The following is a 489233-nucleotide window of genomic DNA, read 5'->3' as shown; positions in this document are numbered from 1 at the left end:
CAGGACTCATGGCCTAATAGGAAGGAGAAAAGTATACAAATAACAATGCCATATGATAGAATTATGGTGAGTGCCAAGAGAGAAGTGCCCAAAGCATTAAGGGAGTGTTCAAAAAAAAATTGAAAAAGGAAAGAAGGAAGAAATATCAACCATAAAAGATTGTCATGAAAAAGGTTGGGTTCTAGCAAGGTGCCTTATAGATAACGTTCCAACAAGGGTAGGTGGAAGAGAAGTGGATCACAGGATGGCGACCTGTGCTGGATCAGTAAACTGCAGGCCATGTGGACAAAACATCAGGAAGTTATATTTGATTGGAAGATAGGAAAAAAGTTACTTTTTAAAGCAAGCTTGATCTTGAATCAAAGGGTTTTTTGTTTGTTTGTTTACAGAGTTTTAAAAAATGATGGTTTTTCATCAGGTGTGGCATGATCAAAATTGCATTTTATAAAGACTAATTTGGCAATAGTGAACATAGGATGTTTTGTGTATCTTTAGGGATGCTTGGTGTGCAAGCAATAGAAAACCAAACTCAATATGACCTTTCAACAAGGAAATTTGTTATCTCATTTAAAAGATGCCTAGAAAGTTTGGTTGTTCCAGGATTGGTTATTTTAGCAGCTTTCCAGCCAGCTGCTCTCCCATTCTCAGGATACCAACACTGTACCCAGGCAGGGTAGCTCTCCTTGAGAAAGGGGCTGCAGCCATTCACAATCGTATATAATAACATCCAGAGGAAGAAGAGACAATCCCTTCTTGCTGTTCCTCTCAGGAAAGAAGGAACCACTCTCTGAAGTCTTTCTCTTTCATCTCCTGATATGGAAAATGGGACCACCATGACTGGTTTTACCCAATTATTAAATACCACTGGGACATAAGGAAAGATATCTCCCCAACACAATTAGGAATTTGTAAATATGGATGAAGGGAGGAATGGATGCTAGGGAGACAATAAATAAGGCCTAACACATGTTCCATAGGGAGGAATCTGAAGCAAAAGACCAGCTGGAAGGCTATGGCCCCATTCTAACTAGAAATAATAACTGCCTAAACTGAAAGTCCTTTTGTTCCTGTATGACATATGATCCCTGGATTTATCATATTCTCTGCTAGATCATCTTCAGAGATAAGAGAACTCTCAACCTCCCGAGGCTATCACATTCCATTATTTAACAACCATTGGTGTTGAGCCAAAACTCCTGGCTCTTTTTCACAGGAATGGTTTCCAAGTCAAGAATTCCCCTTATTGTATTTATGCAACTGAGGTTTTTTTTTTTTTAATCTTAAATGATCTTTACTTCTGTCTTCATAAAATGTAGTATCGTTGGTTTCAGTACAACATTCCAGCCTGATCTTTCAACAACTACTCCATTGTGTATAGGCATTGCAGTAAGCACTAGGGATAGACAGATAACTAAGGAGCTCACAGCCTCGTGGGGAAGTGGGTATAGGACAAGTAATTACACACCTACTATGACAACGCTATGATATGAAGCAGGGTTACACAAACTGGAGTCTCTAGGCCTCCTACCTCAGAATCCTATGGGCATTTGTTAAAATCACATATTCTTGCCTTTCCCGGTGTACTAGGCATGGAATCTAGACAGGCAGTATTTAAAACAGCATTCTGATTGATTCTTATGCATGTTATGCTGGATACCTACTAAGAGATTGCTTGAACAAAGGGAGGATGTGAATGTCTGGGACTCTTTGAATAGTGAGTCTGTCCTCCAATCATGACTCATCTTTCCTGGCTTATGAAATTTGCAAAAAGAGTAAACAAACTTTCACACCATCTCTCAAGTCCCCAAGGAGAGCGTTGACTAGGACAGACCTGCAGTGAGCCCCTCAGGATGTCACTGAGCCATAAATCAACGCTCTAGTAGAGTGGTCCAAGCAGCAGCAAATGCACCTAACTGTATGATTATTCAGACTGCAGTTTACCATGTTATTGCGAAAGGAGCCACAGGAAAGAGTGTTAGCTATCTGAAGCCAAGACTGATGTCCCATCACTTTTTGTGCCTCAGACACTCTGCTTTTGATTCTATGAAAAAGAACCTTCTTTTGGATTTTCCCTGACCCTCCTTGACACTTCTTGGTTAAGTAGAGACTCTGACTAATACCAGAAAACTAATTTCTTTGGCCTTCACATTGGATATTGGGCTGGGGAGATGAAAATCCAGTATTTGGGCTAATAAAAAATCTACTGTTTGAACTAAAGAGAAACAATATTGCTACTATCCTGGTCCATCTGGCATCTGTCACCCGTACAGCCGCGTCACCTCCTAACATCTGTCCACCCTCACCCCTATCATCAATTATCTGTCAGTGGTCAGAAATGGCTCAGTGTGAAGGCCCCCAATAACTTTCCATTGCAAGCATAAAGAAAGTCAGACCTTTGAGATACCTTCAGGGTTCATCTGGCCTCTATCCATTCTCTCACCTCATTTCCAACCACTCTCCCCCTCAGTCACTAAGCTCCAGCCACACTGACTCTCTACACTTTCATCTAGGGTCTTTGCACTCTCTACTGCCCTACTCAGAACATACTCCCCCAGATCTTGGCATGGCTGGCTGCCTCCTTCTCATTGCTCATGGCTCAGTTCTCACCTCTTTGGCCTTCCCAGATCCCCTAGCTCTGACAGCACCTGGCATATAGGAAGCCTGCAGTATGCATGCTGAATAAATGAGTGTAAGAATTACTATATAAGCACAGGCATGTTTGGAGACATATGGTAATCCCTTCTAGAATTTGTTAAAAAGATGACTTGCTGATGATGTATGAGTAGAGGGGCCATATACTTTCCTCTTCATACCTAGTTATTCAAGAGTGAAAGGAAGATATCTTTATGCCAGACCACAGCAATAAACCAGGACTGTCCCAAGCAAATGGAGATATATGGCCACCCTAAATTATAGATAATTATGAGTACAAACAGTGCCTTTCTTCCCTACTAGATGATAAATCACATGAGGGCCAGGGGTAAGCACAGTGTGTGGCACATGATAAGTACACAAGAAATATGTTGAATGAATTGAATGAATGAATTAATGTATTAATGAATGGAGTATTATGCAATCTTAAAAGGAAGGAAATTCTGACACATGCTACAACTTGGATGAACATTGCAGATATTACATTAAGTGAAATACATCTATACAAAAAGACAAATACTGTATGATTCCACTTACATGAGGAACCTAGAGTAGTCAAAACCATAGAGACAGAGAGTAGAAGAGCGGGGTTGGGGTAGGGTGGGGGGTAATTATTGTTTAATAGTTACAGAGCTTCATGTTAGGAGACAGAACAAGTTATGGAAATGAATAGCAGTGATGGTTGCACAACAATGTGCGTGCATTTGCCACCACTGAATTGTACGCTCAAAAACAGGTTAAAATGGTAAATTTCATATTAGGTACGTTTTACTACAATAAAAAAAAAAAGAGGGAAAATGTACTTTGTGTTGGCTGCCTTCCCTAGTTCACTCCCTCCCCACAGAAAGTTTACACTCAAACCCTAGTCTCTCAAAACAAACAAACAAACAAACAAACAAAAAAACCCTAGTCTCAGTGCCTGCTTTCCAGGGAAGCCAACCTATGACAAGGCTCATAAACTACAGAGCTTGGATGTGAATCCTAAACTTCAAACCCAAGTCTTCAGTCACCAAACTCCATGATCTTTAGCTCTCCCCTGTACAGCATCAATAAAATAAGCTCTATCAACTAGAAGTAAGCATTTGAAGATTTTTTCTCCCTTGGCAGCCCTTATTCTTTGCAGCCCCCTTTACAAATTGTAAAATGAATCTCTTTGTGTGGTAGAAAATAAAGACATAACATACACGTTTTATTACTAGAACCTAGTTTGCAACCACAGAGTTCCATGTGACCCTTCGTCTGTAGCTGGCTACTCTTCCTGAAATATGCTAGGAAGAAAAGGATGTTTATTTTTATTTTTTTTATTGGAGTTCAATTCACCAACATATAGCATAACACCCAGTGCTCATCCCGTCAGGTGCCCCCTTCAGTGCTTGTCACCCAGTCACCCCCATCCCCTGCCCACCTCCCCTTCCACTACCCCTTGTTCATTTCCCAGAGTTAGGAGTCTCTCATGTTCTGTCTCCCTTTCTGATATTTCTCACTCATTTTTTCTCCTTTCCCCTTTATTCCCTTTCACTATTTTTTATATTCCCCAAACGAATGAGAACATACACTGTCCTTCTCCGATTGACTTATTTCACTCAGCATAATACCCTCCAGTTGCATCCACGTCAAAGCAAATGGTGGGTATTTGTCAGTTCTAATGGCTGAGGAATATTCCATTGTATACATAGACCACATCTTCTTTATCCATTCATCAAGAAAAGGATGTTTAAAAAGGTTCAGAGAGAAGAATTTTATCCAAGCTGTATGTGGATTTTGAACTTTGTTTCTTAAATTTATTTCAGAAGCATTTAAATTCTAAGCATTGCAAAACTATCTCCAGGCTTCCTTGAGAGAAAAATAATATCTGTTACTTTCTCCCCAGAGATGAAGCAGTCCCTTGGCCATTTCTACCCTTATATCTTCTGATGTAAACCAAAAAAAGCCTGGAGAAAAAGTATCACTCATTCAATCTCATGGGTTCTGACTGAGAACAGCAATGTGCAAGCACACCTTCTTTATTATCCTTGGAATCCTCTACAGATCACTTATTTTGAGATTTTAAATCTGTGGTCTTCAAATCACAAGTACCAACTCATGAGTAAATCATCATATCATTTCTTTTAGTGAAATGGAAGAAAATAGAATGGGAAGCATCAGGGTATACAGTGCTGTAACATGAAACTTGCCTCATTTACGTATGCATTGTAATTGGACCATTATAAAATCTATTTCTTATTGTAGGTTTTGAGAGGGAAAGGAATTGAAAGTCACTGTTAAAAAGTAAACCCTTTAGCTCCATTAAAAAAAAAAAACTTTCTACATCATTTGCTCAGAGTATCAAGTATTTTCACCTATCTCTGGATCCCCTCACTTTCTCCTCAGCTTGCTGGCCCTACATTGCCATCATTTCTTTCCAAAACGAGTGTAACTGTGCTCCAGCTGCCCTTCCCAGCCTTCCTAGATTGTGTCCACTTCCAAAACAATGAGTCATTGACTCAAAAAGCAGCCTATTATTTCAGCCATGCATATAAACAAACACCACTACCAACACCCAGCTCACTGGTTCAGTGTTTTCATCTTTCAGGCATTTGTTTGGCAAGATGTTGATATAGCCACCCATTCCTGCCACCAAGTAAATGAACTGAGAGGTCAAATTACATATGCCATCAACCATAATATATTAAATGAAACATCATATAGAGATGAGTCTCCTCACCTCTCAGAAAAAGTTCATTTCCATATAAGTGTGGAATAAAACACAAGCACTTAGGGAGCCATAACCCAGAGAATTGGGACAAATTTTGAGGTCAGCCTCTTGCAATGCCATTTCTTTGAAAGATGAGCTTTTGAGATGACCCCTACAAGGGGTCACGTGGCACTTAGCAACCCCCTTGGCCATCCTCCCCCATCTAACCCCTCAGCCCCTGCAAACCCCACTTCTTCTTCTCTAGGTTAAAATAACCACTCGTACTGAGTGATGTCTGCTCCCTACAAAGTAAAGTGAACATGAAGTTGCTCAGTGTCATTTCAGCAATTTGGGCCTGACTTCAGCCTAGCCTGTGTGTCAACACTGACTGAATCAACCAGCTAACAGGTGCATCTGTTTTAACTCCAGGCATTGTGGTCACAGTCATCAGTGCAGTACAATTCCAAAGAGAATTAGGGTGGGGATTGAGGGATGGGATGCTGTTCCATCATTCTTAAGACTACTATAGCACTCCTTGTAATGTTATCATTATTGGACATGTCACATTCCCTCTACTATCTTTGAACTCCTTGAAGTTTACTTTACTCCTTTTACTTTAGCAACTGGTACATTTAGCAGGTGAGCATTCTGCTTGACAGTGAATATCCTATCATTCCCTTGATCCTGAGAAGATTGAGGCCCTCTACTATAGATTCTTGCGGCTTCCTTCCTTTCTACCTCAAAAGACATCCATATCTCTACCACTGTCACCTTGTCACCTTGACAACCACCTGCATTTAATGGCTTTAAGTGCCCATCTTTCCTTCCCTTGACTGCATTCTCAAAAATCAGACATATCCTACAAACTATTTCCAGTAGTCTCTGCACAATGCTCTTCTGACTGAACCTCCTGGTGTTATTTTAACATCAGTGTACACTCCTCCCACTTAAAACTCCAGCTTCTTGTCTCTGAAGCACTTGGCTTTCTGGATTCTCTTCCTCCCTCTAGAAATGCTTCTTTTCGCTTCCCTGGCTCCTTCTCTGCCTTTGCCTAGGATATAGCCATTTCTCACATTCTCTTCTAGATACTGTTTACCCCCCATACTCATTTCATAATTTCATTCATTCCCATAGTCTAGAACAAAGGTCAAGAGACTATATCCCGAGGCACCTGGGAGGCTTAGTGATTGAGCATCTGCCTTTGGCTCAGGGCATGATCCCAGGATCCTGGAATCGAGTCCAACATCAGGCTCCCCACAGGGAGGCTGCTTCTACCTCTGCCTATGTCTCTGCCTCTCCTGTGTGTCTCTCATGAATAAATAAATAAAATCTTTTAAAAAAAAGAGAGAGAGAGAGAGACTACATCACTCTGGCCAAATTTTACCCTCTCTTAAATTCCCTCAACTCCTACTCCAACTCCAGTTTTTAAAATAAAGTCTTATTGGAACATAGCCACATCTTACCCATTTACATGTTGTCTAAGCTATTTCTGCATTACAATGGCAGAGCTGCTACAGTGACCCTATGGTCTACAAGCCTAAAATATTTACTCTCTGGCCCTTTACAGTAAAACCTTGCCAACCCATGCCCTAGATGCTGAACCATGTCCAAATCCACTTTGTTCACTGGTCTTTACTCATGCTCTCCAGACTCCTATTTCAATTGCCTGCTGAACTCTTCCATGGGATTCCCACTAACATCTCTAATCCAAGTCCCACACTCTTCCTCACCAAACCCATTTCTGCACTAATTTGTTCCAATTTGTGGCCTTATCCAGGACTTACCTGTGGTGAAACTGAACCTTTGCAGCCAATTTATGGCCTTGGGGCTACAGAGCTATGAAGAGCTCCCAAGATAAGTTTCAATAGTATCGATCATGGGCATTGAATTGGTTTTACATTTAAAAATCAGTATGACACTCAGCATAATACACTCCAGTTCTATCCAAGTTGAAACAAATGCTGGGTATTCGTCATTTCTAATGGCTGAGTAATATTCCATTGTATACATAGACCACGTCTTCTTTATCCATTCATCTTTCGATGGAGGTAAGTCAATCAGAGAAGGACAATCATTATATGGTCTCATTCATTCGGGGAATATAAAAAGTAGTGAAAGGGATTAAAGGGAAAAGAAGAAAAAATGAGTGGGAAATATCAGAGAGGGTGACGGAACATGAGAGACTCCTAACTCTGGGAAACGAACAAGGGGTGGTGGAAGGGGAGGTGGGCAGGGGGATGGGGTGACTGGGTGACGGGCACTGAGGGGGGGCACTTGATGGGATGAGTACTAGGTGTTATACTGTATGTTGGCAAATCAAACTCCAATAAAAAAATATATGGAAAAAAAAGAAAAATCAGTATGACATTAGCAAACAACCCCCCCCAAGCAACAACAACAAAAACAACAAAAAACACTTGAATTCAGTTCCCTTTTCCTTTCAAATCTGGCTCTCAATTATAGTGCTGGCATACTCACTTTAATGTGGTGTCTCATCTCCATGACAATAGAGGAGGCAAAATTCCATAAACATGACACTCTGTTCTCTCCATTGACCCAAACGCAATCAGTCATTCTGCCAACATTTAAGTGCTACTTTCCTAACTTCTGTTTAAGTAGCTGTAAGACTGAATTAGATATTACTGAAGAAAATATAAAGACCAATATGTAAACAGTATCACAGTCAATTTTGTTGTATATTTCACTTTTTCTATCCCCCAGCCCCCCACAAGAATACACTTCTAAATTTATAACTTCTGAAGTTATTGGAACAGAATAGAAATGTTTGGCCTATTAAATTCTGCAAACATACCAAGTGAACCTACCAAGATCTCCTTGGCAGTGTTCGGAGTCCTCTGTAAAAACTCTTTGAACTTTGCTGGCTCTTTAGCAAAAAGGATGTAGAAGACTTTGTAAGCATTAGCAAAGACAAAGAGAAACAGTTGCTTGCTGTTTGATTTGTCCTTTCATCTGTCAGATTCCTGGGCATCTGCTATTTGCCAGACATGTGTGCTGGGGATGCCAAACGAATGACACCATGGAGCCTCCCCACACCTTTAAAAGTGTGATAGAGGGGTCAATGAGTCTGCTCACTTTGTCAAATGTATGGGGCCACAGAGCAAGTGATTCATAATATTTAAGGAATGTGTCAAGGTAGGAATGACATTCCCTGGATACAATCTCCCATCAGTTACAGAAGGAAGGAGGTGACTTTTTAAATGCGTGAGGTAGGACATATGCTGCATTATTTCTCAGTCTATAGAGTATAGGCTGGATAAAATCCCAAGTCTTGTCAAAGAATGATAATATTCAAGAAAGGGGTTTAATAATCAGATTTCCACACACAGGGACTATATCATCTATATTATACTATGGCAACAGTCTTTAGCTCCAACAAGCTCTAGTTTATATTTGAATGGTTGTAGTTTCAAAAATGGTCATAGTTTCAAAGCTATGAAATATGTCATATCTTTTTTTGAGAGAGAGAGAGAGAGAGAGCACGTGAGCTGAGTGGGGACAGGCAGAGAGAAAAGGAAAAAGAGAATCTTTTTTTTTTTTTTTTTAGGATTTTATTTGTTCATGAGAGACACAGAGAAGAGAGGCAGAGACAGGCAGAGAGAGAAAAGCAGACTCCCTGTGGGGAGCCTGACCCGGAAAGAGTCGTCCCAGGACCCCAGGATCATGACCTGAGCCAAAGGCAGACACTCAGCCACTGAGCCACCCAGGCATCCCAGAAAGAAAGAATCTTAAGGAGGCTCCACACCCAGCACAGAGCCTGACACGGGGCTCCATCTTACCACCCTGAGATCATGAGCTGAGCTGAAATCAAGAGTTGGATGCTTAACTGACTCAGCCACCCAGATGCCCCTGTCATATCTTTCTTCCATTCAGTAAAGCTGCGGACCATGTATTTCCATCTCCATTGTGTAGCTAACTAAACTAGCCCTGGGAAGTTTAAATGAATAGGAGTATACCTCTGCCCCTGTGTCCATAAACCTTGTAACCTGAATTCTCCAAGATGCCACAGAGTTTATGAGTGAGCAGGGAGCTGCAGTCCTCATTTCTGGCCCAAGGTGCTGCTGGATTATTCTAGAGTCAGCACTTTCTCTCTGACTTTTAAACTTTGAGAGAAGTACATTAAAAAGTAAACAAAAGAGACCTCTTGATCCCATAGGAAACTCATTCTCTGTTGCTGGTCAGTGGGTGCTAGAAGGCAGAAGAGAATGGAAAGGAAATAATAGAAAAGTTAAGCAGCCACCAAAGCTCCAGCATTGGGCTCCTTCAGGGAAGAGAGCTTCAGAAGAGGCTGATGTTTGCACCTCAGCACATCTTGGCCAGAGAACAATGGGCAGGAAGCCCCTTCAGCTCATAACTCAGGCACAGGCTGGGGACCATGCAGGCAGCTCCCAACAGCCTTACTCTTGGCTTCCTATTCCCTCTCTCCCCAAGGGCAGTCCATTCTTTGGCCTTTTTAACCTTACCCCAATTTAACATGCTGTCTCAGAATCCAACCCCCTACTTCCCTGCATAGAACAATCAGAGGACCCTCCAACGACAAAGCTTAGTGAGGACCCAGCAGCCCTGCCTATCTGACTGAGGCCATGTCCACCCAAGGTTGAACACACCAGGGTCAGCTGCCCAGCCATCTTTCTTGGCTAAATTGGCTGACCCACACACTAAACTGGGAACTTTCCTGAAAGTGGAAAACCACTTCATCAAAGATAAATGACAAAGAACCTTGTCTTTGTGGTGCAGACCTCTGCCAGAAGAGAAAGAGCAAGCAGTGATGAACGTCTCCCATGGGCAGCCTATTGGCCAGCACTGTGGATGGGTCTCTTGGATTTTCCATGCATACAAATAAGAAGCCTGCTCAATGAACTGGTCACTTAAGTAGGTTTTTCTGTCTGTGGAGTTTCAGTTTAAAACACCAACAAAGCCATCTTCAGAAAAGGTTCTCTTGTATTTATCTTTTCCAATTCACTTAAATTAATTAATCTGCAATTGTCCTCACAGCTGTGTGATGGGGGAGAGTTTCTAAGAATTGAGTTTCTTCTAAGAACATGAGCTTGCTTGCTTATTTGACTTGCCAAATGCAGCAAGGGAGTATTTTCTCTACACTTTCCCAAGATATATTACAGGGCTAGTAATTTATTCTCTGTTAAATTAGGCATCTCTAACTTGAGAAAGTTGTTACAAAATGAATAGAAGAGAGAAGCTTGTGATCATACTCTGTGACCGGAGTTCATTTGAATTGTTTGAAACTTTTAACAAGATCCACCAGAATTTTAAAAATAGGAATAAGCGAATGATAGAGATGGAACAGGAGATGATTCTACTCCCAAAAGAGTGTTTTTTTTTTTTTTTTCCCATTTTCAGGGACAATCAGTTAATGGATTCCACCTTACAACACTCCACCAGGCAGAGTCAAGTTCACTAATTCACATGGAAGGAGAAAATAAGAAGGTAAGGTCCTGGCTGAACTAATGCCAAGCCACATTATCAATGGTTCCGTAAGACTGGAGCTGTTGTGTCAAGTCCCCTCCACAGAGGAAAGTAGTTAAGAGCAGGGGCCCCAGAGCCAGGCTGACAGGATTCAAGTCCCAGTTCCACTATTTAACTCACCTCTTTGTAATTCAGTTTCCTCCTTGGAAAATTAAGATAGTAATGGTATCACTCCCAAGATTATTGTAAAGACCTCTTGAGTTAATATATGTCAAGCTGTTAGAAAATGGCCAGTAAACCATGTATGTATTTGCTAGTATTCTATGTACATAGTAACAGAATAAGATAATCAAGTATCTGCTAAGAAGGGGTATTCTAAGCCTCTTGTGCATGTCCATGCAGACATGACACTGCTATTTTAGAGTTTTAGTTATTTTTTTTTTTTAGTATTTAGAAACAATTTTATTTTTTAAAGAAGAACAGTCATTGAATTGGTTTGGGTATAAATTTACTTTATTAATTCTGTCCCTTCATAAAAAGTATGAGGAATTTTCAAAAAGTTTGAATCATCTGGGTCTAAATAATAGAAAATTTTTAGGTTCCTATTTTACCTAATTTTTCTATTTTATTTGGCTTACATGTGAGAAAATATTTTGAAGCATATACTCCACAAATTAGTATCAAGTCTGGGATCTTTTTACACGGCATAGCTTATTGATTTTATTTTCATTAGAACAGCATATCGGTCCACTAGAGAAAATGTAGAAAACTCAGATAAGTAGGTAATAGAAAAGAAAAAAATAAGCTTTAGTACCAGCTTCCAAAACAATTACCATAAATATTATATTTCCTGCCAATATTTTTCCATATATAGAATTGATAACTTTTATTGTTTTTACACAAGAATTATAGTAAATGTAAGATTTACCATCTTCCTCTTTTTCTTTAACCTTAGAGCATAACATTTTTGCATATCAGTACCCTGCTTCAAATCCTGTCTCATAACTCAGGATTTAGTGGTGTCTGTTCTATTTCTGCACGGAGACCTAATCTTTCCTTTAGTCATGAACAGGCAGCCCAGCTCCATCCTCTAGATGTGCATAGGGGGAAACATGCAGGCTTAGGTATAATAAAACTAGGTTAATAAAATGTTATCTTTAGAGTTCTCAGCACCATAATGCATTTATTAACATCTCAATATATGAGTTCAATTATAAACACTCATGCTGTTTTTAACCAACTGTGATAGTACTAATGTCCCAAGTGGGTCAATCCCAGTGGAGGATTATATTGATTAGCTCTGACTGGCATAGCAAAGTACCACAAACTAAATGACTTAAAACAATAGAAATTTATTTCCTCACAGTTCTGGAGGCTAGAAGTCCAAGACCAACATGTCAGCAGGTTTGATTGCTCCTGAGGCCTCTCTCTTTGGGCTTGTAGATGGTTATCTTCTCCCTGAGTTTTCACATGGTCTTTCTTCTGGGTATGACTGTATCCTGATCTCCTTTCTTTATTAAAAACAAACAAAAAACCAGTCATATTGAATTAGGGCCCATCTTATGATATTATTTTAACCTAATTACCTTTTTAAAGGCTCTATCTCCAAATAGTCACATTCTAAAGTACTGGGGGTTAGAACTTCACCATATGAATTTGCAAGAGGGACACAATCCACCTATAACAAGGATCTATTAGATCACACTATTGCAACTATGTGTTTGTTTTAACAGAGGCATACATTGCTTTTTAGTGATATCAAGTGAGATCTAGAACAGCTGAGAGCTGAGAGACTGTGTCTTAAGTAACTTTTGGCTGCTAAGATCTCACCACAGTGTTTGGCACTTAATAGGTAACAAAAGGGAGAAGTAAAGTGGGAAGGAAATTAAGTGCACAGACCAAACACTTTATCAGTCTGCTCAGGCCTTCAAAGAGGGGGGAAGCTAAAATTCCATTTATTTATTTTCTAATTCAGCACCTAACTTTATCCCCAGCTATGAAAATGAACAGTGACTTATTCATCCAGAGTTAGGGTGAACTAAAACATATTAGATCTTTTTTTCAGTTTGAGAGAATATTTACTCTCTTTATATGTACATTCAAAGACATTTTCTTACATGAGGTTAGTTTTTACAAAAAGCAGGGAAGGAAGGAAGGAAGGAAGGAAGGAAGGAAGGAAGGAAGGAAGGAAGGAAGGAAGGAAGGGAGGGAGGGAGGGAGGGAGGGAGGGAGGGAGGGAGGGAGAAATGAAAAAGGAAAAAACCCAAAAGAGTCATTTTCTTTTATAGGTTTCCCCCCACACACTCTTGTGATTGTTAAGTGTAAGTATAAGGTTCACACATATTATTTCACTTAATTCCACCAATAGCCTAGTTGGATAAATGTTATTCTCAACATTTTGCCCTAGAGGAGCCAAGGTTCAAAGAGGTGAAGGTATTTGAACAAATCGCACAATTATTAGTGGCAGAATCAGTTCTGAACTTTCATCTTCCAAACCCAAGTCCAATACTAATTCATCTCTATTCTTGGTGCTCTACCCCAAGTAGAGATTCACATGTTGGGTTCCCTTACATCATACCTTGAAGAACAGTAGGAAGTTGGGGAAGAATACTAAAATACAGGATATGAGAATTGGGCCCTACATCAAATTAACTATGTTACTCTGAACACATTAATTTCCTGTTACCCTGAGTTCTCATCTGAAAGAGGATGTGTTGCACAATGTTATTTTTAAAGTCCCATTAGTTATGTAAAATCATATGATGGGCAAAAAGGGATTTTGCATAGTGCTGGTGGAGTAGTACCCTGAAATATGCTTGATAATTCTTTCAATTAACTTCCAACAGATGTGTGGGCCTTTTGCGATCTTTGATGTGGCTATCACCACATCAAAGATAAGCTTTGCCTATTTCATATTTTTGCCTCCATTCTTATGGATCTTTGTGAAGGAACTTGATATAGACTTTGAATGGACCTGCCTGTAGTTTTAAAGAATTCTCTCCACTATTAATTTAACAAACACTTATTGCACACCTGCTATAGGCCCATAGTGGACCAAATAGGGAATATAAAATCATGGTTGAAAAATTATTCTAGCCTTTAAACCTTGCCATTTAGTAGAGAAATAGAAACAGCTATGTAAAGAAATAACAGATAATCTTGACTTCTGGAATGTCAAACTGAGGAACTCAGTAAATGTGCATATCCATCAAAACAACTCAAATACTCTTCAAAGTGGTTAAAATAAACTATTTTAGAACTATAAACATAAACCAAAGGCTCAGGATGCCTGGGTGGCTCAGAGGTTAAGTGTCTGCCTTTGATCCTGGAGTCCCAGGACTGAGTCCCACATCAGGCTCCCTGCATAAAGCCAAGCCTGCTTCTCCATCTGCCTCTGTCTCTGCCTCTCTGTGTTTTTCATGAATAAATGAATAAAATATTTTTTAAAATTTTTTTAAAAACCCAAAGGCTTATAACAACCTGGGAAGCATTCGTTCAGGAAGAAAACCCTGATGAACTTCAGTAAGAACAGCAGTGTGTTGTTGACCTATTCCCATTCTTTCCTTGACCTGCTCCCATCCTTCCTGCCCCAGCTCTGTGATGACCCTAAAAACTAGCAGCCTCACAACTTCAGGGGCTGTGAAAACCAGCAGCCTTGTAGCGACCAGAAGGAGCAGACCATGTTTGGAGCATGTCAAAAGTTTAATTCTTAGAGAATTGTCACTATTTGATCTCTTTCAGTGTTCTTGGAAGAAACTCATTTATAGTGGTTGTTTTTTCATTATCTGACCTAATATACACTTTGTTCTGTGGTAAAAGCATTTGTTGAAAATAATCAGCAGCAATTGTTTAACATTGCAGCTGCCTGAGGCTTCTAAGCCATTTGTAGCAAATAAGAGCTGGGTAAAAATTTAAAAGGAAGATCTGGAGCAGGATGTCTTAGAGGGGGTTGAAAAGTTGTGAGAGGTATGAGGCATTCTATTCTTGGAGATCTAGAAGCCTGCACACATACCTGGGTCTGTGTACATGACAAGGGAAGACCTGCATTGGTCCCAGTCTCTCAGCACTGGGTGACCTAGAGGTCTTACACAGAAGGAAGTAAAGAGTAAGGCAGAGTATTAAACAATATGAATATTAAAGGCATGCCCCATCGCACACACAGCCTCTTAGTAAAGTGTAGAAAACATAATAGTTCAAAGCACTTAAGGGAATTTCCCATCAATCTTTGGCTGACCATGAAGCTAAGCAAGCAGAGACTTCAGTGACCAGACACTAGAGAGAATACAGACTTTAAATAATTATTCTAAGAAAGTCACTACAAATATAAACAGTAACAACAACTGCAAACAATATCAACAACGATAATAAAACCTAGGGAGGGGAGTAACCTGATTTCCAGAGTCATCATATTGTATTATCTAAAATGTCCAGTTTTTCAATGAAAGATTATAAAACATAAAAGGAGATAGAATATGGACCGTGCATGGGGTGGAGGGTAGGGGTGAAGAAGTCAATAGAAGTGGACCCTGAAGAGACCCAGATGTTGCATTTACTAGTCAAAGACTTTAAATTAGCTATTATAAATATGTTCAAGAACTAAATGAAACATGTCTAAAGAATTAAGGGAAAGCAAGACAATTATGTTTTACCAAATAAAGAACAGCAATAAAGGGATAGAAATTATTCTAATTCTGGAGTTCAAAAGTACAATAATTGGAAATGTCAAATTCACTAGAGGGATTCAACAACACATTTGAGTTGACAGAAGAAAGAATCAGTGAACTTGAATAAAGGTCAACTGAAATTATCCAGTCAGAAAGAAAAAATAATGAAGAAAAATGAGCACAGCCTCAAAAACATATGACACGCCATTAAGTACTTTCATATATGTATAATGAGAGACTTAGAGAGAGAGAGAGAAAAAGAAACAGAATACTTGAAGAAATAATGGCCTAAAACTTCCTAAATATGATGAATACACGAATCTGTTCAAGCAAGAAGCTCAATGAATTCCAACAAAACAAAGTCAAAAAGATCCACATCTAGACGCATTATAATCATACCAAAAGAGAATCTTGAAAATAGCAAGGAAAAAATGATTAATCATGAGGACAAGAGATCCTCAATAAGATTAATAGCTAACTTCTCATTGGAGACCATGGAAGCCTAAAGCAGTTAGATGACATATTCAAAATGCTGAGGATGGGGAGGAAGGAGGAGAACTGTGAGTCAAGAATTCTGTATTTGGCAAAACTATCCTTTAAAAATAAAAAAGAAGTTAAGAAACTCCAAAATGAACAAAAGCAGAGAAATTCATTGCTAGCAGACCTGCCCTGTAAGAAATAGTAAAGAGAGTTCTTCAGCTGAAATAAAGCATAGTAGCTGGTTATTTGAATCCACACAAAGATATAAGGAACACTGGTAAGGGTAACTGCAAGGTAAATATAAAAGAGAGAATGAAGTATTCTGTATCTCTTTTTTCCTCTTATCTGATTTTAAAAACAGCTCCATAAAATAATAATTACAAAACTGTGTTGGTGGGGCATTTGGGTGGCTCAGTCAGTTAAGTGTCTGCTTTCAGCTCAGGTTATAATCCTGGACTCTGGGGATGAAGCCCCACATCGGGCTCCCTACTTGGCAGGGAGTCTGCTTCTCCCTGTCCCTATGCTCCTTCTCTCTCTCTCTCTCTCTCTCTCTCTCTCTCTCTGTCTGTCTCCCACTCACTCTGTCAAATACATAAATGAAAGGTTTTAAAAATCTTTTATAAAATAAAAAGCCAAAACTGTGTTGATGAGCTTAAAATACATAAACATGTAATGTGTATGGCAATAATACCACAGGAGATGAGGAGTAGAATGGAGCAAAACTTCTGGATACTATTAAGATTAAGTTAATAGTAATATGAACTAGATTATTTTTTAAGTTAAGATGCTAATTCTAATGCTCTGGGCAACAATTAAGAAAATAACCTAACAAAGATTATCAGAAACAGTAAGTGAACTAAAATGGTACACTAGAAAATATATAACTATTTAACACAAAAGAAGGCAGAAATAGAATAATAGAGGAAACAAGGCATTAGAAATAAAACACATATCAAATGATAGCTGCAAATCCCTCTTATCAGTAATTACAGTACATTTAAATATCTTTTTAAAAAGGCAGATTGGGAGAATGGATAAAATAACAGGGTACAACTATGCCCTGTTTATAAGAGACACACTTTAGATTCAAAGACACAATTAGATTAAAGTAAAAGGATAGAACACATGCAAATAGTAACCGAAAAGATATGAAAAAGGTGGGTTGGAAGCACTAATACTAGGTAAAATAGACCTTAAGACAAAAGTTGTTGTTATTAAAGACAAAGAGGGACATTATAAAATGATAAATTGTCAATTCATTAGGAAGATTATAAGTAATTATAAACGTATATACACCTAAGAACAGAAAGGAAGAGACTGCAACAAATGATAATTGAGAGAGACTCCACTTTCAGTCATGAATACAGCAATTAGCCAGAGGTACACAACAAAATAGAAGACATGAAGAACACAATAAACCAAACAGATATCTATAGAGCAATTTAAAGTATACATGGGACATTCTCCAAAATGGACCATATTCTAGGCTGTAAAACAATCCCCAAAAACTTATAAAGACTGAAACCATACAATGTATATTCTCCCACCATGTAGTGGTGAATTTTATGCATCAACTTGACAGAGCTAAGTGATGCTCACCAATAGCCTATAAAACATTATTTCTGAATATGTCTGTAAAGGTGTTTCCAGAAGAGATCAGCATCAGCAGACTAAGTAAAGAAGATCACTTTCATCAATGTGGGTGGTATAATCTGACCCTAATCCATTGAGGGTCAGAATTAGAACAAAAAGGTGAAGGAAAGGCACATTCTCTTTTTTTCCCTCTTCAACTGGGGTTTGTCCATTTTCTCTTGCTTGCAGACATTGGAGCTCCTGGTTCTCAGGCCTTTAGACTTGAACTGAATCACATCACCAGCTTTCCTGGTTCTCAAGCTTGCAGATCACATATTGTGGCATATCTCAGCCTCCATAATTGCATGAACCAGCTCCCATAACAAATCTCTTATTTATCTGTTATATCTATGTATTGATCTACCTATTTAGATACATCCTTCTCAGGAGAACCCTGACTAATGTGCACTGTAATGGAATTAAATTATAAATAAGTAACAGGGATCCCTGGGTGGCGCAGTGGTTTGGCGCCTGCCTTTGGCCCAGAGCGCGATCCTGGAGACCCGGGATCGAATCCCACATCGGGCTCCCGGTGCATGGAGCCTGCTTCTCCCTCTGCCTGTGTCTCTGCCTCTCTCTCTCTCTCTCACTGTGTGCCTATCATAAATAAATAAAAATTAAAAAAATAAATAAATAAGTAACAAAAGGAAATTTGGGAAATTCACAAATAATGTGGAAATCAAGCCACATATATTCATAGCTTCATATATTCCCAAGAGGAATGTAAACATAAAGCCACACAAAAATTATATATGAATGTTCACAGCTATATTATTTATAATAGCTAAAAAGGTGAATCATCTTTAGCCAACAACAATAGCCCGATGTTCATCAACTAATAAATGGATAAGTAAAATACGTACATCCATACAATGGAAGGTGATTCAACAATAGAAAAGAATGAAGTACTAATCCATGCTACGGCACATATGATCCTTGAAAACATCATGCTAGGTGAAAGAAACCAGACACAAAAGACCACATTAAATGACTCCATACATATGAAATATCTAGAATAAGCAGACCTATTGGGAAAGAAAGCAAATCAGTGGCTGTCTAGGACTAGGGATGGGGAAACGGGGAATGACTGCTAATGGGTGTGAAGTTTTTTTGTTTGGGGGGTGGATATAATAAATATATTCTATAATTGTGGTGATAGTTTCCCAGCTTTGTGACTATACTGAAAGCCATGGACTTATATTATACCTTAAATGGGTGAATTTATGACATAAAATTACATTTCAATAAAGCTGCTAATAAGAGAAGGAAAAGAGACCAGCAGGCTCTGTGATAAGAACGAAAAGGTGAGGAGAAGCTAGAGACAATATTTGACTTTCTTCACAATTTTGCCTTGGGCCAGCCTGGCTTGGAATTCTATGTCAACTGTCTCTCTGCCCTCATATCTACATCATGTCATCCCCATCCTGGGTCGGGGGGAGACTCCTTTTCCAGAGGAAAAAAAAAGGAACTTCTCTCCTTTTCCAGAGGAAAAGAGAAGTAGTTGAGGTTAGAGCTGGTTGGAAACCAGCAGGAAAGGCATTCCAGGCAAAGAAAGGAGCCATATTGATCAGTGGATGGAGCCAGGAGTAGAGTGTGTCTGAGAGAAGGAAGAAGGATGGAGGTATGGCCAGGAGCAGGAAGAGGAGAACTTGCAGAGAGAAAGAGCCCTGGAGGCCCCCTGAGATGTGCTGAGGAGACACCATTGTATCCTGGTTTCCAGGCAGTCAGCACTGGGTCTTAACAAGAGCATCAGATCTGGTTTTTGAAAGCTCATCTGGGCTTCAGCATAGCTGGCAGAGCAGAAGGGTGGAGGGGTGGAGAGACAGGAATAAGGGAGTCTTGCTAGAAGCCAGATGCAATGGCCCAGGAGGAGAGAAAGTGTCTGGTCTATCCTAACGAAAAGACAGCATGAGAAAAATTCATTCTTTTAATACAGGCATCCATGTATAATCTAAAAGACCGGGGCTCTGGCTGTCAAAAGGTGGTGTTCAATCCTGTTACCCAAAGAGTGCATCATTCCTCTGATAAAAAGATTCGAGAGTGGAAGCTGTAATAGGAACATAACGAGCTGAGAGAGAATGCACTTCTCCAAATCCCCTGAGTCATATTTCACTGGATACATTTAAAAGTTCTATCATTAAAAGAAGTTTAAATTCTGTGATGGAAAGAAATGTCATTTTCATCACTGCTTTAATGGAAAGGCTCATCTTAGAGGTGGGGAGATGCTCAGACAAATGAAGGAAGGAGCCTTGGCATCTATAATTAGGGGGGTGGGGATGAATTCCTACAGGCCTGACAGCTCTAGAAGGCTATGGTGTGTGTTCCTGTGGAACTGCTTCATTTCTTTTGCATTTGCTACCTGTTAGATCATGGACACTTGGCAGTGAATTAAGTAGCATTGTGAGAATTAATGAACTTCTGTTGGTCAAACAGATAGCATTGGGGTCAAAAAATAAAAGACATTATCATCCTTTATGAAAGAGTTCCAGAGAAATTGTAAATTCACTCTCAAGGGCCCCAATGGGAATTAACAGAAGCACTCTACCTGAAGTTAAACACAAAGATGGAGTTCTGATGACTTTGAAAAAAGGCAATCAGCTGTCAGGAAACAAATACTGCTAAATGGACTGTATGCTTTCTTTCCAGGTGAGGTCGCAGGACACTGGAAGTTGAAGCATTGGGAACTATGATTTCCCTATAAGAGTCCTTCCAAAGAGGATCATCCATCGTAACCACATTTTTATTTGTTATGGCCAGAAACAGAGAGCCATTAGAATGACTTTAAGAAATAGAGGAGTTATGAAAATATCATAATACCATCTAAACTATTATTTTAAGATGCTTGCCATGTGCCAGAAACTGTGTGAAGCCCTGTAGGACACCATTAAGGCCTTACAATGATGCCAAGAAGTTGACAGCATTACTCTATCCCACAGCTGGGGAGATTAAAGTTCAGAGAGGTTAAGGGGCTTGCCTCATCACTTTGACTCATCCCTGCCTGCCCTCACCCAGAATCACTACAGCCCCACTGCTAGCCTGCCCTGTCTCTTAGGGGCCAATTCCAAATTCCTATGAAGAGAATCTTCTAGGTCCAGCTCATCTCATCCTTTCAAGCCAGGATCACAGGTCAGAACCCCCTGGCCAGTCAGTGCTAATCTGCCCTTGTGGCAACTTCTCTAGTCCAGTCAGGCCAAAGTGGGGCCCCATGCAGCAGAACATTGCCACCTAAGCAGCTACAGCAAGGCAGGGAGCCACAGTAGGGTAGGACGGACACCCCGTAAAGCAGAGAGTGGGCAGGGCAAGCAGAGATTAGCTTCTGGGGTGCACACCTGAAGGGCAGAGCATTCCTCATCAGGACCTACTTGGCAGATCCAGGCTCCTCCTCAAGAAGGCACAAGGACTGAGAAACCGCATGATCTGTTGATGAGCCAGTGGCCCAATGACCCAGGAACAGTGCTATTGAGGAGAATCTATCACCAGTCCTTTAACCCAAACTCAGCAACTCCATTCTGTTACATCTTTTCCTCCATTTACTCAGACCTACAACTGCAAGTCTCCTTCCTGGGCCTCCAAGGCTAATCATGTCTATTTTTCAATTCTTCCCAATAAGTATCTCTGGATTCCATACTTAATCACGAATCCAGGTCTGTATCTCAAGCTGCATCCCTTGAACGTAGAGTGTAGAATAGTACCACAGCCATCGCAACAACTACAGAGCTGTGAGGAAGGACTATTAGAACCCCCTTATTGCAGATAAGAAAACTGAGGCCATGAGAGGTGAGGGAGCTTGTCCAAGTCACAGTTCAGTAGCAGTAGACCAGCCCTCCCAGCAGATGCTCCTGTGCTCTCAAACACCCACCTGAGAGCTTACTGTGCACAAGTGCTCGGTAGAGTGAGGGACATGGTAGATGGGGCCCTGTCCCCCTAGTAAGAGACACAGAGATAAAGTTCTAATTACAAATTGTATGGAACAGGGGTTCACCAAGCAGGCCTGAGGTTGCTCTGCATGGAAAGCCCACTTGCAAGCTTGGGCCTTGGCTGACCTTTGAGGTCTCGGCTCCAGGAGTATCCCTAGTCAACAGCTGCTAAGGGTGGCTCCCTGTACCTCCTCTGTTTGTGCAAACAATGCAGTTTATGCACCTGCTTTCCTCCTGGGGGTCTGGAATTTTAGTAGGTGCTAGGCAGAGGATGGACATGTGATCAGGCCTCAGAAAAAATCTTGGGTGCCGAGCCTGTAATGGATTTCCCTGGGCAGAAGCATTACACACATATAGCTGCATTTTTGCTGCTAGGGGAGGTTGTGCTCCATGTGGCCCTCATCGGAGGGAGAGTGTGAGGAAGCCTACATACAGACTCCTCCAGATTGCGCTTGTGTCTTCTCCCCTATGACCCAGGTGTGTATCCTTACTCTGTCACTGTTATAAGTCTTAGCCATGGGCACAACTATGTGGTAGGTCTTGTGGGTTCTTCTAGCAAATCTCCAAATGTAGGGAGAGCCAACACACAAACTATGACACCTGCTATGAAGACAGAACACAGGTGACCCAGGAGACAGCAGAGCCCAGTTGATATGGGGGCTCTGGAAAGATGCCCCCACCCCCACCCCATGGGTGTTCTCTTTCAGTAGGCAAAGAGCAGGAGGAAGGAGCTCCAGACAGAGGAGGAGGGGCTGAACAAGGTCCGCCACGGGCGCAGCCCCGTGAACCAGGAGGGCTGGTGAGATCAGAGCCACAGAGACTGCTGGAGTGGCCCTTGGGTCCAGGTGCTAGACTCCATGCCAGGCCTGCTGGCAAGTGACTGACTGCCAGATGTTAGCAGGTGAGACACATAATCAAGTCCCTTTTTTCAAAGATCATTCTGGCTGCCACGTGGACAATAGATCATTAAACTTAAGTGGTGGGAGCAGGGAGAGCAGCCAGGAGACCACTCACCATCCTGGTGACACAGGATGACTTGTAGCCAGGGGCTGAAGATGGGCTCAAGGAGCATTTTACAACAGTTGTGGCCCACTCCCTGTCTCCCCAATACCCCGTGCTTAGCCCAGGCCAGGTCCCTGCCTGCCTGAGACCTCGTGTTGAGTCCCCACCCCCCAACAATCCCCTCGGCTTTCCGTAACCCGCCAGCACGTGATACAAGGTTACTGGCTGTTGCTTCTCAAAAGTATTGTCCTTTATTCTGACATTTTGTTCTTTCTACATTTTTTGAAGGGTGTTACAATATCTTTTCATTATAAAAGCACAAGAATAATTGATGGGAATAGTGTGTGAGAGTGTGCGCACATGCACGGATACACTTGCACATCCTTCCATGGCAAAATAAAGTTGGAAGCCTGCTTTCATTCCTTCCCATCTTAGCCATACTGTAAGAAAAGAAGTGGTCTGTGAAATCCAGAGGTCTCTGGTGACCACTTCATTGGGGGCCAAGTCCAAACAGCCCTGCAGGGGGCTCTCCACAACCTACCCCAAACCCACATTTACCTTCCAGCTCCTGTCTTCCTGCTCCCCTGCCCTCCATTCCAGTTCCCCAAGGCTGTCCCACCAACCCCTCCTTGCCAGGCTGCCTGAGCCCTCAGCAATCTCCCTCTCCTACCTCCTTCCTCTGACTGATGCCCTACTCCTCCCATTGGACCTTTTTTTTTTTTATTTTTTTTTATTGGAGTTCAGTTTGCCAACATTTAGCATAACACCCAGTGCTCATCCCACCAAGTGCCCCCCTCAGTGCCCATCACCCAGTCACCTCAACTCCCCATCCACCTCCCTTTCCATTGGGCCAGTTTAACCTGTCCTGCATTTCTACCTGCTGCGAAACCTCGAACCCTCCCCTCCTCAAGGCTGGGACCCCGACTCTCTGCCTGGCCCTCAGCTTGAGCTGAGGCATGCCTGGGCCTGGCCGGGTGGATCGCAGGGGGTGGGCGGCCTCGGACCCCTCTCTGCTGGCTCATCCTCATGCTGTCTGGGTTGTAGTTGTCTTGCCCTCGGTTAAAGCCAGGAGAAGAAATGAATTCAAGGCTTGAAAAGCAGTATTCCCGGGCTTTGAACAGTAAGGCAAGCAGTAATCATTCCCCTTTGTTATCTGAGTGCATGATCCTAGAACCAAGAGGCCCTTCGCAGAATTACAGGGAAGTCGGTGCACAGCAATGAGGAGAGGATACCACGGACCGACTACCTCTCACCGAGCTCTCAGAACACAGCTGCAATGATTCTAGGCCAGTAGAAATAGTTCTTTGACATAACTGTAGTTATGCAAGCTATAATAATGATACATTTCCTTAAAAACTTGGATTTCAGGGTATAAATAGATTGCTTTCAGGGGATTAGAAAAAAGCTTCCCACATAGGGAGTACCTGCTCCCCAAACAAAGTATATCTTGGGAGCTTCAGTCTTCTCAAGTGCTACATCATTGTCCTAAGTAAAAAGTTGTAAAAGGTCGGGGGGTGGGGGATGGGCAAAATAGGGGTAGGAGATTAAGAGGTACAAGCTTCCCATCGTAAAATAAAGTCACAGGGATGATAAGTAGAGCATAGGGAATATAGTCGATAACGTAATAACACTGTCTGGGGACAGATGGTGACTGCACTTACCGCGATGAGCATTGTGTAATGTTGTGTATGCTGTACACCTGAAACTAACGTAACCTTGTACACTGACTGTACTTCAGTAAAAATAAATAAATAAGCCATCAACAAGCCAGCGCCAGGTTGTATGCTGCAGAAATATGGATTGACTTGTAGTTGAGGAGAGAATAAAATAATAGTAAACCATGTAAAACTAAATATTCTTAAATTGTTCTGCAGAACTGATGAGGGAGGAAGATACTGCCTTGTAAAAAGAATTTCCATCTAAATAGGAACCACAGGATAGAAAATGAAGAAGTTCATGGGGCACTTGGGTGGGTCAGTCATGTAGGCCTCCAACTCTTGATTTCAGCTCAGGTCATGATCTCAGGGTCATGGGATGGAGCCCCTCATTGGGCTCCCTGTTCAGCAGGAAGCCTCCTTCTCCCTCTCCCTCTGCCCTTCTGCCTGCTGGTGCCCTCTCTCTCTCTCTCTCTCTCTCTCTCTCTACACTGTCTCAAATAAATAAATAAAATATTTTCTAAAAAGTTATGCCAAAAATGCACACAAAACAAATGTGCAATTAAATGGATTAACAGAGGATGAACACCTGGAAACAACCTTCACCCTACTCCCTTCCCATCTCCCCATCCTGGGGAAGGGGTAACTCTCTCTAGAAACACAGGCCTCTTTCCTCATTCTGCTCTCTGCCTCAGACCCTGCAGCCAGCCTTGAGCCTGTTGTTTCCACCTCCCATGACCACACTCTAGTGAATGCTCAGCCCCTCAGGCCTTCAAGCTCTCCTCATTATTGAGCCCTGCAGGCTGCTCAGGGGGGCTCCAGGGCCATGTCTCCCACCTGGATTCAGTCAGTGGGAGATGGGGAGAGGAGAGCAGGGACATGTCTTGGGCATAGTTAGGGGTCAGTGGCAGTAGCCATTTCTTCCATGCTCTTGCTCCCTGAGAACGGGCCTGCTGGGCCCCCAGACTCGGTGATACCACCTTCTCCTTTCCCTCTTCATATGGGAATGGTAGTGGCTTCCCACCTCCCCACCTGGTTTGCCTCCTCAGCTCCTCTTTGGCTCCTGTAATTGATCTCAGCACCCACCCCACTCTCTGTTGCTGATGGATATGATGGACCTGCACCTCTTCCCGCTCTTGGCCTCAAGGGTTGCTTCACTCCCGCCTCTCAGAGGTAGGTAAACATCCATCTGGTTTGACTGGGACAATGATACTTTGTACACTGGCCCTGAATACTTATTCACAGAAGCCTCATCATCCTCAAAATTATCCTGGTAATTGATGTGCACTTCATTTTCCCTATAGCAGCCAGAGGGATCCTTTAAAAATACAAACCAGGTCATGCCACGGCCCCCTGCTCAGAAGCCTCCAAAACACACCCATTAGGATAGCTGCTATTAAACACAGACACAGACACACACACACACACACACACACACACACACACATACACACAAAAGGAAAGTAACAAGTGTTGCTGAGTATGTGGTAGAGAGTAGAATGGTGGTTGCCAAGGGCTGGGAGAGAGGGGAGTCAGGGTGCAATGGGTACAGTTCCAGTTTTGCAAGATGAAATAGTTCTGGAAATGGATGGCGGTGATGGTTGCATAACAATGTGAATGCACCTAATGCCACTGTCTTAAATTTGACTAAAATGGTACATTTTATTATGTGTATATTTCATCACAATAATAATAGAAAAAAACTTTCAAAAGGCTTTCATCAAAAATTAAATAAAATCCAAGAGCAAAACTGAGGCCTGCAGGGCTTGCCTAGCCAAGCATAGTCCTACTCACCCCTCCTGCTGTAGGCCATCCTCATGTTGGTCTCCTCTTCCTGGATCTCACACCTATCACATCTTTCCTCACACCCCTCAGTCTCTGCAGAGACATAGCCTCCTCAGAGAGGCCTTCCTGGATCATCCTCCCCTCTTTCTTGCTTCATTTTTTCCTGAGTTTTATAAGATAAATGATAGGTGTTAAAGGAGTTTAGGGATAGGTGAGGTGGTCAAGGGCAGCTGAGCCTGTCATGGGGATCTCCCCACACATCTCCAGGGTGATCTGGTGGAAAGAAAGAATAAGAGTCAGAGAGAGCAGCTGGGAGGCTGTGGGGCATGTGGTCACTGACCTGCCTCAGTTGAGACTAAAAAAATCACTTAGAACATAACAGACACCACTCTATGGTTTGTCCATCTGGCTTCATGATCTGGTTTCTCCATATAGCCTGCCACAACCTGCTAAATAAACAGCTTTAAGTCCTATAGCCAAAAATGTCCCCCCCTCCTCCCAGTGAGCATGTGTACCCTTATAGGCTCGATTCTTGGAGGAAGGAAAGGGAGAGGGAGAGAAGCTGATATCCTAATAAGAAGAGGTCTGGGACATAGACCCAGGAAAGGTTGGAAGGATCTGGATCACAAGGATCCCATGGCAGCTCTTCAGGAAGCCATGATTTCTGGCAGAAGTGAACATCTGTTCACTACCATTCTCTCTCACACTGGAGTATTGCCATGAGACCACGTACCCTCATTGTCAAGGTCAGGCCAGCCATACCCTCTGAGCTACTCAACTCCAAGGACAATAGGTTTTGATCATCCCCCAACTGACATCTATCAATGTGGTCCTCTGGAGTCAGCTTCCCTTCAGATCTAATGACTAATTTGAACCACAAAGAAAATAAGAGGGGAACCTCGTATTGAGCCAGGTGATGTCTGCTTAACATCCAGAGGTACAAACAGCTCGACTACCAAACACTGAAGAGCAGGCTGAAAAAGAACAATCACAACCACTGCTGCTAAGCCTTCCATTGTGTGCCAACCACTTTATATCCAGGTTCTCTAAATTGTGCGAAACCTTGCGATGTGAGGATCATCGATGCTTCTTTACAGATGAAGATACCGAGGCTCCCAGGGGCTCATGATCCCGCTTGACGTCTTTCTCCAGGGCCTTTTTTCCTTGCTCTTGCTCATCTACTGGTCTCATGATAAAGGCCACTCTATTAAATCACGTGCCCAACCTGTGGGTTAATCATATCCACTAAAGCCCCAGCGTTGAATATAAAGAGTGACACCCTCCACCCTGCTGCTTTAGAAATACAGATGTTGAGTGTGCTTGGCTGGCATAATCTTGTCAGGTTATTCAGAAACTATTCTGCGTGTGTCCTCTTGATGTCTGTTTTTGCTTACAAACTGCATACAGCCATTAGGACAAATTGTTTTACGGCCCTTGTAAGTAAATGACATATTCCCAGTAATGAGAAGTAATCTGCTGTCATCACTACAATGCAGCGCTCCTCCCTGTGATCTTGGTCCCTTCTTCCTGTCTGAAACTGTTCAGCTATAGAAAGATTCTTCTTCAGCTTCAAAAAAAAAAAAAATCAAGTTGATATTTTGCCGAATTTGAATAGCAACCAGAAAAGAAGGTCAAGTTTTAAAAGAAGTAACACGGGAGGGGATTGTAATTAAATCTGCTCTGGGCTGGGTACAGATGATTCATTTCAAGTACATAGCATTCTGGAAAGCACGTGACCAAAGGTATTTTTCTAAATAACCTCAAGTGCTAGTCGAGTTATTCTTTAAATTGCATGCCAGCGACATCTCCTAACTGGTATTTCACTTGGCAGGCGCTGAGCCACCGCCACAGCCTGGATTTTCCTGCAGGCAGAGCCCGACCTTGTTTTGACAGTCATTTCTGCTGCTTTCTGCTTCTGCCTGGAAGGATCACATAGTTGCAGAGGTCTGGGGAGGGATGCGCTTCGTGGGTTCCAAACTGTCAAAGGTACTGCTTGGGTACAGGGTTCTCTGTGGCCCAAGAAGCTGGCCCAGGGCCCTTGGGGTGAACATTGCAAAGCTTTAGGTTTTCTCCAAACAGTGGCATCAGTGAAATTACATCTCTTCCAGGAAACTTCCATCAAAACAATTAGGAGACCCCCAGGCCGCTGTCTTCTGGAAACCTCATTCCAATAACAACAGTTTGCCACCCACCCCACCACTTCCAACATCCAAATGGTTCCCAAAGCTGCAGTCAGTTAAGCACACTGTGACTCTGCTCTTGGGAGAGGCTAGGTCCTGGCATGATGATGTGACCCAAGATCAGCCCATCAGAGCCCTTTAAAAGCCAGGCTCTCTGTCTTGTGATCCACATAAATCGGGAAGCTCACCTAAAGAAGACAGAGAGAATTGATGAAATTTGTAAAGAGGAGGAAGAGTCAGGTCAACTCAAGAGAGACTTCTGATGGTGTTCTGGTCCCCGGTCTCAATTTTCCTTGAAACCCAGCTACCCTTAAATCCTGCAAGACATCAGAATAGCCTTAAAATTAATTTCTAGGAGCCTGGGTGATTCAGTTGATTAAGCATCTGCCTTCAGTCCAACTCCTGATCTCGGGGTCCTGGGATCAAGCCCTCGTCAGGCTACCTGCTCTGGGAGGAGTCTGCTTCTCCCTCTCCCTCTGCCCCTCATCCCTGCTCATGCTTGTTCTCTCTCTCTCTCTCTCTCTCTCTCTCTCTCTCACTGTCTCCCCCTCCTTGATCAAATAAATAAATAAATAATCTGAAAAAAATTTAATTTCCTTTGCCCTCAGACTAGTTCAAGTGGGGCTTCTGTCACATGCAACCAATATCACTTGACTCCCTTCACTCACTGTGAGGTATGGAATCTCTGTAACTGCATTTGGTCTACCTGGATCAGCATCTTGTTTACAGGTGGGCTCACTTTAAGAATGCTTGATTTATTAGAATGCAAGTAATGAAGTCTGAAAAATTAGTAAGTATTAATACCCCTAAAAGAATTACAAAATTTATAAAAATTTACTTGAAGGGATTCTTTCTTTTAAAAAAAAAGTTTTTATTTATTTATTTGAGAGCAAGCACGAGAGAGCATGAGCAGAGGAGAGAGATAGAGGGAGAAGCAGACTCCCTGCTGAGCAGGGAGCCCAATCCCAAGACCTTGCTACCATGACCTGAGCCAAAGGCAGACACTTAACCAACTGAGCTACCCAGGCATTCTTTCGGTTGCAGTTTGCCTACTGCATTAAAAACATTCTTCTGGAAACAAAGTGTCCATCAAAAGGACTAGCAAAATAAGTGTTGATGTACCATATGTGTTAGTTTGTAGGGCCACCATAATAAAATACCATAGTTGAGGTATTCTTAAATAATAGAAATTTATTGTATCATGGTTCTGGAGGCCAGAAGTTCAAGATGAAAGTATTGGCAGGGTTGTTTCTTTCTGAGAGCCACAGGGGAAGGAATTCTTCTAGGCCTGTTCTTGGTTTATAAATGGTCGTCTTCTCCCTGTACCTCTGAATAACATCCTTCCTCCATGTGTGTCTGTCTCTATGTTCAAATCTCTCTCTTTTACCAGGACAACAGTTATTTTTGTCCCTAATGATCTCATTTTTACTCCATTATCTCTATAAAGCCCCCATCTCCAAATAAGGTCACATTCTGAAGAAGAACTAGAGGTTAGGACTCCAACCTATTTTTTTGTGTGTTATGGGAGGAGAGGACATAATTCAACCCATAAGCCCACACAATGGAATACTACATAGGCAGGACAAAGAAGGAGGTGTGCCTGCATGTTCCAAGAGTAGAAATCTCCACACGTTATATGAAAAAGCCAGTCTTTACATCTGTATATTCTGATGCCCCTGTGAACTATGCATGTGTGTGAGTGTGTACACATTGATATGAACAGTTACATACATAGAGGTGTTATCTTTAATTTATGGAAAGACATCAAGAAAAGTTCATGAAGGTTACTGTTTTGAAGAGAGATGTGAAAAAAGGAGAAAGACTTTCACTTTCCATTTGTGCTTTAGGGACTATTTCTGTATTGTCTGAATCTCATGTATGTATAAATACATAAATATGTTTGTGTAAACATATATGTATCTGTATATATGTATACCTATATACACACTGTATATATACACCATATATACACACTTCCTTTCTTTCTTATACTTTTCTGTATTCTGTTAACCATGTAAGCTATTTCTTGTCTTAAAGATATAAGTTGATTTATACCCAAGTTCTTAGGAATAGATTTTATATAACAAACAAGACGTACATTCTGTGTATCTGTCTGTACTTTTAAGCTCTTAAAAGGTTATGTTTGTTCTTACCCACATTTGTGGTGCTTTGCACAATTGGCTGGGAAATCAAATGTTTTGGAGGCAGTGGTGGAGAGAGTGATGGTGATGATGATGGAGAGGAAAACAAGGTTAGTCATGGCTTGGAGGTTGGCTAGAACTTCTTCCTTAGACAAGGAAAGACTTTTCCTTATATACCAGAGAGTCATCAGGCAAGACCTTGGACACACCATGGATTTTTACTGCATTCTGTTACCTGTGGTGGTTTTGTAGGTCCAAGAAAAAATGTCCTTGGAAGGAATGAGAAAGTTGGGATCCACTGCCCTACTTTTGCTTTTAGAGCCCTCTCTTTTGATCAGTTTTTAAAAACCCCACTTCCAGAAGAAAAGTAAGCCCTAAGGTCCTGAATATAAATAATGCCTTTCTCCCCTGTGCACCTAGAATGGTCCCAGATAGGTACTGCTCTTGAAAACACTGAAGGCACTCCCCTTGTGCTCTGTAGGGCTTAATTCTCTTGTAGAACTTGGTTGAAATTCTCTTGCAGAACTCTGCTGCCTCCTCTCAGTGACCCCACCCCATGTAATAACATATCTTCTACTTCTAAGAAGGAGCCAGGACTCACTGTGGCCAATATAACAAATAACAGCCAGGCCAGACCATCTGGAGAGTTCCAGCCTCATCCAGAAGGTAGGTAGGTACCGCCTGGCACATCAGTTCTGGGACCTAGAATCTAGCCTCTGCTGCCCCAAATGGTAGCCATATGGCTATTTGCACTTAAATTTAAATAAAATTTAAAATCAGTTTCTGAGTCACCCTAGCACGTTTCAAGTTTTGGGTAGTCACCATACTGAACAGCACAGACTGGAAAACATTTCTATCATCACAGGAAAGCACAGTGGTTGTCATATGGGCCCAGAAGTATACCTGGAGGAGGTCCTTGCTCCAAACTCCTCCAGTCCATACGGGGAATACCTGAGAACATCTAAGAGCACACCATGGGATGAGAGCTACACACAACCTATTCAGAAATAAAGCCAACAAGTAGTTCAACAAGTTTTTGAAGCTCTAACAAGACATTTTTTGGTGAAACATAAAATACTTTGGAAGACATGAGTAGAAGGCAAAGATATTCATCCACTCACTGATTCACTCATTCATTCATTTGTTCATTTTTGGAGTTCAGTTGCAAAGGGTTGAGTTAATTATATTCCTCAGTTCATGGAGCATTGCCACCACTGCCTAGATGAGGTGCCACTCTTGTTTATCTTATTAATTCTCTTTCATCACTTTTCCACTAACCTTACATGACCATTCTATTTAAAATGTGTGCAATCTGTGGAGTGCCTGGTAGGTGCAGTCAGTTGAGCATGTGACTCTTGATCTCAGAGTTGTAAGTTCAAGCCCCATGTTGAGTGTAAGATTATGTAAAAATAAAATCTTTTTTAAAAATGTGCATACTTTGTTTGCAGGGGCACCTTAAGGCCAGGCATATTTTGTGTGTTTTGTGTGCATGTGTTCTATGATGGTGTTGTTTCTCTCATTCTGTTTGTTTTTTCACTCATCACTCTATGGTAGAAGATATGTATGGACAGGCCAGTGAAGAACAGAACTTCCCTGAGGATGCAAGGGTGAGTCTGAGAGCAGAAGCAGGTGCCTGAGCTTCACTTCTTTCCATGGTTCTCTTCCACCTGGGGCCTAGCCTCCCAGGCACACAACACAAGTGCTCACCTGTCTATGAGCATGCGTGGGTTGTTGTGCCAGTGCTGATTTAGGTCAGGTTATTGTATAGCTTTTATCAACCCCCCTTCCCATTTTGGTATTGCTGGTTTCCTCATCTTGGTTTCTTTTCTTCCTGAAGAGAATTGTCCCCCAAGCCTGTCCCATGCTATGCCTGTCCCATCCCAGGTTCAGGAACAATCCTCCTAATCCTGCTCTGATTCTGTGACCCAGGCTTTGGAATGGAGTTACTGATTTATATAAGTGCTTCTACCACTGACTGGCTCCACTGCAGTCAACTGAATTACTGTTTACCAACATTAGGTGTCCCTACCTGAGAGAACGTGATATTTCCCTGCTCTGTTGGGCTCAGGCCCTGCTGTGTGACAGTGGCCAGTAAAATGTGAGCAAAAGTGGCATATGTTACTTTGGAGCACAAGCTATAAAAGCCACCAAGCTCTTTGCCAGGTAGTCCTTTTTCCTCTGCTTTGATCTCAGAGTAAAGATGGCACAGTAGAGCCACTGCCAACACATGATGGACATGACCACTTGGGTGGAAAATAGACGTTTGTTATTGTAAGGTACTGAGGTTTAGGGCTGTTTGTTACTGCAGCATATCCTTGTCTAGCCTGACTGGTACAACTTCCAAATCTGAGGTCTTACCTTCACAGCCATGCAAGTGCTATTGCTGCTGCTGTTGCTAATAGGTAATGTTCACTGAGCACCTGTTATGCCCCTTATATTGGACTAGGCTCGGCTCTTTACACATATTGTCATGTTCAGTGCCAGCTCATATTTTATGACCACTTCACAAGTGAGGAAATGAAATATCAGTTTGCTTAAGTAAATTGCCCAAGGTCACAATCATAGCAGAACTGGTTTTGAACATAGATCTGACTCTAGAACCCATGTTCTTAAAACATTTGAGTTATGCTACTCAAATTTCTTTCAAGACTGACAGTATCTTTCTTTCACCAGTTTTCACCATCATCCCAAGGCATCTGATTCACACCTCCTAGCAGCAGCCATGCCTGGGGACCAACCCCTCCTCCAACCCTGCTTTCAGACAACTGTGGGATACTAGGACTCTTCGGCTCTGCCACCCTGTCCTCCCTGTCATTTCCGCATCTAGGTCTCTCCTTAAGCCCCGTCTTTCCCTGCATTTGCACAACTTCAGCTGGGTTGTCCGGCCGCTGACCAACACCAGCCTTCACACTGCCCCACCTTGTTTCTCTCCCCCAGCTCTCCTTCCTCAACCATCTCCTACATGCGAATAGTTTCCATATTCTGTTCTGTGCTAAGCCCACCTCTTTTCTCTGTGTAGAGTGTCACAGAAATTCCACGAGATTCCATTATTTCAACTATTGTTTCCATGTGAATGCCTCCTAAACCGGCATTCCACCCTGACCTCACTCCTAAGCCCCAGTTTTGCTTTGCTGCCTCCTGGAGTCATTTTTCTGGAGGCATAAGATCAGTATCTCCAAAAGGAAGCTCACACCATACACCCACTCCCTCTCCACTCCTGTCATCTTCAGTTCTAGTAAGGTTTCTGCATTGTTTCCATTATTGTTCATTCATTTGCCAAGCATCTACTGAGCACGCACATTCTCTGAGCCCAGGGAGAGGCTCTCCTTGGTCTCTCTCCCGTCCCTCACAGCCTGCCTGCCACCAGGTCCTGCTGCAGCCAGCCACTGCCTTCAGACCACACCTCCTAATCTTTGATCATTCTGTTCTTTTAAAAGGAATGCTGTCCACATGTGCAAACAAAATAATTTCGGGTCCCCCTTTCAAAAAGGAAAATCTGAAGTACAAGTCTCTGCTGAAGAAGGAAATTAACTTTAAATTAAAGGGAAATCATGAGATAAGTCACTTAAACTGAAAAGCACCTTATTTGTTTGGATGCTGTGCTCTAAAGTTTCTTTAGCTTACTTTTGAGGAAGTCGTATGTACAACCTAGTGATTCACAGAGCTTTGTTTAGCCAAGTAAGCAGTTTGAAACAGAGGACTTCAGATCAGATTAAATGCTCTATTCACCATCATGAGTGACAGATTTTCTTCTGTTGTATATTTTTCCCCACTCAACATCAAGTGATAAGGACTATCTCACAATTGTTCTTTACGACCCCATGTTTACCTGCCTGAATCAGAAATCCTATTGCTATAGATGTAAAAATTCATGAGACATGCTTTAGTTAACCATGAAAAGTCATAAAAGGCAATTTACTAATTTTTTTCTCTTCCCCTATACCTGAACTTAAACCTACTGCATATTTTTTTTTCTTTTTCTTGCCTTGGGCTAATACTGTTATCCTTTTATTTGCTAAAATCTTCAATTTGATTTCCAACATTTGAAACTGCCCCTTTGCTCTCTTCACTGTGCTTGGGTACAACTAAAAGCCCCCTTGCTGTTGTCTTGGGCAGAATGGTGTCCCCTAAAAAGATATGTGGAAGCACTAACTCTCAGTACCTGTGAATGTGACCTCATTTGGGAGGGTCATTGCAGTTGTAATCAAGTTAAAATGAAGTTATGCTGGATTAGGATGGGCCTAATCCAGAGACTGGTGTCTTTATGCAAGAAGAGAGCGATTTGGACACAGAGACACTGGAGAGAATGCCAGGAGACAGCAGAGGCAGAGATTGAGCCGATGCTTCTACAAACAAAAGAGCTCCAAGGATTGCTGGCAGCCACCAGAAGCTGGAAGGAGCAAGGAAGGATCCTCTGCAAGTGTATCAGAGGGAACATGGCCCTGTTGACCCCTCAGTTGTGGACCTTGGGCCCCCAGAACTGTGAGAGAACCAATGTCTGCTGGTTTCAGCTCCCTTCCCCCACCTCCCTTGTGCTAATTTACTGTAACAGCTCTGGGAAACTCACACCGGTAGTTGATTAACTAATACACTAACCTAATGTGCCACACAAAGGGTTCTTAGACACTTCCACCCACCCTGCCCCAGCTCTCCAAATCCCACCTGACTTTCCAGACTCCGCATAAGACCTGCCTGTCTCCTGGCAGTCACCCAAGTTTGCTTTGCGTTCAGGGCAATCAGGGATTTATCAACTTGAGTCATTTCCCCAGATGCCTCAAACAGATGAGAACGGTGATCCTCCATTTCTGCCACCTTTCCTGGGCAGTGGGAAAAGATACACCCTCCTCCTGACCGCCACCGGGGGGTGGGGACCACGCCCCAGGGCCAGCAAGCAGCATTTTGCACCGGGCCGGGCTGTCAGGTGGCCTTCCTTTTGACTGGCTTCCCGGGGGGCCTCGGAGCCTGTGGTTCTAGTGTCCATTGCTCCCGTGGAACAATGCCACAGCCTCCTCAGGAGCAGCGAGGAGCGGGGTGGAGCAGAGGGTCAGGGGAGAATCCTTGCAGAAGGGTGGGGTAATGTGGCATGGGGGAGCCAGCCACTGCTGGGCACACCTCTCGGGGTGCAGCACAGTGGGCCAGGATGTCAGGGTGATGACTGAGGGACAGTAACCCTTGGTAATGGTCGGGGGGAAACATTCTGCATCTCACACTGTGTTCACTGTTTTTCTCTCACTTGCATTAATACAATCCACTCCTGGCCTGCAACCATCATTACTGAAATACAGAGTGCTGGGATGCAGAGCAGAGCAGAGAGAAGGAGTCCGAGTCTAAGTACTCTGAGCTTTAGAGATTGTCGCTTGAAAATGATCATCGACCTGCTTTCTGCCTCCCGAAACTGTGCGGACGAAACCAGACACCGCAGGTGAAAAACGCTTCGTAGATGTAGGATGCTCTACGCAGGTTCACGGTTATTTATGATCAGTGTTGCTATCCATCTGTTAATTAGCTGAAGCTCCTCAAAAGCAGGAATAGTTTGCTAGGGGCACAGTGCAGGGCCTGGCATTCAATACGGAGGATGCTGCACAAATGAGTGAATTTTGCTCAAGGATCAACTTCTCCAACTCCCATCACACAGCCTCTCACCATGCCCGCCAGCTGAACCTTCTCTTTCTGCACTTGGCCCCTCTCCTAGGAGCCTGGCCCTTCTCGGGAGCCTTTGTCCTAGCTAACGTCCGGCCCTCTGAGGACAGCAATACAGGATGTAGATCCACCCGGGGCCACCCACCCGCCAGCGGACCTTGGGCAAGCCTCACTGTCCTCTTCTTCATTTTATTCACCCATTCCATGAGGGGATAGGCAGGAACCCCAGCCCAGGCTGAGGGCTGGCGTAGGCAATGTCAGGGAATATTCATTCTCCCAGACAGATGCTTCATAGCGTCTGACCTCGTCGTGGGCCAATCAGTGTTTGCAAGTTCCCTGGAGCGTCAACTCTCTATAGGCATCTTGCCAATTGGCCCCATGTGGCAAATAAAAAGCATGTGTGCAATCCTGGCCTGATTCTTCCAGCTACCCTGGCTTTGTTAAGGTAGAACAATGGAATAACAATGCCAAGTTGTAAGATCTCAATTGAAAAATGCAACATCTTACCAGCCACACACTGTAGTTGAATTAATGCATATGAATTTATGTAAAAATGCATAAAATCTGCATGATCCCTTCCCACAGGTGCACACACACATGTACATATATCCCTCACCTCACCTCCATTCACTCTTGTTCATATCTTTGTGCCAGGAGAATTCGATACGTGGGAAGAGAACCTCCAACTCAAGAGTCACAAGACCAGAGTTGGGCTCTGTGCTGCTCTGTTCCTTTAAACATGTCACTCTACCTCTCTGGGCTTCAGTTTCCACCTATAAATTCCATCTATAAACCTATGAATTTCCATCTATATGTTGACAGTAATCAGATCTAACTCACAGGATGGTTATATATGTATTACAGATGCAAAAGCATAGTAAAAATATATCACCACTATCATTTGTCTCTTTCAAACATATTCATAATTCTTTAAAACCTGGTGATTTTTTTAACCCTGTTGATTTTTATGAAAATAAAGATAAGTAAAGAAACCATGAAAATAAGTAAAGAAAACATGAAAGGAAGAGCTATACCATCACAATATGGCTCTCTCAAGCTCTACATGGAAACAAACAAGACGATCTCGTATGTTCTACTTGAGACCCTGAGGCAGCACAAACATGGCTCCAAGCTTGGAGGAGAAGCAGCTGCTACCTCCCCAGAGCCAAGACCACGCAGAGGAAGACCTGGGCACAGGGAAGGAGGAGAAAATGAAGAGAAGGGCACTCCAGAAGCCTCCAGATTCCTTGGGAAGGGGAGAAAGGCCCTCTCCAGACAGAAGACTCTATGGTCGAGCTGTCCTCTGACCTCCCTGCAGCACTGCTTGTGAGGTCGGCCTGCAAGGACACTGGGTGGCTAGGGAGGTGCTGGGCTAGTTAGACTCCTTCAGGCTGCCGTGACCACTGACCAATCTCGGCTTCTCCACCAACCAGTTTATACTGAGCTCTCCAAGCTAGGGTCTATGTGCTGCCAAACGGAGCTGAAAGTTGTTTCATTTGGCTCATCCCCCCTCTTCCCGCCCACCCGCCCCACTGTATTCTGGTCTGTTTCACACGTGGTAGCTACTCAACCTCCATCCCTACCCTATTCTAACGCGTCTCCCTGCAGGGAAGGAGCTGGAAAGCAACAGTTTACATATCCCACGCTCGTTGGCAGCTGGGCTTCGGGGTGAGACTTGGTACCTCCACATCAGATGGGGGCACAGGCACTCGGATTCTGAATGGAGGTATGCGGAGAGAAGGTACACCCACTTGCAAGTACCAGGCGAGGCAAAGGTGGCCTGGCTCTGGCTGAGGCAGCATCTCCCTGGCCAGGAGAAAGGCATCCGCCTCCTCGGCAGCCCGACCCTGCGGTGTGATTTTGGACATTCTTCCTGGGAGATTATTGTGTAGCCTTTCTGCGTCTGTCCCCAAATTCTGAAGGCAAGTTTTATCCCTATGTAAATATTGTTCTGCTTCAACGGAGTAGGTTCTGTTATCTACAACTGAGAGAGCCTGGACCAAGGCAGTCAGTCACATTTTGCTGTTCCCTGAGATAAAACACACCCTTCGGCGTGCCAGGGAAGTTCTTGCTTAGAGAACCATCCTAGGAATGTTTCCGTGAAAGCGATTTTCTTATAACCTGGCATCAGCAGGTTGATACATTGACATGTCTAGTGCCCAATATAAATAAATATAACCAAACCCTAAAAAAAAAAAATTTAAAAAGCATCATTTTGCCTCAGCCCTCAAGCCCTCCAGAGTTTAATTGGTGGAGACAAATAGGGAAGCAAAGATCACCGAAGGGAAGGGTTGCACAAAAGTGACATCTGAAAAGGCAGGTTTTCATTTACCTTTTACCTTAGGTAGTCATTCAGGCTCTGACACATGTATCGTCACTGCCTTTTACAAATGAAAACTCACAATCCTAATGAGGAGGAGGTTGCAAATCATTTCAGGCATTCATGTCAAACATCATCCGCATTTGGGTTGTTTCCAGAGCTAATACCGTTCTTAGGATCATCTGTATTATTTCTATTAGGTCCATAAATATAACTCCTCCTATGAATACCACCCACGGGAGGGGAAAAAAAACAAGTGATACTAAATAATTTTGGTAAGATTCTTCTTTGATATTTTTAGGAAAAGACATTTTGAATTTTTAAGTTGTGTGAGACAGCCTGTTGTCGGGCAGGGAAGAGAGCCTGTTTGCATGAGAGTCATCTCTGCATGGAAAACAGGGTTTCTATCCCGGGCCTGGCTGCATCTACCCTGGCAACGCTGACGCACAGAATGTTATTGGAATTGGAAAAGGTAACTTGGGGAAACTCAGTGCTGGCGTCTCTGAACCACAAGAATGACAGGCCCATTGGGTGCCCTTGCATCCATGTCCTCGGCTCCCCAGGAACCCAAAGCTGCATTCGAAGAGACGAGGTAACCATGGGGTTGGGCACAGAGACATGTCTTTTCAATATGAATAAAGAGGAAAGAAATAATGGCTTCCTCTCTGAAAACTTAACTGGTCTTATGGATTGAAAACTGGACCAAATTCTGCTGACCGTTAGGAATTTCATCTTAAAAATTGCCAAGCCACTAACAATCATAACAGAAAATTACCATATGGAAAAGTTATCAACATGTCCTTTTTGGAAGCAGAAAATCACTGCAATGTTTTTAAGTATCAAAAAAAAAAAAACCATTCAACATGTTTCTGGGCATTTTTCCTCCCATTGGGGTGAGAACAGCATTCCCATTAACAGCAGAGTGAACTATTCATGTTCTCAGAAGTGGCAATGGGCTAATTGCAGATGAAGGACATAAATTCTGCTCAAGAGCCCAGGCACGGCTCCCACGCCCACGCAGCGGCCCGCTCCTTTGGTTCAGGCACTCGGGCACTCGGATGGAAGCATTACTTTTTTATTCCGGAAGCCCTAGTGGGTAGTCCAGGCCCCACACACGAAGGGTCTGGATAACTATTATTTTCCAGCACTTACTGCAACCTTCTCCTCGATCCAACTGTGAGGGAGTGGGAGGTGCAGGCAGTTTGTAGGGTGTGTGTCAGGATTTGAGTCGAACTTTATTTATTTTTTTTAATTGGCCTTTTTCTCCTCTTTCTATGGTTACAGCACCCTGCAGGTTGCTTTGATCTATCTTTGCAGCTATCATAGATTGAGAGTCAAAGTGTGCTACTGAGGGATGTCAGTCAGAAGAGCGATGCTGGCTGTGATGACAGGCCGGGTGATGAAGGCACAGCCCCCAGGCCCCACCCTCTACGCAGAATCCCAGCGAACAGGTGGGTGTTCCAGCATCTCTGTGGGGATGTGGCCGTGACAGCCAGGGGCCGCAGCTCTGCTCCTCTTGTTCCTGCATGAGTCCCCATTTCAGTTGTGTGGAAATGAACGTGTGCAAGATTCCCCTGTTCTTCCCCCCTCGGGGCTACAAATATAGCTGGGAGAGAGGGGCGTGGGGCAGATCTGGAGCCCAAAGCCACAGTGGGGCTCCAAGCGGAAAAGCTCTTCCACTGGTAGCTCTGAGCAGACAGCAGATAACTGATGTCTGCTGGCAAAGTCCTGCCCCAAAAGTAAGTGTCTCAACCCCAGGTACCAGCTGGGGGCTGCTGTGCTGGGAGCCAAGAACAAAGCCTGGGCTGCAGTCCATCCAAGAACATCACTTCCCGGGACCAGGAAATCCTGTCTTCCCTGCAGCCCACACAAACTTCTGCCGTTCTAGGTCAGTGATTCCTTAACCGTAGTGCTCAAGGATTCTCTGAGCTTGAAACGGGCAGTTCTTGCCCTTTATTTCTTTCTGGTGAGAATTCAGCATCTATTTTATGGGGGGACAAAAGGAGAAAGGGGGAGAGGAGGGGTAGGAAGAAGAAAGAAAAAGAGAAAAAAAAAAGAAGAAAGAAATGAAATGAAATGCAAACATTTGCTGCTGTTATAGGAATATTAAACATACGTCCCCAGGATGAAACCACTGTCTTCTGGGATAAGAGCCAGAAGTCATTCCCTTCTCAGAGCTCTTCTTGACACCTCACTCCAGAGAAACAACCAACCCTACTCCCTGCTTCCCCTAGCCACTAGCACCTGTCCCCTGCTTTATCACAGGTTGAGTCCCCTGTGCACTTTAGCTGTGGACCAGCAGTGACTCCTCTAGTCCCGTCACTTCCGAGCAGATGGAAGAATTCACATCTCTCTGCCCACAGCAATCCAAGGAGACTGCCACAAAGAAATCAAGGAAACTAAAAGACAGTGTTCAGCATTGATTTTAAAAATATGTGTGCAACACCCACTAGGATGGCTATTATTAAAAACAACAACAACAAGTGTTGATGAGGATGTGGAGATATGAGAGCCCTTGCACATGGCTGGTGGGAATGTAAAATGGTACAGTCTCTGTGGAAAACAGTATGGCAGCTCCTCAAAAAACTAACCTTAGTATTGCCAGATGATCCAGCGATCCCACTGTGGGGTTTGTACTCAAAAGAAGGGAAAACAAGGTCACAAAGAGATACTTGTACATCGGGTTCATAGCAGCATTCTTCACAACAGCCAAAAGGTGAAAGCAACCCAAGTGTCCATTGATGGATGAATGGATAAATAAAATATGGTCTATCCATACAATGGAATATTATTCAGCTCTAAAAAGGAAAGAATTTTGAACACGTGCTACAACTTGGATGAACCATGAAGACATTATGATAAGTGAAATAAGCCAGCCACAAAAGGATGAATACTGTGTGATTTCACTTATACAAGACAGCTAAAATTGTCAGCTAGACCGGTGGATACCAGGAGCCAGGGGGAAGGAGGGAGAAGGAGTTGTTCAATGGCGACAGAGTTTTAGTTTGGGAAGATGGAAAGCGTTCTGGAGCTAGATGGTGGTGATGGTTGCACATTAATGCCACTGAACACTTAAAAATAGTTAAATTGGTATGCTCTGTGTTATGCATGTTTTACCATAACAAGAAAATATGTATATATGGATATATATGCATTTGGATTTGGGTGGTGAGAAATCTTTAGCTGGGTCACTGAGCAGGAGGAATGGAAGAAAGCAGGAAACCAGAGGCCTGACAACCAGCCCAGGGGGCCACCCCCCACAGACAGAGCATAAAGGAAGAATTTCCCCACCCTCTCTTTATAGACTCAGGGAAGTTAAGTCACTACCCAGATGAGCCAGGTACTAAGTGAGGATATGGTGACAATAGGACCTGAAGCCAGGCTGGCTTGCTTCTAAAGCTCTTGATCCTGCCATAGGCTATACTTGTCCCCTCCTGCAAAATAGATCACCTCTTCTGAATCTTCTGGCAAAAAGTACTCAGACTTCGAAATTTGCATCATCTCCCTAAGGGCTTCCTGAGTTCAACTGCATTTTTACTGAATCAGTAGTCTGTATGACTACAGGCCCCAAGCTGTGCAGTGCACAACCTGCACAGCTGAATGCCAGACCTTTTGTTAACATTGTACGATACTTAAGAAAAGTAATAGAATAGTTCAGCAACATGTTAACAGGATTCCTTTACTGCAGAAACCTCTCTGGTAGAAAACAGGACCTGTTTTAAATGGCTTAGACTTAGGACAGGCAAGCTTGGATGACAAGTGTCAGGAGGAAGGTTTGAGGAGATGCCCGAACAAGCAATGCCACTGTGCGTGTCTACACAGATGTGTTGCACAGTAATGGAATGCTCCTTGGCATCCATGCATACATTTAGATTTGGCATGAAATGCTTCAAGTGGCCTCTTGTGCCCCTTTGTCCTACTCACACCCTCCACTTGCTTTTGTTTTACTCAATAATAAAAGCAGAATTTAAGTGCTGCTTCAGGGATGTGTGAGTGCATTCATTGGATCTCAACACAATCTCCAAAAATTCACAATCTGCCTCTATCCGAATCCTAGCATTAGGATGGCCTCCACGATGCCAAATGACCCTAGCAGTGACCTCTGTGGAACCAGACATGAAAGGGACATTGGACCACAGCTCCTCTTAAAAGGAAAATGAACCTCCCTGGAGACAAATAAAGGAATAGGTGTCATGCAGAGGTTCATGAGCTGGAAGGATCAGGTGGGCTGATGCTCTCAACGCCCCCTCCCCCAACTACAGGGGCCTGAGAAGAGAAAGGAGTGAGCAGTCTGGGGTAGGGAAGTTGTTCCTGGGGGAATCAGGGAGCAGAACTTGCAAGGGGTGGGAGGGGGCAGCGGAGACTAAGCCAGGTACACCTCATGATACCTCCCGGTCTACTGAGTACGTAGTGGATGACACTGAGAGTATCACTTAGCCTCCCTGAGCCAGTTTCCTCATTAAAAAAATGGAGCAATATGTGCCTCAGGAGGTTGTTCAGTGAGCATTCAGTGAAAATGTACGTAACCCCAGCACATCATAAGAACTCAGTAGTTCCTAAAACGGGCTCCAGGTCTCCTTCACTCAGACAATAATCATGTGTGCAGTACTCAGGTCTGTGTACTGAGTACTGTGCTACAGAGGGAGTATAGCCCGCTACGCATCTGCCCCTGAGGATGCTGGAAGAGCGTGTTTAAACTGAACAAACCCTAGAATCCTAGCTCAGTGTCTGGGATATAAAATGTAAGCTCTGGTCCACTCAGAAGGCCCTGGAGAACACTGACTGTTTCCCTCTTCTTCCAATAGGGCATTGACTTATACACAAAGTGTCCTTTCTAACTGGTTCAGGAAAGCTAAAATGGTCAATACTTTTTTTTTTTTTAAAGGAAGTTGTTAAATAAAATGTTTCACTTAGAGACATAGTATAGCTTACAACCCAAAGCACATGAGGTTTAATTTAAGACCAGACATTTAAGTAGAAGGTACAGCAGGGAAAGGCTGTGAATTTTGCATGTGTTGGATGCCACTCTCCCACTGCTTAAGTTAGGACTCAGGAAGTTCCCTTTGCCAAGTAGGCAAATGGGGTATATAAGGCTGGAGTCACCCACCAGGGGGCCAGTGGCTGATGGGGTGGACAGGACTCAGAGTCATGAGGCTGTGTGGTAGTCACAGGGGGAGATGTGAGGTCCAAGCCCTGCAAGCAGAGTTGGTTTCTGTTCCTACATCCAAAATAACCTTACATTGATACACCAGCTTTAAGGTATGATGCCATATAAATTGAAGAAAGAATACATTCAATTATACAATTATATGTAGAAAATGATGCATCCATAAAATATACATATGCATATACAGATATGTATGTGTATAGAGAGAGACAGAGACGTAACAGTGAGGAAGGAAAGATCACTTCTGGCAGAAGGATTCTGGGGCAACTTCTTGAGAGTGGTAACATATGAGCAAGGCTCTGCGGGGGTTGGGGGAGAGGATTTCAGCAGACAGAGCAGGAAGGGAAAAGCAAAAGCAAAAATTTGATTTTGGGATAGTGTAAGTCCCATACAAGGAATGCACGGTAGGAGTCAAGGAAAATAGACCAGAAAGCTAGGTTATGGTCAGATTAAGATGGATCCTGAGAATGCCAAGGAGTGTGAATTTGGTTTGGTGACCACTGGAAAAGCTCCTAAGTTGAGACCAGGGTAGTTACAGAGTCAGAGCCAAGGGATAGCATAGCTACCGGCAGGGTTTCTAATCACTCTCAGGGAGTCATGGGGGAGCAGCAGGGCTGTGAGGGGGCAGTCAGGGGGCTCAGGATGGTGGCTATTTACCAGTCAGCACAGAAACATTTTAGTATGTCAACCACTGTGTGGCTGTACCAGTAGTGTACAGGCTGTACCAGGCTTAGTATCAGGCCTGTCAAGGGGCTCTCTAAACCCACTGCCTTGGGCGTATGTTTCAATTTCCCCAAGATGACCTGTTTCATTAATGCATGGAAGCCTTTCTTTCTAGGCCCTTGGGTTTCATCTTCTTTTGTTCAAGTCCCTTGTGAAATCCACTTAATGAAGTTCATAGCAGGGAGTTGTGAAGTCCTTCCTTACATTGCAACTCTGCGTTCTTTTGCTTCCACGGTTCATATCCTGTGGTTAGGTATGGCCAGTTAGAATGCTAGTGACCACCTCTAGTTACGGCTGAACTGCAGAAGAGAGAGACGGTGGAATGGGAAGGAAGGGATGAGTGCAAGCAACGTTAGGAAGCAAGGATCCAATAGGATTCAGTCACTGAATGACAAGGGAAGATGAGATAGAGAGAGTTCAGAGTTCAGCTATTAAGCTCAGGTAACTGGAAGAAAAGTAGCAGCATTAATAGGATTAGGAAAGATGGGAGAATGAGCTGGGGTGAGGGAAAAGGGAGGAGGGATTAGATTTGATTTAATTTAAACCAAATTAGTTTTAAACAAGTTAAGTTGGAGGCATCCAAATGGAAATACCAGCAGGCAGTTGGGAATGTGGAAGAGAGGTGGGAGAAGCTGTCAGGACCAGAGATAAAGATTTGAAAGACGTTGGAATGAAAACCAAAGGACTGGATTTGTGCAGGAAAGAAGGAGCCAAGCAAGAGGCTGAAGATAGTATCTGGGGGACCTGCTCACTTAGGACGTAGCAGGAAGGAGTGAAGGAAGAAGGAAAGGGGAAGGGTATGGTAAGGAGAGGAGGTAGGTCAGGGCCTTGGCATGACGGAAGCATGATGCTGAATGAATGAATGAGGCTCCAAAAGGGAAGAACTGGGCAGATATAATACTTAGTGGGGTTTTTTTTTCTCATTTTTTGTTGATGTCACTCGGGCATAACTGACATATAATTAACCCATCCGTAGTACACTATTCAGTGGTTTCTAGTGTGTTCCCAGAGTTATACAGTCATCACTACAACAAATTTTAGAGCATTTTCATCACTCCAAAAAACCCTGTACTCTATCCATCACATCCAAACCACCATGCTCCCCATTATAGGCAACTATAATCTACTTTCTGGGCTTCATATCTTCAGTTACTGGTCTTTTTTGACTGCCTTCTTTCATTCACATGATGCTTTCAAAGTTCAACCATGTGGTAGCATGTAGCAGTACTTCATTCCTTGTTATGGCCAAATAATATTCCATAGTGTGAATATGTCCCATTTTGTGTAGTCCATTCATCAGTTGATGGACATTGGTGGTGTTCCTGATTTCGGCTCTCATGAATCATGCCACTATAAACATTCAGATACAAGCTTTTGTGTGCACATTTGCTTTCATTTCTCTTGGATATATACTTAGCAGTGGAATTGCTGGATTGAATGGTAACTCTATTTTTTACTTTTATAAGGAACTGCTGGTCTGTTTTCCAAAGTGACTGCATCATTTTACGTTCCCACCCACCAGCAGTATATGAGGGTTCCAATTTCTCCACATCCTCACCAACACTTGTTATTTTCATTTTTTTGTTTTGCTTTTTTTTTTTTTTTTTTAACTCTAGCCAGCCTAGTGAACGTGGTAAGGCATCTCGTGGTGGCTTTAATTTGCATTTTCTTAATGACTCCTTATGTTAAGTATCTTTTTGTGTGCTTTTTGGTCATGCATATATCTTCTTTGGGGAAGAATCTATTCAGATCCTTTGCCTATTTTTAAATGATTTTATTTATCTATTTATTTATTTGAGAGAGAGAGAGCATAAACAGGGGGAGTGACAAAGGAAGATGGGAAGCAGGCTCTCAGCTGAGCAGGGAGCCTGAGGCAGGGCTCCATCCCAGGACTCTGGCATCATGACCTGAGCCAAAGGCAGATGCTTAACTGACTAAGCCACCCGGGGTGCCCCTCCTTTGCCTTTTTTAAAAAATTGGTTTACTTGTCTTCTATTATTGAGTTGTAAGAATTCTTTATATACTCCAGATATAAGTCCCTTACCAGATATAGGACTTGCAAATATTTTCCCCCATTCTGTGGGGTGTGTTTTCACTTTTTTGAAAGTGTCATCACAAATTTTTACTTTTGATAAAGTCCAGTTGATCTATTTCCCCCCTTTGGTTGCTTGTGCTTTTGGTGTCGTATTTAAGAATCATTTGCCAAATCCAATGTCATGATGATTTACCCCTGTTTTCTTCTAAGAATTTTATAGTTTTAACTTTTACCTTTATGCATTTGATCCATTTTAAGTTAATATTTTATATAGTGTGAGGTAGGGGTCCAACTTCATATTTTGGTGTGTCTCAGTGCCATCTGCTGAAAAGACTGTTCTTTCCTTCATTGAATTGTCTTGGCATCCTACTCAAAATCAGTTGACCATAGATGTGAGGATTTATTTATAAGCTCTCATTTCTATTTTCTTAATGTTTTATACTTGTCATCCATGTACTATTCTAGTATTTGTATTTTAAAAAAATTTTTTTTTAATTTTTATCCATTTATGATAGTCACATAGAATGAGAGAGAGAGAGACACAGGCAGAGGGAGAAACAGGCTCCATGCACCGGGAGCCCGACGTGGGACTCGATCCCGGGTCTCCAGGATCGCGCCCTGGGCCAAAGGCAGGCGCCAAACCGCTGCGCCACCCAGGGATCCCTAGTATTTGTATTTTTATGTTAGAGTACAAATGACCTGTTGACCAAGGTCAGTGTCATTTTCCTTAGACTACAAGCTACCCTGCAAACAATGCTGACCAAACCCACCTTGTGGCCTTTTAACTTAATGTCCATCCCTGCCAGCTTCCTCTTATGTGAAGGCCACAGTTAGGCCAACTGGCTCCCCACACAGCTGAAATCACCAGATTTTGGCTCAGTGCTATCATTTGCCCTTGGCCAACCTGGACTCTGATGAAGAGAGAAATGAGAACAAGTTAAAAGATAGGATGATAACATTTTATAGCGGTTCGTTTCCATGGAGCAGGGCAAGTGGGGAGTAGGGGAGAGAGATGGAGAGCAAGAGAGAGGAAAAAGGACTAGAAGGCACTGAGAAGAGGAGAAGGAATAAAAGGACAATGGGGAGAAGAATTGAGGAAGGTAGCTTATTAAAGTTCTTATCAATCACTTGTCTGAGTGTGCCCACAAGTCAGCATCAGTGTGGGGTAGTCAAGGTGCAGACTTGGGCAGCAGAAAGATTAACGTCTCAAGAAAAAAAAAAAAAAGAAAGAAAGACTCATATCTTCATCCTTACTCTACTCCCTGCTAGCAGTGAGAACTGTACAAGTACTTTAACACCATTAGGCCCCCATTCCAAGATCTGTCTGTCGAAGGGGATAGTAGGAAACTGCCTTTGGAGGGAGCCTGCAAAGATAAAACAAATTCCTGCATGCTTGCTCTTAGCCTAGGACCTGGCACAGGAGGAGCAATAGCATTAGCTCAAATCATATGAAAGTTGAAGTACCTCCAACCTACATCATCACCAACTGTCTAAATCAGTGATTTTCAAACATAAGTATATTAGAATCTCCTGAAGGGCCTGTTAACAGGTTGCTAGTGCTCATCTCTAGAGTTTCTGATTCAGCAGGTCTGGGTGGGGCTTGGAATTTCCAGTTCTAAGAGGTATCCAGGTGATGCCAATGCTGAGGCCTGAGGAACACACACTGAAAACCACTGGTCTGAATTTTTGAGGGTCAAGAAAACAAAATGCCACCCATTGGCGTCTATAATTCTCAAGTGAAAAAGGGTTTAAAAAAAGGCCCTGGTAGTCAGTCCCAGACATAGACCCTGTGAAGCATTTGAACCTCACTAATATCATCAAAAGGAAAAGCGACTTTAATTACAAATTTCTGGAATGTAAGAATACAGTCAAGCCCAGTTGCTATTGTGAAAAAATCTCACTTGAAGGATAACCCCTCATTTGCTTCGAAAGGAAGAACGCTGCAGTGATAAGCAGCAGCACATGTGTGCTAATAACATCAAGACAAGTTGTCTGGATTATAGAATCACGTTCACTGTCAATGAAAGTGTTACCCTGGAGCCATTGAGAAAAGCTTCTTTATCACCCAAACCTCACAACAAAGCATGCTAATAAAATAATGCTTGCCGATATGGGAAATGCGTAGTCTGTTGCCTTCTTGGGAGGAGCTATAAATAGCTCCTTGGAAAATGTTTTTCCATAATTAGCTTTTCACTTCAAGTGAACTATGTGTGATGAATTTCATATCACTAAATGTTCTTCCTGGGCAAAGTACACAGTAGGTTATGCATTTGCTAGTCTAGAAACAACTAATCAAATAGCATTTGAGCAGAAGCCTGAGAGCTCAAAAAAAAAAAAAAAAAGAGAGAGAATTGGAAACCACTTTGGGGAGGCCTATTTGGGGTCCATGTGCTCTTACAGACACATGTAGACACAGTAAATTGCCTCTTAGCTGTTACAGGGGACATGAGCTGAGAACAGTCAAAGACAATGGCCACTTGTGTGTCAACCCAGCTGTCTTTCTGCCCTGTGCTTAAAGCATGCTTCTCGCATTCACTGGAGAGGCGCATGTCTCAACAGCTTGCATCCTGTGCCTTCGTGAATGCAGCTAGGAGCAAACACCTTACAGAGCTGACGTGATTTCTTCTACACTGTATGTGTTTTCACTCTGACTCGAAAATTGCTTTCAAATCCTCTCAACTAATTGCAGGAGCTGAAAAAACCCCTCCCATTCTTCTGGCAAATTTACAGCTCACCCACATTTGCATCCCTGGAACCTTCCCCTCCACCCCCAGCTCCCAGAACCCCATACACAAAAGACTTCCATTCCAGTTTTCTAGTGCAGGGAGTGCACAACACCAGTGTTTCTTCCACATTCCACAGGCTCACCCAAGATGGCTGTTAGTTTAAGGAGGAGTGGTTTGAATACTTCCTTGGAGCACTCACAATCTGAGCTGAGTATTGCCCCCCCCCAAATAATCTGGTTCTAATGAGAAAGACTAACACCCCCAGCTACTACATTAACCAGAAGCGTGACCAGAGATATGAGCTTCCTCGCTGGGTGGAAGGTGGAGGGGGGTGCTGCACTGGTCCCACTCTCATGGGCCAAGGGGGGGGGCGTGACCAGCACCCAGACTTTCCTTTTCTCCACAGGAGCTGTTTCCCTTTCCCAACCCCGTAGCCTAGACCTGGTTTGAACATAACATAAGTTTACAAAAGGACACTCCCATCCCACTATCACTAAAGTCCAAACAGTGCCCTTGGCGGGGTGCCAATAAGCCAATAACACACATATTGACCCACTGACTTTATTTCCTTCTATGAATTGTCAGGACCAAGCGTTGCTCTTTTGCCAACTCCAATTCTTCATCCTGGAATGCTATTTCGAGCACTTGGAAGATAGCCACCTCAGAAAGGAATAAAGATATTAGTAACTGGGGTACTGAGAGGGCCAGAGAAAATGGAGACAAAAAGTATGAGGACATGGCGGGCCATATGCTTTAGCATCAGTTCTTATCCAGCAAGAGCACAGGAAAGTGAAGGACGCCTCCCATGCCTCTGATGCCTCCAATAGCTTTGTGTCAGCATCAGGCACAGCTGAGGGCTGGAGTGGGCGGGAGGGAGCATGGACTTGGCAGTCTTTGAGGATCAGACCCTGCTCTGCCATGTATTTGCCAAGTGACTGAGGGCACCTTGAGCCTCCCTCAGTCAGATTCCCTGTTACCTGGAAATCATAAATCTTTTTTTTTTTTACAGGGCGGTACAAAGATGAGATGAGGTAATGCAAATAGCTGGCACGTAAATATTAGATGAATGTTACCTTCTAGTACTGCAAACATGATTTACTAAAATACCATTTTTTTAAAAAAAACCTCTTATGCAGACAATGGAATGTTATTCAGTGCTAAAAAGAGATGAGCTATGGAGCCATAAAAAGACATGGAGGAAACTCAACTGCTTCTTACTAAGTGAAAGAAGCCAATCTGAAAGGCTGCCTACTATGTGACTATATGACATTCTGGAAAAGGCAAAACTATGGAGACAGTAAGGAGATCAGTAACTGGCAGGGGTCAGTGGGGAGGATGAATAGGTGGAGCATAGAGGATTTTTAGGGCAGTGGAAAATACTCTGTATGATACCTAATGGTAGATGCAGGTCCTTATGCACTGTCCAAACCCACTGACTGCACAACACCAAGAGTGAACCCTAATGTAAATTACGGGCTTTGGGTGATAATGTCCGTAATGTGTCAGTGGAGGTTCATTGATTGTAACAAATGTCCTACTCTGTTGGGGAATGCTGATGGTCTGGGAGGCTGGGGAGAGGGAATCAGGGAATATATGCCAACTTGGTACTTCCTGACCTATTTTATTGTGAACATAAAACTGCTCTAAAAAATAAAGATTTGTTTTTTTTTTTTTAAGATTCTCTTTAGAAGACAAAGAAATAGGACCTAAAATCAAAATTCATTATCAGAGGAAATGTACATAAAGGGCCTTCCTCAGGGAGCTTAAAGGAAAGATTATTCTCAATTGCCCATATCGCCAATAGTCTTATCACATCTGTTTCAGATGTGTGTGTGTGTGTGTGTGTGTGTGTGTGTGTGTTGCGTGTGTTTCGATGCATGCGCATTCACATGTATTATTTTCTCCTGTGGTTCCAGAAGCAATGCTACTAACTGGTGGGAACTGGCTGAGGCTTTGGGGCTTTGTCACCTCCAGACTGCTCCAGCCCACACTTCCTCCCTGGGTCCTCCACACCAATTTTGTAAGGAAATCTTACTTCATTCTTTGGTTTTCCAACCACATGATCTAATAGGCACAGGTGCCAAGTCTTCACCCTACCAGGCGGGCTACACAAGGCGTTGATTGTCTCCTGGTAACATCCTCAGGCCCGCAAGGGAGCCTGCCACAGTGAACGAATCACTGCAAATCACCACCCTGCACTTTCACCCTGTGGAACTTCTGCAGAAACAAAGTGTTCAAATTCCAACCTGATATTTCAATCACAAGGTGGATATTCTGGAATCTTCCTTCTATAGGCGGCCATTAGTCCTGGACTCTGAGTCATTTGGTCTCTGGTTACCAGGCTCTGAGGCCTCTTCTTCATCTTTATACTGACCCCTCTTGCCCTTCTGTCTCAGTTGCAATGGTTCTCTTCCCTAATATGATGTTACCCTACTTAATGGTGCCTGCCTGGTCTTGTGTTTTTTCTTTCTTTCTTTCTTTCTTTCTTTCTTTCTTTTCTTTCTTTCTTTCTTTCTTTCTTTCTTTCTTTTCTTTCTTTCTTTCTTTCTACTTTCTTTTTTCTTTCTTTTTTTTTTTAAGATTTTCTTTACTTATTTATGAGAGACACACAGAGAGAGGTAGAGACATAGGCAGCGGGAGAAGCAGGCTCCCCATGGGGAGCCTGATGTGGGACTCAATCCCAGGACCTGGCGATCATGACCTGAGCCAAAGGCAGACGCTCAACCACTGAGCCACCCAGGTGCCCCTCTTTTTCTTTCCCTTGGAAAGTGAAAACTGCTACTTAGAGTTAAAAATCCATAAAGGAGCTTCTGGACACCCCTTTAAAAAAGAAAGCAGGCCCTCTATCCTATGATTATTCAGAAAAACTGTGATGATGTCATCTGGCATAGAATTGTTCTTGTTGTCTATCCTAAAGTTTCTATTTCATTTACTGACTATACATACCTAATATGGGCCCCACGCCTTGAGCTAGTGCTGTAATAATTGGAATAGCCCACACATTCTTGCCTGTATGTAGCACCACATATGGACACCTATAGTGTATGTATTTTGAGACTTTAATTGGCTAAATGTTTTAAATTAGGGTAGGCCACAGATTCAACTTTTGTGATGGAAAAGAACTCCCAGTTAGGTTGCAAAACTGAATTGTTTCGTTGATCTTCAACGATCAGTATAACTGCAATTTAAAATGTTGATCTTCCTCTCCATAAATTTTGACTCTTTAAAAAATATCTGAGGTCCCTGGATACACCATTGCAGCATTCAATGAGTAAAGCCAAGTTCTTTTAAAGTACTGACTACATGAAACTTGAGAATTTCCCCAAATTGGCAATGTAATTTTGAAATGGTTCTTTGCCCATGCTGCCCATTTCAAATATTGTGGAGATTATGATCTAGTTTGACTTTGTTATCTAGTTGATGAAAAACTCTAGCATCAATGTCATCTCCTTCAAGAAGCCCACCCTGATTCCTTCCTTTGAACCCACATGGCATTTTTGTCTTTTGCCACTAGCCCTATCTGGCCACATTTTATCCTTGCCTCTGCCCTGTAAATCCTTCTTGTACTGAAACTACCATAAACTTTCCCTTGATCCCTCACAGGCCAAGCCCAGCCTGACTCACGGAAGCTGTCAACAAATGCCAATAAAAGGAACTGAACTGTCAAATGCATCGAAGGAACGGAAGGTAAACTTTCCACTTTGACTCTACATTTTGGAGGGAAAGGCACATTCTTCTGAGGACCCCGCCTCCCCGAGTCCTGATTGGATTCCATGCTGCAGACTCCCCTTCCCATTCTGGTCAGACAGATGTCCTACCCAGTAGGATTAACAGGAGATGAGATGGAGTCTGGAATGAGTGCAACAACCATATATATATACAACCATATATACATATATCTACATCGTCTCCATTATCAAAAGACAGAGACCACACATTTGGTAGGATATCCTCTGAGCAACAGGTAAAAACAGTAGCAAAAACATTTGTTGCTCTGCAGAACTACTTGATGCATTATTACTGTAGGTCACTACAAAAAGATGACCTAAGAATTGTTCAACTAGTTCCCAAAAGGGAGGAGGAGGGAGTTGGGATCTCTTTCAAAGCAAGAAAGGAAGGGAGGTGGCTTTAAAGTCCACACTGAATCAGGTTAAAGGCACATAACTTTATTCTTTAGTAGATATTGGGACCATGCTTTAAGAGCAGGGCAAAGCCTTCTTGCCTGAAGAAAAACAAAGCCAATAAATAAATAAATAACGTAATTAATTAAAGTAACTCTTTTTTTCCCCCTTTTGGAAAGGGAGGGACTTCAGAACCATCACGTGCCAAATGCCTCCTCCTCCTTGAAAAGCCCTCCAAGTCAGAAAAGCAAGCCTAAGAATAACGGCTTCTCTTAGGATGCTCAAAGTTCCTTGCAGCTGATTATTTTTCAAGAGGAGAATTAGACAAAAATAATACAAGTGGGAAATAAAGAGAATGACCTACTTTAGTTGGGGGGGGGGGAAGGAGCTCCGTGTGAGCGTTTTGATCTAATTGACGGTGTGGGGTTGCATGCCCAAATAAGGCGCTGTTGGTCGGGTCTGCGCGGGAAGAGGGCCTACCTTGAACTCGAGCGGGGAGAGGATAAAGCGAGGGCCCTGGAACTGAGTGGGCAGCGAACCCCAGCACACTGGCCCGGCTGGTGTTCGGGGGAAGTGCCCTAGGAGATTCCTTCTGGCCACAAAACCAAGTATGATGGACAAGGACTGGCGGGGGCGCCTTCCTTTCCAGGGCTACTTGCTGGCATGTGCGAGGGACCGAGGGTCGTCTGAAACGGCTGCCGGGTGCTCAGCCCTGCGCCAGGCGCTGTACTAGGGGGGTGTTAGGGAAAGGGTGACTTCCCGGGGGCGGGGCAGGGGCCCGCTCCCCTCCTCTGGGCCTCCCTCCGGGCGCCTCCACGCGGTGGCGGGAGGTCTGCGAGCCCAGGGCATCCCGGTCACCGCGTCGGGCCTCGGCGGGACGCGGGCCCCGGGCCCTTCCCCCCGCGCTGTCTCGGGGCCCCGCCGACTGCCAGACCGCCGCTCCCGGCCCCCGGCCCCCGGCCCCCGGGGACGGCTTCGGTGCTTCTGTCTCTGTTCGGCGTCGGTTGCGGGAGCCTCAGTGAAAGCCTCCCTGTTTGCTCGCGCGCGCGCCGCTCCAGCTTCTCCTTTTCTTGGATTCTCGCCTGTCTCCTCCCACAGAGGAAAAAAAAAAAAAAAAAGGTCACGTATGTTTGGAAAAATATGTAGGTCAGTGGAACATTTCCTGCACTGGTGCAAAAGGAGAGGAGGGCAGCGGGGGAGGGGAGGGAGAGGCCGCGCGGAGCTCCGAGGGCGCGCTCCCGGCCGCAGCCCCCACCCCGCGCGCTGCTGCCCGGGGGGCGGTGGGCGCTCAGCCGGAGCCTCTCCATCCTTGACCCATTTTCCCGACCGGCTACGTTCTCCTTGGAGGCAGCGCGGATTATTCCTCCCCAGCAGGCGCTGCGGTGCCCCCCGAGCAGCGCTCTCCGGCTTCTCCCCAGCCCCAGGGGCCCGGCCGCCCCCGCTCCTTGGGCATCTCGGGGGTCGCTGCGCGGAGACGCGCCTGTGCCGGGGATCGGAGTCCGCGCGCAGACCTGCCCCGCCGGGACGGCGTGGAGGCGACGGCCGTCGTGTGCTCGCCCCCCCCCCACGGGGCCGCGGGGTGGCAGCGGGCCCGGCGAGGGTCTGTCCTGGCCGCCCCCGGCGACAACTTGAACGGGACTTCGGCCGGCGGCCCCGCGCCCGCCCGCGGCCGCTCTCGGCCAGTTCACCTCCAAGCACGCACCCCCGCCGCCCGCCGCCCGCCGCCCGCGCCAGCCCGACCCCGCGCCCCCGGCCGGGCCCCGACCCCGCGCCCCCCGCGGCCCAGCAGAGGCGGCGGCCGCCCGCGCCGCCCAGGGGAGCTGGGGGGGTCCGGGGGCCGCAGCGCGCGAGTCCCAGGCCGGGTCAGGCCGAGGCCCGGCGTGCGCCCGGGAGAGACCCGGCAGCAGGAGCGGAGGGAAGGAGGAGGAGGCGAGGGAGGAGGAGGAGGAGGCGGCGGCGGGAGGCGGGAGGCGGGAGGCGGGAGGCGGGAGGAGGGCGGGGGAGGAGGAAGAGGCGGCGGCGGCTCTCCCCACCGGCTCTGCGTGCGGAAGAGTTTGCCGCGCGAGCAGCCGGCCTCCCGCAGGAGCCGAGGGACCCGCGCGCCGGCGGCCGGGCAGCAGCGGCCGCGCAGCTCCGAGACCCGCGGCCGCGGTGGCGGCGGCGGCGGCGGCGGCGGCGGCAGCGAGAGCAGCGCCTCCCGCCGCCGCCCGGGAGGAGCTCGCCGCGCCCGCTCGCCGCCTCGGCTCCCAGCGGCGGCGGCGGCGGCGGCGGCGGGAGGCGCGTCTCCCCGGCCCAGTCCGCGCCCGGCCCCGCGGGGTCGCCCCGGCCAGCTCCGAGGTAAGGGGCCGCGCCCGGGGACGCGGGGGGCCCGCGGCGGGAGTCCGCGCGCGCGGGTTCGCGGGACCCGGTCACCTGCTAGCCGGCGCGGCGGACGCGCGGGGCCGGGGGGGGGGGGCTCAGGCGCGGGGCTGCGCGGCGCGGGGGTCAGGGGCGCGGGACGGGGGTCCCCCCGCCCCCCCCCCCGGGGCCCGCCGCCCGGGACGCCGCAGCTGGCGGGACTGCAGGGGCGGCCGGGCTGGTGTGCTCCGTGTGCGCCGCGCCGTAGGCAGCGGGGGACGAGGCACCCCGAACCTCAGCCTTTGGGGGAGCTCAGAGGGTGCCGTCGGGGTGGACAGAGGCCAAGCCGAGGTAGCAGCCTGGAGGGCCGCCCGTGGCCTCCCCGAGCCCCACCGCTCGGCCTCTGGAAGAGGCGGGAGCGGGGAAGCCCGGGAGAGTGCGGCGTGCGCGCCCCGGGCGCGCGATCCCCCCGGGTCCCTGGGTCGGATTTGGCTCCGGGCCCGACCGGGAACCCAGCCTGCCCCCTGCACGTTTGGAGAACGCGTAGCCCGGCTCCTCGCTTCGCCTCGCCGCCGCTCCCCAGCTCGGATGCCAGCGCGTTGTTTTGGTAGGAGGCGTGCCCCCCCCCCCCCCCCCGCCCCGGGGCCGCCGAGGGAGCCCTACCTTTGACCTTTCCGTGCTGCTGCGCGGGGTCGTGCACCAGGGGGAGCGGGGCCAGGGGCCAGGGAGCTAAATTAAAACCCCCCCGCTCCTCTGCGTGCCGCTCCTTGACTGCTCAAGGTAAGAAAGTTTGTTTTCAGCCCTGTGATTCATAAATAATTAGTAACCAGCTTTGGAGATTAAGCAAGATGGAAACCTTAAAAATACACACACACTTGCAGAAAGTCTAAAAACTACCATGATTGTATCCAGGAGGCTTTAGTTCAAAAAGTTTAGAGCCCTGGGATTCAACAGGTGTTCAGAAGGGGTCCAAGAGGGGAGAGCCCCACGGTTTGTCTTCAGTACCTGCTGCTTTGGTATAGTGCCCCAAATTCATTAAATTGGTTGGCCTGTTTCTTTACAGGTAAAATATTGAGTAGTCGTTAACGTAATCAGCAAAGAGGAACTGGTCATTAGTGATCATTTAGAAACCAAACCTTCTTTTCCTTAATAGGAGGGTTTTCCCTGTTTGGACTTTCCAGACAATTGGCTCAAAAGCAGTTCCTGGCAAGATGTAGCCCTGTCCACGCCTCTGTCCTAAGACTAACTTAGTACCTGACCAGTGAATTGACCAACTGATTATGGCTTGCATGAAAGCAGAGCTGCCCTTCTTGGGTGGGAAGTGCCAGTTCAAGATTCAAGGGCAAGTACTAGGTCTTTCTGTCACAAAGATTTCCTTAAAGAGAAAGCTTAGCAAAAATAATCCCAAAATGTATTTTAAAATAACCCCCAAATAAATATAGCGTTTAAAGGTGTTATTCTGACTAGGGCCACTATTTTTTGCAAAAGCAGAAAATAAATTTTTAAAATCTGTGTTACATTACACAGCTAAGCCAGGACCCATAGAAGTATTGGCATTTCTCAGCAGTCTTCTTAAACACTTAGTTAGAAATAAAGTGTGCAACATAAAGACATTCAATACTTGTCTTCCATCTCCCAGAGCGATGCGGGAGTGTGGCTTAGAAGAATTGTAAATGTGCTGCTTTTAGCCATTTTCGTCTTGGAAATCGATGCTTCTATTTATTTGCTCATCTGTCCCACTGTGTGCAACAGCAGAATTGGTTATATCCTTACTACTCCCCAGAGTGACTCCTGCGGAGGTGAGAGAAGGGACTTCATTCTGGAGGAAATACGTTATTAATAAAACGTTGCCCCCCAAAGAGTTAAACGTGCCAAGAAAAGAACCAAGTGTGGCTTTATTAATTAGTGTGATGAAAAAAATTCCCTGATATGATGAGAGTGTTCAGATGGTGACAAAGAATTCATCTCTGTGTAGAAAATAATGATTGTTTTTAAGCACATTTGGTTCTTTTAGGAGTTTGGGTCCTTTTTCAACTATTTCTGGCTGCCTCATAATGAAAATGAAAAAAGTAATGAAAATGTTAAAAAAAAAATGACCCACATCATGTGATGCATGCCATTATTAAGTTGAATTTATCGTATTTTTTAAACTATCTTAACTCTTGGTAGTCTTTATAGCTGGCTCTTCACCCTGCCACTTGTTTCAAGTTACAAATTAGTGATTTGTTCAGATTAAAATAACACTGTATGCATATCTTTTTGATATCATCACCTGTATATGTTCATTTTTTTGAAGTCTTGCTTTTGAACCTTAAGAACCTGAAGAGCTAAAGTCCTTTTTCTTAACTGTTATTACTGCTATGTATCTTGTCCTTCACTTGAAAAGTCAGTTTCTCCATTGTGATCCGGACACTGATTGTCCCATGCGGATCCCGTGTAAGCGGTGACATCTCTTTCCCAAGAGAGGTCAAATTACAAGGTGTTGAAAATAGCCCAGTGACTCAGTATTCTTGGCTGCTTTACGCCGATGGATTAATTGGCTGCATCATAGAAGCATCTAATTGAGTTTCACATTTAAATAGTGGAAATGATATTTGATGCATTATTTGCTTACACAAATGTTTCATTAGCATGTTCCTGATCATCATTCTATTTGTAGCAAAGATGGGAGGTCAGGGACTGCCACGTTCATATTCCCCACCGCATCTCAGCCCTGTGAGGCCTTGTTCATAATAGATGCTCAACAAAGAGTGTAGGAAGTGAGCTGAGTTGTCGATGAGAGTTATCCAGAGGTTAGAAATTCGTGAATGCTAATGGAGTACTTAACTATGAGTAACTCAAGTTTAAATCTGATGATGGTGAATAATACCTTACAGCACTAAGTAAGGACTTACAGAATGTGAACACTTATTAAAAAGAATTTCTAAATGCAGGCATTAGCTAAGGCACTACTGTTGCTCGCTGAATTCTTGGACATTGGCGACCACTTGGCATTGTAAGCGAAGTCATCTTCTCGGCAAATTGCCTCCAAGATCACTTGAACTTCTATGGATCATAAAACAATGTGTGGTTTCCATCTGATGATGCAGAATAGAAAGGAGAGAGCTTAGCTTCTATGCTGGTGTGAAAAAAACGTGTATTAAAGAAGGTGAAGGTGCCAAAGATTGTGTCTCAAACTTCACAGTGCATGTGATTTCCTGGGGACCTTCCTAAATGCACAGGCTTACTCAGCACATCTGGGTTGGGAGCCAATATTCTGCATTTCTCACAAGCTCCTGATGCTGTGAAATGCCAGCAAAGTTCTGGAATACAGTTCATTCCGTTTAGCCTTTGTTTCCTGAGCACCTACTACATGATAGGCCCAGGTAATAGGAAAATAAAGAACATGGATCCTCTCTGCCCTTAAGGAGCGGACAAGATACGGACGAGAGAGAGAGAGAGAGAGACAGAAAGAGAGACTTTCTAGTCTGAAAATGAGTTCCTGGACCAGAGAAGGGCCCAGGAAAGGAGATTTTCTGGTAGGGCTTCCACATTGCTGACCTTGACCTCTAGCTAGTCTCCTTTGAATGGAAAGCTTTGTGATTTTGCAGAATGTAAAACGTGGATATTGAAATCAGACAGACCCGGCGTAGCAACTGGCACCCTGCTCGGCTACTGTGTGACTTGGAGCAACTTTTTTAATCTCTTTGAGCCTCAGCGCCCTGGTCAGAAAAATAGTGGGAATGCTGCTTCCCTGGTCAAGGTGGGAGGATTCCCAGTAAAGGACACATGTTAAGCTTAACAAAAGTGATTGTTTTTATTACTGTCGATGGGAAAGAGGGGGCTGGTAGGCAAGAGAAGAAGAGGTTCCTAAAATATTTTTTTTATGTAGCTCACCAATTAGACACTCGATTTGGCTCACCAACAAACCCAAGGTGTGCAGTAGAGAACCAGGCTGGGGCTGGAGGGTGAGCAGCTGCATAAGTTAATCAGATGCAAGACGGAATTATCCAGAGCATGCACATCTCCACCCTTCTCCTGCAGTGCCCTGGCTTCTGTTCAGCCATGGTGATAACCCTTCAAGCGGCATATTTACCTGAGGCTGTTCCTGGTGCTTAGCCTGTAGTTTCCACAGTTCAAAACCAACTGGTGTTCGTGCAGTCACTCCTTAAAAATATGGTTCAGAGGGAAGGGTAAGTACTTTCCTCTCTGAGGGGCCTTGGTGCATTCCGTGGCAAGGCACTTTTAAGGAAGGATTAAACCATCAGTGAGTCCTTTCCAGGAGTTACCTGAAATTAGTGCTGGATGTCAGAAATCATCAGGCAGGGGTTTTATACTTGATGCTCTGAGATGATTGTTTCCTCTTGACATCTGGGGAAGGTGGCTATTCCATAGCAGTGGTCTCTATAGCTCTGATCTTCAGAGGGGTCATCTGGGTGACACAAAATACTCCAACATTGCTCTACTTTCATATATATATATATGAAATATGTATGAAATTCCATTTATTATTTGCAAAGGAGACTTTACTGCCACCATTCCTGCTCCGTGCCTCCCTGCCTAAAATAAACCTTGAAAACCAAGTTGTCAAAGAATGCCAATGGGCGTTTTATGTGTGGGGGAAAGAAAAGTAGAGGAAAGATTGGAGCCAAGGAAGCCCTTGGGGGGGGGGTGGAGGGGTAACAAGGGAGAGAAAAGAGGGCAGCAAGCATCCAGAATAGAGGTCAGAGCAGTGGCAGGGCCAGAGGGTGGGAGGTGGGAGCCAGGGACCCAACTTTGTGGACTGCTGCCTTGTAGAAGGCCATAGAGGATTCTGTTCTTGGGTCTTTGAGGGTTAGCCAGACTTCCAGTAGGCACAAGCCTAAAGGAAGGCAAGTGACAGAGCTGAGAAGCCTCATTCTTCCCTCTTCTGAACCAAAAATGGCACTGCACAATTTCACAAAGGGTATTTGGGCCCCTTGAAAGTCAAACTATGGGAGAACAGGAGAATATATTTTAAACTATTATTTTTCTGTTACAAAAGTATATTTAATTATTGGAAAACATAGAACAAAATGAAGAACATAAAGATTACCTGCAAATCTCAAGGTGTATTTCCTTTTAGTCTTTTTTGTATGCATTACATATCTGTTTAATGTTAGATCTAAAAAATCTCAAGTGCCTGGCTGGCTGTCAGTTAGGTGTCTGACTTCTGCTCAGGTCATGATCTCAGGGGATCTAGCCCCAAGTCTGACTCCTGCTCAGTGGGGAGTCTGCTCATCCCTCTCCCCCTTCCCAATACCTCTCCTTCCCCACCCCCAAAGTGAATGCTCACTGTCTCTCAAATAAAATATTTTAAAAATATGATCTTGTAAAAAAGATATACATGATCTTGTAAATATTCAAATAATCTAGGCTATCTCTAGTAAAAAGATGCCCCTTGCATTGCAGCCTGTGCCCTGGTTGTGCCTGGCGGAAACCTGGTTTTGCTCCAGAGTCTACCGGGTTCCCACCTGTCTCAGGGCTAAATCCTGATTGGCCAAAGCTACCATGGCGGGCCAACTGTCCTCACCAGCGATGGCTCAGAGTGAGCATGTGGACTTCGTCCTGACCAATAAAGCATGATGGTGGGCCACTGGGAAGCTTCCCGGGCCCTTCAAATGAGGCAAGGTGGGGGAGGCAGCCTTCTTCTCCTGGCGGTGCAGTACCTGCATGTGGGCAGCGGTCAGCCCCCAGAGCAGGCGAGGCCGGGTCCCAGCTGACCTGCCAAAGAATGCAAAGGTGACGAATTGGCCCCCACAGTGCTCTTGACCTTCTGAATTAGGCAACAAGGAGTCTCTGCTTTGGGGTGTTTGGAAGATCCTGAAACTTTCCTGACCACTTAAAGCAGGTCAAGTTAGGTTTCTGTTAGTTGTAGCCAAAGGCATCCTAATTGACATACCCCATAGCTCTCCACGCTTCTCAGGAGATGAACCGTCGGGGAGTAGTCTGCTAGTCATTTTCCCGTGCACTCACATATATACCCATATATGTAGAGTTTTTTTATAAACAGAACTTACTCCATGCATTTTACATGGGACTTTTTGGGGTGTCATTTCTTACAGCCACTTTATTCTTTTTAAAGGCTACGTAGTCATACTCAAATGTACAATTTATTTAACCCGTTGTTAAACATTTATTGTGCTGTTTCCACTTCCTTCCTATTCTAGTCCATGTCTTAACTTCCTTGTCTATATATCTTCAGGTGCAGGCCAAGTTTTTCTAAGTCAAGCATGAGTAGGAGGAAATTCCTGAGTAAAGGGGCACACCTGTTGGTTGGGTAGATGTCACCAAATGGCTGACTCTGATCGCAGTCTCCATGCCCCTTCCCACCTGCCCACCCATGTCTGAACCAGCACCACGCATTACCAGTCTCTTGAATCTCTTTTCTGTGTTTTCACATGCCTGACATCATACCATATATACTCTTCCATTCTGGTTGTGTTTGCCTTACTCTAAACATAGGCATTGCCCTGTGTCATTAAACATTCCATGTAAACATAATTTTAATGGCTACATGATAGTTCATGATCATTTCTGGAGTGTGCCAGTGGTTTGTGAGGACACAAAAGAGAATAATTGAAGTTGAGGCTCTCTGTGAAAACTGGGTAGACATCATCAACCTTGCAGTCATCTTGAAAGAGTCCTGAAAATGGTATTAGGAGACATACCTTCAGTGATCTATTTTCAGGAAAACTCTGAGGACATGGCCTTCCAAACCCTCTCACCCAGTCAGATGGCAGGCTGCCCCAAGCATTTCTAAGAAGCTTTACTCTTTCTGGGATCTGTAGGGTTTATACCTTGACAGACATTCAGTCTCTGAATATACGGGAATCACTTAAATATTTTGTGAGAGGTACCAGGACAGCTCAGTCAGTTAAGCGCCCGACTCTTAGTTTCAGCTCAGGTTGTGATCTCAGGGTCATGAGATCAAGCCCCGCATTAGGCTCCACACTTAGCACAGAATCTGCTTGAGATTCTCTCTCCCTCTTCCTCTGTCTATGCCCCTCTTGCTCATGCTCTCTCTTTCTAAAATAAACAAATCTTTAAAAAAAAACAAATATTTTTTTTCATTGCCTGACATATAGCTGAAATGTAAGTTTGTTGTAGTCTTTCTAATTTTCCAGGCCTGCCAGAGAAGACAGGAAAGCAAATGGGATACGTGAAACTCATAAAAGATCTTCATCACATTTTTTTTTTCTCCTTAATTCAGAGAAGAAAATCTAACGTCTCTAAGAAGTTCCCCGGGAATGGGATAATTCCATTTCCAGTCTGGGGCCTGATCATTAGTCCTCTCTGTGGGCCTGCAGTCCTTTTGGGGTAGTTTCACTAATAGCCCATCGCAGTGAGATTCAGATCTGTTGTCAGTGGATAGAAAAGTCCAGTATTTTTTTGATTTCAGAGTGATATAGCTTCACTTTTCCCCTGTTCTGTTGTGCAAAGTTAAGAGCTCTTTAGAAATAGCACGATAGGTATACATATGGCAGTGTGATGCTCAGCCTGCCTGTTGACAGCCGTGGGGGGTGGCTAGAGAAGTGTTTCTGAGGAGGTGGGTGGAGGACAGGGAGGAGCCCATCCAAATTGCGCCTTTGCCACATCAACACTTTTCTTTGTGCCGTCTATGAAAGACGCGGCCTGCAGCGCAATCGTTGCCGAAGATGCCTGTTTTCTGGAGATCATGACCTAATGAAACTGAGGAGAATTGTAAAACCCCGGTTTTGGTGTGTGCTGGGGGCTGGAGTGGGGGCAGGCATGTCATGTGGAACATTACCGAGAACAGGACCACCTCAAGATCCAGAACAGAGATCACTGCTGAGCTCACCAAGGCTTTCATGGTCAGGGAGGATTTGATTTTTCTGGCTTCTCCTCCCTTCCCCTTCACAGCGATTGTCGGAGGGAGAGATGCCTGCACAGCAGATTTGCATGGCAGTTTTGAAGAGGTTTTATGATCTCTCGTTAGAGAACTTGTTTCTATTTCCAATCCTGTGTAGCCCTTGGCTGATGATCATCTCTTGGATTTATGGCTCAGGACAAACGGGTTTCATTTGAGGTAAGAAAGCTGCTTGTTTGGGAGCTGCTTCTGGGACTTTCCCACGCACTTACACTCTTGGCCTCTGACTCTCAGCTCCCTATCCTGAGTGGCCAGGTGGCTGCAGTCCACCTGGTCCTGGGATGACAGGAGCACTTGTCACACTTGTCGCAGAAGTGCTTCTGGAATTGATGGCTCACTCCCACACATGAGGTTTACCAACCAGAGGAGCTGGAGCTCGGTGTCTGCGGGTGGCAGGGAGAGACACAGCTCATAAAAAACCCTCCACCCATAGACTTTTCTTTTTTACTTTCATCGCCACCACTTTTGGAGAGGTGTCTGGGGAAGCACAGAACCCTTTGATTTAGAGTTCTACGGGGCCTTGATGAACACAGCCCTCTCCCTTACTTTATACATCCCATTCTTCCACCTTCTTTGCTGTCATTAACCACCACCCCCGCCAAGTGAGCCGACTCTTAGCTCCTGGCACCCTGCATCCCCCACTTGATCTCGAGTGAGCCATGGGCTATGCCTTGACAGGGCCCCAGCTGCCACTCTGTGTCGGTCTGGTCTTGGACATGGACACCAGAATCTCTGCCCTTGCTCATGTGTGTGTGTGTCACTCTCACAGCCAAGCCCAGGCTCAGGCTGTGTCCGTGAGCGCCCCTGTATCCCTGGCACCCCGGGGGGGGGGGGCAGGCGCATAAGTGTGCAAAACCTGCTGTGGAAGGGATGATGCAGGAACCTGTACCTGCTCCCTGCTGCCACACAACAGATGTGACCCCCTCAACAGTGTCTAAACATGACGGCGCCCAGCTCCCTCCTCAGGGCCTCAGAGCAACGTGTGTCTGCCTCCCCACCCGAGGACTACTCCTCAGTGATCTTGGCCTCCGAGTTCTTTAGAAACCTGCTCCAGACACTCACCTGGGAGGTTTCCTGGCACTTGCTCCTCCTCAGCTAGGGCCTGCTGCGGTGGCCACACAACTCTGGGGGTGCCATTCATTCCGGCCCCCCCCCCCAATCCATGTGCTGTGAAAGCAGCCAAGCTCAGGAGCCAGGTGCCTGGCTCTACTTTGTGCCACATGCGTTTGGATTCAGGCTGTTTGGTGCATGTGGAGTTATGCAGCAGGGAGAGTCACAGACTCTTCCAACTGTCCGGTGGGTTTCTTCTCTCTTTTATCTCCCGGGGACAGGGCGAGTGGCATTCTCTAAGCACACAATGGGACTGTTGTAGCTAACCCGCTCCGGAGACCTGCGGTGGCCCCTTACTGGCAAAGACCCGGGAAATAGTGGGGGTGCCTAACGAAAGAGACATCATGCTTAAATTTTTAAAAGAAGAACGGTTCCTTTTGTGTTCCCAGTTTCTGTGAAGTTGTGCTGTGTTTGCAGGGGTTAGCTGCTCCGCATGGGCAGCCGTTTAACCCCCTGCACAAGATCTCCTGTTTCTGCCTTGCCGTGTGTCTAAGTATGTTGCTCTGTTAGGCCGCGGAGTCTCATTTCTCGGTTTGTGCTGCTGGGGCTGGTATCATTAGGATGAACTTACTTGGGGCTATGTTTGTGTTTTCTAGCAGCTCGGGTTTGGCGGCTCTTGTGTATATTGGAGCCTGTTTATATGAGCTGTAAAAACACTCAGCCGCTTCCTCCGGTAGGGCAGCGTCGACCTATGACCTGACTTTAAATCATAGTATGTGATGTGCCAGCAAGCATTTTAAATGGTTTGATGAAGACAGCTTGTGGCCTGTAGCAGGAAGCCCTGGCACCCTGACATGGTCGCCATGGCCAAGTGACCTTGGCAAGTCACAGACACCCCAAAACTGAGTCTCTTCAACCATAAAAGAGAGGTATTAATACTAAGCAGTGAAAATTGAGAGGAGAGACTGTCCCTTACAATGAAAAGTACTGCCACTATTTTTATCACTCACTGCTGGGACTAGCTCATCCTCAGACTCCCCACACAGCCACCATTTCCACCAGTAAATGCCATCCTCAAGGTGATTTCTTTTTGAATGAAGTACCTGCTTTTTTTCTGACAAAGTGCATGCTAGCAATTAAAGACACAATATATCCCAGCATTCTCTTGAAAGCTAACGTCATGGGAAAAAGTGAAATACTCAAACTAAAGAAGCCAAACCCTTACAATGTCTTGGCCGATGCTTGGGGTTGCACACTTTGCTTTCAAAAGCTTTTGCCATTTACGGGAACAAAGTAGCCTGATAACCTTTTGTGTCTGAAAATTCAATCTAAATCTAATAGACTCCAGTTATTCCCATGGATTCTGAAATTTTATGGGATGTATGGGGCGTCTCACTGTGATAAGTGTGACATGTGCTATTTCTTACGACCTCTCGTTTTTTCTAAAGAGGGTTGGCCTACGGAATTAGGGCTCAGCTCTGACCACCCTGGAAGGATCCTGTCACTTTGCTCCTACATCACAGTCCCCTAAGGAGCAAGAAACACCTGACTTTCAGTGGAAATAGGAGTTTATTCTTTGAATTGCACATACACACACACACACACACCCTGATTCTGGTTAATAAGTTGCTTTTGCGATAGAAGGAAAGGACATGCAATGGACTGTATATTTGTGTCCTCTTAAAAATCATATGTTGAAACTCTAATCCCGATGTGATGGTATTAGGAGATTGGGCCTTTGGGAGGTGATTAGGTCATGAGGGTGGAGTCCTCATGAATGGGAGTCGTGTCCTTACAGGAAGAGGTTGGAGAGCTAGCTAGCCCTGTCTCCGCCGTGTGAGGACACAAGAGGAGGCCCCTATCCGCAACCAGGAGGAAGTTCCTCACCAGAACTGACAGTGCTGGCACCCTGTTCTTGGACTTCCAGCCTCCAGAACTGGGGGAAATAAATGTCTGTTGTTGAAGCCACTCAGTCTGTGGTAATTTGTTACAGTAGCCAGAACAGACGAAGATGGGACCTCAGTGATCACCCGGGACGGCATGGCTCATGTTTTCCAGATGAAAATGAGAGGTTCTGAGAGCCAAGGGGCCTCTCCCCACTCCCAGAACCCGCAGGTCCAGCAGCCAGGCAGGACTGGGGCCCATTCCCGAAGGTTCAGGGCTTTTCTTTCTCTGCTGAGACCTGAGCATGTTGCCTCTCAGGCTGCAATCCAGCCACTCTGCAAGAATGAGGCTCCCCCTGGCCTCAGCCAGCGCACTCACCACCCAGAAATCCTGGGAGGGAACACTGTGGTCCAAACGGCCAGCTACCCCCACGCACACACCATTGTCTTATCTCGCTGCGTGTGCTGCTCAGCTGCTCTTGGACATGAGCACAATAAGATAAGGAAGCCAGCACCCTGGGGCAGCCAGGAACAGGGAGAAACAAGCACAAGGCTGGACACAGACTGTCCACTTTCACTTCTGGAACCCACTCACTCTTGTAGGCACTGACATCCGACTTCCAGATAAACAGAATGAAAGCACAGAACTCACTCATGTCTGTGATGAAGAATGAAATGCCTGCGTATTTGAACAGCTTCTGGTGGGGCTTCTCATGTGTGGGGGCAGGGGCCACGGTGGGACTTCCCCACACCTCTGTTGTCCTCTAGCTTTGTCACTGCCATCACTCCTTGGCCATCCCGTTGTCATTTTTCCATAATAAATTAGGGCACAGGAAACATCTTTAGGTCTAGGGGTCAAGGAGGGGCTGCACTCACCTGGCACCATCAGGCACCTTAGCTCATTTGATTCGACAGCAACCTCTGGAGGGAGCATTTTGGTTTCCCATTTTACGTACAAGATACTAAGGCTCAGAAACGTTAAGGGACATGCATGGGGACACTCCAAGCAAGAACTTGATGAATGTAGCCCTTTAAAGAAGAACCAAAAATAGAACAGCTAGTTTTTGTTTACTTTTTCTGAAACGCCACTTCCAAGAAGATAGGATGTGTATAAAGCAGAGTGAGCATCTGAACGTGACTTCTGTAGCTTCTGCGCCGTCTCGAGCTGAGGTTACTGTGCAGGGCCTGGGTTCCTGCTGGGGTGAGAAAGCGCCCCGATTTGGTGTCTGTTTTTAACCCAGCCCTCAGGAGGAGGAGGCTGCGTGTCAAAGGCCGCAAGAGAGGCAAGCTGGCAGGAAAATCATTTTTAGGGCAAAATCATTATTCTGTTCCTTGCCGTCTTTTAGTAGCTAACCTGCTTTTCAAAATTATTTCTTTAGCTGTAATAAGGACTGTTAAATCAGGACACTCCTTACGTCTCTCCTCATTTTCTCTATAGTCAGATATATCTTTCTTCAGCTGAAAGCACCAGAGAAGTCGGGGGGGGGGGGAGGTGGGTGCCACATAGCACCACACTTGTGAAATATCGGTTCACCTGAGTGTCGTCAGCCCCTGAGACCTACAAAACCAGCAGCTGACTAGTTTCTGGAGAAGCCTCCCAGAAGTCAGCCAGGGTTCACCTGAAGTGTGTTGTCCCACCTCCTTCCCCTCCACACACAAGTGCAAACGTCAGCACTCAGTATACATCAAGGAAAACACGTGCAGGCAAGGTCTTGAAGAGTTTTGAATCACGGGGTTTGACTCCTGGGGAAGTGTGTGCCAAGTGGCCCCCCTCCCTCCACCAGCTTGGGGCCTCTGTGGGCCAAGCTGCTGGGCTGTCTTGGGGGTGAAGCCTCGAGGGGCCCTGTTAGATCACTTGTGTCTTTGTCCTGCTGCTCCCACCTCTGATGGAAACAGAAGCAGAACCCCAAATGAACATCAGCAAGACGATGTGATCTGCCCGATGGCTGGCAGACACAGGCACACACACACACACACACACACACACACACACACGAAATCAGATTTGTTCTAGCACATGGCTCAGGTTGGTACCACACCCACACCGAAGAGGTAGGATTAGCCATCCAGCACCTTCTCAGAATGAGTGTTACACTGACCCAATACATCTTTTTTTTTCTTTTTTTCTGTAGAATCCTTGAATAATACCTCTCAATTATTCTCGCCTGCATATTGTTTCAAAGAGTTCTAAACATGAACTGATTTCAGGACAGTTTTCCAGCTATGGCGACTTATATTTGTGCCTTGGACAACGATGATGGGGGATGATGGGGTTGGGATTGCTCGTTTTTTTGTGGCCAACCATGAATTTCTATGGGCAGGAATTAACTATGATTCAAGGGGCACTTGAATTCTGATTATGCAGATAGGCTGTCCCAGGTTAATTCCCTTCTTGTTCCGGTCCACACACCGCAGAATTAGCATGTTTTCCTGGTTCTTCAGGCTTGCATTTTGCTCCTAGCATGAAAGCGTGCCCCCAGGCCACAGGAGTAGTGCCAGGGTTTGGGAGGAATGGTACTGCCCAACTTTCTCAGATGGGGAGAAGTGCGGTTGGAAATATGAAAGAACTTTGGAAAGAATATGAGGGGAGGTCTATAAATCGTGAAATGTGGTGCTCCTCTTAGTTCTGGGGCAGATTTTTCAGGAGCCAGAATTAAAACCAACAGTTCCTTTGAGGACCTTAGTGCAGTTTGATTGGTGGTGCCACTTGTATTGCTAATTCTAATAAATTATGATGCTCGCAGACACCAGAGTCATTCAGCTAGTCCCTATCCTTCCAGAACTTATTACTGTTCAGGGCAAACCTCATATCCCAAGATTTTTTCTAATCAACATAGAAGCCTGAATTAACTTGAATTCAGGCAGAGTAGATCATTGATTCTGATAGCTTGGGCCCATAGTGGATCTATTTTATATTCTGTCTAAAAGGCTGTCAAATGCCATATTTTACCAAAGTCCTGTTCTTTTTATTATACCTAACTACGGATTGCCATTCTTAAGATAAAAAATTTACATTTTCCTTTTGCAGTTTCCTCTTTTGCTAACTATCAAGAAACTTCTGGGGAATATTTGGGGTTAGCTTCCAATCTGATTAAAGACAGATCCTCAGCTTTGATTCTTAGGCCGAGTCTCCCCAGGATGTGTCCCCCAGAGGAGAGTCAATGCTGTGGAGCTGGAAGAGAGCTCAGAGGTCAGGCCACCAGAGCCCATCATTTCACAGAAGAGGAAACTGAGGCTTGCTGGAGGCAGAGCTGGGCACAGAAACATGTCTTCAGCCTCCCGGCATGAGGTCATCATACACCCTTCCCCATGCCTCCCCTTACCTGTCTTTTGATGTAGGTGCTGATCATTTTACAAAAAGGAGCAGGACTGTAGTTGTGAATTAAAGGACAAACACTGTGTATTTCAAGTCCCCAGATGGCCACCATTGGCTTAGCTTATTTTTATGATTCCCATAAGGTGGAACAATAAACATTGAAAATTTGCTTTTCCTGATCATATGCACTAATTTCACTTCTTTTCCTTGAAGATAAATTTGCATGGTCAGTGGGTTGAGATGGAGAGACCAGTGGCACCAGGACCGAGGGACCCCTGGTCTAGCCCCTTTCAGCCACGACAAAGTACCTCTTCTCTCTGCGTCCCCTAGGAAATTGAGAATACGAGACCCGCCTTCCAAAAGGCATTTGTGTTATGATCAAATGAGATAATTGAGGGTGAACATATTCTGAAAATTATTAGTGCCTATAAGAAGTGCAAGGGGACAAGTGACAAATGACAGTCTGATTCCATTGTAGTTTTAAAAATGGATAAATGAAAGGACTGATCTGTCAAATCGGGGGCCTGGAGTTCGGCTCCTACTCTACTCCTTTCCAACTGTGGAGCTTAGGAAAGTTGCTGAAACCTGGGACCTCCCCATCCTCCGCTGTCAGCCAGGGGTCTGGTCATGCCTGCTTCATGCTGCTGCCCTGAGAATTCACCGACAGTGCACGCAAAGCCCCTAAGATTGTGCCTGATACTCGGTAAGCAAGCAGGGTCTGTTCCTTATCACGGTTAGGTTTTCTTCCATGAACATTTATATTCCTGCCAATTATACCCAAGAAAATTGCGAAGAAAGTGTTAAAAGTTAAGAGAAGGAAAGCAAATAGATCCCTGGGTGGCTGGGATGGTGCTGTGGGGCTGCGTAGGGGGATGGCCAGCACCAGTGACCAGCTGCTACGTCCATTGATTGAGGGTTAGAACGTTCCATAGCCAGACTGATCCTGCAGAAACACAGACACACACACATACACACAGTTAAGCCCCAGATGCCAGGGAGACTGGAGTGCCCTCTGCTTAGGTCTGTACTGTCCAAAGGGAGAAAGCCTAGGCCTTGGACACCTGTCTAGGTTGTAAAAACCCAGACTCTCTGACTCTTGGAGCGATTTTACGTTCAAAAAGATCAAGGTTAGAAGCCAGGGTCCTTTCCGTCTCATCTCCAAGGAGCAAAAATCGCTCTTCCTCCTTTCTGGACGGAGAGAGAGAGATACAGCTACTCCTGTCCTGTGCATAAGCAGAGAAAATCCTTTGTTTTCCATCCCTCATCTGCAAGGTGTAGGCAGCGCTCATATAGAAAGTCCCCATAGGCTCTCATCACCTTGCCCCAGGTCTGGGTGTGGGGGCCGATGGGGCAGCGTCACTGGCTGTTGGTCTGGTGTGAGTGCCGGTAACAGAGCTGCCTCGTGTTTTTGCAGCATTCACATGCGTAAAGTACATAACCGCACAAGCAGGCAACATCCGGACCCTGCATGGTTTGACAAACCGGCCATGTAGCTGAGCACATCACGGTGCCCAGAGAAACCCATGTCCCATCTCTGTGACAAGGAACAAGGGAGCAAGGTTGACGACACAGCCCATGAGGGATGGACATTGGCAGGACCAGGAAGCTCCAGGCAGCCTCATCCAGTGCTCCTTCTTTTAGTAAAGACCCCCCAAACATGAATAAACGCTAATTTTTACAAATTGTAGCTGGATCCTTTTACAGAAGAGTACACTCCTAATTGAAAGGACTCTGTCCCAAGCTGTTGCTGAAAGAAATGGAGAATGTTGGCGTCTCCTGGCATTTCCGCTTCTGATCAGCCTCATCTGAGAATTTAATCCATTTTCTGATCAAAGTCCAAAGTCTCTGTTTTGCTTGAGCTTTAATCATTGGCTGTAAAGACTCCCTGCTATTGCACACACATATTAAAATCAGGTTACAGCCAAACAGTGATTTGGTTCTGAGGGCTGGGGGGTTGGGTAAGGAATACACATCTAAATAGGCAATGGGTACTCCCAGGTCTCAGGTAAAAGTTAACAATGTTTTCAGCATTTTGGGAATATTTTATCCTATATGCTGAATTTTCTGTAGGCTGAATGCTATATGTGAATTGTTGAAATGGCCCTGACCTGTGTTTTCTGTTATTTTTTTAACACTTAAGCAAAAGAAGAAAAATAATTTAAATTCAAATGCTTTCCAAATCCAGTATGAACTTTCACTTCTTTTTGATTAAAAAAAAAAGTTTCCATTTCCTTTAAGGAAGTAGATGATATTTGTGAGGCTGACTGAAGGATCCCTTTATAAAGGGAAGTAAGTGAGATTTTGAAAAGGACTTATGTATGAAGGAAGCCTGCTCAGGACTTCACCTGTAAGCGAATCGTTCAGAGGTGTTAAAAGATGGGAAGATGCTGGGTGACATCCCATACTAGAACTAAGGAATTCCAGGCCCTGTGTGCCCCCTGTGCCCCCCACACCCCCATGTGCCGGATGCCACTGAGGGCCGGATGCCAGGGGAGAGAGCTGGTGCTTAGAGGGGCTGCAGGGCCTTTTGCCTGGGATGTTTGGGACTCAGAAGCTCAGAGCAGCCACCATTTGGATGATTCTCCTTAACCATGTATTTCATACTCAGAGCACCAATTTTCAGGAAATGAGAAGGATACATAAACTCTACCGAAAAGTTCACGTTTCTTTTCTTCCAGCCATGCAGAGGAGCCTGTGATTATGAAGTGATTTCCACATAATTCCCCTTTGGCTCTACAGGTGTAGAAGGTGTAGGGTATAAGGCTGACATGCCTGTGGCTGAGGGTGCCTTTTTAAACAATCCTTAATAATATATTGCCTCTCCATTGAGCTGTTAGATTGATGAGTATAGAGGAACTTTCGGCTGTTCCAGATCCAGATCAGTGAGTATTCACTATTAATGCTGTCCAGGCAAGTCATGTATGCTAATTGAAAGTAAGAAGAATGCTTTGTAATTGTAAATGCACAATGTAATTGTGCACATTGGTTTTGTGTAGGTCTACCTTTTCCCAGAGCAGTGGTTGATTCTTTCAACAAAGATAATTTTCTAAAGATTTTATTATTTATGAGAGAGAGAGAGAGAGCACAGAGACACAGGCAGAGAGAGAGAAGCAGGATCCATGCAGGGAGCCCGATGTGGGACTCGATCCCGGGACCCCAGAATCATGCCTTGGGCCAAAGGGAGATGCTCAACCACTGGGCCACCCAGGCGTCCCCAAAGGTAATTTTCTTCAGACCACTCTAGCTCAGGAAGGAGATAGAGGCAAGGATGAGGAAGGCATGAGCAACACAGGACTGTGGAAATAAATGAAGGCCAGCCAGAAGAGAACCAGTAAAGGCTATTTATGCAGAGCTGACTGTAGCGAGGGAGTCAGCCATCATCTCTTGCGTTTTGGTGGAGGCTCAGAGGCAAGCAGAGGAGAGGTGAAGCTGTACAGTGGAAGGGGGGAGGCCCCCAGTGTGCCCTGATTGGAGACTGTCGGCATGGGGAAGTTGGAGGTGGGCTCAAGAACGAGGAGCATCTGTGATCGGTTAAGGGCATATGCTCAGCTTTCTCTCGTAGTTCCTAAGTTAGTAGTGGGGGGTGTTGGAAATTAGGGACGTTATCCATTTTTACTCAAGTCCTGGCCATTTGGGGCTGATTGTTACCAAGGTTGTTGGTTGGCATTTTGGATTCTTGCCAGTGGTGGTGGCCTGACTTCCTGCAGGCATGAGATAGCAGGCTGGCTTCCCGGCCAGGTTGCAGTCAGAGTTCTGTTTCTGCATATTCTCTGGCCACTGCTTGTTTGTACATTTAGTGTCTCAGTACCAACATAGCGCTGGCCGAGAATAAACAACAGACTCAGCACCTGTCAGCCTGGGAGCTACTCAGGCTGTGTTGCTCCCCATCAGGTGGCGGGCATTGAGAGTGCTCCGGTGGTCGCTGGCAGGGCCCACCCTGCCACCGTCCGTTTTCAGCTGCGCACTTGGTCATGAGGCGCACAGGCACTGCAGCATTTGGGTGCAGAGAGCTCCTGATGCCTTCCTCCAACTTGGCCTTCACATTAGTGAACTACTGGTCTGAGGGGCATACTGTTTTATTGGGCAGGGAAGCCCATCCTGGGTTTTAGTCCCATTTTTGGTAGTGACTGGCTGTCTTCATCGCCCAAGGGCTTCCTGACAGTGGAAGGTTCTCATCCGTCTCATGTCGCCCCTGCTCCCTGCCTTGACGTGGCAGAGGGTTTCCTGGCCAGGAATGGAAGATTTCCCAATTGCTCTGAAATTTCTGTGGTAATGTCCTTCTTCAGTCATTTTCTTGACACCCACCGGAAGTTTGATGTCACAGCCTCCCTGCCCCAGGCACTGTGTCTGGCGTGAGGTGGTGTTTGTGGCAGCCTGGTGCCCATCACTGTGGTCCTGGCAGCCCCCTGGGGGTTCTTCTGAAGGTGGTCCCCACCCCCGCCGTGCCCTAGCTTATTATTTATGTGTCTATTGTGCGTTTAACATCATTGATGGAGACACTGGAATCTTTTATTTTTCTAGAATTCAAGAAAAAAGTTTTCAGAGTTTAAACATTAAGTTTTACACAAAACGTGTCTAAAGTATCAAAGTTTATAAATAAACTCTAAAAATATTATGTAGGGTTTTGAAAGACATCTGCAAGTTTTGAAGAGGGGATGGTTTTAAACAGGCATTTCTTCTCTTGCCTTTGTGTGTGTTTGCACTTTTAAATTAAATGACATCCTCTGAGTGTAGGAGTTAAGTCAAAGCTGTCAAGATTTTTTTTTTCCATCCTAATAACAACCCTTGTGCCATTGACTACCAAGAATAACAATGAGCCTTTTTTTAAGCTAAAAAAGAGTATTTATTTTCGTCACTGAAAGAACAATTATTCGTGTCCTTAAGTTTTTTAAGGTATTTTTATGAATTCTAAGAATAAGCCAGTTTGAAGTTCAACCACACAAAATAAAAATGCCTCATTACTGAGCTTTCCACCTGAAGTATTTGGGTTGGTGGGTCTTGGCCTTTCAATAATAACAGATAATATTTAGTGATGACTTTTGTGTGTCTTATGCTGTTGGAAATGCAATAACTATATTAACCCATTTACTTGTCACATTATCCTCACTTTATAGCTTGCACACTGAGGCCTAAAAAGTTTTAACCCCTTGCTCAAGGCCACACAGCCATGATTTGGACCTGGATCATCAGATAGCCACCTTTGGCCTATATTGACTCTAGAAGGTTCCACTTGCATACTGGTTGAGGCATTCAGTTTCTCTCTTATTTCCTCCTAAAACACATGCTTGGAAAGAATGAGAAACATTTACTATATGTTTTTATCTCAGAACCCTTCAGGCTTCTGGAGTATAACATACAATGATGATCATAAGGCTCTTCCCCAGACTGTGGCCTAAGCTGTTGCAGATAAGGCCAGCCACTGCTGCTGATCTGCTCTGCATAGTGCTAACTCAAGAAAAGACAAGAGGAAAAATAGGAGGAGGATGGTGGTAAAAGTAATTTATAATTATCTTCTGATCTTTTTTTTTTAATCTTTTGGTTAAATCTGTTTTTAGCGGACTTACTTTTTTTTTCATTGCAGTAAAATATTTAACACCGCTGAGCTGTCCACTTAAAGATGGTTAAAATGGTCAGGTTTATGTTATATGAATTTTACCGATCAATCGATAGGAAGAAAAATTTTTATTTATTTATTTATTTATTTTTAAGATTTTATTTATTTATTCATAGAGACAGAGAGAAAGAGAGAGAGGTAGAGACAGAGACAGAGGGAGAAGCAGGCTCCATGCAGGGACCCCAACATGGGACTCGATCCCGGGTCTCCAGGATCACACCCCGGGCTGCAGGCGGCGCTAAACTGCTGCACCACCAAGGCTGCCCGAAAAAAATTTTTAAATCCAAGGAGCTGATGGGCAACTCCACAGCAAGGCATGAGGCCCATAGGATGTGCAGGTCTCATTGGCAGGAACAGAGTGAGACTTTCCCTAACGTGTTCACATTCTGCATTGATCTCACAAGGAATCAGAAGGCCTCAGCAGGATATGAAGACCTTCAGAAAGAAGCCAAGAATAGTGTGGAAGTGCCTCCTTTTGGTGCAAGTAGTGGCTGATTTCGTGACTTCAAGGACCACTTTGGTTCCTGCTGTGTTTGGGGAGTGACAACTGTAGATGAAAACGCTGTGAGGATAGGCCCTCCTGTGCTGGAGAGGAGAAAACATAGGATTGATGAAGAAGGGGGTCCCTGACGCATATTTTTAAGTTTGATGGCTCTAGTCTCTTTTAGAAGTGAGTGTCCTCAAGGACTTCCCTCTGCAAGGAGGAAGCACAAGCCCAGGGAAAAAGTTGCACAGCACTGATAGCTGAGATGCATGACTAGGCCCAGGAAGATTTAGCCGGGTTCATGTTTTTAGGAGGATTATCATGGATTTTGCAAGAATCCTGGTGACAAAGTCCTGTGGGTTCTTGGATCCCATTTTTTCCCCCCACAAGCCCTCTTTTTTTAGGGCTGTAGTTTTTAAGGATCTTCAAATGTTCTAGAAGAAATACCTGCATCAAGGGGCGCCTGAGTGGCTCATTTGATTAAGCATCTGCCTTCAGCTCAGGTCATGATTCCAAGGTCCTGGGATGGAGTCCTGCATCGGGCTCCCTGCTCAGCGGGAAGTCTGCTTCTCCCTCTCCTTTTGCCTGCAGCCCCTCCTGCTGCTGTGCATGCTCTAGCTTTCTCTCTCTCTCTTTCTCTCTCTCTCTCTCTCTCTCTCTCTCTCACTCACTCACTCACATAACTAAATAAAATATTTAAAAAGAAGAAGAAGAAAAAAGAAATGCCTGCATCATGCTTAGGAGGTAATGCCCTGAGGAGTTCTTATAGCAACCAGGACGGGTCAATATCTGGATCAGAACATGAGTTTTTGCCACTCTGGGCTCCAAGGGAACTCAAAACGGATTTAAAGAAGGAAGAGATGGACAGTCAAAAGGGAATTCGCAGAACCTCAAAAGCCCTGCACAATTTGGCATAGAGCTCAGCCAGACCACCATAACGTGGTCACCTCTATGTCTAAAGCCTAGACTCTTTCTCAGAAGCATCCTATTGAATGACAGGAAGAGACACATGTCATCACAGGTGGAAAAGTGATGCTTCTGCTTCCATGTGTGGGTGTTTAAGAGGTTACCTGCATGATCAGAAACTACGGAGCTGGAGATACCTAAAGAGGACATTTCTCTCTAGTCAGAATACACAGATCTAGAGCTGGAAATTATTTTAGATTTGACATTTACGTTGTCAAGAAACTTTCCCATATGTCCAACAAGACTTTCCGTTTAACTTCAGACTGGTAAAAATAGTTCTATTTGAGGGAAAAGCTCCTGTTGTTACTGTCTGTCCCGAACTGCCCTGACACTTGTTCTCTGCCTTGAGCTGCTTTGCCATGAGTCCCCAACCCCCTGGCATGGGGTCCAGCCCGTGTATGGCCAAGACACGTAAGTACACAGGGCCCACTGTGGCATGTCACCTGACAGCGTTGTCTGCACTGCAGTCTCAGGAGCACGGGATTCTTGTATGTTTGAATCTAGGTGTAACCTGAGTTGAGAGACTCAGTGGAGAGAGGAAGGTAGTCTGTTTCCTTCTCCAAGTACTGTTCCTTGAGCAAGATGCACTTTTTCCAAACAATTCTTCTAGAAGCATTTATTTTAGCCAATGTGGCAGCTCAGCTTAAGGTCAACTCTCCTTCCTCTGGTTTAGATGGTAGTTGGCTATGGGAATGAAAGCGGTTAGGAGACCCTAAATAAACTATCACTTCCTTGCTTAATTATGACCACTTATCAATCCTGGAAAGGAAAGGATGGTGGCCACAGGCAAAGGAGAAGGAACACAGTTGCCAGTGGAGACCAGGTATGAATCCCAGCTCTGTTGCCCATTAGCTACAGGAATTTGGGCACCTGGTTTCATGACTCTTAGTTTCAGTTTGTTTCCTCACAGGGGATTGAACTATGGATGTTCCCTAAGATCCCTTCAACTTAGAATTTCTGCCTTGATTGTACTCAAATCACATTGTTATAAAATTGCTAGAGACGTGACTTTATCGTATTTACAAAAAGGTATAATGCATTTCCTAATCATCAGTAGGAAGAAATTAAAATTGTTGAATTCTTTTTTTAAAAGACTTTATTTATTTATTTGAGAGAGAGCATGATCAGGGGGGCAGAGGCAGAGGGAGAAGTAGACTTCCCACTGATCAGGGAGCCCAATGCAGGGCTCGATCTCAGGACCCTGGGATCATGACTTGGGCCAAAGGCAGACATTTAACCAACTGAGCCACCCAAATGCCCCTAAAATTGTTGAATTTTTAACTTTGCTGTAAAGCCACATTGTGGAAGTTTTCAGGTAGCAGAAGTTTTCTCAAAGCTAAAGTTGGTGACAGAGATTTTAAAAAGCTGGAGAGAGGTAGGAGGGAAGGGGAAGAGAACATGGCATAGATCTGTCCCCAAGGCCCCACTATCTGTAAGAATTTGATGTAAGCTAAAAGAGGCCCCAAAAGTTGCTGACAGAGGGAGACATTACACTGTAGTGTTGGGGAAGAGTTGTAGTGTAGTTAGCCATTTTGAAAAACAAAATCTAAAATTTTACATTTCACTTGATCCTAGAAAGCCAGCTCAAATTCCAGATAGATTTAAAGTGATTTCTTTTAAAGTAGAAAATAGAGAAAGAAACATTTGTGAAACTTTACTCTTAAGAATTTTCTGTAGAAGAACAAAAGTTGCAAAAGAAAACACAGACAGATTTGATGTAAACTTCTGTGCTTCATAAAAAGGCAATCAAAATGTAAAGACTCTCCACCTGGAGAGGATATTTGCTGAAAAGAATGAAATCTTCAACGTAAGGAGAACTCTAGAAATGGTCTTTATAACTAAGGCTCTAATCCAGAATTTCTCCAATTCTGGTCCAAGAATCACTTGCATCAGAATTAGTTAAAAAGGTAGATCCCCATCCTTCACTGAACATTTCCACCAATTCTTCAGCACACTGATGGCTGGTATCCATTGACCCACTCTGGCAGAGAGCATTCCTTCCTGTAAAGGTGCGAAAGAGAAATGACATACAGTTAACAGGAAAAATGATTGGTCTCCTGAGAAGTTGAGGAGATGCAAATACACATGATGAAAGCATTTTTCATTAATCAAGTTATCAAAAAAATCTTAAATGGTAACTCCTAGGGATGTGAAACATGCTTTCCATGGCATTTTTGGTGGTATGTATGAGGAAAGCCTTTTGTAGTAGATGTCAAGAGCCCTTGACGTCTTCATTCTCAGAGCCCCATAATTCTACTTTCAGGAACTCTCCTATAAGAATAAGCCCAACTGGGATCCCTAGGTGGTGCAGCGGTTTGGTGCCTGCCTTTGGCCCAGGGCGCGATCCTGGAGACCCGGGATCGAATCCCACGTCGGGCTCCCGGTGCATGGAGCCTGCTTCTCCCTCTGCCTGTGTCTCTGCCTCTCTCTCCTCTCTCTCTCTCTCTCTGTATGACTATCGTAAATAAAAAAAAAAAAAAAAAAAAAGAATAAGCCCAACTGCTAACCAGTGTTTGTATTAGCAAAAAGTTGGAAACAGCAGTGTCTGAAATGCTTGATGTAGTCAAATAAACCCTGAGCAGCCACTGGCTGGAATAATCTATAGCTCTTAAAAGTGTTATTTCTAGAGACTACAGAGTAACACAGGAAAATGCATATAACATTGATTGAAAGAAGGGCCATGCAGAGTTGTATCCACAGCATGACTTCAACTACATATAACGCACCGTACTTAGGAAAGGGAACACAACATGTCAGGGATGGTTGTCTTGGGTCATGAATCCATGGAAGATTTTAAAGGTTTTTATTTAAAAAAATTTTTTAACTTATCTGGGTCCTCCAGGTTTTTGAATGACTAAGTATTCTAATTTATATCGGGGAGGTGGGAACATACTCAAAAATGATCTTCAGTGAGGGAAAAGAAAAGAAAATGATGTCCTGCTCCAGGTAGGCTCTGGGGGAGGAGACTCAGGGAGTCCTGCATTATATCCGGTGGTGCTGGCTAGGTGGGTCTGGTTGTGCTCCCAATTTTGAAGAATTGGGCAGGGTTGATAATTTGCCTTGGGTTCCTCAGCAAGGAAGAATTTTTGGAAACCCTGGGAATGAGTACCCTGGCCATTTTGAGGCAAGAATTTTCCCCATGGGACTCTACCCAGCAGTCTTAGAGCAGGGCCTAATTTGACCAATGTTTGCAACTTCAGCTGACCTAGGGTGACCCATTTAGACCCACAAACCTGTCCTCTTGCTGGAATAGGGAAGAAGGGACAGTGTGATGGGACAGTTTGAAGAGGGCACCCAAACTGGTATGGCCGCAGAGAGATGGGAAAGGCTGCTCCCTACCTGAGGGCTCCGCACTCTTCTTGGCAGCCGAAGGAGGATAATGAGCAAAAGACAGGAACAAATCTCTGTGGTCTGCACACTCCAGAAGCGTCAGACCTGGTGGGTTCGCATTAGTTCTCTGGCAGGGGAGTTAGTTAGTGGGTAAAAAAAAAGAAAAAAGAAAAAGAAAAGAAAAAAGAAACCACTAATGTCTCAATATGAATTTCACTCATTATTTTTCCATATCACTTAAAAGATTAAGCACACTGAAGCATTAATTAGCACGCTGAACTTCCTAAGAGGAGCAAGAATCATTTGAGCTGTGAATTTTAATTACCTATCTTGTAAACTCCTTTGAGGTAAAGAAGCCCTGTCTACTTCCCCACAGACTTTCAAGGGGACTCCTTCAGATTTCATAAGACTATCCATTAGGACTACAGTGGGCATTCTCTCTCTCTCTCTCTCTCTCTCTCTCTCTCTCTCTCTCAAATAATTTTTTAAAAAAAAAAGTGAGAAGGGGGATAGCATCTGGGTGACTCAGTCGGTTAAGCATCTGCTTTCTGCTCAGCTCATGATCCCAATGTCCTGGGATTGAGCCCCACATCAGGCTCCCTGTCCAGCCAGTAGCCTGCTTCTCCCTCTCCCCACTTGTGCTTTCTCTCACTAGCTCTCACCTTCTCTCAAATAAATAAATAAAATCTTAAGAAAAAAAAAAAGATGACAGTGAGTACATTGTTGTGGGAATATAGCAATCTACAGGCACCTGAAGGGACCGCTCTCAGTGTCTGTCTGGAATTTGCTCAGGTGAAACCAAGACCGAAGCTTGGGGCAGAATTGATTAAGTACTTCACTTAAAGATGAATCTTCAGTTTTTGTTTTTTTAAAAAATTACATAGGATGTAAATTTAAGTTTACATTTATCAGCATTCTCTCAGTCCATCATTCTCTATGATGGGGTCTGGGATGGGTTTGGCTTTATTTACACAGTCTTCCAAGGGGGTGCTCACCAGGACCCTAGGTAGCCCTGTCCTAGGTAAACATGTGCACTGTCATGCTGGGAAGATCCGTGCAGATTCCACACATATGCAGAGGCCATGATTGTCATCTTGGCGTTTATGACCTCAGGCCTGGAACAGTGTCCTTTTGTGCTTGGTTGCTTCTAAAAGGTCAGTGCTTCAGAATAGGTCTTTCATACATTTCAGAAGGAGGCCAGGGAGACCCTCTAGTGCCAAGACAAACTCATGGCACCATTCTGCTTCTCCAGGCAAGATGCATGAAAGGGGAAATGGAGTAAGACAGTAGACACATGGGGAGAACAAAAGGGGAACCACAGGCTCTAGCAGCAAGGTGGGGCAGCTCACCTTTCTGGCACACATCCGTCCCCCAGATGGTGGGGTGAGGGCAAAGATCTGAAAAGCAAGTGGTGACCTGAGGAGGAGGGAGCAAGAGCTAACACAGCACTGAAGAAATTTAAAAGCTGCAAGCCCTGCCTTTTGAGGATGGCCAGTGGGCCCTCTGCGGCCTGGTAGGCCGTCTTGGAGACAGCCCTGAGGCATGTCATGGGAGAGCGTGGCAGTGGGCTAGGCTTGTGCCTTGGACGAAATCATGACTCTGTCTAACACAACTTGGATTAGCCTAAGCAAATCAGAGAACATACTGGGAGAATATTGAATAGATGCGGCATCCACGGAGGAGGTATCCACATCAGGGCCTCAGGGCTTGGGGCTAGGGTTTTCCTTGGCTGCTTCATGGCCCCATCCTGAGACAGGCTCTCCCTGTGATGGGAAGAGCCCCCAGATCACACCCTGGCACCCTGAGGGGAAAGAGAAAGCCTTTTTCCCTGGCCTCTCTAAAGCAGTCCTAGGGCAGGATTCTGACTGGCCTTAGTTGATCACTGCTGTCCTCTTGGGCTACTGCAGTGGCACAAGTAATGTTTGGGAGGCCAGAGTCACGTGCTCACGCTGGGAGTCAGGTGACAGGCACTACAAGTGACAGCCCTGTTGATGTGACAGGAACCCAAAGGAAAGAAGAATAGGCTAGAATAACTGAAGCCCACAAAGAGGTGCACTCCAGACCTACTGCTGCCTTGATGAAGCTCATTATGAGGACGTTCACTGTCAGTGCTTCCAGACCTGTGCCGACGGGGTATGGCCAGTGGCCGTCCGTGGCGGCCAAGAGCCTGAAACGTGTGGAGTCCAAAAGAGGTGTGCTATAACTGGATTTCAAGATGTAATAGGAAAAAAAAGAATGTAAATTATCCTACGAATAATTTTTAAAACTGTATTACATGTTGAAATGATCATATTTTGTATACATCCATTTCGACCACATATATTGTCAAAATTACCTTTATCATTTTACCTTCTTTTTAAAGATTTTATTTATTTGGGATCCCTGGGTGGTGCAGCGGTTTTGCTCCTGCCTTTGACCCAGGGCATGATCCTGGAGACCCCGGATCGAATCCCACGTCGGGCTCCCGGTGCATGGAGCCTGATTCTCCCTCTGCCTGTGTCTCTGCCTCTCTCTCTCTCTGTGTGTGTGACTATCATAAATAAATAAAATAAAAAAAAAGATTTTATTTATTTATTCATGAGACAGAGAGAGAGAGGGAGAGAGAGAGAGCGAGAGAGAGGCAGAGACACAGGCAGAGAGAGAAGCAGACTCCATGTCAGTGGGACTTGATCCCGGGTCTCCAGGATCACGCCTTGGGCTGAAGGCGGTGGTAAACTGCTGAGCCACCCAGGTGTCCCCATATTACCTTTTTTAAAGTGACTTCTAGACATTTAAAATTATATATGCAGCTCACATTTTATTTCTCTTGATGGTACAGTTGTAAACTGGGTTCGTATTTCTATCTTAGGGGTATTCACATAGCAAAATACCAGTTGATCCTTAAGTTTACTAAGCCAGTGGGTCATGTAGTTTTATTTTCCTCGAAACTGTCTCCTGAAACTTCATTGTGTGTTCCTTGTTTGAATGTAGGGGGACTTTAGGGAGTAAGTCATTATTTTCCCTTTGTGATTTTGAGACAGAAATCTAGTTCGTGGTGACTGGGTGATGGGCACAACGGAGGGCACTCAATGGGATGAGCACTGGGTCTTATATGTTGGCAAATTGAATTTAAATTAAAAAAAAAAAACAACTAGCTCATCTAAAAAGGCCCAGTCTTGGGGAGCCTGCGTGATTCAGTCAGTTAAGCATCTGACTCTTGGTTTCGGATCAGGTCATGATCTCATGGGTCATGATCTTAATGGTCAGGACATCCAGCGGCATGAGCCCCATGAGGGGTTCTGTGGGGTTCCATGCTCTGCAGGGGTCTACCTGAGATGCTCTCCCTCTGCCCCTCCCTCTACTCGCACATGTATGCACGCTCTCTCTTTCTTAAAATAATCTTAAAAAGAAAATCGCTAGCGTTCTGAGTTACTTTGTTTTAGCTTACAAATTATTTCTGTACCTCATTTAGTCTGCAATCCAGATGTGAGAAAATGTTTCAGAGCTTAATCAAAGTGGGAGCTCTTTGCCCACCTATGGGTCCCATGCTTGCCTCCCTCCATCCTTCCATTCTTCCATCCCTCCATTCAACAAGTGGTTATAGCCTCTGGTATGTGCTACGCGCTGGGCTGGGGGGTCCTGGGAATGAAGCAGTGAGCCAGCCAGGCTGTTCCCCAAACTGGTGGACCTGGCAGTCAGTAGCACCAGCTTCCGCTTGCCTGAACATCTGGTGAATCCGTGGGTCTAAACCAATTTCCCCCAAAACTCTTGCAGGAAAAGCACAAGGCCTAGTATGGAGAGTCTGGGGATAGTTCAGCTTGAATGGAGAAGGTGAGGACACCACCTCTCTGAAAACCCCTGTTAAATCACCCTCCTCTCTCCAAACATGCTTTAGTTATTATGTCTTCCAGTAATACATTTTGATTAGCTGGATTACAGCTAAGATCCCTACTTAATCAAGCAAAATTAAGGAGCTTTTCCTGAAATTGACATATTGAGAGAAATACATCCAAAACCAAACCAAAAGAAAACAACAACAACAACAACAACAAAAAAATGGGTCCAGCTCTATCTGGCTCCTCAGGAATGCTTTCTCTAGGTCAGGCATTAGGCTTCAGGTAAATCTCCCCATGACATGCAAATACCCAGTAAAAATGAGGCAAGACTGGAAATTAGTTCATTTGGTTGGGTGATGAGAATGGTTTCATTAAGCTGTTGCCCACGTACATGAGCAAAAGCTCCCAACGCTGTCTGCCCTTAATGGAACTAAATTAGTGAAGACTTGAGGTGTAGGAGAAAACAAAGAAAGAAAACATTTCCCCTCTCTTCTCCTTAAAGACCATGTGAAATTGACTTTTTAAAACTCCATGTTTTTGAGAGGAAAAAATTAAAAATAATAACACTCAGCAGAATTGAAACCACTTAGCATGCTCTGAGTACAGCTCAGTGTGGTTCCTACTTGCTCAACAGCTAGGAAATCAGAAGCTACAAAGAGAAAATGTATACATGTGGGGGGAGAGATGTTCAGTCATAAATAATATGAATCAAAAGGAAGCCTCCGTGTGGTCAGGGGAGGACCGAGCCCTAAGGAGAGGGAGACATTCTGTCCGGCGGTTGGATGATTGAACCCTCCCCTTTTTGGTTTAGTTATAAATCATTAAAAATTTCAAAGTGGGCAGTAAGAAGATGCCTGGTTGCAGAGCAGAGCCAGTGCTGGAGAGCGATGGGGTGCATTGTTGCTGGACTTACGGTGACCTGGGTGAAAAGGACAGGGTCATTCCTGGAAGTCCCCTTGAGCTTCTGCTCATTGGAGACACTCGCTAAGCCTGACCGTGTACTAAGTTGCAGAGACCTAGAGATGAAAAGCTCAGCCTGTCTTCCCAACAAACTGGCTGATGAGAGAGGCAGCCAGAGGGCCATCACTTGGTGTGACAGCTGTCCTGGGATGCGGCCAGTGGGCTTCCTGGCCCCATGCTTGCCAAGGTAGGACAGGCCAGAGCAGGCCACGGGGGTAGGTTGGTAAACTGCAGGCGGAGGTCCCTGGGCTTTAGTTTCAGGGCGGGTTCTAGTATTGGGAGCCCGCTCCCTCCCCGGTGGAAGCTGGCCAAGTCAGATATGATCATGTGCTCTTGAGTGCCCGGGTTGGAGGCCACTCAAATGTTCCTGGCACCTGACGTCTGCTACAGGTGGGTCATGCTTCACTCTGCAATGTGTTTTTCCTTCAGTATTTTTCAGGTTTCTTTACTGTGTGCCATTGAAACAACCACTCATGCATATTTTCTTATCTGTAACGTGGTGTCCCTTACACTTTTTTTTTTTTTTTTTTGAGAACCCAAGCTGCCTTCCTCTCTGTGTTAAAGTAGAAGCATGTTGCCCTAATGCAGTCTATTTAGCTGTTAGCGGTTACAGGTGAACTGGAAAGCTGGTTCTGAAATGTCCTTCCCTTTAGGAATCTGGAAGAAAAAGTTGGTACTCAAAGGAGGAAATGATGCCATTTTTAAGGACATGTGACTTGTTCAGTGTTAATATGTTGGCACAGTGGGCCTAGAAAGAGGTGGATGTTAGGTTACCTCCAACTTGCCTCCAATCGAGGTTTTTTTTGCAACCGACAGTACTTGTCACCATAAAAGCCACAGATCCCCTGACTCAGCCTCTGGGTCAGTGCTGTCCACATTTAAAGACTGTGACCTAGGGACACCTAGGTGGCTCAGTGGTTGAGTGTTTGCCTTTGGCCCAGGTTGTGATCCCAGGGGCCCTGAGATCTAGTCTCACATTGGGCTCCCCACAGACAGGGAGGCTGCTTCTCCCTCTGCCTGTGTCTCTGCCTCTCTCTGTGTGTCTCTTATAAATACATTTTTTTAAAATAAGACTGCAGCCTAGGGAAAGCGAGACCTAGAGAACACAATTTGCCAGGTATTAAGCAGTAGCATAGCAGTGGTTAGACTTGAACGTGGATCTTGTCTTCACTGAATATGGTCTTTCTCCCTTTTGTCCTCTGCTTTGTACCTTTAAAGACTGCAGAGAAAAACACACAACTTCCACGATGCTCTCCTGCTTGTATTAATTACTTTAATTTCCTCTCTGAGCAAAGCAGGCTCTGTCAAACCAAAGTGTAGTTATGTGGGTATCTATTCCTGGTTCTTTGCATCTCCCCTTTCTTTACAGAAAAGGCTGGATGGAGGCTGTAGGGGGGATGGAAGAGTCAGGTGTGCTGGTCAAGGAGCAGTTGGGGAGAAGGTGGTGGGGAGCCCCCAAGATTGCACATAAAAATTAATTACAGAAAAAGACATCATCCACAGCAGAGCTCACAGAAGGTCCCAGGGTGACTATTATGTGAAATTAATTAGTACTTATTTAACTTTTTTTAATCACCTTCTTGGAGCTATGAAAATCATCCTAATTACCTCCGTCACTTGTTTTAAGTCATTACGGGTCATTATTTTACATGTCAGTGCGCTCATTCGGTCCTGTGCGTGTGGATTTGAATATTACAGCCCCTTCACCTCTGTGGTAGTTTTTTGGCATGGTGACATGTTGAGAAGAAGGAAATAACGTTGGCAAAATCAAGGTCTCCTGGAAAGGAAGATGTTGGAGTGAAATAGTTGTCAGTTATGCTGAGACCAGCTCACCAGGGATGGTTGCTTCTTTTTTTTTTTTTTTTTTTAAGATTTTATTTATTTATTCATGAGAGACACAGAGAGAAGCAGAGACATAGGCAGAGGGAGAAGCAGGCTCCCTGAGGGGAGGACCCCAGGATCACACCGTGAGTTGAAGGCAGATGCTCAACCACTGAGTCACCTAAGTGTCCCTGATGTTGCTTTTTAGTAGCATTTGTCCTCCGGATAACGGGAAGACAATGAAGGTGTGTCTATTTAACCTTTTTATTCTAAGCATTTCAAACTTGGAGAAAAGTTGCGAGAACAGTACAGCAAGCTTTTGTATACCCTTCACTAAGAATTCCCGTTCATATTTTATCACCCTTGCCTCATCACACTCTATTTATATCCGTATTACTATTTATTTTACCAGCGCATTTGAAGATAAGTTGCTGATATGGTGCTGAAGGACCCTTTCCTGTATATCCAGACTGGACAGTCATCAAAATCAGGCAGTTAACCTTGGTGCAGGCTTTCCTTCTAATCCTCAGGGCCCTTTAAAATGTTGCAGATTTTCCCTCTAATGTCCCTGATGAGTCTAGTCTAGTTGTCTCTCCCATCCGGGACATTTCCTCCTTTTTCATGACCTAGACATTGTGGAAGATCACATGCCTTTTACTTTATAGAATGACCCTTTCTTTGGGGTTTGCTGATATGTGCTAATGATTAGATTCAGATTGTGTAGCTTTGGCAGGAACACACCGTGATGTAACATATCAAGACCATGCTGTTGATGAGTCCTGTTACTAATGATGTTAACTTTGATCACTTGGTTAAAGCAGTGTTCCCAGCTTTCTCCACTGAACTGTTCTTTTCCTCTTAATAAGTATTAAAAGATATTTTGAGGCAAGATAAGTATATTCTTTCTCATCAAGCATTCACTCACTAGTAGATGCTCACTCACTAGATGCTTCTTGCTTAAAGTAGTCATTACTCTGGTGGTAGCCAAATGCTAAGGTTGGAGTTCCTTCATCCCTTACACATGTATTAGTTGGCCATCTACTTGAAGGAGGAGCTTTCCTTCTCTACCCTTCCTTCCTTCCTTCCTTCCTTCCTTCCTTCCTTCCTTCCTTCCTTCCTTCCATCCATCAGTTTGAGTCACAGATTCCTCATTTATTCCATAGGTTATAATTATATTTTTGGCACTCAGACTGACCCAAGAGCCCCTTTGAGCTGGTTTTTGACATGTTCCATTACTCTTTGAGCACATGTTACTTCTGTCACAATATTTTCTGTCCAGGCTCATCCTGTCCTTTCCCTGCTCAGAATCAGAGCAGTAGATAAAAGAGCCCTGAGCTGGAGAGTAGCCTGATCTGATTGACATTTTTAAAATATTTCTGTGGCTGCCCTTGAGAGCATTGAAGGGAGAGGCAAGAGCTGAGTCAGGGAGGCCGTTTCCCATCCCATGCAGATGAGAGGTGAGGGTGCATTGAAGGTGGATTTTGAAGCTGGAGCTGAGTGTAATGGTGGGATGGAGGGGGGCCGAGAGGGAGAATGGAGGTGTCCTTTCCTAAAATAAGGAAGGCAGGAGAGGGTTTGAGCAGCCCTTGGCAGGATAATCACAAGGTCCAGTTTGGGTCTGTGAATTCAGGAGTTCTGGGTCAGCCCAGCAGCAAAGACAGGTAGACACAGGAGTCTGGAACTCAGGAGAGAGGTCTGGCTGGAGATGCCTGAGAATTATGAGGTTGCACCACACATTGGAGGGCCTCTTCTACAGGTTTTGAATCTAGCCCTATGGCTAAAATAGCTTGTTCTGCTTACTTGCATCCTGCCTTGTTTTCATTTTGCAGCTCTTGGCAAGCACTTGGCATTTTCACACATATTTCAAAGCTTCGGGGCAAGTTTTCTGAACTGGCCCTTGATCCATTATCAAGAAGGAGGCGTGTAAACAGATTTCCTCTCTGCAGTACCCCACAACCACCCAGCCCCAGTAGACCAGGGAAAGTGTCAGCAGTAATTGCCACACATTTTTTGGGTTAAGGAGTTTGTCCTACACTACGCATATGTTAAGAAAAGAAGAAAGAATATGTGTGTCTTTACATGTACATATACATGTGTGTGTAGATATATGTATATAGTACTTAAAATGTCTGCTGTTAAAAAATACATTATCACAACGTTAAGATTGACAAAGGATTTTTGAAAACAGAATGTAGATAAAAAAAAATACATGATAAGGAGAACGTAGTCCTGGCATTGCCACAGCCCATCAGATGGGTAAAAGGAACAGATTAGAAGAACACATACCAACCAAGGACGGCCAGTCAGAACTGCTGCCAAGTAGATGCTTGCACACAAACGCACAGTGCTTTTGTCACCCAAGACTTGCTCCTCAGACAGACCATAAACAAGGGATCTGGCTTTTGTGCGTTAAGTTCAAACATCTTAGTAGATATGGATGTCATTTGTTTTGGCATTTTTGCTAATGCTTTTGGAGTTATTTTTGCCTCTAAATCAAAAACAGCTGCTTTTACTGATGTTAATGGGGCTGCTTTTAACTTTTGCTTTTGTCTGAAAAGCCAAGTTGGGAGCTTTCAGTGCCTCTGCCTTTCATTTTGATTTTAAATCTAGGACTGGCACTAACCATGACCTGGCATTGGGGGGCTGGGGGGAAAAAAGCCAAAGCCATGCCTGGTGGTGCTGTCCGAGGGGCGTATGCAACACATGGCGGTGGAGGGGCCATGGTGATGTAGTGTTCATCTCACCAACTACTGTCCCGATGCTTCCCTTATTATAACCTTCTTGGATCCTTGGTAGACTAGAGGAGGAGGCTTTAGGGTTTGCTTTCCTCCAATTTTTTACAGTTCCCATAGGCATATTTTTTCCATTTTGGTTTTTGATTTTTTTTTTAAAGGTGTTTTTATGTAGTCCGTTTGGCTGGAAGATCCATGGAGAAAGGTACAGACAGTGCTCAACTCTTTTTTTTCTTTATTGAAGTAGAGTTGACATTCAATGTTATATTGGTTTTGGGTATATAATACAGCGATTGGACACTTCTATACATTACTCAGTGTTCACCAGGATAAGTGTGGTTACCATCTGCCACCAGACAATGTTATTACAATATTATCGACTATATTATCTGTGTTACTTTTCATCTCCATGACTTACCTATCTTAGCACTGGAAATTTGTACCTCTTAAACCCCTTCATCTATTTGGTCCATTCTCCTACACACTCCCTTCTGGCAACCACTAGTTTGTTCCTTGTATTAATGATTTCTGTTTGCTTTTTCTTTGTTAGTTTTGTTTTTTTAGATTTTACATATAAGTGAAACATGGCAGTCATTTTTGTCTAACATTTCATTTAGCATAATATCCTCTAGTTCCATCCATGTTGTCAAAGATGGCCAGGTCTCATTCTTTTTATGGCAAAGTAATATTCCATTGCATATGTATGTGTGTGTGTGTGTGTGTGTATATATATATGTATATATATATATGTATATACATACATGCCACATCTTCTTTATCCATTCATCTATCAAAGGACACTTGGGTTCCTGTCATATCTTGGCTATTGTAAATAGTGCTGCAGTAAACATAGGGGTGCATATATCCTTTTGAATTAGTATTTTTGTTTGCTTTGGGCAGATACCCAGTAGTAGAATTACTAGTCATATAGTATTTCTATTTTAAATTTTTTGAGGAAACTCCATACTGTTTTCCACAGTGGCCATACCAATTTACATTCTCACCAATAGTGCGTGAAGGAAAAAAAATAGTGCATGAGGGTTCCTCTTTCTCCACATCTTTGCTAACTGTTGTTATTTCTTACCTTTTTGGAACTATTCTTTACAGGGCATACCCATGCACAGATCCCATTTTGTGTCCTCACCATACTAAAAATGGCAGCTGTGTGGGACTCATGAGACTCTCTCCTTGCACTACCTTTCATTAGCATTAGTAACAGCTGCTTGTGGAGTTGTGAGTAAAGCGGCGTCATGGGGTCACAAAGGAGTAAGCCCAGCCTTGTTTTGGGGTGCATCCTCTCCAATAAAGAAGAATGTGTGTTCACATCTCTGTCGGGGACCGTAGCTCATGCAGAGCAATGTAAAAATAGCAGCCAGAGGTCTGTCTAATAATGCCTCCTAAAGCCTACCTTGAAAAAATGTCGCCCAAAACAAGAGAGAGAGCAGAAGGGCTAGTTTGGAGCTAGTAAACACTCACCACAGTGAATGTTTATCCCACGTGTTTGAGTGCCACACATAGGCAATGCAATTTTGCTGGTCAGTCACACTAGTTTTATGCAAGCAGAATGGACCACAGCTGCCAGACTGGGCTCTCTTTTCCACATTTGGTTGGTCGATTGGTTGGTTGGTTGGTGGTTGGATGAGAGGCCCATGTGGTTACCCACCAACCCCTTCCTGCGTTACTGATTGTGTCTCAGAGGGAGAGACTCTGGTAGGTAGACAGAAGCTCTTATCAATGTTGTGCTGCCTGAGGGCCCACACACCTATATTCCCTGTTCAGCGGGTTGTTCACCTTTTTCAATGTCCTCAAGGGATGTGAAGCCCAGCAGTAAGCTTCGAATAGGGGAAATATATCTGATGGGTCAGAATTGCATGTGAAGGACTTTAAATAGCTTTTCTTTCCCCTCCTAGTCTAAACACAGGAACGGGAAATTGTGGACACCAGAGAGTTGCATATTTAAATACAGCTGGACTATTTTTGCACAATGGTGAAGAAATGGTTTTTCGTGCAAATGTTTTATATCTTTGCCATTTTGACCATTCTTATTTTATCTCTTCCATCTGTGAGCTCTAATAGCTCCTATTATGTATATAATTCATATAGAGCTCCCTAGACTTCACTTTGGAGTGTGATTATTGCTGTACATTTTTCCCTTATACACTATATGCTCCCTGAAGGCAAGCTTTGGACCTAAAGCACATCTTAATTTTTCCGCACTGCCTAACCTGAGCTGACCACAATTTACCACTGAAGAATTCCATGAAATGAATGAACGAAAACATTTCTACATCAACTCTGGTCTGTTGTGAAAATGGTATAGTGAGATGTCAAGATGGGATATGTATTGCATCTTGAAATATCAGAAGCTAGATGCTTAGTGGAAATTCAGTTGACATAGAGTATTACGATTTAGTGTTATATTTCTTTGGAAGTTATGAATAATTCAGAGCACATAGGGGATACCTTTTATCTTTTCTGGCTTGTTGATTTTTGTGTAGTTATTGTGCTTAATAAAATATGAAAAAGAGGACAGAGGGCTCATCTGAATGTCAGCTCAACATTCTGTGGTTATTGTTTTAGTAACTAGTAAGTTACCTTAAATCCTAGGCCCATTAGGCCATTGTGGTAAAATATTAGGAGTATATCTAAACTGCTTATAAATTTCTTTGATATTTTCTAAAATATTGTGGTATAATAAGATTTTCTGCTTCCTAAGAAGATATAAATAAAACCTCTACAGCACATAATGGTGATGAGTTGGAAGTTAAGCTCCCCTCTGATCAACCAATGATTCCCTGGAACAAATAACTCCAGGAGAACCCAACTTTAGAACACATGTGGGAAATGTCTGGCTTTAAAATTATGGAGCCATTTGTGAGGCATAAGGCAAATGACATTGAAAAATGGTTGCTGGGGCACCTGGGTGGCTCAGTGGTTGAGCATCTGCCTTTGGCTTAGGTCATGATCCCTGGGTCCTGGGATCGAGCCCCATGTCGGGCTCCCTGTTCAGTGGAGAGCCTGCTTCTCCCTCTCCCTCTGCCTGCCACTCCTCTTGCTTGTGCTCTCACTCTCTCTCTCTCTGTGTCAAATACATACATACATACATACATATATAAACAAACAAATAAAATCTTTAAAAAAATTTTTTTTTAGTTTTTAAAAAAGAAAGAAAAATGGTTGCCAAGTCATTTATACTTGTGTGCACATCTATTCAGCAAAAAAAAAGGGGGGGGGCACAGCACTCCCTTATTTTTTTTTTTTAAGTTTCAGGTTTTTTTTAATTTTATTTATGATAGTCACAGAGAGAGAGAGAGAGAGAGAGAGAGAGAGAGAGAGAGGCAGAGACACAGGCAGAGGGAGAAGCAAGCTCCATGCACCGGGAGCCTGACGTGGGATTCGATCCCGGGTCTCCAGGATTGCGCCCTGGGCCAAAGGGAGGCGCCAAACCGCTGCGCCACCCAGGGATCCCACTCCCTTATTTTTTAAAGTGACCATGAAGTGTTTCAGGGCTTGTCCCCAAGGATTTATGGTAAAAATATGGAACGGTAGTTCGCAAACTTTATGATCTCAGGATCCCTTTACATTCTTAAAAACTAGTGAGAATTGCAGAATTTTTGTTTACATGGCTTGTATTTATGGATATTTACCACTGTAGAAATTAAAACTGAGGAAAATTTAAAATACTTATTAGTTCACTTGAAAATAACAGCAATAAACACATTGCATTATACCCTAAAAACAGTTACCTATGTTTCCCCAAACAATACAACTTAGTGAGAAGAGTGGCATTGTTTGAACTTTTGCAATTCTCTTTAATATCTGGCTGAATAGAAGGCAGATAAAACATGTTAGCATTGCCTAGGAAACTCCACTGTATATTCTTGAGAAAATGAGATTTTAAAAAAGACAAATAACATCTTAGTATTACTGTGAAAATAATTTTGGCTCTGTGGACTGGCTGAAAAGGTTATGAACACCCCTGGGGTCATCAGGCCACATTTTGAAAACCGCTAATACAGACTAATTAGTTGAATCAGGATATTCTTGGACATGAGAACCCTGAACCCAACTAAGAATCTATTCTCTGTGCCAGGACATTGGCAGTCCCTGGTGAAGAAGTGTGTTTTCTGTCTGTCCAAGCTGACAGGATCCTTTGGACAGACTTTCAACCTTCCCTCTGTATTAGGGACAAAACCTGGCCTCCTGTCTGCCTGGGGTATCTTAAAAGGCTCCACTCACCTGCTGTTGTGTTCACACACACTTTCTTCTATACTTTCCTCCCCTTGCCGTGCTTTGGGAAGCTCACCTGATTTACCTGGTTCCGTGACCACTGACTACTGACATGTTCTTCTTTGAATGACACCTTGGCTCAACCTGGGTAACCTGGTACACTGATCAGTACCATGACACTAAAATAAGAAGGCAAGCTCTAGGACAAACAGGACCCTAGTAAAACCCAATCTGTTGACACTGTGTCAGAAAAGAATTTAGGAAAGGGGGATTTCCTAGTGCTTTGTGCTATTGACTGAATCCTCAACCCAAAAGCAGGAGGTCATGCTTCCACTAGACTTAGAAACAGAAGCTGCTCTGTCTGGGAAGGACAACTGCTGACTCTGGAGACTCCTGCTTAGACCAAGACTAGGTAAGTTCTAGAAGACCAGACCTGGAGCAGTGCTACAGAAGGAGACCTTGAGCTGTCTCTAGTTAAAACTCAACATTCTAAGTGCTTGCCTAGATGTGACCCTAATTTCAGCTTATTCCTGCCTCTTCACTGACTGCCTCCAGCCTGTGACACAACCCCCAACCCTACTCCCTGGTGTAGTCCTCCACCCCCTCATTGGTGTTCATATTCAGCTCTTCCCCTTATGAATGGACAGTTTCCTTCCTCTTTGCCTGGCACTGATCTCTGCTGTGTAACCACAAATTCACCTGTAGACTAGCTGTGCCATTAGTCAGGGCTGAAACATTGGAACTAGAGTGAACAGTGTGACAAAGAGGTTGGGACCAGAAGGAAGAGAGAACAGTTGATCAGTACAAAGGACTCCTGGCCATCTTCTGCCTTTCTTCTTGGACACTCCTGACATAGTTTGTCAAGAGTAGGCCACTCATGAGTCACTTGTTTACTGTGGAATATCATTCCCCTCCCTATAAGAAAACTACCAGGGAAGTAGAACTGAGTTGATTTTCCTTTTATCCAGCCCCCTTCTGCTTTTCCCAGCAGGCTTTATCCCTATCAGCAGGCCCAGATATTTCCATCAAGGAATCTCTTTGTCAGCAGTTTCAGATAGAGTTAACCTGGCATGTCAAGGTTAACACAGATGCTGTGTGCTTTCTTTCTGAAATATCATGTCCCAGCCTGAATGAGGATGATTAGGGGACTCTACCAAACAGAATATACACTACAAAATATTCAGAATTATTACAATGCCACAAATAAAGGCAAGAGAACATCTCATAGCAGTGTATCATCTTTATTTATGCATCCCATCATTTACAAATATTTATTGAGTGTTGTTATGTGCCAGACATTGATTGATACAGCTGTAAACAAAACAAAACAAAGATTCTTACTCTCGTTATTCTTACATTTTACCCAGTAACCAGTCATCATTTGTCCAAAATTTTGGAAGAAATAAATCTTTTCTCTAGATTCTCAGTGGTCATACAGGTTGATGTAGTTTCTTGTTTTCTGTTGGGGAGATGTCCAGGAAGTTGAAGTGAATGAGGAAACAGTGCTTGTTCTCCTTGGTGACATAAGGCACACCAGTCTAAAGGCAAATCATTTACAGATTATTTTGTAATCAATGTAATACCTGGTCACTTAACAACAGTTGGATTTGAAATGGTTGTTCCAGTCTTTTGTTAGGAGCACTGAAAAATGGCGTACTCTGACCTAAAATAACAACTTCTTAGTAAATATTTGCTTGCTGTGTGCTTGAAAAGATTGTTTATTCTTCCGTTATTGGTTGCAATATTCCGTATATGTTCATTATACTGTGCTGTTCAATTTTATATTTCATAACTAATTGTTGTGTTGCTTAATATTTCATTTATGAAGTGAGATTTTTCAGAAATTTCTGATTGTGAAAGACGAGCTGTTAGTTTCCCTTCATTGTTCAGGACATTTCTTGCTCTATATATTTTAAGGCTGTATTGTTAAGCGCATACAAGTTTAAGAGTATGTTCTCTTCCAGGTAAACTGAAACTTTTATCCACATTTTGTGACCCTCTCTTATTTCTAGTTATGCTTATTGCCTTAAAATCTACCTGTGTGACATTAATAGAGGTACACCAGATTCCTTTTTTTTAAGATTTTATTTATTTATTCATGAGAGACAGAGAGAGAGGCAGAGACACAGGCAGAGGGAGAAGCAGGCTCCGTGCAGGGAACCTGATGCAGAACTTGATCCCAGGACTCCAGGATCACGCCCTGGGCTGAAGGCAGGTGCTGAACCGCTGAGCCACCCAGGGATCCCCCACCAGATTGTTAGTATTCAGCTGGTATTTGCTTTTCCTCCTTTGACTTTTAAGTTTTCTGTTCTTACATTTTAGATATGTCTCTTATAAACATAATTTGCTAGATTTTTAAATATTACATCTGATCATTTTTTTTTAAACTGGAGAGAAAAAAAATAAAACTGGAGAGATTCGTCCATACATTTATTATGGTTACTGTAATACTCATTTATTTTTAATCATTTTATATTATACTTGGTATTTGTCCTACTTTTTTGTTCCTTTTTTTCTGCCTTTCTGCCTTTCTTTGCATTCTTCTTTTTCTCTTGCTTATATTTTCCCCAAATCTGAATTTACAATTTTTTTCAAAGATTGTTTTACGTACTTCTACACCCAGTGTGGGGCTCAAAATCACAACCCCGAGATCAAGAGTTACCTGCTCTATAGACTGAACCAGCCAGGCGCCCCTGAATTTATTATAATCATTATGCCTCTTGATTACCCTAGTATTTTAACATGAATACGTAACAGAGTTCTATAGTAATATTTTTCTTCTTCTCCCAAAACTCACGGAACTTAGAATGATTTATTACTTACATACTATCGTTAACTAGTCTTTTAGTTCCATCTTTTTTGCACCCTCAATTAGTAATTAGTATTGTTTTGTAAAGTGCAGTATCTATTTTACCATATCTTCTCAGAACTCCCATCTGGAATAATTTCCCTTTGTCTGAATGATATCATTTAGAATTTAGTTTAGTGGGAGTTTGATAATAGGAATTCATTTTCTTCCTTCATCTGAAATATCTCTATCTTAATTCTTAAAAGATATTCTTATGGGGTATATCATTCTAGGATGATGGTTAAGTTCCCTCAGGACATTGAAGTTATTATTTTCCTGTCATCTGGCTTCCATTGTTACGTTTGCAAAGTCTGGAGCTAATCCAGTTGCTGTTCTTTTTTTTAGGAGATCAGTATTTTCTCTGTCTGGGTATATTTAAGATTATCTCTTTGTTGGGGTACCTGGCTGGCTCAGTTAGTGGAGCATGCGACTCTTGGGTTGTGAGTTTGAACCCCATGTTGGATGTAGAGATTACTTTTAAAAAATCATCTCTTTTTCTTTGATAATCCCCAATTTCATAGCAATTATCTGTAGGAGTGGATACATTTTTATTTATTCTGCTTGCAGTTGTTGGGCTTCCTGAATTTAAAGATTCATATTTCTCATAAACTTTGGAAATTTTTCTTTTGAATATTTCCTATTCCCCATTCTCTTCAGTATCTCTTACTGGGACTCCAGTTTGATATGTATTAGATCTCTGTTAGACTATATTCTGTCCTCTGTGTCTCTCACAGTCCCTTACTTATATTTTCTATCTTCTTGTCTATTTTGCAATCTGGGTAATTCTTCAGGTCTTCTTTTTTTTTTTTTCTTCAGGTCTTCTTAAACTTTACTGATTCTTGCTTTATTTGTGTCTCACCTTAATTTTAACAAGTCTATTGAGTTTTAAAATTTAACTGATTATATGCCTGTTTCCTTCGTCAAAATGTCAAAATTGGTCTTTAAAAAAACAATTCTGGGATCCCTGGGTGGCGCAGCGGTTTAGCTCCTGCCTTTGGCCCAGGGCGCGATCCTGGAGACCCGGGATCGAATCTCACGTCGGGCTCCCGGTGCATGGAGCCTGTTTCTCCCTCTGCCTGTGTCTCTGCCTCTCTCTCTCTGTGTGTGACTATCATAAATAAATACAAATTAAAAAAATAAAAATAAAAATAAAAAACAATTCCTTGTTAATTTGAAGCACTTTATTTATATCTTTAAACATATTAAACATACTTATTTTATGATTTATGTGTGATCTTTCCAGTATCTGAAATCACTGTGAATCTGATTTCTCTCTATATTGTTTCTGCTACATCTTGTTCATAGTGTCCTTTTTTTGCACATTTTGTGAATTCTGACTGGGCTTCTATTCCTTGGAACTTGATCTGTAAAAATTTTTGAAGCCTGGATTAAGGTTACTTTCCTCTAAGTAGGATTGGTATTTTCTGCTGTGTACCTGAGTACTCTCAACCTGAAATCATTTTAAATTCTCTCTCATTCTCTCTCAAACCACACAGAATTTGGGCCTGAAATCTGTGTGAAGACCACCTTGTGGTTTTGACTAAATGGGGGAGACAGTTTTTCTCCTTGGGGTGAAAAAGTCACATTCCTTCCTGTTCCTTCTGTGTGAGCAGGTTTGCTTCTTAGTCCCATTTCCACCGAACATAGCCCTCCTTTGAGATCTCAGCTTTACGAAATGGTCCCCTATGGGACTCCCCATGAGGGACAAGGTTTATCTCTTCTTTCCGCCTCTTCCCACACAGCATCCTATCAAAGTTTAGAGTCACCAGAGTTCGCCTCCTAGGAAAATCCAGTTTCATCTTGCTTATTACTCTTAGGACCTCTACTTCCACTCTGTGTTTGGCCTTTGCAAACTAACCAGCTCAGGAGCAATTCAAGTGTTTTCTATTCTTTTATCTTTCACTTTTAGTTGACTTCCTTAGGAGGTTGTCTAGGGTATCTGGAAGTAGAACCAGATGCAGTTAATTAAATGGTCTGTAGGCTAGAACATTTGACAGCCAATGGACCTCATTTTATTTCTAGCAGATGCCACCATCTCTGTTCAGCTCCTCAACCAAGGATAGTATGGATTGGCCTCATCTTCTTCCCTGTCCTTTGTGGTCCACAAACACCCCCAACTAGCACTATCATGTGAAGGGCTATACAGATTCCAACAAGTGTCGTTGTGGCAAAAGCTGATGTTTCAGATGTCTCCAGGTGACAATTCTCATGAGGAGTTGACCCTTCCCCTTTTTGCCTTTGAATTGAGCTGTGTGGCCTTTAGTGGCATCTTGGACTTTCTAAGAGTCACATCCTGTATCATTCAGGCCTGAGGTCAATGACTCTTGAACTCTCTTCCAGCAACCATCTCCCTGCTATGTCTGGGTGTCCTACCACATTGCCTCAAGCATCCTGTTGCCTCCTCTCAGCACCGTGCTCTAAGGCAGGGACCAGCAAACTACAGCCTGTGGGTTACATCTCACCCATGGCCTGTTTCTGTAAATAAAGTTTTATTAAAACACAGCCATGCCCATTTGTATTTCTTTGGCTTTTTTTTTTTTTTTATGTCACGATAACCTACCCACAAAACTGAAAATATTTACCATCTGGCCCTTTCAACAGTTTTTTCAGCTCTGCTCTGTGGCCCTACACTAGGCTGCTTACCCCTACTTTGACTCTTCCATACAATATCCTATATCCATATGTTCCCCCCTCATTAGCCGCACTCATAACCTTACCAGCTCTGGCCTTGCTTCACTGACAGTTCCTTTCTTTCCTCAGCCTGGTTAGCATTTAATCTTTGAAACATAAAAATGGGGATCCCTGGGTGGTGCAGCGGTTTGGCGCCTGCTTTTGGCCCAGGGCGCGATCCTGGAGACCCGGGATCGAATCCCACGTCGGGCTCCCGGTGCATGGAGCCTGCTTCTCCCTCTGCCTGTGTCTCTGCCTCTCTCTCTCTCTCTCTCTATGACTATCATAAATAAAATAAATAAATAAATAAATAAATAAATAAATAAATAAATAAATAGAAACATAAAAATGTATCTATGGATGTTTAAAGAGAATAACTTGTCCTAAGAAACCCTCACTTAATTAAGTTAGACACTTAGACAGTCACTGCTTTATTAGAAACCTTCCTCCACCCTGGAGTAGGTCTTCAATGCCAGACTTTTCGGGGGAAGACAGGTATCTTGCCTCATCCATTTACATGTTCACTGCAAATACACATTTCAAGAAGCAGACATAGTTTTGGAAATAAAACAACAAACATTTAAAACCACATTTTAGTGAAGTTAAATAGCATTTAAAGGCATCAGACTTCTTCTAAAGCAATATCTTGAACAGTGAATAATTAATTTCTACTCAACATGGTCACCACCAAGCATGTCTGTCTTGCAAAAGAGGTTCATCAATATGCTTTCTCTAGCTGAAGGACCATGGCCTCATGGTCAGGAGTGTGGACTGTGGAGCTAGACTGCTTAGGTGGCATTCCACACTCTCCCACTAACTAACTGGTGATCCTGGGAAAGTCACTTGGTTTTTCCACACCTTGGTTTCCCCATCTGGATAAATAGGCATTGGGTTACTAACATAATACCATGAGATAAAATATTTTAAAGTACCTAGAACAATACCTGGAGCCTAAGAAGCCTTCACATTATTTAATCTTTTGACCTTATTTCCTCATCTGTAAAATGGAAACCAAAATAACAAACTTTTATTTTGTGTGAGGAGTAACCACAATAGATTTAAAGCACCAAAACAGGACACACCATAGAAGCTTAAAAAAATGGTAGATAGATGCCATTTTCTGGGGTTTCATTAACATTTAGTACATATTTCCCTTTCCCTGATGAGGCTCTCTACAAATTCCTTTTTTAAATGAAATGGTTTCTGGAAATATCTAGAACCTAGTGGCCAGCCAGGATGGTGGGCCTTCAATGACTGTTTTAGGCTTGTTCTGCTGCTAAACACTTGATGAGAACCCAGAGAGGCTTGTGAGTATTCTCTTGTCTAGCAACTCTACTTAACCTAATACTAAACCACCACTTCCAGGAAGCCTTCCCTAATCCCTAATCTCTACCACCTTGGTACTTCTATGGCTCCCTGTAAGAACTATCTGTCTACTGAGACAGGGAAGGAGTTATTCATCTGCATATCTGTTTTTGACTGACAGGTTATATTCCATTAGGTTCTAAAGACCTACTGGATCAGTGCATAAAAAAATTAATAAACAGATGCATTTACAATCTATTTGAACACACACAATAAAGATATCTATCTTAAGAATTTTGCAGTATGGTTCATTTTCTCAACAAAATATTAAATCCCATAAGAGTACTGCATAAATATATCCCCCCTTTTTTTAAACATGTCTCCAAATTGCAGAGTTAATGGAAACATGCACACAAAATAACACCCGCGATATATGCCAGCTCAGCTATGTTGTCCTTTAAGAACTCTATCTTCTCCTATTCTTTATATTTTGTTCAAACACCATTTTGCTTTTGAATGCCATCTCTAAAAACATTTTAGAATTATGATACAATAAGATGTTTAATATAATAATTCAGTGGATATTTGTTTGATGAGTGGATTTGGTCTACATAATAAGCAAGGCTGCCGGACCTATGCAGTGGAGTGCAAATTAGCTCAGAAACCTCCCCCAGGGCAGCCCAGGTGGCTCAGCGGTTTAGCTCTGCCTTCAGTCCAGGGAGTGATCCTGGGGACCTGGGATCTAGTCCCACGTCAGGCTGCCTGCGTGGAGCCTGCCTCTCCCTCTGCCTGTGTATCTGTCTTTCTCTCTCCCATGAATAATAATAATAATAATAATAATATCCTAAAGAAGGCCTTAAAGGCAGATAATGGCTTCACATTTCAATGAATCTGAAAAATGGAAGAGGCTTCTGGTGGCTTTTTTTCAGAGGGCAGTTTTAAATACGTAATCGACTCTCAATTGTCAAGCAAGAAGAGACGAGTCATGGAATAAGACCCACCAGTGGAATTAACGAAGATTAATTATATTTGAATTTGCAATGTACTCAGCAACCTGCATTGCCTTGCACAGGCCAGAGGTATGGTCTCTGCTTCAGCAGAGAAACTCAGAATTCTTCGACAGTAATTATGATCTTAAAAGAAAAAAAAAAAAAGAAGGAAGATGGGTTTTCTGCAAGCTTTCTTACAGCCCTGAGCTATGATCAGGGCAGGACATGATGGGAACTCAAGTGCTCTTCACCACAGGGTTTCTCCTGTCTTCTAATGTGGGGTGCTGGGATGCCGGGTTTCAAGCCATAACTCAGAGAAGGGAAGGTGGGCCCTTGCGACCATGTTGTGGACCTCCCAATAGATCATTTGTCTATTAGATTTGCATGTATTGAAATGTGGGATCCTAGCCTTTTCAGCAAGTTGAAGGGAATTTTTTCGTCGTTTTTAGAATCAAAAGCTTAAGGACATGTGCTGTATACATAACTAGAATATTACTCAGCCATCAAAAGGAAGAAATTTCTGACACATGCTACAACACGGATGAAACTTGAAGATAGTATGCTAAGTAAAGGAAGTAAAGTAAAGGAAGACTCAAAAGGACAAATATTACACGATGTCCACTGATATAAGGTCCCAAATTTGGTCATATTCATAGAGACAGAAGGTAGAATTGTGGTTGCCAGGGGCCAGGTGGAGGGGAGATAATATTTAATAGGCAGAGGGTTTCAGTTTGAGAAGATGGAAAAGTTCTGGAGATAGTGGTAATGGTTGCACAACATTGAAAATGTCCTTAATGCCAGTGAACAGTTCATTAAAGATGATTAAGATGGTAAAATATTTTGGTGGTAATGTATATTTTACCACAACTTAAAAAAAAAAAAAAGCTTAAGCACATGCATGACAGTAGGGGATCATGCAGATGTAATTGTGAAACCTTATTATGTGGGTTCTCGGGGGTAGGGGAACAGGACAGCCCCTTCCCTGAGGTCAGACAGGCTCAGACCCTGGTGGATCCTGGAAGCAGACAGCTGGTTGAGACGTGAAGCAGGCAGGGCTGCTTTCTGCTGGTTTTGCAGACTGGAGGTCATTTACTCTGGCATTTTTAAAAATTCCTTTTTAATTCTTATTTTTTAATTTTTATTTATTTTGAGAGAGAGAGAGAGCACATGAGCAGGGTTGGTTGGGGGGGAGGAGCGGAGCGAAGAGGAGAGAGAATCTCAAGCAGACTCCCCACTGAGCACGGACCCCCCCCATCCCCCAACATGGGACTCCATCTCGCAACCCTGGGATCATGACCTGAGCTGAAATCAGGAGTCAGATGCTTAACCACTTGAGCCACCCAGGCGCCCCTACTTTGGCACTTTTAACACAGATTTAAAGCTTATGAAATCTGCCAGTGGGCCTGGTCTCAAGGCCCAGATTAAGCAGCATGTACTTTTTTACTTAAATGCAGAACAATAGCAGACAGCATAAAAGCTTTCCCAGGGCTGTTTCTCCCCTGAAGTAACAAAAAGGAAGATGGATGGGGGAAAGCTCCCACATGGAATCAGATACCACAGAAAGCACATTTCAAACCGCGTGATGTGAGCGCACAGGGAAATGGAGTCAGGTGAAAACCGTGTAAAGGGCAGGGAGTTCTGAAGTAAGGGCTCTTATGCTATTTTTAGTATCAAAAATGCTGTGAGTCCTGTTACTCCATTACACTCCAGCGAATCAAATTATTTGCCTTTCTCTACATTTACCGCTACTAATTGTTGTGTCTGATTAAATCAGAGCAGGCCTGCCTGTGAGGCAGTGGGCATCAGTGGACGGCCCTACTGTGGGTTAAATGGGCACCCACCCCTCACCCCCCCGTTCTTTTATACCTCCCACATCCCTGGCATTCGGAGTGACACACTGGAGTGACAAATGCATTTCAGCATTTCTCCAGGGTACACATGACAGTTGCACATGTCGAACCAGAGCACTTGGCGGTGCTGTTTTGAGGGACCAGATGCATTGCATGGAGCAGTGCAGCCATGGCTTGGCCCCCAGGCCTGTGGTGAGGGGCACCTTCCATTGCTCTCCAGATGCATTCAGTGTGGTCTCGGTGCTGCCGTCACGTCTACTAGGCCCCCCAAGAGAACATGAAATCGGGTGTCAGTCTCTTGCTTCCGGACCTGGCCTTCCCAACGAGGCTGTGTGTCACAATCTCTGAGGGGCCCAGGGGTCTGTATTTTAGTGGCCCTCCAACTAATTCTGCGGCCCAGCCAGATTTGAGAAGCACAGTCTTAACCAGTTATTTTCCATCAGTGGTAGCGAAAAAAGAGCTCAAATGTGAGCCTGATGCATGGTGAGTGGAGAGGGAGGAAGCTCGAAGCTGGACTGCTGTCACTGTTAGCAGTCATTGTGTGCGTGCTGGCACCAGTAGCCCTAGTCTTTTAGGAAAGCTGCACCTCACTAAAATCCATTTCTCTGGCTATTTCATCTGCCTAGAAAAACAGAGCAAAAAAGGGTCACAGAGCACTACATGCTGAGCTCTTAAGAAGGCAGAAAGTCCAGTGGGCCCCTCACCTGCCCTGACTCTTACCCCAGACGTGCAGGTGGAGGTGGTCCCTTCCTCTCAGGTCCTCAGGGGAGAAGTGCTGTGAAGAGTGGGAACTGTAGCAGCCTGAGAGGCAGGTGACCCCTGTGACCAGAGAAAGGACAGACAAAGGAGAGAAAGCTGATGGAAGAACCAAAGAGGTCTGGTGTTCCAGGGGCACTTGACTTTGCACACTGTCCACTCATCAGAAGTCCTGTCCCTGGACCTCACTGATCATGCTCATCAGGGTGAGTCAGCGCCATCAGGAAGAGGTCATGTTCACTCTGTTGAGACCGTCAGGGAGGTGCTAGATCCAAATAAGAGTAGCTTGATCCAAAATGGGTAAAATAAAATAAGAAAACTCTCTGGAACAGTTTGTTTCTGGGAAGAATTTGCTTTCCTACAGGGCTGAGTACTTAAGGACTGGCCCAACATGTCTGGTGTTCACCAGCCTCCCCTTCCCTTAGTTGGGCTCTGCAGCAACCCCCACCAGGCTTCCATGGGGACTCTTTCATTTGAGAATGCCTGTGAGTATTGTCACACCCGTTTTATGCAGCCCCACACACTCATTTTCTGATACTTTTGCATCCTGCAATTATCATCCCAACCTTCAGTGGCAAATTAAATATGACACAAGTCTTGGTTTAAGCAGCTCTTCCTGACATACTTTTTAGGGAGCTCCATCAGTTTGCTATGCAGCTTTATCTTCAACTAATGAACTCTTTTGATTTCATTTCATGAAGCACATTGTAAGAACCGTACAAGACCAGGGATGAAGAAAACTAAAATTCTTATATGCATGGCTGACACAAAGTGGAATATATTAAAAACTCTTAGCAGACTAATGATTTCAGTATTTATAAATTCCGTGTACTATAGCCAAACCAAGAATACTGTGTACTTGTAGGCCCTCTGGACTCCTCCATTAATTGCAAGAAGTGATGAGAAATCAGAGTTACCCAATGTCCATGAAAGGTTCTTTGGCAGCGGCCGAGCTGGGCTGCCTGTGGCAGAGGACTGCCTCCAGGAACTGGGTCAGTGCATGTGGCCAGGCAAGGGTCAGTGACCACCTGGCTCCAGCCCCCAGGGTAGGCTGGACAGGAGGAAGAGGAATCTAGAAGAGTGTTCCAGGAGCTCAGTAAAGAGATCTGAGCAAAGGAGATGGGATTCCCTGATCTCCATGTCTCATCAAGAAGGCTACAGGCCAAGAGGAGACAGGATCACCCCTAACAGAATGGGCATACTTTGGAATAGCTGAGAACCTGGAAACAGCAGGTCATCTTTCCAATGGTGGATAAAAGCATGAGAACATTCCACAGCAACAAGCTAGAGAAAAACAGCTACCTGTAAAACTGAAGGAAGAATAAAGGCATAGAGTATTTTGGCTGCCTTGTTTGTTCTTTAAAACAAAAGATGAGGGGGTCTTTGGTGGCTCAGTCAGTTAAGTGCCTTCAGCTCAGGTCAGGATCTCATGGTCCTGGGATCGAGCCCCACGTCTGGCTGCCTACTCCACAGGGAGTCTGCTGCTGCCTCATCCTCTTCCCTCCCCCCACTTGTGTGTATGCTCTATCTCTCAATAAATAAATAAAATATTTTTATCTTTCGATGGACACCGAGGCTCCTTCCACAGTTTGGCTATTGTGGACATTGTTGCTAGAAACATCGGGGTGCAGGTGTCCTGGCGTTTCATTGCATCTGTATCTTTGGGGTAAATCCCCAGCAGTGCAATTGCTGGGTCGTAGAGCAGGTCTATTTTTAACTCTTTGAGGGAATAGAGGGGAAGGGAGAAGAAATGGGTAGGAAATATCAGAAAGGGAGACAGAACATGAAGACTCCTAACTCTGGGAAACGAACTAGGGGTGGTGCGGGGGGTGGGGGTGACTGGGTGGCGGGCACTGGGGGGGGCACTTGACGGGATGAGCGCTGGGTGTTATTCTGTATGTGGACAAATTGAACACCCATAAAAAATAAATTTATTATTAAAAAAAGAACAAATATACTGAAAAAAATAAAAATAAAAACTGTTAATGAAAATGAGGAAAATTTAAAAAAATAAAATAAAATATTTTTAAAATAAATAAACAAATAAATCAAAAGATAGCTTTAGCCTCATCTGCAATGGCCTTGTGTGGTCATTAGGCCCAATAAGAATATTCACTCTCAGTTATCTGCCAACCAAATCAAGGTCAATTCCCTGTTTTCTTTGCAAGAAAAGTTGGCTAATTTTGTTGATGTTGATTTTGTAGATTCTCGTTGATACCCAGCTGCAAGGGAGTAATGTTTACTTGTTTGAAATTTATCCAAGTTCAAATAATATAACCTAGGCTTTAAATGTTACCACTGATTTTTTTAAGCTATCTGTAAATTATTTAGGGCAAAATGCCTTCTAAATCTTTTCATGAAAGTGCAGTGGAAACTATCTCTGGGGCACATATTGGTAGATATGAATAATTTGCTTCACATAATATTTAAATATTCAAGACTCAGTGGATCACATTTTCCCTTTTCTTCCAAATGTCTTAGATTTAGAGGTGACCCACTGGAAGGCATTTGACCTCAAATCCGAGGCTGTAATTATGTTCTTGGAATCAGCTTTCTCTGACTCTCTTCTCTCCCAAATTCAGTATGGCCTGGCTACAGTGAGCACCTACCTCTAGAAATGCAGGATCCACACGAAAAAGAACAAGACTATCATGCTTCATGTGACATTGAACGCTTTGCAAAAAGCATTTATATTTTTTAGGTTAAAAATAATCATAAATACAGAGCAAGGTGTGTGCTACTACAGCAGCTTAGGAAGAGAGGCCGCAGACCATATGCCTGAGTGAGCCACTGGCCACCTGTGCTCACCAGGTCTAGTCCGGTCACAGCAGGCACACCCCGCTCACTTCCAAAGACGGCGTTTCAAGGAGGCTCCTTGACGATCAACTGGAGGGAGCAACTGAGGATATTTGGCCTTAAAAAGACATGTCTTTGGGGGGACAAGATCACCTTTCTCTGATACTTGAGAGCTGATTTCATCCCTACATTGGCTTTAATAAAAAGAAAAAATTTTTAACGGAAGGTAACAAGACTATGGAGAGATTGGAACTCTCGTATATTGTAAACTGATACAGCTGCTGTGGAAAAGTCTGGTGGTTCTTCAAACAGTTAGATGTGGAGTTAGCATATGACCCAGCAACTTCTGACCCAGGAGAAACGAAAACATGTGTCCAGCATTGTTCACAGCAGCCAAAAGGTGGAAGCAGCTGAAGTGTCCATGAATGGATGAATGAATCAACAAGATGTGGTGTAACATAAAATGGAATAGTATGAACCCTTAAAAGGGACGGGAACTCTGAAACACGCCCGCATGAACGAGCCTTGGAAACATTTCATCTATGGGAGAAGCCTGAGACCGAAGGTCACGTGTTGCATGATTCCGTTTATATCATTTATCCAGAACAGGCAAATCCATCGAGATGGAAAAGGGATTGAGGGGAATGGAGAGCGATGAGTTAGTGGGTACCAGGGATTTCTCCAAGGTGATGGAAAAGTTTTGAATCTAGAGACAGGTGGTGGTTGCACAACCTTGCGAATACAGTTAGCACCACTGAATTGTACACTTTAAAATGGTTAATTACATGTCCAGTGAATTGCACTTCAATTTTTAAAACTATCAATAATCTAATAGGTTTTTTAAATATTTTATTTATTTGAGAGCACTAGCGGGAGCAGGGGGAAGGGGCAGCGCTAAGCAGGGAGCCCGATGCAGGGCTCGATCCCAGGACCCCGAGATCATGACCTGAGCCAAAGGCAAGTGTTTAACTGACTGAGCCACCCAGGTGCCCCTAAAAATTGCAATAAGCTAATCTGAGCGCTGTCGTTTTGGACAGCCCCTGGACACAGCAAGAAGAAATGGATAGAAGCCTCAGGTGGGGATGGGGGGGAAAGTGGTATTTTGGCTCAGTAGGAATAATTTTCTAATGAGTTCAACTAACAGGAAGTAGAAGAGGCTGCTGGAGACAGTGGCATGTCCCCTTCCCCCTCTGCATGGAGGAGACTTGGCCACACTCCATGGGGTGTCGTGGGTGGCATACAAGCCTATGGCAGTGCTTCTCCACCCTGGGTACCTCCAGAAAAAGGCTCCCGGGTGTCCATCTGCCTCAGGTGGAAGCGGTGCCTCTGGTATCCCCCCCGCCAGCCCTGCACCCCAACGGGCACTTCTGCCTATGACAGTGGTGCCCTGCACGCCCCACCATCCTCACTGCCCGGTGTGAGCAGTGCACCCACAGCTTCCGAGTCTCCCGGGCGCTGGTTAGCAATGCAGGATCTCAGCCCCTCCCCAGACCTACCAGATCAGAATCCGCCCTTTAGCAAGATCTCAGGGTGACTCATACATTTGAGGGTGCCAAACACGGCTGTAGACCTTGATTTACAAAACACTTTGAACTGCTTCTTTCATTCTATCTCCTGAACAATCGGGAGTCACTACCAGGGCAGGTGACACATTGTCGCTGTTTGCCAGGAAAGGAAGTTGAGGCCCAGAAGGCTTCACTCCAGATACGGCTGGCAGTGCCAGTCTCGGGGTGCCTAATCCAGGGCCCCCTCCACCGGGCCCGGAGGCTGTTTCCTTCATGTCTGACTGCCTCCCCACCTCCCTTCTGCCTTACATGCAGCCCAGGTAGAGTCAGTATTCGATATGCTGAGGCGGGAGAGACGAAGGATGGTGGAAATGCAGGGCCCCCTTTGTTGTAGCAAATTCTCAGTTGCCAGACGCACCTGAGCTTCCCCGGGCACGCTTTTGTTTCCTGATCTCACTTCAGATTCTACACGGTGTTCTATGTTGTGATTGTGGAAACCCCACGGAAGAAGGTACTGGGGAGTGTGGGAAGGAGGTTGAATATACACGGTGGCTCCCCCGAGGTCAGGAAGGGTGGAGGCAGCACAGGGATGCACAAGGGAAGGAGCCCTTGGATGGGGGGCTGGAAGAGCCTGTTGTTTCTGGGGAGCAAAGGGACAGGTCCAGCAGGCCGCCATCTGAGTACCAATACTCCTGGTTTGGGAAGTATTGTTACTAGCATGACCAGCCAACACCAATGAAACATTTTTTAGGCTGTGTGACCTTCTTAACCTTTCTCTGCTCTGGATTCCTCATTAGTAAAGTGGGGAGCTGTCATGTGGAGCCCAAAATGGAAGAGAAGAACTCTCCCACAGCCTGGGTGATGGGCCAGCAGAGTGCCCCGGGTCTCTTTCCTGCAGGAGCTCACTGAAAATCTCAATGGCCCTACAGGGCCATACCTTTCATATAGTGAAATGTGAGAGGAAAGTATGGCTGGTAGAGGGAAGGTCTGGGAGAGAGCCGTGCTGGCCACTGAGGGCACCATGCTTCTCCTATATGTGCCTTACACTTAAAGTGCTTTGCCCCAAACATGTGAGTTTGCAGCAGGGCTTATTTGCCAAGTTACCCTTCAAAAGTCTACAGGCCCTGGGTGTTGCAATGCTTGGTAAAACCAGGAGCTGGAAGATCAATCAATAGAATAAGCAGCAAAGAACAGGCAGGGTCTGAAATCTCGGAATCCTGGCTTTCTCCTCCCCATGTTGGTGGCATCCAGGATCAACAAGCAGAGGGACAGAATGGGGTCTCATTTGTCCACTGCTGGGAGGTGTGGATACAGGGAACTTCCCTAGGCTGAACCTACTGGTGGGGGGCACCGGAGACAGCGGAAGACCCATCCCCGGCCCTGGGGTTTATGCTGGGTGGTTCCTCACTGCTCAATGCCCTTACTGCCATTTGCTGGCCCCTTTAGAAAGAAATTTTATTTTGCAATAATTATAGATTCAAAGGAAGTTGCAAAGCAGACTGTATTCCATGAACCCAGTTCCCCCAGTGCTTACATCTTAGCACCAGGAAGTTGATACTGGTACAATGAGTGTGTATAGTGCTGTCATTTTACCACACGTATAGCATTTTGTGACCAGCATCACCTGTTCCCTTGAATTTTTTTTTAAATAGCTCTGAGATCCTCACCAGCTCCATCAGGGCTGATTCCCTGGTGCTTCCCTGATGTCAGGAAGGAGCTACCATGCATCTCAAATGGTTGACATGTATGCTAGAGCTGTGTGACACGGTGACCCTCTATCTCGCCTGTACGAAGTCTCACACACGCACACAGACTCTCAGACTTTCTCTCTGGAAACTTTGAAGTGTTGAGCACACAGTTCCTATGGCCCATTCCCTCCTGGCTGGGAAACGGGAGGAGCCTGTTCTGTTACCTGAATTCCTTTTTAAAGGAGGAATCAGCATGAAGTCAGACCATCTTGGAGTAGAAGTTGCTTTCATCTGTAAGAAAAAGAAACCGAGCTAAGCAATGGGCCATGGCTCGGAGTCATGAGTGCCCTATACTTGCAAGCATAGATATGCATCCTGCAGGACACCACAGTCAACAGTGGACTGGAATCAAAACAATTAGAAGAAGAATTTGCATCCAGAATCCACAGCACAGACAATCCACAAGTATTGTCATTTTACTTCTTTAATATTAACTTTTGGAATAGAAGGGTTAATTTTTTTTTTATAACTGACCCCAGTCCAAAAAAAACAAAGGACTGCTGGGGTCCATCAGGACTGGATGTTGTCATCACTGACTGTGTTTATGCCAGGCCATCAGCAAACTTGGTCACAGGCAGTGCCAAGCAAGGTCCTACAGGGTCAAGAAGGGTTCATATTCTAGTCATCCCCAGCTGAGAACATCAGCACCTGACAGAGACTGGAAGTCATGTCTCTGCAGAGAGGCAGGTCAGAGCCACACACAGCAGCAGCATCAACCTGAACTTCAGGTAGCCACACGTTCTAGGACATTAAGGAATTAGGTACCCATGGTTAAGATAGCACAAATGGCCCTGATTCATCACCATGGCACAGTCACAGATGGACAATGCTGTGTTGTAACCAGGGTTTCTCCTCCAATGGGTTCTTACCACCTTTCTTCACCCTGCCTCCCTATCACATGTATGGATACCTGTGCAGGTGGTTCTCACCTAGAAAAGAAGGTGGGCTAAGGTAACCATATTTAAATAGTTGTAAGATCTCATTTTTATATGACATTTCATCATTCACAATGTTATTTCTTATTTTAACCAAAGGAAGAAGCCACAGTCCCAAAACAATAGGTGATTCTCAAAGTCACCCAGCTGGCCAGTGACAGAGTGAACGCTCCAGTTCACATCTTCAGATTGCACCTTCCCGCTGATTAGGCCCCATCACACAGAGCAGTCTCCCTGTCTCACCCCCGGAGGGTGATGTGCAGCCCTGAGGCATTTTGTGAATTTGTGGAAAGAAGAGCATCTCAGCACGGGGAGCCCAGCTCTGGCCTCCTAACTCATCATCCTGACCCTTAAAAGTCCCCCAAGGGCAGGGCAGGTGCTTGAGAGAACTTGATCCTGGTTCTGAATTCTGGTTTCCAAACCTAGATCTGTGGCTACAGCTCCATGGGTCATTATTCAAGCTGCTTGCTTGTACCTGAAACCACTCTATTTTTCAGTGTTTTAAAGTTTCTATGAAGCTGTTCTTCCTGAATTAAATTATTTTCCTTTGTCTAAACCCAAGTCACACTCTCAGTCTTTTTGTGGCCATACAAGGGCACGTAGGAATTTAGCAGAAAGTAAACCAAGATAAGAGACAACAGAAAGAGGACACCTCTAATGTGGAGGTGTTCTCCTTGCCCCTGGGATTCTTGGTCCCATAGAGGTGTAAATCTTACACCTGTATTGACATCTTACCATGTTGCCGTGCAACAACATATGGGAACGTCATGTGCGTGAACATGCACACATGTGTGCACGCACACACACACATACACACATGCATTTTTAAAACCTCACTTGTGATCATGGCTAAGAAAGGCTGTAGTGTTGTTAATTTAATTTTTTATAACCTCCAAATATTTTCAAACTTAGGGCCAGAGACAGACCTCTCCCCAGAGGGAGCCGACCCAGTGTCATTCTTACATAGTTGTGAACTTGGCTTCTACTCTGGAGCAAGGCATAATAAACACTTTCAACCACATGAAGGAGAAAAAAATCTCAAGTGAATAATGAGAGCATAGGTAAAGAAGAGAGAAAATATTTCTAGGAGAAAGATGGAGGACTTAATACTTCTTATTGCCATTTTATTTTTAAATCATATATATTTAATTTTATGTATATACATATACATATCATACATGTGATAAAGGGCTTGACTTTACTTAATGAAAAGTGGTCTAAGATCCTTTTATCTTTTTATTCTTAATGAAGGAAGGAATGAATTGCAATGAATATACATTGCTTCTCCCTCAGAAAACAATGATAAAATTTGTAAATGTTTTCATTCAAACTAGACATCTCTCTTTGTTTTATTTATTTGTCTGTTGGCTTCCTTTTGCTTCAAACAAGTTTGCAGAAATGAAATTTATGTGTTTACATTCACAACATCCAAAAATGTTAGTGTGACCTTGGAATGATTATTTAGTTTTGTTCTAAAGAATCTGGTAACTTTTTCTTAGACTCAAAAATTTAGCATAGTCTGGGGATTGAAAACTGCACGATTTAATTTAGGTAAAGATAAGAATGTAACACCACTAAATATATAAAATTACTTAGTTATCTAAGCAAGTAAATCAGACATGCTTTGAGATGCTGTGGCTGCCTTGAATTAATAATGCATTGAAGAGTAGATTTGACTAATGTGCACTCAACATATTTTAACATTTCACTTTCAACCTTGTTAAATGTGGCTAAAAATGTAAAATTAATTATTTAAAACCGTAGGAATCCAACCTTTCCCCAATTTTACCCCAAATTACAAAGTTTAAAAAAAAAATGCAGTTAGTTGTGGCCTAATGGAAAGCAGGTGTATGATACTCTGTTAAGCAGACTAATTGGTGGTGATGAGCTTTGCATTGCAGAAGGATCATTAGTGAGGGTGGGATGCTGCACTCCTCCAGCGCGTGGGCCCTGAGCCACTCACACATTTAAAGTATGATTCAGTTCACAGAAATGTTGTTTATCACCAGCTCTTCAGGAAAATACTGTTATGCAAGCTGAAGTCCCTTAGTACAGGAACCTTTTGGATTGCAAGGGACGTTTAAAAGGACTTGCTTTGTGGGTTTCCTGGTAGCTGGTAAATACCTTTGCAATTTAAAAATAAAGCTAATTGATGTCCATAATTAGTATCTGTTATTTAAATGCGGAATAGCACCTTTTGAATGGCTCCTAGGATTGACAGCAATAACAACCACCGGGGCTAACGTTCCCTGAGCCCACATTTGAAGTGTTTTACAGGTACTATGTCCTTAGGTCTCAGCGGCTCTAGGAAGGTGAGAGACCCAGGCAGAGAGAGGTCTAGTAACTCGCCTGAGGTCACTCAGCTGGTGAAATAGCAGAGCCGCATTTTGAACGCAGGATCTTCCTGCACTGTTGTTGCCTCTTTGCCAGCGGATTCTCATCTCTGGTTTTGGCTCCCAGGGCACAGCTCCGTGCTAAGTGAATGTGTGAATGAAGCCTTGAGGGCCAGGAGGAGGAATAAAGGAAGGAAGGTCTGACTTGCAAAGGCTGAGGGATGCTCTTGCTGCTTTTTTGTTCTTGAAAATGCTAAAGAGAACATTTTTCAGATAAGGTTGTTTCTGAAAGAGGATGGGTGAACATTCCCAAAGCCGTGTGTTTTTAGATCTGAATGTTTCTAAAAGGTTTATTGACAACAGCCTGCGATACCTTTGTCACAGAACTTAAATAAAGGGGCACCTGGGTGGCTCAGTGGTTGAGCGTCTGCCTTTGGCTCAAAGTCGTGATCCGGGGGGCCTGGGATTGAGTCCCACATCGGGCTTTCCGCAGGGCGCCTGCTTCTCCCTCTGCCTGTGTATCTCTCTCTGTCTCTCATGAATAAATAAATAAAATTATTTTTAAAAGAACTGAAATAAAGAGGAAACAATGTTGAGCATTTTAGAAAAAAAGCCCTTTAAAAATCATACATATCTGCATTACAGATTGTCCCCCGCGGCCTGGCCTGGGACATAATGCCTCTGCTCTGTTGAGAAACTTCTCTGGGATCACGCCCTGTCCCTCATAACCCCCTGCTCCGGGGGCACCAGTGAGCTATTTGGGGTTTGAGCTAGGGATCCTGTCCCTCCTGGCAGTCCCAGGTAGCAGGACCTGGCCCCCTGGGGACCCCGCATCATCCTCTAGGTTTGTGCTAGGCTCTCCTAAGAAAACCAGATTTCAGACATCAGCTCCTGGAAGTAGGTTAGATCACCTGGGCCTCGGGGGAATTTCCCTCCTCGTACCTGGTGCTTTGTCCAGCTTCTGAGCCCAAGAGGCCCAGGGGGGTGGTTTTTCTGTCTGGACAACTGGAGGCTGGACCAAACATGGGGAAAATAGGAACAGTACAGCGCCTCCCCTCCAGGATGAGGTCCTGGGCCTACGGGTCCTGGCCTCACTCACCCAAATCTGCTTGTGCCCCCAGCAAGCATCCTGTGATCACGGGGAGCCATGGACGTGTTGGGGGAAGAGACGTCAGGTGGAGAAAGCCCCCGGGGCCAGGTGGCAGCGCCACCATTGTCCACAGTGTTCTCGAAAATTGTCAGGGCAGGGCACCTGTGCAGGTGAAACAGCTTATTTCCCCGCAATAAAGACATGAATTGATTGGTCTTTGAAGGCAGGTAAGTGCCAGTGGGTGTCAGTCCACACTGTTCTTTTTTATGCAGTTTTTTTTTTTTTTTTTTTTTTTTAAGAACCAACTCTCCAGCTTTCTTTGAATTTTCCTCATTACCTGGGTCCCCTGGCTGCCCCCTGGAGGCTGGCCTGAGCCACCCAGCCTGGGCTGTGGGCTGGCACGCCCCTCTCTCCTCGGACTGCACATCAGTAGCTCATCACTGTGCTCGGTGCTGCTGAGCTGACCTACTTTTCCTGTTTGCCCACAGCAGGCTAAGCCTGTTTAGCGTTGTCCAGAGGGGCTGGGCCAAGCAAGGAGCTTTCTGAGTCGTACAGATGGCAGTCTTCTGGGTGAACGTGGTTTAATCTGTTTGCCCTGTTTTCCATTAGTCTAAAGGGTTAGGGCCCAGCACCTAAGGTGACATGGGGACAGGGTCCAAGTGCAGGGCATCCTGTGTCCCAATTCAGCCTGTCTCCTGGAGATCCTGCAGCATGGTGAATTATTGCTGGGAACCAAGGCTTCTCTCCAAACTTTAAAAACAGATTTCTAAATGGAAGCTCTTTGGCCATGTACTTCCTTACTGGGAATGTGTACTGAGCCCCAGGAACCTCTGCTTCTGAGATGTAGAGGGGATGGGAACTATGCTTTCCCTCCTCAAGGGGGAGGAATCTTCTAGTGTGTTGGGGAGGTGTGGGAGGCAGGGGTGACCAGCTAAGGCCAAGGCACCACAGAAATAAACAGAGCTTATGATGAGGTGAGGATGGCAGAGGTGGGGATGGGAGTGGGACCTTGGATGGGACCAGAGCTCCAGAGCTGGAGGGATGAAGAAGATGGTGTTGCCAGTGTAGATGTCAGGGGATGGGGATGGAGGAGGGGGCAATGTGACTGGGGTAGCAGCTCGTCAATCCAGGGCTGAGCATGGCTGACATGCTCAGGAACATGGAGTGTGCCCTCTGAGCCCCTCTGAGCTACTGGTGTACAATCTCCCCAAAACGCACACATACATTTACTGCTTTTATTCTTTGCTGAGATATTGCTGCATTGCTATTTGTGGGCGTAGGATAGTGTCTGTTAGAGTTGTTCAGGGAAAAAAATCGTGGGATCAGATAGGCATGATTAAATAAGCTGACATATGAGAAAGCCAGAAGCTAGCGCTTTATCTTTTTCTCTAACTCCTGTATTTGTGCATAGCAAAATGCCTCATGAAAGGTGTCCTGGGCCTGCCCTTTCTAACAGCAAAGCCCTGATGGAACCGTCCTCACTGTGGGGCTTGTGTCTGAAACTCTCCTGGACACCCCGAAGCCACCACCTTCCAGGGGAGAGTCGGGCCAGTGGGCAAATTGTGCATTTCCTGGGGTCACTTCATTTGATATGCATAAGAGGCAAGAACTCAGTCTTTGTTTTAAAAAAGAAAAAATAGACTTCTCCTACTTTCTCTTGCAGTTTCTTCAGTGTTATCAGGCCAGATGGGAGGAGAGAGATATTCCAAAATACCTTTAATTTACAACATGAATATCTGAATGTACAAAATGGGGAAACCAGAGATTTCTAGTCCTGCCAGGGCAAAACCCAATTGGCCTTTGAATGGCATGAAAGTCAGGCCTTTTTGGACCAGCTGACAGCTTTCTGCTTGCTTGGTGAACAAGACTGTCGCAGGCAGTGATTGTCCCACCGCCGGCCAAGGTCTTCCTGGGGGAAGTGCTTTGAGTCTCCTCTCTCAGGTGGGCTGGGGGCTTCCTGGTCTGTGCTTGTGTCTCCTCTTCCCGTGTAGGGAAGACCTCCCAGAGCAGGCAGGCCTTTCTTCAGACTCTGCACATTCCAGGTGCTGTGTGTTTCTGGAAGAGAAGATGGAAGGTGGGCATCTAGTTAGAGAGGGAAGGACACTAGTCTATGTTGGAAATCGCCCTCCAACCAAAGCTGGTGGGGCATCCAGAAATGGGACTGTTTCTACAGAACATTCCTATAGTGGCTGCCTTATGTCTCATGGATGGAGCTTGTGCACTGAGGGCACCCACCCCCATCCGTCTGCCCTCCCTAGTCAGGACTGCTTTCCACTGGGGGGCAGGGGCTGGACCTCCCCTTGGGATACCCCCTTGTCAGGCCCCTGATGACATCAGAGACTGTGGCTCATCTGTGTGCTGCCTACCCACAGAGGCACACGTGGGGCACGACACCCATGAGAGGAGCAGGGACCTCGAGTGGGCAGAGAGACCCCGCCCGAGACACAAGGCCACCCTCTGCTCAGAAAGCTCTGGGTGTCAGTGGTCAAGACCTGTTTCTTGACCCTGGGCATCAGATACCACCAGACTCATGTCAGGGGGCGGGGGGCAGGCCTGTCCAGACGACTTGGATGGACCTGGCAATGCTCCTCACGCCAGAGGAAGGCCCCCCAGGCCAGCACCCGCCTCCCCTGGGTTGGGGGGATTACCTTAGCCCAGCTGGACCACAGAGAGCCAACGGCAGGAACTCCAGCGCTCTGGCTTCACGGATACCTGTGAAGAGTGAACATGGTCAGCACAGTCACCAGAGGGTCTCACAGCACAGAGGGTGCCCCCGGGGCCTCTGGCAGCCCTCAAGCTGGGCCGGGCCCCGCGGCCCCAGCACGGGGGGTGCCATCAGCCCCTGGCTCTCCGCAGCCAGCGGACTGAAGCAGTCTATGTTCTTATTCAACATTATTTGAAGCCCTGATACGAAACCCCAAATCTCCCAGCCCGGATGTCCAAAACAAGCCTGACTCTTCCTATTTCGAGGACTTCTTTTTCTTTGGCTCTCCTTGCAAGCTGGAGCACAATGAGGATGAGTATCCCCAGGCCAGAAGGAGCGTTAAGACCGGTGGTTACGTGCTGGGGAGCTGCTGGCTGGAGCAGAGTTTCATGGATTCATTTTGGTTTGTCTGTGGCAGCTGATGAGCGGTTCTCAACAAAGGCTTTCACTGACTCAGCTCTGGGCATGACTCATAAATCTCCTCTTCCCCTCTTGCTGATTTTTATAGGGATCTATTGTCCACACCCTGACCACACACTGTCCCCCCTCCATCACATTTTCTAGTTGACTCAGGTTTTCACTGTGAAGCCTAAACTCTATAAAGGGGCCCTCCGAAGGGAATCTTGAGTGCTTGGAACATAACAAAGGTTGCAAGAATAATATGCCATGTGAGGCTGACCCTAACCTCCAGGTATCGAGACGATTTTTATTTTGGAAGCTCTTTGCTGACCAAACGATGTCATTGTCTATTTAATAACGAAGTTTCTAACTTTCTCTAGCCCCTCCTTCATTGCTATGGCCCTGTTCCCCTAAATAATGAATCATCAGACCCTTGCAAGGGGGACTCATGATTGTAACCGGCAGATAGAGCCTCAGTGCTGACCATTGGAGGAGCATCTGGTATGATTTTCATGCATTCATGGCAGGTCGCTGAGGTGGGGGGCTCATCTTGGTGATTTCTGGGAACTGGGCCCAGTGAGGCCCCCAGCAAGGCTCAGGAGGCGTTGCTGCCAGGGTGCCAGGGGGTGGGGACTTGCCAGAGTGGCCAGGGTGAGGGAGGGACCTGTCCACCTTGCATTTCCCAAGTCCACGGATGTGCCAGGATGTGGCGAGCATTTCTCAGTTGGAGGGGAATTGGGACTGCAGGAGCGGGCGGCGCTCGCATTTTCACTGCCCATTTCCTTTAGAAAAGCTATTTTTTTCCCCCAGCAAATGATTCATTGCAACCAAAACAACATTCCCGGGAGAGGAAGAATTAAAATGTGGAAGTCATTTCCTAGCCTCCCCCAAAGGACAAAGGGACACCAGTAAACATGGCAGTTCATCAGTGGCTATTTTTCAAAGCCTTTCTGTTTCTTAAGTATAATGAGGAAAAATCGTTATCAAGTTCTCACGTACAAGATAAAGATGCTAATCCCAAACGACATGAGGTCCCCTCACCAGGGGCTGACTGGGAAGACAGGAAAGAACCCCCATCGAGGGGAAATGCGTGTGCTTGCTGTTGCCCCTTTTGATTTCAACAAATTCTTGGTTTTAATGATTTCTCTTTGTGATGAGCTAAATTCACCAGCTTTGGTCAGTATGGTGGAGAGGAATACTAGGATTCTCCAGCTAACGTGGGTCCAAGATTCAAGCCATTTCTCAGCCGGTTTGAAAGTGTCATGATTTCATTTTGTAAAAACAATGGCCTGGCCACCCAACAGGCTTATAATAGTTACTTGGAAGAAAATTCAAGATGATATGGAATTGGCTGTACAAAAAGTTAAAAAGTGGGGATCCCTGGGTGGCTCAGCGGTTTAGCTCCTGCCTTCAGCCCAGGGCCTGATCCTGGGGTCCCAGGATCAAGTCCCACGTCGGGCTCCTGGCATGGAGCCTGCTTATCCCTCTGCCTGTGTCCCTGCCTCTCTCTCTCTCTCTCTATGCCTATCATGAATAAATAAATAAAAATCTTTAAAAAAAAAAAAAAGGTTAAAAAGTAAAAGACCCTGAAGAGGAAGGCTGAGTAGTGATTCTTTCTGGCTCCCAGCCTGTTTCTGCAAATAAAGTTTTATTGGAACACAACCACACCCATTCATTTACATATCGTCTATAACAGCACAGTTGAGTAGCTGCAGCAGAGACGGTTTGGTCCGCCTCTAAAATATTTACTAGGCAGCTCTTTACAGAAAGAGCACTGCCAACCCTTGCATTGGTAGAATAACATACTTCCCATGTATACTGCATGAAGCCTTCTCTGGAGACCCAGTCCTTGGGGGTGTCTCTGTCACCTAAGGGTGTATGATTCCTTCATCTCCTGTCTCACTGCTGACACACGGTGGGACCCGGGGCAGACGTGCCATGAGAAAACAGACAGGCTACCGTTTGCTGATCCCTGTTCACCAAGGGCCAGAGTTGCAGTCTGTTGTATAGCAGTAAGTGGCTGTGAGAAAGAATGTTCCAGAACCCTTAGGGTAGAAATTTCACCAAGGTAATGAAAATGTCACTTGCACACTTCACTTCTGTTCTCCGGTTCGATTAAGGTCAATAGCTATTTCTTGAGGACATCCTCGGGCATTCTGTTTGTTCCATTCCCTTCTCTCCCTCCTACCCAGCCTGACAACAACCTAAGTCTCTGCTGAGTTACACTGGACTGCTGGGGCAGGCTCAACCACTCCAGGCAGTGTGTGTGCAGGTCTGTCTTTCTGCCGTGCCTACACACACACAATGACTGGTAGACACAAGAACAATAATCCCACTCTGCTCAGACATTTTATTTTATTTTTTAAAGATTCTTATTTATTTATTTATGAGAGAGAGACAGAGAGAGGCAGAAACACAGGCAGAGACAGAAGCAGGCTCAGTGCCGGGAGCCCAACGCGGGACTCGATCCCAGGATGTCCATGATCGCACCCTGGGCCAAAGGCAGGCGCCAAACCGCTGAGCCACCCAGGGATCCCCTGCTCAAAGACACTTTATAGGCTTAAGTACCAGTTTCTACGGCTAGCTGCTGAGCTGGTTATCATTACTGATAGTGTGATTAACAGTAGCTAACATTTCTGAGGACTTATGTGTGCGCAGGGCCTGTGCTGGGGGTTTCTACAAAGGGCAGAAGCAGGGTTTCAGCCTGGGCCTGACAAGTGCAGGCCTCCGCTGCCTTTGCCCCTTCCCGGAGGCAGATGCTAACCCCAGGAACTCCGAGACCTGGGACCCGGTGTGTCCCACTAGCCTGCCTGCTGTGGCAGCGGGTGTGGCTCTCGGCTCCATCCCTGGGGGCTTCCCGAGCCCAGCCAGGGCTCACTGGCCTCACGTGCTTACATCCTCCAGCTGGGCTGCTTCCTGGGTCCAGCCCAAGCTGCTTTACCCACCCCATCCTGCATGTTGGTCTCCACAGTCCTGCTTACCGGCAGCCACAGGTGGTCTCCGGAGGTGCGACAGGGGCACCCATCCATGGGTGCCTCTTGGCTGGTAAAATAGTCTCCCCATCAATACAGCCCTTCCTTTCTCTGGTCAGGAGCACCTCTCAGAAATGTTAGGCCTGTGTGGCCCCATTCACTCTGCAGTGACCTTCCTGCTGTGCAGAGAGCATGTTCATGGAACAGTAAGGCAGAGAAGAAGAAAGGATGGTCCTAGAGTCAGCTGCCTTAGCAGGGGCTCAGGCCCCCAGTGGGAACGTAAAGGCTAGGACAGTTAGGGGAGGCCAGCGTGTGATGGAGAGGACCCCCCTGGAGGCCTGAGCTGCTGGCAGCATGCTGGGCCTGCCTGCACATGTGCCTGCTGACATCCTTCTCCTTTATGGCCCACGCCATCTCTGCCTGGTGGATGCCAGCCCCACTTTAGCAATGAGGGAAACAGAAACTCATGGAGTTTAGGGACTTGGTCAAGGTCATAGAGTAAGTGGGTTGGAATTGAAATTTAAATCAGCCTGACTCTGATGTGGGAACCTCACACGTGCGCAGCAGGCTGTGGGTGAAGTGCCTGAGTCTGCTCCAAGAAGACAGCCCGGGGTTGGCTCTCCCGCAGGCCCTGTGTCCACGGGCAGGCTGCTCAGTCCTCCTGGGAGGTGCTTCCTGGTACGACAGGGACGTAACCAGAGCCAACCCATTCTACACATAGAACCGGATGGGGGTAAAATGAGATGATGGTGTTTCAGAATTTTGCCATGGCTGAGGGTTGGTGAGGGAGCCACCAGCCCCTCCTGAAGAGTCCGAGGGGCTTTTCCTTTACATAGAGTAGTTTTGTTTTAATTCTTAGTCCTGAGGACATAGGTATACCTTTAAAGGTACTTCGTGAGTACTGTTATTCTGGATTAACCATGATCATTGAGAGATTTGTGGGAGTCAGTGTTCTGCGGTCCCACCAGAGCTCAGGTAGGGCTTTGGCTCTGGCCCTGACCTTCCTTTCATCCCTGTCTGCCTGTCTGTCCCTCCCTTCCTTCTCTCCTTCATTCCTCCGATACTTACTGAGCACTCACTATGGGTAAGGCGCAGGGCTGGGCATCCTGGCAAGGTGTAAAGGTGCGTTTTATCTCGTCCTTGCCATCAGTGAAGATAACCTGATTTTGAGTGTCTGCTGTGGGCCAGGCTGGGTACTCTCACCTGTGTCAATGCAATTCTTTCGAGAATTGCCGCTGTCCTCTGAGGAACTCTCTGTCGCCTCTCTGATCAGAACCTCCAGTGCCTTCCCATTCACTCAGAGCAAAAGCCAAACTTTGTCCAGTCTCCCTGGTATGTATCCCCGTGGCTCCTTCCCTCAGGTCATTTCTCAAACATGGTCTTTCTAGGGAGGCCTTCTGTGACTCCCTAAAATAGCAAGAGTAAGTAAGACTCCAGCTAGCCCAGTACAGCACTCCCTACCCCTGCCCCCACCCTGCATCAACTCTCCTTTATTTTTCTCCACAGAAGTTATAAGCAGTTGACAGTGTTTGCTTATTTATTTGCTTGTGACTTGCCCCCACTCCCCTACCCAACCCCCACCCTCTAAGCACCATGAGAGCAGGGGCTTTGCAGGTTGCCCTAGCACTCAGGGAATACCCATTGAATCACTGAACATCATGTTAGTGCTTCAAGGAAGCCACTCCATTACCTCTTCACAGAGAGAAGCTCGAGTACATGGATCAGAGACCTCAACATGGTTACGACTCAGTTTTTCCCAAATTAGATTCTACACAATCTAGATTCAACACAATCCCAATCAAGGTTGCAGCAGGCATTTTTATAGAAATTGACAATGTAAATTCCAAAATTTGCAAGGAAATGCAAAGACCTAGAATAGCCAAGAATCTTAAATAAGAAGCACAAAATTGGAAAGCTCACACAACATTGCTACCAAGAATCTCTATAAAGCCAGAGGAGTTGAGATAGTGTGGAACTGACATAAAGATAGACAAATCCAAGATGCCACAGAGTTGGGAAACAGAATAAGTTTCCCTAAACAGCAGGTTAGCTGTCTTCAGATAATATGCTCAATATGTTTCCAGGTGTGAAGCAATGGCTCCGATTGTCAGTCTGATAAAAGCTCAATAATTATGTATCCAACTCTAAAAACAGAGAAGATAGCATATTCATTGTACTTTTTTGAGATTGATAATTGGATCTACCACTTTAAATTTAGCAATTCTTCATTTGGAAAAGGACTATCTGAAAATTGAAGAAAAATATTGCACATGCCATGTGTAAATGTAACTAATGCAGTTTAAAGATAAGTTTAAGGTACCTGGGTGGCTCATTCGGTTGAGCATCTGCCTTCACCTCAGGTCATGATCTCAGGTCCTGGGATCGAGCCCCACATCAGGCTCCCTGATCAGTGAGGGAGTCTGTTTCCCCTTCTGCCCCTCCCCCCACACATGTTTTCAATCTCTCTCTCTCTTTCTCAAATAAATATTAAAAAAAAATAAAGCTAAGTTTGGCACTACCTTAGCCAAGTAGTTAAGGCCAATGTCATAGGGATAGATGCTGTTAACACCCTTGACATAATGTGATAAGAATGGCACTTTACCCCTGTAGGCTTCCTCCTAAAAACCCATGTGCTTAATCTGACCATGAGAAAAAACATCAGACAAACCCAAATTGAGGGACATTCTACAAATCATAAACAAGGAGAGTCTGAGAAACTCTCACATCTATGAGATGCCTAAGGAGACACGATGACTAAATGTAATGTGGTACCCTAGATGAGATCTTGGGACAGAAAAAGGACGTTAGGTAGAAACTAATAAATATTAATAAAGTGTGGACTTTATTTAATGATGTGTCACTGATGTTCATTAATTGTGACAAATGTACCATACTAATGTAAGGTGTTCATAATAAGGGATACTGGGTGCAGGATATGTAGGAACTCTCTGTAGTGCCTTTGCATTTTCTGTAAATGCAAAATAATTCTAAAAACTAAAGTTTATTTCAAAAACAAATATTTATCCTGTATATCTGCATGCTGCCGAGACCCTGTAGATAGATGGACCTGAATAAAGATTCTGTAAATATATATATATATAGGATCACAGGAGACATCTGACAAAAATGCCAATGCAATTCAACAGGGAAAGAAATGTCTTTTCAATAAATGACCCCAGAGTAACTGAATGTCCAGATTGGAGCAAGGAAAAAAAAAAAGATCCTTGACCATTGTTTTACACCACACATAAAATTTAATTTGCGATGGACTATAGATCTAAATGTAAAAGCTAAAATAATAAAGCTTTTAGAAGGAAACAGGAGAATTCTTCATGACACTGAGGTGGCAGAGATTTCTGAGGACACAAAATCACTAACCATGAAATTAAAAATTTATAAACTGGACTTTATCTGTTCACCAAGAGATACCATCAAGAAAGTGCAAAGGCCAGCCACAGACTGGGAGAAAATGTTCACAAATTGATCTCTAGATCTGGCAAAGTTCCGTGGGCAGAAGAGAGAAACCTTTACAAATCAGTACAAGGAAGACAAATGGCCCAAGTTTTAAGAAGAAAGAAAGAAAAGAAAGAAAAATAATGGGCAAAAAACTTGGACATCTCACTGAAGAAGCTATCTTGGTGGTCAGTAAGCACATGAAAAGATACTCAGTGTCATCAATCATGAGGGAAATGCAAATTCAAATCCCAGTGAGATCCCACAACACACCCGCTAGAATGACTAAAAGTAAGAAACCAATACCAAGTGTTGGCAAGAATGTGGAACCGCGGGAACTCTCACATGCTCCTGGTGCAAATATAAAATTGTGCAGTCACTTTGGAAAACAATTGGCAGTTTTTGATAAACTAAGCATATGGCCACCCTATAATATAGCAATTACACTCCTACCTGGTTATAAACACCCAAGAGAATGAGCACTTATTTCCACCAAAAGACTTGGGTCTAACTTACCCTGGTGATGTTGATTTTGACCCCTAGGGAAGGTAGTGTCTGCCAACCGCCCCCAGTTATAAAGTTACCATTCTTCTTTGTAGTTAATAAATATATTGAAGGAGATACTTTATGCAGATATCCTGAGTCTTCTCAAACTTTTGGATATTAATTTCAACATCCATCAATGGATCTTGCCTGCAAAAATTATTACTATGGGGTACTGATGTGATTTTCTATTTCCTGTATTCCTTTTACCTTTATGAATTGGAGTCGTTCTGTAAGGGAGATCTGTCCTCCTCCCCAACTGCCCATTGATTTATCTGGTTAATGATTTGTATCCCTATGGACTCAAGAAGTTTCTTCTGTAGGTTACAGTCTATCATTACCGACTTTGTGACTTAAATAGTTCCAAGGATCTTCTCTGCTAGTCTCTCTTTCCTCAGCCTCTCATCACGATTGTGTTATTATTTCTTGAGTGTTTAGTTCCTAGATGCAGATGCTTATACTTCAAATTTGGGGAAATGTAAAGGGTTTTGAAAGGCTCCAAATAGTTTGTGTTCCAGAAAATCCAAGAAACCCAGAACTGGAGGAGCCTCTCATAAATGAACATTACTGACTATCCTTCCTGTTCCACTTCACACCTTTCCACCCTCCTCTGTACCCGGGGCTCCCCCATACGGATGACATCATGGGCCCCCTGCCTCACCCTTCTGGGTGGTGTATCCCATAGGCAACACCAGCCGGACAGGATGGGCAGAGAGTGAGGTGAGGTATTTATTCCCTTGACTCCCCTCTTAAAAGGTTTCTTCAGGCTGGCTGCCTCCTTCCACCAAATGCCCCCTACCCTATAGGACACACTCCTTCCAGATTTGGGAAACTATTTCCTTCTGATCCCTTCACTCTCAGGGGGGTTAACAGCTCGTCTGATACTAACCCTAGTAACCACACCATCCCTCTTGGTTCCCCTAGACCCCACCCACCCTTTCTATCGAAGTCCTGTCTCCTGTTGGGACTTTGACTAATAGATCTCATAAATGTCTAATGCACTTAGAATATGTGGTTGTCCAGAGTGAAGATTCTATAGTATCCCTCCATTATTCACTCTGGGGGTTAATCACATCAGCAGTTATCTTCTCACCTCCATACAGAATCTTCTCTGCCTTCACCTAAGCTCCATGTTCTCTTCCCTGGTTCTGTGTGATCATGAAAAAAAATTTTTTTTTGCTCAAAATCCTACGCAATTGAGAGCAATAGGTGCCGCCTCTTAAACTTCTCTACTGTTCCTTTAACCAGATCTCACAGGAAAGATTTTCTCCCCCTTTCTTTTGTGCTTTTGGGCCCTAACTTCTCCACATCATGAAATAAAAGGATGGCTCAAAAATGAGGGTAGGGGGTACAGCCATGTTCCTAGCAGCACTACTGGTGGTAGTCAAAAGGTGGAAGCCACTCAGAGTGCATGGACAGATGATGGGATAAATAAAAAGTGGTATAAACACACAATGGAAGATTATTCAGTCTTTTTTTAAAGATTTATTTATTTATTTATGATAGAGAGAGAGAGAGAGAGGCAGAGACACAGGAGGAGGGAGAAGCAGGCTCCACTCCGGGAGCCCGACACAGGACTCGATCCCGGGACTCCAGGATCATGCCCTGGGCCAAAGGCAGGCACTAAACCGCTGAGCCACCCAGGGATCCCCAAGATTATTCAGTCTTAAAAAGGAAGAAAATCCCCATACACGCTATGATGTGATAAATCTTAAGGACGTTATGCTAAAAGTGAAATCAGCTTGCCACAAAAGGACAACAGTAGTTGTCCTGTATGATTCCACCTGTGTGACAAATGTAGAATAGTCAAATCCATAGAGACAGAGAGAGTGGTGATGGCAAAGTCTAGGGGAGAGGGAATGGGGAGTCAGTGTAGGATGGACACAGAGTTGCAGTTTTGCACCAAGAAAAGAGTCCCTCAGATGGTGGTGATGGTTGCACAAGAGCAATGCACTTAACGCTGTTGAACTGTCCACTTAAAAGTGATACATTTTATGTAATGTGTATTTCACCACGGTTGTTTTAGTATTAAAAAAAAAAAAAGATGGAGGAGCCTGTGGGTGGCTCTGAGGTCATCATCTCAGGGTCCTGGGATTGAGCCCTACTTTGGGCTCCCTGCTCAGCAGAGAGTCTGCTTCTCCCTCTCCCTCTGCCTCTTTCCCCCTCCTTATGCTTGCTCGCTCACTCTCTCTCTCTCTCTCAAATAAATAAAATCTTTAAAAAAAAAAAAGGCCCATGAGGAGGGCATGGGAGACAATAGGCTCAGTGACAAGACAGTAAGGATCTGAGTGTGGAGCCCCTGTGGCAGGTTCTCCTGGGGAACTTGGCTTAGGTGTCTTCTCATCACACACCTGCCATTGAGCAGAATGGTGTAGACAGGGGTCAGGTGACAGGAATCAGGCAAGGGAACGGGAGGGATAGGGGAGAAGAGGAAGTGGGTATAGGTCATCAAGGTTTCATGGATTCAGGAAATGTTTAAGGACAAATATAAAACAGAGAAGACGTGGCTGATAAAGAACAGCTATTAGTCACTTGTAAGTTTTCATTTATGACTAAGCAATCCCAGTAATCCCAGTAATTGCAGGATTCCAGAACCTCAGGAAAGCAGAGTGAAGCCCACATCCCTCCCTCTCAAACATGCTCTGCCCAGGGGCACCTGGCTAAGGCCTTGGCTCCGCTGGGTGCTTGCTCACGTCCTGCTCACATGGGCAGCCAGCACGTCCCTGGGAGCACAGATCTGGGGTCGTGCATCACTAAAGAAGGTGACACCACTTTTTTTGCATCTTAAAACTGAACAGATTCCACCTGGAAAGCATTAAGCACAGGCCTCTGTGCAGATGCAGTAACCCCATTTTAATTACGCTGCAAGCCTCAACTCGGGACGGCCGTGTCTCCCGAACCTATCACTAAAGCGAGGCTGTGGGTGACTGAATGGAGCAGGGTGTGTGCACGCTGAGTGTGCGCGTGTGGAGCCACAGAATTCTCCCTCCTTGCCGGGCTCCCACCCATCCCTATGCACCTGTCGGACCCACATCACAAAACCAGTTGATCTTAGACAGAGATCTGTGTGCCCCATTAAAAAGTATTTGCTACTTGAAGTTTTGAGGGTGTCGGTGCGGTCGCAGAGTGTCGGTTTGGGCCTCCTGACCTCAGGCCCTCTGGGAAGAGAAGTGTGTGGGCACTGGTGACTCAGCTCTTCCGGGGTTCCCACCCTGATCCCACTCACTCTGCCCCCTCGGCCACCACGGCCTTCACCTCCAGTTCTCCCCGCAGGCTCTGGCCTCGTGGGCCACCCTCAGAGTGTTTCTGCACCCAGGGCTGCCTGGAGGGGATGCACCCCAGACACGCAGGACTGTGGGACACGTGTGAATGAAATAAGGAGTCAGAGCCATGGCTCTGAGGCGTGAAGACACAGGCCTGCGTGTGGCAGAGGAACCCACATCTGTGGGCCTTAAGACATCCAGCCAGCCGCCCGGGAGAGTACAGGCTCTGGGCAGTGAGGGAGTCTCTGATGCCTTTGGGCTGCGAGAACGTTCCTGGATTGTTACTTAATTTTTCGCATTTGTGTGCCTTGACTGTCTAGGGAAGTGTAAATGCCTTGAAGGACTATGGATTGTCATATTTTGGGGCCCCGTTTCTTCCTGGCTGCATGTAAGCGGGGTTTGTGTATTTGAGTGAACAGATGTATGATTGCGGTCCTTCGTAATGTCATAGGCACCTTGCAGGTTAAGGTCTGAGATAAACAGACACTTCACTGAGCTGGATCTAGACAACAGTTGTCCAAGTGTGATCTGGGGATCCCTGGGGGGTCCAGGAGGTCAAAACAACTTTCCTAATATTAACACATTCTTTGCCTTTTTTACTCTCGTGAATATAGTGAACTTTTCTAGAAGCTCCTTGACATCTGATGATTGTATGGCCCTGATACCTAATGGAATGAAGGCTCGCATATTTAAGATTTCTCACTTCAACCCACATACACAAGAACTCTTTGGTGTCCTCAGTAATTTTTGAGAGTGTAAAGGGTTTTACCGGAACCAGAAAGTTTGAGAACCTCTAGGCTAAGTCTGGGGCAGGGGAGGGGGCGGGGGGGCGTTAGATAGGACCAAAATGATGACACCTGGATAGACCTAAGAAAGGTCTAGAAGCAGACAGTAATCCTCTGTTCTTTTTTGCAGGAAAAACTGCATAGAAAATCTAATGGATGAAGATGAGAAAGACAGGGCAAAGAGGTAAGAAGGAGCGGCTTTCCTGCCTCGGTGTGTTCCATGTGGTCTGCCAGGGTCAAACGTGCTTGTCCTCACTCAGCATGGATGAGAACACCAGCAAGACAGGCCATTGGGGACATGCTTTGGTATCCACCGTCCTTGAAATATAGCAGTGCTCTACTAAAAACAAAATAATGTAGACCAGCTCCCTCAATTTTCTTCCTTATCCTGAAATTCCTCATTGTCTGGGACTTGCCAAGTGGCTTATATTTTTCATATGTTTGTATATTAACCTTGGTGACCTGGATCTCCTTTCAGAGGCCACTGAAGTTTACTGCTTTTCCAGCACAGAGACTGCTTGGTAAGGCAGCCTGACTGGAGCCAGGCATGACTGGTTTCAAATCCCAGCCCCACTGTGGCAGCTGCCCGGCTTTGGAGAATAATAGGAATCTTCTTTCCCATACGTTGAACACATAGTAATCATCCCCATGCGATAAGCACTTCCATGTACCCTGCCTCAGTTTCTTCATCTGTACTTGGAGATCCCACCCCTTACGCCATTGTGGTGTTGGCCAGAAATACTAGCTCGGTAGCTGGCGTGTCAGAGCTGTTTAACCCAATCCTTGCTTATTCCTTCACTGGGCACCTACTGTGTGTAAAGTGGAGTCATGAAGTTGATATTTTGAAGGTAAAGAGCCGTCGAATATTATCAACATCACACAATTCGCCCCTGTGGGCAGTTACTGTGCTAGGCTTCAGGGAAATAAAGGCGACATGAGGAGGACACAGGTGAAGGGAGGTGGTTGGTAGGTGACTACGGACCATCAGGCTGCAGGTGACAGGCCCAGCAACAGAGTGTGCTCTCTGGGGGAAAGCCTTCACTCACAGGCCCAAGGATGAGCCTTCTTCCTCCATATGATCTCTGTCTGCTTCTGCCACTATGTGTGTGTGTGTGTGTGTGTGTGTGAGAGAGAGAGACAGGACCCTCAGTCCTCTGCAACGGGCCCTCAGACGGCTGCAGAGCTGAAGGGTTTGCCCACTTCCCCTCACAGCACCTAGTGCCTGGTTGTCACTTACAGAATCATCCACTTGCAAATGGAGGAGCCCTCAGAGGTCCCCCAGTTCGGTGTCTGCCTTTCATGTCACCTGTTGGGGGGAAAGGGTGGCAGGCATGAGAACAAATCCCCAGCCACTCCAGGCCTGCTGGATGTAAATCTGTGGGGGCACAGCAGGAGTCTGAACTGCTTGTTAACTCCCCAAGTATTTCCTTAAAGAAAAGTCAGGGAGCAGGGTAGACGGCCAGAGGTGTGGGTGAAACAGGTCAGCCAGGAGCAAGGGTTGTTAACACTGGAGGGTCAGCACTGGGGTTTCATCAGACGCTTATCTCTACCTGTCCATGTTTTAAAATTTTCTCAGGGCCTGGGTGGCGCCATCGGTTGAGCATCTGACTCTTCGTTTTGGTTCAGGTCATGATCTCAGGGCCATGAGATCAAGCCCCGCCTGGGGCTCTGAGCTCAGTATGGAGTCTGCTTGAGATTCTCTCTCCCTCTCCCTCTCCCTCTGCACTTCCCCACAAAAAGAAAAGAATTTTCTCTGATAAAAATCTAAATAGACAACAATTCAAATAACACCCTCAATTTATTTGGAAGTAACATGCCCTTCCCTTGGCAGTGGGAAACGGGGCTCCCCACAGTGGTGCTCTCAGACATTAAACCACAACCTCTAAGGGTTGCAAAATCCATGTGGTCCCAAGTAACAAGTGGATGAACAAGACTAGCCCAGACCAGACGAGGTTGGAATCTTCCTGCCCTCTCTCATGGGCAGGCAGACTTCCAGTTCTTTCCTCTGGGTGTTTGGCCTCTTGGTCTCCTCGCAGGTAGCTGTGGAGTGGGTGCAGGGGCAACACCAGCCCAGTTGCAGCTCGTGAATTCCAACAGACCCTCCCCACTGTCAGCTTCCACTTCCTCACCTGTAACACCACGCAGTCATTTCTGTCCTGCCCTTCTCCAGGGTTATTTTGGGAATCAGCCACAACATACACAAAGAAGCTCCTGTGTGTGTGTGTGTGTGTGTGTGTGTGTCAATTGTTACATGTATGTAAAAATGTAGGACACAGGGCCCTGGATGGTTCAGTTGGTTAAGTGTCTGCCTTCAGCTCAGGTCGTGATCACAGGGTCTGGGGATTGAGCCCTGCGTTGGGCTCCCCGCTCAGCGGGGAGTCTGCTTCTCCCTCTCCCCCCTGCTCATGATCTCCTTCTCTCACATACACACACACACACACACACACACACACACTCTCAAATAAATAAAATCTTTAAAAAAAAAAAAAGGAAAATGCAAGACACTAATATATTGACAGGGTATTCTCATTCTCGGCAACATGAAAAGATCAGCGGCGGTGCGGCCACGGAGTGCTTCCCCTGAGCCCTAATCCTTTGATGCTGTGTTCTTTTCTCTGCATTATCACATATCATCCCAACATCCCTCTGAAGTGTGTTTCACTATTATTCCCATTCTACGGATGAGGAGAGGAAGGCTTAGTAACTCATCAAACATCATAAAGCTCTAACAAGTGGCAAGTGGAAGTTAAATAAAGGCTTCCTGACCTCAGACTCTGTGCTTACTCCCAGACCACAAGCACACAAGCACACCCCTTCACGTAGGGACTGACCAGTCTCTCTGGCAAGCCCAGGTGGACAGCTGTGTCGTGCTGTGATTTTGGAGTCAGTGGGAGTCTGCTGCTACCATCCCCATCTTCAGGTCACCTCTCAGCCCCCCAGTCCTAGCCCTGCCTCTACTGCACTGCTTACCTCAAAATCCAGAGATGAAATGCTACAACACTCAGGGGTCACCAGATAGAGACATCCCAACAAAATCTCTGCTAAAAGTTCTTAGAAATAAATTAGGTCATACCCAGTTTCTTTCCATTCATTCCCACCCCTGTTTGCTCTGACCTGTCGTACCCACAGCCCCACATTGACTGTTCGAGATGTGTGCCCACATCTGGGATAGTGAGGCTGCTGGCCAGCCCTCACCCCCTCTTGACCTCAGATGGGGAAACAGATCTAGAATGTTTGGTAATACCCAGATCTGTTGCCAGAATACCAGCAATAATGCAGTAGCCTTCATAACACTTGGGGAGAAACCAGGACAAAATGACCCACTATCCTAAGATTATATCCTTTTTGAAGCCTCTAACTCTAGCAGGTTTGGTAGCAGCATGGGAGGCCCTTCCCCTAATCCCACCTAGAGGCCTGATAGGAATAGTTTTCACTCACATGATGGTCTTTTTTTTTTTTTTTTTTTTTTTTGATGAGATTAGAAATGCTCGGCTTCAGCTCAAAAACCCTCATTGTCTCCAGAAAACACGCGCTGTGTTGGGCAAGGTTTCCAAAGCTTTAGGGAATTCATGGTTTGTTTGGATTGTTTGATCGAGTATTCTGAACCAGGACACAGTTCCACTTCTGTGAATTTCTGTGTAAATCCAGTGAGTACTGAGTGCCCATTGTGTGTCAGGACTTTTTGCTGTTTTCTTTGGGGAAGATGCAAAAAACATGGTCCTTGAACTCAAAAAAGGAAACAGTTTGAAGGAGAGACATTTGGAATCCCTAGATAATGAGGTTCATAGCTGACCATTTTGGGGTCCAGTCATATGTACACATGTGTTTCTAATTCTGGTGTGACATAGTTTTGGTGTGTGAGGGGGGGTGGGGTGGGGGGGGGTCATCCAGGAAGCGGTGCAGTGGGCAGGAAGTACATAGCTTAGAATGAGACAGGCCTGGCTTAGACTCCTGACACTTACACTTTCTGTCCTCAGATGAGCTACTGCACTTCTCTTAGCTTCAGTTTCTTCCTCTGCCAAGTGGGGGTGATAATAGTAGCAACTTCTTTGTAGGGTTATGGCTGGAACTAAATGCAGCTGTTTGTAAGCCCCCAGCACACTGCAGAGGACACAGCAACACCAAGGTGCCTGGAGTACTTGCTGTGGGCCTGCAGCATTTTACATGCATGAACTCTGTGATCCTCACAGCAGCTCTGCAACCTAGGGTTTTGGGTTTTTTTTTTTTTTAAGATTTTATTTACTTATTCATGAGAGACAGAGAGAGAGGCAGAGACACAGGCAGAGGGAGAAGCAGGCTCCATGCAGGGAGCCCGATGTGGAACTTGATCCCAGGACCCCAGGATCATGCCCTGAGCCAAAGGCAGATGCTCAACCACTGAGCCACCCAGGTGCCCCTAAAGTTGGACTTCAGCGGGAATTCCAGCACTACAACCGAGAAGCCTATATGTATATGAACCTTTGAGGAAGCAAGCGTTGCAAAAGGAAAAGCTTTAGCCATTGGGAGGCTGCTCCTTTCTCCTGGTTCCCCCAGGGGTAGTTTATCAATGTGGACCAATGACTGAGACCATTCAGTCGCCCTCCCATCAATATTTGTTAACTAAGTCAGGTACTAAGCAAGTGGAAGAGAAAGAGGAGGGTACATAACATTACTGTGCCCTCAGAGGGCTTTGGGCAAGTTAGAGAGGCATTCTGGAAAACCAGCATAAAGGAGGAAACACATCCTGCAGGGTCTGTGTTGAGCAGAGCCAGGATGCTGATCAGGATTCATAAGCTCTATTTCTCAGCCACATGCTCTTTGGTGGAGAGGAATATGGTGAAGAGGAGGAGACTGACCTCATCTTATTATTTCATTTCTCTGGTTGTAAATTCTGTAGGTCTGAAAGGAAAAGCTGGTCCGATCCACTGAGGAGGACTCTAGCTCCGTGCACACTCCCTGATGCCCCTGGGTGCGGGCTCGGTGCCGAACGAGAAGGCTGGCCTTGGTCTTGATATGTCGATGTTTCCAGCTAGAGCCGATAGTGCTAATTCTGCTGGGATTTTCTTTCATAGGCTCTTGACTGGGAGTTATGGACATCCTTGTAAGCCCCGACGCAGGGAAAATATGGCAGTAAAAAAATGTTGAGACTCCCTTTCTGCTTGTTTTATTTGGTGATTAAGGCAGCAGCAGGCATTACAAGAGCATAGAGGTATCAGGACACACGATTCATTTATATTACCCCGTAATTTCCAGATGAGTGATTCTGTATTCCAAACAAAGGGAAAAAGTAGAACCGTACTCGCAAGCAGAATGCTAATTCTTACTGTGGCCCAGTAAACAGCAGAATGGAAAAGAGGCCTCCCTCTCTTCGAGGCTCTTGGCTTCTACCCTGGTGGGGTACTTTGGTCGGCTAAGAATTGTCAGAAGGAGAATTGTGTGCCTGGTAGGCTTAGAAACTTGGGAAAATCTTAACTCAGGGACACCCAGAGAAGTCTGGAACCTCTCTGGGAGCATCTGAGGCGAAGAGGAATTCACCAAAAGCCCTTTCAGTAATTTCACTAAATTTTGAAAAAGGAAGGTCAGAAGTCCACCATTTTGAAAAAGCTTCTTTTCTGCAGGAAAAGCTAAATATCCCTCTGAGAATTTCAGTGACAAGTTGCTAAGACTTGCGCTCCCGTGAAATTCTCCCTGTGTGACTGTTAAGTAAGGCTCACTAGAAAATGAGGCCAGCTTCCCATTTGGCCTCGACATTTTCTGATAACTCTGGTTAAGAGTAAAGATGCCCCGGTTACATCTCAGAAGAAAAGAATACCACTGGCCGAGCTCAGCCATCCCACAAATGCTTCGCCAAGTCTCTGCATTAGAAAACATACTCCAAAATTCTCTGTGAGATGAGAGCAGCACCAGCCTGACCCATCTGGCTCCACGGGGGGTGGCTTTTCTCTCCACACACCCAGGTGGCATTCTCTCCTTGAATCGAGCTCCTGAGCTCAGAGGTGTCTCTAGCCCCCACCATCTGGGTATGCAGGAGGCTGCCTGGCTTATGGACGTGAGGAGGTGTACACCTGTCTCGAGGACCCAGGCCTGGGCACAGCAGGGGACAGCTGATCTTAAATGGACCTTGCTTTATGCCTTAAAGGGAAAAATCTGAGGAAATGCCCCCCCCAAACAAGTTTGGGCCATGCTCTTTACTTTTTTTTCCCTTTCGGAGAGTTTTAGGGCTCCTTAGCACATTAAAAGTGCTAAGATGGTGATTAGCAAATAACCCAAAATCTGTTCCACTTTATGGAACTGTGAATTTAGAAAATTATCTGGGAAAAAAAAAAAAACAAACAAAATCAGTAACAACGAAAAATAACCTTCTCTGGCCATAGTCCTTTTTTCTCTAAGTAACTCTTCACGACTTTCCATGAAGACCTTTTGCCCAATACTGTCTTATATCAACTTTATTTGCATCGTTTTTGTGCATTTTCTTACATATGAAAAAGCACCAAAATGACATTTGAAAAATACTGAAAGGTATAAAGAAATCAACAAAGCTCATTTATAATCATCACTACCTAGATGTAGGCACTGTTCATATTTTGACAGATTTCCCATCTCATTTTTCTACCACACCCATCAAACTTTAACAGGAATACTCCCACAGGGTCCCTGTTAATGTGGCTGACCAGACTCCAATTTATTCCTCATGAAAGTTCACCTTTCACGGATGGGACTGTCTTAATGTGGAAGATATTTAAAATTTATGTCATGCCCGTGAGCATTGCCTTGTTAGAGTTGCCTCTCTGGATGTCGACAGTGAGCACCTACTTGATCTCTTTCAATTCTACAAGAAACTCTGAGTTCCTTTGTCAACCACTCCATCTGTTGCAGGTACCCTGAAGACTTTTGTGAAAATTTCACAAGAAGTGTAAGACCTAATCCTGATAAGCACTCTCAGACAGGTTCATTTTGCCCGGTTTATAAGACTCAGGTTTGAGAGGCCTGGTCTGCATGCTGATCGGTTTCTGTCCCATCCTATAATGTGGAACTAGTTAGCTGGGTTTAGACACACCAGAATTTCTGCTCTAGAAGAAATCTTGGGCATCGCTGAGTCTTTGCCGTAGGCACTAACTCTCCTGGGTTGTCTGTTGCTGTGTAACGAGCCTCTCCAAAATGTACAGGATAAAAGTGACATCATTCATTTGCCCGTGGATCTTCAACTTGGGTGGGGCCTGACAGGGAATGCCTGTCCCTGTTCCCTGTGGTCTCAGCGAGAGCAGCTCAAAGATGGTGGCCTGGGTGGGGGCACCTGGGTGACTCAGTCAGCTGAGCGTCCACTCTTACTTTCTGCTGGGGCTCTGATCACATGGGTCATCAGATCGAGTGTGCCTTGGGCTCTGCGCTCAGCAAGGAGTCTGCTTGAGATTCTATCCCCCTCCCCCTTTCCCACACGCATGAACACACGCGCTCTCTTTCTCTAAGATAAATAAATCTTTTTAAAAAATGGTGGGCTGGAGCCACCTGAAGACATGCTTTCTCCCATTAGTGGCTAGTGGTTGATGGAGGCTGTCAGGGAGACTGTGGCTTTCCACATGGAGGTATGGTGGCGACCTCACAACACATGACTGGGTTCCAGGGCAAACATTCATGGGCGAGAGAGCCAGAGGGGAGCTGCATTGTCCTCTTACTACCTGACGTTGGAAGTCAAGCAGTTCCTTGTGCTGCATTCTATCCCCTAGATGCAAGTCACCAAGGCCAGCCAGCTCATACTCAAGGAGGCCGGGGGGTGGGGGTGGGGGGGGAGGTGGGGGGGGGGATTAGAACTCATCTTTCAATGGGGGGTGTTTCGGAAAAATTTTAATTCTCTGGTTTGAAATCACCACGTCAATGTCCTCACTGTTTTATTAGAGGAAACAGGCCTGTGGAGGTTGGTGTAGTTGCCTATTTTCTCCTGGCATAGGTAGCAGAACCAATATGAGAACTTCTGGAAATTTGTCTAATGCCCCTTAAGCTAAGCTGTACCATTCTGATTCTCTGCTACCCCAACCACTCTTCTTCCAGTGGTGACTGTAAGTGTGAAAGTAATATGCCTCATGAAATGCCTTTAGCTCCTCACCGTGGAGACTCTCTGTAGGAAAAAGTTACTCTACATAGAACTGAATACTTACAGACCTATTGTTATACCTATTACTCAAAAATTTGGCTGCTCTAGGTAACAAGGGCAGCCCACTAGTGCTTCTATCACCAGTTCTAGCCACTGGTTTCCAATTCTATTGGTTAGCTTTTGATTTTTTCAGCTGTTACTCCATTTGGCCAACTAAAGGTTTTGGCCATCTTCTGGTTTTCCCTCATCAGCATGTTCCATCTACTCAGTTAACAAAACTAGACTTCTTGGGGCCAGTTTAAAAGATGGCAACCTCAGAATTCAACATCAGGTAGAGATCCTGGTATGGAAGTGTGTCAGATGTTATGGGTAGCATCTCACTGGATGCTTGAGGGGCTTACACAGAAGGCACCACCAGCCCAACCTGTCTGCACATAAAGTAGATTTTTAAAAAGATTTTATTTGTTTATTCATGAGAAGGAGGCAAAGACATAAGCAGGGGGAGAAGCAAACTCCCCTCAGGGAGCCTTATATGGGACTTGAACCCAGGACCCCGGGATCATGATCTGGGCCAAAGACAGATGCTCAACCACAGAGCCACCCAGGTGCCCCTGCACATGAAGTAGATTAAAAGTAGATTAAAAGAGTCCACTCATGATGATAGTAATTTTTTCCTCTTTTCACTGACTTTATTTTTATTCCTGATCTAGTTCATAGATCAGGAGTTCTGATACAGTGATTTTTCATTTCTTCCATTTGGGAAACAGGATTTTTGGTGACATATAAAATTCACCTGCATCACTGTTGTGTGCCTTTGTGAATTTACAGAGGACTGAGGACACAAACCTACAGGAACACATCTACATTCGCTTGCATGCTCAACTTCCCCATTCTGGCCATGAGGCCTCTCCTAGGAGGATGCAAGATCAATGTCTTCTTTCCTGGTCTATGCCATAAGCTTCTCAGAAGGACCTGCTCCCCATCCAGCTACAGCTCTCCCTCATCAGTAGCTAAGTGTAAAGCCCAGTCTTGCACACTCAGTATGCCCACCTGTGATCATCTCCTCACCAAGAAGGACGGGAGAGAAGCACTGAGCATAGTTTATATAACATGCCTCATGAAATCCCCCAACAGAAGGGCCTTCAAAATTCCACCTATAGAAGAAATGAAAGAGGGGTGTGTTTGTGTGTACCTGTGTACATATGTGTGTTCCTCTTCTGCAACACTTGACTTTGAAACCATGGTCCTCTCCCACACCCTTTCTGCAATGTCTCCTTCCTTGAGTTCTCTTGATAAGCAGGGTCACCTCATAAGAATGCCAGCTGCGGAGCTAAATCTCACTTAGATTCTAAACTACAAGTACAATATTCCTGTGGAATTCCAGGGCTCTGGGAGCCTACACCTCTGCCCCTTCACCGCATGTGCCCCACCTAGGCCATATGGGTCCCCAAGTTACCCTCAATGGGCAGGAAGAGTAGTGTTATTGGTTTAGTAAATTCTATGTTGAGATGCGCTATAGTTTCCTTTTGATACTTCTTTAATGCTAGCTCATTAAAGTGATACAGTCATGCCAAAGGAAGGAGGACCTGCCTAATTCATCTGTAATCCTCCTTGTTTCCCAAGAGCCACCCAGAAAAATGCTTCCTTAAGAATCTATCATTAACTATTGTCTAGCTCTCCCCTATATACTTCCCTGTATAAGGGATCCTGCCATCAGGGCTTCAGAATTTATGTTCCTACTTTTTGATTCCTATGGGTCTTTTACACACTCACTAAAAAAGGTATGAAAAGATATATTGATGTTCTGGAATTGGGTAAGATGGAGTCAGCCTACTCCATCCTGTCCACCACACTGAATAGAGTTAAAAATGGGCAGATTATATGTAATAGCTATTTGAGAACCCTGAAGAGTATATAGTAGGAGGCAGACTAGAAAAGCATCAGAATTTGAAGTACCACTGAACTGGTATTTTCTTCCTTCCAGTAATCCCTAACCTTGACTCAGTGCAGCTAAAACCACAAGTAGAAATCTGTGCTGATGGAGAGAGAACCCAGAGAAGCCCTCTAGTCCTGCATTGGGAGTAGGAGCAGATTGAACAAGGGGAATCTGCCCTCTTTTGTTCTTTTCTCCATGTCCTTGTACACTGTAAGCAATCATGTGATAGCAGGAGCAACAGCAACAACAGGGATCCATAAGAAACTTGAAATGTTGAGGGAAAGGAACTTATCTCTCTGAATGGAGGAACTATTGTTCTAAGAGGGTGGGATGAAACTCATGCTTCTTTCTTCCTCTCTATCTTTCTTTCTACTACATGGCCCCAAATGAAGGTGTAGATGTAAAAAGTGTGAGACAAAGCAGAATAAAACAAAGAACCAGCTTTCTGGCCAGAGGAACAAAAATAGGGCATGGAAACCAGAAAGTACTAGGCAGAGATCTGAGAGGAAGGAGCTCAGGAAAGAGACCAAATAAAGAAGGCTATGAGATCCTGAGCCTACCACCAAACTGAATATGCATGAATCTGACCTTAAATTGCATCCCATAGACTTTCAGATCTGAACTGTGGGGTAAACCACCACCCAAGGTCCAAGACAAGCCACATGGGACAAATCTAAGTAGCACCATGGATTTCTTTTTTTTTTTTTTTTTTTTTGCACCATGGATTTCTTATCAGAAGCCATGGAAGCCGGGATGCCTGGGTAGCTCAGCGGTTCAGCATCTGCCTTTGGCATGATCCCGGGATACCAGGATCAAGTCCCACATCGAGCTTCCTGCATGGAGCCTGTTTCTCCCTCTGCCTCTCTCTCTCTGTGTGTCTCTTACGAATAAATAAATAAATCTTAAAAAAAAAAAAAAAAACCTTGGAAGCCATCTGGTGATGACACAGCATCTTTTTAAAGTTGAAAGAAAAGAACCATTAGCCCAGAATTCTAGATTCAGTAAAAATATCCATCAGAAATGAAGGTAAGTGAAGACATTCTCAAATGAAAACAACAACAACAACACAAACAAAAAACCTAAGAAAGTTTTTTTATCAGTAGACCTGCTCTGAAAGAATTGCTAAAGGAAGTTTTTCTAACAGAAAGGAAATGATACCAGATGGAAACTTGAGATAAGAGATATAATGGAAGAGTAACAGAAATGGTAAATATGTGGCTACATAGAATAGATAGTCTGACATTTGGGAAAAAATAACATAAGCTTATCTGATTCACTGTGTGTAGATGTAGTGCATAAGATAACTGCAACATAAAGGGGGAGAGAATATAGGGAATTAAATGGAATAAAGTTTCTACATCCCACTTGAAATAATAAAATATTCTAAGTTTTTATATTATAACCCACTGAGTAATTACTAAGCACTATACAAGGTACTGTAGTAAATAAAAACACAATTGATAAATTAAAATGAAATGCCAAAAAAATATTTTAACAACCCAAAAGAAGGCAAGATAGAAAAAATAGGAACAACAAAAAGAAAAAAAAACACCCAGATAGTACAATGATATGCCTAAACCTAAACATATAATTACATTAAATGTAAGCATTCTAAATATGCCAACTAAAAGTGATTGTCGGAATGAATTTTTTTTAAGATTTATTTATTTTATTTATTTATGATAGACAGAGAGAGAAAGAGAGAGAGAGGCAGAAACACAGGAGGAGGGAGAAGCAGGCTCCATGCCGGGAGCCCGACATGGGACTCGATCCCCAGACTCCAGGATCGCACCCTGGGCCAAAGGCAGGCGCTAAACCGCTGAGCCACCCAGGGATGCCCTGAATGAAATTTTTAAATGACTTAACTCTATGCTGTTCACAAAGTATTCACTTAAAATATGATGATATAAGTAGGCTCAAAGTAAAATTGTGGGTGATGACATACCACACAAACAGTAATGAAAAGAAAGCCAGAGTAACTATATTAATACAAAATAAGGTAGATTTCAGAGCAAAGAAGATTACCAGAAATAAGGAATGACATTATATAATGATAATGAGTCAGTTTACCAAGAACACATAACGATTCTAAATGTGTATACACCTAACAACAGAACTTCAGAATGCATGAAGCACAACCTAAAGAACTGCAATGAGTCTTTAATATGCTTATCACAGTAATAGAACTAGTCAGATAGAAATTTAGCAAGGATATAGAAGAACTGAAAAAACCATCAACCAACAGGATCTGCTGAACATTTATAGAACGCTCCGCCCAACAATGGCAGAATGCACACTGTTTTCAAGGACCCATTGAACATTCACTAACCAAATCCTGCTTCATAAAATAAATGTAAAGAAATCTAACTGAACTGAAATTAAATTGCAAACAGAAAAATGGCAGCAACAATATCTCTAAAACTGGAAATTAACAGTATGGCTTCTAAGTAATTCAAAGTTTAAAGAGGAAGTCTCATGGAATTTTAGAAAATATTTTGAACTGAACAAAACTTAAAATACAACATATCAAAATTTGTGGGTTGTATGTAAAGCAGTGCTTAGTGGGAAATCTACAACATTAAATGGGTACACTGGGGAAGAAAAGGTCTCAAATCAATATCTAAGCCTTCACCTGAAGAAACTATAAACCATAGAGCAAAATAAATTCAAAGCAAAAAGAAGAATGAAAATATTAAGAGCATAAATCAATAAGAGTGAAAACAGAAAAAAAAATTTTTAATTTTTATTTATTTATGATAGTCACATACAGAGAGAGAGAGGCAGAGACATAGGCAGAGGGAGAAGCAGGCTCCATGCACCGAGAGCCCGACGTGGGATTCGATCCCGGGTCTCCAGGATCGTGCCCTGGGCCAAAGGTAGGTGCTAAACCACTGCGCCACCCAAGGATCCCGAAAACAGAAAAATTATAGTGAAAAACCAAAACATGATTTTTTTAAAAATCAATAAAATTGGTAAGCCTTTTGCAAGAATGACCCAAAAAAATACATAAATAACCAATAGCAGGAATAAAAAGGGAAGTATTATTACACACCCTTCACACATTAAAGGACCATAAGGGAATACTCTAAACAACTGTATCCACATAAATTTGACAACCTAGATGAGAGGTACCAATTACTCAAAAAACATAAGGTACCAAAACTCCTGCAAGATGAACTAGAAAGCCTAAAGTGTCCTATAACTAATAAGGAAATTGAATTTATAATTTAAAATCTTCTGAAAAAAATCTCAGACCCAAATGGTTCCACTGATGAATTCTGCCAAACATTAAAAAATATCACCAATTCTATACAGTCCTTCCCAGAAAGTTAAGAGGAGGAAACACTTCCCAACTTATTTTCTGAGACCAGCATTACCCAGAAAATACACAGTACAAGAAACGAAAATATATACATACGTCATATGTACCTATGTGTAAAATACATCAAAACCCCTGGAGTTTTTATCCAGGGGTTGTAAGGGTGTTCAGCATTCAAAAACCAGTCATTGTAATCCATCAAGGTGGCAGGATAAAGAAGAAAAACCAAAGCCACATGATCATATTCAAGGAAGCAGAAAAGGTGTTTGACTTGTATTTTTGATATAAACTCTCAGCAAATTAGGAATCAGAGAGAATTTCCTTAACTTGGTAAAGGGTATCTGTAGAGGAATCCCTGGGTGGCTCAGCGGTTTAGCGCCGCCTGCAGCCCAGGGCGTGATACTGGAGACCCGGGATCGAGTCCCGTCAGGCTCCTTGCCTGGAGCCTGCTTCTCCCTCTGCCTGTGTCTCTGCCTCTCTCTTTCTCTCTCTCTGTGTCTCTCATGAATAAATAAATAAAATCTTTTTAAAAAGGAGGTATCTATATAAAACCTATAGCTGATATACTTACTGACAAAAGACTGTTTTCCCTTCTAAGATGGGAAATAAGACAAAGGTATCTGCTGTCATCACTCTGTTCAATGTCATACTGCATGTCTTAGCCAGAGCAATAGGAGTAAAAGAAACCAAATGCATGTTGATTGGAAAAAAGGAAATAATGATTCCCTTATTAACAGACGACATGTTTGTATATATAGGCCCTCCCAAGACACTTAGCAAAACAAACAAGTAAAAAACTCCTGTAACTAACAAGTGAATTTAACAAGGTCACAGGATACAAGGTCAACACACAAATCAATCATCTTTCTGTAGGCTAATGTGAACTATTAGAAACTGATATTAAAAATGCAATGCCACTTTTATAATCAATCCAAAAGAATGAAACACTTAGGTATAAATCTAATAAAACATGTGAGACACCTACTAGAAAATGGCAAAATAGTAGAAATCAGTGCTGACCTAAATAAATGGAAAGATTGTGTTTATGATTGGAAGACTCAACAGAATAAAGATATCAAATTTCCCCCAAATTGGTCCATAGATTTAAAGCAATTCCAATCAAAATCCCAGCAGAACTCTGTAGGAATAGACAAGTTGGTGGTAAAATGTAATGGAAAGGCAGAGAAACTAGAATAGTCAAAAATAATTTTGAAAAAGAAGAATAAAGTTGGAGGGATCACATTATCCAGTTTTAAGACTTATTATAAAGCTACATGGTACTGGTGGAGGAATAGATCCACTGGTCAATGAGACAAAATAGAAAATAGAGAACCAGAAACTGACCCACATAAATATGACCAACTCATTCTTTACAAAAGTAATCCCATGTAGAGATGCCTTTTCTTTAGTGATATTGGAAAAATTGGACAACCCTATACAAATAAACTTCAACCTAAACCTTACTTATTATAAAAATAACTAACTCAAAGTGGATCATGAAATGTAAAATGTGTAGAACTCTTGGAAGAAAACACAGGAGAAAATTGTGGCCTCTGATTGGGCAGAGGATTCCCAGACCTGACACCAAAAGCACAATCCACAAAAGGAAAAAATTGCTAACTTGGACTTCATCACAATGAGAAACTTTGACCCTGTGAAAGACACTATTAAGAGAATAGAAAGGCGAGCTGTGAGAAAATACTGACAAATCATATGTCAGACAAAGGATTTGTGTCAGAATATGTAAAGGATGCTCAACGCTCAACAGTAAGGAAACAAAACCCCAACTTCAAAATGGGCAAAAGACATGAACAGATGCTTCACCAAAGAAGATATACAGATGGCAAAAAAAGAACATCATTAGCCATTAGATAAATGCAAATTTAAGCCCCAGTGAGATAATACTGCACATCTCTTAGATTAGCTAAAATGAAAAGTACTGACAATATTAACTCCCCTTGAGGAGAAAGAACATCTGGATCGCTCCTACATGGCTGGTGAGGGGGTAGGATGGTAAAGCCACTCTGGAAAACAGTTTGGCAGTTTCTTATGAAGCTAAACATACATTTTCCATATGACCCAGGTTACTCATTTCAGAGAGCTGAAAACTTGTGCTTACACACAAAAAAACTTGTACACAAATGTCTACAACAGGTCTCTTCATGACCACAAAAAAAAAAAAAAAGGAAAACTTGAAATTTCTTCACAGATGACTGGATAAACCAGCTGTGGGACATCCATACGATAGAAAACCAGTGCTCAGCACTAAGACGGGGAGGGTACTGATAGGCACAGCGACCTGAATGAGTCTCAAAGGACTTCTGTGGGTAGAAGAAATCAGGCTTGGGGGTTATGTGCTGTGCGATTGTGTTTATATGACATTCTCCAAAAGAGAGGGCACAGTGATGGAGAACAGGTGGGGGGTTGCCAGGGGCTACAGGTGTGGAGAGAATGAAGAAGATTTTTAGAGGGAATTCTTCTGTCTCTTAGTTGTCATCATGGTTACATGAATTTCCTCATGTGTGAAAATTTCTAGAACTGTGCCCCAAAGAAAAAGTCAAGTTTACTGTGTGTTCATTTTGAGAGTAAAAATTTTAAAGGTCTATATTGTCAGCATTACTTGTCCTTTGACCAATGAAATTCAAGTGAGGCTCCTTTGCCTCTGAGTCCCAACTTTCTCTCCTGTGCTCCTCACAATGAGTTTGGTTAGTACTGAGCTGAGGAGCACAGCCCCTAGCCATGCAGTGCACTATGGTCCTGTGCCCGACCACCCTCACCCCTCCTTCCAGTCTCTGCTCACTTCCCCCTGCGTTGGGACCCTCTCCTCTTTTTCCTGAAGTCCATACCCTTTCCCTCCCTGAGACTGCCCATCAGCTGCCCATCAGCACCCTGTCCTGGATTCATCCGAAAGCCATGACCAGACCACCTGTACTGGCGTTTGAGACTCTCTTCTTCTTGTCCTCTCTCTCTCACCTTACTTTCCCGCATGTCCCCAGCTGTCCTGTCACACCTGACCACTCGGCTCTTCCTTGGCTGATTCCGCCCCCCCCCCACTTGCCCACCCACCCCTCCAGGCCACCTTGCCTCAGCCCCTTCCCTGAAGGCTTCCTGGACTACCTCGCATGGCTGATCTCCTCCCCTTGTGAACTCTCCAGCAATTTGTTTCAACTTGTCGCCTAACCCTTATCACATTGCACCTGATGTAGGAATTGCATTTCTTCCTGTAAACCCTAAGCTTCTTTTTTTTTTTTTTTTAAGATTTTATTTATTTATTCATGACAGAGAGGCAGAGACACAGGCTTCCCTGCGGGGAGCCTGATGCAGAACTCGATCCCAGGACCCCAGGATCACACCCTGAGCCGAAGGCAGACACTCAACCACTGAGTCACCCAGGTGTCCCTGACTCTAAGATTCTTTTAGTTGGCCTTTTTTAGTTGATTTTCTGCAGTATTTTTCCCTGAGCACAAATACCATCATCCTGTTAGCATGCAATGCCATTTTTTTTCCTGCAGAATGTGTTCAGTTTCTATGCTGTCACCTCAAGCAGCCAGATTTGTCATTCTTAGTCCTGTGTTCCCAGAGCGCTGGTGCACAGCTCCATAACAGATACCTCATGATGGTTCTGAGGGAGCTGCAGGAGACAGGAGAGCACACAGCCTCCCAGTACGGGTGCCCAAGCCAGCCTGCTCTACCACTTCCCAGTCATTTGACTTCAGGGAGTCATACATCTCAGTGCCTCAGCTGCTTCATCTGTGAAATGGGAGTAGTAGTATCTTAAAGGGTCATTGGGAAGATTAAAGTAATTAATATATATATAAAACATTTACAATAGTGCCTGTTACATAGTAAGTACCAGACAAATGTTATCTCCGTGACCCATGTCCCTTGAGGAACACTAGAAAAGATCCCCTGGGGCTTTTCAGCCCTGCATTCAAAACCAAAGGGTCAAGCTTGTATCAATCTGTATTTAAAACATACACACAGACACCCCTTCCCTCCCAGCCCTCCTCTCTTTCTCTCTGCCTCCCCCTCTCTCTTCAATTCAATAAGAAGACAAACAATGCAGTTGAAAAATGGGCAGAAGATTGGAGTAGACATTTTATAAAAGAAAATATATGAAACAGTAGTAAACATGTGAAGGGGTGTCCAACATCATTAATCATCAGAAAGAGGCAAATTGAAATCACAATGAGGAAATATCGCAGTGCCTAAAGTGAGAAGAGACTGATGGCACCACGTGTTGACAAGCATGTGGAGCAACACAAACCCTCATAGGTGGCCGGTGGACATGCAGGCACAGGACAGCCACCTGGCATAACAGCATGGCAGTATCTAACCACGGTGAACATATACTTAGAGTATGAGTCAGCAATTTCACGCCTGTGTATTTGCCCAAGAGAAATGTGTTCCTGTGTCTACCCAAAGACACGGATGTGAATACTCAGAGTAGCATTATTCTCAATACCCCTGCACTGGAAACAACCCAGGGAACACTAGTCAGCCGTCAAAAGGATGTTAATACATGCAACAATGTGGATGCATCTCCAAAACTTAATCCAATGTACGTTAAAGACTATATGCTGTCCGATTCTATTTATATGAAATTCTAAAAATGTCAAAACTACAGTGACAGCATATCATTGGTTTCCTGTGGCTGTCATTGACGGTTGATTCAACAGCAAAGATGCAGGAGACTACCTTTCAGGATGAGGGAACTGTTTCATCTCTGGGTGTGGTGGTGGTGACACAATTACCAAAATCCATCAAACTGCACACTTAAAATGGATGAACTTGCCCGAATGTAAATAGTGATGTAACAGAAAAATCAAACCCAGAGGCTGATTAAGTGTCTTTCAGCTGGTTGGCCCGGTGCCTTCTGTGTGGTGTCTCCCGGCCTGCCAAGACGACCTCCTCATTGGAAATAAGGTCATTCGAGGCTCATTTTCTTTCTCTTGCCTCAGAGCTGCAGATCCAGCTGACATTGACCGATTTCCAGTGGGCACCATAGTGTGTCCCAGGCGGAGGCTGAGGGAAACAAGCTTGTGTTTCTGTCACTAATGATATGAGCCTTCATCGTATCCTCTGCCAGGCCATGTTGGTTGTCATTACACCCATTGAAGAAGAGAACAGAGTAATAATGAGCTGGGTGTTATCGGCTCACAAATAATTTATAATGGGCAAACTAGGACAGGAACAGAGCTTTTTTTGGCTAAGGAGGCTGCATGTCACTCTTTAAAATCTAGGCCAAAAAATTATTTATAATGCATAGACAGTCACTCAGAAAGTTAAAAGGTTCCTTTCTTCTCTCTGTGTGTTTGAACATGATGCTTTTTACCCTCGACTCACAAAAGGCACCTTAGCATCTTCCTTGGACACCTGCATTTCAGTCCATGACTCTGAGAGCACATATATGAGGGTGATTACTTGGCTAGGAATGAGGCCCTTGTAGAAACCCCTTAAGGGTGTCAGGTCCTCGGGGGTGCCTGGATGGCTCAGTGGTTGAGCGTCTGCCTTCGGCTCAGGTTGTGATCCCGGGGTCCTGGGATCAAGTCCCGCATCAGGCTCCCCACAGGGAGCCTGCTTCTCCCTGTGTCTCTTATGAATAAATAAATAAAATCTTTTTTTTTAAAAGGGTGTCAGGTCCTCCCCCAAATCCAAGAAGGTTAGAAATGAGCAGAAAGTCAGGAAAAGGAAGAGATCTTGACTGTGGGGAGTGACCACACACTTGAGGTAAGCTTTGAAGAATTGCCTTGGGTATTATCAGGAAGGAGCCCAAACCGAGATATAATCAGCAAAGGATGGCTTTTCAACAAGTGTGTTGAAATAAAGGCAGGTCATGTGTCCTTAGGCAGAGGCAAGCAAAGTGGTTATGGCCACTGTGGCATCTAAGAAGAGAGTATTTGCATTGTGTCCCTTGTTTGCAGGGGCTGTTTGGGGAAGCAGAATCCTTATTGACACCGATACCTGTAGATATGGATACCTACCCCAAGGGAGGTGAAGCCCTCTGAGTTATCTTAAGCCACCAGCACCCTGTCCTGACTACACGTTGGCCAAAAGCCTCCTGATAAGTGATTGGCTGCCCCGGCCACCTTGATGCCAGGCCCCAGGGTACCTAGAGCAGCAGGTAGACCACATTCAATGGGCCCCACAGCTGTGGCTCCTGCTCTCTCAATGAGCTGATGTGGAAAAAGTCCATCCTGGGTGAAATGAGAAAGGTGAGTCAGCTCTTGATCACTTTTGACTAAGATGACTGTTGACAGGGACACCTGGGTGGCTCAGTGGTTGAGCATCTGCCTTGGGCTCAGGTTGTGATCCCGGGGTCCCAGGATCGAGTCCCGCATTGGGCTCCCCACAGGGAGCCTGCTTCTCTCTCTGCCTCTCTCTGTGTGACTCTCATGAATAAATAAATAAAATCTTTTAAAAAAAATGACTGTTGATAAGGGGCTGGTCCTGTGGAGCTCAGAGCCAGCCCCCAGGGTCTGTGGTGTGTCATTAAAGGTCAAGACCTCTAGAGTGGTGCTACTTCCCAGATCTCCTCAGGCTGAGGGCAGGCTTCCTGCGATGCCTGCCCCTTGTTGGGCTATCTAGTAGAGCGGCCTGTGTAGCTCCTGTTCTGGTTCCCAAGGATCCCAGGCTTCCTCAGAGGTCTCCTCCCCGCAAGCCAAGCAGCTCTACTTTGAGCTCTGTATAGATGTGCGGTGTAGTGTGTCATATTTTAAATAGACTTTACTTTTTTTAGAGTACTTGTAGGTTTACAGAAAAACAGCAGAAGGTACAGAGATTTCCCATCTATCCCCTGTCCCTATGTATGGATGGCCTCCCTATTATTAACAATGAACCTACATCAACACATCATCATCACCCAGAGTCCATAGTTTATGTTAGCACTCACTCTTGGTGTAAATCTATAGGTTTGGACAAATGTAAAATGATGTGAACCCACCAATATAATATGCAGAGGAGTATCACTGCCCTAAAAATCCTCTGTACCCCACCTATTCATCCATCCCCACTTCAGTCCCTGGCAGCCACTGATCTTTTCGCTGTCTCCATAGTTTTGCCTTTTCCAGAATGTCATATAGTTGGAATCATGCAGTATGTAGCCTTTTCAGATTGGCTTCTTCCACTTAGTAATATGCATTTAAGGCTCCTCTATGTCATCTTTAAAAGGGTTCATCTGCTCTTAGCAGCTTGACAACCATACGCCTCCCCTGTCATACGTTGGCCCTGGGTCGAGCACGGCTTGCAGACGGTTTTTTATCGGGTGTGCCTTGTCTTCCCAGAGGATGATGAGCTCCAGGGCGGGGGCCAGGACATATGCCCTGTGTGGCACTGGCTCTCTGCCAGACACTCTAGGTACCTGGTTTCCCCTTGTAACTTGATACCAAGGGCCGAGTGCTCTGGGTTGGAGGGGACGTGGTTAGAGCCTAAGGAAGGGCTATCAAAGCAAAGCCCTCTGGGCTGCAGCCATGTACACAGCATGTCATTTGCTCTCTGAAGGTTAAAGCTTCATAAAGTCAGAGTGAGCAGCATCTGGCAATGGAGCTAATCTGTGTAAGATTTTGCATCTGAGTCAGAACTTACTTATTAACACTGTCTGTCTTTGTGGCCAAGAGTCTAGCAAAACATTTTTCTGTCCCCATTATTCAACTCTGAAATGTGGTGAATGTTACTTTCCCTGAAAGAGTTCTGATAAGATGATCACGACAGAGCACAGTCTGATAGCAAATACTTCCATTTCACAAAAAGCCTTTATGAAGTGGAATATTCTAGTAACCTGTATGTTCCGTGTTTACAGAGCTTCTCGAAACAAGTCTGAGAAGAAGCGTCGGGACCAGTTCAATGTTCTCATCAAAGAGCTTAGCTCCATGCTCCCTGGCAACACTCGGAAAATGGACAAAACCACCGTGCTGGAAAAGGTCATTGGATTTTTGCAGAAACACAATGGTAAAGGTTATGCTTCTCTCCATTTTTATTCCATTCCTGTCCTTTCATTTGGTGATGACATCATCAAGCTGGTCCTATGCTTGGTTCTCTCTTTCCAGCAAAGCCTGATTTCCTCAATCACAGGCATTTTCTTGCAAAGACACTCCACCCTCTTTAATAGCCCACCTCCAGCAGGTTTGGGAGAGGACTTTCACTTCCCAAATTGCTTTATTAGCCAGAGGAGAGAATCCAGAGAATCCTCACAGGTAGCACCCAGCATAAGTGGAGTGGCATTAACAGTGGGAGTATCTTGATTAAAAGTGTCTACAGCAAGCATTTTTCATGCAGCTTTGAAGAGATGCAAGGCCCAAGAATTCATTTTCCACTGGACTGAAGTGGACTGGTTTCTCCAACCACCTCCACAATGGCCTCTGAACTCCTTGGCCTTCTGAGCTCCACCATGGAAAAATTAAATTGAAAATCAATCATCTACTTACAGTCAAATCCATTTTTTTATTGAGACATCAGTCGTGTGCCATGAAATTCACCATTTTAAAGTTTAAACTCAGTGGTTTTAGTATATCCAAAAGGCTGTGCCATGGTTAACACTAATTTTATCATCCCATAAATCAGTCACTCTCCATTTCCCCTCCCTCCAAATCCTGACAACTACTCAACTGCTCTCTGTCCCTCTCTATTTCCTATTCTAGGCATTTCATACAACTGGAACCATCTAATATATGACCTTTTGTTTCTGGCTTCTTTCACTTAACATTCATATTTTAGCAAGTACCTGTATTTCACTCCACTTTATGGCCAAATAATACCTATTGTATAGATATATCATATTTTGCTTATCCATGTATCAGTTGATTCTCTGGGGTTGTTTCCACTCTTTAGCTGTTATGAATAATGCTACTAGGGACCTTCATGTACAGTTTTTTGCATGGATATATATTTTCAGATCTCTTGGATATATATCTAGGATTAGAATTGCTTGGTCCAATGGTAACTCACGTTCAACATCTTGAGGAACTGCCAAACTGGTTTCCACAGTGGTTGGACAATTTTAGACTCCCAGCAGCAGTGTATGAGGGTTTCAATTTCTCCACATCCCCACCAACACTTGTTATTGTCTGGTTGTGGGTGTGTGAGTGAGTGAGTGAGTGAGTGTGTGTGTGTGTGTGTGTGTGTGTGTGGTGTTTATTATAGCCTTCCTAGAGAGTAGGAAGCAATATCTCATTATAGTTTTGATTTGCATTTCCCTAAAGATTAATGATGTTCAGCTTTTCATGAACTTATAGGCCATTTGTATATCTTCCTTAGAGAAATGTCTATTCAAATCTTTTGTCCATTGTTTAATTGGATTATTTATGTTTTGTTGTTGAGTTCCTTACATATTCTGGATACTAGACCCTCATCAGATATATCATTTGCAAATATTTCCCAGACTGTGGATCGCCTTTCACTTTTTTACTGATGTCCTTTGACACAAGTTTCTAAGTCTGAAGACCAGTTCTCTTTTTTTGTTATCGTTGGTTGTGTGTGTCTTAGGTTCCTATCTAAGAAACCATTGTCTAATCTAAGGATATGGACATTTACATCACCTATGTTTTTCTTTTAGAGTTTTATAGTTTTTAAAAAGAGTTTTATTGTTTTAAGCCATAGATTAAGCATCAAGCATACAAGCTACAGGGTGAGCATTTAGGTATTTAATCCATTTTATTTTTTTGTACATGGAGTAAGATAGAGTTGAAATTCATCATTTTGCATGTGGATATCCAGTTACCCCAGCATTCCTTTCCTTTTTATTTTTTTTTAATTTTTTTATTTATTTATGATAGTCACAGAGAGAGTGAGAGAGAGGCAGAGACATAGGCAGAGGGAGAAGCAGGCTCCATGCACCGGGAGCCCGATGTGGGATTCGATCCCGGGTCTCCAGGATCGTGCCCTGGGCCAAAGGCAGGCGCCAAACTGCTGCGCCACCCAGGGATCCCCATTCCTTTCCTTTTTAAAAAAAACTTTTGAATACTTAGAGAAAATATATAAATAATAACTGTACAATTAAATTACTTGTCATACTGTATATTAGTAAACACAGCTCAGAAACCAACCCCGGGTCAATAAATATAAGCTTCCCCAATAGATGCTCCTTCCTTCTATCTACTTCTGCTTTCCCCAGAAGTAATCTCTATTTTGACTTCTAATACTAGAGGTTGGTTGTTGGGACCTTATTCAGATGGAATGATATGTTATGAACATGATTCTTATGAGGTTAATCTGTGTTCTTCCAGTGTTGTGGCTGGTTTGTTTTTGTTGGTATATAGTATTTCATTATATGAAGTTACCACTTGAGTCTATCCTTGAACTTGTGTCTTTCTCAAATAACCCTCTCTCCCTTTTACCTTTTTCCCTCAAACCCTTTTACCTCTTAGCATTGACCACCCTGCCTCACTGCTCACTTATGGTTGGTACAAAAAAATTGAAGCAGAGTTAAGAGCGTTCAGGAGATATTAACAAGCAAGAAGAGCAGAATTCTTTTTTTCCTTAACTATGACACCAAACATAATAAAGTCAGAAGTGTCAGGTTATTGAGGAGATAATTACGATTCTTCTGTGCTTACAGTGATGCTTCTCTTTCACGGAACGTTTTCCTAGACAAGATGATTTCATGGAAGAGGGCACAGCTAGGACATTAGAAAGTTTCATTATTCTTGTTATTCTTTTATTATTTCTTTAATAATTGTATATACCTATTAAAAAGATGACAGTAATGATATATCCTCCTTTTTTTCCCAAAGCTGTCCAGAGGAGTGTAAAGAATATGTTAATTGCTTTTGTTAAAAGTCAGGGAAGAACAATCAAGCAAGATTGGAGTAAAGTGTTGCAGCAGTATTCAATTGCCACAATAATTTAATCAGAATGATTATATTTCCTAAATAATGATTTAGCTAAGTGAAATAGCAGGTTGGTTCGATTACCAAGATATTTTGTACAAATTACTCAAACTAGGTCAGTGCCACTGAGAAGCAGGACAGCTGTTAAATAGGACAGCTGGGATCAAGTTCATCAGTGTGACATTTATGCTGGGCTCTGTCTGCTGCAGAATTACAGAATTGTCAAATTGGGACCTGGAAAGGATCACTCAGCAGAAATGCAGCCTCCTAACACCAGGAGCGCCTGTCTCCATCTCACCTTTTTTTTTTTTTTTTTTTTTTTTTATAAGACTAAGGCCTACTTTGCACAGCTCCCTTAAACCCAAGCCTGATCACCTCTGGATCTCACTCACCCTCTGTGATTTTATATCCCAAAGAAAGCAGAAAATTCGTGGCAGATTTTATGGAGAAATACCAAAATTTGGATTAAATTTTTTAAAAAATATATAACTTTAGTTATAATCCAAATGGACATGAACTCCACAGGCATCCACAGTAGGGCAGAGAACAACATTATTATTCAGGGCTCACCATGAGCCAGGGAGGCATTGTTCTAAGGACTCTTGTATAATAACACATGTGAGCTGCATAGCAGCTCCCCTTAGTTTCATTTCACAAATGAGACAACCAAGGCACAGAGATATTAGGCCATTCACCCGAGTCACACAGCCAGGGTGGTGAATCTATATGAGGCAGTTTGCCTCCAGATCCCAAGTTTTAATACTATAACATACTGGTTTTCCACAAGGCACAATTCATGGGGCTCTTATGGATGTTTGTGCTCTAGCTGCCCATTAGTGTAGCCATTTAGACTACTGGTTCTCAACCTTGGCTGCCCATTAGAATCACCTGAGGAGCTTTTAAATACATATAACTGGGTCACACCTCAGAGACCAATAAATCAGAATACCTAGGGGTGGAACCCCAGTGGTGAACTGGAGCTGGCTCATCTTGGCTTGCAAAAGATGATTGTTAAATTTTCAGGAGTTTTGCAAGCCAGATGACAGCTTACAATCAGCCACTGTGGGAGTATTTCCCACCATAGAAATGGGAAAGCACTGTAAATCAAGGTGCTTTTGTTTTGTTTTGTTTTTGGTAGGGATGGAGAGCCTTTTACTGGCACACTACTGGGAGAGGTACTAGCGTCTGTATTTTTAAAGCTCTCCAGATGATTCCAGTGGCAGCCAGGGTTAAGAACTGTGAATTTAGACATGTTTTCTGCCTTCATGATACAGGAAGACCACATGATAAGAAAAGATGATTAGTTCCGGATAGGCATTGTAATTATTTATAATAACTCTTTCCTCAATAATCTCTCAAGCATCCCCATTTTCCCAGCTTGGGAGATAAACCTTGACCTTGGAATGCATACCTATTCTTTTTGAAGTAATCCAAATCAAAATGAGAACCTGACCATGGTCCTTTATAGATAAATTCTATCTCATCAGTATCTGTTATAAGAGAGAAATCCCTAAATTATGTAAATAACAAGGTGTATTGTACATTCTTATCCACACCCATTTAAATGTTACTTCTGCAGGGCCAGGCTGACCTGCAAGCTTTCTTCTTCTTGTGTGAATCTCAAATGGATTTAATGTGATTTTTTGCCAGCAGTCTATCTGCCTTAGTGGATAGGGGATGGGGTCATGTGGAGAAGCTGCAATACAAAGTGAAGTATCTGTTGGACAGGGTGACCCAGCTTGGTAGAGAGTTTCTGCCCCATTTTCCAGACTTTCTGCCCATTTTCCAGACTTTCCTTTGACCACATATAGCCCAAAGACATACTCCTCCTTGTTCACAAACACCAGGAATGATTGGGAGGTGAGCACTCTAGGGCACAACTGCAACTTACACTACAGTAGAATTTTGGAGTTCAGCTGTTAATTGTAATGTTTTCCTTCAAAAAAAAATGCTTCTAGGTGGTTTCACTTCCCTTACCAGTTAGAAACTACTTCACCACATCTCTTTGCTGATCCTGCCCTATCACCTGTCGGTTGTGATATTAGTCACATCAAATGCCAGTGGAGACATGATTATAACACTAAACTTTATTTCCCAGTTGAACATTTTTTTACTTAAGACATTTTATCTAATATATATTATATATTATATATTATATATTATATATTATATATTATATATTATATATTATATATTATATATTATATATTATATATTAATGTGCTGTGAAGTGAGCCTTCACTTACAAGGACTACTATCAAATTGTTGAAATACAAAATGAATGAAATGGCTGCTCTCAATATCATTATGCTGGTGTTTATAAAGAATCTAAATCGTACTAAATGATCTAAAAGTTACTTACAGAAAAGAAATGGGCCTTTTATTTTCCTTTACCATTAAGTTGAATGGACCACTATCTAAATCAACTTTGGACTGTGAGGAGACTCTTCTCCTGGACAACTCATCTACAGCTTGATCCTAATGATCAAAAGAACAGTACACATGAGTTTGTGTGTTGGGGGAAGGGGGAGAAGATTTATGGCATTAATTTATTAACATGGTCTTGCTAGATCTCTTTTCTAAGTGATCAGACTGCAGCAACCATTTGAGGAAATGAGAGTTTCACCCTCTCTTGCCTCAGCTGGCACCCCAGAATCAGCGCTGGCCCAGAATTGTGTATAGCACCCTACCTCTGCTTCCCAGTTGCATTTCACCTTGTACAGCCTCTGGCCACAGTGGCAGGAACATCTTGTTCTTTCAGAATCTGGGAGGAAGAAACCATCCCAGTAGCACCAAGAAGATAATCCCTAAAGAAACCTCTCACTAGATCCAGTGGAGCAAAATGCTGGTTAAGATGGAGGATAAGCTGAAGGAAAAAAATATATCCGACACAGCATTTGAGCTATCTGTAAGAATCTTATCAGAGACATTTTAGTAATAATACAAAATACACTTTCAAAAATGTGAAAGAACTAGCGTATTTAAGGAGTCCTGTGTATTCCAACGACTATTGAATTTACGAACATGAATAACATCTTCTGTACAAGGTAGTTACAGAAACAAGCTAACTATAGACCAATCCAGAAAAGTCTTGGGAAGAATAAATTCTGACTTTAAAAGCAACTAAGTAACATGTTATTTGTCTAACACATTGTACATCAGTACCTGGAAATACTGAAAAATACTTTACATTCTGCATAGACACAGTCCGTTATTTACTACAAGCCGAAGATGTGTCTGGAATTTTGAAAATCCCGGATCTCTTAAGTGTTTTGCTTTGCCTTGACCAAGAAGAGGCAGCTTAGGACTGTGTCCTACCATCCGGGTCTTTGTTCCCATTGCCTTGCTAGATGGCAACTGCCGATGGTGGGCTTGGAGGCGTAGAAATTCAAGGGCATTGTGCCACCTGCTACTGGCAGGCACTACGGCCACACAGAGGGTGGAGCACTCTTCTCCTGAAGCCTCATTAAAAGGGTGTGGAAACATCCAGAGACGCCTTTAAGCCCATTACATCCAAAGTTCCTAGTCCTTAGAAATCAGGGTAACATATTTCCTTATACTGGTTTCTTTAAACAACACAGGAGTTTACACAAAATTACATAGAAATACATGTGCTTCATTTGTGTTCTTTTTCGTTTGTGAATTCTAAGTCCAAGGTGCCTTTGAGTATAAAAGTTTATTTATGTAATTTTTTTTTTTTTTTGTAGAAGTCTCAGCGCAAACGGAAATCTGTGATATTCAACAGGACTGGAAGCCTTCATTCCTCAGTAATGAAGAATTCACCCAGCTGATGTTGGAGGTGAAATGCACTTTCAGATTAGCTTAATCGGTTGCAAATCAAAATGTGGCTGCTTGTTCCAGATAAGATAAGACCCTGTGCCCTGAGTAAACAACTTTTCTCGACCCTGGAAAGAGGTCTTGAAACAGACACCCCTTGAAGCTCTGCATGCTGTTGCTTATTTTTTGGCTACTGAATTTGGCAGTATAAGCAAGAATCCCCAAACCGAATGGGAGTGTGTGCTGTGGCTGTCATGACGCCAGGGCGAGCCCATTCTTGGTCTCCCAACTAGAGGACACCCAGTGGGGCACCCGGGAGGGACAGGTGCAGGTAGGTAGAAGGAGGGGAAGGAGGGAGGAAAAATTATGTCTCTGCACTGCCTTTTTGGCTCAGAGTCTCCTCTTTAGAATGCAATGATTATATGACTCTGTGTTTCCCCTTAGTAGAACACATTTTGAAAACAAAAGCCTTCTTTTAAAGTTAGGCTTTTAACTCGAGCTCCTATTATATCAACATAGCATGTGGGTGTCTGCCGTAAGTGACCCTGTGCCTCCCCGCCCAGCACACGCACTTTCTGGGCTGGGAAAGATGCTCACGTTTCTTCCTCTAGAAAGTTAGTTGCCCACACCCATCTGTGGGGCTCTATTTGTGGAAATCTGGCCGAGATGGGCCAGTGGCCTTCTTCGGTGTCCTGTGTTTACATTTGGGCAAAACTCATCTGTACGGATGAGGGTGAGTCTCTGCAAAACCATGTGGCGGTGTGCTCTGACTTCACAACTGGGGTTTAGGCTGGGAGTGTATGGACATGAGAGTGGAGGGAGAGAAGGTTCCAGATGTGGCACGTCTGGGCCCTTGACTTAGAAGAGGAAACCGGGACAAATGAGTTCAGTGAAAGGAAGTTAGACGCTGGCTGCTTGTCAGTGGTTCCTGGCAGGGTTTTTGGAGAGTGGCTTCTTTCTATACTCATCTTAGGTGCCTGTATAAGACTGATGTAAACTTTAATTTACATACATTAACTATGCAGAAAACAGAAAGTACTGGAGTAAGAAAATGCCAGAATGAAGATGTCCAAATATTATGAAATATAAGCGCATTAATGAACATTTGCATAAAATGAAAGATACTTAAATCTACATGTGAACTATATTTAAAGAAAATACAGAACTTTCTCCAGAAGCAATGCATTTTAAGTATGTTAAATTTAGACCAGCTTGTGAAATATAATGTTGAATTAATGCATCATTATGCTACTTTACATAAACCATTTTATCTTTTAATTCTTAGGGACAGTAGTTAAAACGCATAACCCTATAGCATCCAGCCTCTTTTTAAAAGCCTGTAGCACATCCTTCTTTTTTATTCCCCCTACTGAGTTTCAAGATATCAAAAATGTTTGAGGAAACAAGACTTTTATAAAGTTAAAAATGGATACATGTTTGGGCTGAAAGGCAGGCCTGAGATTCAGGAGACTGGAATTTCTAGAAAAAGAAGAGTTTAGATTTCTCTGTGTATTCTTTATGCACTTTCCCCTGCTCCCAGTATAGACTCCTTGAAGTGAATCTGAAGGAATCATGCCCAATGAGTGAATTAAGCCTGAAATTAAGCCTGTACAACAGCAGGCCTTCTGGGCAAATTGCAGCTTTGAGGAGCCTGGAAAACCCAGTGACGAGTACTTCTGATTTATCTGTTTCAAGCTTCTGTTCCAACCTGTTGCTCTTCAGTAGACACAGCCCTGGTGATGAGTAACTAACTGCACCTCCAGTATCTTCTCCCAGATGGCCTGGGCCCTTCAAGGCCCCCACAGGATGATGTTGTCATCATTTGCCACAAGGCAACTTCTTACTCGTGTGTTTCGTTTTCCAGCTCTGCAGCCTCTCTCTCCCTTTCCAGAACCATTTCAGGGACTGTGAGGAATTCAGAGGCCATGTCATGGCAACCATGAGGTTCTCTTTTTAAACCAGGACAAGAACCCATCAGGCCCCTGGGTCCTGAACCACTGGTGCCCTCTGCATGTGAATCCCTCCTCCTTCCCTCTTCTCTCAGAAAGTCCCCAGCCCAGAGTCCAGGAGGACACACACGGTCTTGGGGTTTGAAAGAACAGAAATGACTTGGCTGCAGACCAGCCAGGCAGGTACAGGGCCAGCGGGCAGAGATGATGGCTACAAACCTCTGAACAAGTTTGCTCAGACAAAGGGGAAGCTCTCGTTGACTGGCCGTTAGGAAGCTTGTAGCATTTCTTCTGAAGTATATTCCAAAAAGCTACAGCCATCCTTTCTCTTAGCCCAAAGGTTGTTCCTCAGGAGCACAAGAAGCATCAGCATAAGGAATTGGCAGAAAGGCCTATTTTCATTTCTTTCTGGTGTGTGGTGGGTATAAAATTGGGGCTGTTATGGCATTTTGGTTGTCCCCAAAGCTGCCGTCACTAAGAGACTTTGCATTGAGTCCCTCAGATGGTGCTGATGGGACCCTCTAAAACCCCAGCGAGTGTGCTCTGAGCAGTGACTCAGCACCGCTCTCCTGCATTTAATGGGAAACGCCGATAAGCTGTTGAAAGTTATCTTCCATCTATAAATACCTTCAGTTCTTTGACACCCACATGCTTTATCCAAGAGGGGCTCACTGAGTAAAAAGATCATTTATACTCCTTCCTTTTCCCAGTGTTCTGTCCTGGTTTTTCCAGAGGTCCAGGTGACATCCCCAAACACACACACACACACACACACAGCTCTTAAAATTCACCTCCAGGAGTGCGGCAAATGTGACGGAAAAAGACAATTAGGGAAAGAAACAAAAGGTACCAAGATGTACCTCTGTGTTCATCATATAATCCATAAATCTCATTCAAGAGTTCTCAACCTCAGCCCTATTGACACCTTGGACCTCATCATTCTTTATAGGGGGGTGTCCTGTGCATTGTAGGATGCTTCAAAGCATTCTACACCCACTAGATGCCCCAGTAGCGACCACCAAAAAGTCTGCTGGCATCATTAGGTGTCCCCTGATGGGGTAGGAGGGCGCAAAACTACCCCCAGTTGAAAACCACTGATGTAACCCCAAAGGGTGAGGTACACTTAAGAATATGCTTTAATATGCTTTAAATGCTGCAATAGGTAAGCATAAAATAATAAATGACCCTAGTGTTCGTTTTCCTGGTAAAGAGAGCTCCTCCCATTCTGGCTCTGTGCTCTTCCTGCGCAATCAATGGACCGTTTCCGGTTCCTGTTGCAGTGCACTTAGCTGCACCCTCCTAACTGAAAGAATTAGTGCCCCTTTGGCCGTGCAGACCTCCAGTAACAACCTGGGAGGATCTAGCTGAGTGCATACAAAATGTTTCTAAGCACTTATTTCAGTGCGGCTTTTTTTTTTCCTTAAAGCAGAAATATTCTCACATTCGAAGATGATATTTCAAAGATACATACAGTAAGAGTAATAGGTTTACAGTAACTGTCCACCTGAGCATATTACTCCCTCAGAGATTCCTGTTCCAGTGGGTTGGGCTTGTTTTCATCTTTGCCATCTATTGCAAGGACCCGTATAGCCTGTTGCCAGGATGACCCCATTCAGGGCTGAATTGCATCATCTGAGTTTTGGAAATCGACTTTGAAATGTGTCTTATGGAAGCATCGTGAGCAACCAATAAGGAATCTAAAAACAAACCAGTGAAAGTGTGAGAAAACAGGGACAGCCTACATCCTTTCTTTTCTGTCAGAAGCACCTAGAAATATTACTCAGCCATTAGAAATGACAAATACCCACCATTTGCTTCAACATGGATGGAACTGGAGGGTATTATGCTGAGTGAAATAAGTCGATCGGAGAAGGACAAACATTATATGATCTCATTCATTTGGGGAATAAGGAAAATAGTGAAAGGGAATAAAGGAGAAAGGAGAAAATTTGAGTGGGAAATATCAGAAAGGGAGACAGAACATGAGAGACTCCTAACTCTGGGAAATGAACAAGGGGTGGTGGAAGGGAGGTGGGCAGGGGGTGAGAGTGACTGGGTGACGGGCACTGAGGGGGGCACTTGACGGGATGAGCACTGGGTGTTATGCTATATGTTGGCAAATTGAACTCCAATAAAAAATAAATTAATTAATTAATTAATTAATTTAAAAAAAAAGAAGCACCTAGAGCAACGTGCCTCACAGTAGACCTTCAGTAAGTAACGTGAATGTTTTTACAAAACAGCTCCTTCAGGAGGTCTTCCTCCTGTGGCGATGAGGGTAGGCAGAGGCCGACCCTGACTGACTGTTGTTAATGTACCTGTTAGGTTCTGTATCTTCTGATAAATGTTTACTGCTGTACTCAAAGTGATATTGGGGGCCAGGGGATGGGAACCATAAAATATCACTGACATCTTTTTGATAGGAATTGTGATATTTCTGATTCAGCCCAATGGGATGCTTATCATTAAAACTACTTAGGTCATTTCCGTGGCTAAATGGAGTTTCAGGATACCAAGAGGTCAGATTTTCCAGGGAGCCCTTTAGTGCTTCGGCAAGCACTCTGCCTGGGCGACACAAATTCTGTGTACGAAACCGTCCTGTGTACAAAGTCGAAAAGTACAGTGAGGTTCTCCGTGGAAATATTCTAAGAATTACAAAATAAAGTCAGTGTCATAAGAGGGGATCCTTTGCTTCAGTGACACCCTCCTCCATAAAGGCACCACTAAGGAGCCTTCCACTGTTGGATTCTCTGCAGGCCCTGGACGGCTTCATCATCGCAGTGACGACCGACGGCAGCATCCTCTATGTTTCTGACAGTATCACGCCTCTCCTTGGGCATTTACCGGTAAGTCTCTGCTTCTGCTGGCCTTTGCCAGTGCGCATCACCATCTCACCTTGAGAACCACTCAGATCCCAGATCAGGGAGGGTGTAGGTCTGAGGGGGTCGGTGTGTAAGAAGGGTGCAGGAGTGCCCTCCACAAGGCCGAGGCCAGGGTCCCCAAGCCTTCTAGAGGAAGGGCAGGTGCAGGAATACGCTGTTCTGGAACAAGCAAGGCACCAAGATCTCGACATGCCTAGACCCGACGGGGACGTGGGTGCAGGTCCTTACCCTCTGTGCCCTAGAAGCTGACGAGAGAGTCCTGGCACAGTTAGTAGATCGTAGAGCCTATACAGAGGTGGATGGATATCCTGCAAAGGGAAAAGCCAGCCTCCTGGGTCAGCCGAGAGCCGGTGGAGGAATGTGCAGCAGGTGGCTGAAGATGGGATGTGGTTTGGGGATCCCTGGGGACATGTCTGAGATTGCAAGTAGGTGGTGACACTTAATTGTAATAAAGGATCTGTGCCAGGGGTGATAGGGGTGTGAGGGTGCAGAGGAGAGTTGAAATGCTCTGAGGAAATGTGGATAGACCAGGGAGACCTTGAGGAATGAAGAAGTTGTGGGCAGGAGGACAAGCTCTGCCATCCCAGGGGAGACAGGTAGAGACTCAGAGGCGGGGTGGGTGCTACTTGACAAAAAGCCTCCTAGATGCTCCTCCCTCCCCTTCTTCCTCTATCTTCCTCCTCTCTTCCTCTCCTCCTCCCTCCCACACTTCCTCCTCTCTGCATAAGCCTTGTTGGCACCCTGGTCACCCCCAGTCAGGAGGAACTGGCTCACTGAGCAGTACCTGGCTGCTGAAGGAAGGTGGGGAGTCCACCTCTGGAGATTCCTCAAAGGGGTTTGGCCAGCCTTCCATTTCATGGCACACTATTATTTATTCCTACAGAGCGTGACCTTGAATGACAGCTCTACCAGGAGCATCCAGATGGGGATTAAACCTCCTCTCTCTCTCTCTCCTCTGTCCTCCCCAGAAGCCCCACCAAACCACTTAGCCCCTCCGCTCCCCACTCCCAGCACATCGGTGGATAGGTAGCCAGCGGATGTAATAGGAAGGGCAACCTTATTCCTGGTTCCTGTATGAAGGAAATCCTGGGCCTGGAAGATGCAGGAGGACCATGGCCTCCTCTCTGTAGCCACACCTGCTGGGGAGCAGCATGGCCTTGCTCCATGAGCAGCTGGCCTTCCTTGGGGTGATGAGCCCAGTTTGCTATTGGCCCAGGATTCCACATTGTCCTGGGGTATGCTTTTCCCCAGAAGCTACTCCCCATTGCATCATTTCTGCAGATCATGCTGTGTAGAAATCAGAGCCACTGTCCACAATTTTCCTTTGCTGGTCACTGTGTGGTGTAGCCCAGAAAAGCAGTCTTTACCTTGCTAGGCAGATGCCTTTGCGTTACCCCCGTTACCTATCCAACCTTTGTTTTCAGCCCACTCCCTGCACTATCTCCAAGGTGCATTAGATTTGGGACATTCCCTCTCTTCCTAAAGCTGTCAGAGAGGCTTGTTCTCAGCCCCAAGGAGGCAGGGAGCCCCGGTTTTGCCTCATTTTTTTTTGAGGCCAGAATAGTGATGAGGTTGACACAAGGAACACAGAAGTGACCCCATCGAATCAGCCTGGCTTTCTCGGACTGACTTGAGGTGGGTAAGGAGGGAAAAAGTGATGGGGTACTTCTTTGGAGGAGTTTGTGTTTTGTCTTGAATGGACAGGACTGGACCACGACAGGTGCTGATTGAAAGCAATGACACGGAGCCTCATTAATGACCTGGGAATGAGATGCAAGAAGAGCCCAGAGCTGTTTGAGTAAACAGGATTTACACTGTTCTGCTTTATGCTCTTGTAATTATCTGGTGACCCAGTTGCTATACATGGCAGAGGGGACTTAGAAAGTGAGTCGGGAATTCTGATTTGAAATTACAGAGCAATTTAGGACCACCTTTATGAATTATTTTCTAACTCTGGAAGGATCAGAAATTATCCTGCCTCTAGCTTATCAATGCTAGACCCATGTGAGTCCTGAGTGCCTTTATGTAGACCCTCACCTAGACACACATAGAGTCAGCCTTTAAGCTACCCAGTGGAGGTGAGCCCAGGATGGACAATCCCCAAATTCAACTTCTGCTTACTTCTACCTCATATTATCTGGTTTTTACCAAGAGCGCCACCTTCTCTTCCTTTCTTGCTTAGCATTCACTGGCATCTTTGCTCTCATATATGGGCAAGGGCGATTAAGGATGGAAACTTCCCTGGTATCCATCAGTAACCAGGTGGTTGAGCAGAGGAGCCCATCTGGGAGTTAATACCTCTATCACCTCTACTTTACAAAGGAGGAGACCCAAGGTGGCCTAGCCAGTGAGGGGTAGAGCAGGGCTTAAACCAGGTGCAACTGCTTGCAGAGCCCAAGGTTCCTACCACTCTGCTCTGGTGTCTTCCTGATGCCAAGGATTTAGGTTGCTGTTCAGGAATTCTCCTCTTCGTTTAATTCACTTGTATTTGAACTTATTTATTACTCAGCATGAGCCCAGGACTTGTCCATGGATGATGTAGCCATTTAAAAGTCCCATGTGAGATTATTCTTCCTTAAGGGTTTGCAATTTTGTTCAGAGATTTCACCTGTCAAACCATTAGAGACTAATAGGAAAATAGCTCAACATTTATTGAGCACTTACAATGTACCAAGCACCATGAAGGGTCCCTTACATGAGTTCATGTGTGTAAAGTACTTAGAATAGTACCTGGCACAGAACTAGAAGAGTATCACATTTGCTGTCCTTATGCTGGAGAATTATAATTCTTAGGAAGAGAAGATGGAGAACTGAAAGGTGGTGATCAGTCTTCTTGGGACAGATGGCCATTGAAGGAAGGCACGTCCAATGGAGATGCAGTATGGGCAGAGGGCAGGAGGCTATGGGCCCCAGCAGCGGTTCCCCCTGTTGTTGGTATCATAGGCTGGCCTGCCAGGGGGTGGGTCCCACTGCCCCTTGAGTGGCCTGGGACTGGAGGCCCATCGTTGATTAGGAAGGTTGGGAGATAAAAAGCGGCAAGAATTCCTTTCTTTTTTTGAGATTGTCAGTCTTACTATCTCTCTGTTTCCTTCCACCTACTAGAAACTCAGACATGGCAAAAGCTCACATGATACATTTTTGTACAGCAACTTTCTGATGAAATATTCTAGAAGTTTCTTTACCAATTTGATAGAAAAAAGAAAATAGCTCAAAGCAGGAAATGATTTTAAGACAAAGTCAAAGCTTTCCTGTGGTGGTGACACCAGCACATTTCGGTGTCTGGAATTAACACAGGCAGCCAAAGAAGAAATGTGGGTGTAGCGGATGAGCATGCAGATGGAAAACCAAGGGCTAAAGGGAGCTTCTGGGATGAAAACCTTCCAGAAAAGATCTAAGGGACTAAGTCACATGCTTCCAAGGGACTTGGGAAAAAATATGGCTGAGGCAAAACCAAATGAGAGACCCAAAGTAGGCATAAACTGTATTTCCTTTTTGGACTTTTGTTTGAGTTTCTAAAGAATCTAACTTCCCAGATCGCTGTTTTAATTTGTTAATGGTTGCAGGGTTTGCTTAATATACTGCGCCATGCTAAGCCCGTACCCAAAGTAAAAGTCCTACCTCTGGCCCTGAGCACAGACTCAATGTGCCCAAGTGTTTACTGAATGAGTGGCTGAGTTCATAAATGGAGCTGCTACCTCGAGAGCAATTGCAAACAGCTTGGCAGGAGTGGAAAGTGCCTCAAAAGTGAGGAATATGGGCATGGACAGGACCATTTCCCCAAAGGAAAATAATCTAAGGCACAAGTGATTATAAAGATAGAGAAATCTACAGACCAAAAAAAATACTTCCAGGGAATGCTGGTTCTCCCAGCGAAAGCTCCAGCAAGCAGTGCAAGATGAAAGTGGAATAAAGGGCCAAGTCCCCATGGCAAGGGTCACAGCAGGGAGAGGAGGTCACCAGAAAGGAAAGATAGAGCCCACACAACACAGCAGCAAGTCCACGAAACACCTTCCAGAGAACGCCGCTCTGCCCTTCCTTCCCCACTCTGCCCTCACCTGCCAGGAGAGCCCACCTGACCTGGGGCATCTGGTCAGAGGTGGCTCTGGGTGGGGGCTGAGCTGAGGGTCGCACAGTCTAGGAGGGGTGTGGCTGCATGCAGCTTGGAGTTGGCCACAGGTTAAAGGGGTCCGGGTCACCAGTTAGATTTCCTTTTTATTTTAATGTGCCTTTTGATTTTTATAAAGCATGCATATAAAAGTGTATAAAAAGCATACATACAGCGTTTAATAATAAACTGAGCACAAACGTACAGCTGGCTCTCACGGAGGTGAAGAAACAGAACCTGGCCAGGACTGTAGACGCTCCTGTCTGTTCTTTTCCCATCACACCCCACCTTCCAGCCAGAGAGGACCATTCTCCTGGCTTTTGAGATCATTGCGTCCTTGTTTTCCTTTGTAGTTCTACCAACGTTTGATTCGTTCCTCAGCCCTATAATTTAGTATTCCCTTCTGGTAAACTAACGAAAATAGAGTCATTTAGGAAATGGACTCCTTTTGCTCGACATTGTAAGATCCATCCACCTCACACTGTTAGCAGTGACTATCACAGGTTGATTCCACTGCTGCCTCATCTTCCACTGGGGGGATGTGCTAAAATTTCTGCATCCGTTCTAGATTGGAACTCTTGGAACGGGCTTTTGTGGATGTGCTGCATGTGTTTCCTGATGAACATTTCGCAAGCATCCCGAAGAGAACTCTGTAGAACGGCCAGATTGTAGAATAGGTCTCGCCTCACAGGCACCAGGTGACACCAGGTTGTTCACGGTGGTTGCACCAGTTAACCCTCCACCAACTGAGCTGAGAGTTCCAGGCGCTTCATGTCACAGAATGAGGATTGCCAGGCCTCTTAGTGTTGGTCAGTTTAGTGCGTGAAGGCACCGCCCAGAGTGTTAACTTGCATTTCTCCCAATTGCTAATGCGATTGAGCGTCTTTGCCTAAGCTTGTTAGCCATTTGGATTTCCTCTTTTGTGAACACAGGGCTTGTTCGGGTATTTTGCCATTTACTACTGGACTGTCTGACTTGTTTCTTGTAACTTGTAGGCATTCTTCCCATGTTCTTGACCCTAGTCCTCTGTCGGGTACTATTTGAATTGCCTCCTGCTCACTCACTCTGCCTTAGGGATACCGGTTCGGCTAAAGGCACAGCACCCAACACCAGACACATGAGCTCGTCAGCCTGGCAGACGAGGATGCAGGGCCACCCGGGGCTGCACCCTGGAACAGAGTGAACCAGCAGGGGCTGTGAGAAGCAGGCTTCATAGTAACAAGAGGGTGGGGATCCTCCTGCTCCCCACGGGGGTGAGGTTGGCTTATTTGGATAATTCTGCAGGCTGACAGGGAGCTAAACCCACTACTCAGGGATGAGCAGGAACTGTGACCGTCGCCCTCCATAAGGGATTGTTCAGCTAAGGGACCTCATCCACGGGGGCAGAGTGTGAAGGAGAACTTTCAGTTGGGCCCGTTGAGGCCGTCCCGATTTTGCTGGGTGACAAGGCAGCATTTAATACTGAGCCTTAATTTTGGAACCTACACCATGATTTATGAGTTACAAATATATTCTCTCATTTTGTGGCTCACTTCTCCCTCTCTAGGTTCTTTTCATGAACAGAAATTCTTTAGAGTTGGCACTTTTGATGTTCCTAACCAATTCTTCACTACTCTGAGGTCAAAGCCACTCCCTGTACTGTCTTCTGAAAGCATTAGTGTCGGGCCATCAGTTTGATTCTGAATCTAAACTGCATTAAAGCATATCGGGTACGCCTCCGACTTCCTGTCCCTGTAGGGACACCGAGGCCCTGACTGCTCCCCCGAGCCCACTCCTGCCTCTTCTCGGTCTGACGCTTCTCCAGGACTTCTCACTGTGGCCAAAGCAGCTCCGGCCAGAACTGCCAGGGCCCGTTCGGGGTGTTACGGACAGAGTGTCCCCCCCAGCCTACTTCCAGCTCAGCCGGGCGGCTTCTGTGTGCTCCTGTGGAGGCTCACTTAACTCTGCTGGGTACCACTGAATGGGTGCTGCTGGCTCCTCGGGAGACAGGACAATGCCTTGCTGTGTCCCAAGGCACTTCCAGATCATCCCCGGGGTCCCCAGGGGTGCAAGAAGAAACAGAGGAGATGTGCGGTTTGGAACTAGGACAGACCTTCACAGTGGAAGTATCCTTGGTAAAGAGTCTTGAGAAAGCAAGCAAGGACACATCAGTAAGTTGGGGCGGAGGAGCGTCTGTCTCCAACAGGTAGATGATGTTCCTGACCCTGAGGTTCAGCCGGGGAGATGGCTGTGGATGGCACACACACACCCCCCCCCCCCCGTCTCTCTAATTGCTGTCATTTTAATAAACAGAGCGCAGCTCATTCAAGGGACTGTTCGGTTGCAGATGTAATTTAGTCCTCTGGAAGCACAGGGTTTACATTTCCAAACTATCATTGTTTGTGTTGGTTGTCGACACATGGAAATGGCATAATAGTAATATAATAGGGAACACATAGGGAGAGCTTGTGGGTGCCAAGCACGGCTCTGAGCCCTTGCAGGGTGGTAACTCATAATCCTCACCCGCCCCTCCCCACCCCCACCCCAACCAGCCTCCATCCGGGCTCCTTTATGCGGTGCAGAACCCAGAGCCCGGGCCGCCCCGTCACCCTGCTCTCTGCTCTACTCACGTCAGGGGACGGGGGCTTCCAACTGACTCCCCGGGAAGAGGCCATGGAGTGCCTTAGTCATCCTTCTCTTGTATCTGCAGTGTCTTTAAGAAGAAGGGCGACTGTCATCTGTGAGCATTAGTCATCAGCTAAACAACTAAAGGGAATGAGCTTAAAATAAAACGAAGAACATCAGAAGGAGCTTGGAGAGAGCCTGAAGGAGAAAATGCTAGCACAGGCCAGTGAGGGCTTGGCACAGTCTTCGCCAGCGGAGGTCAAGCCCGGGTGCACTGGAGCTGGGAGGCCCTCCTTTCCGTCCTCCTGTCCTTCCTGTGGCGGCCCCTTCTGCAAGGGGGAGGGGGCTCATCTGGTTCCGTGGGCCTCTTCCTAGGGTGAAGGCGGCGGCCCTCAGTGGACGTCGGGGGGACCGTGTTGTCCGTGACCTGTTTGGAGCCTCCGTGCGTGTCCCATCTCCCTTCCCCCCTGCACGGTGCCTGCGCAGACCGACCATCTGGAGCCTGGTGGTGCCCTGGGCTCCGGCCCTCGTCAGGCCGGGAAGCACAAGCAGAGTCCTGCCCTCCCGACCCCTCCGGCCCCAGCGGGCCCAGCCCCCGACCCCACCCCAGGCACACAGGACAAGGCGCTCGCTCCTCTGCGGCCTTCTGAGTTCTCGCCTCATTGCCCTTTGCAGCACCTGCCTCCATCGCTCCCTTCCTCCCCTGTGATGCTTCTGTGCGTCTGTCTAGAGTAGCCCGCCAGACTACCCTGCCTAGAGTACCCCACCTAGACTACCCTGCCTACAGTACCCTCCCTAGAGAACCTGCCTCTAGTACCCTCCCTAGAGAACCCTGCCTACAATACCCCGCCTAGACTACCCTGCCTACAGTACCCCACCTAGACTACCCTGCCTACAGTACCCTGCCGAGACTATCCTGCCTTCAGTACCCTGCCTAGAGTACCCTGGCTGCCCTGTAGCCACCATCTTGCCCCTCAGAGCCTGCTCAAGGACCCTCCCTGTAGGACTCATTCCCTGGAGCCTCTCTGTCCTCGTGTTTGGATTCGGTACACCATGCTGTGTTCTAGGGGTGCCTTGTTCTTAGTCCTGTTGCAGTGTTTGCCATCCCCTTCTTTCAGCTAGTATCAACTAGCATTTTTCTCAAAGGCCAAAGCACCACGCAATGATGGCAGGCACATGAGTGAAGAAGGCTGTGCGTAAATGAACAAGAATTTTTGTTTGAGAACTTTTGTAAATGGTTCCTAAACACCTGATCACACTGAGTGTTCATTGAGTGATTGCTGTGTGCCCTTTGCCTAGAGAAGCTCATGCCACCCTCACAGCTTCCTCTTCTTTTGGTTGAGGTAAAAGCACAGTCCTGAGGGGACAGAGCTTTTGGTCCTGACCTCCGGGGCTGTCTCCCCTTGCTGTGACACAGGCAGTCCCATCTGGGCAGACCTGCCTTCCACCAGCAGTTACAGGATGGCAAGACCAGTGCAGCAGGGGGCTTCAGAGCCACACTTGTGGGTGCTTTCTCAGAGGCAGTGCCTTCAAAGCAGGGACCTGAAAGATATATAGGGGTCAACAGAACACGAAGAGAGGTGTGCATTGTCCTGCAGCCAGGGGAAGGCCCAGAAGGAAAAGCAAACCTGGCAAACTAGAGAAGAGGAAGTTTGGAGGGTGGGTAGTATGGAGCCTCAGAAGTGAATTGGGAGGTTCGGGCTTTGTCCTGGGAGGATTTGACAGCCAACAGACAGTTTTGTTTTTTTGAAGTAAGATCTACACCCAACATGGGGCTCGAGCTCATGACCCTGGAGATGGAGAATCACATACACGATGGACTGAGCCAGCCAGGCACTTCCACCATTAGACAGTTTTAAGCAAGGTGGTGACCTGACCTGCTACAAGGCTCCTTCTGGCTGCTGGTGGAGAATAGGTTGGACAGGGACAAAAGTTGACATGGGAAGACCCGTTTGGTCGAGTCATTTCCCAGATAAGAGATGATGGTGCTCCAGACTGGCGGTTGAGGCCACGGAAATAAAGAGAAGCGAGAGGATCTGAGAGACTTTGAGGGAGCGGTGTGTCACAGCACTTGGACATTGTTTGGTTGTGAAGATGAGGGCAGGAGGGGGAGAAGCTGAGGATGCCACCAGGGTGTCTGGTATGGACAAGTGACCAGTTGGCAATATAGTAGGTGGGATCATGGAGCATAGGGACGGAGGAGGTATGAGTGCAAAAGAATGATGTTGGGAATGTATATCAATCTCTGGTCCCCAAGGGGCACACAACAGAGAGTTGTCTGGATATATAAATTTTAAGAGTGTATAAGATCACATAAGAGTGTTTAAAAATATAGGAAAAGATGAGGTTATCGAGGGAGACTGAGGAAGCAAGACATATCCCCATCTTTCTCTCTCTCCTCTGTCAACTCCCAACTGCACTGGTGAATATGGGAGCCACTAGCCACAAGTGGCTTTTTAAATTCCAATTAAAATACAATTTAAATGAAATACAATTCAAAATTCAGTCTTCAGGGCCACCTGGGTGGCTCAGTCAGTTGAGTGTCTGACTCTTGGTTTCAGCTCAGGTCATAATCTCAGGATCATGAGATCAAGCCCCACATTGGGCTCCCAGCTAGGTGTGGAGCCTGCTTGGGATTCTCTCTCCCTCTCCCTCTGCCCCTCTTCCTACCATGCATGTTCTCTCTCTCTCTCTCTCTCTCTCTCTCTAAGAAATAAAAATATAAAAAATAAATTTAATTTTAAAAAGTCAGTCTTCAGTCATACCAACCACATTTCAATGCTCATAGCCATGTGGCTGGTGGCTTTTATAAGGGACAAAGCACATTATAGATCATTTCCATCATCACAGACAGTTCTGTTGGACAGTGCTGTGTCTAGATTCAGTGTTGTATTTTGCATCCACAGTGCCCAGGCATTCAGAAAAAAAAGTACAGCTCCTTTGGGGAGAATTCTAAGAAGTAAACAGGTGTGTGTTTGCTGGCCTAACAGCCAGAAAAGGAACCCTTTGCATTCCTCAGGGCCCTTCACATGAACAAGTGGGCCTGACTAGGGCCCCTCACTGTCCCGGCCCAAACACAGGGGTGTTGGCAGGTGGGGGTCCTCCGGGAGGCATTAGGACTCTCACCACGGTTGTCTGACTTAACTCTTAAACTTCTTTCTGGGGCCCATGGGCAATACTGTAGCACATTTGCACTGAAGCAAGTAAAACATCTTAGATTATAATTCAGGATTACAGAGTGATAGATTTGAGTGTCTTCACAGGAAAATGGATCTTCAACTTTTCGTATCAGACACCAGTTCTAAATTGTCTTCAATGTTCAGTTTGGGCTTTTGCTTTTGTTTTTCATCCTCGTTGAGTATGTACCTTTGTTCTTTATTTTCTTTTTCAGTCAGATGTCATGGATCAGAATTTGTTAAATTTCCTTCCAGAACAAGAACATTCAGAAGTGTATAAAATGCTTTCTTCCCATATGCTTGTGACAGATTCCCCCTCCCCAGAATACTTAAAATGTAAGTTTAACTTTACTGGTTTTACAAGATATAAGAATTTTACTTTTGAAAGGAGGTTAGAATGAATTAAGAAGGGAGGACTAATTTTAAGAACAATTTTCCTTGCGACTCAGAATATTTCCAAGATCCTTAGAGGTATATTTTAAATTTAAAGCTAAAACTGGAGTTTGGAATATGTATGACATTTAACTTCTCTGTGGAAAATTTGAAAGCACAGTGCTTAAGAATAAGAATTTGTTTTTGCATGTAACACAAGAAGTTCTTTTTTTTTTTTTTTTAGACATGAGACAGTCTTTTGGTAACAAACAATGCAAAAATCAGTGCCCAGTCTGCTTATTTTAGAGGGCACTGTAATGCCAGATTTGTATGATAACCAAGTAACCAACTGAAAACTGAATAATTAGGTCAAAACTCCAAATTCTCTTCTCCTGAGGCTGTCATCTGGTTATTTATATACGTTTGCAGTTTTTATGACATTGTAAAGTTTTCCTCAAAATTGGCACCCTGGATGGAAGGCCAGCCTTGGTGGCTGCTGAACCGTGTGTCCCTTAATGAAGCACATATGTTGACGGAGGTAGTATGAGTGCCTTGCACTTACTTGTCCAGGCTTTGGTTCATCTTCCATGAATAATTTGTCCTGTTGTACATCTGATTTTACTTCAAAGCAACGTGAAAAGATTAAATTAAAGAGAGCAGCTCTATATGAGCAGCTTTATTTTAATACACCATATGAAAACAACCGGAACTAATCAATGCCGACATAACCAACCACAGACATCTGTGAGCAAATTAAGACTAATTGGGCCCAAGTACAGAATGCACAATATCTGCATAAACTATGGGGGAAACCCCCTGTTCTGCAGAGGTTATAAAATCACGTCCAAAAGTCAGTCGTAATGAGAGAAATATCCTGGCCGTGTGTAGACGAAAGCCCAGGAGTTACACAAAGACACAACTTGTTTAGTCTAGAATCTATGTTATATTCACGTTCCTTTTCTCTTTTTCCTTTAACGGCCCAGCTGACAACGATTTAGAGTTTTATTGCCATCTTCTCAGAGGCAGCTTGAACCCAAAGGAATTTCCAACTTATGAATACATAAAATTTGTAGGAAATTTTCGCTCTTACAACAATGGTAAGCTTTAATTGTCATATAATTGCGACAGTGTCTTTTATCATGCAAACGTGCACATGGGGGCATAAGAATCACTGAGGGAGGAGGAGTGAGAATATGTGCTTTTCATATTTGCATTTAGATTTTCATGTTCCCAAGATGCGTTTTGTGCTCATAAATGTTATTTCCCGTTCAAGAAGAACACACTCCCACACTTGTTTATGCCGGGGCACTAAGTCCCACTGAAATGCACTTTATTCATTTATTTATTTTCAGGCTGATGGAATAGTTCTGTACTGTAAGGAACAACTTACAGTTAATAAAGAACAGGCTCAGCCTACACACAGCCGAACAGGGCTTCATTGTGACATGAAGATGCATATAACCTTGGTTTCTGCATCTTTATTCTCCTTTTTACACTACTGCTGTGAGCATGCTTTCATGAGTCTGGTATGAAGGTCTTTTGCTGCCTCTGACCCTAATGCACAGGAAAGGGCCATTTTATGATGAGCCAGCAATCCACATTGGTGAATTATCAAGCAGATTAGCCAGGCAGTAAAATCTTACTCTCGGAAATTACCCAGATAACTAATGGTCCGAACCCTGGCTGCACCTCTAAACTAGACCTACACCCTCAGTTTCACTTTTGACCTGGGGAAAATGGGAATGCAAGCCTGATGCCCGACATTCAGCAGTCTGAGCCCCCGCACCCAGCCCCACCTTGGGAAGCCCAGCACAGGCCTGTGTTTGGTTTGCTCCACACTTCAAACCTCAACACAAAACAAATCACTTTGGATGATCTAACATTTCATAAAACCACAAAGGTGCGGAAAAAAATGGAAGGAAGTGTTGACAGGGATGGCAGAAAGAGAGGTAGAAAGGAGAACTATACCAAAGGAAAACCAACAGGGGAAGATAAGGTACCAGGGAGTTGATGGCAGCCCGGGCTTGGGCAGCCCCAAATGGAGTCCATTACCCCACCAAATTAGTCCCAGAGTCTCCATTAGAACTGGCCAACATAATGGCCCCAAGTCCTACTGCTGAGGCTACCCGGGATCTTCCCTTCACCCTAAGACGATCCTCTGTTGTATGTTGCTTGCATAAATATACATGCTTTTATTCAGAAGGCTCCAAGTAGATGCTAAGCATGTTGGTCCTGCCAATGTGATTTTCAAGCCTTGTTCAGGGTTTATGCCTGGATGATGGACTCCATGGCCAAGTTGGGGCCCTCTGGAAACCTACCCAAACAGGGTTCAGTGTTCCTGAGTGGTTGGAAGTGAAGAGAAGTCAGCTTTCACCAGTGGGGCCCTAAATCTGGACTACAAGGGAAAAGCCAAAGCCAGACCATGCCTAACCTGACTCATCTGAAAGGTTTTCCTAAACCTCATGAGATAAGCGTTTCATGAACCACGTACCTAAGCAAATGGTAGCTGGTCGGGCTACCTAGTTAAAGAAACTAACCTAAGAGGCACCTCGTAGAGCACCCAACATGATGCCAGCCCTGGAGCAGAGTACACTGGGTGAGGTAGTTTGTTAAAATGCAGATTCCAGTTCAGGAGATCTGAGGGTGGGGCTGGGATTGTGCAATTGGAAAAGCACCTTGGGGTTTTGATGGAAAGGGGTCATGGACTTTGAGAAACACTGCCCTATTGTAATACTAAATGCCATTCCATAGGAATTCTAATGGTACTCCTCCCACTGAGGGCACTCCTTCCAACAGCTTCATCCTTGAATCAGTAGAAGCAGTGGTTTGGAATTTGCTTAAAATGTGCGCTGTGGCCGTCGTGCCAGCTGTCAGAATAGCAGAACATCCCTTGTGGCTGTGAGCGAGGAAGGGAAAGGCACCCTGGCCCCCAGAGTGCCAAGACTGTGGGAATTATGGGACACTGCTCCCACGTGTCCCCATGACAACAGCACACCACTTAATTAAGGAACCGACGTGTGATTGGCTGGTGAGCAGCAGTCGCATCCTTTGTTAATTTACATTTCCACAACTCTCCCTTAAGCTTCTGCTAAATATCCCTTTGAAGCTTCCTGTCACTTCTCACATTTTAGAGGGTTTCAAGGAAAGAGGCAGGCTTCATTGTGAATACCTGGGTTTTTTGTTGTTGTTGTTGTTGTTGTTGTTTTAACTAGCAGAGCTTTATCTTCACTCCAAGTTGAGACATTGTTTGTTTGCCTGAAAGAATGTGTGGAAATTATGTGTGATTTTTTTTTTTTGAAACTGTTACTGCTATAAACACACAGCACTGAAAGTGGAAAATTTAAAACCAAGAGTGCCAGAGTGTCTTTCCAGAGCCTGTTTGAACAAACCAAAGTTAGGGGGCTTTCTTGAGACAAGAGTCCCCAAACATAATTGTGGAAAACTGAAATATAAGTCTCACTTGAATGAAAATAGACAATAACAAATGTCAGAAACGAATGAATTTCTAAGATGGAGCCCTGTGAAATCACCTACGTTCAATAATTTTTGACCTCTAAAATATGGTTTCACATACTTTAGGAAATACTTCCAATTTGATTTTGTAGGTTTAGTTCTCAATAAACATTAAGCAATGGGTTAATAAAAATAGCGCACCTTAGGAGGACTTCCTAAATCCCAGGGCCTGGGCTCTGTCTTTGCGTTGATAATCTCATTGAATCCTCCCACCAACCTTATAAGTGGTACTGTTGGCATTGTCCCATCTAAACAAAGGAGGCAGCTGCTGCTTGTGAGAATCTGAGCTGCACACATGGGAAATGGGGAACCTACACTCATGCCTGTTCTAACCCTGAGCTCCGACCCTTAACCCCAGTGCTTTGCTGCCTCCCACAAATCTATGTTGAAATTAAACATGTAGATGCAGCACACGGGCCTGTCCCTGCCACCTGGCATGCTGTTGGTCAGGATGTCCTTACCTATGCACATCAGATGTCCTGCAGCCATGTACCAAGCTGTTTTAAAGGTACCCAAGCTTTATTTTAAATCAAATATGGTGAGACAGACAGACATGGAAATGACTGTCAGGAAAGAAGAGGCTTATACTCATAGATCTCTCAAAACAGGCACAGCACACCATGGAGGCCACATGGGAAAGCACTGGGGAGAGATCAGGAGGCAGGGTGAATGGGAGAAGACATGGGCAAGAGCCTCTAGTGTGATTTCTGTGGAAAAGAATGAGCAAGGCAGTGGAAATAAACAAGCTTCAGTCTGACTAGTTTGAATAATTTTAGTGGGCCCTTGGGTAGAGGGGCTGTCTCTAGTTGTCAGATACCTGGGTGATTGGGGCAAGTAGCTGGCAGCCCAGAGTGTGAGAGACCCATAAGGAGATGATAGGAGTGTGGGTTCTAGAGGGGTTGATTTGCCTATGAAAGGTGCTCTGGAAGGTGAGTCATTGACTGTTTCTAGGGATTGGCCAACTCTGAAAGGAGCAGTTCCTCTAGAGTCAGCAAGGCCCCAAATGTCAAAGTATCAAATACAGAAACAAAATAATGTGGTTTGTACACAAGCCACTCCATGCAACTTCCCTGAGTTCCCAGGCATGGCATACATTTGAAAGCAATATGTAAAAAAAAAAAAAAAAAAAAGAAAAGAAAAGAAAAGAAAAGAAAGAAAAAGAAAGCAATATGTAAAGTATAGAAGAAAACGGACTATGAACATTGGTTTGATTTTAATAGAATACCTGCTCACTTGAAAGAATTATAGAACTATGTATGAAACCCTACTCTAGCCCACTATCAGGAAAAGTTCTATCATTTCTGTGGAGCTCTTTAGGGAGTATGGCCTGGTTCATTCTTAGCTGATGTCAGGAAGATACAAGGCTCTCATCTTTATAAATAATGGAGTGGAAAGGACAGTGACCCTTCCTCATCTGTGAGCTTATTGCACCCCTTCCTGGACCTACGCAGTCCTTACCTGGTACATAAATAAGGCTCAACACAAGTATATTGACCTAGACTGAGGCTTAGCCATCCTGGCCCTACACGTACAGGTGCTAGGGGACAGAAGCAGGATTCAGACCCAAATTTTGACTCACAAGGAAATCAGGGTTCTTCCTGAGCACTGATAATAGAGCTCTCCTTGACTGACCCCAAAGTCCACCTGGAAATAGAGTAGTGGCTTCTAGAAGGGTCCCCACTACTTCTTGAGCCTTTAATCCAAAATGAAGATGAAATCCACTTTGGTACGTGCCAGGTGAAGTGGCACGCGTGTAACTTCCAGTGGTTTGGGAATTGTCTGCACTGGAAGGCCCAAGCAACCCTGTGTGGTCAGTGTGTGGTCATCTTTGGCCTCCACTTGCCCCCCCCCCATTCTGTGTCCCCTACCCCCATTGAGTTCCTTAATTGCCTGTGCTCCCTGGGTACTCCCTCCCCAGTGACTCAGGCGCCCCCACTAGGACTGTTCCTGACGCACTCTCTTCCCTGCCTCTTGTTCCTTTGATCAACCAGCTTGCCTTAAGGCTGCTGGAAGCACGAGCTGCCACTCAAAAACCACATCTATAGGAACCTTTGGGCCTAAAACCAAAGGGCAAAAAGGAAAATGTGTAGGTTCCAGGGCAGGAAGACAGGTGACACTGATCCAGAGAGAGATTTTGGTGACCCTTAAATCACATAGACAAAGACGCCATCTGCTTGCCTGCTAACCCAAATAACTGCTCAGAATATGTCTGCTCACCGGGATGAGTAGACCCAGTTTGGAATTTGAAGTGTGGAGAGGAATAAAAGCACTTTGCCCCTTTTCCCTTGTTAACGAGATTAAACTCTAATTGGACATTTCTAGACTCCCCAGCCAATTGTGTCACCTTACCCCTTTACCTCCAAACCTCTCCATTCATCGTGGCTGTGCAGACATGGCCACTGTTGCCCCAAGTATGTCAACAAAATGGAACTTCCCCTGCTTCAATATTTGCACATCTTGGTCACTCCTTAGGGCTTCATCATTTGCTACAGATGTTCAAGGGAGAGGAGACAGAAGACAGGATTTCACATCTTTCACCTAGATTTTTTAATAAACGTGAAGAAGTATGTGTCAGGAAATGGGACAAGAAAACAGCTTTCCTAGAACTGTTTCACTTTAGGACAGTTTCTAACCAAGTCCATAGAAAGCTTCCTGAAGGAATCTGAGCTGAAATACAGAACTACATGTCTCCTCCTCTTCCCATAAAAAAAGCCTACTCTCTGATCTTGGTCATGTGCCCTGGAGATTCAGAGAGGATTCCTGGTGGGAGCAGCCCCTGGTCTACCTCTACTCTGCACGTCATTTCCAGAATAGGGATGAAATGACCTGACTTTCTTCAGAGCTATATGTGTCTCAGAACCGATTTTTTTTAAAACCCCTTGGACAAACACACAGTTCCAAATTTTTCCTTCTCCAGTTATATGGAGGAGCCCCTGGGTTCCTCTCTCAACCCCCACCCATGGTCCCATCCCACCCCACCCCCACTTTTCTGGGAAAGGAACTGGCCAGATGAGTTTCAAAGGCATAAAGAACAGGCTTTGCTTTCAGGGGTCCTAACAAACAGGTTGCAGGTCCTGAAACATAAGTTCATGCCAGGAAGAAGGCAATCCTCTATTTAAGCCCTTGTTCCTCCCCCAGACTTGGATTTAAATGTGCATCTGACTGAAATCCAGAAAGCAGTATTTCAAAAGTTGCTGGTGTGGTTCCAAATAGGTCACCCTCAGCAAACATTCCACTCTGGGCTTTCCAGAAACCACACACCAGAGTATAAAAGTCTCCCTGCCCTCATTTTACCTATCTGCCTCTAACCACACAACCAGATTTGAAATACTGGCAGAAAGGGAGGCTTTTCAGCTTACGACACTGGATTCCGTATGTTCCGTGGGATTTCTGTAGGTTGCCTCGTTTTATGGCTTTGGGGGTTTTGTTTTTTGTTCTCCGGAGCTGAATTGAGATTTCTCAGTTAGGGGAACAAATCCACGCCCGCCAGACCTCACTGAGAATGGAGACGTTGAGTTTAGCACAGGAAGGACAGCTTTGGGGAAGGAATGTCCCCTTCTGCCCGTGCACAGGCCCCCAGGAGCAAGAAGCAGAGTGTCCCCTCCACCCCGACGAGGAAGTGCCACATCCCTCTCTGGCAGCGGGCATTGCTGCCAAATTAGATTGCAGAGGAATTAAGATCGCAATAAAGAACAAATTGCTACCCAAGGGCATCGTCCTGCCTGAGCATCTAGAGTCCACACCGAAATGGAGCAGTGAGGAATGGTCACACATTTATCAGACACGTCCTCCTGCCCGTTTCAGCCTGCGAGCAGGGCCCTTCTGTAGAGGTTGTGCAGTAATTGTGATAAAACTGTGCACAAGACGTCCACTTGGAGGACAGGGGGTGGCAGCCTGTAGGAAGTTCACTTCCCTGAGCCTACGAATCATCTGGCCCTGTCCACACCAACCATCTGGCGGATATCTTGTCAACACCATTACAACCTCCTGGCCCCCCAAAATACTCATTTTAATTAACGCCAAGGGGAAGAAGAAATATTTAAGCGAGACATAGATTTTCCGGGCTGAGTCACTTTTTCAGTCCAGCAAACTGCAAACCCTTAGCTTTTCCGTGTGGCTGTCAGCTTCTCCCCAAGCTCGTTCTTTCTTTCCGATGCCAAACAGGCAGAAAGAAACCCAAAAACCCGGCGGGATTATTTCTCGGCGGGCTGTTCTAAGAACCCGGTAACCCGGCGGTTCAGAACCCATCAGGTGACGCGGATCGTGCTGTGCAGAGACAAGAGAAGCGCCTGAACCGAGGGCTTAATGAGCGGGAGGTGACTTCTCGTGAATGTGCAGGAAATGATTTTTTTTTTCCTTCACAGCCCAATGCTCTAGCCCAGACGTTTTGGATATTTATCATAAATGGGATTTAAGAATGTTTTTCTTCCCTTAGCAAGCCTCCTCCCTGATGGTTGCACGTCTTCCTGGACACCTTTCGGCTTTGAATTTGCGTTTGTTCCAGGAAGTGCTGAGAAAGCTATTTGTCACTCCCCGTGTGCACGATTCGTGTGTTTTCCTACAGCTGTTGCAACTAATTTATCATAAGCAGGCCCTCTCTGATCAGAATGCTTAATTGTTTAGGCCTGATGACTGCACCAGTACCGAGGCACAGTCAGTACCTCTCTTTCCTTTTGTTTCTGCGCCTTTGCTGTGAGCCACGTTCACTACCCCACCTCGCTGCTTCTCCGTCCTTTCCTACCTCTTTGCAAACACATCTCACACCACCCGAGGCCTCCCGGCCCCCTCGGTCAGCCTATGTTCTTATGACTGACTCTGGGAGGTCACTTTTGTCATCAGACAGACTTGGAAGCTGACCCCAGGGGCCAAGAGAGACAGACTTTAATCACTCCTGTTCTCTCGAGAACCTCGGGGCCCTCTCATGTTCCTGTTCGGAATCCCTAGAGTGCCAGCCCGAGGCAAAATTCTTCCAGGGTCTCTAAAATTAGAGGCTGTGATGAAAGGTTCAGGAGCAAAAAGGGGCTCCCTCACCCTGATCCTTTTAGTAGGAAGACCAAAAGCAGACCCTAGGAGCAGCTTTCCAAGCTTGAGGCTCACCTGTGCTGTTCTCACAGAGTGGTGACTGCTGCTGCTGATTTGCAGCAGACCCTGCCCAGGTCCTTCTGACCTGGGTAAATGCACTGATAGGGCGGTGAGCAAGCCCAAGTGCCAGTGGGACCCCGGGCCATGCTCCCTGGGCACCTTCCCACAGTGAGCCAGTCGCCAGCAGCACCGGGCTGGGCCGCAGAAGGGGAGCCACCTGGGGTCTCATGGCCTGTGTGTTAGGCGGGATCAGAAGGTGACTTCCCCAGCCGGGTCTTAAGCTGTGGTTTGGATGTGCAGTGGAAGGACATCTCGCCAGAGACACATTCAGCAAACACACATTGAGCACCTGCTGTGTGCAAGACGCCTGCTCAGAGCGGGAGACAAAGAACTAGACCTAGTTCCTGCCATGGGGAAACCTATCTCTTTAGCTTGGGGCAGGCGGAAGATCAATTTCAAGTAAGATGACCCTAGGAGCAAAAAAATGTAGCAAGAAATCATTGCTTTTATCTGTGGCATGCGTGCTGTGCGTGTGTGAGTGTCTTGGAGTGGTGGAAGAAAGGAGAAGTCTGAAAGACTGAAGTCTGAAAGGCAGAGACCTGATAAATAGGGCTGTGCCGGCATCGACCGATTAATCCTTCCAAGAGGCTCGGGAAGCCAGCTGTAATTAGATATGTTTTTTCTATTACTTAAATTGAAACAACTAATTAAATCCTTAATTAATGTTTTTTAACTACCTTGGGATAAGAAGTGCCAGAGAAGTTATTCTAAGTGCTAAATATTACCATGAAGTCCCAGGGAGCAGGTTGCTCCTGTGTTGACTCTGGAATCTGCTAGGAGGTTCCTGCTGTGAATAAAAGTCATTTGAAACAGAGTCGGCAAAATGTTTCAAGTATCTTCTTCCCCTTGACTTCCCCCAAGGTTCTCCCCTTGGCCTGTGTTAAAACTTTCATCCTTGATTTACCATCACCTTTGATCAAGCCCTCCGCTGCTTCTGATCTGGGGGGAGAGGGCTCATTTAGAAGAGGAGCTTGCCTGGTTCTGGAGCCCTCTGTAAAGTATCTAGCTTCTCTAGTGCAGGCTGTAAGCAATAATGAAATTTCCCCCGTGGGGAGCATTTTCATCTTTAAAACCTTAGCAGCTCTAAAAGGACTGATAAAACTGCATTGGGAGGCAGCCAGGCCAGCAGGAAGCTCTGCAGAACATTCACTTAATTTCCATGGTCTCTGCCCCTTGAAGAAATTGTTAGGGGCTGGGGTTTCCCTGCCCTGTGCTCCTTCTGTCCCTCTGACTTCCTCATGGTAAATCACTGATGAAGGCACTTATTGACAGAGACCATGGATCATTCCAGCAAGGCGCATGGTTTAGAGACAAATGAGAGAGGCTGTCTTAAAATTCCCCAGAAATCCTCGGAAGTTTGCTTAGAAGGCCTAGAAAAGAGTAGGGAGGATTTTACTAGGTCTTTATCCGGCAGGTGATGTCTCTTGGATTCAAGCTGAGAGGATATTTCACATCTGGGAAATTTGTTAATATCTTTTTTTATTATGCAGATGTTCACATCTGCAGACCCCTCCCCACCCTGGGATTGCTTTCGTTTCCCCTGGTGAGTGCCTTGGCTCACCCCACTCATTAATCTGCAGTTGTCTAAGCCAGCTAATGACAGATGTAAAGTCTCTAGGGACCACTATTTCCTACTTTGCCCCCTTTATATTCATGTTTGGAAACATTTATATTAATATTTATGTGAATGCATTCGGAGAATATGCTTGGTAAAATGAATTTATTCATGTAAGTGGATAGAAGACCACATTATAGAATCACTTAGAAACCTACGAACATATAAAACAAAAATTATTGGAAAGCTAAAATCCAAAGAAAGTCTTGCAGATTTCATTTTAGAATGCATTTCATTTTCTGTTGCTTTATATGTGCTCAAATTGGAAAAGACAACTATGTTTAAATCTACAAGTTCAGAAATGTATTTAGAATTCAGGATCTAGTTCAGGATATAATCAACTACATTTGAAAAAGAAAGAGGTAGTATAGATTATCTAGCATAATGATCCTCCACGCCGGCTGCACGGTAGTAAATGTGGGGAGCTTTTAAAAGTGCCAGTGCCTGCGCTTCACACCCAGAGTTCCTGAGTTAGCTGATCTGGGAACGGGGTCTAGGCAGCTGGGAGGCCACGTAACAGTCCCAGGGAATCTGGTGTGTAGCCAAGTTCGAGAATTCCACATACATGGTCCATTGACTTTTCTCATACTTAACAGGGTTCTTTTTCCCACTGAGCACGCTCCATCTAAAATAGCAGAATTGGTCTTTGGCCCAAAAGGTAAAGCAGGTCACCACAGTTCACCGTGAAGCCAAGTCTGTAGCTCCCGGGGAAGATGGCGGCTGAGACCAGCTGGCACCTCTCTAGAGGGAGCACGAGCCTTGAACAATCCTCTGTCTTCCCCATGAGAACTCCAAGCTTGGAGTCGGAAGACCTGGGCAGAGTCCTTGCTCCATTGTTACTTCTCTGAGTGACTGTGGTTAATGCACGTGGCCTTTCTGGGCCTCAGCTGCCTCACCTGTAGCATGAGGAAAGTCATGGCTTCCCAGACTTCCCAGGGAGAATAATAAGGCACTTGTGAACAGGCCTGTCCCCTGTGCGGAGCTACAGAACGAGCAAGTTTGTGGTGGACACTCTGTGCCTCTGGGGATCACCCTGGGATCCCAGGGGCCACCCTGGATCACATCGGCCAAGCCCAACATCAGCCTGGCTCCTGATGTGGAGTTTCAGGGTGGAAGCCCTTGAATCCCAGGTGTGCTGTGCCAGGACCAGGGGCGGGCAGGGGGGTCAGCAAACACCAGGGGCCCATCAAATCAGAAACTACGCCTGACTGTGGAACCCACCCTGGGGTGAGAATGCAGGCCCTTCCTGCAGAGTGAGGCTGCCTTCTATTCCCAGCACAACAGTCTAAGTGGCCGTAGGGCTGCTGGAAATGAGAGGCGGGGTGGTCTGTTGGCTACTCAGATTCCAGCTCTGTTCAGCTATGTTACCCCAGCAGCCCTGGCCCCCCACTTCCTGCAGGTACTAGCACCACCCTGACCCAGGTGTCCCGTGGCACGAATCAAGTGAGTGAATGTTCTTGAAGCCCTGAGCACGGTGCTGGCTGAGAGTGATGCCAGGTAGGGGTCAGCTGCTGTGGCCACACAGGGCTAACCTGTCCGTCTGTCCCCTCCCGCCCCAGTGCCTAGCCCCTCTTGTAATGGCTTTGACAGCACCCTTTCAAGACCCTGCCGGGTGCCGCTAGGAAAGGAGGTCTGCTTCATAGCCACCGTTCGTCTGGCAACACCACAATTCTTAAAGGCAAGTATCTGGGGGAGAATTTGTCATGTGGTAGTAGTGCAACTGAGTCACGCTTAGTTACAGTGAATTAAGCATCTTCGTGGAAAAGAATAAGATTGCAATGACGTTGTCACTGACTTTGAAAAGTTGAAATGTCTGGTTCCATCCTGTGACAGCCGCACATGCCCCTTGCCCCACCTCTGGTTTCCTTCCAGCTATTTTGCTGGAAGGTAATGTCAGCTGCCACTCAGCCTGCAGAAATGCTCGTCTGCAGCTCTGTAGACCCTCCTACCTTTCACACCAACCCTAATACCACTCAGGGCAGGCCAAGGTGAGGACCAAGCGTCAAAACCAAGGATTTGTCCGCATTCTCTCATCCGTGATTGCTTTAACATCCGTGGCATGAATGTTGAGTTAAATTAGTCATTCAAATTCAGATGAAAAGCCTTTTTCCACATGTTTACCACACTTGTAGATAATGGGAAGGGAGTGGTGTGACATTTTGGCTCTTAGGTATTTTTCCCCAGCTCGTGAAATAAATTTAGTATCAGCTAATACTGAAATTAGCTACAGATGATGAGTTTCAGTCCAACACAACTTGGAGACGGGCTATAAATGATTTTAACTTCTGTTATCCCTCTACCATGAGTTCTTGAACAAACCTAGGGTGAGCATCTGGCACCCCGAGCAACATTTTTTTTCCCCTTCTAATACAGGAAATGTGCATAGTTGACGAACCCTTAGAGGAATTCACTTCAAGGCATAGCTTGGAATGGAAATTTTTATTTCTGGATCACAGGTTTGTGAAAAGAAAAACATATTTGGGTTGGGTCCTTTTCAAGTGTTTGTTTGCATGAGCCAGGCTCTCCTTGGGAGAGAAAAGTCGGGCCTGGTCCCTTGGAGGAGAGGGCTTTCTGGCAGCAGGAAAAATTGTTCCTAGCCAAGAGTGAGGTGGCTTCCCTTCAACTGCAAGTTGTCCGTGGATATGTTCTTTGTTTGGGTCAGAGCATCTCAGGAGAGCCAGGTGCCACAGCCCGGGGACGTCTTTGGGAGACCCACACCCCCACCCCTTCGGGACCTTCTCCAGTTCCCAGGAAGGCAGGAGCAGATGGGAGAGAAACTTTTCATCTTAATTTCTCTCAACATCCTTTTGTCCCTTTCATTCAATCTTCTTTCTTCTATAACATTTTTCATGGTTGAAGGATGAGAAATCTCCCTTCACCACCCTTTAATTTTTTATTACGCTTTGGCGTTGGACTGACCCAGTCTATAGCTATTTTTAATTGTTCAGTCATGATAAAGTTTATTATTATTTAACCCAGGTGATGTCAGTAAAACCGAGTATCTAAATGCCAAAAAGCTTGAGCACTTTGGAAGACACAGCCTCTCTGGTTTGAACCATTGCGAAACCATCTTCCTGTCCTCCTTCTTGAGAAATGAGGCCTCTGTGTTGATTGTTAAGTGTGCCAACTGTACCCCCTCTGTATTGAGGTGCTGCCATGGTGAGTCCGGGAGGGTACTTGCTCTCTGATGAACTATCCCCATTGTTTGGCAGAGCCCCTCCGATCATAGGATACCTGCCTTTTGAAGTTTTGGGGACCTCGGGCTATGACTACTACCACATTGATGATCTGGAGCTCCTGGCCAGGTGCCACCAGCACTGTGAGTATCGCACACCCAGCCCCAGGCCTAAAGGCCTCCAGTAGCCTCCACAGGAGCCCCGACAGCAGGGCCCTGGGGCCCTGGAAGTCTGCTTATTATCTGGTTTCTTTTGAAGGAGGAAGACTGTTTCTCTGAAATGATGTAGGAGCGTGGTGGAGGTCCTTATGTGGTTTGCCCCCAGGTTGTGCTTTCACCTGGAATTGACTTTGCTCTGCCTCCTCCGACCCCCCAGCACCTTCTAGCGCTTTCTAACACCCTTCAGATAAGCAACCTATTTTAATCCTACTTAAGAAAATAAGATGATGATGGTCGTTTTTTCTAAGTTAATGCTATACATTTCAAATACTGAATTTACATCACTGCTTTTTGTCAACTGACCTATATTGGTCACCAAGCCAGAGGGCAGAGAGCTAGGCCCAGGACATAATGATGATCAGAATCTCCTTGCTGTTCTGCAGGAGCAAGGTCTAATGGAAAGGCAGAAATAGGTGACACTATAGGATGCTGTCCCTGCATTGGAGGGGACGTGCTCAGGATACTGGGGGGCTTGCCTGGCTGAGGGAGGGGATCAGGGGAGGCTCTCTGCTGCAGAAGATAAGGGGAAGGGCACCTGGGTGGCTCAGTGGTTGAGCATCTGCCTTGGGCTCAGGTTGTGATCCTGGGCTCAGGTCCCAGGATTGAGTCCCCAGGGAGCCTGCCTCTTCCTCTGCGTGTCTCTGCCTCTCTCTGTGTCTCTCGTGAATAAATAAAATATTAAAAGAGAGAGAAAAATAGAGATAAGGGGAGCCAGACTCATGATGTGGGGGGAGGGAGAATTATCAGCATATCTGGGTTCTCACTTAGCAAGAGGAGTCAAGAATTAACCACTTAAAGCTGTATATTCAGTGCCAAGTCCTAGCTTTAAACAGGAACTTTTGTAGTCATACTGACTTATGGATCCTGACACATGACCACTAACTCTGTATTTTGAGAGACGTGCCGTCTGTCATGCCCTTGAGAACTTTCTCTTCTCTTCTCTTCTCCTCAACGGAAGACAAGGCTCGAGTTCCATCAGGATCCCCTGTTAGAATCTGAGGCAAATCTTTAAAACTTGAACCCCTTGCTCCACAAAGGGTGGTCCTCGAGCAGCAGCAGAGTCATCACAAGGGGTGGGTTAGCCTTGTAGGCTCTCAGGCCTCTCCACCAGGCCTGCAGGATCAGAACAGCCATTTTGACAAGCTCCTCAAGTGACTTGTGGGCACCAGGAAAGTTTGAGAAGCAGGGTTACCTCAAGCCTCGGCTGCATCTGACCCTTCTGAGGGAGCAAGTCCATCCTGGTTGTAGAATTACCTTCATCTTCTGAAGGACTTGCCCCAGGGCTCAGGCTAGATCTTCTCACTCTGGAGCTCGGCTTCCCACCTCTTCAGAGATTGCCTTCTCTGAGGCAGTGGCTCCCTTTGTAGCTGTAGTTTTCGAGCTATTATATCTGTTAACTGTTTGCAGAAAGAGGTGCTAAACTCCAGCCACCAGGGCAATGAAACCCAAATTGTCCTCCCCTAAACCCACAGTCCCTCCCAGCCTCCCGCCCTCCAACAGCCCTGGGGTGGTGAGGCCTGAGGTGGAAGGCAGCTGGAGCTGACTCCTGCATTCAGGGCTGTGTACACTCAGCATGAATTGCTAACTGACAGCCGCATGCTCCCTCCAGAGGTTGCAGGCTGTCAGGTCTATTTGGGGCCTAGCTCTCCCAGTATCTGGATTGTTTATTCCATCCTTGGCTCCTGCAGCTCCAAAGACAGGTCCACCTGCAGTGGACAAACCTGTCCCCCTTTGTCACTAAACTCCAGTTAGGGAATCTGCCCTTGTCTGGGGCTCTTTTGAGCCTTTGAGCATCTGGGGAAGCATGCAGGTGGTTCTCCCATGATTTAAGAATTCAGTATTATTTACCAGGATCCTGAGAGTCACTTAAAATACAGCATACCTGGGGAAATCAACAATGTTGGGCACTGGGTTTGTGTGTGTGTGTGTGTGTGTGTGTGTGTGTGTGTTTAAGATTTTATTTATTTATTCATGAGAGACACACAGAGAGAGAGGCAGAGACATGGGCAGAGGGAGAAGCAGGCTCCCTGCGCAGAGCCCAACACAGAACTCGATTCTAGGACCCCGGGATCACGACCTGAGCCAAAGGCAGGCGCTCAACCACTGAGCCACCCAGGCGTCCTGGGCACTGTGTTTTCAAAGGCTTATATTTTTCACAGTAATTTCTGGGGGGAAGATCATTTTCATATCAATGTTTGCTACATGCAGACTCCGTTTTCTGCTAACAGTGATGCAGTTTGGTAAAGGGAAGTCCTGTTGCTACCGGTTTCTGACCAAGGGCCAGCAGTGGATCTGGCTGCAGACGCACTACTACATCACTTACCACCAGTGGAACTCCAAGCCCGAGTTCATCGTGTGCACACACTCGGTTGTCAGGTGAGGGCTGGGGCATGGAGGGTGGGCAAGGCCCCTGACCGCTCAGATGGAGCCCCCACTACCTTGGTACTCTCAGCTGCTGAAGAGCAAGCAAGCCCTGGGCTCGAATTTTTCAGCAGGCCCGAGCTGTACCCTGCAGGTCACAGAGTAGTCTCCAGAGCTCAGCTTCCTTCCAGGTACACAATCATCTCTGCTCCCCCTGCCCGGTGGTGGACTGAGGACTCAGGCCCCTCCACAAGCTTCATGCCCACTTTCAGGCTGCCAACATGTGACTTAGTGATTTACCGCTTCCCTAACCTCCTTCCACATTTCCCCTCATCTCCATTCATCCCCCAGCCTTCCCTTGTCACTGTTTTGAGAAGAAAATTAAGGGGCTCCTGGGTGGTTCAGTGGGTTAAGTGTCTGCGTTCAGCTCAGGTCATGATCCCAGGATCCTCAGATGAGCCCTGTATTGGGCTCCCTGCTCAGCAGAGAGTCTGCTTCTCCCTCTCTCTCTGCTTCTCCCCCATGCTTGTTCTCTCTCTCTCTCTCTCTCTCTCTCTCTCTCTCTCCCTCCCCCACCCTCCCTTTCTCCCTCCCTCCCTAAGACTTTATTTTCTTCTCTCTCTCAAATAAATGAAATCTTAAAAAGAGAGAGAAGAAAATTAAAATTTTACCTCTAAATAACTCACAGACCCAGTCCCCTTTATTTTTAATACATTAAAAACCCCTGCTGGCAACTGAGGCAGTGTTGGGAATAGAGCCTGGCTGCGAGTGGGAGAGGGTTCCAAGCAGTTCCCAGTGGCCTTAGGGAGCCCCCAGCTCAGGGGGGGGATAAGCAGAGAAACCCGGAGAAGCTGCATACCCAGCATTTCCTAGATGCGGGCTGTGTAAGGTCACAATTCCAAAGGTGGAGGAGAAATGTCATTCATGGGGTTTTTAACCCCTGACTGCAGAGATTTTAAGGACATCAATCAGTTTGAAACTGGTCTAGAGAAGAACTTGAGAGCAGAGCAAAGAAAGAAAGGTTATATATAGTGTAGCCATGTATGTATATCTGACAGATAATAGGTGGGTAGATATATATGTACACATAGATGCTATACATACTGCATTTTATATGTATATACATAAAAGATAGATGATAGATAATAAGTAGGTAGGTGGGTAGATAAATGGAGAGACACCATGCATACATACATGCACACACACACACATGCATTTATGCAGTCCACAAGCAAATCTCTCTTGTTTCAGTAAGTGGGGAGAAATGCTGGTCTTTCTTGCCAGTGACCCTGACCATCACACTGCATGCCACTCTCAGGGACTTGATCTTGGCTGCTCACCACACCCTGACACTTCAGCAGCCAGTGGTTTCCGATGACAGGCCTGTCCACCTACTGCCACCCAGCCTGGGCCTTTGCCACCAGGGAAGGCTGGACGTCATCAACATTTTGGTCTTCAGACTCTGCCCTTGACCCTGCTCTTTCTCTCCATCCTCTACCTCCCAAATCTTGGGAATCTACTCTCAGAGAAAGTAGGAAGTAAACTAGTGAGTAAATAAGGTAACAAGCATTCCAGGGGCCCAAGAGCCACTGTCACTTCTCAAAGGCCCTCGCCCAGCCTCTACCTCCACTCATGAAGCAGAGGCCACAGCTGGGGCCCTGCAGCCATCACCACACTGAATGGATTTACCCACGCTATTTTCAAAGTGGGTCCACAGACTAATCAGTACTCTGGGTCTGGATCTAGATTTGTTTGAGAGATAATGTTCAAAGGTTATAATTACTAGAAAAGTCATGTGTCACTTCCCTATGCACAGTCCAGACTGAGTAGGTTTTAAGAAAAGCTTCTGATCATTCAAAGGCCGAGGCTTATCCTGTAGATGAAAATATGTTTCTAAAGACAATTACGTTTGGAAGTCTCAGGGCATGGGGAGAAGCTAAGTAAAGGAGAAAGGGAATAAAAACATTCTGGAAAGGAAAATATTTTGAATATCACATTAGAAGTCACTCTGGTGGAATTTGGGCAGAGAATGAAACTCCTTCCTCAAACAAGTGACCAGACGAGCCTCCTTCGGGGTGACGATTCTGGGGTGGGTGTCACGTGGGGTACCTCGATGTATCACACAAGCCCTCTTTGCTGTTGCCTTCTGGAATGTCCCACCTCCAGCTGTGGTCTCTTGATTTCCCGATCAGTTATGCAGATGTCCGGGTAGAAAGGAGGCAGGAGCTGGCTTTGGAAGACCCGCCCCCTGAGGCTGTCCACGCTTCGGCACTAAAGGTATGCTGATCCCCACCAGCTGGCCAAAGGCGAAGTTCGCCTAAGTAAGCTCTTCCATGAGTTGTTATAATAAAAGTAGTAATATTTGTATTTGCTACACTCCCAGTACCATTCAGTACGTTTCCTGGGTGCTCCCTTGTTTACCATCGTGACATTCCTGTGAGGCAGGCACTGTTATTTTCCTCACCCTTCAGACGAGGCAGCACAGAAGCACACAGAGGATTTAACTTGCATACCCGAGGGTCCCGAGGGTTGGAACTCACAGAGCTGTATAGGAAACAGACTCCAGGGACGCCTGGGTGGCTCGTGGTTGAGCGTCTGCCTTCATCTCAGGGCATGATCCCCAGGTCCTGGGATCAAGTCCTGCATCGGGCTCCCCACAGGGAGTCTGCTTCTGCCTCTGCCTATGTCTCTGCCTCTCTGTGTCTCTCATGAATAAATTAATAAATAATCTTGAAAGAAAGAAAGAGGGAAAGAAAGGAAAGAGGAAGGAAGGAAGGAAGGAAGGAAGGAAGGAAGGAAGGAAGGAAGGAAGAAAAAAGAAAAACGAACGAGTGAGCCTCTGGACTCAAAGGCTCACTTTAGCAACTTTAGCAACTTCCTATCCTTATGAAGGTGGCTATAATGAGTCCACTTGGTATCTCTCCCAAACATGAAAAACTAGGGGCTTATTCCTTCATCCCATTGAGGTATAGAATAATGTGGGTGCCCCTGTCCTTCTCTTGGCCTAAGTGCTGATGTACTGCCTCCAGGACCCAGGCTCCCACGAGGAGACTGCCCATCATACACCCACCGTATTGTCAGTCACAAGCTGCACGTTCTACGTCTGTGTCTGAAGGTCAACAGCCATGGTGGAACCAGCTTTGTGTCAGGGAGCTCTGCTAGTGAGGGATGTTTCCCTTCACAAAGCCTTACCTCCGACCCTCCTCTGCACTCAGCTCTCAGATCCCCTCTAGCCAGGCTTTCCCCATTTCTGTCCTGGTGTGTCAGACAACTGGAGGGAAACGTGCAAGCAGACCAGAGCCTTGTTCCTCAAAGGTCACTCTTCCAGCAGACAGATATGTTGGGAGAAAAAGAAAGAGAGTAAGGAAGGGAGGGAGCATTGTATTTCTTCAAAGCCAAGAAGCTATCCATTATAAGATCCACCATTATTTATCTCCCACTAAGAAAGAGAAGATGCTGTCGCCAATCTGTGAAATAAGAGTTTCCTTTCATCAGTTGGAAGACACATCCCAATTTCTGATATGTCAGAAAACATAGGGGAAAGCGTCTCTTATATTGGCGAAATGCGGTTCAAGTTCCAGGCCGCCCAGGGACCTAGAATCCAGACACTTTGGCCAGAAGCTGCCGCAGCAGCAGTAATACAATGAAAGCATCTCTGGTCCATGAGAGTTGAGTTGGAAGGAAGGAGCAATCCCCCATAAGGCCCAGAGAGCAGTCAGTGTCTTTGGCGAGCCTCCCCTGCTGGCATGCTATGTGGCCGTGTGTTCCATGGTGATCCATCACCAGCGCACTGGTACGACACACCTGTCATTGTTTATGGAAGTGTTTATTGCTCAGCTCTGTCATATAATGCATCGTGTATCATGTCCGAGAACAGAACTAAGCTGTCCATAGGCAGGTGTTAGACACACCATACATCACGGCTCGCGAACAGGCATAGTGTGCATCATCCAGTCAGAAATCTGTTCTGGAGGTTTCTGATCCTTTGAGAATCCTAGAACCCAGTGGAACTTCTCATAAACATGCACATGTGTGTAAACACACAAATACAATCTCAGCCTGCCCCCTTTTAAAGGAAAAGCTCTGGAACAATGCCTTTCAAACTATTAGTGCTAATGGACAATTTGTTTAATTTCAAATCTGTCACTGAGCGATGCTTTTGTGAAATGCAAGTTCCCGTGCTTGAGTGTGATGTGCAGCTATGTCACATGGCTATGGAAGTTTCTCAGAGCTTACTCTCATTGCCTGCACATATTTCTCTGCTGACCAGGAGTGTGCAATTTGCAAACAGCCATGGGCCAAGGACCCCACTCTGAAAGGTGTATCTAGGGGAGACTCTGACCAAGCAGCAGAGCCTCACAGTTGACATTTAGCACAGCAAATCCAGGCACATCCTGTGATTCTGTTTTGCACAAAGGACCAAAGGTCACATATCAGGCATTTCAGCCCTTCTCAGGCACATGCACAGCATCCACCCTCCGGGGAGTCATGACTCAAAAGACAGAATAGCCATATAGACTCACACCCAGAGATTTAAGACCAATACCCTGGGACATAGAACCTAGTGGATGCCAGGAACATCACCATCCTCCTATGACTGGATAGGAGCGTGGCTTGGGAAAGCAAACATTATGTTTCTTCTTTAGCTTAAAAATTATCCTAAAACCCCTGTTTTCTTACACTTATGACACTAAGGAGAGCAGGATGGAAGGACCTCAGTGTTGGGAGGTCACAGTTGCTTTCTCATCACACAATACTTGAAGCAGGGGCATCCTGGGATCTGGGATCAGTTAAGATACAGGAACCAGTGGACAAGAGATCATTGACCCTTTGCCTATTCTCCACTCCAGGGCCCTGAGGCTGCAGAGGAGAAGCAGTGGGGAGACCGTGGTGGGAGGTGGTCTGAAGGGTCCAAAGGCATCTGTTTCATTGGAGTGTTAACAATCCAGCACACTAGCACCCTCATTTCTAGAACTTGCCTCTTCTCTCCTTCTGGGAAAGCCAAGATTCTGGGCAGTAAGGTGACAGTTTTAAGGAAAAAATAAAATGCAGCATCAGTTACGAAAATCTACAAAATCCAAATCCAAGGTGAGGAAGCATAACAGATACTGCTTGTATAAGGCCACAAGCCTCTCAAAGATGCCTGGATTACATATATATACATATATTCTACCCAGATATGTCAGGATTTATTTCCAAATAGTTCTGATCTTTCTCCCTACACCCTCCAAATTTTCCCTCCTAGCTAGAGAAGAGCTAAAGTCACATAATTCATTCCCATCCTCTCGATGCTGAAATATGGATTGCATGTGTGTGTGTGCACGCGTGCGTGCATGCATGTCTGTTTCAGGACAAGGGCTCCAGTCTGGACCCTACGCAGCACTTTAATGCACTTGACGCTGGCACCTTGGGCCTTAACACCAGTCACTCACCATCAGTGTCCTCCAGAAGCTCCCACAAATCCTCGCACACGGCCATGTCAGAGCCCGCCTGTGAGTATGCCGCCACGGATGGCAAGGGGGTGGGCGCCCCATGGGGGGCCAGGGTGCAGGGGCCCAGGCCTGAGCAGATGGGGGCGGTCCCTGCCCACGGGGTGAAGCTGCCTTGCAGTTGGTACTCTTTCTTCCTTCCTTTCCCGCTGGCTTCCTGCCTTCCACCTCTCCACGTGCTGGAGCCGCAGAAAGCAGGTGACACGTAGACCAGCTGGTCTGGCCAGGTTTGGGTGACTCCAGTAAGGTGTGAGGTCAGGCAGTTGGTTGAACCGGGCAGTCATGAAGCTTGGGGATGGTTTGCTGGCGTCTCCCCGCTCACAGGTGAGGTTGGAGGCTGATAGAACTTCTGTGCCTCTCACTCGGCTTCCGTTCATGCTGGCCTTCTTTTGTCAACCAGGCCCTTGTTATGTGGACACCATAGTCATTGTTCCCTTCTTTGGATAGGAAAGCCATTTAGTATGTGTGAATCAGGAAGGTGATTAGTTGCTTTCTTCCAGCCACCCCGAGCAAGCTGATGGCAGAGGCCAGCACCACGGCTTTGCCGCGATCGGCTGCGCTGCCCCAAGAGCTCCCCGTGCCAGGGCTCAGCCAGGCAGCCACCATGCCGGTACGTGTGTGACTTTAAACTTCTCGGCCGGGGGTGCCCCAGCGTGGTGGGGCTGGCTAGGCCACAGGACAGCGTGCTACGTCTTCCCAGAGAACCAGATGTACGTAGAGATTGAGAGTGTAGGATGGCAGGCAGGGGTGGGAAGCTAGGTAATTTAAGTGGCTACCAATCTGAAACATTTTTGCTCCAAAATTAACATGAATGTTATACTCAAAGAATGCAAAATCCAAGAGTTTTAAGGATTAAGCTGGAACCCTAAACCAGGGATCACCCCCACCTCACCTCGGAGTCTCTGAGGATATACAGGATCCTTCCATTTGGGCTCCTGTTTCACTCCAGTGAAAATGTTTGAGATGTCTGTGTCAACAGAACAATACGTCTGCATATATCAGGCATTCCCCTGATACACACCAGACCTCTCCAGAAGGTCAGGGAAGGAGTGGCCTTCTAGAAAGCTTGCTGGCTATATGAAAAATCACTGACGTACAGTTCTCCAGGTATCTCTTGCCTCATAAGGGGTCACCCCAAACTTAGTGGTGTAAAGCAACAGTCCTTTCTCACGTTCATGGGATCCAAACAGAGCGCAGTGGGGCTGACTCCTCTCTGCTGCCTGGTGTCGGAGGCCTTGCCAGCCCAGCCTGGGGAATCCACATCCCAGGTGGATCCGCACTCACCTCTGCCACCTGGGCTGGGCTGGGCTTGCTGAAGGCCACCAGGCCACCCACCCTCAACTCACATGGGCCTCTCCACACCTGGGAGCTGAGCTTCTCCCAGCACGGCGACTGGGTTCCAAGAAGAAATGTCTGGAGAGGGGACTTCCCAGGAGAGCCAAGCAGAAGCTGCATGGCTTTCTATGACCTAGCCTCGGATGTCCCACCGTGTCACCTCTGCCATTCGTCTTGGGCAGAGCGGCCACAGCTCACTCACAGAGATGGGCCTAGACCTCCACCTCGGGATGGGAGAAGTGTGAAGAACTTCAGGGCCTGCATCCAGGTAGTCGCCAAATACCTTACATCCATCCCTCGCTGGCATTTCAGAGATGGGGGTGGACATGCCACCTTCCTGCTTGCTGTCTCCCTGAAAGTTATGCACTTGAAAAGCTTGGGTGACATGTTTTATTTTCAAAACAAGCACGATAAATGCCACTTTCTTTCTCCCCAGCCACCTTTCAACAGGCTCATAAACCATGAACCCCATTCTTCTGGTAGTTAGCTGTCCAATAAAACTACCTTCTGCCACTGATGGAAGCACGGTCCTGGTCCCTGCCCGCTGTGGGGATGCAATCGGGAGAATCTGAAGCAGGCTCTGGGTGTCCCTGTGCCTGGGGTTGCTCACTCAAAATTAGGCCCCCTGCTGTCACTTCCTCCCAATGTAGTCCAGGGTAACACTTCCCATTTGGGCTGCTTTCTGGGGTCCCTAGCGCCGGAGGACAGTTTGGAAACAACTTCAGAAGAATCCTTTGATTTTGCTTTTAAAACTCTCACTAGTCCATGAAGCTAAGTGTTTTACCTCTCGGGTCTACACTTTGTCTCGCCACCATCCCCCTGCCCTGTCCCGAGTGATCGGGAAACAAGGTCTGTGACTTGGCTGACCTCCCAGGAGTGTCTCGACTGGATTCCAGGCAGGGTCTGGTGAAGTTGCACCAGTGTTCACCGCCTGGAGGAATTCATGGACATATATGTATATGCATGGCACTAATGCATGTCCGTCTGCATTAGTGTTGAGCAGAAAGCGTCGGGACCACACGCAAAGCCAACACCGGTTATTAGCGCAACCCCATTCATGACACTGCTAAGAATGTATCAGTTTGGGAGAAGAGCTGCCAAATCCACCAAGAATGGCATCTAGGACAGAAAGCAAAGGAGGGGGAGTGGAGCAGAGCTGCCAAGCATGATGGGGAGGCATCACGGACCCCGAAGGACCCTAGAATCTTACTCAAGAGCACGCTGCACCCTTCACCAGCCATGTGTCAGCTCTGACTCCGTGTCCTGCAAGAGCAGCAGCATAGCCCACCTTCTAGCAGTGAGCTCTTCACTCTAGCGCGGGAGGGCCTCCTTTAAGCCAGATAACCCAGCTGACCAAGGACACCCGCATACCTCTGGAATGGCCCAGAAGTTTATGTGTTAATAGAGGCCCCCTCTCTTCCCCAGGCACCCCTGCCGGCCCCATCATCCTGTAACCTTACACAGCAGCTCCTGCCTCAGACCATCCTGCAGAGCTCCCCTGCCCCCATGACACAGGTGAGTCTGGGACCCAGGAAAAGAGAAACCTGGTGGCAGCACTTCCTCACGATGTAATGCCTGCCTGGTAACCTCTGAATGTGGGGATGCACCGGTACCTAAGTAAAGGTACTATACCAAGATCCCAAAACGGGAAACGTTTCTCCCAAGGTGCCAGTAGGACATGTCAAGCTATGAATTCTCTCCTATACGTGTGCATCTGGCAACTGTCCTTTTCTTACTCTTCATTCATCTCTGTCACTCTTCCATGTTCCTCTTACTTTCTATGACTCCAGATTGGTTGTGTTATTTTAGGAAAATTTAAATTAGGCCAAATGTCATAGGGAGACTGCAAAATTGTAAGAGCTGTGAGTCCAGTACTATAAATACCACATTTGGGTGGGTTTTTTTTTGTTTTGTTTTTTGTTTTTTTTAAGGATCATGGCTTTGCTGACTAATTGCTTCTTATTTCAGCAACATTCAGTGAGTTGCTACTTGTATCAGGCAGTGAGCGAGTGTGAGGGGCACCGAGTGCTTGGAGCACAGTCCTTGCTTTTAGTAGGGCAGGATTCAAGGGAGGGGCAGGCATAGAAAGGGACCGACCTCCATGGCAGGGCATGTGTGTTTCTTTCAGAACCTGTAAGAAAATACCCCCCACACACACCCCTGGAGGTAATGCCTAAGCTGGGCCTGGAAAAATGGGTAGGAGGTTGCCAAGTGGAGGGTCCACAGGGAAGAGGGCGCAGGTATGGGCTTCAGCAAGGAGCTTTGACAGTATGCACCATGCTTGAGGCCTGGCAAGTGGCGGAATGAAACAGTGGTCATTCCTTCTGTGGCTGAGTAGGGCAGTGGAGCTGATTGGCATTATACTCCACTGAGGCCAGCCTCTGCTTTTAATCCCTTCATGGGCTTTTTAGCTTGGTTCTCCTCTCTGGCCCCAAGGGAGTCACAGGTAGCCTTTCACCAACACATGCCCCTGGCCGAGCTCTTGCCTAAGTGTGGACTCGGTGCAAACTTGTCACCACTGATGAAAACTCTTCCACAGCATACGTCCCATTAACAGTGGTCTCAAATGCCTTCCTAGAATAAGGACACCTGCTAGCACATGCTCCTCGCTACAGTTAGGCTAGAAGGATATAAAAATTACTCATCCAGAGTCAACTAATTAAAATCGTCTATATTCATCCTCATTAGGAAAAAAAAATTCTCCTCGAATTTCCAAGGCACATTTGGTATGAAATTAGTAACTTTTTCAATCCAAAGGCACATAAAAGGAGAGTCCCTCTAACTTCTAGGTCTTGCATAGTAGCAGGATTTCTTTGTTTTATAATGCATGATGATGTGATGAAGGACTTCTACAAGTTCTGATTTTGCATGTGTCAAACATCATTTTGATTAACAATGAGAGTTCTTAGTCTGTTAGGCATATTACAATCAATAATGACCACATTCCTGAAGATGTTCTTGCATAATGCTGACCTTTCAAGTCAGTCAGTTTTTTTCATACCTGCTCCGTGCAAAACAAGGGACACTCATTTTCTCTCTTCCTGTTCACCCATGTTATCACCCTAGCCCCCTATCACAAAAAGGGGGAAGAAATAAAATCCAAAATCTGAGAAATGGTTCCCTGGGTAGCTGGTGGTTTTGCTTCACACGGTTTTTCTAAAATGTCTGTAAATTCGAATAAATGTCTTTATCAAAAAGCCCATGATCAGGAATCGAACAAGAGACTCATGCCTGGGTGTCCTGTAATGCCTTGAGAAAATCAGAATAATGCTGGAAGTGACTAACACTTATGAAACACAGTGTCGGCCCCTCCCTGACTGCCCGGCCTCTCCCGTTTCCCTTTGGAGCCACCTGGGCAGCCCAGAGCCCCCTCTCTACCGGATGAGCCAGACGTAGCTCCTGACTTTGTAGAACCCACCGTGGAAGCTTCTGTGTTGTGTGTGTACGTGTGTGTGTTCAATCTCCTACCTGCTAGAACTCATTTTCGTTCTCAATCGAATTCTCTTTCAAACTCCCAGCTCAGTGTTTTGATTACTTACATTCTGCTGAGGGATTTTTGTGATACATTCTGGCATAGCACAGGTATTTTTAAACTCGTGTTTAACAGCAGAACTTTTTCTTCTAAATGAAGGCTGAAGCCAGAGCTGCTCTGATTGAGGTGGATTTGGGAGGCAGGGGAGGTGTTGCTGGCAAAACCTCTTGGCCTCGTCCCACTCCTGAGACTCTGGATTCACATTTTGGCCCCTAGCACCTTCTAACTCTGTGATCTCAAGCGAGTCACATGCGTGACATGGCGTGTGATGTGAAGAATTAGTGTCCTGCCTCAGCTGGCCTGGGGCAGTGACTGGCAGGTGTGGGTCTCCGTAAATGGCAGCACCCACCTTTATTATCCGTACTGGCTCTTTTTATTATTTCGCCGCTGTGGTCAGTTACTCCATCCTTCAGTGTATCCCAGCTATATCTGAAATTCTCCCAGCCGCCTTGCTCTCCCGTGTATAGGAGGGCAGAGGGCAGGGGAAGAGTCTCTGGAAGGGTTTGCAAAAGACGATGGGCAAGAAATGGAAAAGGGAGATTGTTGGGATAGAGATTGAGGAGAATAAAGGTTGTTCTTTTTAAAAAAGGAAGAGGAGAAGGGGGGGAGGGAGGAAGGGAGGGAAGAGCCAGGCCAGCAAACACAAGAAACAGGAATTATTGAGTGCCCCAGAGAGCCCAGAGCAGAGTGCTGACCTCACCTGCCATGACCTGCCATTCACGTTTCCTGCAAGGAAATACCTTATGTCAAGGTGGACAGGTAACATGGGGCAGAGATCACCTGTAGAATCTTCCTAAAGCCAACGTCCATCCCAGGAGAGTCGTAAGAGACAGAGAGAAAAGGAAACTTGGCACTCTCCTGCAAAGCAGTCATCTTGTCCCTCCTCTAAGGTCACCCTCTGCCAGTGTTACCCTCAGGACAAATGTCAGGTGATAGTACTTAGTTCTTTTGTGCACAGACTTCTAAGAAGTTCACAGCAGCAGCCGAGCCTGGGGGCAGAGAGGGTGGGTGGTAAGGCCTCCATGGCCCCCCGCCAGTTAGGAGAGCAGGGCCCCAGTGAAATGTCAGAATCAAATTCATTTCAGGATCAGATTCAGGATAATGATAGGATCCCAGATTGCCTGTGAACTGTCACCTGCTCTCCGATGTACTGCTTTTGACATTTGTCTCCAAAATCATTTGTCTGGCTAAGCAAATTTGGAATAGCATTTGGTGAGCCCTGCTTACAAAATCACGTCCCGATTCTGTGGCCCTCCCGGACTGCCGTGCATGCAGTACGTTAGACCTGCAGTTCCAGTGGGCCTCAGGAAAGCCCCCACGGGGACCCCTGGAATGCCTGGCGCCCACCCAAAGCCCTCATGCACTGCTGAGATCCCCAGCGGTGAGTCACTCAGTAGGGACACCAGAAAGGGTGGATAAGGGAGCGGAAATGAAAGTGGGCAGGGCTGCTCAGAACAGCAGCAACATCTGTCTGCGAGGCTGAAATCATTCTTTCATCTGGTTGTATGTTTTGACTCCACCTTCAAGTTCTCAGCACAGTTCAGCATGTTCCAGACCATCAAAGACCAGCTGGAGCAGCGGACACGGATCCTGCAAGCCAACATCCGGTGGCAGCAGGAAGAGCTCCACAAGATCCAGGAGCAGCTCTGCTTGGTCCAGGATTCCAACATGCAGGTGATGCCCCTTCCTGGGCCAGGGCCTGCCATGGTCTCTGTCTTCCCCACCACCCTGTGTCACATTTGTCCATCATTCCTGGGGGGAGTAGGACTCCCGCCAGAGTCCCCCTGTACTGCCCTAATGAGTCCTGCTTACTAAGCATATTGAAATCTCCAACACTAAGTACAAGGACTGAATCCCACCTCCTGCATCCCCAACTCCTGGCCAAACATGCACATCACATGACACCCTCCCCATTTACCCCTCTCTCTGTTGGGCACATAATGTCTACACATCCCCTGCGTTTTTATTCATGAGTGGTGGTTGATTGTCCTGCACTACTGCCGGCCTCCCTCCCGCGGGCTTATAAACTCCTAGCACCTGTATAACTGCCCCACTGCCGGTGGGGGACATGGACACAACCATGCTGTTGCCTCTCATCCAAAGCATTCATGCAGGCAGATATGGGAAATGATGAGATCTGCACCCTGCACCGAGGGGGACAGCGGAGGGACCCTGGGGGCTGGAAGTCAGCACCCTGACATCTCCGGGCCACCCCATTTGTGGCAGGCCGGTTGTGGCACTCTGCATGGTCTGACAACCGCAGCTTTTAACCATGACACCCTGCCCTGGATGTCGCTTCTCTGAATCCTTTTGGAAGATTGCCTTTGGAAGGAAAGCTGTATATATATATTAGTTCTCTTTCAAGGATAAATGATTTTTAACGAATTTCACTTGTATCAGTCCAAGACTGTTCTTCCCAAGCGCACTCTTTTGACCCAGGCTCTAATGGTGAGTGTAATTCCAGCTCGCCTTGGAGTCCGCCTCAGAGCTCTAGGCATTTGCACCCTCCTTAGGGGAGCAGAAGGAAGCAGGAGAGCCCCTTGGGCCATAGGACTGGAGCCCCGGGGGCCACGGGCAGCCCCCGAGCGGGCACAGCAGCCAGCAGGTGTGCGCTGAGCTAACGAGTGATGGGGCTGCGTTGCTGGGCAGCGGGAGGCACCTGCTGCCTGCCCTCCCGCCTCCCGGGCACCCCCCCAGGTGCTGCCCCTGCTCACCGCCCACCCCCCTTCAGAGGGCCAGCCCACAGCCGGCCGCACCCACAGGGGACCCGGGAGAGGACCACAGTGTTTACAGGAAAAGAAATGGAGTCATCGTGGTGTCAAAGTCCCCTTTTACTTATTCCTTCCCAGCTGTAATATTTTCTCACTGATCCAGGGCCCGATTGGCAGAACTTGCCTGACTCCAATTACTTGAATGGAATTTTTACACTAACAGGAAGGGGGAAATTAAGCCAGAAACTGCTAAAAGCAAGGTAGGCGTATGAACATCCTCCTCAGAGCCCGGGCTTTTCTATTTCCTGCCTTTTCCACATTCAAGCTGAATTCTAAAATAACAGGCAGCACAAGGTTATCTCTTTCACTCCTTTTTATGAAGAAGTCTGATTTTTTTTCCCTCATGACCAATGCATTCTGTTTCCCCCTGAAGTATATATTCCAACAGGGCACCTGAGTTTTGTAAGGGTTGATGTGGAAATCAAGACCTCCAGTGTGTTCCTTCCCTGATTTCGTTCTTGTGACCTTATCTTTGCAGTGGGATTTTCCAAAGAACATGGAAATCCATAGATAGTCCAACCAGAGAATGGTTCCTCCAGCAGTCTGCCTTCTTATAGTTTTACAAGTTTACAGATTTAAAGAAATACATTCCAAAATGTTTAACTAAAATGTGATATTCGTTTTTTAAAAAAACTGCATGGTTTAAGTATAAAGAACAAGCAAACAAAAATTACTCCACCCCTTCCCCCAGAAAGGTAGGAGTGGGGAGGAGAGATTAAATAAGAATGGCAAAACGTTGATAATTGTTGAAACCTAATGATAATATGTGGGGTTTAATTATGCCTCTATTTTGTGTATTTCTAAAATGTCCTGTGATAAGTAAGTATTGGCAAAAGTAGATTAGAATAATGAAAAACCACATGTGAGGATAAGATTGGTTTATTCATAAAAATGAGAAGCTTTTTTTTTTTCTCTGATAACTTTTTCTCTTTAAATGTGGAAACTGTTTTTCTCATATTTGTATGATGTTGACCCCGGTGACTTTTAAGAAGTCATGTTCCTAAGCCATAAAATCCTACATTATTGTGGATAAATCAGAGGCATGGATACGCACAGCAGCAAACCAGGATTGCCCCCCACAAAATCCTTTACCCAAATGTCGGTGGACTTTCCTACTTGACTTCAGTGCCCTGGAACTTTCATTGAGCCTATGTGTGCATGTGATGCTTGCTGAGTACGACTGGAGGAAAAATATAAAGATGGGGTTATGAGGGAGAAGTCCTCTAGGCTGTTGGTGTTTGCTCCTCGGTGGAGTCATGAAGGGAGCCACTTGGGAGAGCTGTTCTGGGGAAAGGCTGTTGTCACCCCCTGCAGTCCAGAGGAGGATGCCACTTTCTCTCTTTTTGAGAGTATGTGCGCCCTCTACTGGCTACTCAAAGAAATGCCCGGAAGGGCACCTGTAGCAACAGCATTTGAATTCCTTGATTAGTTGTTTCTTTTTTCTTTTTTTTAAGATTTTATTAATTTATTCATGAGAGACGCAGAGGGAGAGGCAGAGGCACAGGCAGAGTGAGGAGAAGCAGGCTCCCTGCAGGGTAGCCTGATGCAGGCTTGATCCCAGGATCCTGGGATCACGACCTGAACCAAAGGCTCAACCGCTGAGCCCCCCAGGTGCCCCTTGATTACTTCTTTCAGTCATCCATCTTTCTTTCCTTTCTTCCATCAATCCATCCATCCATCTATTCACCCATCATTCCTTCCTTCCATCTATCCACCTATGCATCCATCCGTCCTTCCATCCGTCTGTCCTTCCATCCATGCACCCACCCACCCTTCCTTCTGTCCCTTCATCCATCCCTCCACGGGCAGACACCCATTATGTATCCAGCTCTTGGCTAGGCACTGTGGGAATACAGAGATAGGCAGGAAAGGTAGAGGATGCCTTCTACCCTCAGAAGGCACACATCAGTGAGACAAAGTAGAAACCTAGCAGTCTCTGACATAACATGAGCAGAAATAATTTGCCTTTCTCTGAGCAAAAGCGTCATTTATTTATTTATTCATTTATTTATTCATTCATTCATTCATTTAATTCATTTATCTCTTAGACAGTTTCTCTATGCCCAAAGAGGCAAGGGAATGAAGAGCTCCTTTTTTCATTTTAAATATCGTCATTAACATTGAGCCCTATGTCTCAGAATAAATCTCATTTAATCCTTTAAGAGATATGTGTTGTTGATGTCAGTGTTTTATTAATGAGGAAACTAAAGCTTTGAAAAGCCATGAAAATTGCCCAAGGTCACACCAGTAGTGGTGGGGTTGGAATCTGAACTAAGCTGTGATTGAAGCTACATTATACTGCCTGTCATAAATAAAGGTTGCATTTACTTGAAATCTAATCAGAAGGTAAATTGTACCCTACCAGAGAAATGTATGTTATGTAATTTGAGTGTCGAGTTTTTTGCTGAAGTGATGAAATGTAGGTCACCATGTGTGTTATAAATAAGCCATATTATAATAGGTAGCTGGGAACCCATAAAGTGTCAATCCCCCAATGGAATCTGTGATGATGGATACCCAGAAAATTCTTCTTAACTTCTAAAGTGACAAAGAGCTCTCATGCAAAACTTCCCTGATGGAGGTGGGGTGTGACTGGACAGGAGGGAGATCGGGGGTGGGGGAGGTGGTGGGAAGGGCACCAGGTGGGAACCTGGTCCAAGTCAGCCCCCCACCCACCTCCGGCCTCTGGGAGGCAGCTCAACCTCACCCATGAGGCACACGCTTGAACTGACTGATCCCGAAGAGCTCCTGCAAGTGTCTGCTTGGTGTGGTTCTACCCCTGCCTCTCCATGATCACTCTGTCACTCGGCAGGTGTCAACGTGTCCGTTCTGTGCTGGTTTGGAAGTGGTACTGAGCTGAGTACGGGAAGGGGGGTTAAAACCCCAGATGCTGGAAGGAAGAGGGCCTCCCTCCTGAAGAGCTCAAAGCTCCAGGCCTAGAAAGCCTAGATTCTTGCTGCTTGGCAAGAATCCAATATATTAGATAATGTTAGTTTTCAATGCCCACAGGACCTTTGGTTGAAAGAGCTGGTCTTAGGTTTAAATTATGATAAAAAAGTATTAAAGTTGTTCTTCTTAAGCCTTTAGAGTCAATTTACAGATTACATTTTATTTACAAATCTACTAATTTGGCCTAAAAGTAGCAGTGCTTTTACTTTTTTATTTATGTTCGGTTAATTTATAAATTTAACAGATTGTAAATAATCAGCATTATCTACAAAAGCCATTAATCTGCAAGTTCATTATATCTAAATCCTTCAAACATTTCATGTGCCTAACATGGCAGACATGTAAACTTAAGAAGTGAAATCTTTGTAAGCACTTAACCAATTTCTTTAAACCAAATACACCGGGGATGCCTGGGTGGCTCAGTGGTTGAGCATCTGCCTTTGGCTCAGGGCGTGATCCTGGGGTGCTGGGATCTAATCCTGAATCAGGCTTCCCTCGGGGAGTCTGCTTCTCCCTCTGCCTGTGTCTCTGCTTCTGTGTGTGTGTGTTTCTCATGAATAAATAAATAAAAATCTTAAAAATCAAATACACCAAACTTACAAATGAAGTAGATCAAGATTCTCATAAACCCTCATTCTATAAACTTGATCAAATTCTCTTAAGCCTTTCAAATGAAGATTGCCAGGCTAATGTATCACATCTGCCTTCCTGGGGATGGAGAGTCACCCAATTAATGGGAGTCACCTAATTAACCGGTTGAAGATACCAACCAACCACAATGTGGGTTCACACCTGGGTCAGTGGCCTGGTCCTGCTGCCAGGATGGTGCAGCCTGTGGCACAGGTTAGCCCACCCTCTGCCACTGTGCATTCCATTCACGGGATATTTCTCTCTCCTTGTAAGAAACTGATAAGCCAGCCCAGACTCTATACAAGTATGTCAAGTTTTTTATAAGTCATCCGGGTCTAAGCATCTCTCATACTATTAAACCTCCATCACTGGCCTGTAACATTCTTGATGCCAGGGTCAGTGTCCTGCCAACCCACTGCTCCATCTCCAGGGCCCTTGCCCTGTGCTTGTAGCATCACAGCACCTCATGTCCCCATGTTGAGTGAATGACTTCTTCCCAGGCAGGTCAGAGAGCAAGAAAGCTGACCTCTTGCCATGGATAGAGAATACGAAGAAGGTGCAGACACTTTGAGGTGCAAAGGCAAACCCCTGAAAGTGAGGGCAGGTGATCCCCACCTTAAAGGCACTCCTGTTTTGCTTCCAGATGTTTCTGCAGCAGCCAGCTGGCTCCCTGAGCTTCAGCAGCGCCCCGCGGCCCGAGGCTCCACAGCAACTCCAGCAGAGGTCGGCCCCCGGCTCCCAGTCCCAGCTCGTGGCCAGCCCCCAACTTCCAGGGCAGATGGCCTCTGCCCAGGTGGCCAACCAGCACCTGCTCAGAGAATCCAGTGTGATATCAACCCAGGTGAGTGTGCTCGCCTTCACACACAGACCGGGGGCACTGGAGTCCTGCAGTCTCCCTGAACCCGACACCTACCGAGCCATTCCTCTGGGACCAGGGCTGGATTATGGTGGGGAAGGGTTTTCCTTCCTTTATTCTAAGTCACTTCAAAGCCCCACGTTGTACTAGTTTCCTCCTGTGTCTTGTTAATATGTTAAAATACCTCAAAGGTATCCTGCCCCTGAAACATTCAGCTTTGATCCTGACCAGGCTTGGAGGGAGATGTGGACACCCAGACACTCACACTGACAGCCATATATCCCCATGTGTGTCCTCAGGCCTCATCTTCTGCTTCTGGTTTTAACCAGTGTGAGAACACAGGCTGTCCACTTCTGCTCACTGCCCCTTCCCTGGGGCCAGCATGCCCCTCCCCTGGGGCCAGCATGCCCCTCCCAGTCCCCCAGATTCCCCCCAAGCCCTTCCCTCATAGCCATTACCACGTCCTACGAGCCACCACTGACCTGGCCATCTGACAGTCACTGGTCAATAAATGGCACTTGAATGGAATTCAGAAGTCCTAAGCTTCTGCTTCTGGAAGATCAAAGGTTGGAAGGCAAGATATGGCCTCTCCTGAAGCCTCCTACTGGCATATGTAACCATGGGTTCACCATCCCCCAGGGGAACAGAGATGAAGAAGGCCGGTCTTGACTCCAAGGAGCGTCTAGTCCCATGGGGCCACTGGGCGTGTAAATAGATAATGTACAACGAAATGCAGAAAAAGTACACATTTCAGAGTTTGGCCCATCTTCAGGGTTTTTTTATTTAAAACGCAGCCTTTTGCTTCTAAAGGTCAAGAGAAAAATTAATGAGGATAGCCAAAAAGAATCTGGGAAAGAAAAAGCTGAGGCAGGACCTACACTAACACTGAAAAATTCCATAGACGCTCAAAGAGTTAACACACCATGGCACCATCATATGAATGGACAGTCAGCGAAACAGTGGAAAACCCAAGAAGCAAAAGTCCAAGCCCGTGCCCTCATTCATTTATGATTTCACCCAACAAGTATTTGTTGAATGCTCACCGCATGCTAGTAGCACTAAGTTCTAAGCACTGAGGGACAGCAGTGAACAAAAGAGAAAAGGAGAAAAAAGAAAGAAAGGCATCTCTGATCCAAGTCAGGAGAGAGAGAGAGGCAAACAAGTGAAGATGACCACCTGCCAAATGGTGATGCGGGGACACTGGTCAAGGTGGGGGATGGGCTGGAGTTTTAAATAGGTGGCCTTCAAATAAGTAAGTAAGTAAGTAAATAAATAAATAAATGGCCTTCTCTTTGAGAAGATAATATTTGAGCAAGGACCTGAGGGGATGAGAGAATGAACCATACTGGTATTAGGGGGAAGAGCATTCCATGTGGAGGGATCAGCCAGTGCAAAGGCCCCGAGGCAAGTGTAGTCCTGGTGACTTGGAGAGAAACAGCAAGGAGGTCCACGTGTCTGGAGTGGAACTGGTGAAGCAGAAGGTAGTTGAGCTCAACGCACATTGCCCTTGCCTGCTGAGAGCCTGACACTGTTCTGGGCCCACGGGATTTAAAGAATCCTTGAGGTGCTTACGATCCAATGGAAAACAGTCACAAGGGGATCCCTGGGTGGCTCAGCGGTTTAGTGCCTGCCTTCAGCCCAGGGCGTGATCCTGGAGTCCCGGGACTGAGTCCCACAACGGGCTCCCCGCATGGGGCCTGCTTCTCCCTCTGCCTATGTCTCTGCCTCTCTCTGTGCATCTGTCATGAATAAATAAATAAAATCTTAAAAAGAAAGAAAACAGTCACAAGATCAGAAGAGTTTTTTAAAAGGTGGGTTTTAAGTTAGAGGAAGGGCTAAGGTGGGTAGAGGAATGGGCTTCTGGGGAGGGTTCCTGGAGAGATGAGTCCAGAGTTGAGTTGAAATTTTACCTTTCTCATTAACCCCATTGCTCCAGGGCCCGCGGCCAATGAGAAGCTCACAGATGATGCAGGGCAGCGGCCACTCGGTGAGCACCCTGACGCCCCAGTTCAGCAGCGCCGCGGCCGCGCTCCCGCCAGCTCTGAGCCTGACCACGCTCGCTTCTGCCTCCCAGGATGGCAGCCAGTGCCAGCCCAGCCCAGACTTCAGCCACGATCGGCAGCTCAGGTACAGAGACGGCCCTTGTTTAAAAGACGGCCGAGGGGCGGCTTCACGGTGACCACTTGGGCCTCCCCGCTGCTGAGGGTGGAGGCAGAGCTCAGGGATCCCAGCCAACAAAGTGGCGAGAGGTGAGGGCCCGGATGGCCGCCCTCCGTCCTCGGAGAGCAGAGCGGGTGCCGCGGGGACGGGGCAGCCAGGTGCGCCCAGCGGGCCGGCAGGTGCTGCCGTCGCGGGGCTACGGTTCGGCGCTGATTCGAGTTTCCCGTTTATCTCCCCGCTGCTGCAAGGCTGCTGCTGAGCCAGCCCATCCAGCCCATGATGCCTGGGTCCTGTGACGCGAGGCAGCCCTCAGAGGTCAGCAGGACTGGACGGCAAGTCAAGTAGGTGGCCCCGGGTGGAGGGAGGAGGCAGAGAGCCGCACTGAGTGCGCTCGGGCTGGCGGGGCGCCCATCGCCCGGACCGGCGGCGCTTCTGGTGGCGTCGTGCTAAAGGCAAGGTCAAAGTGTGCCCACGCCCTTTGCAAGGACACCCCCGGAGCTCTTCTTCCCTCTCCCACTGGAGAAGACCGCACTGTGTGTCAGCAGTCCATGCTTAGAACAGGAGCTGGAGGGAGCAGTTCAGTACATCCCCCGTCGTCCTCTGCAGACGTCTTAGGGGTCCTTCCTCCTTGGTGATACCCCAGGTAAACGGAGCCTGGTCCCCTTCCCCAGGGCCCTCCCGTGGCTCCATCTGAGAGCTGGCTGGCTCTGTGGTTCTGGCACCGAGCCACCCGAGTGTGACCCCCTGCACATGTGGGTCCTCCTCTCCTCCCCGACATGTGACCTTCTCCTTTCCCCGGACTCTCGGCCGCTTGCAGCCCCCACGTCCAGAAGCAGCTTTGCTCTCCTATTACTTTCATTACTCAGCACAACCAGTGCTGGAAGATACAAGAGCGAATACTAGAGAAGCTACTGGAAAATAGTTCCTGGCTCTTTGACGTGAGGCCGAAGTAGAGCTGTCTCACCCACGTCTTTCTTGTATAAACACTGGTTGAGTGTGTGTCAGAAGTTTGCTGGGACAGTGGCACCTAATGAGGCCTGGCACGCCCCCATGCAGAGGCCTTGCAGCCACCCCCGGGACAGGCCCCTAGACGCACTTCCTCCTGGGTCCGCCTTCAACCAGCAAAAATAGAAGCAGCAGATGGTCACTGAACATTTCTGAGGGGCCGGGGCCTGTACCTGCAGCATTTAATTTAACCCCGATGAAAACCCCGTGAGGGCGAGACAGGGAATGTGCACTTTGGGAGGCCGCCTAGCGATCTCTGATGGTGCTCTCCATTACACAAAGAACCTGGTTACGTTGTTTTCCAGAGATGCTTCAAATGCAGTGAACTAGGCAAAAAAAAAAAAAAAAAAAAAGGAATTCTTTGCTCTGGAACTCTAACTGCCATTGTTGGTCAACCCAACAATTTCTACCCTCCCTATCTCCTCTGCTGTCTCTTGGAGAGATGACCTAGTGCCCCATCTTGTTACAAATGGCGCAGAGAGAAATGACATTTTCAAAGGTGTAACTCAAAATGGACTTCTCTATAGTGTCTTTAAACATCTGTTCCTAGTCTGCACTCCTCCAGAGCTTTCCTGAATGGCCTTCCTCTGCCTCTCGTTCATGGCCCATGATCATCAACACCTCTGTTCTTTTTTAATTTGCTTAATTGTGGTAAAATATGTACATAACAGAGATTTTACCATTTTAACCATCTTCACGTGTACAGTTCGGGGCATTAGCCATCACCGCTGTCTTCATCTTCTGAAGCTGAAACCCTGAACCGCATTACACGCTAACGCCCCGTTCCCTCTACCCTCCAACCCCAGTCTGCTTTCTCTTATGAATCCGACTCCTCTAGGAATCTCATCTAAGAGGAGTCCCGCGGTATTTGTCCTTTGGGATTGGCTTACTCCACTCAGTGTAATGTCCTCAAGGTTCATCCATGCTCTAGCATGTGTCAGAATTTACTACCTTTTTTTTTTTTTTTTAATTTTTTTTTTAATTTATTTATGATAGTCACAGAGAGAGAGAGAGAGAGGCAGAGACACAGGCAGAGGGAGAAGCAGGCTCCATGCACCGGGAGCCCGATGTGGGATTCGATCCCGGGTCTCCAGGATCGCGCCCTGGGCCAAAGGCAGGCGCCAAACCGCTGCGCCACCCAGGGATCCCAGAATTTACTACCTTTTTAAGACTAATATTCCATCATAGGTATATACCATATTTTGCTTATCCATTCACCCACTGATGGATACTTGGGTTGCTTCTACTTTTTGGCTATTGTGAAGGATGTTGCTAGGAACAAGGGTTGTACAAATACCTGCTTGAGTCCCTGCTTTCGTCTTCTCTGGGGTATATACCCAGAAGTGGAATTGCTGGATCGTATGGTAATTCTATGCTTCATTTTTTGAGGAACTGCCATCCTGTTTTCCATAGTGGCTGCACCATTTTACATTTCTTTTTTTTTTTCTTTACGTATTTTTTAGAGAGAGAACACGAGGTGGGGAGGGGCCAAGAGACAGGGACAGAGAGAGAATTCCAAGCAGGCTCCATGCTCAGCACAGAGCCTGACTTGGGGCTCCATCTCACAACCCTGAGATCATGACCTGAGCTGAGATCAACAATCAGATGCTCAACCAACTAAGCCACTCAGGTGCCCCCCATTTTACATTTTTATCAGTTTACAAAGGTTGCAATTTCTCCACATCCTCATCGATACTTATTATTTTGTTTTTGTTTTCTCATGATAGCCATTGTAATGGCTATGAAGTAATAGTTCATTTTGATTTTGATGTGCAGTTCCCTAATGTCTAAGGATGTTAAGCATCTTTTTTTTTTTTTTTTTTGGCTCCTTGGCCATTGATATCTTTTTTTTTTTTTTGAAAGAAATGTTCAAACCTTTTGCCCATCTTTTTTTTTTTTTAATTTCATTTATTCATGAGAGGCAGAGACATAGGCAGTGGGAGAAGCAGGCTCCCTGCGAGAAGCCTGATGCAGGACTCGATCCCAGGATCACAACCTAAGCCAAAGGCAGACACTCCACTGCTGAGCCGACCAGGTGCCCCTGCCCATTTTTTTAATCAGGCTACTTTATTGTTGTTTTTTAGTTGTAGGATTTTTTTTTTTTTTTGAAAATTCTGGATAGCAATCCCTTGTTAGATACATGATTCACAAATATTTTTCATAGGTGGCCTTCTCAATCCCTGGATCGTGTCCTTTGATGCACCAAGGTTTTTGATTTTGATAAAGTCCAGTCTATCTGTGTGTCCTTTTGTTGCCTGTGCTATTGGTGTCACATCAACACCGCTTTCTTAAAAGTGTTTTCTCTTTCCCCCATGTGACCAAACAGGTATCCACAGAGCCAAGCCGTGTTTCAAAACGCAGACATGCGCACCACCAGCAGCAGCACCTCGCCCCCCGTCCTGCTGATGGGACAGGCAGTGCCCCAGCCCAGCTTCCCCACCTCCCGGCAGTCACCCCTGCAGCCCGCACAGGCCCAGCAGCAGCCACAGCACTTCCTGCAGGTGGGTGCCACCACACACACACACACACACATACACACACATACACACACACACACACACACACACACACGCTCGGGCACAGGGCCCACGCCACAGCTCAGGCCTGACCGGCCTTTCTTTCCCCCCTGGCTTTCAGAATGGTTCTAATCCTTGGTTCTGAAAGAAGCTCCAGACAGAGTTGCATTTGAATCTTTCTAATTTATGAAGTTTATAATACTTACAATTTCCAAAGCCTAGGTATATTTGGTATGAGAAATTTAGACCCAGCTATTATGCCTCATATGGTTATGTGCTCAAAAGATCCAGCTTTAAAAAGTAATTTTTATTATGGTGTCCATATTTTTGAGAGCAAAAATCAGACACCAATCACGGTCTTTGTCAGACTCTGTGTAGGTATGTTTATAAACAAAGTCTTATACAAATGCAAATTAAATCATGTTTAAAGATTCATTGAACTTGCTTGATAAATACAATAATGTGGCACAAAGGTGGGACTTCCCAGGAAAATGTGGCGCACGTTTACAAGTGGTGACTATTTCCTTTAAGGAAGTGCCAAATAAGCTAGAAGGAGGCAGGGTGAGAGCCAGGGGCTCGCGTTCAGATGGGACAGAAGTGTCTGCTCAGGCTCTGGCCTTCCCTCCAACATATACCAGGAGCACCCCTTCCTGCTCCAGCCCTGACCCTGTCTTTTGCACATCCCCCCTGGTCTCCTGTCCCTACCACAGGGCTGAGCAGGGCTTTTCCTTCACTCTGCCTACCCTGCTAGGGCACCATCAAAGCCACAGGAGAGTGTTGTGACTGAGACATTTTAAGGACAGTGGGATAAAGATGAAAAGAGTCATCCTTGAAGGTCTTGAATGCAATTTAATTCCAAAGATGCTAACCCATCTGTGATACACTTTTCAAAATTCCCTGGCCTCGGGCATAGTGGCAGTCAACTCAAGATGTCAGCTTTGCATATCTTGTCATTTTGCAGGACTCAAGTGATTTCATATGGGTGCAGGTGAAGTGAGAAGGCAGGGATGGCCTGGGCAGACTTAGACTTAGAGGTCCCCTGAGCCTTTCTTCAGCCCTGGCAACAAACATGTGTACACGGCCCTGTTCCTCCAAGACATGGGGCTCAGAATACACAGAGCATTTGGGCCTTCTCGCTGGCCTCAGGGGCCTCATGGGGCAGTGTGGGGAGATAGCGGCTGGGCTCTGGGTTAGTGCCAAGTGAGAGCACTGAGGCTGGCAGCCTTTGTAGGGGAAGGTCCCGGGGTGACCTGCTGCAGAGCCAAAGCCCTATGGTTGAAGTAAATGGAGAGGAAGGGACAGTGCTCCAGCAAGAGTGGAGGAGCAGGTGTGCCCGGGGTACACTGGGTGGTTTGGATGGAGGAGAGTCCATGGATGGGAATACTGGGAGATGGGACTGAAGAGGCTCCAAAGTTAGGGTGTGACCAAGTGAAGTTTCTGAACTTCAAATTAGTATGTCCCCCCTGTAGATGCTGGCCAATGGTCATATTTGAGAGTAGTTACAGAATCAGGGACTGTGGTGAAAAGTATGCAGACTGCATGTGTGTTGGGTGTCTGGCCTGTCAGTTATCTGCATGTGGTCTCAGGGTCCCACATCCCAAAATATATAGTCATGCATAGATCATGTGACCCCTTTAGGAAGCCACGCCCCAAAGCCTGGTCCCTGGCCCATTGCCCCAAAGGAACCCCCAGCACTGGCAGAGAGCTTGGCTTCCGAATTCACAGCCATCTGGCAGGGCTTCGGGCTCCTTTGTTCCCCACGCACCCACCCCCAAGGTCCTGCTACCAGGAGACACTCCCCTCCCCAAGCCATGGAGGGGGAGGCCCACAGCCTTTATCTTTTCTTTCCAGGTACAGGCACCAAGCTCTCTGCACAGTGAGCAGCAGGACTCACTCCTTCTCTCCACCTACTCGCAGCAGCCAGGGACCCTGGGCTACCCCCCACCCCCGCAGCCCCCACGCCCTCCCCGAAGGGTCAGCGGCCTCTCCGAGTCCTCGGGCCTCCAGCAGCCACCCCGGTAGTGCCCTGGAGCCTCAGCCCAGGCACAATCAGCTTTAACCAATGGACAGACCATGGGGGTGGCCAGAGGAATTGGGGAGAGGAGTTTAAACCCTCGGCTTTTGTGCACACTGCATACATTTCAGAACTCCTGGAAGCTAACCGTCTCCAGAGAGCAGTGGCTGGCATGTGGAAAGTGATCAGGATACTGGCCGTGTTTCCCTTGCCTCTGTTTCTCGGGCACACTCTACAGCCAGACTCGGACAGGAACCGAGGGCCCCACGTAAGTGTCGTTACTCAGTTTACTCAGCAGATGGCACGTCTCGCTGCGTCCCTCCCGAGAGCGCACGGGTCCCTCTAGCCGGCTGTGGTCTGTCCACACCTGCTAGCTGCTGGCCTTCACTCTCTTGATCCTCTTTCCTTGGCATTCGAGAAGCACTGGGTCAGAGATCTGTTGAAGAGAGAGAATAAAAAGATTATTTTTCATTATTTTTAAATGGCTGTTTTTGTTTTAATTTGCACAGCTGCACAGAGGAAATAACTTAGGCACTTTCAGGTTTTAAAAATAATAAGGTCTCGTGACTTCACTTGGAGACAGCGGGGAACAAAAAGAGCCCACCAATCTGATGGCAGAGCCGGTCGGCAAGAACCAGGCCGCAGACCCCCGCCCTCTGGCCTGAAACCTAATGGAAGGCGGCCCTTCCTGGTGATTAGTGTTTCCCCAAAATATAACACTGGACTGTTCCTGTTTACTTCGTTGATTGCGACTGCAGAGGCGGCCTCAAAGCAAAGCACAATCACAGCAGCTGATATTCTGGAATTCTGTTGAGACAGAACAGGAGTAACAGGTGTCTCGAGCCAGGCAGGCCCGTTGGAACTCCAGGTCCCCAAGGAAACCCCAGCAGGCGCCGGCCCCTGAGTCAGAATGCTGCATCTTTCTACAGATCTTTCATGAGGAGACCGAGGATTGGATTGTCCTTTTCAAAATGCACTTTGCTTTTTTTGTATGTTTTGTTGAGATGTTTCTAAAGAAGAGATTTTATGTAATTAAAAGACGAAGTGTAGTGAATTGTACAGCTGTTGTAATAATGACCTATTTCTATATAAAATAAAATTGTATGGATTATGTGTAAATTATTTTGTATCTGAGACACCAATTCCTTTCCCAGATATAAAAGTATAAAAGTTTTCTCGTGTTTTTCTGTGAGTGGACATTTTGTAATAAATTAACAAATTTGTACGATTTCCTCTGGAGGCAGTTTCTGTCCCTTGTTATATATGCATGCATATATCTTTTCTTCATTTTTTTTTTTTTAAATTTCAAGACGTTTCTAAGGATAGTTGAAGGTACAGAAAAGGTGGAAGCCAGCAATGAAAAAACCAGGTAATGGCCTTAGGTTTTTTGAGCTGCAACATGTACACCAGCCCATCAGGGTCCTGACCTGCATGATTAAAGGTTGTGCCAGAGAAAAGCAGTAGTTCACTGTGAAGATGACAGCACAACAAACAGAAACAGAAGCAGCTCCTGGAAACATCCCAGCCTGGTAGACATAGGGAGTCTGTGGAGATGACGGAGACTTTCTGCATCAAAGCAGTCCCAGCCCATAATTAAAGTCACCTGGGCTGGAGTTCATGGGCTCCAGCTGCCAAGCAAGCACTTAGAGATCAGTGATGCATGTGGGGTGTGTATGTGTATGGGGGGGTATACACATGTTGTGCTGATGGGGGCAGATATAACAGCAGCATCTAGGAGGTTTCTGCCAACTATAGACATGCCCCCTACTTTCCCACGAGGCTTCATCACCATGATGTGAGGGATGCCCTGGCAGTGATGGAGAATCACTGAGATGGTGGTGCTCAGCACAGCCTTGCCACAAATGTTGGTCCAAGAGAACAAAGTTCTTTTCTTCGTTCCATCGCGGTAGCTCTGTGCTTCTACCTGCTTCCCTGTGAAATTCTATGACAAGGATTTCTGTTCTATGACAAGGATCACTCTTGGATGGCATGAGAGGCTATACATACAATATCATCAAAAAGGAGTTTCAGTTTCACACACTTGTATTCCAGAAAAAAGGTAAGTCTAAATGTTTTGCATGCATTTGGACCATTTATTCTTTAAAGGAACCAGAAATGAACCCTCTGTTTACTTATTCATGTATTTATTTATTTAAGAGAGGGAGAGGAAAGGGGTGCAGAGAGGGTGAAAGAGAATCCCAAGCAGGCTCCACGCCCAGCACAGAGCCCAAGTCCGACTCAATCCCACAACCCTGAGATGATACCTGAGCCAAATTCAAGAGCTGGATGCTTAACCAACTGAGCCACCCAGGCAGCCCATTGACCCCTCTTATAACACAAAAGGTCTGGAGGTGCCTGGCAAACTCAGTCAGTGGAGCATGTGACTCTTGCTCTTTGGGTCAAAAGTTCACACCCCATGTTAGCCATGGAACCTACTTAAAAGGAAATTGAAATAAAAATGTAGAGGCTGCTTTTAGGCAAACAGTCTTGAGCAGTGGAATGTAGAAAGAAATGCATAGTGACCTCCTGACTGAATACAGGCCCCATCAGGTGACCCACCTCAAAATATCCAAAGGCCCTAATTAACCAATGGGCTACTTACCAAAAAAAGGAAAATTTTCATACATCACCATACCTTCTCCCTTTCTCTCTAGAAACAGCCCCCACGCAATACCTCATTGCAGACAGCCTCGCCTTTGCTGTCCTCCCCGTTGCTCCCTTGCCATTTATTCAGTAAACTTCTCTTTTGTTCTTAGGCGAATCCGTGCCTCTGGCTTCCACAGATCATCGCCCCACATTTGGGGGCCCCCATACAATCAGGAGACACCACCACATTTAGACACCACAAAATAATCTTTGTGAAACTCGATTAAAATAGGAACTGTTTTGTAAATTCAAAGGTTTAGAAATTTGATCTTTCTGTAATTGTATTTTAATTGGCTGTTAGAATCCCTAAGTGAAACAAGATTTTTGATGGAAACAGCATATTCATTGTCCTAGAATTTTATAGCTGGAAGCCATCGAAAGAGGGTGGAGTATAGCATGCTACTAAATTTAATTCAGCATTGCTTAAATCTTAGACATGTTCAGAATCTGGATAAACTCTGAAAACTCTTTATTGTGCAACATTTCTTTAAACCCACATAACAGCAGGGGAAGTTTAATTCCTAAGCTTTTGATTCATTTAATTCGCTCATTAAAAGGTTGTTTTGCAATCCTTTTTTGTTTCCAGAAAAACCATGACCTTTTTCTTTGGAAAACTGTAAAGTCTTGGCTCATGAGAAGCAGCTGAAATGCACCTTGGAATATACGAGTTTTGGAATGCTGCTACTGGACACATCTTCCTTTAGCACCTGCCTTCTGCACCACCACACCCTCTTCATCTTAAAATCTTCCAGTGGCTTTTCTTAGAACCGACCAGCTTAGTCCAGCACAAATCTGACCCAAGGTACCCTCCAGCACTTTAGGGTTTGTGCCCCCTCGAGACTGGGGTCTTCTTCCTTGCTGCCCCCAGAGGAAGCATTCAGATCCTGTCTCTTTTTAAGGTAAAAAGACATGGGACAGAAGTGCAGCTAAATACTGGTGACTTAAAAAGAACACAAAGTTCATCTTAAAGGTGGTCTCTGGGAGGCCAGCAGGGACTGGCCTGACCCCGGAGGTTTGGCTGGGAAGAAGCTGGAAGAGCTTGCAAGGCTAGACTAAAACAGGAGAGCCCTAGCCAGGCTGATGATAATCGGTCCTTCAAACCAAATGGTTTTTATTATTTGTCTGTTCCACTTTTCCTTAAAGCAGCATAGCCGAGAGGGACGTTTTGTCGATTCCCACTGGAGGGGTCATTTGCTTGAAATTTCACAACTTTTGAGATACAAAAAGATCCTAAAATGTTTCGGAGGAAATAACACAGATCACAAAGGATGACGACACGTAACAGTAACCACACTGAAAGAAGATAATGGAGAATGCCTTCAAAACACTACGGAGAAATTATTTTCAACCTGAAATTCCATACAGGTCAAAGTATTCATAAATTTGAGGGTTGACAACTCTCAACTTCCCTGTCTTATGCCACTAAATGGTGTGCTCCTGGGAAGTAAGGGAGTTCATCAAGAATAAAGAAAACACGGGTCCATGGATCCAGGTGACTGTCTTACGATCCCCGGGTTGGTGACAACCAACTAGGTCTCTCGGAAGCTCTATAATGATCCCTCTGGGCACGTCCCCAGGGGTCCATGTCACCTCTCACATGGTATCTAAGCTACTTGTCCAACCCAACTGCCAAGTGCTTCCTGAGATCCTTTGCCTTTTGTTCCCCCCTCTACGTCTTCTCCCAGCCTTCATGCCCCAAGCGACAGCATAGGGGGAAAGCCACCATCCCCATACTCCCTTACTCTGCCCTCATCTGCTTGCTTCCCGCTCCCCATCGCTCCAATAGTCAAAGTTGCTAAAATCACTGATCCTCTCCTGTTTGGAGAACCTAATAGGTACATCTCAGTTTTTGCTTTACTTGAATTCTGTAGCATTTTTTTTTAAAAGATTTCATTTATTCACGAGAGGCAGAGAGAGAGGCAGAGGGAGAAGCTGGAAGGCCCGATGTGAGTCAGAGGCAGCCGCTCCACCGCTGAGCCACCCAGCCCTCCCCGACTCTGCAGCATTTAGAACTTGTTGACCACTCTGGCTTCCTTCTTACTTAGACTATTTTCAAATAAAGTCCTTTGCTACTGCTCTAATGACAGATTGCTAGCGTCTTCCACCCCTGTCCCCACACCTCTTAATTGTAGTGAGTCCACGCTGGTCTTCTCTCGCCAAATCCTCGTGATTTTTACCTCCTTGCATCTATAAAACCCTTTTTGCTTCTTTCTAATCCCGCTGCAACTGCCTTAGTTCGGGCCCTCCCGACCTGTCTTTCTCCTAGTTTCCACCGCTACTATCTTGGCCCGCTGCTCTTCCTCTATTCTTCACAGTGTAGCTGAATTCTACAACGAATCGGACCACGGCAGTGCCCTCCGGATTCATCACTCTCACACTGCAACGCTCGGCCTGGGAGGCCCTAGGAAGCCGTCCCGCTTCCGGCCGTCCGCCTGTCTGGCCGCACCACCTCTCTGCCCATCCTTCGGCGCAGCGCAAGCCCCCCTGCTTCCGCCCCCGCCCCCGCCCCCGCCCCCGCCGTGCCCGGGCCGGTCACGACCCTCGGGAGGCTGCACGGTCCAGGACGGCAAGCGCTCGGGCTGCGGCGCATCCCTGCTCGGCGCGGGCACCACGAGGCCGCAGGTGTCTCCGACTTCCGTGGGGCCGCCAGCCAGTCGCGGCTGGGCGCGCCGCTTCAGCGGACGGTGGCCAGTCGCTGAGAGAACAGGAAAAACAAAGAAGCGCCTTCCTCCCCGGGCCCTGTTCCCATCCGGCAGGGGGCCTGGCTCTTAATTCCTCCGAAGGTTTAGGGCAAGAGGCGAGACACGCGGCCGCGCCCTCGCAGCTCGGAGGCGGGAACAAGGCGGCTAGAAGCCGGGGCCGAGAGCGCGGCGGAAGTGCGCAGCCGCGACCCGCCCCGGCCCCGCCCCCGAAGGGCGCTCGCTTTCCCCCCGGCGCGCGCGCCGCTGACGTCACAGCCCGGCCTCTCTCCGCTTTCCAGCGCCTCCAGGCGACCCGGAAGTTGTACTTGCGACGCCGCTTTCCCTCTCCCACAATACCACGCGCCCTTCCTTTCCAACTAGGGCCCGGCAGAGTGAGTATGGGCGCTGGGTCCCGGCCTCAGGAATCTGGTTCCATCCTGGCTCCGCATTGTGCTGGTCGGGGCAGCGAGCCTTCTCGTGGGCCGGCCCGGGACTCCGCGTTCCGGGGGCACGGGAATGCGCGCCGTTTAGGGCCTCCCGGAGCCTGGGAGGGACACTGGCCAGGTTTAGGGGAACCGAGCTGCCGGGGTTTCCGGGGCGGGAGCACCTGAGGGGCGCGGAGGCTTTGGCCGCGGGGTAGCCTGCTTGGCTTCGCCCAGCCCTGGGGCTTCAGGTGCCGGGCCGAGCCCTCTGCCCCCGGAAGCGGCCCGAGGGTGGCCGCGTGAGGCCAGGCTCGGGAGGAGGGAGGACTTGGCCCGTGTCGGGCTCCCTCCGCTTGAGCTTCCTTGTCGCTCGGTTTAGATGGCTCCCGCAAAGAAGGGTGGCGAGAAGAAGAAGGGCCGTTCTGCCATCAACGAGGTAGTGACCAGAGAATACACCATCAACATTCACAAACGTATCCATGGAGTGTGAGTATCCCCGCGGGCGGCCGGGTGGTTCAAGGGCTAGGTGGTCTGGAAATTAGTCGTTTCTTCTTCAGAAGCCCGGGTCTGTATTCCATGGCCCCTGTGTAAGGCTTATAAGGTTTAAAGTATAACCCTCGGAGGTGAGTGGCTGGAAAAATGAGATTGATGGAATGGTATTGGGGAGAGCCAAGTGGGCGGAACTTGGTGGCGGTAAAAACCATTTCACTCTGCTTTGCAATGGAGTCAGCCCGGGCGGGCTGAAGGGTAAAAGGTGTGTGTAGGAAGGAAAGCAAGCTTGTAAAAATGTCTCTAGGCTCCAGTAAAGCTAATCAGTTAGCTAAAAACTGTCTCCCGCTCAAGGTGTGAACACTTCGAGGAGATTACGTACAATGACGCCAGAAGTGAGACTTCAAAAAAAAAAAAAAGGAGAATGTACCCGTGGAGTCACGGGGCCGTGTTTGTGTGAAGGACACGTGGCTGTGTGATGTACAAGAACGTTGGGAATGGTTTTGAATGTCGTAGTTCTGGGGGTTATTTGTCTAGGGTTTGGTTTTTAGTTTTTTTTTTTATTTTTTTTATTTATGATAGTCACACACACAGAGAGAGAGGCAGAGGGAGAATCAGGCTCCATGCACCGGGAGCCCGACGTGGGATTCGATCCCGGGTCTCCAGGATCCTGCCCTGGGCCAAAGGCAGGCGCCAAACCGCTGCGCCACCCAGGGATCCCTGGTTTTTAGTTCTTAATCTAAGTGAATTTTTCCCTCTTACTGCTGAGAATGGAGACCAAATCTTTTCTTGAATACTGTTAATAAGAGTATTTTTTTAAAGAGATAATCTTTGTTAATTTTACAGCCTACATCTAGAAGCCAGCCTGTTTCCTCCCCCCTCCCCCCAACTGGTACATATGTAACTTCCCTCTTTGGCTTCATCACATCCTTGTAAGGAGAAAAAAAGTAATGGTAAAGCTAAAAGAATAATTATTTCGGTTCAGTATCCATGGATTCAATTTGGAAAAACTTTTTGCAAGTAGTTCTGCCAAGGTTCTAAACCAGGTAATGATCCTCAAGTCTCAACTTGGACCTTCAGTAAATTATCTTCGATTCTAAAGTTGACAAGATGTTTCAATGGGCAGAAGACAGCAGAAGCAAATATAGAACTGAAATAAGTTGACTGATTCTAGAGTTTCAGGCGTTGAGATGACATTTTCACACTGATCTTTAAATAGAAAACAAAATTTAAAAAAGCTGGAAGGTTGCTTGGCTTCTAAGTGTTGTCTGCTTTCCATGCTGTAGAGTCTGTCACCAATATTTCTCAAAGTAAAAATAAGACAGTGTTCTACCGTGGAGCCTGTTAATGCCTAAACACTAGCAGTCTAGCACATCAGCTGGTCAGGTTAAAAATAGAACTTTAAGGGGCAGCCCCGGTGGCGCAGCGGTTTAGCGCCGCCTGCAGCCCAGGGCATGATCCTGGAGACCCGGGATCGAGTCCCACGTCAGGCTCTCTGTGTGGTGCCTGCTTCTCCCTCTGCCTCTCTCTCTGTCTCTATTAATAAATAAAATAAAATCTTTAAAAAAAAAAAAAAAAAAATAGAACTTTAAAATCAAGACCAAATTTTAATTGACCCTCCTATAGACTTTTCATGGAGCCCCTTGTTTTGCTGCCTCCTGAATGTCCTGCTCTTGAGGACCAAGTGTCTAAAGTCAGAATTTTCGATATTAAGCTCCTCCAATTGATAGAGGAAAGTGGTAGCTAAATTCTTGGGCTGAGTTACAGTCCATGCCTTTTGGAAAAAAACACCACCTTGTTAACTGGTTAAGGTAAAGACCCACACGAATTCTGGTCCCCTTAACCACCATTCTCTAAAATAGAGTATGACCGGCAACCTAGAAACCACTAACCTGGAACCAGACTGGTTTAACTTTGCACCCTGGAAGTCCTGGACCAGGGCTGAGGGGTGGCTGTGAGTAGATCTGTATGCTGGTGAAGAACTTTCGGGAAGGCCTAAGTGTATGGAAACAACTCTGGATTCTGGCTAATAGCACCTTCAAACTGTCGGTGGATAGAAGTGAAGTCCCCAGCATTGGACACTCTGTCCAAAGCCGCCTAAGCTAGAGAATCCAATAGAAATTGGCCCAGAGAAAAGTAATGAGACCTAGTCAGTCAGTAGCCCTGCTTTCCATTTCCCAATTTTGTACGTATATACATCAAAGTTCATGTTTCTGTCTCCCTTTTTTAACTTTAAATTTGGGTAACAGTGCACATTCAGGTAAGGAATACCCTGTTGCTGTTCTTACATTGGATAGATTTTGAAATAGCAGTGGACTTAAAAGATGATGTGACAGGTGGGGAGGAGCGCTTGTAAACACTTGGAAATTTTTTTTTTCTTCTGGGAGGTCTGTATCAGAAAATGCTGGCAGTTCAGAAGTAAATGACCAAAACCACAAATCTCTCCTTATAGGATACCAGCACTCGTGTTCTAAGAGGATGTCCTCTCAGTTCTTAAGCAGCATCCAGTTCAGAATCAAAGTGACTTCTCTTGCTGGCATTCCATTTGAGTCCAGTCAGACCTCCTCTGCGTGGGGAGACCCTGATACCTGACGTAATGCAATACCGGGGGCCTGCAAGTCAGTAGAGATCCAGGAAGAAATTGGAAGAGTTGAAGAGATTTTTATTCTTTATTAGAGATTTTTTTGTTCTTTACTACCCTGGAATTCCAAGCCATGCGTTCTAAGGCTTTTAGTTGAGATGATTACAGTTGAAGCAGATTGACATCTGTCTTTGAATATTCCTTTATTACTTGCCTGAAGTACACTTTTTTCACTGGTGATTGATGTGGTTACATTAATAATATGAATTCTTAAGGAAGAATGTTTATTTGGTTTGACAAATGGAATACAGTACTTGGTTTTTTCATCTACTCTTTAAATCTGGACTCTTGGGATAGTCACTGTTCCAGAATTAATAATGGGAGCCACTACAGAAAGATTGTGCATAAGTGGGGTTATTGCCATGCCATGGATTTCTCGTGTGATCTGTGATGCCATTGCAGTAATCTCTGAGTCTCTTTGAAGGCACTGTTTTGTCTTTTAAGATGTTATTTATTTGAGAGAGAGAGAAGGGAGGTGGGGAACAGATTCCCTGCTAAGCTGGGAGCCCAATGTGGGGATCATGATCTGAGCTGAAAGGCAGAGGCGACACTTAACCAACTAAGCCACCAGACACCCGAAGGTAATGTTACCTCAGGAAAACTAATCTTATGAGGGATTTAAATGTGTAGTGGTACCCACATTGGGCCTGGTACTTTCAGCACTGCATTCTCAGCCAAGTGTGGGCCGTGTATGATGTCTCACCTGAGGTCTCTGAGATGACCTCTGGGTCAAAAATCCAGCCTTTGTGCGTTAATGCTGTTTGGGAATAACCACGTTTCCTTTCCTGATTTTGGGAGCATATCAAGCACTTAACGGTATTTGGCACATTTCTGGGCTCTGCAGATTGATCAGGAAATCGGGAGACCTATCTTCCTAGTTTACTTAGTAAAGGAATTTAGATACAAAATGGTAAAAAGTGTCAAGTGTCAAGTCAGTCCCTGGGTGGAAGGGCATGCTATTTTAAAGACCACAGGTGGGACGCCTGGGTGGCTCAGGGTGTGATTGCCAGGTCCTGGGATCAAGTCCCACATTGGGCTTCCTGCATGAAGCCTACTTTTCTCTCTGCCTATGTCTGCCTCTCTGTGTGTGTCTCATGAATAAATAAATTAAAAATCTTAAAAAAAAAAAAAAAGGCCACACAAGTGATGGGACATTGGAAAAGTGTAGGTGTGAAACAAGTTTTTCAGGCAATTTGTGCTTTGTTATAAAATCCCCAAATGAAGACCTGAATCTTGGCCAGTTCTCAGTCCTCCTTTGTTATGTAACAATTGACAGTTAATTGTTCATTTTTCTTTGGAAATATTTTCTATCATTCATTTAACGTTGAAGACCTGTAGGACTGTCTTCCGTCTATGCCTGGTAATAGCAATAGGTCTTAGGGCCTCAAGCGTCCAGCTACTATTACTGTGGGTATTTGTTTCGGCATCTCAGACTAAACATGGATACCAACCAAACTTCTAGCTTTCACTTCACCTCTAACTATCCCATTTCTCATGTGGCTTTCCCTGTTTTAGTCATTGTCAAGTGAGCATGTTCTGTTGACTGCCTTCCACAGTCTGACCAATTGCACTGGTCCCAGCACCACTCTCTCACTTGATGGTTACAGGTAGCAATCCCTGCTCCTTCCTTTACCCCCAAGCACCTGGTCTGTTCTCAAACCCTCCGTCAGCATCCCATCTTTTTCAGATTAGAAGCCCAACTTCTTGGGCTGTGCCTTGGTGGCTCAGTGGTTTGAGAGTCTGTTTTTAGCTCAGGTCATAATCCCAGGGTCTTGGGATTGAGTCCTGCATCAGGCTCTGCACAGGAAGCCTGCTTCTCCGACCTCTGCCTATGTCTCTGCCTCTCCTGTGTGTCTCTCATGAATAAATAAATAAAAATCTTCTTTAAAAAAAAAAAAAAAGGCAGGGCAGCCCAGGTAGCTCAGTGGTTTAGCGCTGCCTTCCGCCCAGGGCCTGATCCTGGAGACCCGGGATCAAGTCCCACATCAGGTTCCCTGCATGGAGCCTGCTTCTCCCTCTGCCTGTGTCTCTGCCTCTCATGAATAAATAAATAAAACCTTAAAAAAAAAAAAAAACCAGCAGCAGCCACCGCCCAACCTCTTGCTCTGATTCCACATGAGCTGGCCACTTTCTTAAGCATACCAGGCGTGTACCTAATTCAGGGTAGCTGGTTTTACTTTTTTCCTTCTGCCTGAGTGCTTTTTTCAGATAACGAAATGGCTGCTTTCGTGATCTACAAACATGATTCCCAGGATCTTAGCCATCTTTTTTTTTTTTTACAGTTTTTATTTATTCATGAGACACACAGGCAGACACCTCGCCAGAGGGAGAAGCGGGCTCCATGTGGGGAGCCCGATGCAAGACTTGGTCCCTGGACCCCAGGATCATGACCTGAGCCAAAGGCAGACGCTCAACCACTGAACTACCCAGGCATCCTTATTCTTGGCCATCTTATTTAAATCTGCATTTCCTTTCCCAGTGTTCCTTCTGTCTTCCCCAGTTTACTTTTCTCTATAGTATTGGATACTATCTCCCGTACTCCCATGTATCACCTACGTAACCTGCCTGAATAACAGGATTTTGTCTGTTGTACCTACTGCTATTTCAGGCACCTTTTATTTCTAGGTTGTGAAGTGTTTAAGTGAATTGAACTGAGCTTGCTTGATAGGTTCTAGAAATAGCAAGGGGGCTGGTGAGGGTAGAGCAAAGGGAACGGGATACAATAAAAAGAGGCAGAGTGGGGTGGGAAGGCAGTCATTTGTAAGCATGTGAAGTCACTAAAGGTTTTAGAGCAGAATTAAGTCACTCTAGCATGCTGTGTGTGAACTTTTATTGGATTTCATAAAATTCACTCCATCTTAACAAAAGTGGAGCACCTATTATGTGCCAGTCCCGCACTGGATTACAGAGGTGAATAGTTGACCTGGCCCGTTCTTAGTCTTGGGTGGTGGGCACCTTTTTACACCTGGGTCTCCACCCCCTGCCATGCCCCGCCCCAGAAATGGCCTTCACTTATCCAAATGTTTAACCATTTCATTTCAGCCTGTACTAAAGTCTTGCTTTTTCATGTTTTTAACTAAAAAAAAAAATGAAATTCAAATGAATTTATATACCTTCATGTAAACAACAGGTTAATAGTATTTAACTCAGAGTTGGAACAGATATGAGTTAATGACCATGCCTGATACATGCCAGGAACTCCGCAGAATTAATCGTTGTCAATAGGAAATGTGTACAATTTTAGGTCTACCCCTTTTCTTTAAGCCAAGACCAAATTAATAACGAACCTTTGAATTAGTACTGATCTCCAAAAACCTGCTGTGCTTAAGATAGGCCAATCTATATTTGATCTGAAGACATATTTATAGTGTGTATTTTATATTCAAGCATATCCTATCATTAGGATCATATACAGAGCTCTTATCCCACATCACTGAAAGTGGAGTGTATTTTCTGTGTCCCCAATATTAATACTAGTTTCTGGGCATTACACAATGGGGGAAAGGGGAATATTCCTTCCTTAGGGTTTGATTTAGATTTTGTTCTGTGAAAATAGGACAGCGTGTTACACATTTCACTTAACTATGTGCTTATTTAATTCATTTATTTACTTTGACTCTCAGGGGTTTCAAGAAGCGTGCCCCTCGGGCACTCAAAGAGATCCGGAAATTTGCCATGAAGGAGATGGGAACTCCAGATGTGCGCATTGACACCAGGCTCAACAAAGCTGTCTGGGCCAAAGGAATAAGGTGCAAAAGTTACTTATGCTATAAACTTCTTTTATAAAACTTTTAAAATTACACTAGCTTAACTCTGCACCGTCTGTGTGAGTTTGGTAATTAACTAACGGGTATGGAAGGATTTCCTTAAAATGTGGTAATTACTCAAAGGGTGGGATGGCATTTGCAAGGAAGTCCTTTGTGGATTTGAATGGAGACCCAGATGATGGATCCAGCACTGTGAGGGTTGGGTAAGAGCATTGCATGAAGAGAGAAGAAATCTGGGTATGAGCTGGGAACAGGTTGGTGAAGGTGGAGTAGAATAAGTACCTTGAACAGTGAATGAGAACAGAGGGTTAGGAAGGGGATAGACCGTATGGTATCTTGTAGGTCATGGCGAAGAGGCTGGATTTATCTCCAGACGTAATGGGAAATCGTTGGCACAGTGGTTTTCAAGAGTAGGCACTTTTGCCCAACCTCCCCGGGGTGGGGGTGGGGGGAGCGTTTTTGGTGTCACTGCTGGGGGTTGCCACAGGTCAAAGGCTCTGCTGCACATCCCACAGCACACAAGGCAGCACCCCTACAACACTTACCCAGCCCAGTTGTCAATAGTGTCAAGGTTGAAAAACCCTGCTTATAAGCAGGAGGATAAGTTTTGCTGTGGAGGATGGTGTATGATTCCTGGAATAGACCTAGGTAATGAGAATGCTGGAGCAGGGGGAGGAGGCTGTCTGCGTCTGGTATTTCAGCCCTGCAGTGCTGGCATTGAGCATTCTGATAGAGGAGATATATCTGATAAAGGAGTGGCCAACAAGATTCCTTAAGAGGGTAAGGGGGGGCAGGGACTGTTGTCACAAAAGCCAAGAGGAGTGCTGAATTTTGATATGCTTTGTGTCCTCAGACCAATAAAAGGAGATAGGCAACTGTAATGTTGCTGTGCTTGGGTGAGAGGAGAGGCTTATGTGCATGAAGTAGAGAAACTGAAGAGGCACTAGTCTTCTGTGTTCAACATAGCCTGCAGAGTGATGTTTCTGCAAATATACATTGAACAGACAAATCCTATAACTGAGATGTAGGTATTGGTAATAAGAGGCAAAAGACTTAGCTAGCATATTTGGGGCCGTGTTTCTGTGTTGGTTGAGTATCCGTGGTTGTGGCCTGCTGAGACAGATACACAGCCTGAGATGGTAGCATTTAATGTCCACCTCTGGGTATGTATATGTTCCAGGAAACTGATAAGTACCTGTCGTGCCTGATCAGAATCAAATAAAGGACAAAGCATATTACAGATATGGGGATAGGAGGTGTCCATACTGTTGGTGGCTATTTTCTTGATAGGAGGCTTTGGCTTTAGCAGCACGTTTATATTTTTCTTAGGAATGTTCCATATCGTATCCGTGTGCGGTTGTCCAGAAAACGTAACGAGGATGAAGATTCACCAAACAAGCTCTACACGCTGGTTACCTACGTACCTGTCACCACTTTCAAAAGTAAGTTTTACTCCATCCTACAAAGCTATTGGGAGTAGAAAAGCATCCTTAGCCTCTTTTAGAACTCGAATTCCTCTATCCCAGCAACTACTTAGATGCCCAGCATCCTTATAATTGGAAAAGGTAACGGACATAGTAAACCTTTGTGTCATGGTGTGGGAAGATGGAGGAAGATACAAAACAGGTCCCTATCTCGTTGTAAAAAGGTCATGGGATACTAGCCTACCCTTCCAGTAAAGGTATTTGGAATGTTAAGTATGAGGTGTATGGAGGTTGACTGGCTGTCCCTTCTTTTGCAGATCTACAGACTGTTAATGTGGATGAGAACTAATCGCTGATTGTCAAATAAAGGTATAAAACTGCTCCATGTTTTGGGTTTCCTTTTCTAGTTGTAATTTACAGTTGACTCCCAATAGCATGAAGGTTAGAAGTCCTGATTCCTACAGCCTCAACTATCCAAAACTTAATAGCCTGACCCATAAAGTAAGCTAGAGAAGAAATGTTCTTGAATCACCTTGCTCTTACAAAAAAAAAAAAAAAAAAAAAAAAAAAAATCCACATGTAAGTGGACCTATGCAGTACAAGAGTCAACTATAATCTTTATGCAGTTCCCAATTCCCAATTATATAGGATCTTTTGGAGAGCTTCTTCTAAATGGCATGCCTGTGCCCCTTCTCCCCAGCCCTTAGGGTTTCTGAGTATTTGGGTAGAATCTAAGCAGGTTCTTCGAAAGGTGATTTGGAAGTACAGCCTGGCCTGGGAAAAAACCTTTTAGGTATCTGAGACATTAGAAGTATACTGTTAATTCTAAGGAACATTTTTCTAGAGACTAGCATATAGAACTCCATTGCCATCAGCCACTTTTCACATTGAACAAAATATAAATGATGCAATTGATAGATTTCATGAAATAAATACAGTAGTACGTCTTAAGCTTCTGTTTATATCTGTAATGTTGTCAAAAGGTATAGAATAGCCTAACGACTGGTTTTGGTAATCAGATTATAATTTATATATACAGCTCACCTTTTTAATCCTAGTTTACATGGAACTGAAGCTCAGATTTAAAAAACTAAATTCAGGCTGAAAGCAAGGTGTGACAGCAACTAGATTTATCATTGTTTATGTCCCTGACATACTGAATGTTGCTATAAAGAAGTCCCTCTTTTTGAAGCCCTAGGGGTGATGGTAGTACACAGCACAGTGGGGGTTGAGGACCACCTACTATATTTTGCACTATTCACTGAGAACATACGGGGGAGGGAGGTAGTGGTAAGAGATACCTTTAGACACAAGTAAGTATAAGCTATAAACAAGGACCAAGTCAATACAAAAATTTCTTATTAAAAAACTTGGAGGCCAACATTGAAAGCATGGTTTGTACACAACATTTTTGGAAGAACAAAGTGAATACAACCAAATATATTAAAATGGTTTCAATTACCAGCATTGAAACAAAATTAGTGCAAAAAAAGCCAAATACAATTGCACAGATAGTGGCTCTTGGATCTTGAAAGTGAACTTGATTTGTGACCTCTCCCATTATCCAAGTGAAAAATGAGAGCTTGGGCTTTTGTCTGTGGTTGAATATGATACATTGGACTCTTCTGTTCCATCTGAGACAAAATCATACTAGCATCATAGCAGAAGTGCCCTGAAATTTCAGCAAATCTGATAAAAGTGAGATTGCAAGTCACAGCATCAAGGAAACTAATGTATGGATACCCTAGAGCACTGGTGATATCCAACTAGTTCTCTTCAAGAATAAATAGAAATGCTTGAGGGTTGCATCAATTCCCCTGGCCACAGCTGTGGCTATCAGGTTGCTTACCCAGATACCCAGCTTATAAAATAGACTCAAAATGAATTAGACTAAAATCTGGATTTTAGGGTTGACGACCCACAAAACTGGTCCGTGCTTTGGTATGGCAGACTGCTCCACAAACTGCTCTCTTGCTACAGGTTACTCAACTGGAGTTCAGGCTGTGATGGGCGGCTCATTTCAAAAGTTTTGAGACTGTACTGATTGATCTTGGCATTTTCAAGTTTGGATTTAATGTCCAGTGGCTTTTCAAAAAAGTTTACTAATGACTGTTCAGTCAGAAGTGAAGCTAAAATATGTTCAAGGGAGACAGTCCAGTCCCCTTCTGCCTCTTGAGGAAATGTCTGGGGATCTTGGGCAATTTTCCCAGGGTTGTTGTCTGCAAAAACAGAGTCCTGCTCTGGAGAAAGAGCTGAAGCCCGCAGCTCCTCTCCACATTCCTGGGAGCAGCTTCCAGAGCTGCTACTTCGCTGCCCCACTTCCCCAATCTGCAGCAGCAGAGTGGTTACTGTGGCGATGGCTTGATACAAATCATTTTCTTCTGGATCTTCATGGAACATACTATACAAAGTTTTACAGAACTGGATAAATTCTCTCTGGAATTAAAAGAAGTATATATAATAGCATAACCAGGATGGAAGTATACTGCATTTTTTTTAACTTCATACTAAGTTCTTAGAGAAAACCACATAGTACTCAGAAGCAAATTATAAAAAAAGGTAATTTGCCCTTCTACTCTGAGAACGTAGTACTAGCTAGTTACTCCAGGGAATGTCACCACACACTTAGAAGTGTGCAGTTTGTCAACACAGCTATTCAGAAAGGTGCACCCTAGAGCACATACACACCCTTTAACCTAGCAGATCAACTTGTAGAAATGGATCCAAAAGCTATTGAGATTTGTTTATAATGTTTCATCTAGAATTTACAATAGAAAAAAAGAAACAGCTTAAGTATTATGATTAAACAAAATTATGGTTGGTTCATCTGATGAAATATAGCAGGTAACTTAAAAGCTCTAAAATAAAACTGATACCTGATTTTTCAAATTATATCCACACTGCTGCTCAAATGGAGAATCCATATGTAATCTGATGAAAGACACTTTCAGTGAGGTTTATCTACATGATCACTTTAGGAACAGGGACGTGGTTGAGAAGTAATGTGGGAAAGCTGTCCCTGATTTTGAAGTATATGAAAGCAAGGTGTAAAGACAGCCTCCTTTGTTTTATAGTTAAAATTGATGTCACATATATCAGAATGTCAGTACTGGCAGCTCTGGGTCATGAGATCTGACTTTTTTTAATTGAGGTATAATTAACCAACAGCATTGAAATGTATATTCAAGAGATAGAATGAAAATTTGAAAGCCAACTCAACAAAGTAGAGCAACACTTTTGAAGTATTCCAGAAAGTGTGAATCCCACATATTCTGTAATCAAAAAAGACCAAGAAACACCATGCTAAATTCCTCTTGAAGGCTCACAGTACACATCAGAACCAAAAATAAAATGCCTTAATAATAAAGGAACTCAAAGCCTACATTTCCCAAACTTTGGGAGGAATCTTTTTTCAAATAAAAACCTAAGGCCATCGTGGCACTTCAGTGTATTCTAGATACTGCCCAAAAGTTTTGAAGAGCCCTATCAGTACTGTATATTATATAGCCAGTGTAATCTATAAGAAACCAAAAAGAAAACAGTAATCCCTTCTAAGTGCCCCCTACCTCACCCCAAGTGCTGTAACTCTAGGAAACAAATCTTGGCAACCTAGGTGAATGAGCAGGATATAAAAACTTGAAAAATATGTGGCACAGCCTCCTGTTGTGAAGAGTTTAGAATATCTAGTGTATCTGGATGGATCACAATTTAAATATTTCCCTTTTAATCACAATGTTCAGCTCCTGGAAGTTACCAGATCCTTTGATTTAGCTTTGGAGATTGAGAAGCCCCAGCTTAACTCTGTACACATCATTTGGCAAAACAGTTAACTGCACAGAATAAGATCCATACCTGGCTCATTTTGGGCAACTCTTTCTCAGTTTTATCTTTGTCTTTGGTTAAATCCTTAATCATCTGCTTTAGCTGTTTCTGATAATCAATTGCATCACCTGGAGACAGGAAATAATACATATTTGAGGCTAAAATTCAGTGAAAGCAAAAAGGAACATCTGTAGAACTGGGTGGTGAGGGAGGAATTCCACCAAGCAAATTCCACACACAAACTGAAAACAGATTACCCTGGAGAGTTTGTTCTGTAACTGACTGCAAATGGAGCGTGGTGGCTGGGTGCTTCTTGCTACAAGAGAATCCCTGAAACCTTAGCCAAGAGGAGTAAACATGGTGGTAGGGTCAAGCAAGGGGCAGTCACCCAGTACCCTGCAACTTGAAAGGTTTCTAGAATCTGAAAGCAGTGAGCTGTTGATTCACCAGAGGGAGGGACTAGGTTAAGTTCACTTCCAAGAGCTATGAAATCCTGCTAGAAGATAATGAAAAGAGATACCTACCATTTGACTTCCCAAAAACCAGGGGTCTTGACGTTGACAACAGTGGATTCTTTAATGGTGACTGGCTATCTCGATCATTTTCAGTGAGTGCTTAAAAAAAAAAAGTTGAACAAATTATTCCATCTTATTAACCCAAGCTGACAGTTAATTTAGCTTTTTATGTAAGAAAGGACTAAAGGCTAAGCCAGCAGCCTGTGAACGGCAGAGTGCAGGGACTGTGAACCCAGGTGTACTCCAAGCACTACCTGGATACAAAGAGTAAAAGAAAACATCTTACAGACCAGGTAATGCCTTTTTCCTGATTTATGTAGGCAGTGTTTTAATTAATGGATACAAATTCATAGGATGTTGCTGATACTGACCTGGAAAAATGTATGTAGTAAAATCCTTTTCTAAAACTTAAAATACATGTATGTATATACATATAAATTCTAGAAATGTATAAGTTTCTGGATCGGGGGTTATTTTCAACCTCAATGGCATTTTTTTTTTCCTATGGTGAGCACATACTGCTATACTTTCTAAATTTCTAACAAAAATTGAAGAAAACTACTGAGCCCAAAGCATTTTATCATTACAAGTTTTCTTGAAGTATACAAAAATACAGTCATACCAGAACCTTTATTTTATTGCTGAAAATATAAAATGGCAGAGCCGCTTTGAAAAACAGTCTGGCAATTCGTCAAAAAGTTAAACAGTTACCATTTGACCCAGAAAATCCACTCTTACAAAAGGAAAGGAAAACATACCCACTCACTCTTGTACACAAGCATTGTTCATGAGAGCCAAGAAGAAGTGGTAACCCAAGTGTTCAACTGATGAATGGATTAGGCCATACCCATCAAATGGACTGTCAAATTCAGTTATAAAAGGAATACGAATACGCCTAAGACATGCCACACATGGATGACCCCTGAGCATGAGGAAAGCAGCCAGACACAAAATGTACATTACATCATTCCATTTACATGAAATATCCAAAGTAGGCCATTCTATAAAGACAGAAAACGGCAAAATGAATGGATTGGGAGCAAAAGCCAAAGGGTATGGACCTTTTTAGGGTGATGAAAATTTCTAAAATTGTGATGGCTGTGTAATTGGAGATTTTAAAAATCACTGGATTGTTTTACATACATTTTAAATGAATGTACTATGATACATGAAGTGTATATCAAAAAGCTCTTACAAATAACAATTACAAAGGATTATGGACACAAGATCTTAAATATTTGCTAGTAAACCACTCCGAGAATAAATTAAAGGCAAAGGCAAAACTCAGTTGTAATCCAACATACATCCCCAAGGTGGCACCAAAGCTTTGATAAGCTATCCTCCTTCCTACGTAGGAGATTGGTTTCCCGTGTTTAGGGGGTAGGAATTGTTTGGGGTTTTTCTGTAACTGATATTGTCATTTTTCCCACATTGTACAAAAATTCTACACAGCGGCACATGTGAACATCCACTCATTGAATAGGAGGAAATTTATAAACCCTGGATGGTCCTTGGGGCAATAATAATGGAACAGATTTTTTTAGGTAATAGCTGCTACATGTTAAGAAAATACTGGGTCCCTATGCCTCAGAGAGATGAAATGTATACACAGGTCACTAACAAAATGCTCTAACAGAAGAACCAGTACAACCAAATGTCATGGGAGCATAGAGAAGAATGGTTTATTCAAAGGAAAGGCACGTGTCCAGAAAGGAGACCGGTCAAAAATCAACAGTGACAAGGAGCTAGAAAGGCCAACCAACCACACAGCAGCATACTTTCCAACTTTTTTTCAATCTGGCATGCAGAAACCACCACCCCGACTGGATACTAGAGGACAGTGAAAGAGGCTTGGAGCTCATTGAAAAAACTCATTCAGAATGTTACCAGATATTTATGGTCAGAAATACAAGATACAATGCATTAAGAGAAAGAAAATGTTATTTATAGGCAACCTTTTAATGTACTTTTCGACCTTTCTAAATGAGGTATCTGAACTTTCATAAATGTAACTTTTTACATTCTGATGGATGTATAATTTGTAATTCGACTACAAATGAATTAAGAGACATTTCTATTGTTTTCATTGTGTCTCACTTTGAGTACTGCACAAGTTAACATCTCTTGAAGGACTTAATATTTGCTATCTCAAACTTGTTTTAATGTGGTATCACTTCATCGCTTCAATAAATGCCACCAACAGGAAAGTCTCTTCTCTATTCAAGGGCTTTGATTAGTTGGTGTGCATAGGTTTCATTCTCTATCATCACCACCACCACTATCTTTGTCACTCTCTAAATGGAATTCTCGTGGAGGGGAAAAGCCAGTTCTGGGTCTTATCTGGTAGAAGAGTATACACACTGCTTTCAACACAATTTGGCCTTCAGATGCAGATGAGACACTACAGTCATCAAAATAATACCATTCAATTTTTTCTTGCAAAAGCAGAATAGTGCCTTCCTACCCTTCCACAGTGGTTGAAACCAATCAAATTACAGTATTTAGGTTAATAGGAATTCAGTATATCCAAATTTTTGATAGGAAAACCAACTAAAAGTATCCAACTTGAGTCTCTGATATCTACTCTAAGAAAATCACTTGAGATGTAACAAGTACTGGATGCGGGGATCAAATCCCATTTTCCTGGTGGCTTCTTAGCAGTTTGGGTAATACCAGGGATCTTCAACACTCAGCTCTTCTAAAATGTTCAGTGCAATATTTCACAGAAGTCTTTGAGAGGTGTGTAGTATTCTACACTTCTCATATTTTTCAAAATCCTCTTTTGCATCTTCAACTGCAATCTGAAGAACAGATCTGTCTAGCTTAAGTTGTCCATCACCGAAGTGAATGTGCCTGGTATAATTTCTGATGTAGCTGATATCAGCACTTTCTAAGTGTTGAACTAGAATGTAATCTTATCATTTTCATGTGTCCTGTGAAAAGCTGACCTTTGTAAGCTTCCTTGGCATGTCATCCATTATCAGAATCATTATCTCCTCCAACTGACTTTCCATTCTCTGAGAGAAGTACTTGATCTTGGCTAGATTCATCATATTCATCATTTGGTTCATTCGTTCCCAATGCACTTGGTGAACCTTATTCATGTATCCATTGGAACCATTTCCATTAATAAATCTGGTCCTTAAAGCAACGTAGGCATCCTTTAGTTTCTTGGATTCTAGTAGATATTTTGACATGTTTGGCACATTCTCAAAAGCAGGAGATGATAGCGTGTATCTTCAGTATTGTTTCTTAGTATAATCATACGAAACAGCTAACCAAAAAGTGAAGAACCAATATCGTGAGTATAACCTGAGTGCCACACGGTGGTCATCACATGTTGAGTATCTTTGTTCCTCTTGGTGTTAATTTCAAACACATAACATCCCATTTCATAATACTGATAAGGTTTTCATCCAGGGTGACTATTCTGTGAAATCTATGCTTGCATAAAACCACTCCTGTCATCTGATCTGCCAGTACTCTTGACAAAGGAGACAATGTCATGCAAAGATTCTTGTGTATTTCCAATTGGACTGCATACGTTTAGAAAATGGACCCGTTCTAAGTAAACAAATTTCAAAAGTACATTCTTTTATCATAAGTGATGAAATATTTTGTCAAGTAACAAAACGGATCAAATGATACCGAAATCTTAGAATACTCAGGACTTAATACTAGTTTTCATACTATTATTTATATTGAAATGTCTCTATGTAATTCCTGATTAGGACTTTTAAATAACGACCTCTTCAAAACAAGCTGTCACTATTAGTGAGAACTGTTTGGACAAAAGGTTGAAGCAAGTGTCATTACCAAGAATTTGAATGGCTCAAATTTTTTTTAATTTTACTTAAAGCATGCATAATCAAACAGCTTCTCCCTTACTGACAAATGAAATGTTGAATTTTTTTGGCTACATTGATTGGATTTTTTTTTTTTTTTTTTAAGATTTTATTTATTTATTCATGAGAGACACAGGCACAGAGAGAGAGGCAGAGACGCAGGCAGAGAGAGAACAGGCTCCATGCAGGGAGCACAATGTGTGACTCGATCCCAGGTCTCCAGGATCATGCCCTGGGCTGAAGGCAGGCACCAAACTGTGAGCCACCCAGGCATCCTGGATTTTTAATCTAATTAATTTTTTTTTACATCAAGTATTTCAAAATAACAAAGCTTTTCCTCTTTCGTACACAGATACTGCTATATTTGTCCATAGTTACACTTCAGGATTCAAATTCTAATACTGGCTAAATATCACTGATAATGTATTTATAACCTCATTCTTGGTTGAATTTTTTGTTTGAATCCATACTTTGTTAGCACATGTTTATGTATTTTCATGTGTCCTTTCAATTTTCAGTTAAGTCCATTCAGGTTTTCAACATGAAATCCTTTTTAAAATAACTATTTTTAACCAAATGGCAAACTGGAATTATCTATAAGATTTTTTCTTTTAATTCCACTTCTTGACAAAACTCAAACTTTAAACAGCAATGCACTTTGGTGTGTATAAGGCTTCAAAAAGAAACCTATTTCTTCACATAAAGAACAGAAGACTGGAATAGCTCAAATTTTCTGAGATTCAACACTTCAAGCATTGTGGATCCAGACCAGAAGGACCCCCTGTGGAGAGCTGCTCTGAGTATTCCTACATCTGAGCATTTCTGGGAGGAGCTGGTGACATAAAGCTCGTCTCGGTATGCTCTTTTACAGAAAGCCTCCAGTGCCCAATCTGTGCTCATTTACCATTTCTAATACAGAGCTCTCGGTAGCTTGCTCTGGTGCTTCTTTCTAATGAATCTAATGTTCTTCCAGGAAATTGTCTTCTGGAAGTCCAATTAATATAATTAACTGAGCAAAATGGCCAATATCTGTAGATTTATCCATCTGCAGTGAAAACTCCTGATTTAATAATCTTCTGGAATACTATTCATCCCTACGTCACCTGATATGGCATCAAATCATCTGGACTATTTTTCTATTTCCTCTGCTAAACAAACACTCTTGCAATCACTATGGAGCCAATAAAGAGAGCTCTTTCCGAACTGTGAGGCCCTGGGCTTAGCAGTTCCTTGCTTCCTGAGCTGCATCAGATACTTTGTAAGCAAGCTACAAAAGCCCTTTGCCTCCCATAATACCCTTGCAGAGTTCCAAGCGCCCTGCACAAGGTGGGTGTTTGAGGTCAGGTGCTGTTGTGCTTTGTTTGGTACCGTGTCTCCCTCATCTGGCAAATGAGACATTACTCTTTGCACATACAGATCCAAACTTGTAATCTTCAGTATACTTCCTAATTAGCCAGTTTGATTTTTTTCCCCTCACTAGTGTGTTTGACCCACCTTTGCTCAAAAAGTTATGATGAGCAGTAAATACTTATTAGAGAGCTATAGGTATTGTGAGTCTTCATGACCTTAGCAAACTAATGTCTAAATTAATGTCTAATGTCTAATGCAGGTTTCACATCTGCATTAAGACTTTTTTTCCTTAAACTGCATCAGAAATTCATATGTTAAATATAGGTAAGCAAAATGATAGATCAAATCTTAATTTCCACTTAACTTAAAATTTTTAATTTGGAGCCATAAAACAGAAGTATCATAATTCCATAAGTTCAAACAAGTTTTCTTTTTTAAAGATTTTATTGATTTATTTATGAGAGACACAGGGAACCGGAGACATAGACAGAGGGAGAAGCAGGCTGCTTGCGGGGAGCCCAATGTGGGACTTGATCCCAGGACCCCCAGATCAGGACCTGAGCCAAAGGCAGATGCTCAACCACTAAGCCACCCAGGCACCCTCAAAAAGTTTTTTAAAAGTTAATTTTCTGGGGGCTCCAGCGGTTCAGCACCTGCCATTGACCCAGGGCAGGATCCTGGAGTCCCGGGATCGAGTCCAGTGTCAGGCTCCTGGCATGGAACCTGCTTCTCCCTCTGCCTCTCTCTATGTCTATCATGAATAAATAAATATCTTTAAAAAAAATTAAAAATTAATTTTCTGAAGCAATGAAGGTCTACAGATGTCTTTTAATGAACTAGTTAAAACATCTTTTAGAAATAAACTTGTAATTTAGAAATAATTCAATATTAAGTTAGATCAAGAATCAAATATCAATCTCAAGTGGTAATATCAAAAGCCAGTAAGTTTCAAGAAATATTACACTACAATCAAGTGGGATTTATTCCCAGGATTCAAGGCTGGTTTAATATTCCCAAATCTACTGATATGTCACATCAGTAAGGATAAAATCCACATGATCATTTCAACAGATGGAGAGAAGGCATTTGACAAAGTACAACATCCATTCACATTATAAACTCCCAACAAAGTAGGTCTAGAGGGAACATACTTCAACACAATAAAAGCCTTATATGAAAACCCATAGCTAACATCATACCCAATAGGGAAAAACAGAGCTTTTCCCCTAAGGTGAGGAACAAGACAAGGATGACTACTCACCACTTTTATTCAACATATTACTGATTGCTTCACAGCAATTAGAAAACAAAAAGAAATAAAAGGCATCCATACCAATAAAGAAGAACTGAAACTTTCATTATTTGCAGGTGACATCCTACTATATAGACACCAAAGACTACTAGAACTGATAAATGAATTCTGCAAAGCTGTAAAATACAAAATCAGTGCACAAAAATCTTTAGCATCCCTATACACTAATGATGAAGCAGCAGAGAGTGAAATTAAGAAAACAGTCTCATTTACAATTGCACCAAAAATAAGATACCTAGGAAGAAATTTAACCAAGGAGGCAGAAGGCCTCTATTCTGATAACTATAAAACATTGAAATTCAAGACGACACAAAGAGAAATGGAAAAACACTTCATGCTCATTGGTTAGAAGAATAAGTATTGTTAAAATGCCCAGACATCCACAGATTTAATGCAATCCCTATCAAAATACCAACATTTTTCACAGAACTGGAACAAACAATCCTAAAATTTATATGAAACTACAAAAGACCCTGAATAGCCAAAGGAGTCTTGAAAAAGAAAAAACTGGAGGTATCACAATTCTAGATTTCAAGTTATACTACAAAGCTGTAGTAATCAAAATATGGTACTAGCACAAAAGTAGACACATAGATCAGTGGAATAAAATAGAAAACCCAGAATTATATGGTCAATTAATCTTCAACAAGAGAGAAAAGGATATCCAACAGGAAAAAGACCTTCTCTTCAATAAATTGTGTTTGGAAAACTGGACCACTTTCTTTCACCATACGCACACCAAAAAAACCTCAAAAATGGATTAATGACCTAAATGTGAGGCCTAAAGCCACAAAAATCATTGAAAGGAGCACAGGCAATAATTTCTCTGAGGTCAATCATAGCAACATTTTTCTAGATATGTCTCCTCAGACAAGGGAAACAAAAGCAGAAACAAACAATTGGGACTACATCAAAATAAAAAAACTTCTATATAGAGAAGAAATAATCAGCAAAACTAAAAAGCAGTCTATGAAATGGGAGAAGATAATTGCAAATGACATCTGATAAAGGGTTAGAATCCAAAATATATAAAGAACTTAACTCAACATCCAAAAAAATAATAATAATCCAATTAAAAATGGGCAGAAGACATGAACAGACATTTCTCCAAAGATTTCCAGATGGCCCACAGATATATCAAAAGATGCTCAACATCCCTCATCATCAGGGAAATGTGTATCATCAACACCAGAGTGAGTTATCACCTCAAACCTGTCAGAATAGCTAAAATCAACAACACAAGAAACAACAAATGTTCGCAAGGATATGGAGAAAAAGGAAACCTGGTACACTGTTGGTGGTAATGCAAACTGATGCAGCCACTGTACAAAACAGTATGGAGGTTCCTCAAAAAATTAAAAATAGAACTACCCTATGATCCAGTAATCGCACTGCTGGGTATTTATCCCAAAATACAAAAACACTAATTCAAGGGGATACGTGCACCCTATGTTTACTGCAACATTATTTATAATGGCCAAACTTAGAAGCAGCCCAAGTGTGCATCAACTAATGAATGGATAAAGAAGATGTACTATACACACACATACAATGGGATATTAGTCATAAGAATGAGATCTTGCCATTAGTAACAACATGGAGGGAGCTAGAGAGTATAATGCTGAGTGGAGTAAGTCAGAGAAAGAAAAATACCATATGCTTTCACTCATACGTGAAATTTAAGAAACAAAACAAATGAGCAAAGGAAAAAAAGAAACCAAGAAACAGACTCTCAACTATAGAGAACAAACTGGTGGTTAAGAGGGAAGGGGGGGATGAGTGAAATAGGTGATGGGGATTAAGAGTACACTTAGGAGAAACACTGAGTAATGTATGGAATTGTTGAATCACTGTTGCACACGTGAAACTAATGTAACACTGTATGAAAATATATAAAAAATAAGAACTCCATCTTTACCACCTTTGCAATTTTTCTATAAATCTAAAATTAACCCAAAATCAAATGTTTATTTAAAAATCAAGAGGAGAGGGTGCCTAGGTGGCTCAGTTGGTTAAGCATCTGCTTTCAGCTCAGGTCATGATCTTAGGGTCCTGGGATACAGCTCCAGGTCTGGCTGTATCAGTGGGGAGTCTGCTTCTCCCTCTTCCTCTGCCCTTCCCCACCGCTCATGTTCTCTCTCTCTCTCTCTCTCTCTCTCAATAAATCTCTCAAATAATAAAATCGATATGAAATAATTGAATGAAATAAAATCAATCATGTTCCGTTCAGTAATACTAGATATAGATGATGATTGTGAAGAGTGACAACAATGACAGCAAAGGAATAATTATGCATATCTTCTGTTAGTAGGAAAGCATTTGTGAAAAATAAAGGCAAACTAAAGACTAAAACTCACTAATTTAAATTGGAACAAAAGGCAAAGAACTTCACTGATGCTAAGTCATTTGCAGGAAAGTAATAATGAGCCTGTGGGAAGGTGGGGCAAGGTGGCTGCTACAGAATGCTCCCTGGGGACACTGCAGAATAAATGTCAGCTCAATTCAGAAGGTGTACCCAGAAAGCCACAAATGATGTCCAACTTTTTTAAAGATTTTATTTATTTATTCATCAGAGAGAGAGAGAGGCAGAGACACAGACAGAGGGAGAAGCAGGCTCCATTCAGGGAGCCCAATGTGGGACTCGATCCCGGGACTCCAGGATCATGCCCTGGGTGTGAAAGCAGACACTCAACCGCTGAGCCACCTGGGTGTCCCAATGTCCAACTTTTATAGAGGTGTTGGTTATAACAACCACCAGGATCTCAGGGCCCTAAAAACTTCTTTCCAGGGCACCTGGGTGGCTCAGTGGTTGAGCATCTGCCTCAGGCTCAGGTTGTGATCCCAGGGTCCTGGGATCAAGTCCTGCATCAGCCTCCCCACAGGGAGCCTGCTTCTCCCTCTGCCCATGTCTCTGCCTCTCTCTGTGCATCTCTCATGAATAAATAAATAAAATCTAAACAAGAAAAAAATTCAAAAACAACTTCCTTCCTAGTCTCCCTCACTGGGAAGTTTTGTCAGTTCCATCCAACACCAGAACCATGGCACTGGGGATCAGAGACCATTTTGGATTACTAACCCACCTTTATGACTTTCAAAGATCCAAGGACTACTTTAAGATTAATGCCAAGTATAACCTCCTAGGTTTCAAAATAGATTCTTCGTTCCTGGGTACCACTGCTTAAACTTCAGGGAAGCATCGTCTTACATGCTGGATAAATGAAATGGCCCTTCAAAAGAGTAGGTTTAAATAACCATCTATTAAGGCAACCAGAGTCTGCTTCCCCACACATCCCACAGGCTGGTGGTTCTCAAACTGTGGTCCTTAGAACCAGTGATCCAGAAACTCTGGAACGGCACACCCAGGAGCCTGGTTTTAACAAGCCTTCCAGACAATTCTGATGCATGCTCAAGTTTGGCAATCACTGCCACAGGCCATACGGTACAGTACTGAAAATTTGTTACCAGCAACCCCAAACTAGAAACATCCGTTGACGTAAGTCTAAATGAAATTTAAAAACAGAAGAACTTCAGAGTAGTGCACAAGGCTTACTGGGTCAAAGCAGAACAGAATTGCCGTTTTCTTCATAGATTTTCTTACCTGGAGGGATATGAAGTCTGTATAACAGTTTGATTTTCTCATTCATTTCTCCATTATACATCACATCTACAAAAATAAAAAGAATGAGAATATACCAAATGGTCAAAGTATATTTGCAGTGACACAAACTCACTGTGGGGAGAGAAGTTAGTGCAGGCAATACTTTCCCCCAGTACTTTCCCTGCCCCCAGACACATTGTGTTTGAAATGAAAATGTAAAGGGTCACTCTTGAGCTGCAAGATAACCTCGTGAATCATTACTAGCCTCCTGCCTTCTGAAAGACTTTAACTGCACGTGCAAGAGTTAGGAACACGTCTCCTGACAGGCCACAGCATACCCTGAGCGCCCGAGGAGAACCAGAGCGACAACCCTGTGTAGGCTGAGAGCTTGGGCCCATCTCACCCTCCTTCAAAAGGCATAAAAGTAGTCCTGAGAGGAGCCCGCAGAGGGGTTTTTAAAATCTCAAAATTGGGGCAGCCCCAGTGGTGCAGCGGTTTAGCGCCGCCTGCAGCCTGAAGTGCGATCCTGGAGACCCGGGATCGAGTCCCACGTCAGGCTTCCTGTATGGAGCCTGCCTCTCTCTCTGTGTGTGTCTCTATGAATAAATAAACAAAATCTTTAAAAAAAATAAAATCTCAAAATTGGGTCAGGCCAGTCCCAAATATGTTTCCATTGTGTGGCTTTGCCTTCCACCGCCCACCTGTCTCATGTTCACAGACTCCCCGTCCCAAATAAAGTCACTGCAGAGGAGACCCACAGAGTCATACCGAGACAGCTCACAAATGATTTGAATTCAATCAGGTGGTCCATGTTGTCATCCAGGAGCCTGAAAGTCCTTTCAGCCAGGATCTCTGTGTGGGCCCCACATGTCCACGGTGAGACAAGCTGAAATAAGTGTGCAAACTGCCGGGCGTCTATGCGGTACTGCTCCGCGTAGGGCCTGCTGGGGTCATGGCGTGGGGCCATGGGCCTGGGCTGCTCCCAGTAACAGCTCATCATGTGTTCTCTCTTAAAAGGAGAGGGAGGGAGGGATCTGTGAAAGATGCTGGCACCTGTGGGGGGCTGCACGCTTACAAGCAAGGTTATGCTGGCCTCCTTTTAGGACTCACTTGACCTCGTACAATATGTATTTGAATAAGCAATATTATAACATGAACAAATGAAAAAAATTAAAGTACTTACAATCTCATTACTCTAACCAGACACGTAAAAGACCTCCCATGTTGTCTTGTGCTTCTTGCCCAATACATACTTTTGACCTCTTTTTCTACAGTTTTTTATTGTAGCAAACTGTACCTAACAAAGCCTACCATTTTAAGCATTTTTCAATGTGCAGTTCAGCTATCATAGTTTTAATTCTAGGAGACTTAACTTTTATTCTATTTTCTCATCAAATCCCATCTGAAAATGGGAAAGTGCTAGACAGATCTACAGAATACAGAAGAAACCAGTAGCACCGGTTGCCTGTGGGGAGGGAAAGTAGGGGAGGGAAAGTAGAGGTGGGAACTCACAGGTAGGACCAAGTCTTTTTACTCCAATACTTTCTTAGAGGTTTTGAATTCTGAACCACATGAATATATTAACAATTAAAAAAAAACTGGAAGTAAAAAAAGAGAAAGTGAGGCAGAGATTTCAAGTCTCGTGAATACCCTGACAACTTGAGCAATCAAAACTGGCCCTGTCACTAAGGTTCGCCTCTGTAGGACACATCTCTTACACATGCCCTAAATCATCTCTTGGGACATCTCAACTCACTGAAATAGTTTCCCAATGACTGCAGGCTTCTGCACAATTCCAGTGTCCTCCACTCATATGGGTGGCACGGAAACAAGTCCGGATGCTGATGTAAGCACAGATCCTTGGAGGAAAACCAAAATGCCATTTATAATTTTACTGTCCTATTTGTTGGCAGGCAGGTTCTTCAAAGAGCCTTCGCAGAATTGTGAAAAATAGCACAAGAACTTTACAGTGTGAAATAAAGGTCTAACGAATTTCCATTTCTAAAAAGCCAAGATGCACTATGAAATTCCATTGTATTTTTGCACATCCTGTGATGCTAAAGACCCACAGAATCCGAAGAAAACTTATAATAAATAAGCCAAAGACTGATACAACCAGTTTACACAAAATTCTACGGAAGAACCAAAAAAAAAAAAAAAAAAGACCATGGATATAAGCAAGTGATACAAAGAAGTACACAATTAGCTGTACAGTCTTCCACCCTAATGGATAAACAAATTTGGATTAAAATAAAATGCACATTTCTACAAGACTAGCAAAATTGTAAAAGATGCATAAGTACTGGGTGGGTGTGGAGTGTAGGAAATGAGCACTCTTAGACTCATCAGTGGAACTGAAATCTGAAAACTCAAACACACTTTAGCAATATAGGCTACAGTGTAGTCTGTGCATCCCTAAGGAACCCATCCTACAGAAACTGCAGCACAGGTGTCCAGGTAAAGGCACCTCGGCACAGCACAGTTTGTAAAGCAGCAGCAAACTGGAAACACAAATCTGTCTCAATAGGTAAATGGTTAAGTAAATTACAGTTCAGCCCTATAATGAAACTGTACTGCTGTTTGGGGTTTTTTTAAGATTTATTTATTCATTCATTCATTCATGAGAGAGAGAGAGACAGAGAGAGAGAGAGAGGCAGAGACACAGGCAGAGGGCAGGCTCCACTCCAGGAGCCCGACGTGGGACTTGATCCCAGGACTCTAGGACCGCACCCTGGGCCAAAGGCAGGCGCTAAACTGCTGAGTCACACAGGGATCCCCTGTACGGCTGTTTTTTCCTCTGTTATGGGAGGGGGTGGGGAGTGTGTGTCTGAGAGAGACAGTATAAAAGGAAAAAATTAGGAAAGATAGTCACCAATTTGTTAATACAAATTATCAGTACAAGGGTAAGACTGTGGGTGCAGAGAGGATGAGAGCCTTTCATTGTTTGCTTAAGTTTCTTCTTTTGGGGCACCCAGGTGGCCCAGTGGATGACTGTCTGCCTTTGGCTCAGGTCCTGGGACTGAGTCCTGCATCGGGCCCCCTGCAGGGAGCCTGCTTCTCCCTCTCCCTCTCTCTGTGTCTCTCATGAATAAATGAAATCTTAAAAAGTTTTTTTTTTTAATCGTAAGAATAGGTATATTTTGTGATTCTTAATTAAAATTTGAAAATAAAAGCCTTAATGAGAACATAGAAGTAAAATATCATTAAAGAGACTAAATGCTCTCTAGGGCCTGATAATTTGCCAAAAGTGAATGAATTTAACTGATCATTAATAATAGCACATTTATGGAAGACATAAGTAACTTGTAGGTCTTCAGCATTTTCAGAAGTATTCTATGATGCCGAGTATGTATTATTACTGTTCACACCTAAGATGAATGATGCTGTTTTCTATTTGAGAGAATAGGAGACAGACGTCACAAATCCAAATTTATGTAATTTGAAAGATTGCTTGACAACACGGATGGACCAGGAGGGCACTATTGCTCCATGAAAAGTCACACAAGAAAAAAGACAAATGCTGGGGCACCTGGGTGGCTCAGTCAATTAAGCGTCTGCCTTTGGCTCAGGTCATGATCCCAAGGTCCTGGGATCAAGTCCTGTATCAGGCTCCCCGCTCTCTGGGGAATCCCTTCTCCCTCTGCCCCTCCTCCTGCTTGTACTCTCTCTGTGTCTCTCTCCCCCCCTCAGATAAATAAATCTTAAAAAAAAAGGGGGGGGGGGACAAAAACTATATGATCTCATTTATATGTGGAATCTAAAAACAAAACAAAACCCCAAAAGAGATCAGAAAAATAGATCAGCCTTGTGGCTCCCAAAGGCTGGGGCAAGGACGGGGAAACTGGATGAGGTGACCAGAAGGTACAAACTTCAGTTATAATCAGCCCTGGGGCAGTAACGTACAACATGACGAGTATAGTTAGTTAACCATTATGTGATTTTTTTTTAAGATTTTATTTATTTACTCATGAGAGACACACAGAGAGAGAGGCAGAGACACAGGCAGAGGGAGAAGCAGGCTTCATGCAGGGAGCCCGACGTGGGACTCGATCCGGGACTCCAGGATCATGCCCTGGGCTGAAGGTCGATGCTCAACCGCTGAGCCACCCCAGCATCCCCGCTATGTGATGTATTTGAGAGCTTCTAAGAGAGTGGATCCTGAAGTTCTCATCACGAGGAAAAAAAAAAATTTTCTTTGTAGCTATAGGAGATGAATGCTAATTAAACTTACTGTACTAATCATGACAATAAATGTAAGTCATATTGTAGGCTTTAAACCTTCACAGTGCTGTACGTCAGTTATATCAGAAAAGCCGAAAGGAAAAAATTGCATTCAAGCATTAAAAAATTTCTATAAATTACCAAAAAAAAATAGATTTTATTAAAGACCAACCACATTGTTCATCCTGAATAGGAAAGACTATGTAACGAAGACAGAGCTAGTTCTTGTTAACACAGAGTGATCATACCTGTTCATTCCAGGCGTAGGGAAGGATGCAGTGAAGTTAAGGAACAGAATCCTTACTAATATTTATAAAACAATGGCAGGGTATCTCTGTGACCCTTTCCCTGGAAAAAAAAAAAAAAGAGGGGTGGGGCAGCCCAGGTGGTTCAGCGGTTTAGCGCCGCCTTCAGCCCAGGGTGTGATCCTGGAGTCCTGGGATCAAGTCCCACATCAGGCTCCCTGCATGGAGCCTGCTTCTCCTTCTGCCTGTGTCTCTGCCTCTCTCTCTCTCTGCCTCTCTCTCTCTCTCTCATGAATAAATAAATAAAATCTTTTAAAAAATGAAATCCTGATTGAAAAAAACAGAAGTGAAGGTGTGTAGGTGGTTCAGTGGTTCAAACATCCAACTCTTGGTTTTGGCTCAGGTCATGATCTCAGGGTCGTGAGATCAAGCCCCACACTCAGCATGGAACCTGCTTGAGATTCTTTCCCTCTCCCTCTCCCATTCTGTTCTGTCCCCCCCCCCCCCACTCACACTTGTTCCATCTCTCTCAAATAAATAAAATACTAAAAAAAAAAAAGACGAGGAGTGTGTGTAAACCCAACTAGAGAGCATTCATTATACCCCACAATCCTGAGGCAAGTATTACAATGCATGGAGTCAGACTGTGAAAGCAAAGGAAATTCAGAGCAGACCAAGAGGATGGAGAGAAGGGAGAGTCTGGCAGGCCTCTCACATAGGGCAGGTGTGGACTCTGGGCCTGGAAGGAAAGTACCAGAGTGAGTACATACAGCGGGCTCTTCGGGTTGTATAATGGAATCAGACACCATGATTGTGATGCTGTTTTACTGGAATTTCCTTTGGAAGTGTATCTTTAAAATGATAATTGTATTTCTAGTTTTTAAGCTTCTATTTATAGTTAGTCCTACATAAATAATAGAGTTGTAAAGCTAACTACAAATAAAATTTTGTTGAGTATGATGATACTGTTCCTAGGAACCATATCATTCCTAGGAAAGACGGAAATAGGAAAATAGTTATCTCTGACTATCTTCCTTAAATACTCTTTGTATTAAAGATGAACATGGTTAGTACTTAATGAATTTTATTTTTATTAGTTTAAAGCAATCTTTTAAATTATATAAATTCAGATTTGTGACTTATTCTCTCAAACTGAGAACAGTAAGCCCTAAATAAATGAAATACTTTTCATGCTGAACACATCTGTCTACCTGTCTTTATGTTTGTAATACTCCCCATTTTTCCTCCTTGAAAGTCAAAGAGAGGTGGGGGTTTCTGACACCAGTAACCTTTGACTTCTTATTTTCTCTTCGAGCAACAGAGGAAACTACCAAAGCCAAGAGGTGTTTACAGAAGACACAGGACTAAGCAGTCCTCAACATACATCCTGCTTATTGGGCACGAGGGGTGCCAGGACTCTACTAAAGCCAATGGCCATTTCAGTGACTTCAAGGGGAGGAAATGTGCCACGACAGATGCGCGCCAGGGTCAGACAACCTCTGGTGCTCTGCTTAGAAGTCCTGGAAGTGCAGCTTATTACTAGTTCCCAGAGTTTGGCAGTCTGAGTTCAGAAGGGACAGCGGCTCAGAGTCCTCACCAGGAAGAGCTCTAGAAGCCAGATTCTGGACTTGCTTTCTGTAACTGTTCCTTCCCCTCTTCACTGCCAGGGTATCAGGAGTGGGTCAGTGTGCCTGCCTCCCTTCCCCATTTTCATGTTTCAAGCAAGGATAGTCCTAGCAGGGCACTTGAGAATTTTCTTTGCTGGGTAATGTAAGTAGCAAGACCTGGGAATCCACCTAAATATCCAAATATGAGAAATATGGGTTAGTATATTTAGTATTACCAATATGATAGCTTATAAGGTTATTTTAAAATGAGTCAGACCACGTGGCAGCATGGAAAAGTGTTGATAAGAACGTTGAGGGAAAACAGAAGATAAAATAGCACATGTACCAGCCAAATATAAAAACATGTCTACATGTATTATGAGTGGGATGATGAGTCATCCATCACCAAGTAGAGGAGGTGGGAACATCGGTAATGGTTGGTGTTGCACGTGTGAGGGCCTGGGAGCTCTGTGCAGAGCCCTGAAGATCGGGTTGGCAGCACCGAGGGCCCTCAGCAGAGCACAGCTCTGGTGTGTGAGCTCCCACAGCCGCCGCCACCCAACAGGTGCGAGGCTGACCCATCCAGCCTTCTCCCGCCCCGGCAGGCTGACCACACGGGCTCAGGCCTGTCACTCCCTCCTCTTCCCAGAGTTTCCTACCTTGAACAGGTCATAGAGTTCCTCCAGGTCGTCAGGAAGGATGGAGACTTCCGGAATAACAACGCGGAGCTTGAGGAAAAAACGAACAGCAGTGGAGTGAATTCTCCGCCTGCACCAGGGAGGATCAGAGGGCACGGGGGAGCTGTTCCTGCTCGTCGGGGACACAAGCGTGGAATCCTGTCTACCAGAGCAGTCTGTTCCTTTCTGACGCCACCACCACATTAGGGATACTTTCTCAAGACCCTCAGCCATTCCAATCCACAGATCAGCACCTCAGGACAGACGTGTAAGCCCTGATGGAAGTCAAACTCTAGCCAAGACGCAGCTTGGCAGGAAGTTCCTCCTGAACAACCACTATTACTGCAGGCCTTCTGTGCTATGCATTTTCTGTATCATACCTCACGTAACCCCACATGCTGGGTATTAGCATCCTCATTTTACAACTGGGGAAACTGAGGCTCACGGTGGCTACATTGTTCACAATCTGACTCTAAAACCCCTGTTTCTACACCAGGTCTCCCTAATTCAATGCAGGATGGCGGGGAGGCATTCTTTATTTTTTTTTTAATTTATTTATTTTTAGTAATCTTTATACCCAATGTGGGGCTCAAACTTAGGACCCGAAGGATCAGGAGTCACATGCTCTTCTCACGGAACTAACCAGACACCCTAAAAGCTGACATTCTTACAAGACCAACAGTTAGTACCGGACTGCCATTCTGACAAGCCACGACTCACCACGTTCTGCTTTGTGGTGTCTTCGTGGCCCTGGAGAACCCTGATCCTGTGCTTACAGCGTAGGTGCTCAATCTGTTCCACAGACTGGTCTCCAAACTTCTGCAGAGAAACAAGGAGTCACTCGGGCACAGAATCCCTTTTTGCATACAGAGGAAAGTAGCAGCAGGAGGGAACCTCCCTCAAAATCCATCTTTGAACAAGTTTCCAAGAGGTTGAGGGGGGATGGGGCCGGGCCCAGTTACCTCATAGGAGTCCCGGATCAGGTCGGCAATGTCAGTCACAGGGTAGGGCTCCTGGTCATCAGAGAAGAAGGCATGATGGCTGCCAACTGGGGGTCCGGGGCTGTCTTCATTCTTAATGTGATCTAGAAACCTGAGCACACAACCCACCACTGAAGTACTGGTTTCCCCTCACCTGAGCACCCACCACACCCACTACCTTCACAGGGGCCATGGGACACATCAGAGCACTTTCAGACACAGCTCATTTGTCTCCAGACACTGGGAGGAAGTCAAGATGGCAACCACTGTGGTCCTTTAGAGAAAAGGAGACATCCCTAAAGCCAGACTTGTTGATCTGGGGTCCATGGGTAGCTCTGCAGGGATCTAGGACTCTCTGCTGAAGTAAATACAAAGTTCTGTGCATATGTGTCATGGTAAGCTTCCACCATATTCCAGAAGGGAAACTTCCATCTGTCTTTAAACTTGCCCTCAACTCCAAGAGCTGAGGCCTCGTGGGGCTTTTCTGTGATGGCAACACACCAGTCCCTACACAGTAAGTATCTGAAACCTCCAGCTGGCCACCTGAGACCACCATTTCCCAGTGCCTGCCCACCCCACTCAAGGCCACCATGAGTGTGTATCTCCTCACAGAAAAGCACGGACAAACTGCTCTCCCCCTGTATCCTCTCTCACTTGCTGGGGAGGAGCCGGGAACATGGCGCTCTTCACCACACACGCAGGCAACACCACCACCTGCCTGGCTGGCTCTGGGGGACCACAACATGACAAGTGGCCCAGTGGAAGGGAAAACTGTACAGTGACAGGCCTGCTGGGCACCTACTGCTATGTCTACCTGTTGTCTATTTTGCAAAGCCCACGATGGCCCTCCTCACCTCCCCCTTTCATGAGCCCACCTGCTCAGGACCATGAGGGCCTGGCCATCGTCCTTGCTGCTGCACAGGCCCTGGGCATTGGCTTCCAGCACGGCCAGCCCTAGCTGGAAAATGGCTTTGATTCCATCGTAGAAGAAGCAATCCACAACGCTCACCGCGCTCTCCAGAGGCATAATGCTGAGGAACAGAGTCAGGAACCAGGAGAGAGAGATGGACGCGAGGGCTGAGAGGTCGTTCATGTGCTCCGCCAGCTCGGGGAGGTGCTCCTTGATGAGCTCCTCAAAGACCGACTGGTCCACCTGGGCCCCTGGAAAATACAGGCCACGGAGACTTGGTTGGGGAGGGATTCAAGCTTTCTAAAGTTAGCCTGAAACTGAAACTGAGGTGAATAGAACAATGAACAAGGAGTTCAGAAGAGGACTCACACTAAACTGATGTTTGACACTGACTAGAGTAATTCAGGGGGGAAAGGATACTATTTTCAAAAATTAATTCTTAGTCGGGGCACCTGGGTAGTTCGGTGGTTGAACATCTGCCTTCAGCTTGGGGCGTGCGGGATGGAGTTCCACATCAGGCTCCCCACAGCTTCTCCCTCCGCCTATGTCTCTGCCTCTTTCTGTGTCTCTCTCATGAATAAATAAATAAAATCTTAAAAAAAGAATGATGCTCAAATGAACACCTGAGTGGGGGCAGGGGAAACCTCAAGTCCTACTTAACATCATATAAGGAAATGCATTTGAAGTGTGTCATAGGCCTAAATATAAAAGCTAATACTACAAAGCTTCTACAGAAAAATACAGAAGACAAAATTTCTTAGGACACAAAAAGCACTAGCCACAGCAAAAATTATAAATTGGACTTCATTAAAATCAAAGACTGGTATTCACCAAAAAACATTAATAAAATAATAATGCAAACTTCACACTCAGAAAATACAAAGGTCTTGTATTCAAAATAACAGCCCATGCAACTTAGTGGTCAGTAACCAATTTTTTTCTTCAAATAGGAAAAAGATGTGAACAGCCACATCAAAAGAGACAATAAACAAAGGGGCCAAGAAGCACAGAAACATATAATCAATATCACTAATCAAATAAATGCCAGTTAAAACCACCATGATAGATCACTCCCTACCCACCAGAATGGCAAAAATTAAAAAGACCATTCTGAAGGCAAACAGAGACGTGCAGCAGCTAGATCTCCTACATCGCTGGCATGAGATCCGTGCCTGCACTATGCCTGCTTTGAAAAACTGATAGTTTCTTATAAAGTCAAATCCATCTATCCTATGACCTAGTGATTCTACTCCTGGGTACTCAAGAAAACAGATAATCTTTATTCAGAGAGACTTACACAGGAATGTGTTCTGCAACTTCACTTATAATAAGACACTGGCAACAATGCAGCCTCTACCAACAATAGGTGGTCGGATAAACACATCGTGGTATGAGGGTTTGGTGAAGTGCTGCTCAGCGAGAAGGAGCCAAGAACTGACACACCAGCAACCTCATGTGGGGCGCAGGAAGCCAGACACAAGAGTATGATCTCGATGATTACACAGATACCAAGCTCAAGAGCGGGTCATGCTACCCTGTGCTGATAGAAATCAGTACAGGGGGTTGCCTGTGGCAGGGAAAGGGGCAGAAGGGATCTCTGGGGGTCATGGCAGTGCTCCACCCTGTGTTGGGGTGGTGGTCACACAGGTGGGCATGGTACCATGGACATTCTGCCAGTCACAGGGGACTGTGAGGTGTCCCAGTTGATGGTGGCCTTGGCAACTTGCATCATGAGCCTGAGGCTCCGATGACTCCGTGCTACTACGGTGGGCAAGGTTAAACTGCCTCCCACAGCATAAAGCTGAAAGGGAAGCAGGCTCATCACTCAGGCACATGGAGGGAACCAGGGAAGACAGTCTCAAGCATACCAAAAGGCCACAGAAAGGCCACCAAAGGCACCAAGTGACCGCATCCTTCCCAGCCACCCCCCCCCCTTACTCCCAGTGGTCATCACACTCCCTCAGCTCTTTGGACCCCAGTCTTCAGAAGGGTGTTCTTCCTACCTTGCCCTACCTCCAGTCCTTTGTTAAATTCCGTCTCAAATTGGTTCTTTTGTTTCTGTTCCCACTGCTAATTTTAGGCCATCTCCAGGAAGGAATCTTTCTGTCTTCCTGGAAGGAGTCTTTCTGCCAAGCAATCTTTCTGTCATTTTGTCCACTAGGAGGTGCTCAGCCCCAGAGATAAGGCAAATTCAAATCAGCCACAAACAGAACAGGGCACCAGGTGGTACCTGAGTGCTGTGGGGTCACAGGTGCGCCCAGAGCCCGACAGCCACACATGCGCCTTCTCACTTATCAACATGTGCAAGGGGAAGTGGGGATTCCCAGGTCTGCCCTTCAGGTCCAACCTTAAGGGCACTGCTCTTGAGGGAAAGGGAACATCTGTCTGCATGAGCCCCTTGGGTACTGAGGGTAAGACCATCCTCCCTTTCTAGGCCACAGTATCAGTGAAAGGGTGCTCTGGTTTTCATCATCCAACCTGTTTCCTGAAACTAAAATTTTTCTTTTCAGGTGACCTTGCTCCACCATTTTGGCAGAACAGTGCAGAGAGGATCATACCAGTTAGTTTTGCAAATTCAAGAGCCACACAGGGTTTATACAGAGACCAGCAGAGTGCACGGGGGTTGATTTCTTAACAAGGACTAATGACAAAGGTCTTTGCCCAGGCTCTGTTCCTGTTCCCCAAGCACAGAAGCGGGAGAAGAGGAGGAAGAAGACAGTTTACCAATGACTCGGTGGTTGAAATAGTCTGGGAGCATCCTCTCACACACAGCGACGAGCAACCAGAAGGCCTCCTCCTCCTTGGCGTACAGCAGCAAAACAGACGTCAGGATGTTCATGGACTGCACAGGGATCACAGAGGAAGGGCTGGTTAGTGATCAGACCACGTAGACCACACAGACGTTAAAAACCACACGAGCCAAGTGGTCCACGAAGTCAAGACTGTAGATGAGAGACCCAGTCGAGCCCAGCCACACATGTTTATCAACATGGTCCCCACGAGACACCCAGGCTGAGCGACCAGCCACCATTCCATCACTGTCCCCATCTAGTAATGCTGGGCTTAGCTGTGGTGCACGCCTCAGGCTTGGGCAAATCCAACTTACTCTGTGTGGATGTTCACACACACACACACACACACAAAACATTCACACATTGATTTTGCTTATTCACAGGAAAACAAAGTTCAAGATCTTCTATTTTCGAGCATCAGAAACTTCTCTACCCCAGTCTTGTGCTGGGGTGGGGGCAGGGGTGTTTAATTTACTGGGTTTTATTTTGCGTGTGTTTATCACATCCCTGAGTAAACTTCCCGAGTAAACTCAACAACTGCTCAGACGTCTTCCCTCCACTCGTGCTTCCTGAAGGAAAGGGATCATCCCCAAACATCTTTTTTCCTCTCCAAATAGCACTGATATTTTTTTTTAGCACTGATATTTTTAAAATAATCCCTGTAACATCTGTAGAGATCTAGAAAGATAAAGCTCCACAGAAGCAATACCAGTGCTGTCGTACAGTGGAGGCGTGGTGGGACAGTGAAGACAATCCATCCTGCCGTGGACAGCGACTCATCACGTGCACTGCTCTTTTTGGGCACTAGGCAAAGTTTCTAATCTCAAGTAATCGGCCTGTTTGACTACAGGAAGAGGACTCCTTTGGCCTTATTCAATACATTCTTTAAGGGAAGAGACAAAGCACAGAGCCTTCACACAACAGTCCTCGGTACCAGACGGCCAAGCACAACAGAATCCGAAGCCTGCGTGATCGACATGACACACGGACTCAAAGATTTCTGCTCCTCACTGCAAGCCTCACCTGGCAGTACCCAATCTTGGGGTTCCGGTGGGCATAGGCCGTCAGGACTCTCCTCAAAGCAGCAATTCCTGTTTCATTTTGGAAAGCGGGGTGCTCCGGTAAGGAACGGTGCAGATCCCGTTCTATCTCCTCGGTCACCAGGCAACATTTTCCCATGGACTCCTCCACCAGATTACCATAGTAACCGGGATGCGAGGCGAGATCGGTGACGGCATCTAAGACGATTTAAAAGTAATTTTTTAAGGGGGCGAATCAGCAGGAGAGAGTCAATATGGGAAAGGCACTTTTCCTGCCGAAAGCCCTCAATGGGGTCTTGTTACTTGAGGGACATAAAATATTTTGGGACCACACACAACCAAAAGGACTCATTTCCACCAAAAAGAAAAAGAAAAAATAAAAAACATGGCTTTTCTAAGAATAACCTTATAGAGTAAGAGAGAGAAACAGCTCATACCACAAATAGTTGTATTAATATGCTTTCAGTAAGCTGCATTCGCTAGTAACAGGAAGAGTGGCTATATGTGTATACATGTACACATAATTTTCATATATCACTTCAACAGGAAATTAATGAACATATATATGCAAAACATAGCAGAAGGTACACCTATGTATAGTAATTAAATAAGCATCGAGAAGCCAACAAGCACCAAGAAGCTAACAAGCTGCCAACAGGAAACTCTGAGGCCGGATCCGGATATGCAGGTGGACCAAGCACAGCCTACCCAGGCCCCTGACAGGCAGGGGCCATCAGGAGTGAGGTGTCAATAGCACGAGAGGATCCCCTTCCCTCATCAGCCAGCACCAGGGCCCCTGTGGTTCTAGCTGGTGTCCCTGAGGGGGCGCTGGTGGCGGGAGGGCTCCAGGATTGAGGCCAGCCCCACGCAGGGATGTCCCAGGCAAACAGGGCAAGCAGAAAGGGCCAGCTCTGCCTTTAATCGCTAGTGAAAGCTTTTAAATTGCAGATTGGGTTCAGTGTACTGCCCCCAACTCAACCATCAGCTGCTGTGACTCCCTGTCATGTCCCATCAACAATCACCCTGGCATCCCCCCTCCCCATGCGCTGCTTAATAGTAACAGCTGTCACTCATCACGCGCCAACCTAAACCCCACAGCAATCTTTTCTGTCAACACTATCACTTGAAAGATAGCCCTTTATGAACTACCTTTTTTTTCTTAATACAGTGTGTGTGTGTGTGTGTGTGTGTGTTCATTAGAGAGGCCGACTACAAACCAGTGCCATTACCAAGTGTCACTTGTTAGGTGTGTAAGGCAGGTCATGTTACTTTCTTCTCTTGTTCCTATTTTCAATTGAGAGAAGAAATTGTTCTCATTAAAAACAAAAAATCCAGAAGACGTTTTAATTTTAAAAAGGCCCATCTTGCTGAAGAAACAAGCCAAGAGGCAGGGGGACACAGCATACGAAACAGATGAGCGGTGGTAGGCCCACCAGTGAATCCCAACCAAGTACATGCCAGCAAGGAGGTGGGAAAGCAGGAAACATTCATCTGGGCTCCCTGGGCCAGGGAGGAGCTGGGCTGGCTGTTTGGGGGTGACTGGAAGAGGGAAGAGATGACTGGGGTGAAGTTCCAGCATAAGCAGACATGAAGGAGGAACATAAGAAGTGTGCAGGGAGAAGACAGGCACCCAGGCTAGGCCTCCAGGGTACTCGTGTTGACCTGAGCAAAGCAGGGCCACCGGGGGAAAGCAGACCTCCTTGCCAGGCCTCCAGCAGCACCCTGATGGGAGCAGCAAAGTCACACCACTGGACGACAGGGCCCTTCCCCTCCTGCCCTCGGGGCTCCACCTCTTCAACTGAGCCAGATGAAACGTCCACCCTCACTGCGGAGCCGTTGCTCGGCACGGCTCTAGAGATGTCGGTCCCTGTCTCTGCCCACCCTCCAGTGCCCTGATGAGGGACTCCCAGACATCACCAAAGTGCAGCAGCACAGCAGAGGGACAGTCCCGGGGCCTGAGGCCAGACAAAGTCATCACTGACTGGATCAGGTGGCAGAGGAGGAGAAAGGACAGAAATCTCTGCAATTGTGCCTCCTGGGACGCTGAGCATCTTCCAGAGAGGAGTGATGGATAGAAAGTATACTGAGGGATTTATTTCAACACCACTGTGAGTGAACAACATGCAGAGTGTTTGTTTAGTCTAGTTTAGAGTGTATATCCTAGGAAGACACTTCACTCCTAGGAGGTTCTTTACAGGGTTCTCAAGACTACGTACAGACTCCAAGTGGTTTCTAAAGGAGAGGCGATCACATTGGCCAGGGCACGCTGACTGAGGACACCGCAGCCCAGAGGCCTCAGGCACCCGGACCCTGGTCCCCTGGCTAACATGGTGAGGGTTCAGCTCAAGTTCTCGGCTGAGAACATTGCAAGAAGAACCCAAAGACAGAGGACTTGTCTGCACATACACGTTGTTCAGATCTGGGCCCCTGTTCCTGTGTCTGCTCCAGAAATGACATGTGGCCTAAAAATACCAGAAATGCTTACCTGAGAAAAGCAGCCAGAGTTTGCCACGTAAAGATTCAGGAATGCCCATTGCTACAAGCTTCCGGATCTTCTCTGTGCGGAACATACACACAGTCCTGCCATATTCCACAAAGTGGTCGTTCCACAGGCTTATTTTTATCTGTTCCCTGGACTGGAAATGGAAATCTCATTAATGTACCGGCGCCTCCACTATAGCCCGTCTGCAATCCACAGCAGAGGGACGCTGCCTCTGCAGGCAGAGGAACCAACAGTGACAGGCACCCGGTTCAGCAAATATTTTGAAAATACTTCCAGGCACAGAGGATGTAAAGATGAATAACAGAGCGCCAGCCCTTCTGGAGTTCAGAGCCCAGCAGGACCATCTACACAAATATCAAGCCATTTCCTTGGTAGGGTGATAGTAAGAGTGTATTTGTCCGAATACTCAAGCCCAGAGCAGAGAGGAGGATGGGGTGGGAGTGGGGGGGGGGGCGGTTAGGAAAAGCTCCTCAGGATGTGGACGCCAAGCCACCTGTTGCAACACAGGTGAGCTCAGAGGGCAAACAAGGGTAAGGGCAAGGGTGGGGGGGATCATGATTTGCCCTGAGCTCCGGGATAGCCAGAGGGAAAACTGAAACCTGGAAAAAAAAAATCGCACAGTTCTTGTTATCAGAAATGACAGATACCATTTCTCTAGGTAATTAAAAATCCCTTAAAAGTATCCCTAGATGATAGGAGTTCATAGTACCTTTTGAGCAAGACGTTTAATACACTTTTCATTATCTGCATTCTCCAGTAATGCGAGAAGCTTACACATATATTCATATTCTCACAGGTTTAGTCAAGAGTTCATTGAGCTTCTCTGTGTAAATCATATCAGAAGGTTCTGTCTTGAATGAATAAAGCTAACAATCAATTAATTATACAGCAGCCATTAGGCCACAAGACACAGCTTGGGATAGTTATGCCCAAGGACACACCTGGCACGCATGACCCCAATTCAGCCTCCCTCCAGCCTGTCTTTTCAGAGTACGATTTCTAGCCTACTATACATGACCATTCCCTCAGAGTCTCCCTACAGAGAGGACGAGGGTAAGCAGATGTAACAGAAATATCTTTAGTCCAGTAAAACTACAGCACAGGAGACCTTTTGTTCCAGGAGAGAAACAGGCAATACTGTAAAAGGAGCCTCTACAGACACCCCTGGGTAAGAAGAGAAACACCACAAGAACCCACAAAGGACAGCACTGATGGCTCTCCAGGTCACATGGCCAAGAGCTGTGTCAGAGCCACTTGGGGCAGGTAGGGAAAGCCATGTCCTTGGTCATGCAACCACATCTTCCACATACCCATATGTGCCCAGACAACTGGCGTCAGCTGATTCCTTCCACTGCTGCCAATGAGGAGGAGGGAGGGGGCACCAGGCACTGGGGCTGCCCGGCATCCGGCACCACACCTGCTCTTCCGAGGTCTGCCGGGTTGGCACTAGCCAGTGTGCAGCCCGCAGCAGGTTGCACACCTGGGAACCTCCACCTGGGCCAGCCCTGCCAGGGGGCCCATGAAAACAGAGCCATGCCACCTACCATTCTCGAGTCAGGACTCTGGCTGCCCGACTGCTGGAGGACAGGTATCAGGGCCTCCGGGTGGAGCTGCGGGCTCTTCTCTTTTTCACTTTCCTCACTATTTTGAGAGGACACCATTTCGAGATCCCCAAACTTGTGGTCACTGCACAGGCTTGTTGAATGAAACACAGGTGAAGTCTGCAGAAGGATTAAAAGAAAAAAAGGGAGCTAGAAGAAAGTCATTACTTGTGGAAGAGTCTTTGTTTTGCCTTTGGAGGCATGAAGATAACACACTTCCCCTTCTGACATGGAGCTCGACAAGGGGCTCAATCCCAGAACCCTGAAATCATGACCTAAGCTGAAATCAAGAGTCCAGCATTTAACTGACTGAGCCACCCAGGCGCCCCTTGGGTCACATACTTAAACATGCCTATCTATGACTCAAGGGAAACAGACTAACATTAGCCCCAACAGATATGATCCTCAGCAAAGACTATGACCCACACTGCTTTCACAGCACACAGAGCATGAGTCTAAGAGGGGGCCAGGCCAGCACCGTTTCTTGTATGCTTCCAGAACTAGGGATAACCATTCAGAAAACAGCTCTCAGGTACTGAGAGACTATCCCCTTTCCACCCTGTCACTGCATGGGTTAAAAGAGGTGAAGAGAGAGAGGGATGGGTGTGAGACAGCAAGAGAGGAGGCCCCAGCAGATCCAGGTCTGTTTTCCAGCTGTCCAACCTTAAGGACAATGTAACTTCTCCTTTAACAAGTTCCATCTGCCCCCAAAATAACACCCCCTCCAATATCGGGGTGGGGGGCAGTGACCCCGGCAGATCGATACCCCCATCAAAACCTCTAGCCTGGGAGGGGTGCCCTGTCAATCCTTCTGACATGTGTGTGTACCCCACCAACCTCTCTAACATATAAAGGGGTGCTCTAACCATCAGTTCCCCTAACCTCTGGTAAGGGGTGCCCCATGAACCCCTCTAACCTGTGAGCAGGATGCCCTGTTAGCACCTCCAACTGCTCTTCTGCATGGGACACCCTCTAACCTGTGTAGCACCCACCCAATCCCCTCTACCATACTTTTCTCCTACCCAAGTGGATCATGGTCATGTGCACTCCCTTTAGAGACCACTGCCCCAGAGGAAGAGAAAAAAGAGATCTTCAATTTACAGGATCCCGCTGTTTCTAAGGACCGTACCATGTCTTCGTCTCGTGAGGTGTCATAATGCACGGGGTGGTTGGCATGCACCTGCTTCAGCCTCATGAGCAGGCTCTCCACCAAGTTATCTCTGTCCTTCAGCTCGATGAACTGGAAAGCCATCTTGCTCCTGATGCTGACAATGATGGGGTTAGGTAGCAAGCTTGTGTCCTCCATCTTCTCAATGCTCACTACCTGTTGCACAAAGTTATACACAAGAGGTCCAGTCAGAGAAAAAGCGCAGCCATTTCAATTACATATTTAGAAAATATCACCAGATAGAAGGCAAAACCAAACAACTGCACTAAAAATGCAAATACAGAGCTTAAAAATGTTCAAGGCAGGGGCGCCTGGGTGGCTCAGTGGTTGAGCATCTGCCTTTGGCTCAGGTCATGACCCCAGGGTCCTGGGATTGAGTCTCGAATCAGGCTCCCTGCTCAGCGGAGAGTCTGCTTCTCCCTCTGCCTAGGTCTCTGCCTCTCTCTCTCTCTGTGTCTCATGAATAAACAAATAAAACTTTAAAGCAAACAAACAAACAAAAAACGGCCAAGGCAGCGTATTCACAGTCGTTGAAAGGTAAAAGTAACTCAAGTATCCATCAACAGGTGAACGGAGAAACGAAATGTGATCTATCCACATAACTGAATATTATTCCACCTTAAAAAGGAGAGAAATTTTGACACATGATACAACACGGATTAACCTGGAGGACACATGCTAATAAGTTAAATAAGCCAGTAACAAATGGGAAATATTATATGATTCCATTTTTACGAGGGACCTCGAGTTGTCCAATTCAGAGAGAGGAGGTAGAGTGGTGGTTGCCTGAGGCTGGAAGAGGAAGGATGGGGAACTAGTGCTTAATGGGAACAGAGTTTCAGTTTGGGAAGATGAGGAAGTTCTGGTGATGCTGGCACAATACCGTGAATGTATTTAATGCCACTGAACAGTAGCACTCAAAAATGGGGAAAGTGGTAAATGGTCATATAAAGGTTACAACAATAAGACAAGTCAGGGTATAAGACAACTCTTGGATTTCTTGCTCCATGCCTAAGTAAGAATATTTGTAAAATGAAAACATCTAGGAAATGACATGGAGGGAGAGCACATGAATGAAAGATGTTGAGTTTTCCCAAAGAACAGTGCTCAGAATTTGGAGGTCCTGACGGGAAACAGAGCTTTGTGTATGGTCACAACAGACATGCCCTGAAACCAAAGGACTGAGCTCGTCAGATCTGGAAGCAGCCTCCGGTTGCCCTGCATGTCTAGGAACAGACTGCAGAACTGTACAGTAGGTACAGATCTGATCCATAGTAAAGGAAACATTTTTTTTAATGTTTAACTCAAGTCCCAGGAGAGTAGAAAAGCCAAGCAATCTGACATTTTCAAAAGGTGATGCTTTTTTGTCAGCTGCCTTTTTTCTTTCCCCTTTTTTGTGAGTTGCAAGGGGTGGAATCACTCCTAAGAGCTGTTGGAAAAGCTTTAATAGCCAGGCATGGACTTTCCTTAACAGCTTTATCAATAATGAGGGGATGAGAGTGCTTTATTCTCACCAATCACTTCTAGGCAAATTTCAGGTCATTGTAGCAATGACAGAAAAAGCAACAACCAAACGGGTACTGGCCAATTTGAGGCCGTGCTTCCCTCCGGAGCCCCTCCGGAGCCCATCCTGAGCCAGCAAAACCCTGCTGGGTGAGCAGCCCTGCCTGGACCAGTCTCATGGTGACCGATGACCATGGGCTCAAGGACAAAAGGCGAGCTCAGGAAGCTCTCGCTGGGGCTGTGGCTACCTCTCTGAGTGGGAGGATGACATTACAGCAGCCATCCTCCTTGCTGGCAAAGCAGATGTAACGGTCAGAAGTGAACATCCGCCCCACGGTGTGACAGCGACTGAACGGCGTCCAGAGCGAGCAGTCCAGCACGGCGTGCAGCTTCTCTCGCCTCGGCAGCCTGAAGAACGCCCGGAAGAACTCATTCTGTGCTCTGGCTTCCAGGTCCCTGGCGAAGGAGGCAGGGAAAGAAGAAAAAGAGGCAGAACAGTGAACAAACACACCAGTTTACAAAGAAAAATCTTGTGAAACCAGCCGGAACAACCAGGTATCCAAGAGCATGAGCCCCTCCAGGTCCTGCGTGGGGCATCAGCACACACCCCACTTCACAGCTGACCTTGGGGACGTGTACTCAAAGCAGAAAGGGTTGTCTCTGTGCAAGAGTAAGATGCCAAACTCGCAGACCAAAACAGATGCTCCTTCCTGGTTTGAGTAACATTGTGAATTACCATCAAACAAGTAAGTGATGAATCACTGAGCTCTACCTTGAAACTACTAATACACTATATGTGAATTAACTGAATTGAAATTTTTAAAAAAAATTTTAATTGTCTAAGAGCCAGTATTAAAAAGGCAGATAACAGCAAGTGTCAGCAAGGATGTGGAGAAACTGCAATCTTCATGCACTGCTGGTGGGAATGTAAAATGGGGCAGCCAGGTTGGAAAACAGTCTGGCTGTTTCTCGAAAGGTTCAACATGGAGTTACCATACGACCCTGCAATTCCCCTCCTCGGTATAGACCCCAGAGAAGTAAAAACGTACGTCTGCTCGAAAACTTGTACCTGCATGCTCATAGCAGTGTTATTCACCATAGCCAAGAACTGGCAACGAATGACTCAAATGTCCATCAACTGCTAAATGGATAAACAAAATGTGACAGAGCCACACAATGGAATATTACTCAGTCATACAAAGCAACAGAATACTGACACAAGCTACCACATGGATGGACCTTGGACACATGATGAATACAAAAGACTGCATACCGCATGATTCCATTTATACGGAATTTCCAGAATTGGCAAAACTCATAAAGACAGAAAAATGGATTCATGATTACACAGAGCAGGAGATAAGGGGAGAAGTGGGGAGTGACTGCTCATGAGTATGGGGTTTCTTCTTGGAGTAAAGAAACTGTTCAAAACCGATGGTGGTGAGGGTTGCACCATCTCTGTGACTAAATGAAAAAAAAAAAAAAAAAACCACTGATTGAGACACTTGAACAGGGTGAATTGCAAGGTATATGAATTACAACTCAAAACAGCAGTTTAAAAATTGAGATCTGTGCTGGGCATATAGTAAGTGCTAAATAAACATTAGTAATTATTACCTTTAAAAAACAAATCCAAGTGGCACCTGCGTAGCTTAGTCGGTTAAGCATCCGATTCTGATTTTAGCTCAGGTCATGATCTCAGGGCCATGGAATGGAGCCTCATGTCAGGCTCTGCACTGGGCATGGAGCCTGCTTAAGATTCTCTCTCCCTCTCCCTCTGCCCCTCCCCCAGCTCTCATAAATAAGTAAGTAAGTAAGTAAATAAATAAATAAATAAATGCAAATCTAAGTAATGTATCACTGGAGAGAAGCCCATCAATGTCACATCAGGATGGACAGTGGAGAATGGAGGAGAAATCCTACCCCAGGGAACCCCCTCCCCCGTACCCTGAGTCTTGGCTCTAACAACTCGTAAAGCATGAAGGCAGCCAAATCATGTTCGCAGATGAATTTATGTCATAACCCAAAATTCTGGTAGAAAAGAAATTCTACTGTATGGAGATAAAAATTTTTCTTTGCCACATTATATAAGAGTTCTTTAAATTTGTCTGATAGAATTAGCATTCTGCTCAAAGTAAAGAATATGAACTCTTGGCTTTCTTATTAGCTGTGTGACCTTAGATAACACTTCACCATATCGCATCTTGACACCTGTAAAATGGAAATAACATGCAACCTTTCCGCTTCAAGGGATTCCCCATGAACAAAAAATGATGTCCACAATATTGAAAAAGCAGATTAGAAATTGCATCTACATTATGATCCCACTTATATAAATTCTATAAAATCTGCAGAAAGTGATATGTAAAAAAGACCTTGCATAAAATGTTAATAGTAGCTGACTCTATGTAGTAGGATTTCCATTTTTCATTTTTATTCTGTTTAAATTTTCTACCTGACCACATATTGTTAGCTTTTTAAAAAAAATTAAGGTAGTTTCTTTTAGGAACACAGTAACTCTTAAAATGTTGTATTTATATGCAAGGTATTAAACACTGCAACCTGAGTGATCTTGCAGACGTGTTCCCTGCCCCCCCTCCATCACCAGGGACAGGCTCACACTGATGCCCCTTCTGCCCCAGTCCATGTTCCCAACCTGGTCCTCATTTTCACACCATCACACAGTCATCTTCCCAGGACACCCCACACAGGGATGAAGGAGTACTTGGAATTTATTAGCAAACCCTCGCAAAGATATATGCATGTCCAGAAAGTCCTCTGGGCACAGAGAGAAATTAAACAAATTCTACGGATCAAGATGTGTCCAGTATTGCAGGCCAAAGCTACACTTCCTTACCCTGCAGTACTTGATATTTCACAGATGGCTGTTTCCAAAAGAGCCTGCATGTCTTCCACAGAGGAGCTGGGAAAACACAGGAAAGCACTGTGAATGCTCTCAAAATTCACATACTACGGGATAAAAGGCAAGGCCCTTCAAGATCACCCCAGTTCCCCAAAAGCGGGCCTATATGCTGTGCATTTACACTGGAAGACATCCTTGTCCTCAAAGTATGCTGGCCGTGCTGGCTTTGGTGAAAGTACAGCCAATGCAGCCTACCTGCACGTATCTCACAGATGTGGGGTCCAGCCACCACTGAATTCACCTGTTGTCTATTCTTCCTAGAAGCACAGGGTGAGTGGAAGGGCATTTTTTTTTAAGGATTCCACTTATTTATTCATGAGACACACACAGAGAGGCAGAGACATAGGCAGAGAGAAGCAGGCTCCACACAGGGAGCCTGAGGTGGAACTCGATCCTCGCACTCCGGGATCACGCCCTGGGCTGAAGGCAGACGCTTAACTGCTGAGCCACCCAGGTGTCCCGACTTTTTGTATTTACTTTGCAGCCAGCTCTTCAATTTAAGAATAAGGCGCTCAGTTATCTGATTTTTCTATTCTGTGCACCTGCTGCGCCAGCCAAGCGCTCAGTTCAACCCCCTTCTCCATGGCTTCTGAGCAGCCTGGGTATAGTATACACCATCTCCATTCTCCTTTCTGGGCTGTTCTCTGTCACTGTAGGGGTCTGTCTCTCACACATTCAGCAGCCAGAGACCAGTGACCTCAAGTTATAAAGAGGGGGGCACCTGGCTGCTTCAGCTGGTTAGGCTGCCAACTCTTGATTTCAGCTCAGTCATGATTTCAGGATCCTGTGCTGGAGCCCATATTGGGGGGTCCACACTCAGTGGGGAGTCTGCCTCAGGATTCTCTCTCTCCCTCTGCCCCTCCCTCCACTGGCTTGCATGTGCTCTCTCCCTAATTTAAATAAATAAATCCTTAAAAAAGAAAGCCAGCAGGAAGGACTTTCCTAAATCATCTTCCTTCCTTAAAAAGTCCTCTTCCAGTTCCACCTCTAAACATGCATTATACATACAGATGTGGTATTTACCTTTCTAACATAACTGAGATGAAGATCCAGTAACTTGAGACAGGAGTAGCACAAGATCTGTTTCAAAGCAGGTGGTAGTTTTGATGCTAAAAATACCAGCTCCTAGCTTTGCGCAGTGAAAAAAAAAAATAGCAGCTCCTCTTTCAGAAGAACACCATAAACAAAGCCCACTAGTCATATTTTGCCTTTCGGACCTTTCAATACTTACTAAATGTTTCCACTTTTGCTCCATAGAAATGCCCAACAGACATGAGTCATAATCGACCATTCAGAAAGCAGGCCTGGAAGCCACAGCAGAAGCACCCCTATACAGCCCCAACATTTACCAACCACTGTTCACCTTGCTGGTATGCACAGGCCAAAGCAATTGCTCCAAGAGAAAGCTACAGCTGAGAACAAAAGGGGACGGTGCCACAAATCCTGCTGTCTTAACACATGCCATCATGTGAACCTGTCACCATGTAGGAAATAAACGTGGGTTCACCAGAATATGGAGCAGTCACACCAAGTTTGTTGGTAAAGCTGCAATTAACATGTGCAATCCTGTGTGACAACCATGTGGAAAATTCTGAACTACATGCACACATTTAAAAATTCGCACTTAAGGGGCACCTAGGTTGAGTGCTCAGGTCAGGATTTCAGGATCCTGGGATCGAGCCCCGTATTGGGCTCTCTGCTCCGTAGGGAGTCTGCTTCTCCTTCTCCCCGTCCCTGGTATTCTCTCATGCTGTGAGATAAATAAAATCTTAAAAAAAAAAAATCCACACTTAATTCCTTAGACCCAAGAAATGAAGGGATGGGGTAGTTCTTCTGTTTCTCTGTGAACCTAGAATTAAGATTTTCCCCTCCTAGTTTAGGTACAGATGTATCCTGGAGTCCTTCAGGTTTCCCTCTCTTTTCCCCTACAACCTTTAAAACGCTTTTGGGAAGACCCATGTCAGGCCTTACATGCCACGGTAACCCTCCCTCCCTCATGTGATGCATCCCACACACACAAACCTACTGTGTGTGTCAGCAGCTCAAAACTGCTCAAGGACAAATGCTGCCCCAAATTCAGACTATGTGGCAGACTGGGGCAGGTGGGCTCCCCCATTAGCTCCGGGGGTGAAGATGTCCCCCTGTGCCCTAGACAGGAGGCCTCAAGCACCATTCCTGCTCTTCTGGAATAACTCAGTCCCTCTTCAGGCAGTATGCCCCCTAAAGACACATACGAAGATTCCCAGGCATTCTTAGTTATATGCCCACAGACCCACCCCCAACTCAAGTGAAACTGTGAGAAATACCAAGAGCCACCAATGTAGAAACAAGGCAGAAAGATCAGATAAGCATACTTTTCTTCACACTGCAATCCCTCAAATGTGTGTGTGCTCGAAACTCCTTTCTTCTGCCTTCCCCCAAGAGCACTAAGGAGACAGAAAGACAACCTGGCCATGAAGCATCCTACATAGAGTGAACACCTGGGTCCCCTGGGTGCCACAGGGGCACGAGGGAAACCCAGTCCTCAGACGACAGGCAACGGTGTGCAGGTAGACTCGGCTGGTGCCCACAGTGCCCCCGTCTCTGAAAATCCATCCACGGAGCCCCAACAGACCAAATCCTCAACAACACTGGCAGGAGAAGGCTTTCTCACTTTCTCACACTCACGTCTCCTGCCTTGTCCTCTGCCCTCCATCTGCCCCCCACCCCCCCACCCCCGCCCAGAACAACCTGGGCAAGCGCAGACAGCTGGGGTGCTGCCGGGTGGGGAGAAGCAGGCCTTCCCTGGGAGGCGGGCGCTGTCCCGGGCTGCACAGGGAGCCCCCAAGAGAGGCCGACTCCGAACTAGCTCACAGGGACAGAAAGTCGAATAAACTACAGAGCTAGCCTGGGCATTCTTCGTGGGGGCACAAGGAGAAGAGCCGGAAAGGGAGTGAATCTGGGCAGAAAAGGCTGAAGTCAGTCTCAAAAGTCAGACTGGGGAGCTAAGAATCAGCCAGGCAACAGGGGGGAGGGCTTCGTACTGAAGATACCTGTGCTCCAGGCAGCCACTGTTCATCTCTGGATCCCACAGAAAGAGCTTCTGCCACAGGAAAGAGTCTCCATTTACTGCACCACCAGAACTAAGTTGTCCTCCGGTGCTTTTCAGCCAGTCAATACAGATTCCAGTGAAGAAATTAATTATGATTTAGTGAGGGACACCTGGGGGCTCAGTGGTTGAGTGTCTGCCTTCAGCCCAGGGCCTGATCCCGGGGTCCTGGGATCGAGTCCTGCATTGGGCTCCCTGCATGGAGCCTGCTTTTCCCCCTGCCTGTGTCTCTCCTGAATAAATAAAATCTTTAAAAAAAAAAAAATTTTTTTATCTTGTGAAACCCATCACCTCTCCAATCTCCCACCCCCAAAATAGCTGGCTACGCTGTTCTCAATCCATCCCTCACAACTTCACAACTGTTATTTGTAAATTTCAGGACCAATCAATGTATGTGCTCCCCCCACCCCCCAGAAGTCCCTCAGCAGTCTGTTTCCCTGCCCTCCTGGATTCTGTCACTGTACCCCAGAATCCCTCATCCAGGCCTTCCTCTGCAAAGTGTAAGCTGGGCCAGAGGACTCCCCCGTCCAGCCAGCTCTACCTCATCTGACTCGGTCCTGCTGCCCAATGCACCATCCCATCCTCCTGGCTACCACTGGAGTTCCAGCCTCACTGGCTCTGTCCCTAAGTCCCATGGGAGTGAGCATAAGCAGCCATCATGACTAATCCATAATCAGATGGCTCACCATGCTAAGTGACCCCAAGAGCACCTTTCTAAAGCTGTTATCTGAGAAGGGAAGTGAAAATACATCAACAAAAGGGAGCCTGAGGAGCATTCCAGCACTTCTGATTGTACCCTTTGCATCAAGGGACTGTTTTCCTCAACTTTAAAACCTGGGCTCTCTTGGCAGGATGTCAAGTTGACTGAGTCATTACCTGTTTATGTCCACAAGCCTATGTCTCTATGACAGAAAGCTACACAGGAGACCCAGCGAGGAACTGGTAGGCAAAGACATGCCTTTCACTTTTGGAAGAAGTCACTCAAAATGCAGTGACCAGCAAAACACACCACAGATCAGAATCTTCCCGTCCATCTCGAGGCCAGCCCTCAGAACCTGGGGGGGCCCCCTGCAGCTCCACCGCTGGCCACTGCCAGGGCCCCATTTTATCCTTTTCTCTCTCCCTTCTCCTTCCTAACCGTCTCCAGGAGAGAAAGTGGAGGAGGGAGAGCTCTGTATAATTCATCTGAATTCTGGAACATGCATGAAGACTGCCTATACTGATGGATTTTCTTCCAAAATGAGTGATTTTACTGAAGGGTTCTAAGTGCTACAAACCTGCCACCTGCTTCTTCTTTCCTTGTTTCTACTCCAAACACAATGCCACATCTAGATATGGAGGCATGAAGGAGCATCAAGAGATCTGTGAGAAATTACCTCAAATCCCAATGTCCATGGAGCTGACCAGAACACACAAGGCTATCAGCCAGCCTCCTGGTCCTAAGACCCTGGCTGCAACTCACACAGGTATACATTGGTGCAAAACCCACAGAGGAGGTAAAAGCTTTGCTGGGTGATTTATAGGAGCCCGTTAACAACTCCTACAACTGAGACCCGTTTTTTCATTTTAAACCAATCTGTCAGCTGGACTAAAAGGACTCAGATACTAAAAGACTACAGAGATATCTGAAGATATATAGGAGAGCGGGGCTGCCATTGTGCTGGGTTGTCTTCTCTGGACCTAAGATAGAGCCAGAGATGGTAACAGGAAATCTGGCTCAGACGGAGCAGAGAGGACCTCAGGGTAGGGAGTCAGAAGACCCAAGGGCAGCACCCCAGGGCTCCCCTTTTGTGAGGAAGTGACAAGCAGCAGCACCCCCTCTCACAAAGGAACTGTCAGATTATGAGGACACAAAACCAAGTGAACTTCATTGGAGTCTCACCAAAAAGTTCATTTTTTGATTTTCACCTTACTTGTGACTCCACATGATCAATTTATAACATATGCACACAACAGGGGCTCTAAATTCTTGCTGGATACATGCAAACTACAAACACACTGCCATTTAGAGACCACTAATTAGACACATGTTCTCCCAGATGTTAGAGAAAACAGCAAACGTGTGTAAGGAATGACAGGAATGTTACAGTAAATTACAAGAATTTTTTTAATGACAGGACACAGAATGACACGGAACTACTACATAATGTCGCAATTCTACTCCGAGGTATATGTCCAAAAGATGTCAAAGTAGGGACTCGAAAAGATATTTGCACATATACATTCATAGCAGCATCATATACAAGAGCCACGAGGTGGAAACAACTTTGCATCCACTGATGCACAAATGGACACACAAAATATAGTATATCCATGCAACGGAATGTTACCTAGCCTTAAGAAGGAAATTCTGGAACCTGCCACAACATGGACTAATCTTAATGACATTACACTAAGTGAAATAAGCCAGTCACAAAAAGACAAATACTGTATAAGTCCACTTACATGAAGGACCTCAAGTAGTCAAACTCAGAGACACATTATAGGGTGGCAGCTCCCAGGGGATAGGGGAGGAGGTAATGGGAGTTATTGCTTAATGAGGAAAGAGTTTCAGTTTTGCAAGATGGAGAGTCCCAGGGCTAGATGAAGGGGACAGTTGCACAACAATGTAAATAAATGTACTTAACCTTTTACAACCGTATGGTTCAGTGGGATTAAGGTGGCAAATTTTATGTTACGGTATTTTACCACATTAAAAAATTTTTCTTAAATGTCTAGTAGTGTTCAAATAGGAGTGGTGATTCTATAATGATGTCAAACATATCTAGCCAAGACAGCACTTGATAGATGACTTTGTTTCTATCAAACAGGATATTTTGTATCCTGTTTGATACAAAGGATATCTTTGTATTAATTCTGCAGTTACCTGGTCTGAACCACCAAGTCAGAAATCATAGTCAAGCTCAACCACCACCATTTAAATTTTATATAATAAAGCTGAACTTCTTTAAAGTGATTAATAATTCAAGCAACTACCTCAGATATCCCCACGACTAGCATCAGTTTGGAGCAAACCGATAATTAAGAAAGTTAACTTACCATATTACTAAGGCACATTTTCTTTCTTTTTTTTTAAGATTTTATTTATTTATTCATGAGAGACACAGAAAGAGAGGCAGAGACATAGGCAGAGGGAGAAGCAGGCTCCCCACAGGGAGGACTCGATCCCAGGACACTGGGATCATGACCTGAGCCAAAGGCAGACGCTCAACCACTGAGCCACCCAGGTGTCCCTTGAGGCACATTTCTTTTCTTTTTTTTTTTTTTTTTATGATAGGCACACAGTGAGAGAGAGAGAGAGGCAGAGACACAGGCAGAGGGAGAAGCAGGCTCCATGCACCGGGAGCCCGACGTGGGACTCGATCCCGGGTCTCCAGGATCGCGCCCTGGGCCAAAGGCAGGCGCCAAACCGCTGCGCCACCCAGGGATCCCCTTGAGGCACATTTCTAATAACAAACTGGTACCAAAAATAAATCTATGGTCCTAAAAACTTTTTCTACAAAGCAATTTCATATGGAAATAGAAAATGCTTTAATGTTCACTGGTAAAGCACAGTGTTGAATGGAATTATATCAGGAAGCTATCCATATTACATTTCCTAGAAGTATTATAAAAATCAGTTTTATTATAAAAATCAGTTTCAAAATATCTGAAAGAAAAGCAGAATTGGATCCAGAAATCAAAGTCAACTGTATTAGAAAAAAAGAAAATTAACACTCATGGGAGCATGGGTGGCCCAGCTGGTTGAATGTCCAACTCTTGGTTTTGGCTCAGGTCATATAAGGGTCATGGGATGGAGCTCCGCGCTGGGCACCTCACTCAGCACAGAGTCTGCTTGAGAACCTTTCCCTCTCTACCTCCCTCTGCCCCTCCCCCAGCTCGCTTGCTCTCACTCTAAAAGAAATGAAATCTTAAAAAAAAAAACAAAAAAACAAATCCTCACTATTAAAAAAAAAATTTACAATTACTGCCAATTATTATGTCACAATCAAGACTAACAACCCAGGAAAATGTGCATTATGCCACAAGGGAAATTTAAATCTAGAACAACCAAGACTAAGAAAGCACATGTAAATGAAGGTGGTGGCGTATGAGCCACAGTTCCGTGGGTGAGGAACAACCGGAACCGGAAACTCTTACCTCTTGGTGATCTGGCTCGGCTCCTGCAGGCCTGGGTCCAGGTCGAAGACCTCATTATCCAGCAGCCTTCGAAGCGTCACATCGGCCAACTGCTCCATGATCTTGAACACCTCATCGAGGTTCAGGAACATGGAGAAGTCACGCTCCTTATTCTGCGTGGTGATTCGGATGGTATCCGTCAGAAAGACGTTGGATGTTCTTTCTAACTTCTGGATATCAACCCAAGGGACTACGAGTTTCACTAGAAGAGGAAAAAAAAAAAAAGGCAAATACATACATTACCCTAACATTTGAGCCAAACTTAAGTGTATCAGCAAACAAGAGTCCAAGGATTTCCTCAAGCTGAAATGCAAAACCAGAGCAGGAAAGAGGAAGCACAAAGCTCCTTGACAGCTATGTATCAGAACCCAACTCATGTTCGACAATTTTCTTAAAAGAGTTAAGTAAAATCTTTCAAGTTGCTGGCTACCGCACACAGGCAGGGGACGTCATTCTGAAATATCAGGTTAATAACATGAAAACTTCTTCAAGAGTATTTAAACTTAAATATTTGCAAAATATGCAAAAATTTCTCAATCTACATAATTTCTGGTTTCAAAAGCAGCATTCATGGTGTAAGCTATGAAAAAAGTGCAAAAGAGGATTATTCATGATCTCATTTAGAGAAACAAGCTTAACATTTAGACTGTGTCAAACGACAGTCTTAAAAGACACAGTACAATTTCTATGGAATTCTTTTTAAAGTAATACAGTACAAGCAGTACATTTTATAAACAAATGTTCTATTCTGGGAAATGTTTCCAATACAGTGATAGCAAGACTAGCTAGCTTGCTAATGCAAATGGAGAAGAGACACTATAACAACTTGAAATGATAAATGTTATCAAATACCAGAAATTATTTCTTTTTTTTTTTAAACTTAGCATCCCGACAAAATTTGGTTTAGTAACTGTGACTGATCAATGTCAGAAAATAACTCATTGTCTTTTTCAAATAAGGAGGGGATCATTAAGTGTTTCTTTTTGTTTTTAAGATTTTATTTATTCATGAGAGACAGAGAGAGAGGCAGAGATATAGGCAGAGGGAGAAGACGGCTCCCTGCAGAGAACTCGATTCAGGACTCGATCCCAGGACCCTAGGATCATGCCCAGAGTCACCCAGGCGTCCTTATTAAGTGTTTCTGCTTCTACCATTTCTTTCCATTTTTTGAAATAATGTTTTTAGTGCTTCAGTAACTTAGAAGACCACATATCTACATCAGGCTTGAGAAGAAGCTTCTTCAGCTACTTTTAGTTGCTTTCACCAAAGTCTTTCATACAAACACATTATAGAATCTGTAACATCAGCTTTCATTTCATTAAGTGTCTACTTTAGGAAAAGCCCTGCACTTAAGGAGCTCATTCAAATAGGGAAAACAGACATGTAAAATAAGCAACCACTAACTTGACAAAATCTAAAACAGAAACACAAACATGGTGCAAATTATAAGGGGACCAGGGAAAGTCCCCAGAGGTCATAAAAATGTGAACTGAGGGATCCCTGGGTGGCGCAGTGGTTTAGCGCCTGCCTTTGGCCCAGGGCGCGATCCTGGAGACCTGGGATCGAATCCCACGTCGGGCTCCCGGTGCATGGAGCCTGCTTCTCCCTCTGCCTGTGTCTCGGCCTCTCTCTCTCTCTCGGCCTCTCTCTCTCTCTCTCTCTGTCTCTCTGTGACTATCGTAAATAAATAAAAAAATACATCATAAAGACAGAGACTTAGGGACGCCTGGGGGCTCAGTGGTTGAGCGTCTGCCTTCAGCCCAGGACATGATCCTGGAGACCCGGGTTGGAGTCCCACGTGGGGTTCCCTGCATAGAGCCTGCTTCTCCCTCTGCCTGTGTCTCTGCCTCTCTCTCTCTCTCTCTCTCTGTGACTATCATAAATAAATAAATAAATAAATAAATAAATAAATAAATAAATAAATAAATAAATAAACAAACAAACAAACAAACAAAAAAACCTTTCAAAAAAAATGTGAACTGATTTTGAGGGGTGAACAGGAGTTTCCAAATAGACACAAGAATGGGGAAGGGAAGGAGAAACCAACATTAAATTGGAGAAGCACTGCAGAAAGTACAAGAATAAAGATGGTCAAGATTAGGTCAGAGCACAGTCCAAGGGTGGGGAAAGGCTATGTACACACGGTGTTTATACTGGAGCATCAGAACTAAAGCTGGAAGTATGAGAAAGAGAAGTGAGGACCCTGTGCAGGAAGCTGTTTCAACACAATTTAAGAGGAGCCCCTCCCACTGGTTCAACTTGAAATAAAACTTACATGCAGGAAGAAAAAATTTATGTATACAAAGGCATACATACACTTAGTTTATACACGCACACAGCTTCCATTCTGCATGGGTGCTTGAAACAATATCTGGTTCCAAAAGAAGATTCAGTGGGAAGGACTTTTTAAAAATTCAGCATACAATTGACATTTACGGCTTTTCTTTTTTATCTTGGCATTCCATCACCTAACACTGCGATGGGCAGTGGATAAATGTGTGAAAAGTTAATCACCGCCTAGATCTCAAGAGGACCCAGGTGAAGAATTCCCTCCCATTCCAAGGAACAACTGTATATCCTGCTCCTCTTTTGGGAACAGTCATGACCTTCATGAGGGTGGGAACGTTTTAAATGCCTCCCCCCATCTTAAGAAGCAACAACACATTCCACTCTTATAGAAGCCCTGGGCCATCGGTGCTGATGATGTGTTTTCAGAGCAATGCGAAGTAAAAAACCTTCAGCAGCTCTGTGAAGTGAGTGGCACAGAAATGTTGAAGGCAATAGAAAACAACGAATTCTCAAAAAATCAAAGCCCCTTAGTGGTGGTAGGATAGAGAAACACAATTGTCTGCACACATCATTTGAAATTAACCAAGTATCCCTCATTATCACTCAACTACTTATTTGAAAGTCCTTTCATCTCGTCTGAGGACAGCACCGAGCATCCCGAGGGTCAGCGTCATCTGTGAGCATGAGCACGAGCCTCACTTACGTTCCTTGCCCAGGAAGAAGGAGTAGAAGCAGAGGTGGTTGATGCTGAGGTACAGCCAGCCTTGGCGGGGAACCCGGCCCTTCCAGCAGCAGCAGGAGTAATAGGTGACCAGCTTCTCCGCCTCCGGGAAGTTGAACCTGGCCTCGAATTTCACCAAAGCATCTCGGAACTTCTCGGGCTCTTCTTCCTGCTCGGCAAGCCTGCTGCTTGTCTCCTCCGCGATCAGAGCCTGGCACACAGAAAGATAACGTCCCCTCATCAGCGTCCCCTCGTCAGCGAGAGGGACAAGGGGAGGGGCAGACAGAGGCAGAAAGGGACTGCCAAGCACAGGCACCTGAGGCAGCTACACTGCCCACCAACACACACCAGGGGTCAAGGAGGGTGGCCGTCTACCACCCAGAAGCACGGCCATGGCGGGGCGGGGGGACAGGGGGACAAAACATAGGATCAAATCTCTCACTCGGCCACTAACTAACCAGCCCTGAGGCTTTGGTCAAATTGCTGACCTCGAAGCCTGAGTCTTCTAACCAAGTACCTTTCCCGGCTCTCCCTCCAGGGACAGGATACCTCCCAGCTCTCCCTACAGGGACAGGATGGTCAAACTACTGGCTCAAGCGTGAATCTGATGCACCAACCTTGAAGAACTACCCAAGTTGGAGTTACACGTTAGCCTTTTTAAAGGTTAATGAAGGTCGTCCTCATTTGGCTCAAATCTTTTTTAAGATTTTATTTATTTATTCGTAAGAGACACAGAGAAAGAGAGAGAGGCAGAGACACAGGCAGAGGGAGAAGCAGGCTCCATGTGGGGATCCTGATGCAGGACTTGATCCCAGGAACCCGGGGAACATGACCTGAGCCAAAGGCAGACGCTCAACCACTGAGCCACCCAGGCGTCCCAAGGTTCAAAACTTGTAATCCAAAGCCAACAGGTGCCTGACTGTGTGACATCTGACACCTTTCACTACCACTAAACATTCTACGGTCTTCTAAGGTAGAAAAGAAGTATGTTGGTCATGGTTATAAATATATCCAAAGCACTCAGGTGCACAGGCAGGGAAGATAAAAAAGAAAGCATCTGAACATACAGCTGCATTACCAACAAAAAATAATAGTAAGGAACCTTTCTAAATCTAGCGTAAGGCTGCAAAAGCACCTAGAACATGAGCTTGTGGCCTGTTCCTGAGGGGTCACAACTCACTGACGAGATCAGAATTGATTCCCCACATCCCTGTATTTTACGAAAGGCTAGGTCCCTTAAGACAAGGTCACTTTGGGGGAACATGGGTGGGTGGCTTAGCCAGCTAAACATCTGCTATAGCTCAGGTCATGATTTCAGGGTCCTGGGATGGAGCCCCGTGTCAGGCTTCCTCCTCAGCAGGGTGTCTGCTTCTCCCTCTCCCTCTGCCCTTTCTCCTCTGTCCCTCCCCCTTGCTCACTCACTCACTCTCTCAAATAAATAAAATCTTACCAAAAAAAAAAAAAAAAAGAACAAAAGACAAGCCCACTTTTTTGGGCCTCTGGCTGGCTGTCAGTAGAGAACCCTTGATCTCAGGGTTGTAGGTTCAAGCCCCATGTGAGGTGTAGAGATTACTTAAAAGTTACTTTAAAAAATAAAATCTTTCCAAAAAAAAAAAAGATGAGGCCACTTTTGGGGCATAGTTACTAGTTTTATAAACTAGTTTATAAAATTACCTGGGAGTTACTATTTAAATAAGATTTATTAAACGAATCTGGTAAAATTTCAAGTGCTTTTAATTTCCTTCATTATGTTTTTCTTCTTTTCCATTTACTTAACCAGACATTATGAAATAGAGTTATAAGAAAGATGAATAATTTTCAAAGCATATGTAACATACAAAGCACTGGACCAGGAGGCGTGAAGGGGATTTTAGGAAGGCTCTACAGCAAAGAGTCGTGGAAGCAGAACACAATGCACCAGCTCCAGATGCAGTCATGACAGTGGTTGTATAGACTCCTGACTTCTGTGGATCACAGGGTCTGGTGATGAGCACAACTCCAAGGACAGAGATTTCTTTAAAGCTTTATAGAGTGGCCAACTGCTAAGAATATGAGTAGGAAAGCCCCAATTCCAAATTCCTTTGTATCTTCCCAGAGCAAAGGGAGAACCTACACTTCATGGTGGCCCCAAAGGTATAACCGCATCTCAGACCCCAAGAGCTCCTCCAACCCTAGTTCCTGCTCCAGGTCAACAGCCTCCCTGTGACTATTCTTTGTATGTTTAAGATTTTTATTTATTGGACAGAGAAAGGGAGCACAAGCATGAGGAGCAGCAGAGGGAGAGGGAGAAGCAGACTCCCCATTGAGCAGGGAGCCCGATCCCAGGACCCCAGAATCATGACCTGAGCCAAAAGCAGACACTTAACCCATTGAGCCACCCAAGCACTCATGGTTTGTTTTTTTAAAGGCATTTCAGTTCTGATGTGCAGGGATCAGAATACACCGTTCCCAACTACACTACTTTGGCATGAGGATTATTATGAGCTGTAGACAACTGAAAAACAGGCATCAAAAGACTCTCCACCCTCCCCCACTACTTGCCTAAGGACATCAATACCCATTGGTGCAGGTGCCTCCCTCTCCTGTGCCAGGAAGAGGAGGGTAACTCTAGACTCTGACCAGCACGGAGAAGAATCTACACAACAAACCTCACAAAAACAGCCCTTCCTCTCTTCCTTTCATTCCCCCCACATTTACCTTCCCACAGTTGGCCACCCCTGAAAGCCTTTGTCTTGTCCCTTCTCTACAAATGCATTGTTCTTTGTTGAGATGCTGTATAAGCCCCACAATCTAACCACCCTTCTGAGATACTCATCACTGAGTTTCTCCCATGTGTATGCACACTGTGCATGTTGATCAACTGTTTTTCTCATCAATTTGACTTCTGTCGGTTTTAATCTTGAGGTCATAGGAGGAGAATCTAGGAGGGTAGAGGAAAAGCTGCTTCCTCCTCTGCAGCTTTCCTAAGGCCACTACAGCAAAAATGAATTTCCTTCCTCCATATTAAAAAAGAGAAACTCTAAATCAAAGAGCCACCACAACATAGGTGAGACTAAGGAGAAGAGAGGTTAAAAGTGTGAAAAATAACTGTGAAATAGGCATTTCTGTAGCTAAGCCCCAATGCAATCTGACCCAGGGAACCAGGCTAGTCCATCAGACCAGGCAGAGATGGTAACCCACGGGACGGATAAGTCCCCACCACAGTCTACGTCCACCTGCCAACCCCACAGGCCAGAGGGGACCCCAAGAGGCCATCAGCCAACATTGCTATGCTGCCTGGGCTCAGGTTGCTACCTGGTGACATAAGAGTCCTGATGCCCAAAGGAAAAGAACAGGCCTGTTTTATCCCTCTGAAACCAAGAATTCACTTTGACAGCTTTACTAAAAGCTGAAGTACTCACCGTGTTAAAAAAGGCAAACTTTTCTTTTAATTAAAAAAAATTTTAAAGATTTTATTTATTTGAGTGAATGAGGGTGGGGAGGAAGGGAGGGAGAGAAACAGAGAGAAAGCACATGAGAGAGAGCATAAGCATGGTGGAAGGACAGAGAGGGGGGGAGAAGCAGGCTCCCTGCTGAGCAGGGAACTCCATGCAAGACTCAACCCCAGAACCCTGGGATCATGGCCTGAGCTGAAGGCAGATGCTTAACTGACTCAGCCACCCAGGTGACCCACAAAAGGCAAACTTTCAAAGGAAAAAAAAAATAAACAAAATCAATGGTTTGGGGTATTTTACCCTCAGGGAGGAAAACTGGATTACAGGCTAAGGTGTTGAAGTGTTTAATAAGGGTTATTTTTTTTTTTTTAGATTTTATTTATTTATTCATGAGAGACACAGAGAGCGAGAGAAACAGAGACACAGGCAGAGGGAGAAACCGGCTCCATGCAGGGAGCCCGATGTGGGACTCAATCTCGGGTCTCCAGGATCACACCCTGGGCCGAAGGCAGCGCTAAACCACTGAGCCACCCAGGCTGCCCTAATAAGGGTTAAATTCAAAATGGGAAACAGTCTCTCCCTGCCTGGTGGGGCTTTTAAAGCACTGAGTACCAATCATGTTGTTGCAATGACAGTTACAGAAGATGGAACTCACAGGAGATATTAACAGTTACCCCCCAAAATATTCCTGTCTTGCCTTCTCAAAATGTAATTGGTTTTAATTCCATTTAATCAACATATTTTAAGAATAAGCAGCCACTTTTAGGAAGAGGAAAGTGCCAGGTCCAACGAAATAGAGTGACAAGCTATCACAACTGCAAAAAGGTGGAAATAACGAATTTAAGGAATCAAGTAACATTTCTGCTCTGCAAAAACAAATGTTAACATTTTTTTTTTTACTGAGACAAGAGAGGACCTTCACTTCTGTGAAGGAGAACAAAAACTTGAGCCTGAGAACGAGGTACAGATTTTCCAATTTCAGGTGTACTTTGCCAGATTGCAAAGGTTGACAGGTGACAAGTCCAACTCCATGGACTGTGAATTAAGCCAAAACGTTCAGTCATGGTAGAGAAAACTGTGCGAGTCTGATCAAAAATGCTGCAGGCTCAAAATGTCATATGGAAGTTGTAAGCAAGATGGAGAATCGGGGAGAAGCATTTCAATCAAGGACCTACCTTTACCTTCCCTTTGACAAAGCTGGCAATGTCATCTTTATTATCAAAGACAGACAAAGTATGAAGGAGATTTTGCTCCAGCCAGTCCCAATGCTGGTTTATTTCCTCTAATGTTGCACCTGGGTTAGAAGAGAAAAAGATACTGAGATTAAAAGGAACTCCCAAAACATGAATTCATTTTCCAAATATCATGAAACCTGTGTTTGTTATTAAACATCCCAGTTTCTCACATCCTGGGCCACAGCAGACAAGGCAAGCACCTTCCTTTGGAGCTGTAGTGTCCCTCACACCGCCTGTCCACTGCCACATTGATGAGCCAGGGGACCAAACAGGTTACCCTTGGGACTGCTGTGTGGACATCCTGCCTGCCTTGCTGATGCATGGACTTCCTACCACATCCACTCAAGTGACGGAAACATTTGTAATTATGCAGCTGGTCCAGGGGAAACAAGCCCCCCAATGCAGGCCAATTCTCAACAGTCTCACATAGTTTTTACCCTGTGAGAACAGGAATCTCTCAAGAGGGACCTCAGCCCTCTGAGGGTCCCAGAAGAAAGAGCTTCCTGAGACAGCTCTACTGGTTGCCCAAGGGTGTTGCCACTCACAACAGGCATCATTAAATACAACAGCAACCACCTTGGGAATTTCCAGGTTTACCAGTCTACACTTTATATCATTCGCAACAATATTCCTTAAGAACGCACATAAAAGAACTTGTATAGTCAATGTTAAAAATGCACATTAAATCATGTATAGTAGGTTAATTTCTTTCAAAGGCAGTTAAAAAGAGATCGTCCCATTACTGAAGCATTAAGCAACACATTACCAAAAAGCTTAGGTATTTTAGTATTTTGAGGAGTCTCCTAGTACTTTCCACAGGCAATGGACACCTTGGCACACGGACCATGCCAGCTCCCAGTGAAGGACCCAGCACAGAGCAGGTGCTCGATAAAATCCCCCAACTTGAAGCAAGCATGGTTCTGGATAAGAAAAGGGACCTGGGCATCAGGTATGTGTACTACAGAAATAGATAAATGCACAGCTAGGACCAGATTTCCCAAATGGGAAGCAGGAGATGTTCTAACCTCAAGGGCTACCAAACATCAGTTCAGAATAAGCTCGCCAATGTGAGAGGCATAATGCTCAACAGAACCATGTACCACATACACAAAAGCCAGACATGCATTTTGTTAACACCAAACTTTCTGTATGCTGTTTGCAGCTCTCTTCCCTGTAGAGTATAGATGCATGTAGCCCAGGCATAAAAATGCCAGCCAGAGAACTCACTCCAGACTTGTGCATTTGAGGGGAGTATAAAGAACATCTGTGTTAGGACTGTTGTTCTGGGGATCCCTGGTGCCCGCCTTTGGCCCAGGGCACGATTCTGGAGACCCTGGATCGAATCCCACGTCAGGCTCCCGGTGAATGGAGCCTGCTTCTCCCTCTGCCTGTGTCTCTGCCTCTCTCTCTCTCTCTCTCTGTGACTATCATAAAATAAATAAAAATTAAAAAAAAAAGGACTGTTGTTCTGAACGGACAGTTTGGGGAGGAGTCAGAGCAACTGAAGAAAATTCTTCATAAGGAAAAGTGTGTGTGTGTGTGCGTGTGTGTGTGTGTGTGTGTGTGTGAGAGAGAGAGAGAGAGAGAGATCTAGTCTCTCTTCCTCTTCTTCTAAGGAATCCCATCATGGGGGTCTCACTCTTAGGACTTTGTCTAGACTTAATTACCTCCCCAGGTCCCACCTATAAATACTACCACATTCGGGTTTAAGCCTTCAGTATATGAATATGGGAAAGGAAGACACCATTCAGTCCACACCAACCAGTGCTGGTGCCCAGCTGTTCATCAGCCCTATCTCCCAGTCTTGCTCTTTAAGGATCAACAGACCAGAGATGCAGCCATGTGTGGTTTAGGAGAGCTAGCTCTGGAGAAGCATGGTCAGGATCCTCTCACTGTCCATCCCCCTCCCATCCAGGAGGCCCTTGTGGTGGTGGGAAAAACCCTGGCCCTTAGGCTCTGCATTCTTCTTGTAAGAGGGAAAGATCCTTTTAAAACAAAATCAAACCGAGTTATTCCAGGCTCCACAGCATGACTCTTGGGAAGCTTCTGAATGTTATCTACCTGAACTCTGGCCCCTCAAGGTCTGCTTGGTTCCTCACATTCAGGGCTGAGGTTTGCCCACCTCTGGCTTAAATCTCTGCCCTCTGTGGTGTTTTCCAATGGCAACCACGTAGATGTCAGGCACAAAACCACCTCCTATATCTGGGGAGTCAGCCATGGTGTCTTCCTTGGGACAGACGGCACATCACACCATCTCAAGAGAGTCTTCGTATCTTCACTAAAGCCAATACACTTGCACAGGGGCCCTGGGGATCCCTGGACCTCTGTCCTTCTCTTTAAGGTTTACACTTTCTAGATCTTTCTACTTTATTATCATAATAAAACCAACTGGTGAGATTTTGTTTTTTATGGCAAGGAATAAATGGGAAAAATTACCCTCACTAGACATCAATCTTTGAGGGTATTTTTAAGACTCATTTATTTATTTTAAAGGGAGAAACCATGTGAGCAGGTGAGGAGACAGAAGGAGAGAGCATCTCAAGCAGAGTCCCCACTGAGTGTAGAGCCTCCGAGGGGCGCTCAATCCCAAACTGAGATCATGACCTGAGCCAAAATCAAGAGTATCAAGAGTCAGATGTTCAACTGACTGACCCACCCAGGTGCCCCTTGAGTATGTTTTCAGGACTTATTTTATTTAAAAAAGAAAAAAAAAAAACCACCTTGGCAGAATGAGAAAGAACAAGAGAAGGGAGAAGACTCACTTTGTGTCCTTTCTATTCCAGGGACTAGCTCACTTCTGTGTAATAAAGACTTCTAAATGAGGAAATGGGAGGTTCAAACACTTCTCCAAAGTCATATGTACCGAAGGAAAGGCAAAGGCAGAGTATGAACTCATTCTCTATAACCTTGAGGTACCCTGGGGTCCTCTTGAAATAAGCTGCATTTCAATTCCAAAGTAACATTTACATAATCCTTAGGTCCCTTACTTCCTATGGCTTGACACTAACAACAAAAACAAAACCTCATTTTGTGTTTACACTTAGAAAAATTCCAATTTCCTGCGTGTATCATTCTGGATGACACAAAACAGGTTTCCATTTACCCTATTAAGCTCATAGGGCCAGCACAGTTCATTCTTAAGGATGACGTGCCTGTTTAGCTGTTAACTGATAACCAAAGACACCATGAACAAAACTATAAACAAGCTCCCAACACCGTGTACCACACAGAAAGAAGACCTGAAATGAAGTCATCAAAAATTTAGGCTTTAATTCTTTTTAAGAGTCTTCTATCTATGAGGAGGAGCTTATGACAGGGAAAGATAATACTAAAACGAAACCAAGCCTACACCTTGAGAGAGAAAACAGGCACACACATAAAACTGTGTCACTGAGTTACAGTAAGATTTCATTACAATCCCCCCGTTCCTGAATATAAGACATAGCTGTATGCCTCTCCCAGCCAAGACAATCGATATGATGAAACTTTTCCACCCTACTGTGTTCCATTTCCTACAAAAGTTGCCAAATGACAGGGAAATTTTCCAAACTATAATTTCCTCTGCAGGGAAGTCTTATGATAGACTTCCAAAATACCGTAAATCAGTGCAAACCACTACATGTCCTCAGCCCCAAAGGATTAAAGAGGAAAGTCACTCAACAAATCTCATACACCAAAGTTCTAAGCCTACACCATAGCCAGGTTTCCCAAATTACACAAAGTAGTTCATCAGAAAATAGCTTTTCAAAAAATGAAACAGGGGCACCTGGGTGGCTCAGTTGATTAAGCATCTGCCTTTGGCTCAGGTCATGATCCCAGGGTCCTGGGATCGAGCCCCACATAAGGCTCCTCATTCAGTGAGGAATTTGCTTATCCCTCTCCCTCTGCCCCTCCCTCTGCTTGTGCGCTTTCACTCACTCTCACAAATAAATAAAATCTTCCCAAAAAATTAAAATTAAAAAAATAAAAAATGAAATAGAAAAGAGACTACATGGTACTTTATAAGGGCAACCATTGGCTTGTAAAATATTTGTTAGAGGTAAGCACACACACATCAATATTCTTCTGTCTACGGGTCATGCTCAAAAAACTCTGGAAAGCCACGACATTATGGACATATAAGTGGTGGGAAACGTAAAGAGAAAATAAGAACAGAAGAGAGTAAAACATCCTCATGATTAGACTGGCTTAACATAATATGATTTAATGATAAAATGATAAAAAAAAAACCTACAAATTAACAGCATAGCAATATTCTCAGGCCTTCCAAAAACCAAGACAGAGGAGAGCTTTCGTTATGGACTTAAATGTGTCCCCCCTACAAATGTATATGCTAAAGCCCTAACCCCCACTATGACCACATTTGGAAACAGGCCTTAAAGGAGTAATTAAGGTTAAATGAGATCATAAAGGTGGCACTGGGATCTGAGAAAACTAGTGCTCTCTTAAAAGGAAGAGGGGTGCCTTGGTAGTGCCAGTGGTTCAACATCTGGCTCTTGATTTCAGCTCAGGTCATGTTCCCCAGAGCAATGAGATCGAGTCCCAAATTGGGGTCCACACTCAGCGTGGAGTCTGCTTGAGATTTTCTCCCTCCTTCCCCTTCTCCCTCTGCCCCTACCCCTGACACACTCATTCACTCATTCTTGTTCTCTTTTTCTCTCTAAAAAAAAAAATAAATCTTTTTTTTTTAATTGAAGAAGAAGAAGAGACACCAGGAATGTACCACGTGAGGACACAGGGAGAAGATGGCTGTCTGTAAGCCAAGGAGAGGGCTTCAGGAGAAACCAACCCTGCTAGCACCTGGACCAAGGACTCTCAAGCCTCCAGAACTGTGAGCAAATAAACGTTGGGTTAAGCCACCCAGTCTGTGGGTTTTTTTGTTATGGCAGCTCTAGAAGGCCAATATAGCTGTTTAAAACCAAAATTTATAGGAACACTGTGGATTTTAACAGAAGTCCAATTGGCAAAATTATACCTTGTCTTATTAAGGCAAAATAAGATTTCTACCGTTATAGTGTAAGACTTCTATTTCCTACAAAAATTAAAGGTCAAAGGATCTTAAACATTACCCTCACGAGAAGTCAAATCGGACTTATAAATGCCTATACCAAACTAAAATACAGTACTAGAAACCCCAATTAACCACAGAACAACCAACAGTGCTGATTTATAAATTACCAACTATAAGGACAGCCAGAGGTGGTAGGCACAGGGCATTTTCTGGATTCTTAGCATGTTCCCAGGCATTTTGTTAGATATGTCATGCACTTGATATTGTTTATCTTAATAAAAAATAGCACAAGGTAAGTGGTACTATTTTCTGGGTAAGAAAACTCAGAGCAGAGAAGAGCCAAGTTCAAGGCTGGTTCTTCTGGCTTCTAAGGCCTCACTCTATCCTAACACACAGTAGAGATGGCAGCCTCGGGAGCTGGGCAGGCAGCTCCCAAGAGCTGAGTCACTTTCAAATTCACACACAGTATTTATTCACTTAGGTTTTCCCCAGAGGTATTTTCAGGAAATAAAACAAGCATCTCATTGTCTATACCTACAGCCTCTGCACGAACACAGCCATAAATAACTTGATCCAAGCTTCAGTTTCCAAAAGCAACTGTTTCTCTCTGCTTAACAACTGTCCGACCAAATTAAGGGTCTTTCCCAGCCACCTAAATCCCAATTTACAATGAATGGACATTCCATGTGTGCAGTTCAGATCTGTTTCTTTGAAATAGTACATTTCTCCTCTGTCCAAACACTAAATGTCTACCACCAAATGCTTGGGCTAAAAAGCCATACAGACCACAAAGGGGCTAATTAAAAGCAACACTGCCAAGACGGTGTCATTTCTAAATTTCACTCAACACTCACCCTACACAGAGTAACTCAGAGGCAAAGAATTTGAGGGGAAAAAAAAAAATCACAAATGAGCAGGGGAGAGGGTTGAGCCAAAGTCTTTCATTTTCAGAAGCCACACACTCTTCACGTGAATATTCTAACATCTGATCCATGCCTGAAGCAGTATCCTCACAGGAACCTGTGAAAGTTCAATATCACTATCACATCATGACTGACCGTGTTTTTACCCACGTACATCTCACTGTATTGTTTAAGAAACTAAGTTTTAAACATTTTTATGTAATTTATTTGACCTTTTCTGCCTTCAAATTAAGACACTGAGTCCCTAAAAGTACTTGCAATAAGTGAAAAACTCAATCTTCCTGACACTGGAAGTAAAATAGATTTTTAATTTATAATTAAAATAATCATTTAAATGTCCTTCTTTTAGTGCCATTAGAAACACTTCTCAGAATTAGAAGCAAAGGTGTAAGAAAATCTGACCATTAACCAAAGTGGGGGGGGGGATCAAAAGAAACAACCAGAAAGGACACAGATAAAATAATCAGCAGACAAGGACATAAAACAGCTATTATAAATACACTTCAAGTGTTCAAAAAGTAGAGGAAAGCAGGAGGATGGTGAGAGACCAAATTAAAGATATGAAAAAAAATCTAAGCAAAACTTTCAGGGATGGAAAAACAGTGTCTGAAATCACAAATAAACTGGATAGGATTAAAAGTAAATTACACACTGCAGGGGAAAAAAAAAAGTAGGGAACTTGGACACGGTGATTAAAAACTAAAACGAAAAGCAGAAGAAAAAGGATTAACAAGAGAAGTAACATCATCAGTGAGCTATAGAATAGCAGCAAGCAGCTTTCTAATTGGAGTCCCAGGGGAAGAGGGTGTGGGGCCAGGAGGACAGAGAACAGAAAAATATGTATATATTTGAAGAAACAGCTCAATTTTTTCTCAAGTTTGATGAATACTATAAATATCCAAGAATCTCAACAAACTCCAAGCAGAAAAAGTATCAAGAAAAATCACATGAATGCACATCTAATCAAACTGCTGGAAGCCAGTAAGGAAGAAAAAAAGATAATTATAAGAGCAATAAAGAATGATAGATTTGTCAGAAACAATTCAAGCCAGAACACATAGAAGAAAAGCTTTAAAAGTATTAATAGAAAAAAGCTAACTCACAGGTACATGAATAAAAGGAGTGAATTCTTGTATAACTTGGGAATAATAAAACCTTCCTAACCATGCCTCAAAATCATAAAGTGTAAAAGAATGACATTCTAAATCCTGCTACGTTACATGATGAGATGAGCACTGGGTATTATACTATATGCTGGCAAATTGAATTAAAAAAAATTTTAAAAACCTTTGCAAGGTAAAAACACACCAAAGGAAAGCCCCACTAAAAGATATGACAAACTGGAAAAAGATTTTTATAATATCATTTCTCAGATAAAGGACTAATATTCCTAATATTTAGACAGTGTCTAAAAATTGAGGGGAAGAAAAGAATCACCTAAGAAAAAATGAAGAAACAAAGGAGGAAGAACAAGGAGATTCTGAAAACAGCCCTCAAACATAAAAGATGCTAGACTTCCTCATAATACAAGGACAGCAAATGAGAACCACGCAGAAACACCTATGAAGTTGGCGGAAATCCACAAGTTTGACAACAGATCCAATGATGAATCAGGGAAATTAGGTACTTTCATCCATCACTGATGGCAATTTTTTTCATTGGTACAAATCCAATGGAGGGAGGGAAATTTAGTAATATCTAACAAAGCTTCATATTCATTTACTAGAGATGGGATTGTGGGACTTTAAGGGTAATCCATCCCAACGATTCAGCAGTAAAGGTATAAAATTACTCATCAGGTGAATTTATTTATTCACTGAAGTATGACCAAGGATGAAAACACCACAAATGTCCATCAGTAAAGAACAGCTTGAATAAACTATGGTACTTCTACATAATGAAAAATAAAACAAAAACAAAAGAGAAGATAATCTGGACTCTGTGATATGGGATGATTTCCAAGATTTGTCCCTAAGTGAATAAAAGCAAGGCATAGGACAGAATATACATGATCTTTGTAAAAGATCCTCCTAGTAAAAGGAGGATGCGAGAATGTAGAGTATATTTGTAAAACAAAACAGTAGAAAGCTAAGCTATAAAAAGTGAGGTGTCCCTATGGCAGAGGGAAGGAGGCAAAAAGGGGATAGCAGTGAAAGCCTGGCTTCTCTACACACACCTTGTTTGTAGATTTTATAGGTTTGATTAAGGAATTATAAAAGAGTTTTCCTTTTTTAAAAAGTTAATAAAGGAAAAAAAATACTGAATTTAAGTAAATTGATTTATCAGGTTATTAAAATGATTATACAGAGAAAACAGCTCTTTTAAACAATGTTGACTATACATCCATAGTTAAATATATTCTAAGGCCAAAGAGAGCTGCCAAAACTTAAATTTCATTCAGTATTCTTATTAATACTGCTGTTTTTTTAGAAATAGTATCTATGTGAATGTGTGAGATAGATAATAACTATGTGAATATTGTTAGAAACCAAGATTTTCAGTATATAAGAGAAAAACACAAAATCCAAGCTAAGTTATAACTGTGGTTTTACAGTTGAATTAGTAAGATTAAAGTGAATTACATTCACATTAATGTGTGAATCACTAGGGGTGCCTCAGTGGCTTAGTCAGTTAATCATCTGCTTTCAGCTCAGGTCAGATCCTAGGGTCCTGGGATTGAGCCCCACATGGGGCTCCCTGCTTAGTGGGGACCCTGCTTCTCTGTCTCTCTCTGCCGTTCCCCCCAACTCATGCCTTCCCCCCCTCTCTCTAGCTTGCTCGCTCTCTCAAATAAATTAAAAAATATATATATGTGAAACCCTAAATCCTACTTCTAAACTAATCTTTATTTTTTTATTTTTTATTTTTCTAAACTAATCTTATACTATATGCTAACTTAGAATTTACATTAAAAACCTGAAACATAAAAAAGTTTATATGAACTCATGATTTTTCTTTTTCATAACACACACTTCTTAGCTCATACTTACTGAAAAGCCTTAGAAGCGGTGACAACCTAGTAACAATGAGCAACCCTATACCCTAGACTGTGCCCCCTACATACCATCCTCCACTAAAAGGAACCAGGGCCACTGAAGAAATGCCAGACCCAGACAGAAGGAAGAAAAGGCACAATATGAACACTCAACCTTTACTGGCCAGAAAGCCGGGAAGCACTCAAATGTGATTGGGAGCAGGACCAAGTGCCAGAAGCCACAGGAAAGTGCTCTGAGGGGCAGATGAGGGCACAATCTGAGTACCACAAAGGACCACAATTAACGGACACATGCTGGGTTTATAAAAACTGGCTCCCAGTGTTCACCGTATAATCCTTTCAACTTCCTGTACTTTGAAATTTTTCATGATAAAATATTGGGAGTGAAAAGCACTTTAAACTTTAAAACGATGCTAAAAAGGAGGAGGGAAGAAGAAGGGGGGTAAAAAACTAAAACAATTCACTTGTCACCAGTGCAGATCTCCAGGGCCCCAACACCTCACACTAATGACAGGTCATTAAAGGGCCAACATCAGCATTCCCCTCCTCCCTTTTCTAAAGGTACCATGTTCTCAGGGTGACCACGCAGCCTCAGTGAAGGAGTTCAAGTTCTGTACAGTCAAGCTCAAGCTGACAGGTGTCGAAGAACAGATGAAATGGGGGGAGGGGAGAAATCACTACTTTGTGGTATGTAGAGAAAAAGTTAATAGGGCGGTGCTTATAATGGGTCAAACCACTGGAAGAAAGATTGATGGAGAAGAAGGCAATGAAAGCAGCCACATGAACTCATTAACTAAGCATCACTAGGAATAAGACATCCAGGGGAACCATGACTGCTGAGAGGACACAGAATAAAAGATGTGGAACAACCTATCAAGTTGTTTGGGTTTTTTTTTTTTTAATGCTGAATCTAAATTTAACTGAACGTTTTGAGTTTGTTTTTTGTTTTTTTTTTTTTTAAGATTTTATTTATTTATTCATGAGAGGCACAGATAGAGAGGCAGAGACATAGGCAGAAGGAGAAGCAGGCTCCCTACGGGGAGCCCGATACGGGATTCGATCCTAGGACCCCAGGATCACAACCAGAGTGGGAGGCAGATGTTCAACCACTGAACCACCAATTGGTGGCTGAACATTTCTAAGTATCTTGTAGTTTGGGGGTCATACAAAGGACTAAGAAAGGAGCTGAGCTCTACCTTGAGGAAAGAAACAGAAGCACAGGGTACAGGACATTCTACATAAAAACTGGCCTAATTTCTTCACCAAATGACTTGGGGAAAATAAGCGGGGTCGGGGAGGGGGAATGAAGGATTCCTGACTAAAGGAGACAAGAGACACAACCCTCAAATGAAGTGTGGTGGATTAGAACCACCCAGATCTACAAAGGACTCTTAAAGCAAACGAGCAGCCCTGGTTGGAATGCACCAGTGACACCAGAGTCCCAGTTAACTCCACTAGTTTAACAATGCCTTTGCAGGGGCAGAAGAATGGCCACAGATTCAGAGATTATTACTAAAATACGTAGAGGTGAAATACCGGTTTCTAGGATTTGCTTTAAAATACATTGGGGCTGGGGGGAGCACCTGGGTGGCTCAGTTGGTTAAATGTCTGCCTTTGGCTCAAGTCGTGATCTGGAATCAAGCTCCGCATTGGGCTCCCTGCTCTGCAGGGAACCTGCTTCTCTCTCTGCCAGTCTCTCTCTGGCTCTCATAAATAAAAAAAATACAATCTTCAAAAAAAATAAAATACATCAGGGGGTGAGGAGAAGGAGGAGAGAATAAGAGATAAAGCAAAGTAGGCAAAACCATGATACCAAGGCATTTATTTTCTGATCCCAATGCATGGGCCTGTAAGAGGTCATTACTCTGTCCTCGCTACTTTGGGGTATGTCTGAAAATCTTCATAACGAAAAACACTTTTAAATCCCCTTGTTAACAAAAAAGTCATTGACTTCGATAAACTGACCTCCACACTTAGGAGGAACACTTTGTAAAAATCACACATGAAAGCAAAGCAAGAAACAAGGGTGAAGGATTTCACACTCCCTGAATTTCCTTATTATTTTTTCAATCAGGATCACTCCCAGCCCCAGGCAACTCAGATCATTGGGTTCAGCATAGGTCTGAGAAGCCAGCACAACAGCAAGCCCTGAAGCAAGCCCTCTGGGAGGCAGACAGCTTCAAGGCATAAAACCAGCATGAAGGGATTAGGACAAAACATAGGCCAGAAAAACCTGTGAAAGAAGGAGCGCTCCCCATGCCACAGAGAGTCCAGAGGCTTCCACTCTCACGCTCTGCCTTCATTTTCAATCATTAAGGAATCATCTAATAAAAACTCATTCACCAAAGTCATTTTATTTTGAAACCCATATGTTTTGGCCAGTCTCCTCACATCTACTAAAACAGAAGGGATGAAACCAGATGTCTGCCAAGATCCCCTCCAGATGGTTTCCTTTTTTCCAACAGGTCATGCTTTGTGCAAATGTTAGGCAACAAGGAAGATGACAGAGAAACCCAGCTTCACACCTTTAGATCTTATAGAGGTCATATTTATTCTTAAGTATGCCAAGTAACAAATCAGGATTTAGGGAGGAAGAGACTTCATGCGGAAGAATTATCTTAAGAGGGAGAAAGGGAGTGTGTTGCCAACTGAGGGTGGGGACTGTGGCTACCTGGAGAATGCAAGACTATGGGGCCTGCCAATATCTACCTGGGTTAAAAAGCATTTTTTTAAAAAAGATTTTATTTATTTATTTATGAGAGACACACACACACACACAGACGGTGGGGCAGGGAGGGGGTAGAGACACAGGCAGAGGGAGAAGCAGGCTCCATGCAGGAAGCCTGATGTGGGACTTCAACCCGGGACCCAAGAATGACACCCTGGGCAAAGGCAGGCGCCAAACCGCTGAGCGACCCAGGGATCCCCTAAAAAGTATTTTTTAAGTAGGGCTTTTGACCTTCAAATTTACGAAGTCTAAAAGTTACATGCAGGATTTGTCTGCTTTTTAAAATCATAAGCAACATCCCTAATGGACAAACATCTTCAGTGAGTTTAATTATTTGAGCCTAAGCAAAATTGTTTTAAAAAGTAGGAGCCTGGTGACAGAAACTCACCGAATGAAAAGAAGCATTAGCCAAAGCACGCCTCAGCCATTTCCAAGTGGAAATCTCACATGGAAAATGCCAGCTAGTGTTGTCCAAGGAAATCCCAAGCAACTAAGAGCAAATATGACAAGTCACAGTAAGTCGCCTCCGAGTATGCACCCAGAAAAAAGTTCTAACTTTCCTCCTGCAGGGCTACCTCCCAGATTTTCCTTGAAGTGCACAGTGAGTTCTGTTCTTGAAAAAAGATCTGGCTGGCACTTCCTTTGCTGCCCTGGCACAAAGTTCACCAGGACACTAATCTGATCCACCCTGGAACATTTCCTCCCATAATAAAATTCTCTCTCCAAAGACAAAGCAAACAGTGATGCAGAATACAAGAAACTAAAATGCCAGCCATGGTCAAGGGCAGAGATAAGAAAGAAATCAGAAAGAATACTGAGAATGTTCTAGCAGGACCTGTGCCTGAGCCACCCAGTGAGGCACTCCTGACACAAGATGTGGCCCTGGCAACTTACTAAGCAATTTATGCCTTGCTTCCTCCCTCTCCAAAGTCAGTAATTATGCCTACCTATATACTGTTGAGAGGAACAAATGAGGAAAGTTTGTGCAAAAGGAAAGAATTTTTTAAGCTGGAAAGCCTAACTCCTGTGATTCACAATTCTTAAAAAAACATATGCCTCACATTTTCATTAGCAAAACTACTATAGCTTCCTTTAATGACCTTGGAAATTTCAGTCATGTATTTTTTTCATTTTCTAAAGTGAAAGTATTAAAAAAAAAAGGAAAAAAAACTTAGTTAAGATTTTATTTACTTGACAGAGAAACAGAAAGAGTGCAAAAGCATGGGGAGCAGCAGGCAGAGGGAGAAGAGGCAGGTTCCCCCCAGAGAAGAGAGCCCACATAGGGCTCCATCCCAGGACTCTGGGATCATGACCTGAACCAAAAGCAGATGCTTAACCTACTGAGCCACCGAGGTGCCCCTTAAGTTTTTTCAAACTACACATTTAACCCCTCCCCAGATACAGGTATGCCTCTGCCCATACAGGTGGGTATCTACCTTTGGTCTGCTTGAAATTCTCTACACTCTACCGGTGTAAGGTGGTATCATGATGCTTGCCCATTTTCCTGCTCTCACTCATTTCACTCAAAACCATGGCCTGGGGATCCCTGGGTGGTGCAGTGGTTTAGTGCCTGCCTTTGGCCCAGGGCGCGATCCTGGAGACCCGGGATCGAATCCCACGTCGGCCTCCGGGTGTATGAAGCCTGCTTCTCCCTCTGCCTGTGTCTCTGCCTCTCTCTGCCTCTCTCTGTGTGTGACTATCATAAATTTAAAAAAATTAAAAAAAAAAACCATGGCCTGAAACCTCGTTAAAAAGGTGAAAATTCTGTACTAATACTGTCACAAACAGTCAGAAAAGTATTCAGGCACTCTGGGGTTCAAACTCAGATCTGTGAAGACATGAGCATTATTAAAAGATGGTCTATACAAAAGTTTGACGACTTCCTCAGAAAGCTCCTGCTATCTTGGCCATGTTTCACCCTGGCTGTCTCAAAGCAAGGCAATCAAGTCCTCTTTCAGTAACCAGAAAAGACAATCCACCCATAGCTCAATTAATCAATGTTAAAAAGAGTCCAATTATTACATAATCGGTTTAACTCCTGGAACGATCAATGCAGATAATCCAGAGCCTTTTCTTTTTTTTTTTTTTCGTAGGTCCCCAAAACAAGGCAAAGACAATTCAGTCTTCCAGGCCATGGTAAAGAATAACATACGTGTCAATAACACACCAACAGCACTGAGAGTCACCTACCAACAGGAATATGAAGCAACATATGGGTAATTCACAGCTCAGACTTTTTTATGTTTAAAGATTTTATTTATTTGAGGAGAGAATGCACAAGCACAAGTGGTGGAGGGCAGGGGCAGAGGGAGAAGCAGACTGCTCGCTAAGCAAAGAGCCTGACGTGAGGCTCAATCCCAGGACCCTGAGATCATGACCTGGGCCTAAGCCAGACGCTTAATCGACTGAGCCACCCAGGCACCCCTAGCCTGGACTTTTCAACTGCCAAGAAAGTACAGGCTGAGACATCAGAAGAGACACCCCAACAATTTCTCCTTGCTCCTCCAGGGCCCCCAAAAGCCCTTCATACTTAGGTGTCAATGCGGTCCGAAGCTAACCCACCCAAGGCTGGAGCCCTGGACTACTCATCTCTTCCGTCAGCTCTTCCCTCCCCTCCCAACCCAGACCAGGAATTGGCTCCTGAGATGTGACTCTCCTGGTTCCACTCACCATGTCCTTGATTTATTATTTTTTCTTTTTTTTCCTTGATTTATTTCTAGTCATGTGCTGATCATTATATCTAATTTCAAAAATAAAAGAGACATGAAGCCCTCTTGGTTATGCAGTCCTAAAATGAACAAAATTCTGACACCTGATACAACACAGACAAACCCTGAGGACATTACGCCAGCCACAAAAGGACAAATATGTACAGTTTCACTTCAAGGACACTCCTAAAGAAGGCAAATCCACAGAGACAGGAAGCAGAATGGTGGCCACCAGAGGCTAGGGACGAAGGAATGGGACTTGGTGTTTGAAGGGCACAGAATTTCAGTTTGTGCAAGTGAGAAATTTCTGGAGATGGATGTGGTGATGGCCACACAATAATGTGAATGTACTTAATGCCACTGAACTATAGACTTAAGAATGGTGAAGATGGTGAATTTTATGTTACATATATTTTACAATTTAAAAAAATGGTTTTTGGGGGGCTTGTTTTGTTTTGAAAGATTTTATTTATTCATGAGATAGAGAGAGAGAGGCAGAGACATAGGCAGAGGGAGCAGCAGGCTCCTAGCAGGGAGCTTGATGCAGGACTCAATCCCAGGACCCTGGGATCATGCCCTGAGCCGAAAGCAGATGCTCAACCACTAAGTCAGCCAGGCATCCTTTGTTTTGTTTTGTTTTGTTTTGTTTTGTTTTGTTTTTTCTAAATTTTTATTTATTTATGATAGGTACACAGTGTGAGAGAGAGAGGCAGAGACACAGGCAGAGGGAGAAGCAGGCTCCATGCACCGGGAGCTCGACGTGGGACTCGATCCCGGGTCTCCAGGATCGCGCCCTGGGCCAAAGGCAGGCGCCAAACCGCTGCGCCACCCAGGGATCCCCTGTTTTGTTTTGTTTTAAAGCAAGATCCCTGTTTTGCAAGTTTTTCTACTGCTCAATGGGTCCTGGACGCTTGTTTTACAGTTTCTGACCCAGGGCCTCACCCGGCCATGGAATATCCCTGCCCTGATTGCAGAAAGGACCAAGAAGTGTTATATAAGATTGCATGCTCCACCTTCCACTCCTTAGGTACCAGATGCTTAAGTGCTGAGCCCATTACCTTCTTTGACTAACAGACTACTTACTCATATCTAAAGCAGGAGTCCATACTGGACCACTGTGGCTTATTTGCTTGCCTACTATTTGCTGCACACCACGCTCTATCCTGGACACTGGATAACTTTTATCTTCATTAGAGGGCAGATTAAAAAAAAAAAAAGTTAAGTAACAGCACTGGTACGTGCTGGAGGGCTCCACCAGCAGAGTGGGGGAAGTAGTCGGGGGCGGGGAGGGGGGGCCGGGAGGAGTTTCTCAGAGGGGTCATTTGGGTGTCAACCTGAAAGACAGGGCACAGTCCTCCATACCTCTCTCCTACACAAGCCCTCACCACCCTCTCGCCATGCATCTTTTATCCACTGAGGCCAGTGAGGTGTATAAAGCTTTGATATTCGTTGGTCCATGTTAAGTCAAAAAATAATAGCAACTTATCGCTTAGCCCCTTCAAACCACAATCATCCACAAATCCGCTGCCAAATAATATTGTTCACCCAGGGGATTATCTACCTTGCTCTTCCATCTCTGCTTAAAAACAAACAGAAGGAAGGAAAGAAGGAAGAAGAAAATTCTTCTCAAAAGCTCTCCTATAGTCTCCCCACGCTGCCGTGCAAACAGTCAAAAATCAAATCAAAAGTGGTTCTTGCAGGCCACTCTTCCTGTTCCTGCCCACGTCCTGGTGCCGCCCAGGCCTTTCCTACAGTTCTTCTTTGTGCTTTATCTGAGATTTAAAACCGGGGCAGGGATCCTTTCTCAATGCTCAAGACACAATAAAATATTAAATATGGTGAGTCAATATCACAGCACAGGATGCCCAAGTGACTCCCAGAAGAGGCCTAAGGATCTCAATCAATACCACAAGCCAAGACACAAATACCGTCCCCGTTCTTCTCCCCTAACCCAAGAAAAGCAGCACTGGAAAGAACCACTGCATACACAGGGGACTTCCTGTGGGCAATACAGCTGAAGAACGTGCAGCATCTGCAGACCTGCCATGGGTCAGGTCCAAGTCAAATACTCAGCCAAGTGGAAACTAAACAAAGCAGATCCTGGCTCAAGAGAAAGAATATTCTAGGAATTCAACCTTCTCAGGATTGCACTGTTTGGGCAGGGGAGTGGGAGAAGCAGGTAGAAGCTGTGGCAAACTTTACAGCATGCAGTTCAGCATCAGAAAGTGCATCCCCGTGCTGCAGAACTTCCTTACTATGTGCTCATCAAGGATCTTGCCGCCTCTCACTTCCCTACTCTTCATTCCAGCTCTACCTGCCACCTCTGGATTGCTCACTGTATTCCCCAGGACCCCGTGAACACGAGTGGAGGGAGGCTCCTCACCCAGGAACCCCCTCACCACCCACAACACTAAGCACGTGTCTGGTATGGGGCAGGCACTCAACATTTCACATGAATGGGCTTTGGGGATTGAGAAGTATCCTGAAATATTTAAGTGTCTGGATGTTCATTTAGGTTTTTAAATACTGAAAAATTAGAACCAGTTAAGTATCTAATAAAGGACTAAATGAGTAAATTAGTCTACAGCCAGAAGGTTGAGGGCTGTGCATCCATAAACTTGCTGTGGTCTGAAAGTACTCCAGGAGTCCCAAATGGCTACTGTAGACCTCCTGGACTACACAGATCCAGGAACTGAGCAGGGTCCCCGCTCTGCAGACTCCCCAGAAACCAATCTAGTGAGACAAAACTCCAGACATTCCCATCAAAAGCTCCAAACCCAGAGCAAGACCAACTATCTGGCCTGGGGAGAAATCAGAGAGAAAGAGAAAGGGACAGGGTCTTGCTGCATCCCACATCCAGCTCAGCAGCACACCTGTCCTCTCTGCTCTGTCACCAAAATACTACTCAGAAAGTTCTCCTACACTGGTGCATATACTACAGTGTCAGCCTTAGATGACCATGTCCAAGCATGAGTGGGATGCAGAGCAACAACATAGCAACCAAGCCAACACCTGACAGCAGAAGAGGATAAACAGAGGAGTACAAGGTGTTCAAAAGACAAACTGTATCCTAGAAGAAACCCTCAAGGAAGAAAGGGAAATCCTCACAAACGCTTCATGCTCCAAGACATCAAGAACATGAATTCAGGAAAATAAGAGTGCAAAGAGGAAAAGATGAAACAGAAAAAAGGGAAGAGGAGATATCCAAGAAATGATGACCAAAACACAGTCAAATGAGGGGTGCCTAGGTGGTTCAGTCAGCTGAGCCTCTGACTTGATTTCAGTTCAGGTCACAATCTTGGGGTTATGGGATGGAACCCCGTGTCAGGTTCCACACTCAGCATGGAGTCTGCTTGCGATTCTCTCTCTCCCTCTCCCCCCCAGACCCCACTCATGTGTTCTCTCCCTCTCTAAATAAATTAAATGTTTAAAAATCACAGCAAAATTAGTAGGTTAAAGCAGCAAAGTGTGGGATACACAGCAGAAAACTGAATTATTATCTTAGAGGAAAGGATACTAATTGAAGAGACAGATAAAAACATAAAGGATACTAGTTGAAGAGACAGATAAAAACAAGAACAAAAAGCAGACAACAGCTATCCAACAGAAAGGTCTCTGGTGGGGATTCCAATAAATGGAACATTAGGCGCATTTTTTTAAAGATTTATTTATTTATTTGTGATAGACATAGAGAGAGAGAGAGAGAGAGAGAAAGAGAGAGAGAGAGGCAGAGACATAGGAGGATGGAGAAGCAGGCTCCATGCAGGAGCCCAACACGGGACTCGATCCCGGGACTCCAGGATCACGCCCTGGGCCAAAGGCAGGCGCTAAACCGCTGAGCCACCCAGGGATCCCGATTAGGTGCATTTTTTAAAATACACATAACGAACAAGAAAATTTCCTGATGTGATTAAAGAAATCAAAATTCAGTGTGAAAGAGCACACTGAATTCCAGAAAAATCTAACACAATGTGTTCAAGGTAGTATCAGATCACAACCAAGTTACTAAACTACTTAACCTCAAGGATACAGACAGTTACAAGTGCAAAAAGCACATCACCCACAAGGGAGTAAAAAGGAGGAAAAAAAAAAAAAAGGCCAGCCTCAGATTTCTCCCATTGCCTTGTTAATTACAGGAAGACCCTGGAGCACTGGATGGCCAGAGACTATTATACCCAGCCAAGGTGTCATTCAAGTCCAAAGCAAGGGACAGATCCTTGTAAATGTGAGACAATGGGAGAAGAAAACAGGAATCTAGGCAATCAAGAGATGAGCCAAAATTAGGGCCCCTAGGTGGCTCAGTCAGTTGGGCACCTGAGAGAGAGAGCGATGAGCCAAAATTAAAGATTCTGTATTAGGAAAGCCATACCTGAATAAAAGCATTAGATCAATTTAAGTAGAAGACAGAGCCAAAGAATGATGGACAGCATGACAATGGAGAGAATGAAAAGTACAACATGAAGTTAATAATAACATGCTTTTAAGTGAGAGACCAGAGAGGAAGGAAAAAGAGTAAAAATGCTGGCACCTTGGCACCCCCCTTGGCTGGGGAGTAAACCCATATGGTCAGAATCGCAACACTGCTTTAAAAAGCCACAATCCTAACCTTGTGATGCTTTCACAACTCTCTTCCCTTAACCTTTAATGAACCCTTTAGAAAATAAGCTCTTGTGTTAAGGAAACATTTATTTTTTTTTAAATTTTATTTTTATTTGATGATAGTCACAGAGAGAGAGAGAGAGGCAGAGACACAGGCAGAGGGAGAAGCAGGCTCCATGCACCGGGAGCCCGATATGGGATTCGATCCCGGGTCTCCAGGATCGCGCCCTGGGCCAAAGGCAGGCGCCAAACCGCTGCGCCACCCAGGGATCCCAGAAACATTTATTTTTGAAGCTTAACATTTCTCTGGTTTTACTTCAACTTCTCGCTTAGTTGAGATCAAGTAAAAACAATACTTTTGTTACAAAATAGCACTGTCAATTATTAGCATTGTAATTATTTTATTACAAAATAGCAGGTTCCATTTTCACAAAGTACAAAGGTACTTTTGTCTCCAAAACTATCACTGTACCTGCCCTAAATGCAGTATACAGTGGTCTCAATGAAGTGAACCCAGTGTGACCAGAGGTTACTTTGAGCATCTAGGATATGGGGTAAGAGACATTTCCTTCCTTGTACTTGTCAAGTATTGATGGATTATACTGAATATGTGCCATTTTTATGATCTTATACTAATACAGAAGGATCTGTCTTAACTAGAACAAACTGGGGGAAAAAAATACCAAGATGTTATGTTAGCAGTGCTTAGAATTGTAGGGTGGATATGGTAAAAATTTTCTTCTTCGTACTTTTCTGTATTCTCCAGGAAAAAATATCCAGCATTGTTAAAGAGGGTGTGGTGATGCTGGAAATTTATGGTAGCTAGTCAAGTGTTGAGAGAAAAAAACCAAACTAGAAGCCTCGACGTGTATTAGCACAGGTACACAGAAGAGTGGATCAGCACTGATAAGAGGGTACAGAAGATTTCCTGTCCTTCTCTCTTACCAACTTAATTTCTGGAAAGTGAACATTTACAACTTGTATAGTTAAAAAGACACATCTTGCTTTTGTTTCTTAATAAGAAGAGGCTTCTCAGATGGAATGATTCCCAGTCCCTGAGATGCTGGCATGGCAGGTAGAGCATCAGAGAATGTAGGTGGATTAAAACCCCAGATGAAGAGGATGAGGGGATTTCAAAATTCCCATGGGGTGGAGCAGTCCAGTGATGCTGCATAAATGTGGAACAAGGGGGTGAAAACTGCCCTGAGTCAGACGCAGCCCTCAGACACTACCCAGGACGATGTTTTTTAGGTCAGAAACAAAATTAAGGAGGAAAGGGCTCCGTTCATACTCAACAATATATAGCACCTGGAACAACACACCACACGAAAGCCTGGCATGCCCAAGCTAAGGTGCCCAAGCTTGTAGCCTTTATATGCTTTTGATGGCTGGAAAGAAAAAGAAAAGAGCTCATAAAAGCAGATGAGTTTCTAAAAGGAGTTACCTTCAAGCTTCACCAACATGCAGATACTCAGCATGCTTAGACCTTAAGGTTTGGAATATTCCAACTGGAACAAAACTCACCAGTGGCTATGGCCCAGTAAACGTCTGATCCACTCAGTAACTCACCACATGCTATGGGAGAATAAACCTGGGACCCAGGCACTTGAAGGAGAATTCGAAATGGAGCCACCCGTGCATTGGAATCCAGCACTGCATCCAGAGCACCTACCAGGCGACCTTCAAAAGAAAAAAGAAAGTGCACCTCTGAGCACAGGGACTGACCAGCTGCCCACTCCCCGCACACAGTTCAGTTGGTGTCTAAACATGACACGAGAAGGCAACAGGCTTGGGTCCAGTTCTTCAACTCACCTCTCAAGAGCCCAAGCTCCATGAGGCCCAGAGCTCTGGCTACCCGATGCCAGATACCCAACATCTGGAACAGGGCCTGACATTAACAGGCACTCAGTGCACATTTGCAGAATCCAGTGACCAAGTGAACAAGGGACCCCAGAAGAGTCACCTAACTTGTTTGCTTTCCTCAACATCTTCAAAACAGAGGCAACATGACTCTGTAAATAAGAGCTGGAGATCTGTACTCAGAATGCCTGACTCGAGTCCCAGCTCCCCAATTTTCAAGCTGTGTGATCTTAGGCAAGTTACTTAACTTTTCCATGCCTTGTAAAATGGAATAATCGCTGTATACCTACCTCATAGGGTAATTGTAAGAATTAATGTATGTAACATTCAAAAAGTCTTAGACTATCACCTGGATGTAAGAAGTACCATTATTATTTTATCATCATCTCCATGGTATATGAATAACCCCTGCCTACTCCAGAAGGGGACTGTGAGCAGCAAATAATATACTGGAGTCCTTCACAGGCCATAAAAGCATACAAAGTAAAGGTTTATCATTCTGTTGTCATGAATATCAGCATGAATCCACAGCAAACACAGAAACACACCCACCCACACAGCAGGTGGCAGACGATTTCATATTGTCCCATTACTGGTAAAAGTGTTTGCCAAGCTTCCACACTGTAAAGTTACTCCTTTTTCCCTTCATAATTAACAAGTATGCTGTGAAGTACTTTGAAACTACATTCCTCATTAAATTTTCAACTTTTTTATTTCTATCAGTATGGTTTCATGTTCTCCTGCTTTATCCACTCTGGCATTACAGGTATTTTGATGTTCACATTGTCTCTGACAATGAGTAGCCAGTGAGAGCCCCTTCAAGCTGGTTTCTGTGTCCTTTGGACATGTCCTCATTATTCTTTCTACTTTCTGGCATGATCAAATAATCCCAGTTCAACCTGTATTTTTCCTGCTTTAGCCCTGGAATCAGCGATTTCTCCAAGAAGCCCTGGTTCATTTAGTGAAGAATGGTATGAAAAGCCAAGATCTAGGATCCTTGGGTGGGTCAGTGGTTGAGTGTCTGCCTTTGGCTCAGGGCGTGATCCTGGAGTCCTGGGATCAAGTTCCACATCAGGCTCCTGGCAGGAAGCCTGCTTCTCCCTCTGCCTGTGTCTCTGCCTCTCTCTCTGTCTCTCTCATGAATAAATGGATAAAGTCTTTAAAAAAAAAAAAAAAGCCAAAATCTGGGAGCCAGGTATACTTACTGCTATGAGGGTGCTTGCTCCCAGAACCTTTCAGTGGTCAGAATTTCATACTATACGTACATGTGTGTATATGCATATGTGCATGGGTATATATATGTATTTACATATACATAAGTACACATTAACATTATTTTTATATTGATTTTATACATAAAAACTGAGCTCACATCACTACCTCCAATTGCAATCCAATTGCAATCCACTGTTCATTCCCATTTCTTTCCACATTTCCAACTCTCTTCAACACCAAGGAACCTGGTTTCCATTATTCTTAATGTATTTACATATCTAATCAGTCCTCCTGTTGCTACCAATGTCCCCTTTCTGACAGATGCCCTCTTCACCCTATTCAGGCTCCAACTGCCCATCCACCCCCTCCCACCCCCCATAAAATCACCTTGATCTGTCCCAATTAATGACTTGAGGGGAAGAAGGAGAGTGTGTGACTTTATAGCAATTATTCCTTAGGCTGCTCAGAATTTTTACCCCCTTACTTGTTTGCACTTGACTTACACATAATTGAGGGGGGCTGAAAGCTGTCAGATTAAGGGGCTGCTACTTTAACACAGAACCTGCACAGCTGCTTAGGGGAGCTCTGCGATTAAAAGCACAGGTCGGTGTGGGGGGGTAGAGTAAAGTTAAAGATGCATTTGTATAAGATTGATAAACATGCCTGACTGTCAAAGCTTGGAGGGAGGGAGTGATAGGGAAGTGGATGGACCCTAGAAAGGTGCTAAAAACCCCACCTGTTCTTCATGTAGACTTAGCACTTCCCAATTTAAGTGATCTGTTATAGAATCCGTATCTAGTTTGCTAGTAAGAAAAACCTGAGCAACAAAATGAAGGAAGTGAGAAGGGTGGGAAATAACAGCATCACCACAACACAGAAAGCAGTTGTTTTTATCAGAAAGAGTGATTTTTTTTTTTTCCTCTTCAACTCAGGAGGCTTTTGCAATGGTCCAGGTGTCTTATACCAACACAACCAACCTGGTACCAAACTTCAGCTGCTGGGAAGGTGGGGAGGGAGCGATGAAGGGAATGGGGGGCAGACAACGACTTCTAGTTTCAGCTCTACCATGTAAAGAATATGGAGTCCTCACTCCCATCAAGAAGCTGAGCAAACCGAAAACCAGGGGCTTTTCTGGGACCCATCAAAGAACTAAGGTCACAGTTCAAATCACGACCCAGAAATCTGGAGAGAAGAAACAATTCAAAGTCACAGCCAAGATCTGCTTGCCTGACACAGAAGGCACTGGGGCCATTACACCAGTAGAAACACTTAAATGGTGGTTTTGACAAGTTGCTGGAGGCTGAGTGCAAACTAACAGGAGAGTAAGAAATTCCTGGTGGCCACAGTCTTAGGGGGCCCCAAACCCGTATGGTTTTTACCACTAGGTTCTTGCTATGAAAAGCCAGGAAAAATCCCCACATGCTTGCCTAGGGGAAGGGAAGTCATCACAGTGCAGGGTGCTCAGAGCATCCTCCATAACACAGGCCTGCTCTCCAGGGAAAAGACTTTTCCAGAACTTTATCCTAGCTAGGGGAAGGCCATTTCTGACTTCAACCCACTCGTCTTCCAGTCTCACCTTAGGAGAGGGTGAGAGGAAGAGAGAGGCATCCAAGAAACACTGCTAAAGAGTACAACCCAGGGACACAGACTGAGATTTCTCTGATAAGATTTACAGGGTGCTTCTCCCCATTCTTTATCGCCATATCAACAGCTGAAGAGCTGGAAGACTTCGATTCCACGTGAAGAGTTCAGGGTTTTGGGGTTTCTCAGTGATTAAGAAATCTCTACACCCAACATAAGGCTTGAACTCACAACTCTGAGACTAAGAGTCCTATGCTCTGGGGCACCTGGGTGGCTCAGTTGGTTAAGCGTCCAACCCTTGGTTTCAGCTCGGGTCATGATCTCTGGGTCATGAGATGGTATACACCCTCAAGCTCCTCCTCCTGCCTCTGCGCTCGCTCTCTCTCTCTCTCTCTCTCTCTCAAATAAATAAATAAAATATTAAAAAAAAAGAATTAAAAAAAAAAAAAAAGAAAAGGCCATGCTCTACAGACTGAGCTAGCCAGGTACGGAATTTGTTGTTAAAGCAGCCCAAAGACAGACCAAAGCAAGGACACCTGAGGAATCTGAGAACCTCAGGCACCTGTAGCTACAGCACACAAATACAGCCCAAGTCCTGGTCAGAAGCACATAGAACTAAGAACTATTTCTTCAGTTCTTAGTACCCCATACATCATGTCGGGCTTTCAGAAACAATTACAAAGAATGCTGAGAAGCAAGAAAACACAGTCTGGAGAGACAAAGCAAATATGAGAGAATGAGCCTCATGTGTGACACAGACAAGATGCCCGACCAGTCCTATCAGAATCACCAAATTCATTAAAAACAAGGGAAGTCTGAGAAACTGTCACAGCCAAGATGACAACCACATGGGAAGTAATGTCCTGAGAGGTGACCCCCGGAGCAGAAAAAGGCCAGCAAAACCTGTATAAAACATAGTCTTTACCGAACTATCACCATATTCGTTTTCTACTGCTGCTCCAACAAATAACCACAAACAGTAGCTTAAAACAAAACAAATCTATTATCTCATAGTTCTGTAGGTCGGAGGTCTGATACAGACCCCACTAAGCTAAAATCAAGGGGTCAACAGGCACATTCCTTTCTGGAGGCCCAAGAGGAGAATCCCTTTGCTTGCCTTTCCCAGCCCTGAGTGGCCACTCACTTTATCTGGGTCCCGGCCTCTTCCCCCATCTTCAAAGCCAGCAACACCAGGGTGAGTTCCTCTTCCACTTTTGAAACTCCTTATGATCACATTGAGCCCTCCTGCTTAATTCAAGCTCATCTCCCTACATGAAGATCTGCTGGTTAGCAACCCACTTAATTCCACCTGCACACTTAGTTCCCTTTTGCCACAGAACCTAACATATTTACAGGCTTAAGTCATAGTCTGCCCATCACCATAATCCATCAATATCTGTTCATTCACTGTAATAAATACACCATACCAATATGTCAATAGTCAGAGAAATTGGGTATAGTGTCTAAGACAACTCCCTATACTGGCCTTCACCATGTTTCTGTAAATCTAAAAACTGTTCTAAAAAAATAAAGTTGAGGGATCCCTGGGTGGCGCAGCGGTTTAGCGCCTGACTTCGGCCCAGGGCGCGATCCTGGAGACCCGGGATCGAGTCCCGCGTCGGGCTCCCTGCATGGAGCCTGCTTCTCCCACTGCCTGTGTCTCTGCCTCTCTCTCTCTCTCTCTCTCTCTCTCTCTCTCTCTCTCTCTCTGTGTGTGTGTGTGTGTGTGTGTGTGTGACTATCATGAATAAATAAATAAAAATCTTTTAAAAAATAATAAAAAATAAAGTTGAGTTTCTTTTTTAAAAAAAAGTGACAAGGGGGCAGCCCTAGTGGCGCAGCGGTTTAGCGCCGCCTGCAGCCCGGGGCATGATCCTGGAGACCTGGGATGGAGTCCCACATCGGGCTCCCTGCATGGATCCTGCTTCTCCCTCTGCCTGTGTCTCTGCCTCTCTCTGTGTCACTCATAAATAAATAAAATCTTTTAAAAAAATAAAAAGTGACAAGGGAAGTCAGGTCAGTCAGCATCCACTACAGACAAGGGCCCTCCACTTCTGCACAAATACAGACTGCCCCTTTTCAGGAACTCCAGGAACGGAGGAGCTCTGAATCCAGGATAAACCAGAGCACTCAGGGTGGAGCTAACCAAAGCACAAACACAAAAGAAATGGCAGACAAAGAGCCAAGATGGTAGAGAAGATGCCAAGGTGAGACGCAGGTCGGTGAGAGTTCGCAGCAGGAAAAGCAAAATGAGAAATGAAAAAATCAGGAAGGAAAAAGCATCCTTAAATCTCTGCTGAGTGGTGAAGGAAAAAAAGGTTTGCATGGCAAAAAAATTGTTCTAAGTCATGAGAAAATGGGGTATGATGTCCACAAATGTCAAGTTGGTCTAAGAGAAAAATATATACATATATATGCAGCAATAAAGTAAATATATGGCAAAACGTGTACACAAAGCTCCTAACAACAAAGTATGTAGCCCTACTTATCTTTTTATTTTATTTTTTTGTAAAGATTTTATTTATTCATGAGAAACAGAGGGGGTGTAGTAGAGACACAGGCAGAGGGAGAAGCAGGCTCCATGCAGGGAGCCCGATGTGGGACTCGATCCCAGGTCTCCAGGATCATGCCCTGGGCCGAAGGTGGCGCTAAACCACTAAGCAGGCTGCCCTTATCTGTCTTTTTATAAGGAAGCTGAAGATAACTCACATGGATGTCTCTGAAGCAATATTTATTTGCCAGGCTCAGGTTCATTAACAAGACAAAATACTGGGGCACCGGGTGGCTCAGTGGTTGAGTGGCTGCCTTCAACTCAGGTCATGATCCCAGAGTCCTGGGATGGTGTCCCACATTGGGTTCCCCACAGGGAGCCTGCTTCTCCCTCTGCCTGTGTCTCTGCCTCTCTCTGTGTGTCTCTCACGAATAAATAAAAAAAAATTTAAAAAGACAAAATACTGAAGCCTTACATCTAGGGTCTGTTTTCTCACTAATCCTTTGGCCACTCTGGAGGGAGGGATGAAGTAGGCAGGGTCTGAGCAGTAGGGACCACTGGCCTCGCCAGCTGTAGCTCCAAAGCAGGCCTCCTCTTTCCCTGCTCTTGGGTCTATTTAAAGACAGGGTAAGGCTTATTTTCAGAAATGCTCCATCAACCACAAACCTACACTTCTACCTACATTCAGATTGACTCGGCTCTCCCAAGCCCCACTTGGCGAAGTCCTCGCTCTGTCTCCGTGAACGAATCTCCCCAAGTGCAGGGCAGCTCCCATGGAGCACGCTGGCCTGCCTTCTGCGGCAGCTCCATATGGCTCGTCTGGCTCTACAGGAAAACCCTCCTGGCGGCTCACGGAGTGCAACTCTCCTATTTTTAGGCTATTAGAATAACAACTCTGGCTGAGATAGATGTCGAGTGACAAGTTTTATAATTAGGGCCCAAAAGGGGCCTATGAATAATTTGCTTCTACGTGATAATGCTGTTCTTTCATTCTGGCTGGGTTTCATGCACATGGATGGTACCAAGTTCAAGACAAAATGGCAGCTACTGACGTGGGACAAACAAGGACACTTGGAGAAGCCTGCCCACTGCCTCCTTGTTTATATAACCTCTGTGTTGAGCCTGGGACCTAACCACAGGCAGCAGTGACAAAGTGCTCTGCTCTTACCAGTAAGAGCACCCTAGCGCAGTAAAACCCCCCTTTTTTTTTTTTTACTTTTATTTATTCATGAGAGACAAAGAGAGGCAGAGACATAGGGAGAGAAGCAGGCTCCCTAGGGGGAGCTTGACACAGGACTTGGTCCCAGGACCCTCGGATCACTGCCTGAGCTAAAGGCAGACACTCAACCACTGAGCACCCAGGTACCCCAAGTAAAACCCACTTAAAACACAGCAACACCCAGCCCCCATGGAAAGCATTTTCAGGAAAGTTAAAAAACAGAAAACAGTCCATTTTTTCCCCTGCACTGAAGAAAACAGGTCTTCCTAATGGTGTTGGGCTTAGAATAGACTTCAGCAGCCCCAGGAAAAAAAAAATAAGAAAAAAAAGCTTTTACCCCAACAAAGAGCTTCTCATGGGATCCCTGGGTGGCTCAGCGGTTTAGCACCTGCCTTTGGCCCAGGGAGTGATCCTGGGGACCCGGGATCAAGTCCCGCGTCGGGCTCCCCGCATGGAGCCTGCTTCTCCCTCTGTGTCTCTGCCTCTCTCTCTCTCTGTCTCTCTCTGTCTCTCTCTCTGTGCCTATCATGAATAAATAAATAAAATCTAAAAAAAAAAAAGAAAGAGCTTCTCATCATTATCCACAAGCCATCAACGTGACGGCACGCCCACAGTGCACTGCACTCAGCACGATAATCCAGTTGGGAAACTAATTTGGTCCAGAGCTCTGTCTTCGTGTTAGGGCTGTTTGGTTTGGCTGCTATCACTGTCTTGGAGACATGGAGGGGGGAGCAAAGAACCAGAAAAAAGGAAAAAACTTTTATTTGTGAAAAGTAGTAAGTAACCTAAAAGGTCACATGAAGTCCTTTCTGCTATCTTCAAAAAGAGAAGACAAATGTTGGGAATATGTGCATTCTCAACAAAAGAGCTCTAACTATTCAAAGTCAAATTCATAATCCAAATAATTAGATTCCAGAGTTGTTGGGGTTTTTTTACAAAGCATTTTACATAATTCAATATACCTCTTACTGTGTGTTCCTTATGATTCCCACAAATCTCCACTAACCTAAGAGATGATGGTGCTATTTTGAGAGTGCAGTCAATCGGTGGGCAAAGCCACAGGGTAACTGAATCATGCAGGAAGCTCTAGCGCCAGCCCCCTGAGGAGCTCTGTCTTTATAACTCAGTGGATAAGACAGCAGCCACGTGCCCATCATGGTGACAGGAGGAGCCTGCCAAATCTACATGAGTCTGAGCAAGTGAAAGTCCAGGGAGGAGAGCTTCAAGGGCACTGCAAGGGAGGGATCCTGGCCCTGGTTCTTGAGAACAGGATGGGCAGCCCCCAGGCCCCCACCTCCCAGATACATGGGAACAAGGACAGCCACACAATGACCCTTTGCCTTCTCAAGAACCAAGAGATGACAGCCAGTAAGGGGGCTACCTCTAATCAGCCAGGAGGAGTTACAATGTAGACTGTCCTGTTCACCCTGGACTTAAGGGAGACAGAATTCTTTTTGCCTTCACTCAAAAGTTGTGAAAATGCTTCATTGGGAACAGAGTTCCCGTTTTCCAAGATGAAAAGAGCTCTGGAGACAGTGGTGGTTGTGCAACAATGTGAACTATACACTTAATAGCACTGAACTGTATGCTTAGAAACAGTTGAGGGGCACCCGGTGGCTCAGTCAGTTAAGCATCCAACTGCTGATTGCGGCTCAGGTCATGATCTCGAGTGGTGAGATCAAGCCCCATGTGGAGCTCTGCTTATGATTCTCTCTTCTCTCTGCCCCTCCCCACATTCTCTCTCTCTGTCAAATAAATAAGTAAGTAAGTAAGTAAGTAAGTAAGTAAGTAAATAAATAAATAAATAAATAAATAAATAAATAAATAAATAAAATCTTTTTTAAAAAGCAGTTCGGATAGCTAATGTTCTATGTATTTTACCACAATTTTAAAAAGTATGTTTTGATGGTAAAAGAAAAAAAAATTACGATAATGGTCAAGTGTCCACAATTGGGCTCCTAAATTAAATATAAAAACTTTTCCTAACTCCATTCCCCCAAGTGATGAATCATAAATGCATTTGAACATAAGTGTGCTCTAGGTCCACACTGGTGAACCCTGACACGTTATTCTAGTGGCTCCATAAATAATCCTTGGATGGGGACCAAGCCGTCTGCTTTGGCTCAGACCAAACATAAGGATCCTGTCATAGTGAACCTCCGAGCAGGGTGACGTAATGCTCAAAGTGCATGACAATCCTACACAAAACACCATCATGACAGCCAATTCCAAACACAGTGATAGCCCTGCTTTAACAGACACATGTTGCTGTGGATATAATGAACACTATCTCGAAAATTTCCAGTATTTCTAGGCACTTGACTATCCAGTTATCTGGTCTTCTGGTATGATGATTACATAAAACAACTAAGATTAAATTCTTTCAGTGCAGGAATGACTCAAGGCTATAAAATGAAAGGTAAGAGGCACAGTGAGAGAAAAAACCAAGAATCAACAAAGAGGTTGACTTTAAGACATGATACCATCTCCAAATGAAATGCTGGCCGCCAGGGGCATCTGGGAAGAATGGGGATGGCTATCTGCTCCACCTCCACGCTTCCAAGCCCAGTACAATCCAGGGTTGCCCGGAGCTCTTCCCTGAACACTGATGTGTCCTTGTTGGCCTCTCCCAAAGGCTATCAGACCCAAGTGCTCCAGGACCATCTGCTCATCATCCTGATGGTTCTAGCCCCATGCTAACCTGTCCTTCCCATTCTGTTCAGCTCTTTCCAGATATCTGTCACCCTTTCTTTTGGACATACAAAAAGGTATACATAATTAATATGAGTTTGCAGATAAGTATACACCCATGAAACCATCAACACTATCAATGCCATAAACATGTCCATCAATTCCGAAAGTTTCCTCCCACTCTCTTATTAATATATAACACTATGATAAGAACATTTAACATAAGATCTACCCTCTAGTAAATATTTAAGTATACAAAATTGTTAACTATAGGCATTACACTGTACAGTGGATCTCTAGGACATGTTCACCTTGCATAACTGAAACTTGGTACCCTCTAATTCCTCCCCATTCTCCACTTCCCCAGCCCCTGGCAACCACCATTCCATTCTCTGCTTCTATGGGTCTATTTTATTTTTAGACTCATCATCTCATATAAGTGGTATCATGTAGCATCTGTCTTTCGGTGACTGGGTTCTTTCATTTAGCATAATGTCCTTGAGGTTTATCCACTTTGGTGAAAATGGCAGGATTTCCTTGTCTCTAAAGGTACTGCCACTCATTTTTTTTTTTTTTTTACTGCCACTCATTTTTAATTCTGAACCTTCCTCATTCAGATTCCAGTAGCCCCTATCCAATGAAGACTAGAATCATCCCGCTTGTTTTGACTTAGAAAAAAAAGGCAAAAAATTATGTTAGACTGACCCTGGTGCAATCAAATGTAACAGCATCAGCTATACTCCCTTGCCAGTTTCTGCTACTTCAAAAGAACCAAAGTCCTTTGGCAAAACATCTCTGAACTATCAATTGTGTTGAGAAACTATCTGCTTCCGTCAAGTCTTTAAACAGCCTGGTGCACTTTGGTCCCTGTTAACAGGAGACGTCCTGTTTGAGACATGATAATTTATCACTTTTGACAACCCGTGTTGAACAAGACCAACAGGTGTTACTTATACTCCCAAAATCACATTTAGAGAATCAGTTATAAAGAATACCTTTCCCAAGGATGCCTGGGTGGCTCAGTCGGTTAAGCGTCTGCCTTCTGCTCAGGTCACAATCCCAGGACCCTAGGATCAAGCCCCACATCGGGCTCTCTGCTCAGCAAGGACCCTGCTTCTCCCTCTCCCTCTCCCCCTGCTCGTTCTCTCTTCTCTCTCTCTCTAATACATAAATGTATCTTTTTTTAAAAAAAAGAATATCTTTTCAAAAAATCTTCCCTAAAATAATACAGTTTAGTCTTAATTTGCCCTTCTAAAGCAATCCGGTTTTTTCCTTGATCACACAACAAATACACATTTTGAAGTCTATAAAACCCCAAAGAATGTTTATCTCATATCTTGCCACCTGACAATAACCCTTGGTATATGCCCTTATGGCCTCATTTCTAACTAGTCACAGATAAAGACTATTCCGTGCCCACATCAGGGATATCGAAGATTGGAAGGGAAAAACAAGGCTGAGCATGAAGTCCAAAGAACTGTCCCTTCATGCTCAGAAACAGTTACAGAAGGGTTGTTAAACTTGCTCAACAAGACTCCTATGTCGTGCACAAACCGGTTTACCGGCCAAATTTCATCAAAAGCAACCTGCTGCCCGATAGCACCCGATGCTGTTACAGTTACAATTTTACCTCCACCTCACCAACCACACTGTTGTTTAATGGCCCTGTACATACTTAAAGGCAGGAAATGGAGCTTAGAGGCATTGGAGGATTACAGAAAAATAAATAAGGTAAGGCAATAGGACTTCCTTTGCAAAATGGAAATCAATATGAAAGTCAAAAGGGTCAGTGAAGCAAGACATTTCCACAGACTCAAGTTCAAAATGAAAGACAGTACTTTGCTGGTTCCAGCTCCTTGCATGGAAAGAGCCCCCTGGGAGCTTATAAAACTGCAAACAAGTCTTAAAAAGGATGAGTCTGCCTGTTTCATCAGCTTACCAAGCTACATGCATTTCAATACAGCAACTCATGTGCAATTTTTAAGACATTTTCAGTGAACACCTACACTGTGCCAGGCCACTGTGGTTTGATTAATCCTTCCCCAGAAGTAAAACACTGTCCTCATTTCTAAACTGCAGCCAGTGAGGCCACAGTGGGTTCCATTCCTCTTGCGAGTATACAGGTATACCAAAAGAGGTCAAGCTTAGCACACTACGGTTTGACACAATTATTTACAATACCCTTTACCACCTGGCAACAAAGCCGTATTTCGGGCTTTGGTTTCAACATTTCTGTCCTTGATAACAAGTCTTTTAAGCTATCAAATTACAACTAATTTGCTACTACTAAATGTTAAATGTTGATAATCCACCGAAGTTTCTTACTTTAAATGCATGTACAAGGGGTTGCCAGGGGAAAGGCAGGGATCCTTTATCAGTTCCCAGCACCTGGAGTACCTGGCTCCTGGTGTGCCTTTAATAAATATTTGGTTAATAAATCCTCTCAGTAAAAATGAAATCAAAGAAGACGGTCCTTTGAGTTTACTTGGAAGAAATTATTTTTCATATGCTACAAGCAGCTGGATTCTGTTCACTGAGGATTCTGATCTTGAAATCCGATTACTCAGTCTGCCATCTGCCACTCTCTTTCAGAGACCTGCAACATATCAACAACTGCATGGTTCTGTTTCAGAACTCCACTAATCTTATCTTAGACGAGGCAGGAGGTAAGTGTTTCGGTAACTAAATTTATCTCAGAGATTAAGTAGATTTTATTTTTTGTTTTGTTTTGCTATTAGAAGAAAGCACACAGCACAGAAGTCCCAGCCTGTACTAAGTATGTACTCTGAAATGCTGAGCCCTCCCTTCTAGAAGATCAGACAGACGGTAATTTAACCATTAATTCAGGAATGGCAGAAAAAGGACAACAGCGCAAGCTAGAGAGAAAGAAGAACATTCTACCTCCCCAAGAACAGGTGCTCCAACCCATGAAAATAAGGAAGTAGATTTACTCCTATGGCTTATAGTCAGCCTTCCCCATTGGGTGACACTACTATAGACCCAGTCTGTAACAAGCCACCATCTCATAGAACCTGTTGTCATCTTCAGGTCCTAAAAAGCCTTAGCCATGTGCACGGGTCATGATAGGGTCCAAGGCAGAATCAGGGAAGAAAGGGACAGAGAATAAAATGACAGCTTGCCCCTGTCTCTACGGCCATCACACATTGTGGGAAGGGTGGTCATCTAACCCTTTAGAAAATGTTTCTTTCTGAACCCAAGATGCATATCTACAAGGTCCATGGGCTGAGAACCAGTAGGGAAATGCAAATTTAGAGTCAGTAGTTAGGGAAAAAAAATCTAATAAAAGTAAATTTTAATAAGATCAAATGGAGAAGCTTTAGCAGCTGCAATTTACTTTCTTGGACTCATGGATGGCTCTTTATTACAGGAGTTTTCTACTGGGAATTCTGATCTTGAAATCTGACAGTTCAAAGCCTTCCTCACTTGGGAAAAGCTGCTATAGCCTTCAAGACTCTGGATTCCTGCAACAAGCCAGTGCAGAGCACTTGTTGGCAAAACACTCTGACATTTATTCTGCAGACATCCACCCCACAGTAATGATGGAACTGGGACATCTCATGACTTGGCTCTTCTGTTCAGTGCACTTTTTGTGCTGAAGAGGCTGGCCACCAGCAGAAACCAAGTTAGGTACTTATCACATAAGGCTGAGGACACAGGAGGATCCCAAGAGACAAACAACTTTTAGCAGGGTGTTGGTTAGCCAAGATCTAAAAGGCTTCTCTTTATATCATTTAAGAGGATTTTAAGTTGTGAGAGCAGTAACAGTGGAAATAAAAATAAATGTAAGAAAAATCCCCATTCAGTCCCACCAGATCAACAAATCAAACTGACTTTATGTTTCTGTGTTTCCTCCTGGCAAATGGATGATATTTATTTCACTGAGAAAGGTGAAATGGGTAGCAAAGTAATATTTTAGTTCTCAACTGTTCTAGAGCTGAATAATGTCCCCAATGCCCTGAGAACGCCCAGAAGACTCATAGACTCCATGCAGGAGTCCCAACAGGAAGCCCCAAACAATCCTCAGTTGATCTAAACTAGGGAAGTCATATATTCAGGAGTCACAAAGTCCTGAGTTCAAATCCTGACTTTGTCCCCTATTAGCTGTGTGGCTTAGATAAGCATCCTCACCTCCATCACCCTGTTTCCTCCTATGTCCGGTGAGGTCTGCATGGATGTTGAAATATGTGCAGAGTACCTGGACCAAATACCTGTTATAGACTGAGTTGTGTCCTCCCAAAAAAAAAAAAAAAAAAAAAAAAAAAGATGCTGAAATCCTAACCCTTAGTTCCTCACAATATGACCTGAGCTGGAAACAGGGTCTTTGCAGATGTAATTAATTATAATGAGGTCATACTGGGATAATCTGAGTAGTATCCACATGAGAAGACAGCCATATGAAGACAGACACACAGGGAGAATTCCATGGGACGCTGAAGGCAGAGATTGGAGCTGCACAGCCACGAGGAATCTCAAAGATTTCCAGCCATCACCAGAAGCAAGGAAGAGGCAAGAAGGGATTCCCCTACAGTCATCAGGGAGCTTGGCCCACTAACTTCCTGATTTGGAACTTCTAGACTCCAGAACTATTGTTCTGTTGTTTTAAGCAACCCAGTTTGTGGTTCTTTGTTACGACAGCCCTAGGAAACTAATGCACTGCCCAACTCAGGGAGACTTCCTATGGTCCACGTACATGCACATGAAGAGTGAGAGAGCTTCCAATGTACAACATACAACAGTCTTTCTGTACCCAACGTGGATTTCATAACCAAGCTCTATGTACTAACTGTTAACATTATTTATTTTACCTATTGCCCTAGCTTGTCAATAATCTAAGTACAGGAAAAGACAAATTCAGGGAAGAGGCACCCATTCATTCAAAGTCTACATCACTTGCTTAGATGGAAAAATATTAAGACTTTAGAAGATTAAACACCTTAAAATTCCCCTGAAAGGACTCGTATCAAATATGGATCAGTAAGAAAAAGATAATACAATGAAATTAGTATATACAAAATACACAAATAGGCAGTTTGCAAAGGATTACCCAATAAACACATATTAGTGATTTAGGAACTGCAAATAAAAACTACAGTGGAGGGCACCCCCGGTGGCGCAGCGGTTTAGCGCCGCCTGCAGCCTAGGGTCTGGTCCTGGAGACCCAGGATCGAGTCCCACGTCAGGCTCCCTGCATGGAGCCTGCTTCTCCCTCTGCCTGTGTCTCTGCCTCTCAGTCTCTCTCTCTCTGAATAAATAAATTTTTAAAAATGCTTATTTAAAAAAAAAAACTACAGTGGAATACCACTAACTATACACCAGATAGCTAAAATTTAAATAGAATACCTCACAATTAAAATTTAAATACAGTTTAATGACTCAGAACACCAAGTGTTACAGAGGATATGAAGTAAGTAGAATTTTCAAACACTGCTAGAGGGAGTGGAAAAGTGGCACACTCAAGCTGTATTTCTACAGCTGAACATACAAATAAATGTCTCATGAACTAGCAATTTCATTCCTAGATACATCCCCAAAAGAAATGCATATGTGTGTATTACCAAAAAAGTCACAGGATGTTCACAACAGCAGTATGGATAACAGTCCAAATCTGGAACATCCCAGAGGTCAAAAATAAACATATTACGTGGCAGCCCGGGTGGCTCAGCAGTTTAGCCCCGCCTTCAGCGGGGATCAAGTCCCATGTCAGGCTCCCTACATGGAGCCTGCTTCTCCCTCTGTCTATGTCTCTGCCTGTCTCTCTCTCTCTCTCTGTGTGTGTCTCTCATGAATAAATAAAATCTTCATAAATAAATAAATAAACAAATTACAAAAACAAAAGTGTGGAACGTATAGAATTGCTCTTGCCATGAAAATGAATGAAGTAATGCCACATGAAAAACATGGATGAATTTTGCAAACATTGTATTAATATTTCATTCCAATTTTAGTATATGTGCTGCCAAGGCAAGTACAACACTATTAGTATAAAGAAGCCAGCCACAAAAGTCATTGATTACATTTACATAAAATTTAAATACTGGCAAAACTGATATAGGATAAGTCACAAGTAGGAGCAGTGATTGAAAGAAGGACTTCTATGCTACCTCTTGATCTGGGCAGTGGTTACTCAAATGTGCTTGCTTTGTGGTTATTCATCTGGTTTGACCCTTATAATTTTTGCACTTTTCTGTCTATAGCTTATATTGAAACAATAAAAGTTTATTTTTAAAAATGAAAAAGAAAAAAAAAAAGAATTTCCCTCTAAGGGGAGGTGGGGGAGAAAGTCTCCTGCATGGAAGCTGGTGGAGCGTGAGCTCTTGATAACTTCCTTGTGATCAACATGAACACAATGCTTATTCGAAGAAGTTCCTACAATAGCCAAAGTTACAGCTACCGTGGTTCACATTGGTCACAAAGTCACGCTCAGGTGAGGAACAGGCCCACTTCAATGTGGGGGGGTAGGGGGCTTTCACTGCTGCTGGCACATGGCCAGGCCCCCAGGCCCCGCACAGACACTCGAGACCTATGGGCCTTCTTGGGGCCCGGCCTGGGCATTTCTAAGAGCCCTCAAGGGGTCTCACGTGCAGACAGGTGGAGAGCTGCTGGCAACGCATTTTCCAGTTGCTCGTTCAAATCCTTTCTACTCCACAGAAACCTGCAGGACCCCTCACATGAAGATCCCACCAGCCAATGGGCCTGAAGGGACAGGGAAGCAAGGAAAGTAGGACACAAACGACTCTACTCAGATTCCTTCATATCAGTCACCTGGTGCTTACCTCCCTACGGACTGAGAAGCCCACATGTCCTCTCCACCCCACGTGCCCCGTCTCCATCTGTCATGTTGCTCCCTTCCAGTCAGCCTCTGAAGAGACCCAAGCCCCTCCATTCATGTTCCTGACTCCTTTCTTCCTGGATCTGCTTGCATCAATGACCCCTTTTAAATCTCTGAAACAGCTACCTGAGTGGCTCAGTTGGTTAAGCATCCAACTTTAGTTTTGACTCAGGTCATGATCTCAGAGTCATAAGATCAAGCCCTGTGTCAGGCTCTACACTCAGCATGGAGTCTGCTTGAGATTCTCTTCTCCCCCTCTACCCTCTCCCTCGGCCCCTTCCCCCACTTGTATGCTCTCTCAGATTGATAGGTAGATAGATAGATGATAGATAAGATAGATAGATAGATAGATAGATAGATAGATAGATAGATAGATAGATAGATAGATGATAGATAAAAACAGGTGTTCCCTCCAATCTTTGGCTTCAATGCAGAGTAGTCTGGGGAGCTTCCAAAATATCGATGTCTGGGCCCACCCCCAGAGTCTGGTGTAATTGGTCTGGGGTGCTGCCTGGGCACCAGCACTCTCACAGGCTCCCCTGTGATTCAGCTGGGCAGGCCAACAGAGAACCACCTTCCTAGGATCTTATCTTTCTCCCGATTCCTGAAGGCTCTTGACCTGCTATTTTGCCCTTGAGCTGCTGGTTTGTTTCAATACTTTCACCTTGAAAATTGCAGAAAAGTGAAACACACTTGCCACCCCCCTTTCTTCTTTACCCATTCCATCAGGCCTCCATCCAGACAATTCTTCTGTCGGGGGTCCTTGAAAGGATAACCACCATGTCTTTGACACATCACTCATTCTACTCAAGCCTTAGTTTTCTTATCTGTACAATGAGGATAATAATTCTCCCACACTGGTCATGGTAAGGACCAGATAAAACAAGGTGACATACATGAAGATGTCTCTCTCCACAAAATGACCCAAGTGAGCAAAGGACTTCTGGCTGCCCCTGGCCTCCCTGGTGCCTTTGTCAAGCAGGGGCTTGTCCTCATGTTCAGGGAACATCCCTGACTCCTGCCATAGCCAGCACGAAGGGGACAGAGGGGCAGGAGGCTCTATCATCTGAAAGCCAGATGGGACTAGCACGAAAACCCACACCTGCTGAGGGCCACACTGACCCTTCTTAGCCACTGCTCCCAGCGCAAAGCATCTCTCACACACCCTCAAGAACAGGCCTTCCTAGGCTCTGATCTGCATCTGTCTACCTGTCCCACACATCTCAGGATTAGCCATGCGTTACTCTATAGGTTCTCAACCCTACCTGAGCACTGGAATCACCTGGAGAGATTTCAAATCCTAATCCAGAGATGCAAGAGGTGTGTGGTGCGGCCTGGGGTAGGGGCTACTGAGAGTTCTCCAGGATCCTGAATCACGACTTCTGACCTATTATTTGCACAATAAGCAGGGGCCTTCATTATCTGATGAAGCTGCTAAAGAGAACAGCAAGTGAAGGTAAGAATAAACCAATCCACAATAGCCAAGACATGGAAACAACCTCAATGTCCATCAACAGATGAATGGAAAAAGACAGGGAATTATTATTGTATTCACACACACACACACACACACACACACACACACACAGAGGAATATTATTAAGCCAAGAGAAATAAGGAAATCCTACCATTTGCAACATGGATGGGCCTTGAGGGTGTTATCCTAACAAAGAAAGACAAACACTGTATGATATCACTTACATACAGAATCTAAAAGATTCTTACATACAGAATCTAAAAGAAGCTGAACCCATTAAAACAGACTAAATTGGTGGTTACCACAGGCTGGAGGGTGGAGAAACTGTGGAGACGTTTAAGGGTACACACGTGCAACTAACAAACAATTTCTGGAAAGCTTATGCACAGATAGTGATTATAGTCAACAATACTGCATTATAAACTTCAAAGTTGCTAAGAGACTAGATCTGAGGAGTTCCCACCAGAAAAAGAAATAATAATTATGTGCCAGAATAGAGGAGTTAGCCAATACTACAGTGGTAATCATGTTGCAATTTATAAACATATTAAATCAGCACATTGTATACCTTCTACCATATTATATATCAATTACATCTCAATTTTTAAAAAAATAAACCAATACACATTTAGGGGAAAACCACCTGTCAGTCTCCTTAGTAAAATAACTAAATGCAAAAGCACAGAAGGCCCATGCAAGAAATGCAAATCTCAGCAAAAACACTGGATAAGAAATAAAGTCCCAGGAAAGCTCTAGACAGACCCAAGGACACAGTGGACAGCTGAGCCTTACCCGCCAGGGTAAATACGTGGCTTGCTGTCTGCTGTACCATGGCGACGTGGTTCCCAAATGTCAATGCTGCCATCGCCACCATCAAGACCAAGCGCAGCATCCAGTTTGTGGACTGGTGCCCCACTGGCTTCAAAGTGGGCATTAATTACCAACCTCCCACCGTGGTACCAGTGGAGACCTGGCCAAAGTAGAGCGAGCTGTGTGCATGCTGAGGAACATCACAGCCATTGCTGAGGCCTGGGCTCGCCTGGACCACAAGTTTGACCTGATGTATGCCAAGCATGCCTTTGTTGACTGGTATGTGGGTGAGGGCATGGAGGAAGGAGAGTTTTCTGAGGCCCGTAAGGACATAGCTGCCCTGGAGAAGGATTATGAGGAGGTTGGTGTGGATTCTGTTGAAGGAGAGGGTGAAGAAGAAGGAGAGGAATACTGAATACCATTCCTTCCAGCCCTGCAGCATGTCACACTCAGACCTTTAGCTTCAACGTTAGCTGACAGGCATTAAAGCTTTCTGATTAGATTGTCTTAAATTTTAACTGTGATCATGTCTTCTCCATGTGTACCTGTCACTTTTTCCATTGTGTCTCAAAGTAAAGGCTTTAAGAAAGCAAAAAAAAGGTTGTGTTACGAACCTAACACAAGCTTGCCCTCTACCAGGGTATGGGCTAAGGGCATATGGTCTTTGGAAAGAAGGCATTCAGAGGGGCATGTGCGCACGTGCGCGCACACACACACACACACACACACACACACACACACTTACATGTGTGGAAAACTTCTGAGTGAGGCCATTATGCCTTACAGCTCAGAAGCTGATACCTATTATTTTTTTTAAGATTTTATTTATTTTAGGGGCACCTGGGTGGCTTAGTAGTTGAACACTTGCCTTTGGCTCAGGGCATGATCCCAGGGTCCTGAGATCAAGTCCTGCATCCGGTTCCCTACAGGGAGCCTGCTTCTCCCTCTACCCATGTCTCTGCCTCTCTCTACATGTCTTTCGTGAATAAACAGAATCTTCTAAAAACAAAGATTTTATTTATTTTAGGGAAAGAGAGTGCACACAAGCAGAGCAGGGTGGGGGATGGGCTCAGAGAGAGAGGGAAAGAGAATCTCAAGCAGACTCCGCACTGAATGCAGAGCCCCACCACAGGGCTCCATCTCAGGATACTGAGATCGTAACCTGAGCCAAAATCAAGAGTCAGACACTCAACTGACTTTAGCACCCAGACACCCTGCTGATCCCTGTTATTATAGGGAAATGCTAGCAATTCATTGAAGAGTTTTTAATTTTTTTTTAACTTCTTAGCCTTTTTGAAATTCAGCAATCCAGAAATACTGAACTTACAAGTCACATGACACTGACCGGCCTCACCTAACAGAGTCTATGGCAGAGCAAACCTCCATCTGTCCTGATGGATACAGTAAAACATCTTAAGTCACCAAGGGGCTCTTATGAGAGCCTCTCTCAAGTCAGAGAAAAACAATTCCAAAGAGCATTACTGACAAAATACAAAGCAATACCCCTGTCTATCCTTTATAACATTATTATCAGCTGCGCCTATGGGAATACAAGTCATTTCAGTCCCCCCACCCTCATACCCACCCCCCGCCTTGCTGTGGATATTGTTACTCCTGTCATCAGCAAACACGCATCACACATACAGCATGTGCCAGGGACTCCAACAAGCTCTTCCCACTCACCACCTCTGTTCAAGACTCTCTATGCTGGGGAAAAAAAAAAAAAAGACTCCCTATGCTGGGGTGCCTAAGTGGCTTAGTCAGTTAAGAACCAACTCTTGATTTCAGCTCAAATCATGATCTCAGGATTGTGAGATCAAGCCCCGAATGGAGCCCTGCCATGGGCAGATACAAAACTGCATATATATAGGAGCTCAATTATATAAACAAAATTCATGGATAAAGCTAGAAAATCAATCCAGAAAAGTTACCTGTAGGATTTGTGTTTTTTTCTTTTTTTCCCCTATATTTTTTCTAATTTTCTATAATAAGATTGTGGGAGAAAGCCTCATCACAAAATGTTTTTAATGTTCTGTTCTCTAATTTAAAGAATGAAATTACAACCAGAAATAATCTTTTTTTATACTCTATTGACTGTTAAGTCTACATGCCAAGGACAGCCAGCTCTTGTTGAGTATTATGTAAAATTGTACACAGAACCAAGATGCACTTTCAGACTAGTCAGGAGCCCAACTGTTAAAGGCTTTAAAATAACTTTTTTAAACAAAACAGAAACCCCGGATTTGGAAGATTGGTCCACCTGTGTTCTTCTCAGTGCACAGCTCACGTCAGCATGCTACAAGCCTTTCGTGGTAGTGCCAAGTGGTGGCTGAAGTGTAAAATGTGTTTTGCCACAGCCAGGAATAGACTTGCACCGCAGTGTGTGTCAGATGAAACATCAGACCCAGCAGCAGTGTTAACGTGGGTATGTGAGTTGCAGCAAATGAAAGGTGAGAGGCACAGCAGAATGTCAAGGCAGCACCCATGTTCACAAGAACACAGGTCAAGGCCTTGCGAACACATGAAACAGAGCAAGAGTCAGAGATTAACAGAAGTGCAAAAGGCACGCCAGCAAAAGGTGTGAGAGCCAAAGTACAGCATGACGCCACAGCACTGATCGGCAGTAACTGTTGCTAAGGTGCTGAGCGACATCCTGGAAGGATTCAGAGTAGGCAGGACTCTGAACCACACTGGGATCCACTGCGCTAAGTGTAGGAAGCATCTGAAGCATGCTCCAAAATCAGGGCAGAAGGCCAAGTAAAGTATACACCTCATTCTCAACTTGTCCCTTCACAATCTCTGAAAGATTTGTGCTTTTGAGTTTTGTTTTTTTAATGCTGTCATCCTAACCACTTCACCCTCCCTGTGTGGGTGTTACACTGTCAGTGCTGCAGGTCTACCTTATAAAAGAGAGAAGGATTCATTGCCTCAATAGACAACTAATTGTTTAGATTTAAGTGAGGTGCTCACAGAGTTCTCCACAAGCCAAGAGAACACATTTCTCCCCCACGGCCATGGGCCCTATATCTACCCAGCACTCACAAATATATGGTCAGAGGCTGCCAAAACCAGCAAGAAAGAGGAGGGAGAGGATTCACTATAATCAACAATAGAAGAATAACTCAACCCTTTTTTCCTTTCTTTACTTATACTTAAGAAAATACTTTCATCATTATATTAATGCAGCATATAAGTGCTAGTGTGTCCAAGAAAAGTTCATTCAATATTCCAAGGCTCTATGAGAAATGCTTTCAAATTCCCTAAAAATAATTGCTATAGAATCCCAAGAGGGTTGTTTGCAGGCTAACCAAGATTTAAAAACTACCACATTTCTATTCCCCAAATCCATAAGATTCACACTAAAAAACAACTCTTCAAATTTACGGAAAAACTTCACGTTAGTTCAATATATATTCTGAAAGGGAAAGAACAGATCTGGCAAGGGTTCTAAGTAAACTCTCAGCTGACAGAAGGTGAGCAAGGGTTATTCCCCAAGAGAATTCACTAAAAGCAAGACTGAATTTGAGGATGTGGTCCTTTTTTTTTGGTACACAGCCCAGGACTACCAGCTGCCAGTAATACTTGCAGATTATTACTTAGGAAGCTGGAAAAAAAAATCCTATGATCAGAGAGTCACGAAAGGCCAAGTGGGCAAAATTCTTCTTCATTTGGAAACATGGAAGGACTTCCCTACACACCAGGACGGGACGAGTACTCCCCTACATGGGCTTGTGAGCAGAGATTCAGAGCCCTCACCTTGTCAAGGAAACCAAGCTCTTAATACACAAACTATCTCAGAGATAAACAATACTGATCACCAAGGAATACATTCATGACATTTGTGCAGGAATTAATTTCCTCTGAGTAAATGATATTTTTATGCCTGTTTAAAAAACAAGTGGTCTCCCATGACAGATGCATTCATTATCCAAACAATCGAGCAGCCTTCCGGCCACTCCTCTGTCCAAAAGCCAAGAAGCGCAGTCGGCAACACAGCACCTCTGGAGCCCACGGGGCGCCCAGGGCCAGGGTTCAGATTCTGAAAACAGACTCCCACATTCCTGAACCTGCTATTCACAGCCACTCCCTCTCAAGGGTGGACAAAATGAGCAGTTAAAAAAATTGTAGAAAATGTCCCATTGTCCATGTCTTCTGTATCTAGACCTGAATAACAGCATTTTTACAGATTTATGAAGCTCCTGCAAAGTCAGAAACTTGAGAAAACAGATGCAGAGATTTAAAAAAAAAAAAAAGCTTCCTTGCAGAAGCCTTATTTCCACAAAGCAAGGCAGATTCTAATCTATTAGAATTTCATTTATTTTAAAAATCCTTATTTGTTTCAAAAAAGTCCTGCCTTTACTTCCAGTAATCCTCTGAAAAAAGCAACCAAAACCACAAGCCCTCAAGATCAGAAATAAATCATGTCAGGCAATGTTTCCTGTCTTTTTATACCTAATAATAGTGTGAACTAGCTTACAGATATGAAGTACAGCAGCTTTTATGATGCAGCACTATGACATAGAGCCCGGAGGTTTAGGGATATCTAAATGCATTGTTTAAAAATGATCACCTAAAAAAACTTTTATTTTAATAAAATAAAAACCATCACCTTTCCCTAATACCAGAGTCAGGCAGAGTAACCAGAACACGTATGTTAAATTCAGAAACATCTCAAAACCTCATTTGAGTTTTGTTTTTTAAAGATTTCATTCATTTATTTGACAGAGCCAGCGAGCACAAGCAGGAGGAATGGAGGAGGGAGAAGGAGAAGCAGGCTCCTCACTGAGCAGGGAGCCCGATGTGGGGGCTCAATCCAGGACCCCAAGATCATGACCTGAGCCAAAGGCAAATACCTAACCAATTGAGCCACCCAGGTGCCCCCTCATTTGAGTTTATAATTCTTCCTTCATCCATCAGACATTTTAATTGCTGGCATTAATTACAATAGTTAATTAATTACAGGTAACAAACTTGAAATCCATCCTCTTCCCCTTTAGACACTATTAGGTTATAATGTCTTGAAGGTAAGAATTGTCTACCACAGCAACTCTGCTGTGCACATATGGACTTTCCATAAATACTTGTTGAGTGCTGCTGCTGACTGATCAGTTTTATAGAAAGAAAAAGTGCCTGCACTCTGGTATCAATACTTGACAAATCAGATGGCCATATCAACCTCAGTTTGCCAAATGAGGATACCAAGTGGCCTACATAAATCTTCATGTACAGATTGAGATAAAGCAGATGAAAACACTATGAAAAGTACAATATGCAAAAGTGCTACATTATTATTGCAGAGTAATAAGCAATAATTTTTTTAAAAATAGGAAGTTTGGAAGAAAAAGGCATTATAAGCCAGCTGTTCTTTCTTGGGGAAAATGAACACTGACAACTGTAAATAATAAAGACAGACAAGGTCAATTGCAGACAATGACCAAGTCTTGAGGTGGGCACAGCAAGAGCCTTCTTGTCTAATTCTCTGAAGACAGTTCACTATTTCTGAGCAAGCAAAAATGATATCCATCGCCCCTTCTACTTTTTCATCCTCCTGTTTGCTTCCTCTCCTCTCTCAGATTAGAAAGACTCTCCCTATTCACCTGCTAGATGTGGCTAGTCCCAAAGACACAGGAACTGGAGGGTTTAGTCCTCAGAGGTATTTGGAATTCTGGGTAAGAGCCAGAGACCTGGCACCCAAACTGGTAATAGTAAATCTTTATTTACCCAACCTGCCCCTAAAGAAGCAGATCTTGAAATGCCAGAAATTCTCAACTCACTTCACACACCACAGAGGGGATATGTCCACCATCTATGGAGAATAGACTTGACCATGTAGAAAAGAAAGAGCTCTGTAGTCAGAATGACTCGGCAGGGGGTAGGGAGTGGGGGGTGGCAAATGGGTAAAGGAGATCAAAGGTACAAACTTCCAGTTATAAAATACATAAATCCTAGGGATGTAATATATAGAATGGTGCCTATAGTTAATAATACTGTATTGTAGGGGCACCTGGGTGGCTTAGTTGTTTAAGCATCTAACTCTTGATTTTTGGCTCAGGTCATAATCTTAGGGTTGTGAGGTCCATCCCTTCATCAGGCTCTGCACTGGAAGTAGAGCCTGCTTAAGATTCTGTCCCTTTCCCTCTGCCCTTCCCTGTTCACGCTCACGGTCTCTCTCCCTCTCTCTCTCTCTCTCTCTCTCTCTCTCTCTCTCAAAAACCAAACAAAAAATAATACTGTGTTGTATATTTGAAAGTTGCAAAGAGTAAATATTAAAAGTCCTATCACAAGAAAAATTAATGTGTAACTAAGTGTAGTGAGGGATGTTTCCTAGACTTATTGTGGTGACCATTTCATGATATACACATATATCAAGCCATTATGTTGTGCCTGAAACTAATATCATGTTATATGCCAATTCTAAATTTTAAAAAAGATGACTAGACACAAACAATTCTTTGAAATTGTTGACCTTTTAAAGCCACAAGGAACCAAAGAGATGAGAGCGACCAGCCTGCTCATTTGACAGGTAAGGAATCTGAGGCTCGAGGAGGTTAGGCAAATGACACAGGGGTCACACAGCACCAGGAATTAACTGCATATATGAAACTGGAGCCCAGCTCCTGAGTCCTACCTTAGGCTCTTCCCACTGCTGCTGTTTCACCCCTCACAAGTGGGGACCACCACATACCCTCACCTACAACTTCCAATGATTCCAGGATAACAGGGGCAGATAGACAACTATTCACTAAGCACTCTGGCTATCAAGCACTATCCTAGTACTTTAGATCCTTTTTTATTTGCTATCATAATTACAAAATTTGTGTTAGTAATAGCTCCATTTCACAGAAGAGGAAACTAAGGCCCAAGGTCATACAAGCAAGAGGAACAAGATTTCTCTTTTATACCTCCTAGTAGTCCTATCCTTTTCCCCAACAATACCTAAAGAAAACTAGATATAGATGTAATTGAGAACATGGTAGAAAAATCCACTGAAACCAAATTCACCATAAGCATTCCACTCCGTACCTTAGCTCTGAAAAACAAATACACATGAAATCCAAAACACAACTTAACAGTAAATCTGAAAATGTTTAACACAAATTCTAGTTCTAGTTTTCTCTAATGAATTGCAATGCACCTCTAAACCAGCTTCAGTTCTTCTCTTCAGTTCTCCACTCGACCCTAATGGGAAGAGAAACAAAGGTCTCCAGAGCTAGGCTGAGGGTACTCAGGAAGCTGGGGACCCAGGACCAGGGTCACAGCCCCAGCAAACTGAGTACAGTCCTAGCCATTCAGTCAAGTCCAGAGAGGCCAGAAGAAACTGGGAACCAGATGCAAAAATCAAGAGTCTCCTCAAAAATTAAATATAGAATTACCATACGATCCCACAATCCCACTTCCAGGTATATATCCAAAAGAACTGAAGGCAGAGACTTGAATAGATATTTGCACACCTATGTTCATGGCTGTATTATTCACAATAGCCAAAAAGTAGAAGCAGTTCAATGCCTATCAATAGATGACTGGCCAAGCAAAATGCAGTCTACGCATGCAATGGAATTCAGCTTTAACAAAAGAAGGAAATTCTGACACAGGCTACAATATGGATGAACCCCGAAGAAGACACACCGAGATAAGCCAGTCACAGAAAGACAAATACTGTTATGATTCCATTTATATGAGGGACCTAGAGTAGTCAAATTCATAGAGACACAAAGTAGACTGGGGGTTGCCAGGAGCTGGGGGGAGGAGGAATGGGGAGGCTGTGAGGCAGAGTTTTGGTTTGGGAAGATGAAAAAGTTTTGGAGATGGATGATGGTGATGGTTATATAACAATGTGAATGTACTTACTGCCACTTAACTATACACTTAAAAAATGATTAAAATGGGGGCATCTGGGTGGCTGTCGGTTGAGCATCCAACTCTTGATTTCCTTCAGTTCAGGTCAAGATCTCAGGGTCCTGTAATGAGCCCTACACTGTAGTCTGCTTGTCCCTCTCCCTTTGCCCCTTCCCCCAAGCTCATGCACATGTGTGCACTCTCTCACTTACTCTCTCTCAAATAAATGAATAAAATCTTTTTAAAAAAATGATTAAAATGGGGGGCACCTGGGTGGCTCATTTGGCTGGGCTTCTGACTCTTCATTTCTGCTGGGTCCTGAGATCGAACCCCATGTTAGCCTCTGCCCTCAAGAGGGAGTCTGCTTGAGGGTCTCTCTTCCTCTCCCCCTGCCCCTCCTCCAACCTCCCCACACAGGTGCAGGTGTGTTCTCGCTTTCAAAAATAAATGGGTAAATCTTTTTTTAAAATGGTTAAAATGGGAAGTTTTCTGTTTGATATTTTTAAAAATCTATTACTTAAGCCTTTTAAAAACAAAATAAAACAAGGTCTCAGCACATGCCAGCCAGCACAAGACAAGGGGGAGCAGATCTGGAGGAGCTAAGCCAGGCTAGGGGGAGGCAGCCATGGGAACTCCTGTTTTAAGGAATCCCTGCGCCTTTCTGGAAAGGGCTAAACTCAACCAAGTGAAAACAGAGCAAGAGCATCACTGCCTCAGATCAGTCAGGCTCCTCATGTGCAAAAGAAGGAATATTGCTAGCAGTCTCCAAAATCCCAGCTTCAACATTCACTCTGCTGTCACCCTCAGAGGCATGACAACTGGAAGTCCCAGCAGTGGCACAGAGGCCATCCACGTGACTGGGAGACTTGAACCCACAGCTGCTGAGGTTATTTTTAAATAGGAAAATGAGTCCACCTCATTCCAGTCACCTACAGAGGGCTGCTGAGTGGCTTCATGGAAAGGGAGAGAGAGCAGGGGCACCCAGAACACCGCAGGAGCTGACTGTGCCAACACTTCTAGAGCGCAGGAGAGCTGAGCCCGAGGACAGTGTCCATACCCCAAGGCAGAGCCTGGAAGGGCCCCGAGCCAAGCTGTGCTTGCAGGGACCCCACGTGCCTCGGTCCCTGACGAGGAAAAGGGGTCAGAAAGACTTCAAGGGGCCAGAAGCTACTCAATTCTTCTGGCCCTGCCACGGGGCTCATAGACAATGTCCTTAAAGGCTGGCAAGAACCTAAAATATAGGGCTTCAGGGCTCTAACCTACTGGACTAAGTATTTCAGTTTTTAAGGGCAAGGACTCCAAAAGCCAATCTCTTACGGTGTCATAAAAACACAAAATGTTTTAATGAAGGAAGTTTAAAATGAAGCTGACATATTTAAGAGGACTTGCGGTGCACACTTGAGAATTCCTGTCCTAGGTTAATTACTACAGTAAGTAATTACTAGAATCGAGTCACTCCAGATTAATTATCATAGTAGAGTAAGTTCCCTGATGGGCAGACTTTGTTTTGTTCACTGCCTGGAAAAGAGCTAGGCACACAGTAAATACTGGCTGAGTCAATCTGTTTTCCTAGCTTTTCACTCTTTTAAAATTCAGCTGTTTACTGACCACAACCAAGGCCTAACCCAATACTGTAACATACACACATGATATTAAAAGTTTGTTGTTGTTGTTTTTTTAATTCATAAGAGACACAGAGGGAGAGAGGCAGATAGGTAGGCAGAGGGAAAAGCAGGCTCCCTGGGGGAGCCTGATGCAGGACTCTATCCCAGAACCCCAGAATCACGCCCTGAGTCCAAGGCAGATGCTTAACCTCTGAGCCACCCAGGAGGTGCTCCGATATTAAAAAGTCTCATGTGAAAGTCACTTACAGTTTGGGGCAGGTGGAGAATATGCAGATGCACCATCTGCCCTGCTGCACATGACACCTGGAACCATGAGAAACCCCAACTCTTTAAAAAGCAGATTACATGGGGCACCTGGGTGGCTCACTCATTGGGCGTCTGACTTTTGATTTGGGCTCAGGTCATGATCTCAGTATCATGGGATCAAACTCTACCTTGGGCTCTGTGCTGAGCATGGGGCCTGCTTGAGGTTCTCTCCCTGATTCTCTCTGTCCCTCCCCACCCCCCACCTCCCCAGCCCCACAACACCCACCCCTCATACTCTCTAAAGAAAAAAAAGGGGGGGTTACAAAAATGGTCGTTTCAATGAGAAAAACAGAGGGTGCTTAGTTCAGACTCACAATAAGTTATTTTTTTCTTGCAGAAATTTCCTGAAGGTTTCTTTAACTTCTAGGTATAGTTTACATTTTGTTATTACCAGCTAAATATACCTCTATCAAAGTGGAGAGTGCTTCCAGGTTCACATTTACAGCTATTTACCTTTTTATTTGGAATTAACTTCAAGCTTATAGAAAAGTTTCAGGAATTAAAATAGGACAAAGAACATTCATATACCTTTTGCCATGAAACAGATTTGCCTATTGTTATCAGCGTACCCCATTTGCTTTATTTTTCGCTCTCTTGATATGATAGTATATAATTATACACACACTTTTTTTTTTTACTGAATCATTTGAAGGGAGACCTAGTCCCATGAACAGGAGTATTCTCTTACACAACAACAGCATCGTTATCAACCTCACATGTGGTACTTTCATGTCCCATTCGTATTCCAGTTTTGTCACTGACCTGACCTTAGCATGTTGGTAGCAAGTTTCCCCTTATGGTTCAGGACTCATTCTAGGGTTGGGCATAACTCTTGATCACGTCTCTAGCTTCCTTTAATCCTCAGCCTTTTTTGTCTTTTACTGCCGACACTCTGAAGACAAAGGTCCTCATCCCCTTTTTTGGTTTTTGACAGTTTTGATCAACTGAGTTATTCTTAGTTTATAATAAAAAAAACATGCTTACATCTGAAATATCTTTATTTAAATTCAGATTTTTCCACACATTTTTAATCATTTGCTCTGTACTTAAAACGTACATCTCTTTGGAGCTGTGATGGGGAAATTGTCCAATTTATACAATTCTGATTCTAAATACAACTTTTCAGGAATGTATATGGCAATATAATACAAATAGCATATTAGAGCATATGTTCCCAAAGCTTCTGCAATTATGATCTCTTGTGGTGTGGGTATATCTGTCATTCAACTCTCTCTCTGAGATTCTCCCTCCTTCCCTCTCCCCATTTCTATCTTACCCTCCTTTACCCCCACGCCCTCCCTCCCACACACAGACTTCCTAATGATCCTTCTGGTATAAATGGATGCTCACCTATGGAAACTCTGGTCTTGAATCTTACCGAGATTTCAGGCACCATCAACATGTTTCTGGCTTTGCCTATAGTTAGGGTTTCTGCAAGTTTCAATTCAAAGAAAGCAAATAAGTGTACTATTCTATGGTTCTAGCTTAACTTTTGAAAAGAAATATAGAATACTCAAATCCGGCTTTCCAGGTCATACAGGAAGTTAAAAATCACACAAGAAAAGCAGCTTTTACAGTGGGATACAAATCCTATTGAAGAGAATTTTCCAGTTCCAAAAGAGGCTCTCCAACTCTTGTTCTTCAAACCTAAAGGTTTTTATTTGGATAAATGAAGACAAGCAAAAGGCAAGGCAAAACAACACCCATTTAGCGCAAATCTTTTCACTGCAAGCATCAGAGCAGCAGACATCAGAACTCTATCTCCAGTGAATGAGACCATCAAACTCACCGAACAGCAATTCCCAAATTAATATGCCACAGTGTAGTGTGATCACTCTTAGCTTCACTTGGCCACATAGCTGGCTCAGGTACTTTACTTCAACTAGCAAGTGGCGGTACAGTAGACACGCATCTCATGTTTAACTTATCAAATTCAAAAAAAATTAAAAATAACTTATCAAATTCAACAACATGCACTGGCCAGAACACAGAGGCAAAACAACTGCTCCTGTGGACCACCCATCAATCAAGGAGCATGGGGCGGGCGCCAGAGGCCCCTACTTCCCAGGAACTCCTAGTAACGTGAGCAGATTACCAAGAAGAGGACCCTGCTGATTTTAAGGATTTTTTTAAATTTTTCAAGCAATTTTTGTCCTTCATGTTGATTTTGGAACCTAATACCCACATTAGGAGGCAGCTCCATTTTATCAAGATTAAACAATATCCCCTTTGAAACCTGAGAGTCTAAACTCTCCTTTATTTCAAAAACATAAGGGAAACTAAAGGTTAAAACACACACACACAGGAAGGTGCATGCACACACACACACACACACGTAGTTTTACTAAAACCTAATCTCTCTAGCCAAATCCTTGGTATGATTGAATCCTTGATAGATGGAAGATGATGAGCTATACATTCCTAAAGCAATCTTAATGCCTTGCTTACATTTTACATTTATTTTTCATTATATAGCAATATAAAATAAACTCAAAATCCAACTTTAGCTCACTCTGCTTCCGGGGTAGGTGCAATATCCAAATCTCTACCTGAGATTGAACAATGCTGATTCTTCCTTTTAAAATTGTGTCTGTCGTGCAAATACTGCTTCTCAAGTGAAAAAATCCAGAGGTTCCTTCCAAATCTTCATCACTAGGCCAATCCCATTTTTTAATAAAGATTTCATTTATTTATTTGAGAGAGAGAAAGAGCACACGCACATGAAAGGAAGGAAGGGGTAGAGGAAGAGAATTAAGACTTCCCACTGAGCAGATAGCCTGACACAGGGCTCGATCCCAGAATCCTGAGATAATGATCTGAGCCAAAGGCAGACACTTAACAGACTGTGTCACCCAGATGCCCCTAAGCCAATCCCATTTTAAGAATGCTAATACATTTCCTTATTAAAACATCCTTGTAAGGGGCACCTGGGTGGCTCAGCAGTTGAGCGTCTGTGTTTGGCTCAGGTCCTGATCCCAGAGTCCTGGGATCGAGACCTCTCCCTCTGCCTATGTCTCTGCCGTTTTCTGTGCGTCTCTCATGAATAAATAAGATCTTTAAAAAAATTTTTTTAAATAAATAAACATCCCTATATCTCAAACATTGGGCTACACATTTTTTAAAAACTCTATTGAATGGTCTCAATAATTCACAATAGTCAAACTTCCCAATCTTGGTAATTTGCTGAAATTATATTTAAATTGTTCTAGAAATAAATTCTATTGTTTGAATCCTGGTAACATTATTAATAACAAAAGACTATTTACATAGTCAATACCCCAGACAATATGTTTCAAGGGGTAGCCCACACACAGGCACCTCAACGTGGCACCAAATGCCAAGCAAGTAACAACCAATTTTTAAATCACCATCATTTCCTCAAAGAATTTCTTTTTGGCTGGTGACACCACCACTGTCCAGTGCTGAGCCAACATCCCTGGGATCCATTTAAGTTAGGTCATCCTTTTGGTGGTCACTTACAGATGAGGCATTTTCTTAACCTTATTTCCAAACCAAAATTCCTTGGAAATTGCATCCTGACAATTCCAGTCCTTGCTCACCTGCATGCCTTACAGACTTTGCTGACCTATTTGAATCCCAGCCATTGCCTGCAAGGCCCAGCAGCCCCTCCCCAAGTCCATACCGCAGAAGCAGCTTTCAACAGACCCTCTACCATTTGCTGACAAATAATGTTTGTAATAACCACCAAAAACCAGCCAAATGCCACCCTGATAAAGCTTCCTTCACATGCACGCCTACTTCTCCCCCACCCTTCCACTCCTATAGCATGCCTACCTGCACCTAAACTGCTCTCACTGAGGGTGCCAATGTCCCACCAGCCTTTCCCATACAACACTGCACAGTCCATCCAGTTTCCCTCCCTGCTTCTTGAATACGCTTTTCTCTTGACCTCTGGGAAATAACACCCTGCTCATTTCCTCCTATTCTCCTGACCACTCCCCCATCCCCTCTGTATTTTCCTCCCCTACAAGCCTTTCTAGACAGCTCACAAGCACATCAAACTGAACTTGCCCAGACAGCTCCAAGAGGCCACAGAGCTCTTGCACATGCTGTTTCCGCTGCTCAGAGTCTCTTTCCTCAGTGTTTTACCCAGCTAACACCATCCTACACACCCTGCGGGTCTTAGCTGAGATCAGAGGTCCTCAGAGAACTGCTTCCTGACCCTTAGGGGTATTCCAACCTCTGTTATTCCGTCTCACCACTCATGCGCCCCCTCCCCTGCACTTATCACCATTTATAATTCTGTATTTCATGGTCTAATAATCACCACCACTAGCTTTTTCCATCCCTCTAGATGATAAGCTTCATGAGAAACCTGGCATTTTTGAACAAAATGTGCTTTTGGCTTTTTCTTATATATTTTTTAAGATCTCATTATTTTTTTGAGAGAAACTGAGAGAGAGCATGGGTGAGGGGAGAGGCAGAGAGGGAAAGGCTGACTCTGCTGAGCAGGGAAGTTGATGTGGGGCTCGATCCAAGGATCCTGGAATCATGACCTGAGCTGAAGGCAGTTGCTTAACCAACTGGGCCACCCAGGCACCCCATTTCTCTTCTTTAAATACTAATAACTAAATGGATTTTGCAAACATATCTAGAAAATATAACAGTTTGAAGTATAAAATATTCCACTACTATAAAACTATATTAATTGTTTTGCAGGTTAAGAAACTGAGACCCCCAGAAGGAATGGGTTAGTCACAGAACCATGTCCTTGAGGCTAGGTCAGAGATAAAAAACTTGTAACTCTAAACTGATTTCCTCTCTAGAGAAAAAAAAATACAGAATAGCTATCTTTTAATTTCAAATAAAAGTACCTGACAAGATTAGATGCATTTCTGAAAATAGTTCCCAAGTCTCTGTGAAATTGACACACCCCACACATGCTAGACATTTTGAAGGCTAAATATAGTGTATGGAGAGGACAGATATCTGAGGCATGGGCAATCCAAGAGTAATCGTGGTCCATGAGGCAAGAATGTAACATCACTTCAATGCCTCTCCTTATCCCCATTACTCATACAGAGCTGGTAACCAGAAAAAATGCCAAGCTCTCCCAAATTTTAGATTCAGTCTACATTTTATCCAATTTCCATGTGCATGTAAAGAAACAGGTAATTCCACAAGGCTCGGTGAGAAACACAACAGCCCCTTTACCCCTCCCAACTCTCACTTCCCAGCTCCCCAAAGGCAACCACTTCCAATTCTTAACTGATTGTTTTTTGCATTTACCTACACATCTCTGAAGAACACGTTTGCACTACTATTTCTTAAATTTTTAGTTGAGGCATTCACTGGCAGCTTTCAGATGCAGCGTGTTTAGTTCCTTTTCATTGACCACCACCACCACCTTCTAGCACTCATACTTCACTTAGGCTTGGTTAGATCATGAGTCAATATTTACATTATTATAACTATGTGAACATTACTGAGAGCTGAGCTTTGTAGTAAAACTATGACATCTGCCCAACCTACATAACTTTTGGTTTTCCCTGGAGTTCACAACTGCCCCAGAATTCTTGGCTGATTTAGCTTTTTATGTATTAGTAAGTTACCCATGAGACACCTGGGTAGCTCAGTTGGTTAAGCATCCTACTCTTGATTTTGGCTCAGGTCATGATCTCAGGGGCATGAGATAGAGCCCTGTTTCGGGCTCTGCACTGAGCATGGAACCTGCTTAAGATTCTCTCTCCCTCTCCCTTTGCCCCTTCCCCACCTTGCACGTGAATGCATTCTCTCTAAAGAAATAAACAAAAATAATAATCTACTCTAATGTGCAGACCTTCCTTCAACATGTGCAAAGATGTTAGATGCTTTATCAATCTCTCTTCTCCTAGGAGCTGTCCTTGCGGTCTCTCACCCCGCTCCAATCTGGAACAAGAGATCTCTCAGCTATCATCTCAGGATTTCCCTTCAATCACCATCCTGGAGATTCCCTTTTAAGGACTTCTTTTTAGGGGCACCTGGGTGGCTCAGTCAGTTAAGTGGCTGCCTTTGGCTCCGGTCATGATCCCAGGATCAAGCCCCACTTTGGGCTCCCTGCTCAGAGGGGAATCTGCTTCTCCCTCTCCTTCTCTCCCTCTGCTCCAAACCCCAGGCTTGGGCTCTCTCTCAAATAAATAAATAAAATCTTTTTTTTTTTAAAGACTTCTTTTTAAAAAACTGCCAACTCAAAAAAAAAAAAAAACCTGCCAACTCTTGGAGGGAAAGATTGTACACTTCACTGCATGAAAACTAAGAATGTTGGTTCTTCAAAAGACCCAAAATGAAAATAAAATGTCCAGTCAGAGTGAGAAATGTTTTAATACTTCAAAAAGGATACAGAACACATAGATATATGTGCATGTACACACACTCAGAGCTCCTAAATTAAGAAAAAGACATTTCCCCATGCCTTTGAGGTTACAGAGCCATGTGATTTGCTTCAGCCAATATAAAGTGAATAGGGGTGCCTGGCTGGCTCAGTCAGTAGAGCATGTGACTCTTGATCTCAGGATGGTGAGTTCAAGCCCAACACTGGGTGTAGAGCTCACTTATAAAAAATAAAAATAAATAAATAGAAGCGATAGGTGTCACTTCCAGGCATGAGCTCTAAAAACCAGCATGAGATTCACCAAATTGCTTTTCCCTTTACCGTGTAACCATGGAAGCATTAGAAAGAAGCCTTCCTCCTAATGGACCTCTCTGATTGCCTATATGAGGAGAGAACCCTGGGGACCCACACTGGATATATACCATGAGGGAGAAACAAACTAATGTGGGTCCACGGAGATGTTGGCATGTTTGTTATAGCATAACCTACCCCATTTTGGCTGATACACGCAACGAGGTCACTGACAGGTATATTCTCTGAAGAAAGTTTCACACATATGAACATTATACAAGAATGTTCATAGAAGCAGTATTTGTAATACAACAACTAGAAACCCAAATTCAACTGACAAGAGAATGTGTAAATAATGGATTACTACCCATCAGCAAAAATGAATAAATATGGCTACATGCATCAATATGGTTCAATGTTAGAGTAAATATATATAGAGAGAGACAGACAGAGACAGAGAGAGCGAACTGGGATGTGGAAAAACAAGCTTCAGAAAAAAAACAGTATTATTCCTTTTATATAAAGTTATAAAAGCACACAAAACTCAACAATGTATTTATTAGGGAGGGGAATGGAATCAGGAAAACACACAAGAGATCTCTAAAACATTGCAAATATTAATTTTTTTAATAACAGGCAGTGGGTATTGTATTACTTATATATTATATACTCCTATGCACATAGAAGATTTCGTATTTTAAAACTTCAGGCAGGGACACCTGGGTGGCTCAGTGGTTGAGCATCTGCCTTTGGCTCAGGGAGTGATCCTGGAGTCCCAGGATCGAGTCCCGCATCAGGCTCCCTGCATGGAGCCTGCTTCTCCCTCTGCCTGTGTCTCTGCCTCTCTCTGTTTCTCATGAATAAATAAAATCTTTGAATTAATAAATAAATAAAATAAAATAAAATAAATAAAATAAAATAAAATAAAACTTCAGGCAAACTACAATCCTATTTATTTTTGAATGTCCATTCTATATCAGTAACTACTTGTTCAGAATAAAACCAACCACAGAATACAGTAGTACCCTTTCCTAAGGAGAGCTTCTTTGGGGCTATTTGGCTGTTGATTTTTCCTTCCTTTTTTTAAAGTAAAAAGGAGGAAGCAGAAAAATAAAATCTGGTGGAACAACAGACCCACCAAATGTTCAAGAATATTAATGACTCAACTTTGCAGAGCTGTGTCAGTTGGCTGGTGATGTACTAGGGAAATCATTCTGGGTCTGTATAGGATCATTTACATAAAGGTTACCAACGGGCAGTGCTAACAGCTGGGCTGGCGCAGCTGACAAACTACTGCTAGTCCTTACAGGCATGCAGGGTAGGCGTGAGAAATAGCAATGACAACACTCTATATTATTTATTCCTGTTTTTTGCATAATTCCTGTTTCCAGGATGATACAAAACATCTCTCAGCCTCCAAGGCTCACACCTATCAATTTTACTTGGACATCCATGTATTTGCTAAGTATTTATTGAGTGCTCCAGCGACAGAAACTGTTCCAGGGCTAAGGACACAGTGGGGAGGGATACAGACCTGGGATCTCCAACCCGGAGCTCATGGTCTGGTTCCCTAGGAAGTGATAAAGCCATAAAGGGCCACATCATGGCAAACGGCGGTGAGTGCTACAAAGGAAAAGCAGGGGTGGGAGGGTGTAGAAGAGGTTCACTCCAGTGCAACATCACCAGGCAGTGAAGCTCAGGCTATGATCTGAGGGGTGGGAGAGATCCACCTGACAAGCTGGAGAGTCTGTGCTTACAAGGAGAAAGAGCCCGAGAGGTGGTGCAGAATAGCTCATACAACACCCAAGCTCAGGGCTGATTTCAATACAAATGATTAAAGTTCTTAAAATTAGGGAGGAAATCTGTCTGAAAATATGATCAGATTTACTACTTACATTTAAAATAAATTCCTCTCTAACCAATGCTGCCAGAATATAAAATCAAGATCATAAAATCCTACCCCTTCACGGCTAATAAATGAATTCTTTAAAAGCTCCAAGCCTCTCAATCATTTTCAGCTCTTCCTAAAGAGTTCCAATTAGGCTGCAATGGCTAGCCTCCGCTACTGCACCACCCACACATTTGTACCTCACATTATTCCTAGAGGGACACAGTCTCTGCCTTGTTTGATTACCTAATTACAGTGCCCTTATTATGCTTTCATTAAATGCAACTGTTGGCAACCCCAAAGCTTTTATTAATGGCTTATCAGCCCTTAAAAATATGTTATTTTACCTGTATATCTGTATTGGAAGTTACCTTCCAATTTATGTTCCTAAAATCAAAGTACTTCCTTTAGTTGTGTTTCTTCCTTACTGTGTTTTTAGAAAACAAGACCAAAGCATGTAAGACTCTAGAGCCAATATTTGGGACGTTTACACAAAGCAAAGACTGCCTGGTTAAACCAAAGAGTTTTGCTTTTGGTGAAAATAAATCCAACAAATTCAGGGGCATCCAGCTGGCTCAGTCAGTAAGGTATGTGGCTCTTAATCTCAGGGTCGTGAGTTCAAGCCCTACAGTGGATGTGGAGCCACTTAAAATAAATCTTTAAAAAATTTAAAAATTTTAAAAAGCAGGCAAAAACCACTGACAAATTCAGGTACCTGAGCAAGACTACAGCCAATGTCTGATGGACTAGTCAAGAAAGGCAGCATCCAAGCTGGACTTCACCAGTTTCCAACCTTTCAACAGAATCATTCTGAGCAAGGCTAGTGACCCCACATGAATCCCTGGTGTCAGTTCCATATCCCCCAGACATTGGGACACTGTTCCAAAGATAGTAGACAATTCACTCCAGGCACAGTCACTCACACTCAATGCCTGGAACACTAAGGCGAAGTTCCCTTTATTTACTAGGATTTAACAAAGGATTTCAAAGAAGCTCTGTAAGCAAATCCTGCTAGCACAAACTGCTATTTAAATATTTAACTTTCCAATTACACTCCTTAAATACTGCAGTTAATAGGGGCGCCTGTGTGGCTCAGTTGGTTAAGCATCTGACTTGGGCTCAGGTCATAATCTCAGGGTTTTGGGATTGAGTCCCGCATCTGGCTCCCCACTCAGCAGCAGAGCCTCTGCTTCTCCCTCTCCCTCTGCCCCTCCTCCCACCCACTCACTTGTATGCACCCTCAAATAAGCTCCTTAAACAAATAAATACATGTATACATACGTAAGTGTGGAAAGAGGTGTTTCCTATATCCTTCGCTACAATGCAAACCTCTTTACAAACACTTTTATTCCAAGAAGCCCTTTTGTTAGTCAATTTTTTTAAGTGTTAAAATTCTTTTTTTTCTGAACCTACCTATGAGGGGTAAGTCCAGCTAAGCCCCTCATCAAGCTTTAATTCTAAACCTTGTTTGACCTGGAACTCTTGTGCATTACTGGTAGGAACGTAAAATGGAACCACCACAGTGGAAAAGAGTTTGTCACCCTCTAAAGTAAGCTTCCTTCTTGTCCCTGTCTTGAAGCTGTTACACCTAAGGCTTAAAGAAACTAAATAAACTAGCACAAGGCCTCTCTGCCCAGATTTGTAACCAACAGACTTATCTTGACTCAAAGTCCCTATTTCTCACTACACTGTACTTCCTCCCGTGACCCTGTTAAGCTACTGAGGAATTTGTTAGCCCCTTACTATTATAAATCCAATGACAGGAACAGGGGCTGAAGGTAAACATTCGGAAAAGGAGAAAACATCGAGATTTTCTTCAAATTACAATTTCTTAACTGCCAGCCTCTTTGGAAAAAGAAATACAAGATTATACAGGAACGCACGTGATAGAACACTGCAAAATAAGATCCTTCAGCGGGGCACATCTGAGTGGTGACATTCAGTCTTTAAAGCTACATTTGTGCTGCTCATTTTAGAGGACAGAAGTGGTGTGTTCAGTCTGCACCTCCCAAATGCTGACTTCTCCCGCATAGTTCTCCCAGAATGGACTCGACTTTCATAATATTCCTATATCCCTGAAACTAATGTAACATGTGTGTCAACTACATTTCAATAAAAAAGCAAATAATAATAATAAAATGTTCCCCAGGGCTGAAGACTGTATCCAAGTGAATACTTGTATACCTTGACTTCCTCCCTTCCAAGAGCAGCAAAATCACTCCTGTCCCAGGAGCCCTGGAAACGTGAGAAGACTGTATTCAGCTACACCATGTTCTAATGGGAGGAAAAGATCCCTCCCTCCCACCACTGCCCCCAAGCCCTGGATTTCCTTCCCCAGACAGGTATGAGGGGGTGGTAACAGGCCACCTGAAAAGCTGGTGCCCTGATCCTTCCTCCTAAAAGAAGGGAGCTACAAAAAAATGGCAGAAAGAGGTCTGTTTCCCATCCCTCCCTCCAGCCTTCCACAGTGGTCCAACTGCCAGGGAAACAGGAAGCCCAGAAGAGAGAGGCGATGTTCCTGTCCTGTGTGATCAGCTCAGCCTCAGTCAGAAAGGCTGACTGACCTCCGCTCTCACCCAACTTTTAAGAGAAAAGTAGAATCCACCATCTATGCATGTTATTTGTCCACACATTCATCTTACAAACATTTAATGAGCATATACTATGTGCCAGGCACCATCGCAGGTAAAATATCCACCCTAATAGAACAGACAATTCAGCATGGAGAAACAATGAACAAAATGAATAACTATTTTGTGTATTAGAGAAAGACCTATGGAGAAAATAAAGCTGGAGATGGATATATAAAAAAGTACGTGTATGTGTGCGTGTATGAATTAATAGGAAGATTAATTATAATCCTCAATGAAACAAAACTTATTTCTGAGGGTGGGCAATTTTTAAACATGTCAGATTAAATGCCAATGGAGAATTCCTATGTTTAAGTTCCTATAATAACAAATTCAGCATCACAATAAAAAAAAGACACTTCATTACCACTCCCCTACATTTTATTTCCAACCCCTCTTTTATTTCCAACCCCTCTTAACCATTTCTACTTGCTTCTCTCCAAAGTCTAGAACCAGTCAGAATATGCACATTAGCCCTTATAAGTTTTAAATCTTTAAAATAAATTGCTAAAAATCTGCCAAATTATGATTTTATATATTCTGAAAACCACCACCACCATGAAGCTGCCCTCTGTGTCAGGCTTGACTTTACAACACTCATAATTGGTTGGGTGAGGATCAGCCCACTGGTGGATGTGGTAACTCTGGGTTGCTCAATCAGCACAACTACGGTTAGTTGCTTCCCAGCTAAATGCCTGAAGGTAAAGTGTCCAGCAGCCAAGAAGATGTCACACTTTCACAATCAACAGGAGGTTCTGAGTCCCCCGGAAATAAAGCAAAGTGTCATGTGTCTTTTTGTGAGGTATTGGGGGGTTGATCGGACTGCCTTTAATAAGAGCACTGTGGGGACGCCTGTGTGGCTCAGCAGTTAAGTGTCTGCTTTCAACTCAGGGTGTGATCCCAGGGATAGAGTCCTGGGATAGAGTCCTGCATCAGGCTCCCTGCAGGGAGCCTGCTTCTCCCTCTGCCTCTGCCTCTCTCTCTCTGTGTCTCTCATGAATAAATAAATAAAATCTTTAAAAAAAGAAAATTGTGAATACTCACTGTAAGCCCAAACCAAAGTATATGCCAAGTAAGTACAAAGCCAAAGGTATGATAACATGAGACCTGCTTGATTTTGGAATGCAACAAGGAGGGGGAGTGTATCATTTTGAGTTCATTGCAAATAGACTCTAGAAAAAGAAGTGAGGCTCTCTGGAAGGGACGCTGACTTCAATCTCTATCGGGCACCATATCTGAGGCTTTGCCTAGCTTGTCTGGACCCGTTTCCCTTGCTAAAAGGTGAATACCCTAAGTCTTTCCAAGGCAGCCACAAAAACACCCCACACTGTCAACTGTGCACTGAATTAAGTGATAAAAAACACCTGCTGGGTAGATGTTTCATATGTTCCCTGTTTCACAAACCTTCAAACCCTGTCCTCATCCTCTACTAAAGGAGACAGGCCAGGTACTGTGCTTAACATCCCAAAAATTAAGATACACTGCCCTCAAAAGACTGGGAGGACAAACCCCTCCTCTGGCCTCTTAGCCTCTGACGGGCCTCACAGGGCACCGCCAAACTTGATTTCCCAAGAGCTCTGGCATTAAGTGCCACCAAGCTGCTCAGGGACACACTAAGGCCTCAATGGCCTCCTGCCTCCTACACTAACTCCCTCTCTCACAGCTTAAAAGCAGCTCCCAGGGCAGGCCTGCCTGCTGCCCAACCAGTCCCCACTACTCACCATCATCACTGGTCACCTCACCACCCCCTTTCATCCAGATTCCTCGACTACCCCATCCAGAACGCCACCAGGTCATACCCACTCCTTGAGACTGAGTAAAATCCATCCTCTCACCGAATCCAACTGTCAGCTTTCTCACCTTCCAAGTCTAAAGTACAGGAAGGGTAATTCCCCTTGCAGTGAGTTGTTTCAGGACCTACTGATCACATCTCCCCACTAGACTTTACTCCAGGAGGACCCGCCCCGCCCCCCCCCCCCCAAGAATAAGCCAACACTGGAGTCACCAACAGTGAGCCTAGGCACCCAAGTTCAGTGTCTTGACCTCTCTCTCCAGCCTTGGTCTCCTACTTCCCTCTCAATAGAAGGAGGGATGTGATGGGGAAAAAAAAAGATCTAAGGTCTCTTTTAACTCAGATTCTAAAATTTGGAAATTCCATATAGATTCCCTAGACACAAATGAAAAAGGCTAATTAACTGTTCCTCCGTTGACCCATTTAAACAGGTGGCCCAGCTATGGAAGCTGGCCTCAATTTTTCCAAACGCTTGATCTTCGCAGATAGTAACTTTTAGAGAGAGAGAGAAAAAAAAAAGCTTTGTTTTTCATAAATTTTACAAGCCTGAGTCTTGTTCCTTCTATCATCGCTTGGAAGAAACACGTGGGGCGGGGAACTGACCTGCTCGATTTTGCTACTAAGATCCTAAGCCTGGCACTGGCACTGCCTCGGTTTCTCCTCCGGGTGGGCAGACGGTGCCCGGCCCGCCCTGCCCTCTCACCCGGCGGGCCCTGCAGTCCCCGGCCGGACGCCACCTGGAGCCTCGGGCGCGTCCAGATGGCCGAGTCGGGGCGGCCGGGGCGCACCCCGCCGTCACCTGGCCCCGCACCACGGCCTGCGCTCCTCCCGGGGCGGCCCCTGCCCCCTCGGCTCGCGCTCCGGTCGGCGCTTCTTGCATTCCTGAGCCACGCCGGCCTCCACGCGGTCGCTGGGCCAGGCGGCGAGGGCACCTGCCTCGCCCGCAAAAACGCACGAGCCCGCAAGTCCCTCTTGCCACGACCTCGACGGGGGCTTGCGAGGGAAACCCCGGAGAAAGCAAAACAAGCCCGAGGCAGGGCCGTCCCGGCCGGGCGTCTCCCACGGCATCGCCACCTGCGAGGCGCCCCGGGCGGGGGGCCGCGGGCCCGGCGGGGAGCGAGGTCCGGGGCCCGGCCCGCTGCGCCCGCCCGCGCCGGCGCGCCCCTTACCCGTGAGGCGGCCGCCCCCCTCGCCGTGCCCGCGGCGCCGCTGCAGGATGAAGTAGCAGCTGCTCTTCTGAGTCACCCAGAGCTTCAGGGCGTTCTTCAGCAGCACCTCCTCGGGCTTGAGCCACATCGCAGCGGCCCGACCGCGCCCGCGGGCCCCGGCTCACATCGCCCCGGCCGCCGGCCGCCTGCCGCCTGCCGCGCCGGGCCGGGCCGAGCCCGCTCGGGAGGAAGCGGCGGCGGCGCGGACCGCAGCCAGCCGGCGTCCTGCGCTCGGGGAGTCCGGGGAGCGCGGCCGGCGCAGCTCGCCGCTCGCAGCCCGCGCAGCCGCGCAGGCCCCGCCCCCGCGCAGGCCCCGCCCCCGCGCAGGCCCCGCCCCCGCGCAGGCCCCGCCCCCCGGGCCCGCCCCCGCGGCTCCCGCTCCCGCTCCGGCTCCGGCTCCGGCTCCGGCTCCCGCTCCCGCTCCCGCGGCGCCGCCTGGGCTTCCGAGTCCCGGCCGCTCCGGCGCACAGTTCCGGAGTGGAGGGAGGAAGTCCCATCCCTGCTGCCCGGTCCCCCTCCTCCCTCCGCCGCGCCTGCGGGGAGCGCCCTGACTCTCCTCCTCCCTCCGCCCGTCCTGGGAGGCAGCTCGGGACCGCGGGGCTCGCCTCCCCGCCGCTCACTCCGAGAGGAGGAGGAGCGAGGGAAAAGGACATCTTGTTCTCACAGCTGCAGGTTGCCCAACCGAGGGCATTTATTTGTCTTTTGGGGGGAGCAGAATGCACGCCAGGAAACCCAGGTGTGTTTGGAATAACGTATCATTTGGCCTAACAAGGGACAGTTTTACAGATAGCCAAAAAAATAGCATTAAACGTTAAAATCGATTATTTTCCGATTTTTAAGAATGCTTGGCCCACGTCTTTGATGCTCTCACGAGGGATCCGACAGAGCTGCTGGAGAGGACCCTGAAGTGAAGCACCAGCGCAAACTCAGACTGGACGCCCTCCCGGGTGCAGTAAGGGCCCCCTGCGGGTCCCACCGCAATGAAACCAGCCGCGTTTGTTCCAAGAGAATTAAAAGACTGGGAAATACAGAATAGGTGATACCAAAGAGGAGCTATAGGGAATGTGGAGACAGGATCTTAAAAATGAGTATTTCCTCAAAGCTGTTGTAGAAAGAGACACATGGCAGCTGACCTTAAGCAGGCTGGTGGCCCTCCTAGCAGTGTCCTCAGAGAGCCGGTTAACTCCAACACCCCTAGCAAAACTCCCATCAAAATGGCCCTCAGGTTTTGACAAAGGGGTCCCTGAGAAAATGGGACTTAATTAGGACAGAATTGAAAAGTACAAGTAAATCCCCCCGCAGAACACGTGGGGACTGAGTGATACTTCTCACTGGAAGCCAAGGAATCCATTTGCAGAGGATCAGAAGGGGCCAGGTCACAAGCCTGCGACCTGACCAGGTGGGCTAAGAGCCATGGCAAGAACCCTGAGCCCACCCGGAGGGCAAGGGCATCTGTGGTCAAGAACTGGAAGACCACTGACCTCTGAGTAAAACTGAGGAAGGAAGTCAGCTATAATCAGGGAAACTTGGGTGCACTGGAGCATAAAGAGCGGCCAGGGATGGCAAGAAAATACTCCTTCAAGAAACAGTCACTGGGACCTCTCTCTCTGGGACAGGCTGCCAGGCCCTGGAATTGCAGAGAAGAATGGAAGATGGGCCCTGCCCCGATGAACTCACAGGTAGGCAAATAGGCACAAAGCATAGTGGGAATGGTGGTGGAGACAGTGGGGATGCACAGAATGAAGTGTCAGTTCCTCAGCAAAGGGGACTGAGAAAGCTTCACAGAACAGTTACCTGCCTGGGGCTTGGGAAATAAATATGTGTTTGCCACCACACAGAGATGACAAGTCTTATAAATGGGTCAGTACATATGACATTGTGGTTTAGGGCACAGGGGATGCAGCCTGCAGAAGTCAGCCTCCTGGGCACAGAGCAAGGCGAAGAAGGTTGGAGAGGAGATCTGGAGGGGTGGAGAGGGGATCTGGAGGGGCCAATGGAAAGTATCTCACATGGTGGTAACAACATTCTACTCTTGCTCATCTCTGGATGTTCATCACTTTTTTTTTTTTTTTTGTATTATGGTTTAAATTGCGTCCACCGAAATTCTTAGGTCAAAATCCTAATTCCCAGTACCTCAGAATGTGACTTTATTTGGAAACAGAATAATCGCTGATGTAATTAGGAAGTCACAGTAAGGTTATAAGGGAGGGACCCAATGCAGTATGACTGGTATCCTTATAAAAGGGAAATTTGGACACAGACATGCACACAGAACACCATGTGAATTTTGGAGTTGTGCTTGCTGCCACAAGCCAAGGAACTACCAGACGTGGAGCAGATCCTTCCCTAATACCCTCAGGAGGAACTAACCCTACCAATACCTGGATCTCAGTTTTCTAGCCTCTAGAACTGTGAGACAAGTTCTGTTGTGTGGGTTTTTGTTTTTTTGTGTTTTTTTTGTTTTTTGTTTTTTAAGATTTCATTTATTTGAGAGAAAGAGAGAGAAATCACCAGAAGGTGGGAGGGCAGAGGGAGAAGCGGAGAAATAGGCTCCCCGCTGAGCAGGGAGCCCGATGCTGAGCTCCATCCTGAGACCCTGGGATCATGACCTAGGCCAAAGGCAGATGCTTAACCAACTGAGAACCACCCAGGTGCCCCCAATTTCTGTTGTTTTAAACCACATGGTTTGTGGTACTTTGTTATGGCAGTTCCGGCAAACAAATACAGCTGGCTCCCTACACCTGTCTACACCTGTTCAGTAGCAAGTCTCTTGAACCAATCTGAGTTGGATTCTGTTTCTTGCCAGGACCCTGAACTGGTGCCTGGAGTGGCCCCAGGAAAAGTTCCTCAGTATGGAATCCTGCCTGGATTACTCACCCATTTGTGCATGATTAGGAAGCAAAAGAAATGTAGTAATCTGTGGCACGCAGAGGCAGCAAGATACTCAAATCAGCACTGCCTGTAGTACGAGGGGCAGATGGAGGACAAGGCTTTGGGGGCTTTGCTGCTGTTGCACTTGATTGCTATAGCAACAGCGATAACTAAAGAGATTGCAGAGCGAGATGACTGTTTCTGACTGCCTTAGAGAGCTTATTTGTTTAAAGATAAGCATGAAGCATTAAATTCCCATCTCAAAGTATAGATGTGGTGAAATCAAAAGAATCCGCTATCCACTGTAGCCATAGGGCAGACACGGGTCATGTTCAGATCTTAAATACAGTAGTTTGGGTTACAGAATTATTGGAAAGGGTAAATGCTCTACCTCGGCAAGTTCTCTTGCTACAATTAGTGATAAGGAAGTAGGGCCATAGACTTGTGATGGGAATATTTGGATGGATGCAGATGAAATGATAGTTTTATGGTGCAGTGGAGGTGTTAGCTAATGCTACAGTGGCAATCATATTACAATATAAATGTATCAGATCAATTCAGTAGTCCTCTCTTTCCCTCTGTTTCAGTTACCTGCTGTCAACTGCTGTCCGGAAACACATGATCTTCCTCTGATCTATCAACAGAACATCAATGTCATTCACCTTACTTCATCTCATCCATGAGCATTTTTTTTAAAAGATTTTATTTACTTATTTGAGAGAAAGAGAATGCACATACACATGAGGGGAGGAGGGGCAGAGGGAGAAGGAAAAGTAGGCTGAGCGGGGAGCCTATCAAGAGTCTTGTTCTCAGGACCCTGAGACCATGACCTGAACCAAAGTCGGATGCTTAACTGACTGAGCCACCGGGTGCCCCTCATCACATGAGTGTTTTATCATCTCATATCATCACCGGAGGAAAAAGGGTGAGTACAGTATAAAAAGATTTTGAGAGACCACATTATTTATATAACTTTTATTGCAGTATATTGTTATAATTGTTCTATTCATTTTTGGTTATTGTACTTAATCTCTTACTATGCAAAATCTATAAATTGAACTTTGTAATAGGTACATGTGTATAGGAAAAACATTATGTACTATCACAGATTCACTGCTATCCATGGTCCATGGTTTCAGGCATCCACTTGGGGACTTGGAACATATCCCCTACAGATAAAGGGAGACTACCATATGTTGTACACCTTAAATTTACACAAAGTTATATGTCAATTGTATCTCAATTTTTTAAAAAAAGATTTTATTTATTCATGAGAAACACAGAGAGGAGAGAGAGAGAGAGAGAGAGGCAGAGACAGGCAGAGGGAGAAGCAGGCTCCATGCAGGGAGCCTGACGTGGAACTCGATCCTGGGTCTCCAGGATCACGCCCTGGCCTGAAGGCGGTGCTAAACTACTGAGCCACCTGGGCTGCCCCTGTATCTCAATTTTTAAAAAAGAAAGTTAGAGGCAGAAACTTGAAAAAAATAGAATAACAGAATTAGAATAGAAATTGATAAAATTATCCCCAAACTTATCAAAAAAGTTATTATAACAAATGTGTAACAGAGAAAGCAGATAAATCTAAAAGTTAGATACTGAAAAATTAATACAGTCTCAGGACGCCTGGGTGGCTCAACAGTTGACTGTCTGTCTTTGGCTCAGGGAATGATCTCAGGGTCCAGGATCGAGTACCACATTGGGCTCCACACAGGGAGTCTGCTTCTCCCTCTGCCTATGTCTCTGTGTCTCTCATGAATAAATAAATAAAATCTTTTTAAAAAATTAATACAGTCTATAGAAAAATTGATCAATAGAAAGGAAAACAGGGAAGATTCAAAATAGACCTTTATAAATGCAAAAAAAAATAGACATCACTGCAGATTCTAGAGTTACTGAACAAAAAATACTACTATATCATTAATGATAATTTAGGAGTGCCTGGGTGGCTCAGTCAGTTAAGCATCTGCCTTCAGCTTAGGTTATGATCCTGGGGTCCTAAGATGGAGCCCTACATCAGGCTCCCTGCTCAGCAGAGTCTGCTTCTCCCTCTCCCTCTGTCTCTTTCCCTGCTTGTGCTCTCTCTCTCTCTCTCTCTTAAATAAATAAATAAAATAGTTAATAATAATTTTAAAAGTTGAGTTTCCAAATCCCAAGCCTCCCTTGCCAACAGAAGCAACATTTCCCTATGTGAGAAAATTAGCATTCACTAACATGAAGAGCTTTCAAAACTTCACCTAAGGCATTTGTCTCCTATGTAAATGCCTATTCTCCTCAAAACCTGCCCACATGGCACCTCACTGGCTCCAGGCCCATAACAAGAGTAAACTCCCAGCTTAGCCCAGAATGATCATTACAATGTCTGCTGGAGTGGGAGTAGAAATAGATTTCTACAGCAAGGCAGTTGGAATATCTTGCCAATATGTATTGAGAGAAAGCTGACAGTCATATATGGACATGGATTCTAAAGAGTTAAACCAAGGATAATATATAAGGTTGGATTCAGCAAAATTTATGAATAAATATGCACTCACTCAAGACTCCTGATGTAATGTGTCATAAACAGCATCTGTGGGTGGCTCTAAGGTTTGATTCCTTAGTTTATTGAAGCCTGGATTCAACAATGGCCTATAATAAATGAGGTTGAGATGCCAAAATTTCCCTAGCATATTACAGACTGAGAAAAGAGTCTATAGATTCAGGAGATAGGAATGTTTGAGTAGATATATTATGTGCAACCTACTCAGCTACCACCAATAAACACACACTGTGCTTCTTCATCAAGACATTAAGAGATGTAGGGAATTTTTCTTCTATTAATGGCAGTTAAAAACCACTATCCTGCTGAAAACAATCATAGAAGCTGGACAAAGTATAAAAACAAATCTGTTTCTTTCCTTTTTTTTAAGATTTTTATTTATTTATTCATGAGAGACACAGAGAGAGCGGCAGAGACACAGGCAGAGAGAGAAGCAGGCTCCTTGCAGGGAGCCCGATGTGGGACTGGATTCCAGGACTCCAGGATCATGCCCTGGGCCGAAGGCAGGCGCTCAACCACTGAGCCACCCAGGTGTCCCAACAAATCTGTTTCAATTCATGAAAGCACTACTATGGAATCAAGGTCATGTACCTGGGGAGGTAAAACTGACATATAATCAAGTCCTTTCCTTCAAAGTATGTGCTGATCCCCAAATTACAGCTAGGAGATTAAGAAACCGAGCACATCTTCTGAAAGTTTCCAGGTCCAAGGAGACAAAATTGAAGTTGGGATCCCCAAAGTGTTATATCCCCAGAATAGAGAGGAACCAGAAGAAGACAAGACTCCAAAAAGACTAGACCTGCTCAGCCCACAAGCATCTCAATGCCTAATTAAGATTAATTTATTTATGTCAGAGAGAGAGAAAATGTGAGTGGAGGGAAGGGCAGAGGGAGAGAGAGAAAGTCAGCCCAAGCTGACTCCCTAATGAGTGTAGAGCCCAACACAGGGCTTGATCCCAGGACTCCAAGATCATGACCTGAGCTGAAATCAAGAGTCAGTTGCTCAACCTACTGAACCACCCAGGCTCCTAGTGCCTAATTAAAATTAAGATCTCCCCCAACCATAATTACCTTTCAGGAGCAAAAGTATATCCTCCCACAGATGGTAACACCATCCACAGCCTCAGCTTTTTCTATGATCTTTCATACACCATATTCAGCACCAATATATTACCAGACATAATAGGAAACAAGACCACAAGACTAAAAATCAAAATGAAAAAGGAATAAAATCTATTATAACAAAGTAGCCAGACATTGGAGTTGCCATATACAGAGTAGGATTATAGGGATCCCTGGGTGGCGCAGCAGTTTAGCGCCTGCCTTTGGCCCAGGGCGCAATCCTGGAGGCCTGGGATTGAATCCCACGTTGGGCTCCTGGTGCATGGAGCCTGCTTCTCCCTCTGCCTATGTCTCTGCCTCTCTCTCTCTCTCTCTCTCTCTCTCTCTATCTATCTCTCTCTCTCACTGTGTGCCTATCGTAAATAATAAAATAAAAAAATTTTAAAAAGGATTATATATAAATTATAAGTTCAAGAATTGAGATAAAAATAGAATTTCAGCAGAAAGCTAGAAAATATATATATATTTTAAGATATCAAATAGAGGGCAGCCTGGGTGGCTCAGCGGTTTAGCGCCACCTTCAGCCCAAGGCGCGATCCTGGAGACCCAGGATTGAGTCCCACATCAGGCTCCCTGCATGGAACCTGCTTCTCCCTCTGCCTGTGTCTCTGTCTGTCTATGTGTGTGTGTGTGTGTGTGTGTGTCTCTCATGAATAAATAAAATCTTTAAAAAATATATATCAAATGGAAATCTTAGCATTGAAAAAGCACAATACTTGAAATTAAGCATTCCATAGGTGAGTATAAAAGTAGACTACACAAAGAGCATTAGTGAACTGAAAGATTAATCAAAAGAAAATAGCCAGATATTTCCCCCAAGAAGATAGGCAAATGGGCAATAAGCACATGAAAAAACACTCAACATCATTAGCCATCAGGGAAACGCACTTCAAAACTACAATGAAGGGACCCCTGGGTGGCTCAGTGGTTGGGCATCTGCCTTCAGCTCAGGGCGTAATCCTTGTCTGGGGATCAAGTCCCACATTGGGCTCCCTGTGAGGACCCTGCTTCTCCCTCTGTCTATGTCTCTTCCTCTCTCTCTGTGTGTCTCTTGAATAAATAAATAAATAAAATCTTAAAAGAAAAAAGACTACAATGAAATACCTCATTGAACTCACTAGGATGGCTGTAATTAAAAGACAAAAACAGAATAATAAGCATTGGTGAAATCTGAACTGTCAGACATTGCTGGTAAGAATTTAAATGGTGTAGTTGCTTTGGAAAACAGTTCTCAAAAAGTTAAACATAAAATTACCATATGACCCAGCAATTCTGTTCTTAGGTATGTACCCAAGAGAATTGAAAATCTACATTCAAATAAAAAAAAAAACTTAACATGAATGTTTTGAGCAGTAATTATTCATAATAGTTAAAAAGTGGAAACAACCTAAATGTCCATCATCTGATGAGTGGGTAAACAAAATGTATATCCATACAATGGAATATTATTCAGCAATAAAAAAGAATAAAGTAATGGCACGTGCTACAGTACAACATGGTTGAATCTTTTTTTTATAATTTTTTTTAAATTTTTATTTATTTATGATAGTCACAGAGAGAGAGAGAGGCAGAGACACAGGCAGAGGGAGAAGCAGGCTCCATGCACCGGGAGCCCAATGTGGGATTCGATCCCGGGTCTCCAGGATCGCGCCCTGGGCCAAAGGCAGGCGCCAAACCGCTGCGCCACCCAGGGATGCCCAACATGGTTGAATCTTGAAAGCCACTATGCTAAATGAAAGAACCTACTCACAAAGAGCCATATATTGTATGATCCATCTATATGAAATGTCCAGAATAAGCAAATCTATAGAGATGGAAAATAGACTAGTGGTTGCCATGGGTTGAGGGGAGAGGGAAGTAGAAGAAATGAAGAGTAACTGCTTAATGGATATGAGGTTTCCTTTGCAGTGACAAAAATGTTTTGGAAAATAGGATGTTTGCACAACATCGTGAATATACTGAATTCCACAAGATTGTACACTTTGAAAGGTACAATGGATAGCAATGGAAATGATTCTTGTCCAAAGCAACGCAAGTAAACTTTGGTCAATAGGGATGCCCCCCATCAAATATTAATACATTTTGTATCTATTAGCAAATTCACTTCAACATTCCTGACACACATCTATTTCTGTACCTATTTATCTGTTCTTCACATTCTCCTTTGAACTAGTCTTAACATCTTACTGGTACCATCATTAATTATGGAGTTGAATAAAATTGTTACTCCATGTTAATTTTGTGTCTACAATGAGAGTCATGCTTTTAACTTTTTGAAAATTAGGGATCCCTGGGTGGCGCAGCGGTTTGGTGCCTGCCTTTGGCCCAGGGCGCGATCCTGGAGACCCAGGATCGAATCCCACATTGGGCTCCCGGTGCATGGAGCCTGCTTCTCCCTCTGCCTATGTCTCTGCCTCTCTATCTCTCTCTCTGTGACTATCATAAATAAATAAAAATTAAAAAAATACATAAAAAAATAACTTTTTGAAAATTATACTTTAGTGGTAAGAAGAGGGACATGACTGGCAGGATGCTGAAATTATTGTAGCAGAAAGATGGAGAATGGAAAGAGAAGTTAACCTTCAAAGATACTTTTGCTCCCCTACAGAGAATCCAAATATCCTGCTAATTATACCCTCCTGGCCCCCAAAAAAGATGCTACTTCGTCTAAAACCCTTGGCAAAGTCCACCTGGAGAAATAGGCCTGATCTCCAGGACATGTCTCTCCTCTGAGAACATCCAAACCCCAGTGACCACTTCCTCCTCACCCTATCTGAGAGAAAACATAAGGGCACAGGCACAGAAGCATGCCCTGCCTTGGAATGGTAACCGTTCAGAGATGAAAGTACATCTTCATTTAAAACTTGAGTAACAGTATTTGCCTATGGGTTAGGGTTAGGTTAGAGTTTGGGTTAGGTTAGGCTCGGGGTTAGATTTATGGTTACGGGGCAGCCTCGGTGGCTCAGTTGTTTAGTGCTGCCTTCAACCCAGGGCCTGATCCTGGAGACCCAGGATCAAGTCCCAGGTCAAGCTCCCTGCATGGAGCCTGCTTCTCCCTCTGCCTGTGTCTCTGCCTCTCAGTCTCTCTCTCTCTCTCTCTCTCTCTCTCTCTCTCTCTCTCTCTCTCTCTCTCTCTCTCATTCTCTCTCGAATAAATAAATAAAATCTTTTAAAAAAAAGATTTATGGTTAGGGTTAGGGACTTAGCTGTTAGGTGATTGGCCAGAGTGGACATGGGTTTAATAAGAAACACCAAAAGTCTTTTTTTTAGTAGAAGTATGAAACTGCTTTTATGAGTCTGTCCTTGTCAGCAGTTCCCCTCTTTGGGTAGTACTGATCCAGGACCCTGCCTCTGTATTCACAGGCCTGACTCTTATGTCCCATCCACCTCTGTACAGTTTATCAATGTTAGCCTTTTCTGGTATCGTATCTTACACCTTGAGCTTTTTCTCACACATACAAAGGTGGAATAATTAAAAAGGAGAAGAAAATGGGAAAGAAAACTGAATATTCTCAGACTTACACTTGAAGCCAGAAAGAAATTCTAATGTAACCCATTTGATTTCTGTTCACCATTAATGCTCTCCAATTCGTAGTAGAATCAGCATTTGTGTTTTCTGTGTCTATTCATTTCCAGTTAGTTTCTAAATGTAATAATTTTCATTTTTGCATTGACTTAATTTCTTTAATCCTTGAAACAATATATCTTTTTGAAATTATTGATTTCCTTTTGAGCCCTACTTTCATATTCTGCTAGTCAGCTTGACTTTTGGCTCACATTTCCAGCTTTGTAACTTCTCCTAGTCATGACTTTGTGTTTCCTCTTATAATATATGAGGAATAATATGACTGCTGTGAGGGCAAACCTGTGACCTAGGGCATAGATTCTTGATCTATTAATGATAGTGATATTATTCCTCATATATTATAAGAGCAGAGGCCACTGGACCAATTTTTCACTTCTAAATCCAGAAATGGGAACAGCAAGTCACAAATAGATGACTTATCCATATTGAACCACTACTGAAAGCGGACCTTAGTCAATTTGGTTATACATAACTGATAAGTTCTTTTTGGTAAATGTCACTGGTTTGAGATAAGGGAGAATGTTAGATCTCCCCCCCAATCCTCATCTTAAGAAAGGTAATTTGTTAAAATGGAAGCAAATCACAGACCAAATTTCAGGGTACATTCAAGCATGTATTAAAGATTCATTAGAAAGGCACCTGGGTGGCCCAGTGGCTGAGCATCTGCCTTCCATTCAGGTTGTGATCTCCCAGGGTCCTGGGATTGAGTCCTGCATCAGGCTCCCAGCAGGGAACCTGCTTCTCCCTCTGCCTGTGTCTCTGCCTCTCTCTGTGTGTCTCTCATGAATAAATAAATAAAATCTTTTTTAAAAAATAAAATAAACATTTATTAGAAAGAGAGCCCAGGGCTCCTGCGTGGCTCGATCAGTTAAGCGTCTGAGTCTTGATTTTGGCTCAGGTCATGATCTCAGGGTCATGAGATTGAGCCCCGCATTGGGTTCTACACTTGGTGTGGAACTTGCTTAACATTCTCTCTCCCTCTCCCTCTGCCACCCCCTACACATACTCCCTCTCTCTAAAAAGATAAAAGAGGGATGCCTGGGTGGCTCAGCAGTTGAGCATCTTCCTTTGGCCCAGGATGTGATCCCAGAGACCTGTATTGAGCTCCCTGCCCAGTGGCCTGCTTCTCTCTCTGCCTATGTCTCTGCCTCTGTCTCTGTGTCTCTCATGAGTAAATAAATACAAATCTTTAGAAAAAGAGAAAGTGAGAGAGAGAGCCCAATATAGTCCTATACCCTGTTTTATAAGCTCTTGAAATCATAGATCTCTAAATACACCTGGCATTTAATGTTAACTCAAGACAAAATCACAGTCATGCCCCAGAAGTAATTTCCTCATTGGCATCAGGTAACCAGAATTCTCTGAGTCAAAAGTTGGACATAGGAATGTTTAGTTCAAGCCTTACATACCCTTCTAGGGGGTGAGAGGTGAAGGGCTCACTACATTTTAGCCAACTCACCTTCTCAAACAAAATAAATTGCACCAATAAAATCATTTTTCTAACAACCATTGGGCTGATTAGCATTTTTTCTACTTGCTGATTGGAGAGAAAGATAGCTGGAGTATGGGCATTTGATTATATGCTCCCTAACTGCCCCTAGAGTATGTATTCACATTTAGAATTAGAGTGCCTGGGGCAGCCTGGGTGGCTCAGGGTGTTTAGCACCTCCTTCGGCCCAGAGCGTGATCCTGGAGACCGGAGACCGGAGATCGAGTCCCACGTCAGGCTCCCTGCATGGAGCCTGCTTCTCCGTCTGCCTTTGTCTCTGCCTCTCTCTCTGTTTCTCATGAATAAATAAATAAAATCTTAAAAAAGAATTAGAGTGCCTGATGCTGTCTCCAAAGTTTTTAGATTAAAACTGACTAGTACCGGGATCCCTGGGTGGCGCAGCGGTTTAGCGCCTGCCTTTGGCCCAGGGCGCGATCATGGAGACCCGGGATCGAATCCCACGTCGGGCTCCCGGTGCATGGAACCTGCTTCTCCCTCTGCCTATGTCTCTGCCTCTCTCTCTCTCACTGTGTGCCTATCATAAAAAAAAAAAAAAAAAACTGACTAGTACCCACATACATGTCACTTTATAACCCATATTAAAGTGTATTAAAGTAAATTCCTGCCAGTACACAACTGCCATCTGTCTTCCAGGACTCATAGGAATCTATGGCTCAGTGGCTTAGTTAGAATACAGTCTATATAAGCTCCCTCTTCAGGGATTTGTACAGCAGGAGGGTCTGTGGTACTCCCTTTTGTAAAGACAGTGCACAGATCCTTCTGTAATCTAGGGCAGTTCATCTAACCTCTGCTTGCAATTTTTCCCATGTCTGTACTTATATAAAGAACATTAGCATGTTTGGCAAAAGCCCAACAAAATACAGTTAGTGTTCAGCTCTTTAGAAATCCCCTTCCCAGGGACTGTGCAGGCTCAAACAGATCAGGCTCTTCTCCCTGGAGAAACAATGCACAAGAATGAGGCCTAAAGAGACAGGAGAACTAGGGAGGAAAAATAAATCTTGAAGGGATTTTTTTTCTTAGTTCTTTTTTCATCTCAAAAAAAGTTATAATCTGAGAAATTGTATCAAATGGCAGTGCTTATGAGTCTGTACATGTGCCAAGGAAAATTACACAATTAGGAAATGTACAAATGAGCCATGCCCTGTTCCAAATTCTTTCTCTATTTTACAACCAGTTTGTTTCATTTCTTTATAAGATAGAGTACCTATACTAATGACCTCCACAAAATAGATGGTCCTTTATTTTACATCATGATAATATTAAATCAAGGGACAAAACTTTGAAACACTCTCTAATTAGTACTGAAATATTGCCGATCTGTAGCTGATCTAGAATATGAATTCTATTTCAATAATAAGCTTTTTTTAAAGACTTTTTTTATTCATGAGAGACACAGGCAGGGGGAGAAGCAGGCCCCCTGCAGGGAGCCCAATGTGGGACTCAATCCTGGGACCTTGGGATCATGACCTGAGCCAAAGGCAGATGTTCAACCACAGAACCACCCAGTCATCCCTCAATAATAACCTTTTTTTTTTTCTTAAAGATTTTATTTATTTATTCCTGAGAGACACAGGCAGAGGGAGAAGCAGTTTCCATGCAGGGAGCCTGATGTGGGACTCGATCCCGGGTCTCCAGCATCATGCCCTGGGCCGAAGGCAGCGCTAAACCACTGAGCTACCTGGGCTGCCCAATAATAACCTTCTTAAGTAGAAAGAAGATTTTGATAAATTAAAAGGATCTTTTTAAATTAGAATCTTCCCAAGGTGGAAGCTACACTATTCTTTCTGAGGACCCAGGATTTAACTTAAAAATGGTGTGTGGTTGTTATTGTTGGCATATTCAGCCACCACCAATAAGATTTCTGACTGATGACATGATTACTTTATGAGGAAAACCCAAAAGACTCCACCCCCAAATTGCTAGAACTCATACAGGAATTCAGCAGAGTGGTACAATATAAAATCAATGCACAGAAATCAGTTGCATTTCTATACACTGACAATGAGACAGAAGAAATAAATTAAGGAGTTGATCCAATTTCCAATTGCACCAAAAACCATAAGATACCTAGGAATAAACCAAACCAAAGAGACAAAGGATCTGTATTCAGAAAACTATAGCACATTCATGAAAGAAATTGAGGAAGACACAAAGAAATGGAAAAATGTTCCATGCTCATGAGTTGGATGAACAAATATTGTTGAAAAGTATGCTACCCAGAGGAATCTACACATTTAACGCAATCCCTATCAAAATACCATCAACTTTTTTCACAGAGCTGGAACAAATAATCCTAAAATTTGTTTGGAACTGAAAAAGATCCCAAATAGCCAAAGGAATACTGAAAAACAAAACCAGGGATCCCTGGGTGGCACAGCGGTTTGGCGCCTGCCTTTGGCCCAGGGCACGATCCTGGAGACCCGGGATCGAATCCCACGTCAGGCTCCCGGTGCATGGAGCCTGCTTCTCCCTCTGCCTGTGTCTCTGCCTCTCTCTCTCTCTCTCTCTCTCTGACTATCATAAATAAATAAAAATTTAAAAAAAGAAAAGAAAAACAAAACCAAAGCTAGTGACATCAAATTCCAGACTTCAAGCTCTATTACAAAGCTGTAATCATCAAGACAGTATGGTACTGGCACAAAAACAGACACATAGATCAATGGAATAGAATAGGGAACCCAGAAATGAATAGAGAATAGAACCCCAAATAGAATAGAGAACCTCAACTCTATGGTCAACTAATCTTCAACAAAACAGGAAAGACTATGCAATGGTGGTAAAAAAAAAAAAAAAAAAAAGTCTCTTCAACAAATGGTGTTGGGAAAACTGGACAGCCACCTGCAGAAGAATGATACTGGACCATTTCCTTACATCATACACATAAATAGGCTCAAAATGGATGAAAGACCTAAATGTGAAATAGGAATCCATCAAATCCTAGAGAAGAACCCAGGCAGCAACCTCTGTAACCTCAGCCATAGCAACTTCTTACCAGACACGTCTCCAAAGAAAGGCAAAAGGAACTATTGGGACTTTATCAAGATAGAAAACTTTTACAGCAAAGGAAACAGTTGATAAAACCAAAAGACAACCAACAGAAAGGGAGAAGTTATTTGCAAGTGACACATTAAAGGGCTAGTATCCAAAAATCTATAAAGAACTTATCAAACTCAATACCCAAAGAACAAATAATCCAATCAAGAAATGGGCAGAAGACATGAACAGACATTTCTCCAAAGAAGACATACATGTTTTTTTTTTAATTTTTATTTATTTATGATAGTCACAGAGAGAGAGAGAGGCAGAGACACAGGCAGAGGGAGAAGCAGGCTCCATGCACCGGAAGCCCGATGTGGGATTCGATCCCGGGTCTCCAGGATAGTGCCCTGGGCCAAAGGCAGGCGCCAAACCGCTGCGCCACCCAGGGATCCCCAAAGAAGACATACAAATGGCCAACAGACACATGAAAAAATACTCCACATCACTCGGCACCAGGGAAATACAGATCAAAACCACAATGAGATACCACCTCACACCAGTCAGAATGGCTAAAATTAGCAAGTTAGGGAACAACAGATGTTGGCAAGGATGCAAAGAAAGGGAACCCTCTTACACTGTTGGTGGGAATGCAAACTGGTGTGGCCACTCATGAAACAGCTTGGAGGTTCCTCAAAAAATTGAAAATGGAGTGACCCTATGACCCAGCAATTACACTACTGGGTATTTACCCCAAAGATACAAATGTAATGATCTGAAGGGTTACCTGCATCCCAATGTTCATAGCAGCAATGTCCACAATAGCCATACTATGGAAAAAGCCCAGATGTCCATCGACAGATAAATGGATAAAGATGTGATTAAAGATGTTATACACACACACACACACACACACACACATACACACACACACTGGAATACTACTTAGCCATCAAAAAATGAAATCTTGCCATTTGCAATGACACGGATGGAACTAGAGGGTATTATGCTAAATGAAATAAGTCAATCAGAGAAAGACAATTATCATATCTCACTCTTATGTGGAATTTAAGAAACTAACAGGATCACAGGGAAAGGGAGGAAAAATAAAGGATAAAATCAGAGAGGGAGACTCTTAATCATAGGAAACAAACTGAGGGTCGCTGGAGGGGAGGATGGGGTAACAGGGTGATAGTAAGGAAGGCACGTGATGTAATGAGCACTGGGGGTTATATAAGACTGATGAATCATTGGCCCCTGCCTCTGAAATGATTAATAGAGTATATGTTAATTAATTGAAATTTTAAAAATAAAATAATACAATAAAAACTCCTATTCTTAGATCTAGCCTTTTCAACATACACTTAGAGAAATTAAGACATTTCTTTTTTAGCCGAAGCAAGCAAGCAGAAGAAATTAATTGGGTTTTATCCTTTCCTATTCTGGTCAGAGGTGCCTATTAGACTCAGTCAACCAAGCAAAATGCTTTCAGGAGAGCTTTCCAGTCTCACAGAAGACCCCAGTCTTCACAGACATTACGAAATAAATGGGAATAAGACCAAACCTTAAAAATGAAGCTTGAAGGCAGAGATTTCCCTTAGAATCTATGGGAAGACAAGATCCTTCCTTAGGTGAATGGGAAAGGCTTCCCACTCCGGTGTTAGCTGGAGCTGGGACCTGGAAGGTGGGACAAGGGAAACAGACAAGAAAGCTGGCCTGGGGAAGGCCTTGCAAAGCTGGACAGCTTGAGAGCAGAGATAAGGAGACTACTACTCTCTCCATCCCATTCATTTGACAATTAACAATGTATTACCTCACTGCATTTATTTATTATCTCTTCGTGTATGTTAGTCCATTCAGGCTATCACAAAAATACCATAGGCTAGTCATCTTATAAACAGCAGAGATTTCTCTCCCGTAGTCCTGAAGGCTGTGAAGTCCACAATCAAGGTGCTGGGAAGACAGCAATCTTTCACTGGGTCATCCTGTGGCAGAAGCAGCAAGGCTGTTGTCTGGGGTGTCTCATTTATATTGGCACTCATCCTATTCACAAAGCTCATGACCTAATCACTTCCCAAAGGACCAACCACCTAATACATCACACCAGGGACAAGGTTTTAACATATAAATTTGTGGGGGAAGGTAGATAAATGATTCAGTCTATAGCATTGTGCTTTCAAATGAGATTGTCAGTTCTTTTGGGTTGCCACAGTTATGGGAAAAACAAACAAAAACAAAAAAAAATGTATTCCAAAATGCTGATCTTTTGCTAGTGCTGCCAAAACAAGATATCACAGACTAGCAGCTTAAACAACAAAAAATATTTTTTCTCATAGTTGAGGAGGATAGAAGTCCAAGATTAAGGTGCTGGGAGGGTTGGTTTCTTATAAAATTTCTCTCTTTGATTTGCAGATGGCCACCTTTCCACCGTGTCCTCCCTCACACGGCCTTTCTTCTGTGCACCTATATCCCTGGTCTTTTCCTCTTCTGATAAGGATGCCAATCATATTTGGTTTGGGCCCAGCCGTATGACATCATTTAACCTTAACTACCTCTTGAAAAGTTCTATCTCTAAATATAATCACATTCTGACATGTGTGGGAAGTTAGGACTTCAACATATGAATTTGGAGTGGGGGAAATGCAATTCTGTCCTTAACACATGGTAAAAACTCTAACAGGACAAAACAATACATGTTGAAAACCATCTCCCATCCACCCCACCTTCAGTCCCATGTCCTCAAACACACCTTATCATCCATGTTTTATATGCCTCTGGTGTAAGTTCTTTGAAGGTTGCAACCATATGATGCCATTTTGACAAAAAGGAGAGATGGGCCACTTGCTCAGGCCTGCAGGGCGGGGGGAGGTGGTGAGCCCTAGAATTTACAGGCCAGCACTGCACCGACCTCTGCCCTCCTCAGAATGCATAGGGGGTGCATAAGAGGAGTGCCTGCTGTTTGCTGAGAATGCACCTTCTGAGTGTGGCTCTAGACAGAGAAGGTGGAAAGGAACCACAATCATCAGATCTAATTTATCATAGAGTGAAGGGAGAGAAAGGCCAGAGAAGCAAAAAGACAAATGAACAACAATCAAATTCTGTGATCTGGAGATTTCCTAAAGTATTTCAATCTAGTAGATAGTTACTATATTTACATTTTGAAAATCCCTTTCATTTGTATAAATGCATAAACTTTTTTATTTTTTTTAAATGACTGCCTTATAAGATATAATTCACACATCATAAAATTTACCTGTTTAAAGGACAAAAGCCACTGGTCATAGTGTATTTACAAAGTTGTACAGCCATCCCTACTGTCTAATTCCAAAACATTTTCATCAAATTATTTTGAAAGAAACACTGTACCCATTAGATCATTCCCATTCCCCATTTCTCCCAGCACCTGACAAATACCAACATAGGGAGGATGGGGAGGGGCAGAGGGAGAGGGAGAGAGAATCTTAAGGAGGCTCCACACTGGGCCCTCCATGGTGCTCAATCTTACAACCCTGAGATCATGACCTGAGCTGAAATCAAAAGTCAGACACAACCAACTGAGCCATCCAGGTGACCCACACCAATCTTCTATAGAATTGCCTATTCTGGGCATATTATATACATGGAATGATACAATATAATGCGTTTTCTATCTGGCTTCTTTTGATTAGAATAGTGTTTTCAAGACTCATCCACATTGCAGCACATTAGTACTTCATTTATTATGGTGAGTATTATTCTGTTATGTGTACATACCCCATTTGTTCATCTATTGACCAGTTGATGGACATTTGGGTTGTTTCCATCTTTTAGCCCTTATAGATAATGCTGCTATGGACCTTTATATACAAGGTTTTTTGTGGGCACAGGTTTTTCGTCCTCTTGGATAAATACCTAGGACCACAATTGCTCTGTCAAATGGAAACTCTGTTTACCTTTTTGAGGAACTGCCTAACTGTCTTCCACAGCAGCTGCAGTGCTTTATATTTCTTTGAGCAATGCATGAGAGGTCCAATTTTCTATACCTTACTAGCACTTGTCTCTGTCTTTTTGATTATAGCCAATGTGGATATGGTAGTAATATCACAATGTAATTGATAGTCATCGTGAAGGGGCATCTCATTATGGTTCTGATTTACATTTTCCTTTTTTATATGTATATATATATTTTTATTGTGATTTACATTTTCCTAATGGCTTATGATGTTGAGCATCTTTTCAAGTGGTTATTGGTCATTGGCATATTTTCTTTAGAAAACTAGTCTGATCCATTGCCCATTTTTATTTTTATTTTTTAAGAGTTTTTTTTTAATTTTTATTTATTTATGATAGTCACAGAGAGAGAGAGAGAGAGAGGCAGAGACATAGGCAGAGGGAGAAGCAGGCTCCATGCACCGGGAGCCTGATGTGGGATTCGATCCCGGGTCTCCAGGATCGCGCCCTGGGCCAAAGGCAGGCACCAAACCGCTGCGCCACCCAGGGATCCCCATTGCCCATTTTTAAATTGGACTGTCTTCCTATCTTTGGCTTATAATAATTCTTTGAATTTTCAAGCTAAAAATGTCTGTATTGGTCTACTTGGGCTATCAGGACAAAATGCCATGGAACAGGTAGCTTAAACAACAGAAATTTATTTTCTTATTGTTCTGAAGGCTGGAAGTCCAAGATCAAGGTGTCAGCAGGGTTGATTTCTGGTAAGACTTCTCTCCTTGGCTTTCAAACAGTGTCCTCACATAGACGTTTTCCTCTGTGTGCCCACATCCCTGGTATCTCTTCCTTTTCTCTTTAGGACATCAGTCATATTGAGTTAGGGCCCACACTTACGATCTCATTTAACCTTAATGACCTCTTTAAAGGCCCCTTTTTACATACAGTCATATGGGGGCTAGAGTTTCAAATTTGAATATGGGAAGAACACAGTTCAGTCCACAACAACATCCATTATCTGATGTATGATTTATAAAAGTTGTCTCCGATTGTGAACGTCTTTTCACTTTTTTGATAATGTCTTTTGAAACACAAAAGTTTTTCTTTTTTTAAGATTTTATTTATTTATTCATGAGAAACAGACAGAGAGAGAGAGAGAGAGAGAGAGGCAGAGACACAGGCAGAAGGAAAAGCAGACTCCATGCAGGGAGCCTGATGTGGGACTCGATCCTGGGATTCTAGGATCACACCCTGGGCCAAAGGCAGGCACAAAACCTCTGAGCCACCCAGGGATCCCAAGTATTTCATTTTTATGGTGTCCAGTTTATCTTGTTTTTTTTTCTTTTTTGTTGCTTATACTGCTGGTGTCATATATAAGAAACCATTGCCTAATTGAAGGTCACAAAGATTTATAACCATCTGTGCTTCTAAGAGCTTTATAGTTTTAACTTTTAGATTTATGTTTTTGATATAGAGTTCAGTTTTGTATATGGTGTGAGGTAAGGATCCGACTTCATTCTTTTGCATGTTAAGTATCTAATTGTCCCAGAACCATTGGTTGATAAGGTTATTCTCTCCCCATTAAACTGTCTCAGCACACCAGTTGAAAATCAATTGACCACAAGGTAAGAGTTTATTTCTGGACTTTCAATTCTATTTCATTGATTTATATGTTTATGCCTATCCCAGTAAGTACTACACAGTCTTGATTTTTGTAGCTATGTAATAAATCTTGAAATCAGAAAGTATGAGTTCAGTTTTGCTCTTCTTTCTTCAAGATTGTTTTTGCTACTTTGAGCAAAACCTTTTTGCCTTTCCATAGAAATTTGAGATCAGCTTGTCAATTTCTGCAAAAAAGTCATCTAGGCTTTTGATAGGAATCACAATCACATTGAATCAATAGATCATTTTTGGTACTCTTGCCATCTTAACAGTATTAAGTCTTCCAGTGCATGAACGTGAGATATCTTTCCCCTCACTTCAGTCCTCTTTAATTTCTTTCAACAATATTTGTAACTTTCATTAAACAAATCATGCACTTCTTTCGTTAAACTTATTCTTAGGCATTTTATTGCTTTAGATGCTCTTCCAAATGGAATTTGTATGAACATTTTGAAATGGAGTTATATTGCTGAATGTTTATGGAAAGTAGACTTACAGTTTTAAAGGGAAAAAAAAATGGTTTCCTTATAGCAGCAATCATTAAAATGTCCCTACAAAGTTTTCCCATTAGCTCTTCATCACTTTGCTCTCACTTTCCTTTCCTTTCTGCCCACTCCTTTGCCTGAATGCACTCACTTAAGACATGCCTGAACAAGCTCTAACCAGCCTCCCTAAGGTGAACAAAAGAAAAGGGAAGTGGAATAAAGAAGCAAGGAGACCAACTGTTTCTGTTTGCTCAACAGCTGCCAAGGGAGGCTTTTTTTCCCCCTAGCATTGTGCACACAAACTGCACTATCTATGACGTTATATCCCAAGCTTTTTCCTAGAAAAAGAAAACTATGGGACAAAATTGCCTACATGGAAAAACATGCTTACAGAAGCCAAGGACTTTCTGGGATTTGCCTTGATGCTAAATTATCCTGGTGATGATTAATTATGGCTAAGGCTACCTTCAGGCATAAGAGCAAGGCTGTGATCCATGGAGCCCTTTTCATAGACCATGGAACTCACTGCCCTTTAACTTACACCTTTTCTCTGTTAGAGCTTGCTATGTACAGACCCAACTTCTGGAATTAGAGGTTGACTCCTTTGGCTTGAGACATTTAAATTAAATATTGGTTCTCTCTGGGTTGGGTTATTTAGTAAACCTTTAGAAGTGGGGGCTTGGGGGTGATTGGGTTTTTTTTTTAAGATTTTATTTATTTATTTGAGACTGAGAGAGAGCATGAGTGACATGGGGTGGGAAGAGGGAGAGGGAGAAGCAGGCTCCTTGCTGAACAGGGAGTCCAATGCAGGGCTCACTCAATCTCAGGACCCTGGGATCATGATCTGAGCTGAAGGCAAATGCTTAACGAATTAAGCCATCAGGAGCTTCTAGAAGTGTTTTATGGCTGGGTGTATTTACCTCTCAGATCAAGTCTCTAGAGCATTATCTGAAGAGAAGAGGGCAGGACATATCCAACCATGAACAGTCCAAGGTGTCATTCTTCTATGTTCACCAAAATTCTAACACTCAAAATTTATCTCTCACCACTCATACAACTTCAGGGAAAGGCCAGGCAAGCTTGTGGGTAAGGGAAAAACAAAACCTCCTTTTAAAAAAATCCTATAGGCACAAATTGTCAAGATTTTTTTCTCAGTGTTATCTCAGGTGAGTTATATTTGGGGTTTTGTCCTCTAGAGTTGTCTAAGGCAACATCCTGTCCAGGATGTTCCCAAGAGCTCTCTTTTAGTGGGCATATTTTGTAGTTTTTGTCACTGGAAGGCTAGGCTTTATCTTCTTTGAAAATCATAAACATAACATTTTCATGTCACTAATGGGCAAGCTATTTCTTGAGAGTACTTTCTTTAACTGGACACCCAGCGCAATGGATCCCAATACCCTCACAAGAAGTGCATGGCTTTAAAAACAGAGCCGTGGGAGGTTCTTGCTTGATCCAAAGACACAAACTTCAAACTTGGCCCCAGGGCTTCTGATTCACTGCTCTCTCCTCCCTGGGAGATGAGGAAGAAAGAGTCTGCGGAGTGAAAAGCTGGCTCCCTGGGGAGGCCTGGGAAATTCTGAAGGGTCTTGGACATGTGGGAGGTTAGGTGAACTCAAGGACCTAGTTTTCTTTTCAGATGTCCCCATTCTGATTAAAGCCATCATTATCTACAGGGCAGAGACTGCTGGCTGTCCACCAAAAAATGCAGTCCTCCCTTCTCCCTGGACTCAAGGCTAAGCACATTTCTCAGATTCCCTTACAGCATGGAGTGGCCATGAGACCAAATGCAGAAGTAAGCAGCAATCATGGAGGCCAATTCCAGAACTGGTCTGTAAAGTCATTCCTCTTGCCCCCTTCCTTCAAGCTGAATGGCACCAACCAGGGCCTCTTTGGAAACCAGGTGTGGGAAATGGTAAAGCGACCATCAGCCTAGGCCTCCTAGTGACTGTGTGGAGCAGCCCTCCTGCTAACCCCTGTGTGGACTATCAATGAGAAAGAAGTATGTTTCTGCTTTGAGCTATTGCAAGTTAGGGCCTCTTGGTCACAGCAGTTTATCCTTTTAATCAAGTCAGCAACATGCTACTTGTGACTTGTTTTAAAAGATTTTATTTGTTTATTCATGAGAGACACAGAGACACAGGCAGAGAGGGAAGCAGGCTCCCTACAGAGAGCCTGATGTGGGACTTGATCCCAGGACCCCAGGATCACGACCTGAGCTGAAGGCAGACCCTCCACCGCTGAGCCACCCAGGCACCCCTACCTGTGACTAACTTTTGTTGCTTACTCTCCTTAGTATCTCTTAACCTTCTCCCCTCTCTACGTCCATTGCCATTCCACTTGGAGGCCCTAGTCTGTCACCTCTTATGTGGGGCATCGCAACAGCCCCTAACTGGAAAACCAGGGCTGTGTGCACGCCTCACTGAGAGCCAGAGCCCCGTACACTGGCCCTCCCCGACTCATCGCCTTCACACTGCCATTCCCTCAGCCAGAAATGCCCACCCACCTCTTCCTCTCTCTCCCTTTGCAAACTCCTCCTCACCCCCTGCTTCATTGGGTAGCTACCCCAAGGCCTGCGACTCCCTTGCATGGCTGTTGCTGTTCCAGCAGCTCCCAGAGGTAGGTCTGGGTTCTCGTCACTTCTCTCCCCAGGCCCAGCCCGTGACTACCCCCTGCAAGCATTTAATAAATGATCTGGGGATCTCTGGGTGGCTCAGGGGTTTGGCACCTGCCTTAGGCCCAGGGCTTGATCCTGGAGACCCGGGATCAAGTCCCACGTCGGGCTCCCTGCATGGAGCCTGCTTCTCCCTCTGCCTGTTTCTCTGCCTCTCTCTCTCTCTTTCTGTGTCTCTCATGAAAACATAAATAAAAACCTTAAAAATAAAAGTAAGACTAAATGACCCGTGGGTGGGGGGACGTCTCTAAATACTCCAGCGTCCCTCTCTCCCCCATTTGACGCCACCGTCTGGAGTCAGGGCTGTCTCATCTAAGGCTGTGCCTCGGGCTTTGGCCCCTGAGCCTGCTTTCCTTCTAATGCCACAGGCTTTTTCTGCCACTTCGAGGGGCGCAAACATTCACGCCACAAGCAATCAACAGATTTGGAGAGCTTTCCGTGCACAGCTGTTGAGCCATGGACATTCCCCCAGTCAGGGTCACCCTTGCTCCCGCTCTGGTCTCAGTTCCTCAGCTCCTCATTCACTCGGAGAAAGTGGATTGGAGTAAAAGGCAAGCGTGACTCCAAAGAAGGCCTGAAAAGTGGGGTTTTCCCCTCAGGGATGGTTTCCTGTTGGGGGTGGTGGTCCCCATGGACAGGAAGCCGTCCAGCCTTCAGGATGGCCTCCCACGTCCGAGCCCTCTGCTGAACACCCGGCCGGCCAGGGGCCTGTGAAATAGGAGGTTCCTCATCTCTGCCCGCAGCTCACAGAAAGTGGGGAAAGGTCTGCAGTGAGCACAGTGCAACCGAAGCCTGCTGTTCCCCCCGCCCAGAGTCCTTGGCACACATGGCGCTTTCACCCCACAAGGGAGGAGGCCATGGTGACAGGCCACTCTGGGCTTGAGGAAGGACAAGGACGACCTTATTCTGATCACATCCCCCGTGTTGAGCTGGGAACCTCCTGGGAGGATGATTAGCAATGCCTCCTCCAAGAGAAGAGGTACCCCTGGTCTGAGCTGCTCCACAAACCAATGAAGAGAACCAAGGCTGACCTACACCTGAGAATGCACCCCCTCTGATTATCAAGAGGCCCCTCCTTTTTTTTTTTTTTTTTTTTTTATTCGATGTTAGCAAGAAGTTGTTCCCAGATGGACCTGCCCATAATCTGTTTTCCCCAGATCCAGAGTTAGGTTGATCACTTGTGGTCTGTGACAACCAGAAAGAAGTAATTCAACAAACCAAACTCACTGAACATAAGCTCTGCATTTATAGAAAAGATGTACTGTGAAATTTTACTCACTTTCTAAAGGATTAGTGTTAGCAGAACATCTCCAAATAGTATTCAGAATGTAGAAATGACCTATAGTCTTTGCAAATCAGTCAACTGATGTCTGCATGGTGGGTGGTAAGAGCAAGGTCAGAGGGATGCCTGGGTGGCTCAGTAGTTGAGCATCTGCCTTCAGCTCAGGTCATGATCCTAGGGTCCTGGAATCGAGTTCCACGTCAGGCTCCCTGCAGGGAGCCCACTTCTCCCTCTGCTATGTCTCTGCCTCTCTGTGTCTCTCATGAATAAATAAATAAAATCTTAAATCAAAAGAGGGGGGCAAACCTCAGGAATGGGAATCAGGAAAAATGTGCTCCAGCTCAGCTCAGGTCTGCCACTCATCCTGATTACAAGGGATTCGTAGCCTTTCTGTCAGGTCATTTGCTTTTCTGTTTATCCAGGACCTTGTGAGTTCTGCAGGCTGTGTTCTACCCTTAAGGACTGGTCTATAAATAAATAAAATCTTTAAAAAGCTGGGGGGAGTGGGGGGGACAGCCCAGGTGGCTCAGCAGTTTAGTGCTGCCTTCAGCCCAGGGCCTGATCCTGGAGACCCAGAATCGAGTCCCTGCATGGAGCCTGCTTCTCCCTCTGCCTGGGTCTCTGCCTCTCTCTCTGTCTCTATCTCTGTCTCTCTCTCTGTCTCTCATGAATAAAATACAATAATTAATAAAGGGGGAGGGGCCAGTCTAGTTGGAGACTAGATGCAGAAGGATGCCCTGACACTCAGTGATGTTGTCCAGGGTCTTCACCTACCTGGCAAAGCCCACACAGTGAGACAGTTCAAATCTTTGGAGAAAACAACAGTAACCTTTGGGCTTTGCTCTCTGATTTATTGTGAAAGCATTCCTTGACCTCCTTTCTCTGCCTCCTGACCTTCAGGTATTTCAGTGCTTCCCTGGACATTTCTTTCCTCCTGAATCTCTCATAAAAGCCTTAAATGTTGAATTTCATGGTCATTCTAAGGTTATATGCAGGATTATCTTCCTGCCTTCCTTTGGCTGGTGCTTAATTCTGTTTTGGAGGAATACTAGCTTTCCCTACTTCCCCCACTGCACACAACACACAGACAAAAAGACATTTGCAGAATCATCAACATTTAATGATTCTGCTGAAATTGGTCTCCTCGGATGCAGCTAATGGAGAATGTGTGTCTGCTTTGAGATTCCTGACCGTCCCCAAGGCGGCTCCGGTTCTTACCTGCCCCCTTTATCAAATCTGGCCATCAGATACCATCAGATTGATTTCACTTGGGGCCCTTAGGCGAAGGAAACAATCAGAACAGGTTGGCTGAGGGTTTAAGGTGAGCTGAGATGGGGCAGCCACACTGGGTCAGAACATGCATGGGTTTCAAGGCCCCTCAAAAATGTTTCAGTCCTGGAAAGAAGCGTTTTGGCCTCCAAAATATGAAGAGAAAATAGCAAAAGCAAATTAATATTTATTTCTAATACCAACTTGTTTTTGTTTGTTTGTTTTGTTTTTTTTCCAACTTGTTTTTAAAAATCTTTATTTATTTATTCATGAGAGACAGAGAGGCAGAGACACAGGCAGAGGGAGAAGCAGGCGCCTGTGGGGAGCCTGATGTGGGACTCGATTCCTGGACCCTGGGGTCATGACCTGAGTTGAAGACAGGTGCTCAGCTGTCTGCCTACTGAGCCACCCAGGCATCCCTCTAACACCAACTTGTAAGATCTTTAACATTTTTTATAGCAACGTGCATTTGTTATGGAAGATGAGTTACCTGAATGTGTCGGGTGTGGTGTGGCAGGAGGAGCCTGGGCCTGGACAGTGTGAAGACACTCAGGCTGCAGGAGGTGACCAGGGCTGCTTGCAGCCAAAGAACCCAGGATGCACACACCTGACTAAGGTCCTTTTCTGGGGTATGACCCTACCCTTGCATAAACCTTGAGTACCTGCTGCAAGTGTGCACTTCAGGCACCCCTCGTCTCTGTCCTGGCTCTAGCTTTGGGTCTATGAGACACCTCGGATCCTTAGCATAAATTCTCCCTTTTTGCTTAATCTTGCTTGAATTGGTCTTGGAACTTGTAAATAAAACTCTCAGGGCAAGAACCTGGGCCCCATCGCCTTTCCACAACAGGGCAATCTACAGATCTTCCTCAACTTACAGTGGGGTTGCATCCAAATAAATCTATCCTAAGTTGACAATATACTACGTTGAAAAGGTATTTAATGCCCCTGACCTACTGAACATCATAGGGTATCAGCTGTTTACCCTCATCATCCTGTGGCTACCTGGGAGCTGCCACTGGCTGCCCTGCCCAGCATCATCAGAATATTGTACCAGACAAGGCTAGTCTGTAAAAGATCAAAATTAAAAATTTGAAGTATGGTTTCTACTGGGTGCCTATCTTTTTCATACCATCATAAAGAAAAACAAAACAAAACAAAATCCTAAATTGAACCATTGGAAGTTAGGAACCATCTATAGTTACTTGGTTAAAGAAAGCAATAAATATTAAAGCTTTCAGGGCAGCCCAGGTGGCTCAGCGGTTTAGCACCGCCTTCGGCCCAGGGCGTGATCCCGGAGACCCGGGATCGAGTCCCACATCACACTCCCTGCACGAAGCCTGCTTCTCCCTGTGTCTGTGCCTCTCATGAATAAATAAATAAAATCTTTAAAAAAAAATAAAGCTTTCAAGCCAGCCTCCACAATAGGCTGGTTTGGGATATCTACTTGAATAGTGCTTTTGCTGTAATCATCCACTTAAGTAATTTGTTGTTGTTATACTATAATAACTTTGTGTTTATCATGTTTACTATTTAGGATCTGTCTCTTTCTGCTAAAGCATAAGTTTCAAGCAAGGTGTGAATCTATGTTTTCATCATTGTTTTAGCAAATGCCCAATGGATGCTCAGTAAGTATGTCTTAGAATAATAATAAGCACAGTCCTGCTAGAAATACCCAGGTCTATTAGCACTCCTGCTATTAAAATACCTGCATTGGTGGGGCAGCCTGGGTGGCTCAGCGGTTTGGTGCCTGCCTTTGGCCCAGGGCATGATCCTGGAGAGCCAGGATCGAGTCCCACGTCGGGCTCCCTGCATGGAGCCTGCTTCTCCCTCTGCCTGTGTCTCTGCCTCTGTGTGTGTGTGTGTGTCTCATGAATTAATAAATTAAATCTTTAAAATAAAAAATAATAATAACTTCATTGGGGCACCCAGCTGGCTCAGTTGGTGAGGCATGCGACTCTTGATCTCGGGGTGGTGAGTCTGAACCCCCTCTGTTGCGTGTAATTTTATAATTTCTATCCCATAGGACAGAAATGACTGCCCAAAGTCTCATAGCCCAAAAGTGACAGCACAGAACCAAGAGCTTGGATCTCCCAGCTCAGTATCTTTCTGCAACAGCACACAACCTCTTGTTTTTAATACCTGTGGATGAGGCACTGGGCCAGAACTGCTTTTCCCTCTGCTACCTGACAACACAAACACATTACAGCAGGCACACAGTAACTAGATGATAGAGGGTTTGGCATTCCTGTCCCCACGCACCAGCAACGCAGAAGCTACAGACCCAAGGACTGTGGCAATCAGTTTTCTTTCTACTCTGATCATTAGAACAGGTGTTACTGGACTATCCTAAAGTTGTATCCTGTACCTGAGAAGAGGGGGTACCCCAGGCAGTTTCTAAGATGAATCACATTCCCCCCACCCCGAGCTCTGATTTTCCAGATTTAACGCGTTCTTTGATTAATCAGCCTCCAAAAATGTTTTGCCCCGGCTAACAAGATTTTGCCCTGGACAAAATCGGATCCCCTTTTGACAGGTAACAGAAGAAATTATCATGAATATTCAATAGTGTAGCATTTTTGTTACCTGAAACCCCTAGGTTTAGCATGGGGAAAGTCAAGACAAATCTAGGACAGGCTGATGGTGTGTGTCCAACTCTGAGGCTGCCCAGCAGATAGATCTTTGGATAGAATCGGGGAGAATTGGGAATGGAGCTGCTTGGTGAAAGCATCAGGACAATTCAGGGATGAGCTGAATTGACTAACAGACCAGAGTGACCCTGTTCACCAATGCCCCTGTGAGAAAGTTCAAAATACTACTGAGTTGTGATTATCTCAGAATATTTCCATTTTTTTTGTCATCCAAAATTTATAGAGGTTCTCAGCATACCAACATATATATGGTGGTCAAGGTATGAAAAGAAGTTAGAAATAAGATGTATCAGTAAGATGAAAACTGATAATCCAGTCTAAAATTCATTCTATACATGCATTTTCCCCCTTGTTATCCAAAAAAGCTGGGAAAATCTAGATACTTGACTTTTGAAAAGCTCTGGGATTACACAAAAACTAGCTCTATAGGTACTAAAATATAGATGGTTACCCTAGGAATGTAAAATTGGTACACTTGGAGAGGTTTGCTTCAAAAAACAAAAACTCCCGGATTTGTCACCACAAGAGGATGATTTTTTTTTTTTTTCAAAGAAGCATGCTCTACAGTCTTCATTATCTGAGCTGGCTGGTCAAGACAAACTCTAGCTGTGGGCACCCTCGACTGACGAATAATTTGGCATCCCTTCAAGCTGACATTCTTTAAATGTTTTTTCAACATTTTCTTAGTGGGGGCAGAAAGAACAGATTGCCTACTAATAAAAACTGTATACCTTTCTTTATGTTCATAATAAAGGATTCATTATATGCCTGCAAAAGACAAAAATGCAGCGGATAACTAAGGAGATGATTTTATTTAGGCTATTGCAACAGGAAGAGCATTCACTGGTGAGAGATGCCTCCGAGTATAGGAAAGAAGCCTTGGTTTTATGGAGGCGAGGAGACCAGGGACTCACTCACCAGGCCTATGCTTCAAGAGAAAAAGTGCACATTAAGTCTTATCTAAGTCAAATGTAGAAAGGCAGTTCTTTGTGATAACAGTGTAGGGGCCCAGGGCAGGCCACCCCATGTTGGACCACTTTGGCATGAAAACTATTTTTAGTTTAAAAATGATCCAGGGGATCCCTGGGTGGCTCAGAGGTTTAGCACCTGCCTTCGGCCCAGGGCGTGATCCTGTAGTCCTGGGATCGAGTCCCGGATTGGGCTCCCTGCATGGAGCCTGCTTGTACCTCTCCTGTCTCTCTCTCTCTCTCTCTCTCTCATGAATAAATAGAAATCTTTTTTTAAAAAAATGATCGAAACCCAGCAAATTCAGGAAAAGCTCTTTACTGCCCCCTTAATTGCCTGAAAAGAATTCATATAGAGGACCTGCTCCAGGAAGGGAGCTATCACCATAGATAACTCCATCATACTATGAACTAGGTGTGGTAGACAGGGAGGGAGAGAAACCTAGCAAGGCCACTTTGATCAAAGTCCTCTGGGCATGCCTGGGTGGCTCGGTCCATTCAACGTCTGACTCTTGATCTCTGGGTCGTGAATTTGATTTCAGCTCAGGTCTTGATCTTAGAGTTGTAAGTTCAAGCCGCACATTAAATTAAAAAGAACAAAAAGTCCTCAGTGTCCTGTTGTTTCTGAGAAGCCCAGCAGACATGTGTTTACCAAACAGTTACTCTGTTTCATCTTACTGTGAATTATACTCCTCTTTGAAGTCCCAGACCCCTACCTGCTTCTCCTTAGTTCAGGATGACATCTAGACTTCGTTTTGCCCGATTGTACTTGGAATTTCCATGTCTTTGTGGATTCCCTGCACATACAAAATTGGTTAAATCTTCTGTTAATCTGTCTCATGTCAATTTGATTCTTAATCCTCCTAAAAGGACCTGGGGGTGGGGGGCAGTGGGCAGGAATTCATGCTTTCCAGAAAAGGTTAGCTATTTTCCAGAACACAAGGGTGGGGAAACTTTTTAGCCAGAGCTGCTTTCCAGGAGGATAGGGCTCAGGTCAAGTTCTACATTGGAATTTTTAAAGAATTGTCTTTCACATCACCATTTTTCTGTTATTCATTACTACAGAGCATAAATCATTCACACACAGTTCTGCTCAAATGATGTTTACGGGCTCTGTCTTCTGGCTTGTGTGTGGCAAACACTTCCCTACTTTGCCATAGTTCTTGTTTTCCAGTTGTTTTTGTTGTTATAGTTTCTGGCAAAAATATCAAAGAGTTTATAATTTAGGTAATAAAATAAATCACTCATCTCCAGTTATCACCACTAATCCAGGCATTATTTTGTCTGGCATTATCTTGTCAGATGGTTAGTCTCAAGTTCAGGGCTAAGTCTCTTGTACACAGAACAGTTATCCAGATGTACCATGCAAAAGTGCTCCAAAGTGATATGTTGGTGCTGCTGAGGAATGGTATGCTGATTGATATGGGGTTTGGGTTTTTTTTTTTTCTCCTCTTCAGGGCATTTTGGTAGTTATGTGAAGAGTCCCGTGTGGAATTAATGAGCACCCTACTTCCCACTTATTCTAATGATTTTTAAATTATTATGAGCTATATAACTTATGAACCATAAAACACACCCTTTTAAAGTGTATAATTCAGTGGTTTTTAGTATATTCACAAAGTTGTATAACCACTACTACCATCTAATTCCACAATTTTTATCACTTTTAAAAGACACTCGTACCCATTAGCAACTATTCTCCATTCTCCTGTTAAGAACAAAAATTGAACTGAGTGAGTTTGAAGACCTAATTGGTTTTATTAAATGACTCAGGAATTGGGAGGCATCCCATCTAGCAAATAGGAAGGAGCTCTGAGGAGTCGCACAAAATGGATTGTTTTTGTAGGAAGGAGGGTGGGGCAAGGAGTTATTAGAAAAAAGTTATTTCAGGTGAGATCACTTTCCTTACAGGGAAGACCATGGGGTCTTATCATACAGTTTACCACATGTTCCTTGGTTGGGGGATGGATCAGGCCCACATGACAGATTACCTCATTGGTACTGACCCAAAAATTCCTGACTGACCGGTTAAGACTACATTTATGGGGGAGGTTGAAACTATAATTAAATCCTGGTTTGCTGTGATGGGGGCAAATGATTCAGTTTTGGACTGCTTTTTAGCATACCACTCCCCTCTATCTCAGGCTCCTGGCAACTGTTAACCTATTTTCTTTTTCTATAGACTTGTTTATCCTGACATTTTGTAAAAATGGAATCATATAATATATATAGTTTCTTTTTGTGTGTATTTGGCTTCTTTCACTTAGCATGTTTCAAGTTTCATCCCTGTTTTAACATGTATCAGTACTTCATTTCTTTTTATTGCCAAAGAGTCTTCCATTGTATGAATATACATATTTTGTTTATCCATTCATTAGTTGATGGACATTTGGGTTATTTCCACTTTTTAGCTATTATGAATAATGCTGTTATGAACATTCCCATACAAGTTTTTGCACAGGCAAGTTTTCATTTCTCTGAAGTATATACATAGGAGTAGAATTGCTGAGTCATATGGTAATTCTATGTCTAGCTTTTTCAGTAACTGGTAAACTGTTTTCAAAAGCAGCTACACCACTGTCTTACATTCTCAATAGCACTGTATGAAGATTCAAATTTTTCTACATCCTTGCTGACACTTGTTATTGGCCATCTTTTTTGGTATAGCCATCCATCCTAGTGTGTGTGAAGTGAATCTCATTGTGGTTTCAATTTTCCTAACGACTAAAGATGTGAACATCTTTTCCTGTGCTTTTTGGCCTTTATATATCTTCTTTGTAGAAAGACCATTCTCATTTCTTAATTAGATCATTTGTCTTTTTATTGCTGAGCTGTAAGTGTTCTTTATGTACATTGGATACTAGTCCCTTAACATATGTAATTTGCAAATATGCTCACTTTTCACTTTTTTGATAGCATTCTGTGAAGCACAAAGATTTTTCATTTTGATGAGGTTCAGTTTGTCTATTTTTTCTTTCATTGTTTGTGCTTCTAATGGTGATGTAGTGCCACACAGACATTCTTGCCCTGGGCAACCAGCTAATTGGCATTCTCTTGATCTGCTCCAGGCTAGGGCCCTGAAAACTTTGAAAAATATTTTATGAAATATGTATCACTATAATTACAATCTTTGTCTTTCTCCTCAAAGATGGTAATGATGGGAGCATCCAAACCCCTGAGGACTGTCTTAGAAACCTCCAAAGACACATCATGGGACAAAGAGGTGCCACCTTTACCTGCTTGAAGTTTTAAAAAACTATTACCATTTTCAATTCTGTAATGCAGTATTTCCCCCAGCTGGATTTTGTTTTTAAAGATTTATTTATTTATTTTAGAGAGAGAGAGAGAAAGAGAAAGCAGGGAGGGGTAGAGAGAGAGAGAGAGAAACTTCAGCAGAATCTGCTCTGAGCAGGGCTCCATCTTAAGACCATGAGATCACGACCAAGGTGAAACCCAGAGCCAGACACTCAACTGACTGTGCCACCCAGAGGCCCTTGCCCCAAGTGGATTTTTTAGAATGTTCTTCCGATGAGACATCTGCAGAAAAAAGACCCTATGCTCAGGATGCCTGGGTGGCTCAGTGGTTGAGTGTCTGCCTTCGGCTCAGGGCATGATTCTGAGTCCAGAGATTGAGTCCCGCATCAGGTTCCTGCAGGGAGCCTGCTTCTCCCTCTGCCTATGTCTCTGCCTCTCTCTCTGTCTCTCATGAATAAATTAATAAAAAAATTTTTTTTAAAAAGACCCTCTGGTCAAGTAAGGATATGTCAAAGCTCTGTAGGAGATTCACACTCATGTTAGAATAATAAAATCACTGAGAAGTTCTGCAATAAATAAGTCTAAACTAAAGTTTTTCAAATTATTTGAGCAAGAAATGATTAGAAGGAAGAAACTTAATAAGTTTTTGAACAAGCACACATTTGGATAGTCAGGAAAGGACTGGCTATCCTATTTCATGAGAAATAGGGACCTAATGCAATGAAAGTGTTAACATTCATATCAGGGTGAGCCCCAGGGCCATCCTCCCTCCAGTAGCCACACTATCTGGAACACATGGCCTCCAAAATAGCCAGGGAAGGAAGAGAATGGAAGAGTTTCATTGGTAATTTTCTGTGGGATGGATATTCCCCACAATGCCTTGGCCATGATGGTCTCATCTCTCAAGATACAATGTGATCTCTCTGTATGCTTATGAGGAAATGGTTTGATGACATATAGTACTATATGTACCAAATACTTTTTGGAAACACTGCTCAACTGGCTTATATGGCTTCAGAATAGGCATCCATGTTGATTGACTGATATGAAGAAACCCCTGAGAGCAAGCACTGTGATCTCTGCTCCTGGACCACCCCCCGAAGGCGAGGCGCCATCTTGCCTCAGAGCCCAGCCCTCAGTGGAGAGTCAGAATGGGTATTCTGACCTTGCACTTACATTGCCATCAATCATGTGTATTTCTACCAAACCAAACCAAACCAAACCAAACCAAACCAAACCAAACATAGGGAACATTTAAACAATAACATGACAAAAGCTTTTTACATTTTTATTTCATCAGAGACAAAATTTGACAGGAACAATTGAGTCGATGAATTTAAATTGCCCAATGGAAAATCAGGTCAGTGGGATTACTAAAGGTAGAATATGGCTCTGTATATGAACAGACAAGCAGAATGCTGAAAAAACAGCCAATGCATTAGTACAGCCAACCCATAGCCATTATTATTTAGTGTCTGGTCATATAACAAAAATAGAGGAGGGGGGAATAAGGTAATGCTAGTGGTAAATACTTGATGTTTTCCCAGAAATAAAACTAGATCTTAGTGTGGTTGGTACATCAAGAGACATTGTGGGCTCCGTAGTCTAAGGACATAAATAGCCTGAAAGACACGTTAATATTTTACACACAAAAATCAATAACTCCTCACTGAGCGCATATGATGTTTTTATGCTTCATTAAAGTATATTTAAAGCCTTTTCAACATCAAGTGGTGTTGCAAAGGAGAATAAGAGCTACTGAGCATGTGGCAGTGATAAAGAAAGCGAGGAATAGATAAATAAAAAGGATTAGGAAAGGTGCTGCGTGTGCCTGGAATGTGAGGTTCCTGGGAGGGTCCCCTAGGGGAAGAGCAGGCCGGGCACAGCCCGCCCAAGGTGGGGTCAGCCTCCAGTGCTCTGAGCTACTGCCAAAACCAGCCTAGGGCCCACCTGACAAAGGTGGCTGTGGGAGGGTGCAGGGGCCCAAGGCAGGGCTGCCTGTCAGCACCCAGATGAGAGGCGAAGCTTATTTTGGATGCAAGGTGGTAACAGGAGCCAAAACCTGGCCCTGCCACTCGGTGACCCCGTAGAGGTCACTTACTCCCCAGCAGGGCCTGCTTGCTCCTCAGTGACCGGGATTACAGTCAGGCCTGGAGGTAGTACCGTCAGTTCCTGACGCACAGTGGGCCCTCCAGGATGGCAGCCGCCCTGTCTATCCATCTGCCCGCATTTCCTTTGCTCTCTTAGCACCCCCATTCCTCTCTGCCATTCCTTGCTCCCAGTGCTCCAGCCTGAAGTCAGAGACTGCTGGTTCTCTCCTGGCTCCCCCATGAGCAACCAGAGCAGTCTCTTCGAGAGCTTTCCATGGCTCAGCCTACTCAGCCGAAAGTGAGAAACATTTCCTTTTTCACCTGCTTGAGCAGTTGTGAGGATTAAACACGGTGATGCATGTAAAGCCTGAACACGCTGCTGGGCACAAGCAGACCCTCATGGAGGACTCGTGCTCGGTATTTCATTGCCTATGGAACCGGTGGTCCCAAAGCTAACAGAAGAGGGAGTTTCAACGGGGTGGTGGCGGGTGCCCAGTGTGCCCAGGAGAGAAAAAGGAGCATTGAGAACAAACATGTACCACCACATGGTCAGTGTGGGTGGCGTCCTTCCTTTTTGGCAGAGGACAGCTGTGGGGAGAGAAGATGGGCCTTCCAGATGCTTCACTGTCTTTTCCCTGGCACTGCAGACGTGTAGCATGTGTTTGGGGGTTAAAAGTCATATTGTAGCTGAAATCTGATTGGGCTCCCCAGACCTCAGGCCATGTTATACAGCCATACCTTTTAAAAAAACTCCAAACCCGCTGAAAAGCATCCCCCAAATAATATGGATAAAGTTTCAGGGAGAGGAGAAGGAAAATATTCCACTGGCATCACACCAGCAGACATTCTAAAAATCTGCCATAGCCTCTCTCGCCTGCCTTCCTAACATGTTCACATCTCTCTCTCTTTTTTAAGATTTTATTTTATTCATGAGAGACAGAGAGAGAGAGGCAGAGACACAGACAGAGGGAGAAGCAGGCTCCCTGCAGGGAGCCCGCTGTGGGACTCGATCTTAGGACCCTTGGATCACGCCCTGAGCCAAAGGCAGAATCTCAACCACTGAGCCACCCAGCTGCCCCTCACATATCTCTTCTTGTCCAGCCCTGCCTCCAGCACCTCTCCCACCCTTCTCTTCAGCCTTCCTCTCCCCTTCTGCAAACCCTTTGCACACACACCCCCACGCCCCACCTCCCCTCTCTATACCTCTGCTCATTTCTGTCCCCATCCACAGTCCTGCTCAGAAAAACAAAGCTCCCACCTCAGGCTACACCTATAGGAAGGCAGAAAAGGAGAAATTAACCCAGGGATAATATTTCCTAATCACAAAGTAAATATAGGGGATCCCTGGGTGGCGCAGCGGTTTGGCACCTGCCTTTGGCCCAGGGCACGATCCTGGAGACCCGGGATCGAATCCCACGTCAGGCTCCAGGTGCATGGAGCCTGCTTCTCCCTCTGCCTGTGTCCTGCCTCTCTCTTTCTCTCTCTGTGACTATCATAAATTTAAAAAAAAAAGCAAATATAAAATTCATCTTTAATAGTTTTTATATTATGCACATTTCCTAAGATTTCTTTTTCTCCATCCTAGTAGCAAAGTAGCAAGAAATGAAAATCCCCTGTCTGGTTAGGGAAATGTAATTTACTTACTACTTCTCTCTGACATGCTCTCAGCCTGGAGAAAACACTCTAGGAATGTCTAACATGAAATTGAGTTTTCACTTTGTTTTGAGGCTCAATAGCCTAGTAAGGAAATACAGAGTTGAATTTTATGTAAGATACATTTTCCTAAGGACCCCATTCATTTTAAAATGCATGTAATTCAGAACTAATAATGGTGGGTATTTTTGTTTAGCAACTAAAGTACGTGGAGCCACAATTCTCCCTGGATCTTGCACAGCAAGTTACTGATTGCCTTTTTTTTCAGATCATCTTTCCAAGGATCTGAGTATAATGAACAGCCTAGGCAAAGGGTAGGTGTGTCTGAAGGTGTCTTTCTCTGTAACAAAGGTCAAACATACCTGTTGTCTGTTATAAAAGACGTAGGTTCCACGAGCTCTGGCTCTTTCTGCAGTGTAACCCACTGTGGTGCAGCTGCCACCTGGCCATCTCCGTGTTGCCCTGGGAGTGGGGGTCTGGGAACTGGCACAAATGCAGCTGGTCTGGTTGAAGCCTTTGATGTGAGTGTTGGGGAAGGTCGTCAAAAGGGCATGACCCGGGCAGCCCGGGTGGCTCAGCGGTTTAGTACCACCTTTGGCCCAGGGCCTGATCCTGGAGACCCAGGATTGAGTCCCACGTCGGGCTCCCTGCTTGGAGCCTGCTTTTCTCCCTTTGCCTGTATCTCTGTGCCTGTGTGTGTGTGTGTGTGTGTGTGTGTGTGTGTGTCATGAATAAATAAATTTTTAAAAATCTTTTAAAAAGGGGGGGGCATGACTCATACTTGACCTGTGAGCAGGATCCCAGCACTTGGAGGCTCCTTACCCCCTCCACTGTCCTTGGAATGTGGGTTCAGCTTCCATTTCCTGCTCGGAGAACACAGCCTTGAGATAGTGATGCAGTGCTAAGAATACCTGCACGGTGTACGTGGCTGAACCCAGTTAAAGTCTCTATAAACTTTTAAGATTTGGTGGGTGGGTGTGGGGATCCACCATCGTGTTATACCAAGTCTCATTTGTAGGTTCCCTTTTTCATTAAAACTGTCACCTACCAACCTGGAGCAGCCTGCCTCCTTCTTCCCTCTCTCCCTGCTCTCCCTATACGGGATCTAAGATGACACCTAGGAAGCTCCAAGAGGGTTGTGAATCCACCTATGAACAATAAGCCATCCTCTATCTCTGATCCAGGAGTCTCCTTCTCTAGCCTGGGTGATGTGCTCCCAGGAAAACACCAGTAAGCACAGTTTGCGGTTCACCAGGCTCTCCAGCTCCAGCTCTCACACATGGTGTGTCCAAGGTCTCCCTTCTTCTGACCCCAGGAGTATAGTCTGTGCTGGACACAAGGTCACTGATGACCTGAGCCAACACCACGGGGCCGTGCTGCGCTCTGAGTGGGAACTTCAGTGGAGTTAACACTTGTTCTGGTTTCGTTTTACTATATTTCAAAGGCCAGTGGACTGGTCTCTATTACATTTGGTACATTTTGCTGTTAAAAGGAATTCTGTGACTTAAAATGTTCTCTACCTGAAGGCCATACCCTGTCACTGCAAATGAGTTAGTGTGGGGAGGTCATTTATCCTCAGCGAGATAGAAAGGAGAGCAGGAGATGGAGCTTGTGCCCTGGGAAGTAGGGAGATGGTCTGTCTTCCTCTGCTTCCTCCCAGCATTTTCCATTTAGAGAGAACTAGACAAAGGCTGCGAAGAAATACGACTTAAAAGGAATTTTTAAAAATATTTTATTTATTTATTCATGAGAGACACAGAGAGAGGCAGAGACACAGGCAGAGGGAGAAGCAGGCTCCTCACAGGGAGCCTGATGTGGGACTCGATCCCGGGACTGGGATCACGCCCTGAGCCAAAGGCAGACGCTCAACCGTTGAGCCACCCAGATGTCCCTAAAAGGAATTTTTTAAAAATTAGAGGGACACCTGGGTGACTCAGTGGTTGAGCGTCTGTCTGACTTTGGCTCAGGGCGTGATCCCGGGGTCCCGGGACTGAGTCCCACATTGGGGTCCTGTATGGAACCTGCACAGCCTCTCTCTGCCTGTGTCTCTGCCTCTCTCTCTCTCTCTATCTCTATCTCTCATGAATAAATAAATGAAATCTTAAAAAAATATATCTTCAAAAAAAGTAAAAGTAAAGATAAAAGGTAGTAAAATATTGGTTTCATGGTTAGCTAAGGGCATCAGCTTTCAGTCTTTGGTTGGCGACATCTGACTAGATTCTAATGCCACCTAGTGGTAATGATGTACACAATCTTTGAGACCAGCCTCCGGGACTCAGCCTTGGAAACACTCAGGAGCTTTAAAACAAAACAAAACAAAACGAAACCCTGTATTCTCAGCCCAAATACCCAGAAATTCTGACTTAATTGGTCTTGGGTGTAGCCTGGGATGTCAGGACTTTTTTAAAAGCTACTTAAGTGATTCTAAATGCAAAACTAAGGTTGAGAATCACTATCCCAAAATGAATGAGATCTTTTACTCTCTCATTCATTCATTCCTTCATTTGCTAAGCAAATATTTATTGAGCATATATTTTGTGCCAGGTACTCTTCTAGGTCCTTGGAGAGTAAGTAACATACTTAAGATCCCTGTTCAAATGGAACATATATTCTATTGAGAGAAGAAAGACGCAAATCAATAAATAACACCAATAAACATCAAGAACACCATCAGGCAATGATGAGTATGGTGCAGAGGCTGAAGGAGGGTGATGGCATGGAGACTGGTGGGTGGCTACATCCCTCAGGATCAGAGAAATCTCTGGGAGAAGCTAAGCATGAAAAAATAGGAAGGACCTGGCTCTTCAGATGGATAAAAGAGCAAGTGCAAAGGCCCTGAGGTCGCAATGAGTTGGTCTGTCTTCAGGACAGAAGAACAGCCAAGGTGAACAGAGCACAGAAGGAGGGGGACAAGCACCACCACATAAAGTCAAAGAGTTGATCTTTGTAAACTAGAGAAAGGAGTTAGGGTTTTATTCCAATTGCACCAAGAAGTCACTGGGCTATTCAGCAAGGTCATAAATGAGCTATAAGCCTAAAATACTAAGAACTTTCTTTCACGTGTTTTAAAATTGAGGCTTTTCATCAGATTTCTCTAAAGGGTATCATATTTGAGATTTTTCTATAAGCTGTGGGTGGACATATGTTATTAAATTTGAGTATTCTATATTTATTACATTTTAACTTAAAAGCAGTGTTGCAGGAGTGCTTGAATGGCTCAGATGGTTAAGTGTCTGCCTTTGGTGTGGGTCATGATCATTGGGTCCTGGGATCAAGCCCCATGTTGGGCTCTTGGTTCAGTGGGGAGCCTGCTTCTCCCTCTGCCTCTGCTTCTCCCCCTGCTCATGCTCACTTTCTTGCTCTCTCTCTCTCAAATAAATAAATAAATAAATAAATAAATAAATAAATAAATAAAAAGCAAGCAGTGTTGGGCAGCCTGGGTGGCTCAGCAGTTTAGTGCCGCCTTCAGCCCAGGGTGTGATCCTGGAGACCCGGGATCAAGTCCCACGTCGGGCTTCCCTGGATGGAGCCTGCTTCTCCCTTTGCCTGTGTCTGTACCTCTATCTCTCTCTGTGTATCTCATGAATAAATTAATAAAATCTGTAAAATATATAAATAAATAAATAAATAAATAAATAAATAAATAAATAAATAAAGCAGTGTTGCAATGCAGAGGTCTCCAACACTCTCGGCTCCAATCATTTGCTAGGACTCCTAGAACCCAAAAAAGTGGTTATACTCACAGTTACAGTTTATTATGGAGAAAGGATACAGGTTGAAGTCAGCGGACGAAAGAGGCACGTGTGTCCAGGGGACAACAGGGACAAGGCTCCACGTGTCTCTTCCGTCACAGGTGTGCAGACCACCTGCTCCTCCCAGCAACAGTGTGTGGCAGCACGCACCATCTTGCCAACTAGGTGCCTCTTATTACAAAAAGTAATGAATCAAAAAAAGGCAGTATAGTTATCTAAGTGTTATCTAAGTAAGACACAAGGTTCCTAAAGACCAAAAGAACCAGCAGAGTCCATAGTGGTTGTCTCCTTGAGGAAGAACGTCCAGGGAGGAATAAGCCCAGGGACAGATGTTTCTCCATGATGAGCCTGTTAGAACTATTCCATCTCGCAACTCTCGATTTGGTAAAATAAAAATCAACTAATGGCTTAACAAATTAGAAAGAAGGTGGTGAAAGCTTAGTCATGTTTTTAAAAATTGTAAAAGGATTTTTAAAAATAAAACATTTTTAATGTTTTAGAAAAATGTATGGAATGTTGGAAGATAGATGATATCCAGAAAATGGTTCTGGGAAGGAAACATTGACAAATGGAAACAAGTAGTATCTATGTGACAGAAAAGTTCTGGCATCATTTTGATTTGAGTGCTATTTTTAAATGCTATGTTTATGGACTTGAAAAAACGTGATGGCTTTCCTGGCTTCCTTTGCAACATCAGGCCCTTGTTTTTTTGCAAAAGGCAGTCGGTTTCAAGTTGTTTTCCTAGAGCCTGTGGGATGATGGAGGCAGGTCCAGGCCACCTAGAGGGTTTGTCCAGGGGAGGCAAAGTGAGTGGGGCCCTAGAACCAACCCCCCCCACCTCCATACACCCCCACCCCGCTTTGATCAGAATAGCTCTCTAGGCAGATTTACATGACAGGTGTTCTCAATAGGATTTCCTAGGAGAGGGGCGACCTCTGCAGGTAAAAATCTAAAAGCAGGGCCAGAGTCAAGTCCTGCAGGAATCCTGTGCTTGAGGAAGAGCACAGGATTTCTGTACTGAAATTCAGAAATATCTCAGATCACCACATCCCTAGGCACTGAGTTCTTTGTTTGAACAGCTTGTGCTAGATTTGGGGATGGGGATCCGGTTCACTTCAGCCCTGGCTCAGCAGCAGCAGCAGGTCCGGTGCTGGACATTTGGGTGCTGGTGGTCTCCCAGGTTGGCAGGTCCAAATGGTCAAATTACAGATGAGTGAAGGAGTGAGGGGTTATGGCTCTATAGGGCCTCCTGGTCACAGGATTGGGACTCTCAGGCATTCTTTGTCAGCAAACCTTCGTTGAACTACAGTGGGCCAGGTGTGCCCTAAGAGCTGTGCATCCAGTGGTGAAGCAGGGCATGCCTCTGACTTCCCATTGGGCGGTCTACATGATGATACAGACAAGTATAGAACATTGTCCTGCCACCTGTCTTCATCTGTGTCCCCTAGGGCCACTGTCCACGTTTCTATACCCTGCCCTCTACTGCAGGAGGCTGGTATAGCCTCTTGTAGGCCATATCAACAGCTTCCCTGAGCCTCTGGCTTCCATTTGGGTTTGCTCCGGCAGGAGATCTGAGTGGGCAAAAGAGTATTTAGGGCATTTATTTCCCAGCACATATCAAGAGCAGCAATCCTGTATGACTCTTTCCTTCTGGGTTCTGGCAATCTTTCCTTCTATTTGTTTCTTTGGGCCTGGAGATGGTAACTACTCCACCGCCACCAGCCCTGGGTGTTGCACTGTTGCTTGTGACTCCCCACACCCCACGGAACTCTTCTACAGTTATGTAATTTGAAATGACATCTGTTTCCTGTTGGGACCTTAACTGAAGCAATTCTGATGAGTGCAATGTTAGGCACAGAGCCTAGCACTGAGTAGAGTATATCTTGTTATGAGGATGTGTAGAAGAGGTTGTGTAAGACAGGAACGGTGGGGTGAATTTTGTTGTGTTCTGACTTGATTGGCTGATATGACATTAATAGGTAGTCATCCTGTGGTTTGAAAGCCCATCAACTATTTGGATTGTCTAAAGCAGGGGTTGGTGAGTTACCATCTGGGGCAAATCTGCCTGTTTTTATAAATAAAGTTTTATTGGCAGGATGCCTGGGTGGCTCAGTGGTTGAGCATCTGCCTTTGGCTCAGGTGGTGATTGTGGGGTCCTAGGATTGAGTCCCGCATCAGGTCTCTGCCTCGCTCTCTCTGTGTGTCTCTCATGAATAAATAAATAGAATCTAAAAAAAAATAAAGTTTTATTTGGCCACAGCCACACTTCTTTATTTACATACTATCCATGGCTGCTTCTGCACCATAAGAGCAGAGTTGATAGGTGTGACAGGGATTATATAACTCACTGAGCCCAAAATATTTACTATCTGTCTCTTTACAGAAAAAGTTTGTTGATTGTTCCCTGGTCTAAGGCAGTTCTCAAAGTGTGGTCCATGGAAGCTTGGGGAGTACCTGAGAGCTTTTCAGGAGGTTAATAAGATCACAATTATTTTCATAATAAAAGCAAGACATTATTTGCCTTTTTTTTTTTTTTTTTTTTTTACTGCATTGACATTTGCAAGGACAGTGCTGTAGCAATGCTGGGGATAATTGCCAGTACTTCTGCGCCAATCAAGGCTACAGCACTAAGCTCTTCTAACAACTGTGGTCTTCACTGCTATACACATACTCATAGTAAACAAAGGCACTGGGACAAATAAAAGCCAGTTTCAATTAAGAATGTCCTTGATAAAGCAGGAAACATTATTAATTGTATGAAATCTCATCTTGTAAGCACATTTCTTCTTAATATTCTGACAAAATAGGATGTACACAGAAGGCACTTCTGTTAAATCCATAGTTATTTCAAAGAAATTTGAATTTGCTTGAATTTGCACTGAATTAACCTTTTTTTTCATAGAACACCATTTTTGCATACAAGTGTGATTAGCAGACAAATTATGGCTATTCGGAGTCAGGTCCTTGGCAAATGCTTTCTTGAAAATAAATGAAGTAAATCTGATACTCCAGATAGGAAAGGAAAACTACTGGTACTATTTGTTGCCAATGGCAAAATTTGAGCATTCATGTGAAAATTAGAATTTTGTAAAACTTGCATCTGCCACTGTGAGCTTCATGGCTTCCCAATACTTAAAATACTTTTCTTATGAAATCAGTGCTGATATTCATAAATGTGATTTTTTTATATTGTGTAATGAAATGTGTCAACATTTGGAAGATCTTTATTATCACAACGAACAGCATTTTCCAAATAACAAATGTATAATCATCCAAAAATCATCCATGGCAAAAGATCTCCACAATGTGCAAGCTAGACTGGCGGATTTTAAAGTAAACAACTATGAAAATTCATTGGTATGGTTTCAGATATCAATGTGTTTTATAAAGAGCCTTTAAGAAACTGTAACTTGCTGAGTTTTGGTGTTGTATTGAAGAATGGCCAGAATTATGTAAAAAGGCTGTAAACTACTCCCTTTTCAACTAAATATCTGAAGCTGTACTGTCTTCGTATACATCACCAAAACATATTCCAACAGGTTAAATACAGAAGCAGATATGAAAATTAAGCTGTCTTCCTTTAAGCCAGACACTAAAGATACATAAGGCTACTCTCTTCTCTCGACATGTGTTGTGTTATTTTCACTGTTATTTTTAAGTGAATATCTTAACATTTTATCAGTCTCAATTTTTAATATGGTAAATTTTGAGAGATATAACCCATATAAACAGAAGCTTCTTGGGGTCCTCAATCATTTTTATTTATTTTATTTTTTTAAAGATTTTATTTATTTATTCATGAGAGGCATACACAGAGAGAGAGAGAGAGAGGCAGAGGCAGAGGGAGAAGCAGGCTCCATGCAGGGAGCCCGACGCGGGAGCTGATCCTGGGTCTCCAGGATCACACCCCAGGCTGTAGGCGGCGCTAAACCGCTGCGCCACTGGGGCTGCCCTATTTAATTTAATTTATTTATATTTTTAATTTTATTTATTTATTTTTAATTTTATTTAATTTTAAAGATTTTATTTATTTATTCATGAGAGACACACAGAGAGAGGCAGAGACACAGGCAGAGGGAGCAGCAGGCTCCCTGTGGGGAACCCGATGCAGGACTCCATCCCCGGACTCTGGGATCATGCTCTGAGCCGAAGGCAGACGCTCAGCCGCTGAGCCACCCAGGTGTCCCTCCTCAATCATTTTAAAAAGAATAAAAGATTTCTGAGTCCGGTAAATCCGAGAACAGCTTGTCTGTGATAGGGAGAACTGGACGCTCCTGGACAGCGAGGTAGCATTTGGAAGATGGAGAATGCTGGGCGATCTAGGAATCCCAAGACCTGGATAGGCATGATTTTTTTTAAAAAATTTTATTTAAATTCAATTTATTCGTTAACATACAGTGTGTTATTCGTTTCAGGGGTAGAAATCTAGTGAACCATCAGCTGCATGTAACACCCAGTGCTCATTCCATCAAGTGCCCTCCTTAATGCCCATCACCTGTTACCCCATCCCCTCCCCATCCCCTTCCAGCAACCCTCAGCTTATTTCCTAGAGTTAAGAGTCTCTCCTGGTTTGCCTCTGGATGGCCATGATTTTAAATGTCACCGGGGCCAGGGTTTTGTGTGCTAGGCACTGTGCCAAGGCTTTATGGTCACTAACTTATTTGCGAGAACCCCCTGAAAGTTGGTACTATTAGCCCTGTCCCTCATAAATGCGAGAACACATTCAGAGCTCCCCTCACGAAGCTGGTGCCTGGAGTGGGTCTCGAGCCCCGCCAGCTGGCCTCGGGTCTCCTGTTCTTAACCGTGACTCCGTGCTACCCCGGTCGCAAGGCTGTTTCCTTTATGCTCCTTTCTCAATAGACTGAGATCATGACAATCCTGTCTCGCTGTCCCCCTCCAAATGCCAAAGGACCTGCCCTGTAGCTCATACTTAATTATCCTTGGGCATGAGTTCCTGTTCCTGTACAATTATATGCAAACAAAGGCAAAGGTCTTGGAATTATCTACAACAGGGAAATGAGAGCAATGACCGCTTAGTTCTTCATTCGTTTCCCCTTTTGAGCTTTTAACTTACAATTTACAATTTGTTGCTGCTTTCACTCCCGTTGTTGCCATGAATGAATGGCACTGCCAGCTCTCTTCAACAGGATCGTTTATTGCTGAATGAACAAAAGGGGTGTTCATAGGTTTGATCTTTTTCTTTGGAAGGATTTAGAAATGCTTGATACCCGATTTCATGTCCCATGTGTTGTGTTGAGGTCATCGAAAGATTAAAGTGAAAGTTTAATTGGAGAAGGTAAACAGTGAAGCCAGTTTCTTTTTTTATTTTTTAATATTTATTTATTTATTTATTTATTTATTTATTTATTTATTTATTTATTTATTTATTTTTATGAGGAGCACAGAGAGAAAGAGGCAGAGGGATCCACGCGGGGAGCCCAACATGGGACTCGATCCTGGGTCTCCAGGATCACATCCTGGGCTGAAAGGGGCCCTAAGCCACTAACCCACCGGCGTTGCCCCTGAAGCCAGTTTCATGCTGAAAAATTCACAAAGATTATTTTTAAGATTTTATTTATTTATTCATGAGAGACACAGAGAGGCAGAGACACAGGTGGAGGCCTGTGGGGAGCCCGATGTGGGACTCGATCCCAGGACCCCGGGATCATGACCTGAGCCAAAGGTAGACGCTCAATCACTGAGCCACTCAGGAGTCTCAGAAAGATTAATTCTTTAAAAATAAACCCAACTTAGGGCATCTGGGTGAGTCAGTTGGTTAAGTGTCCAACTCAATTTTGGCTGGGGTCATGAGGGTCTCCGGGTAGTGAGATCGAGCCCCACATTGGGCTCTGTGCTCAGCATGGAGTCTGCTTGAGATTCTCTCTCCCTCTACTCCTCCTCCCGCCTGCACATGCTGGCTCACTCTCTCTCTGTCTCTCAACAAATGAATACAATCTTTTTGTTAAAAAACAAATGAACTGAACTTTTTTCTCTTCTTTCTCAGGATAGGTAAGAGGACTCAGGGGGAGAACCAGAGAACAGCTTCCTTCCCTGTGGATTTTCCTTGTTACCCAGAAGGGGAAACTGAGGTTCAAAGCGGTCAACAACTTGCCCAAAGGTACAAAGCAGAGGAAAGCCTAAGCTTCGCCTCATCTAGCCTAAAAGCTCCTCAAGGGCAGGGACCTGGTCTCACTCACAGTGTAGCCCCAGCTGGGCAGCGGGCACACAAATGGGCTTGGCAGGTGTCTGTGAGCTGCTCCACAGCAGCAGGGCTTGAACTTGACTCTGAAGCTAGCACTTACCTACCTGGCTTCCTGCTTTTCTGACATTGTTGGTCAACTGGTTTGAATGCCCTGAATTGAGAAGAAACCTCAAAAAATGTCTGACCACAGGCAGAATATGAAAGGGCTTTGAGGGAGAATCAAAAAATGGAAAGAGCTTTCTGATGCTACTATATTCACAGGAGGTGACTATTCAGCTCATGGGCAGAAAACTGAAAGTTCCCACTGAAGCTGCTTCTTTCTGTTTTGCCTCTCTCTGTTTTTTCTGAAAGAACCACACAAAAGGGCTAAGAAAAACTAACCACAAGTGCTATGAGGCCGCACCACGGGGAGACTTAGACTGTTTTGCCTCGTGTTTCCTGGAGTTCCATGTGGAAAGTGGATTGAAGCAGCTGTCCACAACCTGGAAGCGAGCTAGCCATGTCTCCCGAGGCAGAACAAAACGGAAGGGACATCTGGCATTCCTTTCAGTTTGGGAAACACGAGACACTCCTGGAAGAAACACATCGGCAGGTGTTTGAGTAAAAGAGAACAAATCCCAATCATACACTTACAAGTGATGTTTTCCATCTTTCAATAAGATTTTTTCCACCTTAAAAATAATGCATGCTTATTTGGAAGTCACATGAATGTAAAAAGAAAAACAGATATCCATCTAAAGAAAACCACTGTTTACCACTTTAAGTGTGTGTGTATACATACATACCACCTTTATTTGCTTTTGGCATTGAGCATTACACCATAGGAATGTTGCTATATATTTTTTTAATATTTTTTAACCTTATTTTTAAATAATTGGAAGCCTACTTAAAAGAAAAAGAAAAAAGAGGTGCCTATCTGGCTCAGTTGGTACAACATGCAACTCTTGACCTCAGGGTCATGAGTTCAAGCCCCACACTGGGTGTGGAGCCTACTTAAAAGAGAAAAAAGGAAATAATTGCAGATTCACAGGAAATTACAAAATAATACGTGGGGAGAGTTCCCATGTACTCTTCACCCAGTTTCCCATAGTGGTAACATCTTGCGTGACTATAAAACATAATCACAACTAGGAAATTAGCACTTTTAGCACTTACAATGTAGTGTATAGTTCTGTGCAATTTTATCACGCATGTACACTTGTGTAGCCTTCACAGTTACCATACAGAACTGTTTCATTAGCATCACATCCATCTCTCTGCCTCTCCATCCCAACCACCACCCCTAATCTCTGTCAATCATTAATCTATTTTTTAAAATATATATATATTTATATTTATATTATTTATTTGTTTGCTTGTTTGTTTATGAGAGAGCACGAGGTGGTGAGAGGGGCAGAGGGAGAGGGAGAAGCTAACTCCCCACAGAGCAATGAGCCTAACGTGGGGCTCAATCCATGGACCCTGAGATCAAGACCTAAGCCAAAGTCAGACAATCAACTGAGCCAGCCAGGTGCTCCCAAAGCAAGAGAATTTCTACAAAAGGATGAAAACAGATGCAAACATCTGGCAAGAGTTTAGCTCAGACAGGAAAGCCAAATGTCCATTGACCTCAGCTACCTGCAGCTCAGCAAGGAAGCAAGTGTCCTGAGAAGTCTCTAAGCCAGCGTCATAGAATCCAATTTCCAGCAGCCAGATGCCCTCTTGCTGCACCACTTTTGTCTGACCCCCAACTGCAAGGCTCACTCTCCTGAGAGAATAACGACAACACAACAGGGATGAAAGAAATAGAAAAACTATAAAAGACAGACCCAAGAATTCAAAAAAGTATAGCAACCGGAGGACACTTTGTATAGAGCAAATAGTTCTTTATGCCTAACTGGCCCTTGTCATCACTGTATCAGAGCATCATGAGGGCAGGGTTATATTGTGTGTGCACTCCATCCAAAGAGAGGGAAAGGTGATCCATTTTAGAAAGAATTTATATCCGTTTTGGTGGGATGTTTGGACTATATGGTAAAGTCGGTTATTGTAAAGGATGAAGTGATTCTCCAGTAGGGGGAGGGTGATTCTAGACCGCATAGACAGTTATAGGGCTGCGGGGGGGGGGGGGTGGCTGACCATGAGGTCATCAAACTTCCTTCAGCATTAGGAGAGCAGGGCTTTATGTATGTATGTATTTATTCATGAGAGACACAGAGAGGGGCGGAGACACAGGCAGAGGGAGAAGCAGGCTCCCTGCGGGGAACCCCAGGCGGGACTCGATCCCAGGACCGCGGGATCATAACCTGAACCGAAGACAGATGCTCACCCACTGAGCCACGCAGGTGCACCTAAAATAAGATTTTGAAGAAACTTCCCCCCTTGTAAGTAGGGCCAGCCCTAACCCAGAGGCAGCCCATCCAGGCGCCTTCCTGAAATTTTAGCAACTAAAAGCATTCTGTTCACAATAAGAAAACCATTTCCCCCCACACCCTGATTGGAATGTCCCTGAATAGGTTCATGTTGACCCTCCCCGAAATCAACCTGGATGCTATGCGACTCCCGCGGTTCTTTTGTCTTTAGGCGGTTTCTTTCCTTTTGCCTTTAAAAGATCCCTGTAATTGCTAATCGGGGCTCTTTTCCTCCTCGGAGGCGGAGAGCCCGTTTGCGCAAACGTTCAATAAACCCTCTTGCTAATTGCATCTGCCTGTCTGAGGTCTGAGTCTCTGGGGCGTCCACCGGACACGTTGGCACCCGTGAGCCAGGGTCCAACATTTGGGGGCTCGTCCGGGATCTGAGACGCCCCAGACTCAATCCTAAGACAGGTAGGAGGTAAGACTGAGCTCGCTAAATGTCATATCTGTCTTGTCCGTTTGTCTGACTGGCCGGGTCTGTTTTGTGCCGGGTCTGTATTGTGCCTGCAGGACGCTGTACTCTGTATTCTGTATTTGTTTTTTTTTTTTTTTAACTTTATTTATGATAGTCACAGAGAGAGAGAGAGAGAGGCAGAGACATAGGCAGAGGGAGAAGCAGGCTCCATGCACCGGGAGCCCGACGTGGGATTCGATCCCGGGTCTCCAGGATCGCGCCCTGGGCCAAAGGCAGGCGCCAAACCGCTGCGCCACCCAGGGATCCCTGTATTCTGTATTTGGACCAGCGGGGGAGGCAGACGTGCCCGAGACCCCTGGTCCCCCTCCGGAGTCGGACTCCGGAGTGGTCTGGAAGAGGAACGGAGCCCCGGCACTCCCTCCTCTTCAGGGAGGGTCGTCGTTCGCGACCGCTCCCATCTGAATCTGCCGCGCCAGTCCTGTCGTTCGTGTGCGTCTGTTCGTTCCGTGTTTTTCTTCCTCTCCTGTCCTCCTCCTCACCGCTCACCCCTTCTCTACACCCCTGGGGCAGACTGTAACCACCCCTTTAAGCCTCACTCTAGATCACTGGAAAGAAGTCGCCGGCCGGGCACACAATCTTTCGGTCGAAGTCAGAAGACGAAGATGGGTCACCTTCTGCTCCTCAGAGTGGCCGGCTTTCAACGTCGGGTGGCCCAGGAACGGAACTTTTAATATTGACATTATCTTGCAGGTGAAGGCCCTGGTCTTCCAGCCAGGACCCAATGGACACCTCGATCAGGTGCCGTACATCATAGTATGGGAGGATCTCGCTAAGAATCCACCCCCCTGGATAAAATGCTTTATCCCTTCTCAGGGGGGACCGGGTCCGAGACCCTCACCCCCTCCCTGCCCCAATTCCCCGTCCCTCCTCTCCCTCCACCCTTTGCCCCCTAAAATTTCCTGAATCAAAACCTAAGGAGCCGCCTGTGCTCCCAGGGGACCAGGACAGTCTCCTTCTCTTGGACTCCTCCCCTCCCCCTTATGCCCAACCCCCAACGCCCCGCTCGGAGGCCCCTACCTCTCCCTCCGCTCCCTCAGCTCCGACCCCCGACTCTACGGGGGCAGAGGGGCAACCCCTCGCTTCACCCCCGCTCGCCGGTCGCCTCCGCTTTCGGCGAGAGCGCGGGGGAGAGTCGGAGGACGTCTGGACCTCCCAGGCATTTCCCCTCCGGTCAGCAGGCGGCCAGATGCAATATTGGCCGTTCTCTGCCTCTGACCTTTACAACTGGAAAACTCATAACCCCTCCTTCTCCCGAGACCCCCAGGCGCTAACCGGATTAATTGAGTCAATTCTGTTGACCCACCAGCCGACCTGGGATGACCGCCAGCAGCTCCTGCAGACTCTCCTCACCACGGAGGAGAGACAGCGCGTGTACCTCGAAGCTCGGAAAAACGTCCCGGGGGCGGATGGGAGGGCGACCCAGCTGCCTAATGAGATTGAGGATGTTTTCCCCTTGGTTCGCCCGACCTGGGACTACGACACTGTTGCTGGTAGGGAGCGGCTCCGTCTCTATCGCCAGGTACTCCTAGCGGGTCTCAAAGGGGCAGGGCGTCGCCCCACCAGTTTGGCAAAGGTACGTGCTATAGTGCAGGGAAAAGATGAGACGCCGGCAGGTTTTCTGCAGAGGTTAGTAGAAGGCTATACTGGCCACCGTAGTACAGGGCTCAGGGCAGAGTAAGTCAGGACAGAGTAGGGACCTGGGAGACAAAAGAGGACCACGGGTTGAACGAGACCAGTGTGCCTACTGCAAGGAAAAAGGACATTGGGTTAAAGATTGCCCAAGGAAGGGCCAAACGCAGGGACCTAAAAAGAAGCCCATTCCTGTTTTGTCCCTAGAAGATGATTAGGGGTGTCAGGGCCAGGAACCCCCCCCCCGAGCCTCAGATAACCCTTAAAGTGGGGGGACAGCCGGTGACCTTCCTGGTCGATACGGGGGCTCAACATTCAGTTTTAACTGAGGCAAAAGGACCCTTGAGCTCTAAAACGTCTTGGGTTCAGGGGGCAACTGGAGGCAAGTTATATCGATGGACAACCGAACGGAAGGTCCACCTGAGCACTGGGCAAGTAACGCATTCCTTCTTACTGGTCCCAGACTGCCCTTACCCTCTCCTAGGCAGAGACCTTCTTTCAAAAGTAGGGGCCCAGATACATTTTCAGCAAAAAGGGGCCACTATTACTGGCGCGGGAGGGCAGCCCCTCCAGGTACTGACCTTGCGCCTAGAGGATGAACACCGGCTGCACGAGGACTCTCCACCGGCCGTGCAGCCCCTAGATTCTGAATGGCTCACTAACTACCCTCAGGCCTGGGTGGAAACGGCCGGAATGGGACTAGCTGTAAACCAGCCGCCCATAATTATAAACTTAAAACCCTCGGCCACCCCCATATCGAAAGGGCAATATTCAATGAGCAAAGAGGCCAAAGAAGGCATTCGGCCACATATACAGAGACTATTACAATTGGGCATTTTAATACCTTGCCAGTCGCCCTGGAATACTCCTCTATTACCCGTAAAAAAAAACCCAGCACAGGAGATTACCGGCCGGTACAAGATTTACAAGAGGTTAACTGGAGGACAGAGGACATACATCCCACGGTGCCGAATCCCTACAACTTGCTCAGCACCTTACCCCCAAGCCATGTCTGGTATATGGTGTTAGATCTAAAAGATGCATTCTTTTGCCTAAGGTTAAGCTCTCAAAGCCAGCCTATTTTTGCCTTTGAATGGAAAGATCCTGAGACGGGATTCTCAGGACAACTCACTTGGACAAGGCTGCCACAGGGATTCAAAAACTCCCCCACTTTGTTCGATGAAGCCTTGCATCGGGATTTGGCAGATTTCCGAGTTGGCCATCCGGACCTCGTCCTCCTGCAGTACGTGGATGATTTGCTCCTGGCGGCTAGGACAGAACAGGATTGTGTAAAAGATCCTAGCTGAAGTCCATGGCACCAGAGGGGACTTGACGGACCAGCCTTTGCCAGATGCTAAAGCAACCTGGTACACCGATGGGAGTAGCTTTCTACGAAATGGTGAGCGTAAAGCCGGGGCAGCCATGGTAGATGGGAAAGCTGTCATTTAGGCCAGTGCCTTAGAGCCTGGGACTTCAGCTCAAAGGGCAGAGCTTATAGCCCTAACTCAGGCCCTAAGAAAGGCTAAGGACAAAAAGGTCAACATTTATACTGACAGCAGATATGCTTTTGCAACTGCCCATGTTCATGGAGAAATATACCGTAGAAGGGGTCTCCTAACCTCAGCAGGTAAAAACATCAAAAACAGAGAAGAAATACAAGATCTTCTCCATTCCCTCTTTCTGCCGAGAAAACTGAGTATAATTCACTGTCCTGGGCATCAGCGAGGCAATGACCCAGTAGCAGAGGGGAACAGGATGGCCGATGAAACAGCACGGGCCGCTGCACTAGGCCCACAGGCCCTCTCCCTACAAGTACCAGAGGCTGTCCGGACACCGGGGCAACTCTCTCTCGAGTACTCAGACAGCGACCTAGATATCGTCCAGCAAATAGGGGCAGAATATGACGAGCAAATGAAGGTCTGGAAACACCAAGGGAAGACGGTCCTGCCCCAGAAAAGGGCCAAAGAACTGGTGACTCACCTCCACCGATGGACTCACCTCGGACACAAAAAAATTAAAAGCACTCCTCCGGAGAGAAGGTCAGACCTATTACATTCCCAAACTCCCCTCCCTGATCCAACAGGTAACCGACGCTTGTGTACCTTGTGCTAAGGTAAATACCAAACACCTCAAGATGCCTGAGGGAACCAGGATGAGGGGAGAAAAGACCCGGAACTAATTGGGAAGTAGACTTCACCGAAATCAAGCCAGGTAAATATGGTAACAAGTACCTCCTAGTGTTTATAGATACCTTTTCAGGCTGGACAGAAGCTTTCCCCACCAAGCGAGAAACCGCCCAAGTGGTTGTTAAGAAAATCCTGGAAGAAATTTTCCCCCGGTTTGGACTGCCCAAGGTAATAGGGTCGGACAACGGCCCGGCCTTCGTCTCCCAGGTAAGTCAGTTGGTGGCCAGATTACTGGGGATAAATTGGAAATTACATTGTGCATACAGACCCCAGAGCTCAGGTCAGGTAGAAAGAATGAATAGAACAATTAAAGAGACCCTAACTAAATTGACATTGGAGACTGGCACTAGAGACTGGGTCCAACTCCTCCCTATGGTTCTGTTCCGAGTCCGGAACACTCCCACGCGCCATGGGCTAACTCCTTACGAGATTCTCTATGGAGGTCCCCCACCAGTAACGGACTTACTAGATTCTGCTCTTGACCCTCTTGCTAACACTCCCGGTTTACAGGACAGGCTAAAGGCGCTCCAGATTATCCAGCACCAGATCTGGAAACCCCTTGCGGCTGTCTACCGCCCCGGAGACACACCGGCCCACACCCGTTCCAGATCGGGGACTCCGCCTACGTCAGGAGACATCAGTCCAGGACGCTTGAGCCCCGCTGGAAGGGCCCATATACTGTACTACTGACCACCCCAACCGCCTTAAAGGTAGACGGCATTGCTGCTTGGGTCCACGCCTCACACGTCAAGCGCGCCCCATCAACGAGCACCGCTGACACCAGCCAGGACGGACCGGACGAGCCACTCCAATGGAAGCTCCACTGCACCCAAAACCCGCTCAAGATAAGACTTTCAAAAATTGTTCAATGACAGTTGTTATATTCCTACCTCTCCTAGCGCTCTTCACCTCCGCCAAAGGTGACCCTCATGCCCTCAAAAGGTTAACCTGGCAGGTACTAACGTCTGGGGGTGACGACGTCTGGTCTATAACTAAGACCGCCCCCGTGGGAACCTGGTGGCCTGACCTATATCCTGACCTTTGCAAGCTAACCATAGGGGCCCCTAGCCCATGGGACCTAGAGGGATACTTCGACACCTCTAGAGCCCCTAACCAAGAAAGCCCTCCAGGGCGACTGGGATTAGACCCATGGGGAGGATGTGGCACGCCTGACAGAAGGGCCATGCTAAGCACTCTTCCCTTTTATGTCTGTCCCGGGCACCACAGAGATCGCAGGCTAAATCCCACCTGTGGAGGAGGGGAATACTTCTATTGTAAAAATTGGGGGTGCGAAACTACGGGGGATACAGAATGGAGGCCCTCCTCCTCCTGGGATTATATCACTGTCAAGGCTAACTATACTCACCCGACATTTAGCAAATGGAAAACCCTTAATTATGGGCCCTGCCAAGGGTGGTGTCATCCCCTACGGATATCCTTCACGGAGCCCGGAAAAAGGGCTACTTACTGGGCCAATGGATATACGTGGGGACTCAGGTTATACAAAGAAAGAACAGATGATGGTTTTATATTCAGAATTAAACTAAAAATAGAATCCCCAGACCCCGTGGCGATCAGGCCTAACGCGGTCCTCTGGGAACAAAGAGCTGCCCCGGCCCTAGTCGCAGGGAGTGCCGCACCCACTAACTTCGAGGTCACTCCAACCCCTCGGTCGTCTGTTTAATCTTATCATAGGGGCATTCCTGGCCCTTAATCGAACCAGCCCCGATGTAACTAAATCCTGCTGGCTCTGCCTTGCTTCCCCCCCCCCCCTTATTATGAGGGAATTGCTACTTCAGGGACCTATAATAACATCACTAGCACTCAGGGATGCACACCCGACTCCCAACCACAATTCACCCTTACAGAAGTTTCAGGACAGGGAACCTGCATAGGAACACCCCCCCGGGGCTACCAGAGACTCTGTAACACTACCACCCGATTTTGGAGACTGATTCTTACCTGGAGCCCCAGCCGGGAACTTGGTGGGCGTGCAACAAAGGCCTCACCCCCTGTGTGTCGGCTAAGGTTCTAAATAGCTCAAACGACTTCTGTGTCATGGTGCAGATCCTACCCAGGGTGTTCTATCACCCTGCTGAAACTCTAGAAAATCAGTATGATAAACATCCCACCCGTTTTCGGCGCGAACCTGTCTCCCTAACCTTAGCCGTTATGTTGGGACTAGGGGTCGCTACTGGGGTGGGTACCGGCGCAGCTGCTCTTATCCAGGGCTCACAACGTTATCTAGAACTCCAAACAGCTGTAGATGAGGATCTCGGACACTAGAGCAGTCCGTTTCTAAGCTAGAACAGTCCCTCCCCTCACTTTCAGAAGTAGCACTTCAAAACAGGAGAGGCTTGGATTGACTATTCCTGAAAGAGGGAGGACTGTGTGCGGCCTTGGGAGAGGAATGCTGCTTCTATGCAGACCATTCTGGAGTCATCAGAGACTCCATGGCCAAACTCAGGGAAAGGTTAAATAAAAGACAAAGGGACCGGGAGGCCCAGCAGGGCTGGTTTGAAAGCTGGTTAAATCAGTCTCCCTGGTTGACCACCCTAATCTCTACCATTCTGGGCCCTCTAGTTGTCCTGCTCCTGCTGCTAACTTTCGGCCCCCGCGTCCTCAACCGGCTGCTCCAGTTCATCCGAGAAAGATTGTCTATTACCCAAGCTCTGGTATTAACTCAGCAATGTCGGGCCCTCCAAACTGAAGAAATAAATGTTCCCTAAGATTTTAAGGTTAAAATCAGCCCAAACAAGAGGAGGGAATGAAGAAACCTCCCCCCCCCCTTGTAAGTAGGGCCAGCCCTAACCCAGAGGCAGCCCATCCAGGCGCCTTCCTGAAATTTTAGCAACTAAAAGCATTCTGTTTACAATAAGAAAACCATTTCCCCCACACACCCTGATTGGAACGTCCCTGAATAGGTTCATGTTGACCCTCTGTGAAATCAACCTGGATGCCATGCGACTCCCGCGGTTCTTTTGCCTTTAGGCGGTTTCTTTCCTTTTGCCTTTAAAAGATCCCTGTAATTGCTAATCGGGGCTCTTTTCCTCCTTGGAGGTGGAGAGCCCGTTTGCGCAAACGTTCAATAAACCCTCTTGCTGATTGCATCTGCCTGTCTGGGGTCTGAGTCTCTGGGGCGTCCACCGGGCCACGTTGGCACCCGTGAGCCAGGGTCCAACAATTTAAGAGGCAGCCTGTGAAAGGACACTCAGACCCTCCCCTGTCCCCCTGAAACCTTCCTGTGACCAGTACCCTCCCTGTACTGGGAGGTAAAGAGACACCCTTATCATCAGAGATGGGACATTTAGAGCCGAGAAGGCTGTACAAATGCCGCTTGTTACTTTTTACTAATTTACTACCCCACCTCGACCTCTGTGTCCAATTCCTTACTCACTGAAGCTCCCAAAGTCATTTTCTTTGCCTTGTCAGTTCCTCATGCATTTATTGTCTGCCTGAAAGTATGAAAACTGCCTGCCTTGGTCATTTCTTTAGGTTTCAATTTATTATTGGGCCTCAGTGCCCAAGTAATAAAAATTTGAGGGTTTTTTTTTCTTCCTGTTAATCTGTCTCATGTAAATTCAATTATTAGTCTAGTTGGAAGAACCATGGGCCAAGGAAAATTTTTTCCTCCCCTCAGGCTTACTGAGTTGAATAGAATCCCCCAAAATTCGTGTCCACGTGGAACCTCAGATTATGACATTATTTGGAAATAGAGTCTTTGTAGGTGTAATTGAAACTGCTTAGGGGATCCCTGGGTGGCTCAGTGGTTAAGAGCCTGCCTTTGGCCCAGGGTGAGATTCTGGGGTCCCAGGATCGAGTCCCACGTCGCGCTCACTGCATAGAACCTGCTTCTCCCTCTGCCTGTGTCTCTGCCTCTCTCTCTCTCTGTGTCTCTCATGAATAAATGAATAAAATCTTTAAAAAAAGAAAATGGTCCTACAGAACGAAAAGTCTTTAGCTCTTTTGGTGGTGGTGGGTTATATGTTCAAATATTTTGAAATATCTTTAAAAATAGTAAAAAAAATATATATATAAGGCTAGCTAATGACAAAGCACAAGCTGATACCCAGCAAACACCCCCCCACCCCCACCTCACTGCGGGGCAGGGTATGTGTGACATTCCTTCTGGAAGCTCCCAACAGTCTTATTGTTAATGTAGTGCTAGAGGGAAAAGTAACCTTAACTTGACAATGGCAAGGCCTCCAGTATCCCTGAGTCTTCTTTAGCGTAAGAAAGCCCCTTTGAAACCTCCCTTTCCTTTACCTCCCCCAAGTCCCAAGTATATAATTAAACACCCCTGAGAACCCTGGTGCAGCAGCTCTTTCTGCCCACAGGTCCTGTTCCTAGCTACGCTTTAATAAAACCACCGTTTTGCACCAAAGATGTCTCAAGAATTCTTTCTTGGTCCTCTGCTCCGGACCTCACCCCACCAAACCTCACCTACATTCCAAAATTACATATTTGTGTATACATATGTATATGTACACACACACACACACACACAGCTATTACAAATAGATCCCACAATGAAAAACGGCTCAAATACAATAAGGTTTATTTACCATAGTAAAAAAAAAAAAAAAAAAAAGAATATTTTCAAGCTAATTCAAATCAGTTTCCCAACAGTCCAGGTGTAGCATACGTAGGCTGCTGTTATAAATGTTTTGGGGCCACCTGGGTGGCTCAGTCAGTTGGGCACCCAACTCTCGATGTCAGCTCAAGTCTTGATCTCGAGTTCCTGAGTTCAAGTCCATTGTTGGGCTCTGCTTAAGACAAAAATAAATGGTCTTGGCAGGACCTTTCTAGTGGGTAATCTAGCAGTAAATTGAAGAAGCCTTCATGACTGGCACACTGGTGATCCAGCCATTTCTCTTCCTTCAGTTTTGGTTTGGAATTTACTGAACTAGGGACGTCTGGGTGGCTCCGCGGTTGAGCCTCTGCCTCCGGCTTTGGGGCGTGATCCCAGGAATCGGGATCCAGTCCCACATCAGGCTCCTAGCAGGAAGTCGGCTTCTTCCTTTGCCTGTGTCTCTGCCTCTATTTCTCTGTGTCTTTCATGAATAAGTAAAATCTTAAAATATATATATATATATAAAATAAAATATATAAAATAAAATATATAAAAAATATATATATATATATACTTTTTTTTTTTACTTAACTAAATGACTCTTGAGCTGCTAGCATTGTTCAGCGCAGCCCGGCTTTCCCAAACGTGCCCGCCCGGTGGAAATCGCTGGAGAAATCCCGTCGGTTCCTGCAGGTCCAGGGAGGGGCTGGGCAAGCCTGGGGAAAGCCACTGGGTTTCAGCCCGGAGTCACCGGGGCGGTACTTTTGTTTTTTTCAAACCCGGACCGCCGTCTTCGGGGGCTGGAACCAGCGCCTCGGGGCAGGCAGGATAAAAAAGTTGCACAATTCTGTTGAGTATTTATTGGAAACATTTTCTCAAAACCCCGTTAACATAACCATGTACAAAAACTCAAGTGTAATAGGATTGCATTTGTGCAAAAAAGGACGGTAAGACTGGACATTAACTTTGGCTACGAGAAAGGTCCTCGTTCAGTTAGTCGCACTTATTTTTTATTTTTATTAAAGATTTTATTTACCCACGCATGAGAGCGTGGAGAGAGAGAGAGAGAGAGAGAGAGAGAGAGAGAGAGAGAGAGAGAGAGAGAGAGAGAGAGAGAGAGAGAGAGAGGCAGAGCCACAGGCAGACGGCGAAGCAGGCTCCGTGCGGGGAGCCCGACGCGGGGCTCCGCGCAGGTCCGCCTGGGGTCGAGGCGCAGACCCCGCCCCCCGCGCCCGCGCGCGCCCGCGCGCGCCCGCGCCAGGACCCCCGCAGCCCGAGGCCGCCACCCCACTTCCGGCCGCTTCACCCCGCCCCCCAGCGTCTCCGGATCCCCTCCGCGGCCTCGCTCCGCGGCCGCGCTCCCCGGCCGCGCTCCCGCTCCGCGCTGCCCCTCCGCTCTGCAGCGGCCCGGCTTCCCCGACGTGTTTTGTTTGCGACGCTGTCGTGTCACAGCGTGCTTTACGGCCGTGGGGACGGGGCGAGCCGGCGCCAGGGCCACTGCGGCCGGGAAGCGGGGCGGGCGGGCGAGGTTGATGCCCGGTGGCGGCGTGAGCGCGGCGTCTGGCCGGCTTCTCACCGCCGCGGAGCAGAGGGGTGCCCGGGAGGCGGCGGGATCGGCGTCCAGGAGCGGCCCGGGAGGCTCCGGCTCCGGCTCCGGCGGCGGCGGCGGCGGCGGCAGAGGCGGAGCAGGCGGCCCCGGGCCGGGCAGTGGAGGCCCGGGGGGCCCCGCGGGCAGGATGAGCCTGACCCCGAAGGAGCTCTCGAGCCTGCTGAGCATCATTTCGGAGGAGGCGGGCGGCGGCAGCACCTTCGAGGGCCTGTCCACCGCCTTCCACCACTACTTCAGCAAGGCCGACCACTTCCGCCTGGGCTCGGTGCTCGTCATGCTGCTGCAGCAGCCGGACCTGCTGCCCAGCGCGGCGCAGCGCCTCACCGCGCTCTACCTGCTCTGGGAGATGTACCGCACCGAGCCGCTCGCCGCCAACCCCTTCGCCGCCAGCTTCGCGCACCTGCTCAACCCCGCGCCGCCCGCCCGCGGCGGCCAGGAGCCCGACAGGCCGCCGCTCTCAGGTACGCCCGCGGCGCGCCGCTCCCCGGAGCCCAGGTGTGCGCTGGGCAGGCTTCGGGCGCTTTCCGCCTGCGCCCGGGCGAGCTCGGCCGAAGAGCGGAGACGCGGTAGCTCCCACGGACCCGGGGCCGCGGCCCGGAGCGGTAGCCCCGCAGGCGCACCCCGTTCCCGTGAAGCCCGCCTGGCGTGTGACTCGGTCGTAGCTAAGATCCTCTGCTCCCGCGTGGAGGTGTCCGTCGACCCGATGAAGTCCAGAGCCCGGAGAGCTTGTCGGGCGGAGATAGACACCAAGCGGTGTTTAATGGTTTGGCCGCCGCCTTCGCCGGTCTCCTGCGTGCCCCGCCCTGGATAGTGGGGTGGGCAGAGGGTAGAAGGTCGTCGCAGATTCGCGGCCTACCTTAGAACACGCAGGACTGCTGGGCATTATGCGAAATGTAGATTTGTGCAGTGTCGGTGAGATCGGATCAGTGGGTTTCATTCGAGGCCGCCTTCTTAGTTATTTATTTATTTATTTATATTCATTCATTCATTCATCCAAAGAGATGCTTTATGAGACTTGACTTTGGGAGAAGGCTCAGCCAGGAAAGGAGAAAGGCACAGAGAGGGTGGTGATTAGTGAGACAAAGCCCCATGCAGTGGGGGAAGCAGACAGAGGTGGGAAAGTGTGATCTTCCGGTACTAGACCGTGGGGGAAAAAGCGCACTGTCTAGGTAGGGGTCACTATACAGAGTTAAAAGGTGAAGGCAGTGGGTTTTGAGATAATACCAAGAAGTTTTTCGTGGCCCTGGAGGGCTTCGACCCCGTAAGCTAGTTGGCATTCATGCTTGGCATCTCCTCTCGATCTAAAGCATCTCGTGGTTGGTTTATTGCGCTGCTCTTATGTAAGAGGAGCAAACTTTGTGTAGATTGAGATGTCCTTAGGGTACTCGTACCCAAGGAGGCTTTCATTAAGTTTGAGAATGCCCGGAAGGTAATGCAACATATCTTGGGAGGCCTAAGCCCAACCTAGGAGGCCCCTAGCAGACAATGGGGACAGCGTGGGATTTACTCAGAGAGCCCTTTGAATTCTGAAGGCCAGCTCAGGCAGGGGAAGGATGACTTAGGTCCTTTTCAAATGCCGGGAGCCTAAACCTAGATTCAGACCATAGACTGCATTGTAAACACAAATCTGTCCGGGGAGGACTCCATGGATAAGTTATTTTACCTCTCTGTGCCTCAGTTTCTTTGTTTGTAAAATGCAGATAGTAATAATTCCTAGCTGGTAGGGTTATTATGAGAAATAGAAGTATTTACAATAACTGTTAATCACTATTATTATTACTTTCATTAAAGTAAGGATGGTGCTTAAATGGAAAACAGGGAATATCAATACCGGGGCTTGTATTGTATGTCTAGAGTGAGCATCTAATGGATATATTTTTAAAGTTTTTCAGGTGATTCTGATGCAGAGGTAGGACTGAGAATATATCTAGATGTAAATAAGACAGCTTCTCTTCACTCAAGAAGCTTGAGGTCTGGTTGAGGAGACATAAATGTAGCCATGACCCAGTGGAGTAAGGGTTGTACTAGAGGTCACATACGAAATGCCCAGTGGCACAGACGACCAACCACCTGTGTGGCTGGAGAGGTTCTTAGAAGGAGTGAGGTTTTTGCTGGATCTTGGTTAGGGGTGGGATACGGGGTGTATGAGGGAAGGGTGTGGCCCTGTCGGGTGTTTTTAAAGAACTGGGTATATTGGATGTTCTGAAATCAGCAGTCTGAGAACCTGGGAGATTTTGTGTAACTGGAGTGTAGGATATGTGGGTTGGAGGGGAGTTCGAGAGATGAGATTAGGAAAGTGGGTCAGAACTAGATTATGAAGGATCTCATGGTGCAGAATTTGGGGTTTAATTCTGTGTAAACAGGTTAAGTAATGTGAGATTCGTACCTAGAAATATAACTTAAGTGGTAAGTGGGAATGTGGACTGTGGGTGATAGGTGGGCAGGAGTCCGAACTCGGAGCTGGGAAAGTGAGGAAGGCTGTCCTGGAGTCTAGACAAGAAAGGAGGGGAGATGAAGATGAGGGAACAGAGTCTGGCAACAGTGCTGCTGTGGGACAGATGAGGCTTGGTGAGCAACAGAACATGACAGAAAGGAACAGCAGTCAGCACTGGGGGAATTTTGTGGCTATACTGTGCACTGAAGCAGGTGTGACATGTGTACCTGTGCTGCTGATGCTTCTGGTCTCTTCAGCTTGTACGGTTGCTCACAGAAGCAAGGGAGAAAAAGCATTTCTGAGCATTAGCTTTTTTTATTTGTTTTTGCTTGCATGTTTAAGCTCTAGCCTTTGCATGTTGGATACAAAGCTTTTAATAGTTAAAAATTTAAGTTTCATATTTTTGATATTGCCACAAATCACAGAATTTCAAGGGGTATATTTAATTGCGTTTTCATAAATGTATATATTTGGTTAACTGAAACTTAAATAATTTTGTCTTTAAAAATATGTGAGTGGAAATGGCAAGTAGCAAATGCTAATTTTACCAGTCAAGTTAATTTTTAAAAATAACCATTGGAGAAATTGTTATACATTTTTGTTTACAGGATTTTTACCTCCTATAACTCCACCAGAAAAGTTTTTTCTTTCCCAGCTAATGCTGGCACCCCCAAGAGAACTCTTCAAGAAGACACCTCGACAGATTGCATTGATGGACGTTGGAAACATGGGCCAGTCTGTGGATATTAGTGGGCTTCAGCTAGCCTTGGCTGGTAAGGAGCAATCAGTGGTTTGGGTATTCTTGTGTAGTAGCATTAGGCTCCCCTCCCCCCCCTTTTTGAAGGGTTCCCACTTAAAATGAAGGTCTTTGTAATTGTGCTAAAAGCTTCATAACTTCCATGAGAAACGTACCCTCTGTACTAGATCCTTGCTAATGTGGTATATAAATTCATTCTGAGTTTTCACTTGAATTGATTGCTTTTTCAATTTAAGAAGAATGCTGGATAAAATTTAGTAGGTTTAAAAAAAAGTCCCTAATGTCAAAGTGATCTGCAGATTCAATGCAATTTCTATTAAAATCTGAACAATATGTTTTGCAGACATGGAAAAACCCATTGTAAAATTCATACGGAAACTTAGGGGACCCTGAATAGTCCACATGGTTTCTCTTGGCACCCTTGGTGAAAATCATTCTACCTTATATGGAAGGGTTTATTTCAGGGTTCTCTATTCAGTGATCACTGCTTTGTCTGTCTGTATTTCACTTCACACATTTGCTTACAGTAGCTTTGTAGTATGTTTTGAAGTCAGGATGTGTGAAAGCTCCCCTGTCCTGCTGTTTCAAGATTGCTTTGGCGCCTTCTGTGGGACGCATATAAATGAATGAATGGGATCTCTTGAAGCAGAAGCGTGTTGTGATAGAAAATAGGAGCTTTCTTGACCTGGATGGTCAGAGCCTCTCTGAGTAGGGAAGGTAGAAGAGGCACCTTTTGCTAGACTGCTCTGAGAGTGATTGATTAGGGAAATTCTAATATATGGGCAAATTTGTGAACCCTTCACCTTGTGACTGAGTGAGCTGCAGTATTAACTTTGACAGTCCCCCATCCTTCTTACTAGACTTATTGCGTCTGTGACATTTGGTTTCTTATACAAGGTGACATCGTTCAATAAACTGCTTTTTCCTTGGAACATTCCGACCCTCACTTTTTAACTCCTGAGTATCACATTAGAACAATGTTTATTTTCTGAAATCGAGAAATCTTTTTAAGACTTTTAAGGTTGAAGGTATGCAGAAATGCTAATTCACTAGTGCTAGATATAATCTACTCACCGAAATAAAATATGATTATTTCTTGAAAGATTGTATGAGAGCTGGGTACAGAGGTGTGACAGGCAGTTTCAGTCATTTTACCTTCAGAAGGGATATATATTCTGAGGGCTTTTGCTTTATATTCAATAACGTGAGAATCAGATCTGATCTCCCTTGCAACTTCGGATGACTTGAGTTCAACTGTGAGAAAGTTTTAAAGTATATCAAGCCCAGAAAGGAATATATGCTAGAGTTAGTCTCGAGAAAGCTTGGCAAAATGGCTAAACTTGCTGTCTCCTACCCAGATTGAAGATGTCCTAATCCATGCATTTTTACAAATATCAGGGGGGAAAAAAGTGCTGCACTTATCTTCTCTGGAGCTGGCTACACACAAATTCACCTTTGCAGAGGCCTGCAATTCATGTCTTGCAGTAGGATCTATGGACCAGAGGTGTATTTATGGAGGATGCAGTTGCATTTTTTTTAGCTTTAAATAAACAAGCAGACAAGTTATACAAAAGTAACTACAAGGGGCATTTTTTTTTTACCCTATTAACAATGTCAATATTTCAGAGACTTTATTAAAAATTCCAGATTTAATTTAATTTTAAATTAAAAATAACTTGTTATTTTACTACACATTGTGCCAATTTAAACATTTTTCCTAAAAAAAATAAACATTTTTCCTATATTTTTGTCAATAGTATGTTCATTTTCTGTACTTTAGCTAGCAATAGGAGAAAACAGCATCTTGGGATGATTTTAGTTAGAATTTTTCCTATTAAATGAATGAAGTTGAACATGTTATAGATACAAGGCATCTTTCATGTCTGACAGTTTTTCCACTGAATCCATGTTTGTTTGTTTTTATTAACACTGATAGCTCTTTAAGGAATCAGGAATTTAGCCCTGTCTTTTCAAAATTACAAAATCTGTCTCCCTCTGCCTATGTCTCTGAGTCCCTCTCTGTGTCTCTCACAAATAAATAAATAAGATCTTTTTTAAAAATTACAAAATCTGGGGATCCCTGCGTGGCTCAGCGGTTTAGCACCTGCCTTTGGCCCAGGGCATGATCCTGGAGTCCCAGGATCGAGTCTCACGTCGGGCTCCCGGCATGGAGCCTGCTTCTCCCTCCTCCTGTGTCTCTGCCTCTCTCTCTCTCTCTCTCTCTATCATAAATCAATCAATCTTTAAAAGATTACAAAATCTGAAATATGTAGTTTCATAAAATCTGCATGTATTAAGGAATTATAAAGTGACCCTGGAGCAGCATCATCTAGGTTAAGAAATATGTTTCAGGACCTAGAGTCTCCTTGGGTGTTTCTCTTACTAGCTGATCCCCTTCTCCCCCATCACTAACCTCACTTTTGTGATAATCAGGATTTACTTTATCGCCCTCACCTTTATATATGCCTGTAGTTTAACTTTGGATGTTCTTCAACTTGAGATATATGTGGAAACATGCGGTGTTCTTTTGGGTGTTAATTGTAAAGTGAATCCATGTTGATGAATTGTAGTGGTTGATTTTCATTGCTGTTGTGACATTCATACAATGGAATATCAAGTTCTCCATCCATTTTACTTTTTTTTTTTTCTTTTTAAAGACTTCACTCACTTACTCATGAGACACAGAGAGAGAGGCAAAGACACAGGCAGAGGGAGAATCAGGCTCCATGCAGAGAGCCCGATGTGGGACTTGATCCCAGGCCTCCAGGATCATGACCTGAGCCGATAGCAGGCGCCAAACTGCTGAGCCACCCAGGGATTCCCCTGAGCCACCCAGGAATCCCCCCATTTTACTATTAAGGGACATAATGTTGCTATGTACATTCTGGTAGTACATGTGAAAATATTTTTTCTAGGGAGATAAGCAAATGTAAAACTTAACTAGCTAGTGGCAGATTGTTTTCCAGAGTTGCTGTGCCATGTTTCATTCCCATTAGCAGTGTGCAAATTACCTGACATTCTCTGCATCTGATGATTTCAGGCTTAATTTTTGTCAGTCTGAAGGGTATGTAATAGTATCTTGTGTTTTGACTGATCCCCACACCCCCACCAGTGAGGTTGAACTTTTTTTTCTTTAAAGATTTTATTTATTTATTCAGGACAGAGAGGGGAGGGGGCAGAGACACAGGCAGAGGGAGAAGCAGGCTCTGTGCAGGGAGCCTGATGTGGGACTCGATCCCGGGTCTCCAGGATCACACCCCAGGCTGAAGGCGGCGCTAAACCGCTGGGCCACCGGGGCTGCCCTGAACATCTTTTCAAAGGTTTATTGGCCATTCAATCTTTTTTTTTTTTTTTAATTAAATGGTTGTTGAAGTCAGTCCATTTTTTTTTTAAGGCTTTTTTTCCCCCAAAGATTTTATTTATTTATGAGAGAAAGAGAGAGAGAGAGAGAGAGAGAGAGGCAGAGACACCGGCAGAGGGAGAAGCAAGCTCCATGCAGGAAGCCTGATGTGGGACTTGATCCCAGGACCCCCAGGATCACAACCTGAGCCGAAGGCAGACGCTCAACCCTTGAGCCACCCAGGCGTCCCTGTTTTCATGTGTCTGTTGGTCATCTGTATATCTTTAGAGAACTGTCTGTTCTGATCTTCTGCCCATTTTTAAATCCTTTTTTTTTTTTTTTTGGTGTGGTAGGAGTTATTTTGGATATTAACCTTTTACCATATACAGAATTTGTAATAGTTTCTCCCATTCAGTATGTTTTCATTTTAATGGTTTCCTTTGCTGTATGAAAGCAAGAGGGGAGAAGCAGATTCCCAGCTGAGTGCAGAGCCTGCCATGGGGCTCTATCCCAGGACCCTGGGATCATGACCCGAGCTAAAGTCCGACACTTAACCATCTGAGTCACCCAGGTGCCCCTATGTATATATGTATGTACTTAGTAGGTTCCAAGCCCAATCAATGTGGGGCTTGAACTCACGACCCTGAGATTAAGAGTCCCATGCTCTACCAATACCAACTGAGCCAGCTAGGCTTGGTCTTGGTTTTAGGCTCTAGGTCTAGTTTGTCTTGCCACCCAACTTTTTTTCCCCCATCCATTTGCATGGGATACCTTCACTTTCAGTCTGTCTTTGGGTTTGATGTTTGTGTCTCTTGTAGGAAGCATATAAATAGGTGTTGTCTTTTTACCCAGTTACCCTATGCCTTTTGAATTAAAAGTAAATGGGCACTTAATTTATTTTTAAAGTAAATCTTCATTGATACATACTTTTTGCCATTTTGTTGTTTCCAGATGTTTTTGCAGTTCTCTGTTCTTCCCTTGCTCTCTACCCTTATGTTTGATGACTTTATTTAGTGTTAGGCTTGGATTCTTTTCCTTTTTTCTGAATCTATTCTAGGTTTTTGACTGGTGGTTACTCATGTTCGTATATAATATTCTTTGTATATACCAGTCTAAGGTAATGGTTAAGTTTGAACACATTCTGAAAGCATTATATTTTTACTTCCCCACCTGACACCCTGTGTTCCACATTTTATTTTTTTTTTTAAGATTTTATTTATTTATTCATGAGACACACAGAGAGAGGCAGAGACACAGGCAGAGGGAGAAGCAGGCTCCATGTAGGGCCCGACGTGGGACTCGATCCCAGGTTCCCAGTATCATGCCCTGGGCTGAAGGCAGGCGCTAAACTGCCGAGCCACCCAGGCTGCCCCTCGTAAGGCTAGTTTAGTGGTGGTAAACTCCTTTAACTTTTGTTTGTCTGATAAACTCTGTCCTTCAGTTCCGAGTGATAACCTTGCTGGGGCAAGTACTCTCATGTTTTTTCCTAGCACTTTGAATGGATCATGCCACTTTCTTCTGACCTGCTGTTCCTGCTGAAAGAACATCAGATAGCCTTATGGGGTTTCCTGTGTAACTATGTGCCTTTTCTCGCTGCTTTTAAGATTCTCTTTTATCCTTAATTTTTAACATTTTATTTATTTTAAAAGATTTTTATTTATTCACGAGAGACACAGGAGAGAGGTAGAGACATAGGCAGAGGTAGAAGCAGGCCCCTGTGGGGAGCCCAATGTGAGACTTGATCCCAGGACCCGGGATTACACCCTGAGCCAAAGGCAGACAGTCAACCACTGAGCCACCCAGGTGCCCCAATTTTTGACATTTTAATTATGTGTCTTGATGTGGACCTTCTTGGGGCTATCTGCTTCCTGTACCTGGCTGTTTCCCTGGTTAGGGAAGTTTTCAGTGATTATTTCTTCAAATGTTTTCTGCCTCTTCTTTTGAGTTTCCCTATAATGCAAACATTATACTTGAACAGAAGAAATTCTTTAACCTAGCCTCATTTAAAAATTTTTTAATATTTTTGCTGCTCAGCTTGGGTGGTTTCCTTTACCCTGTCTTCCAGATCACTGATACTGTCTTTATCTGCTTATCTGCAGTTGATTCTCTAGTGTAGTTTTCATTTCAGTTGTATTCTCCAGCTCTGTTCTGACTTCATTCACTTTTCTCTCTAGTGAGGATCTTTATGACCATTACCCAAACTCTTCATCAGGTAGATTGCTTATCTCATTTCCTTTAGTTTCTTTTTTTGAGGTTTTGAGTTGTTTTTTTATTCAGAACATATTCCTCTGTCTCATTTTGTCTGAGTCTCTGTTTGTTTTTATGTAGTAGGTATGTCAGTTAAGTCTCCTCATCTTGTAAATAGTGGCCTTATATAGAAAACGCCCTGATGGGCAGCCCAGTGGCTCAGCGGTTTAGCACCGCCTTCAATCCAGGGCCTGATCCTGGAGACCTGGGATCGAGTCCCTGCATGGAGCCTGCTTCTCCCTCTGCATGTGTCTTTGCCTCTCTCTCTGTGTCTGTCATGAATAAATAAATTTTAAAAATCTTTAAAAAAAGAAAAAAATAAAATGCCCTGAGGAGCCCAGTACTGACTCAATCCTCTTTGGTCACAAGTACCAGGCACTGTAGGGGTATCTGTTGTGTGGGCTGTATGTACCTTCCTGTTGTGAATGGTCTGCAATGGCTCAGGGTGCTCTAAGGGGTAGGAGTGGCCCCCAGCACAGCTGGCTGAGAGGCCTGACTGTAGCTGCTTCTGGCTGCTTGATTTGTAGTTTTTGGAAAAAAACAAGACAATACAAAAACATAGATTGAATCTTGCCTTTTGTTTATATCCCCAATTAGTAGCTTGTCTATTCTCTTGCCCTGTGGTACCCTCAATTTAAAAATATCTCTTATTTTATCCTTTTTCAGAACGTCAGTCTGAATTGCCAACCCAAAGTAAGGCTAGCTTCCCTAGTATTCTCAGTGACCCGGACCCAGATTCTTCAAATTCTGGATTTGACAGCTCGGTTGCCTCTCAAATCACAGAAGCTTTAGTCAGTGGACCAAAGCCGCCTATTGAAAGTAGGTACATACAATTTTATGTACTTGGGTTTTATTTTACCAATACCCTGAGACTTGGTTTTCTAAAGCAGTTATTTTTTGTTGCTCCCTAGACTTGAATTCAGTGAAAAACCTCCTAGCGTCTAGTAGAACAGAGTAGAGGTGGTCAGTTTAGTTTCTTCTGTAATAAAATTACATACCAAATTTTTTATTATCAGCAGCATTCTGGAAGATAGATTTTACAAAAATGAGTCTTTTGTAATGTATTACCTTTTTCTTTTTTAGTGCTTTATTAATCTTATCATTACCTTCTCCCTTGTAAAGTTTTACTAATCTTATAGTTCCTAATTTACTTTAATTCAAAGAAAACACCTACTGAACATGAAATCCGATAGCTGCATCTTTTGGTTTCACGGGCTTCTATGTGGTTTTAATGATGAAGGCATGCTTTATGCTTAAGAATAAGGAAAATGTTCTCCAAATTACAGTGTTACCATGAATTTTAAACTTACATGACTTTAATGCCATTAACACATCTTTGGCATAAATGGGCTTAATAACTGAGGTCTCATCCAGTCACCGGTGTGCCTGAAGGCCCATGGCACATGCTGATTTTTATTTAACATTTGTTTAAGGACAACTTTGTGTTGCATGAGCCACCAGAAAGGTATGTGAAAACCCCAATCAATTAGATATTCAATCTAGCTAACATGAGGCATCTGTACTTCATGGAAATGTTTCATCACAGTAGTAGTGCTTCTCATAAAATGTCAAAATTTTTATCTTTTTTTAAATACTCTGAAAAGAGATGGAGATGCTAGTCCTGGTGATAAAAATGAGAGAATAGTTCAAGATAAACTGATGATTCTTAGCTAGAAAACCTCAATAAACTAGTCTCAAATTTGGCATGGGCTAGGATCCATGATTGGAATAGGCCACCTTAGGGCCTTGTGTGGAAACCAAAATGAGGTATAAAAATCCCAGCCAGTGTTTATTTTAGTGGGTTTTTATTTTTTTTAATAATTTTTTTAACTTTTATTTATTTATGATAGTCACAGAGAGAGAGAGAGAGAGAGGCAGAGACACAGGCAGAGGGAGAAGCAGGCTCCATGCACCGGGAGCCCGACGTGGGATTTGATCCCGGGTCTCCAGGATCGCGCCCTGGGCCAAAGGCAGGCGCCAAACCGCTGCGCCACCCAGGGATCCCTTTAGTGGGTTTTTAAACTTAGGAATCAATGTTGTTTCACAAAATAGTTGAAGTATTGAGTCACTGCATTTTCTTGTACAGTTTTATGAACAGGAGTACGGGATTTTTGAATTAGGGGATTCAAATGTCATTTTGAAAATGTCAAAAAGCAGCTATACTTTTCTGTTTCCTGCCATTTCATGAAATGCAAAGAAAAAAGTTACAAATAATAGTGGTCTCTGAATAAAAATAATGGTAACCAAGAGTAGGATGAACGAAATCAAATGGCATTTCATTTTTCCCATAAGAATTTTTACCAGTATGTGAAGTTGTATCCTTTGCTTCTGAGTGGTGATCATGCTTGAATTAAAAATTGCCAGATCATGGTAGTGCCTTTCTCTCTTGAATAATAGATTTGGTGTCTAGCAAAATGATGTTCTATTGATATTTCGTTTTGTTGGTATTCTGAATAAAACCCTGAATTTCTAAATCATCTCTGCCTTGGATTTTGAAGCCTTGAGTGTTTTATCATGTTACCTTTATAAAGATATGTATAGATGTTAGCTTACTAAATGAAACAAATATTCCTGTTCTCATTAAAGGCCATTTCCGCCCAGAGTTTATTCGTCCACCACCTCCACTCCACATTTGTGAGGATGAGCTGGCTTGGCTGAATCCAACAGAGCCTGACCATACGATTCAATGGGACAAATCAATGTGTGTCAAGAATAGCACTGGTGTGGAGATCAAGCGAATAATGGCCAAAGCCTTCAAAAGCCCCTTATCTTCTCCTCAACAAACACAGGTATTTATTTATTATAAGCATTTCTTATCTTTAGTCCTCCACATTAAGTGGCCAATAAAATGACCCTGTCAACAGGAGTCAGCAGTAGGAAGGGTTTTACATCCAAGGAGTCTTGGATCTCTGAATCTTCATTCTGCTTCTCCAGTTCTGGTCATTTTACTCTGGTGGGGAAAGACTGATAATTCAACATATATCAACTCTTATTGGAACCATTGACTCTAGGAGAGGAGGGGTAAGATAGATCTCACTTGTGATCGTGATTACAGTGTTTGTAGTTCACTTTGTTTGCTAGGCCATTCCTGAAACAGTTCACTGTGGTATTTGCCAGTAGGGAGGAAGTGTGGAGAATTTTGAAGAAAAAGCACTTATATTTTTGAAGAGAACTATTTGAATTACATAGTTGAGTAGGACCTGAACTGCATCATCCTGCAAAGTGAGGGACTGCAACAGGGCAGCTCTCCCTCTTCCCTTCCTGCTTCTCTCCTCAAGCATTTGTTGTCCACCTGGGGCTGTACTCTTGTTTCTCCTGTTCCTCAGTTCTCTGTGGTGTGTGCTTTTCTGGAGAGCTGGTTGGCAACTAAATTATTTTTGGTTCTAGCTGAGGACAGAAAAAGTCTACAAAGGCGTTAAGGATGATATTGTTATATAATCCAGACATTATAGCCAACCAGACAATACCAAGTTTGGCTTAATGCCCAGGAGGAGAGATCATTAGCATATTTGTAAAGTCTTTGCAGTTCAAGACATGATTAAAATAATGGGTTTGAAGGAAGAAATTTATGAAGTTGGTTCAATGCAGATAATTTTTTTTTGACTCAAAAACCTCTTTTTAAAAATTTGATTGTATTTAGCTCCTGGGTGAGTTGGAAAAAGACCCCAAACTCGTTTATCATATTGGCCTGACTCCAGCCAAACTTCCTGACCTAGTGGAAAACAACCCCCTAGTTGCTATAGAAATGCTGCTGAAGTTAATGCAGTCAAGCCAGATCACGGAGTATTTTTCAGTCCTGGTCAATATGGACATGTCCTTGCATTCAATGGAAGTTGTAAATCGGTAAGTGTTATACTCAATCAGGTGTGTGTGTGTATGTATGTATGTGGGGTATAATATAGATGCTGACTGGCCAGAAGGGAAAAACTTGCAACAGACTTTAAGGCAGGGATTTTTTATTTTTATTTTTTTAAACCTTCTTGAAATTTTGCTAAAGACCATGTCCATTTAGGCTTACCAGCCAGTGAGAAAAAGCGTGGCTTCGCCTGGCTGGAAGCTGGGTGATCACAAGTATGTGTACAGGAGAGTGTTCTTTTCAACCTTACTTTCTTTCACTGGCAAAACTGGTTACCTGCTTTTTGAAAGTATACTTCACTTCTGCATTCTCTGCTCAAGCCTTTCCCCTTCGGTGAAGACTCCCACTTCCTTCAGGGTCTTCGATTCTGGTTCAGTCCTTGGATTGAGCTACCTCTGACTGCTTGCTTCTTCCCCCTTCACTACATTCTTAACAGCATTATTGTCTTCACCAGATTTAGTCCAAGAATAACCACATCTTTTTAATCAGTATTATTGTTTCTAGAGAATAATTTAAAGGACAAGGTCTGCTTATGCTCCCCACCCCCCATCTCAAGTGACCACACCACTATTCCTTGGAGCACTAGTTCCTCAGTGCCTTATGGAAAAGGGTTCTATAGTCACATTTCTTTTGGAAATTCATACTATATAGTTAGCATAGTATCCCTTTATCTGAACATGGAATTCCTATCCCACAGAATCCTTTGGAAAATACCAGCTTTCCTTTACAAGATTCTAATATGCCACCATGCCTTCTGTCTGGGTCTCTACCACCAGGTTCCTAAATGTACCACACTAATCCCAGATTCCAAGATTTTTCCTCCTAGCATCCACTAGGTTATAAGGAACACTTCTAGGTTCCAGTTCCTTTCAAGGCTTTTCCCATATTTTCATTTATACTGCTTCTTGCAAACCCCTCATTTTAGCATTTATATATATATGTAGTATACTATTTACTTACTAAACTATACCTCCTTCTCAGATATACCATCTTGCATATAGCATTTAGGCATAATCGGGGTTTAGTAAATGTTACTTATGAGAGCTTGAAGACCGTTAACTGAATTATGATTCAACCGAGGACACACAGAAATGTTTTTTAAAAAATGAGTAATTACCATGTGTAATGCTAAGTACAGACTTAAAAATGGAAATCCTCTTTATTAACAAGCAGAATGGCTCAGGCTCATTTACATAAATATGTTTACAACTAGGTAACTGATCCTAAGTTAGAAATAAGTAACCATAAAATATAAATTTCTCTTTGGTTAACAGTGTTTAACAGCCCTAACTTTTTAACTTTATGAAACAGACTAACTACTGCTGTTGATCTACCTCCTGAATTTATTCACCTTTATATATCAAATTGCATCTCTACTTGTGAACAAATTAAGGACAAATACATGCAGGTAAGTAACAGAAATTTTTGTAATTGTAAATTTTATAAATACCTGCCAAGAAAATGGATACACTAAAACTGGCTTTCTTTTTTTCAGAATCGTTTGGTTCGTCTTGTGTGTGTCTTTCTCCAGTCCTTGATCCGAAACAAAATTATTAATGTGCAGGACTTGTTTATAGAAGTGCAGGCATTCTGTATTGAATTCAGTAGGATACGAGAAGCTGCTGGCCTTTTCCGGTTGTTGAAGACATTGGATACTGGAGAAACACCTTCTGAGACCAAAATGTCAAAATAATACCTCATCAGAACCACCACGTTCCTTGTTCAGCTGTATTGTGACTTAATTTTTAAAAACTGTTAGAACCTTGAGTGGATTGCTTGGCCTAATGCATATAAACACCACTTTATCTACTTAAAGCAAAATTTTCCTTTCCTGGATGACTCACTCCTGGAGATGGATTTTTGGTAAGAACTTGGAAGTGTCTTACTGATGATTAGGAGTAAAGGTTATCCAAAAAATTACTGCAAGACAGTAGATAAGGTCTTTAGCACTGTAGAGCAATGTTAAAACACAAGTTATAGGCTACCAATAAATCAAGAATCCAGTTTTCTTAAGGTTCTTATATTAAAGTATTCAATGAAAGTAAATGAAGACATTCTTAAGAATTTGCATTACTGCCCTTGAGGTGAAATCAGCTGAATGTTTTGGAATCAAGAGGCAAATAGAAGTTTGGTCCTCCAACCCATTTATGCATATAGTCCCTTATTTCTCATTAAGCACAGTCTGAACCAAGGACATGCTTCTAACTTGATCCTTTCTTGTCATGGGGACTTAATAGACAACAAAAGACATGCATTTCTTGGACCTCTTACAAACATGGGAACTCTTAGAAACCTTCTTTTGAGACTACAATAGTTGATATGGTTTTCTGGGTTTTTTTCCCCTTAAGATGTTTGTTCTTCAGTTATCAGTCTAAGATAGTTACTTTTTTGTTTTAAGGAAAACTATTAGTCCATGCTTTGGGAGATAGTATCACCACTGAGGAACTGTCATGTCATATCTCTTCCTGAGTGGGAACTGTACCTGCTGCCTGTGATGGGGCAGATGGCATCGTGTGGGCTGTTATCCCTCATTTAACTTTGGACAACAGTGCCTTACATTAAAGTTTTTTATGAACTATATTATCTGATGTGTATTTTTTTACTTGAAGAAACCATGAAAAATTAGTTTACTGAGGTTACTTCCAAAGCACATTCTTTATAGGGAAATAATCAAATCAACAGGAGTTACCTTCCAGTTCAGCCCTCAGCAAAAGTTAAAGGGAAACCAAGCCTAGTGATTTTAAGAGGAAGATAAATAAGTTCTAATCTTACAATATTGGCAAAACAGCAGTACTCTTAGTTCTTATGAAAGTAAGAGATTTGTAAATAACTTGCTTAAAGGAAATAACCCAAGCCAGTGTAACAGAGGAATGCCTTTAAGCATACAAAATGCTAGCAACAACCTTGATTTCTCTCCATACCTAAAAGTAGACATCACTGTTTTACATACTTGGTTTGGGAAAAGAAACCGTTCATTATGCAGATACTTTTTTGGAATGGCGGAGTTGGGACCACTGTTGGAAGCAACCCAAACTCAGCTCCGGGGCCTACTGATTCTCTGACAACCTCAAATTCATGGCCAAAAGCACTGTAGCTTGTGCCTGGACAAAACTTATCTAACATGTATTTTCTCTATAAGGCTGATAACAGCCTTCCTGTGCTGAGAACAACAGATAACACTATGCTTGGGGGCTATTTTAAACTGTGAAATCACTAAGGTATAAAATTTTAGAAAATGTACACTGTGGAAAAGGACACAGTGTTGACAATTTGGGAGCTGAAACAAGAAGGCAAAGTGTCCTTGTCCTCTCGTTCAACCTCAACTGGAAGTGTGTCAGATGCCTCAGAATTTTCACCACACTGTATGTGTCCACAAACTCAAAAGCACTGCACATCCTGATTTTGGGGTTACAGATAAATTTCAGTAGGCAAATTTACAAACACGGACTTTGCAAATAAAGAGACTGAGTACTGCTAATCATTTCAAGATCACACTATTGGTGTTTACTTGAAAGAGGGAAGATTTAGAAGTCTAAATTGCTTACAAAGAGTAGTAATAATATTTAGGGAACATTTTATAAAAAAGGTTTACATTTACAACACCAACAAAAAGTTCTTCATTAAATATTCTTAAAAGTAGAAGAAAGTTTACCTGAAATAAATTATAATCCTGGGATTCAGTTAACTGTAATCAACTTTTAAGTGTAGTTCAATATACTGCCATATTAAAAACAACACATCTTGAATTCTCTGGATTTTCTGAGTGTCTAGTTGTAGTATCTTCAAAATCACCTGTTAAAATGACAGTATTAAGTTACATCTTAGGATAGAAATAAAAGATCGTTCAAAGAAATGAATTGAGACCCTAAGCTAAAACTGCTTCAAACAGCTTAACTGTTTATACATTTAAACAACTTTAAAGAAATGGTTATCATGCACCTTTCTTACAGAGTACACACTTATACAAACTTTTTTTTTTTTTAAAGACTTAGAGTGAGAGATCAGGGGGAGGGACAAAGTCTTAAGCAGACTGCTGCAGTACAGGAAGCCCAACTCAGGGCTCAATCGCATGACCCTGATTATGACCTAAGCCAAAATCAAGAGTTAGATGCTCAACTGACCAATCCACACAGGCGCCCCTACTGCCACAAACTTAAGCAGCATGTACCACTACTTAATACATACTGTAATGGTTTACATTCCCAAGAATAATAGATCCCATACCTATTTTTTTTTTTTTTTAATTTTTAAGCAGGCTCCACGCTTGGTGTGGAGCCCAACACAGGGCTTGAATACAGAACTCTGAGATTAAGACCTGAGCGGAGATGAAGATTTGGATGCTTAATGGACTGAGCCACCCAGGTGCCCCTCATGTACCTATTTTAAATACTCTGAGTAATAGCACCTTCATATAATATATTTTTTAAAAGATGTTCTTTATTCATTTGACAGTGAGCACAAGCAGTGGGGAGCAGCAGGTAGAGGGAGGAGAGGCAGGTTTCCCCACTGAGCAGGGAGCCCGATGTGGGGCTCGATCCCAGGACTCTGGGATCATGACCTGAGCCAAATGCAGACACTTAACCAACTGAGCCACCCAGGCACCCCATTAAGATAACATGTTAATGATATCTGGAAAATTAATGCATGGCCAGAACTTTAATTCTTTAAAATTCTTGCACCCTCTACCTACTAAGACATTTTGTTGGTTTCACTTTAATCTGTCTGTTCTTACGCAGTCACTACTGTTCTAATTAGGAAATCTCTAAGATGCTTTCAAAAGCACTTATAATCCTGGGATCCAATACCTATGCAGTCTAAAGCCCGCAGAAATACTGGTGTTCCCAGGCTTCTCAGCCTATACTTCATCAAAAAGAAGGGACTTTTTTATTCTTTTTTTTTTTAATTTATTTGTTTATGATAGTCACAGAGAGAGAGAGAGAGAGGCAGAGACATAGGCAGAGGGATAAGCAGGCTCCATGCACCGGGAGCCCGATAGGGGATTCGATCCCGGGTCCCCAGGATCGCGCCCTGAGCCAAAGGCAGGCGCCAAACCGCTGCGCCACCCAGGGATCCCGACTTTTTTATTCTTAATGTGATCCACATACCTTCTTCAATTTACAACTTATTTTATACTTACTCTTAGAATAAAGGTCAATCTCTAGCTGCATGGCTAAGTGATGATATTGTAGAAATTTCACTTTTATAACTAGAATTACACACCTTAGCATTTTTTATTTTATTTTTTTTTAATTTTTATTTATTTATGATAGTCACACAGAGAAAGAGAGAGAGGCAGAGACACAGGCAGAGGGAGAAGCAGGCTCCATGCACCGGGAGCCCGACGGATTCCATCCCGGGTCTCCAGGATCGCGCCCTGGGCCAAAGGCAGGCGCCAAACTGCTGCACCACCCAGGGATCCCACACCTTAGCATTTTTTAAAGTGAAATGCTTGTCTTTTTAAAACTTCAAAAACAAAATTAACTGGGAAAGGTGTAGGTGGCTTTTCTAATTAGTTGTTGCATCACAGAAACAGCACAGGTTATACAGAAGATTCACTGGCTCAGGCCAGCATCCTGTGCTTTGTAAATCACAAACTGCGCTGAGCTCAAAGAAACTGCTTTTAACCAAACATATAATTACTTCAAATTCTAAGTTAGTAGGATACACATACTGATTTAATCTCAGTCTTCACTGAGCAAATAAATTTTAATGTTCTCAAAAGAAGAGATTTGCCAATTAAGCTATCCTCTTGGGGAATTTGGTTACCCTAGGTATTTCATCCAAGTGGGAACACACCTGTTCTTGAAAGTCTATTATTTTATGGTTCTGGCAGTCCTGGACTCAGCAAGTATACTGTAAAGTATGTAGAAAGGTATTTACTACTCAGTTAAGGCCAGATGTCTCAGGTTCGCCAGTTGGTTTTTTTGTTTTTTTTTTCCCCCCGTTAAAAAATATCTGAGCCCTTTTTGGGAGGACTCCTCTTGGAAAGACTGCCCAATGCAAAGCTTCAATTCTGATGTTACTGAGGTCAGACCAGTGGTTCGCTTCCGGAGATTTTGTCATCGTGCACCCCACAGAGAGCAAACTGCTAATGGGCACACTGCAATTCGGCCTTTTATTGTCATCACTCCTCAGTGACTGCAGTGAACAATCTCATGAAAGGCTTTATATATTGAAGATCCCCAAAACATCAGCAAGCAAGGAGGTTTACCTGCCGAAGGTGCCGTGTTTTTGTGCCTCGTCCCAGCCTTTGTGGTTTTCCGGTGGGAAACCCAGAAGCAGCTCCAGGTAGGCAGCAGATGACAGAGTGCTTCACATTCTGCGTCTTTTACACGCTGACCGTGACTTTGAAAGGTAAAAAAAATGTATATTGTTTCTACACTATTTGTTAAACAAATGGACTCTTGTGGAAGGAAAATGATTACTGCCATAAATAGTATGACTAACCTTAATCAAACCACTCTGGTTTACTCCTCCTTCATTACATTCCCCATATTCCAAGTAGCATTTCATCAATTTTATGTCTCAGCAAAAATTCTAATATTTGACCCTTCTCTATCATATTTATTTCTATCTAAAAAAAGCCTAACAAAGGAAACTTTTAAAGTGCTGCAGTTTTCTATTTTCTCTTGATAATTCCTTTCTCTGCTATTGAAGGAGAGAGATGGGAGGGACTATTTCTAGACATGGGACCAGACCACTACAATCCTTCTAATCTCTTATATTTATAGTTTAGTGTTAAAATTTTTGAATGAAGGAAAGCTATGTCTGATAGCTAATTAAGACATTATACTTCTTAAGTATAAAAAAACAGTGTGTTTGATCTATTACAGTATTCTTTTTAAAAGTCTACTTCATTGGATACCAGAAAGAACTGCTAATTTTTAAAGCATTTCTCCCAAGTATGTATCTTAAAATACAAAGAGCAAAAAACTTACATGGTACAGAATCAAAGACATACTTTTCCATTCTCAATAAACCACAGAAGGCAGAATTCAACAATAATGGCTATTATGGAAACCTACTTTGAGGCTGTTAAATGAGAGCTCAAAGAAAAGTTTCAGTAGCTCCTCAAATTGAATCTGGCCAGAGTTTACTTCAGTTAAATGAAAAAAAAAAAAAAAAGACGTAAAGTAAAACTCACCAAGTATTCCACTGTGACTGGCTAGAATCCAGATGCAACAGTTTTGGGGAAAAAAAAAAAAAAAACTCTACACAACTTAGATGCAGCTGTAAAATAAATTCTTTAAATTTAAGTAATTCTATTTTTCTCAATAGGCATTTATTTTTACTCACAAAATAAACATATACACAGCAACGAGCTTAGAAACAACAAAGGACAACAGTTTCAAGTTAAAAAAAATCTCTCCCTCACCCTCCTCAACTTCTACCTCCAAGAAGGGAAAGGAGAAGAGTGTGTGTGTGTGTGTGTGTGTGTGTGTGCTTAATCACTTTGGAAAACTTAAGAGCGCAGTCTTCAAAAGCGTTACATTAACCTGACCTTTTCACTTACAAGAACAGCTAAGATTAAAAAGGATAGATGATTACACAAGGTCATGATTATTAAGTCTGCTTTAAATCAATCAAAACTGACTGCTTATTTTGTAACAATGATCAAAATTCTCCATCTATCCCCCTTTTAATTGTAAAGATAAAATCGTAGTTGGAACCAATATATTCATCATTTCCAAAAGTCTCAGTCTGCCTACTCTATCTCCTTAAGGCAATGAATTTATTGCTCATGTGTGATGCAGAATCTTAGTTCTATTTGTAGAATAAATGGACAAATTTCCCTCTCCTTTAGGTTGTCACAAGAAATTAAGAATTAAAAAGGAAAAATGCAAATCCTAAAGTCATCTAGTGCTTTTCCTATAATTCCAAAGAGGAAACCAGAAGTATTCTTAGGTTTCAAAGTCTTTATCTGATAACATGGAGGTTCAAGAAAGCTATAGATTTCTTTCATCTCATTCACAGGTTTAATGTTCTAGAAAAGTCTTTCCTCCAGGGAAAACTCATGATCAATTACTGAACTGAATTATATAATTCCAATTCCATTAGTCTAAATTCAGTTGCTTAGCCTAAACTATCCTTGAAAGAATATAATCCTGTTTTCACAGTACCATAGCAACTAGTCTACTATTCAGAAACTCTCCCTCACCCCATCCCTTTTAGAGTGCCTTCCTAGTGGTCTCTGTAATAGTCCAAAGCAACATACACTGTTTATCATAAATGATACATTTTAGTAGATAAATATATTAAGACTAATCAAAACGTCTCTTTAAGAATAAAATATCTTAGCCCTTTGTATATCAAATCAGAACCTGAAAGGTAAAAGGATGTACATTATTTTCAAATATACAAACTATGTGCTAAAGTTAAAAAAAAAAAAAAAGTCCTTTAATTCAAGCCAAAGCTCTGTCCATGATGCGGTCACCATGATGTGCACTAGGAGATGGGTCCTCCACGTTGAAGGTCACTCCTGCCCGTTTCTACAGTGAAGCAACAAAAGCCAGTGTTAAGTCCCTCAGCATATTCTAAACTTTAATTATACTAACACTGTGACTACATGGATGCCCCTAAGAAACAAATTACAGAAAAATTTAAATAAAATTTACATATAAAAATGGCAACCCATTCCAGAAAGTCATGAATAATATACAAGTATGTTTCTCATATATAGTATGAGAGGTTTTCTAGTATTAGCCTAAACTCTGATCAGCATGGTGCTTTAAAGAAAAGACACAGTCTTAGTTGGTGGCATTAGTGTAGGTTTTCAAAAGTAAACCAGGCAACTATGATGACAATGATGGTGTCACTGCTCATGAAAACAATGAGCATTTACTGGGTTATAGCTGTGACCCAAGAGGTCTAGGATGTTATTATGCTCATTTTACATATGATTAAACACAGGCACAGAGAGGTTAAAATATCTTTGAAGAGGAATTCAACAACAGACAGACTGGTATTACTAGGAAGAGTAGCACGAAATAATTTCAGGACTAAATTTCTTACAGTAATAGAATACTTCCTTAAATACAGAACCAAATATTTGAACTCACCTAAAGTCAGAGCCAAGGTCAACTAGATAACAGAAGGAGCACTCACCAGAGAAACACTCTCCAGCAGTGTACCACTAATAATTTGCATGTTTTATTTCTAGTTGCTCCTAAGAGCCCAGTAAATGTTTTCTCAACTTCAAGGCATACTATATACTGGAAGTACTAATGTCTGCTTAAAAGAACTGATTTCTCCAATTTAGTATTTCTCAAATTATATTGGTACAATGATAAAGTAAAAAAGAACATTATTATTTAAATTACCTGTCAACCTACTGGTGAACAAATAGTTGGAAATTAAAAAAAAAAAAAAAAGGACAAAAAAAAAAGAAAAGAAAATAGCAAGTAACCAAGGGTGCATGCAATGGCACATGCAAACACGCACAGAGGGCCCAGCTTCAGAAGGAATCTAACATTCTGTTGTTTTATAATCTAGCTTACTTTTTCCACCTTTACTTCTATGCATTATTTCACATGATATCATCTTAGTTCTGAGAGAGGAGGAGAGACGCTGAAAAACCAATGTACGACAGATAAAAAGAAAGCACGAAAAAGTAAGGGACTGCTTTTGAAGGACTAAATGTCAGGAGTAAGGAGTCAGGACAAGACTCCTTATCAATCTTTAATTATCTCAAGGGTGGTCAGGTACTAGAGAAAGGAAATTCAGTTTCTTTTCTGGAGGCTGACGGCAATGGCAAAAATTACAGTGGTATGTACTTGGGCTCAATCTGATGGAATCCCTCAGGTGGTTCAGTCCCAAGAGGAGGCTGGATGCTCCCCTTCTCTTCCACAATGTGGTCTTTTTCCTTTGGTACCAGTTTAAACTAAGTTCTAATATTTCTAGCTATCTTTACATCACAGATCCTAAACATGTCAAACACAAAACTGATTCAGTTTGAGTAGCACTGATTTGGAAAATATGCATCCTCTTCTCGTAAGGCCAAATTCAAAATTAGAAACATCAATCCTTCCCAATCAGAATAACCTGTAAATTAATTCAATTGTAATAAAAATTCTGGGGCAGCCCAGGTGGCTCAGCAGTTTAGCGCCACCTCCAGCCCAGGGTGTGATCCTGGAGACCCAGGACCGAGTCCCGCGTTGGGCTCCCTGTGTGGAGTCTGCTTCTCCCTCTGCCTGTGTCTCTGTCTCTTTCTCTCTCTATGTCTCTCATGAATAAATAAAAAAAATTGTAATAAAAATTCTAATGGTGTTTTCTTTCACTTGGCAAATAATTTGATAGAATCATGTACCTACCACATAAAAAGAGCTTCACACATCAAGAGAAAAAACAGGTTACCTAACATCGCGTAAGTGATATTCTCCCCATCCTTCAACACAGAAAAACATCCAAAAAGGTATTTATCAAAATGTTAAATGGTATTTGCAGGTGTGGGATGATGGTTTTCACTCTTCATGTTTTTCTGCATTTTTCCCCCCAACTGCTAAAATCATTTTGTTTTATGACCTGCAAGGTGCTTACCTAGTAAGGCTGTGTTTTCACTTGCATCTTCTTTAAAACTGGCATCACACTGCGGTGCAGAATCACTAGCAGAAGATGATGGCAAACTGCTCCCCTCACTTCTGTCATCTTGTAAAGTAATACTCAAATTTGCAGCCAAAATGCTCCCAGGGGTAGATTCTGGAGCAGGCGTCTCCTGCACATCCTCAAGTTCTCCCTTGAGGAAACAAAAGAAAATACTTTGTCTGAGTAACACCACCAAAGCTTACCTGTCATTTCATAACCATTACTCATGATTCCTACAAAGTATTTACTTTTATACACAAAATATGGCGAGAATACTAATATCTTGAATGAATTACTTCTCAGTAAGCAGCTTTCCAAGACCTAAACACTGTTCCTTTGAAAAACCGTGTTTCCCCTGATGCAAGCAATGCCACCTTTTAAACTTTTTATGGACCAAAAGTGAAGCTTTGTCCTCGCTTCCTGGACAGATGTGGTCAATCAGTCTGGCTGTGGTGGTGTTTGGATGACTGCTCCTAACTGCCCTGTCTTTACTGCAGGTACCGGGGTTTTGGGGAAGAACACTGTGTCTGACAATAGGGGGCTACAGACAGCATGTGGTTCACCTAAAAAGAATCAGCTGTGGCTCCCTAACGATGGTGTCTATCAGCTACTAGTCTACCTCTAATGCCCCCATCTGCTGCGTTCAAGAAAAAAATAGAATAAGGAAAGTGACTGCCCAGTTTCCAACGGAGGCTCATCCAGTACCTTTCTGATTAATGCCAGAGTCAGAGCCACATGTGAGAGAGGAAACCACTGGTGAGGTAACCTAGCAAAGGAGGGGTGACAGTGGGTTCACAGAGAGCGTGGGCTTCACGTGAGAACACAGTGCTGGTTCCACCTCCCTCCCCGGGCTCTCGGGGCCCCCTACTCTCACTGCTGCTCCATGCAGTTCCAGAACTGCCCCGCTCCTGAACCACATGATACACAGCTTCCTTCTCACTGGTAAGTAGCTGAACACCCTTAAAACCTAATACCAACGCACCAAGCCACAAATTGAACTGAGTTCCTGTAATGTCCAAACTCCCAACCAGCGTACCTTCATCTGTTTTCCCAGAGAGTTACCAAAATACCCACCAAATTTAACACCTGCCGAGTCTCAAAGCGCACATGGTCACACCCTCATCTGCAATATACTGATCTGTCACACAAATCCTTTAACACCCAGCTCAGACTCCTCTCGTTAAAAAACCACCCTCTTATCGTCCCACTCCATGTGGCAGAGTAAATTCTTTTTCCGAGCTCCACGGTACTTCAAACATACCTCCTTTGCAGCTCTGTGCGTGGGTGTATGCCCTGGCCCCCACGGTCCAGAAAGTGAAAGCCCACAAGCAGAAGGACTCTGTTTTACTCATCTTTGTCTCCCCAAGTCAAGTTCCGATCTAGCACCTGAGAGAGCACTCCTCGGGTACATGCGTGCTGAATGAATGAAAACAACAGTGACAAATGGCGCATGGAGGAGGTTGTAGCTGCCAATGCAAGGACCACCTCTCAAGTCCACATGAAGGACCGATGGCAGCCCTCTCACCACAGCTGTTTTCCTGGGAGTGAGAACTAGTTACCAAACAGTGTGTCATAACTGTCTACAACCCAATGCAGGAGGGGCAAAGGGACTCAAGAAAATGGCACACTTGTTAATAATTGTAAAAAGCAACTAAGGGCAAGACAAGCTAATTTCTTAAGAGTTTGATTTAAAGTCCCTATAGGTTTCTGTTCTTCAAAAAAAGAAATCACACTTCCTGGGGACATACTAGTCAAGCTTTCTGAAATTAACAATTCTAATAAAGTAACCCAACCTGATACAAAATGAAGAATCTTCATTGTTCATGTATGAAATATATGCCTGAAGATTCTCTCCCTCTGCCTGCCCCCGCCACCCCCACTCGTGTATGCATGCACACACACACTCTCCCTACATAAATCTTAAAAAAAAAAAAAAAAAAGAAAAATCTAATTCACAGAAAATTACAGTGGCAATCAAGGCAGCAGTCTCTGAACTATCGTTTTAAGACTCTCCAGACTAGAAGGTGAGAGGACACCTTGAGGGCTTCTGGGGCTATAAAGTGCATGAAATGCTTATCACAGAAGACCTCCTCATGGTTTCTAACAGTATCATAAACACTATTTAAAAAACCCTAAAAAAAAAAGTTTAGCAATAAGAAAACTCCATGATATTTAAATTACTTCTTCCAAAGATCTTTATTTTTTAAAAGATTTTACTTATTTTTAGAGATTCAGACAGACAGCACAAGCAGAGGGTATGGGCAGAGGGAAGGAGAAGCAGACTCCCTGCTAAGGAGAGAGCCTGATGTGGGACTCAATTCCAGGACCCTGGGATCATGACCTGAGCTGAAAGCAGATACTTAACCAACTGAGCCATGCAGATGCCCTTCAAAAATCATTATTTCAAAACTATTTACTAGTTAATCAAGAATATTTTAAGACATTAATATACAAAAACTGTAAAAAAAAATTTTAACAATCTAGAAAAATCCATTTTTTGTCTTCTATGTCTCCCCCTTTTGAACGGGATTATTAGTTAAAAGCTTGTACACCCTGGAATTAAGCAAACTGTGTCTGAAATAACATTCCCAAGTAACTAGCTGTGTGACCTTCAGTGAGCTGCTTGGCTTTTCTTTTAGTTCAAGTTCCTAATTAGTAAAATAGGGAGAGAAACAGTACTTACCTCCTGAAGTGACTATGAGGGTATGATGTAATAATGTACATCAGGCCCTCAGCACATGGCAGGCTACTATTAAGCACCCACTTTCACTCTGCCCTCATGTCTCTGTTTTGGGAGGAAGGTCCTACAACCACCTAAGTACCACAAGCCGATGGAGCAAATTCCACACAGGACCAATTTCCCCAGCAGGACTTTTTTTTTTCCCCAGCAGGATTTGATTTTCAAACCCAGGAATCTGAGACCTGGTGTCAAGAAGTGTTGGCTTCAGTTTCCTCCTATGTAAAATATGCATCTTGAGCCAGAAAATGTATGAGGCTCCTTTCATTTCAAACATTTGTAATTCTCATTTATATGAAACTGATGAGCATATATACATTCTACAGGGCAGTGCAACAAAATACATTGCTCTAAGCAATTACAAACTCTCTGGGGGGAACATCTAGCATATCATCTACAATCACAACGGCAGTAGAGTTCATTAATTTTTTTGGAATGTCTTAAACATTCATTTTTAATCAGGAGGAAAATTTCTTCAGGGAACCACAAAGATGTTTGAAGGAGCACTTAGTCCATTCCTCTTGCCTCTGGTCAGTAATGAAATTGAATCGCTCAGGAAGAACCGGGGCAGAGATTGAATATAAACAAAAATGTAACAAACCCAATATCCCAGGGCTTTGATGACATCAAGTTTACACATTGGACACGTGCGGTGATCCAAAAGCCATGGGTCAATGCATATTCTATGAAAAATATGCCTAAAAAAATTAAGTATGTGTTAATGTTTTAAAATAAATGTTTATATCTTATAAAGGAAACAACACATTCTACTAACTCATCTTCTCAATACAAGTAAAATGACTTCAAATCAACATTTTATTTTCACTTACTCTATGTAATTATCTATTCTACTTTCCATGTTAAACAGAATCTGGAACTTACAGGGAAATTTTCCCTTCACTCCGCAAAAATAGCATGGTTTATTTTCACTTCATGCTAGGTTGTATTTTTCTGTGCCTATGTAACTTACTTTCGAGCCTTTTGGGAATAAATATAGCATAAGAAAACCAGAAGTAAACTAATAATAATAAACTGAGAGTATCTTATATAAGTTCATGAAATTAATCAAAAGGAAATATAGCAAAATATAAACAGATCATCTTTGGGTTTTCGGTTTTTAAAAAAACACTTATTTTCTGTCTTAACATATTTTTGTATACTCTACATTTTTCTATAATGATCACTTTCAGAATTAGAAAAAGAAAAACTGCTTATGTATTTTCTTTCTACTCACTTATGGCTAACTTTGCCTTCTATGTGGTGAATCTGTTTTCCGCAAGAATGAAGATGAGTCAGCAAGAGTGGGTATAGGACCCATGGCTCTATACTAGCTGTGTGATGTGATACTGGGACTCTGAACTAGTTGCTTAACCTCTGCACCTACACGGCAGGCTATTCTCAGCAGCAAATAAGTAACATGTTTACAACAGCGCTGAGCACAGTAAATACCGAGTTCCTCATTCATGCTGTTCTACGAAGACCTTTTCTTCATATGGAAGTCTGTTAGTGCAGTTAAAAACGACAGTACAAAAGGTGGGATCCCTGGGTGGCGCAGCGGTTTGGCGCCTGCCTTTGGCCCAGGGCGCGATCCTGGAGACCCGGGATCGAATCCCACGTCGGGCTCCCAGTGCATGGAGCCTGCTTCTCCCTCTGCCTGTGTCTCTGCCTCTCTCTCTCATTCTATGTGACTATCATAAATAAATAAAAATTAAAAAAAAAAAAAAAACGACAGTACATAATTATATAACATAGTCTAGCCCAGCTGGTCTTCTGATCTTTCCATCCTCAAACTGAAATGAAACTGACCCAGTGGAATAATTTTCACAAAAACACAAAGGAAGTAGGTTGGCTTTATTGGGAAATATTGTTAAAGCGTGGGAGAAAATGAGGGGAAATAAGTAAAAAACCCCAGATCACGAGATCAGGAAATGAGCATAAGCAACACTTTTGTGGAGGGTAAAGGACAAGACCCAGCAGGGCAGATCTAGTGTTGCAAAGGAAGTGAGCCTCAGGCTGTTCATTTGTGCTGCATCCCAAAGCATCATTCTTAAGTCAGAAAGACTAGCCCTAAACCATCCTAGATAAAAATTGTTTTCTATTTTAAAAACTTTCCACAGGACACACTGAGTCTAATTTATTAATAGTACCCACCACACCAACCTCAGATAGAAGCCTGTAGACTGAAGTTAGCTATCTTTATTCTGGAAACTTTTGTTATTCTGATGTTCATTTGTTCATTTGCTTTTTCTACAGAATTACTGAGAACTTAATCTACTATAGAGTATTTATATACATACTACTTAGGTAGTACTTATTTAGTATCATAACCGTAATTACATATCAATTTCTGACCTGCTTCTAATAGGTTGGAAACATAATTAAAATTGATCAGGCTGAAAGCATATTATAATTTCTATACACCCTTCTGATAAAAGCCATTCTTCTAAACGGTTATCAGTTAATCAAAGTATCCCATCATTAAAAAAAACGGAAATCCCAACTTCCCACTGCTAATGCAAAACCCCTCTCACCTAAAGTGAGAAATACTTATTTTGCAGAACTACCAAAAGAACTAAAAACTAAGGGTGTAAATAATAGCAAACCACTGCCCTCCCTGACCCACTCTCTCTGCTAGCCACTTCTCGCCCTTTTCTTAGGGTCCTCACGAGTCATGCTTCAGTTTCCTTGCTCCCACACAGTGTACATTTTGCACAGCCAAATATATGATGGAATTCCCAGGAACGAAGCCTTGTTTCAGACTAAAGGCCAATCCATGGCAAAGATCTATAACAGGTCTGCCTTAGGACCTGCGATCGCCTAAGCAATTTTAAAGTAATATAATCCAGAAGCCTAGAAGGCCTGAAACTTTCTTCCTAAAGGATGAGATGATCACAAGATCATTACGCAATAGCAAGATCCTCACGTCATAAAAGGACGCGTTAACACTTTTGTCAGAAACCTGAAACTGATCCAGTAATTTGTAGCATCTTGGGAAGGAAAAAAAACATACTTGCACGGCAGAATTCTGATAATGTCCTTTACTTTAAAATTTTCAATACACACTGCACAGTTTTCAGCATCGACATCAATTCCCTGTAAAAACGAAAGAAAAAAGTTCACTACATCCTTGCTACATGGTCTATGCTTGATAAAACTCACAACGTCCTGGATAAAACAATGACAAATTCTGTACTACAGGGTACAACTAGGAGCTAAACACAATCTCTACTTAGTATTTACTGTTACCACTGTCCAGAGATTATTTAAGGAATCTAGCTGAAAAGGAAAAAAATGTCATTGTCTACCTAATCAGACACAGTTTTTAGATAATAGGTAGAATTCACATTTTAAGGGTTGTAGAAATACAAATGCCTACTTTACTATGATAAAAATTATTTTTCATATATAAAACTTATAGAGAACATCCATTAAGATTGGATTTCTAGAATCATTTCTAGAATCATTAAAAACAAAAAGAGTACTTTCACTATAAAGAACATAGTTACAACTTGCAAATTAGAAAACACAAATGGTTAAATATCTGAAAATACTCCCCTCACTAGTAATAAAAGAATTATAGATTAAAATAAATTACCATTTTTCATCCATCAAATTTAACAAAGATAAAAAGAAATATAACTTGCCAAGGAAGAAGTCCTGTGACAAAACTTCCACTTCTAAGAATCCATGGGTCATCAACCTTTTTGGTGGTATGCACCTTTCCTCCATTTCCCTGGGTACCCACCACAGAACCACCTGGCCTTATCCCATCAAACAAAGCAGGCACGGCCAGAATGGTCATCTGACCCAAGACAGGCCAATGAGACGCTCTTTGATTCTGGGATGGATTGAAGAACTACCAACCAGTGTCTGCAAGTAGTTCCAACTTTATCAAGTGTATTTTATGGGAACACAGCTACCCTGTCCTTATATAATTATTTTAAAGATATACTGAGACATGTACATCACTTGTTAGCAAGCAAGCAATAAAAACTGATAATTGTTATCAAAGACTGTATTAAAATTCCATTAACAATACTTAAAATTGTATATTGCCGCTAAAGTAAATATCATTTATCATATGCCATACAAAAATGATGAGATAATTTTTAAAGTCCCTAATGGCTGGTAAGCTTATCTATTACTGTGAATGAGTCCATAAGAAAAGAAAAACTAGAAAACAAATACCTGGACAAGTTCTCTAGAATTGGACAAGATGTAGATTTAAGAAAACACAACATTTTTCTGTATAAATTTAATCGGAATCAGAAAATTCACGTCTGTGGTGGCTGGCTGGCTTGATCAAAGCATGCGACTCTTGGTATGGGGGTTATGATTTTGAGCCCCACATGGGGTATAGAGATTATTTAAGAAATAAAACTTAAAAAAAAATCCATGTATGTATCTCACGGGCCATTTAGGGATCTTTTCTTAACCATTATTTTGACAACTTTCAAATATAGTCGAATCACGTTTTCAAAAATGTTCTGTACCAAGAAATGCTCTGGCAGCATGGCAGCTCAGTAGGTTAAGTGTCTGCCTTCAGCCCATGTAATGATCCCAGGGTCCTGGGATTGAGCTCCACATCGGGCTCCCTGCTCGGCAAGGAGTCTGCTTCTCTCTCCCTTTAACCCTCCCCTGTGCTCGTCGTGCTCTCACACTCTCAAATGAATAAAAACAAACAAACAAACAAAAAACCTCTGTATAGGAAGAAAATACTATCAATCTACTTATGTTCTCAAAGACTCAATTAAGTATATTATTCATATAAATATGTCTGCTCATATTTATAGACAGAGATTTTCTGCTACGGAGAAGACATAGTCTAAGGGGAACATAAAACTGCATGCTCATCAAGTAACCAACTGTGCGCAATGTATGTAGAGTTTGTCACAGGCATTCACTGGAGACTCCCTCTTCAAGGACCCTCAATGATCTGCACATCAGGTGCTAATCTCAAGCCATGACATGAGAAACTTGCTTTTTATTTTTATTTTTTTTTACTTTTTCTGTTCAGTACATCTTCATGGGAAGAAACCAGTACCCTGCACAAACTATTAAAATTCAACTCTTACTTCTGCATAATGCATTAGGGAAAGAATGGAAGTCAACAATATAATTCCAAGAGTATCTTCATATTAAATACACTAAACATTAATTTCAGAATCTAAAGCTTAAAAGAAAATCAAAAGTCTATAATTTGATCAGAAGAAGGGAGGGATACATAAAATAAGTGCAGTTATTCTTTCTCTTTTTCGAAGGGGAAGTGGAGGGTGGAATAGATGAAGTCTCAACAATTTGGTGAGATGAAATGAATTTCAAAACAGAACCAACAAGTCAACACACTTATCAACATTTCAAGACACAGAAGACAGACCGTTAAAAAACTTACTACTACTGCATTAGCAACTGTTTTCCTCTTAAAGAATTGATCCTCTGGGGCAGCCCCGGAGGCTCAGCGGTTTAGCGCCGCCTTCAGCCCAGGGCCTGATCCTGGAGACCCGGGATTGAGTCTCATGTCGGGCTCCCTGCATGGAGCCTGCTTATCCCTCTTCCTCTCTCTCTCTCTCTCTCTGTGTGTGTGTCTCTCATGAATAAATAAATAAAATCCTTTAAAATAAAAAAAATTAAAAAAATAAAAAAAAAAGAATTGATCCTCTAAGAATCTGAGGCTCTGGACTTAGGATCTGTCCCATTCCCAAAATGCTTTAAAACTCTGGTACGATTTTGACCTTTTATGTCTCAAGCTGGCCATGTCAAAAATGTTTATTTTTTTAAGATTTTGCTTTTTTTTTTTTTTTTTTTTTTTTTGGACAGAGAGTATATAGAAGCAGGGAGAAAGGCAGAGGAAGCAGGAGAAGCAGGGAGCCTGATGCAGGGCTGGATCCCAGGACCCTGGGATCATGACCTGAGCCAAAGGCAGACGCTTGACCGACTAAGCCACTCAGGTGCTCCTAAAAATTCTTTCTTTCATTCATTCCTTCTAAAAAATTTTTATTCATAAGAGACACACAGAGACAAAGACACAAAGGGAGAAGCAAGCTCCCTTCGGGGAGCCCTATCTGAGACTTGATGCCAGGACCCCAGGATCATGACCTAAGCCAAAGGCAGATGCTCAATTGCCGAGCCACCCAGGTGCCCCCGTTTCTTTTCTTTTCTCTTTTCTTTTTTTTAAGTAATTTTAAGTATATCTTTTCTACCCTTCTCTACAAATTACGATTTTTTTCTTCCTGTAATTAAGGGAATCAGAGAGAATGGATACATAGCCTCAGATTTAACAGAAATGAATTTAAAGTATCAAAGGTCTATGGTCTAAGGGAATTTGAGGTTCTTTACCTTCCTTAGAGTCATCTGGGTTTTACCAACAGGCAGAACTTTTCTTAGGTGATGGACATGTCAGTCCTGTCCAGTATGGTAGCAACCAGCCAATAGGGTCATTTGAGTATTTAGCATGTAGTTAGTGTGACTCAGGAATTGAATTTTAAGTTCAATTTCAACCATTTAAATTAAAATAACTGTACACAACTAATGGCTACCTTATCTGGTGGCACGGGTTTAGAAGGCTCTTCATATGTGCAACTGAATTTCTACTAACCCTTCTCTAAAATGAACACATGTATGCAAGTTAGTACTAACTCAAACTAGCCAAAACTCCACATGTTCAACAGGAGTTTAACAGGCTGGAAAGTTTTGTTTTGTCTTTTATTTTTTTTTTTTTTTTTTGTCTTTTAAAGATTTTATTTATTTACTCATGAGACACACAGAGAGAGAAGCAGGCTCCCTGCAAGGAGCCCTATGTGGGACTTGATTCTGGCACTCTGGGATCACGCCCTGAGCCAAAGGCAGACACTTAACCACTGAGCCATCCAGGCATCCCAGGAAAGTTTTACTTAGACATATGAACAGATGCATACTGTAGTCTAAAGGAAACAAAAACCATGAAAATGTTACCTTTTCTCCATGCTTTACAGTATGAAGTGGAAGCTGGCCAATGATTTTCTTAGCTTCTTTCCTATGGCTCTTAGGTAGGAAAAATATTATCACTAAAAATGTTGTCATTATTTTAAAAAATTCATATACACTACAGAAAAAATTTCATTTAAAAAACAAAGTTAAATGACTTCAATGAAAATAACAAACATTACCACTTACATCTTAATGTATAAAATAGCCACATTTAACTTAAGAGCTGTTTGATCAAGAATTTTGGTATAGCTGACTTTCAATTCTTATGTTTAAATATTGGCAAGAGAGTAGGAAGCTGAAGATGGGGGGAGGGATCCCACTGATTCATCTACTAATGCCTGTCTCTAAAACAAAAGAGGCTTTCATCTAGTCAGCAAGTTCAAGATATCCCAGAAATGACAGAGCCAGAAAGAGTGGCTTTTCAAGAAAACAGGGTTAAGTGTGAAATTCAAAGGTCTGTGGATGCCTTTGTCTCTTCGACTGCCCTTCTCTTTGCTGTGACAGAGACACTGTCTCTCTGCAGAGAAATGGCATTGAAAGTTGTCCCACAATGGAAGCCAGGAAGCCCCTCCTACTCTGCTCCCTGCCTTGGGGCCCAAGGTTCTCCTTGTTTTATTTATTTATTCATGAAAGACAGAGAGAGAGGCGGAGACCTAGGCAGAGGGAGAAGCAGAGTTCATGCAGGGAGCCAAGCCTGATGTGGGACTTGATCTGAGGACTGGATCCTGGGAATGCAGGATCACGCCCTGGGCCAAGGACAGGTGCTAAACTGCTGAGCCACCCAGGGATCCTCATATCTTTGTTTTAAACACAGAACCAGGTCCACTCTACCAAAGGCCTATTTATTATTCGTTCATGTCTGAAAAAAGGGAAGGAGGATTTTGCGGGAGCAAAACATGCAAAAAGTGACCCCATTTAAAGGTATTCAATTTCCCACAGAAAATTCAATGTATTCTAATTAAAAAATTACTTAAAAATTATATTAATTAAATAGTGTGAGCAAAAATGAAATTAAGAATATGGTCCAAAAAACCCCACAAAACTCTAATATAACTTCAGGGAATACATATGAGAAATACTTATGAACTATCTTTTAAAAAGCAAAGTTAACCAAAATTACACACAATTACCTGACTTCCAAATTGTGAGCCAGTGTATAGGAAACGCTGTATATAGTAAAATATCAGCCAGGCTAATGAGATAATCATCATAGTGATGAAGGCGATGGCCACAAATACCACAGACTGACCACTGATAAACTCCTGTACATGACGAGTGCCAACCTCTATGGTCATTTTGACTGCAATGCCTTTCTGCACCAGATCCAAAATTTCTCTTCCTTTTGGATAGCTAACCATAATGACCACTATATTTCCTGTTCCTGTAGGGAAGAACAGAGAAAGTCAATATGAAGAATGCAAAATGAGATACAGAGACAGGTAAGAGAGAAATATAAAAGTACTACAGCTTGTTCATTATATAACATTCAAAAACTTACAAAAAATGTTTAATTTTCAAAGGAGACATAAGTTACCAAAACTGGTACCAAAAGAGAAAACAGACTGATTACATTAGAAGTGGAGTTAAGTCTCTAAAAACTACCCCCCAAAAAGTAAAAGCTCCACTCAATTTCACAAGTAAATTATACCATCAAAACTTTAACACTGATGGTACTAAAATTGTTCAACAGCAGAGTAAAAAAACTTTAACTTTCAAAAAATTATTTCTAGATAATAAAGCCAAACATGAGAATAAATCAAGAGAACGATACAGACTAATTTTACCTATGAATATAATATATAATAATTAAGCATGCCTATTAATCATATGGAAGAATCTGAGGATTTCTACTTTGATCACTATTAACACTGGTCTAAAGACATGAGCAGATATAATACAAAAAAAATATATAGGAAAGAAGAGGTAAAACAATCAGTTTACATAAATCTATGTATAAATTAATGTAATAACCATAACATATCAATAGGACTCTTAAAGCCTTAAAAATGCTCTTTCTGACGTTCATCAGGAGAAAAATAATCATGAATGATCAGGAAGCCTTTTTATTTTAATTTTTTTGCCTTTTTAAAAGTAGAACCTAGACTAAGCTTTATAATTAAAGTAATTAACAGTGTGGTAGTAGCAAAGGAAGATAATCAAAATAATGGAACAGAATCAAAAGTCCAGAAATTAGACCCAAATATAAAAAAGAACTTAGTATATGATAAAACTGTAATCTTAAATCACTGGGGTAAAATGGATTATTTATAAAGACATGGTATGGAGATAACTGGGTATTACCTGAAGGAAAATTTTAAAAAGCTGCATCCCTTCCTCACAGTTCATGATAAAGTAAGTTCCAACTAAATCAAAGATTTAAATATATATGAGAGGAAATAGAAAAATGAAAATTTTCCACATCTAAAAAACAGCAAAATCAAGGAATCAAGATCAAAAAAGCAATGGGGGGGGGGAATACATGTAACATACAAAGAAAACAATTTTCTGTAAGAGAAAGAGTAACAGAAAAAGGAAATGACGACAGTTTGCAGAAAAGACAGAAACTTTTCTTTAAATATCAGCTTTAGTGAGACAGAATTCACATGCCATAAAATTCACCCTTTTAAAGTATACAATTCACTGGTTTTTAGTATATTCACAAATGCTGGGCGACCATCACCACAATCTTTTTTTTTTTTTTTAAGATTTTATTTATTTATTTATGAGAGAAAGAGAGAGAGAGAGGCAGAGACAAGGGCAGAGGGAGAAGCAGGCTCCATGCAGGAAACCTGATGCGGGACTCCATCCCAGGACCCCGGATCACACCCTAAGCTGAGGGCAGACACTCAACCACTGAACCACCCAGGCGTCCCACCATCACCACAATCTAATTCAATAACATTTTCATTGCCCACAAAAGAAAACCTGTACGCCTCTGCAGTCACTCCCCAACAAATATATTCTAAACACATGAAAAGTCATAGTACAAATGAAAACATTAAAAAGATCTTCAAGGGGTGCCTTGGTGGCTCAGCTGGTTAAGTGTCTGCCTTTGCCTCAGGTCATGGTCCCAGGGTCCTGGGATGGAGCCCCACACTGCGGGTTCCCTGCTCAACGGGGAGCCTGCTTCTCCCTCTCCCTCTGCAGCTCCCCCTGCTTGTGCTCTCTCAAATAATAAAATCTTTTAAAAAACCTAAACAAAACAAAAAAATTAAAAATCCTTTTTAAGACTTGTGATGGGTTGCATTTTAAAAACCGAAGTTGACAATATCCTAAATAGAAAATGCATTTAATACTCCTTACTGAACATCACAGCTTAACCTACCTTACCTTAAACAAGCTCAGAACACTTATAATAGCTTACAGTTGGGCAAAATCCTCTAACACCAAGCCTATAGGAAAATGCTATCTCATGTAATTTACTGGATATAAATAACACTGAAAGCAAAAAATGGAATGGTGGTCTGGGTATAGAATGGTTTTAAGTGTATTGGCTGTCGACCTTCAAGATCACATGGCAGACTGGGAGCTGGGGCTGCTGCCACAACCCAGAATCATGAGAGAGTATTGTAGGGCATATCGCTAGCCCCAGAAAAGATCCAAATTCAAAATTTGAAGTGTGGTTGCCACTGAATGTGTATTACTTTCGTGCTACCATAAAGTCAAAAAACTGCCAAACAAACCACAGTTAAGTTGGGGACCATCTGTACCTATATGACTGGCAAAGATCAAATAGTTTTTGATCCTCTATATTGGCAAGAATGAGCACAAATCTGCACTCTTGCACAATGCAGGGGGAGTTTATTATTACAATCCTGCAGGGAGGGCAATGGCTATCAAAACATGTTTATTTATTTATTTTCCTCAAGAAATTTAATGCACAGCTCTTTGATTCAGCAATTCCATGTCCAAGAACTTAATTGCACAGATAGACTTGCATATGTGAACAAGAGGTATCTGTAAAGATATTTGTTGTCAAATTTGTTTTCTCTAAGTTTTTGCTATCACAATCTAAACATCTATCAATAGGAAGAGGGTTCCCTAAACTACAATATGTGTACACAGATTGAGGTGACGACTCTATTAGTATGGACAGTACTCAAGAGGACAGAAGAGGAAAAAAGCAACATGTCAAACTATGTGGATGATAGATCCATATGTCACATCAATTTGGACTGCTTCTGGAAGGCGGCCCAGAGACAAGCGATCCTGATTGCGTCTGGGGAGAAGAGCTGCACACAGTAAAAAGTCTGTACCACGTGTGCATATTACCTCTTCGAAAACTAATTTTAAAAATATACATAAAGAATGTTCTCTGGCATCACTTTGAAACTGCGTTATAACAATTTTATTGCAGAGAGAAACCTGATCTGTAGCAAATCCACTGTGACCCCCTGCCATCAGGATTTAGTTACTGAAACATTAGAAGGGCACCCTTCTAAGGTGGCTCTTGCCTGGAGGCCGATCCTTTGACCCAGGCCAAGTGTCACTTAGCAAGAACTGTATTGGTTTCCCCACTCACACAGTCTGCCATGTCATCACTGGGGAGACACAATAAGGAGGAAGGCATTTCCTGCCTTCAGGAAAACAAACATCTAGAAGCTGAAAAACATAGGCACAGAAATAATTATTATGACAGTTATACCACTTCTAATTACATGGCACTCTATAAGCTGAAAGCCTTTTTCATAAACCTCTTGTGGAAAATTTCAAGCACACACTAAAGTAGAAAGAACAGTTTAATGAACCCCATGTGCCTATCTCAGTTAAAAAGTTTTATACAGAAAACAAATCTGTATCTATGCCACATCCACAGCTACATAAACCCTCCAGTACAGACATAATGCTCTTCGTGTTAATTGGGGAAAACCAACTTTGAAGCACTTTCATATTTACATCTCACTTGAATTATACAGGCCAAATTATCATTTTACAGATGAGGGCTCAGAAATCTGAAAAGAGTTGCTGAATGTCATATACCACCTGGAAAAGCCAGTTCTAGGGCCTGAAGACCCAGCTCCCACACAGTATCTCTGCCCTGCCTTCCCCTTATGGGGGACCAAAGCTTCAGAGCCACACAGAATGGGTTCAAATCTCACTGTTATCCACTGTCTAAGTCTGGAGAAACTATCCTCTGTGAGAATATTTCTTCAGCTATCAAATAAGAATGAGAATTTTTCTATTTTGGACTATGGCTTATTTACTAAGAGAGGAGAATACAAAGAGCTACAAAAAAATGAAGTGATAATTTTGTAAGAGGTGGGAGAGAACTTTTCCCTAGGAAGTGCACTTGAGCTACACCTTGAAGGACAGGAAAAGTTGGCTGTGAAATCATCATAAAAACGTATTTAGGATGGTGAGTGATTCAATTTGGTTAGTGACTAAAATATAGTTGTCCCCCTTTTCATGAGGGATACATCCCAAGATCCCCCCCCAGTGGATGCCTAAAACCGCAGATAGCACTGAATGCTGCTATGTATACTATTTTCTTTCCTTTATATACCTATAACAAAGTTTAATGTATACATTAGGTACAGTAAGAGATTAACAACTAATAATAAAGTAGAATTATTATTGTTCTGTACAAAAAGTTATATAAATGTGGTCTCTCTTAAAATATTTTGTACTGTGCTCACCCTTCTTGTGATGATGTGAGACGATAAAATGCCCACATGATGAGATGATGTAAGGTTAATGACACAATTATTATGACTTAATGTTAGACTACTTCTAACCTTCTGACCTATGGTCAGAAGGAGGATCATCTGCTTTGAGATCCAGGTTGACCGGGAGTAACTGAAACCCATGGATAAGAGGGATAACTACTGTATATGGAAAGGCATCTTGTATATCTCTTTATCCCCAGTGACTTACATAGAACCTGGCACACAGAAAGTGTTTATTAAAAATTTGTTGAATAAATGAATGAATAAATGAGAGGCAGAAGACGAATCAAGATTAGAGAGGTTCCTGAACACCAAAATTTTCAAAGGGAGAGGCTACTAACAACACTGATTATCAGAGGGATACTCTGAACTGAAAACACTTGCATTGGGCAGTCCGGGTGGCTCAGCGGTTTAGCGCCGCCTTCAACCCAGGGCATGATCCTGGAGACCCGGAATCAAGTTCCAGAGTCCCACGTCAGGCTCCCTCCATGGAGCCTGCTTCTCCCTTGGCCTGTGTCTCTGCCTTTGTCTCTCATGAATACATTAAAAAAAAAAAAAGAAAAAGAAAGAGAGAAAACACTTGCATTATAAACTTGAAATTATTCACCTAGTAAACTAGAACAGTTCACTGAGTTAAAAGAAATCATGAAAAAAAAGAAAAAAACCTATGTCTAGGATGATGGCTAAACGATTTGCTATACTAATTATAGCAACAAGATTGCTTCTGGGAACTATTTTAAATTAATAAAACTCAGAATGAAGACTCATTCTATACCATGATTTGCTTTTCTGGAACATTTTTTGGGTTCAACTGGAGGCAGAGTAGCTGAGTAAAAATGCACTAGCTTGGAGTAGAGTCACTGTGCGTACAACCTGGAAGGGGTATCAAGCACAAGCACCTCATTTGGCCCCACCCTTATCTCCTGACACGCTGCCACCTCCTCAGGCCAATCCTAGAGGGTCTATCACAGCTTATTTTCCATCTAAATAACAGTTTTTTCACAGTACACAAAAACTCAAAGACTCAGGAGAGAGAAAAAAAAGCTTAGGATTTTTCTTCCCTAGGCCTTAACACTCCTACCAGTCATGCTGATGTAAAAAAGGTCATCTTGTACAATCCCTCTCCCTCCCCCAAAGTATCTATACCTCTCACCATTAGACAGGAAAATATAAAGGCAGTTTATTTTTGTTCTACTTAGCAAAACGACTGTATACAGAGTACACGATGATAAACCTACTTGTCAAATAATAAATACCAAGTATAGTACTCTTTTAGCAAGCCAAATAATCCATAATATAAGGCTTTTCTGTGCCAAAAATAAAGTTGCATATATTTCCGTTTCCTTTCAAATATCTGAGCTCCTCTCACCAGTTGCTCAAAAACAAAAAAGTAAGAAATCCTGTCTTGGTCAATAGGTTCAAAATTCTAGAGATTACATGTGAGTCTAGTGTACCATTTCTCTCCTTTCAAAGGAAACTATATAGATTTCAGCAATCTTTTCAAGGGGGTGGGAACTACTGAAATATTTAAAGTGGTAGATTAGATTTCTGCTCTAGAAAACTAAGTCAGGCAGCAACAAATACATCTTAGAATCCCACCAAAAGAATCCCATTAAATTTCAGGTTTTCTTTCCTTCTCGTAACTTCCAAACCCTATCTTCTGCCCCCTAACCTGGAAAATTCCTGGTCAAATCTTTAAGATGCAGCACAAGCTCAACTCAAGGCTTTTCAAACCACCCACTCCTTTTTGTGCCTGCAATGCATCAGTACCTCTCAGATACAGCTCTAGCAGGTGTGTAAAACACCTACTAGAATTTCTTTATGAGTCTCTCTCCATCACTAGACGAGTACTACCTGTTCTTATTTATTAGTTCTTGTAGCCCGACATCATGCAGTGATGACCCACAGAAGAGTTTCTGCATGAATAAATCTACCTGAAAAAAACTGGCTAAGATATCTTCTAGTATTATAGTTGAAATACTCCAGTAAGGAAAATATTAATACAAATAGTACACCCAATAAGTATGCAAATGTCTCTGAAATTTGAAGGTATTATGCGAAACAAATGTTTTTATGGGAGGGTCAGGAGGACACAAAAGCAAATGCAATTCTTTTCTTGGAATTTTAAACTATGTTTTGGATAATTCAACTTGCTCAAAAATATTTTGTATCTGTTGAATATGCAACTCTTTGCAGGGCTCCTAAAAGCATTATTTTATCTCAGGGCTTCAGCCTTTTGCAATGCTATTCCTGCCCAACCCCCCCTTCCACACACCACACACACTCAGAGACACCTTCTCTATCAACGTGTCCTTCAACACTCAATCTTTCTGGGAATCATCTTAATCCCTCCTTCTAAGGGTGCCTGTGAGATGCCATTTCTGTCTTCCTATAGCAGCAAAATACATACTTCAAATCCATATTTTTGGATCAACTGAGTATAGCATTAAACATCATCAAAAATTTATTATTCATAAAAAACTACTTACCATTGCTCTGCAAATGCAAAATGCTCATCTTCCTTAACACTAGGGACTTCTACGTCTTTGTCATCTCCCTCTACCCCAACTCTAGCCCCTTCTTCAAACATAGCTTTAAGTCTTGCCAGCACCTGGCACTCAGTAAACAGCTGTTAACAAAATGAACAAACTGAACTGTATAAAGAATGAATGAATCTATTCTTAAGAGGCCATGCCAAGATTTTGGCTAAAGGATCATCCTACTTATTAATCAACAATAATTATGCTAAGGCTAATACTCTATAAAAGCTTTCATTTGAATGATTTGACTTGTATCAATTTTTACTCATCTTGGTCAAACTAACTTCTAGTTACCCTTGCAGTGTCTACTTTAGAAGTCCTTCCTTCATGCTTCTTAAGCATTGTGCATGTAATTCCATCAAGGTCCAAACCATATTGTCTGGAAAGTTGTTTACTGCTCCCACCAGGTCAGAAACTCCTCAAAGGCAGGCAGGTGTCTTATGCATTTCTATATTCGAGCAAGCACAATACTTGGCCCAAAGGGGCTACTCATTATTCTGTGTGCTAACGTAAAGAGAATTAACTATAATTAATAAACAGAGAATTAGTTTAACAGTCTGTATAGTTGTTCCGATAGATTATCTTAAAGTCATGGTTTTATTTTTAGAACCACAATAAAACACTGACTTATACCAAAGGATCTTATACTGGATTTAATAGAGTCAAGCAACAGGCTTAAGAAAAACTGGAGAATTCGTGGGAAAGGACCATCATGATTCAATTTACAAGCAACCACCTCTACCTACTTACAGAACAGTGCTACATAGGAACATTGAAAGCAAAGAAATCTGTGGTTTTTACTGCCTCCAGCCACATTCTGAAAAAATGCAAGAAACCTAACTTGAACTGCATTCAAGGTTCTGTGTAACATTTTAAATTCAAGTATGTTAAAGCCAGTTTGTCTTCTGACTTAATTCCATTCATTCCATTCTTAATGCTATTCCATTCTCAAAAAGTCATGATACATTTATATTTATACCCTTGTCCCCAGGTGGGCCAAGTTCTGTGAAGGTCATTCCTTTCCATTCCTATAGTCACCATTACAGTATTGGGCCTTATACAGTTAGTTGAACCTTGAACACCACAGGTTTGAGGTGTGTGGGTCAACTTCTGCAAGGATCTTTTTTTCCCAATACAGTTACAGTAAATGTATTTTCTCTAATGATTTTAATAACATTTTCTTCCTCTACCTTTAATCTAAGAATCCAGAATACAATACATAGAACATACAGAGGATATATTAATTGACAGTTTATATTATTGGTAAAATGCCTAGTCAACAGGAGCTGACCATTAGCAGTTAAGTTTTGGGGGGAGTCAAAAGTTATAGGCAGATTTTCCACTGCTTGGGGGGGTGGTTCCTCTAAACTTTGTTTTGTTCAAGGTCAACTTTATTTCTACTAGGATCAGCCCAACACACTGACTAGAATCTCTGCAGGTTTCCCTCTAGTTAATCTCCCTTTAAGTCAGTGGTTCAAAATATTGGATTATTTGTCATCACTTCTCCCCCTAGACATTTGGTATTCTCCAGAGACATTTTTGGGTGTCACAACTGGGGGAGTGCTATTGCAAGCTACTAGGTGGAGGCGGGGGATGCTAAACATCCCATAGTGGATAGGACAGCCCTTCCCACAACAAAGAATGATATGGCTATATATACACATCCCAACACCCCTCCCGCCCCCCCCCCCCGTTTCTTTCTCCATTAAAATGGGGTTAAAATACCTACATTAAGATTGTCCAGAGGATGAACTGAGCTGCTGTATGGAGAGCACTAAGGCACAGTGCCTACCTACTGGGGACTTTCACACATTAAAAAAAATTGCTAAAGCTGTTACTTTTGTCTTTTTTTCTCAAACAGAATGATTCTCACAGTAAAAAGGCGAGAATGGACATCTAAAATTTATTTTAAATATATTTTTTAAAAGATTTATTTATTTATGATAGACATAGAGAGAGAGAGGCAGAGACACAAGCAGAGCGAGAAGCAGGCTCCATGCAGGGAGCCCGACGCGGGACTCGATCCCGGGACTCCAGGATCGCGCCCTGAGCCAAAGGCAGGCGCCAAACCGCTGAGCCACCCAGGGATCCCCTAAAATTTATTTTAAATATTAAAAGGATTTGGGGATCCCTGGGTGGCTCATAGGTTTGGCACCTGCCTTCAGCCCAGGGCGTGATCCTGGAGTCCCGGGATCAGGTCCCTTGTATGGAGCCTGCTTCTCCCTCTGCCTGTGTCTCTGCCTCTCTCTGTCTCTTATGAACAAATAAATAAAACTTTATAAATAAATAAACAAACAAATAAATAAATGATTTTAAATAAACATCACTGAGGTGTTTTTCAGGGCCTGGATAAATTATGTCAATTACGAAAGCAAGCAAGGTGGCTGAATCCTAGTTAGAGCAAGTGCTATTAGCCTGGAAAAATGTTAACGTCATCAAAAACGCACTAAACAGATTTAGAAAACTGGAGCTGATGCGCCTGCCACTGAAAAGAAAGAGTCCAAATGAAGATGTTGTACTCAGAAGAGACTGCAAGGACCCAGAATCAGAATCCTGACACACTAACCTCTTTTCCTCAACAGAACTACTAAAACTGGGGAAACACCATCAACAGAATGTATTAGGAATGCTCTCTGAAATCTGACAAGGCTTTTCATTGTAGTTTTATGGAAACATGGTTTGGGTACAACGACAATTTGGTAGACTTGTGATCACTGGAATAACAGCGCCAAACATGATGCCTTACCCAATGTCGTCACATGAGAATCTGCTATTTCCTTTCCAAAACCACTTCCCTCTCTTGCAACTCAGAAATTCCCCCTCTACTACCTGAGGCTAACCCCTCCAAAGTACCTAACACATGGCCTTCTTAAAGACCTAACTCTTGCAGACCTAACTCTCTCTGGATCTCTTCATCACTCCCATCCCATCAACCTTTCTCTCCTAGAGAAGGTTGCCCTCCCTTGCCCTGTAATTTCTGCCCACTTCTCAGTATCTCAAGCCCTCAAAGTCAACCTTCTTGAAAGAGTTGTTCTAACAGTTTTCTCACCTCTCAATTGATTTCCACTCCCATCACTGCTAAAATAGTCCAAAACTAAAGTCCTTTTTTCTGTCCTCATTACAGTTAAGTTCTAACTTGCCTTTGCGAAATTGAAGCAGAATGAAAAAAGTAAAGGAAAAAGGAAGTCTGACTTGCAGCAGCAGCAACTTAAAAAAAAAAAAAGACTTTAATCACAATAAATTCAAAATGAGTCACGTTCTTAGAAATTACAACAGAAATATGCGCACTCTGCTGGGTACTGGTCCTATAGCACTCGGATTTCAGTTCTGAGGACGCCTTGCAAAATAAAACTCTTAAACTGTCATCAGTGCTTGAAGATGCAACCTGTTGCCCTGGGGAATAGGTGCGTGGGAAGTGTTGCCTGGCAAGGAGCAAGATCTCCTCCTGAATGAACACAACCTGAAAAATTTCATCTGAACCCAAGACTCGGGGAATCGGATTGCCAGTAGGGCCAGTATTACACCCTCCCCCTCTCTTGCAACTGAGAAACTCCCCCATCTCTTTTTTTTTTAATTTTTTTTAATTTTTATTTATTTATGATAGTCACACACACACAGAGAGAGAGAGAGAGAGAGAGAGAGAGAGAGAAGAGAGGCGCAGGCAGAGACACAGGCAGAGGGAGAAGCAGGCTCCATGCACCGGGAGCCCGACGTGGGATTCAATCCCGGGTCTCCAGGATCGTGCCCTGGGCCAAAGGCAGGCGCCAAACCGCTGCGCCACCCAGGGATCCCTCCCCCATCTCTTTAGATGAGAAAATCAGAAGGCATATCTGCGCTTAAACCAGGTTTTCTGACTCAGAAGTTCGGAATACTCAAGACACATTTTATGTAAGCGGGGGCGGGGGGCACCAGAGTTCGACCAAGCCACCACTTTAGGGGTGCCAGACCTTGGAGCGCGCTTGGAAGGAGCTTCAGTTCCTACCCCACCTGACTTTATGAAAATGATGAATGGAAAGGGACCCATGATTAGTAATCATGAGACTTTCCGCCACAATCCCCCCCGGGAGGGTTTTAACTTCTTCCGTCCTCCCCACGGCCCCCTGCAGAGGGCCCCTCCCTTCACCCTAATCTCTCCTGGAGGCCCGCCTACCTGCCAACGCAGCCCGGGGGGGGGGGGGCGGCCGCCGGCGCTGCCCCAGCTCCCCTCCCCGCCCCCGACGGCCCGAGGCCCCCCGAGTCGCGCCCCGGGGACCCCGGCCGAGGAGCCGAGGGCCGTCGGCCGGGACCAAGCTGCGGAGAAGCCCCGCCGCCTCCCCGCGTCCCCCGGCCTGCGCTCACCCGCGTGGGACATGGGCGTGGTGAGGTTCCCGTGGCCCTCGTCGTTGTAGAGAACCACGGCAGACGCGTTCCTCCGCGCCGCCACCAGCACCTTCTCCTTGAAGGTGCAGCCGCCGCGCGCCACCAGGGCGACCCAGGGCGCGCCCCCCCGGCCGCCGGGCGCGGGCACGAGGAAGCGAGTGTCGGGCGCGCAGCCCTCGGGGTCGCGGTCCGCCGCGCGCGGGACGCCCACCACGCCCTGGGCGGCCTCCTTGGGCGAGCTGTCGCCGAAGCGGCCGCTCTCCGAGACGCTCCACACCGTGCGGTTCGTGCGCGGGTCCACGTACTCGGTGCTCACCACGGCCGAGTACCACTCCAGCGCCCGGCCCCGGGCCCCGGGCGCGTACAGGGCCAGCGCCAGGAGCGCCAGCGCGCCGCGGGCCCCGACGCCCGCCGCGGGCCGCCGCCGCCACGCCATGGCCCCGCCGCCGGGCTGCCGAGGAGGACGGCCTCCCGCGGAGCCGGGGGAGAGCGCGGGCGAGGCCCGGAGCAGGCTGCAGAAGCGGGCGCTCGCCGCCGGGCGGGGAAGAGCTAGGCCGGGCGGCGGGAGGGGCCGCGGCGCACGCGCACCTGGCGGGGCGGAGGCGGGGCGGAGGCGGGGCGGAGGCGGGGCGGAGGCGGGGCGGAGGCGGGGCGGAGGCGGGGCGGAGGCGGGGCGTGGCCTTCCCTGGCCCCGCCCCGCCGGGACCCCGGCCCCGCCCCCGCCCTGAGCGCTCGTCCTCGGCCCGGCGGCCCGGCGGCCCCGCGACCCCGCGACCCCGGGGCGGGGGAAGTGACCGTCGGGGAAACGGGGAACCCCTCCGCGAGCCGGCCGGGAGGCGTGGGCGCGCGGTTGTGTCGAGTCGCCCGGCGGCTGCTTATGAAGCGTGGACTGTGCAGTGCGAGGGGCGTGACAGAGGCCTTGCCTGCCTAGAACCAAGCTACATATATTTTCCATACACGTTTTGTGACCCATTTCTGTAACACCGGCTGATCTCTTGTCGCTTCTCTCAAGCCTTGTACTCAACCTTTTCTGCTGTATTTTATGGATAATCTGTAGTTTTGAAATAAGTGCATGAAACTACCTATTTAGATGAGCACTTACATTGTACAGCAGTAAATAAATGCGGGATGGTAGTCCATTTGGAATTGCAGTGGCTAAAAAGCCTTACTGCAGCAGGAAAAGTTGAGACTGAATTTCCGACTGACTCCTCTTCCTCCTTCTACAAGGATCTATAATTGAAGGAAGTAGAATGTTGACACTCACAGCAGTGGTTTTTGTTCGGCCCTAAACCTCACTTTTTGGGGCGCCTGGGTGGCTCAAGTGGGCTGAGCCTCTGCCTTCAGTTCAGGTCATGATCTCAGGATACTGCTCTGACTGAGCCTCAGTGGGGAGTCGGCTTCTCTCTCCCTCGAATAAATAAATAAAATCTTTAAATTAAAAAAAGAAAGAAACCCTCACTTTTCCTTTTTGTTATCAGCCTCTCTTGGACTGCATTTTAAAACTGCTCGAACGTGCAGCCTGGCCCACAACCCATAGCTCCCCTTCAAGTGGGATCCCCTTTCCCTTTCCCATCAAGAAACTAGTTTTAAGAGGCTGAAAGGGAGGCTAAGGGCCTTCACCTTTTCCCAGGTCTGGGGTAAGGGAGGTAAGTTACGGTGTTCATGGGAGGCTAGAGAACAGGTCTCAGGAACCCCTACATTATGCTCCAGCAAATGAGATACTTGTAGTTCTCAGAATATGCCTTTGTAGTGTCATGTTATGTCTTTGCAAATTCATTTCCTTCTTTCTAAAATCCTCTTGCTCCTGGCTCTTGACCTGGCAAACACCAATTTAATCTTCAAATTTTATCTCTAAAGCGATTTCTTCTATGAAACCTCTGGTTCCTAAAGACAAACTTGGGTGGTCCTCCTGTTTTCTGTGTTGCTTGTGTAAACCACATTCCAGACTTTTTTCTTTGTCCCTATAATTTTTTTCCTATGAATTTTAAGTGACAAAATACAGGATATATTGTTTACTTGCCTTATACATTAATGTTGAACCAGCAATACTGCTTTCCAAATACAGGTTTTTAGCCTTCTTGCAATACTGCGAGTTTCAAGACAGCAAGGATTGTGTCTTTGGTGTTTTTATGAACCTAACCTCAGCAAGCACAGTGTCCTGTGTAACCCGTGTTGGTTAAAGGAGCAAAACAGCTCTTTTTTTTCTCTTTCAGAATTAAGGACTCATGATTATTTACAGGTTTGTGGCTTAAAGACGTTCAACAGGTTAAGACCTCGCAGCTCTTAAGCCTCGAGGCTCATCCCAGCTTCTTGGTTTTCCTTTCTTGATGACCAGCTTGAAGCCTGTTCCCAAGCTGCTGCCACTGGCTCAAACCCTTAGGGCCTTCATCCCCTACTTCATTGCCACGTGTCAGTTAGTCTCCCAATTCCCTTTTTTTCCTGTCCCAAGAAGAAAAGCTGACAGGCCTTACCCCTACCACACTCTTTATTGGGGGCAGGAGGTGCAGGTTTCATGATTTTTTTCTTTTAATTGTTTTATTAAAGAACATTTCAAATATTTCCAAAAGTAGAGGGACTAGTGTAATGAAGCTCTATGCACTTATAACTTAAATTCAACAATGATCAACTCATGGCTAAATTTCAAGTATACCCTCAGCCACTTCCCCTTGCCCCTATTGGATTATTTCAAAGGAAATCCTGGTCATCATTTTTTTTAAAGGATCAATCATCTATCTATCTATCTATCTATCTATCATCATCTATCTATCTATCATCTATCTATCATCTATCTATTTATTTATTTATCAGGCTCCTGTGGGGAGCCTGATGTGGGACTCCATCCCAGGACCCCAGGATCACGCCCTGAGCCAAAGGCAGCTGCTCAACCACTGAGCCACCCAGGTGTCCCATATTTTATTTGTAAGCATTTTCATTTGTACCTTTTGAAAAACATAATCACAGTATTATCACGATATTTAAATAGTCTACAATTCTTGAATATCACATATCTAGTCAGTGCACAATTTCCTGAATGGTATCTTACATTTAGTTTGGATCAAGGCTCAAATGTTCACACATTGCATTTGGTGGAAAGGTTTCTCAAGTTTTTTTTTTTTTTCTTTCCTATTTCCTTTTTATTTATTCATGAAAGACACAGACAGAGAGGCAGAGACACAGGCAGAGGGAGAAGCAGGCTCCATGCAGGGGACCCGATGCAGGACTTGATCCAAGGTCTCCAGGATCATGCCCTGGGCTGAAGGCAGGCACCAAACTGCTGAGCCACCCAGGGATCCCCTTTCCTATTTCTTTTTGAAGGATTAGATGATTTGAATTTTTTTTTTGCAGTGTTAGTTACCATAAATGATTACTCGAATCTACTGTTTCATTAAAAAGATTGATTGATTGATTGATTTGCGAGAGAGTGTGGCGGGAGGTGGGGGAAGAGGAGCACAGGGAGACTGGGAGAGGGCGGGGGAGGAGGAGAGAAACAAACTTACTTCCTGCGCCCTGGAGCCTGGAGCCTGACTCGGGCTCTCTGTCTCATGACCCTCACATCATGACCTGAGCCGAAACCCAATTGATGGCTGAACCAACTGAGCCACAAAGGCTCCCCATTCCTTCTTCATTTTATTAATTGGAAGATTTCTATAAAAAGACACTACCCCTCACCAAATAGGCGTTACCCTGAGGTACAATTTATGTAGAAGAGCCAGATTAAATGTTTATTTATCAGTTTTCAGAATAATGAATCCCTAACTCCCCCTAAAAAGAATCCTTTTTAGAAATCCACTGTGCTGGGCACCTGGGTGGCTCAGTGGTTGAGCGTCTGCTTTTGGTTCAGAGTGGATCCCGGGATCCTGGGATCGAGTCTTGCATTGGGCTCCCCACAGGGAGCCTCCTTCTCCCTCTGCCTATGTCTCTGCCTCTCTCTCTCTCTCTCTCTCTCTCTCTCTCTCTCTCTCATTACTGAATAAATACAGTCTTTAAAAACAAATAAAAGAAGTCCAATGTGCTATTCACTGCACTATAGACCCAGGCAAGAGAATTCTTTTTAAATTGTTATTAATAATACATACTTGATGAATTTCAATCCTTTGCCGTTGTTATTCTTATTGAAGCCCATATTCATTCTCCCATCTCTGACCCTAGGGAACCTCTTTAGATTGGATTCTAAATCCATTTGATTCCTTTGATATCTATCCTGCTTTCTGTAGTCAACAGACCATCAGCCATTTCTTTGAGGGCACTTGTTTCCTTTTAGTAGGAAATGCTCTTTAGAGGCCACAGTCTAGGGATCCCTGGGTGGCGCAGCGGTTTGGCGCCTGCCTTTGGCCCAGGGCGCGGTCCTGGAGACCCGGGATCGAATCCCACGTCGGGCTCCCGGTGCATGGAGCCTGCTTCTCCCTCTGCCTGTGTCTCTGCCTCTCTCTGTGTGTGTGACTATCATAAATAAATAAAAAATTAAAAAAAAAAAAAAGAGACCACAGTCTATGCCCTGACTTTAAAAAAAAAAATTTCATTAGTCATATAATAATACATGTTCATTGTTTAAAAAAAATCAGAAGGTATAGATACCTTGAAAGATTAGAAATACCACCACGATACCAGAGAAATACTGCCAAATTTTGGTAAACCATATTCCAGACTTTTTTCTCTGTCCCTATTTTTTTCCTATAAATTTTCTTTAAGTGACAAAATACAGGACATACTGTTTATTTGCCTTTCAAAAATTCAGCAAGGTCTCATGAACATTTTTCTACATCATGAATACATTTTCCCAAAATCATTTAAATGACTACATGGTATGTTTTTATAATCAATCTTGTTTTGGGACATAGAAGTTGCTTTATGTTTTTCCATGTTATAAATGAAAACATAACATAAACAATCTTACAAATTTTTCCATATTAATATTACAAATATTATATTTAAAATATATAATATTTGTCATTGAAAATTTACCCAGTCATTTAATGTTTCCCCCATAGGACTAGTTCCTAAAAGTGAAATTGCTGGACCTAAGGGTAGATATATTTTTTTAAGATTTTATTTATTTATTCATGAGACACACACACACAGACACACAGAGAGACAGAGACAGAGACAGAGAGAGGCAGGCTCCATGCAAGGAGCCCGATGTGGGACTCAATCCCGGGTCTTCTGGATCACATCCTGGCGGCACTAAACTGCTGTGCCACTGGGGCTGCCTTAAGGGTAGATATGTCACAAAAATTCTCTTGAATGTGATATGTTCTCATGATTCAAAATTCAAAACAGAGTTGCCTGGGTGGCTCAGTGGTTGAGTGTCTGCCCTTGGCTCAGGGTGTGATCTGGGGTCCTGGGATCGAATCCCACATCGGGCTCCCTGTGTGGAGCTTTCTTCTCTTCCTTCTGCCTTTGTCTCTGCCTTTCTTTCTATGTCTCTTGTGAATAAATAAAATCTTAAAAAAAAATGTAGAAGAGTATGCTCATTGCAACCCTTGTCCCAGCTACCCCAAACCAAGGCAACCAGTATTACTAATTTTTTATGGGTTGTTCCAATATAATTCCATACTTATGCAACAAATTAATTTATTTATTTATTTTCCATCCCTCTTTTTTTCCACAAAGAGTGAGGTATTATACACTGCTTTGCACCTTGCATTTTTCACTTATTTGTTGAAGGTCTTTGCATAATAGATCATAAAGAGCATCTTCATCTTTTCTTAGGCTATGTAGGGTCTCATTGTATGTTCAATTTTTCCATCATCTATTTAACCAGCCTCCAAGTAATGGACATTTAGGTTATTATCAATCTTTTGCCATTACAAATAATTTTGCCATAAACAACCTTGCACATATATTCCTTTACACATTATCTATAGGCTACATTTCTAGAAGTGGAATTGGTGAATACAAAGGTGAGTGCAGGGATGCCTGGGTGGCTCAGCAGTTTGGCGCCTGCCTTCGGCCCAGGGCGTGATCCTGAAGACCCGGGATCGAGTCCCACGGTGGGCTCCCTGCATGGAGCCTGCTTCTCCCTCTGCCTGTGTCTCTGCCTCTCTCTATCTCTCATTAATAAATAAAATCTTTAAAAAAAAAAAGGTGAGTGCGTCTGTAATTTCCATAGATATTCCCAAAATGCTCCCCTCCACAGAGGTTTTACCAAAGTCCATTCCACCAGCAGTATCTGAGAATACTCTCCAACGTAATGTGTGTGCAAACTTTTTATCTGACTGGTTACTAGTATCAGAGTGATTTTATTTGGGTATATATCTTTTTGCTGCTTTTTTACTTCAAATTGACCCCCTGGTCCTTCTTATATTTGCTTGATCATTACTTGGAACCAAATGAGGAATTTAAAAAAATAACAAACCTGGGAAAGTACCCAGTTATTTTGTTCCTTGTCCTTGGTAATTGTTAAATCCGTGGTTCTCAACTTGGCTGTACCAGTGAATCTCCTGGGGTGTTTTTTCAAAAATGCCAAGGCTGAAGCTATCATGTAAGATACCACAATAGTGGATTCCTGACCTTCTGTATTTGATGAAATCCTAGAACTAACTGTACAACACCAAGAATGAACTCTGATATAAACTGTAGACTTTAGTTAATAATCACGTACCAATATTCATCAATTCATCAGTATTTATCAGTTGTGATTAATACACCACAGGAATGCAAGATATTAATAGTAGGGGAAATCGTGGGGATGAGGGAGGGAGTATATGGGAACTCTTTGTACTTTCTGCTCAATTTTTCTGGAAACATAAAACTGCTCTAAGAAATATAAAGTCTTGGGCAGCCCAGGTGGCTCAGCGGTTTAGCATCACCTTCTGCCCAGGGCCTGATCCTGGAGACCCGGAATCGGGCCCCATGTTGGGCTCCCTGCATGGAGCCTGCTTCTCCCTCTGCCTGTCTCTCAAAAAAAAAAAAAAAAAAAGGATAAGCAGATGGATAATGGTTCAAAGGGTGGTCCTTGAACTGGCATTATTGGCATTACCTGGGATTTTGTTAGAAATGCAAATTCTTGAGCTGCATTCTGGACCTATTGATCTTAAACTGGGAGGGCGAGGACACAGGAGGAGAGCCCAGCTGTCGCTGTTTTGGCAAGCTCTCCAGGTGAGTATGATGCACGCCCACATTTGAAAACCACTAGTCTAATCTCATAAAATGATTCTTCTTGGTACCTTGAGTACCTTGATTTGGGACTTGCCCCTTGAGAAATGATAAATTGTAGCATTGTGCTTATAGATGATTTATTTTGTCAGAGCCCCCATGTTAGCTGTGATATATTATTATTCCTAATGGAGTTCAAAGTTGTAATTAAAAAACAAAGTTATTTAAATGTGTAATATACCAAATTTTTTTTATTCACACCAGAGACTTTTAATTGTGCTACCAAGATAGACTTCTTTCTTTCTTCCTTCCTTCATTCCTTCCTTCCTCCTTTCCTTTTCTTTCTTTCTTTCTTTCTTTCTTTCTTTCTTTCTTTCTTTCTTTCTTTTTCTTTCTCTTCCTTCCTTCCTTTCTTTCTTTTCTTTCTCTCTCTTTCTTTCTTTCTTTCTTTCTCCCATCCCTTCTTCCCTCCCTTATTTCCTTTCTTTTTTGCCTGTGACTGGATAAGTTTTCACCTCCACAGATATTTTTTCAAAATGGTATTTATTAGAAAAGTTGTAGTTCTGCATAGGCCTACTAAACTAATACTGTACAAACAAATAGTACTGCCTTATCAGCGTGCTGGAAGATCATCATAGTGTGCAAAAGAATCCCCAGGAAAGCAATATCTTAGAGGGTGAGGCTGCTGTAAGACACTGTCATTCATAACCCCCAACGCAAGAATTTTGAATGGTTCTTTGCCTCACTTATTGGTTTTATAATACATGCATTGGCAAAGAATCTCATTTACAATTTTACAACCTTAGGTATGTGAGAATTCTCCAGTTCTTTCTTCGTTTGAATAGTGGCTTTTTTTTTTAATAAATCATGTCATCTGCAAAGAGTGATAGTTTTCTTTCTTCTTTTCCAATTTGGATGCCTTTTCTTTCTTCTCTTACCTAATTGCACTGGCTGGGACTGTCAATACTCTGTTGAATAAAAGTGGTGATAGTGGACGTCCTTGTCTCAAGAAAAAGCTTTCAGCTTTTCTTTTTTTTTTTAAATTTTTATTTATTTATGATAGTCACACAGGGAGAGAGAGAGAGAGGCAGAGACACAGGCAGAGGGAGAAGCAGGCTCCATGCACCGGGAGCCCGACGGATTCCATCCCGGGTCTCCAGGATCGCGCCCTGGGCCAAAGGCAGGCGCCATACCGCTGCGCCACCCAGGGATCCCGCTTTCAGCTTTTCATCATCAAGTATGATGTTAGCTGTGGGCTTAGCATATATGACTTTAATATTGAGAAACATTCCCTCTATACCCACTTTGTTGAGAGTTTTTATCATAAATAGGTGTTGAATTTTATCAAATGCTTTTTCTATATCCATTAAGATGATTATATGATTTTAATACCTCATTTTGTTAATGTGGTGCATCACATTGACTAGCAGATGTTGAGCCAGCCTGTAATAAAGATGTTGAGACATCCCTGGAATAAATCCCACTTAATCATAGTGCATGACTTTTTTTAAGATTTAATTATTTTTTAAAAATTTGTATTTATTTCTGATAGTCAGAGAGAGAGAGAGAGAGGCAGAGACATAGGCAGAGGGAGAAGCACGCTCCATGCTGCACCAGGAGCCCGACGTGGGATTCGATCCCGGGTCTCCAGGATCGCGCCCTGGGCCAAAGGCAGGTGCTAAACCGCTACGCCACCCAGGGATCCCAAGATTTAATTATTTATTTGAAGTGAGGAGGACTAAAGGGGGAGAATCTTCAAGTAGACTCTCTGCTGAGTGTGGAGCTGGATGTGGTACTTGATCTCACAACCCATGAGATCACAACCTAAGCCAAAACTAAGAGCCGGGTGCTCAACGAAATGAGGCACCCAGTGTATGATTCTTTTAATGTATTGTTGAATTCAATTTGTTAATATTTTGTTGAGGATTTAAAAATCTATGTTCATCAGGGATATTGGCTTGTAATATTCTTTACCTGTGACATTGTTGTCTGGTTTTGGTATCAGGGTAATGCAGGCTTCATAAAATGAGTTTGGAAGAGTTCCCTCCTCTTCTATTTTTTAGAAGAGTTTGAGAAGGATTGGCATTGATTCTTCTTTGAATGTTTGGTAGAATTCATCAATGGAGTCATCTGGTCTGGGACTTTTGTTTTTGGGAGGTTTTGGTTTACTGATTCAATTTCCTTACTAGTAATCCATCTATTCAGATTTTCTATTTATTCATGATTCAGGCTTGGTAGGCTGTATGTTTCTAGGAATTTATCCATTTCTTCTAGGTTGTCCAATTGTTGGAGTATAATTGTTCATAGTTACCTCTTATGATCCTTTGTAATGCTGTGGTATCAGTTGTAATAGCTCCTCTTTCATAGAAAACCCTAAAGACTCCATCAAAAAACCGTTTGAACTAATAAACAAATTCAGTAATGTTGCAGGATACAAAATCAATATGCAAAAACCTGTTCCATTTTTATGCACTAATAATGAACTATCAGAAAGAAATTAAGAAAATAACCCCATTTACAATTACAGCAAAAAGAATAAAAGACCTATGAATAAAAATAACCAAGGAGGTAAAAAACCTGTATACTGAAAACTACAAGACATTAAGGAAAGAAACTGAAAATGACAAAAATTAATGGAAAGATATTCTGTGCTCATGGACTGGAAGAATTTACTATACCTAAAGCAATCTACAGATTTACTAACATCCCTATAAAAATTCTAATGGCATTTTTCATAAAATATAGAACAAGCAATCCTAAAGTTTCTGTGAATAGCCAAAACAGTCTTGAGAAGGAACAAAAAAATTGGATGCCTCAAATTCCCTGGTTTCAAACGCTATTACAGAACTATAGTAATTAAAACAGTGTGGTTTTGGCATAAAAACAGACACATGGATCAATGGTCAGAATAGTCTAGAAATAAACCCATCTATCTATGGTCAATTAATTTATGATAAAGAAGGCAAGAATATACAATGGGAAATAGGTAAATGGGAAAACTGGACAGCTACATGCAAAAAAAAAGGAATCTAGACCACAATCTTATACTATACACAAAAATTAACTCAAAATGTACTAAAAACTTGAATGTAAGACCTAAAACCATAAAACTTATGAGCTCCTTGACATAAATCTTGGGGATGTTTTTTTTAAATCTGAGACCATGGGATGCCTGGGTGGCTCAGCAGCTGGGCGGCTGCCTTTGGCTCAGGGCATGATCCTGGAATCCAGGAATCCAGTCCCACATTGGACTCCCGGAATGGAGCCTGCTTCTCTGCCTCTCTCTATCTCTGTGTCTCTCATGAATAAATAAATAAAATCTTAAAAAAATAAATCTGAGACCAAAAGTAAAAGCAACAAAAGCGAAAATAAACAAGTGGGACTCCATCAAACTAAAAAGCTCCTGCATAGCAAAGGAACTCATCAACAAAATAAAAAGGCAACCTATTGAATGGGAGAAAATATTTACAAGTCACATATCTGATAATGGGTTAATATCCAAAATATATAATCATATTCAACAGGAAAAAATCTGACTTAAAAACGGGCAAATCTGAATAGTCACTTTTCTGAAAAGATAGATAGATGGCCAATAGGTACAGTAAAAGATGCTCAACATCACTAATGATCAGGAAAATGCTAATCAAACCACAATAAGCTACCAGCTCACCCCTGTTAGAATGACTATTATCAAAAAAGTAAGAAATAACAAGCATTGGTGAGGATGTAGAGAAAAGGACGCTCTCATTCACTGTTGGTGGAAACGTAAATTGGTACAGCCACTGTGGAAAACAGTATGGAAGTTCCTTAAAAATTAAAAATAGAACTACCTCATGATCCAGCAATTCCACTTCTGGATATTTATGGAAGAAAACAAAACTACTAATTTGAAAAGATACATGCACCTCCATGTTCATTCAGTTTCATTTACAATAGCCAAGATATGGAAATAACCTACGTGTCCATCCATGGATGAATGGATAAAGAAATTGTGGTACACACACACACACACACACACACACAGAGAAGAATATTATTCAGCCATAAAAAATGAAATATTTTTGTCATTTGTGACAACATGGATGGACCTCAATGCCATTATATTAAGTGAACTAAGACAGAAAAAGGTACACTGTATGCTTTCTCCTCTATGCAGAATCTAAAATAAAACCCCAGGGGCACCTGGGTGCTCAGTTGGTTGGGCATCTGCCTTTGGCTTGGGTCATGATCCTGGGGTCCTGGGATCAAGCCCCACATCGGTCTCTCTGCTCAGTAGGGAATCTGCTTCTCTCTCTGCCCCTCCCCCTGCTTGTACTCTCTCTCTCAAATAAATAAATAAAATCTTAAAATAATAATAATAATTTAAAAACCTCCCAAAACCAAGCTCACAGATTGTGGTTGCCAGAGGTGGGGGTTAGGAGGTGGGAGAAATGAGTGAAGGTGATCGAAAGATCTAAAAATTTTAAAAACTAAAAAAATATATAAATTTACCTATTCGGCATTCCTACTTTTAGGTAATTATTCTGCAGATAAACCTCCAAAGGGATGAAGTGGCAAAAACAAAACAAAATAACAACAAAATACCAAAAAACAACGCGTCTCAAGGTTTGCTTCCGGGTTAGCAACCTAAGGCATATATTTTCTCAGCACCCCCAAGTATGATATGACTTAACACTTTCAACCTTGCCACATCTGTTACTTGGCTGATCCTCAAAGTATCTAAGTCTGTGGCTCCTTTTCTAGGCATGCTGCAGGCTTATGGGAAGCCCTGTGCCAGGTTTGTGGGAGGAGCACCTTGGGGAGGGAAATTCTGAGCTAGATCACACAGGGTGACCCCTACCTCCTTCCTGACTTCATTATAGCCACACCCACTCGAAACCGCAACTCTGCTTCTCTGTCTTGGATTCCAGGCAGGTGTAATGGCTACAGGAGTCCCAAGTCTAGTTTTCCAGAGTGAGTCATAGCAGGGCCCGACCTTAGAAAAATAAAGATAAAAATAAAATAAAATAAAATGAAAGAAATATATAAAAAGAGACCTCGGCTCTATACCACAATGACTGTGTCAGTCAGGATAGGGCCCCTTCAAAGTGTAGTAGGTTCCAATGGGGTCCAGAATCCAGGGCTGGGGGCCTAGGGGGAGAGGATCTGATTAACAGCCTAACATATGATGTAAAGATCTCTAGTAGTGCCATGAATTCTGTTTACATACTGTTTCCATGCCTATCGTGGGGGCCAGGAATCCTAGTGCCAGCTCGCCTGAGATCTAAACACCTTCTTGGTATCGCCTTGGAGGCTTGCATGTTCCCAGGGACTGGTTCCCTCTCTTCCTCTTTACTCTCAAAGGTGTGTGACTCACTTCTGTGCCTCTGGAATCCTTCCCCTAACCCCTAACACATTAGTATACACCTAATGTGTATACTCATTGCCTAAAGAATCTATTGAAAGAGTGTCCCAGGCCTCAAGAGATTCTGATTCCAGGAGCGGGTTGGGGCCCATGAATTCACATTTCTAACTCCCTAAGAGGCTCCTCAGAGGATTACCCTTTCTGTAACACTGGCTAGGATGCCCTCAAAGGGTGGGATCACCTGAGAACAGCTTCTTTTGTCCACGAGGCAAAACTTCCCGAGGCAAAGAAACAGCAAGCTCTGCCTGAAACACCTACACTGGGTGTTGGGTGATGTGGCATAGAGAGTAGAACAAAGAAATTAGTATTTCAAAATAAATATTACCAACTAGAAATCATGAAATTAGGTTCTGCTACTAAAACATCACTTCTCTCATTTACATGTGACTACATACATACTGAGATTCTGTTGAGATTTAAAAATAATTTTCAAAAGAAGCTTAAATCCTTTTTCTAGAAAAAGGATCTTCATGATGGCAGGGACCATGGCTGTGTATACTCAGATAAGTGTATATTGTGATGAATGAATGAATGAATGAATGGTAACTTAGTAAAATTAAGAAACACCCATATTCACCTCTGTTGTACCCAGGTTTATCTAAAGAAGGACCAGAATGGATATCTTGTAATTGTTAATAACAGGGTTGTTTTTGGTGTTGGTACTACTCTGGGTGAATAAGTATGTTCTGAATTTAGTTTTATTTCTCTATGAATTAAAGAAAATATTTTTCCCATTTTATTTATTATTATTATATATATTTTTAAAGACTGAGAGTGCATGTGTGAGATGGGGGGAGGGGCAGAGGGAGAGAGAGCGTCCCAAGGGGACTCGAACTCATGACTTTGAGATCATGACATGAGCCAAAAATCAAGAGTCGGATGCTTAACCAAATGAGCCACCCAGGTACTCCTCTTTTCTTTATTTTAGACATTTTCTTTAATGCACTTGAATGATTTTATTTGTAATATAATAAATATTATAAGCTTTTTTTTTTTTAATATTATAAGCTTAAATAAAACCAGGGTTGCTAGGTCTACAAAATCTTCCTAGTTCTGCTTGGGGTATATAAGTGCATGTTGGGGGAATATAGGGCAGAGGACACATGGAGGTACAAAGAACAGTCCTTTGCTGGGTTCCCTGGTGAGTGTGTCAAAGGCACCACCCTTTTGACAGCCCAGATGGATCACAGAGTCCCCGGAAGTGCCTGCCTGAGGGTGAACTTCTATTGGACTCCACTCAAACCAGAAAACCCAGGGTGGCCCTGAGAAGAAATCTCTCTAGGCTCATCTTAGTCCAAATCTAGGCCACGGTGGCTCCAGAATATGAGTCTAATATGGGTCAGGGGTGCTAGAGGCCTCTCTTAACTTTTCAATCCCTAAAAGAACTCATAAATATAGCACCAAAGCACAGAAGGGGGTAATTTGGTAATGTTGGTCATTAGGCCATAAACTCGAACATTATCAAACATCCTTTCCAGCTGAATCAGACTATAATTAGACCCAGGCCTGGGCAGTCCTTTGCACAATAGCCTGTTACTTTGTTTGGTTTTTATTTTTTAACCTACTAGCTACCTCTTTGGTCTTCTGAACATTGCCAGCATTAAGAAATGATGGATAAACCTGACTCCATTCTCCAAAAGTTCTCCATAATGAATTTTCAGGAAGAAAATTTCTGCTGGCCTTCTTGGGGTTCCTGCTTATTTGTGGTGCCAATTCCAGAATCCTCCCTTTGGACAAGCCAAGGTATCCATAATTCACTAGATCACCACTGTCTAAGAGAAGTACAAAATGAGCTACATATATGTAAACTTAAATAGTAGCCACATTAAAAAAATTTTTTAAACTGGGTGAAATTAATTTTAATTAATGTTTTACTCAGTTGAATATACTCAAAATATTTCAACATATACTCAGTATAAACACGATTGAGATTGTTTACTTTTTTGATACTAAGTCTTTGGAATAAAGTATGTTTTACACTCCCAATACATCTTAATTAGGACTAGCCACATTTCAAGTGCTCAATAGCCAAATGTGGCTGGGGCCATTTTATTGAACAATGTAGGACCAGGTGAATACAGGTAGATTCCCTGAGACATTGCTGTGTGTCTAGCAAGAACATATTACTTATTAATGGACACAAAATACAGCTGTGTCTTGATGTCACATACAAGGTATTAAAATAGCTTTCAAACAATCTGCTCAATAAAGCTTCTTTCTCAATACCAAAGATCTTAGTTTCCAGTATTTTTATGTGCCTGTATCTCCTGGTTTTTCCCCCCAGTATCTCCTGTTTTCAAAAATATGATTCTCTAACAAATATTCCTAAATAGAACAATGGAAACATTTTCTTACAACCACTTGCAAATTTAACTCCAGTATATGAAATAACTAATTCACCAGATGATGCAAATTATGAGGTTGGATATTTACCAAAACACTTGTATAAAACCTTTCTTTATCATTGTGATACCATGATTTATCATATCAGGTTATGACATCCTACAAACTCTATAAATACATATATGTGTAAATGGTTACTAAAAGCCCATAAACAGGGGGTATGTAAGGCTGCAAGGCGCTAGGTGTGATTTGCAAGTCCTTAAGTGCTTTCCTGGGACTGGGTCCCCCCAGTGATTACAGCTTGTGTTAGCAGAGCCTTGTTAGACAATGTAATAGTTCACCCTGGCAAGAAAGTCTTCCATTTCCCCAAGCTTGGGGATTTCACTGCTTTTTGGAAACAAGTGATACATTTATTCATTTATACTCATAAAATGAGCTACTCTTCTGAGTATGTTTATGAGAAAAGGCAAGGTTTTGCCTTGGGCAGCCGACGGGGGGCTCAGCAGTTTAGCGCTGCATTCAGCCCAGGGCATGATCCTGGAGACCTGGGATCGAGTCCCATGTCGGGCTCCCCGCGGGGAGGCTGCTTCTCCCTCTGCCTGTGTCTCTCATGAATAAATAAAATCTTAAAAAAAAAAAAAGAACGTTTTTCCTTAATCCTATTTCGATAATCAGAGAGGGACCTAACAACAAAATAAATAAAACAAGGCATGTGACATTCTCATCTGCCAATAGGCAAAATTTCCCTCCTGCATTTTCAGTTAGTCTTCAGAAATATTTGTTTATAGTAAGGCAAATAAATAGAACTCTATTTTGTAGACAACTGTTATATTTGTCTTTATGGGAATTTTTCTGTTTCATCTAGGTCCTTTTTATTGCTATCAGGTCAGCAGTAATGTTCCTGCTTTTATTCCTGACTTAGTAATTTGAGCGCTTTTTCTTGGTTAGTCTAACTAGATTCATTAATTTTGTATTTTGTTTGTATTTTCAAAGAGCCAGCTTTTGGATGCTTTTTCTCCATTTTTTTTCCTGTTCTCTATTTTATGTATTTCTGCTGAAAGCTTTATTAAATTTTTCCTTCTTGCTTGCTTTGGGTTTCATTTGCTTATCTTTTTCTACTTTCTTTTTTTTTCAGTTTTATTTATTTATTTGAGAGAGAGAGAGAGAGGCAGAGCACAAGCGGGGGAGCAGCAGAGGGAGAGGGAGAAGCAGGCTCCCCAGTGAGCAGGGAACCTGATGTGGGGCTCTATCTCAGGGCCTTGGAATCATGATCTGAGCCAAAGGAAGGCACTTAACTAACTGAGCTACCCAGGCACCCCGTCTTTTTCTAGTTTCTTTTTTTTTTTAAGATTTTATTTATTTATTCATGAGAGACACACAGAGAGAGAGAGAGAGAGAGAGAGAGAGAGAGAGAGAGAGAGAGGCAGAGACACAGGCAGAGGGAGAAGCAGGTCCATGCAGGGAGCCTGACACAGGACTTGATCCTGGGTCTCCAGGATCAGGCCTTGGGCTGAAGGCAGGTGCTAAACTGCTGAGCCACCCGGGCTGCCCTTTAGTTTCTTAAGGTGAAAGTTTAGGTTATTAATTTAAGACTTTTCTTCTTTTTCACTAAGAACATTTATAGCTATACATTTCCCTTTAAGCTCTGCTTGAGCTGCATCCCATAAAATTGGTATGGTTTGTGTATCATTTTCATTCATCTCAAAATATTTTTTAATTTTTCCTTGTTTCTTATTCTTCAACTCACAGGTTATTTATGAGCGAATTGTCTAATTTCTACATATCTGTATATTTCCCACACTTCTGTTGCAATTGTTAATTTAATGCCATTGTGGCTGAAGGACATACTTTATATTATTTGAATTATTTTACATTTACTGGGAATTATTTTGTGGGCCCAGATATGGTCTGTTTTGGGGACTGTGAATATATATTTTGCTGTTGTTGAGTGTAGTCTTCTATAGATGTCTCTCAGTTTTTAGTGTTATTCAAGTCTTCATTTCCTTGTTAATCTTTTGTCTAGTTTTTCAATTCATTATTTGAAATAGGGTAATGAAGTCTATAACTATTATGGTTGAACTGTTTGTTTCTCCCATTAGCTCTGACAGATTTTGCTAAGTGTATTTTAGGGCTCTATTGTGAGGTGCATATATGTTTATAATTGTTACACCTTCCTGATTGATCTTTTTGTCATTATAAAATGTCTTTTGTTTCTTGTAACAGTTTTTGTCTCAAAGTCTATTATATCTGATATTACCATAACCACTCCAGCTTTCTTTAGTTACTGTTTGCATGGTATATCTTCTTCCATTCTTTCCATTTCAATGTGTTCGTGTCTGACTCAAAAGTACGTCTCTTGTAGAAGTACAATTAGATCATGATTGCTTGTTTAAGAAATGCCTTCTGCCAATCTCTGCCACCTTTTTTTTTTTAAAAAGATTTTATTTATTCATGAAAGACACACACAGAGAGAGAGAGAGAGAGAGAGAGAGAGAGGTAGAGACACAGGCAGAGGGAGAAGCAGGCTCCATGCAGGGAGCCTGACATGGGACTCCACCCCGGGTCTCCAGGATCACGCCCTGGGCTGAAGGCAGCACAAACCGCTGAGCCACCCAGGCTGCCCCAATCTCTGCCTTCTTAATTCTAGTTATATTTCATGTAATTATTGATACAATAACAACATTAAAGTAATGAAGTAGGATTTACATCTGCCAATTTACTATTTGTTTTCTATATATATACTTTTTCATTTCTCTTTTCTCTTTTTCATTTCCTCTTATGACCAGCTTTTGTGTTAGACATTTTTCTAGTTTATCATTATAATTCACCTGTGCCTTATTTTAGAACATTGTATAAGTTATTTTCTTACTGGCTGCCTTAAGGATAACAATTAACATCTTGTAACAATCTAATCATGACTAATACCAACCAAATTTCAAAAGAATATAAAAACTTTGTTCCAATATAGCTTTGTTCCCTTTTCCCTCCTTTTTGCAGTTATTCTCATACAAATTATTATCTTCATAATTATAAGCCATCAATAGAGTTTTATAATTATTGCTTTATGCATTTGTGCTTTGAATCATGTAGGAAAAGAAAAGTGTTATTTATTTATTTTTGGTGGGTGGCAAAGTGATAGTACAGAGCTCCCAAGGAGGGAGGGGATCTGAGAGGGTTGCCCAGAAGAAAAGAGTTATAAACAAAGAACATAATTAAGCAGTCTTTTTATATTTATCTCTATAATTGCCTTTACCAGGGTTTCTTATTTCTTTGTGTTCAAATTACTGTCTAGTCGTCTTTCATTTCAGTCTGATGAATCTCCTTTAATATTTCTTGTAGAACAGGTTTGCTAGCAGTGTGTTATCCTAATTTTTTGTTTGTTAATTTGGAAATGTCTTGATTTCTTCTACATTTTTGGAAGTATATTTTTTGTGGGTATAGAATCTGTGGTTGACAATCTTTTAATTTCAGCATTTTAAATGTCATCACACTGCCTTCAGGCCTCCATGGTTTCTGATTAGAAATAAGCTGTTAATCTTACTGTGAACCACTTTGTCATAATGAGTCACCTCTCTTGCTGCTTTTAAGATTCATTCTGTCTTTAGACAGCCTGATTATGAAATGTCTAAATGTAAATCTCTTTGAGTTTGTCTTATTTGGAATTTTCTGAGCTTCTTGGAAATGTAGAAAAATGTTTTTCACCAAATGTGAATAGTTTTCAGCCATTTTTCCCCCCCCAGGCATTTCTTTCTTCTCCTTTCTCATGTCCTCTGGGACTCCCATTATGTGTACATTGGAATGCTGCTGGTGTCCCACAGCTTTTTTATTTTCCACTTTTTATTAGTTTCGGAGGTAGAATTTAGTGATTCATCAGTTGCATATAACACCCAGTGCTCATTACATCAAGTGTCCTCTTTAATGCCCATCACCCAGTCACCCCATCTCCCACCCACTTCCCCTCCAGCAACCCTCGGTTTGTTTCTCAGTTTAGCATTTCTTATGTTTTGCCTTCCTCTCAATTTTCACCTTATTTTATTTTCCTTCCCTTATGTTCATTTGTTTTGTTTCTTAAATTTCACATGAGTGAAATTATATATTTGTCTTTCTCTGACTTATTTCATTTAGCGTAATAACCTCTAGTTCGGGGATCCCTGGGTGGTGCAGTGGTTGGGCGCCTGCCTTTGGCTGAGGGCGCGATCCTGGAGACCCGGGATCGAATCCCATGTCGGGCTCCCAGTGCATGGAGCCTGCTTCTCCCTCTGCCTGTGTCTCTGCCTCTCTCTCTCTCTCTGTGACTATCATAAATTAAAAATACTACTAATAATAATAACCTCTAGTTCAATCCACATTATAAATGGCAAGATTTCATTCTTCTTTTTAAAATGATTTTATTTATTCATTCATTTATTTATTTATTTACGAGAGAGAGAGGAGAGAGAGAGAGAGAGAGAGAGAGAGAGAGAGAGAGAAAGAGAAAGAGAAGCAGCATGACCAGTGGGGAGGGACAGAAGGAGAAGGAGAGGGAGCAGATTCCCCACTGAAGGAGCCTGACATGGGCTTGATCACAGAACCCCAAGATCATGACCTGAGCCAAAGGCAGATGCTTAACCGACTGAGCCACCCAGATACCCCAAGATTTCTTTCTTTTTGATATATATATATCAAAAATATATAAATATATATTTTTTATATATCACATCTTATTATCCATTCATCTGTCAATGGACATCTGGGCTCTTTCCATAGTTTAGTCATTGTGAACATTGTTGCTATAAACATTGGGTTGCAGGTGCCCCTTCAGATCACTACATATGTATCTTTGGGGTAAATACCCAGTAGTGCAAGTGCTGGGTTGTAGGATAGCTCTATCTTCAGCTTTCTGAGGAAATTTCATACTGTTCTCCAGAGTGGCTGCACCAGTTTGCATTCCCACCACCAGTGTAAGAGGTTTCCCCTTTCTCTGCATCCTCACCAACATCTGTTGTTTCCTGTCTTGTTAATTTTAGCCATTCTGAGCAGTATAAGGTGATATCTCATTGTGGTTTTGATTTATATTTTCCTGTTGCTGAGTTATGTTGAGCATCGTTTTACATGTCTGGTAGCCATTTGTATGTCTTCTTTGCAGAAATGTCTATTTTTATCTTCTGTCCATTTCTTGACTGGATTTTTTTGTTTTTTGGGTGTTGAGTTTGATAAGCTCTCTATAGATTTTTGGATACTAGCCCTTTATCTAATAAGACATTTGCAAATATCTTCTCCCATTCTGTAGGTTGCCTTTTAGGTTTTTTACTGTTTCCTTTGTTGCTACAGTTTTTTGAGGCTTTTTTTTCATTTTGTTTGATTCTTTTTGTCTGTTTTTCAGACTGGATAATCTAAAAACAAATTATCTTCAAGTTAGCTCATGATTTTTTTCAGCCAGCTCAAATCTGCTGGTGAGCCCTTCTAGTGAATTTTCCACTTCAGTGAGTGTACTTACAACATCCAAATTTCTGGCTCCATTGATTAAGCATTCGACTCTTGGTTTCAGTTCAAGTCATGATCTCAGGGTTATGGGATTGAGCCCTGCATTAGGTTCCATGTTCAGCATGCACTCTGCTTGGGATTCTCTCTCTCTCTCTCCCTCTGCCCCTCCCATTCATGCTCTCTCCCTCCAAAATAAATAAATACATCTTTTTAAAAAACACTGAAATTCTTTTTCTTCTTTTAAAAATAATTTCTTTTTATTGATATTATCTATTTGGTGAAGTATCATTCTCCTACTTTCCTTTTTTTTTTTTCTGTAGATACAGTTTCCTTTAGTTCTTTGAATGCATTTGTAACAGCTAATTTGAAGGCCTTATCTATGAAGTTCAATGTCTGGGTTTCTTCAGGGACAGTTTCTATTGACTGCTTTCCCCACTGTATATGGGCCATACTTTCTTGTTTATTTGCTTATCTCATATATTTTTGGTTGAAAAATGGACTTTAATTAGGTTCTCCCCTGATCAGCATTTATTGCCATTTCTGTTTGTTTAGCAACTTTCCTGAATTGATTCTATAAAGTGTGTATTCTTTGCAGTGTGTGACCACTGAATTTTCTGTTCAGTTAACTTCATGGTCTGTTCATGACTTGTCTGAGATTTTCCTAAATGCCTTGAACAGGAAGTCTCCTAGTTTTTGCTAAAGGGCTCTGTGTTTAGGTGGAAGCATGTTTTCAGTGTTTTAGAAGGCAGTTTACAATTCTGCCCCAGTTTTCTCTTCTGGATTTTGCCGAGTTTCAAGGTCAACAGGAAGTGAGAGACTAGGGCCTTCTCAGTCTTTCCTGAACATGCACACAGTTTTGCACAGGCTTGTGGCCTTTTAGATTCCCAAGAATATGCTGAAGGTTTTCCAAGTCCCTACGGATATTTTATTCTCCAGCTTTTCAAAGTTTTTCTTTTTCTTAAATTTATTCATGAGAGACAGAGAGAGAGAGAGGCAGAAACATAGGTAGAGGGAGAAGTAGGCTCCCCACAGAGAACCCGATGCGGGACTCGATCCCCAGGACCCCAGGATTACAACCTGAGCCAAAGGCAGATGCTCAACCACTGAGCCACCCAGGCGTCCCTCAAAGGTTTTCTCATTTGCTCCAATTGTTAATACCACCTCAGGCAACTGAGAAGTTAAAAAAGGAGCTGCTGATTATTTTTAATAAATGCTTTGGGAAAGAGCTGTTCCCAACGAACAAGCTCTGAATGTAGTAATGACTTTTAATAGAGGAGGGTGAGACGGCCCAACAACCAGGGTACTTATTTACTTAAATGTATTGGAAGATACTGCGTCCTAGGGCAGAACTACTTGAAGTGTGGACTCTGTCTGGTGCCAGTCAGTGAATTGTTTGTTAATGGTCTGACATGAGATAAAGAGCTTGTACCAGAGTGTAAATCAGTCCACTGTTTCTTTTATAATGAAAGTCTTGGTACAAAAAGAAAAAATTTCAGCTGAACTGGGCATCATGCTTAAAGATGTGGACCATACTTTGACATTGTGGGGCTCTGCATGAGGGAACGCAAAAAGAAATATGGCAGAAACTAATCTACAATTGAGTAGTAGAGATAAATGTTCCTATTTCTTTTTTTAAGATCTTATTTATTTATGAGAGACACAGAGAGAGAGAGAGAGAGAGGCAGAGACACAGGAAGAGGGAGAAGCAGGCTCCATGCAGGGAGGCTGATGTGGGACTCAATCCTGGGTCTCCAGGATCACACCCTGGGCTGAAGGCGGCACTAAATCGCTGAGCCACCGGGCTGCCCCAAATGTTCCTATTTCTGTGTGTTGTTGCTGGGTAAATTGTAGTAGATACCATCAGGAGCTCCAATCAATAGTGAGAGAGTTTCCAAGTAGAAAAATCTGGGAATAGTTTACTAAAGCAGTGAATCTGAACTAAACTTTAAATGATAGTTAAGATTTTTTTAGGGATTAAAAATATTTTTCCAGTTTTATTGAGGTATAAGTGACAAAAATTGTATACGTTTAAGGTATACAATATGACAATTTGATGCACTTATACACTGTGAAATGATTACACAATCAAGTTAACATATCACCTCACATAATTTTTTGGGTGCAGTGAGAAGGTCTAATTCTCTTAGAAAGTTTCTTAGAAAGTTTCAAGGAGGGATCCCTGGGTGGCGCAGCGGTTTAGCGCCTGCCTTTGGCCCAGGGCGCAATCCTGGAGACCTGGGATCGAATCCCACGTCGGGCTCCCGGTGCATGGAGCCTGCTTCTCCCTCTGCCTATGTCTCTGCCTCTCTCTCTCTGTGTGACTATCATAAATAAATAAAAATTTAAAAAAAAGTTTCAAGGATACAATACAATATTACTGTACGTTAGATCCCCAAAACTTGTTCCTCTTATAACTAAAAGCTTGTGCTCTTTGACTAACATAATCTCATTCCCCCCAGCCCCTAGCAACTATCATTCTGCTCTGCTTGTGTGAGTTCAACTGTTTTAGATTTCATATGTAAGTGATATCATACAGTATTTCTCTTTTGGTGTCTTGCTTATTTTACTTAGTGTAATGTCTTCCAGATTCAGCCATGTTGTCACAAATGGCAGGCTTTCCTTTTTTAATGGCTGAATTTTATCTCTCACTCTCTCTCTCTCCATATATATAATTCACATATATGATTGATACATATCATATGATATTTATACATTATATGTATAATATTTTCTTTATCCATTCATTCACCGAGGCTTAGGTTGTTTCCATATCTTGTATTTCTATGTATAACTACAAATGGGATTGCTGGATAATACGGTAGTTCTAATTTTTGAGGAACCTCCATACCATTTTCCACAGTGGCCAGCTTATATTCCCACCAACAGAGTTCCCTTTTCTTCACATCCCCACCAACCCTTGTTATTGTCTTTTTGGGTATTACCTATTTTAACAGGTGTGAGGTGATATCTCATTGTGGTTTTGATTTGCATTTCCCTGATGATTAGCAATACCAAACATCTTCTTATGTGCCCTTTGGCCATTTATATGTCTTCTTGGAAAAATGTCTATCAAGGTCCTCTGTTGAATGATGGTTATGTATAGGGCTGGTAGAGAGAAGACATAAGGCATTTGAGGTAGTACACAGTAAAAGAAAGTTTGGAAGTGGGAAAAATGAGGGTTGTGTTTGGATACTAGTAAGTGAATTGTGAATGGAAAATAAGGTATAGAAGTCAGAGTGAGGTAAGGTCAGAAAGTATTTGAGGCCACATTAGAAAGGACTTGGATTCTACAGCATGGAGTTTGTCCTCTGCTTTTGGGCAATAAGGACCCATTGATATTTGGTGAACCAGGAAGTGACATGGTTCTACTTTGATTTAAAAGATTAACTTCATATATTTGAGGAACAAATATCTAAAGAGAAACAGACCAGAGTGAGGGAGACTCATTAAAATGTTATTTAAATAATAAGAGACCAATAATGAGGGACTGAAGTGGGGTGGTGGTAGTGGGATCTGCCAGGACTATGATTGAGACACCATTTACGGGTCTTAAAACTGCTCGAATATGAACAACCAGGGAAAGAAAGGGTGTTTGAAAGGATGATGGTGCCAAACCAAGGGAGAGAGGCAGCAGGTAGAACTGGTTTGGTGGGAAGATAATGAATTGGCTTGGATTGAGTTTGAGGTTCTTGGCAAGCCATCCAAGTAGAAATATGCATAGACAATGTAGGTCAGCAACTTGAGAGAAAGGTGAGGTCTAGGGATCCTAATTTGAGAGGCAACAGCACCGAGATGATTGGGGAGCTATGAGGATTGAGATGCTTGCAAAGGAAACTACTTGATGAGAGAAGGTAGAGAACCTTGGGGGTAGGTTCTCTACCTTTAACCAAGTAAGAACTTTAGGGGAAGAAGGAGTGGTGGTTGGTAAGGGTAAGAGAATGAAAAAGAGACATTGAAAGTGGCAGATAAACGTTCAGGTAAGAAGACCCCAAGGATTACCCTGGCTATAATCCTGGGGGCTGTAAGTGTAACCATTAAATGCATTAAGTCACTTGAGGAGAAGCAAGATTGGTAATTCCAGGAAGTAGTAGGATTGAGGGGAGCATTTTATTTCTTGGGGTGAGACTGAGCTGAAGGAGTCAACCTTAAAAGGCAGGAAGCATATATTTTTTCTTGGACATGGGGGAGAAGGATGAAAAAGTAAGTGTGGCTCCAGAGACATTCTGATGTGTGGAGACAGGAAGCTGAAGACATTCTTAGTGGGTGACTCACTCTTTTCAAGAGAATAGAAGGTGAGATCACCAGATACCAGCATGGAACAGGTGCTGGGTTTCGAGAATAAGGGAAAAGACTGAAGTGGCTGTTGGGGTGAGATAGAGTCCACTAGAAATGGGCAAACAGATTTCTGAAGACCACTAGGAGCCTGAGTCTAAATCCAAGACTTTGTGGTAGAAGTAGGAAGCATGATCACCCATGTGGGGTCCCTGGAGGGCAAAGAGAAGAAACCAAATTCTGGGGTCTTCCAGATATATGTTCTAGTCAGTTATCTATATATTTTACATTATCACTGCAAGTGAAAAGCAGGTTCATACCTTACTTGGCATTGTAGTCCCCATACCCAGTGCCATTACCATGTTCATATTTAAGGGTTTGTTGAATATAAGGGTTTATTGTTCATATGTTCATGTCCATGTTTATATAAGGGTTTATTAAATGAATAAACAAACTATGCAGCAAGATTAAAATTCTCATTAACTAGCTACCATAGAGCAGAAGGAGAGGATGGAAGGTGAGAAACTGAGTTATTACTAAGGCTGAGTCAGTGCCCCATCAGCAGCTGCCCATCTCCACATGCCAGGGAGAAGATGCCAGAACCTCGGATCGCTCTTCCCTATTGAAGCTCAACATGCCTACCAGTGGTACGGAAGAGATCCATGAAACTTCCCCCACCCCCTCCTTTCCTTGATCGCCATGCCTACCTTGCAGCCCTGATCTCTAATTCTGCTTTCTAAGATCTATGGGGTCTAATATCAAAGCCACAATCATGGCTTACTACAGAGATTTTATCTTCTTTTAACATTAATAAATTAGCACGATGGCTTATAAGCCAGTCTTGTGTGACTTTGGTTCATGGGAGGCATATTAATTCATGGATGAATTAATAGAACAAGTTCAAAAGTTGCAAAGCTGAGCATTAGCATCAGGATCAGAGGCAATTTACTGTAATTATACTTTCACGCTGATAAGATTGAAGTCAAGAAATTTAGAATTTAGTGCTCTCTTCAATTAGGAGTATCTAATATTTTAGCCGAGGGTGTGGGCTTTTCTTAAAAAAAAAAAAAAATCAGAACCCTCAAGAGGAAACTACAAGACAAAATGAATAATTATTTAGATATTATATGAACATTTACAGTCTACAGATCTAGATTCTCAGAATTTCATATATCTGGGCAGAACACTCTTTTAGACACAGAGGACTATGAACCTGCTGTACACCTGCAGTGAATCTCATTGACCCCAAACAGCATGGGTGTAACTGACTGCTGTTGCTGGCCTGTTCTCGGCCAATAACTGGGTGCTTCAGCCAGGGATGTGGAGGCATCTGCATTCTTAGAAGACGTGGATCTCCTCTGATAGCCAAGTTTGGCTTGAGAGCTCTCCTTTGGTCTTTGAAGAATGTTCCTTACAGCACACAGCGGTCTAGGACACCTCCAGCCCCTCTTCCTTCCCTGTCTCCTTCACTCAGGGTCAAATTTGCCTGGGTGCTAATGTTGCATCCAACCTTTCCAGTCCCTTCCTCATTATCTCTCACAGGCATAATAAAATGCTGGCACCATTCATCTCATCTCAAGCCATGGAGTTGGCTTCTTGGGGGACCCAGACTGACACAGAACCATTGTGTCAGGACCCAAAGGCCAAGAGAGACAGATGGCAGGTGAGAGTTTTCATAGCATTGCTCTAGCCACCGAAGGGGCTGACGGTATTGTAAGAAATATGTATTTTGGTCTTTGTCCTTGGGAACTGATGATCCTAATCAGAGTTCAAAAGCCTGAGGATTGGGATCCCTGGGTGGCGCAGCAGTTTGGTGCCTGCCTTTGGCCCAGGGAGCGATCCTGGAGACCTGGGATCGAATCCCACGTCGGGCTCCTGGTGCATGGAGCCTGCTTCTCCCTCTGCCTGTGTCTCTGCCTCTCTCTCTGTGTGTGACTATCAGAAATAAATAAAAATTAAAAAATATATATTATCTATAAAAAAAAAAGCCTGAGGATTAGGGGATTAACAGTATTAAGTCCTGGTCTGAGTCCAAAGGCCGGAAAATCAGAACACCGATTCTGTTCAAGGACAGAAGAAGATGGATGTCCTAGATCAAGCAAAAGCGAAAATTCACTCTTCCCCTTCTTTTGTTCTATCCAGACTTTGAATGGACAGGGTGATGTCCACTTGCACTGGTAAGGATGATCTTTACTGGGTCTGTGATTCAAATGCTAATCTCCTGGGAAACTTTCTCACAGACACACTCAGGAATGAAGTTTAAGCAGCTCTCTGGGCATCCCCTAACTCAGTAAAATCAACACATTAAATGAACCACCACATACAGCTAGGGAGAAAAGGGAAAGTCTCAGTGAATTAAGATTTATTGGAGGGATCCCTGGGTGGCGCAGCGGTTTGGCGCCTGTCTTTGGCCCAGGGCGCGATCCTGGAGACCCGGAATCGAATCCCACATCAGGCTCCCGGTGCATGGAGCCTGCTTCTCCCTCTGCCTGTGTCTCTGCCTGTCCCTCTCTCTGTATGTCTATCATAAAAAAAAAAATTAAAAAAAAAAGATTTATTGGAGAACATATTTCTGTAACCTAACCACTGAGTTAAGTGTAGTGGATATCTGTTGAGTGTGCCTGCCCAGTGTCCATCTCCTGTTTTGCTAGGAGCACCACTGTTTTGTTTAGTGGAAATAGCTTTCTGCACTGGATACTGTCTTGTTGGGAGTGTCACTCAAGGTGCTTTCTCTTTCACACTCAGGTGTTGGTAAGTAACTCAAAGAGGAGCTCCCTCCCAGAGCCTGAATTAGAGTAGCACAAAACTGGAGATGGTTGGAGAACATTCGCATAGGGACCAGGGCTCTGAAGAAACCTTCCCTAGGTTCCTGACCCAGACCTCAAGAAGCCGGGAACTTTGGCTTTCTTTCAAGTCTGTGGCCATCTTCAAAGCATCTCAAGATTTTCCTTTGCTGAAATTAGGCAGAGGTGGTTCTCCCCAGTTTTACTGTATTTCATCTTTCGAGAAAGTCTCTTCGAGACAAAATCAGAAAGGAACAGCAAGGAAATACTGACGTTTATCCCCTCACAAGTGGGATCACCTTTCTCTTTAAGGTCAACATCACATTCAGTGTCTCAGTGGAACCTCTCAGGATCTTCCTCCTCCTCCTCATGGGTAAATAGAGGCTGCCCAGAGTTATATAATTAGGGAGTGATGGGGTTGGCACATGTATTTAGTTGTCTGACTCAGGGACGCCATGCTGGGATCTCTCAGATAGCACCCTGGCATGCCCACCTTGCTCTCAGGTTGTGATTTGGACCCTACCACTTATACACTGTAGGACCTAAGGAGCCTCTTCTGGGCCTCCATTTCCATGTCTGTAATGTGAAGATTGGATTGCCTGCCCTGTAAGGCTCCTTCCCCACTCTCAAATTTTCTATCTTTCAATGTAACATTATGGATAGGAAAAGGAATGTAAAAACATCATTTCCTCTGTGCTTAATATACGTCAGGCCTTTCTATGTATTTTGTATGGACTAACTCTAATTCTCACATCCCCTGCCTCTGTGGTAGAGGCTCCATGAGGGCACAGGCTTTGTTTTGTTCACTGTGGTATCCACTCTGTGCTTGGCATAAAGTAGATGATCAATAAATGTTACAACAGCTGAATAAACAAGTTAAAAAATAAGAAAAAAATCAATTGATGAATGAGTAGAAAGGGGAAAGAGACCAATTTTTTTCAAATCTATTTCCATGGACTTTTGGTTTTCTTGAGGCTCATTTTGGGTTCTCATTATTTCTCCAGTAGGCTCTAGGAGTTTTGAGGAAATTCCCAAATTAGTTCTTTTTTTCAACTGCTGTGAAGATATGATTTCTGCATCTGCTTTGTTTCTGTTTTTCTTCTTTCAAGTAGAACCAATAACTGAGCCCAATGGTGTAAGTACTTAGCTGAAAAATGGGTATCATTTATTTTACCCGGATCCATATAGGAAAGGCTCTTCCAGTTCTGAGATGGTAGGTTACCAGTTCCACATAACCCAGTTCCAATGGGGGTTTTCTATGACCAGGTCACTGAGAAAAAACTTAAGCTTAGTTTTTAAATTTTTAATTTATTTTTTGAGAGAGAGGGAGAGCATGCACATGTGTGCAAATGAGTGGGGGGGTGGGGTGGAGAGGAAGGCCAGAGGAAGAGGGAGAGGGAATCTTAAGTAGACAACATCACTCAGTGAGGAGCTGGACACTGGACTCATGACTCTGAGATCATGACCTGAGCTGAATTCAAGAGTCTGATACTTAACCAACTGAGCCACCCAGGCACTCCTTAAGCTCAATTTATGATATGAAGCTGTCAGCCAGAAGCAGACAGCTGCAATGTTGTGGCTTCATCCAGGAGGGTGTCCAAAAGAAAACAGGAAAGACAAATCCTGGGCAGGACGGCCCAGTTGGAGAGCAGTCAAAGAAATGGTCTATATTGTTAATGGTTTGGCTGGATAGCCAGGGACCTGGAAAATAAAAGACCGGTGATAAGGAGGTCTGAGGAGGGGGAACATGCACTGACACTTTGGAAAGGGCAAAAGTTGGGAAAATATTTAACACCTCATGTGAATGTGCACCAAAGAGCAGAGGAGGACCCTAATAATCAGAAGAACAATATGCCCTATTCTGTGGATGTCAGCCTCTTTTTCCTATCACCCCTGCCTTTACCCAGTGCAGATGGGGATGTGGGCAATGCATGGACTCAACAACCTATGTTTCCTTTCACAAGACTGGCCCTGCTACTGAGGCTACTGTGTGCTGGCTCTGTCACCAACAGATGTCAATGCTTAGTCTCTAATATGGCACCCTTCCCAAAGGGATCAGTCATCCATCTGGTGGGCAGGTTCATTATGGGGGACTGTCATTTGACCATGAGGGCTCTTCATGCTCTTGAACCAAAAGGCAGGTTGTCTGGGTGATTGATCCTGATTACCAAGGGCAAATGGCTCCTGATACACAAAGGGAGCATGATGCGTGGAACACCTTAGTAAAACATAAAGGAAGGTACGGCAACCAACAAAGACAGGACTGCTAAGGAACCAGTCCTTTCAGCAAAGGTTTGGGGCACTCTGGGTGAAGAAACTCACCTGAATGCTACCAGAGATGAAAAGGAACATGAAATGAATAGTGGAAGAAGGAAGTTAGGCTTATCAACCATGGCCTTGTGACCAGGTATACAACAAGGACTTTGACATTATTATATTTTCTTCCTTGTTTGTTGTTTACATATTCATCTGTAAAAATTTCCCTCCAGCTTTTCTTATTCATTTTATATGAGGAGTGATGGTGATGATTAACATTATCATTTGGCTCTTGGATTATAGAACATCGGGCAGTAATTAATACCACCCAGGGTGTGATACAATGACTGACGAGCCTTTAAATCTCCCCTTTTCAGAGAGAGAGATTGAGAGAGAGAGAGAGAGAATCTTTATTTGGATAACGTGTACTTGCATCTTGTAAGATAGAAACATGAGGTTTCTTGGTGGTGGTGAATGGACATTGAAACACTAATTGAAGGGGTAGACTGTGCCAACTATTGACCAACTGTCTCTTACAACTACAATGTCTCTTTTCCAGTTGGTTCTGTAATGTGAAGACTGGGAGTCTGCAAACTCTCTTGGAGCGTGGGATCTTGGAGACCCCAGCTGTCTTGCCAGCTGACTTCCTATCGTCTTCTGCCAATAGGAGGCACTGATGGTAGATCCAAAGGTGGGAGAAGGGGGGAAAGGAGAAACTGCTCCTTTGGTAGGTGAAATCCCGGGAGTATTCAAGAGTGTCTATGTTCAGATTAACTGGAGAATAAGGAACCATTTTGTCAGCTTCTCCAAATATTGGGTCTTATATTTGAAGTTGCTAATTGACTGAAAAATTGCAAAACCAAATTACAGTGCGCTAAGAGTTACAAACATCAGCATGGGATCATTGTCGCTAATGTCATGAATACCTATCAAATTTACCCTGGAAATTATGACCATTTTCTCTTGAAAAGCCTGTGAAACATTATCCACCCAGTAGGTCATTGAGCATTACTGATTTATTAAAATGTGTAAAGACAGCATTTTTTTCACCTGTAACATTAGGAGCTCCTTTGATCTTGGTTGACTTTTTAGCTGAAGGGATTTGGACATCTTTGTTGGCATCAGAAAGGACAAAGAGTTGTCACTGTTTGATAGCTATTTGATATTTGACCTCTTTTAGCTGAAATGATTAGAGTCTTTGTAGAAACCATGTATTAATACACGGTGAATAATTCTGTGTCTTAAAGGCCTATGCAAATACATTTAAAACATAATTTTTTGGTTACACAATATTGTGAATGTACTGAATGTCAATGAACTGTATACTTTAAAATGGCTAATTCTAAGGTGCGGGTGGCTCAGTCATTTGAGCGTCTAACTCCTGATTTTAGCACAGGTCATGATCTCAGGATTGTGGGGTTGAGCTCCATGTCATGCTGGGCATAGAGCCTGCCTAAGATTCTCTCTCCCTCTCTCCCTCATGCCCCTACCTCCCCCTCAAAAGAAATAAAAAATAATAAAATGGCTAATTCTATGTTATGTGAATTTTGCTTAAATAAAAAACTTAAAGTATTTTTTTCACATTGAAAAAATTATTTGCATACAATTTCACTTAGATTCAAGGACATTTTAAAAGTTTCTCATTGCCCCCCACCCCCAAAAAAGTTTCTCATTACCCACTTCAGCTTATCCTTAAGCTGAAAGCCATTTCATAGATCTCAGATCTTGGGTCATTTTTGTTTTCAGTGAAATTCACGATTTTTGATCACTTAATAGATGGAATAAGATATGGAGGACTTGTTGCACTGGCTATTTAACCCAGGTATCTTAAAGGTTCACGATAATCAATTGTGAAAAATACACAGAAATCTCAGGATACTTTCTTATGCATGCTCAGAAAAATCACCAATTTTATAGTTGTATGAATTTGTAGGAAATCATTAAAAAGGAATTTTGGAAAAAATTAAATTGTGGGAATTTAAGATAGTTATAATGAAATATTACGACATGAATAGTTCTGAAGCTTGCTAGTTATTAATTTTATTTTTCACAGTTCTTGTGCCTATATATAGCAGATTGCTTCTTTCTTCAAAATAAAGCTATATAGAGGCTCTGCAGGGAAATCATGTTTAATGGAATTATCATTGCTCTTCATATGTTGCTGAGGATTTTTCTAATATCAAATTATGAGGACGATCATTCTAAATTTGTTTGGAAATTTTAATCTTATAAGTGTGGGCAGATATATCCTTTGTTTATTATATCTCATCTTTATTCTAGATTCCAATTTAAAAATCTACTTAAATTTTTTACTAAGATTGTATTTTCTTAATAGTTATGCCAATTTATATGTATACTTTTTTATATGTTTACTTTTTTTTTCAAGATTTTATTTATTTATTCATGAGAGACACAGAGACAGAGAGAGGCAGAGACAAAGGCAGAGGGAGAAACATGGGCCTTCAGGGAGCCTGATGCAGGACTCAATCCCAGAACCCAGGGATCATGACCTGAGCCAGAGGCAGATGCCCAACCACTGAACCACCCAGGTGCCCTCTGAGTTTTGTTTTATCCGTCATGTTTTACTCCTTTTTTATAGGAGCTAATTTGTTATGAATATGTACTGTATTAGTTTCCTGTGGCTGTAACAAATTATCACAAACTCAGTAGCTTAAAACCACACGGATTTATTGTCCTAAAGTTTGGGAGGTCAGCAGTCTAACATGGTTCTCAATGAACTTAAATCAGGGTGTCAACACAGCTACATTTCTTTGAGGAGGCTTTAGTGGAGAATCCATTTTTTCTTCCCTTTTCCAGCTTCTAGAAGCTGCCTGCATTCCTTGGCTCATGGCCTCTTCCGTCTCCAAAGCCAGCAGTAGCTGATTGAGTCTTTCTCACATTACATCACTCAAACTCAGGCTCTTGACTCCTTTCACTTAGAAAGACTCTTGTGATTACATAGCCCCACCCAGATATTCCAGAATAATCTCCTCATCTCAGGATCTTTAACTTAATCACAAAGATTAAAAGTCCCTTTTGCCAACCCATTCACAGATTCTGGGGATTAAGATGTGGAAATCATTGACAGGCCATTAGTCTGCCTACCATATGTACCATAAAATAAAGCATAAAAACATAGTGTTACAGAAGGATACTGACAACCAGATTTCAATTATATTGTTTAAAGACATAAAACAAACACATAGTTTGTGTAAATATGAAAATAAGTGTGGGATGATATACTTGCCATCTGTTGGGTAGCAGTGACCCTGGGGAAAGGAAGAAAGAAGGGAGAGGAAAAGATTAAGGGTATCACTTTATTTCTTTAAGAAATCTGAAGCAAAATGTTAACATCTTGTAAATCTAAATGGCAGTTACATAAATGGCTGTTATATTCTCCTACATGTTGTATTACTTCATAATTGATAACTAAAAAACATTAAGAAAGTATCCATTGTAAAGATGTGGTATATATACTCAGGAATGGAATGGAATATTACACAGCCATCAGAAAGGATGAATACCTACCTTTTGCTTTGACATGGATGGAACTGGAGGGTAGAGGGTATTATGTTGAATGAAATAAGTCAATTGGAGAAAGACAATTATCATATGGTTTCACTCATACGTGGAATAGAATAGTAAAAGGGACCATAAGGGAAGGAGGGAAGCTGAGTGGGAAAAAATTAGAGAGGAAGCCAAACCATGAGAGACTCCTAACTCTGGGAAACAAAGGGTTGCAGGGTGGAGGAGTGTCGGGGTGGGGTGGGGTAACTGGGTAACAGGCACTAAGGATTGCACTTAATGGGATGAGCACTGGATGTTATACTATATGTTGGCAAATTGAATTTAAATAAAATATTTTTTAAAATAAATTTTTAAAAAAGATAGTACCCAGCAACATCTCAGTGTTGGATAACCTGAACTAACTCCAATTTGATTTCATTGTCAAAAAGAAATCAGTTTTCCATAACTTTTACAAAGCATACCAGAAAGTGAATGAAAATTTGTTTTCACTTGTATGACATTTGTTATATAGTCTGCTTCTCTACACAATATTTATGTTGCTAAGTGGGAACTTATATGTTTTAGCATTTAGCATTCAAATTGCTATTTCAATTCAAAGTGTTGATCTTTTCTAATTCAAGCACATAACTATCTGGTTAGTTGTAGGATTTAAGTATTAATTTGATGACTGATCAGAATGGCAAGAAGAAATGAGAAAAGACCTGTTCACTGAATGGGCTCACTGGGTACTGGGGAAACTACCCCAGAGATATCAATTCTGAGACACAGACTAAAAAACTATTAGATTTCAAAGAAAAAGAAAATCCTAAAGGCCTGCAGGCTAAACTATCAAATAAATTACAAAAGAAAGAAGAATTAATCTGGCCACAAAAGAATTAGTCTGGCATCAAACTTTTTGGTCTACATACCAAAAAAGCAACATTGAACACCACTTAAAAAAACAAAACAAAACAAAAACAAGAACAAGAAAAGAAAGCATGACCCAAGGGTTTTATACCAAAACAAGTTGTCCTTCAAATATCAAGGCTAAAGAAAAATAGCCTTAGACATAATAACATAGAGAAATCTCCATCCACCAATCCTCCTTGAGGATTTACTACAGTATAAATATTCATTAACCAAATGATGACTGGGAAAACTTCAGAAAACATGATGGTGAGTATTTTGAAACATATAAATGCACCTCTAAGATTAAATTAAAAATGGAGACAAGGTAGAAGACCAATGTACAGATTTTATATATTATGACAAAATTGAAATATGAGAACTAAAATATGGGAGAAGGGAGCAAGAAAGTAAAAAATAAAATAAGCTTATTAGTTATTGTAGACAATAAGTGGGCTTTAATGGATACTAATAAAAAAAAACAGATCATAAAAATTAAATAAGAAAATAAAGGAGAGGCCTAAACATGAGACTGAAGCCATCAAAGCTCCTAAAATAAAACATAGGCAGTAATTCCTTGGACATCAGTCTTAGCAACATATTTATGGAAAGGTCTCTTTGGGCAGTGGTAACAAAAGCAAGAATAAACTATTGGGACTACACCAAAATGAAAAGATTTTGCATAGCAAAGGAAACTATTGACAAAACAAAAAGACAACTTACTGAATGAAACAAAATATCTGTAAATGATGCAACCAATAAGAGGTTAATATCCTGAATATATCAAGAATTTACACAGCTCACCACCAAAAAACCCCAAGTAATCCAATTAAAAAATAGGCAAAGGACTTTAATTAATATTTTTCCAAAGAAGACATCCAGATGGCCAACAGACACATGAAAAGATGCTCAATATCACTCATCATCAGGCAAATGCAAATCAACACCATAATGAGATATCACCTTATACCTGTCAGAATGGTATCAAAAGAAATGTGTTGGGGCACCTGGGTGGCTCAGTGGTTAAGCATCTCCCTTTGGCTCAGGTTGTGATCCTGGGGTCCTGGGATTAAGTCCTGCATTAGGCTCCCCAGAGGGAGCCTGCCTCTCTCTCTGTGTCTCTAATGAAAATAAAATCTTATAAAAAAAGGAAGGAAGGAAGGAAGGAAGGAAGGAAGGAAGGAAGGAAGGAAGGAAGGAAGGAAGGACAAGAGTTCATGAGGATGTGGAAGTAAAGGAACTCTATGCACTATTGGTAAGAATGTAAACTGGTGCATTAGCCAGTACAGCAGTACATGAAAACATTAAAATTAGAAATACCACACAATCCAACAATTTCACTATTGGGTATTTACCCAAAGAAAATGAAAACACTTAATTCAAAAAGGTACAGGTAGCCCTATTGCCATTGCAGCATTACTTAACAATAGCCAAGATACAGAAGCAACCCAAGTGTCCATCAATAGATAAATGAATAATAATAAAAAAAAAAAGATGTGGTATGTGGTATACACACACAATGGAAAATTCCTCAGCCACAGAAAGGAGTGAGATCTTGCCATTTGCAACAGCATGGATGGGCCTGAGGGTATCATGCTAAGTGAAATAAATCGGTCAAAGAAAGACAAATACCAGATGATTTCACTTATATATAGAATCTAAAAAAACTAAACAGACAATAAAAGACTCTTAAAAACAGAGAACAAACTGGTGGTTACCAGAGCGGAGTGGGGGGGGTGGTGGAATAGGTGAGATAGGTGAAGAGGATTGAGATGTACAAACTTCCAGTTACAAAATAAAAAAGGAAAAAAAGGGAAAAAAGAAAAGAAAATAGGGGAGCAAGGGACTTCTGCTTCTAGCATGATGGAGTAACAGGGACTAGATTCACTCTCCCCTTAGAAATGACTAACACAAACACAAAATAGGTGAAAAGATGGTTTTCAGACATTGCACCTCAGATTATGAAGAACAGGAATTCCTGAGAAAGAGGAAACATAGGAGAGATGAGTGAGTGCCGAACCTGCGGTCTGAAGACAATCTTCAGGTGGTGGGGGAATGCAGCTAGAGCCCAGCAATTTCACTGAGTTGAGGAAGTGTGATCAGGAGTTCTGGGAGGCCAAACTAGCTTGGGTGCACAGGGCAAAGTGTCGGAGAGGAGACAGCTGCATGTGTGCACAAAAATAGAGGCCCATGCAGTGCCGGAGATCCAAAGAGAGTCTTCTAGTCTTCAACGGAGTATTGGTCTGTGCATGTGTAAGAGGAAACTACTCAAGGCCGTGGAAAGAATCAGCCCTTCAGATTAAAGGGAACAATCCTGAAAGGTTGCACAGGGCTAGGAATTGTTCCTGTGCTCACGAGCTGGAGTGGGAAGCCTCACCATTCATGGTCAGCAAGTAACTCAGAAAGTTACTGCCTCTGTAATGGAGTCACATTAGTCACAGACTAAAGGCTGCTTTGATCCCACCTAAGCAACCTAAAAGCAAAATTGAAAGGATCAAACTGTTTCTAAACAACAATTTCATCCCAGAACAAAGCTCAATGATATTTATAGGAACACAGAAACATCTAGTCCCCAAAACAAAATACAACATTCGGTAGAAAAAGTGCTGGTGTTCTGCTTTTCAATAAAAAAATTTCTAAGCAGACAGGGGCACCTGGTTGGCTCGTCGGTGTTGTGTGTCACTCTTGGTTTTGCGGTTGTGATTTGAACCCCACATTTGATATAGACATTACTTAAAAATAAAATCTTAAAAAAAATTTCTGAGCATGCAAAGGAGCCAGAAAATATGACCCACAGTGAGGAGGAGAGCAAATCAATAGAAACAGGCCCAGAAATGACAAAATGATTAAATCAGTAAACAAAGCAAAGTTAATATAACTCTGTTATTATGTTCAAGAAGGAAAAGCTTGAATGTGTTAAGTAGAGACAAGAGAGATATAAAAAAGACACACATGAAAACTCTAGAGATGAACCACGCACTGGAATTAATAGCCGATTAGATACTGCGGAAGAAAAAAAGCCTAAGTACAGAGGTGACCACCAGAAGAAAACATGAACTTTCCTAAGTACCAAAAGTGTTTTAATAAATAAGAGTAAAGGGTGCACATCTTTCTTTTTTTTCTTTCTTTCTTTTAGAGAGAAGCGCACGTGTGTGTACGTGGGGTGGGGAGAAAGGGCAGAATGAGAGAATCTTAGGAAGCCACCGGCTTTATCTCGTGACTCTGAGATCACAACTTGAGTGAAATCAAGAGTTAGACACTTACCTGAGCCACCCAGGCACCCCAAGAATGCGCATCTTTTAGAAAAAGAAGTACACTGGACGCCTGGGTGGCTCAGTGGTTGAGCGTCTGCCTTTGGCCCAGAGTGTGATCCCGCGGTCACAGGATCGAGTCCCGCATCCGGCTCCCTGCATGGAGCCTGCTTCTCCCTCCGCCTGTGTCTCTGCCTCTCTCTCTGTGTCTTTTTCATGAATAAATAAATAAAATCTTTAAAAAAAGAAAAAGAAGTACAGTAAATAAAATATATGTCATTATAAAATATGACAGAGACCAAACGTACCAATGACATCAATAAATATGAACAGGCATAACTCACCTAGTAAAACAGTAAGATTTTCACTTTGAGTCATAAAACTACACCCAACTAGATGCTGCAAACAAGACCTCAAGCAAAATGATTCAGAAAGACTACACATAGAGGTATAGATGAAGGTATGTTAGGCTAAAAGAAAAATGGAAGGAGACAAAATATAGAAATTATCATGACAAAAATATTTTTTTAAAAAAGGGGGGGACACTTAGGTGGCTCAGTGGTTGAGTGTCTATCTTTGGCTCAGGGCATGATCCCAGGGTCCTGGGATCGAGTCCTGCATCGGGCTCCCAAGAGGGAGCCTGCTTCTCCCTCTGCTTGTGTTTCTGCCTCTCTCTGTGTCTCTTATGAATAAATAAGTAAAATAAAAAAAAATAAAAGAGAATTATCATGACAGACCTTTATGCTTACTGTACACATTCTTTAGTATTTATTAATAGAATTCTTAACTTCCCAAGTTGACATTGAAAATTGCTCTATGTTTGTACCTGACTCCATGCCTTTTTCATGTGGGGCAGACTACAATTACAGCTATCACTTAAAGAATGGAACTCCAGGCACAGTACCAAGAGGCTTTATTTACACATCTCATTTAATCTTCAGAACAACTCTATGGCATTTATGGATTATTACTCTCAGTTTACTATGGAGAAAATGAAAGATCAGAGAGGTCAAGTACTTTGTCCAAGGTCACACAGTAGTAGTAAGTGGCATAGCCAGTAACTCACCCAGGTCTGTTTGAGTCCCTTGTACCTGGACTCATCTGGTACTCCACACTGCCTTATCTTTTGTTAGGTCCTCATAAGGTATTTGAAAAATACTGACGTTACCAGAAGGCATGTTAAATCAAATATAAATCAAATATAAAAATATGCCACATAGAAGAAATACCATTCATTTTAGAGAAGAATTTAAAATGCCCAATGTGGCACTTGAACTCACGGCCCTGAGATCAAAAGTTACATGCTCTACCAACTGAGCCAGCCAGGAACTCCTTACCTTTTCTTTCTTTCTTTCTTTCTTTCTTTCTTTCTTTCTTTCTTTCTTTCTTTCTTTCTTTCTTCTTTCTTTCTTTTTTTTAAGATTTTATTTATTTATTTGACAGAGAGAGCACAACGAGGGAGAGAGGCAGGCAGAGGGAGAGGGAGAAGCAGGCTCCCCAGTGAGCAGAGAGCCTGACATGGGGCTTGATCCTAGGACCCTGGGATCATGACCTGAACTGAAGGCAGACATCTAACTGACTGAACCACCCAGGCACCCCGCCTTTTCTATTTTTAATAAAAACCGGTGGAAAGGGCTGATTTACATTAAACAGCCATTACAACAGGGATTATTGTATAAAACATAGGTTACGGGATCCCTGGGTGGCGCAGCAGTTTAGCGCCTGCCTTTGGCCCAGGGCGCGATCCTGGAGACCCAGGATCAAATCCCACGTCGGGCTCCCGGTGCATGGAGCCTGCTTCTCCATCTGCCTGTGTCTCTGCCTCTCTCTCTGTCTCTCTGTGACTATCGTAAATAAAAAAAACAAAAAAACAAAAAAAACAAAACATAGGTTACTTCCAAGATCCTAATTAATTACACTATTTTATATATATATAACCTCCCACTTAGTTTTTCTTTGGGCTCAAATGAGCAGAATCATTAAGTTTTCATAAAATATTTTGATGTTATCATAAATGTGCTTTCCTTTTTTTTTTTTTTTTTTAAGATTTTATTATCAAGTAATCTCCGCACCCAATGTGGGGCTTGCACTCACAACCCTGAGATCATGAGTTGCTTGCTCCACCGACTGAACCAGCCAGGTGCCCTTGACTTGCTCAACTCTTGAAGTGTACAATTTCCATGGTTTATGGCTCCTAACACAAACTATATTTGTATTCTAGGCCTGAGAAATGTGAACCTGCTGACTGGATATATGAATACACACACACAACAATAAAGTTTTTCTCAAGGTTTCATTTATATTAATGTAATTTAAGTATATAGTATCCCCATTCAATTAGGAGTAGTATCAACTTTAGTTTTATCTGGATTTAAATTCCCTAAAAATTCTAGCAATGTGCATAATGAGATTTCCTGGTCCCAGAAACTGTGTGATATGATAAATGTCGTTGCGTTCAACTACTGAGTTTGGGGGTAAATTGTTACACAGCAATAGATGATCGAAATACTGAGATGCAATCTACATCAACTGAGCACATGATATGGAAATTATTGGTTGTCATGGAAGGACATCTCAGAACTTCCTGAGTGGTTCTAATCCATCAATAAGTATTAATCAATATTTAATAAATTGTTGGGAGATAGAATGGCTATATGCTGCAATCAAACATGACTTAAAGGATGGTGCCTTGGAATAGAGCTTTGTCAGTAATATTAAGCATTTACCCATCACCCTCTTCTAGGGAGAGACCTCCTAAATCTGGATTATAAGAATAATTTGGCTGCATTCTCTGTTAGGGAATAAAGATGACCTTGTTTCCCTGTTTCTGAGTTTAGATGAATAACCCCTTCCAACCCATTCTACTCCTTTGATCTGTTTTATGCCTGTCAAACAACTCTGGATAACAATTCAGCTTTCCTGATGGCTGGGAAAAAGGGTGGGGGGGTCCTCACTGTGAGGCAGGAACATTTGGATGTGTGGATGCTGTCCTAGCCTGCTCAGCCAAAGGCCATCTGGACAAACCCCAAGTCTGACAAAGTCAGGTTTATTGGTTCAAGGAACTAGAGCCTGCATACCAGCGGAGCCCTGGGGCATTTCACCAAACAAAGAAAGAGATAAGGTTATTATGTAATTTGGGGGAAGGGAGTTTAGGTAAAATTTAAATGAAGTAATGTTTGAATAGACTCAAAACAAACGGGGTTGTGTGTTAGGGGTCAGTTTTGGGTGTAAACTGCAAATCAAACTCAGGGCTTTGCTTCTTGGGAAATAGCAAGCGAAGACAGCTGTATAAATGTCTTGTCGGGAGCCTGCATTTCGGTTGAAATGGAGCCTGTTTTTCTATGTTAAAGACATAGATCTGCCCAGCAAAAGAGTGCAGGCTTTCATGCTCGCTGGTTGGATTTTAAACAGCAGTGTTTCTTGATGGCCTCTGATTTTAGAACAAGGCTTCTCATCAAGAAAATAGAAGTCACTCAAAAGGGGGTTTGTTATGACATTTTACAGATTTACCATGACCTTGGGAGTAATACTGTTTCCAGTTAACTTTGCAGCTGGCTTTGTTTGTGTTCTGCCATCCAGATTCAGGGTAGGGCAGTTTTTCCTTTCTCAGTGTAATGTCTGGGGAGAGAATTGTTTGAGTCTTTATTAAAAAAAAAAAAAATCACCAGCTACTTTGCTGAATGTAGTACACCACAGATGAATACAATAAAAAGTAATTGCTATGTTTAAAAACCAACCAACCAACCAACCCCAAACAGTCATACTATTTCACTGTTCCCAAACACTTTTAGGTCACGACATCGTTCTTTCACAATTGTCTATAAAAAAGTGGCATTCACGTCAGAGGGATCCAGAGCATGATCTTAAAAGTAATTAAAATATTGTATGACCTGGGAAATGTGAGTCATGACAGAAGAAATGTTTTTCTCTTCCACGAGAACCTAAGAGATCACCGCCAAGAACATTTCTTTCTTGTTAGAAAGTGTTAATCAGTGTCCAATCAGAAAAACAATCTAGATAATTCTACTAAACAGGATTGAAGGTAGGGACTTAGCTACAAAGACGTTGGAAGGGCTGGAAGAACCGAGGAGCCAAAGACCCAAGAAGTTCGAGCTGGGGAGTGAGGTGGGGATTATTGCAAAAGCTCCCACTGAGTGGCTAGGGGACGTGGGTCTGCATTACTATTCTTGTATTACTGAATCAAAATTAAAATGTCAATCACAATTTGATACTGAAAAATACACAGATAAACCTGTTGAGTCATGTTTCAGAGCATGGATGTGAGGCACCAGCAATTATTAGCTGCGTGACCCTGGGCAGGTTTTCTCACTTGGCAATAGAGGAAGCTCTACCTCCCAGGGTAGCTGTATTGTTGCAATGAGTAGAGAGGGTACAGCTTGTGAAGGGCTCCCAGTAGGCCTGGCACCCGGTAAACTCTCCACTGATTTAGGGTCCTTGCATCTGCTGGAAGCGGCACCTGCCTAAGCCTGAGGCCATGCCAGGGACGGCCACTCACCCTGCTGGAGAATGGAAGAAAAACTAGTTAGAAATAACTGAGGTAGGGGCCTGGGCGGTTCAGTGGTTGAGCGTCTGCCTTTGGCTCAGGACGTGATCCTGGGGTCCGGGGATCAAGTCCTGCAGCAGGGTTCCCGCAGGGAGCCTGCTTCTCCCTCTGCCTGTGTCTCTGCCTCTCTCTCTGTGTCTCTCATGAGTAAATAAAATCTTAAAAAAATAATAATAAAAAGAAAGAAGTGAGATCTTCCTGAAACCCTTACAATGTTGGGGGGGGGGCGGTTGGTGTCAGAGGGTCCTGGGTTTAGTACCCACTGGGCTCCCTACCTGGTCCTGGGCCCCAGGGGTGCAGGTCTGAAGGGCTTCTGAGCTGCAGGTTTTCCCAGGTGGAAAACTGAAGTAGTTTCTTCCTTGCAGGGCAGATGTAAAACCTAAAAGAGATTTTTTTTTAAAGTATGTGAAATACCTGGCTTATAGTAGGAGTTCAATAACAGGAACTGCTGTAATTAAATAATCACTTTATAAATAATTAACAGATAAATAATTAAAACCTTTGACATAATTAAATAATTAAAAATCACTACCAAAATGTCATAAAGTATTGTGTCTGTCCTATCACCGTGTGCGGGGAAAACACTTACCTGGGTACGTTTTCAAAGGGAGAGCCTGGGGTGCGTGCGTGCCCATCACGGGTACCTGCTCTAAGGCCGCTCCCTTAGACGGTGCATTCACGGGCTCTGGAGTCCAGGGCGGGGAAAAGGTGAAGTTCCCATATGTCGCCACCGGGTGGCGCAGCGACCCTTCGCCAGGCTGCGGTGAAAAATCCGCCGGGTTTGGAAGCCTGACCAGCTTTGTCAGACGCTCTGGCAGGGCCTGCACTTTGTCTGGAAGTGGCCAGGAGGATGCACGGCCTCCGTGAGCCGCAAGACGGCTGGGGACGAGGGCCACAGCAGGAGACGGAGTAAAGAAAATGTGTCAGTGAAGGTACCCCCGGCACCTGGGGAGCCCCCCCGCCCAGGCCCACCGATAATTCATCTGTTCTTGCCAAACGGTTTGTCGAGTCCTTAGCATGAGCCGTGAACCGGGCACAGTGTGAGATCAGCCCCCTCAGGCAGCTCACAGTCTTGCTGACGAGCTTGGCACGTGGACACATGGCTAATAGGTAAGGTGAAAATAACAGGACATAGGGACACCTGCGTGGCTCAGTGATTGAGCGCCTGCCTTTGGCCCAGGGCGTGATCCTGGAGTCCCAGGATCGAGTCCCGCATCAGGCTCCCTGCATGGAGCCTGCTTCTCTCTCTCTGCCTGTGTCTCTACCTCTCC

At 43.9% G+C, this 489233-nt stretch overlaps 5 protein-coding genes and 1 non-coding gene across 13 annotated transcripts; 3 read left to right on the top strand and 3 right to left on the bottom strand.

The window, feature by feature from the left end:
- Positions 1-55230: 55230 nt before the first annotated feature.
- On the top strand, positions 55231-213093 carry NPAS2 (neuronal PAS domain protein 2). 2 transcript variants are annotated; one of them, XM_055328495.1, is made up of 21 exons: positions 55231-55293; positions 128457-128510; positions 149448-149596; positions 156180-156271; positions 160955-161044; positions 171181-171301; positions 172321-172434; positions 183167-183285; positions 183981-184063; positions 184820-184926; positions 187230-187377; positions 189555-189639; positions 192713-192854; positions 193352-193461; positions 195612-195701; positions 199246-199392; positions 204712-204909; positions 206861-207051; positions 207333-207425; positions 210416-210590; positions 212457-213093. In XM_055328495.1, exons 2-21 carry the CDS (start codon positions 128479-128481, stop codon positions 212625-212627), a joined length of 2457 nt encoding a protein of 818 aa, XP_055184470.1. In that variant the 5' UTR covers positions 55231-55293; positions 128457-128478; the 3' UTR covers positions 212628-213093. The 2 variants fall into 2 exon arrangements, with proteins under 2 accessions (XP_055184470.1, XP_055184469.1); XM_055328494.1 differs by lacking the exon at positions 55231-55293 and adding an exon at positions 57047-57092 and having other exon boundaries at positions 149448-149602.
- Positions 212643-341551, bottom strand: TBC1D8 (TBC1 domain family member 8). Of its 5 annotated transcripts, none has more exons than XM_055328491.1 (20): positions 341274-341550; positions 298736-298891; positions 278188-278306; positions 273561-273789; positions 270530-270770; positions 260627-260834; positions 258837-259031; positions 257651-257827; positions 256089-256239; positions 253587-253801; positions 252496-252613; positions 249737-250022; positions 248844-248973; positions 248602-248700; positions 247864-247932; positions 241900-242140; positions 241132-241197; positions 231036-231125; positions 230542-230639; positions 212643-213055 (listed from the first exon to the last, which is right to left on the bottom strand). In XM_055328491.1, the coding sequence occupies exons 1-20, from the start codon at positions 341398-341400 to the stop codon at positions 212990-212992; spliced, it is 3081 nt and encodes a 1026-aa protein (XP_055184466.1). In that variant the 5' UTR covers positions 341401-341550; the 3' UTR covers positions 212643-212989. The 5 variants fall into 5 exon arrangements, 4 of the variants coding, with proteins under 4 accessions (XP_055184466.1, XP_055184464.1, XP_055184465.1 ...); XM_055328489.1 differs by lacking the exon at positions 212643-213055 and adding an exon at positions 228027-229125 and having other exon boundaries at positions 341274-341548; XM_055328490.1 differs by lacking the exon at positions 212643-213055 and adding an exon at positions 228027-229125 and having other exon boundaries at positions 298781-298891; positions 341274-341548.
- On the top strand, positions 218230-227077 carry RPL31 (ribosomal protein L31). Of its 2 annotated transcripts, none has more exons than XM_055328497.1 (5): positions 218230-218338; positions 218748-218854; positions 225122-225247; positions 226595-226707; positions 227007-227077. In XM_055328497.1, the coding sequence occupies exons 2-5, from the start codon at positions 218748-218750 to the stop codon at positions 227036-227038; spliced, it is 378 nt and encodes a 125-aa protein (XP_055184472.1). In that variant the 5' UTR covers positions 218230-218338; the 3' UTR covers positions 227039-227077. The 2 variants fall into 2 exon arrangements, with proteins under 2 accessions (XP_055184472.1, XP_055184471.1); XM_055328496.1 differs by lacking the exon at positions 218230-218338 and adding an exon at positions 218345-218510.
- Positions 341552-400337: 58786 nt separating the features above from the next.
- CNOT11 (CCR4-NOT transcription complex subunit 11) lies at positions 400338-415849 on the top strand. The gene is made up of 7 exons (XM_055327927.1): positions 400338-401096; positions 403678-403842; positions 410080-410232; positions 412000-412202; positions 413054-413256; positions 414581-414677; positions 414765-415849. The coding sequence occupies exons 1-7, from the start codon at positions 400559-400561 to the stop codon at positions 414960-414962; spliced, it is 1557 nt and encodes a 518-aa protein (XP_055183902.1). The 5' UTR covers positions 400338-400558; the 3' UTR covers positions 414963-415849.
- On the bottom strand, positions 414679-446683 carry RNF149 (ring finger protein 149). 2 transcript variants are annotated; one of them, XM_055327928.1, is made up of 10 exons: positions 446098-446683; positions 434684-434934; positions 433539-433607; positions 429598-429680; positions 427189-427285; positions 423806-424001; positions 420414-421758; positions 419481-419614; positions 416922-417061; positions 414679-414939 (listed from the first exon to the last, which is right to left on the bottom strand). In XM_055327928.1, the coding sequence occupies exons 1-7, from the start codon at positions 446552-446554 to the stop codon at positions 421715-421717; spliced, it is 1197 nt and encodes a 398-aa protein (XP_055183903.1). In that variant the 5' UTR covers positions 446555-446683; the 3' UTR covers positions 414679-414939; positions 416922-417061; positions 419481-419614; positions 420414-421714. The 2 variants fall into 2 exon arrangements, with proteins under 2 accessions (XP_055183903.1, XP_055183904.1); XM_055327929.1 differs by having other exon boundaries at positions 414679-414936.
- Positions 419291-419405, bottom strand: LOC129512238 (small nucleolar RNA SNORD89). Its single transcript, XR_008664982.1, has one exon. It is a non-coding gene; the product is annotated as a small nucleolar RNA SNORD89 (small nucleolar RNA).
- Positions 446684-489233: the final 42550 nt, after the last annotated feature.

The sequence above is a fragment of the Nyctereutes procyonoides genome, unplaced genomic scaffold, assembly GCF_905146905.1.
Source record: "Nyctereutes procyonoides isolate TBG_1078 unplaced genomic scaffold, NYPRO_anot_genome, whole genome shotgun sequence".
Taxonomy (NCBI): Eukaryota; Metazoa; Chordata; class Mammalia; order Carnivora; family Canidae; genus Nyctereutes; species Nyctereutes procyonoides.
The sequence above is the reverse complement of the archived record's forward strand: the minus strand, read 5'-3'. Positions and strand labels throughout refer to the sequence as shown.

What these genes read in the sequence shown, in the direction of transcription:
- TBC1D8 (XM_055328489.1), bottom strand. Translation starts at nt 341,400, where the DNA reads ATGTGGCTCAAGCCCGAGGAGGTGCTGCTGAAGAACGCCCTGAAGCTC. An exon ending in CCAAGATTGGGTACTGCCAG is followed by an intron (nt 252,614 to 253,586) that starts GTGAGGCTTGCA and finishes ATCCCTGTGCAG; the next exon opens with TCCATGAACATCCTGACGTC. An exon ending in GCCCTCATGGTCCTGAGCAG is followed by an intron (nt 248,974 to 249,736) that starts GTGGGCTCATGA and finishes TTGTGTGCTCAG; the next exon opens with GTTTCTAGATCACATTAAGA.
- NPAS2 (XM_055328494.1), top strand. Translation starts at nt 128,479, where the DNA reads ATGGATGAAGATGAGAAAGACAGGGCAAAGAG. An exon ending in GGCCAGGTGCCACCAGCACT is followed by an intron (nt 184,927 to 187,229) that starts GTGAGTATCGCA and finishes TTCTGCTAACAG; the next exon opens with TGATGCAGTTTGGTAAAGGG. An exon ending in GGCCATGTCAGAGCCCGCCT is followed by an intron (nt 192,855 to 193,351) that starts GTGAGTATGCCG and finishes GCTTTCTTCCAG; the next exon opens with CCACCCCGAGCAAGCTGATG.
- RPL31 (XM_055328497.1), top strand. Translation starts at nt 218,748, where the DNA reads ATGGCTCCCGCAAAGAAGGGTGGCGAGAAGAAGAAGGGCCGTTCTGCC. An exon ending in CACAAACGTATCCATGGAGT is followed by an intron (nt 218,855 to 225,121) that starts GTGAGTATCCCC and finishes TTTGACTCTCAG; the next exon opens with GGGTTTCAAGAAGCGTGCCC. An exon ending in GTCTGGGCCAAAGGAATAAG is followed by an intron (nt 225,248 to 226,594) that starts GTGCAAAAGTTA and finishes TATTTTTCTTAG; the next exon opens with GAATGTTCCATATCGTATCC.
- RNF149 (XM_055327928.1), bottom strand. Translation starts at nt 446,554, where the DNA reads ATGGCGTGGCGGCGGCGGCCCGCGGCGGGCGTCGGGGCCCGCGGCGCG. An exon ending in CACGCCCATGTCCCACGCGG is followed by an intron (nt 434,935 to 446,097) that starts GTGAGCGCAGGC and finishes TCTTCCCTACAG; the next exon opens with GAACAGGAAATATAGTGGTC. An exon ending in TGAAAACACAGCCTTACTAG is followed by an intron (nt 421,759 to 423,805) that starts GTAAGCACCTTG and finishes GCTTCACTGTAG; the next exon opens with AAACGGGCAGGAGTGACCTT.
- CNOT11 (XM_055327927.1), top strand. Translation starts at nt 400,559, where the DNA reads ATGCCCGGTGGCGGCGTGAGCGCGGCGTCTGGCCGGCTTCTCACCGCC. An exon ending in GCTTCAGCTAGCCTTGGCTG is followed by an intron (nt 403,843 to 410,079) that starts GTAAGGAGCAAT and finishes ATCCTTTTTCAG; the next exon opens with AACGTCAGTCTGAATTGCCA. An exon ending in TCAATGGAAGTTGTAAATCG is followed by an intron (nt 413,257 to 414,580) that starts GTAAGTGTTATA and finishes TTTATGAAACAG; the next exon opens with ACTAACTACTGCTGTTGATC.